Here is a 496,524-nt window from a genome sequence, read left to right as displayed (position 1 = left end):
CTGTCATTTACTCTTAAGGAGAAAGCAGGGAAGAGGCAGAGCGGTGGTGCTTAGCACTGCGACTGGAGGTGTCACATCTCTGAATGCTCTGTTTTATTTTGAGAAAGATGCTTTATAAAGGGCAACCAGAGGGATGTTTTGCATAGACTGATCTGTACAAAATAAAAGGTGCAATTTCCAGCTACTCTTACCCCACTCCTGGAGGGCTGGAAATGTGGCAAGAGAACATATGTATGAGTGTTTATATATGAATTGAGACTGCATGTCTAGTGTGCTGTATGTACATGTGTGGAGAATAGGGGTGTATGAAGTTTGCATTTTTTCAAAATTAAGTACGAAATACCACTTAATTCACTATTTCATGTACTCCTCGAAGTGAGCATGCATTAAAATTCTGCCAGTGTTCACAGGATTAATCCCCCCCCCCCCCCGCCAATATAGCAACTCCCAGGACTTTTTAACTTCAATAGGAAGCTGCTTGAAGAGGTCATTCAGTGATTTGGTTTGAAGGGTCACCAGCATGCAGATGACCTCTAACTCTAGTTTTCATTCTCAGCTTATTAAAGTGACATACCAGAACTGCAAAATCAGTGATGAGCTGGATCAGGGCCAACACACAAACTTAATGTTAGCAAGACAGAGGTGCTGCAGATAAGTGATTCATTTGCTCAGGGAAGTGGAATTTAGTCTATTCTAGATGGCGACATGCTGCTCTTAAAGAATCAGCTTGTGTCTAGATCTGGCTTTGTCACTAAATATCCAAATAAAAGTTGTGGCAGCATGAAGAAATCTTGTTTGTATTGTTGCACGTTCTAGGAGCTTACAAAGGAGTTCATGTTTCCTTTCGGAATGAGGCACAGCAGAGACTGTGGTGTCTTTATGATATATGGTTTATTTACAACCTGAGCCTATGATGGAGGGGTTCACAGCATGAACACCCCAAAAGGGCCTTACTTTCCCCCATAGCAGCAGCCTTGGATTAAAACAGGAATCAAATATCCCTCTGACTATCTGGCTTCCCAGCCTGAAGCTTTGCTTCTAGCCTGTAGCTCACATCTTTCTTATTTTAAAAAATTAAAAATCATTGAAAATTTCAGTGGGGAAGTAAAAGTGCAGAAGGTGAAGAAAACCAAACCAAAACAAAAACAAAAAAGTGCTTTAAACTGTGGTCAATACAATATACTGGTATATAAGTAATATGATTGTTCTGTTATGGCCAAATCCATAACAGCGTGTGCTTCCAGAGCACCTTATATAAACACAGGTATCGTGTGCCAGATATAAACGAAAAGTAGAAGCAATTGTATTTCATTACAATATTCCATTTGAGAACTTCATTCAACATGAAGGTGACAGCAATTCAAAACAAAATTACAAATGTAATAAGGAAGCAGCTCCTGGGAAAGACATTACGGATCACTTTACAGCTTTGTGTAACTGAACACCCTATTATGCCGCACTTCGGAAATAAATCAGGGGCAGCTCCAAGCCTCCACATTCAGTTGTTCAGGCTGCAGAGATAGCATCTACACAGACCTGCAGTCACAGCTTCACCACTTAACAATTCAAGTGAAATGGTACTTCAGTTGCCCGAAAAGCAGTCTATTAAGAACTTTGTGCATTCTTCATTTCAACAATATAGCTTCTCAGCATAGAAGACTGCAATGTCCAGGTTCTGTAAACCAGAAAGAGGGTTAGGCCCACAGTCCACATTCTCAGTGGAGATAAGAAGAAAGCCACAGTTCCATATGTCTTCAACAGGAAATAGCAGGAATAGACCTGCCACAAAAACAGGAGTGCCATGCTGAGGTGGATGGGCCACTGTTTGGCATGACGCAGATAGTAGCCAAAGCCGTATCCTTGGCAACGCAGCAATAGACACCAACATGTATATGCCATCAGTGGTAGGTTAAAGAATGCCACCTGCCAAGACAAAATAGATATAGGTCCATAGAATCATACAGCTGGAAGGGACCCCAAGAGCAGTCTAGTTAAATCCCCTGCAATGCAAGAATCTCAACACATGCCCCCCCATCCCATTTGAAACCGTTCCAGACTCTGCTTAGTTGTCTCTAGACAATACCACCACCATTTTGCCTTGCATTTTGTGCAATTCTGTGATCCCCCAAAGACACACACAGGACAGCTGAGTGGGTGCTTTCCTGCAGAATGCAGCAGTTCCAGCAAGAAGGGATGCAAAGACATTTTGAAAAACATGTTAAGAGATTGTTGCCTTGTATCCTTACAATACTCCCTTTTCCAGGAAAAGGCAGATCAGGCTACAGTTGTACATGCCTAGTTTGCATCCAGGCTGGATGATGATGATGATATCAATAATGGACTGCTGCAATGTGCTTTACATGAGGCTGCCCTTAAAAAAATGTTTGGAAACTTCAGCTGGGATCCAATTCATGGAGCATGTTACTTTGATGTTTGCAAGCTACACTGGCTTCCTATTAGTTTCCAGGAACAACTCTGACTATGATAATAACACATAAAATGCCCTAGTCTATTAGATTTATTGCTTAAAACATATCATATTCATTTTCCCCTCAAAACAAATATTTAGGTTGACCTCCCTCACTACAATTTATTTCAAATGAGATGTTTCAAAAAACATCAAATAAGAGGCTATTTGTTAACCAGTTTACTAAGAATCCTACCTGCAAAATTCCAACAAGGAAGGTTGTACTGCCTTCAAAGAAATGGCCATCAACGATTACTCCAAAAGAAAAGCAGGCGCCCAGATGTCCATCTATAATATCACCAATAAACCAGGGCCCTATAGAGAAGAAAAGTGCATTACACTGAATGTGACAAGAACAACTTGTAATCTAGCCTACCTAGCCCCCAAATCGCTGTCTTAAGGAAAAAATGTTTTTGTCCAATATCCGTTAAAACAAGTCATGACAACAAAAACAGATAGCCAGGTAAGGTATTAGTGTAAATAATGCAATTGATAAGCAGTGACATATTGTTAAAGGTTAGATTTTGTTGGATTTATAATTTAGGCAGAAAACAGAACCCTTAATTTTATTGCATTGCGTGATTTGGGTGAGCTTCCTTGAACTGCACAAGGAAAGGTGGGAGATGAGTATTTTTTCAGACATTTCCTAAGTGCAACTGTGATCAAGTAGCTAGAAAGCTGGACTTGGATCTAGGAAACCGGGGTTGTGCCCCACCTTTGTCATAGCAAGTCACTCAGAGTGGCCAAATCTGCAAACTACTTTACAAAATTAGAAGTGCTAAATCTTAAAACAGTACACTGTAGCAATAAGGGCTGATTGGCACATTTTTAAAAGCACTGCTCAACTTGCACTGCTTTGTTTAATTTCTGAGAACTAGCATTGTTTTGGGCAGCACTAGTAGCACAAGGACTTGCTGGGTGCCTCTCAGCAGCAATAAATCTTGGGATTGTTAATCAATGTCTCTTACAAAAACGTGTAGCTTGCCAAATATGAAAACATTCCTACATGGTATATGATGTCTAACAAATTATCTCCTGAAATTTACAAGTTATTTCTAATCACTATTCAGGCAAGCTTGGGTACCCTACAGATGTTTTCTGCCCCACGTTAAGAGTTGAATTATAAATTTTACAAAATGCAAATGCATGGTTTTTTAAGAAACAAGCCATTATTTAGTTAAACACAACATAATTGAGGTTTTTGAGCTAGAAGCTCTATTGGCACGTCCATGAACTCGCTGTGCCTGTTTGCATCTTACCCAGAAGAGTATAGAAGCTCAACAGGAGAAATGAGTGGTAGAAAAAGTTGATTTTGCTCAAAATGTGAAGAGAAAAGGAAGCCCACATTGCTCTGCCCAGAGGTCCTAAAAAGGAAACAAACTTTTAATTTGAAGTCCCCTACTTTAAAAACAGAAATACAGTAACTTTTTACAAAGTGATACATTTACAGCACCATCAAAGGACAGATTCATTCGCTGAAATCAATGCGATGTGGTGTGAGAAAACTTCCCAGTAGATTGCGCCCAAAATCCATCCAAGATGCATGGACACGTATTCCTGAAGTCTTTGAGACATTTGACATTTTCAAACCAAACCACAATTTAGCTGTTCATTGGTATCTATCTTTTGAAGAATAGAATACTCAGCCTACAGAGGTTATTAGATTCTTTTTAAAGGGGCAGGGGTAGTATCAATCTGAAAATCACACTGGTGCATTTGCTTAATTTAAAGTACCGGTACTCAAAGAAAAAGAAAAAAGGTAAGGAAGGATCAAAATTGTGTTCAAGAAAAAGAATTTCTCTTACTTTTAAGTCTAGGCTTTCCTCGATACCGGAAAATAACCAACAAGGCAATTTGAACTACAACCATTAGTACAAACACTACTCGAACCTGAAAAAGAAAGAATACAATTTTTAAATATATATATTTAGTAAGTCAAACACAGCCCCCACAATATTGATCTCTCATAATGTGGTGGGAGAATAAAATTTATTTACCACCATTTGGGAATCATTGAAGGCAACAGACCAAAAAAATACTAAAGGATCAAGAGGGAAAGGGATCACACCACCCACAGCAAAAGTCAAATCCAGCATGGTGATGTTTTCCATGAGTTTTAATCTTTTCTTCTTTTAAAATAGTGCCACAAGGACTCTGGAAAGGATGCGAAACTTTTCTTATCCAGAACACTTTTGGATGCATTAAGGCTCCTGTGTATTTGACAACCTTTTATTTTCTACATTGTTTTAGCTGATTTTGTTACCTTTATTTTTTATTGTCAGCTGTTGCAAACTGCCAAAAAAAGCAGTTGCTGGCGAAGTGTGTTAAAGAAACTTCTGTCCCCACACAACTCACTCACTCTTTCTCCCTCTGGAATACTCACCAATACATAGAGGTCAGTAAGAAGCACCCAAGATGCCAGAAGGTTAAATGTGAGGGAGAGGTTTTCCTCCATAGCAAACGTATGAATCCGAGTGGCATTCCTATTACTGGCATCCTAAATATGGGAACACAAAGAAATAAACAAGACTTTCAAATGTGCGATAGCAAAATAGCGCAATATCTTTTACTAGTGAAAAGCCCATCATTCTGTGGTGTGTGTGTAAACATGCACATGTGAGTGGGAGGGCAGGTATGCATATTGCAGGGAACCTGGGATCACAACCAGTGATGGTTTGGGCATCCTGTGTCGTGGGCAGTGGATAGATTTCACCTTCACTGCAAAGTATTCCCAAACACAGTTATTTTATTTTCTTGCCAGATAAGGTGATCGTTGTGGTTTACTCTTGTAGAAGAAAGTTGAAAGGAAGCAGGGATGACACCAGCGTTCTTGAGCAAGTACCAACGTCCAAGGACTCAAGAGTGCCCACCATTGCCAACATTGGCACCTATTAATAGTATCTCATTATTTTAGGGCTGGTACTGAGAGGGGCACTGGGCCACATGGCTGAAGCAGCCACCATCTTACCTCAGCCAGAATGCCTCTGGGTCTGGCCACAAAAGCAGTATCACTTGGCAGTGCTGAATTTGGCTCTGAGCGTAGGAGCCAGTTCCTAAGGGCCGAGGTTCTTTTGCCCCCCAATAAAATATTTGAGGGGGCTGCCCCCCCAGTTGATGGGCATTGCCATTTAAATGGTGCACGTTTCTTGTGATTATGTGGGGTGGGGTTTACCCGCCCCGCCCCCGTATTTTATTGTACACTGCCTTGATATTTTATGGTTCTGCATTTATTTTAAAAATAAATAAACAAACCCAATCTCCAGATCATAAGAATTACCTCTTGTATAAAAGGACTCTAAACAGCTCACGACCCTAACCAATAATTAGTAAGATCATTGGGCTGGGCCCAGGGGTCCTTCAAACTTAGCAGTAGCATTATGGGGGAGGTCTAAATCCACTTCCAACCTCTGCGTCATTAGACATAACCCTGCTTCTATTTGCATAGCCTCACCTTCCATTTCTTTGATTACACTACTATAAATACTCGGAAAGCAAGCATAAAATACACAAAAGCCATTATATGTTCTTGCGCTCTGTCATCCAGAATAACTCTGTGGTATTTATACTGCTTTCATTTTAATGAGGATGAGAAATAATAATTTGCCCGGCATCAATCAATAAGTAATCGTGGATGAACAGGGATTGACCTTGCTCTTCCAAGCAAAAACTTGCTCTTAAATGCATTTCCCACCCAGTAGTTTGAATGCTATAAAATGTATGATACATTTATAAGCATCAGCAGAGAACTCACCTGAACTGCCACTTCTATCTGATGAAACCCTTCACTGTAGTTTTGAGGGGCCCATTTCAGTACATAGAGAGGCCCAGACACATGAACAGCATTCCCCAGATGAATGCCATCAATGCTGACCTTGACAAACTTGATAGGAGAAGGAGAGAATGCCAAAATTCTAAGTAAAAGAAATAAACCAGTATATCATGGAACTTGTTAAGATATAGCACCTGTAAGCGTAAAATAAAAATGACCATGTACTGTATAAATCAGGCATCTCCAACCTGCGGCCCTCCAGATGTTTTGGCCTACAATTCCCATGATCCCTTGCTAACAGGACCAGTGGTCAGGGATGATGGGAATTGTAGTCCAAAACCTCTGGAGGGCCGAAGGTTGAAGATGCCTGGTATAAACGATTCCTCAGTCAAGGCATACTATAGTGGGTGTGGCAGAAATTACTGGATTGACTTTGCTGTTCTACTTTGCTGTAGAACGGGATGTTCCTTTTTAAAATTATTGTTAACGTAAGAGATTGTTCACCCATTTAACAGCACACACAATGTGGCCTGTTGAACATCTTTTACAATGCATTCAAAATTGACAGCATTTGCCGTGTTAATGTCTGTATTTGCGCAAGAAAATGTTTTTTAAAAAGTTTAGAAGTAGCAAAGATACATCAGATTACCGGATGTGGGTAGAATGAAGGATTCTCTGCAGTGGTTCATGAGCAGCACTACTATAAAGGAATGATTTGGGATTGGTGATAAGAACCACAGGCCATTCTTCAAACTTCAGGTCAGCAAAGCTGAAGAGATCGTGATCAAAAGCAAGGATCCTGTACCTGATGTTCAGCAATCAAAACAGTACACTTTTGGTTAACAAATAACATCCTAAGGACAGAAGATTTATACTGCCTGGTGATATGTTTTACTGATTTTTCCAATTTCCTCTGCTTCCACTTAATCCATTTTTGATGCACAGCTGATGCCTTGAGTAGATACCTTGCACCAGTCAGAATTTCTTCATCTAGAATTGTCAAACATGCAAAAAAGTGATAACAATATAGAGCAGTGTGACAACTCTAAACACAAAGTACTGCTTTTGTCACAGCTGCTTGGATGCAACTGTGAGATGGGTGAGGAAAAACAAGCTGAGTTTGAATCCTGGCAATATGAAGGTACTGTGGCCTCCCTGAATTGCTTTCCCATACCCCTGCACTAACAATGCCTGGTTCTCCTTCACCCACATTTGAATCGTCATCCATTTTTATCACCATCATCCCAGTGGAGAGATTCATTCTGAACCAGCTAAAATGACATTGGCACTGATTTTACATTGCTATAAGAACAGTACTATAAAAAGGCCAAAGCACACATTTTCTTACTTCCTGTTATCTTTCCAGTCTCCCAGTTCCAGCTCTAGAGTTCCGTGACGATGGCGAGTATATAGAGCTGGCATCAGACCACCCAGCGTATGGAAATGCCCACATAAATATGCTGTGGCAGAGCTAACAGAAGAAACATAAATGATTATTGTTGATTTTGGAGAAGAAATACTAACTTGTAGCCAATTAATAACAACAGCAGCTGAAAAACATTAATACATTTGCACCAGAAAGGAAAAGAAATATTACCGCATTGCCGTTCGTATTCCTGGGGATGTAGAGACAATTGCTGAGGTGGGATAATGGCCAAACCAAATGGAATGGTTACTGCCGCTACTTTCTACAGCCAGTGAAGACAGTTCTTGCATTTTATTCTGAAATGAAAGAGCAACTACAAGAGCTTTAGCAGCATGTTGTTGTTGTTATTATTATTAATTTATTTATACCCCGCCCATCTGGCTGGGTTTTCTCAGACACTCTGTTGGCTACCAGGTCTTAAAAATAATGCAAAGTTTAGGGGATATTAAGGCTGTAGTCCTAGGTACACACACTAGGGTGTTAAGTCTTATTTAACTGAGCGGGATTTGCTTTTGAGTGAATCATTCATCAGGCTGGGCTGCAAGAGGCATTTATCAATGGCTGCTCTAAAAAGCATGGATACTGTGAGCAGATATTTCCAAATTATTTCTCAAAGTTCTTTTTGTCATTAAAATGCCAATATGCACGTTTGAATAAATAAGCTTCAGTATCATGTAAGCCACATTCCACATAACAAGGGGGGGGCGGGGAAGCAGAATAGTATAGGCACTAGGGACCTGATCTTGAGGAGGACCAGACACATGAGGGTACTGGGGATATAAGTCTTTGCTCCCTGCTGTGGTCCCAATCTGGCCCACCACACCTACAATTGGCATTACCAAAATATTGACAATGTAAGAAAGGATCAAAGGGTCAAAGCTCCTCTACTGCCTTGCCTCATGACAGGATCCAATCCAGATCAGGTTCCTATAGCCCATGGGCATAGCCAGGATTCTTATTGGGGGGGCAGGACCTTTGTTAGGGGGGCAGAACCAATGTGACTGGTCAGTTTGTTAAATATTTCTATTGTTTTACTTGATCGCGGGTGGGGATCTGCTTCTCTGCCTATGCCCACGCTAGTGCCTGTTATTTTCATGGGGGGTGGGGAGAACTGCCACTGGAAACTCTCAGAATGCCTCCCCTAGCACCGACTTCCACCACAATATTCTTCATATAAAGCAAAACTATGATTTAAGCGTAACAGTTTGTGCAGGCAAATGGAAATAATTGACAATGAGCATTCCAGTCTGCAGCCGAAATGTAAAAAAACAGAGGAAAAATATATGAAAACTATCATTACCAGGTCCAGTAGATTAATATGGATATGTGTTTTGCTATCAGATTACTGCAAATCACTGTGGATTTCAGTCTTGGCCTGCAAGGGGTCACATTTGGTACACGTCATTTTTCCCAAGTCACTCTGTCCATCAGCTGTATCACCAGTGAGTGGGGTGAACAGGGTTAAATCCTGCATTGGCAGCCAAAGCAGCAGGATTTAATCTCTACTCATCGGTGGGAGTTAAATCCTGCTCTGTTTAAGCAGCCCAGCTTTCCAAACCTGCATTGAATCCCCTGCCAAACAAGAGGAAAATAACGCCTCTTGCTAGCAACACCTTGCAAGATGTCTGAAGCCATGACATCTAAGCACTTTGCACAATGCCATTGCAACACCCATGCCATTGATAGGACTGATGGCCCCATCTACCTGTCACATTTTGCTTGCATGCCTAATCTTGATAAGGATGTTGCTCATGGGGCAAAACAGTTCCCTATTCCTGCCTTAAGGCAACACTTGTCCATGAATGTTAATAGCCTGAGATGCGGGTGTTTCCTTACTGGAGCCCAACAGTTAGAACAGGGGTGGGGAACTAAATCTGGCCAGTGGGTTGGATCTTTAATTCCTACAACCCCAATCAGCACTTACTGCAACCTTGTTTTAAATCGGGGTAGGCAACCTAAGGCCCGGGGGCCGGATGCGGCCTTATTGCCTTCTCAATCCTGCCCGCAGATGGTGCGGGAATCAGCATGTTTTTACATGAGTAGAATGTGTGCTTTTATTTAAAATGCATCTCTGGGTTATTTGTGGGGCCTGCCTGGTGTTTTTACATGAGTAGAATGTGTGCTTTTATTTAAAATGCATCTCTGGGTTATTTGTGGGACATAGAATTTGTTCATTATTTTTTTCTAAAATGTAGTCCGGCCCACCACATGGTCTGAGGGGCGGTGGACCAGCCCATGGCTGAAAAAGGTTGCTGACGCCTGTTTTAAATGTATGCTGATTGACGCAGGCCCTGCACCTTCAAAGGGGCTTGCTGTAACTGCCTATCAAGCCTGTTTGGGAAAGGAAAGATGCTCTGTTTGGAGGAAATTGAATCTTCCTGCAAACTGAGAACAACAAGCCCCCTTGAGAGTTATCAACAAGGAGTTTCCTAGCATGGCTGATCCCAGAGGGGAGCCCCACCTGAAAAGAAACAATCTGGAGCTAATTTTAATTTGTAGCTGTGTTTATACCTGTGCTACCCCTCACATCACATATGATGCCAAGGGCAGGGCAGATGGATGTCATTTGTGTGTAACACAGCCTTATGGGCCAAATTGGGATACGTGCCAGGACTAATTAGGCCTGTGGGTTAGAGTTTCCTCTTCTCTGTGTTGGAAGATTGCTTTGTGAAAGAGAAAAAGGGTGTTTATTTATTTTCTTCAGGTTTCCCATCAGTATATGTTCTCCGAGCCAGTTGCAGAATAAAGTATAAGATACTTATATTATTTAATTTATGAATCAAAATGGCTAAAATAAAAGGTGATATTAAAATGTTGCATATGAACTTTCCTTTTTAGCAAAGGAAAAGCAACAATAAAATAATAAAAACATCTAGCAGTTTATATTATAAAATGAAACACATTTTTAAGGCGGTGTTTTTCTTTTAAACACACAAACACAAGTTGAATAAAAAGATCTTCAGCTGCCACTGCAAAGTTCATAAATAAGATACCAGGTGAGTTTGCCTCCACCTGTGCTCAATCTGCATATTTGTGAATGAATTCAAATACTGTGAAATGCTGAAAGTCACCACTGATCCCTCCTTCCAAAAGAAATGTAATTCAAGTAAGCACTGTACTCCTGGAACTTCTTGCCATATAGGGAAATACTGCACACCTGAATAAATATTATATACATCTCAAGGGGATGAAAAGAGGAGGAAGTCAAAACAGTAAGAGACAGTGTCGTAAGACACAATTACTCCTCTATTGCTCTAAAGCAGTGTTTCTCAAAGTGGGCAGTACCACTCCCGGGGGGGGGGTTACTTAGGGGGGCTTTAAGAGGCAAGGGGGGCACTGGAAGTGCAAATCAGATTTTGAAATGATGGTAACACTGGATCAAGTTCATAAATTTGATTGGATTACTAAACGAAAGAGTTTCAATTGGATTTCGAATAAATGTGCAATAAATTGTTGCTGTTTTGAATTTTATTGTGTTATTATCTTCCTTAGTGGGTCATGCAAACGGCTATTCTGAATAATGCTTTTTATAGGAGTAGGGAAGGGGGCACAGGGGATGGGTTCATGAAATCACACGGGCCCAAGAAAGTTTGAGAGCTACTGCTCTAAAGGCTTCCTGCAGACTTTGGACTTCAGACAGGTGTAACACACAGGCTTAGGATTTTATTAGCCAGAGAAGAAAGACAAGCTAAGGCTGCAGTGCATGGTGTTTTACATTACCGCTTTCAATATCCCAAAGAAATTGTAGGGTCTCTTGGGGCCTGGATTGAGAGTCGCATCCACACAGATGAAAGAATATTTGCCAAAAGGTGTGCTGTGGGTGTAATGGAAGGAGCCGTCCTTTTTCCAAGCAGAATATTTCCTACCAAAATGAGATGGGAATACTGTAGTCAGAAAAATCTGGAAGAAAGAGAAATGTAAAAAGGAATACGGTAAATGCATACATTGCCTAGTGCTCAACTAAGCTTTACTCAGAGCAGACCCACTGAAATGAATGGACCTAGTTTAGTCCTATTCATTACTTTCAATGGGTCTACTCTGAGTAAAGCTTAGTTGACTACTGCCCAGTAAGACTAAGGGAGGGAGAAACAAAACTGCATTTGACTCAGTTCATCACCTATGCCATCTTTTAACACAGAAAGGTACAAAATAGTGGCTACGAAAGAGAGAGTCTAAGGGCAAAAACAGAGGAATAGAGCTGCACAGAAATCCTAACAGCGGCAGCAGGGAAGGAGGAACAACACAGGCAAGCCAGAGACTGGGGCAGATGACTACTTCCTAAATAATTATTTTCTAGGCTACTTTAATGAAGTCATTCTTCCTAACACTTATATACCTTGTTTAAACAGAATCTCTCTGTCCCACACACAATCGACTCTCCTTCTGGATTCCTGAATGCAGTATGTGTCACAGCGCTGCCAGACAAGAAGGTCCAGAGGGAAGAATCAACTCTTCATTGTCAAAAGCACTCTTACAAGTTAGGGAAAGGTATGTCCATCAGGCCTATGTGTCTTAGCTACTTCTGAGAGTGCATCTGATGAGGCAGATACTCCCAACCTTGGCTTACGAATCTCCCTATCCAAGCTGCGCTCAAGCAGCTGCAGACTCCACCTGTGTTTCACCTTCTGCTCCTCCCTCTTCAGTCCTCTTTTGGTCCTGGGAGACAGTGGAGCAGGAGAGGTGAGGGCAGGAGGAGGCGGTGTGGAAGCCCTGGACTCTACACCGGCCTGACCTATCTCTCCCTCCTCCTGCATCCGTTCCTTCACTCTCCAGTCCTGCAGCTTCTCCTGCCTCTGACTCTGGTCTCCCGGCTGTTACAGGTTCACCTATTTCACTGATACCTTCTTCCAAGTCAGTCTCCAATCCCCCTTCTCCCACTCATCAGAATCCAGTCACCACACCTCAGAGTCCAGCCAGTCTCTGACATCATGGTACACTGACATACCTGTAGTAGTTCCGGACATTATCCAGACCTGGAATGTTGAATGTATCTGCAATGAAAGTGGCAAACGTTTCAAAACAAATTTAGAATTGAGCAAGAGACTGTGAAAAAAATAAGTCCAGGTTAAGACAAGCCCAGTGTAGTATGAATCTTGAGATTGCAGCAGGATATCCAGGAGCTATCAAGGCTTTAATTCCAGTTTGACCAGGACAGCAAGATTTGCTCTACAATGCATATGCTGAGACAGCCTTTATTTTGGAATAATAATTATAAATAATGGGGCACTGGATAATGCCTAAATTGCTATAGAACAAAACCAACAACTAATTGATTTCATTTATTTTATAATTATATTTTATCCTGCTTTTCAGTCAAAGAGGCATGCAATTAAAGTACACATAAAGATACAATTATACTAACATGACATGGGAGTTTGTATTGCCATCTCTTTGGGTCTCTGGGAGTTGCTGACACTGTCCAGATTCTATTTTTTCAGAAAGAACGGGCCAAAGAACTGCATAAGAACATGGGGGCTGGCCAGTGCCAAAGATGACAGACTACAAATGGACCCACAGAAATATTCCAGAAAGACTTTTTTCAGTACTGACGACAAACAAGTCTTACTGGCATATATATGATTGGTGAATAATTGATTTCTAAAAAAGAATAATACTTCTATGATAGGTTTTTGATAACTGCTACTCAAGACAATGTTTGACCATATTCAGAAGAATTGTTCAAGGCCACTGCCGATGGAGGAGAACAAAATTGGGGACTAAAATTGGTGGCTACTCTTCCAGTTGAGATGACGATTCTACTGCATTAAGACTTCCTGGAGCAAAAAGAATGAGTAACCCGCATCTTCCTACTGTCTTTCATATGTGGAGAATAAATGGGAAACCCACCTCTAGAGTCTCACATCTTTCTTACCATGATTCCCTTTTATGTCTATCCATTTGGTTTTTTCCATGACTTTAGATCTTTTTAAGATTGTCTGGTAAGTTTGCCATTCCACCTCAAACTGATCAGACCCAATTTTATCTTTTGTTTTGGCATCAGTCAAATCACCTGTTAATGAAAGAAGAGAGACACAGAACATTAAACATATAAAAACATCACAGATGAACAAAAGTACTGTTATTAAATAGGTCATCTAAGGCCATGCTATGTAAGTAAGCTGTGCTCAATTTAAAATTGTTCCCGTTAATTCTGTATGGTGAGCGGCATAATTCTGCCTCTCCAGTCTCCCTGGGACAAAATCTAAGCAGACTGGATCCTACTGGCATCTAAATAAAAAGTTTTATACAGCAAGGTTAGTTCTTCAGGAAGAAATAGAGCTCTGTCTGAGGTTTCAGAGGTTGCATGGCCAAAAGCAAAATGAAGGTCCCCAAAGGCAGGAAAGTATCTACCACAATGGAGGAGGACAGAGACTTTGAGGAATACTGGCTTTGGACTGGGGAACAGCTCTAGCTCCACTTGAGCGGAACCTATATATGTGACCAACTGTCAGGTATTCCTAAAACAGCAAATGATGTGCACAGTCTTGCTCTAACCAACCTGTCTGAGATCCAGCTCTTACAAATGACTGAAGATTTAGCTATAAAGCTGGAGGAACAAACGGACAGGGATAGGAGGTGTGGAAATTGTCCTACTACAAGGCCTACTGGAGAACCAGGAAGTGTGTGTGTGTGGGGGGGGGGACATGGTTCATTTCATTACTGACTGGTTACTCTCCCTGAATTTAAACATACTACTGTCCCCCAATGACATAGTTCTGTATGGCAAAACCAGGAGGCCGAAATATGGAACACAGTCAGGTGTGCCTGTACTAATTTATCCAGCCTTATATTCTGGAGTTGCTAGTGTCTGCAGTAGCAGGCACACCCCCTGCATATCACGGGTCACTTTTGCACCGCTGCCCAGGGAATGAAAGGTTCCATTTTACTTAAGGGACATAAAAATGAATCGGCTCCAATTAAAAACTGAACGTAATGGTTTACGAGGGAAACTGCCCAGAGACAGTGGAGCCAGCAGAACAGAAAGAAATCAGCTGCCACCCCAAATATACCTATGAGTGTACTTTATTTTTAACTTTACTGGCAGCCATGGGGGAAAGAATGGCTGCACCTGGAAGTTGGATCAAAACTGACCATCAGCCCAAGAGCAGACAGTCAAAGTAAAAATTAGGATTTCTGGGAGGAGTCTAAGACATCCTTCACAGACCTCCCACACATGGCAAAGGCAGTACCTTTCTAATTACTGTCTTTTCACTAGTACATAATCTTTATAATTCTGAAGTTAACAAGGATGGTAAGAAAATAACCTTTATCTCTAGAACTCTTCCTGTGAGTCTTATGCTATCCAGTAATTACAGGAAGCTACTAGCCAAGATTTCAAGGGCAGTGCCATTGCTACCTTTAGAAACAATCCGTCCTGACCTTGCATTCTCATTATTCAAATGTTTGTGTTTTTTTCATCATCCTGCTGCCTGGCCAAAGCAATTTTCAGGATAGGGTTATACATATATAATTATATGCAAACAAAACCCAATATTGTTTTTAGTTTGCTCCTCTTAGTATCCAGATTAAGGTTGCAACCCTAACCCCACCTATCTGGGCGTAAGCCGCATTTATTTTAATTGGATTTTCTTCTGAATAAACGTGGTTAGGATTGCACTGGTAAAACTGTTGAGGGACAGAAATGGATACCAATGAAATGGTTCTAACCTAAACACACATGATGGGGTGGAATATAAATAGAATAACAAACAAAGAATGAAACAACGTAATGATTTTAAACAGGAAGTCCTGGGTCATACTTCTAAATATGCAAAGGAAGGGAGCCAGCCTTGCCTTAGTAGGGGTTCTCAAGAAGGTGTCACAACAGAGGAAACACTGGTTTATTATTATTATTATTATTATTATTATTATTATTATTGGAGCCTAAATATATAAAGAAGGCTGATCGCCGAAGAATTGATACTTTTGAATTATGGTGCTGGAGGAGACTCTTGAGAGTCCCATGGACTGCAAGAAGATCAAACCGATCCACTCTGAAGGAAATCAGCCCTGAGTGCTCACTGGAAGGACAGATCGTGAAGCTGAGGCTCCAATACTTTGGCCACAGCATGAGAAGAGAAGACTCCCTGGAAAAAACCCTGATGTTGGGAAAGATGGAGGGCACAAGGAGAAGGGGACGACAGAGGACGAGATGGTTGGACAGTGTTCTTGAAGCTACAAACATGAGTCTGACCAAACTGCGGGAGGCAGTGGAAGACAGGAGTGCCTGGTGTGCTCTGGTCCATGGGGTCACGAAGAGTCGGACATGACTAAACGACAACAACAAATATATGTAATGAAGGTGCCAGGCAAGCCTCCCTGGGGAGAGCATTCCACAAATGGGGAGCCACCACACAAAAGGCCCTCTCTTGTGTTGCCACCTTCCTGACCGCTCATGGAGGCGGCACACAAAGAAGGACCTCAGATGATGATCACAGGGTCTGGGTTGGTTCATATGGGGAGGTATTGGAGTCCTGAGCCGTCTCAGGCTTTATAGGTCAAAACCAGCACTTTGAGTTGGACCTGGAAACTAATTGGCAGTCAGTGCTATCAGGCCAGGATGAGTGTTATATGCTCAAACTGTCTTGTCCCAGTGAGCGGCCTGGCTGCCAAATTCTGCAGCAGCTGAAGTTTCCAAGCCATCACCAGAGGCAGCCGTTTGTATAACACTTTGAAGTAGTCTAAGCTAACAGTTACCAGAAGTTAGGCTATCCCTGTCCAGAGGTGCAGCTGGGCCACCAGCCGAAGCTGACGAAGGGCAATCTACCCTGCTGAGGCCACCTGAGCCTCAAGTGACATCAAAGGATCCAGGAGTACCCCCAAGCTACATACCTGCTCCTTCAGAGGGAGTGTAACCCCATCAAGAGCAGGCAACCTCCCAGCCATCTGGTCTAGGGAACCACCCACTAACAGTGCCTCAGTCTTGTCTGGATTGAGCTTCAGTTTGTTGGCTCTGATCCAGGTCATGCCTGCAGATGTAAAGGAGAAGTAGAGCTGTGTGTCATCAGCATATTCCCGATAATCCCACTCAGTGGTTTCATGTAGATGTTAAATAGCCTAGGGGATAAAACTGAACTCTGAGGAATCCCACACTGAAGGCTGCACTGCTACCTACCTCTAACTCCAGAAGGATACCATGGTCAATGATATTGAAAGCCACTGACAGGTTGAGAAGAATCAACAGGGGCACGTTTCCCCTGTCTTTTTCTCTAAAGCAGCCGTACATACTACTTCCAAAGACTGCTGACTCATAAAAGGGCCTCTGAGGTAAAAAAAGAAGTAGTAGTATAAGTGGGAAGACCTGGTGCTCCCAAACAAACTGAAGCTGAATTCTTACAAGATTAAAGCAATCATATGATGGAACTGGGAAAGTAATGGAGGGTGGAGGAGCACAGGAATTGTTATTCCCATATGAGGAAAAGCTACAACATTCGGGGCTTTTCAGTTTGGAGAAAAGGTGAGTAAGAGAATTGTATAAAATTATGAATGGTGTAAGTTTTTCTCCCTCTCATGGGCATTCAATGTTGGAAAAATCAGGACGGACAAAAGAAAGTACTTCTTCACACAATGCATAGTTATACAGTACTATGCAATCCACTCTCACAAGAGGCAGTGATGGCCACCAACCTGATGGCTTTAAAAGTGTGTTAGAAAGTAGCTTTCTGAGGCAGTATGCTTCTGAATCCCAGGTGCTGGAAACCACATTTGGGAGGAGTGCTGTGGTTTTCCCGCCTGTGGTTTTCTGATAGGCATCTGATTGCTCACTATAAAAACAGGATGCTGGACTAGATAGGCCACTGGTCCAATCCAACAGCCTCTTATTAGGTTACAACTCCCCTGCTCCACTCTTCAGCCCTGTGCTTACACTTCCCTAGTCACACATCTGATGACAATGCTACCACTTTTTACTTCAGATCCAGACCAGCAACCAACATTCATGACCTCAGAAACCCAAACCTCAAGTACTATAATGCATTCTGCAAAGTAATTAGAGTGGGAGGTGAGGGATGAGGAGACGATGTCTCACCTGTTGCTAAAGTAAGGACAGGTTGAATGACAGGAACCGTTTCCGCACAGAACTTTTCAAAATCAGAAGCTCGTTCAGGACTCTGAAACTTACTGATGTGTAGATCTGATACCTACAAGGGGGGGAAAAAAGGAGGCTGGCAAAATGCTTACAGAATAGCATATTTAGGAAATTGTGTATAGAAACAGTTCCAAATATTGCCTACACTGAACAAGAGTTAAAACACTGACAGCTTAATTTCACAACGAGCACTTTAGGATTTTTTTTTATTCATATCAATTAGCTATGTAAATTATCAACAGCATTTTACAGTTTTTATTTCCAGCAAAACTGGCTGTACTAGCACCATGTGAACATATAACAGAGGTTCACCTGACATATCCTCACCAGGGCAAGGTCTACCCATGCAACATACCTATCTAACAGCATACTATTGCAAACATAGGACTTCTCCACACTTCTGTTTGTCCTGCCGCTGTTCCCAGGGGAAACCTGCAGTTTATCACTGAATCAGAACAAATGGCAATCAGGTTTTCTACTTATTGCCATTTGTTCTGATTTAGCACTAAAGAACAGGTTTTCTGGGGGAAAGTGGTGGGGCAAAGGGAAAACTGCTCAGACCTGTGTTTTCTAAGCATGGGACAACATGGATGTAGCCAGGGGGTTCAGGGAGGGCAACTGCCCCCCATCAGGTAAATAAATAGAAATACTTAACTGGCTGTGTTGCAGATATTTCGGTTCTCCCCCCCTCAACATAAAGCCTGCCCCTCCTAAAATAAATCCTGGCTATGTCCATATGGGACAAGCAGAAGTGTGGACAAACCCCCAAGTCAGACCCTTCAATGCATTAATGCCAGTTTCTGATCTCACTTATCAGAACTTGGCAAGGCTTGTGCCTGTTACAAAGCATATCCATGCCAAGGCAAATCTAACCCCTCTGCGCATTAATGTAGTTTCTTGATCTCAGTTATCAGAATAACTATTTGCCATTCATTAGTGGCCTCACAGCAACAGCCTGCATTACCCCCCCCCATCCAATACACCAGTTTATTTGTGCCTTTAACCCCTCCGATTCTGAAAAGAGGAAAACAATAGGTGAAAAACACAGTGCGACCGTTGGATAGTTATCATCTATAACAGTTATGATCATGATTTGCCTTAAGAATTAAACCCCAAGCGCTGCTGCGGTTTCCCCGCAGGGCACCCTTCTCACGGGGCGCTGGGGCCGCGTGTCTGTCTCCCCGGAGTTCACGAAAGGGTCACGAGGCGGCTCCGCCTCGGCTCGACTCGCCTGAATTATCCAGAAGAGGTTGTTGGCCTCCGCTCCGGGCGCCGGCTGTGAGGAGAAGGAGCGAGGCTGGCGCCGCAACTGCTCGGGCCCCGAAGGGCTGTGCCAGCCCACCAGCACCGCAGCGAGGGCGGCCGCCAAGAGCCCGGCAGCTAAGCGCAGCATTTTCCACCAGCTCGCTGTCATGCACGCGAGCGCAAACCTCCGCCGGTCCCTGCTGAGACGAAGCGCGGCGGGAAAAGCCGTCCGCTTCCGCCTCGGCCCGCTTGAAGGGTAGGGTGGCCGCCCACCCGCCCCGCCGTGTTCGGTTAGGCCCTCCCTTCCTCGGCTCCATTAGAGAACCGCTTCCGCCGTCAGAGCTCGCGAGGTGAAGCAACAAGCGCCCGGCCGGGCCGTGCAGAAGCTGCTTAGGCTGCAAGCCGCGGTGGACCGGTCCAAAGGGCGGCATGCGGCATGGATGGATGGGCGCGCCTTCTTTCCCAAGCCAAGTGGCGGGACCTGCTCTCCTGTACGTGACATCAGTGCTCAGCCCTAGCTTGGCGGAACTGCTGCTGCTGCTTTTGCAGGAACATACAGCAGGGGCTTTTGCAGCAACATACAGCGAGGATTTGGAGAGGGGGCAGGACACCCACCTGCCAACATCCTGTGCAAATTCAGAATGAAATGCCTCAGCAACAGTTGCTTAAAATTACTTCCTTTTGAGCCTCAGTGTTCAGACAAATCTGTCAAAATCTTTCTACAATTTCCTTTAGTTAAATATTTGTATTTATTTACTTGATTTAGGGTTTGGCTTAGTCATGCTGGGCACATGATGAGCACCGCAACCCAAGAGTCATTCGAGACAGGATTTAACTGTCAGGGGTCCCTTTACCTTACTTGATTTAGGGTTAGGCAGCTGCTAAGCCCATGAGCAGTAGCATACCCCTGAAAAGCAAGGAGAAAAAACAAACACATTTTCTGTTGTAGAAACGGTTTGCTCGCTTTTTTATTATTTCGCTGTATACTGCTTTGATGGCTTCAGGCTGTGAATCAGTTTAAATTAAAGGAATAGCAGTAAATGTCGCAAGAGGAGAAGGCTTGAGGATATGGTGCCGAAGCAGCTGGAATCTGGAAAGCTTCTTAAAGGATGCCTGGTATTTTAATTTGAATAGCAGAGCTCATCACAAATTAGTTTTGAAATCTCTGTGAGCTTCAAGACCAGGGAGGTGGGCGAAGTTCTCATTGCCCCTAGATTGTAGCTGGTAACTTCGAGTTGCTGGATAGACCAGTCACAAAACTCTTGACAGCACAATCTGGTCTATCAAGATTTATTTGGCAGAAAGTCCCATTAAGCTCAATAAAGCCTACTTCCGTGTAAATGGGTATAGGATTGCAGCTTCCAAGCTGAAGCCTCCAGAAGGGCACCATTGAGGTTCCCAGCCTGTGTGTGTATGGGCGCACAAATGTGAATAATAATAATAATTTATTTATACCCTGCTCATCTGGCTGGGTTTCCCAGCCACTCTGCACTCTGGGCTGCTCCCAACAGAAGATTAAGAACAAGATAAAACATCAGACATTAAAAACTTCCCTAAACTGGGTTGCCTTCAGATCTCTTCTAAAAGTCGAGTAGTTGTTTATTTCTTTGACATCTGATGGGAGGGCATTCCACAGAGTAAGCACCACTACTGAGAAGAACCTCTGCCTGGTTCCCTATAACCTCACTTTTAATAATAATATGCATAATAATAATAATAATAATACCCACCCATCTGGCTGGGTTTCCCCAGCCACTCTGGGCAGCTTCCAACCAAATATTAAAAACACAATACAGCTTTAAACATTAAAAACTTCCCTAAGCAGGGCTGTCTTTTAAAAGTAAGACATGGGGGGGGGCAAACTGGGTCTTTGCCCCAGGTGAAAAAAAGGCTAGTTTCACTCCTGGGTTGGAGTAGGGGGCCCTTGAGGTCACTCCCAACGCTGCGAATTCTATGATTCTAATTTCAGTTGACCTTTTCCCTTCAAACATAGGCAACTCCTAGGGACACTGGCCCCCTACCAGGGCTGGATTCAGGTTTGATGAGGCCCTAAGCTACTGAAGGTAATGGGGCCCTTTTCTATGTCCAGCTGTCCTTCATCAACAACAAATTGTTGCTTTTTTGTGTTGAATATATGCTATATGGTAATTTATGGACCTAATAGGTATCTAGTATATGTGCTGCTGAAGCGAGCACAACCTAATAGGTATCTAAAGCCATTTGCACGCAACAAAATATGTATTTTATCAAAGTAGTTGTTGAACTGAAATACAATTAATAGGTTTATTTTCCTTTAAATTTTTTTGGGGCCCCCAAGAGAGTGGGGCCCTAAGCTATAGCTTGTTTAGCTTACGCGTAAATCCGGCACTGCCCCCTACCCCAATAAAATATTTGAGGGGGTCTCCCCCCCAAAAATTGAACGGTGCGAGTGCGCCGCGTCTTGCGATTGATGGACAAGGGGCTTTATGTGCCCCCCCATATTTTATTCAAGTTGTCTCCTTTGCCTCCAAATATGTGCGTGCCGGAGGGAAGCTTATGCAGGTCGTAGAAAAGCTTCCCCTAATGAAAGACAGAGCTAAAAAGCGCCACTTCCTCGCGCTCTGCATCTCCCGCCCGCTTAACAAGCCGTGGCTGCACCGGCGCCCTCCTCTCCCGGCAGTGGAGGAGCGTTCTCCCGCGCATGCGTGTGCGATCTCCCGCGCATGCTCAGCGTCGCCCAGGACCAAATTCGCCTCGGTTTCCAGCGCTGGGCGTCGGGTCAAGTTTTTTGGGCGAATCCCCCCCCCTCCGCCGCTCCTCCCCCCCTCCGCTGGTTTCCGGTGGGGCCGCGGCGGGGCTCGGCTTGGACATTGGCAGGTCTCCTAAGATGGCGGACGCAGGCGACGGAGCCGGAGGGATGGCTGGAGCGGGAGGCGCTGCCCCCGCGGCGAAACCCTCGGAGTTGGCCAGGGTGAGATGCCGCCGCCGCGTGGGCTTGGCAGCCCTGTGGGCTGGGCGCTCGGAGCCTCCCCGCCGGCTTGTGCCGTAGGAAGGGGGGAGTCTGTTCCTCGCGGGTAATAACGCCCCACGTCGCCCGCAGTCACGGGGCTGCCGGCTGCTTCCTTGAATGTCTGGAAGGGGCTCTTCGCCAGAAGTGCTCGGGGTCTGGCTCCCAATTGCCCGCTGCTCTGCAAACGGTTAATCTCTGCCCCTCTGTCAGGTGTTGGGAGTGGGCACCTGCACGGCGTGCCACACAGCATGCATGCTCCCGTTTAAATGACCGGCAAGAATTAGGACCTTTGCTTCGCGCTCCTTATGGTGTCTAAAACAGGCGACTTGCTATGAGCCGCAGCTGTTGTCTTAAATGTGAGCGTCCCCTCCTCTCTCCCGGTCTTGAGAAGATCTTCTCTTGAGCCGCGAAAAGGCAGGGCACTACCAGTTAAAATGAGGATTTTAATCTAGGGCAGTGGTTGTGATCAGGCAGAAGATTTTGTTATTGTAAAGTTGGGAGAGAGGAAAGGAAGAGGGCTGAGTCCAAAGATCTTACCTTCTTCCTCCTAATTCTGGTTGGGCTTAGTGGATTGTTTTGGTTTTTTTTCTTTTTAGGCCACAATAACACGAAGAAAAGATTAAGCCACATCAAACTCACAGGGTCTGATATGACATAGTTCTTTTAAATGTTTATGATAGTGTGTATTTATTTACAAATGGCTCCTGTGGGGTGACCAGCAATGCCATTCCCCCCCTCCACCAGTTCTCTAGTTAATGTTTTAGTAAAGCACCTAACCCTTTCTAAATATATTAATTTAATCTCATAAACACTTTCAAGGTGTAATAAACAAATGCAATGCTCAGACTGTTCTTTTTTATATATAGTTAATTTTGGTTTTATTCTGTCTACTGTCATTCTAAAAGTGCATCAGTTTAATACATGTTGATACTGATGCTATTGACACGTAAACAGGCAAAATACATAGACAACCCAAGGACTTGCAGCTTAACAGTATGAAACAACAGTTCAAGGAAATAGTGGGTTTTCAGGAAGTGCATATGCTGTTCTGAGTAAAAGGAACAGCGTAGCCAGAATTTATATGTCGTGTTCCTAGGCAAGACATTCTTGGAAATAGTGTGAAACAAATTTGGCAGGATTTTTCATTAAATGATTTCTTCATGGAAAGGAGTTAATGTGTAAAAGCCAGAAATAGAAAAAGAAAGTGGACTGATAATAACCAAATGTGCAGAATGATAGGCAGACCTAAATGTGCAGAAAGAGAAGTGAAATGATAGGACTGGAAGCCAGAAGTGATAAGGAATAGAGAAATGAGCAGACGGTACCTAAAATGGATCATTATTATTTGAGTTAGTGCATATACTACTTGTTTAGCATTGACTTTTCATATTCAAAATTGGTTTCAGTTTCTATTTAAACAAATCAAACTGCATTCCAGTTCCAGCCATTTCTTTCTCTTTTGAGCTGTCTGAACTTACAGAGCAACTAAACTTAGTGAATACTATGTTAAAATGTTTTCATCTTTGTCAACAGGAAAGGTGGCAGTATCATACCCTAATTTATTGGCATAAAGGGAGATGGGTTGCAGGCAGCCAGGGACATGTGTTGTCCAACTTACCATGTCAAATAAGAAGGGCACACACACATATATTCTGTTTATTTCTTTAAAGTGCATGTGAGCGGGAGATGATTGGACATGGATGTATGTGTTTTTGAAGAGCACTGTAACTTTATCAACTATCATATGTATCAGATATGGGAAAGGAAAACATCAGTAGAAAGGCACTCAAAGTGGTCTGGGGTGATATTAATTATTTGAATCTATTCCAGTCTGGGTTGAGGCCTGTGTTTAGAATAGAAATGGCCTTGGTTGCCTTGGCAGATGTCTTATGCTGGAGAATGGATATGGGAAGTGCAAGTTGATTGGTTCTCTTGTTGCGTTGAGCTCAGGCAGCTCTGAGTTAGAGTAGCTCTGCTCCTTCTGGAGGACTCATCCTGGCAGATGATGCTGTAGACTTCTATACCTATGGCTCAGAAGGTACCTCAAAGTTTTCTCTTGTACCCTGTATTATTTACATACATACAAAATTTTGTTTGTATGCCACCTTTCCATAGTTCAAACCATGCTCAAGGCATGAGATTGCGAAAAGAATACTGGTTGGGTTGCAGTGTCATCAAGTACACAGAAGGCATGCATGTCTAATCCACGCTTCCCCCTATCCTGATGAGGCTATGGACTTTTTGAACTGGTATTTGAAGAAAGTTTTAGGGTGCATGAGAAGAACAAGCTGAAGCTTAATTCAGACAAGATGTAGGCTGCTCTGGATAAGGAAATGGATTGATCCAGATGGGGGTATGCAACCAGCTCTGAACTATCCCTGAAGACAAAATTCACAACTAGGGACTTACTTATTATTAAAATAATTCTAAGTAATTATAATTCACAACAGCTGCCCATAAATAAACATTCCCTAGGGGGCTTACAACAAAGTATCAAAAACAGAATATACAATAATAATTAAAACCCAACAGTGTATAATTATTGTTCCATTTAGAGACAGCATAAAGCAGTTTACAGTCCAGATTTAAAACAGTTTTAAAACCTGGGTGAATTAAAAGGTCTTCATCTGGTCTGAAAAAACCACAAAGAAGTTTCCAGATAAGCTTGTCTAGAGAGGGTTTTTCTGGACTTGGTATTGTAGATGGAACCACATGTTGCAGTGATGGTGACAGTGGCTAGGAGTTCAGATTGCCAGTTTAGGCATATGTGCAACTATATCTAGAGAGAATGGACACAGTCCTGGCTTATCATGTGGTAGTGATGGTCAATACTGTAATTCACTTGGGGGGGGGGTGCTGCCTCTAAAATCCAGAAACCTTTGTAGTATTATTGGTATGAATTTGATGCTAAAGTGGTATTAAGTATTTTAGCTGGTTTTGATAGTTTTATGCTTCTCTGGTATTGCTATTTATACTCCTACAGTTAATTTATTGTTGTTGGGTTTTATCTTTTTGCCTATGTGTATTGTGGTTTTGGTTTTTATGGAAGCTACTTTGTGAGAGGACTTAAAAAAACAACAACCGTTTTATTGGTTTTCCATAGTGGAACAGTAAACAGAAATAAAACAAAACTTGGAGTACAGTTTGCCAATATGTCAGTTTCAGCTGGTAAAATTAAGGTACATATGATGATATTTTAAGGTTAAATTAAGCTTCTCCATAACAATACACGTTCCACAGGCAGTTGTAGTAGCAGTACTGCCTTGTTAATGTAATCTGTAAACAATGACCACGTACGGAAGAACTTATCCTTCTTACACTGTCCATTTATCACATTTGTCCATTTATCACTCTGCCACACTGAGGCAAACATTCAGAAAGTGCTGTTTTCTACACATGAGTAAACCAGGAATGTAAAGTAAGACTTCCTCATATTTTCCACCTGACAGCTTTTCCATTCTGACAGCAGCTATCGGATAGGAAACCAAAGCCCAAGAAGTAATCTCAGAGTAGATATTGCCCTCTGATATCAGTTTATGATAAATTATAATAGAAATTTCAGAAAAGACATTTTGCCAAAATTATTGTGCCGGGGCGCAGTCCTACAACATACAGATCTGGAATCCCAAAGCATCACACACCTTTCAACATTTTGGGGATTGATTATTGGTGATTTGAAAAAGTTTGGGTGGGGTCCAATGCCAATTAAGTATAGTTTTCAGGTGAGAGGACCTTTGTCCTAAAAGATGGCCAACCTCCTCTAACTTTAATTAACTAATTAATCCCATGTGAAGAACAATTCTGTAATACGCAGTGGCAAGAGAGATGTTGGAACCACTAATGACCCTTACAGAGCATCTTAACCGTGTCTACTTAATTAAATGGGATTTACTCCCAGGTAAGTAGGTTTAGGATTGCAGCCTTACTAATAATCTTGAAACATGGGTCTGAAGATGACATCAGATTCTGCAATTTATAGCAGCTTTATTTTTGATGTGCACAATATTAGGAATCTAGTGTTGGAAATAATAAGTTAAATATGAAATTAAAATGAAATACCGTATCTTAATAAAATGTTGCCTGTATTGATAGGATATTGAAATAAATTGCTTTAGTTTTTCAAAGAAAGGCTAGTATGGGTGAAGGGGTGAAGCAGTGGTAAGAGATCAGTTCAAACTTTATTGTCTGTAGCATCCTATTTGGTAAGGAGGATTTTCAGTGCATCTGCAAATATGTAGTAGGATGTGTAGTACAATGACAAGGGCACATAGTTTACAATATGGTATAACAGATTAAGAAGGATCGTGTAGACTTGCACAATATTTAAATAAAGTGCTAGCCCATTCATTGATTTTGTTTTGCATTTCCTCATGGGATTTAAAAAGGATCGTGTAAAGGTAAAGGTAAAGGTACCCCTGCCCGTTCGGGCCAGTCTTGACAGACTCTGGGGTTGTGCGGCCATCTCACTCAAGAGGCCAGGGGCCAGCGCTGTCCGGAGACACTTCCGGGTCACGTGGCCAGCGTGACATCGCTGCTCTGGCGAGCCAGAGCCACACACGGAAACGCCGTTTACCTTCCCGCTGGTAAGCGGTCCCTATTTATCTACTTGCACCTGAGAGTGCTTTCGAACTGCTAGGTTGGCAGGCGCTGGGACTGAGCAGCGGGAGCGCACCCCGCCGCAGGGATTCGAACCGCCGACCTTTCAATCGGCAAGTCCTAGGCGCTGAGGCTTTAACCCACAGCGCCACCTGCGTCCCTGTAGGATCGTGTAGACTTGCACAATATTTAAATAAAGTGATAGCCCGTTCATTGACTTTGTTTTTCATTTCCTCATGGGATTTAGCATGTTAATATTGATTCTGCTGAAGGCATATTATAAGAGTATAGTTATTTTTAAAATACAGAAGTTAATAAGCAAGATACTTATTGTATTTACTGATGCAAATCTTGAGTAAAATTGAAGGGATTCAGAGAAACTACATTGAAATTAAACTTTTTCAATGTTTCTACTTTGCATTTCCACATAATTCAATATCAGAAGCTTTTGTAAGAAGCAGAGAACATGTATCTAAATGAAGAGGAGAGGACTTTGCCCTCTCTTTGCTAGTGAGCTTTTCAGTGAGCTTTTAAAATGAAAAATATTACAAGGTGAAACTCGTGTAATTTATTTTCTTGCTGATTTTAGAATTGTGTCCCCTTCCCTTTTTCAAGTACTGATTGTACTGTGCAGTGTGCCAGATAATTCAGTGAAGATGGCAGGGTGTTAATCAGAGATGGCTTTATGAGCTAGGATTGATTATAGGCTATTATTTAGCTATTAGGAAAAGGTGCTGCCTTTTCATTTTGGCCTTTGATGTTCCACACATGACTAATATGCCTGCAGGTGGCCTAGCAACTTTTGTTGACTAATTTTCAAGACTATTTTAAACCCTAAAAAACCAAGGGCAGACTATTTAACAGAATGTGTTTGTCCAACGATGAGCCTTTTTTTTTTGAAATCTGATGTGGAGGGCTTGCTCCCAAGTGTTCAGTATGTTAGCCTGGAATCATTATGAGATGTAAGGTAGAATGGTGCAGTGGACTTAGACTGGGAAGAGCCAGGTTTAAATCTTTGCTCAGCCACAAAGCCAACTGGGTAACTTTGGGATGGTCAGTCTCCCTCTCAACCCAACCTTACAAGGTGGGTAAAATGGGAATAGGACTACCATATGTACAGGATAAAAAATTATCAGCAAGCAGTACTTAAAATTGTAATTTGTTGGCTGTCTTAAATGATGTAATTATTATTGTTTTACTGCTGTAACATAGTACTTCAGATGTTATAGCTTTCCAATTATGTTAACTTCTTTATGAAAGAAAAGTTGTATAAAATATATAAAAACAAATACAAACACACGGGATTTCCACATGTGATCTCTGGGCTTGATGGAAGTTCCGTGGAACAGGAAACATATAGCACCTCTCCCTTGGTAGCAGGTTATGAGAACGTAAGTGTTCTCCTGGATCACATCAGGAGTTTATTTACTCTAGCCTACTCTCAGATATACAGTGGTGCCTCGCAAGACGAAATTAATTCGTTCCGCAAGTCTCTTCGTCTTGCGAGTTTTTCGTCTTGCGATGCACGGTTTTCCATAGGAATGCATTGAAAATCAATTAATGCGTTCCTATGGAAAACGCCTTCCCCCGACCTCTTCTGGCGGGCGGCATTTTAAAATCGCCCGGGACAGCGGAGGACTTCTCCGCTGTCCGGGGCGATTTAAAAGCCCCTGGGAAGGCAGGCAGGGGGGACAAAGGCTTTCTCGCCCCGCCGCTCGGCTTCGGGACATCGTTCCGATGCCGGGCGGCAGGGGGAGGCTTTCTCGCCCGGCCGCCCGGCTTCGGGACATCGTTCCGATGCCGGGCGGTGGGGGGAGGCGTTCCTGCCCCACCGCCCGGCATCGGGACGATGCCCCGAAGCCGGGCGGCTGGGGGAGGCGTTCCTGCCCCACCGCCCGGCATCGGGACGATGCCCCGAAGCCGGGCGGCGGGGGGAGGCGTTCCTGCCCCACCGCCCGGCATCGGGACGATGCCCCGAAGCCGGGCGGCGGGGGGAGGCTTTCCCGCCCGGCCGCCCGGCTTCGGGACATCGTTCCGATGCCGGGCGGCTGGGGGAGGCGTTCCTGCCCCACCGCCCGGCATCGGGACGATGCCCGGAAGCCGGGCGGCGGGGGGAGGCTTTCCCGCCCGGCCGCCCGGCTTCGGGACATCGTTCCGATGCCGGGCAGCTGGGGGAGGCGTGCCGGGCAGCGGGGGGAGGCGTTCCTGCCCCACCGCCCGGCATCGGGAGATGCCCCGAAGCCGGGCGGCTGGGGGAGGCGTTCCTGCCCCACTTCCCGGCATCGGGACGATGCCCCGAAGCCGGGCGGCTGGGGGAGGCGTTCCTGCCCCACCGCCCGGCATCGGGACGATGCCCCGATGCCGGGCGGCAGGGGGGAGGCGTTCCTGCCCCACCGCCCGGCATCGGGACGATGCCCCGAAGCCGGGCGGCTGGGGGAGGCGTTCCTGCCCCACCGCCCGGCATCGGGACGATGCCCCGAAGCCGGGCGGCGGGGGGAGGCTTCAAAAGCCGTCCGGGGGCTTTTAAATCGCCCCGGACAGTCCCGGGGCGATTTAAAAGCCCCCGGTTAGGCAGGCAGGGGGGGCAAAAGTCTTTGCCCCCCCTGCCTGTCTTCAAAAGCCGTCCGGGATAGCGGGAAGCGCTTCCCTGCTATCCCGGACCGCTTTTAAAATGCTGGCGGTGGGGAGCAAAGCCTTTCGCCCCCGCCGGCCTTCCTGGACCTCTTCTGAAGTCCGGAGGGGGGGGGGAAGGCTTTGCTCCCCACCGCCAGCATTTAAAAAAAGGTCCCCGAGATTTCCCTATGGGCTTTCGTCTTGCGATGCAAGCCCATAGGGAAAATCGTCTAGCGAAGCGTCGCAAAAACCGAAAAACCCTTTCGTCTTGCGGGTTTTTCGTCTTGCGAGGCATTCGTCTTGCGGGGCACCACTGTACTTAACAACCAAGCATGAACAAAATATTATATCCGTATTGTTTGCCTTCAGCACTTGGTACTCAGAGTGGCTGAGTGGGGAATTGAACCCTTGACTCCCCTGACCCAGTCTGGCACTCTTTACCATCCTTGCTATGGTGATGTATAAACCATTACTTTATCTGTTATTCTCATCTTTTAACAACTGATATATTGGGATCAGCCGTATTCTTTTGACTGTGTTGTAACCAGCTCTGGCACCTTATGGTGAAGTGTAGGTGAGAAATGCATCATCATCGTTATTTTCATCATCATAATCAGAAACTATTCCTTGGTGCCTTTGGGGGAAATGTTGGTTGAATGGCATATGGGAGTATGTTTGTAAATCATGTATACATGCTGGCATCTAATTTTATGACTTGTTGTAGCCACAAACCTGGCTTAAGTTAACATTTCTGCAATGGTAGAGCATGAGACTCCTAATCTCAGGGTTGTGGGTTTTGTTGGGAAACAGGGGGTTGGACTAGATGACCCTCATGGTCTCTTCCAACTCTGCAATTCTATGATTTACAAGTGGAGCATTTTCCCACTTGTTATATTGCCTGCCAGTTGTAATCCTGTTATGAACAGTTATAGCCCGCTATTAGGAAAGTGTGGTTATGCTGATGAAGTTGATTGTAATGGGAGAAATGCTTCTAGAGTATTGTATCATGTGAGTCATCCCTCTTGTAGCTTCTCCTGATGCTTCATAGCTATAAAGATCTGAGGGTGGGGGAAGAAAAGGAGGAGCTGAGGACAGCTAACTTATGCCTGTAGCTCCTGAAGGCTTTTGGAAATGGCAGCTTCAGAGCTTTTGTCCAGGACTGAAAGATGGAAACATATATCGCCAGTTCTTAAGCATCTTCATTGGTTACCGGCCTCTTTCCGAGTACAATTCAAAGCAGTTATTCTTCTCTTTAAAGTCCTGTACAGTGGTACCTCGGGTTACAGATGCTTCAGGTTACAGACTCCGCTAACCTGGAAGTAGTGCCTCGGGTTAGGAGCTTTGCTTCAGGATGAGAACAGAAATCGCATGGTGGCGGCGCGGCAGCAATGGGAGGCCCCATTAGCTAAAGTGGTACCTCAGGTTAAGAATAGTTTCAGGTTAAGAACAGACCTCCAGAACGAATTAAGTTCTTAACGCGAGGTACCACTGTACAGCTTAGCTTGAGATCATGATACTGTACATGAAAGAATGCCTGTTCATGTGCTTCGCTTATCCAGGCCCCCTCACCATGTCTAAGTATACTTTTGTGTTTCTTGCAGTGGTGGGACGAGAAGCTTGACTTTCACACTGCCTTTCTTCAGCATCTGGCAAAAGTTGTTCCGGACATTTATTTTGATGAAATGGATCCCTTGCCAGAGAAGGAGGAAGAAATAGCTCAGATGACCATATTGTACCCACTGGAGTGGTATCTGTTCGGTGAAGATCCAGATATCTGTCTAGAGAAGCTACGGCAGAGTGGCACTCCTCAGCTCTGTGGAAAGGTGTTCAAAGGTGGAGAGACAACATATTCATGCAGGTGAATAATTACACTCTTGCTCTGCGATATTTCCTTCTGTTATGTGACACAGCAACATGCAGATTGCAAAATAGATTTGGTGCATCACGTATTTCTAATACGTTTGCACTTTCTGAGGATACTAGTATAAGGTAATAGTCATATAAGGGCAAGCGATAACAGGGATAGGGGAAGAGGGGAGTCTTGCAACTTAAAATAAAAGGGAAAACAATGGTAAAAGCAGATAAACTTCCATTTAAAAGACATGGGCACAGCAGCTGGGCCTGGGACATGGGGAGTTGAGAAAACCCCTGTTACTTACATCTAGTCCCCCAGCTCCCAATATTGCTTCTGTGTGAGGTGTAGAGCTGCAGCTGTCTGTTGCTGTTGTAATACATTTGTAGGTGGGGCTGCCCTGGAAGACAACCTGGAAACGTAAGTTAGCACAGAATGTGGCTGCCAGACTTTTAACTAGTGTAACTAGGCTGAATCACATTATATTTATTTTGCAAAAACTACATTGATTACCTACTTGCTTCTAAGCCCTATTCAGGATACTGGTATTTAACTTTAAGACCGAAGGTTCAAATACCTGAAGGAGTGCCTCTCTTTATATCAACCTACTGGAGTCTTAAGATCTTCAGTTAAGGCTTTTCTCTGTGCACACTTGCTAGGGGAAGTACATTTTATAGCAAAAAGGGAGAGAGCCTGCTCTGTGCTGCCCTGAGTTTGAAGTACTCTCCCTATAGAGGCATGGCTAGCACTGACTTCAGGATTTTTAGGCACTAGGTCAAACCTTTATGCATTTTAAGTTGCAGTTTATGTAGTTCATGTTGGTTAGTCTGCTATGTTGTTTTAACTGCTTCTAAATAGTTTTTATACCACCTGGTATCTGTGAGGATGAAGGGTCTAAATATCTTTTTCAATAATAAATATTTTTATAATAACTGTTGACCGCTATTATAACATGGTGACTCAGTTTTGATAGAGAACTGAACTGTAGTTCTGGTGCATGGAGACAAGTCTTGGTGAGTCTTGGGGTTGCACATTTCCTCTTCTTCATGAACAAGAGAGTGAAAGCTTCTGCCTTTACTTCTGAACAAACTTCAGTTCTATGTTATATAGTTGCAACTAATATTGAAGCCAAATATTAATTTTAATATTGAATTTGTAATGTTCATACTTTGAAAATGAATAGAATGTCTAAAACTTTGCTACCAGCATTGCTGGAATATGGGCGATTTGTGGTGTTTTGGAGTGGGTGGTTATACAGTGGTTTCTTACTTTCGTTGCAGAGACTGTGCAATTGATCCAACTTGTGTACTCTGCATGGATTGCTTCCAGAACAGCATTCACAAAAACCACCGTTACAAGGTAATATAATGTATGCTTCACAATAATTTGCTAGAGCTTTTTCTTTTCTTTTTTAAACTTTCTTTTATTATTTTATTAAATATGTAATAAGCAAGACTAAGAGAGTATTTCAAGAATTCAACAAAACGTAAAGAGACAAAAAACCCCCATATTTTTCTCTCTATAAGACGCACCAGACAATAAGACGCACCTAGTTTTTGGAGGAGGAAAACAAGAAAAAAAATATTCTGAATCTCAGAAGCCAGAACAGCAAGAGGGATTGCTGCACAGCGAAAGCAGCGATCCCTCTTCCTGTTCTGGCTTCTGGGATAGCTGCGCAGCCTGCATTCGCTCCATAAGACACACACACATTTCCCCTTACTTTTTAGGAGGGAAAAAGTGAGTCTTATAGAGCAAAAAATACGGTATTTTAAAAAAAAACGTGTACAAAAGAAGCAGTGTGACAGTATTCCAAGATAAGATGTAAACAGCGAATCAAAAACTCATCTAATCAAAAACAGCACCAGATGGAATTTCTCATTTGTGTGACTGTGTTGTTAAACAAGCTAAAAAACCACCAGACAGCTGCGAAGTCCAATGAGTCCACTTCCCCTCTGAGAACCTGGAGTTGGTGGGTCAATTTCTCTGTTGTGGCTATAAGTAAAGCTTTTTATAACCGGTTTGTAATAGAGTACATAGAAGGGTCTTTCCAGCCTTGAGTCGCGACTAAAGGGGCAGCTGTTAGCAAATGAGTTATCAGTATCTTGCTATGTAAATTGGAATTATCTCCTACAAACGTGGAAAATAAGCACAACCTGGATAGACCTATAGATCTTTGGCCTGGTGGTGGTGCTGAGATCAAAAACCACTGAGCCTTTCACATTGCAACTCCACCAACAAAATGGGAAGCACCCTTTTAGCATGTGGCTTACTGGGGTTAAAAACCATTTCTGTATTTAATGAATTTTCCCTACCAGAGCTGAAACTGAAACGAAAGGTTTAGAGGACCACATTCTAGACTACTGTGAGGGATCGATTTCTAAAGCTACATCAGCCTCCACTTGCTAATCAAAGGTTTTCAAAGGGAGAAAATTGAAAGTCTAGAAGCCAGAGCATAAAGCCAGTTCAAACAAGTCCTTTCTGAGAACCTTTGGATACCCTGAGGTTCAAATCTCTTCAAAGTTCTGCCTCCAGTCTGTAATTCCTTGTCTTTAATAAAATGAGAGATATGTTTGATGCTCAACGAATCTATTTTTTGCTCTCGCAACTTGTTGCACAAGGCTAGTTTGTCTACTTCCTTATAATGATGAAGAAAAGGCGAGGGAGTCAGTGGAGATGGAGAGGAAGCCAACTTCCCTCTCCATCTATACTGGATACTCAGCATACAACTAGTTTCCCAGGTTTCGCCATAACAGCCATAATCCTGGTTGGCAAGGTAGAGCAGCCAGCCAGGAAGTTGACTCCGGGCTCTTGATGGCAATCCAGCATTTAAAGTCATCAGTGGTTAACTGTGGGATCATCTGGCATAACTGCAGCACATCAAAATAAGTTTGTAGGCTGGGGAAGCCCCATCCTCCTGCTCTTGACTTGGCAAATGAGAGACATAGCAAGTTTTGCTTTACGGGCCTGCAAGATGAACATGTTGAGAGCTGATTGCCAGCCTTTAATAGTTTTACTTGGAATTAAAATAAGGAGCACTTGGAAAATGAACAGGAGCCTGGGCACAGCAGCCATTTTAACTTTGGCTGCCCTGCCCTGAGTCAAGAGGTTTAAATTCCTCCAGGCTCCAAGGTATTGTTTAATCTGTTTAAGCATTGGTAAAAAATAAATTTAAGAAAATCATCCAAATCCTTGTGCTTTCTAATAAGGGTTATACATAGTGAAATAAGGTTATGCAAAGACGACTCAAATTCATATATTTGCTTTCAGGCTCTGTATATGTTTTTAGTTACTAGTTTATGACTTGGGGAGGACTAGTTTAATTGCTTTCCTAAATTCCAGACTTCTAATAAACTTTGACTAGGTGTCTTAGCAGTTGAATTCTTAACATATAGTCTGAGCTCTAAAGAACACTGCAACTTTTTCCACTATTGAGAAGGGGTTGGGGGCTTGTTTTTCTTGAACAGCAGGTTCCATGTCACATACCCAAACCATTTTTGTAATTAAAGACTTACCAAATCAATTTGTGAGATGGCGTGGGGATTTGTTGAAAGAAAAAAATTAAGTGATATACCCAAGCCCTTGTACACACCTGCAGCCTTGTAGATCACAGCGGTTGGTGTGGAGATTGCTCAAACTGCATTGAAGGTTTGCCTAGCTGGTGACATCTCGGCCTATGTCTACCACTGCCTCTCAATTCACCTAACCTCTGAACAAAAGGAATTTTGAGACTTTGATGCAACTTTCAACTCCTATCTCCCCAGTTAGTGCTGAACGAGTTCATCCTGTTTTCTTTTGGTCAAAGCATTTAGTTAGCATAAAAGTGTGGTGCATCATAAAAGTATACAGTCAAACCCAAGAAGCTTTATTGCAATTAAGGAAGGAAATAGAAGGGATAGGAAAGAATACAAAAGGGAGGGGGGAATCCTTTGTATTCCTTAGATCTGCACCATCCATGATGTTTAGTAGATGGTAGTTTTTTCATAGAGAGCAATCCCCATTTTTAATGCTGTAGGATCAGGGAGTGGGTTGATGGGAGCAGGGGAATTGTTCAGTCAGGTATGGTCATACGGACTTGAATAAAATTCTAATGCAAGGGTATGGAATCTGCAGCCTCCACCTAACTTCACACTGGTGGGGAAAGCTAAAATGGAGGGAATGATGGAAGGAGCCATATGGGGCAAAGTTTCGGTGCTTGGAACATGGCATGTCCAACACATAGTCGGAAGAGCACCTGGGAAGATGACATGCTGAGTTATGATTTTTGCTTCTTTCGAATAAACCATAGTTTAAACTAAGCAGAGTTTCCTCATGTTTCTAAAACAAAAGTGAAAACTTATGATCTCTTTGTGGCCCTGCCAGAGGAGGAGAGAGAGCACCCAATCCTGAGACTCGTTATTGCTCACACACATAATGCTAATACATAGTTGAGCATAGTGTTCTAAAAGGGCTTTGGGTGCAAATTTTTATTTTTATTTATTTATTTAATATTTATTTGTTGAATAAAATTTGTTTGTGTAACAAAACCAACACCCAAAACCTCAAAGAGGTTTACGAAAAGGATAAAACAATACAGTCATTAGTAAAAACAGCTATTTAAAACATTCAGATAATAAATAAAATCAGTGATAAGCGAAAGACTGATGAAAATACATGGAAACATTCTACGTATCTGAGTAGGCTTGCCTGTTTTTAGGAGGTTTGAAATGAGTACAATGAAGAGGCCTGCCTTGCATCAGTAGGCAGGGAATTCCAAATTGTGGGAACGCCACAGAGATTCATTTCTTACAAATGTGGAACGAGTATTATGTGGCACCTGTAAAGGTGCCAGTTCCACAGAATGAAGTGGTTGAGTGGGAATGTATAGGGGAAGGTGACCCCTCAGGTAAACTGATTCCAAATCATGTAGGGCTTTTTGTATTGTAGCCCAGTTGAGTAACACCTTGTATCTGATGGCCTTAATTGTTTCAGATGCACACTTCTACTGGAGGAGGTTTTTGTGATTGTGGAGATACAGAAGCATGGAAGACTGGACCGCTGTGTACAAATCATGAGCCTGGAGCAGCAGGAAGCACGGAAGAGGTAACACACCTGCCTGTAATATATTGGAAAACAGATATTATAAGACCTCACACTTCATGATGTACCGTATTTTTCGCTCTATAAGACGCACCAGACCACAAGACGCACCTAGTTTTTGGAGGAGGAAAACAAGAAAAATAATATTCTGAATCTCAGAAGCCAGAACAGCAAGAGGGATCGCTGCGCAGTGAAAGCAGCAATCCCTCTTGCTGTTCTGGCTTCTGTGATAGCTGCGCAGCCTGCATTCGCTCCATAAGACGAACACACATTTCCCCTTACTTTTTAGGAGGGAAAAAGTGAGTCTTATAGGGCAAAAAATACGGTATTTGTTGCTGTTATGGGAGTGTATGTTAAGATGAGAGGCAGTATAAAAATATTTTTTAATAAATAAATAACCGCTCACTTATTTTCAGAGTGCTGCATTTACTATATATTTTTAAGCTTTTTATTAAATTCCCATTATTCAGATTATTGTAACAACAGTTGGAGGAAGAGTGTTCCTTATGTTCAACAGATTAATATTGCACAACATTTCTTAATTCATATTAGTGTTTCCCCCCCCCCCGTAGAACCTGGAATGCCAGTTGAATGAAGAGCTAATAGCGCAAGCAAGAAAAATGTTCCCTTCAGTGATAAAATATATTGTAGATATGACTGTTTGGGAGGAAGAGAAGGAGCTGCCTCCAGAGCTCATAACTAGGTAAGTGATGTGCTGGAGTTGGTGGCAAGTGTTTTACTTGCCTATAAGTGGTAAAACATTAGAAAATAAAGCAGAGTCATTCAGTTACTTAGTAAGGAAAGCCAAAAGGACTAGTCAGATTAGTGAGAAGCATGACTGCATTTGAAAACAACAACAATGATAAGGGACAGGAAGGTAGGAAAGTGACGGTCCGCTGGCATTATCTCTGATTATCTGCTGAATTATCTCTGATACTACCAAGGACTTTCTTGAACCATAATTCAATAATGTTAACTCTACATAGGGAGGTGAGCTCACATCGTGGATGGAGATTAAACGAAGAACTATTAAACAATATAGAAATAAGAGAGAAAGGTAAAAAAATAATTAAAGAATATTTTGAAGTCAGCCTCAACTAAGGGGTAGATGAGAAAGTGGTCTGGGACGCAAGTAAGACATTCCTTACTTCAGGATCAGTAGCTATTCTAATGTAAATAAGAACATTATTTATGTAAATCAGAGCTTAAGCAATTCCTCCAATTTGATTGCTTGTCTCTTTTTTACTTAATGGCGTACATTTGTTTTGTTGCCCAATATGTATGTTGGAGTTTATTTTAGTATTCTCTTGTTAGAATTACATTTTGGTTTCCTCCCAGTAGAGAGAAGCTGGACAAATACTACTGTGTCCTTTTCAATGATGAACATCATTCTTATGACCATGTTATCTATAGCCTACAAAGAACTCTTGGCTGTGAGCTTGGAGAAGCCCAGATATATACTGCTGCTATAGATAAAGAGGTTGGTAGTATGCACCATTCCTGTTACAACTGTACTATATTGTAGCCGAGTTGAAAGAAAGCCAATTGTACTGTTGTGGTCCATAATTTGCTTCCATTACTTAGCAAGAAAAGCCAAAATGCTTCATAAGTGGTAGGTGAGAAAACAGTAAGAGTTATCAGTTAATACAGTCAAACCTTGGTTTTTGAACGTAATCTCTTCTTGAAGACCATTCGACTTCTGAAACATTTGACAACCGAGGCGCGGCTTCCGATTGGTTGCAAGAGCTTCTTTCATTCAAGCGGAAGCTACGTTGGACATTTGAGTTCCGAAGAACGTTTGAAAACCGGAGCATTTACTTCCGGGTTTTCGGCGTTCGGAAACCGAAACGTTTGAAAACGGAGCCGATCAACAACCAAGGTTTGATTGCACCCTGTGGTTGTGGGTTTGCCACATTCCTGCCACCGTGTTCTGTAACAATTGTGTTTTGGAGATAAGGGATTATTTCCACGGAAGAGAAGAGAGAGGAACAGAACGTCACCATTTCCCAACAGTATTGGCATTGCACTGCCTCTTGGTGGAGCATGACAGCATTTTCCTCTCTCCGAAGCAATATCACTTGGTGTGCGATATTGCTTGTGGCACTCCATATTGTGACCCTACTTTTCCAGGCAGTTATATGAAAAATATATTGAAAGGAGTTTCTTTTATCAAGGGAAATATCAGCAGGAATATGTATATGTATAGCTGTGTCATCTACCATATTTTTCGCCCCATAGGAAGCACCGCCCTATAGGACGCACCTAGGGTTTTTTTTTGGGGGGGGAATAAAGAAAAAAAATTAATTCCCCACCCCCACCCCAGCCCCCAGAACAGCCTGCTATCCGCAAGTCTAGGGAGCCGCGCCAGTCTTCAGCGCGCCCGAGGCTTCGGAATGCAGGCAGCTCTGCGCAACCTTTGGGAGCCTGGCGCGGCTTCCCACCAGGCTCCCGAGGGTTGCGCAGAGCTGCGCGGAGCCCGGGAGTGCAGGAAGCTCTGTGCAACCTTTTGCTTTGCGCCAGTATATCTATCTATATGTAGATTTGGGCAATGAATCATGAGGGAAGAACCCTTCCCTCATGATTCATTGGGATGAATTGGGCCATGCAGTAACACTCTTCAAGGTTAGGGTCTGTCTTGAGAGACACGAAGCTGCCTTACACTAAGCTAAGGCATCCCATTGGTCCAAGTATTGTCTGCAATGTTTGGGGACAGCTCTCCTGGGTTTAAGACAGGCATCTTTTTCAACCCTACCTGGAAATTCCAGGAATTGAATCTGGGACCTTTGGCAAATGCTCTGACACTGAGTCCTTACTCATCCATGGAAATCAAGCTACACACCACAGCATTACAACTGAGTCAGTACAAACAAAATTCTAAATGCGCCCACACCATAGGGTGCATCAGTCTAGTGAAATCTCCAAAGATAAAGAGTTGAAACCATGCAATATCATTAGCTGCTTATGAAACAGTTGAACATCCTTAGTTCAGTCTTACCTTTGTTTACATAATGTTATAAGATCAAGTTCTGCCATTACCTGACCTAAATATGTCACTTCTTCTAATTATTCAGGGCCGGAAGGCTGTCAAGGCAGGATCATATGCTGTTTGCCAGGAAGCAAAAGAAGAGATTAAGGTAACTTCCTGAAATGTGTCAGATATACCCAGTTAATACTGAATAATTGTTCTGTTCCTTTACAGATGCAAAGACTTCAAATCATTCTTGACCTTTTCAGATTTTTCTTATCCTACATTTTTTGTAACATTTAATCAATTAAGCTTCAGACACTGTGCTCCAACTGTTCCAGCTGTCCTCTCTTTTCCTTAGTTCGAAGTACAAATGGCATGAAAGAGAAGATGAAAGGAAAAAAGTAGACAAGATCAAAGAATCAGTTAATATCCTCTAATTCTAATGTCTTTTTTTTTTTAATCTTCTAGAAACATTCGAACAACGTTTCCCAAGGCCCCCTAAATGTTAAGGTTCTTCATGCTGATATTATGGCTCACCAGAAATTTGCTCTGCGTCTTGGTTCCTGGTTAAACAAACTTATGAGCTACTCAAGTAAGCGCCTTAAATTGCTCTGTATCATAATCAAATGCCGAAACATTGACAAGAGAATTCTTTCCTTAATTGCAGGACCAGTCTTTCTTAAATGGTCAAAGCTATTATTGATACTAAAATCATTTTTCATGTGCAAGCATTTTATACTAAGGATTTGCATCTTACAAAATGTCCAGATATAAAACCCACAGTTGTGTTTGGGAAATATTCCCATTCACTTGAATTCAAGCCTCAATTTCCTTGTGTTTTTCTGAGGTAGCGAAAGTAATGCTATTCTGGTCTTCTTGTCCCTGGCTGTCCCAGAAATAAATATTCAATTATATGGTGATGGCTAGCTGGGGTATGTTCTTGTAGGCCATGTTCCTAATTATCAATTCATGTGCTCCTCATGGCTGCTTTTAATTCAGAATAAAAGTGGCTAGCATAAATACCATGAGTTTGCTTAAACTTACTTTAATATATTTTAAAATTGTTGTAAACAGCCCTGGGACCTTACGATGGAGGCAGGGTTGGAAATTGAATAAGTAGTCATATGTTATTGGTATTGTTTGTTCAAAGCTGGTCCAGAATAACATCTCAAATATGCAAGGCAATAGTAGTTCTAGAAACTTTACACTCTTGTTTCAAAAGAAATAATATTGATTGAAAGATAAACATGGCAGTACAGGGTCAGCGATGAGGTGGGGTCCTTGCAAATGTAAGGAATTGATTTCAGAATAGAGATACTATTCTGTTACATCTGAAGATTTATTGGCAAAAGTTTTTTTTTAATCAAAAGAATACAACATTTAAGCAGGCCGCAATCATTCCAATAACCCTTCGAGATTATTTTACTCTATTTTAGGTGACTTTCGTCAGATCTTTTGTCAAATATGTCTAAAAGAAGAAATTGATTCAGAGAAACCTTGTCTTATAAGCACATTGATGCTTTGGGATGCAAAACTTTACAAAGGTAAGTTGAATTGATGTTAATTGAGCTTCTTTACAAGCTGTGATGTATTAAACCTTCAGTGTCTGCCACTCAGTTTAAGATGAGTGAAACTTTGATATTTGGAAATAGTCTGACAGCTACTTTTTAAATTTTGAAAAAAGATTGATGTCCAGGCTTTCAAACAAATATGGTTTCCCAACTGGACTATGCTTGGCAATTGTATATTTGGCAATTGTGTATATTTCGAAATGTAAGCACTTACTGCTATTACTTACTCCGTTATTGAGATAAACATTGCATTTTGTAAAATGGAACAAAATATTCTTATAATTAGATATTCATTCTCTTTTTCTTATGGAAGTAAACATGAACCATTGAATTTTTCAGGAGCCAGGAAGATCTTGCATGAACTAATCTTCAGCAGTTTTTTCATGGAAATGGAGTACAAAAAAAGGTTTGCCATGGAATTTGTTAAGGTAATTTATCTCTCCTGTTACTTTTCACCCTTATAATAGCAAGGTATGTTTTGCAAAGCCTTTTAAAAAAATCATTGACGGCAGCTTGTCCAGTGGGGCAGAGCCACAGCAATATGGCAGCAGCATCACTGCCACTCACTAGGAGGCAGAGGTGAGAGAGGGTGGGGCAAAATGGTAGACAGGCAAAAGCCTCAAACTGACTGTGCTGATACACCATGCAGCCCCAGCTTTGCCACTACGTTGACCTCTGGTTATCTTGGCTGGGGCTGACGGGAGTTGGGCATCCAACTCTGTATGCAGTTCTGTAAACTGCCCTGTGATCTTTGGATGAAGGACAATATATAAATTTAATAAATGATGATAATGTTCTTAAACCACTTGTTTACTAATTATTTAAGCATTTGTAAGTTTTTTTGGCACATGTTCAAAACTGGTAACATCATAATAAACAACAGTAGAGATTAAATTCTTCATTAAATGAGTTCATTAAAGGTCCTCCCCAAAGAGAAAATTCAGTGAGATTCAGCAATCATTAGCACCACTCAAAGTTGAATTTTGGGGTGGGGGTGGGGAGACTTTTACAACAAACTTCATCAAAGTCCTGAGGTAGAAACAGTGTTCATCTAAATGGCTGCCTTTAATTACTCTGCTCAAAGCATCTACAGAGAAGATTTCCCCATTCTTTGGCCGATAAGATCACTCTGTTACCTTGTGCCAAAGATGACTTGCCTGTGCTGTACGTTGAAAGTTTGGGAGTGTCCAGCCGCCTACTGCAGTCATGGAAAACACAAGCAGAACCATGCTGCCCAGTGGTCCAAACAGAGTTCTTCTTTGTCTTAAATTTTAAAAAGGAAAGAACATTGGTCCTTCACAGTTGGGTTGTCTGGTGAAATAGTGTGTGTTCCTGCTGGAAGGCAGGGATTTCACTTACCGTATGCTCTCCTCATGATGCCTCTGGCCTTAAGTTCCTGCCAGGCAATCACCTTTTTTGCATATTCTTCTCTTCACAGCATTACAAAAAACTACAGAGTGAATACATCAGTGATGATCATGAAAGGCAAATTTCTGTGACAGCACTTTCGGTTCAGATGTTCACCGTTCCTACATTGGTACGTACAGCCAATCATCCGAGTATATAAAGAACATTTCGTATTGTGTTAGTCGCAATACTTGTAGGTAACTTGGACACTGCAAGAAATTTTCCAAAGAAAGACTTGGTTGAATTCTGCTTAAAATACAGTGGTACCTCGGTTACATACGCTCCAGGTTACATACTCTTCAGGTGACAGACTCCGCTAACCCAGAAATAGTGCTTCAGGTTAAGAACTTTGCTTCAGGATAAGAACAGAAATCGTGCTCCGGCGGCGCGGCTGCAGCAGGGAGGCCCCATTAGCTAAAGTGGTGCTTCAGGTTAAGAACAGTTTCAGGTTAAGAACGGACCTCCAGAACAAATTAAGTACTTAACCTGAGGTACTACTGTACATTGCTTATTTGTATTCCTATCTGACTTGGTCTGGCATCATACAGTGGAAACAATAAACAATATGTGAGAAGAAATCTTGCAAATAACCTTTATAGTAGTTTATGCATTCATTTTTTAAATAAGCAAACATATTTAATTTTTGTTTCAGTCACTATAACCAAAGGGGCAACCATATCTCTATAGTCTACTATTTTCCTTTTGTCAAGAGCCTACAACCAGCCTTCAGGACAGCATTATTATAGTTTGGATCCCATGAACCACAAGCAGTCTCCTACTTACAAAACAAGGCCTTATTGCCCTCTCTTCTGTGCTGAAACCCACCCCCAAAGCCAAATTTTTGGTGGTGTGCTGACACTGTGTAATTCTTTATTTATATGCTGCTTGATGGTAGAAAACAAAGAAACTCAAAGCAGTTTTATTATTTAAGCCTTGCTGGCAAATTTGATTTGCAAAGACAGATGACAGTGATATAATAAAATATGCTCTGTAACCCATCATCCCTGTCCAAGCTGGCTGGGACTGGTGAGAGGTAGAGTCCAACAAATCCAGAGGGCCAGTGGTTCCCTGCGCCCACACTGTACTTCTGTTGTACAGTGGTACCTCAGGTTACATACGCTTCAGGTTACAGACTCCACTAACCCAGAAATAGTGCTTCAGGTTAAGAACTTTGCTTCAGGATGAGAACAGAAATCATGCTCCGGCAGTGCAGCAGCAGCAGGAAGCCCCATTAGCTAAAGTGGTGCTTCAGGTTAAGAACAGTTTCAGGTTAAGTACGGACCTCCAGAACAAATTAAGTACTTAACCTGAGGTACCACTGTACTGCCTACATAAAGCAGCAATACATCTGAAGGTTTTACCTTTTTTGAATAAAATAGAAAATGAAATACAAACAACAATTGTTACTGCTTCCCTCCCAGGCCCGCCATCTCATTGAAGAGCAAAATGTAATCTCTGTCATAACAGAGACACTGCTTGAAGAGCTCCCCAAATATCTGGATAAAAATGGCAAATTCAACTTCCAGGATTACAGCCAAGAGAAAATGGGTCGAGTATATGCAGTCATATATGACCTCAAGTAAGTGTTCTTGTTTGTGGAGATGAGTACGTGCTTCATTTGGCAATAATATTTGTTTTATCCTACCTAGCTCTTTACATGTTGCAAAAAAGTCTTTGTGTCTGGGATAAGCATTGCAAAACATGTCACATTAGAACTGAATCATATTGTGGATATGCAACTACAACCTTAGGCAAATGAATCAAAATGAAACATTGCCTGGTCAGACGTTGCCTACTATTCAGTGTCTCAACCGAAATTTAGAATCATGGTCAGAAATTAGATTGGCCATTTTGTCATTCTGGAACCAATTACTGGCGCAATTCACTGGCAGTGGAGAATAATAATTTATGTGTCTGTCATTACCACCATCAGGGCATACTTCCTTACTATATGTTGCAAACTGATCAATATCTATTAAAAAAAACAATCTATCTCTTGTGTTGTGTTTTATGTCACCCTTTTCTGGGTAGACCTAGTGCAGACACAGTTGTGCAAGAGGATATCAGTGATCAAGGTCAGCTTGTTCTTCCACATTTCAGCCAGGCTGTCACTATTTCCAAGAGAGAGAAATCATAGACTCATAGGCTTCTAGAGTTGGAAGCGATCCCGAGGGTCATCTAGTCCAACCCCGTACAATGCAGGAATCTCAGCGCACAGTCCCCCATCCAGTTCGAATCCATCCTGGACCCTGCTTAGCTTTGCAAATGTGTTAGCCATTTTATTGCTGCACCAGTGGTTATTTCCTCAAAGGACTTTCAAAATCTTTCCTAGCCACATACAATTCTAGCCCCATACCCCAACTTAAAGCCTGCTTTGTCTGGAAAAGACTTCTGAAATTCAACTTTTTTTGCAACAGGTATATTTTAATCAGTAAGCCTACAGTGTGGACAGACAAACTGCGAGAGCAGTTTTTGGAAGGGTTCCGTTCTTTCCTGAAGATTCTTATTTGCATGCAGGTACAATATATAATATATACATCTCTAATTTGCTATTTGCTATATATATATGGCTACTGTATTATGAACCTGCCCATATGCCCAATACAATATTAATGTGCTGTCCTAATATGATTCATAAGCATTCTTCTCAGATGTTTTAAAGAAAACCAGTTTCTTTCAGGTGAGTATGAATTAACTTTATTCATCAGAGCTCTGGATTTTACAAACACAATTACATATGTATATAATTTGGGATGCTATTAAAACATACACCATAACTGCTTAGAGTTTTCCTGTTGATTAAGCAGTAAATAAACCTTATTAATTAATTATCCATACTGTAGAAATATAAATGGCCTTGTTTTAGTTGGCGCTTACTTCTGTTTGCTTAGAATCATGGTTTGAACATCTGTCTGATACAAGCCTCGGTTTAGTCACATACTGTTTGGGGCGGGGATTTCATTGCAGGGCATGGAGGAAATAAAAAGGCAAGTTGGTCAGCACATTGAGGTGGATCCAGATTGGGAAGCAGCCATTGTCATCCAGATGCAACTGAAGATTATTCTCCTGATGTTTCAGGAGTGGTGTGCCTGCGACGTAAGCCTGTTTCAATAAAATTGCAGCATTATCTGTAGAAACAAATACTTGTTTATGGAGCAGACTCAAATCTTTGGAGGTGCCTGGTGAGCATACCACTCCCCGTGACCTTGGCAAGCCTGGTGCTTCAACTTTAACCCAGGAATCTTTTTTTACCTTGAACTCTTAAAAGTTCACATATCAAAATTTTGCTATGATAATTTCAATTGATACTTACTCGGCAGGATCTGTGGAAGTATTTGTATTTAGCAAAAAATAAAATAAAATGAAAGATTTCCCTCCTAATTGAAGCTGGATGCGATACAGTTGGCCCATCCCATACACAAGGGTTTGGTTCTGGGGGGTCTCCTCCTGCAAGGTGGAGGGTGTTTACCAGGCTGTGGAAAGGTCATAGGAGGTCTGGTAAGCAAGGCGGACCTTCCATACCAGCCTCTGGGACGCTTCCAGAGCCCTCGCATCTCATTTCCAGAGGCTGGCAAGGAGGGTGCCACCTTGCTTGCTGGACATTGGGAAGGTGGCTCTGGGAGCATCCCAGAGGCTGGTAAGCATGGAAAACCCACTGGGTGTGCAGGGGGGGGGATAATAAATGGGGGCAGGAAATGGTGGGTTTCCCCTGTTCATTTATTTATTTACCTATCAACCACCAACCCCACTGGCCCACTGTATATGATAAACAACACGGAATAGTGAGAAGATAGAGATTTCGGATTTGGCTGATGATCTGAATCTTTGCTAAGCTTGTTGTTTCAAAATCTCTTTTGAAAGTATCCTGCTTATTTTCACAATCCTCTATATAGAAAGCTGAAAAGTGGCTTCTGGAGATGCAGATCATTCATAAAGCTATGGAGTTGAAAACATATAGTTAGGCAGCAAAGTATGTGAAAGTCATCTAGAAAAGACAGTTCTGTTTTTATATTTACGTGTGGTTGACCAGAATTGTGACAGAAAAAATGACTAGAAAGCTGTTCCTAAGAGATGCAGCTGAACAATCCATATTTTCACAGGATGATTAGTAACCAATTTTCTTAGGAATTGGGTTTATTTTAAACATATAGCAATGCACAATTCCATTGCCGCTGATCAAAAATAAAACGCATGACCCATATTAAAACATAAAAATGAGACAGTATGATTTTTTTTAGCACAGTTAAATTGAAGTAGAAAAAATAAGGCTGTATATTTAAATATAATTATAAAAATATTGTCCATTCTAGGAAGCACTGTTGGTGACTGCTTACAAGGAATGCCATGCAACAGTATTGAAATGTAGTGCAAGTAATTATTCATGGGACAAGACAGTGATTCATTTATGTGGCCATACTTTGGAAAGCAAGCGCTTCAGGGTGTCTGCAGATCCTGTCAGCATACATCTACCATTGTCCAGGATGCTTGCTGGTGAGTGTCCTGTGCTTGCAGCTTATGAGAATTGCAGTCAGTTCCTGCTCACATTTTGAGAAGCATTCTGAACCTGGAGGTTGTTTTTAACTATCATAGATAACAATAGCTACTATAAGATCTCTCCTGCGTGAATTTTTCAAATCATCTTTACAATCTAAGCTCATAACAGCATTTTGAATTCCTGTTCTTGTAAAGGAAAAAAAATTATTTTGCTGTTCTGAATCTACTTGCCAGTCAGTTTGATTGGGTGACTGGCTTCTAATACAGCAGAGAGCAGAAAGTATCTCTTCACAGCATGTATAAATTTATTAGGGCTTGGTGCATATGGCATAGTAAGCCAAACTATGGCTTACCTGGACTGTGAAAATGTGTAGGCTCCCAGAGAGGATCTTGCAGCTGCTTAGTTCCTCCTGAGTCCATTTTCTCCCACACTTCACTGAGCTAAGCCAAAGTTGGACTTCGTATGCTCTCTGAAACTTGGCTTGTGATTAAGCTCTCTGGCCAATGTTGGTTCTTGGCTACAGATCGTAGTTAGTGAGGGGAGAGCTTAATTATAAGCCTGTATTTAGACAACAAGCATACAAATGCATCTTGTAATTTACAAATTGATACAAACATTACTGTTAATGTATTTCCTAGGTCTGCACATACAGTTGAGCAAAACAAATGTAATCTCCAGACTCCAAGAATTCATAACATCTGTAAGTATCTCCACTGGATACTCAATAGTATTTGAAAGTTCAGCCGGTTATGAGAGAAATTGTGGTGTAGTGGTTAACTTGTTGGGTCTCCCTGATCCAGTTCTAGGCTCAGTTCCCTATCCAGTGATGAAGATCACTAAGTGAGCTTCAGCCAGCCCAGCCATTCCCTCTAAACCCAACTTTCCTCAAAAAGTTATTCTGAGGATAAAATGGGAAGGGGAAGAACCAGGTATGGCATCTTGAGTTCCATAGAAAGAAGGTGGGATATAAATGTAGCAGAGAACTAATAAAGATACAAATAAGCTCTTAATTGCAGGAGATCTTAAACTGCAGTACCCTGCTGTGGGTAGTTATTGGCTGCTAAATATAAATAATTATTCTGCAAAAAAAATTTGATGCTGTTTACCATCAATAATTGACAACACAGAATCATTAGTCATTTTCCTTAGGGAAGGATATAGGTCTGTAGTGGCTGAACACTGAATGAATACTGACTTGACCTGGCTGAAACTACACAGTACAGTGTTAGAGCCTAGCATAATAAAGTGCAATTTAATTCTGCCTCTGCCTTTTGTTGTATTTTTCTTTTAACGATAGCAAAGAAAACCCCGCCCCGCTTTTTTACTAACTTATCTGTAGTAATTGATTTCCTTGTGCAAATGCCGGTTGTTTTAACACAATCAATTTTTTAATAAACCTTTAGGAAGAATTCCAGGTGCAGATGTTGGTGGAATATCCTTTGCGTTGTCTAGTATTGGTTGCTCAGGTTGCTGCCGAAATGTGGAGAAGGAACGGGCTGTCTCTGATAAGCCAGGTACCAAACCAAATTTCACTACAAATATATTCTTGCATGTAGTGCTATATATCCCACAGAGGCTAAGTTGCCAGTATACCGTATTTTTCGCTCTATTGGACGCACTGGACTACAGGACGCACCTAGTTTTTAGAGGGGGAAATCAAGGAAAAAAATATTATTCTCCCCCCCCCCAGCCCCAAAGAGCAACGGACAGGCTGCGCGCTTCCTCTTTAGCCTTGAGCAGCATCTTTAGCCTTGCACAACGGGATGGATCGTGCCCGCTGTCCACCGGTGCTGGACTAGATGACTCCTGGGGTTCCCTTCCAACCCTGCAATTCTGTGACCTTGGGTAGGAAGGTGTAGTATTTTGTTGAATTGAATGCCTATGCCAAAGAGGACGGCTTTGTATATGAAGCTTTATATACGTTTTATTTTCTTTCAGATGTTTTATTATCAGGATGTTAAATGTCGAGAAGAAATGTATGATAAGGATATAATTTTCCTTCAGGTGAGTATGTTTGCAATTTCTCTGGTCTAATAGTAACAGTGTGTTGTTTGTTGCCTAAATTCTCTGTTCTCTAATGCTATTGAATGTGTATATTTCTGATAGATTGGGGCATCACTTATGGATCCAAACAGTTTCCTCTTGCTTGTACTCCAGCGATATGAACTGCTTGATGCCTTTAAGAGAATTGTGCCAACCAAAGACCAGGTACAGAGCTATATGCTGTTAATTTTTACCCTTGAAATCATAAATGTGGAAACCCACTGTTTCTATCTCCTTCAATGAAATTGCAATATTTTGCTAAAAACAGTGATTTCCACTGAAGAGACTTTCTTAAATCACATAGACTTTCTGTACCATAAATTATTGCAGCTTTACAACTTAAAAATGGAATTTATCCCTTCCCTTCTCTTTGATTCTCTTCTTTAGATTATTTCCATCCAGCGTGTAGGCTTAATTTTCTGACATGAGTGCTGGTGGGGGAACTTTTAAATACTGGGTGGAATTCAGTTGCTGCCCTTGTGGTCATGGAAGGACCTTTGACCCAACTGATGCATTCACACTAACAGGAGAGGGATTCTTGGCAGTTTGCCCTTTCTACTGCTTCCCTGCTCTGTAGGTTTCCCTAACACTCTGGAGCTGATTTTTGGGTGGCAGTTGGGGCTGCAGGGGGAAGCAGGAATTGGCAAAAATTGCCTCTCCACTTGTCCTGTTTGCAGAAATATGTGGCGCATCAAAAGCCCTTCTGTGAATTCACGGGCACCAACTAGTTTCCACCCTCTATTTTTCCAGTTATTTTTCTGTTCGTAAAGCTTTGGGTCAGCTTAATATGTTTTCAAGTGCTTCAGAAAACCTCAGGCTTCAGTATTTCACATAATTATATTTTCCAAGAACTTCATTTGTGCTTTCTTGAAATATTACAGGATTTGAATAAGCAGTGTAACACATTAATAGAAGAGATGCTTCAAGTTCTTATCTACGTGGTGGGTAAGGAAAATTGCTTTTTTTAGAAAAGATGGAGGTTGTTTAGAATATGTAATAGGTTCTCCAATAATGGAAACTTTAATATCTGAAACCATCACACTTAACACAAGTGTGTTAGGTGGCATATTAATTACATATCTAATCTGGGTTAATTATGAGCCACCTTTTAATATTGTCCCTTTCCCCCCCTTCTTCCACCATCAGCTGGTTCTTTAGGCCCTTAAAAAGGTTCATTTCCTTTGCAAACATATGTAGATTTACCTTCAGCTATTCAATGTGGTTATGTATCTCCAAGGAATAGCCTAGCTGTGATGTGTGCACAGGCAGTTCATTGAATAGTCTGCACATGCCATTGTGAAAAGTGGCTGATGGAAGACAATGGCAGACAGAGCATTTGTATAGTGAATGAAAAGTATTTTCTTTCAATAAAACCTGAAAATCATGTGTACAGATACGATTGTGTTTAGGTGGGGTGCACTGTACTAAATGCCTCTTTGGGTAATCCATTTTTTATAATGATCCAGTGCTGGGGTTTCAAAACTAGCTTGGACAGAAGGCAGTTATCCATCTGTAATTAGAGCAAAATCAAGAAGGAATGGAAGGAAAATTAACCGTGGGACTATTAAAAGCAACAGGAAATAGAGAGAAGACTGAAAAAATGCAAAACAAACAAACAAAAACCCAAACCAAAATAAAAGCAGCTGGCTCATTATCAATCTAAGGGATAGGCTGTGCTTTGGAAGGGGCTTTTGAAGACTCCATATGTGAAAAAGGTGATTTGACCCATGAGGGTTCATGGAGAAAACGATCTGTCCTACTGACTTAGATCCAGTTCCCCACCCATGGGATAGGACATAGAACAAGGGTGGGGAACCTCCAGCCCATGGACCAAATGCTTCCAGGCATCTTCGTCTTATCCTCAGGCTTCTCTCCATGCCATGATCATTGGCTCTGCTCCCAAGTACTTTTCCTGGCTGAAATGTGTTCTTGCTGTGATGATATATTTTGCTTGCTTGGATGGAGAGAGGGTTGGTGTGTGTGCATATGTGAGTGTATGTATGTATGTATGTATGTATGTATGTATGTGTAGGAGCCCTCAGATATTGTATGACTGTAACACCAAGTTTTATTGCGGCAAAAGCCTTTTGGCTAAGATCAAGTGTAGTGTAGTATGACTGTAACCTCACTTTAGTACTCTCGGCCTTCTTATCTAACCTACAATATTTTCAGCCCTGCCCATGCATCCCCTTGCAGCGCTCCATGCCACTTTCAAGGAATTTTTAGTCTAGGAACCATCATCATTACAGTATGATCTCTTGCATGCATGAAAATGTACAGTGGTGCCTCGCAAGACGAAATTAATTCGTTCCGCAAGTCTTTTCGTCTTGCGAGTTTTTCGTCTTGCGAAGCACGGTTTCCCATAGGAATGCATTAAAAATCAATTAATGCGTTCCTATGGAAACCGAACCGCCTTCAGACCAGGTCCGGGGACAGTCTGTCCCCCGACCTCTTCTGAAGGCTGGTGGGGGCGAAAGTCTTTGCTTCCCCCCCGCCTGCCTTCCCGGGACAGTCCCGGGGGCTTTTAAAATGCTGGCTGGCATTTTAAGATCGCCCAGGGACAGCGAAGGACTTTTCCGGGACTGGGGCTTTTAAAATGCTGGCGGGCGGCAGCGAAGCCTTCGCTGCCGCCCGCCAGCATTTTAAGATCGCCCAGGGACAGCGAAGGACTTTTCCGTCTTTGCTCCCCCCTGCCTGCCTTTCCGGGAGAGCGGGAAGGCAGCGCTGCCTTTTCCGCTCTCCCGGAAAGGCAGGCAGGGGGGAGCAAAGACTTTTGCCCCCCGCCCGCCTTGGGAAGAGGTCCAGGACGGACCTCTTCCCAAGGCGGGCGGGGGGCAAAAGTCTTTGCTCCCCCCGCCTGCCTTCAAAAGCCGTCCAGGATAGCGGGAAGCGCTTCCCTGCTATCCCGGACCGCTTTTAAAATGCTGGCGGTGGGGAGCAAAGCCTTTCGCCCCCGCCGGCCTTCCTGGACCTCTTCTGAAGTCCGGAGGGGGTGGGAAAGGCTTTGCTCCCCACCGCCAGCATTTAAAAAAAGGTCCCCGAGATTTCCCTATGGGCTTTTGTCTTGCGATGCAAGCCCATAGGGAAAATCGTCTAGCGAAGCGTCGCAAAAACCGAAAAACCCTTTCGTCTTGCGGGTTTTTCGTCTTGCGAGGCATTCGTCTTGCAGGGCACCACTGTATTCCACTGTATATATGTGAGATTACTTTCTTCTTCTTTTTGCTTCCAGGGGAAAGATATGTGCCAGGAGTCAGTAATTTGACAAAAGATGACGTTACTATGCGGGAAATTATTCATCTGCTTTGCATTGAACCAATGGCTCACAGTGCTATCGCAAAATCTTTGCCCAAGGATGTGAGTGATTTCTTCCTTTGATTCCTATTAATCTAGGAAGGTTCACAGATTGCTTTACCACAGAACTCTTTAGGGGCGTATATGATAAAATTATCAATGAAACACAGCTCAAGTTCCTCCTGTACTTGATGTTTCCTCTATCTTGTGTTCCTCTTTCAGCAGAAATGTTTAACATCCTTTTCTTAGACAATCCAGACTCCTTGTAGCACAAGAACACCCACACACCCCATTCTATACACAGAACTTCTTTAATATTACTGTGATTGCAAAAAACACATGCACACTAGGAGCTCCATGTGTCCATGTCATTTTGGATAAATCAGCTTAAAAGTACATGATTATATTTTAACTATTTGCTAAGACACAGTGGCCTTCATAATAACATTTCGATTTTGAAAATTTTGATTGTTTTTAATAACAATCTGCTTCACAGCTCCCCATGCCCTTGCTCTCGTTTGAATTGTTGCTGCATTAATAGCATGGTGATAAATGCCTACATTCAGTCTTATCTGGGTATCTGTAGATGTTTATCGGCTACTGATTCTTAGGTAGCTTGATTTGCTTTTAATTTACTGTTTTTCACCACATATATTTTGTTCTTACTACTTTACCATATCAAATGTTTTTAACAGGAAAACAATGAGACTGGTTTGGAGAAGGTCATCCACAAAGTGGCCATATTCAAGTAAGCTCTTGTTTCTTTTAAATCAGTAGTTCTTTTAAAGCATAGTGATAGCAAATAAATAAATAAATAAATAAATAATTAAAATTGTATACCGTCCTTCATCTGAAGATCACAGGACAGTTCACAACAGAAAAATACAAAATGAGAACACAAAATGCATACAGCGGTACCTTGGTTCCCGAAACCAAGCTTAGTTGATGAACAAATCGGCTTCCAAACGTCACAAACCTGGAAGTAAGTGTTCTGGTTTGCGAACGTTTTTCGGAAGCCGAACATGTGTTTTGGCTGTCAGCATTGTTTCTGGGGCCATTCAGCCAATCAGAAGCCGTGCCTTGGTTTGTGAACGTTTTGGAAGTCGAATAGACTTCCAGAATGGATTGAGTTCAAGAACCAAGGTACCACTGTACTAAAACAAAAACAAACCCCATAGTCCTCTTCCCACAAACACATTTGAAAGGCATAGAATGTTAATCAGCCAAATGCCTAGTTGAAGAGGAACATTCACATAAAGAAGCCAGACATTTGAAATATATATGGTTTCAGAGTTTTACAGAAAGAATTAAAAACTGTGTTGAAGCAGTGATCCATTTACTCAGATTTCAAAAGCATTTGCTATGTTTCAGTAGTGGTTTTTCATGTTTGTTTACCTTGAGAGGGAAGGGTTTTACAAATCAGCTTGTCGAAGAACTGTGTGTCTGTGGAAGGAACTTGCATGTTGCAGAGGATTCTGTGGCCTGTTCAAAGGAACACCCTAAATTAAACTGGCTAGATGCCACTGTGCTGTTCTGTGCACACTCAGTTTGTCCTTCAAAATTCCTAACATGTCCTGTGGCTTTGAATTGTGAGGATATTCAGGATAGAGGCAGCATGCCTCTGAGTAATGGTTGCTGTTGCCCTCATTTCTTGCTTACTCATTTCTCTTAGGCATCTAGTTAGTCACTGTGGGAAGCAGGATGGTGGACAAGATGTAATAATAATGATAATAATGATAATATGATGATGATGATGATAATAATAATAATAATAATAATAATAATAATAATAATAATAATAATAAATTTATACCGACTGCTTCCAACAGAATATTAAAATACAATAGTCTATTAAACATTAAAAGCTTCCCTAAACAGGGCTGCCTTCAGATGTCCTCTAAAAGTCTGGTAGTTGTTTTTCTCTTTGACATCTGGTGGGAGGGCGTTCCACAGGTCAGGTGCCACTACCAAGAAGGCCCTCTGCCTGGTTCCCTGTAACTTGGCTTCTCGTAGCGAGAGAATCGGCAGAAGGCCCTCGGCGCTGGACCTCAGTGTCTGGGCAGAACGATGGGGCTGGAACTGCTCCTTTAGGTATACTGGACCGAGGCCGTTTAGGGCTTTAAAGGTCAGCACCAACACTTTGAATAGGCCCTTGGTTGGAGTCAGCAGGATTCTTTGTATGTTGCGTGTATGAAATGACTGTGTGTTCTCCTTAATGCTTTGCTGAAAATAATTGCATTGTTTGTATGCTTTTCAAATAAAGGAAACCAGGTGTATCAGGCCATGGAGTCTATGAACTGAAGGAAGAATGCCGCAGAGAGTACAATATATTCTTTTACCATTACACCAAAACACAGCGCAGCAAGGTAAGGAAATCATGATGTGACACCCGCAACCTTCCCACCAAGTGGGGAAGTTACCATGTTGCTTGCATGCCTCTCGCAAACCTAGCTGTCTATGTCCCTTATGATCAAATCGCCTAGTACTCAGAGGCCCCTGCCCCTTGGAGTATTATCCATAGTGCTGAACCCCTAGAGGACAGGAAGACATACAAACCACTTTCCAAAATACATAGTAGATTACAAGCCACTGTGTATAGCAGCCAATTATTAATGTGATTATATATTTTGAAGAAACAATATTAACCTAGTAACCAGGAGTTTGCATACGGGGTCTCAGACCCAGGTTTCCTGTCCTTTCCCCCTTTTTAAAAATTGTGTTTTTACTTTGGTTGTAGGGCATCTGGGTACATTACAAAGCCCCGTGCTGGTGAGATCCCAGCCACCTACCATGTCAATTTGCATAGAGGCACTTGTTTTAGTTTTAATGTACATATGCGGCATTTCTTGCTAGTAGATTGTGGATGGAGCAGAGGGCTGTGCCTAGAAAATCCTGTTGGCATCCCATATCTTAGAGATCCCTGATACCCAGAATTTGTTTTTTCCCCTCTGAATGCCGGACTAAATTTGCAACTATACATTTTTATGCATGTACCCTGAGTCTTTTAAGATGAGGGTATAAGTTGTGGAGGTAAGAAAAACCCTGCTTGACTCACGGGTCTCTTTTACTCATTTTTGTTTATTTCCCCTCTGTATCATTCTTGTTCAAGGAATAACTAATTGCCTATATATTTCATTGCTTTAGATTAATTCATATTTATTGAGTCTAGATTGACTTTGATGTGCCACACGGATTCTCAGATTTCATGTTTTTCATATGTATTCTTTATCTAGAGTGCAGATGTCCTAATGTGTTCATTCATTACATAGTAGCATAAGGTATTTTTCCAAGTGAAAATTATACATTTACAGAACTTCCAAGTGAAAATTATATATTTACAGAACTTTGAAACAATGCTGCTAAAAACCCTTTTCTTTCTTTCTAGATAAGGGTCAGATTAAATTTAGTAAAGCATCTTTTTGGAATCCTGTTGGCATCCTGTAGCTTAGCATAAAGGCTGACACTCAGAATTTCCTCACCCTTGCACTATTTCACTAATTTTGTTAGTCTAACATGTGAGTGAGCATCTGCCGGCCTGTACTGAAAAGAAAAAGATTTAGTTTATGCCCATAGATGGATACAAAAAGGAAAGGGGAGCAATTTCTTTACTCCCAGTGCCTCTTTAACAAGTGTGTGCTTTCAGGGATATGTGTGTGTGTGTCTTCTCTAGGTTCTCTTTTTTGTGCCTTCAGAGAATTCCTAGTACTTGATCATTAATTGCTTTTGATGGAATCTAATCTAAGCTCTTTGTCTATACATTCAGTCAAAAAAACCTCATTGGTATCTTGAGAGTAAACAAGTTGACTCTTCTTACAGGCTGAGCATATGGAAAAGAAAAGAAGAGTGCAAGAAAACAGAGATGAAGGTAAAAAGTTGGAACAATGAATGAAATAAGTGCAAGGAAGTGATGGTGAAGTGTTTTTGTTTTTTTAAATAAAAACAGCTTTGATCCAGGAATGATTCATCCTCATTCCTCGTAAAGATCAGAGAATGTAAACATATTACTGATTGCCAAGTCATTTATTTATTTGCAAACGTGCAATATATGGTGACTTCCATTGAGAGAACTCATTGCACTTTGTGCCACTTTTGTGTGCTACTATTTTGATGAAGAAACTAATTACATCTGCTTTAGAGGTTGGGATCACCTATCCACTTTCGTCACAGTTAGGACTACATCTTAAGATGGGCCTGGCTGTTGCTATAGATGCTGCAGTATTAGCAGTGCGCCGTAGGCTGTGAGATTGCATATAGATATTCTCCATCAATACTAATGTCCCACTCCAGCATGGGGGAGGTGGAGACCCTTCCTGCACTCTTGTCCACTGCTACAAATGTGGGTCAGAGCCATTTCTGTTTACCTTGTTTCACTTATTCATGCTTCAGCTCTTAAGCTATTGCTTGGTCCTTGTAGTCTTTCTTTACAAATATTGTGATTTGCATAGAGGAGCTGATGTGTAGTGCTACGTTAAACAATAACATACAAGTTTCCAGGAATGCCAGTCAGTATACTCTAAGGTTATACTTAAATGCCCTGCGAATTATAGCAGTACAAAACATTTTAAATCCAAAAAGGGTATTATGCAATTGTTAAACAGTATCAGTGTGCTTAGGAAAATGCTATTACTTTCTAGTTGGCATGTTCAGATGTAAACGTTTCCAACTGAGCAATTGCATTGCTCAGTGCTGGAACACAAGCTTTGCATCCATTAGGTCCCAGATTCAGTCCCCAAGCATTGCCACTTAGAGTTCTCTGAGTAGTTAAGTAGGGAAATTCTGCCTCAAACATTGGAGAGAGAGGCAATACTAAACCCAAAGTATATGTTCATATATCTGCTGCAGTTAGTTGAGAGTTCTACCAGAGCACTTTATAGGAGGACGTATATATGGCAGGACTTTATTTCATACAAGTATGATGCATTAAAGTAGCATCCACTGCTTATAGCCAAATATGAACGTCTATGCTCCTTGCTTTCATAAGACTGCTGGGAAGTTAGTAATGCATGAGTATTTGTTTACTTTTTTTTATAGCACTGCCACCGCCTCCTCCGCCTGAATTCAGCGCTGCTTTCAGAAATGTGGTGAACGTTCTGAATTCTGATGTCATGATGCATATTCTCAGAACTGTGTTGCAAAGGGCACTAGAGCTAGAAAGCCACTTGTGGACAGAAGCCATGATCCAGATGGTATGCTTGTCGACTGTATCTTCTGATATTTCTGCTTTGGGGTGTAGGTTGCTTCTGGAATGCTCTTTCCTAGAACGCTGTGTTTCCCCCATGTATTTAAGGTACCTTTACCCTGTTCATCGGGACGCGGGTGGCGCTGTGGGTAAAAGCCTCAGCGCCTAGGGCTTGCCGATCGAAAGGTTGGTGGTTCGAATCCCCGCGGCGGGGTGCGCTCCCGTTGCTCGGTCCCAGCGCCTGCCAACCTAGCAGTTCGAAAGCACCCTCGGGTGCAAGTAGATAAATAGGGACCGCTTTCTAGCGGGAAGGTAAACAGCGTTTCCGTGTGCAGCTCTGGCTTGCCAGAGCAGCGATGTCACACTGGCCACGTGACCCGGAAGTGTCTTCGGACAGCGCTGGCCCCTGGCCTCTTGAGTGAGATGGGCGCACAACCCTAGAGTCTGGCAAGACTGGCCCGTACGGGCAGGGGTACCTTTACCTTTACCTTTACCCTGTTCATCATGCCATTCCCAGGACATCTATTAGTGTCATAAAATGGTGAATATTGCAGGCTGCAGTTGCTTGGATTGAGCTGTGGGCGAATAGTCTAGCAAGTGAGTGAGCTGTAGAGGGAGAGGTTTTTTGGGTCAAGTGTGTGGGAAAGGTGGTTGGGAAAGGAGAGCAAAGAAGGGCAGCAGCCCCTAGTAAATAAATAAAAATTAGTCTTTGCAGGACAGCTCAACAGCACCTTGATGATCAACAGTTCATTTGTCTGTTGCTGCAGCACACTGCCCTTAGGTTTACTATCATGTGCTAGACATCTAGGTATCTAGATCATGGCCAGGTTACCTTGGGTACCTTGCTAACCCAGGGATGGGGAGCCTCAGGGCCAAATGTTTGCTGTCCTAGTCTCTGTGCGGACCTCAGGACCCCACAGGCAACACCCCTCTCCACCCTTTTTCACACCCTCCTTTTGGGGTTTTGCCTGCTTAGAATGTGTCTTCAAGCTCATCATGCTGCTTGCCTGCCTGGATGGAGAGAGAGATATGTGAATAAATTAACATTTGTTGTTCCACCCAATTTTGCTTCTGGCCCTGCCCACTGCTGGCAAGTGGCCCCTGGAAAGGTTGCCTAGAAGGGAATGTGGCCATTTGGGCTGAAAAATGGTCCCCAGCCCTATGCTAACCAGAGGGTGTTTCATTCTAAGCAGCCTAGATTTAGTACTTGTTAACATTTCTCTAGGTTCTTCACCTTCTTGCTTTGGGCCTACTTGAAGAAAAGCAGCAGTTAGAGAAGGTTCCAGAGGAAGAAGTGGCCTTTGACTTCTACCACAAAGCATCAAGTGAGTGTGCCATCTTGTAAAACAAGAATCTTAATTTTAAAGTTATTTCTGAAGTGCAATGTGAACTCACCGACTGGCATTTGAAGCAGAATTGCTACCTTTGATCTTAGATATGAAAAGCCACCAAGAGTTTGTTTCCAGCAGAAAAGTGCTTACTTAGAGAAATATTTTGAAATAAACACCATTTTAAAACAAGGAAGGAGAAAATTATTCAGTCTTAATTTGTCTACAGATACTACATTAATGCGGAGGAAATATATCTTACCAGGTTTAATCTGTAGCCACCACTTGAGATACCAGCTTGTGCTGAATTTCATTTGATGGTGAATACTTGTTCAAAAGAACTACAATGTAAACTAATTGCTTGCAGTTATTACCTGCATGCTATAATGGAAACTATTATTTATTAAATTTATATACCGCCCTTCATCTGAAGATCCATAGTCAAACATTTGGATTATGTTACATTTGGTGAGAAACAATGAAACATAGAACCAAACACAATGCATTGATGCTGCTTTCTAGCTTGTTACCACCATCATTTTGTAAAGTAGTGAAAAGCGATAATTGACAAAGAAGTCATGCATCACCTGTGATATAAGGAGGTGTTGTAACATAAAATGTCCCATGTCTAGTCTTTTACGTCATTGTAATGATTAGTAAAAGGGAGAAATGATTATGTTTTACGAGAGAACATGTGTGGTTGTTTTTTAAAAAAATTCTTCCATCTGTTTGCAAAGGAATGGGAAGCTCTGCTTTGAATGCAATGAACATACTAATGATTTTGGAAAAACTAAAAGGAATTCAACCTCTGGAATCGCAAAAAGACATGATCAACTGGGTATTACAGGTAAAAAAACACACCCCAAAATGTCCCGTGTTAAATTAAAAAAAAAAAAAAAAGAACTCGACACATTTACTCCACAGTGTTGCTGGTGCACAAAGTAATCTCTTTAAAAGATAGCATATACAGATAATGTTGTTACTATCATTGTTTGGGGCAGAAAACTCATAATGAATTAATGCTTGTTTATTCATGTGATAGAACTGGCTGGTGGGAGGGGGATTTTAACAAAAACTAGCTTAGTGGAATAAGACAGTATCTCTGTTCTGGTTCAAATGAGATATGCAACAGTTGCTACTGAAATGTTGCTCTTTATTGGCTTTTCCAAAGGCTATATGAAACGAACGATCTGTTCCTCGTGTAAAGGATTGTGTGACAAAACATGATCCCCTGTAAATACAGCAGATTTGAGATGACCGGGTTCCTGCTTTGTCACAACCATGGACTACTATGAATGTTTCGTTGCTGATATTTAAAGTCCTTAATGACTTATAATCAAGATACTCAGTAGACCACCTCTCCCAATCTTTAGGATCTTCCAAGAAGACTCTACTGGTTGTTCCACAACCAGCAATTGTCACTTGGTAGGAATGCAGAAATGGGCCTTCTTGGTGATAGCACACAGCCTCCAGAATGTGCTCCCTATGAGGCAGTGTTCGTAATAACTTTTAAGTGTCTCATAAGCTTACATATTTGTAAGCAGGTGGCGCTGTGGTCTAAATCACTGAGCCTCTTGGGCTTGCCGATCAGTGGTTCGAATCCCTGTGACGGGGTGAGCTCCCGTTGCTCTGTCCCAGCTCCTGCCAACCTAGCAGTTTGAAAGCATACCAGTGCAAGTAGATAAATAGGTATCACTGTGGAGGGAAGGTAAATGATGTTTCTGTGCACTCTGGCTTCTGTCACGGTGTCCTGTTGTGCCAGAAGCAGTTCAGTCATGCTGGCCACATAACCTGGAAAGCTGTCTGTGGACTAACGCATGCTCCCTTGGCCTGAAGTGAGATGAACACCGCAACCCCATAGTCGCCTTTGACTGGACTTAACCATCCAGGGGTCCTTTACCATTATCTTTACATACATATTTACCAAAGCTTTCCTGGACTGTGACTCTTATTTTTTAATTTTTTATTGTTTTGTCTACTGCTTAGTTTTATTTGTGACATACTGTTTTGTTTTCAGGAAATTTTAATGCACATTGCATTTTTATTGTTTTTATGTAAATGCTTTAGATTTTTTATTATATAAGCAGTATACATTAATAATAAATACCACAGGCAATAAATACCACAGACATTTTTGAATAGCCTATACAAAAAAGTACATAATTGTTAAAGCCATTTTATAACGATGTATACTTTTTTGTACACTGAGCAGCTCCATTTGTACACACCATTATTACCTGTAGCCTTTGTACAGACTGAATAGAGAAAAGTGAATAAAGGTATTTTTTTCCAAACGTAAAGATGGCAACAAATGGTATTGATTGTGTTTAATATTGGTGCTGCTGCTAATGGGGTATATCTTGTCCAGCATGCTTTCTTTCATGGGGCAAACCATAATCTGGCTTGGAAATATAGAAATATCACAGTCTATTAGTATTGTAACTATTAAATCTCTGTTCCCAGATGTTTGACACAATAAAACGGCTGAGAGAGAAGTCATCTTTTCCCACAGCAGCTATTGCATCTGGGCCAGAATCTGCAAAAGCCAACGAGGTAACTATAAAATAGGAAAGAAATAATGTATTCACAAGAAGATTTGGCTGTTTCTACATTTGGAATTCTAGCCCCTGGGCTCACAGCTCCATGCATTTAAATGCAAGGTTAAATACTCCATTCAGATTAACAAAATTATATATTTTACAAGTGGGAACTGATTTGGAATGGCAGACTTCCTGGCTCCTTGATTTTTTTTCTTCCCCCGATATTCCTTGCTGGCAGAACTCTCTGTAACCAATCTCTCTGGAGGCTATTCTCTCTGGGAAGCTGTTCCTAGCGGTCCCAGCCACAACTCTGTTGTACGTGAAGTTGTAATCTCTCTTGCCCTGAGAACAATCTGTAGACACTGGAACTTTAGGTTTAAGGTGAAGGGCAGCATTATGGTGCCTGTGTCTAAAACCTATTATTAGCCCTGTACAGCATTACACTGATAAGAAATTCTCATTACCTTTTGGGGGACAGAGTCTGTTCACAGGTTAGCTGTGAGAGGCTTGGGATATGGAGGTGGAGTAGTGTCACATTATTTTTTGTTAAGCAGAGTTTCACAAGTGCTAAGCAAACACCATTGTTATGTTATTGAAAAGTGATTCTATTTTAAAGATTTATTCCAGTTCTTTTTTGTTAATAAATAGCTTGCCTGGGTGTTTTTGTTTGTTTGTTTGTTTGTTTGTTTGCTTTGCCGCTAAATAAGATGCAAAGAACTCAAGACAAGGAAAAGGCTGAGAGGAAGAGAAAGGCCGAAGCAGCCAGACTTCATCGCCAGAAGATCATGGCCCAGATGTCTGCTTTGCAGAAGAACTTCATTGAAACTCACAAGCTCTTATATGAAAATACTCAAGAAACACAGGGAAGGGATGTTATGGAAGAGGAGAGGTAGGAAAATAACAATTAGTAATAGATTTTGGAGTAGCTTTTGATAATATAAAATAGTACAAAATTAGGAGTTATTGGACAGTTTTATTGGCTCTCGTGGTGTTGGGATATAATCAACATCTATTCAGCATGTGGCTAAATATTGGTTGCAGTCCTGTTTTTCTGTGAAGGGTGAGGTAAAACTACAGTATTAATGTATAAATTTTAAATCATATGTGATTTTATTTATATGTAAATCACAAATAATTGTTTGCTGACAGGAATATGTTAGTTTGACTTTTGTTGTGTCTTTATAACAGCCCACCAATTATAGATTATACCAGAATTGCCTTGGGACCCAAGCAAGGGCCATCTGTCGCAGAAAAGGAAGTGCTGACATGTATTCTGTGTCAGGAAGAGCAGGAAGTGAGGTTAGAGTGTGCTGCCATGGTTTTATCTGCCTGTGTCCAGAGATCCACTGCCTTAACCCAACATAGAGGGAAAATGCTTGAACTTTCTGGGGGTATGTATCCTGTCTACAAGTCACCTGCTTGCATAAGCAGTAATATTGCTTCAGGTTTTGTTTTGTTAGCTCAAGTTACAGAACTGAAAGTCATGTTACAAAACATTGATGTGAATTGTTTTAGGAGCCATCTCAAATGCAGTTGAGAAATCAACTGTTTTATCCCCTCTAATTGAAAGAAAAATCCCCCAAACCTGAACTATATTGAATGTATGAGCAAAGCTCAAAATCTCATTTGATGGTCCGTTTCTTAGTTGGTGTTAATAAAGAAGATCAATAATTATTTTTTCAGTGAGTACTGTATAAGATGTACAAGATGCTCCTCTGGCAGAATTTTTGCTTGAATAGTCTTTGCAAAATCTTTCATTTGACACTAAATGATGTAATCATTCTTCATATCATTTTTCCTTCAATAGATAAAATAGATCCTCTTTTCATGGATCCTGACTTGTCATGTGGAACTCATACAGGAAGTTGTGGTCATGTGATGCATGCTGCCTGCTGGCAGAAGTAAGTAGATACATTTAGTAAACTTTATTATTATTTTGCTTTAGTTATAGTCAATTTTGAAACTATCTCTTCCAACATATCTCAAGACATATTTAATGTCCAACAGATTCAAGTTTCTCAGCAAAATAAACGAAACCAGGCTAGCATAAGTGTAATCAAAAGACAAATATGGACAAAAATATTGGCTGTTTTGCCTGGGGCTGATGAGAGTTGTGTTCCAAAATATCTGGAGGGCACCAGGCTGGGGATATCACATTAACCTGGAGCTCTTGAAATTCTGCTTCCAGAACTGCCTATTGGGGCTTGATCCTGAGTTCTCTCTCTGCACTCTACTTCTTGTTATCTCCCACAATATCCCATAGCTCATTTACACGGTACAAAGTTTTGTATGATGGGTGCAAAGTTCTGATCATTGTCCCTCTTTTTCTCTTAGGCTCAAAAACAAAGTTATAACAGTAAGCCAAGTGCATAACAACAAAGGGTATCATAACTCTGCTTTTCCTTGTTCACACTCAACACTAAAGACTTTATTTTGGTTGTTTCAATATTGCAGGTACTTTGAAGCCATACAGTTAAACTCTCGGCAGCGACATCATGTCGAACAAGTTTTTGACTTGGAGAATGGAGAGTACCTCTGCCCACTTTGCAAATCTCTGTGCAACACTGTGATACCCATTCTTCCTTTGCAAACACACAAGATAAACAGGTAAGTTTAAACATTTAAATAGCCCATTAATTAATTTTGTATACCGCTCTATACCTGCAGATCTCAGGGCATTTCACAGGATAAAATCCCAATATGAAAACACAAAAAACATAATCAAAATAAAAACAAAAGGAACCTAATCACACACACCCCCAACACATTTTTAAAGGCACTGGATGTCAATTTTAGTCTGATAGCAGTTTTCTCGTTGCATGTATGGGGAAGATACATGACGATGATGAAGGTGATGATGAATTACATTTCTATACCACCCTTCAACTGAGGATCACAAAGAGGTTTACAATATAAAAACACAAAAATGCATAGCATAGTAACAAACAAAAACAGTACCCTCCCTTGCAGTTTAAAAGGCTATAAATTGTTTAAATAGCCAAAGGCCTGTGAGAAGAGGAATATTTTTGCCTGGCATTGTAATGAAGGCACCAGGGGAGCCTCCCTGGAAGAGCATTCCACAAGTGAGGAGACACCACAGAAAAGGCCCATTCTGTTATTTTACTTACCATTTTGAGTGTCTAGAAGAAGTTTTATAAAATGAAGTTATTCACATATGAACCAGACAACTAAATAGCTGTTTAAATTCTCTTGTATAAGACACGAGCATCTCAGACTGGGCTTCCAGGGGTTATATTTTTTGCTATACTTGTGAAAACTACAACTACCTTTTTGTATTGTCAGTGAGGATGCCGAGGTGGTGGTTCAGCTTCTGTCTTTGAAAAAATGGATAGAGATTGTTATGGCCAGGATATCTGGTTACAACAAGAAAAACACTGAAGGTCTGTATATGTTACACTTAACATTTTAAAAATATTTTTAGGAGGTCGCCAAATCTTTATAAAACACTTTATTTTGCTACTGGTTACAGGTACCATTTTGAGGATCATTGCAATCCTATTGTCTGCCCTAAAAATAAGTAATTGAAATATCTTCGAAAGTTGTGCATCTCTAACAGAGTGTGGAAAGTTATGAATGCAAATTGAAGGGCTTATAATTCCATTGTTTTGTGTTGCTGGATAGCGCTGAAGTTTGGTGCAGACTTTTATTGAATTTTTATTTAGGTATATACTAATCATGAAGCCATTTAAAATATAGGCTCCATTTTTCTTATATTAGGTTGGTTCCCCCAGCCCCACCTTAAAATGTTGATTTTGATTAGCTTTTTGACTGTTCTGCAAATGAAGCTCACAGACTTAGATTGAAACAAAAAAAAAATTCCTTCCAGTAGCACCTTAAAGATCAACTAAGACTTAGATTGAAAATTGATATTCAAAGATTAATGCATTGCATATTAATAGAGCCAGCTGCACATAGCACTTACCACCTAATGACATCTAATAGGTTGTTATGTAAGAATTATTATGTCTTAATCCATGGGTAGGCAAACTACGGCCCAGGGGCCAGATCCAGCCCAACTACCTTCTCAATCTGGCCCACGGATTTAGTTTTTACATGAGTAGAATGTGTCCTTTTATTTAAAATGCGTCTTTGGGTTATTTGTGGGGCATAGGAATTTGTTCATCTCCCCCCCAAATATATATATATAGAGAGAGAGAGAGAGAGAGAGAGAGTCTGGCCCCCCACAAGGTCTGAGGGATAGTGGACCAACCCCCTGCTGAAAAAGTTTGCTGACCCCAATATTTCATTCATGATCTAAGAATTTTTACCATAGTAAGGACTGCTGCCCTTGCTTGCTCTGCCTGCCAACCACTTTCCAAACCTCTCCTCCCTTTATACCTGACCAACTCCCCCTCTCTTTATACCTCACACATCTCCTTGCCCATCCCTGTGTAGCTCACCCCATTCCTTCTCCTCACAGCTCATCCCAAGCTCCATTCATTCCAGGCTTGCCCCAGGCCCCTCCCTCTCTCCTCATGGCTTGTCCCAACATCCTGCCCCTTTTAAACGAGGGGGGGCAGAAGCGTCGCCTCCCCTCTGTTAAACAGCTTGCCTCGGCTGCCGGCTGCCCTGTCAGCACACAGGGTAGCTATATGAACTGCACCGTGACAACAGCCTTATGTTTTTAAGTATATAGGAGAAAATAAATAATTTTATTTCATTTAGTTGAACTGCAGTCTGACATGAATTTATTTCTCTTTTTAAAAGAAGGAAAACAGATTGCTCCATCTTTACGTGACATAGAAATGGAAGAGACTTCATCTGATTTCCATTCCATTCTTAGCTTTGGAGTAGATCCTTTGTAAGTATTGAGAATCACATTTCCACTTTAGACTTTTTTTTTTTAATCTGGAATCTATACAGTGGGCATTATTTTCTGCTTAGGGGAAAATAATATTTTCATTAAAGTAACTACATTCTACAACATTTATATGGGCCATTAAGATTATTATTTCTGATCAAGCAAACCTCTGCCAGAGTTTTGGTCACCGTTATCTCAGAATATAACTTTAAAGCTTGTGTTTTTTACCTAAGAGAAGTCTATAATAACGAGTAAAAGCTGAAAGATGATTTCCTGTTACCAGAAACAGCTGATTTAAATGCAACTGTGCAAATATTTTCATATTCAGTTCTTTGAACTTTGTCTAGCCTCACTTGTTCACAATCTGACATTCTCCTGGCTTCCTCCACAGAGTTAAGTATTCTAATAGTATCAAGGAGATGGTGGTTCTATTTGCCACTGCAATTTACAGAATTGGATTAAAAGTTGCACCCAATGAAACTGATCCACGCATTCCTATGATGACTTGGAGCACATGTGCGTTTACTATCCAGTGTTTAGGTAAATCAAAAATAGAATTCCTTTCACAATTGGATTTCAGCTTTTATTATATTAGACATGAAAATAGCCAGGGTTTTAAACTTGAAAATATAAGAAAGCTACTACAAAGCAGTTTCTAAAATACTGTTATAGGGCAAATCCTATATAACATGTACAAATACTGTACAACAATCAGACTTTTACAGTCCCCGTTATCAAGCTATCCCATTTAAAATTGACAGGAAAATGCTGGGGTCCCCAAAATGGCAAAAGGTTGGAATGCTTTGTTTTAATTTAAGGAAGTGTTTTCAAGATCTGTTTCTTGTACTTATTTGACTAATGCTATGGACATTTGACTACTTAACAAGTCACTTCAAAATCTATTTTAGTTGGGAATGCTCAATTCCCACAGACTGCAAAATGGCACAGTAGCAAATATTTTATTTGCTCTAGAATTGATATGAACACTGTGTTCAGACTTGGAAGCAAGCATACAGATGTGTGTGTGTGTTCCCTGAAATTGTAAAAGTTAGACACTTTCATTCAAAGACCTCTTTCCATAGATCAAAAGTTAATTAAAATGAACAGTAAGCTAAAAAGAGTTTGAAAGCCAAAACAAGCAGGTTCCTTAACTTATTGGAAAACTGAAATGCAAAACATTTTGACTGCTTGTAGAGTACATGACTCATTACCAGCTTTGTTTCTTTTTCAGAGAATCTTCTGGAAGACGAGGGCAAGCCTTTATTTGGTTCTCTGCAAAACCGTCAGGTAGGAACAATAAAGGATGTAATTGTCGTGACCGACTCTGGGGTTGCGGCGCTCATCTCGCTTTATTGGCCAAGGGAGCCGGCGTACAGCTTCCGGGTCATGTGGCCAGCATGACTAAGCTGCTTCTGGCGAACCAGAGCAGCGCACAGAAACACCGTTTGCCTTCCCGCTTTGATGTGCTTTAGAATTGCTAGGTTGGCAGGAGCAGGGACCGAGGCAACGGGAGCTCACCCTATCACGGGGATTCGAACCACCAACCTTCTGATTGGCAAGTCCTAGGCTCTGTGGTTTAACTCACAGCACCACCCGCGTCCCACATCAGTTATATATTTAATGGATTTATTTATTGAATTTATTTATTGAATTTATATACTGCCCCATACCCAAAGGTCTCAGTGTGGTTCACAGAAAAGATCACAATATATAAAATCAGAGCAATAACAATAACCCAATAACACCTCCCCCCCAAAAGAGCCACATTTTAAAAGGGTATAGGATGTCCATCAGGTCAACCAAAGGCTGGTTAAAAAGGAACGTTTCTGCGTGGTGCCTAAAGATGTACAATGCAGGTGCCAGGCGAACATCCCTGGGGAGAGCATTCCACAGACACAGAGCCACTGCAGAGAAGGCCCTGTTCTCGTGTTGCCTTGAGGTAAGGTCCTAATGTGCTGCTATAGGTAGACTGTTGAGCACAGCAACTACATTTATTACACTTCTTTCATAAACTAGTTATTCACATAACACTCTTCCAAATGTAGGGATGGTGAGGGGGACTCCCTCACATTTGCTGACTTGACATTGGATATTGCCTGATGTATTGTCTTATTCATGTGCTCAGCAAGGCTTTGAACTTTGATTATCTCAAGTTGGCCTAGCGACCCAATTAAACAAAACAAGTAAGTTTGAAAACTCTGGGCTAAGGATTCTGTTCCAGGGGATTGGCGAGGACGGGGTGTGGGGGGGGGGAGATCAGGTATATGTAACCACTGGAACATTCCTTAAGTAGTTGCTCAGGCTATGTCATATATAATTTTCCAACTGATGTTTGTTTTGGCATTTGTTAATTGCTATGCAGGAGTTTGCAATCCAAATGCCATCTTCTTTACAGTGGTGCCTCGCAAGACGAAATTAATTTGTTCCGCAAGTTTTTTCTTCTTGCGAGTTTTTCGTCTTGCGAAGCACGGCTTCGCTGCCCCCCGCCAGCATTTTAAGATCGCCCCGGGACAGCGGAGAAGTCTCCGCTGTCCCGGGAAGGCAGGCGGGGGGGGAGCAAAGACTTTCGCCCCCCGCCGGCCTTTAGAAGAGGTCCATAGGGAAATTCGTCTTGCGGAACAACTCAAAAACGGAAAACTCTTTCGTCTTGCGAGTTTTTCGTTTTGCGAGGCGTTCGTCTTGCGGGGCACCACTGTACTTGCCTTTTTCCTTCCTTTCTGCCTGTGAGGAGCCCAGGTCCTGGCTGCTATCTCCAGCCACTAGAACACAAATATTTTTTAAAGATTAGGGATGGGGAAGCACAGCCCTCTTCTAACCAAACCTTTCTCCTTTATCTCCTCACCCTCTAGCACAGTGGTCTTAAAGCATTGCTGCAGTTTGCAGTTGCTCAGAGGATTACATTGCCACAAAGCCTGATCCAGCAACATCTTGTACGTCTTCTAGGAGGTAACATGGTGTTTTTTCCCCCCATTATAAGTTTTGGAAATAAGTAAAGTCTTCTTGGAAAGATTCTGTCTCTGAAACAGTAACATAATTCAGATAAGAGACATAAGCTTTTATGGGTTTTTATTTTTTGTCTAGTAAGCTTGAAGAAACAAGAATTGACAGTGCGGGGGGCAGGGAATCTTACATCATTGCAAACCCTTTCTTTGCAATCTGTTTTATTGAAAGCAGAAAGTCAGAATTTCAATTTAATATATATTTTGCTCTTGTAGTTCTTCTGCCCAGTTTAAAAGCGGAAGACACACCATCCCTTCTAGACGTGGATCTGTTTCATGTTTTGGTAAGTGTGTGTAGGATTCTCTTGGCGATGATGCTCTTAAAGTTTGAGATTGTGTGCAGATATTAGTTCCATGGCTTGTACAGTCTGGAGTCATGTCTTTAACAGTTCCTGGGGGGTGGGCAGTCCTTTGTGGGAATTACCTTGAGAGTGCCATTGATTCTTTTTGGATTTGGATTTGACTTGTCTTTGTTTCCTAAGCCTTGAGTCTGTCATGTAAAAAATGCCCCTGCAAATGGGCAGTTTAATTTGTAATGAGTGCCAGGCCTATCAGTGTCTTATTTCCTTTTTAGGTTGGTGCTGTGTTATCATTTCCATCTTTGTATTGGGAGGACACTGTGGATTTACAACCTTCATCGATCAGCTCTGCCTGTAACAATCTCTACCTCTTCCACTTGGTCACTATGGCACACATAACCCAAATTATTCTCACTACAACTACAGGTGATGGTATCTTTTGTGTTTAGGTTTTTCTAGATAACATCATAAAGTACTTTTAGATGTTTCAGCAGGAGGCTTTTATTGCTTCCAGTTCTCAAAAATAGTTCCATATATTTGTATGGTAGAGTGTTCACCTGCTGACATTCTAGGGCCTAAGTGGCAAGGAAAAAGATCTGCTGACAGTAGAGATTTCCTTCATGGGTCTTAAAATTATTATTATTTTTTTTATAATATTTTTATTGGTTTTTACACATATTAAAGACAATACAAAACAAAACACAAACATCAAAGACGTACAACAAAAATTTGACTTCCCCATGCCTTCCCTTCACCACATCCTTATTTTGCCATTTTTTCGAGCAACTCATCAGTCAGTATTTAATCTAGTCCCTTTTACATTTTCTTGAAGTTTAGGGTTTACAGCTGTAATTCTTTGTTTCTTACCGCTTGTCATCTTATCAGTCCGCAATTTTACAATAATTTTTAAAATATATTTTAAATTTCCCCATGGGTCTTAAAATTATCCCTTGCCTCCATTCAGCTGCGAAATCCAAGCATGGTTGCACACACCTAACCCTTTCCTACGTCTAACAACTGTGTGGAGCATATAGGTGCTATCCCTGAACTGATGATTTGTGTCTTTGCAAACAAATCAGGCCCATAAGCCAAAAACAAACCTTGGTTATAGCTCTTCTCTTGTTTGGAGAGACACAAACCATGAGCCTGGATTTTAATATAATGCTAAGCTAAACCTAGCAGCATGGCAGGAGTGATGGAGGCGCAAACCAGCCACAAGTTTTGCTCCATGCTGTAGCATGCTGCCTGTTTATCTTGAAACCACAGTTTACCTTAACCATGTTATAAAGGGATGTGTGAACCAGACCATTGGCCCCTGGTTTACAACATATCTGGTTAGAGCAGTTACTGTGCTTATTGGCTAGGACAGCTGTGTAAGGGTGTCAACAACTTGCTGGAAACTCCCATACTGGTGAAATTCATGCTGAACTACAGCTTTTGATTTCCCACCTGTCATTGCACATGCTTATATTAGTGCTTTTAAAGTTCCTGTCTTTTTATACGGAACTTTTCCTCTTGTTCATTGTCTTGAGTTTAACCATTGTGATTTAGAAGACTGGGTCTTATATCTCCAAAACTCCACTTGCTTGGTTCCATAATTTTTACTGGGTATCTCTGGTAAAGTAGTGATTAAGTAAAGGGCCTGAAAAGAGACATTATGAAAGCTACTCCAGCTACCTACTTTTGTGTGTTAATTGTCTGCAAGTTGAATGTGTAGTTGGTAAGCGTGTTGTTCCAACCAAATCAGCCCATGTCTACACCGCTGTTTCACTCTAGTCAACAGCATCAGGACATCTGCCCCAACAATATTATCAAGGTGGTGACTACAAGTTCCAGCTTGCCTTTTGATTTGCATGGATGTCTTCTGGACTTTAAGGTTAATTTTCCCCCTGGCCTGGCATTGCGGACTTGAATCAAATTATAGTCCGCTTCTATGCTCGTCCTGGATTTAGAAGAGACTTGGGACATACTGTTTCTCCCATGCACATTGATGGCATTGCATAAATAAGTAAATATTAATGTAAAAAGAGTGGATTGTTATAGAAGAGAAAAAGTACACGAAAATTTGTAGATACTATTATGGGAAGAGATCTAATCTTTTTAAAATTGTTTTTTGCACAGAGTGCCTGTCTGCACAAGTACAGCATGACAGTGAGGAAGCACGAGCAGCTGATTCTTTCTGTAAAGAAATTTGCAGGTACACAAGTGGGTAAGTAGCTTCTCTGCAACATTTTGATGGATCAGGAGTGCATTGTGTTGAATCCAGCTCCATTATTAGGACAAACAAAATGTCACAAAATAGTGTGCTAGCTTTAAGGTTCTCTAGAACTCTTCCCTAAGTAGATGGTAAAGAAAGCTGAGAAAGGGAGTTTAAAATATGGTTGGTTGTGAAACAATGGAGTCTGCGTCTGGTCAGTGTTTTAAGATAGAATATGGGAGGGAAGTATCAAGCATTCCAGTGAGGTTGTGAGAGGTGCTGTGCAGGTTTGAACTTAAGGCTTCTGGAAGACAGAATACATTCACCACCAGCCAAGTATCCCACTCCCATCCCCAAACCTTGCTTTGTTTATAATCTAGACCACCTTTTCTCAATTTCAGGTGCCTGGATGTTGACTACAACTCCCATCATTCCTAGCCAGCATAGCCAGTGGTCATGAGTTGTAGTTGTAGTTCTAGCCTGATGAAGTGTCATGGAGAATTCAAAAGCTTGCACACATTTTGTAACGTTTTTCATTGGCTTAATAAAAGTATTGCCCTAATACGATTTGGGTTTTCTTTCTTATGGACTAGCATTGCTACCGTACTGTACTGATGCATCACATTCCCCAGGAAAGAAGGGAGAAAGGTTGATTATCAAATCAGGATCTGACATAGTTGTAATACTATGTGCAAAGTTCCTGTAACAGTTTTTTACTTCTACATTTAAAAAAAAACTGCCTTCAAGCTCTTGGGCAGGGGTAGAAAAAGATTTCTGGCAAGAGGACCTGATCCTTACCTTCCCCACCCCTGATGAGCCAAAGTTGACAGGCAGGCTGGGCCACTCACCTGCCAATTACCTGATTTTCAAACAGCGCATTGTAAACATCGTTGAGCAGGGATATTTACAAATGGCTTTCAGACTACAATCCCATTTCTTCTTCAAACCACAGAGGTTTGAAGAAGAAGTGGGGAGGATTAGAGGTGTGCTGTCACCTGCCCATCAGCTGAGATATTTTTGTAATCACTTCTCTGCAAAGCATCCATGTGTGTGTATATACATTTGTGTGTGAGGGAGATATTGGTATTTTATTAAAAAGCAGCTTAAAAAGTATCTCTCTTTCAGTGAGTGAGCTTTTTAATCTTCACCATTAAACCATTTGTATTTAATCAGTCAGGAATTTATATCATGTTTTAAAACCTGACCCATGGCAGGACCTCCTTGGTGGTGGCTCTCCATTTGTGGAATTTGTAGTTCTCCCTCCCTGGTAAGGTGTGTCTGTCTCCTTCGTTAGTAACATTCAGAGGGGATTTTAAAATATTCCAGGCAATTGATAGCTGAAAGATGCTTGCCTGGCAACCTTGAAAACATTAGTTAGGAAGAATATGTGACTCTTTTTCTATGTTTTTAGATGTACTTAATGTTTTCAACTTAGTTTTTAATTGTATTGTTTTTCTGCTTAGTTGCCACCCTGCACTCCTTTGGGAGGAAGTGCGGGATAGAATTTTAATGAATAAATTAAATATTGTTGACAACCTAAAATACTAAATACACATATTCAAATCTTTATTGCAGTTGTTATAGCCAAACAGTTGCAGGCTGGTATTTGTGGGATTGCATTAAGAAGGGCATCATGCCCTACCTCCGTTGTGCTGCTTTGTTTTTCCACTATTTGCTGGGAGTGCCTCCACCAGAAGAACTTTCATCGGGTAAGTAGCAGAGCATGGTAATCTCAGCATGCCAAGGTAACGCCAGATTAAAAATGTGCTGAACAGTATCAACCACTACAAAATGGTTTTCAAAAAGTTCTTTTGATATATATTGAAAAATCCTTCTCCATAAATAATCTCTAGTTTAACATTGCTCACTGGGGCAAGACTGTTGGAGCATACAACACCAATCCTGACTGCCAGTTAGTTTCCAGGCTCAATTCAAAGTGTTGATGTTGACCTATAAAGCCTTAAATGCTCTGGACTGCAATACCTTTAACCCCAGTGGCACAAGATTGCCCTGGCCACACTCGCACTGCCTCTCTCATACGAAGTGCTTTCTTCCCAGACCTTCAGTCTAAATCTGCTCTTCCATAACGGGCACACCAGCACTAAGAAATTCACACCCGACAAAGAGTAGGGGGTACCCCCAAAATAATTTGCTCCCACATCTTCCCACACAGAGGCAGCTGTAGTCTTCCTTAACATGAGGAGGCTGCAATTTGTGCATTCACAACAACAGTTCACATTGACTTACGGAGAAAAATAACTGACAGCTTTCAATGTGACTACGGACATTCCCTCCACAGCAGCAAGAGTCTTATCCGAAGTAGTTCCTGGCTGTCATTCCAAACTGGCTATTGTCTTCATCTGATACATTTTTACTTTCTAAATCTGCACCGAGTATTCACTTTTAACAGAAAAAAGGTTTTTTTATGTTAGTTGCTGCACTTGAAGGTACATCTAACATCTTTTTCCTTTTTTCAGTTTCAGAAGAAGGCCAATTCAAGGCTCTTTGTGGATACTTGTCTCTACCCACCAATCTGTTCCTGCTTTTCCAAGAATATTGGGATACTATAGAGCCCTTGCTCCAGAGGTATGACTGCTGTTGGGAGAAAAATATGTGTGTTTTTTCAGGTTCTCACATAGAGCATATGATTGTCCCAACATCCAGAAACTGTTGGCTGGGTGAGAAAGAGTGGGCTGGGAACCATAGAGTGCAGTGGAATTGAGACTGTCTAGTCTAGCCTTTGTCAACTTGGTCTCTCTGGATGTTTTGGACTAAAATTCCCACCAGTCTTGGCCCTCACAGTTGGCTAGGGGTGGTGGGAGTTATAGTTCAGGATGTCCAGTGGGGAACCAAGTTGGCAAAGGCTGATCTAATCTAACCCCCTGCCTCAAAGTGGGATCATTTAGCCACCATCATTGCACAACTTAGGCCACTGTGTGTTGTGATCAGGTAAGCCATATGAAGGTGTCTGTTGATCCAAAAGACTTGGAACAAGTTTGCAAAGTTGCACTGGGGTAAAAGGACAGACCCAGAAATGTGATGGGGATGGGCTGTGAGGATACAGTGTGTGTTGATGCGTTTTTCAGGGTAGAACAGGCATAACCTGAATACAGGCAGCCTAACATATTTCAGTTTACTTAACTGTGTTGAATATGATTTATTATATTATATTATATTATCAAAACTTAGTTTTCTAAAAATTAAGTGTCTGGTTCTCATTTGCTTTCTGAGCACCTTTGTATCAAGGGAGATGGTTCTGCCTTTGTTTATGGCCTTAGGAAAAGCAAACACCTTTTGGGGGTTGCTGGCCAGTCATACCGACCCAAAATCTTTGTGGGCATCCAGTGTGCCAAACTGAAAATCAAAGCTGGAATATATAAGAAAATAAAAAAAATGTCCAGTAGCACCTTAGAGACCAACTAAGTTTGTTTTTGGTATAAGCTTTTGTGTGCATGCACACTTCTAATCTGTGACAGGATTTATTCACCACTTCAGGGCAGGAGAGGGAATGGTTCCAGTTATGAGTAAGAGTAGCAAAACACTAATTAAACTGGTAGTTTTGGGGACCAAGCTAGTGATGGACAGTACTACAATATATTACTGTCCTGATGGAGAATTTCACATGCAGGTGGTGTGCGGATCCAGCTGTACTCAGCTTTCTGAAGGGGAAAAGTATTGGAATAAGGTCAGTTTTACTTCTTTTTTCCTGAAACAGCAGTCTTGGTTGTATTTTAATATTTAGCAGTGTGTTTTCATCAGTGCCCCTTGCCCCTTAGTTTTTAGATATATTGCTCCCCCAAACATCTGCTCTTGGGTAAATACAGAAATGTCAGGAGAGTAGATAACCAAACTCCCACAATATTTCTGTTCTGATAAGAACAGTAGTGCACATGGTGCCAGCTGCATTGTGTGGAGAAGGTGGGTGCTCAGGATAGCCTTTCACACCACCTTCCTTGCTCAGCTGCTGCACAACATCCCTGCAGTGCTGCCAGTTGCTTCTTGTTACCTGGTAGTTGCTGCCACCACCCCGTTTTCAGTCATGTACATCCCTAGAAACAAGGGGAAAACAGGGAACACGCAGTGCACTTAAAGCTTGCACTAGTATGCCTCGTGCCTCCAGCCAATTTCTTGCAGTTACGCAGAGCGTAACGCCTGCTTTCTAGCCTTCCGTTTCTCCTTGGGAATATGGCAAATTCTTGGCTTTACCACTCTGGCCCTAGACTTCTAATACCGTGTGACCCCAAGTGATCTAGGCACGTGGCAGTCACACACTGATCCGATCAGCCCAATTGTGAAACTTTATTCGAAATAATGGGGAAAGCAAGGAACAGGTCAAACAGAACACACAATGAATCAGAGTGCTAATCCTGGCCTGTCCTCTGCAATATAATTTCCCTAGACTGCTTACACATAGGCTGAATTCCCTACAGCAAGGTTCTAATGTATAACTATCACTTGCAAGCTCCTACTGCAGAGATCATAGCTGTCTTTGTGTCATCAGCCTTTGCAAATTTTGGATGAAATGTGAACGTTTTAAAGTTCAGCAGAAGAATATTTGGTAGCTGTTTCTTTGATGTGCTTTTGTATCCTGGAGTATTGTAATTCTTCTTACTTGAATTAACTAGGTACCCAAGAAAAAGAAATAAATTGGTAGAGCTTCCAGAAGACTACAGTTGCCTTCTCAATAAAGGCTCTCAGTTTAGGTGAGAATTAGAAGTTTCTTTTGTGACTTTTTACGGATTTGTTCTTCATAAAACTGTGTTCTGTCTAAGCGATCAAGATATGTTGCATAATTGTGCCAAGAGAATAATTTTAAGGTAGACACGGTGCTTTTTTTCTGGGTGGATGCAGGGATACGTATACCCCTAAACATTTTGTGAATCTAAGTTTGGCCTCATTGAGGGGCAGCATTTCAATATGAGTAGGAAAATGACAGTATCCCTAAACATTTTTTTAGAAAACAAGCACTGGGTAGACATATATAGCCTTTTTTAAAAAAAATTGAAAAAGCAGCACAATTTGATTGTGTAAATGGTATTGCAAAAAAAATTAAAAGTGGTAAATGGACTTGGTTCAAATATCTGGTTCCCCACTTGCAGTTTAAGTTTATAAAAACCAATGGTTTGGAAGCACTGATTCCTTTTAGCTGTAGATCATACAATTTTCATTTTAGGATAAGGAGATATTATTACCACTGGAGTAGTAACAGGTCATACTGATTAATAAAATGGTTAAACTTGAGCAATATTGTTATTTTATCATGTTCATAATTTGCAAAGTGCATTGGAAATCTCACTTGCCATCACAACATTTCTGAAGTGAATTATTTATTTTATTTAAAATAATTTATAAGCTCCTTAATATTTTTAAAATCTCTAGGTGGTGTACAGTGTAAAAACAATAAACAATATGATTACAACTTCCATTCCCATTGGGCTCAGACATTAGAACGATATATGGTTTTGCATTCCATCTGAACCTAAACCACGCCTCCTCAGTCTGCATTCAGAACCCTGGAAGTAACTTTGAAGCATAAAATTCTATTTTAATTTGAATGGCATGCTAGTTTCAGAATCATTCTGGCTAGTTTTTCTGTACATCAGCTGGTGTACATCTGGAGGCATCCCATTAGAAAAAAAGGATATTTTATCATCAAGTTTCTAAAGAAGGCCTGATAAAATGAAAGTTAGCAATGCAACAGGTTTTTGTTCACAAGCCGTCTTGGCAAATAATGTCCTTCTCACATTTTTGTTTTCTAATCTCCCTCTTGGTTCCAAATGTCATTCTCCAGTTAACTTTACCTTTCCAGATGCCCTCGATCCTCTGATGATGAAACCAAGCACCCCGTGTTGTGCTTGTTCTGTGGGGCTATGCTATGCTCTGAAAATACCTGCTGTCAGGAGCTGGTGAATGGGGAGGAGCTGGGAGCCTGCACTTCACATGCTGTCCACTGTGGTGCTGGAGTGTGCATTTTTCTCAAGTAGGTAACAGAGTAGAGTGAAAAGCCCATTGGAATTAATCGGAAGGATGGGGTGTTGATGTGCCAAATGCCATGCTGATTTTTCTTTTAGACTATTACAAGAACATTACAGTCGTACCTTGGTTGTCGAACTTAATCTGTTCGGGGAACCGTTCCAAAACCAAGGCGCAGCTTCTGATTGGCTGCAGGAGCTTCCTGCACTCAATCGGAAGTTGTGGAAACTGTGTCATTGGCTTCCAAAGAACGTTCAAAAACACTTATGTCCAGGTTTTTCAGCATTCGGGAGCCAAAACGTACGAGTACCAAGGTGTTCGACAACCAAGGTAGATTGTGCTTAGATAGGAAGAGATGAACATTGGTTTTAGCTTGTTCATTTCCCATACTACAATTTAAAATACTACAGCTTGTGATACTTGGGAATTTCTTTATCTTTAGGATCAGATCATCTTAACCTGCCGTATTTTTCGCACGATTGGACGCACCGGACCATAGGACGCGCCTAGTTTTTTTGGGGGGAAATAAAGGAAAAAATTTTTCCCTTTATTTACCCCCCAAAAGCAGGTCAGGGAAACCGAACCAGGTCGAGGAACAGCGGGATAGTGGCGCTGCGCCTCCCTGCTGTCCCCCGAGCTTGTGGGGCTGGCTGATGTCTGCCTAGCGCGCGGGGCGCTCTGCTTCAGGGCGCCCCACCCGCCGGGCGGCAGGCTGCTATCCGCAGCTTGGGGAGCCTTGCGGGGAACTGCTGCAGGGCTCCCCACGCTGCGGATGTATGCCTGGCGTGAGGGGCGCTCTGCTTTAGGGCGCCCCACCCGCCGGGCGGCAGGCTGCTATCCGCAGCTTGGGGAGCCTTGCGGGGAACTCCTGCAAGGCTCTCCACGCAGCGGATGTGTTCCCAAAGCGCCAGGCGCTCTGCTTTCAGGGCGCCCGACGCTCCGGGAAGCAGGCTGCTATCTGCAGCGTGGGGAGCCCTGTGAGGAACTGCTGCAGGGCTCTGCACGCTGCAGATGTCTGCCCGGCGCGAGGGGCGCTCTGCTTCAGGGCGTCCCTCGCGCCGGGCGGCAGGCTGCTATCCGCAGCGTGGGGAGCCTTGCGGGGAGCTCCTGCAAGGGTCCCCACGCTGCGGGTGTGTTCCCGAAGCGCCGGGAGCTCTGCTTTCAGGGCGCCCGACGCTCCGGGAAGCAGGCTGCTATCCGCAGCCTAGACACGGCTAGCGGAGCGCTAATCCCGAAGCTTGGGGCGTGCGGAGCTCAGCGCGCCCCAAGCTTCTGGGCGCCGGCAAGGTCTCCGCTAGCCGTCGCGGGGCTCTCCCAGGGCTAGCGGAGACCTTGCCGGCACCCAGAAGCATGGGGCGCGCTGAGCTCCGCACGCCCCAAGCTTCTGGATTAGCGCAGTGGTCCGCTAGCCCTGGGAGAGCCGGGCGACGTCGCGGGGCTCTCCCAGGGCTAGCGGAGACCTTGCCGGCACCCAGAAGCTTGGGGCGCGCTGAGCTCCGCACGCCCCAAGCTTCTGGATTAGCGCAGTGGTCCGCTAGCCCTGGGAGAGCCGGGCGACGTCGCGGGGCTCTCCCAGGGCTAGCGGAGACCTTGCCGGCACCCAGAAGCTTGGGGCGCGCTGAGCTCCGCACGCCCCAAGCTTCTGGATTAGCGCAGTGGTCCGCTAGCCCTGGGAGAGCCGGGCGACGTCGCGGGGCTCTCCCAGGGCTAGCGGAGACCTTGCCGGCACCCAGAAGCTTGGGGCGCGCTGAGCTCCGCACGCCCCAAGCTTCTGGATTAGCGCAGTGGTCCGCTAGCCCTGGGAGAGCCGGGCGACGTCGTGGGGCTCTCCCAGGGCTAGCGGAGACCTTGCCGGCACCCAGAAGCTTGGGGCGCGCTGAGCTCCGCACGCCCCAAGCTTCTGGATTAGCGCAGTGGTCCGCTAGCCCTGGGAGAGCCGTGCGACGTCGCGGGGCTCTCCCAGGGCTAGCGGAGACCTTGCCGGCACCCAGAAGCTTGGGGCACGCTGAGCTCCGCACGCCCCAAGCTTCTGGATTAGCGCAGTGGTCCGCTAGCCCTGGGAGAGCCGCACGACGTCGCGGGGCTCTCCCAGGGCTAGCGGAGACCTTGCCGCACCCAGAAACTTGGGGCGCGCTGAGCTCCGCACGCCCCAAGCTTCTGGATTAGCGCAGTGGTCCGCTAGCCCTGGGAGAGCCGGGCGACGTCGCGGGGCTCTCCCAGGGCTAGCGGAGACCTTGCCGGCACCCAGAAGCTTGGGGCGCGCTGAGCTCCGCACGCCCCAAGCTTCGGGATTAATGCAGCGCTCCGCTAGCAGTGGGAGAGCTGGGTCTCCCACTCCTAGCGGATAGCTTCCTGAAGCCTGGAGAGCGAGAGGGGTCGGTGCGCACCGACCCCTCTCGCTCTCCAGGCTTCAGCGAAAGCCTGCATTCGCTCCATAGGACGCACACACATTTTCCCTTGCTTTTTAGGAGGGAAAAAGTGCGTCCTATGGTGCGAAAAATACGGTAAATCATAAAATGGGGCTGATGACAGAAGTCTCGTGTTTCTTTTTTATTCCTTACACTATAGCCCAGAGCTGCTCATTAAGGGCAGAAATGTTTTTTTGGTGTGCTATAATTACCCATACACTACCCTGATCTGGTCATAGTAACTCAGCATTCTATAGTTCACACATATGAATTCAGGGAGTTGAGTAGCTTGTTCATTTTCTCACCTTCCCAGAAAGTCTGCATACAAAAGGATATTGGAAATTGTTGTTGGTGTCTGTCTGTCTCAGGATACAGTACAGGATACAGTGAAGGAGTGCGCCTTTGGGGGTGAAGTCAAGCTTTTGGAAGGTTGCAGTGCCTATTGTGTCTGTAGAGACCGATGCAGGAGAGACATGTTTTGTTGCAGCTGGGGCAGATGAAAGTGTCTGTTCTGCTGCAGATGCACCATGGCATTTCTTCTCTCTGCGCTCATACCAGCTGTCATTCCTCCTCTGGTCACTGCCAAGGATATTGCTATGTTGGAAATACTAGGCTTTAAATAGGCAACACTATTTACTGTGTTTACATATTCTTCAAAGTGAGTGGTGTACTGAGACCACTGCCATCTTGGGGGCTTTCTCGTTAACATAACTGTTTCTGCTTTAGAATCAGGGACTGCAAAGTTATCTTAATAGGAGGGAAAACCAGAGGCTCTTTCTATCCTGCACCATATCTAGATGAATATGGAGAAACAGACCCAAATCTGGCGTAAGTAGATGCTTTGCTCTGTTGCCTAGGAAATTTCACTTTGCTGCTTTTTATGTTATCTTATTATGCTTTTTTTACTACAATTATCTGATGCCAAAAATCTGGCAAATAACCTTCTCTTGGTATTTTAAAGTAACTGTTTGGATGCCTTCTGACTGTTCTTACCCTTTTCAACATAAACATGCATTTACAATGCCAGTAACTTCTTGTTTGACTGCTTAACAACAGAGGCTTTTGTTGCTAGCAAAAGTTCTTTGGTGAGACTGGTGGCTAGCCATAAATGCATTTCTTTGCGAGTTAACTGTGATTATTCACTGTTAGTAGCTAGCATGTTGTACATACACCAAACTAAATATTTCAGAATAAAGCAAAGTTAAAAGTACTTGCCACTTACACTTTTCTCAAACCCTAATGCATATATTCTTCTTGTTTCTCTTCCAAAGGCGAGGCAATCCTCTGCATTTGTGTCATGAAAGGTACAGGAAACTCCACTTGCTCTGGCAGCAACACTGCATCATAGAAGAGATTGCTCGAAGCCAGGAAACTAATCAGATCTTCTTTGGATTCAACTGGCACCTGCTCTGAGTGTCAGACTCTTCTAGTTTACTATGACTGAGTCTCTTTAAAATTTACACATGGAATAACAAGACGCTTATTTTAAGGAGAAATCCCTAGCCCACTAAACTAAACAGTTTTTGGTGGGTCAGCTTTGCTTAGAGAAATATGCATGCACACAACCTCTCAGTGTGATTATTGATTGATCAGAACCAGAAATTGCTGGGTTCTGTAGAAGCGGGTTGGTCAGTGGATGTCTTTGGGGAATTACTTTTCCGCCAGAGTCTGCTTTTCATAGGACTAATTTAGGTGCTTCAATTTTCCGCCTGTCATCTTTCGATGAAAGGATCAGATAATATTTCCCTTCATGTATATCAGCAGCAGTTCAGAACAGAACTGCTATTACTTAAACGGCTCCAGTGCATCTGAATATGAGAACAGTGTACTTAAACCTATTTAATCCTTCCTCCCACAACTCTGCACCTGGCTTTCTCCTCCAGTTTAGCAACACTCAGAGTAGCCACACCCTGTGACTGGCGTGGTCTGTGACTTATTCTTAGGGGAAGTAGTGTTGCCAGGCATCTAGTAATCCATAGGAACAGTGTGAGGATGAAGCACAGAGGGGAATTTTAGAAGTTACTGAAAATGCTTTGAGGCTTGTGAGGACCCATTCACTCATTAAGTCACCACAAAAGCTTCCAGTTAGCTTTAATGCATCAGAAAGCCAATGTTTTGCTTTTGGCATAGCCAGATGAGCATCTTGTAACTGTAGTTGTTGTGCTCTCCAGCATTTGCAGCCCAGGAGTTTGGCTACCTGCTGCCATGGGTAGCCAGATGTTCCCCATAGCAATCTTTCTTACTGTGGACCATCATAGGCCCCAGACTGCAGCAAAAGAAGCCATTTAAATGAGCACCTGCTCTCAAGCAGCTACTAACATCATCTTAGAGGTTAATAGGAACAATAAAATAAAAATGGAAATTAGTTCAGTGTATGTACAAAGGGCTTTTCATTCAGTTTTATGTTTTTGGTTCTGTGGGAGACTTCAGTGACTGCATGTTGTCTGGTTTCATCATGCTGATTCCACAAACAAGTTGTTTTCAGTAGCTCTCGAGGGTGCCCCATTTATAGAAGTTGTTATTGAAATGTTGTAGTCACATCTTCCTTGTATATTGATTATAGCCATAACTATGTCAGAGGGACATAGTGATGAAAGAGGAAAAACTTTCCCAATAAGCCTTTTGTAACTATCCCCTTCAAGGAATCACCCCCTTTTTTGTCTTAAAAGTTAAATTATCCTGATGGTGCATTTTATCTGTGTACTCTAGCCTTCCTACTTTCTTTTTGGAGTCTTTTGTGTATATTTAAGATTTTAAGAGTGAGGATAAGAAAATGTGTGGGTTTGTGTGCGAGAAAATAAATGTTCTGAGTATTTGGGGGAAACCCCGTCTCCATTTGGCAAAGAAAGAAGACATGACAGACAGTGAAATCCAAAGATAGGATTTCACGTTTCATATTGTATAAATCCTAATTAGTGCACTGATGAGTTATCACTGTTCATAGGATAGTGGGTGGTGGAGCCAAGGCAGCCACACTTACCTGATATCCTGGCGTCTCTGCTGCCTCCCCAGGAGTGGGAGGGGCAAGGCAACATGGAGGTCAGCGCTGTGCAAATGCACTGGCAGAGCCACTATGGCATATACACAGCACTGGTTTTCCTGTTGCCTTGCCCTTCCCAATTTCCCTCCTGGTCAGCAGCAGAGACTTCACTGCCGAGTAGTAAAGTAAGCACCACTGCTCCACCCCACTGTCTGCTTCTGAACTACAGTGAGTTATACTTTTTAACTATGTTTTGGTACCTAGATAATTTCTTCAAAATCTTTGTTTGCTTATCCACTTAAGTTTCCTTGTGCATTTCAAATAGCGTTTAGAATATTGCCATGAAGATTTTGTTTTCTTGGATAGTTTTCTGGGTATGAGAAACTCTGCACATAAACATCATTTTGGAAAATTCCAAACAGAGGTTTACGCTGGTTATAGAGGGGGGAAACAGTCGTTGCAAAAACATGTGTGCTGAGATTACTGCAAAATGTTCCAGAAGCACTGCATGGTAAGAAGAGATTAGATAGTGTTCATGGTGTCTTGGTCATGTTCACTCTACTGTGATATGTTTTGATTATATATCCATTTGCTCATACTATTATACTTTGGATTTAAAAGGGGAACTGTGCTTGGATTTGCCTTGCCACTGTAGATTTAGCATGTCCTCAGTGGTAGCTCTGTGTTAGTGCAGGAGGATCTCACCCTAATTTGGACATCCTGCTCTATTTTTCAGGGGTGAGTGGTTCTCACACATGGAAGAATCACTTCTCTTCTCCCAATCAAAAATAGTGATTTAGGAAGATCCCTCATTCAGCATGGTAACTGCAAAGAGAGGCTTGTAAACAGATGCCTAATGAGGAGAATGTGAGAGCAAATTTCACTGCGAAGTTCTCAAACAATGGATTGGTTCTTGAAAACAATGAGCATGATTCAGGCAGCACCTGAGTTCCATTGGTTCAGTTAGAAAGTTAGGTGCATTCTTGATTTTGAAATAGGAAATCACACTTCAAAATGCTTAACATTGGCTGGATTGTACTCAGCAAGATTAATTTTTAATTCAGTTGCATGTGAACACTGCTTTTTGCTGAATTCAACAGTGTACAACCACAGCAGCTAGAGGTTAACATCCCTAGTCCCTTAAAGGAAGCTAAACGTTCACCCATAAGCAGAGGGGAGAGGAACATAGGAGATCCAAAATGTGTGACTCGTTTTCTTGCTGATCAACCAGTAACTAGGATTCTCGCTTTCTTGAATGGGTGGGTCCTGTGCAGTCAAGCTCTGCTGTCTGATCAGATTGAGGAATAATGCAGGCAGTTGATGTTTGTGTGCAGTTTCCTACCCAGCTAAGGATACACATATAGGAATATAGCTGAACAGTGTTTACTCCAGTGATCAGGTTTTTTGTTCAGTTTACTCTGATTTTTTTCAATAACCTGATTTGAGAAAAATTAGAGGCAAAATGAACAAACTAACTTCTGTTCTTATGTGTTTTTACTTTTCTAGCAAATAAGCTCATGCACAGATGAGAGTGAATGGTCATTTTTAGTTTCATTAATTACTATGCAGTTTATCTCACTGTGAGGATTATTTGTATTTAGTGAACACACAGTGCTAATGCCACTGACAGGAATCATAAGGAAGATGAATGGAATTTTATTTACATACATGCATATATTGTTATCCTTTAATTGCAAAAATGTAAATTTGAGCCTTGTATAATGTTCTTGTCCTTTTAAAATATCTTGTATCTGTATATTTAAAAAGGAAATAAAGTAACTTCTCATACCTTGTGGACTTCCATTTCAAAATGTTACGTTTCTAGACAACTGTAATGGATAATATCCGGTAAGGAAAATGAAGAGACAAGAGCTAAGAAATTATCAGCCAATATTTTAATGCCACTTTTGCCACAATACTGAAGTATATCAACCAGGCAGAGAGCTATGGCCAACATTTAAACCAGAAATTACACCTATGTGTCTTCCTTAAAAAACAAACAAACCCTAATCTGTCATATAAACAGCTATGTCAGTAATACCTGTGACTGGTACATACTGGTTGCCTGTTATAACAAGAGTTATAAGCCCTAACTCAGTGTTTCCCAAATAGCTGATATGTGAACTCTCCCCCCCCCAAAAAAAATATATTGATGTAACATTTTCATTGCTTAGTGCCACAAGAAATTATTAAACTCTTTATGTGAAACTGCCATAACGTAACATAACAAAAACTACAGAGAGGCATTAGCTAATCACAGGTCACAATATTTTAAGAGGAGGCAGTGGTTCACATTTCAGCTATATATCATCAAGAGTGGGGGTATACAGTGGTACCTCGGGTTAAGAACTTAATTCGTTCTGGAGGTCCGTTCTTAACCTGAAACTATTCTTAACCTGAGGTACCACTTTAGCTAATGGGGCCTCCCGCTGCCACCACCGTACAATTTCTGTTCTCATCCTGAAGCAAAGTTCTTAACCCGAGGTAATATTTCTGGGTTAGCGGAGTCTGTAACCTGAAGCATCTGTAACCCGAGGTACCACTGTACTAGAGTAAGTATATGTGATGTATATACCTGTCAAGTGAGTGGATATTGCATTGGTTCTTACATAGGTGCCTTAAGACCAGTGTCTTAAACTGTCTGAATGCAGTGGATTTATTTCCATGTATGGCAAGGTGTGTGGTTTTTTTTTAAAAGAAAAACGTTGCTCTCTTATATCTGATTGGCTTACACATTGATGATAAATAGGAGCAGAAGTCTACAACAAATCGTATTTATTTCTGTATCTGAGCAGATGCTGCAGCTTAGAGACTTGCCTTGCTAATGCCATCTGTGTCTCCTCTAATGAGAATTCGAATAAGGACTGTGCTGCTATTTGAGCTAGTTTTCCTTGGTTGGAACACAAATATTTCTAAACTCTGGAAAATGTTGGAAGTATCATTGTACTGGTGCGCTAGGAAAGGTTGGCTTGCTCATTTTACATTTAAAAAAAGAAAACGAGAGATTACTTAACAGTTAAAGCTTAATTAATCCGCGTTAAGTTATCCTGGCTATATACTCTTACTTAAGTGATATACCTTGCTGGGTCAACCTTATTTGTGAGAATTCCAGCAAGCTCTAGGGTAATAGACCAACAGAAAACTGGCTATGGGCTGCGCTCGTGTCTACCCTGGGGCTAGATGCTTACTTACATCCATGGTTTCCAACCTGTCATGATAATCTTGGTGGTACATGAGCACTTAGGAGATACTAAACAAAAGTGTATGAGAAAGAAGAAAGAGAAATCACCCTTATAGGTGTCATCCTACAAGCAATGCTGAGACTATTCTGGGTTAGAATCTTTTCTGCCAAAGATTCTAAGGAATATGCCTGCCATATCTCTCCAAGTTACTAGAGCGCTCAATTTTAAACAAGTGTTGCTGCTTGAGTGTCCACTTTTTCTAAACACAAAACCTTTTTGAAAGCCTTGCCACATCTCTGCCTGTCTAGTTTCATTTCTGGGTAACTATTGCTTACTTCACATTTATAACAAGAACTGGCTGGTTGTCCTTCTTTTAAGAGCTTGAGAACATGTGAGGCTTGCATGACCTTCTATGCATGACTTGACTGGAAATGCAGAGGAATATTGACTAAGGTGGCTGGGGATGATTTGTGTTGTAGTCTAACATTTGGGGACCCAAGATGGAAGAGACCCTTTTCAATCGGTGTTTCGTCCCGGTTTTGGCACAGAAACTGCTTTGGTTGCCCTGTATGATTACCTCTGTTGGGAGAGAGACAGGGGAAATGTATCCCTGTTCATTCTCCTCAACCTCTCAGCAGCTTTTGTTTCCATCGGCTATGGTCTCCTTCTGGAGCAGCTGTCAGAGTTGGGGGTGGGTGGTACCGCTTTGCCTTGGTTCCAGTCATACTTGGATGGACGTTTCCAGAGGGTGTTGCTTGGAGAGTGTTCTTCAGCCCAGTGGAACCGTCAATGAGAGGTTCCTCAGGGTTCGATTTCATCCCCTATGTTGTTTTAACATCTACATGAAACCGCTGAGTGGAGTTATCCAGAGGTTTGGAATATGTGGTCAGCAATATGTTGATGACACCCAGCTCTTCTTGGCCTTTACCTCTGCAGGAGAGGCAGTGGACCGCCTCTCCCTCTGTGAACCAACCCAGACCCTCTGAGGCCCTTCTTCATGTTCCTACTCCGTGAGAGGTCCAGAGGGCAGCGACATGAGAACGGACCTTTTCTGCAGTGGCTCCCTGCTTGTGGAATGCTCACCCCAAGGAGGTTTATCTGGTGTCTTTATTACATATCTTTAGGCGCCTGGTGAAAACGTTTTTCTATAACCAGGGCTTTGTCTGATTAAACTCTGTGTGACCTTTTAAATGTGTTGTGGGAGGGGAGTTGGTGCTTTGTTTTTGCTTTATGTATTTTATGTTCTCATTGTTATGTTGTGAACTGCCCTATGATCTTCAGATGAAGGCAGTATACAAATTAGATGGATGGATGGATGGATGGATGGATGGATGGATGGATGGATGGATGGATGATAAAGAGAATGGTCCTAAAGAAGGATGCTGGCCCACAAAATCTCTGTCTAGGTAACTTAACCAACCCACCCATCCACCAGAGAAAGAATAGGAAGAGGACTTGGCTGTTTCCAAATGAGTGATGCAGTCAAAGCTACAAAAAGGGTCTCTGTAAGTCTGCAACTGGGCTCATGAAAGAAAATCTGACATTCATGCATAGGCGCCGACTCCATGGGGCCTGAGGGGGCCCGAGCCCCCTCAAAAATTCGTTTGTGGGGGCTCTGCCCCCCCAATAATTTAAGATAATTATTAGTTATATTATGCTTTGTAAAATCACAAAATTATGTTGGTATTTTTTATTTTCCTTGTTTGACGATAGTTACCTTTTAAAATACATTCAGTAATGAGTTAAAACAAAGCCACTCCCGATCTAGAGAGGGGGTGGGGTTGCGGGCTCTCGACCCATCAACAATCTCGCGGGGCTGGCGTCAGCCCCGCGAGAAGCGGGGATTCCCCCTAGCTCATTAATATTCACCGCCCACGGCGGCAGCCAATCAGCTGCCGCAAAGGGCGGGCCCTCACAGGTTCACTTAAGGTCGGGGCAGCCCGGGGCTCGCCACTTTTGTTCCCCCAGCAGCAGCAGTTTGTAGGTCTTGGGCCCCCCTAATATTTTTTATAAGTCGGTATGGGCCCCCGCCCCCCCAATATTTTTTATAAGTCGGCGCCCCTGCATTCATGCTGATGAATTTGAAGGGTTGGTGCCAACCTAGCAGTTCAAAAGCATGCCAGTGCAAGTAGATAAATAGGTACCACTGTGGTGCATAGCATGGGGGCTGTGGCCCCAGGCACAATTTTGAAAGGGTGGAAACAGGCACCCCCACAGCAGGCTCCTTCATCAAAGCCTGACTCCATGCCAGAAGGAGCTGCACTTAATCACTTGATTCGTGTAACCATGTATGTAGCATTAAGCACAATTAACTTACCATAATAAAGATTGGTTCACCATCAACTGAAATGGTGATTTCTGAGGTGACTACTAGTAATCCAAAGATGTCCAGAGAAACTGCTCTTGCCCCCAACTCTCCTCCCTAGAGCTTGTGATTTGCAAAAGGGGTTGAGCCGCAGCTGCCATTCTTCAACAAATTACAGGTAGGTCACATGTCTAATAAGGAATAATTTTCTCCTTACTGCACAATCTGCTACTGAGAAAATTGGGAGAAAATCAGACTAAATGATCATAATGGCCCCTTGTGCAGGAGGAAGCAGGGTGGAATTTCTCCTAGTATCCTTATAGAAGAATGAATGGATACACACACACACACACACACACGCTTTCATGTAATTTAAATGGATTGATTTTATTTCGACATTTTCACCCTTTGCAAGTGCAAACCAAACATTATATTTACAAAAACTATACTAATATAGTTTTTGATAATATAGAGAGCATAATCTCTTTCTTTTTCAGTCTGTAAATTCACTTGGTCAACATTGCTAATAAATATCTATAAAGACTTGAAAGTGTTATTATTTGATACCTAGTTCTGAATTACATACTGCAAAGTTGCTATCTGCTAGTTGTTACTCACAACATGCACATATTTTAGTGTATGCTAAATTCTATATTGTAAGGTCCACTGTGGTTTCATTTCTGTTCCTAGAACCTTCTTTCTCTCGCTCTCTAACTTCAATATTCATTTGGGATTTGAGGCCAACCTTTATTCACTTTAGCACCTTTATGAGGGAGCCCTATTTCAGAATGCAAATCTATAACCGCCCTGAATGATTTGCTTTCAAATTACAAGTTAATAATAATAAAAATTATTTATACCCCGCCCTCCCCAGCCAGATAAAAAATTATTTATACCCCGCCCTCAGGGCAGCTAACAGCAGTAAAATTACAATAAACACATAAGGGGGGAGAGCAATTTAAAATACAGGTTAAAATGAAATTTTAAATGCAGCCTCATTTTAAAAGTAGCCCATGGATCAAAACCGTAAGGGGAGGGAAACATAAGGGTCAGACTGAGTCCAAACCAAAGGCCAGGCGGAACAGCTCTGTCTTGCAGGCCCTGTGGAAAGATGTCAAGTCCCGCAGAGCCCTAGTCTCTTGTGACAGAGCGTTCCACCAAGTCGGGGCCAGAACTGAAAGGATCCTGGCCTTAGTTGAGACCAATCTAACCACCTTGCGGCTTGGGACCTCCAAAGTGTTGTCATTTGTGGACCTTAAGGTCCTCCATGGGGCATACCAGGAGAGATGGGCCCGTAGGTATGTGGGTCCTAGGCCGAGTAGGGCTTTGAAGGTCAAAACCAGCACTTTAAACTTGAACCTGTACTCCACCGGGAGCCAGTGCAGTTGGTATGGATGAATGTGATCCCGTGGCAAGGACCCCGTAAGGAGCCTCGCCGCGGCATTCTGCACCCGCTGGAGTTTCTGGGTCAGCTTCAAAAGCAGCCCCGCGTAGAGCGAGTTACAATAATCAAGCCTGGAGGTGACCGTCGCATGGATCACTCTGGCCAGATCAGGGCGAGAAAGGTAAGGGGCCAACTGCTTAATACGGCGGAGATGGAAAAACCTGTTAAAGAAACAGGTTTGAAGGGTTTAAGTTCTAAACTTACAGTGACAAAAAATTGCATTCAGTTAAGGCAGCCTTACAGCAGTTAAGTGAATAAAGATACTTCTGTCACATTAAGATAAAATATATTCAGATGATATAACAAGCTTTTTTGTGACGAGAGTGCAGAAAGTGGACTTGGGAATTTTAGAAAGCTGTGCTTTAGGCAGGTACAGTCACTGCAAAATATAGGAACAACTTGACCTACAAAAAGACTGAGCGATAAATGATTTAAAAACCCACCACTCCTAAAGCTATATGGTGTTCTGTCTGTTCCATACAGCAATGCAGTTATCTTCCTGGTGTTCACATTTCATAAACACTGGGCATAACCTATTTAGAGTAAAAGAAGGGGGAAAACATTGCAAATTCCAAACCAGCATTCTATGTGCATTGTAAAAGAGAGAGAGAAGGGCTGTGTAGAACTAGGTAATACTGTAAATTCAGAAACTGGGTAAGTACATTGAAGTTCTACCCTCTGCCAGAAGTCCTCATGTTTTGTCCTGTTACCAGGATATGATTAACTGATTCCATTCTTTGAATTCTGGTTTTATTCTCACCTGTGGGGAAAAACGCACAGCAAAAATGCACAATAGTGACTGTAATGCCAAACCATATTAGAAGTCTTGAGTGCTGCATCCAGTTAAGCTGTGGGGATTGATTTTGTTGGAACATTCTCTGGACCGTGGTTTGCAGTTTTAACGTCCATGTTAGGGTCATTCCCTGAAACCGTTGATATCTGATTAGCCTTGCCAAGATTCTTAATGATGTTGATGTTGTTTTTGGCAGTTTCTACAAAGCTGTTCTCAAGCAACCAACCATCTGAGTCACACTGCGGATCACCCAGGAGGAGAACATTCCTCATTGCTGTTTGAAGGTAACGAACTCCAGTAAGCACAGACAGCTAGAGAGAGAAAAAGAACCAAATTAACATTACAAACCATTAACCAATAAAAAAAAGAAAGAAACACTTATTAAGAATACTGTTATGACCACTGGGAACTGGAATTGCTTGGTGTTGCAATTCTGTTATTTGTATTTAAATTATTTACTATTAATGTTTTAATGTTAGGCTTAATGGAATATTTTCGCAATGAATTTCTTGGCTTTCTCAAATTTTATTATACACTAAAAGATGAGGATTTCCAAGTGAAGCATGCTACCAGCGCAGCTAGGTGGAGTCATGCTTTATCTTACATAAAGGGTGGGATATGGCTCACTGAGGTACACGGGTGGCGCTGTGGTCTAAACCACAGAGCCTAGGGCTTGCCAATCAGAAGGTCGGCGGTTCAAATCCCTGCGACGGGGTGAGCTCCTGTTGTTTGGTCCCAGCTCCTGCCCACCTGGCAGTTCAAAAGCATGTCAAGTGCAAGTAGATAAATAGGTACCACTCCGGCAGGAAGGTAAATGGCGTTTCCATGCGCTGCTCTGTTTCGCAAGAAGCAGCTTAGTCATGCTGGCCACATGACCCAGAAGCTGTCTGCGGACAAACGCAGAGTGAGATGAGCACTGCAACCTCAGAGTCATCCGCGACTGGACCTAATGGTCAGGGGTACCTTTACCTTTACCTTTACGGCTCATTGACAGAGCATCTACTTTGCATGCAGAAGATACCAGGTTCAATCCCCATCATGTCCAGATAGAGCCAGAAAGGAACACTTTGAAATCCTAGAGATCCACAACCAAGTCAGTGTAGACAATACTGAGCTAGATGAAGCATATGGTATGAAGCAGCTTCTTATATTCCATTTTCTCCCAGGACCTCCACAATGGCCCTCCTATATTCCTCCTCTCCCTCTCCCTCTCCCTCTCCCTCTCCCTCCCCCCTCTCTTTCTCCTCCCTCCCTCTCAAAAGACAAACTAGCCAATTGAGAATTAGCAAAACAAAACACAGCACTGATTTTGAGTATTTTCTGCCTCAATCCCTTTCGTACATTTTCGGCCCTTCATACCTGAAGGAGTGTCTCCACCCTCATTGCTCAGCCCAGACACTGAGGTCCAGCTCCATGAGCCTTCTGGTTCTGTGAGAAGTGAGGTTACAGGGAACCAGGCAGAGGGCCTTCTTAGTAGTGGCGCCTGCCCTGTGGAACACCCTCCCATCAAATGTCAAGGAAATAAACAACTATCTGACTTTTAGAAGACATCAAGCATAAAAAAAACTTCCCTATACAGGGCTGCCTTCAGATGTTTGATGTCTTACTATGTTTTAATTTGTTGGAAGGTGCCCAGAGTGGCTGGGGCAACCCAGTCAGATGGGTGATATATAAATAATAATAATAATAATAATAATAATAATAATAATAATAATAATAATAAATTTATTATATCTCCTTTTGGTTCACCTTTCCGTGCATTATCTGAATGTATGAACCCCAGGTACATACATTTGAGACCCTTAATTGTTTTCAGAATGGTAAGTCTGAGGTAATTTAGACGTCCCAATGCCAACTGAAAATTTTAGGAATTATCTAGTAGCCAGGGTACTGTTATTGTACTTTTAGTCTTCAGCTAGAACCTTTTCTGCCTTGATGTAGCTTTGCAACAAGCATAGTAAGGGATAAAATTGCTGGTATTTTTGGATGCCCCAGACTCAAAAGGTCACTGTTACTTGTAAGCATCATCAGACATAAGAAGCTTTTATTTGTCACAGTCTTGTTATTTGCCCTACATTAAAGGAGACCGTGAAAGGAGAGGTGTGCTGTTGGAACGTCCTGTTCCCTCCTCCCCAAAAAGAACAAGCTGATGAATTTTAAGGAATCTTATTCTTATCTACTTTAAAGCCTGATGAATATTTTATACTGCATGTTATTTCCTCCATAAACAGTGATTTATATATATATATATTTAAAAAACCAACAATTCTAATATATATATACATACATATATATATATATATATAACCAACAATTCAATTTTTATATATATATTTTAAAAAACCAACAATTCAAATCTATTAGTTGATTTAGTGAAGGCAACGTAGATTGAGCAAGGATATTGTTGTGTATTTACCAAAATTCTGGATAATGCAGACATCCTCAACTATTTGTTCTCTGCAGTGCTTTTTTTCTTTAAAAATGTTTAGGGGTACTCTCATTTTGACTCAAGAAAATCACCATTTTATAGTTCATATCAGGGAAAATAAATACAGTAAATGGACAAAAGTACAAAGATTCACAAAATGTTTAGGGGTATATGTACCCCTGCACCCCCCCCCCCCCAGAAAAAAGCACTTGTTCTCTGTATTGGGGATTAAACAATTGTGACTTTTTGGGGGTTGTTCAACTCCCATCAGCTTCTGGAAGCACAGTCAGAGGTCAAAGATGATGAGAGTTGTAGTCCAGATTTGAGTGGGGGCACAGGTTCCTGATTCCTGCACTGTACAGTATAACACTATATAATGTATAACATGGATGGGGCACCTTTCTTCAGCCTGAGGACTACATTCCCTCAAGGGCAGTCTTCTGGGGTTGGATGAAAATGGTGGATGTAGCCAGACAGAGCAAAAAATGTATATGACTCCTATCTTGGAGGCTATATTCAAGATATGTGTGAATACCAGAGGTTTCTACACACACACACACACACACACACACACACACCCCTCTGTCCAGCCAAACAAGAGGCACCACACCTCAAGGGCACATTCCAGTCAGCCCAAAGCATTTATGGTGCTTAAACACATCAGGTCCAGTGAGGGTTATTGCCTATGGAGAGCTTCAAGGGTCAGGCAGAAAGGCCTGGAGGACTGTGCTGTAATATTTTACCTCAAACAACCAGATGAGGAGCACAGTGATACCGATGGATCTCATGATGTCAGTGTAATAATCCAGTAGGGCTTCCCTGCATCCTCTCATCCAAATATTCAGTTCTTCTGTCATAAAATCATAGTTGTAGTGAGCTGTATTGTTTGTTAGCTGATACTGGATGCAGGGCCGGGGTGAGATTGGGTTGCAACAACTGAAGGGGACTCCATCCACCAAGAACTTTCCATCGACGTTACTTTTTAGGCGGCTGCAACAAAGATGTGGAAAACAGACATTGTGAGAGTAGTAAATAGGTCAGCTTGCTAGTGTAGACACACTCCATCCTTAAAACACGTTCAGGGCACATTTCCTCCCCTCAGAGAATTCTGGGCACTGTCGTTTACCCTTACAGTGCCCAGCAATCCTTAACAAACTACAGTGGCCAGAATTCTTTGAGGGGGGACAATGTGTTTAAAATGTGCTTAAAAGTGTGACCTTTGACTGGATTTAACCGTCCAGATGCATTCAGTCTTCTCCTGTGTTACAGGTACAGATTTCATGCATCTGGTGTAGTGGACTGTAGTCCACAAAAACCGATGCCATAATACATTGGTTAGTCTTTAACAAGTACTTGGTTGATGTTGTTGTTATTGCTATAACAAACTAGCTTAGCTATTCCTCTGGAAACTGGAAAGTTCACTTGGTGCAAAACAGAGTGGCAAGATCCATCACTAGACAACTAGTAGAACAGATCATAAACACATCACTTTTGGAAACAGCTGAATTGGCTGCTGGTTTGTTTCCAAGCAGTTTATTTCCTTTCAATTTGCAAGCAGTGCAGACCTGGGTTTCTGAAGGACCCTCTTATTCTGCATGAAACAAACCAGCTGTTAAGCTCTTCCTCATATATCTTTCACTGAATTCCCCCACCTTCTTCTACATCCATTGCAGCAGCCTGGATGTAGAATAGTCCCCCCCAGTGAAGCTATCCTGGCGCTGACCATAATGTCTCTTTGACACAACTGAAGTCCTTTTCATTTGCCCAGGCCTTTGAGTTATCTTTTAGGTCTTTTACTCTTGAGCTGAATGTGGTTTTTCCTTGTTTGTGGTGCTGCTTCTGAATATTTATTGTGTGTGTTTTGATTTATTTTTAGCACTGTTTTAAAACCGAAAGCAGCCATGTAAGTCTTTGGACTAATAGAGTGGGATAATTAAATAGTTTACAATGGTTTTGTTTATTTCTATATGTCAACAGACTAGGCGCTTCTCTTTAAAATTATATTTGTCCTATTTAAATACATTTTCTTTATTAGTTTAACAGCATCACTGTGTGCCATGAGTAATTATGCATCTACTTCACTCCTGCCTGGTTACGGTCTTGGATGCCTCCCCTCAAAAATGATATTATAGAGCTGGAAAAGGACAACCAAAATGATCAAGGGCTGGGGCACCTCCCCTATGAGGAAAGCTTATAACATTTGGGGCTTTTTAGTTGAGAGAAAATGTGACTAAGGAGGGCATGACAGAGTATTTAACAGTATGCATGGCGTAGAGAGGGAGAAGCCATTATTTCTCACATAGTACTAGAACTCAGAGCCATCCAATGTAGCTCAATGGTAGAAGATTCAGGACAGACAAAAAAAAAAGAGCTTCTTCACAGGGCATATATTTAAACTATGGAATTTGCTTCCACACCACAAGATGTATTGATGAACACAAATTTGGATGGTTTTTTTTTTAAAGAAGATTAAGCAAATCAATGACAGATAAGGCTAGCCACTGTCAGGGGAAGCTTGCCTCGGAATATCAGTCACTGAAAACCATAAGTGGGAGGACTGCTGTTCTAGTCAGGTCTTACTTGTGAGATTCCCATAAGCATCTGGTTGGCCAGTTGAAGAACAGGATGCTGAACTAGATGAGCCTTTGGCCTGATTCAGTTGGGTTGCTCTTAAATTCATTGCTTTCTCTAGGCTACCATGGCATTCCCTAGTGTTTCCCGGTTATAGACTCAGATTCATTTTCTCAACCAAAACTGATTTTATGAGACAACATCAAAAAATATTATACATTTAATACTTACTCTTGAACATCCTTTGAAGCCATATCCAGATAGCGAACTGAGACCCACTGAATTTCGAACCAATCCCTGAAACCGTTGTTTCCACAGCATTGGAATCTGATTTGTAATATGTCAATGGTTTTCTTTAAAAAGCACCTTCCAGGAATGTCTGTGTCCTTGTAGAACTTAATAGCGTCCCTCAGCCCCAGATACAGAGATTCCTCCAGTTCATTTCTCATGGTATAACACATGACAGCACCTACCAAAATGCAGAAGGTGAAGCAGAACGTGCAAACAATATAAGGGAGCATAAACAACTTCCATCGGTTGAATTTGTTGGAGTCTGTGCAGTCATAGCAGATTTTACCTCCAAGAAAGTTGATGATGCATGCTACAACCCCTACAGATATTAGCATGTTGGGGACAGAGTTAATATCCCCTTTGCCCATCAACTCACTTCGCTTTCTGAGTTCAATCTTCAGGAAAAGTCCCAGGCTGAACAGAATTACACCAGACACCACAGAAATCCAGTTGAGGATCCACAGGATTTGAGCCAATTTGTCTCTCTTGGTTTTGGTGAATTTTACTCTCAGGACAGCCATGGTCACAGTGTTAGGAAAAGAAGTGTTGCTCAACAAAATCTCCTAATCAGATTATCACGATGCACAGGCAAAGGCCTATAGCAGACGCCTGTGAAACAGAAAGAGAGAGAGAGAGAGATTATTGCCTTTCTCCTGTGTATTAATATAACGTGCATTCTAGCATCCTGTATAGCCTCTTAAGATGTTATCCAAGACTTGCAAGAACTTGCAAGTTCTCACGCCAGTCTCACAGTGGGGCTATGTCTTTTGAGATATATATATGCATTATTTGGAAGTAATTCCCACTTATTTCCATGGAGAATGCTGGTTAGTTCAGGGATGGGGAACCAGTGGCCTTTCAGATGTTGTCACACTCCACTTCTCATCAGCCCTGTTAGCATGGCCAATGGCCGACGTGGTTGCTGTTGTAGACTCCAATAGCATTGGGGGGGGGATTGATTTGCGGCCGACCCAGTAGGGTAGAAACATATTCCTTTGGGCTCATATGGGCTTCCCAAATGAGATAAGGGGGTTAAAACCAGAAACATAAATCCCATTGGTTTTAACTCCTCACATAAATATTAAAATTACTTAGCTTTCAATGTGATTTGGGAAGTTTCTTCTGAATTGTGCTGAGTCCATGGTTCTGAAACTGATTGAAAGGTGGCAATGTTCTTTTATTTTTCTCCTCTATTCAATGTTTTGAAAAAGCACATAATCCAGGGGTAGGCAACCTAAGGCCCGTGGGCCGGATGCGGCCCAATCGCCTTCTCAATCCAGCCCGCGGATGGTCCAGGAATCAGTGTGTTTTTACATGAGTAGAATGTGTGGTTTTATTTAAAATGCATCTCTGGGTTATTTATGGGGCATAGGAATTCATTCTTTCCCCCCCTCCAAAATATAGTCCGGCCCACCACATGGTCTGAAGGACAATGGACCAGCCCATGGCTGGAAAAGGTTGCTGACCCCTGACATAATCTCTACAAAAATCCATGGAGCTCTCAGACAAGGAATGTACAGATCAAGGAATTAACACTTTATTGTCAAAAGTAGACTTACAAGTTAGGGAAAGGTATGTCCAACAGTCCTACGTCCTTCAGCTACTTCTAAGTGTGCACCCAATTAGGCAGTTACAGCCACAGGGAGGCTCCGTCCCTGACCTCAGTTTACAGTATGTATCTTCCCCCACCTGAGCCTGCGCACAAGCAGGCAAAGACTCCGCCTCCAAGTAACCTGCTTCTGTTCCTTCTGCTTCAATCCTCTTCTCGACCTGGGAGACAGTGAGACAGGAGAGAATGGGGCAGGAGGAGGAGGAGGCATGGAAGCCTTGACTCTATACCAGCTTGACCTATCTCTCCCTCCTGCACCTGTTCTTCCCTCTCCAATCCTGCAGTTTCTCCTGCCTCTAACTCTCACCTCCCAGTTGTAACAGGCTCCCCCAGATTACTGATCCCTTCTTCCAAGTCAGTCTTCAACTTCCCTTCTCCTGGTGCCCACTCATCAGTATCCAGCCACCCCTCCTCAGTGTCCAGCCAACCTCTGACACAAAACTAGAATTTCAGAACATGCACCAGATGGAAAAAGGGACGCAGCTGCAGGAGCCCAATTCTCTCATATTGACCTCCCTCAACTATTTCATATTGCTGAAGACTCTTCTTCAGGCATAGGATACTCTGTTTACTTTTCAGCAAGGCTTTGCCTTGACTGCATTTTAAAGGTAAATTAAGTCATATTTTTGGTGGAAGATGTAATAGAAAACATAATTGCCAAGTGTTTAAAACATGTATCAGCAGCCAGTTGTACTTTAAACTGAAAGGCTGTATACCAGTATATAGGCTATGAGGCCCTATAAGAAATATGCTATTTCAAATTGCTTAATTCCATATCTCTAACAACTCGCAATGTATTGCAATATGAGACATGATTTTGTTTCCCATGACATTAATGTACTGCCTTTGAAAACAAGTTAACTTGCTTCAACTTTTTAATGTTATTTTTTGTAAATATCCACTGCAATGTTACGAATATAAGAAGAGGCTGGATCACACCAAAGGCCTATCTAGTCCACATGCTGTTTTCACAGTGACTGCCTAAGGGAAGCCTGAAAGCATGACCTGAGCACAATAGCACTTTCCCCACTGGTTTACCCAGCTGCTAGGACACAGGCAACTCTCAATTTGTGTATGTACCATGCATGCACGACCGTGGGCCATGTTCGGCACTGGAAGAGGGTGGAATGGGTTTATGCATGCTCTGCGTGATGACCCGGAATGTAATCCCTACGTAAATAGGATGTTGCCTGTACTGCCTTTGTTAGTGGAGGCAGAACATAGACACCATGGCTAGTAGCAATTGATAGACCATTAATTTGTCTAATTCTCCTTTAAAACAATCCAAATTGGTGGTCCTCACTATTACATCCAGTGGAAGCAAGTTCCATAGTTTAACTGCGTGAAGAAGTTCTTCCTTTTGTTTGTTTTGAATCTTCCAACACTCAGCCCATAGTGTTATGAGAGAAGAGGAAAACTTATCCCACTTCACTTTCTTTACAGCATACAAAACCTTATATATCTCTATCATATTCCCTGTTAGTTGCTTTTTTACTAAACCACTTGATAATTTGGGTTGCCCTTTTCCCGCCCTCTTCCAGTATCCTTTTTAAAATAAGGCAACTAAAACTATACACAGATTCCAAGTGTTTTCACACCATTGATTTTTTGTAATCGCATTATCTTGGCGGCGTTATCTTCAGTTCCTTTCCTAATGGCCCCTCACATGGAATTCTGATTAAAGCTCTGCTTGATTTAAGCAACGTATTGGTTTCTTACTCAAGACACTGTAAAATAAGAAAAGTAAGTCTGACAATGGCAGTTTTATTTTGAACCCTTTCCCCAATGATCCCAAACATGGAATTTGCTTTCTTCGCAAACCTTATACAGAGAAATGTGCAGGTTTTGTTGCTGTTGTTGACCGCAGAATTAAATATTTTGCAGTTGCTATAAAAAATTATATGAACTCCAAGGTTGTATTTTATCTTTCATATACAGTATTTTTTATTTATATTTCACCATCTTTTTTAAAAATAGCAAACAATTTATTAACTGTGTGTATATATATTTTTATATATGCGTCATTTAAAAATGAGTGCTCTTTATAGGCACACTAGGAATGGCATTTTTTGAGCAATCAAGCTGCAATTGTGTAACAATGCTCTCTAGTTGAAGCAATTGATTCATGTCATTTGGAATAACTATTCACAGCATTGGGTGCTTGTGGAAACTCATGGCCTCCAGCGTTTGTCCTTGAGAGCTCTTCCCTGTCTTCCGTCTGCTTTATGTAATTTAGTTATCATTATTAATCCATTTGCAAAAGCTATTTTCGAAGTATGGACGAACAGGGCACAAAAGCTAACCCCTCCAATTTCCCCTTTAAGCCCAGCTTCAAAATCATTTGTTTTTCTTTGACAAGGAAAAATGTCATCAATTTGCAACATGGGAAAATAGAGGTCTACATGCAATTATGGACTTATTAGATAAAGGTCAGCTTCTCTCAGGGGAGCAACATTTTGCTAAATGTAATAATGCACATATAAAATGGTTCTACCAGATATTTCAGGTGCACCACCTAACTACTAATTCTATCATACAAGCTACTCACATTCTTACACAATTGGATTATCTTATTTAGTCCAATTTAGACTGAACAGGAGCCTTTGTCCCAGGCCAAAAAGTATGGAGTACAATTATTCTAGGCAAGGTAAGTGCAATTGTACACTATGATCCACTGGGAAAGTATGTTATGTCTACCTTTATCAGTAACCAGGAACATTTTACTTTTTATTGCAACATCAGATGTAAACCAAGTAACACCGATACCCAATTGCCAAATTTATGGTAAATTAATTTATGCATTGTAAAATACTTTATCCATGTTTGTATTAATTGTGAATTAATTATATCCACCGGAAAAGATTATTTATAAAATTGTTCTTAAGGAAAATACTACGATTTGTTGAGTTCATTTTGATTTGTTGCCTTGTCAGTTGAAAATCGCTTCAGAATTGCATATATAACATAAGGTACTTTTTTATTTTCCTGTTTTTATTTTCTGTTATTATTTGTGTACTGTTATATGTAATCAAAGAAAAATTAGGTATGGGCTCAAGTATTGATTCTTTGGGTCTTTCAGGAAGACCAATGAGATATAAACATAATAAACAAACTAAATAATATATTATTAAATGGTCTTTGAGAGAAACAGAGGGCGTATGTACAACTTGGTAGATCGTGAGACTCTTCACCTCAGAGTCATGGGTTCCAACCCCACTTTGGGCAAAAGATTCCTGCATGACAGGGGGTTAGACTAGATGATCTAGCCCAACTACCAGACTTTTAGAAGACATCTGAAGGCAGCCCTGTTTAGAGAAGCTTTTAATGTTTGGTGCATTACTGTATTTTAATATTTTGTTGGAAGCCGCCCAGCCAGATGGGCGTGGTATAAATAATAAATTATTATTATTATTATTATTATTATTATTATTATTATTATTATTATTATTATTATTATTATTATTATTATTGATCCTTGTGATTTCTTCCAACTCTGCACGTCTATGTCTCTGACTTGGGAGGCAGACATCTGATCAGTAGCTTGCTTCTGCTCCAAAAGCCAATTCAACAGGCCCATATTAAGGGGAGTAAAATTGGGGTATTGCCCCAGGCGGCAGGTTAGGAGGGCAGCATGGTTTGTTCTCTGCTAGGAGAAGGGAAGGAGGGAAGCAGATAGGTAAGGAATGCATAGGAGGAGGGGTGAAGCTGGCCAGGGGCGGCAGCAGCAGAAAGAACAGCGAGCAAAATAACACGAAGCGGAGGAACTATTCGGAAAATCCTGCACTCTTAACCATGTCTTCTTAGAAGCACTGGCAGAGAAAGGGGGGTGCAGGGGTGTGACTCGCCCCGGGTGTCATCCCTGGGGTGGGAGTGACATCGCCGCCCCACCCCCCTGGGACGCAGCTAGCTTCGCATCTGCTTAGAAGCATGCCTTATTAAATTAAGTGGGGCTTACTCCCAGGTAAATGGAGTTAGGCACACTGCCTCCTCTATTTGTGCTAGGGAAAGGAGTTGTAATACAATGCATTGTCCTGCCCAAGTGCAGTGTGTTTAACTTTGATGCAAAGTATTATACGTCGAAGTATGCTGTTTACCCGCTTGCGTGCACGCACATATTTGACTGTTTCTCAACCAGGCACATGCCTGTAGGAGACATATGTTGTTGCCAGCCTGGTGGCTTGAGAGATTTCCAGGAGTCCTAAATATTTAGAAACAGTCAGGTATATTCCAGTGCTGGTGCTCACTCTATATACAGCTCATCCAAATGGGAATTTGGAGACCCAAATCTACAAGGGAATTATTTACAAAGATTCAAAATGTTATTTCACAGAATTAGAAATTGTGCCCCCCAATCAATCACAGACACTATTGGATATGGTGTGTTGTTGTTTTTCTTTTTTAGAGATAAGTCAGTTGTAAAAGTATTGCATTTAGTATCCCTCAAAACTGAACTTCAAATGTGAAAGGATCAGATTCTTAAGTTTTATCTCTAAAACCAGGGACAAATGAGGCTGGAGATCTTATGTGGACTTTAAAAAGAAGTTAATATCACTTGAAGGAGACCTGGATCAGATCAAGACTGGAGACCTATGGGTGGAGGAGAAGATCCTTTGTCATTTTGCTATTAAAGCCACCCCATTATCTGATAAACCACAGATAATTAATGATAACCAAGCAGGTGAGGAGGGGGGAAGTTAGCCCTTTACTTCTCTGCTGCCACCCTGGAGGTGTGGTTGCACCGGGAATTTATCATTGGTGCCAATTGTGGGATTTCTTCCCAAAGTCAATGCAAGTTTCAGAAGGGGTAAGCACCCTAGCTCAGTGGGAGAACAACTGGTTTGTATCTCCAAGTTCTCCTCCCAGTCTGTATTGGCAATACTGAGCTAAATGACAATGTGTTAATTAATTATTTGCCAAACTTTATCCAGCTTTTCTTCAAAGAAAGCTTGGGTTAGGCTTCCCTGGAAGTCTCCCATCTAAGTATTAGATGCAGATTTGCTTAACTTGATTAAAAGAGTGAGGGGAAATCCACCCTGAGCATTACTGTACTTAAAAACCTGTTACGGTGCAACCAAGCCATAAACATTGTAAAAGGCTTCCTGCAGGAATATTTCAGGACCTGTGGCTTCCTACAGGAGTTCTCAGTTAGGGAGAGGTGGAGAGCAGTGCAGACTTTTGCCCCAGAGGGCAAAATCTGTAGATCCAGCACTGCCATTCAAACTGTTTTGGCCAAACTGTAAACAGGCACTGCTGAAATGCTTCCATTGCTGGGGTTTTTCCACAGACTTGTCATATACATACCATATTTTTTGCTCTATAAGACTCACTTTTTCCCTCCTAAAAAGTAAGGGGAAATGTGTGTGCATCTTATGGAGCGAATGCAGGCTGCGCAGCTATCCCAGAAGCCAGAACAGCAAGAGGGATTGCTGCTTTCACTGTGCAGCAGTGTTCTGGTTTCTGAGATTCAGAATATTTTTTTCCTTGTTTTCCTCCTCCAAAAACTAGGTGCGTCTTGTGGTCTGGTGCGTCTTATAGAGCAAAAAATATGGTAAATTAATATCAGCACAGTAATAGAGGGGCTGTGATGTCATAGGTACCTGTAATGGTTGCATAGTTTCTTTACATTTCCTTTTTAAAAAAAGGATTTTAACAAATATTATCTATCACTCTGGAACGATGATTGTGTTTGTCAAGTAGAGATTGCAGAGGAAAGCGTTGCTGTTCATCGTAAAGGCCTTTGGCTATACATAGGTAAAGTGATTGACGAAGATGAAGATTAAATACTTTTTATTTTGACAACACTTTCCCTGGAGTTATCCAAATAATGGACACTTTCTATTTATTCTACAATTGCCATTGGGTACTGTCCATCGCAATCCTAACCATGTCTACTCAGAAGTAAGTCCTATTGAGTATTCCTCACATCATTGCCCTACCCATGAGAGTGAAGCTCCTCTCACTGTAGAAAATGGACTAAATAATGAGGAGCTGCAGAAGGACACCTTAAGTGTTTGAAAGCAGAAACAAACAACGGGCTGCTAAAGATGTGGCTGTCTTGATGTAAAACAAATAGGTACCCAAGACAGCAGCAATGATTTTGTGTAAGTGGGCAAACATTTCACTTATGCTTTGACTAATGGCAGATACTGTATTATGTAATCATCCGGATGAGAATCATTTAAGGGGACAGTTTTGTAGAGCAAGAAAAACATTTATTGGTGCTAGAGTTATTGATGGTTCATCATTCCAGAGAAAGAGAAATACCTTTGTAAATAGCTGACCATTCATCACCTTGCCAGTTCATAAGGTTTTGCAGCTAGCTTGTACATCTATTTTATCTTCCAGGAAGGGCTGTGGGCTAAATAGAGAACTCTTGGTTGCAGCAACAAGGCTTCACAGGGAGATTTCAATCATGACGCCTTTACCAGTGCTTGTATATATGTAAGCAAAACAAAGACTACAAAGCCACTGTAAGCTCCCAACGTAAGTTCATTCAAAGAAATTAAACGCTGTAGTGCTCTTCCTAGACTTCTTGCCACTCAGGGAAGCGGCAGGTTCATAACAATTTGGTGAAGTGGCATGGTAACATGGTAACTTGGCGGGAGTTATGGACCACCTGCTTGTAATTCTGAACTTTGTTTTGTATTTGCTGGTGCATAGAGGCTGTGTCTGTACATCAAACCAAACCATCATTTAGAGTAGTGTGCATGAACTAAAATGAACCTGAGTGAGCTGCGACCCACAATCCACACATCCTCCTGCACAAGTGGGAGGACGCCTCAGTAGTGTTTACTGTCATTTTCTCCGAATTTTGGCATGCCATGACAAAGGGACAAGGGATTGAAGTACAGTGGTACCTCTGGTTACGTACTTAATTCGTTCTGGAGGTCCATTCTGAACCTGAAACTGTTCTTAACCTGAAGCACCACTTTAGCTAATGGGGCCTCCTGCTGTTGCCACGCCGCCAGAGCAGGATTTCTGTTCTTATCCAGAAGCAAAGTTCTTAACCCAAGGTACTATTTCTGGGTTAGCGGAGTCTGTAACCTGAAGCGTATGTAACCTGAAGCATATGTAACCCGAGGTACCACTGTATATTTAAAAAATCCTGGTTAGTTTCAGCCGGCCTATTGAATTGAAGTTGGGTTCTTTGGAAACTGACTACAGTTAGTTATAACCCATTTTCTCTGGTGTGATCAACACAACAAGCCAAAATTGGGGGGAGATGAAAATAAATGCTGCTGAGGTCCTCCTCCCTGCAGGAAGAGGAGAGGCGAGAGCTTGTGCATGTCATGCCTAAACCACTAATAGGACCATGGGTGTAGCCAGGATTTTTGTTAGGGGGCGGGCCTTTTGTTAGCGGGGCAAAACCCCAGTTAGCTATGTATTTTTATTGATTTGGGAGGGGGTAGCTGCCCCTCCCAGCCCCCTGGCTACATCCATGAATAGGGCCCTAAAGAAGATGAATTATTTTATCCGTAAGGTGTCCTAAGTGTAATGTTCCCATTGGATCTGCAGGTCTTTCAGTCATGTTGACATGTAATATATATTTGAAATATGAAGGGACCACGATAGTTTCTTAAAGATAATGGAGATTATACTTTTGGAAACCACTAAAATTGCCTTATGCCTGAGTTATTGTTTAGAAACAATCGACCTCAATGGAAGTATTGTCATAAATTAATCTTAAAGTTTGGGACTGTGAATCTGATACGTATAATTGGGCTTGTACATCTGATAATAAACAACCTGATCCCATAAATTCAGTATTCAAGGATGGCTGTCTGCAGTGCAGTGGAGTAGCGTGGGGGGTGCAGGGGGGGCCGGCCGCACCGGGTGCAACATCTGGGGGTTAGGGTTAGGGGGCGCAAATCCACGGGTTAGGGGGCGCAAATTACTTGCCTTGCCCCGGGTGCTGACAACCCACGCTACGCCACTGCTGCAGTGCTATGATTTTGATTCCCCAGGAGGAGCAAAGGTACTCTAAATGGTTTGCAAATTTGTGCTGTATGAGAGTATATAGTTAGATAACATTAAGTATTGCAAATCCACTTTTGTGAATAGGTCTTCAAATAAATGTATTTCTATTACTAGCCTTATTATCATTCCAGATAAACTTTATAGATCACAATTAAAGGCTTTCTGAAGACAATCATAGCACAAACATTAGATTGCCTTTGCAGTCTAATGTTTGTGCTTTGCAGTAAAAACTAAACAAAAAAAACACACATTGCAGTGTCCTATATTGTCTGCATATAATGCTATCCTTTAAGTCTGTAATCCTATACACACCTGGGAAGTTCCCTTGAATAAATGTGGCTTACTTCCAAGTAGACATGCAAAGGATTATGCTGCACGTATTAGGTTCTACCTGGAAAATAGAAATACCGGTAATTGAGCTTTTATTTCTATTGAGCCTTTGGAGGCAATGTTTGTCTGTTTAAATTGCTAGGGAGTATTAGCAACCACATATTTTTTATTACCCCTATGTTCAATAATCACAAATCCCTTTCCTTTCTCTCTCTCTCTGGAATAGCTATATTCTGTTAATGAAGAAAAACTGAGAAATACATTTTTTCTTTTTTAAAAAGCAAAGCTGGTGTACAACCAATATGGACTTTCTTTTTTTCCATTGTTTATACTTTTTCTCATCCAGACTGCAATTCTATATGCACTTATCATGCACTTCATTGAAATGCATAGGAACTGTCCTGTTGTTAAACATGCACTTCGAAAACTGTATCAAATGCAACATGTTGCAGCATTACCGTACTTCTCCTGTTCCTATATTAAATCACACTCCAGACAGTTTCTTTTAGACAAGAGCTACATCGGACACAAATTTACCAGCAAAACGGAAAGTAAAAAGGCTGCTTCAAAATACAGTATAGCAATGAGGCACAGATTAGATTTAGTAAGGGTAGAGAGAAAAGGCTTTTTTCACATATATGTGCCTCTTTAAAACGAACAGTTGATGGGAATAAAGCCACTAACCTGTTTTAGTGCTCTGAGCATCTTCTCAGAGTGGGCGCTTGGTGCAGTGTGGCCAGTTTTGGAGGGGAGGCTGAATCCCCCAGCCTCAGGGCGCTTTGGCTCCTGTCACGTCAGTGCTGCACTTGAGAGGACAGAGAAAATGGTTTCTCTGTGCCAGCCCTTGCTAATCCCCGCTGCATCCCTAATCATGCCTAAGAGATTTATTGTAGGAGACTTATGTCTTCATGTTAAACCCTGCAAAACATGCCACTTAACCAAATGTAATTTGAAACCCCTGTCACTGCTCTCAGGGCACCCACTTTCACCCGTTTCCCCACCACCACCACCACCAGTTTTCACAGATTCATTGGCTGCCCTTAGATTTCTGTATTAAAGCCCTCATAAGAAAAAATTGATTTAGGTTAGGTTGTGTTCACTCTCCCGTTTACTGTACATTCACTGTGTTGTCAGTGCTGCGTTTTTAATCCATGTTACATGACATTATCCAAAAAACTGTATGTTTCCTGTGCTTTGTTATAAGATACTGCCTTTGATATGAAGTGAACACCTTTGCACAGGGTAAGGAGAAATGCCTGCCCTGTCCTCTCACTTGATCTTTTTTTTTCCCCTCCAAAGGGAATAATTTTTGGGCAAAACTATCACATGTGTATTAGGGAGCCAGTCCAGTTTTTACGGCTTGTGCTCTTGGTAGCCTTTGCTTGCCTCCAATAAAATAACGAAACCTGGGCATAAATAAGGATAGTGACGTAGAGAGACTGGAGACAAAGCTGGGGCTCAAAACAACACAAAGTGTTTTCTTTCAGAAGCATGAATTTGTAGACTGGCGGGGGGTATCAGCTTGCTTCTCCATTTGGGTTGCCTAATCTAATGGCGGACGTTTTGCAGGAAACCGCTGTAATGGAAGTGGAGACTGCAAGTTACACCAAAAGGAATCTAGACAGATTGCTGTTCAGAATGGGACAATTCCTTCTTTTGGAAAACCATTCAGAAACCATAACTCAAAATAGCACTTAAAATATTTGTCTACCAAAATACCCAGCTCAGGAATCAGGGCTAGGAAGGGCTTCAAATGCCTTAAGGCAAATAATGAATAATGTATGTGCTCCTGTTTTGTTGACTCCTGTCCTTGTTAGCAGTGAAAGACACAAAACAATAGATGGCAGTATTGGCATGAATATCCACTTGTGTGTTTTAATTTATAAATTCTTCTCCAGCCAGTGTCCAAATTCTCTCTGCTGGTAGCCCTGCCATTTGTCTCTACAATGGTACCTTGGGTTAAGAACTTTGCTTCAGGATGAGAACAGAAATCATGCAGTGGCGGCGTGGTGGCAGCAGGAGGCCCCATTAGCTAAAGTGGTGCTTCAGGTTAAGAACAGTTTCAGGTTAAGAACAGACCTCCAGAACGAATTGCCGTATTTTTCGCTCCATAAGACGCACTTTTTTCTTCCTAAAAAGTGAGGGGAAATGTCTGTGCGTCTTATGGAGCGAATGTGTGGTCCCTGGAGCTGAATTGCCCAGGGGCAAAAAGCAGATCATGCTTTTTAAAAAAAGAAGAAGAGGGAAGTGGGTGTGGAAACAAAGCCACTAATTAGCAAGCGATCGGGGAGGGAGATAAGGGATGCTAGCAATAAAGGTGGCTGCCTGGGAGGGGGGAGGTAAAAACAGCAAACTTGCAAAGGGGGGAAACAGGAAGACTAAATCAATGAGGAGAGAAATTAGAAGAAAAGTAGGAGCAAAAAACTGCTCCAGCTAAGGAAAAGACACTAAGGCAAACAAGAGGGAAGGGAGTGTTGAAAGGAAGCAGCTGATCGGTGGCATCGGGAGAGAGATAAGGGACGCTAGCGGAGGCTGCCTGGGAGGGGGGAGGTAAAAGCCCATGGATCCTCAGGATTTTTACATTGGGTCACCCCAAGTTCACCATCAGATCACTTAGCATGTCCATGGCTACAGCCTGCACCCAAAAAATCATACATCCACTGTTTCATTCAGAATATTTTTTCTTGTTTTCCTGCTCTAAAAACTAGGTGTGTCTTATAGAGCGAAAAGTGTGGTAAGTTCTTAACCCGAGGTACCACTGTATGCTCCTCCATTCTCCTTCTTCATCCTCTTTTTGGCTATGTACAAGAATGTCCTTAAACGCAGGAAGGTTGTCCCCCAACACAGCGGCATTTCAAGTAACATTTGCATTTGCTGTACACACCAGAGAGAGGGTAGGGGAGTCTTCACTCAACAAACATTACTGATGGGTCAGGGCAAAGGTCCATATTTAGTCCCACATCCTGTTCTCATAGTGGCAACCAGAGGATCTAACGGGAAGCCTGCAAGCAGGACCCAAATGTAACTGTACTCTGTCCACTTGGGATTCCCAGCACCTGGTATACAGAAGTGTATTGCCTCAAACATAGCCATTATGGCTAGTAGCAACTGAAAGCTTTATTTCTTTAATAAAAGACAGCAATTTTTAATAATATTAATAAAAAATTAATAAAACAGCAAATTAATATATAAATTGTACAAATATGAGCCAAATTCTGACAGGTTCTTAAAAGACTACAGTTGTGTGTGTGTGGAGCTTATGGAGTAAATGGGATAAGGATTTCAGCCTAAACTAGGAAAATAAATAATGTGCAATGCAAGGCTTACAATGCAAATATTATCGTAAAGCAGGGTTTCCCAAACTTGGGTTTCCAGCTGTTTTGGGACCAAAATTTCATCCCTTCCCCCATTCTTTCACGGGGCAAGTTGGAGAGATTCTGCAGTCAGATAAATTGATGCTGGCTATGACAACCAGAACTTGCTGCTTTCTTGTAGGATGAGCAACTGTAATGTGATACTCTTAACTGGGAGAACATTTAGTCCTTGCTGGGATTCCTGCATCGAAGGAGTTGAGCTGGATGATGCTTGGGGTCCCTTAAAACTCTACAATGTTATGATTCTAAGTAACATCTGAATAGGCTCTGGGCACCTGCATGGATTTTTCTTTGTCTATGTGGCTTATCCTTATAAACAACAACACATACCTGCATTTATGCATTTTTATAACTGTTGTACATACATTATATACTGTCCACCACACAATGCTTTTCTTCTAAAAAATGTTTAGGGGTGCTCTCATTTTCCTACTCATCTTGAAATACTGCGTCTCAATGAGGCCAAACTTAGAATCACAAAATGTTTAGGGGTATGCGTACCCCAGTGTCCCCCCAGAAAAAAGCACTGCCATCACATATCCATTTCCTAAGGACTTCCCAGTCCACCTCTCCATTTCATTCTATCAGCTGCATATCCTGATCTTCTACCCATTTTTATCTCAAATCTTCCTTTGTTTGATATTATTTGCTGCTCACGTGTTTACTTCCACTTGCAGGTTGAATTGAATATTATACTCTCTAAGATATTCTCCAAAACACTTCCACTCTTCTCTTAACTTTGTCTCATCTTATCCTGTAAGCCTTTTACTTCCGTTTGCTCCAATTTGGTGGTAAAACACAAGTTTTCCCGGGGACGCGGGTGGCGCTGTGGGTTAAAGCCTCAGCGCCTAGGGCTTGCCGATCGAAAGGTCGGCGGTTCGAATCCCCGTGGCGGGGTGCGCTCCCGCTGCTCGGTTCCAGCGCCTGCCAACCTAGCAGTTCGAAAGCACCCTCGGGTGCAAGTAGATAAATAGGGACCGCTTTCTAGCAGGAAGGTAAACGGCGTTTCCGTGTGCAGCTCTGGCTCGCCAGAGCAGCGATGTCACGCTGGCCACGTGACCCGGAAGTGTCTTCGGACAGCGCTGGCCCCTGGCCTCTTGAGTGAGATGGGCGCACAACCCCAGAGTCTGGCAAGACTGGCCCGTACGGGCAGGGGTACCTTTACCTTTACACAAGTTTTCCCAGGACAAAAAATACCATCACTTGGACACAGAGCTTTAAAGCCCAGACCTGCGCCTAGAAATATGGCACAAAAGGAAGTCTGGGTGAGCACTAGGACACACACATGAGAATAAATATGGTAAAATAAATGTCCTAAATTATTTACAGTATAAACTGAACTGAAAGCTATATTGTCCTTCTCTTCCACTATATTCTATTTCTTACTACATTTTAAAAATGTATTTGTTCATATCTTCCAGGCAATCTTTCAAACGAACAATTTTGTCATTTAATGGAAGAGACTTGAAGGCTTAGCATAATTAATGGGGCCACTTTCTTTGTTCCTCCCTGTGCTGTTCCCATCTGCAGCACTTATTTTCCTTCCTCTTTCAGTCTGGAGACACATGAGTCCTGTAGCACAGCATTAATACTCGACAAGGTCTGTTTTATTGGTTTACATGCCCTCTTTGGCCGCTTGAGACATTTATTAGTCTTTAGCTAATGTATATGGGACTTTCTGTCTTTTGAACATTAATTAAGAAAGCATTCCCAACTGGACATTGATGTTATTATGAAGCAGGCTATGCTATGCTGTGTTTAAGAATATGTTGCACAACTGCATGGTTAGAGTCCCTTAAGACAGACAAAAGCTTTTTAACATTTATAAAGCGATGACACTGTGGCTTTCTGACTTTTTGTAAAGCAAACACTACTCAGAGTAGGTATACTGATATTTTGAATGCTTGTTCCATCTTACAAATAGTCAGCTGATGATCTCATGGCCAAGCCAAGTTAGATTCAATTATGCTAAGAATTTAGCACACTTATAAAGTTGTTATCTATGTTGTCCTAGGGTTCTGTCTTAAATTTGATCCAAGCTGAGAGAATTTGTTTCCTCACTTCAAATTAAAAAAACAAACAAACAATTTATTACTGTATTGCTGCAGATTCTGATATTAGTGACATAAATGTACGCTACAGCCAAACTTTTCCAGATGACACAAGAAAGGAGTTTGTCCTTTTACCTTGCCATGCTGAATAACGCCTGCAATAAGCTATGCTTTGATTTAATGGGTTAGGTGTCTCATATCTGTAGAATTCCACTCTTGTTTCAGTAGGTCTTATTAAAGGCTAAAGCCTATGATTAGTAAGGAGATTTATCCTACACTATATTGTGACATAAGGCAAGACACCTTTTCCCTTTCACTTGCTCTACACTTCTGCAGTTACTGCTCCCCTTCCCACAACCACTTTCTCAACTCCCATAGTCCATCAAGAAAAATCCCTTTGGAATCTCCTTGATACCTCTGTTCACATGTATCTGTACCTTTCCTACAGAGGTGGCACTCATGACCATTTATCTTATTTCTTAATATAGCCTTCTACAACTTGGTGTCCTCCAGATGTTGCTAAACTACAACTCTCCTCATCCCTGCCCATTGGCAACACTGGCTAGGGTTGATGGAATTTGGAGTCCAATGACATGGGGGTGGGCAGGCACCAAGCTGTGGGGTCAGACTGCCTTAATATACAGTTCCCATGCTCACATAGGCCCAACTCTAAGTGAGATGTTAACTTTTTGACACTTAATGTAGTGTAAACCACCCTGAAAGGCAGTATAGAAATTTAATAAATAACAATAATGCCCACCACTCCCTAATCTCAACACAATGAAGGCATGCAGGGGACAGGGCAGAAGGCAGCATACAGTTCAAACAATATTTTGTTTCAGTTTATTTATTTAAACTATTTCTTAATCATCCTTCATCAAAAGATTCCAGGGTATTGTACATAATCCACACAACATATAAAATATAATTTAAAACCAACACACAACCATAACAAAATAAATGAAAAACAAAGCTAAAAACATTAATAATAATAATAATAATAATAATACTTTATTATTTATACCCCTCCCAACTGGCTGGGTTTCCCCATCCACTCTGGGCAGCTTCCAACAAAATATTAAAAATACATTAAAATATCAGTCATTGAAAACTTCCCTAAACAGAGCTGGCACAACTGGTACCTTAAGTGGTTTACCATGCATGATATAAGAATATCTAGTGATCTTGTAAAGTACTTATCAATCAAGGCACTAAATCCAGGGGTCAGTGTATAATGAGAATAGTGCTATCCTGGACTATAAGAGTCTCTCCTACCCCCTCAAAAATTATTAAGGGCAGAGGTCTATACTCTTGATCAGTCTTCACCCACCTAGTGCCCTCCAGATGTTTGGGACTACAGCTCCCATCACCATGGCCCTGCTGGCTCGAAGTTGTGGTCAAACTCTGGAGGGTACCAGGTTGGTAAACATTCATTTAGATCTTCTGACGAGGGGCTATAGGAGTCAGTAGAAACTCTGCTACACCAGCAGAACATAAGCTACACATAAAACCTCAGATAACACCAGCAGAGCATGCTGCTGGCAGAGCTGTTCCGTTATTTATTTTAAGTATTTATATACCACTGTTAATCAGGAAAGACCACAAAGTGTTTTATGTGATATACAGCTGCTCTTGGGGGGGGGTGTATGTGAAATAACCAACACAGCTGGCTAGATTTTAGGACTCTTCTTGGATGTAGTTCAAGATTTACTGCCACACTACTGGATTGCATCTCCTTTTTTCACCTTCCCTGACCTTTCCTCCTTTCCTTAAATATGGTAAAAAAAACCATGGTTCTAATATCTTATGACACTAGAAATTTGTGGCATCCATCACTGCACATGTGGCAGGAGGAATCAAGTACACTATATAGCATTTTTTTTGAATCATGGGATCAAAATTCTTATTGATGTGTTAAATTGTAAGGTTCTGGAATAATTTTGTTGGCTACCAGTTTACATATGGAAATAAATGAGAGTAACAACAAATTATATTTTGAAATTGTGTTCTGTGTAATGGTAATCTATGACTTAAGGCAATCAGTCCTAAGTCTGCTTTCTGACCTCTAGAATTACTAGCAAAGCTATTTGACCTAAATACAATCTTCCAAAGCAGAGTATGCAAGATATTGTTTTACAGGAAGCGGTAAGCAATGACAAAGAATTTCCCCAAGGCTTTATTTTATTCCGAAATGAATTTGGGTATAATGCATTACAATTCTGTCTGGGAAAACGCTTAGCTCCACAGTTACATAGAGTATGCATTTACGTATGGTATCAAATGGTAAAATGATAGGGAGAAATATGATGCCTCTCTGTTATTTTATGTTGCACCCTAGTACTTTTAAACAATGGAGGCCTCCTGCATTATCATCTTAAATGAGGTACCATCCCATTCTGGGCAGATTGCGGAACAGTTTCCTACCACCCTAAAGTTCTGTAATATGAATGGACTAATTATAAAATTATAAATATAGATTCTGCCCCTGCCCCATTTTAAAAATACTTTAAAAAAAGTATGCCAAATTAGCAAAATGTGGTATAGGCTTCAGGTATGGCAGAGATGCTCTTCTGCTGCCAGTGAATAAGGTCACATACAAACCCTGGTCTCCCAGGCAGCCTGGTACACCTGCTTCAGGCCTCCTAGGTATAAGGTGGCTGGGGGACCCCCAGAGACCAGCTCTTTTCCATTTCAGTTTATAACTGAACTCCCTTCCTGGGGTCTCAAAAAATCTCTGCACAAGCCTGCTCCCAGATATGGCACTTTAACCACTACACAACCCAGGGATTTGACTCGTGTTGCTTTTCTACTTTAAAAAGGCCTCTATGCACATTTATGTATAAATGTGTTGTGCATATTAGTATTTTAAAAATCACATTATTTTTGAAACATAGCTGTTCTGTTCAGAAGCCCCCTTTGCTCCCCAATCTTGTATCTCGAAACAGAGGGCTGGTGGACCATGTTGTTGTTGTTGTTTAGTCGTGTCCAACTCTTTGTGATCCCATGGACCAGAGCACGCCAGGCACTCCTGTCTTCCACTGCCTCCCGCAGCTTGGTCAAACTCATGCTGGTAGCTTCGAGAACACTGTCCAGCCATCTCATCCTCTGTCGTCCCCTTCTCCTTGTGCCCTCCATCCCTCCATCTTTCCCAACATCAGGGTCTTTTCCAGGGAGTCTTCTCATGAGGTGGCCAAATTATTGGAGCCTCAGCTTCAGGATCTGTCCTTCCAGTGAGCACTCATGGTGGATGGACCATGTTAGGACACAGAAATATCCTTCCACAAAAATTATGGAAGAATGTGGGGCAGTTATCTTTTGAGCCCCTTTCTGTGTGTGTGTCTACTGCCATTGGACACTGATGCTTGCTTTTTTAATGAGATTGAGCCCAAGGTTTTTTCTCTTTGGGTTTTCCCAGCTTACTTTGGATATACCGCATAAACAATTACATATTGCACTTTTTACTAAAGACCTCACCAAAAACATTTTATTTTTCAGTATATTTCCCAGCTTAGTGGCTTCTGCAGCCTTAATCCTGAGTGGCTCATAGCAATAAACGTTTTCTTCCTTTTTGTTACGGGAAAACAAATGGCTTTTACCAGCGCGTGTTTCGGTACTTTAATATTCCAAAAAAGAGGAAACCCCAGCGTGTAAGAGAACATCGACAGCCATCTGTCAAGCCCCCATGACGCAGCCACCAACCACCAGCTCTCTGCAAGCTACCATTAGGGAAATCCTTAAAAGACCCTTTCCGACAAAGGCCGGGCTCAACTACAATTCCCAGAATTCTCTTCAAACCAGCGCAGTACGAACAAACTCGCTGGATTCGCCTCATAAGCAAACGTGAGCACAGCGGCGTTTCTAAGAGACGGCCGCCCGCCGGGACGACTGATGGGGCCGCTGTCCAATCTGCTCCACGGGCTCCTCGCGAACGACCCAATAGCGTTTCAAGGCGTCGGAAGGGTGGGCGGGCACCCTTGAGGGAATAGCTGGCTCACTGGCCCTTGGATGGAGGGCAAGGGAAAAGGAGGGGGCTTGTTGCGAAGGTAGAGCGAGCGAGGAGCGAGGGGGACGGGCCAGTCGCGTCCTGCGGGGACTGCAGCTGAGGCGGCGGAGAGTTGGCGACGAAGCGGTTAACCCTGCAGCGACAGAGACAACGGCCGTTCGGCGACTGCCGCTGAGCCGCTGACTGGATTGCCTGTCGCCTCCGTTAGCTGCCCCGCCCGCCGGTCCCTGCGCCTCGCGGCTCTCTCCCTGCGCCTAGTCCGGCCCGGCCCCGCAGTCACCATAGAGACAGCGGCGGCGGAGGCGACGACGGCGCCGCTTGCTCGCAAGCCATGGGCAGGAGCCTGCTGCTGGGCTGCGCCGGGCTGAACCGGAGGGCGCCGTGGGACAACCGGTAATATCGCCTCTCCCCCCGCCCCCCCCCCGCCACCACCACCTCAGCCGCGTTTCCTTCTCTCCTCGGAGGCCCTCGAGAGGAAGAGTGAACCCCGCGCCGGCCTCGCTCTGAGGGGGAAGGAGCGCCGGCCGCCGCGTTCCAGGTAGGCGCTTCCCCTCAGGGGCTGGCATGGGGTGGGGGAGCGCGGTCGTCACCCGGCCTTTGGCCTCCCCCAGCCAGCGAAAGGCCGCTTCGGCGGGGTGTGCGCAAGTGCCGCCGGCCCGCCTGGTCGGGGGGGGGGCGGCGGCGGGAGGGATGCTGCTTCGGAGGCGCCGGGGGGGGGGTTGGCGGGGCCTCGCGGGATGCGCCTCTGGTAGAGCTTAATAGCGGAGGGAGCAGCGCCGGGTTTTTGGGATCGGAGGAGGAGGTTAGACGGAGGGTAACCTTCAGAGCATCAGTAAATCACCCGTCATTTCGTCCCGCCGGTTATCTATCCCGGTTTTCCGTGCAGGGGCAGGAGGGGGGCGGGGATGCTGCATTATTAGGGGGGGCGGAATCATCTCCCAGCCTCGGATGGGAGAAGATCTGACAGCGCTTGGCCACTTCTGGTGTGTCTTCTCCTAAGGCCCCCTCTGTTCGCTTTGCAGGGCTGGGGAGCGGAATAGCTGCTCGTTGTGGGTGTTTGGTAACTGGGCAGCAGCGGTGAGGCGCATCGCAGAAGTTTCCTGCCTGGTACCGATGAAATGGCAAGTGATGCTCTCGCGGTTTGAGAGCGGTTCTGCTGCAAATATATAGGCTCTGCGGGGTGGTGGGGAAAGAACTCTTTTGCTTATTTCGGCTAAGGTCTGGCTTTCCCTGCCTTTCTTTCATTTATTGGTGAGGAGAATGCTCCCCGAGGGGAAAACTAGGCGCTTGACTTGTAAATCTGCTAATGTTGATGCTTCTGTGTTTCCTTTAGTCATACAAATATGCTCTGGCATACAGGCAGATGGAGGCTGAGGCTAAACATTGCCGCTGCTATCAGCAGTTGCATGAAGATATGAATACAGATACATAGGCTTTCTTTTAAAAGAGAGAGGTATGGTCCTCTGCCAGAGATCTTTAAAGAGACCAACTGCCAGCAATGGGTGTAGGGAAAATCTGCTAGAGAGGGTTGGCAATGTTGTGTCTTTCTGCCATGAAACAGCAAGAGGGATGGTTTAATGATACTTAACCTTAAGTATAGCACCAAGTATTGGTGGGTTTCAAAATGTTGCTAAAATATAGATGCTTTGAGATTAGCATTTTCTGTTAGTAACAGTAATATATATCACAAATATATCCTACCATACAAGTTATTTAAGACTAATATATGTAGATGACTTCAGATTTTAAAAAATAATCAAGCAGTTTATAAATTTCCTGAAATAAATAAACTTGCTCTGATGTTGGTTAGTCAGGAAATAGCTATTTTAGGCTATAGTAGGTAATGTTTTAAATTTGCTTCTATGATTGCCAGCAATTGTTATTCTTATAAAGATTATATACATTTCACATTTTTTGCTTAGTGTGGTCTTGACCTTTTGTGTTTATTGCTGTTGTTTGTTCAGAAATAAGCCCCACTGAGATAAACTGGATATACTCCCAGGTAACTGTGCATAGGGTTGCAGCCCAAGGTGTGTAAAATGAGATAAAGTAATTTTTTTCTGATGTATTTAAACCAGTCATTGAAAATGCATTTGCAGAGAAGTATCAAATGAACCACAACAAGGAAGGTGAATATTTTAAAGGACCCGTAACCTTTGCAGTATATTTTATATATCGTGTCATCTAGAATACTTTTTTTTGCCTGACCACAATGTTGAAAACTTTCATGGTGAAAGCAGTGAAGTAAAGAATATCACTTACCCAGAGAAAGAGAGTCTGATATTAGTGCAGAATATCCCGCACTATATCAAACGTTCTTGGCACTGATAATCAATATTTAAATTATAAGTGAGACGTGCCAAGGCTTGAGTTTACATAAATTTCTGTGAGTAGCTGTTTCAAAATATTTTCAGTGGGATTCTTTCTTTAAATGTTTGGAACTGATCCCTGGTCTCTGATCAAGTCTTGTGAATAGTAATCTTGCCTTCCTTTGGTTGTGTGCTCATATGGGAAGTAGAAGAAACTTATGCAGATTTGTCCCAAGACAAAAGAGAAAAATTATCATAATAATGAAAGACAGTATTTGGCATCACTTGTTCTCTTGGGGTTCAAAAAAGCAAGGGAGCTTTGAAGTCCTTTAGACTGAAGAAAGCATGTGGAAAACAAGGGATGGGATACTTTACTTGTCTGAGCTTTGAGGTTTTGTGGGGGGCAGGTACTGGAAGGGATTATTGCAGAATCTGAATGGGTGGGATGTACTGTGTGTGTCTTCTAACACGTCCATTCAAGAAAAAATGATGCACAAAATGGGGTTGGTGTGAAGGTTAAATTTAAAGGGACCCCTGACCATTAGGTCCAGTCGCGGACGACTCTGAGGTTGCGGCACCCCTCTTGTTTTATTGACCAAGGGAGCCGGCGTACAACTTCTGGGTCATGTGGCCAGCATGACTAAGTCGCGTCTGGTGAACCAGAGCAGTGCACGGAAACGGCGTTTACCTTCCCGCCAGAATGGTACCTATTTATCTACTTGCACTGGTGTGCTTTCAAACTGCTACGTTGGCAGGAGCTGGGACTGAACAACGGGAGCTCACCCCGTCGCGGGGATTTGAACTGCTGAGCTTCTGATCAGCAAGCCCTAGGCTCTGTGGTTTAACCCACCGCGCCACCTGCTGTGAAGGTTAGGATGCAGCTTATACCTCCTTGACACTGTCTTCTTAGGGAAAACATCTTCATACTTTTAAGAACTGAGTTTGGAGTAAACGAATTGCACATTGCATCCTAATTTAGTAAGAAAAGCGTAAAACACTTCCTAGGCTGGTAAAATACAAGGAATATATTTTTGGAACTTAATAGACTTTTTTATCGGATAAAAGCTTGGTTAAATACAAACAGATTATAACTTGTTCAGAATGACTACTGTATTCCAGTTCACCAGTTTGTCTGTGACTGTATCTCTCAGCTGACAAAAATTTTAATCTGACTGATGTGATCTCTTCTAAGTGTAAGGTTCACATGACCTTACTAAAAACACAGCCCTAGAGTTTTATTTTAGGAGTGGTGGCGGTGGCAACAGAATACAATTATTACAAGTTGCAAAACAGAAAGCTGGTGTGTTATAACGGCTTGACATAAACTATGCAGTACATTGATTTATTCCTTGTTTTTCTGTTGGATAAGCTGTGTCTAGCATCTCTTAAAGAGACAGATCATTGTTTTTTTTAAAATAGCTTTGGAAGAATTCCAGTGTTCATATATTGCTGTTTTTTTTATGATTACTGTATTTAAGTAGTCTTTGATACTTGGGCCATAAAAACATGTTGCCCCCCCCCCCCGCCTGTAACATTTGAAAAATGTTACATTGCTTTAAGTTTATTAGAGACATATATTGTAAAATGATGTGCTAGTGTGTTGGGTTTCTTTTTTGGATAGTACACTGGATGGAATATGTCAATAATTTTCAGTAAATAGATTCCTTCTGCCCCAATTCTGGTTTGAATCCTGAGATCTTATGAACAGAACTTAATTCATAAGACACCTGCTGGTAGAACTGGAGGAGGCCTTTCTTGCTGCGGAGGACAAGTGTGGGACTGTGGGGGAAAGGTTGAGTTGACTTCCTCCTTCTGCAAGTGGAAATCTCAGCTGGAGCAAAGGCCTTTCCATAAGCAGAAGGAGCCCTTTCTTCTATTCATGGAAGGGCAACTGCAGACCCAAGCATATTTTCCTAAATTTAAGATTAATTGTACTTCATATAGCCTTAATGATTCACCTTTGCATCTTGGTATATAGCATTAGTTTCTTGTGCTGTGGAAGGAGTTGCATTGTGGTGAGGATTGTAGTGGCCTGATGTGGCTCTGATTTCATTGACTCATTGAGCAATGAAATGTCATTCAACATGGATGTGCTTGTTGGCAAAAGTGAGTGGGGTCTAGGCATGTCCGCACTTATTCTGTATGAATTGTGATGTAATATGGAAGACACTACAGCTCACTGAGGAGAACCTATTTTGCTTACAAATCTAGAAATCTCTCTTCCTTCTCAAGAGTGGTGTGGGTTTTTAAAATAATATCTTCATGGAAAATTCAGTGTGGAGATAGCAATATTACTGATGCTGCAATACTGGAATTAAAAGAGCTGTTGACTGGTTCCTCATGTCCAAGGAAGCTTTTGGCTTGGATTTTCAAAAGCCATTTGTAATATAGTGTAGGAATCTTGTGTTCAAAGGGAGTGATATCAGAACTTTCATTGGGAATGAGCTAGCTCTTGGATACATCTTTGGATGATGGCTACATTCTTTAGTATTGATTACTTGAAAAATAGTGTCTGCATTAGCTGGCATATAACAAAAACAATAGGCTGGATGAAAGTCAGTAAACTAAAATGGAATTGCTATAATAAAGAGGTGTTGTGGGTAGGTAGTTCTTATATCCAGGAACTGGCTGCACACCCTGCTTTAGAGGGGCTTGCCTTCTCCTTGAGGGGTCAGGTATGTAGACTGGTAGTACTTCAAGATCCAGCTTCATAACTGAGCCCATATGGCCTCAGTTGCACCAAGTGTCCTTTTCCAGCTTCAATTGGTTCATAGCTTATCTCCATACCATCCTGTCCATGCCCATAGATATTCCAAGGAGCTCTTCTCTGTGTACAATGGTTGGGGGATATCTAGTGACTTTTTCTCAGGCACATCCAGAATTTTAGTATATTATTTTTTGGTGATAGGATTGCTTGCTCTATTGTTTTAGCTGCTCAAACTGTTCGCATTGGTTTTATGGTTGCCTTTTATTCTATGTGATTTTATAAATTTATATTTTGTACCCTGTTCTGGGATCTATCAAGTTGAAGGGCAGGCTATAAATATTCTTAAACAAAATAACACAATGCTCAATAGGGGATTTTGCTGTTTTGTAAAGGTGACTGCAGTGTTTCCTTTCCTAATAGGTTAAAAGGGATTGATCCTTTTCTTAATAGCTTCCCAGATTCTTGTTTTTGGGCTTCTTGTTCTTCTATCTCTACATTTGTAAGACTGTTTATTTTTATTCACCACCTGTCATTAAATATTCAGAATGCTAAAACAATGGTCACAACATTTCTGGTAGTTGATTAGATGGTTAGTTTAAATAGTTGTCCATAAATGCAGTAGGTGCTACAGATATGTGAAATCATGGTTATAAATAGTATCTGTAGTTCTTTCACACTCCTCTATATGGAGGTCAAGCAAAGTCAGTTAAATCTGAGAGGAAAAAATTATTGTGATTCTTGCATTGGTAGTCTGCCTGTGGTTTCAATAAATATAAATCATAGATTTCTTTTGTGTCTTGTTTATGGGTGAGCAAGAATCATTAAGAATTGTCTGCTCCAAAGCAGTACGTATGGAAATATTATCTTGAACTTGTATTAGTTATTGTACAACAAATCTCCAAAGTGCAGCAATATGTCATGGGAGAAACAAACCTATGGTGCCTTAATATTGGTGGAATGTTAGCTTAGTGAAGTCAGGATTCTACATGTGCTTAGGAGAAAAGGCAAAATGATATTGCTTTAAAAACTACAGAAAATGTAGTAACACACTGTGTACATATGCACAGAGCATCTGTGGCAACATTGCTGACACATACTAATTGTAGCTTGGTGCATCATCACTGTTTCATCAATCATGCATAGAAGCAACCAATCAGTACATGGTGATGGTAGAATGTCCCCAATCAATGCATAGTGATGGCAGAATGTCTCCAAGGCATTATTCCACTACTTAGGTGGTCACAAATCCACCAAACTGCATTCAGCAGTGTAAATCATCATGACACATCCCAGCATGACCCTGGCAACAGTCACTTTTCAGGCATATTTGCCGACAGGGTTTGAAATCCTCCTATATCTCTTCCATGCAATAAAGCACATTTTTTGGGGACAGGAACACAAACAATAGCTTGAACAAGTCACAGTTCCTCATATTCATATGAAATGGGAACTGACAGTTTGTTGCGAACAGCAAGTAGAAGCTTTTGATCTCCTCCCTTTGTGCATGGAGGAGGAGTCCATAAGCCCGATACAAGTGCCCATTCACATTCATAACAATATATATATTTTATTAACAAAATTTAAATACCATTTGATTTTAGTAAAGCCTCTAAGTTGTTCACAAGAAATAGTAAAACTATCAATAAAAACAGTTAACAGCAAAAAAGAATGCATTTCAACATCAACTCAGTTGGTTAGAGTGTGGTGCTGATAATGCCAAGGTTGCATGTTTGATCCCCATAAGGGACAGCTGCATATTCCTGCATCGCAGGGGGTTGGACTTGATGATTTTCAGGGTCCCTTCCAACTCTACGATTCTGTGCTTCTATATGTCTGCATAGGCCTACCTAAACAAAAACGTTTTAAGCAGGCTCCAAAAAGAGTATAGTGAAGGCATTTGTCTGATGTCAGTAGGCAGGTAGTATAGGTAATGCCATGCTAAAAGATAAATTTCTTAGAGCTGCAGAATGAGTATTGTGCAGCACACATAAAAGTGCCAATTCTTCAGATTTAAGCATGGGAACCACTCACCCACAAGTGCCTACATTTTGCCAGCATTGTGGCACCACTGTGTCCAGGTACCAGTCCAGGAGCTGTGTGGCCTCTCCTGATTCAGATGTTATGGAGATATTATAGTAGTAGTAGTAGTAGTAGTAGTAGTAATAATAATAATAATAATAATAATTCATTTCTTATACCCCACACATCTGACTGGGTTACCGCAGCCACTCTGGGCAGCTTCCAACAAAATATAAAACAACAAAATGTCACACATTAAAAGCTTCCCAAAACAAGGCTGTCTACGAAAAGTCATATAATTGTTTAGTTCTTTGACATCTGACAGGAAGGCGTTCCACAGGGTGGATGCAATAACTGAGAAGGCCCTCTGCCTGTTTCCCTGTAATGTCACTTCTCTCAATGAGGGAACTGCCAGAAGACTCTTGGAGCTAGCGACCTCAGTGTCCAAGCTGAACAATGGGGGTGGAGACGCTCCTTCAGGTATACAGGGCTGAAGCTGTTTAGGACTTTAAAGGTCAACACCAAGACTTTGAATTGTGCTTGGATATGAAAATTATGCAATCTATTGTTATAACTTCTTCTAAACATCCTCCACCCAATGAAACATCCTTCATCTTGGTTGCAGTTTGTGGAGCTGCAGGCAGTTGTCAAAACAGTCAACAGTTGGAGCTCAAGTGTCGAAAAAATTGTGATGAATATGAGAAACCATTATCACCAATAGCTAGGCGCATTTTGCCTCAGTCTTTAAAGTGTACCTTATAGTAGTTCAGCCTGGATACTGCTAGTGCATGGGCAACTGAGACAGGCTCCATGCTCTCCAGATAGTCTCAGTTGGTATATCAGCTTAAGCTGGTAAAAAACACTTCTGGCCATTGTTGCTACTTGAGTTTTCCCAATTTTTCCAGCTGCATATTGCATCCTTCTATGGGAGTGCACTCCTGTGCAAACTTACCCACTCACAATATCTCTGTCAATAGCAATTGGGCTAGTGAGCTACTAAAGCTGTGGAAGATCTCTTTGTTTAAGCACCTGACCCTTCTGGTGAATTGCCTCCAAGATTAAAAGTTGCTGCACATGAGCTGTAGATTTGCTATCAATGGGTATCTGACACCTACAATAATTTTTGCGTCAATAATAGTGTGAGTATTTTTCTCCATTGAATTGTATAGTGGTTTCTCCTGTAGCTGTCAACGATCCATTATTGATAGAAGGTATATTTTGTCCTATTATATAAGTTGTAATACAGCTTTCTTAAAGGAGAAAATAATCTATTTCAATGGACTTCATAGTGAGTGTGGTCTGGCAGGGGATAAGAAACTCTTACCAATCTCTGATGAAATAATTTGGTGTTGAAGGTCAGAGAGGAGTTAGAATAAAGGAAAGCTGATATGGTAAGGGTTTATGTAGAGAACACAACCTTGGCCATGACCTCATTTTTTTAGCCTTATACAAGTCAATGGTTCTCAGCTTAACCCTCCTGCATATAGTATGGGGTGTTAAAAGGATAATGGATTATCCACAGGGGTGTTACAAGAATTAGTTTGATGTGTATGAAAGAATTGAGAAGAATTAATGTTATATTCTAATGTTGCTCATTTGAGGCAGGGATAACACTCTTCAACTGGCATAAAGCTTTACAACTTTTTAAAAGGTATCTGTTGCAGATACTTTTATTTCTAAAGGAATGTACTTACACACCCAGCAGAAAGCTGACTTCACTACGTAAAATATTTTAAAATATTTTTGTTTCGTTTGAAATTTTATTTCAGTTCTGAATTGTAAAATTGAAAAATAACTTTCTTACAATAGAGTTAGGAAGGTATTCATTTTGCCATTTTTTAATTATCAAGTTCTCATGAACTTGATAAGTATTGCTGTTTATCTTTATAGCCTCTGCTTAAATGGAAGCCACCTTTGGGAGCTGGATGGTCTCTGTTGACGTAGGCTTTGCATAGCAGCTGCACCACCCCAGGAGATTGCAATGAGTGGAGGAGGGGAACAGCCAGATATCCTGAGTGTAGGAGTATTGGTCAAAGAAAGATGGAAAGTGGTAAGTATATTAAATCCTTCTTATTTCCTCCCCAGGTAAAAGGAAGACATAGTCACAAACTGCATCCTGTTGGCAATATATGAAAGCATAGTAATATAGAATTGGAAAAATTTCCCCCTCTTGGGCACCTTTTTTGCAAATAAATACACAAGTTAGCAGTCTCCTTGCCTGGACTTTGGTGTGCTGGTCTTTTCTGGCACATTGATAGTGTCAAATAAAGAAACTCTTTCCTGAGAGTTTATTTGTTTGTGACATTGAACATAGTGGCTGTAGGTAAGTGATGTGGTTTTCCTCAGCTTGAAAAGCACTTTTAAAAGTGCTGCTGGCTGTTGTTCATCTTTACCTTAATGTGGCCCTGTGGAACAAAAACCTCACATAAGATGCCGGTTACCTGTATTTATTAAAATGTTTATATACCGCTGTATTGTAAATATATATCATAGTGGTTTGCAACAATATAGAATAGAAATGTTTTCAGCAGGCATTTAACAGTTTGCACAAGTAGGCAGCCACTGAATCTATATTGGCAGGGTGTTCCACAGGACTGGGCAAATGACACTAAAGCAGTGGTTCTCAAACTGGTGTGGCAGTCACACTGGTGTGACAGAAGAGGATGGCAACTGTCAGCTCTGTTAAATATGAAATATCTTTGTCTTGATGAGGAAATGAGAGTTTATTTGTCTCAAATTAGGCCTAAAATAAATGAGATCACTTGGCAAAGGCAAGCTTACACTTCTTATTGAGTTTATATACATACGTAAGGTACATATGATAGAGACTTGTTTATAATTATATTTTGGGAGTGATTTATGTTCTTATGTAGCTGTATTGTTTTATACTTTCTGGATGTCCTATGATCATATTATAAAGGAGTTGTGTTCCATGTTATAAATCAAGCAATGCTAGGAGTTGTTTCTTTTTGTTTTCCAATGTATTTCTTATCAGTTAAAAATTGGTGTTGTGTGAGTAATTTTTTATTCTGAAAGTGTGGGCCAGAGAAAAAAGTTTGAGAACAACTGTGCTAAAGGCTTGATTTCTTGTTACATTAACAGTAGTTAGTAAATTAAGAAATAAAATTTAAAATGAGTCTTACATTAAGTAGGGAAAGAGGTAACCTAATACAGTAACAGATTTAGTGGCTAGATAATATTCATAGTCTAGGCTTGTTAATTCAAAAGTTCTGTATTTTTTAAACAATGCAGAACTAATATTTTTATTCATTACAGTTCAAAAAGATAGGAGGTGGAGGGTTTGGAGAAATTTACGATGCAATGGACTTGCTTACCCGAGACAATGTTGCATTGAAAGTCGAGTCAGCTCAGCAACCAAAGCAGGTTCTGAAAATGGAAGTAGCTGTGTTGAAAAAACTCCAAGGTAAGGAGGATAAAAGATCCTTGTTCTGAATGTATGTCTGATTCTTGGAAATCTGATAGGCTCAGTGTATCAAAGTATACTATATTGGTCAGTATAGATTCCAAATATAATAAGGAAGTATTAAGATTAAGTGTGCAATCCTGTGCATGTCTATCGAGAAAGAAGCAAGTCCCACTGATATCACTGGGGCTCACTACCAGGTAAGTGGGTATAGAATTGCAGCATTGTATTGAGGACAAGAATAGGAAAGTTTTACTGATTTTTAAAATAATAATGATTCAAGTTGATGATGTGCCTTAAATCTGAGGTAGGTGAAAAGATGGCAAGTACTGTTCTGAGAGAATGTGCGAGGCAGATTGAGATGTGAACCTATGACTGCTGTCCTTGAAAAACGTTGTGAAATATTTTGATCACCACAAAATCCCTGAGCAACTTCTGAAATTACAGGATGACCTAGCTTACTCTCCCTGGCAGTATTCCTAAATTTAAATAGTTCTGTAGTAGAAGGAATTCCAACAGGTGTTGTTTGTTCACCTGGTCACCCCAAGAAAGCTTAAGCTGTATGAACATTTTTGATACTCAGCATGTATCACTTTTGATACTCAATATGTATCTGTTCAGGTTTTTGGTTTCACTTTAATAGAGGCATAAATTGTGGCAGAGGCATAAATTGTGGCAGAACCAAAACAAACCAGAATAAAAATAAATGTTTTTCAGACCATTAATTTTGTAAGTGTGTCAATAGTTTTGGTGATAGCTGTCAATTTACCTCATGGGATATTGGGGCCAATGGTGTGAGTTGATCCTCATCACGTGGTCACAGGCCGGAGAGAAGAATTGTGGGAGGCAGGCACGCTCCCCTCTTTTTTTTCCCTCCTGCCTGTCGCAGCAGTACGTTTCTCCTCATTCTCCTGCTTCACCTCAGATAAAAAGCTTGTTTCTAATTTATCAACAAAAAGCATTTTTGTTGCATCTTAGTGGCCATGTTTGCAAATCACAAATTGGGCTTATGCTCAAATACAGGCAGTGGCAAGCCCTGCTTATGTTCATCTTCATGCAACATTGTCATGGGGTGAGGTGTTTAAGAGTAACTAAAAAATGTTAGCACTGAAATATGTTTACTTCCATGAATGCTAACAACTTTTGGATAATGAGGCACTGTTTAATTATGAATTGGCGCAGAGAATTAGAGACAAAGTGGTTTTTATTTTTGACAAGTTTCTTCTACATGTCTGAGTTGTTCCTTAAGTTCTGTTTCCTTTTTTTGCCACCCAGAAATGTAAGTAATGAATTTAGGGATTTAGGGAAGCCCTTGGGGAGAGTGGGGTTAGTGAAAAGTAATCTTTCTACCACCTCCTTCCCCAGCAGCTTCCTGAAAAGTCTCTCTTAAGGACTCGGGACCCTCCTGAGTGGGGTGTGCTGGGGTGGAGGGAATTGCTGAAAATAGGGTGGAGGCATGTCCGGTGAGAGGGAGTCTCTGCCCAGTTTTTGGCTTATCTCCCCTTTCAGCCCCCTGAACCACAGTGCACCCCATTCAGGAAGGTCCCTTGACTTTTAGGACAGGCTTCTCTAGAGGAGGTGTTGCCTTCCTTCAACCTCATTTCTGTAGGTGACTCTCTGCATCCAAACTTGTGAGAAGAAAAATATGGAAACATAAAAATTGTATATTTTATTTCTGCAGGAAAAGATCATGTCTGCAAATTCATTGGCTGTGGAAGGAATGACAGATTCAACTATGTGGTCATGCAGTTGCAGGTAAGTTTGTTACATTTATTTGTTCTCTAAAACAGGGGTAGTCTACCTTTTTATACCTACTGCCCACTAATGCATCTTTCTTGATGGTAAATTTTCCTTCCTGCCCACCAGTGCTCGATGGAAGGAGGATTCAGCTTGTGCCGTGGAACCCCCTGCTGCCCACGTAGAATCTGGAAACGCCCACTAGTGGGCGGTAGGGACCAGGTTGACAACCCCTGCTCTAAAAGGATGTTCACAGATAAAAATTAAATATCCACAACCCCCTAAGAAAGAACGTCCAGCTAATGTAACAATGCTTATTTGATAGGAGAAGGGTAAATGGAAACCACAGGCTGTTCTCCATGTGCCTTATCTGAAGCAATTGCAGAGGGTGGCTAAACAAGAATGGGATTTTTTAGTGGTACCTCCATGTCTTTGGAACTCTATCTCCCAGGAAAATGTACATGGCACCATCCTTGTCATTTTTTCGGCACCAGGCTAGTACAGGTTTATTTACCCAGACTGTTGAAGATTAAGTTGACCGCTACTGTGCTGCTCGTCTTTTACAGGTGTAGAATAGATTTTTTTCTTTTTGTATTGTTAGATGTGCAATTTATAAATTTTGTATTGCACATTGCTTTTAATTTGGGCACATTGGGTTTTACTTGATTTTACTTATCTTGCTGTTACATTGCTTTGAGACTTCTTTGTGTTTAGCAACTACCAAACTCAATAATAACAACTGCTACTGCTGCTACAACTTATCATGCCTTGTGATCTGGGCCACCTCTTGGGAAAAAAATTAATAGCTTAATTGATACCCTATTCTCTTCTTGATCAGTTCAATGTACCACTTGGAAAAAAATTTTAATAGCTTAATTGATACCCTATTCTCTTCTTGATCAGTTCAATGTAAAGAATAAATCTAATATTGATTAATTTTGCCCATTATAAAATGATTATGAAAGCTAAATGAAAAAAATAAATATGATTGAAAATGTCTGTCTTCCTCATTTTGGATGGGAAGAGGGAAATTTGCACTGAATGCACTTTACTTTCTTTTTCAGGGTCGGAACTTGGCCGATCTGCGTCGAAGCCAAACTAGAGGGACCTTCACAATCAGTACTACCTTGCGACTTGGCAAGCAAATTCTAGAGTCTATTGAGAGCATTCATTCTGTTGGTTTTTTACACAGAGATATTAAGCCAGTGAGTTTATCCACAAATTTTGTTAGAGCCAAGAATTTAAGTTGCAACTGTTGTCACTTATTAGGGGGTGATCATGCAGTTAGAACAATCAGAAAATTGGATATAAAACTATTAAGATGACAGTGCATAGTTAAAAAGCTAATCCATGATTGTTTCTTTTATATATTGATTTTCGGTAACATTAGAACTCTTTAACTGTAATGGTCTTATCTAGCAAATAATAATTGCTTTCGGTTTTAAAAGTAAGTTCTTAATTTAGGAAAGCCTAAGATGATTGCATCCACTGAGAATATATTACTCTGTACTTTATTTCAAAGTATTAAGATGTTCTGTTTAACATGATTGAATAGCACAGTCCTATGCATGTCTACCCAAAAGTTTAAATAACTGTATCCAGTGGTAGTCCTACGCAGAGTAGTTTAAGTAATTGATTGCAGCCTTAATGTTGTATTCAGCGTTTGTCTTGTGTGGAGATTGTTGTTGAAGAACATGTATAGTACTATCAATCAATATGTCATCTTTTTCCTCCCCAGTCCAACTTTGCTATGGGACGTTTCCCTAGCACTTGGAGGAAGTGTTACATGCTGGATTTTGGCTTGGCGCGTCAGTTTACAAATTCATGTGGGGATGTCAGACCGGTAAGAAATTCTAATAAAACTTTTTATTAGTAATTTTAAATTTGATATATTGGACTGCTTTTAAAATAACTGTCAGGCTGAACTGTTTTATCCATGCTTGATGCATTACGCCAGAGGTCTGAGACCCAAGTTCTAATCTGGCCAAACCTCCACGGGCTAAGTGAGTGGGACCAAACTATGGTTTAAACAATCTATGGTTTAATGTTAATGAGCAGCATGCTAGTATGTGCTGTTACAAAGTTTTCAGGGTAATCCTCCCTCATTTTGCTGCTGCTATGCTCTGAGCAAAATAGGCAAAGTGTGGCTTGTCATGTCATACAAATATGAGCATGTGGTTTCTTTCACCCAAAACCCCCACGAGTGGTAACCAAGGTTTCTTTTTCACTTATTACTTGTTTGTTTGAGCAAAGGAAACCACAAGGCCAGGTTTGGATAACCTGACAAGCCACACTCTGACTTATTTTGTCTGGCACAGTAGGAGCAGAGGGAGGGGGAGCACCATGTTAACTTTTTGTTTTAAACCATGGTTTACTATCACGTGAAAGTGAGGTAATTGTATCAGTGAGTAGGTTCATTGTCCCCTGGTGTTGTTGCTGTACATTTTTAATAACGTGTAAGGAGTGATTGGTGTTAGTGGTTTGGTGATTTAGTGCGAGATATAGGAAGGATTGGGAGGTTAGTTCGCTTGTGTGAGGTGTGGGAATAGAATGGGATGTGTGATGCAGCATGAGTAGTGAATTTTGTACAATTTGTGTAACTGAAAAACAGAAGTTGGGTGAATGTTACATACTGTGAGTTAGGATGTGACTTGGCAAGTTAGAGGCTGAGGAGGGAAGGGGGCCCTGACTCAATATGTTTCCAAAATTTGCTTCTGGATTTTGTTTGATTTTTTAATTATTTGATTAATTTGTACTGCATCACTGTTTTTCAGTTTCATACACTATAGAAAAATTAGTATTTTGTTTTTGTAAAGCCCTTTGTTTTAGTATTAAGCAGTATTAAGGTAAAGGACTCATGGACAGTTAAGTCCAGTTAAAGGTGACTATGGGGTGGCGGCGCTCATATCACTTCAGGCCGAGGGAGCTAGCGTTTGTCCACAGACAGCTTTCCTGGTCATGTGGCCAGCATGACTTAATTGCTTCTGGCACAATGGGACACAGTGACAGAAACCAGAGCACACAGAAATGCCATTTACCTTCCCGCCTCAGCGGTACCTATTTATCTACTTGCACTGGTGTGCTTTCGAACTGCTAGGTTGGCAGAAGTTGGGACAGAGCAATGGGAGCTCGGATTCAAACTGCTGACCTTCTGATCAGCAATCTGAATAGGCTCAGTGGTTTAGACCACAGCACCACCCACTCCCTATTAAGCAGTATAGAAATATGTAAATAGATTAATAAATAAATAAAAAGGTGCTGGCTACTACTGACTAGTGAAACTTTTGTCTTATTCCCTGATCTCCCAAAATAAGGAATAAAAAGGTGTCTGACTGGAGCTTATTGCACTTTCAATTAGCAACGAGCATTAGTACTTTGCATAAAGCAACTAGGAGTATGTTTGCAAAGAGCTGAAAAAGTGCTTTGTATGAAGGGGACAGGGTTTTTTGTTTGTCTGGGCACTTAGTATCCTAGTCGTGGAGTGAATAGGAACCTAGCAATTAAAGTAAAATGCACTGGAATTTGGGTGCTGAGTAAAAAGGGAAATAACAAGATGGCTTCTTTAAGGTTGAATAAAATGGAACTATTTGAATAAGAACAGAAGAGCCCTGCTGGACCCATCTAGTCTAGTAAACTCTTCTCGCAGTGGCTAACCAGATGCCTATTGTAAAGCCTGCAAGCAGGTCCTGAGTGCAAAAGCATTTTCACCACTTTTGATCCCCAGCAGCTTATAGTTAATAAATCTGGTTAAATAGAAAAATGTTTCTGAACTACTTAAAATGTGTTCAAAATGTGTTTACTTATTTACCATACCCATTTAAATTTTATTTGTTATACAAACATGTTGCCCCAATAACATAGATCAAACAGACCTGTGCATTCTTAGCGGGGGAAGACTCCAGCGTAGAAGGCCTACATTATTCTTTGTAGTGTGGCTTTTATGTACTGTATATCTTTAACTAACACAGTGTAACAGAATTTCTCCCCCTCTGTTGTATTGATAGCCCAGAGCTGTTGCTGGTTTTAGAGGGACTGTGCGGTACGCGTCAGTCAATGCTCACAGGAACAGAGTGAGTATTAGTACTTGCAATAGCCTGAATGTTTAGTTACTGAAACAATTACAAATGGTGTGATTATCTTAACTTTCTGTTTCACCTGTCTTTTTCCTATAGGTGATTTATAATTGTAAGTAATACTACCTGAAATATTTAAATTGTTGGCAAAAGAAAATGCCTGCTTATGCACCTTTAATCATATTGGATGTTCTTAGAATGGAAATACTGTATTTTTCGCACCATAGGGTGCACTGGACCATAGGGCCCACCTAGTTTTTAGACGGAGAAATCAATTTAAAAAATCTCCCCCCCCCCAGCCCCAAAGAGTAGTGTACAGGCTGCGCACAACCTCTCCCTTGCCGGAGAGGTTGTGCGCAGCTATAGCACAAGCCAAGGCAGCGAGCGTGATGGATCCCGCTGGCTGCTTTGGCTTCCTCTTTAGCCCCGCGCAATCTCTCCCTGCTGGGAGAAGCTGCGTGGAGCTAAAGAAGCCATAGCCCTGTGCAGCCTCTCCCTGCCGGAGGGGTTGCGCGCGGCTATGGCACAAGCCTGCATTTGCTCCATAGGACGCACACACATTTCCCCTCAGTTTTTGGAGGGGAAAAACTGCGTCCAATGGAGCGAAAAGTACGGTAATACTGTGACTGAAATTTGCTAAATAAATTGATTACCATTTTAATTACATGGCATATTAAAAGAGTGCTAATTAATTTTTAGTAGGTATGGATGAAAGGGACACACATTCTCCCCTCCCCGGGGACTTTGCTTTGGCTTTGCTGGGGAAATGTTTTTCTGGTGGGATGTGAGAACTGACGGAAAGAATCACAGTCTTTTGGGCACTTTTGACTTTTTTTTATCAAGGTGTTGCACAGCAGATGGTAACTGCTACCTCTAGATGGTGGGTACAAAAGCACCAACAATAAAATTCTCCTTGTGATTACAGAAGACAGGTGGGATCCTGTTTATCTGTCTCCAGTTTTAAAACTTGAAGGTTAGCAGGAAGCCTGTTTCTGCTGTTGAACTAAAAGGTGATTTTCAGTGAAATACTAGATAATTATGTAGTTCAGGAGGAGTCAACTCTTCTTGCATATACTTTGAGATGCAAGCAGCTGTTCATGGGTGTTCAGTGGTCCACTAACTGAGCCAATACCTGGACCTTGTACAATCTGTAAACAGCTTTCTTTGTTGCTCTCCTGGAACTTGGTATATCATCAGCAGGGTGGATTAAGGTTCATAGGGGCAGGCCCAGAAAGACCTACAAATACACAAATCACTGCCTATCCAATAATTCAGCAAAGTACTTGAAACCACATAAAATAATTTAAGGAAGAAAGTATACTTCTGTGAGTATATTTATAGAGTTTCTTCCCCATCTGTATTGAATCTATAGAGAACATTTCAACTCTAAGCATTGTTTTCTTACAAGTGAGTCTTGCCACAAAATGTTGCAGTGTAGAGTGCTTCTTCTAGGGTTCCAACCAGCCATGTCGTTTCCCAGGCTATGCCTCATTCCATGTCTCCTCCCCTCTGGCAGTCTATTTCCATGCCCCAATCAGGCCACTGAATGTGCTGTCTGCTCTTGGGCTGTATTGTTCCCCTCACCCACCAAGGTACATGTGTAAGCCCAAGAGTCTACTAATCTCCTTCCCTGTGCATGGATGGTGCTGATTTATTACGATGGACAATAAAGTGTTCTTATTGGGTTGTTCGTCTTGCACAAGACTCAGGCAGGAGCAAAGAATTATGGGAGGTAGACCGTTTCCCCTCAATTTTTTCCTCCTTGGCTCTCACTGTTTTATTGATTGTTAGTTAGCAGAGTCCTCTTTAACTACTTTCTTTGTTATTCTTAGTTACTTAGTAATTGGCTACTTTTCCTGTCTATTGGTCGTTTTATGCGTCCTCCACTGAGGTGTAAAAAAACAAACAACCTTGTCTCCCTGCTAAACAACTTTCCCTGTTCTGCGTTCAGTTTTTTACTTCTATTTTCCATTAATTTCTTAATTTTTATCTTTATTTCTTGTTGCTGGCCATTGCCGTTTTGGCAGATGGGCTGCCTTTTTCCCCAACTTTTTTTGCGGCGCAGGCTGCCTCGTGCAGTGGCTGTGCGCTGCTTCCCTAACAGCTGCTCTGCGCCTTACCCTCACCGTCCTTTTGGACCCTTTATTCAGCGCACTGGCTTTCCTTCAAGAATTGCTGCTTCTACAAAGAAAGAAAGGGACAAAGAAAATAAGCTTCAACTCCTTGTTCTCCTGTCTGCTTCAGCAGTGCAAAGGGCTGTTTCAACACGTTTCGCCTGCAGTAATATTTGAATCAGCAGTCTGGTTCAGCGGCTCAATTTACTCCCAATAAATTTCAATGGCGTCCTTAGAGTCTCTGCAAGGTTTGGGTGCCTCTCCGCATAAAAAAGTGAAATAAAGGTAGAGTGTGGTCCTCTGCTTCCTGCAGTCGCTCAAATCACTCCTCCCATGCTAGGGGCCATCGGTTTCCAGTGTTGTCAGTAAGGTAAGGTCTACCCATGTAAACAAATCTCCTTCAGAGCAATCCATGGCTCAGCCACAGAGTGCTGCTCAGTTATCTAGTGAGATTTTACTGCCATCTGCTGGCAATACTAATAATGACATAGCCATATCCTCTGATCCTGAGCCTGAATTTCAGGGTTTTGCTGATGACCAATTAGGATCTACTGTAATGAGCAAAGTTCAGTGCCACCAATGGGTCAAGGTTTATCAGAGGTTTTGAATGTGAACTTGTCTGCTTCTTTAACTGATCAGTTGAAGGATGCCCTTCCTGCCTCCTTATCATCAGACATTAAGCACGACTTGTGTCCCAATGCTGCCTTTCCTGTGCGTACTAAATCAAAACTTCTTGTACGCGTATGCCACATTCTGCAGGGAATTCCTCCCCTAACCCTTTTCAAGTTATGTCTGAGGAATTACAGGAGGCTGATTTTACTATGTCATTATCTCATGCATCACTGGATGTGGAAGAAGAGGATGCATGGGAAGAGCCACAATCTTCCAGGCTGTTTCAAGATTGTGGGTTCCATCTCTTCTAAAATTGATAGTAAAGGCAGAGCTAGATGCTCCTATGCATTTGAAAAGGACTAATGGATTGGTAAATAAATTATATTCTTTAGAGCCAGAATTTATGGCTTTAAAGAAGTCACCTTCCGTTGATCCTCCTCTGCTGCATCTTTCCTCACGTCATTTGGCCCCAAAGGATGAGGATGCTCAATTGCATGATATTACAGATAGGAGAATCGAGTTTGCCCTTCGCGAAGTACATGAGGCTGCTTCATTCTCATTGAGAGCTTCTTGTATAGCTTCCTCCTACGCACATGCCTGTGTGGTATGGTTGGAGGATTTGCTCCATAATCCTCCTCAGGATGTGGTGCGTCACCATCAAATCCTTTCAAAACTCATAAAAGCACAAGCCTGCATGGCGGATGCAACTGTGGATGCTATGCAGTTTCCACCAAGAGCCATATCTGCACAGATAACAGTGGCTTAAGAATTGGCAGGCTGACTCTGCCGCTAAGGCTAACTTGTCTGTGATACATTTTGTGGGAGGCCAGCTACCTGTACTTGGAGAGTCAGCTCTGAAAGATATTTTGGCGGAATCAAAGGATAAGCGTAAGGTTTCTTTAAGTCAGAAGGCTGATAGAAAGTATGCTAGGCATTTTGTTCCATACCCCACTCAGTTTCATTCCTTTCACTATTCAGGTTCCAGAATAGGCATCGAGATTCAAGTCTCAACCCTTTAAGCAGCGTTACCAAGGTAGACAGCCATTCCAATGCTTTTCTGCCGCCCCAGCCACCAAGGGTGGTAAGCAGCATACTCAATGACCCTATGTCACAACAGGTGGGGGGGATGCCTAAAATGGCTTCTCCCTACTTGGCAGCAGACCATATGATTTATTATACGTTTGAGTTTTATTATGGAGGGTTTGTTTTCTTGACATGCAGGTTTTTTCATGTTGCTGCACATTACTTTCCTTACTCTTGTTCCTGTTCACGTGTTAGCCAGGAGGAGGTAGGTCTTGTGTTTAATTTAGTTTTAGATTTTTTGTCATGGTCTCCTGATTGGCGAGTCCAAAAAACTGAGGCGAAACGGTCTACCACAATTCTTTGCTCCTGCCTGATTCTCGTGCAAGAGGAACAGCCCAATCGAAATACTTCATCGTCCACCTAATAAATCTACTATTCAGGTAAGACTAATCAACATTTTTAGCTGCATCTTGTCTGTCTGCTTACATGTTGAGATCAATCTTTATTTGCTACATACTTCAGTATTGTGGCATTAGAATTTTAGCATGTGATACATTGTGATTGGTAGCACAAGAAAATGGGGAATTAACTATATAATAACATACTGTCTCTTTTTCTTTAGGAAATGGGACGTCATGATGACCTCTGGTCTTTGTTTTACATGTTGGTCGAATTTGTGGTTGGACAGCTGCCCTGGAGGAAAATTAAGGACAAGGTCTGTTGAGAAATGTACCATTGGAGATAAACTGCGGAGAATGTCTTTGAATATGTTCATGAGATTCCTTTCAATATATTAAAGTTCTTTAAAAACAATGTTTGCTTACTTCAATGCATTTGTTTTTTAATTAACATAGCCGGCATGAGTACAGAATTTCATTAATCTTAGTTAAAAATAATAAAACCCATCTTCTATACAAGGGGTTGGGAACGGGATCTGGTGATCAACCTTCCATGGTTCATTTTTGATAGTCAGTTATCAGTCATACGTTGTCAGATTATTAAATTTCAAAGGAATAATTGGGAACACACTCTAAAAGTACTCCTGATTCTTATTTGCAGAATCTTTGCCGAGTATTCTGGTTGTTTGCCAGAATAATAAACATTGACATTGAGAATCTTTGCAGCCACAGCTTGAATTCAACCTGCAGCTGCAAAGATTCCTGTCAAATGCAAGTCCCACCTTTTGTGGGAATCCAGTCTACTTAGGAGCTCTGAGCTGAACCCAGTGTGTTTGCATTTGGTGCCAAATTAAAAAGACACCTAATTCAAGCCCTGCCTGCAGAGGAACCATTGGGAGCACATTCTAGAGGTCCTGAATGTTTCTTCTCAGCCATAACTTTACTGATCTCACATCTGACATAATACGATGGCTTGTAGGCATGGCTGGAAGAAAATTGATATTGTTGGAGAGATTATGCTCTCTGGTGTGCCTAATGTGGCCTGCAGGCTGGAAGTGCTCAATGTTTGTGCTACACAATCAAGCCAGTGTCTTTTAGACATAATTTAATATATCTCTTCACTATATCTCACCAGCTGTTAGTTCCCCACTTGCTGTTTGGAGAAGAGCAACTTGGATCTTGGCAGAAGTTCAGTTTCATTTCAAATGGCTCTTTATGTGTTTTTAGGCTTAAGTTAACAGGGAGGTATATCCAAGAGCATTTGTTTTATTTTAAAGATGGTTCATGTTAAAGCTTATTACAGACCTTTACCTTTAAAACCAGAGCTATTAATTTTGATCTGAATAAAGATTAGAAACTCAGATTTGATATGGTTACTGAGGACCCTAATGCGTTGAGAAAAACTCATTCATATCCTCAGAACCTATCAAATCTATGCTTCAGGTAAGACCATTTGTCCTATCTGAGGTCCTTATGCAGATAAGAAGTTAAACTAATACAAAATATACTCTAATGGAAGAAGGAAGAAAGGAAGGAAGGTGAGGGAGACAATTTGGCACCTGCTCCAGTTGGGCTGTATTCTCACCTGGCCAGCTGTATTTTCATTTATTTGTTTAGCATTTTAAAATTCTTTACTGCTTTCAGTTCCTTGGCAGAGGGGTGGCATATAAATAAATAATGTCTATAAGGAACTGAAGGAAAGTATGGTAAATATTTCATTTTCCTACTTGTAGGAGCAAGTGGGCTCCATAAAAGAGAGGTATGACCACCGGCTGATGCTGAAACATCTCCCTCAAGAATTTAACACCTTTCTAGATCACATTTCTACTTTAGATTATTTTACTAAACCTGATTACCAGGTATGATTTTTTTAATGTCTTAATTTTATGTCTTATTGGAAACCTATGTCTTGTTAAACACTTCAACATGCATTCACACATCTGTTCCAATGAGTAGCAATAGCTAATTAGGTACACTATCATTATACCTTACTTTTGCCTCTTGTGTTTTGTCATATCGTACCTAAACAAATCCATACTAACTTTATTACAGAACTTCTAAAGTAAAAAAATGAAAGTGAATGGTTTCCTTTTTACTCATTTTAAGCTGCTTGTGCATTTTTTATTGTGTCTTTATTCTGGTGTCTAAGACATATTTCAATACATTGAATATATTGATTTCCAAACACAATTCAGATGGCCCTGCATGTTTTATGCAGTGTGTATATGAAACCATTTTTCTGCAGGAATTGTACCCCTGTATCAGTTAGAGAAATTAGCTGATGAGGCAGAATTCTACAATGTTCATATTTGGGTAGTTTTGCAAAGATTTGCAGAAGAAATTGGAAAGTATTTTGTAAAATAGAATATATCAAAGTGTCTAGTTCCTCATTTCTTCCATTGTATTCTTTGTGTTTGCTCATACAGTGTTCTTTTTATTGCCCACTTCCTGTTAATCCTCATGCCACAATATACACTGTACTTAACCTGTAATAGAAAACAGGTGTAAGAAAATGTTTTGCGATGACAGCTGTGTAAATATAACGGCTTCAACTTATTAATGAAACCTGTCCATCATTTGAATGCTGTGTTGCCTTTTTTAACAGATATCAATATAATGTCTGCCTTTCATAGGATATGAAACATTCCTCTTCTCCAAGGCCTTTGGCAAATTAAACAATCTATGGTCTTTTAAACTGTTGAGTGTCATTGTTTGTTATTATGTTGTGTAGTTTTGTGTTTTTATAATGTAAACTGCCCTGTGATCCTTGGCTGAAGTGTATAGAAATTCAATAAATAAATAATAGATTAAAAAAAATAATAATTCATGAATGGCCTGAAAGAACAACTTTCGTGAGTTTTCTAAATGTAACCTGGGAGCATACCAACTCTTCTCTTTTGTTTATATAGCTTCTCATGTCCGTCTTTGACAACAGCATGAAGACTTCTGGGGTGACTGAGAGTGACCTATTTGACTGGGAAAAGAGTGGAGCTGATGGCTCTTTAACAACAACCACCACTTCAACTACTCCTCAACTGCACACTCGTCAGACCCCAGCTGCCATAGGGTATGTTGGAGCATTCCTTTTGATGTCATCCAGTTAATGAAGTGACATGTGACATTCTGGATAGTAGGCATTCTTTCTCTGTCCTAAGACCTTGATCTAAAGGCATCTAGACTTCTGTTCCTTACGTGATAGCATTGTAATGGTGAGGGAACCAGATGTGCTTCTTCCATAACCAGGTGTTGACAGACAAACTCTGGAGAGCTTGCTTGGAAGAACCTTTCATACTTCTCTAAAAAGTCAGTGCTTCTGTTTTGAATAGTTTTAGGAATCTGTGATGGGATTATATGTGATTCTCATTCTAAATTGTGTTGCAGCATTAAGAAAAACAGATTGCTCAGTTTCCATTTGGGAGAGTACCTGGAGAGTGTACTACTACCCAGATAACTTTGTGAACAGCCTAGAGGTCTTTGTTGAATAGGTGACAAAATTTTAAACTTTGTATTAATTCTGTTGGTTATAGGTGACAAACCCATTAATGTAGTTTACATATCTCCTGACATCCCCCCCCACTTCATAGCATTGTGGCAAAATAACACATTCCTTGGTTCTAGAATGCCTTGGTATGCATATGTTTTGACTCCCGAATGCCGAAAACCTGGAAGTAAGTGTTCCAGCTTTCGAATGTTCTTTGGAAGCTTCCACAACTTCTGATTGAGTGCAGGAAGCTCTTGCAACCAATCGAAAGCCACGCCTTGGTTTTTGAACGGTTCCAGGAGTTGAACGGACTCCTGGAATGGATTAGGTTTGACAACCAAGGTACCACTGTACCAGCATTCTAATCTTGCTCCTGCATGCTGCACTATGACTAGGGAAGATGCAGAAGCATAGAGCTGCCCTTCAGTCTCGGAACTGATGGCAATGTTCTGAGTTCAGATTCCCTAAGGTTTGAGCTGAAAGGAGGTAGAGTATACAGCCAGTAGAGAGTAAAGCTCTGTTTAGAATCTCAGTGTGTGATACCAGGTCTGACCAGTCCAGGTGCTTCTTACTTGCTGCCAGATGCAAAGGCTGAACCCTGAAGAGTTCTGAGGATGGCACACACACTGTTTTACAATAGCTTATTAGATGAGGCCTGAGACCTGAAGGATCATGGTTTAAACACTTAGAGTATAGATGGGAACCTGTGGCCCTCCTGATGTTGCTGGATTGCAGCTCTCATCATCACTGACCACTGGCTATGCTGTCTTATAGTCTTAACAACATCCAGAGGAAGATGGGAGGGTGTAACCTGTGCTGCATTCTTGAGTCAAACTTTCATATTGCAATACTGTTTCTTTGTTGTTATTTTTCTTCTTCTTTATAGAATTGCCAATGCTACACCAATACCAGGAGATATGTTGAGAGAGAATACAGATGATGTGTTTCCAGATGAACATCTTAGTGATGGTGAAAATGGTATCCCTATCGGAATCTCTCCAGAAAAGCTACCAGAGTCTCCTGGACATCATCTTCAGGAAAAAGATGTGTGGGAGGAAATGGATGCAAACAGGAATAAGATAAAAGCAGGTGTCCATAAAGTAAGTACTATAATTGAGTAGACAATAACATTCAAATTTTTTTTGGTTCTATATCTTAAGATTTGTTTCAATGGATCAAATAAAATCACTATATTATCAGCAAGTCAGATGTCCCGGGGAATGAAGAAGCTGGGTATGTTGGGGACAACTATGTCATTTGTCCCAGCATTTGATATATTTCTTTTAACATTAAGGTTTTGTTTTCTGCTATTTGATAAAGAGTTGTTCATTCCTGAAAGCCATACGAGACCGTGAACTATATAAGATAGTGGACATCTCTGTATTCTGTTTCAATGGTTTTCATAAGTTAATTATGCTTTCTTCTGTTTGTCCTGAGCCTACTGACAGCTTTCCATTTGATGACTCAAGAGTTCTAATGTGTTGAGAGAATTGTTTATTTGTTTATAATTTTATAAATCTACATTTGTTCTTCCTTATTGTGGTACTGTAGTTCTTTTCCCCATCACAGAACTCTCCATTTTTAAGCAAGTATTCGTGAGGAAGATACTATTTCTTCCTGATAATTTGTTGTTATTTTCTATATCTACTCCAGCTCTATGCTAACTTTTGAGTATGGCCATAACTGCATTGTATTCTTTATATTGCTGCAGCTTAGGTTATATAGTAGTATTGTGAAAATATATTCTCTTTATAAATTCTTTCCTACTTTTTGTTAAATTGCTAAGGACGCCTAGCTGGCATTACAGTGAGCAATTTTACTGTGGCCCCAAGCACAGCATTTGGGACATATATCAGAGTATATACTTGAAGTAGGCTATTTTTAACCCCATTTTTCATTATGTTTTCACCTTTTGACCACTGATCACAGGAATAAGCTGAAGGTTCAGCTTTGTCTTCTGTGGCTGCTTGTTTCTGTAGCATATTACAATCTGTCTCCCTGATGCTTCTTTGGTCACAGCTAAGGTGGCACAAAGTATTGCTATTTTAGACAAAACCGCCCTTTCTTAGAGCAGTAATGGGACATGTATTTCCTTCTGTGCGGTGGTAGGGATGTTGGGTAGAGTTCAGGTGTTGTTCCACAGATGGAAGATATTTCAGTTTGGTGAGCACCTCTGCTAATGGAAGGAGCGGTACATCTCCCTGCCTCAGCTGCTCTGCTTCACAAATAATCTGCTCTGAAGAGTTTGATTCTCATTGATTCTGTTGGCAGAGGCTTCTGCTAAATGAATTGTATAAGAGCACCTATAGAATCACAGAACTGTAGAGTTGGAAGGTAATCAAGGGTAACCTTGTCCACTTCCCTGCAATGCATGAATCTCAGCTAGAGCATCCATGACAGATGGCCATCCAACCTCTGCTTAAAAACCTCCAAGGGAAGGAGAGTCCACAACCTCCTGAGGGAGACCACTCCTCTGTCAGGAGAAAACAAGGTTGCTCCATCTTCCCTGTGATAGCTCTTTAGATATTTGTGTTTGCTAGTGGGATCAGCTGTGTATGAGTGAAATCAGAAAACATTAAAACTTACCATATTTTTTGCTCTATAAGACTCACTTTTTCACTTCTAAAAAGTAAGGGGAAATGTGTGTGTGTCTTATGAAGCGAATGCAGGCTGCGCAGCTATCCCAGAAGCCAGAACAGCAAGAGGGATTGTTGCTTTCACTGCGCAGCGATCCCTCTTGCTGTTCTGGCTTCTGAGATTCAGAATATTTTTTTTCTTGTTTTCCTCCTCCAAAAACTAGGTGCGTCTTGTGGTCTGGTGCGTCTTATAGAGCAAAAAATACGGGTAATTTTTGAAAGGGTTATCTGCTCAGTGATATATATTGCTTGCAACTTAGGGGCCTCTGTTTCAATCCTGGTCTTTCCACATAGGGCTAGGAAGACTCCTGCTTCTACAGATTGCTGCTATTGAGCTTGGTCTAATTTTAAATAAGGCAGTTTTCTATGTTCATTAGTATCTAAACCCTGGATGTTAGGTAGTATATAGGGCTGCTTTTAGATATGGATACTGATTTGGAGTTTAAGTCCACAAGCAAACAATTTCAAAAGCACATTTACAGAAGACTGCATATTAGCCACATGCAAAATTGAAAGTTCATGTGGAAATTAGTTAGTTCTGGTGGTAAATGAAGTTGAGCAGCGATCTTTCTGCTGCAGTTCTGACTACATTTAGCATTGCAAGCCTAACAAATAGAAGAACTGGAAGTGTTTTGACAGAATGAAAAGCCGGGATGCCAACAACTAAATGTTACATTTTGTGTCTTTTATCTGGTATTTTATAGTTCTCTTATGGTGTTTTTAATCACAGCATGCTACAGAAGAGGAAAACAGCCATGGACCAATTAATGGCATGCTTAATGCACCAAGCCTTGGTTCTCCAATTAGAGTCCGCTCAGAGACCACACAGCTAGATCGGGATGTTCCTCTGGTGCGGAAGCTACGATCAATTCACAGTTTTGAACTGGAGAAACGTCTGACCTTGGAGTCCAAGCCAGATACGGATAAATTTCTGGAAGTCTGGTATGCAATGGCTTTTGTTTTGCTAAGCTTTCTTAGCAGTTGCTTTGCTTATAGTGAGTCATCTTTAATTGATTAGTTATTTGGCACAGATTTCACTGTTACTCATGCCATATGCTTGACCCTACAAATGCAGGGAAAGTAAAGTCAGGTTTTGGGAATGGGGAGCCAGTAATTCATAATATAATTAAAGAAATCCAGTTCTAAAAGATTATTTAGAACAGGGGTAGCCAACATGGTGCCCTCCAGATGTTCGTGCACTATAGCTCTCATAATTCCTGGCCATTTGACATGCTGAGTGTTGATGAGAGTTGTAGTCCAAGAACATCTGGAGGATGCCACAGGAGCTACCCCAGAACATCTACTAGAAATAGAAATGTAATGATATTGATAACAAATGGCCTAATTTGTCTACATTAGATAGTATCCTCTTATTTTTCACTTAACATGGTTTACTCAATCCTAATTTGCTTTATCATGTTTCCTTAATTTCTCTCAACATTCTCAAGCATGGAGAAGAAGAAAAGAGAGTTGAATCCTGGCAAAGAATCTGCTGTTGCAGCTTTTCAAAAACCACCCATGCCTCCAGTTGCTTCCAGTCATGAGCATGTTTGGCACTATGATGAAGAATACCTACCTGAAGCTTCCAAGCCCATTTCTGGCAGCTCTCCAGAACAGGGTGATGGTGTTGTCAGCAATGGATATGTGGCAGTCAATTTGAGTTCCTGCCAGCAGGAGGTTGACTCCAAGGAATGGGTCATAGTGGATAAAGACAGAGACTTGCAGGATTTCAGGACTAATGGAGTTTTAGGGCATAAAACAACTGGAAGCCCCTCCGATGAGGAGCCTGAGGTGCTCCAAGTCCTTGAAGAGCCCCCCCAAGAAGATAAGCTTAGAGCTCATACCAAGAATACAGCTATGGGACCAGCATTGGATCTAGATATTGAGTGTCATGGTACAGCCGCTTCTGAACAGTTTACAGATCAACTAGAACTCCCAGTTGGAACTGCTGGTCATCTTCTTGCAGTCACACCCACAAGCCTAATGGAGGCCCAAGCAGAAGGGGCTCTTACTCCAGTAAGTGAACTGTTAATAGCTGTAGCTCATCTCTGTTGTATTCAGACACTGTGAGAAATCTTTAACTGAAAGCATGAGATCTGAAGCTTAATCAAAATACTGCATAGAGATAATATCCTGCTTGCAGTCAATTTAAGAAGAGTATGATAGTTAATTGCACTTTGCAGAAGCAATTTTTCAGGGTTTAGCATGTATTTCAATAACGTCCAAAACTCTCAATTTTGATTTAATTAAGATACATGCTAAGAGAGCACAAGAGTGATGGTATGTTTGAGAATTATTGAAAATACAGTGGTACCTCTAGTTACGAACTTAATTCGTTCCGGAGGTCCGTTCTTAACCTGAAACTGTTTTTAACTAGAGGCGTGCGTTCGCTAATGGGGCCTCTTGCTGCTGCGCTGCCGGCACACAATTTCCATTCTCATCCTGGGGCAAAGTTCTCAACTCGAGGTAATTCTTCCAGGTTAGCGGAGTTTGTAACCTGAGGCGTTTGTAACCTGAGGCGTTTGTAACTTGAGGTACCACTGTACTAAGGTTTTGCAATGACGTAATATAAATAATGTTGTTCCTTTATTGCAGAAAAAAGTGGCTTGTTCAGTTCCAAAAACCGCTTTTGAAATATAAAAAACATGAGGAATGCACCTAGCTTGAATAATTTACCTGATATAATTTAACTTTTCTTGGATTCTAATACTAACCCACCCACCCAGGTGTAAACTTGTTTTCAGTTCTCTGGTTCTTCACAGCCCGCTGTCTATTCAGTTCTTTGTCACTTTTGCTTACTTTGAAAATCTTAACCTTTCTCAACAGTATAGCCCTGTCTCTGTCTGTTCTAATCAGCATCATGTGGCTACCAGTATTTACTCTTTGTAATATTGGCTACTGGAGGAAACAAAGTTCAAAGCTACAGAGGGCAGACCGAAATAAAGTGATCTTTATATATTTGAAGCATTTTCTTTTTTCCTTGCCATGTTGTTCTCACAGCTCAACTCACTTCACATGCTGCATTTCTCCATCCCAAGAATTTCAAGTCCCATTCTCCGTACCCTGAGCCCTATAACCCACCTCACCACCCACCCGGACCCTGTGAAAGAGGCTGGCTTTCCAAGGAGTCATTCAGGAGACAGCCACTCTTCCTCTTCCTGGTCAGCTGCCCGTAGGCAACTTCCTGTCATTCCCAGTGGAAACAAGTTCCCCCCTGTCATTCGCATCTCAAAAGCACAACTTCAGCAGGTGAATGCATCTTCATCTAAGCAACTACACTGTGTCAGTCATTTGCCATGTTTTATGGGTTCCCAGCTACTTTGCATTGCTCAAATGTAGACTTATGTATAAATACTTACCTTTTGAAAACACTGGTCTTGAGAAATAAAAATAATAACTTAAGAGATGTAAATTTCAGACAAAAGCACTACTTAGAGCCAGTATGGTGTAGTGGTTAAGAGCGGTAGTCTCGTAATCTGGGGAACCGGGTTCGTGTCTCCGCTCCTCCACATGCAGCTGCTGGGTGACCTTGGGCCAGTCACACTTCTTTGAAGTCTCTCAGCCTCACCTCACAGAGTGTTTGTTGTGGGGGTTGAAGGGAAAGGAGAATGTTAGCCGCTTTGAGACTCCTTCGGGTAATGATAAAGCGGGATATCAAATCCAAACTTTTCTTCCAAACTCTTCTTAATATGCAGAGGCTAGAGCAGGAAAATTCCATTAAGCTGATTTACTATGCAGAAAATGAAATTTCTTAATTTTAAGAAACGATGAATGAGAACCTCTGTAGTTTTAACCTTAGGTTAAAGCACTGTCAGTAGATAACAGCCAGGAAGCATAGGTGACTTGTACGTTTTTTTAAATGAATATACTAAAGTGTGTGTGTGTGTGTGAGAGAGAGAGAGAGAGAGAGAGAGAGAGAGAGAGAGAGAGAGAAAGAGAAGGCATAGGGAACTTGTAGCCTGTGGTCAAATTAGGCCCAACAAGGATCCTAATTTGGTTCACAAGGCCGTTTCCTGCAAACCACACCTACCTATCCCATACCTGACAACATATATGACATTGGGGTAAATTAGGTAAAAATGAGGCCAAAAAGAAATAATTGGATGCTTAAAGTGCACTCTTGATTGTCCCTTGGAAAGTGGGGCTCACTAACTCTACTGACAGCGAGCCCTTTTGAAGTTTCCCATATGTCACTGTGGTTTGGGTTCTGCTTGTGTCTGCAAACAAATTATTTTCCTCTGCAGACCAGCTTTGCATAGAGCTTTGCTAGTCTGCAGAGGAAAACTGACCATTTGCAGGCATGGTTCGAATCCAAACCATGTTGCAAATAAGACAATGCAGGACTTGCTGTCAAAGTGCATTGTGGGATGGGTGGGAGGTCAGGATCTAGCCTACTGGCTGGAAAAAAATACTGACTCTTGTGTTTGAGTCTTATTTCCCAATTGATAGAACTAACAAAATTGTTAGGTATTTCCACAACGAATAGGAAGCTAAAGTGTATTGTCCAGGGCACTAAAATGAATGGTAGGAGTATTTAGCATAGGGGAAAGTAATATAGAAAACATTGAGAACCTAATATCCAAGCTATTTTTCTTTCCAGGCAAAAATACTAGTGTTCAAAATAATAATAGCACTTAGAATTGTTAATAGCAGCTGAGGAACTTATACATGAAATGACTATTAAACAGTGTGGTTTTAACCTCTCATTTTAATCCATCCCACCAAAATACTGCCGTGCGTATAGGACATTCCAGCAGAGCTCTTCATTTTGCTTTATATACAAAATAACATTTGTTTCAATTGTCATGCTCTGTCACTGGATTAAATCATCACTGCATTCTGTGCTGCAGCATGTAGATTTACTGGTATATATTGAACTTGGATACTTTTAGTTTGTTGCTTGGTTTCTGAATTTTTTAATACTGAAACTTCAGTAGGGTTTAATATTTGCTACTGGGAAGACTATAATCAAAATCACGATCCTATCATTGTCTTAATACACATGTTGCTGCAGTCTTTCTAAAGCTGAGCAAGTCTTAGTCTGGTTAATTCCTGTATAAGAGATAGCCTTGAATTTAATGGAAGAAAGAATGGATATATATGATCTGCTTTTAGAAAGATAATGTATTTTAGAAGCTCAACTAGAATAGTACTGTGTATCATACCGGTATTTTGTGTCCTGAGGCTAGAATGCAGTTTTACTTTTCTAATACAGTATATGTCTAACAAATGGCAAACATTGTATCAGATAAATTTCTGGCAAGATAAAAATAGGAAAGAACATTTAGTTTTTGACTAAATGAAAAGCTAAGGAATACACTAGACCAGTTGTTCCCAAGGGGGGGATGAATAATGCCACCTTATTGCCCCCAGACTTCATTGGGGAGCCTCCATTGGTTTCCAGTTTCCTCCAAGAACAGCAGTCCTTCTGTTTATGTAGAGGCAATAAATTACAGTTTCCAAAAGACTAAGGCGCTGTATACTACCAGTGATGAGTATTCCCTTTTGGGCAAGGTGCTCAAAAAGGTGGTGGTGGTCCCGCATCAGACGAGTTTGGAGAAAACTGGTTGCTTGGATCCATTCCTGGCTGGCTTCAGGTCTGGTCATGGTACTGAAGCTGCCTTTGGTAGCCCTGGTGGATGACATGTCGTGGGAGAGAGATGGGGGGGGGGAGTGTGACCCTGTTCGTTGTCTTTGATCTCTCAGGGGCTTTCAGTACTGTTGACCGTGGTATTCTGGAATGTCTCAGGGAAGTGTGGGGGGCACTCTGTTTCAGAGGTTTTGCTCATACTCCTAAGGCTGTTTCCCAAATGTAGCTATGAGAGGCTACTCTTCAGCACTATGGTAGTTGTTCTGTGGTGTCTCACATGGTTCCATCTTGTCCCCCTTGGTATTAAACATATATATGAAGCCTCTGGGCGCTGTCACCAGGGGATTCGGAGTGAAGTGCTATCAATACGCAAATGACACCCAGCTCTGTCTTTCTGTACCATCTGAATCAGGAGAGACAGTTGAAGTGTTAAACCAGTGCTGGGAGGTGGTGATGGGCCAAATGTTGACCCAATAAACTGAATCTGAATCTTGAAAAGGCGGAGATGTTATGTATCCTGAGTTACCACATCTGGGTTTTGGGGAGACCACCTGTCCTGGACAGGGTTACACTTCCCTAGAAGGAGCAGGTCTGCAGCTTGAGGTGCTCCTGGGTTAAGCACTGTCAGTGGAGGCTCAAATGGCTTTGGTGACAAGGAATTTTGCCTTTTTCCAGCTCTGGTTGGTTCACGAGCTACAGCCCATATTGGACATAAATGACTTGGTCATGTTGTGGTATCTTCCAGATTAGATTATTGCAATGTGCACTATGTTGGGCTGACCTTAATGATGACTTGGATACTTCAGTTAGTTCAAAATAGGGTAACCAGATTACTGACTAGCTTCTCATAGAGATGCATCTGGCATCTTCATTACACGGCTTTTGGTGAATGCTGAAGACACACCTCTCTACCTAGCTTTTGATATCTGGGGTGTATATTTTAAGGACCCACCTTATTTCAGGCGTTGTAAATTATTTTCAACTGTTTTCAGTATTGTGTTTTTAATAATAATAATAATAATAATAATAATAATAATAATAATAATATACAGCATAAAACAAAACTGACAATGAGTAAACTCCACCTGCAGGCTTACAATATAAACAGACATGTGAAAAATGGAAGGAATTAGGGAAAGAAAGCACCAAGAAAGAAGACAAAATATAAATTAAATATAAAAGATTTTAGCTGTGGAGGTGTAACTTCCATAACCTTGAAAACGATTGTACTGTAAGAATACATTTAACTCTACAACTTTCATACTTCAAATAAAAAGAAGTATGGTATTTTTTTTCTTGATTCTATTTTTTTAAAATCTTTTTGTAAGCCTTTTTGAGGCTTTTTACAATCAAGCAGTGTATAAATTTTATGAAATAAATAAGTTCAGTACTACAATATTGGGCATTAACTTCATAGGCATTTCATTATTGCGGGGGGAGAGGGCGGCGCATATGCTGCCCTTCAAACTTCTTTTGAATTTGATTTGTTCCGCCTCAAAACCCAAGACCCCTTCAGTAGGTGATAATGGAATTAGGGGGATGGAAAAGAAAAGCTTTTGACTCTCTGTTACAGCAAGAAGGACCTTTGTTCTGTTACCTTGCTTAACCTGAGCATGAACAAACGGCTCCTTGAAATTGGTTGCTTAGTGCAAAGTTTTCCAGTTGCTGGAGTAGGGAGGAAGGCCCACTGATTTCTTATACTATAGCAAGGCTAGCCAGCAGTTCTGGCTGCTCTAAGCTGTTTTATTACCATAATGCCCTTTAAAAAGAATCTCTAACGATAATGAGAAGGCCTCTTTTAAGTATTGACTAGGTATCATAGTTTTGACCTAATGTTTATTCTTATGAAAAAAAACCATTGTTTCAAATCATTGCTAGCTTTCCTACTTTAAATAATATCACTTAGTCTTTGCCCACCAGAGGGAGACAGTGAGCTGTTTTTTCAATGAGCGTTTCTTCAGTCATGTGAGCCACCGCATGATTAAAAGTAGAAATGTCAATTTCTAAAAAATCTCTTTTCATAACAAGCCTATAACTTAAATGGGAGATGGTAAAAAGCCAGAAATTAAATTTTTGATTGTTATCATTTTCATAGTGTCAGCTAACACCCATATGATGATGGCTTCCAAATCTGTTCTCTATCACCTCTTTCTGTTCGGTCCTATATCTCTGTGTTGCTGAATTATTTTCCTGAATGCCTTGTCATTCTCAAAGACAGAAGACTTACTATTTCTACCTAACCCCCAGCCCTACCATGTGAGAAGTGTAGCTACATTTTGTTTAGCTTCATTTCCTAACTCATAAGCATGCAACCTTAGTCACCTTCAGCAGTTACAAATGTAAATATTTATTTTTGCTGTGTAGTTTAGGATATAGCCTGATTTTCCGATTAAGAACCTTTGTGCTACCAAAGAAAGAATTAAAAAACATGAGTACTGTTCAAATAAGACTTATTCAGAGTATATCCAGTGAAATTAATGAACATGTCTTAAGTTAGGTTTATTAATTTCAGTGGGTCTACTCTGAATAAAACTTAGTTGAATATCATTCTAATCCTCCCCACCCACCCCGGTCAACAATGTGGATGATAATCTTAATTACTATAGAGTAATGATGAATAGGTCAGTCATTGAGATACTGAAATTTAGATGATGGTGAGACCTTTAGGTAAATATCAGAGAGGCAAGTGGAAATGCAGGATTAGCTGAGGCAAATGTTCTGGAGTAGAAAGGTATCATTGAGTGCCATCATTCTCTTCATGGTAATGAGAGATACAGATTTTGATGAAGTTACTCAGAAAAAAAACGTTCAGAGAGAGAATAGCAAGGAACCAAGAATGGAACCCTGAAGAACTCCACAAAACAGTGGGAAGGCGGAAGAGAACCATATTTCTGTGGAAATGCTGAAAGAGTGATCCAGCCAGGATAAGGACAACCATCTATGAACAGAGTCATAGGGGGCCAGCCGTATCAAACACCACATAAAGATTGAGTTAGATGAGGACAGAGCAGAGACCTGTAGAGCTGGCAGTGAGGAGATTAGTGATTTTGATGAGGACTGTTAATGTTACCACACACAAACATACATTGAATTGCCATGTTAACCCTAATTTACAACCCAGCTTAAATTTTTCCTGTTGTCTTCCAGTTTTTTCCCAGTAGAGATTGCACCAGTTGGCCCAGCACAGAGATACAAAAATATAGGGCTGTGTAGTTGTGCAAGAGCAAGTTATCTATTACTTGTCTTTTTAAACCTGAAAATATGATATGGCAATATGTAATTTCAAAGCCAATAAAAATCTTTTCTGTAATATCATTTCTTTCTTCCTGTTTTCTGTATAGGTTACAATACCCAGACCATCAATGGCATCCACACAGTCTGCTTCGGAGAGTTTTCATTTTGGCCAGCAACTAGAGAAGAAGGACCGGGACCCTCGGCTTTTGGAACATACTATTGAACTTTCCTCTCCTAAGGAGAACTTGGTTGGCTTGGCAGTGGCAAACGATGCACTAACTCTTAGTGCCAGTAGAACAGATGTAGTACACAAGTTAGACCACAACCTAGAGGCAATTGGAAAGGATGAGTGTATTGAAGAATGTGTTGGAATCCAAGATCATAGCCAAACAGACTTACTTGAACAATACACGAAGAGACAAGGAGAAAATCTCTTCGAAAAAGTGGAAGAGAATCAGCTTCCTGTGGCTTATGAAAATGATATTGAACTACAGATTGAAGGACCATGTTCAACTGCTCAAGGAAACACTGAATCTGTATTGGATGGTCCTCTGGCTGTTACAGAACCTGAAGAACTGAGGCCAATTCCTTCCTCCTCCTTGCCAAATCAGGATGCAAAACAGGAGTTACAGAAGCAGTCAGCAGCCGAAACATCAGATGTTTCTTTATCAAGAAGTACTGACCCGTTTGCTCAAAAACAGGAAAACCAAGTAGTACCAGTGCAAGAAAATGGTTTCCATGATGATGGGGATATTGATCATGCTGAAGAATTACAATGCCAACAGGTGAACCTTGCCACCTTTTTGCACCAAGAGGGGAAAGAAGAGCAAAATGTCCAGAGAAATGGAGAATTGTTGCACTCCAGTTCAGAGAATGAGAGTTCTAATCCATCCAAGAAGGAGTTAGTTAGATCTGCATTCGTGGCTAGACAGAGTCGCATTCCAGTTTTAGCACAAGAGGTAGACTCCTCATCAGAATCATCTCCTGTTTCAGCAAAGGAGAAGCTGCTTCTAAAAAAGGCTCATCAGACAGACTTGGTTAGATTACTTGTAGAAAAGAGACAGCTCAAATCTTTCCTTGGTGACCTCTCAAGTGCCTCTGACAAGTCACTGAAAGAAAAAGTAGTTGCCGGTCCATTACCACTTCCTGAAGATGTGTTGTCCTCCTTTTCAAAACTGACACTGGACACTCATTTGCACAGCCAAGTAGAGGAGAGTTTTTTGTCACCAAGCAATCCTCAGTCCAGAAAGAGCAAAATCCCAAGACCCGTATCTTGGACTCCCACAGATCACGTTAGCAGTTCAAATTCAGCTCAGTTTTTTCCTCGTCCACCACCAGGAAGACCACCAACAAGGCCTGGAGTAGAAGCCAGGTAAGTCAAAACAGCTACACCTTTGAAGCAGATTTGAGCAGTTTTGGGAAGGCTTTGTATGATACCATGCAAATTGCACTAAGTACTCCCCCCCCCCAAATATCTGCAATCAAGCTTATGTGCATACACACATACAGAATATTTTTCTCTTTCAAAATTCAGGAAAAAAAAATAACCTGAATAAGAACATTAACAACATTTGTATACAATATTAATTTAAAACACTAGGTTTCTAAAACATTTTGCTTCTAGATTTAAGTGAATCTGGATTGCCTACAGAGACCTAAGAGTGAGCTGGATATGAAAGAGACCAAGTGAGCTGGATATGATAGTAAGAAAATCAAGCTATGACTCTTAATATAAACCACTCCTTATCATTTATCTTTGGGTAATGCCATTAAGAAAACATCTTTTCTGTTACCATTCCTTGTCTGATTTACCCAAAAACCAACCAACCACTCAACCAAGAACTGATCATATGCTTTTTCTTAAAGCTGGACCTTTGACTATTAAGTATTTAAAGGACACAATAGCAGAATGTAAGCAGAAACAAAATATTTTTTATTTGTAGCTTTTTTTTTCAAGTAAAAGCTTTTCCTTTTACAAGGTAATGCAGACTATGGCTGAGAATCATGGCTTTTCAGAGACTTTAAAGACGGTATGAGGCAGCTCTTGCTTTTTGCGCTACACTCTCTCTCTTTTTCCTCTTGTCCTGCTATGGATTCTCGTTAAACAGGGTTTTGTACTGCAGGAAATTGTAACATGCTGCCTTCAAGTCACAAAAAAAATTACCAGCGAGGAACAATAGCCAAGACCTCCTGATGGTCCTGTGCAGCACTTGTACAGATTCTGAATACAGATTGCATTCTTATAGGCTTTGTAGCCACACTTACTGAAGTTTAAAAGTTGCTTTTAGGATGCTAAATTGGGTGTCAAATACCAGATTTTGCATTTTACAGTGAATGCATGCAGTATACTTACTCCTATATATTATTTATTCAATTTATTTACTGCTATGTCATTTTAAAAAATCAAATCAGTTTACAGCAATAAAACTTAAAAACCATGCAATAAAAACCATAAAAAGTTAAAAACTAAAAGCATACATCAGTTAACCATTGTGGAAGGATGTATTCTTAATTGCCCACATAGGCCTTGTGGAGTAGTTTCAGGAGGCATTTAAAAGTTGGCGCAGAAGCTGCCTGCTGAATCTCTATTGGCAGAGTATTCCACAGGACTGGGCTGATGGCACCAAAGGTTCAGTTTCTTGTGCTTGTCAAATGAGTTCTTGCCTGGATGCAAGAAGAGAGGGAGCCTGCTGGATCACATGAGGGAGGCCTTTCCTCTTTGGTGTTATCCCTAAAAAAGCTATATTCCTTATATCCACCCATCCTATCTCAATGATGGAACAGAGAGCGGGACCTCAGGTTGATTTCAGGACTTGGACAGCTTCCTGTGGGATAAGGCAGTTCTTGATTTGCCTTGGTCCTTTTACAGTAGCACATTAGGCCAGGCCTGGAAATAAGTACTAAAGATGCCACATTGTAGTAGTAGTTATTGTAGAGTTAATGCATTCAATTCTTTCTACAAAAGTACCTCAAAGTGACCTATAAGAATAAAAAATCCACACCAATACAACATTTAAAACAGCAACAGTACATTAAAAGTGACCATCTACTAATTATAATTAATCAGATTACTCCATCCCATACACAACATAAGCACGATCACCAAGAAATGCATAGCTAAAATTTCCACAGGAACCACAGTGATATTAATGCTCAAATACGTGGCAAGAGAGGATTTCACCTGGCAGCAGAAGGTTGTTAATGCCAGGGCCAGCTGAGCTTCCCTGCAAAGAACATTCTACAGATGGGGAGCTGCCGCTGAAAAGAACACCACCCTTTGGACTTTTGCTAGAGGGGCACACAGAGAAGTGCCTCTGTTCTTAGATCAAAGAGTATGAGCCTACCCAGACCTTCTCATGGCACTGGAGAAGGAGGTAATGGTACTAATCAACTTCTCTTTCTCTTGAAGGTTGCGCAGGTACAAAGTACTCGGAAGTAGCAGCTCTGATTCAGACCTGATCTCTCGCCTGGCTCAAATTCTTCAGAATGGATCTCAGAAACCACGAAGCTCTTCTCAGTGTAAGAGTCCAGGGTCTCCACATAGCCCCAAAACACCACCCAAAAGCCCAGTCGTCCCCAGACGCAGTCCCAGTGCCTCCCCTAGGAGCTCTTCTTTGCCTCGTACTACCAGCTCCTCACCATCCCGGGGTGGGCGTCCTCACCATGAGCAGAGGAGCTCATCCCCACATCTTGGAAGGAGTAAATCGCCTCCCAGTCTTTCAGGCTCTTCATCTTCCAGGAGATCCTGCCAACAAGAGCACTGCTACAACAAGTCTAACAAGAATGGGTTGAAAGGATCTAGTGGCTCCTGCCACCACTCCTCTAACGTTAAGTCTCCCACAGGGAAGAGCAAATCAGCCAGTAAACTTAGCAGATAGGAACTGAGTCTGTGTCTGGTGTCAAAGCCCCTTAATCCGATGCATGTTGTGTTTGTGTACTGTGTATTTAAACAAAAGTCTTCAAAAATCAGTGTTCATCCTGACTTTCAAAGGAAACAAAAATTAAGATGAAATATTTATAAGGTCCACTTTGCATATGAGTGGCCAGGCATTTCCTAAGAACATGCAGCAAGCAGATCAGGGAGGCTAGAGGGCAGGGATGGAGCATCTGGAAAGTCCAAGATGTGTGAAACAGAACAGTGTCTTGGAGGTGAGTGTTTTTAATAAGATTTTAGTTTACTTTTTATTTAATATAAAAGCATGACCTGTTTTAGGCTCTTTCACAGTTATCAAACCTGAAACCTGAAATTAATTTCACCTTGGCACTATTACATCTGAGGTACTACTCAGCTGTGTGTGTCTGTAGAGTTTTTAAAAGCACATTATTTGAAACAGCAATACTCCTGTAAGTTTCTATCAGTGTTGGGCTTCACACATCTGTTTTCAAGTTGCTCACTGCCCATGTTCCCTGTTGGTTTCTACTTCCCTCCTTTTAAAGCAAAAACAGAAAAACTCAGCATCTTGTACCACTGTATATTTAATGTGGGCTACATTCTTATATGCGGTAAATGTGTACAAATCCACTGAAGCCAATGTAATTTAACATTTATGTAAATTTACCTATATTTTCAGATTGGTAACATTCTATTAACTGCTGTTCAGATCCTGATTCTTGGACAACTTGATCATTTATCTGTGTGTGAATTTCTGGAGTTATGGCAGGTTTACATCATATCATATATGAAGGATCTGGAGATGATGCTCACAGTCTGAGTTAAGAAGGAAAACCAGAAGAGTTTGGACCCTGGAGCATTCCTATAATTAAAACATTTGTTTGTGCAATAGTCTCTCAGGGTACAAAGGAGAGCCACTGTTAAAGCTGATCAGAATTTACCCATTGGGGTGAGATGTTTAGTCCATTTACCTACCTTATTTACAGTGTTCCTCTCAGTGTAACTGTACTGAGGAAGAGCAAAAATGTTTACACACTTAGACTTCTTACTTGAGAATGTAATCTAAATCTGGAAGATAAATGAAGCTTTCACTACCTACTAAAAGGACACTGCAGAGCCTTCATACGTTGTAGGTTAGAAAGAAGCAGCAATTCCTTTGTTTTCTTAAGAATCTGAAAAATAATACTTGATAGTAAAACCTACAACACTATTTCTCACATGTCAACATCCCTAAACCTATATTGTATGTCAAGAGCATGTCTGTCCAATTTGCAGATGTTGCTACCAAAATCTGGACCAGGTAATCATATATGTTTATTGGGGGTTTGGGTGGAAGCCTGCACCTCTGTAGCTTCCTGCAATACAAATATACATAGTTCCTTACTCAGACATATTCTTGTGTTTAGGGACATTATAATTTGGAAAACAACATACTGAAAACTCATGTTTAAGGATTGTCTTCCATTCCCTCTGAATAAGATCAGTGGCTTTTAGTTTTCCCAAACTTTATATGGGTATCATTTTATGACTATTAGAGGAATGACTTGTTTTGCTAGATTTAGAAATCAATGGTGGATCACATAGGGATGTTTTAAAAGGGATACAACTAGCTCTCCAAAAAGGTTCCTGTTGTAGGGGATACTGGATGTGTGGGTAAATTTGGAAATTACTGATCTGCTTGCTATAGTCATATGCCTGTAGCCAGCATAAATTATTTTTAATTTAACTTTGTTTTATTTAACTTTGTTTGCTGCCAAAATAGTATCTTTGGATGGAAAAGGGAATATTTTCTCTCTGAGCTAACACATTTCTAATGCTGCATTGAAGCTGCACTGAATTTCTCTGGTTCTGTCAGAATGTGTTGGATTTTTTTTACTCTTAAATGTGCATATTGTTTCCCATAAGTAATGTAGCACAGTGTGAAACCTTAGCCTCATTCAGGTTTCAAACACTACAGAGGAATGCAGTAGGGAGAGCATACCTGCTGTTTCTTGAGAAACTATATGATTTATAAGACCTATTATGTTGTATTATATTGTATGATAGGTGCTATACCAATAATTGCATGTTCTCATGGTAAATTATATATTATAAATATTTATAAATATAAATATATATATATATATACATATGCTTCTATATCCTTAACTCTCTCATTTGCATTTGTAACATTATGGACCACAGACAATGCAGTACTCCTTCAGTTGCGTGCCTGAATTAAATACCCTTGGCCTTGCTGCTCCCATTTCCTGGCATGCACAAAGCTGAATATTCTTCATGCCTCAGTTCAGGACTGAAGGGTTGGTGGTTGCTCAGCAACTCAGTGTTCAATATCAGCTTTGTCGCTTCACTTTTAAATTTCAGAATGAAATGGAATGAATCAGGGGAGCTATGTATCCGATGGCCAAGTGAGATGTGTATTCATGATTTTGACTTTTCATCTTTCCCCCACATCTTTCCATCAGCAGGCTTTCGTGTTGAAATTGTTCCTTGTGACACTGGGCAGTGAGTGATGATAATAGATCAATATGATACAAGCAAAGAAAATTAATTTTCTCTTTGCCCTTGCCTTGTCAGCTCTTTTCACTTGCCCTCTCCCATGTCTATGAAAAGCTGCTGGGACTCTCAACGCTTCCCTGAGGCTGCAATCCAAGTGTCTGTGTTCTGGTCTTCACATGTTACCAAATTTTATAGAGTTACTTTCAGCTAACAAATTATCCTCATAGAGTGTAGTTGAAACATTCTACATCAGTCCTCCCCAACCTGGTGTCCATCAGATTTCTGGACTATGGCTCCCTTCATCCATGATGGCGAGTTATGCTGCCTGGGACTGTTGGAAATTGTCCCAAACTTCTGGAGGACACCAGTTTGGGAAAACTGGGTTACATGACATGCCCCCTTTTGAGATGGTACATAAGTGCTTCCAGGGAATAATTTATCGTGAAGGTAAATCTTGTTGATACAGAGGTACATCACTTTGTGATAACTGACTTGAAACAACAAAGTTATGAATTCTTCATGCTCATTCTTAGATTTTGTGAGGCATTTAATGTCATATAACCATTTGATTTCTAAAGTTCAGCTTAAAAAGGCATTCCTTTATTTATGACTTGTTTAAACTGCTTGCAATATTCAGTTTTGATATTTTGTGCTAAATCCACGGTCATGATGCTTCTAGAAGAGCCCTGGAGGAAAACCTTTATAAACATGCCCAGAGCATCAGTATTAGAAAAACAGTTCCCCTTCCATGTAGGGAGAGGCATATCCCAAAGATGTATTTTCATGCTTTGCTGTCAGGGACAAAATAATTCCTATCCTATGCATTGACTTAAAAAGAATGTTGTCAAAATGCTGTTATACATTCCTCTTACTTATGGCATATGTATGCTAATGTTCAAACTATTTTGTGTTGAAATGCATTTGTATTTCTTTCCATGTTGTACAAATGCAGTCGAGATATAGGTCAGACTAGAAGGTAATTGTGGAAAGCACAGGAGGTTGCCTATGTGTTTTTTTAGTGCAGTGACTGCAAAAACTATTTTCTGGAGTTGTCACTTTGCCAAACATCTGATCCAATAGTGATTAGAAATCCTTTAGTTTACTAATGAAGCTTTAAATTAGCATGTTGGCTTACTATTAACCAACTCATTTTCTTTGTCTTAATCTGTGGTTTAGTTTCTCCATGTCATGTCTTACACAGAGATCTGCATAACCGTTACCACTTCTGGAAGTGAACCAAATAGATATTGTGAATGAATTTTGATTACAACAACTCTAGCCACACAGTAATGAAGTGATTGCTGTCATGGGGTTAATTTGAATTGCTTAATCTAGTTTGTGTTGGATAATAAATTTCAAATTTGAATATGTAAATCAAGGGCAGCAAAGAATTAATAAGCATGGCTGGGATTGAATCAGAACAAATAAAACTAGTTTCCTCATTGGCTTGAGCCAGAGTAAGGAATAGTTGCACAATTTTCTGAATAGGCTGCATACATTTACCCACAAACGGCATCATTTTGCCAGTGAAACTCCAGTGGTTGTATCCAGCAATGTCAATCAGCTGATGATAAGGAGGGTTTCCCAACTCTCTGGAGCAGGTTTAAGAAGGGCAAAGGGACTGCAGCAGCAGATTGGGGGAATCACCACAAATTGCTTCCTTTCCTGTTTAAGACAAAAGCCTTACTGTCAGCTGAGCCGCACTGCTCAACTTAAGTTGAGAATACTACCCCAAAGCCGTGACAGGTATAATAGATACAGTACCTACTCTACAGATTCTCTAAACTGTTGCCACTTTGTGCTGAATACACTTTATTTCACTGCTTCCGGGAACATCACAGCATCTTTTGCACAGTTTTTAGTATTATCATTTTTAGGCTGCTATATTATGGTATGTAGATCACACTTCTAAATGGTATTGATGGGAAACATCTCAGAATTAGAGGTTTATTGCTGGCAAACTCCATTTTTACCTTGTTCAACAAACTCTTCTATAATAGTTGGAGGGACACTTGTCACATCCCTGACACATCTTGTGGCTACAATATAGCCTTGCTAGATGGGAACGGAATGCAGTTTGAAACTTATGCGTAGCACCTTTGTAGGGTAACAATAAGCATAGAATTCCTGTGATACTCATGTACTGCCTGTGGTAAGGGTCATTTAGAGGTTTTAACACCTGCCTTTGAGATTATCTGTCCCTAATGCTATTCTTTAATAGTAACAAGAAAATAGAGTTGTCCTTTTTGATTCAGGTTTCCTTTTATTTTAATTCTACAGTGCAACACGTGTATTTGTGGGAAATGTTTTGGATATAGTCTCTTGCTCTTGATAACATTCTATCTGCTACACCTTGCTGAACATCATCTCCATCAAGTCTAATTAAAAGAAATTACCTATATTCAAAACCCTGCTCTAATTTTACCTATGGCTGCTTATTTTTATAATTTACAAATTTAATGTTCTCTAATGCCACCAAATGCAATTCCTCCCTGAAGTAAACATAAGTAATACACTGATTTGTCTACAGTAGTAAATCTATGAAATGCTTTGTATCACCTCCCGTTTCCAAAAAACGTAGGACAATAATTCTAATAACATAAGGAAGACAATATATGCCAATAATGTACTTAAATTCCTTGAGTATGAAAGCGTAACTGTGCCTGCATTTTAAAATCTATTCCTTCAATTTATCTAAAATATTATTTGCACATTTTCTTTCATTTCCTCAAAACAAACCAATTAAAAATGGTAAAAATATAATAGGCCAACTGGTTTATTGGCATAGCCGAGAGAAAACATAACCTTGCTGCTTTTATCGGCTCATTGCTACAAGATGCAGGACAGTGTTATTTTCCCAGTTAGTGCTAATAGGAAATTAAGACAGTGCGTATCTTGTTGCATTGAGCCCCCAAGTTATATGCTGTGATTCCCAAATCACTATGCTGCTATACTGTCTCCTGTAGTCTTGGTCTTCCTGCATTTTGAGTTAAGGACAGCCCAATCCGCCAGGATAGCGGACACAGATCTCCTTTGCCCAGCCTTGCACAGAGGAAGGATCCTCTGACGGCTTCCTTTTGTCCTAAGATCAGGTTTGTTTTTGTAGTGACTCCTCATAAGTAACATGTATTTAAGAGGGGAAAGTGGTCAGAGAATCCACTACAATGCTTGCTCCTCTCTGTATTAGTATAAAACATACGTGGTTGCATAGAGGAAATTTCTGCAGAGCACTGATTCCTCCTATGCACCTGAAGATTCTGGGAGCTGTGACAACACATGGCGGCTCACTGAATGAATGAAGACCCCCCATCCCACAGTATGTTGTCCCTGCTGCCTTTGAGGATTGGGCTGTAATGGCTGTAATAGATGACTTACCCAACTGATCCCTATTCTGACATTTTAGGGTAGTGCCTAACCCCTTCCTTTGTCTCAAAACAAAAAGCAGGGAAATAAGAAAGGCAACTTTTTTGCTTTTGTTCTTGTGTAGTCTGCTTTTCCACCAACTAAATCTGTTGTTAGTAAAACAGGTTAGTGGAATGAGTGGGCACAGGCCTTAAACCAGATATGTAGTATGCTTATTGTTGTGCGTGTCTTTTAGTGATAAATTGATTGATACCTGTACTTATGAACAAGAATTTGTATATAACATAGCTTTCTCCAAATTTTGGCCTTCCATTTCAGAGGAACTTTTTTTCTCCTCACAACCCTACAAGAATAGTTTTCTGAAAACAAACAAATTGAGTAAGATGGAATATTAACAATTCTAGTCATAGTATCTTAGGCGAGTGTGTTGCCTATATCATCTACATTTATGTAATTATTATCACAGCAGGCTGTGTGCGTATATGTATATATATATATAGAAGCGTATTGTATGTTGGTCTTGTTTTTTAACTTGGTGATAGCTCCATAATTTTATTACTTTTAAATGGCTTTGGTCTCTAGTAACAGTGTCTATTAACAGTTAATAATGGCCAAAAAACCCTAGTGCTAGAAAATCTTTAAATTGAACTTCTGCAGCTTTAGACTAGCAACTTGCTTTTATGAGCTCAACTCAGCTTGCTTGTAGGTAACTTAAAGGAATACAACTTATTTCCTTCTGCAATAAGTGGTCACAAGGACATAACACAGAGAGGGACTTCTGAGCAGTGGTGCACTCCATTATATCTAAAACTTTCATATAGTTCTATAGACTTAGGAATTTGGGTTAAAGTTCAGAGTTCATCTGTCATTCATACTAGAGAGAGCAGTGCAACATCTAAGTAGGCTTTACCTTGAATGTTCATTCAATGAAAGAGATTTTCTGACATCTGAGTGTATGTAGATTTAGAAATTTAATTCCTTGGGTCTTTCACAAGATCTTTGCTTTGGTAAGCGTTGACTTTTGCTGTTCTGCATTTGAATCTTGCTATCTTAGTTTTCTGCCGGACATACTATGTTGTACTTTTGTCCATTTTTATGCAGGCATAATTCCCCATGGCATTAGCCAAATTATTGCCTTTAAAGGAACTAAAAGAATGAGCCGCAGAGGATAATTGTGTTTGCCATGATTTCCCCCGTTAGATATACAAAATATACATTTTGTGCAAAAGTGTATAGATTGTGGATTGCACCAGGAAATGTTTCAGCTGCTCTGGCTCACATATAGCGGAGTCAAATTAATACAAGGTTCGATCCAATATTAGTCAGACCTGGAGGAGACTCAAAGAAATTGATGGTCATGAGTAACAGGTCTGTAGGTCTGTTAATTTCACTGCGTCTGAGTATGAATAATGTTAGATACAACTCACTGATACATAAAAGGCTGCCTTTTAAAAAGGCTTTTTACACAAGTCTTCAAATCCTTCAGAAGGGCAGTATTATGGATCTAGGTGGTCCTCCAACCTCTCTTGCATACTGTTCCTTGGTGGCCAGAAAGTACGTTTCTGTAACTCTCTCCCTAAACATCTGCTTTCTTACTGAACTATTCATGCCTGATCATGTTTTATATTTGGGTTTTCCCCCCTAACTACTTTACAACAGAATCCAAAAATGAAGGAAATGAAGGCTTTGAAACCAGGAGTGACCTCTGAAGCACTGAATTTCTAACTAATCTGAAATTGCTTAACAATATTTTAAAAATGAATTATTTCAAAATTAGAAAAAAATGCACTTGTTATTTACTAGAAAACATTTAGAATCTCAAGAATAACAGTTATGATGATGAATTTAGGTAGAAAGTTGTTCTGGAGAGGTAACTTAGTATCGTCAAGTATTCCAGTCTTTCCCCACTTCTTGTTTCCAAAATTCAAATTGGATGTCTTTTTATTTATAATTTTTGCTCAGTTGTTTAAGAACATAAGGTACTGACATAGTGTCTTTGTAATGGTCATTTGTACATAAAGGTGTAGTTATTTATTTCCCTTCCCCCATTTGTATCATATCAAGGCTTTGTAAATGTTTTAAGTTCTGTTTTTCAAATTATTTTGTATTTTATTTTTATAAACTGGTTCTAAATAAAAAAAAAAATCATTCAGCATGCAAACAATTATTTTGCCTACATTTGTTCAATTTATTCTATATGGAACTTGACCAAAAATAGTTCTGGAAATGCCTTCCTTTGAAAAGCAATGAAGTTTATTTCCTATGAAATGGAAGTGTGGTGCTGATCTGTGAATTACCAGTTTTGCAATGTTGATGACATATTAAACATCTTTCCCCCCTACAGTAGTGAAATGAAAACGGACGTTTTTCTCGTTGCTTGATTTCTCACCATTGCATTCCATGAATCACTGCCAGGTGCAAATTGCAATTGGGAAATATACACCAAGTTCCTTTCAATGGGAGTAAATATAATAGTGTTTAAACATCAGTGAATGCTGAGCTTTGTCCAGAAAACAATAAATACAAAACAGGCAGGGATGTTATAGGGATAGCTTATTTACATAAAGGAGCGTGCAAAGATTAAGATCTATAGTGAAGTCTCCATCAAACAAAGTGAATTGTAAATCTTAAGTATTCAAAAAGAAGCATAATCACAAACACCTACAATTAGGTATTCATAGAACTGTAGAGTTGGAAGGGACCACAACAGTTGTCTAGTCCAACCCCCTGTAATGCAATAATTTTTTGCCCAGGGTGCCCAATCTTTTGCCACAACCCTGAGATTAAGAGTTTAATAGTCTGCTGACTGAGCTGTGCCAGACACATTGGCTTGTTGAGAATTACAGACTGCTTTAACAACCCATAGATTGTTACATCTCTGGAACAACCTGGAGACTTCCTTTTGGTCAGCTATATTTCAAGAGCCAGTGTGGTGTAGTGGTTAAGAGTGGTAGTCACGTAATCTGGTGAACCGGGTTCGCGTCTCCGCTCCTCCACATGCAGCTGCTGGGTGACCTTGGGCTAGTCACAGTTCTCTGAAGTCTCTCAGCCCCACTCACCTCACAGAGTGTTTGTTGTGGGGGAGGAAGGGAAAGGAGAATGTTAGCCGCTTTGAGACTCCTGAAGGGGAGTGAAAGGCGGGATATCAAATCCAAACTCCTCTTCTTCTTCTTCTTCTTCTTCTTCTTCTTCTTCTTCTTCTTCTTCTTCTTCTTCTTCTTCTTCTTCTTCTAAAGCTGTGAACTGTTGGGAATGACCCAGTACTGTTTCATATACTGACACACAAACTCTTGGTTGGAGAGATCCCACATTAAAAGTAAATTAGGATTTCTTTGATACACTTCTCTCCATCGTGCGAAGAGTGAGTGCGAAAGGCATTTTGGTAGAATCCATGACAAAGTGTTGGTTGAATAAGCTCTATGATGTTTGGGTCTTTTTAAAAAACACAATCCCACATTTTTTAAAAACTATCAAGCAATATATAATTTTTATTAATAAAATAAATACAGTAACATTGGTTGTCTCTTCAGCTTTCTGCTTATTCCCTGTCCCTCACATCGATTGTTCAAGCAGGTAGATGTGTTTTCTAGAACCAGCTTAGACTGTGGAGTAACCCAAGAAAATGTCCACAGCTGCCTTTGTTTGACATTAGGAACCTCTATTAACTGGGGTGAACCGTAAGGGGTGCTGGCAACCCAGCAAAGAGGGACTTCATGAAATCAGAAACTGCTGGGAGAGGAGCTGGGAACTTACGGCTCGGAACCTCAAGCGATGGGAAAGCTGTCCGTGAATCCCCACTCCTCCAAATTTAGGGAAATCTTTTTACTTCAATGACTGGATTAAGAAAAGGTAATTTCTGGATGCTGTTATAGTAAATTTGGTACCAGGTTTCATCCTGGTTCAACCTTTTTGGTGACTTTTGCGCTTCAAGCAACAACTAAGCCCAGTTTCTTTTACAGGACATTAGTGCGACGGGAGGCTTGCTGCTAGTGTTCAGTTTCCACCCCACCTTTATGTGACTTGGCGCAGTTCTCAACAAAACACTTCTTTTGTTGTTGTTTAGTCGTTTAGTCGTGTCCGACTCTTTGTGACCCCATGAACCAGAGAACGCCAGGCACCTCTGTCCTCCACTGCCTCCCGCAGTTTGGTCAAACTCATGCTGGTAACCTCGAAAACACTATCCAACCATCTCGTCGTCTGTCGCCTCCTTCTCCTTGTGCCCTCCATCTTTCCCAACATCAGGGTCTTCTCCAGGGAATCTTCTCTTCTCATGAGGTGGCCAAAGTACTGGAGCCTCAGCTTCACAATCTGTCCTTCCAGTGAGCACTCAGGGCTGATTTCCTTCAGAATGGAGAGGTTTGATCTTCTTGCAGTCCATGGGACTCTCAAGAGTCTCCTCCAGCACCATAATTCAAAAGCATCAATTCTTCGGCGATCAGCCTTCTTTATGGTCCAGCTCTCAATTCCATACATCACTACTGGAAAACACTTCTTACAATAATACAATTCAACAAGACAGTAAAAGTAGTAAATTTATATTGGGATTAGCTGCAACTAATCTGTGTGGATTGGCTGTATAGAATCTGTGTGGGTTGGCTCTATAGAATACAGGGCTGTGAAAAAAGAAGCTCGATTCACGGGTCTGAAAAGGATCCAGTGGTCATCTGGTTTATTATCTTGCTCAAAGACAAACATGGGAAATTTCGGACCCCATAGATGTTGTGCATTAAACTCCTATACAGTGGTACCTCGGGTTAAGTACTTAATTTGTTCCGGAGGTCCGTACTTAACCTGAAACTGTTCTTAACCTGAAGCACTACTTTAGCTAATGGGGCCTCCTGCTGCTGCTGCACCGCTGGAGCATGATTTCTGTTCTCATCCTGAAGCAAAGTTCTTAACCTGAAGCACTATTTCTGGGTTAGTGGAGTCTGTAACCTGAAGCGTATGTAACCCGAGGTACCACTGTATTCAATTCTATCACCCAGACCCCAATAGTAGTACAGTGGTACCTCAGGTTAAGTACTTAATTCGTTCTGGAGGTCCATTCTTAACCTGAAACTGTTCTTAACCTGAAGCACCACTTTAGCTAATGGGGCCTCCTGCTGCGCCGCCGGAGCCCGATTTCTGTTCTTATCCTGAAGCAAAGTTCTTAACCTGAAGCACTATTTCTGGGTTAGCGGAGTGTGTAACCTGAAGCGTATGTAACCCGAGGTACCACTGTACTCTTAGATGGTAGGAGAAGAATGTATCTTAAAGTCATTGCAGGGGGAAAGTGATCCAAACTGCAGGAGGCAGCAAAAGGCAGGAGTGCCTGGTGCCCTCTGGTCCATGGGGTCACGAAGAGTTGGACACGACTAAACGACAACAATAGAAGTTAAGAAGTGAGTGTACTTCCAACTTGAAAGATTTGTACTGTGCCCAAAGTGTGCAAATTCTGCAAAGCATGGAACACCCTCCAGCTATGTTATTTATGTGGTTCAATACCTTTAGGAGGCAGAAGAGAATAAAGAAGAGTGCTGCACTGCTATGGAAGTTGCAGTAGACCCTTTATCCATGACACAACCATGTATTTAGAATACTGTCTTTGTCTATACCAGGGCTGACCCAAGACATTTTGACACCTGCTAGGGAAGAAGTGACTGAGTGCAGCGGGATCTGCTGTCCCTGTGAATCTGGTCACCTCATCTTGCCTTATGGGTTGGCTAGCCCTGGTCTGTACTACCAGTAACTCTAAAGCAAGCTGCTTAAGTTCTGTAACACAGATTTGCTTCCCGTTAGTTTAAATGTACAATTACTCATAAAGTTACAGTGATACCTCAGGTTAAGTACTTAATTCGTTCCGGAGGTCCGTACTTAACCTGAAACTGTTCTTAACCTGAAGCACTATTTCTGGGTTAGCGGAGTGTGTAACCTGAAGCATATGTAACCTGAGGTACCACTGTATCATTCTTTTTCCAGGGGTGTTCCCAGAGTCTTGAAATCTTTCCCCTCTGAATTCACTGCAAATTGTATGCGGAATCCTTTCTTTCCCAGCTCTATCTTTGCCAACTCAGGCAACCCTGTCAGATGGGTGGGGTACAAATAATAAAATTATTATACAGTGGTGCCCCGCAAGACGAACGCCTCGCAAGACGAAAAACCCGCTAGACGAAAGGGTTTTCCGTTTTGGAGGCGCTTCATAAAACGAATTCCCCTATGGGGTTGCTTCGCAAGACGAAAAAAATCTTGCATCCCCCCGTGGTTTTTTTTTGCTTTTTTCACCCTTTTCTTAAGCCGCTAAGCCGCTTATCAGCTGTTCCGCTGATAAGCCGCTTAACAGCTGATCGCTGGAAGCCGCTTGACAGCTGTAGCGCTAATCCGCTAAGCTGTCAATGGGCTTGCTTCGCAAGACGAAAAAACCGCTATACGAAGAGCCTCACGGAACGGATTAATTTCGTCTTGCGAGGCACCACTGTATTAATCTCTCCATACATGGTTTCATTCCTCTCCTCCAGCGTCATAGCTCCAGAATCTGCCATTCCACTGTCTCCAGCTTCACCATTCCACTTTCCTGTTCTGGCAGTCCTCCATAAATATTATTTTCCGAAGGCTCTGTGTCTTCTTTAGCCTCAGCTTTGTCCAGTTCACTTTTATTCACCATTTTATACATATGAGCTTTGAGCTCTTTCGGTTGCTCATCCAGTAGTTGCTGCACAATGCCATCAGTCAGTGGGGTGTGCAACAGTATTTTTGCCATGCTGAGTGCTTTTAATATATTAGTCTTTACTTACCAACAGTATATTCCTTGCAGTCCCTTTTCACAGTGACGTAATGTAGCTTCACTTCACAATTAGCACATTCATCAGTGAGGTGGATAATTTAAAATAAAATTTACCGGTTCCTTGGCATAGAAAGCATGCTTTTCAGAGCATTGGAAGTTAAACCCTGTTATCCCTGTTCCCCCATAGATAATGTGATAACCAAGATTTATGGCCAGGTGACATCTTGTGTGCCATGATCCCTCCCTTGAAACCTGCAGTGTCTAGCATCTTTTAAGAAAATGTAAACCACTGTTGTCTTGAACTGCTGATTGCCACTATTAGGCAAATATAAATTAAACAGCTACAGAAGGTTCTAAGGATGAGTTATGGCAAAATTCAAACACCAAAAACAAGGGCAAGCAGAACCAAATAATGTCTGCACTCAACACTCTGTACTGCTATGTGTGATAGTAAAAGGAATTAACTTTTTCCGCTATTTAATTTCTTAATGCTATAATCATGTCTTTTTAAAGCCCCATTGAACCCTATGAGACTTCTTTTTGAGTACCTACTGGTATTTATGTATAGGGTTGCGTTGTGAGTCTCATGAGTGGCATTACATCATGCAGAAGAGCATTTCCAGACAGATGCCTTCTGTACTTATCCCCCCTATATATCACTTTTAACATCCTGAGGTCACCCATCTTTCTCATCCATCCAATATCGGCAGCAGCAGTGATGACGTGTTCCCTAACTGAACAGAATGCCATATAATTCAAAGAGAATATTGGCTCCTTCATAGCTTACTGAAATTGAATCTTACAGAAATGCTCTTGTCAGAAAGTCCTTCCTTATGTTTAGTTGGAAACTCCTTGCTTGTAATTTGAATAAATTGGCTCAAGCCCTACCCTCTGCAGCAGCAAAAAAACCCTCCAAAACAAGCTTGCTCCATCACTCGTGACAGCCCTTCCCTTATTTAAAGATGACTGTTGTATAACCTCTGTTTTCTCCAGGTCAAACATACCCAACTCCTTCAAGCATTCCTCATAAGGCTTAGTTTCCAGACCCTTTGTCAATATCCTTCTCAAAATGTGGTGTCCAAGTTTGGCCACAGTGCTCCAGTTGGGGCCTGATTAAGGCAGAATAGAGAGGTACTATTACTATCCTTGATCTGGGCACAATACTATGGATGCAGCCTAGAATTGTGTTAGCTATTTTCACTGCTGCATCACACTGTTGACTCATGCTAAGCTTGTGATCTACAAAGACCTGCAAATCCTAAGTGCTTGCAGACCAACTGCTTCATTATGTGTTCTGGGACCCTTATTGGTACTGACATCCAACTGACTGGTCGGTGGTTGCCTGATCCTCCTTTTGAAGATGGGACATTTGGCTGCCTCCAGTCCACAGGGTCATTTCACTATCACATGAAAGAAACTGTCTTGTCCTGAAATTCTTACTCAATCTGTAATTGCAAGAGAGGCTAAATATCCATGCTGATTTCGTTCCATCACCAGCATCTGTCTCAGATTATTTGTGTTTCATAGCAATAAGGCAGGGGACAGGTAAAAGCCACCTGAAGTCTTAAGGCAGTGTTTCTCAACCTGTCGGTCCCCAGATGTTCTTGGACTACAACTCCCATCATTCCTAGCCAGCATGACCAGTGGTCAAGGATGATGGGAGTTGTACTCCAACAGCATATGTGGACCCACAGGTTGAGAACAGCTGGCTTAAGGCTTTGGTTTAAGGAATCGTTGGTGGATCTTGGGGTCTCAAATTTGAGCGGCACCCTGTGCGATGCCAAAATTCAGCACCCCTCTGCCTCTCAAGTTCTGTTGTGCCCAATCTGGTCACGCTCCTCTAAATCTGCCTCTGAAGGAATGTGTAGCCTGCTGCAATGTATAGCCCCCCTGCTGCAAATAATTGTTCCCATAAAACATTGCAAGGATGTGGTTGCACAAACATTGCTTCTCCCACTCAGCTCTAAACTGACTTGTTCTTCTTTGGGGAGGGGTGTTTGCATATTTCCCAATATGTAACTTAATTATGATTTGAGACAAAGGGCGTTACATTTAAAAAAAATGAGATTAGCATATGCTATCAGAAGCCTAATTACACCAAAAACATTTATTAATATTGATACTGAGAAACAAACTGTGGTTGAATCTCTAGAGCCAGCCCAGAAGTAAAAGGAGGAAATGATTGTGTGTAATGTGTTTGAAACACTTTGGGACCACACTATTACCATTGGCAATGCACAGATGTTCTGTTCTAACAATATTTCTTCAACCAAAATTCATAAAGTATCCCTCTTCAAGTGGCTTACCCTCTGCCTCATTTTCTCCATAAATTAAGTTATGCCATATTTATTTTTATTTGTATATTAAATTTGAAATATACATTATTTTCTAAATCTGGTGTTGATAAAGTTGCTCCTGTCTCCTTCAGTCTTACATGGAGCAAAGGCTTCAGAATGCAATACCTTTCCCTTTCCAATCAGCACCCAATTGGTAGGCTGTCCGCTATTCACCTGGGGCAAGTTATGTCTTTGATACCTAGTGACATAGCTATACATCCAAGGAAAACAGTCCCTTATATCTACAGCCCTGTTTATGGAAGTTTTTAATATCTGAAGGACTATTGTATTTTAATATTTTGTTGGAAGCCGCCCAGAGTGGCTGGGGAAACCCAGCCAGATGGGTGGGGTATAAATAATAAATTATTATTATTATTACTACAATGGCAGATAAAATGTATTATTACAAATATTATTATTATTACAATAGCAGATAAAACTACTCTGTGCATTCATGGACCTCTGCTCCTCCCAGCAACCACTATTCCAGTATCTTAAGGGAAATATTTAAAAACAAATGCACATATATTGTGTCAGATGATTGGTCCATCAAGCTTGTTGAGTGGCAGCAGCTCTCTCACCAAGGTTTCAGGTAGGAATCTTTCCCAGCCTACATGGAAATGCCAATGTACAGGCTCTTCCCATAGCTGTCAACTTTCAGATTCGAAAATAAGAGATCGGCAGCCTCACCTGTCCTGGGGACAGTCTACAGGATATCTAACAATCCGGGATAGCAGCAGGAAGCAGCGGGAAACGGCACTGGAATAAGGGAATTTCCCGCAAAATAAAGGGAAGGTTGACAGCTATGGTTCTTCCTCCACTTACAATTTCAAATATATCCAAAGTAAAACAGAATAAGCTGTGGGCCACAGCTCAGCACTACCTCTGGCACAGCCTGGAGGGGAAGTACAGTGGTACCTCAGGTTAAGTACTTAATTCTTTCCGAAGGTCCGTTCTTAACTTGAAACTGTTCTTAACCTGAAGCACCACTTTAGCTAATGGGGCCTCCCGCTGCCACTGCGCCGCCACCACACAATTTCTGTTCTCATCCTGAAGCAAAGTTCTTAACCTGAAGCACTATTTCTGGGTTAGTGGAGTCTGTAACCTGAAGCGTATGTGACCCAAGGTACCACTGTATCTGAACAGGGAGTGCTAATGTTTTCTTTACAGGCTCAAACCATGCTTTATGATCCCACGCATACATTAAACTAACCAGTAATCCCAAATCAGAACTAATAAAATAATCCAGTGGAGGGTGTGAGATGGAGGCTTGCTGCTGATCAATCAGGCACTGCTAAATCATTATTTCAAACTACATCCAAAACGGGTCCAACAATGTGTTTTGCAGCATCTAAATACCAAACATAACCTTACAGGGAGCAGTTTCACTCTACTGATGCACATTCAGCACTCGGATTCTTTCTTTCTTTTTTGGAAAATTTTCTTTAATTATGCAACATAAGGCAGCCTCCCCACGACTGCATGTTGTCAGAAGGGAAGATGCATTTTGAGGAGCTGGACATGAGCAACGAAGAATGACGAGCAAGGAAAATTTAAAGCACTTTGCTTGTGGCTCAGCACCCACATTCATTCCCAATCCCACAACAGATAAACTCCATGTGCTCCTTACAGTAGTAGTAGTATTAGGCAGCTTTTCTTTGTTTTTTTAACAAAGTACAATCAAGTACTAAATTCTCACTAATCTGCAGTTAGGTTGGCTAAAAAATAAAAACAGAATGTATGATCAATTCTGTCCCAGATACTAAATTTGCTGCTCCCTTTTCATACTGCTTTGTTTTTAAAGGTGAAATTAATACCAGGAAGATCTAGATGAGTCAAGATTTCCTCTTCCTCCGCTGGCAAAGAAAGCAGGGGAGATGCAATGTAAGACGTATCAACCAGCTGCAGAACCTACTGGATAACTACTAATGTTGCAATCCTACGCACTGGGCACTAGTCCTGAGTAGGCCTAGATAGGACTGGGCTCTAAGAGCTGTAGTTATTTTTAAAAATTATACCCCACCCTTCCAATGCACTCACATTGCCCAGAGTTGCCGACAACAATTAAAATACAAGCCCATAATAAATCAATGTAAAAACAGTTAGCATTATGCCTCCTACAGTGTAAGGTTTCCCCAACTGGCGGCAGTGGAGCTCTTACAGATTTAGCAGTGTAGACAAGGCAAGGCAAGCCCGCTCTGTGATGACGACGCACTCTTGAGTGGGGTACAAAACAGCCCCTTCTCAAGTAACGTCGTATTCAAGTCTTACACATCTGCAAAACAGAAATAGTAACAGCCATTGGGATGCTCCTTCTTAATGGTTCTGTGGGGGGGCCTGGGGAATTCTGACGGGCCTGGCTCTTGCGACATGGAGCTGGAGCTGCAACTGCTGCTTCTGCTACTGCTTCCAGCCATTGGTGCTCTGACTCTGTCCTCCACCAGTGGGGACCCAGGGCTCAAGTACCCCGAGGTGGTCTGAGTAGCAACCGTAGCAAAGGTGGTTGGGCCAGCATTGTTTTTCACGTAGACGTTTTTAATAGCCACTAAAGTATGTGCTGCCATGCTGAGGCTGTTGTTGAGATCTTGCATGCCTTGCTGCAGCAGCCGGAGATTATGGTTGATTGTATCAAAGCCAGACTGGATGATATGGAGCTGGTTCTGCTGGATCTGCAGGAGATCCTCTTCTGTAATTTCACTGGGGTCTAGCTGGGGCTGAGTTTTTGTTTTGGCTTTTACTTTTCCACAGGGGCCTCCATTTGGCAACCCCAAAAAAGGGAGTGGCTCCTGGCTAGGAGGAACTACAGACATGTCCTCTGAACTTTCTTCTGGCTCCACAACTTTGACTACTATTTCTTCTTTTAGATTCATCTTCTCCACACATGGCTGGTGGGATGGGCCTGGATCATCTGTAAAACCTAAAAAGGTAATAGAGGAGGGGGAGAAAAGAGGTTAGACTTCACTCTCTTTGGGAATTCAGCTTCTGGCTACCAGCCTATCATAACCACATAAAATGTTGCCTAAATTTCTCTCTAGACTACAGAGTTTTTATTGAGTTTTTAGCTTCAGCTGGTGATTAAGATATACATGAAATGTGTCTGCTAATTAGGTGACACCTGCCATTGCGATAGCTCTTGCCCATTGCACCCCAATCTGTGCTGGAGTCCCCTCCCCAATTTTCAACAGCAGTGAGGAAGAAAAGTTGCACAAGACATCCGTTCTGCTCCAGGACTTAAAAACCACTTCTAATAATTTTTTAAGAGAGATTGATATTCAACAGTACCACTAGCTATGTTTTCCCATGTGGCACTTGATCCCATAGCCAACCCCTGAAGAGCAGCTTTGCCAGCTTTGTGTTTGGTATTTGCTTCTCAAGTGCTAACATAGGGCTGGCTAAGCCGTTTGTGGTGCAGTTCCCAAGAACCAGGCTGCTGGGCACTCTGGAAGGATTTTTGCGTAAGGGATTTTTGCAGGTGGGCGGGACAACCCACCTGTCAAAGTTGGCCCACAGGGTCAAAAAGGTTCCTCATCCCTGAGCTAAATTATATATCATGCCTTGGTCTGTGATTAAGATTGCACCCAGTTATTATTAGACAGTTTCCCACCTTTTAAAAAGAAATATATGCACAATTGTGTCAGAGAAGCAAAACTCTCAATGGGATGAAGAAGCTTTTTGAGCAGAATGCCTTGCTAGGATCATGTAGGAAACAAAGAGTAGGACAACAATTGGTGAAATCATTTGAAATCTGACCACCCTATGTGTGCTATCCCGAGCAGTTGGGAGGAGAGGGGGGATACAAATGTGGGTGGCGGGGGCGGACGGACAAAAGATGCTCAGCACCTATCCAATACTCCTTGCTGGTCATCACATTGATTAAGTATAAATGACTGACAATCTATAATGGGGAAGGTGGCAAAAAATGCTGTGTTTTCTATACTGCTGCAGGCATTTCAAATTCTGAACTGAAGCTGCAAACTAGACATATTGCATGTAGACATGCCCATAGATTGAAGTTCTTAGTACCTAATAGCAAATAACATTTGCAAAAAAAGTGAAGAGTATTTGAAGACTGTGCTTGGAATGAAAAGTTGGAAAAACAAATAGGCAAGCACTTTAATAGGCCGAAGGTCTATTTTTCATAAGTAATATGCAAATTGCTTTTATACTTTCCTAGCCTTTGAAACAATGCAATGTTTATTTCAGCTACAGTGGAGACTGAATTAAAATGGACTTGCTTCCACCTTCTCCTCCAGATTAACATTAAAACATAAGAAGGGTGACTGCAGAGCACATGGTATGCGTGCAAAAAGGTTAAAAGGGCAATATATAATATATGCCAAAAAATAGATAAGGTTCAGTCCCCAGCATCTCTGGAGTAGTACTACAAAAGACTCCAGTGTGAAACTTCCGAGACAGCACCCCTGCCTGTAAGTGTAGAGGAGACTGAGTTTGATAACTTGTGTTCACAAGTGACTCACTAACTTTAGCATATAATTCGCTTGTCCCGTGGTGAAAGCATCCTTCACAACAGAAAGGCCGACTTGTCGTGTCGACTCTTGGATTCCAAAACCTATCCTCGGGGCAAGCTTTCTGATACTTTTTATGGCGCAATCCCAGTCAATGGGGAAAGCGGGGATGGGATATGGCGAGCGATCCTGAGCATCTGCAACTGTTCCAAAAGCTGTGAGGACAGAGAAAAGGCACAGCAGGGAAAGCTCTGTAGCGGGGAGAGGACGGGAGCGGTCCCTCGCCCCGCTTTGAGGCTTTGTGGGGTGAGAAGGGCAGCCCATACACGAGGCACCAGCTGTGAGAGAAGGAACCCCCGACCTGCGCAGGCGGGAAAGGCAGGCGCCGGCCAAGGTGGAAGCCCCAGGATCGCAACAGAGAAAGGGGCTCCCTGCTGCCCGCCTCCCTCTTTTCCCTACTCACCGATCTCCGCCACCGAAGCGGCGGCGGCGGCAGCTCCGGGCAAGTCGAGCGTGTCGATGCCGCCGACGATGGGCAGCGCCTCGCTGGCGGCGACGGCGGCGGCCATCCCCGGGGCGTAGGATCGGAGGTGGTCGGGGGGCGAGATGTCCTCGGCGGCCATGAGGAGGCCGAGCGAGGCCGGGTGCGGGACGGGCCCCTGGGTGACGCGGCAGAGCTTGCTCCGGTCGCGGCGCTTGAGGTCCCGCCAGCGCTTCTTCAGGTCCTCCACCTCGCGCGGGCAGGCGGCCACCGGGTTCACCTTGTGCCGGATCAGCTCCCACACTTTGCGCTTCTGCCCCGGGGAGGCCCGGCCGGGCCCCGCCGCGAACAGCACCTGCTCGTGCTTCAGCACCTGCTCGATCAGCACCTCCGTCTCCGCCTCGTTGAAGTTGGCCTTGCGCCGCTTCGGGGAGTCGTCCGCCATCCTGAGCCAGCGGACCGACCGATCGCTCGCCCGCCCGGAGCCGCTGCGGCCGGAGAGCTGCGCCCGATCGCGCTGCGCCCTCTGCCCGCCGCCGGCTCTAGGCCAAACCCCGGGCCCGACTCGGGAAGCAAATACCGCGCATGAGAGGAAAAGACGCGCAAACCCCCGGCGCAGGCGCCCCGCTTGTTGACACGGGAGGGGAGGGGGGGAGAGGAAACGCTGCTGGTGCCGATGCTCCTCGGCAGCGGCTCCTCCTCTTAGCCCGCCCTGCTTACATTTGCGCCAATCCCCGCCCACTAAAGCCTTCGCGCCTCCCAATGGGAAGCCTTGCCGGGCGGCGGCCTCTGCTGCCTGAGAGTTCTGAAGCCACGCCCACTTTCCCAGAGACTGGCGGTTCTGAGGGATCCAGGGCAGGGCCGGCGTGCGCGCGCGCTTCTTGCTGCCCGGGCGCTTGCCCTAATCCCGCCTTCCCTGGGAGGGAGGGACGGCGGTGGCCGCGAGCGTCCGGGGTGGGGCGCGCGCTGGCTCTCCCTGGCGGCCCCCGCGCCTGGCGTTCTATCAGCGCGCCCGCCCGCCCGCCTCCTCTCTCTTTCCCCACCCATCCTCCACGTGCTGCGCTCTAACCCGGAGTTAGAAGGGAATTAGAACACGCCCCCCGTGTGGGGGTTTTTTTTTTTTGCTGCTTCTTTTTTTTTTTAGGGCTTTTTGGCGGCTTTTGGGACGGCGGCGAGGGGTGGCGCCCCCGCTCCTTGCGCGCCCGCCCCGGAGGCTCGCCCGCGCGGTAGTGCTAGAGGAGGAGGAGGAGAGAGGTGGGCATGGCGGCTGTTTTGGAGCTGTTGCTGCAGGACGAGGTGGCAGCCAGCGCTGTCGTGCGGTGGCTGAAGGCGAGCCAGAGCCCCTGCGCCGTGGAGGTAAAACGCGCAGCGCCGCCCTTTCTTCACCCCGCCCTCGGTTCGAGCGGGAAATTTCCGGGAAAACGGAGTTGATGCCGGCCTTCCAAACTCTGCGCTCCAAAAGGGAGGCGGGAGGGGAAAAAATAGGTCGACAACTTGAGGTTTCCTCCTCTGGCGGGATGCTAAGTGGGAAGCTGCAGCCTTCAGGCCTGCGCTTTGTGAGCTCCTGAAGGGCTCTTTGGTAGCTCTTCGGGAGGCCAGGTGTATATATGTGCCCCCCCCCCCCTGAGGGAGCCCTTCCCTGAACCTGCGAGCCCTGCTGTGGAGTTGGTGGGACTGAGTTGCTGTGCGCCCTTACGAGCCCTTCCCATATGCAGCTTTAATGATTCAGAAACAAGACCTACAGAATTCGTTGGAAGTTGCAAATAACCGTGCACAGGAATTCAGCCGTGGTCGAAATCACATTGACGCCTCTCTTCTGCACATGTGTGAACGATTATCATTTTCAAAGCGGTGTGGATGCACAGAATATCGTGGAGGGGGGACTCGTACACAGGAGAGCGGGCTTATACTTCATTGAAAAGTTTCAGTCTTTGGTCTACCTGAAGCACGGTGTTGGATCTGGGAAAGGAGCGATCAGGGTTCAGAGTGCGCACGAAGCTGTCTAAAGCAGAAGATTACACATACAGTACTATATCCTCCCTCCCTATAGTATCTTGTATAGGGCTAGGGATTCCTAGGTGATGATTAGCAGGCCTGTTCTGTGTAGATCTATTCAGAAATAAGTTCCTTTTAGTTCATTGGGGCTTCTATCTAAGCATGCATAGGATTGAAGTCTAAATCACTTAATTTTATGTCTGATGAATGCCACAGTCTGTTAGTGTGAAATGAGTCAGTAGTGTTTGAATATATTTTTGTATTTGTTTTCATATGCTAACTTGTGCATACCTGATTCCAAAGTGGTTCTTTTCTGTTTTCTGTGCTCTGCATTCATAACAATGAATTCCAGATTAAAACTTTTTGTGTTACTTGTGAAAATGTTCTCACTCACAACCTTTGGTGTATGGCTGGAAGATGGGAACTAGCCACTTCTTCTGTCTTGGTTCAATTAAATGAAAAATACACTCCCCCTGACAAAGCGAAGATGCTAACCAGTAGTTGATGGGGAAGATCTAGTTATTGCACCTAATGGTCACATTGCATGATCAAGATAAAAAAAATAAGCCTTGCATGAAAATTGCTAGAATCATGGTTCAGTGGTTGAGTTCAGAGGTAATGCTAAATGTTATGGCATAATGTTAGAAAAATGAGCTACAGAGAGTATTGGGTTCATGTGTTCTCACCCCACCTCCTGTTCCATTGTGAGGAGACTGGAAGCTTATGTTTCCATTGTAGTGCTGTTGTCGTTGTTTATTACATACTAACAAACAAAAACAATACTCCCCAGTATAAAAGGCTGTAGGTTGCTTAATTAGCCAAAGGCCTGGGAGAAGTGAAATGTTTTTGCCTGCTGCCTAGGGATATGCTATGAAGGTGCCAGGCAAGTCTTCTTGGGGAGAGCATTCCACAAGTGGGTAGCCAACACAGAAAAGGCCTGGTCTCATTTTACCACCCTCCAGACCTTTCTTGGAGAAGTCACATGATAATGAGCACAGGGTCTGGGTCAGTTCATATAGGGAGAGTGTTGTTCAAACCCTATACTGTTGCAAATCTTTACTATGGTTTGTTGAAACAAATCAGCTTTATAAATTATGCTTTGAAGTTGGCATTTTTAAAACAAACAGTAGTTTAGATGAACAACTGTTTGTTTAGATTTGCTTGATGTGACAAGATGCAGTTAGTCTAAAACGGAAATAAATGTTTCCAAGCTTATTTTTTCAGTCATGCTGGAATGGCAGATTACAAGGTTACAAGGGTTTTTGTAATGCTAAATCATGATTCAACATTATGTCTAAATGAGGCCAGTATATCTTCTATCACCAGTTCAGCATGGAAGTAATTTTGCTAAGGAACACTAGAGGGCAATGTTCCTCCTGCTTAGTGATATTTCTCACTTTGTGCAATGTACTATAACTGTTACTCTAAAACTATCTGATGCGGACTACCATTTTTCCCCCAGTGTGCCAGGACCCAGTACCATATTTGGTCCCTGAAGTGTAGCACCCAACATGGGCTGTGGTGGAGTCACTGGACTGGCAGCCAATGTTTTGTGGATCAACATCCACTTTGAGTAGTATGGTACTGCATTAAAGTTGCATTCCTAATCCCACAGCCTGGGGAGTAATCCCATTTAATTCATTATTAGGTCTTTTGGGTAAATGTACTTAGGATCGTACTAAAATTTCCAAATTTCAGGGACGAGTGTCTATCTTTATATGGCTAAATGACTATATAAAGTCTCTGGCTACAACAATGGTGAAATTTAGTAAGTACAGTAGTAAATCATGTGTGAGAAAAAATAAGTTCCCTGCTTTAATCAGTTGTGAAGAGCTACCGGCTTAAGGAGACTAACAGAAGAGATCGTAAAGGAAAAAGAGAAATTATATGAACAAGATATGATGTGGAAACACCAAGATAAGACTGGATAGAATTATGAACTTTGTTTGGACTGATTGGGACTGATTTGGACATTAACGCAGTAATAAGAAGATGATCTGAATCCCTCTTTGGATCTTGAAGTATGGGTTCCCCCAACAAAATTTAAAAATTTGGCTTTGTAATTTGGAATTTATGCGATGTGATTTAATTTGATGTGATTGGCCAGTTAATAAAAATTATTTAATAATAATAATAATAATCAGTTGTGAAGAATGTTTGCTTCCTGGTTTTATATCCTTGGAATGGAGTTAGTCTTTTCAGATTGGTTCACTTTCTTTATATGTTCATAACCGCCTTATTCTTATAAAAATGGTAAAATATCAGTTACTTTATATCCGCTGTCCCTCTATTTCTTTTTAAATCAAGTTTATATTAACCATGCTTTGTTTTGTTTGTGTGTGTAGGAGAACCAAGTCCACCCCAAGCTATGCCTCCTGAACTTGCTTCAGAAAGACTTTGTGCCTTTTTTGCTGAATTATTTAAGGGAACAGACTAGTCGGATACTGACCAATGGGCCGCCTACTCCTGCTAAAGCACCAAACTCCAAGCTCCTGGGAAGTTCTTCTAGTTACAGGAATCAAAGGCTGGGGTCCGAAAGGAGGTCTCGTAGCATCGCAGGGTCTGGCAGTAGTCGAGGGCAGCTTTTCTTTGATTCAACTCCCATCACCGGCAATTCTGCCTTGGAATCGCATGGATCTTCTGTCATTACGGGATCAAGCTTATTGGGTTCCTTCAGCGAATGCCTAAATACGGATTCTGGCACCAGCACGAGTTTTGGTTCAAGCCCCATTTTTTCTCGCAACGAGAGGCGCTCTGCTCAGAAAATAAGTTTAGGGAGTTTCCTTGTTGCTACCCCAGCGAGGAGGGGCAGAAGAAAAGGCAGCGGCTCTGCAAGTGCCTCTGGCCGGCCAGTGGCACAAGACGCGGGCAGAGGCTTGAACGAAGAAGTAAAAGGTGACAGTCCATCACTGGGTTCATTGAGGCAGAGCAAACAAGGTGAAGTGAGCCCAGTCTCTACAAGTTCCCCACCTGACCAGCTTAACCTAAATGACTTGGAGGAATTTCCTCTCATGTGTGCCGCTGGAATGGCAAAGTAAGTCTCAATGCAAAGCTTTCTCAATTCCCACTGGTATCTATTGAGAGAGTAGTTTTACAACTTACTATTCTGTCAGAGATGGGACGCAGGTGGCACTGTGAGTTAATCCACAGAGCCTAGGACTTGCCAATCAGAAGGTCGGCGGTTCAAATCCCTGCGATGGGGTGAGCTCCCGTTGCTCAGTCCCTGCTCCTGCCAACCTAGCAGTTCGAAAGCACGTCAAAGTGCAAGTAGATAAATAGGTACCGCTCCAGCAGGAAGGTAAACAGTGTTTCCGTGTGCTGCTCTGGTTCGCCAGAAGTGGCTTAGTGATTCTGGCCACATGACCTGGAAGCTGTATACCGGCTCCCTAGGCCAATAAAGCGAGATGAGCGCCGCAACCCCAGATTCAGCCACAACTGGACCTTACCTTTACTTATTCTGTATCAGTAAATGGGAGGAAGGTGCTACTTCTAAAAATGGCCCCTCCCAGAGCAGGAGCAGTTTGCCAGGTGGGCAGAGGGCAGAGCCACATCAGTAAACCTCCCGGCAGCAACATTGCTGCTGTTTACTCTGGGGGAGGAAGTGGCAATGAGTTCAGGGCTGTGCTGGCACACGAATGGAGCCAATCCTGAGCATCCGCTGGTGCACAGGGATGCACAGCCCTGACCTTGCCATGGCCTCTCTTTTCCCAGTAAGTAGTGTGACACCCCAGCTGGGAGGCTTTTGATGCTGTTCCACCCCACTAGGTGGGCAGCTCCTGTCTCAGTGGTTTGCTCTGGAGGGGAGCACTAGCCCAGTGGCCACTTGATTAGTTGGGCATGCTCCTCCCTCCCAGTGCTGGGGCCTAGAATGCCCCTTTTCACTCCTTGGCTTCTGTTTGCCAGCCACCTTCCAAATGCCATCGTTTTAAGTCCCGTTCTCCTCCCTTGCCTTGAGATGCTGAAGCTAGCTCTGCTCCAAATAAGCATGCTTAAAGTTGATATATCCTTGCTTGATTACTCTTAAGCCTGAACTCTGACCAAGGTATTCTGTGATATTTTAATACTTCAGACAATATCTAGAGATATTGTGGCTGAAAGATAGCAGCTTGTGGTAGCAGCTTCTCTCTTTTTTAACCTGCTGTTGGACAAGGAGCAGAACTATTTCTTAGTAAAACTACATGTTTTATACTTTGATTTCTCACTTCAGACTTCCATTTGTGCTACTCTCTCCAGGCACAGGTCTATGCTTTAAAGCTCTGTGCCTTGAGTGCTGTTTGTTTTTTTGTCTAGGCGGTTCCCCTGCGAAAACCATTTTACCGCTGAATAGGAGCAAACGACAATCTCTGGAAAGTTCCACTGTTGTTTGCTTTGATCCAGCATTAAAATCTGGGTTTTCCTGAGGAAAACACTGGAACAAATAAACAAAAAATACTGCTTGGCCACGGAGCTTTAAAGCCTAGACCTATGCCTGGAAATGCAGCACAAAAGGAAGTCTGGATGAGCCCTTGGTTAGTGAATCCAGGACCATAGTAGTATGTGTCATCAGCTGGCTTCCGCACAGGTGATTGGAGCAGAATAATAATACACTGTTGTGTTTTCATCCTCTTAATCCAGTTTTACTTCCCGTTTCAGCAAAGCCAAACCGTCGAGAAGAATCAACCCTACTCCAGTGAGTGCTGAGCGAACCTTCTCCAAGCCCAAGATGTGCTTCACTTCCACTCCTGTTGGCCAGTCTCAAACGTTTCAGTCTCAGTCCGGAACAAGTCCCGAAGCCCTTGTTATCTCTCAAGAAGTGACCCTGTCTTCCAGTTCGGGTAGCCTTCAGGAGGAGAGAGAGATGCTGAAGAAGGAACGGTACGTTATGAAATCTGTGATGGGGTGCTTAGTGAAGGGAAGCATCTGTGATGTGAGAAAGGTTGATTTACATTGCCTTAGAGAAGTAGAGCTGAATGGCCCATATTGTCTTTTTGTGAACATGCCCCATTTTATTATGTTTTCTGTATTGATTTGCTTTTGCACACTGCATAGCTATGTGGTATAAAGAATGAATGAACGAACAAGTAATATTTCTAGGGGCTGTAATTTGAATACAGTGGTACCTCGGGTTAAGAACTTAATTCGTTCTGGAGGTCCATTCTTAACCTGAAACTGTTCATAACCTGAAGCACCACTTTAGCTAATGGGGCCTCCCGCTGCCACCACATGATTTCTGTTCTCATCCTGAAGCAAAGTTCTTAACCCAAGGTAATATTTCTTGCTTAGCGGAGTCTGTAACCTGAAGCATCTGTAACCCGAAGTACCACTGTATTAAAAATGGTTGCTTTCTCTGTCACATTCTGCAGCAACATGGTTCACTAGCTCAGAAATCCTACGCTAAAGCCAAACAATGTTCCTAGAATCACATGTCAACATGATTTAATTCTTGATATCCTTCAATCTTACAAGTGCTGTGTTAAGATTAGAATCTGATCCATAATGCTGAAGGATCTTTAACTGTTTTAACATGCCACAAATTGCATTTGTGAAGCATTTTATGTTTCAATGAAGAAATTGCTTTCTTAATGAATTGGTGAGCATTTGAAAGAATCCCATTGGATACTACAACAGAGTAGGAGTTTTTCAGTCTTATTTTACCACTCTTATTTCATACCTTTGAATTGCAGGTCCAAGTTGCTGCATCCCACATCTTCACCAACAGGATTATCTCTGGATTCTGGCATACCAACGAAACCTAATGTCGGTCAGAATGCAAGCCTTCCCTCTGAAAACCAGTTGGTAACCTCTGCCGACGTCAACAAGGTTTCCTGCAGGAAACAGCTGGAACAGCTGGCTCAACTTTATTCATTTTGCATAGCAGGTGAAGAAATGGCAGTGGATGCTTTTCAGTCCCTATTGATTTGGGAGGATGCTAAGAATGGCGACCCATAGAAATGTCCTCAAATTAATTTTTTTAGTAGTAATGAAATTTTAAATGAGCATTGACTTCGCAAATATATCATGGCTTGGATTTTCCTATTGTATGACAAATGGCAATTTTTGACCTTTCATAGAATTTCTGACAAAATTTCCAACACTGATAAATAATTTTAATGGTTTGGAAGTTGTACAAAGGAAAGCAATGAATTCTATATCCTTTTTTTAAAAAATCCTATGTATTTAAGTACTTTTTTGCTTACATCCAGATCATGTTTTTTTAGTTGTAGATATTTTTATCTTCCTTTAAAAATGCATCTTATATAGTTCAGGTTTTAAAATTAATGTGATTAATCATATCATTCAGGGTACAAGTACAAATCAAAGGTCCTTTTGCTTGTTTTCCTCTGTTCCTTTACCTTTTTCGCAGAAAACCTTGTGCCAAATATCTTCTTGGAGATCTTTTTTGTGTTCCAGCTGCTAACATCCAAAGGAACTTCCTCTTTAGAAGATGGAGAGAATGACCTGAGTTTCAATGGAGAGTATAAAGGTTGGGATTTAGATTGGATAAATATTCTTGGCTATTAACAGAATACAGATTGTACCACCTGTTAAACAGAGTTAGAGGAGGGTATACATTAAATATACAGTATTCATTCATTTAATGAATTTTAAATGTAATACAAATAAAAAATGAAATAGAAATTCCACAGAGTACCAGCAGCTCAAAATTAAGGATATAATAATTCAGTCCATCACACATGGATCACTGTATTCAGTACTTTATGTATATAAATCAAATAAAATTGTGAGGTTTCTATTTATATCCATTTTTTTTTAATATGGTAAGGACGCATCTTATGCAGGGATTTGATTCCAAGAGTTTCCTGTATACGCAGAAACCCGTATACTCGTTTCTTTGAAACTGGCCCTTTTCGAGCATCTGGAACCAGTGTTTGGAGAGGGCCTTGTCCCACTCCAGCAGAGCAGTGAGCTCTTTTTGCTCTGGGTTTCCCCAGCTCTCTGCCTTGCTCCCCAGCAAGGCCGTCTCCTTGTGCCGCCTCCAGAAGCCCCAGGGTGCTTTTTCCAAGTTCCTGCGAGATCTCACAGGAGCCTTCCAAACCTAATGCACAGAGAGCATAAAAACTGTTTTAGTGCTTGATTTTCCTGGTGCAAAAAGAGCTTCAAATCTCTCTGCCTTGCTCGGGAAACAAGGCCCTCAGTGTACTGGCTTTACATTTCACTTGTGGGATTTCAACTACCATATTTACTCGAATCTAATCCTCACCTTTTTTGGCCAAATTATGTTGCGAAAATTAAGGTGCGTATTAGATTCAGTGGCACATTTACATTTGCCAGCAAATACTTTTCTTTTGGTTTCAAGGTTCTGAAAATTTAGGTGCGCATTAGATTCGAGTATATATGCATGGTTAAAATCATGCAAGCTACATGCACATAAGACATCATACTGTAATGTCTAGGAGTACTTTACCCTTATATTTTGGTATTTCTCCTTATGCTTACAGTACAGAACAAATTTGCCCCATTGTTCTAAAGTATACAATTTTGTAACACTCTTCCCATATCATCTTAAAATACATAGACATTTATATACAATGCTATATGGTACTCTTCCACTCATGTAATGTTCACATTTCCCTCCCCTCCCATCCTTTCAGCTGTTAACATTCACACTGCAACTAACATAAACAATCATGATTGTGCACTTGTGGTACTACCCCCCCCCAGGTTACTCTGTAAAACTGCAGGGTCTGTGGATAATTTACATCCAGAAATGTAGTAAAACTACAGTATTTAATCCTGCTGCCAGGAATTCTTGATGTCAATGTTTCAAAAAAGAAAGAAAGAAGCTGCTCCTCCCTTGAGATATGTGCATAGACAGTGGAAATCTATAAGTGTATTTATGAAAATGTGGATTATGCATGCATACACACACCACCGGCAAAAAACCCCTCCCAAGTTAAGCTTGAACTTTGATTAAAGAATAATGTACTTTTGACACATTTTATTGTTTGGGGCAGTCTTTCATTTTATGATACTGCCTCCCAAAACAGGCTGATAAATTGACACACCTATTTGATGTTTGATGTTCTTCTTGTATTTGAGATGAATGAGAAGTAATAAAGGTAGAGATTTTGTGATCTGTTGGTGACCAGTGGCTGATCTGCCTGTGGGGTTTTTTTGGGTGGGGGGAGTTATTGCAGAGAACCAGTTCTTCCACCACAGGGATTACTTTCAGCTTTCTGTCTGATGATTTAAATTTTTGTTTTGCTTTGTTTACAGATGCAGTAGAGAGGCAACACTTTCGAAGTGTACACAACTGTGTTTATTTTGCTGTGAAAGTCTTGGATTATCAGTTTCAGTAAGTTGAATGGCTTAGGTTGTTCTCATCAGTGTACATATACTTGCACTTTGAAGTGCTTGGTTTATTGCTATCATAAGTTGGAATGTCTTGCATCACATTGCACACTGTTAGCATATCCTTAAGTTTGAAAATTTGGGTTTTGTCATCTATTAATTGACAGATAGTTCCAGTTGAACAGCTGCCCTACTTCTGTAGAAGGGTATTTTCTGTTGTGTTTGGAGATGCTGTTTTTGCTTCTAGTGCCATCAAAACTAAAAGAAATCCGGGAACTTCCTTCTCTAATGACTTTAGTATATATGTTGGCTTTTATCAATGGGTATTAGAGATTAGGAATCCAGTGGAATAGGCTTTAACTGAAAGATCAAATCTAAACAATATAGTGGAGTGTTCCTTTACTTTTTGTTGTTTTTCTTGGCAGAATTATATCACATTTAGAGAAAGGAACACTGAAGCTCTTGGCTGAGAATGACAGGATCACATCTTTTTCCCCTGACTTGCATGAGAGGCTTATGGCAGTCTATGAAAACAGCACAGCAAAGGTAAAAACTAAGCATGTTCTAGAAGAACAGTGTGAAATCAAGGTCCTCCCAACAGTTATTGAAACTGTTTTTACTCAGTGTCCTCCCCACTATTATGGTATCTGCAGTATTCCATCCTCTTCTAGAAACAGATTAGTTCTTTCGGTATACACTATGTAGAAGCTTCCTATGCAGCTGTAATTAAATGAGGAGTGAAAATACTATATCTAGCACTGTGACCAAAACAAAAAACAGAGTGAGATAATGAGACTGACTTGCATCTGGTGGGTTAGAAAATGTTGATCTATTGCAAACCGGCAAGTTAGTACATGTTACACCATTAAGATCATTAAGACTTTTAAGCTGTAGCAACGGACGGAAAGAACAAGTTGTAATTCCAACCTCCTTGTTTGTGTTTATGGTGAAAAGTATGTTAAATTAGGAGGAATGTATTACACTTACACATTATTTTGTATATTGAACAGGTCTCCCTGCTGCTGCCTTCAAGCATACAGTCAGTTTCCTTTCAGCCAGAAACAGACAACCGGTCTAACTTTTCCAGTGATAAGGCATTTCATGTGTTTAAGAAACAAAGGTATCCTCTGTTTTTTATCATGGGATTTTGTCAAAATGTACAATTTGTCAGTTGTCTTAGTTTATTGAACATGCATCAGAGAATAGAGTAGCTGTCAAGACTCTATATCAGTTATCCAAAGCCACAGGCCTGGTTTGGACATTTCCTCCCAAGCTTCATAAATTATGTTTTATGAAACCAGGAACAAGTGTCTGGATGTTAATGTCAGCCTTTTGAATAAGCCCACAAAACACATTCATTGGCAGAATTTCTTACTAGCCTGCTAAGAAGCTAGTGGCGTAGAAAAACAGAGTAATAATAAATAATAAATACACCTTCTACCAAGTGAACAATATCTGGAGTACTCTGTCTAGCCCACCTGGTTTCCATGCTAGCTGTGGAGGAAGTTGGTCAGCTTACCCAACTGTATGGGATTCCTGGGAAATTGTTAAATGCAAGGCTGATTAATGTAGTTCAGAAATGCAGAAATTAGCAAGAGGGGTTCCCTGTAGCTGGAACAAACTCATTTGGCTTTCTCAGGTCAAAAGTAGTAGAAGATATGGCCTCCTCGGCTCTCCCTATGCCCACCTTCTGTTTAAAGTACTTTCCATATAATGTGTTGTTTGAATTTATTTAAATGGAGTTTTCTACTGAGTATTTGTGCCAGTGTGGTGTAGTGGTTAAGAGCGGTAGTCTCGTAATCTGGGGAACCGGGTTCGTGTCTCCGCTCCTCCACATGCAGCTGCTGGGTGACCTTGGGCCAGTCACACTTCTCTGAAGTCTCTCAGCCCCACTCACCTCACAGAGTGTTTGTTGTGGGGGAGGAAGGGAAAGGAGAATGTTAGCCGCTTTGAGACTCCTTCGGGTGGTGATAAAGTGGGATATCAAATCCAAACTCCTCTTCTTCTTTTTCTTTTAAGATAGCAGCTTAAGGCCGCAAGCCTAAGCCCACCTGCCTGGGATTAAGCCTCAGTGAACTCAGTGGGACTTACTTCTGAGTAGACATATCTAGGGTTCAGCTGTAGGTTTGCTTGCTAGGTTCTTTGGTCTTTATTCTCGAACTATTTTTTAACTAGGGGGATATTTGTCAATTGTCGGCTTTGGAATGAAAATGCGTCTTGTATTGTCAAAGGGGCAGATTCAACTAATTTGTTCTGCTAGCAGAAGCCAGTCCTGGTTGCACAAAGGATCCTTTCCTGCCTCTCTCTCAACCCCCCCCCCTTTCGAGTGACCTTCCTAAGTCAGCTTGGGAGGGACCCCTAGAACAGCAGGCAGGAGGAGGAGAGGGAAGATGGTTCTGTTTGACAAGCAAAAACGCTTGTGCTGACAGAACAGTCAACTTAATGCGACACTGAATTCCACCCAAAGCTTTGTCAGAACTGTGGTGCTTGTGCATAAGCAGAATAACATGGCCCCATTTTTGTATGCTGATAGTACATCTGATGACTATGATTTTGGATTTTGAAGCTAACATGTTTGCCTTGCTCAATAGAGATATTTTCTACGAGTTGCTGCGCGAATGGGAAGACAACTGTGAAAATACAGGCTGGGACTTTGAGAAGTGTCTGGGAGACAGGATCAGGTAGGAATCTTTGGTCCGTAAATTTAACAAGACTTGGTAAAGAGTGCTGCTCGCTGCTGATGTCTAGTTTGGTCCTCCACTGAGCAGTTGTTCACCACGTTCCATCGGGAGGATTGTTTTTAAAGCACAGTTTGCAACAGTTAGAAGTTGCCTCTGATGGTATACTTGGTTCAATATTATGGATTAGATCCATAATATTAGATCCAGTGGTATGCTGGGACACGTTGCAAAACAGACTTGCATGTGGTCCTAAGACCATGACACCCCTGTTACCTAATAAACTTGTAACCATTACTTTGGACAAAAGAAAACCTCAGTTTAATTTTTTTTTAGTTCTTACACTAAATAAGAAATTTATTTATTTGTTTTGATATAATGGGGTCTTCAAAGACTGTAATTTAATTACCACCCTTTCTCCCCCCCCCCCCCCGCCAAAAGAGGGGTAAACATTCCAAGATAAGTTGAAGATACAAATGTCTTTGAGTGCCAACACACAGGTTGCATTTAATTCTGAAAGACAAGAGTTACAAGAGAGTATTACTGGTAATGAACATTTAGCAACCCAATTTAGCAACAAAAACTAATTCTACAGAAAGCTACTTAGTTTCACAAAGGGGAGAATTCTCAGTTCACATAAAACTTTTTCAGAATAGTATTTTCATAATTACTTTTAAAACATTTAAGCCCCCCAGACATTTGCTGTCTTCTATATATCCGCATAGAGAATAATCTTTTCCTTATTTTTCTTTGTAGCACCATTAATTTGTTTCTGGTTTCACAGGGTCATGATGGCTCACCTCTCTGCTGCTTGCAACTACAGCCATTTTGCCAGGCTCTTTCAGAAGCAGCTTCTTCAGGTAAAGAAACGCTCGCTTCCCATAATGAAAAAAAAGAGTATATTTTGCAAGTAAAACTTTTCTTCAGTTCATATCTAATAGGTGAAAATACTTGTTCATTGAATGCATAATTAATTTGTAATCTAATTTCCTCAGTTAGTCTGAGGTTCGTCCACCTAACAGTTTATGGTTTGGGCTGTAGAGACTCCTTGTATTCATAATCAGATCACAGAGTCAAAGTGAGCACAGCTCACAAATTTGACCTCTCTTTTCTTCCTGCTCCCTCCTCTATGCCATAGATGTGTAAAGGTCCAGTTGGTGGTGGTACAAGTTGGGGAGACACCCCAGACCAGGATGTCCTTAACATGCTGGGTTCCGATAATCTGAGCCGCTTGAAAAGGCTGCAAGAGAGATTCCTTGTCCCTCAGAGCATCCGAGGGCCTTGCCCACCTCCCTCCTTCCCTGGATGCCAGCAGTTCTTCAGGGACTTCATCCTCAGTGCAGGAAGGTTAGATACTTACTGCTATTTCTGTCTAGGATGTGTCTGGGTGAGTGACCCCGGCTGTATGGTGGTGGCTGGGATTCCTAAATGAAATAATTCAATGGCCTTGTTCAGTGTCACAGTAAACCATGGTTAGTTTATGATAAACATACTAATCTTGACTTTGTGTTCTTGGTTTCTTTGGAGCGAAGCAAACCATGTCTGGACATCATGCTAAGCCCAGGATTGTGTTTCTCCTATGTGTTAGCAAGGAGGGACAAAGCAGTTGAAATCAGCACATTCACAGTAAAGCATACATTGTTTACTAGCTGGATCCATAACCTAAACAGATGAGCATAAGATCATTGCAGAAAGAAAACGGTTTACATGAAAAGGCTTTGGAAAAGAATAAGGTCTTTGCCTGGTGCTAGAATGACATTATGTGGGCTTCACCAAGGAGTGTTTGGCAGTGTTTGCAGCAGTGCCGACTACCAGCACGTGAGGGGTTTGGTAGGAATTAATCTGATTTTAAACTTGCGTTGTAGTAACCATTCTCAAATGCTGCTGTGGTCGCTTAAGAGATTACACTCTTTGCTGAAATTAAGTTGTTCTCCCTAAAGAGTTCATTATCTTTTTTTTGGTTAAGTTATCAATTTAATCAGCACCTTATGGATAGCCTGAGCCTGCAAATACTTGAGCTGGATGGCCTTGCCTTGGTGGAACATGAACCCAGTGATGGAGAAGCAATGGATGAGCAGGTGTGTATTGCATAGAAACAGCCATTCACAGTTGAGCTTCAGAGGTGACCATGTTCGTTATGATCTCTCCTACTGCTTGGAAAGGAGGAATTTGGCTCATGGCTCTCTCTCCCCCCCCCCCCAACCTTTCTGTCTCTATTGGTTTCATGGTTAGTTTGGGGCATTCATTGGGAGTGCTACTCACTTCACACCCTGTGTGTGTCTTCCAGTTCAGGTTTGTTTGTCTTTCTTTGTCTATTTGTCTTTAATAACATGTTGCTGTTCTAGTGTGGGTCTCCTTTACTCCTCTTTTTGTTGCTCCTCCCTTCTGTCCTGCATTGTCCTTTCTGAAAAGAGGGGTCTGTCCTTCACACGGTCTTTCTCTCCTGTGATGTCCCCCCTGCCTCAACTCCTCCATCATTCCTCCTCCAAAACCACCCACCCCCATCCAAGTGGTGGAGCAACAGTAGAAAGCCTGGGTGGTAGCTGCAGTGTAAGCCCCATCCCACTCCTTTTCCAATACAGTGCAAGTATATAGAAGACAGTAGCGTTCTCTGATGAGCCCCAGTTGTCCTAGGTAGACCTGCGACTGCTACCACCATGCTGATTTGTCTCTGATTTGGATAGTCCTGTCCTTGCTGCACACCCCACAAAATATAATAATAAACGAACCACCAAAGTGGGAACATAAGACTTAACTTACAGGTTTGTTGTGAGCATTCAAAACGTTAGGCATTGCTGCTGTTATCTGTGACTATAATATGTCTGGCTTTTCTTTCCACTGCAGGATGAAAAGAAGCGTTTTGCTGCTGTCCTCATGAGCCTCCGACTCCTGGCAAAGTTTTTTGGTTTCCTTGTCTTCCTGCCTTATCACACATCGGAACCAGCAACTGGAGACTTGCTAGAATCTGCAGTGATGTTAAGAAACCAAGTGCGTAACCAGCCACATTTACCTAACAGAAGTATTTAATTTTGTTATTATCAGAGAGATGTGCAGGCATTTCATTAGAGGAGCCTCTGGGCTCCTCCTGAGGTGGTAGATACTTGCTGTTAAAACTCCTTTCCTAGTTAAGCAACCTCCAGTATGGGGTTGGATGGGGTCCTGTGGTCCTGCAGATGTTGTTGGGGAGTCACAGCTCCCATGAGGCTGAGAGGATGCTGAGAGCTGTTCAACAACATCTAGAGAGGGCTGCAGGTTCCCCCTGCTGTGCACTATTATTGTTTCAATGATGCTGCTTGTGTTGCTGCTATAAACTGAGGGAAGATTGAGTTACTCATGCGGTACAGCCATACGAATTAACGACACTCTTGATATGGAAGGAAGGGGAAGTGTTTCATTTATTGGTGAACACAGTTGCATCAGAAGCTTGCATGTTTGCAGAAAGCATCCTTTTTGATGTAGACCTCTGATACAGGGATGCTCCAAACGAGTAACCCATAATGCCAATAACTAATTCAGTACACTGTACAAACTACTCCTCTGGAATAGTCTCCATGGACCATTATTTGCAGTTATATTGGTAACTAGATTCATGCCTCCCCACCCGCTCACGTCGAAGTCCAACACTCTTGTTGCTAAACTGCACTGGGTCTCTTGGCATCAGATTGTGCTGTGCGGTTTGTCAGTGTGCCAGCTGAATGTGGAAAGCGTGAGGGGTGGTTATTATTATTTCAATTTCATAGAATCATAGAATCATAGAGTTGGAAGAGACCACAAGGGCCATTGAGTCCAACCCCCTGCCAAGCAGGAAACACCATCAGAGCACTCCTGACATATGGTTGTCAAGCCTCTGCTTAAAGACCTCCAAAGAAGGTCCACACCTTCTTGGCAGCAAATTCCACTGTCGAACAGCTCTTACTGTCAGGAAGCTCTTCCTAATGTTTAGGTGGAATCTTCTTTCTTGTAGTTTGGATCCATTGCTCTGTGTCCGCTTCTCTGGAGCAGCAGAAAACAACCTTTCTCCCTCCTCTATGTGACATCCTTTTATATATTTGAACATGGCAATCATATCACCCCTTAACCTCCTCTTCTCAAGGCTAAACATGCCCAGCTCCCTTAGCCGGTCCTCATAAGGCATCGTTTCCAGGCCTTTGACCATTTTGGTTGCCCTCCTCTGGACACGTTCCAGTTTGTCGGTGTCCTTCTTGAACTGTGGTGCCCAGAACTGGACACAGTACTCCAGGTGAGGTCTGACCAGAGCAGAATACAGTGGCACTATTACTTCCCTTGATCTAGATGCTATACTCCTATTGATGCAGCCCATAATTGCATTGGCTTTTTTAGCTGCCGCGTCACACTGTTGGCTCATGTCAATTTATTACCTGCCTTTCACTCCAGGGTCATAGGGGAGGGTAGAACCATTTGAAATACAGTTTAGCCAGATGAGTGACTTAAGATTGCTGGATTTGAATAGGCTTCATGTGCCAAAATATATTGGGTCTCTCTAAGATACTACTCTGATACCTTTCCTTGATATGTGAAACTGATTGCACCCTTGTGTCTTTCTGTCTCCCCTGCCCCACTTCCCCACAAAAACTGTTTTTTGAGCTCGGAACTTAACTAGCTGGTCTGAGTGATGTTAGCTAAAAACACCCCCCTTTCTTTGCCAAATTAAAAAGTATACAAAGGAAGATGCAACAAGACCTGAATAATAAGCCCAGGTGCTTGTGTACTTACGGCTCACCTCCATCTCTGCAAGAGGAGAGTGTTCTGTTCACACAAATTAGCCAAGGAAAGAGTTTTCCTCTTAGTGGTGAAGGAAAGAGAACCCAGTAGAGGGAAAGAAATGAAAGAGGAGTTGGATATGTTTATTTCCCTTTCCTACTTTTTGGTGTTTCATCATCAAACACTCTGGTGGTTGCCCATGATAGTAAGTAATGTGTGCTGACAAGGAATTAAAGTTAACATTTTCCTAATGTTTTCCCTTAAGACCCATCCTGTGCTGGATATATTGAAGCTGCTTAGGCAATCAATACAGAAACGATGCACGGTCTTGACTGTACCTTGGGTTGTAGAGTTCCTTTCCCTTATGGATCATATCGCCCCATTTCTGGACTACTATGGGAAGATATTTTCTCTCCTCTTGCAGCTGTACAGGTAAGAGGTTGGAAAGAAATATTTGCATCTTAATTGAGATCTGCATCAAGGACCTAAATTCTTGTGAGGGTAGGACATTGGCTTCTTAGTAAAGCTTTTATTGTACTCATTAACAATTTCTGGGTCTAGAGAAACAACTCAAAGCTTTCTTTTACAGTATATACCAAGAAATTTATAGCACAGAGTTAAATATGTAATTACCACAATATAGGAACGCTCCACTGATGACTTGAAATATATAACATTCTTCCAGCTGCAAATGTTCACATCCTTCCATTACATCTCAATATTTGCAGAAACAAATGAAGAAGTTGAAAGTCAATTTTTTTCCAGTAGTGCATTTCAAATGGTAGTTGTGTTGTACAGTTAACCATAAACCATAGCTTATAGTGAACAAGCAGCACGCTAGTGCATTCTTCTGAATTGCCCCCATTTTGTTCCTTTGTTCATGGAGCCAGGAGCAACAAACCATGAGTCATGACTCTTACCATGGGAGAAACAAACCACACACACTGGTTGACATATCACGGTAAGCCAAGGTTTGTTGTATGTTTCCAGGCTTCATGAATAATGGAGGGAAATAGGAACAATGCTTACACTAGCACATATCTTGTTTATGGGTTTGCTGCTGGGGCCAGAGTTTTAATATGCAAGGGAAATGAGAGAGCACAGCAAAAGAAACTTGAAAAAGGGAGAAATGCAGAGGTGGTATAACTGATAAAACCTTAGAAGTTTATTGTTCTCTATTCTCTAACCTTTTGTTGCAGATACCTGCTGATTTCTGAAAATAAAGAGATGTGTTTCCTGAACAAGCTGCTGATCCTTGCCATTTTGGGATGGCTTTTTCATGTACGGATGAGTGATTGTAACAAACATTGTACCTTTGAAAAAACTAAACAAGCCCTGTAGAAATTGTCAAGTAAAACTTTTCTTACTGTACTTTCCTTAAGCCTTTTAAGTGTTTCACCCATGTAACCATTCATCCACTCCTGTATGTGAAGCTGAATTTTTGCTTCGCTCTGCCCTCCTTGGAGGATTAACTATTTGGGGCTTGTCTTCCAGGTGCCTACTGTCCCAGGGAATCTGTTCTTTGCGGGCGAAGTGAGATCAGAAGAACTGGCAACAGACTCTGCAGCAACAGTTCAAGCTCTGGTAAACTTACGTCGATGAGTGTCGGCGGGTGTGATTGAAAGAGAGCAACTGTAACGTTATTTGTTTAAGACACGCGAAGCCTAAGAGTGACCTGAAGAATAAAGAGCAGTCTCTGGGCTTCTGTGCACTTATCTAGTGCTTCTGAAAGGAATCAATCTGTTGTTTGTTCTTTTCCCCTTAGGATTCTGTGCCTGTGGTGGATCAGCAGTTACTTTATACCTGCTGCCCATATCTTGGTAAGTCATTTATCAAAGTACAGTGGTACCTCAGGTTAAGTACTTAATTCATTCCGGAGGTCCATTCTTAACCTGAAACTGTTCTTAACCTGAAGCACCACTTTAGCTAATGGGGCCTCCTGCTGCTGTTGCACCGCTGGAGCATGATTTCTGTTCTCATCCTGAAGCAAAGTTCTTAACCCGAGGTACTATTTCTGGGTTAGCGGAATCTGTAACCTGAAGCATATGTAACCCGAGGTACCACTGTATGTCCTGTGTCAGAAACAATATGCTGCTTGAGAAATCTGGAATCTCTCCTTTGCCTGGCACTGGAAAGAACGTCTAGGGATAAAACGTTGAGCTTCCTACTCCAAAATTGAGTTACAATTATCTGTTAAAAAGTTTTTGTGTGTGTTTCAGTATGACACTTAAACTGGGCTCACAGATTAGGGGGTTGTGACCTGTGGAAATACTATTTGGTGATTTGTCCTTGCTTTTCCATTCACCGTGAATAGCATCCCGAACTGCTTATGATTCTGAGCTCCTACTCAAGTGTAGTTGGGATCATGGCTGCTTTTTTCTCCAGTGTTCAGTCTCATACACTTCTCTGCAATTTTCTGTCTCCAACTCTTCCTGGATTTAATTATATTTCACTCATTTCATTGTGTCTGACCTGAATAAAAGTTGGATATCACCCCTAAATTTTAAAATTGTCAATCAGATTGATTTTTAAAAACCAGAGTGTTCAGATATCTGTCTTGTAATCCGTGTGTCCTTCTGCTCTAGGTGAGTTGAGGAAACTGCTGTCGTCTTTTGTGTTGGGAAGCGGAGGAAAGAATGGTGGTTATGTCAGGAAAATAACTCCGACTGCTGCTGAGACCTTGGTTCAAAAGCCTCCCATCACACAGCAGAAGCTTCAGGTGAGAGGTGTTTTGGGGCTGCCGCTCCCATCATCTTTGACCATTGGTTCTGTTGGCTTGGGATGATTAGAGATGGAGTCCAGCAAGATCTGTAAGGCAGCAAGTTGGGCAAGGCTGGATTTTTTTCAGGGAGGAATTTCTCAACTTGCACTTTGATTTTTTTTTTTAAGTGGAGCTGTGCAAGAAGTAGCCATATACCCTATGCCACTAATTTTGTGTGAATTGCAAGCATGCAAGAGGTAATTGACCCCTAGCTAAATAAAGAAATGGGAAGGGGAATTAGGGAACAGAGTTAGGAAACACCTGAATTTGCTGCCAAGCTTATGAAATGCTAAAGAAACTGCTTTGGTGGGTTTGTTTGTTTTTCTACAATTAAGCAGTATATAAATTTCATGAAATAAATCCTATGCAAGCATTAAAAAGTCTTTATTTTGAAGGTAGGCCAGTCGATTGAAAATTCAACATGCTTCTTTTTATATTTGTCTCTGGTTCCTCCCCATTTATGGGACATTATTTGGAATGCAGTTTTTTGATGTTTTGTTCCAAGGGTAGTGGCGTTCAACTAACTTTTACTCAGAGTTGACCCACTGAAATTGATTGATTATGTCCACTCATTTCAGTGGGTATGCTCTGAATAAAATTTAGTTGGATACCACCCTTAAATTTAAAAAATGCCAATCAAATAGAATAAACCATCAAAGCATTCAGATATACTTTAGGAATGGCTTGTGTTGGGGGGGGGGGCAATGCTTCATGTAGAATGCTTTGGTTTCCTTAGGATTCTTGTTCTTCCTGTTTTTAACAGGCAGAGCTGGAACAAGCCTTCTTCCACAATCAGCCCCCATCTCTGCGGAGAACTGTAGAATTTGTGGCAGAGAGAATCGGATCCAACTGTGTCAAGCACATCAAGTAAGGGCAGGAAAGGCACCTGTAACCTGCTGGACTTCATAAATGGTCTGGTGGGGAGAATTTACTTCGAAAGATCTTTCCCCCTTGTATTAATCATATAAGCCTGCAGCTTTTAAATGATGCAAGGACATGCCTGTGGGTTTTACTGATACGTCTCTTAGTCTTGTGCATCCCTTATATTGTTGTTGTGAAATTTGTCAGTAGAGCAAATGGTGATGGTGAATTGTGAAATGTAAGAAATATTGAGTGAGATCATCAACTGGTTTTATTATTAAATGTAAGTGCTAAGCCTTCTTTGTGCTCACCTCACTACAGAAGCTCGCTTGGCTCCTTTCTGCAAAGCCACTTCCGAGCTGGAGAGGAGGTGGGGTTGTGGGCTTCATGCGCGGGGGCTGGTTTGCAGCCCCCGCGAGATCGGGGAATCCTCGGACACGTCATCTCCCTTTGCAGCCAATCGGCTGGCCCGGGAGCCTGGCAAAGACCCTTTTATTTTCCTACTCTTTTAAATCTCCAGTACATTGCTTTTAAGCTCCTTTGGGTTTGTTCTCATTTGTTGTCTTTTTTTGTAATGCTTCCCCATCTTAATTCACTTTTAGTGTGAGTTCTGTGGCAAATGTAACACACACACTTTAGGCTCTTTTGATCAGGTTGTGCATGTGTGATTGCTGCCTGCTTATATTGTAGCTTTATCCACATGGTCTCACTTATATTTTATATAGAGTTATGCCATGACCTACAGTAATAAACAACAGGAAAATGTTAAGATTGGCACACACAACATTATGTTTCTAGGGCAACAAACCCTGTTTTTTTGGATTGGCAGTGAGAAGCTCAAGAGCGCCTCCCTCTCATGCACCTAGGTTCACAGCAGACGCAGGTTAAACCATAGTTTCCTGTGGTATCCAAACCATTAATAGAAGGCTTTCCTGCAAACCTGATTCAGGATGTAAATTCTGAACCTGTAATTCCTCAGGATATATTTTGGTTGTTTTTTTTTAATTATTGTGCTATTACTATTGGCTTTTGCAGGGCAACTCTGGTAGCAGAGCTGGTGAAAAGAGCCAGAGTCATGTTACAGGACAAAGTGAAGGCGGAAGTTGGCAATTACGACAAACTGCTGGATGAAGTGTGTTCTCAGCTGTATGAAGAAGGGGCACAGGCTCTTATTCAAGGCAAAGAGTAAGGAACAACAGCTGGGTGACATAATAGATCTTCCCTTGTGGTCATGCTGCTGTCCTGGGCTGTCACACTGAGACTGCGCCCAGTATGTGGTCACTTCAGTTCTCACCTTGGTATCAGCCAGGATAACTACTGACAGGTTGGCTCAGTTTCCCCTCTGGCTTTCAGATGTAGGTACCCAAATTTAGAGGGAGCTGAGTAGGAAACTGTTCTGCTTTCAGTTACTCCCAGCAATTTGAATCCATTTGAATTCATATTTGGGCTGCATCCCTGGGGGGACGAAAAATACAGATTTTCTAATATTATGTCTTACATATAATGTTTCAGGCGGTGCTTTTTATAATGCCTATGTACATCTACAGATTTTGCAGGAAGAAGGCCCCTGAGGCTGTGAAAATCTTGCTGCCAGAAGAGACATCTGCAGCAGTATGTATATTTTAGGATACTTGTCCTTTTTTTTTTGATGCTTTCTTTTTGCTTTTTCTACATTGGAAAATTGTGCTCTTTTTTTTTTTTACACAGTGACTTAAAAATGGCAAGAAGCCAAAAACTTCTGAACCTCGTGATCATCTAAAATAGCCAGGCCTTTTTGCTAAAACGAACAAGCATTTGAAACATTAAAGCTGTTTCTAAAATCTCAACATCCTCATTCAGTCAGTCATGTTAAAAGGAGGTGTGACAGTTTCTAGCTCTTAAGGCCCAAGTAATGCTCCTCTGCATTTTTTCCAGCTACAAAATAAAATGTTCCATTTGCCATATTGGGCCGTTCAAGGAACAGTTGCTTTATATTCCTCTTAATCAACCTTTTAGCGGCAGTTGGAGGAGCCGAAGCCAATTCCCATTTATCGTTTCAGGAGGATGGTGAGAGACAAAAATCAGTCCCTCGATTTTCATTTGAGGCTAATTTTCCATCTGATTTCTTGTGCTCGCTGCAGCTTTGTATTGATTTCTTGTGACTGTTGTTGATAGTGTATTCACAGCCTTGAATGTAATCAATGGAAATAACTATAAATCTCACCTGCTCTTCCATCCAAGGTTTTGAGCTGTGCAGCAAATATTGCGGTGGGACTAGCTACCGAGAAGGCCTGCACTTGGCTCACCACCAACATCACAGGTAGGCTTTTCCACTGTTTCTACGTGCTTTACCCCAGGTGCCATTTGGTGGCTGTGGCAAAAAAGACCTTTCCCCAGTATAAGTGGGTGTGCCAACTGCGTCTGTTTCTGAAAGAGGCAGATCTATGATTCCCAGTTATCTTAAGTACTTTGGACCTCGTTTTTCAAAAGCCAAGCCATGGACCTCCTACTTTTGAAAATGTTTTGTTGTGTGAATGGTGCTACCATACCCTCCAACGTGTCCCAGCACAAAACTGGGATGTGCATCTTCTGGACATTGCTCCTGCATGAGTCATGTGACCCGTGTGAATGCTCCCCCCCCATGGGATGTCCCACATAGCTGATGGGTTCATGCCACAGACTCCCCTGGGTGGCTATCAGCATGCAACCGAAAGTCTACAGACCACCAGTTGGGAAACACTGCTTTAGATACATCGCATATGAGCTACTGCAACACACTCTACATGGGGCTGCCTCTGAAAGGGTCTGGAAACTTGTTCAAAGTGTGGCAGCAAGAATGCTAACTGGAGCTGGGGGTGGGGAGCATGTTACTCCACTACTGAAACCACTTCATTGGCTCCATGGTTGTTTCCAGGCCGAATTCAGAACTCTTGCGAAAGGGATCTGTCTCTTGCTGGCAGCCTGCTGGCAGGGAAGTGAATGAGAGGCGGGTAATAGAAATAACTGAAACAAGTGGCCCTGTTTTGCTGCCTTCCAGCCCCTGACAGATTACCCCTGAGAGTAACCCAGAAAGGCTGCCCTCTCTTGTTCAGATTATGCTGCTTGAACTTTGCAGAGGTGAACTGCCATATGAATGCTGATATAAAAGGAGGAACCACATAAGGCTGGTGCGGAGAAGTGGCTCTATATCATGTAATGGGTGCCCGGTTTTCAGTGTCCTGTGTGTGAAAGCGAGTGTATGTTTTGGTTCCTTTTACAGCCTTGATTAAGAGAGAAGTGAAGGCCACGTTCAGCCGCATGCTGAAAACACAGGCACTTTCTCTGCCTAGTACTAGCGAAGCTGCGCAGAAGAAGAAGGGGTGCTCCCCAGGCTGTCAGCATCAGGCGGCATTCCCCTCGCAGATCATAAACGAAATCAAGGTATGAATCCGCTGCTCTCTCCTCTTAACCTGTGTTTTTATTTTGGCTATTTATTAACAATATTTATATGCTTCCCATGACAAAATTCTCTGGGTGGTTTACAGTAACATTATAATCGTGAAATAAACAATGCAGTACAGCTTAGAAATTAAATAAACAGATTTTAGATAAAAATAAAAAGGTTTTCACTTGGCACCAAAAAAATTGCAGAGGCAGGCAGGCTAGGCGAGCCTCTCAGGTGAGAGCATTCACCAACTGGGGTGTCACCACCCAAAAGGCCCTCTCCTCAGCAGCTGCCTGTGACACCTTTGTGGGTGCTGACAAAGTAGGGCCTCCGAAGATCATCTGGGCCTGGGAGGGGATCTCTTTTAGGTCGTGGTAGGGAACTTCCAGCCATTTTCCTCAGAGGCTGAAACAGGTGTGGGTGTTTCATCTGAAAGTCCTTTGCAAAAAACCTCAAAGGAGCTGCCACCCTGGAGGTGGCTGCCAGGGCAAAGCAGCTTTGAAGCTACAACAGGTTCCCAGCTGGCTGTTGGGCACTTGGAAACCTCACACATTTTGAGAGCTGGGTGGTTGCTGCCTGCCTGTCAATCATGTGATGTCATTGGTGATGTCACGTGACTTAACAGGTAGGTGGCACCACCCAATTTGGCTTGTAAGGCCAGTCCTGATAAGGATCCAGTCTATGGAGGTTCTGCTTTAGGTAACCTGCTCCCATTAGTAATTTGTTTGATGGCAAAAGCTACCACTCTCCCACCCCAAGCTTTTACTATGTGACATATTTCTGAGCATCCTTGTCTACAAGGAGGCTTATTTGATGGGGAAATGGGTGGGATAGCCCAGCCCTGTGCTGCCTTCCTTGCCATTTCTCAGGCTTCACTGTGATATTTTGTCTTTTCTATATGGTTAGCAGAGCTCTCTAGGATTCCAGAACATATACGTGCATTCTGAGTCACAAATGCTGTTATATCTAGGATGTGCTGTGCCTTGCTGTCGGCCCAAGGAATGAGGATGAAGCAATCCAGTTTGTCGATTTGGAAAATTTGTTGGGAAGGTTGAGCCAGACCCTTGGATGCAGAAAGGTAGAAATGAGTGCATTACTTGCAGAATTATTTCTGACGTAGCCTTTTATTGGCAGTGGAGATGGAGAGAGAGGGAGGGAGGGAGGGAGGGAGGGGAGGGTGGAGGAGCAGTGTTAATATATGTACTAGGTTCAGCAGTTGTTTTCATTTTCCTAATTAACTTATGGTTTATGTGTATGCGAGAATTTCTAAATTAAACTGCCCTCCTAAGGTTTACTTGTTAGGGAATTTGCTTGTAAATCATATGAAGGGCACATACATATATTAGTTAACAGCTTTCCCCCTTTTATCCACTGGGAAAGACTCAAAGCGCCTGCTGGCCTGTATATAAAGCCATAGCTGTGCATGTCTTCGTAATTGCTTGCAATACTTGAATACACAAAATGCAAAGTGTTTGATAAGACAGCAGCTTCAGATGCATTCTCTGTACCTGTGAAAGCATTTCTTCGTAGTCAGTTTTCAGCTTTGTGTTTTTCAGTTCATATGTGCAGCGTCAGAGCAGCAACTGGCCAAGTGCACAGTAGAGCTGGCCTCCCTTCTAGGTAAGAGCTGTAATTCTTATCCCTGTTCCTCTTCCCTTCGATCTTAATTAGACCGTCTCATTTTGGAGGAGTGGCTGTCCTGAATGGTCAAACTGTCAAGGCTTGCTTGCTTATGTATTTATTTTCTATACCCCTCTATCCGAGAATCATCTGGTTTACAATATAAAAACACAAAAATACAATCATACCTCAGGTTACAGACGCTTCAGGTAGCACAACTTTGGGTTGCGCACCGGAACGGGTTACTTCTGGGTTTCGGTGCTTGCGCATGCACAGAAGTGCTAAATCGCACTTCGCGCATGCGCAGAAGCGCCAAATTGCAACCCGTGCGTGCACACTGCGGGTTGCAAATGTGCTTCCTGCACGGATCACGTGCGCAACTTGAGCGTCCATTGTACTATAGTAATAAACTATAACAAGTATAGTCAGTCCATAGATTGTTTAATTAGCAACAAAGGCACCAGGTGAGCCTCCCTGGAGAGAGAATTCCACAAATGGGAAGCCACAAGAGAAAAGGCCTGTGTTGCCACCCTCTAGACCTCTCATGGATGAGGCACACGAAGAAGGGCCTCACATGATGATCGCAGGGTCCAGGCATGATCCCACAGTAGTATTTGGGGAAGCTGAGTTCATTTGTTAGCTGTGAAGGCCTCCTAAACCGAGCGGGCTCACCCCATACCCTGGAGGTTCCTGAAGCCCTTCTCCTCTTGCGTGGATGGAAAGAGTTGCCTCCATCATGGTATGATGTCACTTTTTCAGAATTAAAAATAACTCACATGAGTAAGTCCAGCATTTCTATCTCAGTTGCTTCTAGTTTCAGATCGTGTTCCTATCCATGGGCTGACCTTCCCAGCCCCAAAGAAGCAGGAGCAGCAGCAAGCAAAGAACCGCTTCATCTCTAGTCTTCTGAAGTCCCTGTTCTCCATCTGGAAAGAAGACTTTGAGGCACCTGTACCCTTGCAGCTGATCTTCAGTAGGAAAAATGCTGCCTACCTTGCGGAAAACAAACAGGACAAGGTGGGGGGCTTCTGAGTGCTTTCAGAGCCACTTGCTAAACCTCCTTGTGTTCCTTACATTTGGCATAATCGTACCTAAGACTTGGGAGTGCTTGGTTTTCACTGTTTAGTGAAAGAGTAAAGTTGTCACATACTATTTCTGCAAGGATGCCAGTGAGAGATATAGGTAAAAGTATGTGGAAATGCGGGGGGCGTTGTGGTCTAAACCACAGAGCCTAGGGCTTTCCAATCAGAAGGTCGGCAGTTCGAATCCCCGTGACGGGGTGAGCTTCCGTTGTTCAGTCCCAACTCCTGCCAACCTATCTGTTCGAAAGCACATCAAAATGCAAGTGCTCCGGCGGGAAGGTAAACTGCGTTTCCGTGCGCTGCTCTGGTTCGCCAGAAGCGGCTTAGTCATGCTGGCCACATGACCTGGAAGCTGTACGCTGGCTCCCTCGGCTAATAAAGCGAGATGAGCGCCACAACCCCAGAGTCATTTGCGACTGGACTTAGTGGTCGGGGTCCCTTTACATTTACCTTATGTGGAAATAAGTATTTTGTTCAGGGATTGCCAAGTTGGCACCAGTGAAGGCGTTTGGCGACCAGGTTGACAACCCTTGTGAGTTTTTTGACTTTCTTTTTTTGGGGGGGGGGTGGGACGGGACTGGTAGACACTTTGCCTGGGAGGGGCATGACAGACATCCTCATTTCTGATGGGTCTTATAGCAGTAACTCTTTGTGGTGGCGTTCTTATTTACCGGCAGCAAGATGTTACAAGGATGAAGCACTTTTAAAACAAAGCAGGAATGTTATTTGGTTACACTCAAAAGCTTTGTGGTTACTGTTGCAAGGCACAATACTTGGTTTCAAATAGACAACTCTTAATAGACATGTTCAGTAACTGTCTTAACACTGTAATCTTGTTACTCCTTAATGTAAGTTCTTTGTAGGACAGCTGTTGGTTTACGCTATGTCTAAAACCCATCCAGCCCCTCCTGAAGTCCTAGCCTTTTCTTCACTTAGGTAGATTTTAAGTCATATGGCTGTACTGTTATATCCTGCCCTGGGAGTTTACAGTGAAGGGCAGGTAAGAAATCCTGTAATAAATATAAATAAATGGACAAACTGAGAAGGTTGTATAAGGAATGGAGACCAGCTGTGCTGGAGAAATTAAGCTAGGTGATCCTGCCTCCCTATGTATGTATGTTCTGCCTCTTCCATCTTTATGTGCCTAGTCCCAGGGAAGTTTCTGAATCCTCAGGAGTTCATGTGGGGAGCATGATATACCTCTAGGCTTTTAGATGGATGAACATCTTATTGGTGGAACACTTTATTCCTTCCAAAGGTCAACACACATAACCAATTAGTAGCGTTCCCATCTAGGGAAAAAGCATAGGATCTAATTTGGAACTTTTGGCTAGCGGGAGAAACAGCTGCAGGCTTCCGTGCAAGACAGCTTCATGGCATTTGTGCCTTGCCAGCTGGGTTCGTTCTTGTCCTGCCCCTTCGAAACCATCAGTTGGCAAATGTGATTAGGCAGTGTGCCTTTCTGGTGTGAAATCGCCCTCACAATTTTGGGCAGGAGAGATGTGGCTTTTCTTTCTTAGCCTTGTTCCTGGTGTATGATTTCATGCAACTGTTTCCTTCATGTATCAGGCAGTATTTTCATTTAAGCAGGATTTTAATCATAAGGAAGTTCATTGGCATATTACTTAGAGGCCCTGATGCTCCCTGTTTCTTTTGCAGTGGGATTTGTTCTTGTTCATGCTTCGTGGTCTTGTTGAGCATGGATTAATGGCAGATACGGAGATACAGTGCTGTTTGCATGACCTCCAGAAACTGCCTTGGCCTTCAGTAAGTATGCCCATTTCAGGTTTTTGGGGGTTCAGAGCACAGTTAACACACAAGACACTTTACTTCTCGTTTCCCTTATGCCAGCTGTGCAGTGGTGTAGCGTGGGTTGTCAGCACCCGGGGCAAGGCAAGTAATTTGCACCCCCTAACCCGTGGATTTGCACCCCCTAACCCTAACCCCCAGATGTTGCGCCCGGTGCGGCCCCCCCCTGCGCCCCCACGCTACGCCACTGCAGCTGTGATAGCTACAGGTGGAGCTCATGTAACTCCTTGCTGACTAAGTGACTATCAGTTTGTTTCTTGGGCTAAATCCAAGGTGGTGGCTTTGACTGTTTAAAACCCTAAATCAGGGGATGGGAGCCTGCAGGTCCTCCTAAGTGTTGCTGTATTTCTGCTTCAATGAGCCGCAGCCAGTATGGCCAATAGTTAGGGATGAAAGGAGTTGTAGTCCAACATCTGGAGAGCCACAGGTTCTCCACCCATGTCCCCAAACACCTGGTTTCAGGATGGTTTATGGGACCATCACTTTGGATTCTACCACCATGTGTAGTGAGGGCATCCTCCAGAAATAGGTGCCGTCATGGAAAGATCTACCTTCTAACAATCCCTCTCAAGATCTGCCAGGTCCACTATTGCAATCTTCATGTGGATAGCGAAAGACTACTTTAGCAGACTTGGCGTTTAGTTTTTCCTGTATATATAAACCAGTCTACATCTCTCTGCTTGTCAGCTCATTGTAGTATTTTATGTTAATTATTTGTATAAACCACTTTGCAGTTGAAAAGCAGCCCATACATTTTAATTGAAGATACTGTCGCACTTCAGCCTACATAAAAGTTTCTAATTTTTTCCAGTTCCCGTGGAACTAGAAATTAAGATGAACAAACTGATGTAAAGGCACAGGGACCACACCAAAGAGTGCTGTATGATACTGCTGATCTATTTATTTAGAAAGCAATTATGCTGTAGTTCAGTGCAGCAAGTATAAATGACTAAAAGAATACAGCAGCAGCAGCAAAAGCACTTATGGACAGTGTTAATAGGACAGCTTGAAAGCATAGTGATTAGCTCTGCATATTCCCCTACACTAATTCAAATTTTGTTCTGCATTTTTTTCCACAGGACTTCTCCAAGGAACTAGAAGCACTGTTACGAATATTTATTTCTGAGGAGTGCATTGCAAAACCAAAGACCCTGCCTTGTGAATTGGTGGGGCAGTCTAGAGGCCCCGTAGCAGCACAAAGCTAGCACAGAGATGCTTAAAAGCTGCTGAAATCGTTCATCACTTCCTGGCTCCGGTTGCATTTGGGCATTACTGTGGACCTCCTTGGTCTTCTGCAAATAATGCCCAGATGTTTCAAGGGGAACACAGTGTTGCAAGAGGAGCCATTTTAAGCACCTTAATCGGAATTGCAGGAACAAGTCAATGTTTCTGCGTGTGACAGCATATAGGGGTTTAGGCCTAGAGCAGCAGTGGGGACCCCATGGCCCTCCAGATGTTGTTGGACTTCAGCTTCCATTAGGCCCAGCCAGCATGGTCAGTTGTCAGGGATGATGGGAGTCCAGCAGCAGCTGGAGACCAGGGGCTCATTTCTGTTCTGGAGTGTTGGAAGAGCCTGGAATCTGAACAGATGTATAATAGACCCCTAGGTGTCTGAGGATTCTTACTTAGGAAATTCTCAGTTCTAGTAATGTTCATGTGTGGCCTTTGGGGCGGAACTCGTAAGACTTCTATTTATCAAGAACTCAAGTTTGAAAATTTTTAAATCCTTTACTCCTTTTAAAAGGTCAAATCATGTCTTAAAATACAACAATTTCCCAAGCATTGGCTTGTGGGTTTTTTATGAGTGTTTGCTCATAAGGTAGATTTTAGTACATGGTTTTTAAAAAAATAATGAAGGATTTCTTTTATTAGAGAAACAGCTTTAAGTGGCAGCATTTAATGAAATATTTTCCCTTTTTGATAGAATGCTTTGAAGAACTGCAGAGTTGGAAACTCTGGAATTCCAGCATGTTTTAAAAGACAATCCTTTCTTGGGTGTGCTCTATAACTCTGTAGACTTACCTATAAAAACAGACATTTCCTGTGAGCTGTAGCCCCTCTTCTCCCCTTCCTTTATTCTTGCACCACATACTTTTTCTTCAGGAGTCCTGCTTGTCTTTTACTTTATTAAAAAGTAATAAAATGATTGTATATACCCCACTTGTTTGTTCTTTATCCTTTGTATAACTACTTCAGCAAATTTCACGAATCCTCTAGATGAGGTTATCGCTCACTATATAACAAAATCTTCCATTTAGGCTACCGTACTTGAATGTTACTGATTTTGATCCAAGGAAGAGATTTGTGGAAAACATAAATTAAGGGTGCCTGTAGCTAAACCATTAACATGCTGTTGCATTAGTTCCATAACTGCCATTTTATGTAGTGGTGGACAGACAAGACTCACAGCATTTATCTTCTACATTACCTCTTTTTTGCTGCTCCTAATATATTAACAAAGTCTGGAACAAGGCAAAAAGGAAAACTGATGAAAGAGATTTAGGGGGGTGGGGCAAGCTTAGCAACATCTCTTGATGCATAGCCTAGTCAAAATAGGCCAGGAAATAATGGAGCTTTTCTGTCATTTCCATATATAGAAAATTATTTTTATTGTGAGGATATGAAAATAGCAATCTTGGTTAAAAGCAGATATGGGCTAAAGATATGGTACAGTAACTGAGTATATTTCCCCCCACATTCAATAGAAGATTTCACAGAAAATAGTTTTGCCTCACTTTAAGATTAATCTTTTCATTCTAGGCATTCACAGGTACCATAGTGTTATAGTTGCAAAAGAAACCAATTATTATATAAATAGTACTGTTGAAGTATCAAGTATTTCTAAAAAGCATACATTAATCGAATACCTGGAAAAATAATAATTAGCTTCAGCATATAAAACCATATATAAATAACTTAATTTGTAAACATAGAAAAACAACTGTGTGCAATTATAAAAATAAACATCTGATGCACTGTACAATAAGACATTATCCTTCAATAGGCACCATCTGTGTTGAGAGTAGAGTCCATCTTAGATGTTGTTCCTGCTAAAGCTGTTTGGTTCGTTAACAGAGTGCCATGTCCAAAAAAATTAAAAAGAAACAAACTAATGTAGCAAATACTTGGCCAGTGATTGGAAATATCTCCTAAAATATGTGATTGCTGGTACTGTGGGCAATTTACAGAATACCTCCCCCCCCAAAAAAATAATAATTATAGGCAAGACTAAGCTGGTGTTCTTGAGTCTGCAAATCATTTCCAGTTTCAGTTGCCTCACAGGATTTCCAAAATACTGTATTTGGCATATTTCACCAAACTTTTTTTTTACCAAATAGAATTTCTGTGCTTTGATTTCTTGATAACTGTAATAGCATCATCGATGCTGACAGAAGGGTTAACGATCCTATCCCTGTTTATTTTGAAGCAAACCCTATCTGAGTCGACATAATTGTCTTGAAGTAACTGCATTGGACTACAGTTTCAGTTGTGGCGCTAAGAGCTCTTCTACACAACCAGCAGCTAAATGAGACTTGTGAAATTACTGAAATTTCAAGCAGAGTACCACCCCCATTTTTTGAAAACACACGAGTGCTAGGCGCCAGACTCCAGGCAGCACCATCCTAGAGCACAAGGCACGTCTACCAATCGGGGCAGGAAGGGGAGTCTCCCTCTTCCCCACGCTTCTGCCACAGCAGGAAGGAGTTAAAGAAACACTATGGCGCTGGTACACAACTACTTGGGATTACTATATAGCAGTTATCAAGCTTATTAAGCTCACATACCAACAATGTATGCAAACAGCCTTAGTCTTTGCCTCGTTTCCGTTGTGAGAAACAAGAGGTTCACTTCATTAGCTAGAGAAGTACTGCAGCAAAGGGAAGAAAGCTCATGGTCAGGTTATCTCCTGTTACTCACATGGAATGCTGCAAACAAGTTCTGAGCAGTGAAAAGTTCTAAGAAAACTGCTCGAGAAGCAAGTTCCTAATGGACAAGAAGCAGGCTGGCAGAAAATGATGCAGTAGCTATAATACGATGCCATTGTACTACTTGCTTGCTAGAAGTCTTATTTTAAGAAACAACCTGAATCAAGTTGTCTACACCTTCACATGAAGAAAACATGCTCTTGGATGCTATAGAGTAAGTGGGGAGTTGGGAAAGAGAATGCTGATGCTATTCCTACACTACGAACAATTGGAGTGGAAAAAAATCATAACGTGATTTGATATAATTGGGTTTGATGGGTTACTGCAGACGAGACGTTGAGCAGCAGAAAGTGCAGTTATGTAATAAAGAGGAAGGAGTCATGGGGAATACAGATAAGCATGGTGGAGCTGGGAGCAGAGCAAGAAAAACTCTTGCTCAGGCCTGTACAGATGGGGAAGGCAGGTAGGTACACTCGCCTGGTCCTCGGAGGGCTAAGTCAGCCAGGGAGCCCTACCAGGGACTGCTGGTTTTTGTATGAGTTTATCACTTTATGCTTTCCCACCCCCAGGCCTCAGACATGCTCTGCATGGGCTTGCTTCCACTGACCCCTAAAATCAAATTCATCTTGGTAGGGTAAGCATCTTAGTGAATTTACCCTGCTCTGAGCTTATCTTCACAATAATTTAACCTGCTGCTGATACAGAGATCTGATGAGTTCTTAATCTAATGGCTTCACTAGAGAATGTGTAAGAAGCTTCTATTCAAAAGTATAGAGCAGTTGCTGCTCTACAGTAGACTAGTCCCTGTTCTTGTGTTGAGCTGTCGGTTTGGTGTGGCTCAAACTCCTTAGGCTTGTGGCGCAGTGATTCTGTAGTAGAACAGTGTGTCTCTTCCTGAGTTATGGTTCTGACTGAGGGCAAACGGTGACCACAAGACCTATCACACCACCCACTCTTGTTGAACGCCTGGAACTTGGTATATCCTCACTTCCCCTGGACAGGACTGGAGAGTTATCCAGTCAGCAAGCTGACATTGTTCAATGATTAATACAATGCATTCTTCATTCACAAGTACCCTTTTGTTCAGGCACTCTGCAAAGGACATTACAGTAGTTTTGCTTCAGTGGTGAAGTGCTCCTTTAAAATAAACGTATCGCTAAGTTTCAAGTTTTTTTACATGGCTTACAGCATCAGCAGTCTTCCAATAGTCTGAATGAAGAAAGTTTTCAACTGAAAACTAGTGGTTACAAGCAGGCTTTTGCCTACCAATGTTGGTAGTTTGCAAAAGGAACACTTTTCACTTGGCCATTGTTTCTCTTGAAGTTGCATTTCTCTAAAAGGCTGAACAGGAAAACTCAGCCGAACGACAGATGCTTCATTAAGGTTTGGTGTCCAATTGCCATGTCGAAAGCAGGTGCTCCTTAGTGGTTTTGTGTTGTGCAGTGAGCTTTCCTAGGATTTCTTTTGTCCTCCCATTTTTGAGTTGTCTAGAAAACAAGTTCTGGCATTGCTGGTTTCTTACATTTTGAGTTTGTGGACAATGTATACCACGCATACCTAACCAGCCAGAAAGTGGCCAAGCCTAGCAATCACCAAAGGCTGTCGCTTGGCAATGGAGCTCAGAAGCCTTGCAGGGATGGCTGGGGCACCAAGGTCAACCTGGAGCAGCAATAAAAGAAATCTTTGTCAGTAAGCGTTGAGAGTCCATTTCAAGCGCTTCTGTAGAAACATGCCAAATTGTATCCTCTGAAGTGAGATGGGAGAGGCTAGCTGAAGGAGGTTGCATTTGTCAGGCAGGTAGAAACTGGATCAGCAGAAGCCCCCTTCACATGTTCCAACAAATGTGTTAAATGATAAACAGCTGCTGCATGCATGAGCTTCCCGCTTCCAGCACCCAGAACACAATCATCCTTCATTAGGTTCCCAAGCCTGCTAGAAACTTCTAGTTTCTAGATCTGCACAGACACTTACCTGTACCATGTAGATAACTTTAGTGATATCTTTTCCGTTCACCATATCAGGCTCTAATATCCAAGCACTGGGCAAAATCTCCCCTCGTACCATATCTTTACAGGGACGAGGCATCGACTCTTCGTACACAGATTGAATGGCCAGGATGCACACATTCTCCTGGATACAAAGAAATCAGAATAAAGAGCTACGCTGAGAAAAACCCAGTAGGCACAAGTGTGGAGTTTCTCTTTCTGGCTGTTTCCCCTTTCTTCTGTTAATTAGGCTGCTAGGCTTCATATAGTTCAGCTGCTTTTGTTAACAGGAAAGAATGGCTCATCACAATCAGTCTGATTTGAGTCACTGGAAATAATTAATCACCACAATCAGTCTGATTTGAGTCACTGGAAATAATTAATCACTACAATCAGTCTGATTTGAGTCACTGGATTGATGCCCAACCATCCATGTGTAGCATGGGTTCCAAAATTGTAATTATTGATTAAATTTATGGAATCACCTATCAACAGATAAATCAAAACCAAAACCCGTAACATAGCAAAAAATAATAAGTCCCCAAACAAGAGAGTTAATTGCAATAGAGAGCATAAAAAAGCTTGGATGTAACACACAATTAAAATGCTATGGTAAATAAAAAGCTATTCATGAAAATATCACCGCAGTGATATTGTATGAAAGGTGTCCAACTTTCATCACAAAACTAGTTTTGATTATTTTTCTTACACTGTGTGGGATGAGGATTATTGAACATTGATATAGTTACCTCTTTGGCTTCTACAGAGATGCAGCAGAAGTCTCTTGGTTGCTTCTGGTAGCACAAAGAAACGTCACTCACCACGTACACTGGAATTAAATCCATAGAGTAAAAATGAGAACCATTTCCCCATTCATTTAGGCAGACTTCAGGCAGACTTCACATTAAAAAATACAGCACTCGGAGGATTAACCTAGCTGTTCTCCCAGCTGCTTGTTCCCATGATGCAGCAAACATGTCTCAGGAAATCTGGGAGGAGGGGTTTTGGGGGGGAAGCAGCGGGTGGAGGGAAGGGTTATGATTTCTCTCCCACCTGCTACTTTTCATACTCACCCAGCTCAATGTTGCTGGTGATTTTCTTATGCACTTGAGCCGTGGTAATGGTTTTGTCATACAGATGTCTCTTACTAGGATCCTTCAACATGCACAATACGGTGGAAAGGGGTTTGTTGATCATGCCTGCTCCCAGGAACCCATGTTTGGTTGCTGAAGATGAGAAGGCTTTATAATAAACTAATACATCCTTCTCCACACATTGGTATCTGGTTGGAAAGGCAACACGAAAGCGCATTTTCATTAAGAATATAATAAAGAGAGTCTTGAGAATACTTGAAGGAACAATTGCTATAAACTTACTTCCAACCAGCTGTAGCCTGGCCATTGTAAAGATTCCTCAGGTCATTTGAGCATACTGCCATAACCTTTGAAAGCAATTAAAATTCCTTGTTATAGTTATGGTCGTTACAAATCCCTTACATTTAATTCAGCTTTGTTTCAATTCTGTAACTGAGCTCAGCTTGAGAATGGAATTCAGTACCCTCTTGTGAATGCCATATAATTATTCATTAATGAAATTATCCATTAAAATATAGAGTCTGGGAACTATGTTTTGCTATTCTTTGAAGAACTTTCATAGTAAACAAGCAGGCTAACTGGGAAGCATAAACTGCTGCTTTCCTTGGATCGCAATACATACTCCCATTTGTTGTCATTATAAAAACATCCACTATGCTGGATAAAAAATGCAGCAGCTGGTCAAAATCATGAGTTGCTGTTTCAGATATATAAAAGCACTTTCAGTCTTTTTTCTAAACCAGACCTTGGCAAATACGTTCAGACTATGTTAAGGTCCTTTCAGATGTATAAACTGCAATCGTACAAAACATTTTCACTTCAGATTAAAAACAGCCAGTGAGATTATTATGGAACATTGTGGCTCGACGTACTACCACACTTTAGGGTCTTGGTTTTCTTATCCAATGGTGGGAAAGTATACTTGGACAGATAAAAGGATATCTATTGTTCTCTCTGAGAATCTTCTGATTCCCTCTCTCATTAAAGCAATATTTTACATTCAGCAGAGTACATTGGTATTTTCTTGCAGCTTTAAAGCAGTGAATTTTGTACCATTTGTATTCCCTCAGATTACATAGGGCCATCTCATAAAGGACAGCTTGCATTCATGGACCCAACCTCTGTATAAGGAAAACAGGTGTAGACAATTGTGAAAAAAATCATGTCAGTGCTTTTTGTTGTTGCCATTATGTGTGTATAGGACCTGCATTCTCAGCATCTTTCAGATATACACACAACCAAAGAAATTATACTGCTAGTGTCAGGACTCTACACATTCTTCCTTATGTAGATGTTGCCCCCATGTAAGAAAAATATCAGATGTGAGGAGGCCCTTGTAAAGGGAACATTAAACTGCAAATGTACAAAGCTTTTCCACAGCCTCCTCTAGGCCAGATAAAAAAAGAGCCACCATCCCATTCACCCACTCACCTCTGCAGTAGCATTGGCCAAGACGTGTTTGGACAGATCTTCATATCCTTTTGTAGGAGAGGATGGGAAGGCGCTAGGTGAAACAGCTAGGCTATGAGAATACCTATGGCTGGAAGCAAGTGGTGACGGGATACTGCTCCTTCCCATAGATGAAGAGGTCATAGGAGGAGTCTCTGAAAGAGATGAGACAAATAAGGAATCGATGCCACACCAGATGCTGCAGAGAGCTGGATTTGATTTGGATGATTCGTTTGCACATGCATGATGATTTTTAGTGAATCGGTTCAACAGTCTATTTAGCAAACAGGTAGTGATACTACCTAGGTTCAAAAACAAGAGTGGAGATATTCCCAGCTGGGATGCCCAGATGTATTCTGAGGTGAGCTGCCCAACCCTGAAATTCTTCCTCCTAATATAAATCAAGAGTTACAAATTCACGCATGGTCTGCACTCATCATACTAGGCACTCAGTGTGACCATTGCTGCTGGCTTTATGTCAGAAGTTGATTCCTTGAACTCCACCCTCTATTGACCAAATTTGCTAGTCTAAGGTGTAACAAGTCTAACATGGCCACCCCTATGGACCCGTGGTCAACTAGAGGTTTAAAAAATATACACAGAATATCTTCGCTCCAGAGAAATCAGTTGGGTTGGGAATTTCCAAGGTTGAAGTCTGTTGTACTTACACATTTGCAGCCCAATCCTCGTGGAGACTGTCCATTTGGATCTTAACTAAGCAAGAGCTCTACAACAGGTAAGTATTGCACCAAAGCAAAACTCCACTTGCTCCATAAGGTCAAAGTTGTGAATTTGTTTCCTGACTGGTTGCTTGCTTGCTTTTTTCACTTGTTGGGGTGGGTTGGAGTGAAGGAGTTTCATGCCTCAAAGATTTTGTGCTCAATGGATGATCTTTGCTCACAGCTGCCTTCCCTTACTCCCACACTACATTTCTCAAGCAGCATGTGTGAACATATATGCAATTTGGAAAGCAATACATGCACAAATAATTATGAGCCAATAAAGAACTGAAAACGGAGGACTGGATGGGAGAGTCTCCAATGATGCTCATCATCGTCATCTCATTGCTGAGCTGAAAGGAGTTAGCCCAGGGGTCAGCAACCTTTTTCAGCTGTGGGCCAGTCCACTGTCCCTCAGACCATGTGGTGGGCCAGACTATTTTTTTGGGGGGGGGAAAAGAAATGAACGAATTCCTATGCCCCACAAATAACCCAGAGATGCATTTTAAATAAAAGCACACATTCTACTCATGTAAAAACACCCTGATCCCCAGACCATCCATGGGTCGGATTGAGAAGGCGATTGGGCTGCATCCGGCCCCTGGGCCTTAGGTTGCCTACCCCTGATTTAGCCCATTGCTTGAGTCAGGTATTTACCAAGGAAGTGTACAATAACAAAGGTTCCAATGCATTCCTATCAGCAGACATACATCCAATTGATTTAATATTGATATTCTTCTCCCCCATGAATTTTACAATGTCTCACACCAGCTTTTCTATAATATGTAAAGGAGAATTAAGTAGATGACCCTCGTGGTCTTGTTCAACTCTATAATTCTATGAAGGCAATATATGTTTCCCATTGAAGTGTGCCATAAGATGTTGCTAACTTACCATGAAATTTGGGGACCTGCATTTTCTTGGAACGTGTGAAATAGCTACTGCTCAACAACTGTATCTGCTAACTGCTACTTTCTTTATCAAACTGCTGATGCATGAAATACATGTTTACAACGCCATGGCTATTTTACTCCTCTCCTTTTTTAAAAACAAATGACCCATCCCATGGAATTCATGATAAGCAGATTTATTTAACCCTCACCACTTGCAGAACCCTTTTGAAGCTGTTCAAGTACATAAAGCTGACGGTTTCTGATAGATGAGCGGCCTCTTGCATCGTCTCTTGTGTGTTCTGCATCTTTGGGAGAAGTCTGCTAGATAGAAAAAAAAGGCAATGTGCATTCACAGGTGAAAACCAATAGCCACACTCAACTCTATCAGCTCAATATCAGACAGTCCCCTTTCCTAGCCTTCTGTTACCCTTAGTGGCTTCTGCAGCAAACTTCCAAAGCAATCACATGCTTGCTTTACTTTTCTATGCCCTAAATAAGGTGTGTCTAACACTTTTCAGGCCAAAGACCATATTGACCCATGACCAACTTCCCAGGGTCTTGTGATAAAGTGGGTGTGGCAATTTCCCTGCAAAAGGCCACTTGAGGGGGGATTTCAAGGGCATCAGAACTTTTCACATCACAATGTTGAAGAAGAAGAAGAGTTTGGATTTGATATCCCACTTTATCACTACCCTAAGGAGTCTCAAAGCGGCTAACATTCTCCTTTCCCTTCCACCCCTACAACAAACACTCTGTGAGGTGAGTGGGGCTGAGAGATTTCAAAAAAGTGTGACTAGCCCAAGGTCACCCAGCAGCTGCATGTGGAGGAGCAGAGACGCGAACCTGGTTCACCAGATTACATGTCTACCGCTCTTAACCACTACACCACACTGGCTCTCAAGTTGAATTCCACCCACTGTATTTCCTTCACTGAAACACATAGTTTTCCCAGTAATGATGTATGGAAGTGAGAGCTGGACCATAAAGGCGGCTGATTGCCAAAGAATTGATGCTTTTGAATTATGGTGCTGGGGGAGATTCTTGAGAGTCCCATGGACTGCAAGAAGATCAAACCTATCCATTCTTAAGGAAATCAGCCCTGAGTGTTCACTGGAAGGACAGATCCTGAAGCTGAGGCTCCAATACTCTGGCCACCTCATAAGAAGAGAAGACTCCCTGGAAAAGACCCTGATGTTGAAAAGATGGAGGCCACAAGGAGAAGGGGACAACAGAGGACGAGATGGTTGGACAATGTTCTTGAAACTACCAACATGAATTTGATGAAACTGTGGGAGGCAGTGGAAGACAGCATGCTCTGGTCCATGGGGTCACGAAGAGTCAGACACGACTAAACGACTAAACAACAACAACAAGCCAAGCATCAATTTGTACTACCCTTATGCTTCTTTGACACATAAGTTTTTGTTTTACCTGGCATTCTTGTTTGCCAAGGATGCTAGTAGGATAATTGGCTGTGTTACTACTGTTGTATCCAGATGTTGGTCCTGAAGACAGACTGAGGGTGGAATCTGTGCATAAAGTGCTTGTGCTTACAAGGGTCTTCAGTTTGGTTTCTTCCTGTAATTAATAGACCAATGTTATTAATTCTAGAAAAGCAAATAGTTTTGGAGTTTGTTCACACAACCACTTAAGATGCTTATTTTCCATCTAGTTCTTTTTTAATATCTCATTTCGATTTAGTTTTTCGTTTTTTTCCAGCTTGCAATTTACCTAATGATGCTAAAGTGAGTGACTGGTCCTGTCTGCACTTTTGCTTAACATACAAGTAATAGATTTCCTGAAAACATAAGCAACTGACAACTTTATGAGAAATTTAAGCTACCTATGAGAACCAGTGCATTTTCTTTTCCCCGCTTTTTCTACTCTTATGTGCACACCTGACTCTGAATCTAGCACTGATTTCCACCCCTTCCAGACACTTGGCATCTTTATCCAAAGTCCTCTTTAAAAAATAAAAAATTAAATGTAGGGTTTTAAAGCAAACACACACAACAACCTTGAAACATTATTCCAGGCAAGGGGGGGGGTGTCTTCATGATTGCCACAAGGGTTTGCTAATTAACAGACTGTACGGCCAGCTAGGAAGGAGGTAGCATAACTGATAGCTGTTACAAGGACCAATCAATTTGCACTCTGCATAGGTGGTTTCTGCAAAAAATGGGGGAAACTGGTTACTCCTCAGTTCACTTCTCTGAGGAATATTGGGCATCTGGCCAAATAAAGGTGTGAGGATCTACAGGATGTGTGTGCACACAGGCTTACTGGGGCTTTTTCTGAATCTGTAGTTGGGATTTTTTTTCTGTTTGTGGGATGCATATTTTGGGGATATATAATCCTGTTACATTTAGACAAATAGCTTAAATAGTTAAATTCTGAAAAATGGAAATAAGTGATTATCATTATTTTTGTTGGTTAATTTTAGTCAGTTGCTCCTGTACTACTAGAGAAATGTTTAATGTCTGATGTGTATCACTTTTTTATTATTAACATTAATATTCCGTTGGGAGCTACCCAGTGTGGCTGGGGAAACCCAGCCAGATGGGCAGGGTATAAATATTATTATTATTATTATTATTATTATTATTATTATTATTATTATTATTATTATTATTCTGTTTAGCATTTTTAGGACAAAAATGTGGATGCAGCTGAGAACCTTCTGACACTGGGGTGGGGTGCCATTTCCATGAGTGATAAACTGTGTTTTACCTATTTAATGTGTTTATATCCCACTTTCCTTCCATGGAAATCAAGGTGGTATACATGGGGTCCCCATGCCGTCTCTCATCCAAGCCCTGATGATACTGTACTGGCTTTGCTTTAGAAAGGTTATTGCATCACATGCCTCTGAATAGACACAATCTTCAGTGGTTTAAAACTTGCCTTCTGTAGCTGAGAGTGCATCTGCTCTCGAATGCGCCTCTTTTCTTGCTCAGCTCTTTCCCGAAGCTTGTCCCTGGCTCGTGCAATTTCCATTTTGGTCTCCTCTCGCGCCCTCTGGTAATCTCGGAGCAGTAACTCGATCTCTGAAGGATGCTGGATCTTTTTTGGTTCTTGAATTCTTCGGGGGGGGGGGAGAAAAAATCATTACAATCATTGTCTTTTATTAATAGTGGTAAATATTAGATCAAGCACTGCTTTATGACACTAGAATGAGAATGCACTTTACAAAAAATAATAATATTGCTTTCTCGTTTAGCTTTTCCAATTCTACAATATCTTTTTTCAACCAGAAATCACAGGATGTGCTGTGGATTGTGCTTCTTCCCGACTGAAAAATCCTTTAGTGAAGGATTATGGGGAGAATTCAGTTTGACAACAACCCAGGAAATGAAGCAAGAGAGGCATCAACCTAATAAGGGGGGAAAAATACTTCTATCTACTTCTAAGGCCACCCTTCTTGAGAAGTGATTTTGTTTTAATGGCTGAGAAGAGAGTTCAGACGGATCAAATAAGGCCTTCAGCTGGCTGGAACATGAACATGAGCTATCTTCTAGTCTCCTCAAATGTATCATCAGTGCTGTCATACAATATGAGTGTTTTGACACCAGTAAAGGCCCTTGGCCATCTCTACCTTGTATTTTCCACAACGTCCCGTCTCAGTTGTTGTAGGTATTCGCGGCGGCGGCTAGGGCGATCTAAATCCCTCTGGTTCGTTTCCACTGTCTGCAAAAGGCTGAGGTGCTTTTGTGGGCTGAGGCTACGGCTCCTTCTGAAACACTGAAGCTTCTCCTCCCGCTGCTTTCTCAGTATTTCAATTGACTTCCTGTGCCTATAGTGGGAATGGGGAGGGGGGAGAGAAAGGTTGATACTTCATATAAAATTTAGGGCCATCTGAGTTTTCAGTCTCAATGGAAGAATAATTTTTAGGTACTAGTGATATAATCCTACTTTCAGACATACAGGCTGATCCTAAGAATAATTACTCAGACCTAAGTGCCAATGGAATTTATGGGGCTTACTCCCAGGCTAGTGAGTACTGGACTGCAGCTTTATCTGCTAGAGAGTTTTATCACTGTATTTTCATCGCTACACAGGTGTATTGTGTATGGCAGCTTTGTCAGCAGATTGGAATTTTTAACACTACCTACCACTGCTTTAACTGTGTCAGAGAAGAATCTGGTTGTCTGTTAGGAGCAATGATAAGGTGATGAATAGATGTTTATGTTGTTGAAATGATAATCATGCCCTTGAAGTGGATTCAATATAAATTTTATATCTATCTATCTATCTATCTATCTATCTATCTATCTATCTATCATCTATCTATCTATCGAAAACCTCTACCCAATGAAACTCTTGCAATTTTGAGGGAAGAATGAGAGTTGGATTACATGAGATATAAGGCTGTTGCTGAAAACAGTAGCTCTAAGTCAGGCTTCCTCAAACTCAGCGCTCCTGATGTTTTTGGCCTACAACTCCCATGATCCATAGCTAGCATGACCAGTGGTCAGGGATTATGGGAATTGTAGTCTCAAAACATCTGGAGGGCTACGTTTGAGGAAGCCTGCTCTAAGTGAAGTTCCCAACTTTCCTCTCTGTAACAGCTGATATAACTTTTCCAGGATGGTGGTGTCGGAACAGACCTTGGCAGAAGCTCGTGATTAGTGAGGAGAAAACTTAATCACAATCCCAGGTTTGAACGGTGCATTAAGTGCAGCCGGAAAGCAAAAGGGACTGTCGAGGACCAATTCATATGGTCCTGGTTAGTCGAACCATGTCTAAGTTTCTCTTCTCCCAACCTTACCTCAATGACAGCTGCCAGGGGCGGGGAGAGAATATGCTGCATCATGAAGTTAAGACTCTGAGTAACTGAGGCTGTATTATTACAGAATGGGGGAATGTGACACATGGAGGCTGTTGTCAGCAGCTGCTTTGTATCTTCAGAAGACCTGGTTCTGTTGTTGTTTATTAAATTTGTACACTGCCCTATAGCCATAGATCTCAGGGTGGTTCACAACATGGAACTACATTATAAGTGACACAAAATACATAATAAAATACAAAACAAAAATAAGAACAAAAACAAACCAATAACCCCCCCCTCTAAACAAATACACCCAACAGATTCTGTAGTTTATTAAGAAGAAATATTCAAGATTGAAAAGCACTACTTCTAGCCAATTTTCTATTATTTAAATATAAAGTAATTCACCTTTCATAGAGTCGCTGTTTTATGGGTACTGATGTCAAGTCCTCGACTACTCCACTCTGAAGAATCCTCAGCTGGGCATCTGTTTCTCCAATGCCATAATTCAGCTTTGCTTCAGTAAGTTCCACAGTAAGAGGATGCTGGTTCATTTCTAAGTGTATGCTAGACATAATCTGGGCACGCTCTCTTCGGAGCCCCTCAATCTCCCTGGCTCTCCTTTCACTAAGCTGGGATCTCTCGTCTGCTTCAGATGTTCTTGTGTTAACAGTCTTCCTTTCTGCCTGGCTGTGGATATCACCAGCACTTCTAGTCAGGCTAGTTAAAGAAGAACGAGAACCTCCCTGCACACCACACCAGTTGCTGAATTTATTGTGCAGAGGCAGGTCACGAAGACTGTAGCTTCGAAGTCTGTGGGTCTTTACCAAGGAGGTATTCTCACTTAGTAGAATTTCAGTGTTACACTCACTTTCAGTATCAGATCCTGTATCGTCTTCTTCACCATCATCTTGCACACTGCTCCTTTCAGACATTGGAAAAGGGCAGTGCTTTTGGTTTCTCCATGTCTGTTGGTGTTGCGGAGAAAAAGAATCAGGCACACATTCTGGTGTCTCACTTAATGATCTCTGAAATGACTTTTTGGTGGGTGAGCATTCTGAATTTCCAATGGGACTTTCATATTTGATTCCTCCAGAGAAGTTTCTCGCCCTCCTTGTGGTTCGTATCTGACGAAATGAACGCTCCACTGGAACAGCCTCTCTGTGATCATCAACTAAGTATTCCCCATGGCTAGAAAGTTCTAAAGTGCTACTTGAATGATAAAGTCTTTTGGTGTGAACTGCAGTATGCGTGTCAATAGTAAACCTGTGCTTTTGTTTTGAAGCACCTGAAAGTTCTCTAGCTGCATTGTTATCAAAGCCATCTTCAGGCATTTTGTACATTTCCTTGCTCTCTCTAGACGTGGTAGACTCACTGTCCACCTCAGTTTGTGAAGAAGAGTCTACACATGGCTCCCAAGATCCAAAGTCATATTGTGGATCTGAACCATTTCCCCTAAAACTTGTTTCTGAGCTTGCAGTACATTTCCGTTGTCCAACAGATCTTTTGAAAGAACAAGCAGACTTGCCTGGTTTAAGTTGCTGGCTGACTGGAGTGGCACTAAGAGTCAAAATTGGGGAAGAGGCTCGGTCAACTAGCAAGCTATTATCCCTTATTCTTGGAATGTCAGTTTTACCAACAGGCTTCCTGTCCTGAGAGTAGCATGCTGGAGACAGAGAAATGCTAGAGGCAGGGTTACTAACCACAACATCTGAAGACTCAGGTCTAGAACCAAGTGAAGATGCAACAGGGAAAAGTACTGCTGGGGCATGTAATGGTACTATTGGGACCTTTGATGAAGAACTGGAATCTCTACTTAAGGAAGGCTGAGGCATAAAAGAATCTTCTGGAATAGCATCATGGCTTCCCTTGTCAAGCATGCCCTGCAATTTGTGTCCCATGCCTTCTAACATTCTTTCCTTAGTCAGAGCTACAGAATCTGTATGTACTACCTTCACAATAACATTTACCTCCTGAGACTTCATTGTCTCACTTTCCACATTAGTGTTGATTGTCCTTTCCTTGTCTTTGTTCTGAAGGTGTCCTAAAGTAACTGTCTGAATGCCTACGTCTTCTGTTGTTTGGGTACAGCTGTCAGTCACAGTGGTTCTTGAGCTTTCTTCACCAATTACTTTATGGTCACTTGGTTCACTATCTTTAACATTCTGTAAGGACAAATTTCCTAGCAGCTCAGAAGTGTTGTGAAGCAGCTGTGAAAGGTGAAGGGAAAGATTCTGCATGCTTGACCAAGAAGAAGGCTGTTGGAATGTATCCTTGCTTGGCTCAGGATTTCTTGCAGATATATCTGTGTTGCTTCTCCGGTGTCTCTTCTGCCTTCTATGCCTTGTTGGTGCCTCTGTCTGTGTTTCCCGGTCACAAGTGAGTAGTTCTTGTGGTTTATTGGAGGATTTCTCTGACTCAGACGGGTAGAGAAGAACAATTTCGTCAACTTGCATGGAAGCATTTCTAGACTGCTGAGAACCATTTTCACATCTGGAAATGCAGTTTTCCGGTGTAGCCTCAAGTTCATCATGAGAAACGTTGGTACAAGGCTTGCCACTCTCATCTGAATGGGTAGAGTCAAAGCCTTCTCTCGCAACATCCCATCCCTGGAGATCTTCTGTGCTACTTATGGTGCTGGATAACATTCTTGCATTAGCATATGAACTGAGATGAGAACGGAAAGGGGAGATTTGAGAATTCAAACCATTATCCACACTGGAGCACCTCATAACTGCTTGATTATCCAAACTCAATGGAGGTGGGTTACTAGAGACATCACTTGCACTTCCAAAAACATATTGTTTCCAACCAATCTTGCAGCATTCATCTTGCTGCCATGGGTGAATATATGGGTTGATATCGCTTGAACTGAAGTGCATTGCATCTTTATTGTCTGTTGCCTCCATTTGATGTCTTAGATCTTCATGTGTACTCAAACTGTGTTGGTGTGCCAAAGAAACATTATTTGAGTATTTCTCTGTTTCTGTATCCACGGGATTGCCAGTTGTGTGGGCAACAGCTACTGGATAGTGAGCAGCGGAAGGATCTGAAGAGTGACTTTCCTGAGTGCTCTCTCTACGGTTTCTTTTATCACAGTAATTAGACCTCTGGGCTTGGATGGATTTCTTTTGAAATCTTGGTTTATATTTAAGCGGCACAACATTGTCTGTCTTTAATTTGGATAAGCTTTCAGCTCTGTGCAGGTCATCCTCAGTTGGAGAGGGTGGTTCAACACTCATATTTAACTCTTGTAATGACTTAGAGGTAGAATGTACAGAAAGGTCAACTTTAGAAGTTTCTGAAGCACACTCAAAATTAGATATAACAGCAATAGATGGTGCTGATAAGCTATGACTCTGCAAACATGGCCGTTGTCCATCTTCTTTGCTTCTGTTTGAATTCTGTGAAGTAAAAACTGCATTTTCACTTCTAATTATCTCTGGTGCAGGTTCTTCCTGCAAAGTCAAACAGCTGCTTCCTGATAAATACTTTGAGGACATGCTGTCATTTACTATTGAAATATTTAGCTGTTCCGACATTAAAGATTCTCTCTTACTCTTCATCACCTTATGTGCAATTATATGATTATTTGCATTTGTATTAGGGAAGTCGTCTATATCAACCCTGCTATTTAATTGTGGTGTAATCTGATCTTCTTGCATATCAAGACTTGAATGCAATGTGTGATGTAAAGTTTTGCCAATGTTTTCCAAATAGCTCTTTTGCACTGAAGTTGTATCCCTTGGTTCTTCACAAACATCTCTTTCATAACGGAATTTTTCAGTTTTAAATTCGTGTATTTCGCTGCAATCTAAAACTGAGTTTCCTTGAAAGCTAGAGTTAGGATCGGAAAGTGGGAGACAACCACTTTCTTTCATAAGAGAAAAAGAAGTAGTTTCAGAAGCACATGGCTGTGGGTCTACTATCACAGAATTGTCACACTGGCTTTCCTGCATCAGACTGCTGGCAAGTGTAGGACAGTTTGATGCAGCAGCATTCAAAGGACCATGTGTCTCTGCATCACTATGACTAGTATTGAGGCTAGGAGAGGTATCTGAAGAAAAGCAAGCAACATTTGGAAAATCCTGATGACAAAATGCTCGACTTTCTTGTACTCGAAACGAAGTTGACAAAAAAGTATTCTGCAGTGAGTCAGTATATGGTGGACAGAGAGAAGATGTGAAGCCTTCCGGTGATCTTGGGGACTCTAGATTGTCCACATTTTTAAGCACAGTACTAGTGGAGATATCTTCAACTGAACATAAAGCAGGTGGCAATGCTTTGTCACTTAGAACTATTTGTTCTAAACTTTGATAAGGAAGCAAGCTTTCCGCTTGCAATTTTATTTCTGTCCTATCCACATAATCCCCAGGCTGTGAAGACTTAGTATTTTCTTGTTTATGTAGACATTCAGGGAAATAATCTTGACTTTGGTTTCCCTTCTGATACATTTCCGCTACTTGCTGAGTATTTTTAGTACTATAACTAGGATTAGTGATTTTGCTGTCTTGCTGGTGGTGTACAGAGTAAGCACCAACAGTTGAGGCAGGGACATTAAAAATGCCAGAGTCCAAATATTTGCTTCCCCCAAAATACAAAGCATCAGCTTTGTAGTTGCCTGTAGGGCATTCTAGCAAATGCGTGGGAAGCACTGTTGAGCTGTTCAAGTGACTAGCAGAGTATTCGGACAAATAAGAACTCATCCTGCACCCTGCAGCTCTGTCTTCACCAAAATGAGCATTTCCCCATAGGGCTTGGTCAGAACATCCTGAAAGTTTTGCTCCATCCTCAGATACTGCTATAGAGTTGTTTAAGCACCCCATACAAAGATCATTAGAAGTTCTGAACACGCAAATCTTAGTTTCTGGTTGGCACTCCATTTCTCCAATACTATTTCTTCTGTATTCTGTCTTGATGCAATCAGTGCCTACGGATTTATGTGTCTGTTCATATGGGACTAATGAATCTTTCTGACTGACAATACTGTTAAAACACTCGTGAGAAGAAAGCTCTGGTAACAATGGTGTTGCTTCTTCTACATTTTCTCTGAAACCTGAAGAGGGATAAGTAGTTGTTTTATCTGAGGTTAATGAGTCTGATGTGGCAGTTTCTTTTTGCGATGTGTTTAATGGATTTAGACACTTTTCTTCTTCTTTTGTGCTGTATTCTCCTCGAAAGCTGTCCGTATCGTCACTTGTACTTTCAGAAGGAAACAATGTCTTGAGAGGACTAGCTTTGTTTTGTGGGTCATCAGTAGTAGCTGATACTAGTGATGCATGGCACTCTGCAATATATGGTTTTGAAAATGTGTCATCCTTACTAGGATTCTGCTCAGCTGCAGTGTAATTAGACATTTTATTGGATATGAAGTCTTCCTTCCCCTGTCCATTCTGTTCTAGCTGATCAGGAGGAAATGCAATACATTTATTGTTCATGACAATGTCAGAAAGTGAGTCATTCCCCACCACTTTGTTAAAGGTACGTGACATTCTAGCTTCCAAGTCACTATCCATTTGTGTTACATAGTACTGGAGAACTACTTCGTTGTTGATACTATTACTTAATAGCATTTCAGGACTGCTTATTATGGTATGGTCACCCTTCACATTTTCTTCATCTGTACTTATTCCAGGCAGCAAAGAAGTATATGCAGATTGATTACAAAGGTCTTTAGCAGTCGCAGAAGTTAACCCATAGTTGTGATTTCTGTGTTCTAGTGGACCTGTTTGGTTAATGGACATTGAATCATCAAAAATTTCATTCCTTGAAAAAATGAGAGGCAGCCTTTCCTTTTCTTCTGATAAATCACTTAACACGGTGTCATTGTTTGAAAACCAGTAACTACATTTGTTCTCCAACAGAAATTCAGCTTGATTTTGTGAAACATCCACTTCTAGGCTTTCTCTATTTTCTTCCAAATTTTCCCCAACCTTTTGTGTTTTTAAAATACACACATTTTGTATAATAGTACTTTGGTCCAGTTTCATAGCTGTTGCCAATGGCAGGGGGGCTGTTGGATGTATTGTTTCTTTTTCCTTAGGTATGCAATTATTTGGCATACATTTATCATCACATATGCTTCCACCAAAATTTGCATCACAGTGTTCTGAAATATTTCCATGAGAATTTGTAGAAAGACACTTGGATCCATTGGTATTTTCACCACTGCCAGTTTGTTTAAATTCTTCACTAATCCCACTCTGTCCAATTACAGTTTTTTTGTCACCTTCACAACCATTACTATTGTCTTCTGGTGTCTCAATTATACCTGTGTAAGTCCAAAGCCCTGATGATTTTTCATGCTGTTGTGTTTTAATAATATCAAGACACACTTCTGTTATCTGGTGCACATCCTGCTCTTCTTCCAGATTGGAAGAAGTGAAGTATATTTCTGGTATTTCAGAATTTGTTCCATTATTGGTGTTGTCACAATTAATAAAACCATGTACTGGATTTTCTTGCTGCAATACAACATTGTCATCAGTGTGTAGCCGAGTTAACCTGGAATTCACATTTTCTGTTGCATCACAATGTTCTTTGCTCCCCGTTTCAGAACAAATCACGTCCCCATTAACTTCATTTTCTTGAAGAACAGTCTTGGGGTACATTAACAAGCTTTCTATTACAGATGTCTCATTGTCAGTATATTTATTTTTATCATCTTCACTATAGGTTAAAGCATCTTCTTGCCTACACTCAATGGTTACTGCAGTTGCTGAGGGCTCAAAACTCAGGACATTTTCTAAAATTCTGTCAACCTGAACTGGTTTTTCACATTCGTCAAGTAAGTCTGTAATATTTTGAGGAAAACTTTTTGAGCTAGAACACCCAGCCGGCACAGTGCACTTAGAGCTCGCTTCTATGTCTGCAGGACAATCACTCTGTTTTACAGTTTCATGGATTTTATTTTCATTAACACTGCTTGAATGAATAAAGCTATTGGGTTCCATTGCTGGTTTTGCTGGACATGGTTCTCCTTTGTTTTCATCAATCAGCTGGATATTTGTTTCTTCATATGTCACTGTTGCAGCCAGCTTCTTATAATGTTCCTCGCTGGTACTCTGAACCAAGTTAACATTTTCTGAGTTCATCCTACTCTCTACAGTTTCACTTTGAAATTCACCTCTATGGTAATTGTGCAACCTCTGACTATATTTAATTTCCAATATGTCACATTCCAGCTTATTGACACTATTCATTAATTTAATAAGTTCTTCAGAGTTTATCGTCTTACTATTAAGTTCACATTTATTATCTTCAGAAGTAGTTAAAGCTCCAGTATCAACGCCATTTTTTGGATGTTCAGATTCTTTATCCCCATACAGATTCTGTTCTTGGAAAGCTGTGACTGATTCAATTCCATCATTTCCCAGCATTCCCCCACAGTCCTTTTCAGTGTTATTGCTGGCTTGATTAGAATTCACTTCCACTCCTGAGCCATCATTTTTGCTAAAGTCCACATGGAAAACTGCAGCTTCCTTCCCCATGCTTGATGCAGGTATATGCCAAGCTTTGGTTTTGCCAGACTGAACACTGGAGCCAAACAAAAAAGTATCTTCAACTTCCTGTTGCACTGTGGGTTTCTGATCAGTGGTGCCAACAGAGTTAGGATCATTTACATTATTTTCCACGGAACTAGATTTGGTCAGATGAACATCCTTAAGTGCCATGGAACCCTGACATTTCCCTGCATATTTTCCTATTCCAGCTGTGTCTTGATAATGCATATTTGAAGTAGATTGGAAAGTGGATTTATCACCATCAACTGAAAGTTTAGTTTCCCCATTTTTGTCCATAGTTGAACATATTGATTTGTCAGTCACCAAATCCAGAGAAGTAGATGAAGATGTTCCCTGGCCAGAAAAAGAGAGCGTGGTTTTTCCCCCTTCACTGGTCTGTTCCATCATATTTTCAGCATCAGAAGTTAACAAAACATTTTGGCTAACACTACTTCCAGAACAGTCAAGTTCTGAACCTGAATGAGAATCACTTGTTAATAATTTAGTCTGAATTTCACAGTTACTTTCTGAACACAAGTCTTTCTCTTGAGCTTCTTCTTCTACTTCTCTAAATGAAGGGACCTCTAAAGCAGATTCTGTCACCGCATCTCTCTTTTCTTGCATACTGAATCTCTCAGTCTCAGAAATTTGTATTGGTAGAACAAACTGATCCCTGTGGCAAAAATCTGTTTTCTCACTTTGACACAATTTATTCTCTATACCAATTTCTTCTGCAGCCACTTGTTGGCATCTTGTTTTTGGCACCAGATCAAAATTACTTCCACCATGTATTAATATCTTGACACTAGAATATTCTTCTTCCCCAACATTGTTGGTACTCTTGCTTAATGCATCACAGAGATAGAAACTTTCATCACTAAATAAATTCACTCCCTCTTTTGAAAACAAATGTTCATGACCTTGATACTTTTTCTGTGCTTTACCCAATGCAATCAAGTCAGGAGATCCACTAGCTACTGCGCAGGTGGATTTATCTATGGGGTTTAAGTCAACTACCTCCGAGTCTCTTATGTTGCTGTTAGAGTCACAGTCAAAGTCTTCTTTTTCAATTGTTCTAAAGAGGCATTCTTTGAAATTAGTATTTACATAAATGTCTTCTTTCTGTATGGTAGCAGATCCACCCTCAGATAATTCATCAGGCTGCTGGCAATTAGACTCAGGTAGAGAAGCAACTTCAGAATAACCATATTTTGTAATAAATGTAGAACCATGACCAAACTGAACGTTTTTGGTTGACAGAGAAAATGGTGGCATGGCTCCTGGAGCTTCAGTTTCAAGGTGTTTCCTTGTTTCTGGAAAAGGTACTGATGGTGAAAATAATGTTTCTATTGTGTCTGGCTCATGAGAAACCCAATACGGTTTTTTATAACAGGAGACAAATGATAATTCTGCAGCTGACTGCCTTAGGTCATCTTTCTTCATCCAGCAGTTTGACTTGTTAATAGGGTGAAGCTGAGCAACCCGGAACTCTGAGTGATCTTGGGAAGAAGGCATTGTTATGATGGGGCTAGTCTTTCCATTTTTTGAGTCACAAGACAACCAAGCATCTGGGAGAACAGGAAGGTTTTCACCTGCAGCATTTGATCTTTGATCAAATGAACTCTCTGGTCCCGAAACACAAATTTCCATTTCTTTTACTGATTGATCATAAATGCTACTAGAACTAGACTGTGTACTAGCATCCAGATAAAAAGAATCAGTATTCAGATTCAAGTCACTGGGTCTTTTTACACTTTCCTTACAGATCTCATGGTTTTGCTGCTTGTTGCTCTTTCTGGATTCTGACCTTGGGTTTTGCAAATTCCAAAAAGCCTCTGCGGGAACTTCATCAAATGACTCTAATTTGGATTCCTCTGCTATATCTTCTGAAACTTCATCAACATCCCCCAGACTATCAAGCGAAAAGCTTCTTTCATTCATAGTCCAATTATTGTTTTTTGATAAAGATGTGTTTGCTAATAGTGAGGCAGACTGACAGTTATCAACAGGTTCCTGATGGACCTCAAGAAAATTAATTGTATCTTGACTTTCAGTTTTCTTTACTTTTTCTGAAAGAGAATCTTGGGACATCTGGCTGTCATCACTTTCAGAACCTTCCAGCTCAACTGTGTCCTTGATTCCAGATGACTCCGTATGACTCAGTTGACTTGTCAGGATATTTGCACTAGCAGATGAAAGAGAATCTATAGAATAGGCACTATCTGTATCAGAAAACTCAATGTCATCATCTTCTTGCCAGCTTCTCAGTGGCTTGGGGACTGCTTTTGAGATTCCATCGCTCAACACCTCAGCACTGTGCCATCTCTTTTCCTCATGACAGAGCGGTGTGGGGGCATTTATATTGTTAAGGCTTCTTGCTGAAGTTGCTAACCCCAGGAGTTCAAGCTCTTCCTCTGATTGTTTGTCCTTTGAATGTCTTTTCACATTATTTGCTGTTTGGCTTAGATGCTTTTCTGGTGGTTCACCATATATTGCTGATTTTTTAAGTTCCTTAGAGGAATTTCCTGGAAGTGAAGCTTTGTGCTTTTTTCTTGTATCGGTTCTAGTCTTTCTGCTAGCTTCCTGAGCGTCACTCTTTTCTAAGTGCTTCCCTTTATGCTGCTTTGAATCTGCCGGTGCTTTTGGTTTTCCCACCTGTCTTCCTGTTTCAGATTCACTTTTTTTCTTGAAGTGGTCAGGAGAACTGGTCTTAGAAAACTGGGCTTTAGATCTAGTTTGCCTTGGTCTGCTATTTGATTTCTCCATTGTTTCGATTTCTTCGCAGATAAGAGAAATTACTTCTGTATTACTACTGTCATTGTTCACTCTTCCTTTACTTCCCAAATATAATGACTTTTGAATTTTGATCTGCTGTCTGTTGGTTGGGAAGGCAGAATCTCTGTCATCATGAATGTTATCTCTTCTGGAAAGTTCTTTAATTGCTCTTGGAAGATACTCTACAGACAGTGATTTCCTTGGTTGGTTAACTTCACAGCATCCATAGCTGTGTGCTGAGGTAGGTACTTGAGAGGGATGCCTCTTCAAGAAAAAACTGTAAAACAAAACCAACAATATGTTAAGAAATTTGCTTTATGGTGTTTTTTTAAAGGCAGGTGAAACATTGCTTTCATAATCATGCTTACCCCAATGAAAATCCTATCACTGTCATTTGCCTAGGAGTCAAGTGGTTGCTCTGTGGTGGACTAATAGGCAAAGTACCTAAGTTGATGCTAAGAGCCTACAGTAGGAATGGGCATCCTGTGCCCCTCCATCTGATGTTGGAATCCAATTCCCACCAGCCCCAGCCAGCATAGCCAATGCACAGAGCTAATGAGAATCAAACAACATTTGAAGATTATAGGCTCCCCATCCCTGAACCTATAGTATGATTGCTGCTTCTAACCCAAGATCATAGGGACAGTATTCAATTAAATATTTCAACCATGCTGTATTGTTTTTAACACTTGATTGGAAGCTGCCCAGAATGGCTGGGGAAACTCAGCCAGATGGGCGGGGTATATTATATTATTATTATTATTATTATTATTATTATTATTATTATTATTATTATTATTATTACCAGTGTGACAGGATTCCCCTTCTCTCCACACATGCCCTATACTGTCCCCAAATCTGATCTAGAGGGTTGAGGGAACCCCAAGTAGAGAGTTGGGGGTGAGGGGGAGAACATTCAGCTGGACAAGCAGAAATCCTTGCCCTGATAGAACAGTCTCCTTAGCACTATGTTGAATACAGTCCTATGTAGACAAACACACCAAGTCAACAGAGTTATCAAGCACTAGTCCTTACCTGAATGGCCCAGCAATTGAGAGACCAATAGGAGACCTTGACAAGCTATCAAATCTTGTTGGGATGAACCTGCTGACCAGCAAATCTTAATATGACATGGTCTGGATTAGACCATTAGTGTTTGTTGAACTGATATGTTCAATCTTGAAAACTGTGTATTACAATATAGGCAACCTCTGAGCTTCTGCAGGAAGTGTGGCAATTTATACAAGATTTCACCAGTTCTTAAACAGGTGATCTGTTTCCAAGTACAAATTTGGTCTATAAAGTCCTAAATGCTTTGGAACTACTGCATTTAAAGAACAGCCTTCCACTTTCCAAGGCAAGAAAGGGGACTATGCTTTATCTTACGGCAAGCAGCCTCAACAATTCCCTCCTCAGAGAGGTTTGCCAAGTGTTGTCCTTTTCTTTTCCAATGTCACATCAAAACTTTTTCATTTGCCTTAACTCTCACTCCTGTCAGTTATGACGGGGCTCTAATGATTAATCAACTAAAAGTTTAGTTGACACATCTGCTGATGAGACTGAATAAACTTGGAGCCACAACATTTAAAGACTCTCCTCCCTGGAAGAGAGGGGAGTGGTTGTGGGCGGGAGCCCGAGCACTGCCCCTAGCAGGGGGCGTTAGCCCCCTGCCTCCACCTCTCCTGGCTGGCGCCCACGCCCCTCGGCAGGCACCCAACCAGGTGCCTGGGGGGGGCGTGTTCAGCAGCCTTTTGCTGCAGTGCCAGCCTCTCCCCGGCCTCATTCTTCGCCGCCGCCTCGTCGCGAGTCACCCACCCTCCACTCCCTTTGAGTTAGGGCTTAGGTCATTGGCCTTGCTATGGACCTTAGGTTGGTTGCCCTGGTTGTCCTGGGGGCCTGGTAGGAGTTTTTCCATTTGGCATTAGGCCTTTTGGTTTTTTCGCCTACCTCGTAGCAATCGTCACAACTTTTGTGGTATTGGTGGGTAGGTTAGGCATTGGAATAATGTGTTGTGTGTCGAAGGGCTAGGTGTGGCCATCGCCTATGCCTTCAATTTTTGGGTATTCCGTTAAAGGAATCTGGCAGTCGTGTATTCTGTCCGATGCCTGCTTGGCGGGAGGCCATGGCACGACCCTCGGTGACATCAGGGGAGAGCCTATAGTTGGATTAGCATCAACAGGCTCCACCTGCTGGTGAATAAACCCACTTGTTTTAGAGATCCAATGCCTAAGCCAATACCTTTTCACTGCTGTAATCAATAAAGTTGTGGCCTTTCCTTGCCCATTAACCCTATATCACGTGTCCTTGTGTATTCATTTCACATTGCGGGGGTCGGGTCCTCGAACCACAACATGCACTTTGAAGTTAATGAAAAATGTGCTTTCTCATAACAGATTAGTGTTTTGAGAAGTATTGTGCAAATATTCACCTGCAATGTGTTGGCTGATGATTTAAAAAGCTGTTTCTTCTGCACTGCAAGGAGCATGAATCTGATTCTGGCTGTGAACACTTGAAGTCCCCAGAAGATACTGTGGTATCTTGGTCCAGAGACTGGGAATGTTTCACATTATCCTCATTAATCCAGCAATTAGCTGCTAAGTGTTCCAGGTTTTTCTTGGCCTCTAGCAATTTTTGCTTCTTCACAATCCTCTCAAGATGCACTTTAACCTTCTTCCGGCTTAAATGTCTTTCTGCTTTCTTCAAAGAGTATTTTCGTAAAAGTTCTAGCTGTACCAGTTTCTTCTTGTTCTGTTCTGTCAGGGACGGGCCAGTTTCTGACTCCAATACGTTCTGGACTCCAGCTTCTGCATATGATTTGACTTCTGTCTGCACAGCAGATTCCTGCTGCTGTTGCTGGACAGCCAGCCGTTTCTTTTCATCAATGAGCCACTGCTGGTCTAGGAAAACAAACAAACAAATGAACAAAAAGCATGAAAATCAGCAGGTCTTGTCAGTTCTGTTGTAATTTATCAACAGCACCGAGAATTTATGGGGAGAATAATCAACTCTAGTCAATTTTACAATTTGTTTTGAGAAATAATTTAAGCAAGATCAGCCTGACATTGTGGGTCTAGGTGCAGTGAAGTTGTGGCGGAGGGTCCAAGGCATGTTGAAGCTGCAGTAAACACAGGACAACCAACTGGGATTCAAACAGGCCACAACTTTATTGATTACAGATGTCAGCAGGTTTTGGCACAGGCATTGGGTGTGTATCCTGAATCAACCAGTCTAGTCTGTCTGCTGGTTGATTATTTGGTTAACCAAGGTTAAGGACTGTCCTATGTCTTACATCAAATCAGGGTGAACTTCCCACCCGAGATCACCATTTTGAGGGTGTTATAGCCCATCAGTCACCTTCTGGGTGTCTGGACAGAAGCACCTCACCCTGGATCCCTTTAATGGGATATTCTGATTCCTTGGAGGGGCAGGGCTCCCAACCTCCCAGTCCACCTAGAACAAGGATCCAACCTAATGCCTTATCTGCCATCAAGTTGTGACAAGTGCTATGAGGTAGGCAAAAGCCTCAGACAAGCCCAATTTGTCTGCAGGCAAATTCCTCCCTGTCCCCGAATATGGCAACTCAAGATGTCCATAGCAAGGTTTTAGGCAGGATCTACTGGCTCACACTTGAGCAGTCCTACACATAAAGTGTGGGGTGGGTAATTGATGAATCCAGCATTGACTGAGACCAAGGCCTAGGCACAGCTGGCTTTTATAACCAGGGAGTCCACTTCCTAAACCACGACCCCAAGCTCGCCCATGATTGGCTGCATCCACAGGTAAGCCCCAGCAGCCAGGGTGACCGATGGAGAAGAAAGTGATGTCCCCTTTTAGCAGCACCAAAGTTGGAAGATCGCACCACTGGAGATCCCTGGGTGGCTTACAATAATTAAAAATTCTGTATTAGAAACAGTAGCCCTAAAAACCAGTGGTCTTAAAACCACAGATGCAAAGGGGGTTGTGGGGAGAAGGGAAACAAAAACACAACAGGTCTGGGATGATAATCCTTGCTGTTCCAGTACTGTGGTACCTTGGTTCTCGAACGTAATCCATTCTGGGAGTCCGTTCCACTTCCAAAATATTTGAAAACTAAAGTGCAGCTTCTGATTGGCTGCAGGAGCTTCCTACACTCAAGCGGAAGCTGCATTGGATGTTTGGCTTCCAAAAAAAAAGTTCGAAAACCGGAACACTTATTTCTGGGTTTTCGGCATTTGGGAGCTGATTTGTTCACCAACTAAGCCGTTCAAGGACCAAGGTTCCACTGTACTTGAAACACTGGCTATTCTTGGGTGTTTTTTGTTTTTTAAAGAAAGTGTTTTTATACAATAAAAAGTAAAGTTTGGAACTGTGTGGGTAACATATTTGGATCATACTAAGATTGTAATGTTGGGGGGGCACATACGCCCACCAAATTTCTGCTGGAAAAGTATGGGAACAGTATGGGATCAGTATGGAACAGTATGGGATCAGTGATACTATAATGCCCTAGTTGAGGCCCACACATGGGGACAACTAACAGCGCTCATCTGGACATCTTAGTGATCAAGCAGGGATATAAGGGCCCAAGTTGTTCAGGGCTTTATACATCAACACATATCAACTTGCTCCTTCTTCTGAAGTATCCTCAGTGACATCCCCAAGTAGCCAAATCTGATGGGCATTAAGCATATGTCTGCTGATTGGTTGGAATAATCACTGAGATTAACCTAGGAAAGAGGAGGAATAATGACACTGACAGCAGCAGGAGCAAGATTATACAGTGACACCCAAAGGAGGTGAAAAAAGTTGGGCATTCGTATATCTTTTTTTGTGGGAAAGGGGATTTCTACCCCATCCATAAAGCTATTTTTGACCTGAGAAATGAGACTGGGGGATATCTTATACAGCCTTAATTCAAATTTCTGCAGCTATATCCAAATTTTAAAGTCAGAGAGCATTTCAAGCTGGTAGTTTTAAGAAGGACAAGAGTGTATTTTAAAGTATCGTAGGGAAGACTCATCCAGCCATTGAATATAAAATATAAGCTGCTGCTTGAGCACTCACCTCACTTTAAGAATGATAAAATAACGGGTGAAAGAAAGAAACCAGAGTAGAATGAGCAAATTATGCATTAAGAGTGTAAGTAGGAAAAAAATGAGAATGGAAAGTGATAATGGGAAAGAAAACTCACTTTCTTTGATCCACTGATTGATTATGGCTTGATCATGCTCTAGTTCTTGCTCAGCTTTGATCTGCCCATCCAAGATCTGCTGTTGTAATTTTTCAACATACTGTTGCTGCTTTTGAATTTCCTTGCTGTGGAGAACCTCCTGGTTCTTCAGCTTTGGCTGACATTCTTCATGTACAGCATCTCTCCGTTCACTGCTGGAAAATTTAAAAATAAAATTAAACCAGGAAAGCAACATTATTGCAGGTCAAACATATATCTCTTTAAATCGGTTTAAGTTTCTGTCAATCAAAATCAAAGTATCTAATTGTGCAATGAAAAGTTCAGGTCCTAATGAAAGATCCTAATGAAGGAGGATGGGTAAAGGAAAGGATATGATGTCTATGTGTGTTGCATGTGTGTTTGCATGTGTGTGATGTCACAGTAAGGTCAGAATGTTGACGGGTAGCATGAAATTTAAAAGAAGCTTAATAGCGGGCTCCACACAGTAATACCACTAGCCACATAGTAATTATTTCATTTAAAAATATTTATAAACTGTTCGCAATATATCAGAGTGGTGCACAGAAGATCAAAAATAGTTAAACTGTTATTTTAAGGTGGTCAATGAACAATAATTCAAATTTTATTTCAGAAATGTCTTGGGTAAATAAAAAAAGGCATAAGAATGCATCTAAAACTGTAGTTTATTAGAGCATGCCTTATTTCAAATGGCATTGAATTCCACATCAAGGGGGAGGGGGGTGTCTTCTGCTACAGGGCATCCATCAGGTTGACCAAGAGTGAGTCAGTCCCAAACCCAGGTCGGAACTCATATTGGTACAGGTCAAGATAAACTACTTCATTCATACTAGCAGAGCAGTAGCATCCACTCAGAAGTAGCACTCAAATTACCAAGGGAGGGAGTCCCAGTCCCCTCATTCTGGCTGCAGGAGGCCCATGATTTGTCTAAAATCGGGGAAGTGAGGGGACATAGCTTTGGGTTTCATTAAGAACTAGAACTCCCTTACCTTTTGCTTCATAATCTGAGCACTGTCCAGAATGATGAGAAAGTTCCAAGGAATATACATAGCTGCCATTCTAATCTGTCTTTATATCATTAAGGCCATTTTACAGATGGGGATCTGAGGGAAATTTTATCAAGAATATTTGGGAGAAAGATTGTGAGAATCTGGGCAATGCACGTGGAGCAGGCAAAGGAAAGGAAAGGAAAGATGGACCATTCTCAAAGTGGCTCCAGTTGATGCTGATGAGTCCCCAAAGACCTGCTCCCTGCCTTGCAGGCCTTTTCCCACCTCGCCTGGTAGGGAGGGGCCCTGACTGATTCCAGCTACAAAAGCTGAGGTTGCTGAACAAATTCCTGGGCTGGGGTATTGTTATGGTGAGGTGGTTGTTGTTGGGGAGGGCGGTTGTTGCTAGTTCTAATCAGTCAAGAGGGTTGGTTGAGATGGCAAGGCATCAAACACAACGCCACAAGGAGACATTAAACTCTAATAACTGAAAATGATCACATAAACATTCGCTCAGATGGTGTGTTGGGCACCTCAGCAGATTCTGCAATAACAGCATCAAGAGTGTTTTGACTGGCTTCATTCTTAAACTATATTGCAAACAATTTGCAGTGGACTCTATAGCTCCACTCACAGGGATAGATAGCCCTCTGAACACTCTAAAGAGTGATAAAGCCAGATAACTTTCTTGAGGAAGCAGTGGAGGAAGAACTTCATTGCTTCCTACACTACCATGCAGTAGGCATGATCATGCACCTCGAACTAGTGTTCAGTTGGCTTCAGAATGTGTTGTGTGCCATCTGCAGCTAGTCTTCCCAATAGTTTCATCACACAAAGTTTGCAGGGATACCAGGCAGCCATACATGCTCTACAACACTGGAAAGAGCACTCATGAGCGACTGTGTCAAAAGTCTGTTGTAGCTCCTCATTCAAGGCCAGGGCTTTCAAAATCCTCATGAGCATTCAGGAATCTCCCAGGTTCCACCAGAAAGTGCCCTGATACTGACACTGGGGTTATTTGGAACCCCTCTCTCCTATATTGCCCATCTCACCTGGAGCAAAGAAAAAGTGAGGGTGTGGTCCTGCCATGTGTATAGGGCTGATGACAAACTGAGACAGCCCCACCATTGCCAAGGTGGCCATGAAGTCCCAAGCCAACTCCACCCCACAGAGACCGTCATGGACACTGAAATTGCTAAGACCACCATCCTGGGTTCTTTACCTTCCATACCTCAGTCAGAGAGGCTGCTGGCAACAGGGTGGACAGGATGAGAATAATCCCTCATCTGTCTCTATGGTCCAGCACCAGATACAAGCTGTATAAACCCACTCCAATGTGGAGTGGTATTCTTGTGATGGAATCCGTATGTACCATGGGCAAAACCCTTCTGGCCCTCAGGCCCATGCTCGTGCTGAACTGAGTACTCAGCCCATTCCATCTACTCAGGTCCCAGTATCCAAGTCATCACCCTCATCCCTATCAAACCACGGAATAATGAGGTCTTCAGTTGCAGTGTGGCATCTGGCACCATTGCCTATTAAAATTCATTCTAAGCAAAAATCACTAAGTTTTTTCCTTGTAAAGTTTTACAACTTTTTATAGAATGGGGAAAACCCAATTCCCAATTCAAAGTTGTATGACTCATTGTTAGAGACCAATATATTTATTGTGCTTTGTATTCAACTGTTTCAGTCCAGCAAAATAACTAGCTAAGAGGGGCGTGTATCATTAGCTGTATTGAAACCACCAGCAGCAGTTAAGATACTCACTTAAAGCAATAATTTCCTTATTTGCCTTTCCTTCTCCACTGCATGTGTGTTAGTGCATTCCCATACAAGAAGATTTGTTTTGAGTTGAGTTGAAAATGTTTTGTGCTCAATTGGTACAAGAGTCTGTAAACATAGCCAGTGGAGATTCCCATATCGCTCTCATGTTAGGAGGCAGATACTGTATAATAGCTGAAACTTCTGGACAGTTATGGATGTCAGTCCTGATGAAATGAATGGAAAGTGTACCCAGCTATCAATGTAAGGTGCATCCATTCTAGTTCTAGGATTATCTGGAGGCTATGAAACACCTGGTTGCCAAGGAAACAAATAAATGACCCTATACCTGGCAAGTCATAAGCCATATTTACTCCCAAGCTTTCTAAATGCATATGTCTTCCCCTCAGCTAAAGAAGAAGAAAGGCTTATCTAAAGTCTCTTGTGGCTCTAAACCAGGGGTCAGCAACCTTTTTCAGCAGGGGGGCGGTCCACTGTCCCTCAGACCATGTAGTGGGCCGGACTATATTTTGAAGAAAAAAATGAACAAATTCCTATGCCCCACAAATAACCCAGAGACCTATTTTAAATAAAAGGACACATTCTACTCATGTAAAAACACGCTGATTCCCGGACCGTCTGCGGGCTGGATTGAGAAGGTGATTGGGCCGCATCCAGCCCCCAGGCCTTAGGTTGCCTACCCCTGCTCTAAACTGACCATAAGGCTCCCTTTATGGACTATATGTTCTTCAAAATATAGTCCGGCCCACTACATGGAACCAGAAGGCTCCTTTTACCCTTTTTCTAAAACATAAGAACTTGTCGTTTAAGCTAAACACCCCATTTAAATGGGAAGCTGTAGTTCAGTTCAAAAAGTAATTAGACCAATTCAAGGAGAACAGATCTTTTAAAAGCGGTTAAATGAGAGGCTATTAACCTTCACGCAGACCCCCCCCAGCTTTTTTTTTTTCCACGCAGAAGCTGCAGCTGAATGAAGATCAACTGCTGTACACCAGTCCTATTCATGGTCACCAAAGCATTTGCTAATGGACACTACAAAAGACAGGATATTAGGCTTTATGAACCATTCATTGCTCAGGTCTTGAAAAACAGCTGTTATAAAATGCAACAGTGCACACCGTATTATGATACAGTACTGCAGATCTCTACAATTTTTGCTATCTCAGTGATTAATGCCACAGAAGGAGAAAATAACTGAGGGGGTTGCATTACATAAAGTGTAGAAAGCATTGGTTTCTATGCTCCCGTATTTCCCAACAATTCTTAAAAATGTCAGCAGATTCAAGTACTCAATCCAAGAACAAACAGAAAACATCCTATATGTATTCAGAGCACAGAGACAACTGCATTAAGTAGATTGGTAATAAAAATTCATCCAGCCTGATGCTTGCATCACATAGGTAATGCAGAACACATGAGGCGCCTCTATTGAAACACAAAAGAAGTGGAAAATGGCAGGACCTGGGGCTTGGATGTCAGTCCCATCCACATCAATACTGTTTTTATTGTTATATCTTCCAATGTTTAGGCATGGACACTTCACTGCCTTGAAGTATAATTGCTTGTTCTGTGGATAATCATTGACATGGTAATCTTAAGTAGCATGATGGCAGGTGTTCTGCCACAGCTCATCCCCACCCCAAATGTTCCACATGGAGAATAATGTCAAAGTAAATGCATTAAAATTATTTGTTACTATAAAGCAGGCTTCTATACTCCAAAATTTGCACAGGTGGTTGTTTTACTGGTCCACAGAAGCATCGTCACCCAGATACTGATACAACTCTAGCTTCTTTCAGGAACTGCTAAATCCCAGCATTTCATGCACTAAGAAATAAACCTCCTAATCAGGTTTCCCTTCTTTCAAATTAAAACAAAAAAACACTTAATGAATCCTTACTGTGATTTAAAAACCCTCAAAAAAAAATTACTCTAGAAGATATTGTCTTTTGCTTTGCCAGACCCGACTCTCATCATGGAATGACACAGGCAAAACAAACAAACTATGGCATGGGGAAAACAGAAACCCTTTGTGGAATATAACAATGCTCACTAGATTTAACAAACATTAAAAGCATAATTACAATGATGGCATTCTTATCAATAAATAGTAATTAACACATCCAATGTTTATTTTCTAAATGTCACTGACCTTAAACCAATTGTAAGTACCAATTACCGAGAACATTTCCAGGATTATGAAAACAGCTGATTCATTTTTCATCTTCTCATCCTATGCGTTAACTTGGCAGTCAGCATACTAAATCAGCCTTTTGTAGAATCACGTTTTCTCCCGGCTGTTTTGTCATCAGCTTCCCAGGATTCTATTGTGTAACTCCCTCCCCTCTTCCCCAAAAACGCCTCTAAGGCTTATGCAGAATCTGGCGGCTTCTACAGCATAATGCAGTTTTCAGTAGCTATGGCAGCCACAGCCAAGTAATGAAGCAGAATGCTTTGCTGCAACCATATATGGAGGCTTGGATCACAGAACCCAAGCAAAAGGCAAAATACAGTCCCTGAAAACCATTGTCAGATTAAAAACAAAACAAAAAACAACTCAGCCAAATCAGATTCCCCGTGTCCCTAAATATTAGGTATAACTTAGTTTTGAGATTTTAAAAAACAGACTAGGGATGAAAAGAAAACTATTCAGTATCCCTGCAAATCAATTAAGGCTAGCACTCAAAGCACTTAGGAGTCTGAGTTATAACACAACAAGCTCATCCATTGATTTGCATTTTTGTCCGATACCTCTCCTCCCTGGCACATCTATCCAATCAAGAGGCTGTTTTCAATACCACACCATAACCTCGGCATAACACAGCAGCAGCAGCAGCAGCAGCAGCAGCAGAGGACTACAGCAGCTGCGCAGGACCAGACATAAAATTTAACCCATACAGCACAGTTCAGGCTAGATACAGTTGCTTCTTAAAGCTCTTATTTCTATCATGAGACAGTGCAGCTGGGATGCAGACCCAGAATCATTAAAAGGAAAGGATAAGCTGTGTGTGAACTTCAGAATATACATTATGCAAACATTCCCAATGGTCTCCCCTAGTATTAAGAGTAGTGGGAAGGCTTCAGAACTGTGAAAACATGGCCATGCTACTATAAAAAATAAATGCATTTGTAGGCCACTGTATTGCTAAAAAGGAAGCAAAGATTATGGGTGGAATTCAACAATTTTTACAAATGGGATAGCATTTCAGTATGCCAGATGGAATGACCACCTCCTTCCCTCATCCCGTGCTTTTCATGGGGTTCTGAGGAGATTTCACCCCTCCCATATCCAAGAATCTCCTGATGAGTCTGCTGATTCTCCAGAGAGGAGGGGCGGTGTTTTGCTCTCTACTTATTCTGCTCCAGCACCACATCAAAGAGTCAGTCAGTCAGTCAGTGTGTCGGAGAGAGAGAGAGACTAAGTGTTACAGATCTTGTGTAGAGATAAGGTTGCTGCTAAGAGCAGCTGCAGACACTCAGTGTAGTGCAGCATTCATTTATGCTTAGACCTCATTAAGCTCTGTATATAGTTGTATAATAGTTGTAGATAGAATAAAGAAGATATTCTACAGAGCTGCTCTCCGAGTCGTTTATACTCTGCTATACTCTGCTGTGCGACGACTGTCTTCTTGTTGGAGTGAATCCGGTGCTCACAACTCTAAGCTGTGAGTCCACAGAACTTTGACCTGTTCCTGTGCAGAACGTGGCCTCTGGAAGTGCTACCCAGCTTGCCTAGCCCAGTCGGGGCTGAAGTGTATGAGTCCAGCTAGTGGCACTGGCTCAAGGGCGATGCTGACAGGTTCTTCAGACCCATACACCAGTAGCTGATTTCAGGGGTCAGAGGGAGGACAGCCCTACTGTGCAAGTGGAAGTTGACAGAGTTTGTTAGATGAATTCTGCCCAATATCCCTGCAACCTTAAAAAAATTGAAATCAGCAGAATTCAGATGAATGTCATTTTATTTCATTTAAATCCTTTTAAACATACCTTTCTGTTTCAGCTGGATAAAAGCTATGAGGAAGGGAAGGGAAGTCACCATCCAAATCCAGCCATTCAAGAGACCTGCGACTCACTACAGAAGAGGACTCACTGATCTATAAAACAGAAAAGATGGGGAAGGAAGTAAATACCACAAGATGATTAAAGTAATTGCTGGAATCACTGTTGCAAGTTTTTGATGTAAGATACAGCCCCTGCTGTATGGTGACAGCAGTCACGAAATTAAAAGACGCCTGCTCCTTGGGTGAAAGGCAATGGCAAACCTAGACAGCATCTTAAAAAGCAGAGACATCACCTTGCCAACAAAGGTCCGTATAGTTAAAGCTATGGCTTTCCCAGTAGTGATGTATGGAAGTGAGAGCTGGACTATAAAGAAGGCCGAAGAATTGATGCTTTTGAATTATGGTGCTGGAGGAGACTCTTGAGAGTCCCATGGACTGCAAGAAAATCAAACGCATCCATTCTTAAGGAAATTAGCCCTGAGTGCTCACTGGAAGGACAGATCGTGAAGCTGAGGCTCCAATACTTTGGCCACCTCATGAGAAGAGAAGACTCCCTGGAAAAGGCCCTGATGTTGGGAAAGATGGAGGGCACAAGGAGAAGGGGATGGCAGAGGACGAGATGACTGGACAATGTTCTCAAAGCTGCAAACATGAGTCTGACCAAACTGCAGGAGGCATTGGAAGACAGGAGTGCCTGGCGTGCTTTGGTCTATGGGGTCACGAAGAGTCGGACACGACTAAACGACTAAACAACAACAACAACCCCTGCTCCATAGAGCAAAGAGTCTCGATAATGAAACCTAGATTTAAATCCACGTCTTAGGCTGGGCCTTATACCCAAGCCAACAATGAAACAAAGAGCTTGGGTCCTCCTGGCTGACAATGATGGCTATAAACATGTACGCAGGAAGAGGACTTATGTTACATTCAGGGTTTCCCCATTGATTCTGAATGCTAATGTGCACAATCTACTGGACACAGATTCAGCACAAACCCTAAAGAAGTGAATAGGAATCCTCAAAAGATGTGTCATTTTCCCTAAACCTGAATTTAATTTCAATGAGAACAAGAAAAGGTCCTGTAAAATTGTGCCCATTCCAGCTACTGTACAGCAAATCTACCACCTCAAGATTCCTGTGCTGCAGTTCCAACTCTTATGTGTGCACGGGGGCACAATGCATGAAAGTATGCCAGAATCAAACTATTTGCTGCCCGCTGCTGTTTATTGATCGACAGCAGTACATGTGTACAGGATCTAGGGGTTTAAGTTGAGCAGAAGCTTAACATCAGTCAACAGTGTGATTCAGCAGCAAAAAAAAGTATCGCTATTCTATGATTCAGTGGAGGAGGGAATACTTAAGGACTCCAGCAGAAGAGAACCCTGAAGGACTCTGGAGGCCAAAGACCATGTGGCATGCCACATCACCTTCTTCTGAAACTGCCCTTCTAGGAAGGACCAGAACCACTATAAAATATCTGACCCAAAGCACCATCCTGACCAAACAACGCAAAGGACACCACAGTCAATGGTATCAAGTGGGATGCAGCAGCAATTCCCTAACCTTTTCTTTGGGGCATGCTGTTGTTTTAGAAGGTACATAAGTTTTCTGCTGGCAAATAACTAACCGTGGTGTTCTCATATTTACTACAGAGTACTGACATTAGCAGTCAATGAAACAAAGGGGGGGAGCAACAAACAATACTCCAAACTTACGGATCGTCTTTGTCTTAAAAGGGCAGCCTCAGCTGGGTGGTTGAACCTAAATTTGTGAGCTTTGCCCAGAATAACCAGAGCTCCTAAAAACAGGAGTAAGAAAAGGCAAATTGAGAAACCATCAGTTATTTAATCTGTTATGCAAATATTTGACTTTTCCTGTGTATTTATAGTACATTTTACTACAAATAAGGTATTTTTTAAAGCTACAATTAGATATAACATTATCTGTTATTAACAATTTATTTTTGTTAACAGTCTAATTCTGAAAATATTCAAGTAACAAAAAGACATTTTAGATCCCACCTTGGAATTAACTGGGCTTCTCAAATTTTTCAGAATACCTTGAACACTTTTTTATTTTTATTTTATTTTATTAATAATATTTTTATTAAAGTTTTAGCCTTCCTTCACACGGAAAATGCCCAATCCCCTTTGATCATTTTGGTTGCCTTTTTCCTGCTGCTTTTCCTCTCAATGTATTTTTATTTTAACTGTACATGGTATTCCAAATTCAGCTGCACCATAATGGTTTCATGATGCTGGCAGATTTATTTTCATTCTCTTTCAAAGCAGCATTATAAAATTATTAATACAGATACGCCACAGTATGTTCACCACTGCCAGCACTGCATGTAGGATGAGACTTGCACGCCAGTGCTGAAGGCACCTTTATAGTGCTTCTACTTTGAAAGTTACTTGAAATGAAATGAGATGAATCCAGAACTTTAAGACTACCAATATATCTGGTGCATCACATCATTAATATATTCACAATTGAACTCAAGAGACATTCAGCTATTGACTTTCATTAAAAATATCTGAGGCACTGAGCCAAAGCTATCAGGTATAAGCAGCAGAAATAAAGCTAATGTGTTTTACAGAAGGAAGTATTCATCCTGGGGCTTGTCTTTAAAATTCCAATTTAGCTAGGGTAGCCTAGAGTAAAACAAATATGAGTAGAGAGCAATTATTGCAGTCACAAATTTCTATAACAACAAATGATATGCAGTGTAGGCCCATGTTCTCAGACGTTCCACTGAAATCAGGAGTACTCACTTCTGAGAAAACATGGCTAGGATCAAGTCATGCAATGCTTCAATGTACTTTATAATCCTGTTCCATAAATTTGTTCTCAAATCATTTTACATATCTACCAGGTGTGCTTGACAGCAGCAGTACTGTAAAAGAAGAAGTACAGGATTTACCTTGTGACAAACGAACAGAACCTGTGACTTCATGACCGTTCACAACGCAATGTGCTCCCTGAAGAGGCCGCAGAGTCACAATCCCATGCTGGTTGTCTACAACGCAATGGTCCCTTTCAATGCACTGACCCTGCAAAACTGCAAAACACATGGATTTATTATTTATTTAGTTATTATTGTTTTTCGCAGGGTGGTGAAGGAGAAACATCCATTATTTTCTTTGTACAAAACTCCAGTGCAAATATACAGAAACACTAGGAAGGATAATCATGCTATTTGTTATTAATTTGTACTACCCTTAAAATAATTCATGCAATGCGAGGAAAATTTATGACAAGTCTCTGCCGGATGGCTCACAATTTAAGCAGCACAGTTATATTCTTGAAGAATTAGGTTAATCTACTATACAAGATTTAAATTTATTCTTCGCAAATGATCATTCTAACCAGTTTTTGAAAATAAAACCAATTGTTCTGAAGGCATCTGTACTGCTCTGTCCATTTGTTTCCTGGTATAGTACAGCAAACATGTTATTTTGTTTCCAGTTTGTGATGCTATTTTAATAAACTTTTATTTTTTACTTGCTTTCTATGTGAGACACAGTGCAAGAAATTTGTGAAAAGAAATCAAAGTGAACATTCAATAAACAGGTCCTGGCGTTCAGTTCTTCATCAGATCACCCTCCCATTCTCTATTTGATTAATTTCTGTCATGTGTAATTTTGACCTTGCTATGGACTATTTGTTGGTCTCCGTATTTGCAGCCGGGCAGGAATTTGTTTACCAGGCCAATTGGCGCCAGTCCGGTGGTTGTGATTACCTCACTACAATACTCACAACTTTGGTGGTTTAGGCATTAGATCAACCTTAGTCTTGGCAGAGGCGGAGGAAGGGGTGTGTGGAGGGTGTGGGCTGCCCTGGGTGTCACCACTGAGGGGGATGACAAAATGCTGGGTGGCACTTACCGCGGGGCCTGCAGCGTGCCTGAGCCACGTGTCTCTCCGCCTGCTGCCCCCCCCAGTTGTAGAGCAGCTGAGTGGGAGGAGGCAGGCAGACTCCGGAGGCTGTGCCCCCACCCCTATGGGCTGCTCGCCCTGCCCCTGGGTGCACCGCCCCAGGCGCCCAAGCAGCTTCCTCGGCCGCTGAGTCTTGGATGGAGAGGAGGCTATGGTCTCTGCCTACCCCTCGAAATGTAATGGTATCTCACGAAAGGGATCCAGGAGCAGTTACTTCTGACCTTATGCCCAGGTGGGGGTTTGGGCCACAGCACACCTCAAGACAGCGATCCCTGTGGGGGTCCTTCTATCTGATGCAAGTCATAGGACTGTTGGGTGGCCCAGGGTTTCACTTCCGGCAGGTGGGCCAGAAGTCAATGATTGTGGCCCAATGTCTATGCAAAAACTCTTGCATCTGTAACCAATAAAGTTGTGGCCTTATCTGACCCAATGAGTTGTGTCTGGTTCTTTCTAATTAGCAAGAGATGCCATGTCCGGTTCTTTCTAATTAGTAGAGATGCCGTGGGGTTGTGGAACTTTGGCACTCAATACACAGGTCCTCTCAGAGTTGCAACACTTTTAAAACATCGGCCTCCAGTTCAGCAGAATGCCTGTACAGTGGTGCCCCGCTAGACGAATGCCTCGCAAGACGAAAAACCCGCAAGACGAAAGGGTTTTTCGGTTTTTGCGACGCTTCGCTAGACGATTTTCCCTATGGGCTTGCATCGCAAGACGAAAGCCCATAGGGAAATCTCGGGGACCTTTTTTTAAATGCTGGCGGTGGGGAGCAAAGCCTTCCCCCCCCTCCGGACTTCAGAAGAGGTCCAGGAAGGCCGGCGGGGGCGAAAGGCTTTGCTCCCCACCGCCAGCATTTTAAAAGCGGTCCGGGATAGCAGGGAAGCGCTTCCCGCTATTCCGGACGGCTTTTGAAGGCAGGCAGGGGGGGCAAAGACTTTTGCCCCCCCTGCCTGCCTAACCGGGGGCTTTTAAATCGCCCCGGGACTGTCCGGGGCGATTTAAAAGCCCCCGGACGGCTTTTGAAGCCTCCCCCCCGCCCGGCTTCGGGGCATCATCCCGATGCCGGGCGGTGGGGCAGGAACGCCTCCCCCAGCCGCCCGGCATCGGGGCATCGTCCCGATGCCGGGCGGTGGGGCAGGAACGCCTCCCCCAGCCGCCCGGCTTCGGGGCATCGTCCCGATGCCGGGCGGTGGGGCAGGAACGCCTCCCCCAGCCGCCCGGCTTCGGGGCATCGTCCCGATGCCGGGCGGTGGGGCAGGAACGCCTCCCCCAGCCGCCCGGCTTCGGGGCATCGTCCCGATGCCGGGCGGTGGGGCAGGAACGCCTCCCCCAGCCGCCCGGCTTCGGGGCATCGTCCCGATGCCGGGCGGTGGGGCAGGAACGCCTCCCCCAGCCGCCCGGCATCGGAACGATGTCCCGAAGCCGGGCGGCCGGGCGGGAAAGCCTCCCCCCCCCCGCCCGGCTTCGGGGCATCGTCCCGATGCCGGGCGGTGGAGCAGGAACGCCTCCCCCAGCCGCCCGGCTTCGGGGCATCATCCCGATGCCGGGCGGTGGGGCAGGAACGCCTCCGCCAGCCGCCCGGCTTCGGGGCATCGTCCCGATGCCGGGCGGTGGGGCAGGAACGCCTCCCCCAGCCGCCCGGCATCGGAACGATGTCCCGAAGCCGGGCGGCCGGGCGGGAAAGCCTCCCCCCCCGCCCGGCTTCGGGGCATCGTCCCGATGCCGGGCGGTGGGGCAGGAACGCCTCCCCCAGCCGCCCGGCATCGGGGCATCGTCCCGATGCCGGGCGGTGGGGCAGGAACGCCTCCCCCAGCCGCCCGGCTTCGGGGCATCGTCCCGATGCCGGGCGGTGGGGCAGGAACGCCTCCCCCAGCCGCCCGGCTTCGGGGCATCATCCCGATGCCGGGCGGTGGGGCAGGAACGCCTCCCCCAGCCGCCCGGCTTCGGGGCATCGTCCCGATGCCGGGCGGTGGGGCAGGAACGCCTCCCCCAGCCGCCCGGCATCGGAACGATGTCCCGAAGCCGGGCGGCCGGGCGGGAAAGCCTCCCCCCCCCGCCCGGCTTCGGGGCATCGTCCCGATGCCGGGCGGTGGGGCAGGAACGCCTCCCCCAGCCGCCCGGCATCGGGGCATCGTCCCGATGCCGGGCGGTGGGGCAGGAACGCCTCCCCCAGCCGCCCGGCTTCGGGGCATCGTCCCGATGCCGGGCGGTGGGGCAGGAACGCCTCCCCCAGCCGCCCGGCATCGGAACGATGTCCCGAAGCCGGGCGGCCGGGCGGGAAAGCCTCCCCCCCCGCCCGGCATCGGAACGATGTCCCGAAGCCGGGCGGCCGGGCGGGAAAGCCTCCCCCAGCCGCCCGGCATCGGGGCATCGTCCCGATGCCGGGCGGTGGGGCAGGAACGCCTCCCCCAGCCGCCCGGCATCGGGGCATCGTCCCGATGCCGGGCGGTGGGGCAGGAAAGCCTCCCCCAGCCGCCCGGCATCGGAACGATGTCCCGAAGCCGGGCGGCCGGGCGGGAAAGCCTTTGTCCCCCCTGCCTGCCTTCCCAGGGGCTTTTAAATCGCCCCGGACAGCGGAGAAGTCCTCCGCTGTCCCGGGCGATTTTAAAATGCCGCCCGCCAGAAGAGGTCGGGGGAAGGCTTTTTCCATAGGAACGCATTAATTGATTTTCAATGCATTCCTATGGAAAACCGTGCATCGCAAGACGAAAAACTCGCAAGACGAAGAGACTTGCGGAACGAATTAATTTCGTCTTGCGAGGCACCACTGTATAGACCCAATAAAAGAACACCAAAAGTACCAAAAAGAGGCCAAATCATTATGGGGACCTTGGGGTAGCCATCAGCACATCACCCCCAAAACCAAATTAACTTTTCCCACAGCTCTAGCATATGCATGCTAACCTCTCCTACCAGGTCTACTCCCCACTGGAGTGAGGCAACTGGACACAATTCTTGTTAGGTTCGGTGTAGGTTTTGGGGAAATCACAGGATGCTGCATTTCTCATGATTTCTCTGCAAGAGTTTGGGGTCTCCCTCATAATTCTTACCAATATCCTGTTCCTGGTTTGAATCACTTCTTCCAATTTTGGTTGTTCCTTCCTACAAAATTGGAACAATCGCAGTAAGTTATTATTATTATTACTGTTTTAAAGAGACTTGGATAGATTTATATATTCCTTCCACGCATGTGTGCAGATTTTTATACTTTGTTGTGTAACATTTCCACTACATTTATCAACTATCTGCTTGAGGCAAGCGATTTGGTTTTTAAAATTTCAAGTGAGAGAAATGACTCTAGACAATAAGATTCAAAAGCCTATGGACTTCACATGGTTCAGAACATTTAGATTTTCCAGCACAAACTTTCCTGATGCATTTAATTAGAAAGTATTTCTTCACACAGTGCACGGTTAAACTATGGAATTGACTTTCACAAAGGGTGGTGATTAGAGGATTAGACAAATTCATAGAGAATGAAGTTTGCAGTGGCTACAAGCCATGATAGTTATATATTCTACCTTTAGCGAAAGGCCTCAAGTTTATAAAACCATACCATGTGGATCTTGGCTTGCTCTGTGTTGCAATGGTAATTTCTGCTATGCTACATAAAATGTTTCATCCTTCTGAATTTTCTTATAACAAGCTATCTACCATATTTTAGCCTTCTAGGTGGTTTGGAAGCATTTAAAACACAAGATTTCAAACTTACACTCCAACTCTAAAATCTAGCAAATCTATTACTGAGCACTACAATTTTAACACTTATCTCCTGGCATAAAAAGAGCTACTCACTCAGAAGAATAAGGTATCATTTGCTATGTAAAATATTTTAACGGTCAACATGCTTGTTATTCTACACGCATCCTAAATCAGCTTTTTTTAAAGGGTAATAATAGAATGCTGGGATAAAATTGAGTAGCGTACTTAAGTGCCATTGATTTCAATAAGAACCACGAATTATGAACTGGATTACAGCCTTAAATTAATTAAGACAGATCTTATTTCCAAATAAAACAGATGAAGAAATAATCCTTGCCTAGAAAAAATTGCAGATAACAACAAAAAATGAAAAATGAAATCTAGTCCCCACAAGAGCTGAAGTGAAGGGTGGCAAATCAACAGATAACACTGTAGAATAGTAACACAGTTATTAAACATAGCAATGATGAGGGAATGATATTCATGTGTAGTGTTGTATGAGACTCATATGGGAAAAATGATTAGTTGCCCTAACAAACTTCTCATGTAGGAAAGGTTACAAAGATGCAAGAAGTTCAGCCCCTGCTTCTTCAGAATATTTATCAGCAGATCAGAAAAACATCAAACAACTGCTGCCTAAATTAAGTTCTGAGGGTCCAGAAACCTTTTCAGACGTATTTTCTGAACACCACATGTTCAGCAAGTTGACACGAGGAGATGGCATGCAAAAGAAAGGACACAAAATAAAAAGAAAATTGACAGGGAGACAAAAAGGTGAAAAGAAGTAGAAGAAATTGAGGGGGGGGGGGGAGAGAAGGAAGCTTATAAATATTTGAGAACCTAAAGAAAGAGAGATAAAAAGGTATGGGGTGAGGCCCAGAGTAGAGGAAGAATATGCTTTGGAGAAGAAAGGGAAGGGACAAGGGGTCTGTTTGTACCCTGTGTTCCCTCAGAAACATGGAGCTGGCCCCTCTCCTCCTTAGAGCTTGCCAACCTTCATTCTTATTAACCCTCCTCCTGCTCATACCGCCCACCTCACACAGACAATGCTGTTTCAGCCACAGCAGCAGAAGGCAAGGCGGAAGGAAGTGCCGGACTGCAGAAGCACAGCAGGATAGATGCTAGGGAGATGCCCTGGATTGTGTCAATTGTTTCCCTGCATCTTGCCTGGACCACCCAACTGCCTCAGTCTCCCTTCCTCAGCTTCCATTCTCCTCACATTCATAGTGCTGCTGCGATGACCCAGCTCTCAGAAGTATGCCATCACACTATAGTTTGCAGCACCATCTGTCTGCAGGCATGTGAACTACAGTGTGATGACAGCATTGCACAAATAAATATGTAGGATAAACTGCTTTGTGAATGTGTTTTGCTTTTAAAAGTAAGGTATATGTATATGTGGGACGCAGGTGGCGCTGTGGGTTAAACCACAGAGCCTAGGACTTGCCGATCAGAAGGTTCGAATCCCTGCGACGGGGTGAGCTCCCGTTGCTCGGTCCCAGCTCCTGCCCACCTAGCAGTTCTAAAGGTACGTGAAGGTGCAAGTAGATAAATAGGTACCGCTCCGGTGGGAAGGTAAACAGCGTTTCCGTGCGCTGCTCTGGTTTGCCAGAAGCGGCTTAGTCATGCTGGCTACATGACCCGGAAGCTGTATGTCAGCTCCCTCGGCCAATAAAGTGAGATGAGTGCCGCAACCCCAGAGTCGGTCATGACTGGACCAAATGGTCAGGGGTCCCTTTACCATTATATGTATATGTATCTAAATAAATGAAATCTGGACCTAGTTCACACAAAAAGCAAATGTTCCTAGGTATGTGAATGTCAAAAGACACATTATATATAAAGCATGCTATTTTTCAAAAGATAAAACCAAGGATTATGTGAGCCCTGTCCTAAGAGAACATTTTATTTATAATTTCTTTCCTAAATATATTCAGGCTCTTTGTCACAAGTAAATCCTATACTTTTGTTTTTACGCAAAACTGCTGCCACACCTGGTAGACATTGTAAAATACAGGTAAACAAGAAGAGTGCAAGGGTTAAAGCACCTCTCACGTAGCATGATCTAAAGCAGGCTTCTTTTCCTTTGCTATTCATGCGAGATAGCAAGACAGCACTGTTCACTATGAAGAGGAAAAATATTAACGTTTTACCTTCTTGCTCCTCAGATGAAGGTAACAGACACCTGAATCTAAAAAGGCAAAGCATAAAGAAAAGAAAAGGCAGCATCTAGAAGCAAAGAAAGAGGGGACAAAGTTGTTAGTGCAGCGTAAATGAAACAGACAAGAGGGTTTAATGAAAATTCCTGTTAGTGAGTATGCAAATAAGGTTTCTTTCTATATAAAGCTATATTCATTCTCTCTCAGGCATTGTAGAATTGACTCTTGTGCAAAAGCGACTATGAAAGCCATTCTTTCTACTGTGCCAGAACTGTTAACTTGGTTAGACTTCTGGTAGTCTCAGCAACTAACAAAGGGAATAAACATTTTGAAGAAGTCTCGGCTTTCTGTTTCAGTGGGACACCAAGGGAAATATGGGGAAATATTGCATCTTGCACCAGTCCCAAACAATGGCATGTATATTCAGTCATGGGAGGCTATGTGATATAAACTTTAATATGAAAAAGTACCAATAGACATAAAGAATGTGCAAAAGAAAAAGCAAACACCAACACTCTTGGATCTGAAATGCTCTTTGAGAAGTAAAAGGGATAGAATAAATGAAACATCTGCAGGTAAATTATTCAAAATTTAAGATATTTTATGTCAGTTGAAGTGGGATGATACTCACGTTTTAAACAGGGGAAGTTAGTTTAGGAAAAGGGAAAAAATATGAGAATGTCAGGTGTATTGTTAATGCATGTATTGCGCATGCTTCCTAAACTAGGTTCCTTAATGGAGAATTTTAAATTGACACAAAACATTGTAAAGCATAAGCTCTTTCTATAATTTTGCTGCCATAATTTCTAGGAAGTTGAACTCCAGCTTTAAACGCGTGCACCAAAAAAAGTGTCCAAACATGTATCACAGAATCATTTTAAAGTAAGAATGACACTTTTAATAAAGGTACAAAAGTCACTGGCTTCTTTTTCTTATGCAGTTAATCTTCCTCTTTCTGGCTTAAATGGTTCTTCAGTTACTTACTCATAATAAGTCTGCAAAAATTCTATTTATCATGTCATTAAACTAAGCTTCACACTTGAAACAAAAGAAAGAGAGCTAAATGAACGTAGTATTTAGCAAGTTGGGCCTTTCTTTCCCTTTTTAGTATAAATCTTTAAACTCAAACTGCTATACAGTGGTACCTTGCTTTACAACCATAATCCGTTGCAGAGGCTTTCGCCAATGGGGCCTCCAAAAAAAATTGTACGTAATCCCCCCAAAAATGGGTTGTAATCCCAAAAAAGGTTGCAAACCACGACACACACTTCCGGGTTTGACATGTTTCTAATCCAAAACGTATGCAAACCAAGGTACCACTGTACTGTTAAAAATAAATTTCTCTATTTCCAAAAAGTTAGTGCCTTTTATAAGTCATCTTGCCCAGGAATCTGGCCTCAAAAGGTTTTCACTGTACACTGTACTTATAGAGAAAACATAGCATACTTAGCACTTTCAGTTAAAACAGACAAACTAATTATGGGGAAATTGAAATAAAATTATGTTTCCTATTTTCTCTTTCAGAATGATTGCTGAAATGTTTTTTATAACAATGTTTTAAAATAGTATAAGAAAAACTACAATATTAACAACTATAATCTTTGTATCTGATACCCACTGCGCACTACAGCTTTGTATAATAACCAGAAACTATTAAATAATCCATCGCTATTTAAAAATTTGGTTAAATATCCAAATTCACTGCTTGTCCATAATGCTGCGATTTTTGCTTCCATTCCTAAATTATTATATCCACTTTCTTAAAATTTTACTCTAAAAGCATGCGTTTCTTCTGTTTCCCCGTGGCAATGATGTAGTCTACGTGGTATTACTAAGGCCAAATAATATAACCTTCCCTTTTGTTTGCCAGACATATGAATAGAAGTATTAAGAAAGAGGTGCAAGATTTCTATTGATGGAATAGTATAGATTTCAGATTCTCTCAAAACCTTAAAGAAGAATGCAATTATTTTATCTCATCTCACAATGATAAATTCTATACTATTTCAAACTATTTGTGTCCATATTATTACTATTAAGCAAACACAGCAGGTTAAACTTTTTTTCCATATTCAGTATAACTACAGCTATTGCTATCTGAAAGTAAAAATAACCAAACAAACCAAGTGTTGCATCTCACCCTGAGATGATACAGCATAACTCCCGTACTAAGGATATCATAATCCATGGCCATTAAATGAGGTAAACTGGAATCTATCATCACTCCAGCTTTTTCCTTGTTGATATCCACACTGTATTCTTCCATGATAGCTTTCCTGTTAATCCACTTATCTGTCCAGTCTTTGGTCAACTGCTCAATCTTTGGAAACAGTAAATGAGGGGGGAAACGTACTTATTATAAAGTGTTACATAAAACCATTTTTTTCCTGCAAGAAAGTACAAATTACATAAGTTACTCTGATGGCTGCTGGGCAATTGTTCCTAACAGCATGCTTGTGAAGAGGCTTCTAATCTAGAAACTTGATCTGCACACTAAGCAACAAGTTGCCCAGAAGGAAGAGCTGAGTCAGCCACTCTATAGAGACTAACTGGGACTATTTTGGTTCCTTACGTCACATGATCCCTGCTGGGCTGGAATCCTAGCCGTCTCTAGTGGTGATAGCAATATAGTCAAGTTCAGGCCAGCAGCTTCCTCCACTTACAAGTTGTAATGGTAGTAAAAAGAGTAAGGTGACTGGTCCTCATTGCAAGTGTTCCCAGTATGAGACCCTGACACTTTAATGTTGCTTTTCCCATGTACCTGCATTCATAAGGTCACTCTTTATGGGCCTTGGGGAAATATCCATGCATATTTGCTAACCTATGTATACACTCTTATAGAAATGCCACACAGATATTAGGGAAATTATTAATCATGCATACCTTAAGCTCATTCTGAAGAACTAATTCTGTAAGATTTCCTTCTCTGTCATCGCTCCACGAAGGACTAGAATTCCTCTGTTGAAACAAAATATTAGGGATGTAATGTTTCCATATTCAAAACGAAGGTGAATGATCTGAAGTCACAAGGTAAAGTAATATATCAGAATTATCCTATATTTGACCGTCCATAGCTACATATGAAGTATTCCTAACCACAGCGGTGAGCACTGGAAAGAGAAGTGATATAGAAATTTTGATATTAATTCTTGACATAGATTTTGCTTTAGTTGTTTCATGCATTTACTCTGTAATATTATGTATCAATGAGTGATTTGATTCTTGGTTGGGTTCCTGCATTTTGCAAATCTCTCATGCCTCACTCCTACACTGCATTTCATACTTATCTGACCCTGAAGGGTGGGAAGTTTATTTGTATTATTAGAAGGGCACAGATGGTTAGTCAGGGTGTTTTGCTAGGATGTTTTAAGTTCACGCCAGAGTGCTGACCCAGGAAGAAATATATGGGAATGGAATGTCCATAGTTCCTTAGTGAAAGCCTGGCTGTCAAGGCAACTGGAGGTTAAGTCCAAAAGCTGAGACCAAAGTTGATATCAGTGTAGAGCCATGTCTTTTTACATCTCTTGACCTGTAACCTCTTTTGATGTATGCAGTGATGCTTTATGATGTACGGCTATGTGTGTAAAACTCTATAAAAGCTTTGTTCTAACATTCTTCTGATGCAGTATTTTCTTGCTGGCAAGGCTGCCCTATTGCGCCATCGCTTTAATAAACCAGGTTCCTACAGGAGGTTTGCTTGCTAGTCTCTTGGTTTCGTGGTCACTTAAAGGTATATTCCCTCACCTGAGCAAGGACTAGTGCATACCTTAAGTGGTTCGGAAGTAAATTCTTACCACAGTAAGGAGGAAATTCTGGATCTTGCAGCTAAATCTCTGTTCTATCCTTATACGAGTGCATGGACCCAAGTTTGATGTCATCTTCTTTCCAGGACTTGACTGAAAGATTCCACTGGGAGGTCTCTGAAATTCTCTGAGATGACTCAGCAGTGCTTTGTCACATTGACTACAAAGCCATTGGGTGCCGGGTATCAGAAAGTAGATACCTATATCCAGCGCTGCTGCTTCTTTTTTCTTTTTTTACTAAACATTTTTTTAGGGGCACTCTCATTTTGACTCAAGAAAATCACCATTTTATAATTCAAATCGGGGAAAATAAATACAGTAAACAGACGAAAGTACAAAGATTCACAAAATGTTTAGGCTAACCCCTACGTCCCCCCAGAAAAAAGCATTGCCTATCTGGGCTGGTGATATAAACTAAGGCATGATACACTGAAATATCATTAATGCAGTATAGAAATATCATTAATACAGTATCATCATCTTCTGATTATTCCTTTGAATCTTGTGTGTTTGCTGTGACTGATTGAAGACCTTGCCTTTAAAGTCCCAAAGCCACTCTTGGAGTAATCTAATTTTAGGACAGCTAAAAATTGTTTCCACAATATATTTAAGACTCAAACCACGACTACCCCAAAGGGGTATATGTATTTTTTCAAAAATGAACAAACTCACTATTTTGGTCAATATGCTTAATTAAAGTTAACAATCATATCAACCTTATAATTTTGTTATAGCAAGTGACATTTGCACATCAACTAATAACCATTCCAAGTTTGCTTTGTATTTTACTTTAAGCTGGAGATTTCTGGGTGTGTGCTGGGAGCATGTTACAGCATGTTTAGACCAGGCATGAGGAACCTGTGTGTCTTCAGATGTTTTTGGATCCTAGCTCTCATCATCCCTGACCACTGGCCATGCTGGTTGGGGCTGCTAAGAGTTAAAATCCATTAACATCTGCAGGTCAGAGATCGGCTCCATCCCTGACTTAGATATTAATGATATCATCTGAGTTCTAGATTATTCAACTTTAAAGACATAACTATATTTAACTTATTTATTAAGAGCAGCTTCAGTGGTATAGCACATGCTGTGTACTCAGGAAGTCCCAGGTACAATGTCCAGCAGCTCCACCTAAATGCCACTAGTAACATCTGCATGGGAGCCTGGAAGATGCCCCCAGTCGGAGCAAGGTCTACTGGGCTGGAGGAACAAATTGACTGACATAGTATAAAGCAGTTTCCTGTATTCTTAGTAACCCAACTCAGGCAAAAGTGATATTGCTAAAAATATATATTTATATACAGATCTAATGACTGGCCAATTTAGACTCCATTTAATTAAACATTTGTACAAACCAGCTCAAAGCTCATCAGCATAGCCTTCAATCTATCAATTTCTTCTCGCAATTCTCTAATCAGCTTCACATTTGCATCCTGAAATATAGCAAATATTAGAGAACAAACAAGCTTTTCAAAAAATAATAATACAGAAGTCATAGGACAGTATGGAAGCAACTGATTCCATATGGCTTGTTCTAAAAGAAATATGCTGGATGCTTAAGGGCATTGCTATGCCATCTTTCTTTCTTTCTTTCTTTCTTTCTTTCTTTCTTTCTTTCTTTCTTTTAGTGGGGGAGAGAAATCATGGATCTCATGCTGAGTTCATAATTCACCTACTGCACAGCATATCTATACTGAATCTCCCCCTTATCTCTCTGTTAAAATTCAGACCGTGATTATACTTGGTGTGAACATGTGTAGTAGGTACATATATGATGAAATCACACCTTAAGTATTAATTAACAGTACCACATTGAAATAATAACATTTTTATATGCACATAAACAGTAAGGCAAAAATGCTGTGGCCCTTTACAGATTATTTATTGGACTTTCACTTGTACTTTTGTAAGAGATATACTCCTTTGCCCGTTACATGGAGAACATTGATTAATGAACGATAAAATAACAACATGGTAGCTCACCTCATTTACCCGGGGTTTGTTAATAATGTTTTTGGCATTTGAGGCATACCGCAACGTACTCATGGTCTCATTGTAACAAGAGTTTGCAGGTGAGATAGCTACAGATAAAAAAAAGGAAATACTGTGTAAATAAAAAAATTGATTGCAAAAGCACACCACAGTTTTTATCCCTCCATGCAAAACCCACAAGACTATATAAACCCTATTTTCAATTTAGCCTGTCTGCATGAAAATGTCCAAGAGGGCTGAAAACAACAATGCAGTGTTTCCGCCTTTGCAGAAATGCTCCTCCAAAACTAACCCCCTTTACACTACCTACAGTCTTGCCCAAGGCCAATCGTTAAGTCCTTGACTAAGCTGGAATTTGAAGTCTCATCTTAAGACTTATTCTGCATTGTGCTATAAAGTACTAGTGAGCCTCCCACTGATTACTGTTAATTCAAGATAAATCACAGCAGATAAATCAAATGTACATTTTTGACAAAGTATGTATTGTTGAAAACATGGGTTATGATGGCTGGCCTTCCTCTGGAGTAGAGGCTCACTCAGCCAAGCCTCTTAAATTTCAAGCTCCATAGAAACAGACAGGCACACAAGCAAACAGACGACGAGCCTGCAAGCACAGGTGCATAGTTTAAAAGGGCTTAGCAGAAGCTGCCCCTATTCTCAGGAAGGTCAGACACATGGTGACACATGCTTTAATTATGCTCAGATTAGATTACTGCAATGCACTGTACATGGGCTGCCTTTGAGCAGCCTTCAGAACCTTCAGCTGATCCAGAAGGTGGCAACTAAGGGTCTTCGTGGGTGTCTGACTTTGAAAACGCATGCCACTGATTTTACAATAGCTTCACTGGGGAAAAAATTAATGTGCACTGGATTTCTAAATGGCCATCCCCTCCCATACAAGCCTGCCTGCCCATGAAGATTGGAAGAGGAGGTCCTCATTGGTGGCAGGAACATGACCGGCTGGAACGCAGGAGAAAGCCTTCTCTGTGGCAGCACCTAAATTATGAAATTCCTTGTCTCTTCAGTCGTTTCTCTCTTGCCTAGCCAAGGCACCATTATTCTGGCAGGCATTTGGCCTGCTGTGTTGGTGAGCTATTGGTAGAGCGACCACTTGTTTTAGCCTGTTGCTTTTGACTGTACGACTAAGAACAGCCCTGCTCCATCAGACCAAAGGCCTGCCTAGTCTCCCACATCCTGTCTCCCACAGTGGCTCACCAGATGTCTATGGGAATCCACAAGCAAGACATGAGTGCATTAACCATTTCCCACTTCTGTTCCTCAGCAACCGGTATGATAGTGCATAATAACTAGTAGCTATGAATAGATTTATTCTCCATGAATCTGTCTAATTCCATTTTAAAGCTAAGATGTACTAATATTTTATGAATGGATATTATAGTTTTGCTTTTTTTTTTTAAAAAAAAAGGTCTTAGCAACCCTGAGCATTATGGCTACATGCATAAAAATCTGCTGAAATAAGTAAATGGCACACTCAACAAGGCAATCCTTCCAGCTCCCCCCCAGCAGGCATTTTATTTGATGTTTGATTTTATAGCTTTTGCTGATGTTGATGTTTTGTATTGTATCTTTGTAAATCCCTTGGAAACTACTGTAGTTAAGTGGTACATAAACTGTTTAAATAAATAAAATACACCCTGCGAGGAAAATAGGATTGGTTAACTTACTTGCGATCATAATGGTCTTGGAATTGCCACCCAGACTATCCTTCAGAAGCCAAGTGAGGATGGAGTCACGGTATGGAGTGTAAGCTTGACGCCTCTGGCTGCTGATACTGGCTCCAGAGTTATTGTCTGTGTGACTGCTATCCACTTCACTGGCTATGCTGTTTATACTCTGGCAGCTGCTGAACATCTGAGAATTTTGTGCTGAAAACAGGGAAAACAGTCGTAAGCCTCTGACGTGTACAATTTAAATCTCTGGTGGGGATCCTATGGCCCTCCAGATGTGCTTGGACTAGTTGGGAGTTGCTCCAGATGTGCAACTCCCATCAGTGATAGCCAACGGTCAGGGATGATGGGAGCTGGAATCTATCAACATCTGAAGGGTCAACAGGTTTCCCATCCCTGTGATAAATATACAGTCATCACTCAATTGTTGTGGAAGAACCACATATATTTACTTAATGTAGCACTTGTGTCAAAACTAAAATCATAATGGTTTGTTGCTGGGTTAATATTATTCCACAACAGATAGTACCACCATTGCAAATTGATCTGCTGGGTCAAATGTGAGTTGTATATCTAATAAATGATAGTAAATGTCACAATTCCTCCACTCGGGGCTCATCCAGACTTCTGTTTGTGCTGCAATTTGTAGGCACAGGTCCATGCCGGTTCCCGCCCCCCTGGGAATACCTGTTATTTACCACTGAATTGGAACTAATGTAAATCTGCAGAAAACTCAACTGATGTTTGTTCTGATTCAGTGGTAAAAAGGTTTCTCCAGCGAGACAAAAACAAACAAACAAACAAACAAACAAACAAAACCACACACACCACTCGAACCCGTGTCTGGAAAGCACAAAGCTGTGCCTACAAATCATGGCACAAATGGAAGCTTAGATGAGCCCTCACTGTATCTTCCTCCAAGCTTTTTTTATTTAAAGATGCTAGATACATGTTCCCTTGTTGTATAGCTCCCATGCAAACATACTAACCCAGCACTATTTTTTTTAATGACACAAGGCACCTTCCTGTTAGCGGCCATTGCTATTCAAAGTCAGAAGGAAGTTTACTTGCAACTTCATTCAGCATCTTTCAGCACTTACTTCCCTGCGCCAGAGCTTTTTCTTTTTGAAAATGCCGGAAGCAGACTATGTTTCCCCACATAAACAGGAACAAAATCACACAACTGCATTGTTAAAAGAGTTTGTTCTTGGGTATAGCTTGTGGTGAGTGAGAAGAGAGCTTAAACAAGAGCAGATGTGCGGACGACACAGTAAACCTTGGCTTAGCTCAGCACAATATGGGAATGAAAAACTGGGGATGAGAAGAGTAGCAAGTCTGTATGCTGCCGGTAAATAATAGTTCGGCTTACTGTGACATTCAAATGAGGCCAATGTTTAATTTATTGTCCTAGGTTGAAGTAACTTGGGAGTAACTGCAATAGTTTATAAACACTTAATTGATTTACCATGCCAAGTGAGAATATCATGCATCATCATTATTGTTTGCCAGGTAAATTTTAAAGTAAGATTCAATAAGGCGTTTTGTATGGCAGCATTATGTCTAGCTATTGCTCCAATGAAAGATAACATTATTTATACCTAATGTGGAGATGACAATGCCAAGAGTAACCAACGATTTGTTAATATTGGCGCCTTCTGTAATCCGATCTTTGCAGTAACTTGGATCAGCTCTTTCACTAAAACAAAACATGGAAAGAAGGAGATAAGTAACACTGTTCTATGGAATACAACAGCATAGCATCAAATTTTGAACACATTCATTGTACAGTACTATTACGAACGCTTCCACTGTACGAGCATAACAGCTTGCTAGTCGGAAAAACCCTCCCCACATGTTTGGAGGGTTCTCCTGACCTCCTGGAGCTAATTTCAGGGGCACCCAAGGAACACTGGAAGAAGTGGGGGAAGCCTCTTTGTGGGCTTCCACTGACAGTGTTTGCTGGTGTGTATGTCTACTTATTGCTAACAGGAGTGCTCTTGTTCTCTGTCTGGAACAGAGATCTTGTAGTGTTGTTGGGTCTCACTGGCAGGCAATGAGGTTTCAAGGGGGAAAGGCTCAGCCTCAAGACTAGTTGCCATCCCTAAACCTGAGCATTTGATTGCTATACATATGGGGAGGAAGAGACCAGCAAAGGAAACAAGTGTTATTTTCTTTGTTTCCTTCTGAAACCTCCCCATATATAACCCGAAGAGGGTTTTTGTTTGTTTGTTTGTCTGTTTCATGGCATGCATCCACTCTATACTAAACATAATAAAAGCTTTTAGGCCAATTCTAGCCCTATCCCCCATTTCCTCTCTTTTAAAAACAGATTCCTTCAACATTCTATATAGTCATTGTTTTTAGGTCCTTGTCAAGCTATTTTGTGTTTTAAAATCCTTCCTTAACTTTACAATCTTATATTCTTTTGCATACCCGAGGAGCTCCTAGTAGAGAAACAGCTACTTTGTGGTGGTCCCATTTTCTTCACAATGATAGTCATTTGACCATCCAAGTTCACTATTAGAATAAATAATAGTATCTCTGAACGATCCCTCTCTGCCCCTTTTGTTTTCATTAATCCTCAACAGATTACATTGCATTTGCTTCTCCAGTTTGATTCAAAACAATGCAAATATACTTGCTTCCAAAGGACCTAGATATGTTCAATAGGAGGTAAAAACATTCCAAAGCTTTTTAACATGTATTGCTAACCTAAATTGCACTAAACAACTAGAAATGTACACATATATCTTTACTTAACCTTTTCTGGTGCTTGATACTATCAAATCCATATCTTCTTCCTACTTTGCCTCCTCTGTCCCCAGGATTTAACTTAATTTCTATACTTTCACTGTACAATTTAAAATATTATTAGAATTGAGTGCATCAAAAGTAAAATTTGTAATGTGGCATCCATTTATGACTGTGGTTTTCAGCTTTCAAACTGTGTTTGGGTAATTATGGAGTACCCCAAAACTACAAGTTACTGATCAGTAATGGCAGACGCGAGTGGCACTGTGGTCTAAACCACAGAGCCTAGGGCTTGTCGATCAGAAGGTCAGTGGTTCAAATCCCCGCTAAGGGGTAAGCACCCCTTGTTCAGTCCCAGCTCCTGCCCACCTAGCAATTCGAAAGCACGTCAAAGTGCAAGTAGATAAATAGGTACTGCTCTGGCGGAAAGGTAAACGGCGTTTCCGTGCACTGCTCTGGTTCGCCAGAAGCAGCTTAGTCATGCTGGGCACATGACCCAGAAGCTGTCTGCAGACAAAAGTCAGCTCTCTTGGTCTATAGAGCAAGATGAGTGCTGCAACCCCAGAGTCGCCCGCAACTGGACCTAACGGTCAGGGGTACCTTGATTGGCAGACAAGCTTCCTTGAAACACAGTTTTCCCTTCCAATGACAATGTGGGATTATGTTAGGGTGATTACATTGAAGCTAGGTGTGAATGCGCCCCAGAGTCCTCTGCAATACACAGGAGTCCCATGACAAGCAAGTTGATATGAAAATCGTTCCCTAAAAAGCAGAAAGTTTAAAAACAACTGGCTTACAAAATGCTATATTAAAAAGCAAAATATTACCTGCCTGCAAGGTCCACTAAGTTGATCTTGCTTGCAATTTCAGAGGGCAGATTGTTCTCTAATATAGCCTGAAAGGAAACAAATTCAAATTTGTGTGGATTTTGCTACAAAAGATAAGCATATATATCATGACCTTCACAAAACAGAATTGTACATAGGGTTTCAATAGTCTGGATCCTAATGTGTGCTAGTCTAAGGACTAAGATGGTCAAAAGATCTCCATCACATACATAGTTTTAGGCAAAGATTGGACTCCATGTGGTCCAATTGAAATTAACTAACTAAAAAAAAGAAAGAAAATAAATAGACTTATAAGCATTCCAGTCATTTTGATAAAATGGATTGATCGTTCAAATCAAAGCCAATAACTTTTATCTTTATGGGTTTCAAAAATTCTCCAATGGAAAATGGGACTAACCTGAGTATACTGGATGGTGAAGATAGCATGGGATCTGCTGCTGGCATCATGAATGTGTGTGGCTGCTGTAATTCTACATAGAAGAAAAAGCAGAAAAGTTTAAAAGTAATTGTCTCTAAGTCGGTATGGAAAACAGATGATAGCCAATATTAAGAGGCAGAAGAATCAAGTTAACACCATGTTCCAAGATTGGATTGGGAACACTATCCATATCTGTTGTCAGGTATGTTTTTCAAGCAGCGGTAAGGAACCTGTGGCAAACCAGATATTTGTAGACTAAAATCCCATCTGGTAATGCTAGTTGGTGCTGATGGGAGTTTGGGTCATCATCTGGAGGGCCACAGGTACCCCACCTGTGCTCTAAAGTTCTACCCTAGAAACCAGAAGTGAAAGGACTTTTGCTTAGAGTATTAATCTGTTAATTATGATTGGAAGTAAAAAGGAGTAACTGGAATAAAAATCAATATAAATAAGGAGGTAACATATTTTGGAGTTTTAAAAAGCAAAATACCTGTTTGCTATTCCTTCTTCCAGAAGTCCAACTACTTGTTTGTAGTCTGTAACCACATGTTGAGACAGACCTAACAGAGATTTTAAACACAATAGGACCTATCATTAATGAAATGTGCTTTCTATTTTTAGACCTAATATAGTCAGGTGCATTCAGATAACCCCGTGCAAGAGCATTTCTGCATGTGTACTGCTGAGAGGAAAGAGGGTAGTAGCAAATCTTATTCCAGAGTGTCTCTGCAAGAAACAAGACATGTGTTTTTATGTCACAGTCGTTGGGATCCTGAACTGTGGTTGATTGCAATGGGGGGGGGTAGGAATCAAAACAAATGATTTGACAATAATGTAATGTGAACAACCTTTCTAAAACTAGGTTATCACTTCTGTGTTGAGTACAGATAAATAAACCAAAACAAATTAGTACAAGAAAAAAAGTGAAAACAATTTTTAACTATAAAAAAACTATTCTGTAAGCTTGCAAGAAAGGAAACTACAAGACAGAGATGCTGCACTGCAGAATTCAGAATTAGTCTCTGCAGTCCCACTAGAGAGCAGCATACTGCAGCAATGCAACTTCAGTACTAATAATATAGAAGGCCCATCATAGGAACGATGAGCTGCTGCACTGGTAGTGACACACTGCTTTGTATTTACAGCTGCACGCAAGCACGTTGCTACTAAATTATGTTGCAACGAAAATAAAGAATGCAAAAATACAAGCCGTTTGCAGTTCTGTAATACCCCTCCGCTACAGCATCTCAAATAGGATTCAGAGAGCACAACTGCTGGAAGATCTCTCACAGCTACTGCAGCAGTTTGCACATTTTACTCCGGAAAGTCATATAAAATTAAGGTATGTCAATGGTGGTAGAGATGGAATAGCAAGAAAAGCACCATGTGGTTGCTTTAGAAAAGAGTGGCTATTTTTAAATATCACAAAGATCTGGAAGTCTTTCTAGGCTAAAAATTGGTCCTGCGTTGCATCATTTCCTGATGTTAAAAGATGCTGGTTCCTTAACAGCTGAACCATCTGGAAGAGAGAATTTTGAAACCATTCCAATAGGTAGCATTAAAAGCCTTTCAGAGTTTTAAAAGGCTAAGATCTAAAAATTATTTACTGTAAATAATGACAGCATGGAAACTACCAAAAACACCTGGTACCGTTTCTTCCTTTTAAAAAACTGAGATTTGCAACTGGAAAATGTGCTGCTTGTAAACAGTGAGGCAAAATGCAGCTGAAACAAAGATGGGTGCCTTGTTCATACATAAGGTTACTAGGAATGCAAGAAGTATAGGACCAAAACTTGCATATTTTAATTGTACCTAAGGACAGAACTAAACATTACTGAGGATGTGAGACTGCTGCTCAAAGTCTTCTCTCTCCCCACATAGTTTTTTCCCATCCCCAAAACATGTATTAAAACAAAATGTGTGACAGATGCATCTTGCTGCAAGTTTCCTTACAAGTAGCAGCCAATGGAGTGGAGCAGAGCAGAGGAATTAGCAATGAAATGATTCCATATTCCACATTTTATTTTACTAGACTCATGAGAGACACATGATAACAAAAAAATGCTGCTTTCTGTGACAGCCAATAGCCTGCAATTATGACTATTTCTAATTAAACTTAAGTTCATTAACTGAAACCAGCAGGTACACACACTTCACAACTCTCCTGCTAACTGCTGACTTTTCGGGTTGCTTTTGCTACCTATAAACTCTTTACTGCCTGGACTTTTAAAAAGCACAATGCATGCAAGAATAGAAAAATTAAGTATTGCCCTTTGTTGCAGAAATTAAAACCGTGCTAATGTTATCCGTATAACAAAATTCCATGATGGAAAAAACATGGACTGGTGTAATTCAGAAGCCGCTGGCCTGGTGGGGTAGAGCTGCAACATTAGATTCCTGGAAGGTGTGTAGCTGCTGTTTACCAGGAGTGGGAAAGACAATGGGGGTAGGGACACTGGCATGATGCAGGCAAACCAAGAGGAGCAGCAGATTGGCTCCACTGGTGCACTCACATTTCCAAGTACTTTAAAATCCTGTGATCTGTCTTTAAGGTGGGCAGTGGCGTAGTGTGGGTTGTCAGCACCCGGGGCAAGGCAAGTAATTTGCGCCCCCTAACCGGTGGATTTTAGCAGGGAGCAGAGAGCTGCGAGTGCGAGCGCGCGCCCCCCAGATGTTGTGCTCGGTGCGACCGGCCCCCCTGCACCCCCCACGCTACACCACTGAAGGTAGGCAATGCCCGTAATGCAGAATTGGAAGTATTTTATAGTTTCCACTTCTATGGAGGAAGCAGCTCCATCCCTTTATGTTTGCAGAACTATCCCTTCACGGGAATAATTTACAGACAAGGGAGTTTGTTGTTCTGGAACAGGTTCCAACAAGATATCACTAGATCAGGGAGAGTTTGGCTGAACAATTTACAAAGCCAACTTGATTCTAGGGCTACACACATAATCCACCATCCTTGGCAATAAGTCCCATGAAATGCAATGGAATTTATGTCTGAGTAAACAGGCATAAGATCACACAGTAAATTCCTTAAAACCCATGCACCTATTTCAGTTACATACCCTCCAAGACGCTGAGGTGAAAAACTGGGATGCGTGTCTAGGGTCATGCTTCCATGCAAGTCACATGATCTGCACGGGATTGCGGCCCTCAAAAGATGCGTTTTGAGGGGGGCTGTGGTCTCATGCCCCCAAACACACATTTTGGGGTGCCACACAAGATCGTGGCCCCGCTTTTTTCAGGATGAGTTAGCAGCACCCAAAATGGGTGCCATGCTCCCACTTGAATGTCCCGCTTTTATCGAGACAGTTGAAGGGTATGCAGTTACTAGGATATACCGGTAGTGTTTCTTTTTAAAATGTCACCACTTTCTGAAAAGCTTAGCTTGAGAATATATGCAGAAATATATGGACCACAGCTTTCTTTGCCAACTGTTCATCTAAAAGCAGCCTTGCCCAACGTCAGTCACGCCTGGGCCATTGGCCATATTGATTGAGCCTGATTGAAATTACAGTCTAAAACATCTGAAGGTCCACTTAGGTTGGGAAAGGCTCCTCTAAATAAATAATTTGAATGAAAGAGGGGAGAAGTAAAGTGAGACATTATCCTACTTTCTAAAAAGCTTTTAAATATGCATATACATGCACCAAGCTACCATCTGGCTAGTAACTCAAACTGATTCACCAGTTTAAAATCAATTCAGTTTATGTGGTCTCACAACAGCATTTTAAGTCTACCACATGACACTGTTCAACAAAGGCAGTATTTCACATATTTCAGGCATCTAGCCAAATCCTTCTGAACATTTGAACTGCTAATGTTTCATCATTAGCAACAGAAGTGCACCAGAGCTTTGATGGAACTTATGGGCCTATCAGAAGACACAGACGCTAGGCAACAACCACCATATATGGAATGTTCAAGCAGGATTCCCAGAATTTGGATAGATGCCATTTCCACTACAGTGTACTTTTTATGCCGTCGCTCTGGCTGCTATTATCATCTGTATCTTTCTTCCCATATATAATTAATGAAAGCGAAGGAAAAACGAAAATGAACAAATCACGCACATAATATCAATTTGCCATGTTAAAAGTCGCTGACCTTGAACATATGGACCCATCTCAGGATGTTCACGGACACGAAGAGTGTATGGCTTCTTATGGCCTGACTGCCTTAACAAGTCTCGGACTCGCTCGTTATAGATTTCAAGGAAACTGAAAAGTAGAGGGAATGATACAGGAATTCTGGGTCAGCCTGGATGTACTTCACAAGCAGAAGCTATGCATGATGAGGAAAGAAGATCGTGCCTTCCTGCCCTGCCCACCAAACACACCTACTCCACCTCTAGGTTGTCCAGTCATAACATTGTCCAGAGCCTAACATTCAGATCTTTCCTCCACTTGCGTTCAAGCCGTCTCCTAGCTTGTTTTCTCGCCCTAAGCTCTGGAGTATATCAGGGGGGCAAACAGGCTCCATGAAGTGGGAGAGGACACTCAGGGGCGATTGTGTCAACAGCCAGAGGCATTCAGGTGTTCCAGAGGTCGGCCAGGGCTTTGATAGGGGCACCAGTCATATCAGCTGGTAAAACCCCCAGAGCCGTTGGGAATCCCACTGGATCCATCAGCCTCCAAGGGCGGACCTTCCTAAAAGGTCCCCGCCCGCTGCCTCTGCGGAGGGGAAAAGGTGCTGACAGCCTAAATCTCAGCAGGAAGTGATCTGACCATAACAAGGGACTGATGTCAATGTCCCCCCCCCCCACCTTCAAATCACCCTCTTCCTGCCCAGTCGAGAAAACAAGGTCCAGAGTGTGGCCTGCCAGGTACGTTGGGCCGGTGACATATTGGGACAGCTCCATGGTTGTCATGGTGACCATGAAGTCCTGAGCCTCCCCAGAGCCAGCTGTCTCGGTATGGATGTTGAAGGGTCCCAGAACCAGCAGTAAATTTAACTACTCCAGCCACAATCATTGACAGGCTTTAGGGCTACAGCCTTAGAAGACGAATTAGAATGGTAAAGACCTACAGAATCACATGACAGAGGGAAATAGAAACACACATACCTGACTTCTACTCTGCACGATGCTGACTGTTTCGTATAGTCATCTTCTCTTGAAAACAGTCCCTACAGAAATCGGACATTTTCAATTTGGAGCGGTAGAATCAATGAAATTTTAACAATGTAAATATTTGGTTTAATTAAATAAATACCTCACATATACGAGGTGTTAATCCAATGGATGCCTTGAAAAGTGAAGAAAGAGACAAGATTGCGGTTCATTTGTATTTATAAAGAGTCGCTTGGTATTTAAACAATGGTAAAATTTCCTTGGTACCATGTGACTATAGCATGGAAAGCTAAAAGAAAGAGGGAATCATTATGGGAGCAAAATTGTTTTAGATAACTGGTAGAGTCAGATCATAAAATTGAAGAGTTGTTCTGCGACAGAATTGGGGAGTGAAAGAAGAACTGCATTGTGCAGAAGTCCACTTGTGCAGTTTCTGACCCACTCATCCTCACTGCTGCCCCCCCCATGTCTCCACTGAGAGTGCAAAGTGTGTCTGTTTAAAATCAGTGAAGACTGTTTGAACTCACACACTTGTGGCCTCTACACACTACACACAATACACGCTGCCTCTGTCTAGTTTTTCCTGATTGCCACCACCTAATGCATTCCCCACACAAATAACAAATCCCAGGCTTTTCCTGAAGGTCGCTCAATTCTCAAGAGAAACTATAGTGAAAAGCAAAGGAGGCTGCAATGGGGAGGAAAGGGTGAGAAACCCCTGCTGTGACTTGTTTGCGTAATTTTGGCTACAAACCAATAAGTTATAATAATTGAAATTCATATAGTCCAGACCCCTGTGCAACAACAAACTCTTTTTAATCAAACACTCCTGTTAATTTAAATCATACAGATTCAAAGGACGTAGCAGGATTAAGCAAGATTCACAACACTAGAAGTGGCCTTCCGGACTGGACAACTGCAGTCAAAAGGACTTAGGATGGCAAAAGCAACAATGCCTTGAAGGACTGAAATGCTTCAGCTATGCTAATTATCTATACTGGTGCGCATGTAACTTGCTCATTGTCTGTATTAATGTGAACTTCCTCCATTTTTAGCTTCAAAAATTTAACATTTGATAGTGCCTAATGTTGAACATAGGGTGAAAGAGGGAAAGAATCCCAAGAGTCAGTTTCAAAAACAAACCTTGATTACCACTTGTGGTTTGAAGAGAAACAAGCCTATGTTTAGATGTCACAACAAGCTTGACTTGCTCTCTGGTACTGCAGCAGTGTCAGGAGTGGGAGAGAAGCAGAGCAGTAACTATTCATCAGCACGCATTAGCACACTCTGTGTGCATATCACATCATTGTTTGCTTCTGACTAACTAACCATCGCAATCTAATGTCACATTTGTACAATGCACTTAAAACATTCTATTTGCAACTATATAGCTGAGTCCTAAGTCACCAATGCTTAAAATCCAAAAGATTCTGCTGCATATTGAACTTCAGGCATTAGCACATTTAAAACAAAACACATAATGTATTGAAGAATATAACTCACTGGAGTGCCCATCATGGTGTATGTTTTTCCTGAACCTGTCTGCCCATATGCAAAAAGACAAATGTTGTATCCTTTAAAAGCACCGGATAATACTGAAGTACCAAGGTCTTGGAAAACCTGAAATGAAAAAAAGAGAGAAATTATATTTACAGTCGTACCTTGGAAGTCAAACGGAATCCATTCTGGAAGTCCGTTCGACTTCCAAAATGTTTGAAAACCAAATCACAGCTTCTGATTGGCTGCAGGAAGCTCCTGCAGCCAATCAGAAGCCGTGGAAGCCCCGTCGGATGTTCGGGTTCCAAAAAAAGTTTGCAAACTGGAACAATCACTTCTGGCTTTGTGGCGCTTGGGAGCCAAAACGTCTGAGTTCCAGGGTGTTTGACAACCAAGGTATGACTGTATTATGTATACTTATCGTCAGTAATGTTCAGGAAGCATGAGCAGGAAGGAGCCACTCCAGGCCTCAGCATCTTCAAAAGGGGAAGATGCATTCTGCCTATCAGCTAATTTTCCAGACCTGCCAACGCCTTTTAACTATCAGAATCATGCTCATACCCCTTGTATGGGTTTAAGGGACATGAAAGTGAGGATCTATTTGCCACACAATTTTCTGAAAGTCACACTCAATTAACAGAGAACTCCCCCTCCCCCCCCAAAAAAAAACCCTGTAGTGTGCCTAATGCAACAGTAGGTGTTTTATAAACTACTGCTCCAAGAAAGCTGTAACATCTGCAAATTGGAAGTGCTCCCCCAAAAATGCTTTCACAAAAACCTCATGACATTGTTTCTGTATGTTTGTTGTATTTGGCATAAGGAATCTTGTTTCAAAGGATTTAGGCTTTCAGATAATATGCAAGGTTTCAGCACGTACAGAAGGTACACAGAAAGAAGGAAAGGTGCAAAGAACCTGGAAACAGTGGGCTACAGAGGTGGTGCCATGAAACAGAACCCAGATATTTTCTGATAGCTGCTCTAAATTTTGTATAAATTTTCAGATTTTGCACTTTGATGACTGTCCTGCAGATGTTCCAAATCCACACTAGCCTGAAGAACAATGCCTTCCAAAAATGCAGCACAGAAAAAGTTCTGTCACATGACAGGAGGACACCATATGTTTACAAGGCAGTAAAACAAACACAGTATATTAAAAACAAAAATGACTTAGTTTATTGCACAAAGAAAATAAATCACTTGCTATTCAAGCACAGTTAGCTCAGATGACATACAGTATTTTGCTAACATACAAAAAGACAATCTGTGAATTTGAGAGGAAAGCCTGAGAATATCTGAAAATCATTTTGTCTGGTTTGAATATATTCTGGTTAGCCTTTCTATAAGTCTAGTAGTTATAACTTCAGAAGTCCCTATTATATACTTCATACCTTTATATCTAAAAAAGTTGGGTCAGGCTTATGAAAACCTTATAGATCTGACCATGGAGAAAACTGTACACTTCCATGTCCAAGCTGTGGAGCTCAATATGGTCAAAATGTTTTGCTTTTAGGAACATCTCAAATTAACATCTGCTGCTTCTCATTTTAGACTCAAATAGACTCAAACACCACAACTAGAATTTTCAAGAGATTTTGCTCCACTGTAATCACATATATACACTTGTTTTATAAAATAAGATCACAGGCAACCTTTTGCCCTTGAGGCTTTTATTTCCAGCTCTGGAAAAACATAGTGGTGGAAGTCTGGTTTTGGCCTGACATAATCTTGAAGGCTGCTTTATAGCACTATTGTAACATCTGTTTTTACTTAAGTTTGTTTCTATGAAGAATTCAGTGGGTGCTATCCAACTAAGTCATAGACTAGGCCCACTAAAATCTTTGGACATGTTACTTAAATCCATTTACTTCCATAGGTCTTCTCCAAGTATGATGGGTAAACTACTGCTCCCATGATTCTTTGTAAGAAGCTATGTGCTTTAAATATATGGTGTGTATACAGCCACACATAGAACACTATTATTTCCCCAAGAATTATGTTTATATCAGAAGTGAAGTAACTACAATCGTACCTTGGAAGTCGAACATAATTCATTCCAGAAGTCTGTTTGACTTCCAAAATGTTCAGAAACCAAAGTGTGGCTTCTGATAGGCTGCAGGAAGCTCCTGCAGCCAAACGGAAGCTGTGGAAGCCTCGTTGGACGTTCGGGTTCCAAAGAACGTCCGCAAACCGAAACACTCACTTCCAGGTTTGCGGCGTTCAGGAGCCAAAATGTCCAAGTACCAAGGCATTCGAGATCCAAGGTACGACTGTACATGTCTTCACTCCAAACAGACAATTCATAGAGTGGTGAGGGGTTGCTTAACCCCATCCTTTTAAGCTGCCATCTGCTCAACAGCCAACCACTGGCTTTCTCCTTGCAAAATCAGAGATACAGCAGTTTGAAGAGCTATTTTCAGCAGACAGGGCTAAGGAAGAAAGAGTTAAACACACACACTGTCTATCTGGTCTTTGGCATGGCCTGAAACTATCCTCAGCTGCTGATACAAACATAACAGACCAACACATAATGAATTGTTCCACTCTACGTTGACATAAAACCGTTAGCTAGCGTCAGACCTTAACCTCTTATTAAACTAGCCAAATAATCCACTCCCCTCTATCAAAATAATAAAAGCCAATGACAACAAGTCATAGGAATCTTCATAGAAAGGATGCAGAGAATGCAGCCCTTTCTTATTTTTTAAAAAAGTACTGTAATAGACTATAATGCAGGAAGGAAGGACTAATGTAATAGCTTTGTCTCAATGATACAGGGTCTTTTCTGCATGTGAACTCTCACGAGGAATACCAAATTAATCCCAGCTGAAGGCTTTCTGTGTGCAAAGAAAGCAGCCACCAGAACACAGGGAACCCCATTATATTCCTTAATGGAGCAAGAAACTTCTGCTATGACACTGGGTTTATTTAAGCAACATTACACTATTCATGACGAAGAAGAAAGAGCGAGACTGTGGTCATTTTGAAGCATTTCTCTCTCTTGTAAATAGATGACTGGCTACACTACTAGGAAGCCTAGCCAATCTTCAGATCCTCACTTCTTTGCTCAATTAAACAGGAAATGGTGAAACGGAAGAGACGGCTGCTCTCCAACAGATAAATCTATAGGAAAAATCCTATTGGCTGTGTAGCTAGAATGGGGTTCTGAAGATTTAAAACAACATCCTGCCTCTCTTGGTTGGCCAAAGGTACATCAATGCGCATCTCTGAAACTGTGCTACCATGCTGTGGGCAAGGAAGCTATTGGTCTACCTCATCTCTCTTGACAGTTTCTCAGGGTAAAAACCAGACAATTGCTACACAAGACCCAGCTGGATTCCTGACACTTGACTGTTTTGCCCAAGGGAATGCAATTCAATGCTTTTTTCTGGGAGTACACATACCCCTAAACATTTTGTGAATCTTTTGTACTTCCATTTACTGTATTTTTCCCAATTCGAACTATAAAATGGTGATTTTCTTGAGTAAAAATGAGAGTACAGTCATACCTCAGGTTACAGATGCTTCGGGTTGCGCACTGCGCCAAACCCGGAAGTACCGGAACGGGTTACTTCTGAGTTTTGGTGCTTGCGCATGCGCAGAAGCGCTAAGTTGTGCTTTGCGCAGAAGCGCTGAATCGCTACCCGCACACGCGCAGACGCGTGCTGCAGGTTATGAACATGCTTCCCACATGGATCATGTTCGCAACCCGAGTGTCCACTGTACCCCAAAGCATTTTTTTTGGAAAAAAAGCACTGATACAACTTAACTATGTGTTGTATTGAACAAAATTGGGGCAACTTTCCTCTCTCCATGCACCCCCTAAATCTCTTCTGGGAGTTTCCCCAAGCCTCTGGGGCATATGGAGGGCATGATGGATGTGTGGGGAAAGGAGAGGGAGGGGAGGTTCCTTGCACAAGCAGAAATCCTTGTGCAAATGGGACAACTTCATTGGAGACAACAAAGTTGGGCTACACACAGCTTGGAAATCAGCACCCCAGAAATTCCAGCAGCTGCCCAGAGCACAATTCTGTCAAGAGACATAAGAAAGTGTCTCTAGAAATCCCTGGTCTCCCTGAAAATTTGATACTGCAGTATCTCCCTCCTTCTTCTAATACAACAAAACAAGAGACTGAGGCATTGTTATTTTGGATTATCCAAGGAAAGGGGATCAACTCCAAAGGTTAATTAGGGAAAGTCAATTTAGTATGTGTTTCTGGTAGTGGTCAGCACATGGTAACATGCACACACACCTTTCACATAGCCCCCCAGTCTGGCACAGAGATATTGGATGCACGATGTGGTGAGAAATAATGCAGTTATTATTTGCACAACATTAGGGAGACCAACACAGGTTGAAATTTTGGATGGTAAATTCACAGCCAGAAGAACTGTACATTATAAAAGAGCTATAAGGTCACAAGTGGTTTCTTTTCACATTCTGTGCTGGTAAGAACCAACCACTAAGTTTTAGTTTTCTATTATCATGAAACAAAAGGAGGTTATTTTAAAAACAAAACCTTGGTTCTCAGCCTTCAGAATGAGCTGTTAGCCACCATGTATCAATCTCTGAAAAGCTTGCTAAAGACAAATATTCCCTGTTCCTCCCTTCTAAGACCTTGAAAGTGTTTTCCAGATTGTAGGGCATTTCAGTACAGTACCTAGTAGGGGTCTAACTGTATCATCTGATTCTCAAAGACATTAGATCAGCTAAAAGATGTGGAAATAGCACTTGGAAATCTCCCTCTTTCTCACTTCAGATGATAGAAGAGAAACAAGAAAGAGTGCCTATACCAGGCATAGGCAAACTTGGCCCTCCAGATGTTTTGGGACTACAACTCCCATCATCCCTGACCACTGGTCCTGTTAGCTAGGGATGATGGGAGTTGTAGTCCCAAAACATCTGGAGGGGCGAGTTTGCCTATGTTGGCCTATACTGAGTTCTCTTACCTAAAAAATGGGAAGATGGGATTCTAGCAAGAAATACACTGTCATATGTATGCACTGGATTATAACCATTGGTGGTTTTGCCTTCCACTTCTTGCAGAAGCTAGGGCAGATAATTTCCCCTGCTTCTCCCTTCTGCTCTAAATACCACATCTCATACTGTTCCAGAGAGGCTCCCCAAACTCCCAAGAGCAGCTATTTTGGAAACACAGGAGCTGCAGTTCCCGCCTTCCACATGCAGAAGAGTTCTCAGTTAGTTCAAACCATCACTGGATACAATCCATTGGGCTTGCATACTCATTAGTCAAATAAATGAATCCCCCAAAATTATTTTCTCAGGTATTTAATAATCTCACAATACTGGTGCATAGTCTATCAGATAAGCATTAAAAATTGTCTGATATATTTTCTGTGGATGTCTTCCTAGTTGTATTCCTAATTCCTTCAAATGATTGATAAATTTTCTTAGTTCAGCTGTTCATTGTATAGATTGCATAGAATATGCCCATTCAGGATCCTGTGAAAAACACTTCCAACTTGGTTCAGTGAAATATGAATCAGATGTGTTTTGGGGCAACATTCCCCTGATTAACACTATGGTCAGATTGCTATTAAGAGACACAAATATCCAACTTATAAGGGATAGAGAAACCTACTACAATGATTATTTTTTAAAAAAACCATCCTATTACAGATTAAAACTAATGCCCAGGTGGCATTATAAGGGCTCTCTCAGCCATTAGGTGGCGTGCGATAGCATCCATTTGGTGTGAGGTTTCATCCAAAATCAGTACCAGTGGAGGCAGCACTTTTCCTCCAGCAGCACATATGGCAGGGTGTGCGGTGCAAGCAATGGTGGCAGAGTGGGTAGTGAAAGTGGCAGTAGCAAGTATGGTGGCGCTGATGGTGGTAGGAGTGGCAGCAGGGCAGGGTGGCATGTCCTGTTTCACCTCAAGGGGGGGAAATGGGATGTTGCACCCCAGGGCCACTATACACCTCTAACTGCTATGCAAAAACTACTGCTATTCCTTTTTCTCCTTCCACTTCCAAACTAGAACAGCCACCAAGAACTACAGTGCAATTATGTAAGTTGCCATGGATGTTCAACAGCGGGCCACGTGCCATACTCTTCAATAGGCGCTATAGGTGTGTCCCTGTTCTCCTTTCTTTCCAAAATAAATGTAGCAGAACTATTTTTTTTAATGTGAGCACTGATTCCACTAATTCCTTTCCTGTTAGAGATACAGATAAAAATATTTAAAGCTTCAGTTTATTTAAGTCTTTAAGACCAACCTATGTAGTTCCTAAGAAACTGAAAATATTGTTAAGTTTAGGTGCAACAGTGGCACATTCACTTCCTGCGACCGTCAAGATCTCAATACTTGGCAAAAGCAGCTTTTGATACTAGCTTTCCTGTGGGATTGCAAATACTTTTTAAACTTTTATTTTCACAGTCACCCCTCCCTCTCCTATGACATTCAATTGTAGCGAACTATTCATACCAAGTTATTATTCCATCTACTGTAATCAGGGAATAAATGTATGCAAATTATACCCAGTAGGATGTGAAACAATGCACACATTGTACTATGCAAAGCTAAGTGCAGACAGAGCCTGTGAGTCTACAGGCAGAAATGCCAAGGCTATGAAAACGGGAAATACTGTACATGAGAATCTGGGTTGCCGAGGGTCTAAAATGAATGTTGTTTAGTGACTCCAGAATTACCATTTCAAGTAACTCTTTCAAAACAACTGATGGCACCTTATTACATCTATAATCATAACAAAAAAAAATTAAAATCTAAACTCACTTGGGGGAAAACTCAGTTCTTTTTCAACATTTCAAATCTTAAAAGAAATCACTGCATATCTACAAGGTAAACTGAAGAATTGTGCGACAGACGTATCATATGTTCTATCATATTGTTCTTATGTGATTTTTCTTTACCTGAAATATTAAGTAAACAACCGTACTTGAGCAAATGAGAATTCATGTACAATGCACAATTCTCACAAAATAGAAATATACTGGCTAGGAGCCAATGGGGAAACTATGCAAAATAGTTACAGCTAAATCACATTCTTGGCAAGCCCAAAGGACTTACATGAAACAAAGGACAAGATGCAACCCCCAATGTCATGTACAGAAACTGACTGACAGTAAAGCTTACTTCAACACTGGCATTGGAACAGCATTGTCTAGACTCTAGTGTTCTTCTGGGCAGGAGGTTAGTTTAGGGGGTGTATGACAGGTCTGTGGCACACATAGCTCTGCTCTTCAACAGAGAAGAATCACCAGAGGGCTCAGGAGGTACTGGAGTTTGACACTGGTGCCCCCAACAGCTGCCACCTGAGGCAACTGCTTCACTCTGCCTAATGGTATGGTCAACCCTGGTTTTTGGTTATTAAATTACTTTAAGCACACACCATAACAGAGTTGACCAGAAGAAAATCCATGCTGCTCTGAGGGTAGTCAGCTGTATCATGGCTGCTACTTAGGAAATAACTTTATGTTACTCAATTAGCTTTTTAGTAAATAAAAACTGAGAGGCATCAGAAGGCAATCACAGAAGCATTACTTTCAAGGATGAGATGACATCATAGTAAGCAGCATAAATACAACTCAGGAACACACTTAGAAAACATTTCCTAAATGTTACCACTGAAAGGAGCAGCTGCAAGGAAAATATATTTAAAGCTCTGTTTGGACTCAGCCAGGGAAATGCGTGACGGTATTAATGTTTATTCTTATTTTGAAGGCTTTTGGAGGTACAACCGGAAGACCAGGAGACTTTTCTTCCTGCAGCTGGAGAGAGGATGGAGATGGCTAATACAGTACTATTTCTCACTCAAAAATGTCTGTACATGTTAATTTTTTATTGCGATCCTGTCTGAGCTTGTTCATCGCTGCTTGGTACCAGCTTGATATATAGGACATATGGGGGGAAATCACCTGCTGCTCTTTTTTAAAACTACAATTCTATTGCCAGCACGTATAGCTCAGTTAGAGCATGGTGCTGATAATGACAAGGTTGCAGGTTTGATCCCCAAATGGGACAACTGCAAATTCCTGCATTACAAGGGGTTGGACTAGTTGATATTCATGGTCCCTTCCAACTCTACAATTAGGGTTGCCATATGTCCAGAATTTCCTAGACATATCCGGAATACTGCAGCCGCAAACTAAATTCCCATGTTGACAGTGTCGTTTTTGCCAATTTCCCTTAGAAATAGCTCAAAAAGTCCAATTTCTTTGCAATTTCTATTTCTAGGTTTGTATTACGTATTCTGTGTAGGCCTATGAAAGTCTAATTCAAATGATTCCAATGTGTAATATGTTAGTAGAGTTGTGATTCCCAAGAAAAGTAGGGCTTATTTTCAAACATATGGAATTATCAGGAATCTCAGTTAGTATTAAAAGGGCTAAAAGGTAAAGGTACCCCTGCCCATACGGGCCAGCCGTGTCCGACTCTAGGGTTGTGCGCCCATCTCACTTAAGAGGCCGGGGGCCAGCGCTGTACGCAGACACCTCCGGGTCACGTGGCCAGCGTGACGAAGCTGCATCTGGCGAGCCAGCACCAGCGCAGCACACGGAAATGCCATTTACCTTCCCGCTATAAAGCGGTACCTATTTATCTACTTGCACTTAGGGGTGCTTTCGAACTGCTAGGTGGGCATGAGCTGGGACCGAACGACGGGAGCTCACCCCACTGCGGGGATTCGAAGCGCCGACCATACGATCGGCAAGCCCTAGGCGCTGAGGTTTTACCCACAGCGCCACCCGTGTCCCCTATTAAAAGGGCTAGGGAGGTGATATTATCATAATTATACCACATTCCTAAATGTGTCTAATCAGAAAGAACGCCTATTAATTTGAAGTGTCATCAGTGGTGAGAAAGCATCATACGTCCGTCCATTTCTCCTGCAACTATAGCCACTGCTGGTCTGAATAAATGTTTGCTTTCCTTTGAATTAACATCTACTTAGTCACTAGGAGACAGGGGTGTCAACTTGAATAAAATATTGTAGGGCCCCACCCCACATAATCAGTCACATGACACAATGCACACACACTATTTAAATGGGAATGCCCATCAACGTTGCCCCCCCCGGGCCCCTCAAACATTTTATTGGGGGGCCGAAGCCCTCATGGCCCCTGGGAGTTGACTCCTATGCTAGGAGATGCATTAAAACTTTTCAAAGAGGCATTGGGGACAATGAGAAGGCCCTTCCCCAAAGTCATTAGTTTTATTACAGGGCAGAGATTATGCTGGTGAAGGAGACTGAAATGGCTGTGTGATAGGCTATAACCGTAGGAAGACATCCAAGTCTATAATATGGCAGTATGGGGAGTCAGATGGAAAGAAGCTGGATTATGCTGTCCGGGAGAGTTGTAGTAGCATTTTAAGTGGGAAAGTGTAATGTGAAAATGGTTTTGGCAGTTCACCATGCTTGCCTTCTGGTTGGCCACCGTGAGAACAAGATGGTGGGATAGATGGGCCATTGGCTTGATCTTGCAGGCTTTTTTATGATGGTATAGAAAGTACTAACACACACTAAGAATCACAGTGCTAACCTGAAGGGTGAGCCCTCTGCCTACTCTTTAAGACGACAGATGTATAGAACATGCTAACACACCACATACTTTAGGAGCTGGAAGACTATCTGTATGCAGCAGCTGTCATTCCATTATTCAGGATAAGTACAGATGCATCCAACAGCCTTTCCAGTTGTTACAAATTTCACTGTCCATTTATATATAATTTCAGCCCAAACACTACTCACAACTGTTGAAGGTCTTAAGGGACTGTATGATGGTTGAAAATGAAACCAGTGCTTTTTACTTTAAAACCATAACCATTTATTATTACTTATACAAATTGTAAGGGTAAACAGTGGCTGACCACAGAGAATCTCAATTTAACTTATTTCAACAAATCAGAAACCCAAGAGGCCAATCTAATGGTTTGGCTGGTGAGGTCTTAGGTTATTATGAAATGGAAAAAGGAAAGAAACAGTTTTCTAGTGACTATATCCATTTACCTGGAATTATATTCTGTTTAACTTAATTGGACTTGCAACAATTTGATCAAGAGTACTTGCTTTCATCAAGCACTAACAGCACTATTTAACACTATGCATTTCTACCTAGAAGTGAGTTCTATTGGATCTTATTCTCAGGTAAGCATGCATTGGACTGCAGACTAAAGCAGACAAATACTATACATACTATTAATACCATCCTACCTCTGGATTTCCACTGCCTGATCCAAAGTCTCCTCTGTCCCCTCTACAACCCACTATCAGCATCAAACTTCTATATCTACATTCTGTTTGAGGTTTCATTCTCAATGGCCCCTACTTTCCTTAACTTTGCCTTCCCCTATGCTACTACCACTTTAAAGCTATTATTCTCTCAGGTTCCTGTTTCTGAACACACTGTCTTTTTTCAATCACCTCTTCTTTTGACTTTTCTGGGTTGTCTTCTTAATTGTCTTCCCAGCTTTCAAGCTCCCAACTTGACCACAGTGATGAACCTCTTCCTGCCTCTAAGAAATGTGTGAGATTTTACTTGTCTTAACTGACATTTTAGTCTGTTGTGGAGGCTGTACTCTTTGTCAAGGGACACGGGTGGCGCTGTGGTCTAAACCACTGAGCCTCTTGGGCTTGCCGATCAGAAGGTCGGCAGTTTGAATCCCCGCAATGGGGTGAGCTCCTGCCAACGGGGTGAGCTCTGTCCCAGCTCCTGCCAACCTAGCAGTTTGAAAGCATGCCAGTGCAAGTAGATAAATAGGTACCACTGTGGCGGGAAGGTAAATGGTGTTTCCATGTGCTCTGGTTTCCATCACGGTGTTCTGTTGTGCCAGAAGCGGTTTAGTCATGCTGGCCACATGACCCGGAAAGCTGTCTGTGGACAAACGCTGGCTCCCTCGGCCTGAAAGCAACCCCATAGTTGCCCTTGACTGGACTTAACCTTCCAGGGGTCCTTTACCTTTACCTTTTTACTCTTTGTCAATATTCACAACAAAATCAATTACAAAGGAAGACTCTCAAACAAGTCAGTGGCAGCAACAACTTGCTTTAACTTAGCTAGCTTTAATTTTTCAAAAATTACTTAACCACGAATTGTTATCAAAATGAATATGCCGGTAATGTCATCTGCGGATCACAGCCCCCAGAGAGAGACAATTCTATATGATTTTATTCTAATAGCTCTTGTTTGCAATGTATACCAAGATAATATTAAAATGGAATTTGAGGGTCTTTTTGTTCCTCACTGTATGATATCTTTTCTTAACATAGGACTAAATTCAGTATGCTCACTGATTCCAACTTAGGAATTCTGGAAAGGGAATAAAACAGGCTAAAGCCAAAAAAGTGACCTTATTCGTGTAAAATCCAAACCATTCCAATGCCTATTGAATGCAGCAGCTGTGTCGCTGGCAGAAGAAATGTAACATAACTAAAACATTCATGGAGAAGATTTCCCTCCCCCTCATGCAGATCCAATTTTTGCACAAAAAAACCTTTTCTTATATCATGCTCTTTTCATTTCTCTCTCTCTCTCTCAAGATTGGGAAAACAATAACAGTTGACTGCTCAGCACTTTGCAAGCATTTCATGAGAAAAATTCCACTTTATACCCACATGCATGGCATATATCACTTCCTAATCAATGTATTTTAAAGCTAATTATTAAGTTGTTTTTACAATGAATAACTCCAATCTTTCAATTATGGATACAGTTTCTGCCAAAGCCTCTAAGCCAAATGCAACTTGAATTTCACAACTGCTGTCTGGAAAAGGGGGGAAAAACCCAACTCAATCTTTTTAATCATATCTAGTAAAAATAATCATTTTCTTCTATCATAATTATTTCATTGTATCTGTTAACCAATTAATACGCAATCCTTCCTTTAAAAATGTGTTTCCCATTTTAATACTCTCCCTTGTTTTTTCCTCTTTTAAATTCCCCATTCTTTATTCAGCTACGTCTCAAAATATACACATTTTATTAAAATGTATTTTAAGAGCAAAAACTCTTTAACTGCAAGCACTCTTTCATCAATGTTTATAAAATCCCTGTCTTTAAATCTCATGTGCATTGACTCACTATATGCCTGGCTTCAACAATATCCACTTCTGTCCCTAGGGAGCAAAAAATTCTAACAAAACCTCGTAATGGAAAACAATATGATCTGTTAAACAGATGGCTTGGTGTAGGGGTGTTGCCTACCATACAGTTGTACAGGAAGAAAGATAAGATTTATTATTCTATTTGGAAATTCACATTATCAACTATCAAACACTTAACCATTTTTTCTTAATGCTTAATTAATGAATTTCCATTAAGTTGTTCAGCACACATAATATTGTCCCCACCAGTCCTCCATCCCAGAATTTCCAGGCTTTGGCATACAGTATGCAAACTACAGGCAGATAATCAAGATGATACAGTATACAATAAAATTATATTGATGGTATTAGAGCAGGGGTCAGCAAAATTTTTCAGCAGGGAGCCAGTCCACTGTCCCTCAGACCTTGTGGGGGGCCGGACTATATTTTGAAAAAAAAATAATGAACGAATTCCTATGCCCCACAAATAACCCAGAGATGCATTTTAAATAAAAGGACACATTGTAAAAACACGCTGATTCCTGGACTGTCCATGGGCTGGATTTAGAAGGCGATAGGGCTAGATCTGGCACCCGGGCCTTAGTTTACCTACCCATGTATTAGAGCAACCACAATCTACGTAGGAATAAATAATGCAAGAATGCAAATGAAATTGACATCAGCTAAGCCTCATTGTAATTGATGGATATTAATTGCTCTGGCAAGTGAATGAAGCAATAATAAGCACTTCAAGCATTACTATTATTTGTCACAGATTAGCATAAAGTCAAAGAATGAGGAAAATAATTATTTGAATTGATGACAGTGATACTTCAAGCTAGCAGTTTTCACTGTAACACTCCTTGCAGTGGCTGGCTTTTGTTAAACGTGTTTTACATGTTGAGCATGTGCAGTCCAAAGTGACCACCAATGGAACTTACTCCCAGGCACCTGATCCATGATTGATCAGGGATGTGAACCCAGATCATCCCACCCAAATTCCAACATACTGACCACTACATGACCCGGTGCCACTATTCTGTGACATGTGGCTGATCCTAAAAACAGAAGAAGAATGCTGACAGATGAGACCAAAGGCCTATCCAGTCCAGTCCAGTCCAATTTTCTGAAAGTTTGGGTCAATGTTAAGAACATCTGGAGTGGGTTGTAAGGGCGTTATTGGTCTGACACAGTACAACAGCTCACACACACCTAAGACCAATGGATTATAAACTGCTAATTTCAATGTGTTACTGATTTTATAAAGAAACCAGTTTCATTTTATAGATTTCCAAGAAAGAAGAAAAAAATACCACTTATTTCCTTACCACTTCCTGAGAGGCATATGTGGGATCCTCAGGGTCAACTGACCAATAGCAGTAATCAAAGCCAAATGCCACAACTTTCTCCCTTGTGTCCCAAACACCATCATATCTGCTGTCCACCTGAGTTGAAAGAAAATGAAAGAAAGCAGCATGCATTTAGTTGTATTTACAAGATTTATTCTAAACCACTTCTTGATTTTTACATTTCTTTCAGTTAAAAGTATTGAGTCAAACACAGTCTGCACATTCCTCTTCCTATTTTTACATTTCAAATAAAGATAATAAATACCACTTAAACAAGGGTGTCCAGAAATTCTGCAATGGAAATGAGGATGGTGGTGATGATTTCAAACTCTCTTTCTCAGATACCCAAACTATATATTATTATGCATACTGGTAAAATGGCACCGTTAGATAAGGAGTGGTCCATACAAGCATTTTCACTGCTTGATTACTGTTTAATCAGGTGTCAAACTACAGGTGTGAATGAGCCATCACAAACATAACTTGCATTTCACTTCAAATAACCAGAACACAAAGAAATCACTTCATACTTTCTGCTGCAAATTATCCAGCCTTTATGAACTGATCCTCATTTGTGCACTTTATGACTTTTGTTTTTGATAACAAAAACCTGAAAACAAGTCCAGAATTCATGAGGTAAAACTGGGAGAAAAGAATTGAGGGATCTGTTAGTACCACCATCTCTGGTTACTCAAATCTCTTGCTAAAATGCCTGAAGCAGAAACTTTCATGTCTGTCTGTTGTCACGCAAGTGGTAATCCTTTCTTTAAACAAAAACAAAAACACTTAACCATAAGAACCAGAGGATGCAGCAAAAATGATGAATGCCATATTACTTTATCTAAAGTATTGCACAATCTGTGATATGGTCACATACTTGACATGCTGGCTGTTTGTAACATTATTTTTTCTTTTTCACATTTTAAAAAAAATGTTTCTTATGCTTTTACTTCTGAACTAATGGCAGCCACAAAAAGGGAGAGAGGTGAAAAATACACAAGCTCTTGTTTTGACTTCTGGTATGGCGACTCTATTACTAATCTGCCTGCACCAGGAAAGCAGGCAGGGCATGTTGCCAAACAAATATATTTTTACTTTGTGCTCATCAAAAGAGGAAAGCACTGAGTCACCACACAGAGGAGAAATAGCAGTACACTAATGGCAGTAAAAACAAACAGCAATTCAACATTTTACAATGATTTTCAAATTTTATTTTATTGTGTAAATGTTTTCTTTTTAAAAAAATAACCTATGCAGTATGACAAATCACCACTTGCAGTATCTTAGACAGAAAGTAAAAGCACCATGTAAAGAGCTGGTTTTGAAAAATACACCCAAATCAATCAGATAATGCTTTGACACGTAGCAAAATTAACTGTGAAGCGACTGGCATTAATTAAAACCCAATGCTAACCAGAGGTAATAGATACTTGAGGCTCCATTAGTGTCCCAAAGCAGATCAGCTGCTTAGAACAAAGCCTTCTCCATCTATTTAGATTGCCCTTTCAAAATAACTTTGAAAATTTAAAACTAGCATATTTCAATGCTATCTATAAAATGTTTAATATAATGCTGTGATGCCACTAATGATCCTGTCAAACTCTTGGGGGATACATTCTGTTTTTCAGATACAGGTGCTCCTTGGCTTCCAGTAATACAAGGATATGACACTATCATACTTTGCTAGTGAAAAAACGTACAAAGACAACCTGAAGTATCAGCAACACAAATTCTACAGGATGTCCTCTCCTTTAAGTCCCTAAAATATCAGAAGCATGCTCCATAGTAAATCAGAATAGGGCTTTTGGTGTGGTTGCTCTTGTTTTGCAGAACAGCATCCTAATTGAGGTATCTTCTATTTGTAGTTTCTGGAAACATTTGGAGGCATTTTTGTTTCAACAAGCTTTTTTCAGGTGAGTGGATTAAAAAAAGTAGGTCTCTGCCTTGGGTCTCTAACTGTATTGTTTTAAACCCCATTTCTGATTTATTTATTTTTTAATTACGTTATTGCAAGTCACCTTGAGATGTGTGAAAACTAATAAATTAATAAAATTAAATAAGACTTTTGTCATGTTATTTTCACTATTGTATGCATTTCCTCTAATATATATGATGGCAATAATTTTGTGGCTTGAGGGCTGCACTGTAATTTGCACTTGTCTGAAATTTTGCTGCATTTTGGCTCGCATACAGTTTCAGGAAATGCAAATGGTTACCAAATCAAATTTCTCCCCCATCTGTTATGATTCTATGATCCTTTAAGAGAGTGTTATCTGTGTGGAAGTAAAACTAACCTATAAGAATCTATTTGCCATGCTAATTAACGTGATCTGATGTTTGCTTTGCCTACTGGTACAATATAAACTGGTCTTTTCAACAATTGTATCAAAAGGATTACCTTTAATAATGAAGCTTATATTGCACAATCATTCAGAGGCATGCCTCATTTAGCTCACTATGTTCTACAATGGCTATTATGTTTGACTGAGAGCTCTTGACTTGCTACAAAGATAAAATGAACACTCCCCCCTCCCCACCACCCGGCAGTTACTGATCATTCTGTCATACTAAGAAGAAAATAGAAAGCAAATTATTTTGCTGGTCAACTCTCCTGAAATACCAAAAACATTATTTATTAAACTTATTAATCACTTTTCTAAGCAAGAAGTAACTCAAAGTGACTTGCAACAATAAATTACACATGCATTACAACGTAAACAGATTGTTATTTATTACAAATTCTGCTGATTCCTGATTAATTAGATTAATTCATTGAAGATAAGGCTTTGCATACTTGTTGGTGTGGAACAAATGAGTGAGAGTAGCCTAATGTATATGCCCTACAAAACTGTTGGCCTCTGTGGGAGACCAGATGAGGAACTGAGGGCTGGGCCACCCATGAGGCAGACTGAGGCAAATGCCTTGGGTAGTGGAATTCCATGGTGCAGTTCCTCTGCAGGTGCCCCAGTCACCCCTGCCACTGCTGCAGAAGCGAGAAGTGGTGGCTACCAGAGAGATCTTACTAGAGTTCTGTGAGATCTCACCGGAAGCCGCCATGTGACCCCAGTAAATGAGTTTGAGGGAAGGGCTACAGCGGGGGTGGGTGGGTGGACTTCCCATTTTGCCATGAGTTCACCCCTAGCTGGACTTGATAACCCTTTGGGGGAGATTCCATTAAAACAGTTCTTATATTTAGAAGGTAAGTGCTACAAAGTTTCGTTTCCTAATCAAAGAAACCACACTTCAATCCCAATGAATATTTCTGAATGTATGCATTTCTCATATTTGCCTATGGAAAAGGAAAATTCCACATATGCATCCAATGAAAGTTAGAGTTCTTTCCTCGGGTATCCATAAGAAATAGAAGAAACATATGATTCCAAACTAGTTCAGCATGTGAGTTGGCATAAAACGGTTATCTCCCTTAACTCTCAAACTTGCCTGTGATGAGAGGAGGAAACAGACATTGCAACAGTGTTTAAAACTGTAATTGTGTTCATCTACTTTAATTATATATTTGAAAACATGAAGTGGCATCATAATAAGCTGCAGTTCTCCTTTAGTTCTGTTAGATGTAAACATTTCACATAGCTGCTCCATGTCTGCAAGCTTGCCACCAGCAGAATATGTAGACATATATTTTGGTCAACACCTTGCAGTGTCTTACAAATGACAATAAAAATTATCCATTACTTATGCCCTCCATACCCCAACCACAATAAAGAACCAGCCAACTGATCTCATGAATGTCCTAAAAGACACTGAACACCATCTATCTACTGGCAGCCTCCTAGAATAGGTCCAAGAACTATCTCAGCTCCGGAAAGAATATAAAAGAAGGAGGAAAACACTTATCTAGTTATTTGATTTCTGCCAACAGCCTCTTAAGGCATTTAAAATACTAATTATCTTAAGCAAGTCACCTAAAATAATCAGGCGGACACGCATATACAAATAAAGACTAAGCCAGAAATAGAAAGCATCTGTCCTGCCCAATTCCCACAGTAATCATGGTTACTCTATAATTCACTTATCTGCCTTTATTCCGAGTAGTAAGATACATTGCCAACAGAAACTGATTTTGGCCCCATTTTACTATTTGACTAAAAGAGTACAGTAGCATTCAGGAGTCCCAATGTCTGGAAAAAACCAGTTCTGTTTCCCATGCCCTATAAAAGAAGCCTCCAAGAATCTCAAAACGGAAAGGATGTACAGTCCAACTAAGTCAATTCTAAACGTAGCCAGTCACCCATCAGGATGTTAACTGTAGCTCAGTACACAGTTCTGTTACGTTTCCCAGAGATTAGTTGCAATCCTATTAGACTGCCATTAAAAGAGAGGGCAAGGGAGAGAGAAATAAGGAAGAAAGTTATCCAGATGTTTGGAATTTTGTCCTTATCTTACTGTTACTAACAATTTACTGACAGCCTTGACAAAATAAAGGCATTCAACTGAAATGCAGGCAGCTGCAGCAACAGAAGCATGGCTAGAAGAAGGCTATGTTATCATCTGTTTTAAAGATCAACAGATGTTTACTTCAATTCCATAAGGAACTCAGAAGCTGTGCCAATTTAGGTTTCCCTCTACCCCCCCCTTGCATTTCCTTCCCAGTTTATTTTTAAATTTGCTTTTGGGATACGAAAGAATGATTTTCAGCAGATTTTTCTAAAGGACTGGCAACTGCTTAAAAAAAACCCAACGTAGCAAAACAGTAGGTTTACTGTTTCCCAGACATAGAACGAAAGTCCTCTTAATACATAACATAAGAACATAATAAAAGCCTGCTGGATCAGGATAGTAGCCTATTTAGCCTGGCATCCTGTTCTCATAGTGGCCAACCAGATGCCTGTGGGGAACCTGCAAGCAGGGCTTAAGCACAATTTCATTCTCCCCTCCTGTGGCTTTCAGCAACTGATAAAACTCTGCATTGCGCTCAAAACACACTTATATCTCAGTATAATTGTGGCTTCAGATTTTGCTCTTGTGCCAAAATCAAGAGGGCCACGTTTGTATGAGCATCCCCCCCCCCTTGAAAGGTACCACAGGTATCTCAAAATGATGTTTAGACACATATGCTTTCAGAAAGCAGTATGAGAATTTGATGCAAGAGTCCATCCACCCAGGGAAAACAAAATGCAAAAACGTAACAAATGGTAAGTGAAGTCACCGCAAGTTGAGGCTAGGATTCAACCTGCACAAATGTAAGCTAGACATGCAGACCAAAGGAGAGTACTCCCACAAAACATATACAGTGGTATATCGGGTTAAGAACTTAATTTGTTCCGGAGGTTCATTCTTAACCTGAAACTGTTCTTAACCTGAAGCACCACTTTAGCTAATGGGGCCTCCCACTGCTGCCATGCCGCTGCCGCACGATTTCTGGTCTCATCCTGAAGCAAAGTTCTTAACCCGAGGTACTATTTCTGGGTTAGCGGAGACTGTAACCTGAAGCGTATGTAACCTGAGGTACCACTGTACAGGAATGGGAGGCAAAGTACTGATCTATACAATGCCTCTGCATGTTCTGATTGGTGAGATACAGACCAGCCTTGGATTGTCAACTCAAGGTCGTCTTGCAATGGTTCTGTTTGTTTATTTATTACATTTCTATTCCATCTGTTCCCCAATAAACTCAAAGGGCAGCATATATAGGTTGGCCCCATTTTCTCCTTCACAACAACCCTGTGATGCATCTTCGATGAAGAAATTGGTCAAAGCTCACCCAGCAAACTTCATGGCTAAATAGTAATAAATCCTTGCCTCTTCTGTTCCAAGTCTAATGCTATATCCATTACACCACATTGTCTCTACAGGCAACAAGAATTGCACTAGAGATGTCAGGCTTTTCAGATGCCAAAATAAAAATTAAAGCATACCTTTAGGTTTCTGACTTTTGCCACTCTATCTTCAACCTCTACAATTATTCTTCTTCCTTCTGCGAGCTCTCTGAAAATCAGATGAAAACAAATTATATAGCTATGAAGATACAAAGCTTTTCTGTATTAAAAAACAATAATGATATGTATTAAAACATTATGGGCATGTTTCAGAACTTTCAGGTCGCACTGGTTTAAACAGGAGTGAGTTTAAGAGTATTTTTCACTCTCAAAGTAAAGTGTACCTGATAATGTTTAACTTCACTGGGCCCAGTCCCCTTATTTCTGCGTTCTGCTATGTAATAACTTGCTTATAGTCCTAATTTTGTAATGGTCAAAATTGTTTATAGATGCATTCACAAACGACTCTGAAGCAAACAATACAATCAGGAGAATTAAGTTAATGGAAAACCATTAGTTCAGTCACATACACCAACACATATTCTATACATTTAGAACTTTAAAGGTAGAAAAAGTAACAGAACAACCATAACCTTAAACAGAAGAATACTTTTCATGAAGAGAGATAAATGTCTTAAATTCAAATGAATTATTTTATTTTTACTTTTGTGAGATTTTCTAAAAGTATTTAGATATGCTTTAAAAGTCAGATGATGACAGAAGCAGATGATATAAACTAACTACCCAAAGTTTGACACTATTTAGTTTCCACAAATTAAAGGCAAGTTAACACAGATTGCCTTTTGAAGGTAAAAGCTGGGAGCTTAAATCTCTTCAAGAGTACTGGTCAAGGCAGAAAAAAATAATGCTGCTATGAGACTTCTCCATTAAAGAAAACTGCAGAAGTACCACAAGACCTGCTCAGAAACAGAGTGTGACTTAAGGATGGGTAGGTAAACTAAGGCCCAATCGCCTTCTAAATCTGCCCTGCAGATGGTCTGGGAATCAGCATGTTTTACATGAGTAGAATGTGTCCTTTTATTTAAAATGCATCTCTGGGTTATTTGTGGGGCATAGGAATTCATTCATATATATTTTTCAAAATATAGTCCAGCCTCCCACAAGGTCTGAGGGACAGTGGACTGGCCCCCTGCTGAAAAAGTTTGTTGACCCCTGGACTTAAGAGTTTACTCTGTGAAGAAACTTCAGAGCTATTCCCTTGTTTCATTTGCATTAATTTATTTTGGTTTTCTCCTGATTAATGGCAGAGAGTGCAAGCCAAGTAAAACATACTCAGAGTAAGCCCAGTGAAATAAATAGACAAGCAAATTGTTTTGAATGGGTCTGCTCATAGTATGATTTACATGAATATCGTACAGAGGCACCAGAATTTCACTATTACCTGATTCCTGGAAGCTGGTTATGGAAGCTGCATTACTTAGTTCCAGCATAAAAATGCAGGATTTAATGTTAAGATTTGCTTCTAACTTTCTGGATTGAGACATGGTTGCCCAAGTCATCTTAAAACGCTGCTTAATTCAAGTATACTTGAATTTGTTTAAAGGCTGAAGAATCTATACCACCTAGGACATAAATGGCTATTTATTATAAGGGTCAGTGGTCCAAAAACATGACCCAAGTTAATAAAAAAAATGAAAGTAGTAAAACAAGCAAGCGGCATATTGAAATATTCCATCTGTTTCTTTGTTGCTGTTCTCTCTTTTCTCCAGAGGAGGAGTTACGTTACTAGTCATACAAAGTTTTGCAACCACTCCAAAGTTTTCTCTCTCCCACCCTCCCCAAATTTCCACAGTACACATGGCTTTAATCATCCCATTAGACACAGGCACTCACTCACACAATGGTCTTTCCAGCACGTATGAGAACTGAATTTGCAATCTTGTACATCAGCTTTTAGTATGTGTGGAATTGCTAAATGCATAAACTCAGCCTGCAAAGCAGGGAGAATGAAGAGGATTGGTTAGCGGCATTGCTTGAGCCCATAGCAGCCGTGGTGGGTGGACGCAAGCGCAGGGAGCAGGGTGCACTGGGAGCAGGGGTAGAGGGAGAAGGAGCCCACTGCGGAACCCCACAGCACCCCCACACCCGGCACACCTTGTCCACAGCCCCGGCGGGGTCAGGGTTGATGAAGCCTGCTCCTCTGTGCTCTGGGTGCAGAGCAACACGTGGGGACATGGCCAATGGAGCTTGCTCGTCCCTCTGTGTGCCAGGTGTGCGGAGGGAGAAAGGAGCTCCATTTGGGCCCACAAGGCACAGTGGCCAATGAAGCTCGTCCCTCCCTCAGCTGCAGTGCCGCCACCGATGGGCGACTGCAAGGGATCACAGCATTGGAGAGGGGCAGTGCTGCCACCTCTTAAACACTTCTGCCCCTGGGTCAGGCCTGACCTGGGAGTGGAGCGGCTCCTCCCCACACCCCAGCCCCAAAGACCAGCCCAGGCGTAGCTTCCCTTGTTGTGCCCCCTCAAAAATGTGCCCAGGGCAACAGCCCCCCAAGCTAAGCCACTGGTGCAGGTAGAAATATTACAGAAGTTTAGAAATGACCTAGTTCTATCTATGGTAACATCATCAGCATTTCTATATTTAAAATGGAAAGACCTCCCATTACTGGATAGTAGAAACAGAGACCCCAAAATTTTATCCTTAGCACTTTAGCCACTGTCCATTGGCAGTAGTGCAATATTTTCTCCTCATATAATAATAGATGGGGAGCATGACCTATTTGGGTGCTTCAGGAAAAGATAATGCCCTCACCAATTCATGGATGGAGGTTGACTTGACTAGCAATGAAATGTCCTTCACTGCACCTGAGAAAAGCTAGTTTTGAGGGTGAAGAACAGGCCATGTGAAGTCAAGCAGCTCTGTTCTGCAACAGAATGGTACAGACAGGGGGCACCATCACTATCCCCCAGGAACTGTTGCCTAAGGTGGTCATATCACTCAGCCAGGATATGCATTTTACACAGCCAGAGAATGTGCCCTCATCAATAAATTAAGTAACAACTTAGGGTTTTCTGGACTGGCAGGGCTCTGTCAGGAGAGGAGTAGCTTGCCTTTCAAGTTTTTTGATAATTATAAAGTAATGTTAGATGAGCACTCCATCACTGGAACAGCAAACTCCTGCGAGGGCACAGAAACCACGGACATCAAGTGATTAAAAATAACAAGTTTATAAAACAGCATGGGGAAGTTTAGTTTTGCTCATCTTTAGGCGCCGCAGGTACAGTTTCTACGATTGTCTATTATACTTTGTCTTCCATGAAGCAATCACAAAAGCAGTGAACATGGCAACTGGAAAAAAACCAATCACATTATCAGAGTCCTAAGTGTGCAGTTTGAGTGGAAAATGCAATATTTTAGCAACAAAAGTGGAGTCTTGGGAGAAGACAACTGGATCCCATAGCAATTGCACATCTAATACACTAGTATAAACTCACTGCCTGGAAAGGCCTTTAAATAATTCAACTGTAGCCAAGTTGTTATGAACTCAAAACTCGTTTTTAATAATGCAGAGCATTCCTATAACAAATATATCATGTAGACAAAGCATAGCGTACTCAGCATGCTTCCTTCATGGGAATAAACAAGTCTCACTGGAGTTTTGAGTACTATATACCTAAACATAGACTGCCCAGAAATGTGCCACACTTCTTATGGCCCCCTTTGACACAACCCGTCTCCATTTCAGGGGTGCCAACTTGAATAAAATATTGGGGGGGGGGCAGGTCGCTCCCACCCCACACAATCTATCACAAGACACAGTGTGCGCACACCATTTCAATGGTGATGCCCAACTTTTGGGGGGATGCACTGCACCCTCAAATATTTTACTGGGGGGTTGAGGGAATCCCGACCCCTAGGATTTGGCTCCTATGATCCATTTGCACCTTTTGCACTGATGCCCAGCCCTCCCTTCTCTCTGGCCACGCATTCCTATCACTCCTCCCGTTACTGGACAATATAGTTTATAGTCCCACAACATCAGGCTGAGCGAGGCGATACTACGACCTTTCTTGCCCCATCACGTCGCAGCACCAGCTTCCCGCCTCCCCTCAGCCCAGCCCAGCCCTTCAGTTCCTGGGCTGCCCAAGTTTTCTGCAAGCGACGCAACCATTGCAACCAGCACATGTTAACACCTGGCAGCTCCTCCACATAGGAGACGCGAGCGCCGCACATAACGGTCCCACATGCGCGCAAGCCGCGCTACGGTGCAAACAAGTTGGCGGCGCGTGCGTGCAAAAAGCGTCCTCTCCCACCCTTTGTGCACATAGACGTGTGTCTGCGTCTTCGAGGTCGACTCCCTCTCTTGCCACCCTCAGCCGCCCCAGCGCCACCCCCGGCCCACCTTTTGCTGAGAGGCCGGACCCGCACCGCCACTTTGACATTCGCCATGTCCCGTCTTGAGTTGCAGCAAAAGGCGCCCCCTCCTCCCCTCCACCGCGGCCACCGAAGCCACGACTCCGCATCACATCCCCGCCGTCCTCCTCCGAGCGCCTCGGCTCTCCGCAGAGCCCTGGGCAGGGGAAACGCGGCCCGACCCCGCCCAGCACAGCGCAGCTGCTCTTGAGGGAAGGGCCTGGCCGCCTGGGGAGAGGAGAGGAAATGGGGAGGGAGGGGCGGCTGCTGCTGCTGCTGCTGGGCCGGTCTGAGGGAAGCGGGTGTCTCCAATTTCCCTCCGTTTTCCGTGAGCCGCTGGGTCTGCGGCTAAGTGGCCGGCTGCTCCAACTTCTGGGCGGGTGTGGAATACTCCATGTCAGGGTGAAACTTGAGAGAAGTTCATGGAGTATGGAAATACGCTTAACTCGACAACTTTCCACTCTTGGCCTAAAGAGGGCGCTGGGTAACGCCATAATAATAATAATAATAATAATAATAATAATAATAATAATAATAATAGAAAGTCCAGCAATATCTCACCCCAATGCGGGTGAGACATGTGCGTCAAAAAAGAAAATAAACCACATCTGGCTTCTCAAGAACAGCACCTGTGGTGAGGTAGGTTCTGGCTCGCTTAATAACACGTAGAACAAGGATGGCGTGCTTCCTTGAACAGCAATCTTCTCGGTGCATTGTTTTATTTAGAAAGAGGTCAAGTGCGATTGGCACATAATTCTGTAGTAAGCCATCCTAAAGGTACGGAGTAAACCGCCTTTGCTGAATCAGGCCTAAGTTCTTAATCCAGCATTCTTTGCAAAAATGCCAGCAATTACGGTACTGGGCAATAGAGTCGACCAGAAACTGATCACCAATACATGGATACACCTGTAAGCCACAAGGAGCCTTCTGACCCCATGACTGATCTTACCTGACTGGCACTCTCTGCTTGCTGCTGTGACACACACCTTTGTTCACCACCCGAACACCCCATCTTGCAATTTGAGCTTTATCTGTTGTGGGCCCACTGCTCTGAGCCTCATCTAACACTCTTGATGGCATGTTTCCTGGATCCTTGGCTGCTTTGGGTCTACTCTATAGTGTATACATGAGTAGATGCTAAAATGCAGATCCTCGCATATATAAAACTTCCCTAGAAAGATACCCAAACTAATACTGCACATAGGTAGAAGAGTCAGCTTATGTAGTATTACAACAAAATAAATTTTGTATTGCAACAAAATTATTGGTAGCCACCTTTACAAGGTTCAAGATGATTTATACTAACAAAACCATACAAAATTAAATTATGAAACTCAAAGGGCAAACCAAAAATATAAAGTGCAGCTACCCACTAAGGAGAAACTGCACACCTCTGAGGGGAAATCATTCCAAAACCTTGGAGCAACTGATGAAGGAAAGGCCCCGTTATGTTCCTGATAAGTTGGTCTGACTCAGTAACTAAGTGTCATAGTTAATACTAGGGAGGTGGTTACAGAAATATGGGGCCCAGTGTACGGAATGCTTTTAAGAGGGAAGCACTAGCTTTTCATCTAGTAAGTATACTGACAGCCAGTGCAGATGACACAGTATTGGGTGAATACAATAACACCTTCTATCTGTTAGGAAAGGCAGAGTGTGTTCACACTGTACAGTTATCTTCATACTGCTAAAAATACTATTTATGCAGCACTTTTTCACTTTCAGAGAGCTTTAGTGTCTTTAAGGTATTTGCCTTCACAATACCATGAGTTTAGTATTGTTTCCATTTTGCAATATAGCGACAATACTGATATCTATAATCTTGTTCAAAACGACACTGTGAGTTGATAGTTAAAAGTTAAAAATAAAGCGGGGGTGTGATGGAAAGCATGTAAACTTTCAGACTGTTACTGGTAACAAAAGGGAACCATTCACAATTATGCCCCCTAGTGACAAATGCACCAGCACACCAAGACCATTAGAGATGACCATTCAAATTTGTGTGGTTACTAGTTATCTGTTCAATGTTGTCATCACCTGTCAAGAGTCAACCACTGTTGTCTTCCTTTTTCTCAGACAGCATATAACGGTATGAAGTTCCATTTGCCATCATGTCTTTGTGAAAAGATTTTGAGATTGCTCATATGTAACAATCTGTGTAACATGTAGGAATTTACCAGCTAGTTTTATTTAAACATCTAGTGCAATGCATGGATCACGGACCCACAATGTTTTGCAACTCTCAATACAAACCAAGGTTTTTGGGAAATTCTATTTGCTTTTCATTATCTTATCTGAAACCTCAGGTGCTGTGTTCATTTCTTTTAAATTAAATTGTAGCACTCTGGATTTGAGGCTTCAGTCCTAAACACACTGATGAAGTAAATTTCTTCGGATTTAATAAGACTGACTTCTGAGTTAACATGCTTAGGACTCTGCTGATAAATTATGTCCTGTTGTTGCATCATGTAAACTTTGTGAATGTACTCTAATAGAAATATCTGCTTAAATTAGTATAGTTTAAGTTGTCTGTTAATATCAGTAAGGTTAACTGCTTTAAAGAGAATTAAGCAGAAATAAATTCAAGAACTGAAATGAATGTCTTTGAAGCATATTAAACTAAAAACTGCAAGTCTCTATACACATCCCGCTGAATTCAATAAAACACAACTTAGTTCAAAGGAAATGTGTACAGGACTGGCTAACTGCATGGGCAAATTTACACATTTACCTACATGCCACTTAGGAACAAACAAATATAAGGATTACGAAAGTTAGAATTGCCACCTTCAATGTATGAGAGTGAAATAAACACTACCCATCCATTTCTATTGAGAAAGCATGTTTAGGTTATAAACACACAAATGCCTGCTTGCCAGGTTGTATGCATACGGGCGTTTATTGTGGGATGTTCCCTGCTTGTAGTTTTTATTTTAACATGTGAAAAAGAACCCAGGTCCTGTCACTGGGAGAAAACAAGTCTTGATATCCTAAGGATGCTGTTTACATGGCAGGACATCTATCTTGTGCTTTCTCTCAGCGGCTGGAACAGAGATCAGATGGAGATGAGAGACTGATGATGAGCCATAACAAGCTATAATGAATCAAGCATAGCTGATGGAGGATTATGAAACACAGGCATTTGCTAGCACAGTGACAGGCTTATTTGTATATGGTTGCTTATTCCCCCCCCCCAAATACAAACTAAGGAAAAAGTATTTATTTAGTTTGTTTATTACTAACGGAATACTGTTTCCCATACTCTTCCTCTGCATTATTTTCTAGTACAGTATTCAACAGTATGAAGAGTAAATAAAGGTATCAAGCTACAGATTTTCATATATGCACATTAGGACAGGGTGGAATCCAGAGCTTTCCCACCCATACAAAAGAGTCTATAGTCCAGTATTTTGATTGAAGTTTTGTACCAAGATATGAGTGGTCTCACTTTTTAAAATAGATAATGTTTATATAAAACATTTTCTATAAAATATAAAACATATGTACATGAAGCTGGTCTTGTTAAGGCAACATAATAAAATTGCTTCTTTAAAATATTCCTCAAGAGGGCCATTTAACATCCATTGTCAGTTTCTAATATGGCACTACAGTATTTCTACGTACAAATATATATTTCAGACAAACACAAGTGACTTTAAATGTGATAGAAGACATGCATTTTATCTATACACCAAATGGCTAAGTAGCCCAAGAATCGGGAAGGCAAAGGCATGGTGGGGAGTGTGTACAATTACAGAGTTATACTTCTGAACCAGGAATCTGATTCAGCAGTCAGCTGTGAGTTTTCAAAGATCTCCTTTACTTTCTCTCTCCACTCCAGTATTTGTTCTGCCAGTGCTTTTGTGTCTGTTACTAACAAGTCCATCTTTGTTAGTGCACTGTCCTGGAATGAAATAGGAAAACAAGTATTTTAGCATTCTATGAACTCATCACAGGGACTGCTGCTCAAGGGAAGTGAAACTAGCATACCTGCCCTGGTATTTGTCAACGTACTCCAGGAAAGATTCCTTCATATAGCTTTAGGGGTAGCCATATTAGTCTGTTACAGCAGAAACCCAAGAATTGACGTGGGTGGCGCTGTGGGTTAAACCACAGAGCCTAGGACTTGCTGATCAGAAGGTTGGCGGTTCGAATCCCCACAACGGGGTGAGCTCCCGTTGCTCGGTCCCAGCTTCTGCCAACCTAGCAGTTCGAAAGCACGTCAAAGTGCAAGTAGATAAATAGGTACCGCTCCAGTGGGAAGGTAAACAGCGTTTCTGTGCTCTGCTCTGGTTCGCCAGAAGCAGCTTAGTCATGCTGGCCACATGACCCGGAAGCTGTACGCTGGCTCCCTCGGCCAATAAAGCAAGATGAGCGCCGCAACCCCTAAGTCGGCCACGACTGGACCTAATAGTCAGGGGTCCCTTTACTTTTTAAAGACTAAGAAATTTATCCTGGCATAATCTTTTGTGGAGCAGAGTCCACTTTATCAGATGCATTGTGTAATCCTCACCTGGCAGATACAGTGGTGCCTCGCAAGACGAAATTAATCCGTTCCGTGAGGCTCTTCGTATAGCGGCTTTTTCGTCTTGCGAAGCAAGCCCATTGACAGCTTAGCGGATTAGCGCTACAGCTGTCAAGCGGCTTCCAGCGATCAGCTGTTAAGCGGCTTATCAGCGGAACAGCTGATAAGCGCCTTAGCGGCTTAAGAAAAGGGCGAAAAAAGCGAAAAAAACCCGCGGGGGGATGCAAGATTTTTTCGTCTTGCGAAGCAACCCCATAGGGGAATTCGTTTTACGAAGCGCCTCCAAAACGGAAAACCCTTTCGTCTAGCGGGTTTTTCGTCTTGCGAGGCGTTCGTCTTGCGGGGCACCACTGTATGTAATGCACACATGGGTATTAAGAAAGGCTAAGGTTGCTATTACGGTAAGTCAAGATTAACATTAGTTATGCCACACTGCAGGGGCTCATCTTGTGTCCCTAGCCTTAGCAATGACCCTTCTTACTCTTGAGATATGGCAAGCACCTATTTAACAGCTTCTACCAGCTGTTAAACACGTATCTATTCACTCAAGCTTTCCCTTGCTTCTGGTATCAGTTGAATGATACCTGACTGCTGTTAACAGTGATATGCTGGCTTTTTAAAGCAATAATTAGTGATAATACAATCATCTTAGCACTGACGGGAAATTAACATCTGTAGCAGGACAGAAAACCAGTCACTATTCAGACTCAAATAAATGGAGTTGAACTTTCTGATCAATTGATTCAGCAATTGAAGCTCCTTTCTTCAAGGACAGAGATACAGATTCACAGTTTCTCTAATTCCAGGGGAAGCTTAGTGTGAAGTGAAGCAGAAGTCACAGTGCTTCATATACCTTATGTCAGGTACAGGCCTATTAGCCAGCATTCTGAGTGAGAAACCCAGGGAATCCATAGCCTGGTGAGATTCGAACTTGTGACTTCCAGCTAAGACTTCCATGCTCTTAGCCAGTACTTTACTATCAAAGGAAACTAGGAAAAGTTATATGACAGACCACTCACCATGTTTTTCATAACTAGAGGTATTTGAGGAATGCTCCTTACTGTAGTTAGATGGGTTTCTAGTTTTTCAATGAAAGCCACTGCCGACACCAACAATTCTACTACATGCCTGCATGAAAAAGAAAAATGCAACAGAAAATGATAATATCTTTGTGAGGTGATATTTCACACTATGGAGGCTAAATATATGTATCACCTAGGAATATTTCAAGTTGTTAGCACTGTAAAAGAGTGAATATAATCTGGGGGATTTGAAGGGGAGGGGAGATTGCTCAATAATTCACGTTACGATTGTTATTATTTTTTATTTTATTTATTTATTTATTGTTGTTGTTGTTATTATTATGTTTTGGTTTCTAACAGGAAATCCGCCCCCCAGAAGAGATAATAGGAAGAGAAATTTCAGTTGACTCTATACTGATGGTGCTGGAAACAGATACAGACAAATGACACTGAACCAATATATTACTTAGTAATGGCAGCAAATGTTTGAACAGCCCAATATTGGGAAAAACAGCCACCTACTATCGCTGAGTGGTTGATCTTTATTGGTCCTTAATGAAATGCATTAAATGAACATGGATGAGAATTAAGAAGGGAAAATAGAACACAAAAGCTATTTAGAAAATTAATTTTAATGTTATAGCAGAAACAATGCCTTAATATGAATTGGACTGAGCTGATAAATGATTCAGAATAATTTAGCTGTCAGACTAATGTAGATTTAGAAAACAGGCTGCGATTAAAAATAGGAACTTATCAGGAAACAAAGGAAAAAGAAAAACGTAATGAATAAAGTAAGGATTGTGTGTCTTGTAAGAATGTTAGTGACTATGGTTAAAATAAAATGCATTTGTGATACACCGAATATATGTCTGAAGTGTACCTTTGATGAAAATTGAAATAAAGGATGTTATTTGGTAGCAGAAGTGAACTGATTGTGGCTGTTTAGAGTTCTGCAGTAACTTGTTTTTAAAAAAAGTTTTAGCATCATCATTTGCAGTTTTAACTGTAATTGGATTTTGTTCCCAATGTATTTTATTGATCTGGAAAGAAATGAGGAGTACCCAACATGTAAGTAAAATAACAAAGCAGTTTGTTACCTGTGGTACATAGCTTCAATAGGCAGACTTTCTTGACGCACTGGTTTCATTAGCCTCTGTCTAAGAACCCATTTCTCTTTCAGCACTGCTTCTAGGTGTTTGTTCATCGCTTGCAGAGCCTGGCATTTCTGAGCTACAGATTAATTTTTTTAAAAAAATGGAAAACTTTCAGATTTAAACATGAATTGAAGTGAGAGCAGGTTCTTTGTAAAACGTAATGTTATGCTTTGAAACACAGGCTTCCAAAACACAGGTAGCATGCTGTGTGAATCTGTGGTTGTCCAACAAAAGTGTGTGGCTCACACAGCACCTGCAAGGTGAATCACATCAAGAGACCCCCATGGAAGCAAGCAGCAGCTGCTGAGAACTAAAGACCACAGGTTTCTAAGTATATCCTAGGGAATGCTGTGTACCCTTGATAACAGGACAAGTAACAGCAGACAAACTGGTGAAAAGGGTCATTTGTCCACCATTCTCAATCTTTCCCTCCAGTGCAAATATGTGTACTGTACTCTCTATTAATGCAGGGCGATTATGCCCACTGTGTTCAATGGGACCTGTCCCTATGTAAATATGTACAGGATTACAGCCTTAATGTTTCAGACATACACCTGTGAAGAACATCTTACATTTATTTTATTTTTTTATTCTTGGTTCTGCTCATTTCAGTCAACAATGGTAGCCTTTGTGAGCCATTTCCCAAGATCTTGGGACTTTCCGCCTTCACCCAACACATGTAGGATTGTCATAGTTATGGATGCAATGTTTAGTAGCTTGCATGGAATAAAGAGTTTTGGGTTTTGGAGGAATGGCGTCCATGTATGGCAGGTATGGCAAGCCTCCAGCTTGCAGGTCTAATTAGGCCCACCTCAGGTCTCTGTCTGGCCCATTAAGTCTGTTTCCCTGAAACCATACCAACCTGCTTCATACCCAACCTCTGCCCTCCAGACATTTTGAGACTACAATTCCCAGTATCCCTGACCACTGGTCCTGCTAGCTAGGGATCATGGGAGCTGTAGGCCAAAAACATCTGGAGGGCTGAGGTTGAGGATGTCATATGTGACATTGGGTGAGGGACACACAGCTGTCTATGCACAATTGGGAACCCTAAAATGTGCTCCTCGTTGTGTATTGGCAAGGTAGCCTGATTCACACAAACAAGCTGGAATCAGCTGTGCTACACCGCAGATGACCACCACAGAAAGCAGAGCTTGGAGTCGGTCAGCACCAATCAGCTGACTGGCAGTAACTTCAACTTCTCTTGGATTTTCCTTTCCAGAGTGCTTTGAACCAATAACCTGTCAAAATGCTACACTGCCTGCACTCAAGGTGGAAGAACCTAGGATCCACCCCACTGGCCAGATCCAGTTCCCTACCCCCTGGTGTATGGATTTTCCTCATGCAACTTGCCTAACTACTCATCACTGAAGTGGTATCAGGATGGCGTGCCACCTGCTGCCAAGCCAAATTGCTTCCCAACCTAGGGATATGTTTTTGTCTTTCCTCATAGTGTATGGCTTGGATGGTTGGCTTAAGTTGCTCACAGTTGTCTTAAATGAAACGCTCAGGATTCTGAATGAAATGCCCAGTTCAGCATATGCGCAATGCATCTATGGAGTTGATGAATACAAACACCTCTAATTACTTGCTTCCTTTTTCAGGGATCATTCCTGTTCAAACATTTTCAATTTGGCGGCTAGATGCTTCGTCATCTGTTAAGTGTGTTAAGTACGCTACTTCCTCAACAGACTTCTTCTACTCTCCTGTTGCAGCCTCCCAGGCACCCAAAAACCTGTTTAGGAAGGTTGGTGGGCCAGATGTGGGACAGCAGCAGGCTGCAAAGGGGAGGAGAGAAAGGTAGGTCCCATTGTGTCCACTGGCACAATGCTGGATCTTGTTCATAGATGGCAGCTTTGTGACTCAACCAATCTCTCTGGCACCAGTATACTTACAGCAGTATGAAGATGTGAGGCTTTGTCTAAATAACTCTTAAGATTGATCTTCTAGGAGTGCTGTTTTGGGGATTAAACAATAGCATGAAACAAAATACTTACTTAGGTAGAATGGATGAGTAATGTCTGCTGTATCTTTTTCCATCTGCAGGATTTCAGCATCTAGCTTCATCTATACACATTAAATAGATACACTTATACACTTATATCCATGCAGTATGTTTAATGTATTTACAGTTGTATTCATAACTGCTTTAAAACCCCCAACAACCCTGACCATTTTCAAGTATTTTTATAAAAGTAATTCTTCTATGCTTGCAGGAACCACAACATAATTTTATTTCTGATAAGATTTGTGGGAAGCTTATTTTTTAATGCATTTAACTAAAATCTCAATTTCTTTTTAAAAAATAGTTCAATTTATCATCCCTTAATTCCAGCTTTAGCAAGACTTCCAGTCTCCTAGTTGTCTTTTGTTTTCCAGCATCCAAACTCTGTAGTTGTAGAGAACACAGAATCTGTTCTAGGTGCAACTATTACAAGCTAAATTCCTAGTTAATGCAATTTTCATGGCTATGTCACTAAATCACATCTCTGTAGAAGAGGATTAGGTGTGATAATTTGACAAGCTTCTCAACCTCAGTTGAGGCACCAAAGAACAAAGAGGGAGAGGGAGTCCTGGCTAAAAAAATATATAGGACTGATTTCAAAATATACTGTTCACATGATAAGAAGTGTTTCTTACCAAGTGAAAAATATATTTTAGAAAACATTATCTTTTGAAACCAGGCAAAACAGAAAAAGAAAGAAATGCCGAGTTATAGTAAGGGGATACCTGGTTTGGCAGTAGTACATACGATCATGAGCTAAAATGAATTAGTGGTGTAGTGGCCAAAGAAAAAGGGAGGGAAGACGCAAATGCAACTTTAAGATGCATTAATCAAACCACAGTTTCTAAGTTCCACTTTATCTTGTCCATCTAAAAACTGTTCAGTTTTGGGCACCACACTTTAAGAAGGGTATATAGACAAATTAAAAGAGGTGAAGAGGAGGAAAATGAAGATGATTAAGGGTGAGGAGGGCAAATAGTTGTTCTCTCCTGCTCCAAAGGGCAGAACTAAGTTACAGTAAGGTTGGTTTCAGCTGAATATTAGGTGAAATCTCTTAAATGTAAGAACAGTTCAACAATAGGAAAATTACATAAGGAGGCAGTGGCCTCTCCCTCATTGGAGGTCTTCAAGCAGAGCTTAGACAGTCATCTGGTGGAGATACTGTAGCTCTGGATTTCATGCATTGGCCTAGATAGCGTGCAAAGCTCCTACAACTCTATAGTCCTATAGTACTGTTTCACCACTATGAAATCATTTATTACAATTCAGAGGAAATTGTATGTATGGCCTATTCAGTAGAGCTCCTATTCTGATGCTCAAAGATTATTTTACCTCACTGATTTCAGCTTGGAGATCAGCAATTTGTTCTGCCTCCGAGAGGCGAACAAAGCAAGGAGCTGGTTTTCCACATCTATCCAGAGTTTCCTGAAACAGAAACATGAAATTCTCAATAAACATAAGCAATTCAAGCTTCCTTGAAATTAGGGTTCCAGTCTTAAATACATTTAGGATGCAATCATAATGTCTTTGCCTGGAGAAATGAAGGACAAGCCAGTGAAAATGCATGATTGGTTGTCACCCTTACATTTATGAGGGGTATTTATTAGGTTGTATTACCTCAGTAAATCGGGACGCGGGTGGCGCTGTGGGTAAAAGCCTCAGTGTCTAGGACTTGCCGATCGAAAGGTCAGCGGTTCGAATCCCTGCGGCGGGGTGCGCTCCCGTTGCTCGGTCCAAGCGCCTGCCAACCTAGCAGTTCGAAAGCACCTCCAGGTGCAAGTAGATAAATAGGGACTGCTTACTGGCGGGAAGGTAAACGGCGTTTCCATGTGCTGCGGAAGTGTCTCTGGACAGCGCTGGCCCCCGGCCTCTTAAGTGAGATGGGCGCACAACCCTAGAGTCGGACACGACTGGCCCGTACGGGCAGGGGTACCTTTACCTTTTTATTACCTCAGTAATGGACTGGATGAGAGCCAACAAACTGAACAAACAATCCAGCTATGACTGAGGCACTGTTTGTGGGTGGTTTCCCAGACCAGATAGGTAGAAGGTTGCCTGATCTCGATTGGGGCTACACTTCCTCTGAAGGAGGAGGTATGCAGTTTGGAGATACTTCTGAATCCATTGGTGTTGCTTGAGGCTCAGGGTGGCCCCAGTGGCGCAGAGTGCCTTCCATACGCTCCAGCTGGTGGCTCAACTGCACCCCTAACTGGACAGGGATAGCCTAACTACTGTTGTCTATAATCTGGTAACCTCTAGGTTAGATTACTGCAACATGTTATATGGCTGCCTCTAAAGATGGTGCAACTGGTACAGAATTCAGCAGCCAGCTTGTTCACTGGGGCATGGCAGTTTGAGCATATTACATCCATCCAACTTCCAGACCCTAACATGCATCAGCAAGGCCTGTGTAAAGTGTTCCACTCTGCTGTTTTAGTGATGTTTTCAGGTCATTTATGGGTTCAGCACAACACACACATGTGCAATTGCACCTCCATCAGACAGACACATGTAAATCAGTTGTTGCCTGTATCTGCCCATACCTCCAGTCAAGCCTTTTCCCTCCACTTTGGGGAAGGGCTGTGGCTCAGTAGCGGAGCATCTCTTTTGCACGTGGACACAGAAGATGCCATGTTCAATCCCTACCATCTCCAGACAGTGCTGGGAGGGAGCCCAGACTGAAACTATGGAGACGCACTGACAGTTTTGAGCTAGATGCATAAATGATTTGACTCAGTATAAGGTAGCTTTCTATGTTTCGCTCTGTGTAAGTTACTTGTGCTCTGGAACAAAAGCGACTTCTATGGAATTGAAAACGAGGGTTACACATGCACAGACCCCCATTTCCCCCTACTGAACTCAGGCGAATTCTCCATCCACAGTTATGCAGAGTGGAGTGGATCAGCCTTTTAGTATTTAAATAACCATGCAGAGTTTTCCTGAAGCTGCAAGATATAAATGAAAGGAAAATAAGACATTTCGTTTCGATTTAGGAACAGAATCCAATCCAGGTGGTCCAGAGAGCTACAAGAGCTGACAACCATAAAACTACAACTAGGGTGGAAGTTAATATTTTTTACCATCGTAAGCATGTTTCTTTCACAATAAGCCCACCACCTAGATATACTTTTAAGCAAAAGTAAACACACCACAAGCACACCAGCACTGTTGCAGCCGGACTAAAGGAACAAGGACAAAAAGCTACCTTTCCAAAAGGTGTCAGGTAGCAAGGCTACAAAAAGGGCCTCCCTTGACTTCTTGGATTAATGCTGCCAGCCAGAACAGAACATACTGGGCGGCCTATGAAGATATCGATATTATCAGCATCTTTTAAAAGCAGCAGGCAGCTTCAAATACGCCTTTTCCATCCCATTGCAATCGAATCTAATAAACTGAGCAGCAGCACGTTCCCAAAGCCTGGGCAGAAACGAACATACTGGAGACTATGGTTTTGCATAGCGCGTATTTACACATTTCAGATGATGGTTTTGCGTTACGTGTACTTATACAACCTGGGGAGGGAGAAAAAGAGCGGCCCGTCTCACCTGGGACACCACACCCGCGGACAGGCAGCCAGCCAGCAGCAGCCCAGCCGCCGACGGCTGCACAGGAGCCCACGGATTCGAAGAAGCCATGGCGAGGCGAGCGTCCGCCGCCGCGCGGAAACTCTCTCGCGCGCCTCGCCTTCGAATGCGAGGCGCCTTCTCGCGCTTCCTTTCAAACTCGCGCCGCCATCTCGAGTGCGGGCAAGCGGCTCACCGGCACATTAGACGAGGGGTTGCTTTTATATATATATATTTGTGGCAGGGAATGAGGGGACCCCCGACACATGAGGCGCAACCCCGACGCGGCCCTCCCTGGCGCCTACTTATAGCGGTACCGGGCTGCGGCGAGACCAGATACCCTGTGGAGCCCAACGGCACCCGGGCGTCGTGGCCCTTCCCGCCATGTTGATTGTTGGCGGAAGTGAACCCGGCCGTGTGGGTAATGTCCACCCCCGGAGAACCTCCACCTCAAGCTTATTCCGGGCAGAGGCTTCGCCATTATTCACGTTAGGCGACGGGGTTGTGCTGTCATCCGGGGCTTGCGATTTGCCGTGGGGGATTAAAAACAGTGCGGCTGGCGTTTCTGGTGCTGCGTGTGCTTGTTGCTAGGATGCGAAGCGGCGGCGAGCGTAGTTGCAGGTAAGACAAGCTCAGGTGCTTGTCCACCTCTTTAGGTCGTTCTCCCAAGACAGCCCTGGTTCCCGTCCTCCTTCCTCGGAGGGAAATCGGACTAGGGCAGCAGGGATGAGATCCCTCCGTTTATAGCCTGTGCATCTTTACCTAAAAGTAGCTGCACCTGGGAAGTAAAAACTCAGCTAAACTGTGTGGCAGCGCATCTGGGCAGCCCACTACAATGCGTTTCTACTCGGAAGTAAGTCCTGTTTGAATGCGATGGTTCCTGTCCCAAGCCAGTATCCTGAAGCTTGCAGCCTAGTCGCATTGAGTTCAGTGTGGCTGACTTCTCTGAGTAAAGATAAACTTGGGCTCTTTCCCTCTAACGTAGGTCAACTTGGACAACGCCCATCTTAGATAAATATGCTGCTTTGTTTTCCCCTCTCCACCCATAGTCCGCCTGGGTTGTATCCAAGTACTCGGAGTAGACCCATTGAAATTAGTGTTAGTCATGTCTATTAATTTCAGTGGGCTTACTCTGAGCATTGCCTGCGATGGATACAGCCTCTTCGCTGGATAGAGATGGCATATTGTTTGATAGCCATATGTGGAAGTGAAAAGTTAGGCAGAGTGTTGTTGTTTTCAATTCCACCAGCTGAGATGGAGGAAGATGAGGCAGCTGGGTTTCATCTTGTCCTCTTTATTTAGATCAGAACTGTCTTCACCTACCCACAGCCTCTCTTCCCAGCTTCAGCTGAGAGGCGTGAGGAGGCGGCTTTGAGAGCAGGCAAAAGCTGGTTCAGGGGAACTGAGACACATTGTTTAAATACTGTTATTGAGTGAATAAGGATTTTGTTATATGCATATACCAGTACTTGGGTGGTGCAGAAAAGAAACAGTGTTGACATTGGGAAGTTAAAAATCCATAGGCCTTTGTGATTCTTATAGCCGTGGAACCTAAACTTGAATCAATTATGTGAGCTCAAATCTGCAGTCTTTGTTTGCAGTACTGTATTCTGTAGAATAGTTGGGACTGAGGAAAACAAAAAGTGGAACCATTGAGGGGTTAAATATTTTATGGTATCTTTTGCTAACATCTATGCTTTTGATCCTTTAAGAATGTGAATATATTAATCTCTGTTACTCATCACTTGATAATCTGGAATTTTCAGGAATAAATATCAAAACTATGTTTACAAAGAAATCTTTTTCTATGCTGGCTCATTAGTTTAATAGTTTGTGAGCTTAGTTGAGGGATATGTGCTAGAACCTGTTGTGCAAGTACCTTTCCACCATCCTATGTGACTGCTGGTATTTCTTTGTGGCCCCGTTCACACGACAGGGTAAGCTAACTATGACTTACCTGGACTGTGCAAGCACACAGGCTCTGGGAGAGGAGCTTGTAGCTACTTTACTCCAGCCGGTTTTTGCTTAGCCAAACCAAAGTTTGACTTAACATATTGTCCGAAACCGAACTTGTGGTTAAGATTTCTCCTCAATAACCTGAGCCAAGCTGTTTTTTTTTTTTACTGTGTACTAGGTTTTTTTTAACAATTGTCAATACTGTCTTGTTCTTAATGGATTTGTAAGTTGCTTTGAGACATTTTCTTGTGAAGAACAATGAATAAATCTAATACTCAAGAAGTAAGCCCCTATGAATGTGACATATTCCCTGGTTTGCATATGCTGAGCCTAGGGTAGACTATAAATAAGTTCTCATGGCTTCTAACATTATAAAGCTTGTTACTGGATGGGCCTGCCTGCCTGATTACATAACCTACTTAGTAGAGCTTTTTCTACAAGGCCGAATAAATTACAGTAAAAACCTGGGCATGTCTACTCAGAAATACGTCCCATTGAGTTCAGTGGGATTTACTCCCAGACAGGTGCATGTAGGATTGCAGCCTTAATCTTCTTGGACTACGAGCATCAACATGCTAACCTGGAAACAAATTGTTTTCAGTACAGCTTAAAACACATTCAGTATTGCAGTCTTTGTCTAAATCTTTGTCCTACGTACTACATATGCCCATATTTCCATATAGTTCTTTTTCATTAACTGTCCTGCTCACCCTCTATGTCATGATGATCACATCAACTTACGCTTGATTTCTTATGCCCTGAGAAATAGCATAGTGCTTTTCTTTTCTTGTAAAGATGATTGCGCTGCTGGGAAAAAGTGACTGATAATCCTGTATCATAAGTGTTATAAATTTACCTTTTAATAGAACATAAACTTATGTTGCCTAATGTGGCGTGAATGAAAGTGACTCAGCTGGACTTGTGCTACACACATTTGTTAGCATCTGATATAAGAGCAGGAGGATGGGAAACAGTGCCTTAAAAGCGCATTTGGAGACAGCACAGAAAACGGGAGTATTCCAGCTGACAGGAAAAGGCCTTTCTGAGGTAAAAACCTATATCATAAACATGTGCCACAAATGCTTTTATACTGCATAATGCAAGAGACAGAGAGAAATATTTGTGCTTTGAAGAGTTTTTAAATTTTTTTAAATCATTTTTTGATATATTAGTGGGATAAGAAGCATAGAAATGTCATTTGAATGGGTTCTAATTAATGTATCTTATCCTAGCTCTAAAAATAAAAGCTATTGGGTTTAGTGAGGCTTATTCACCAGTAAATGTGTTTTGGATTACAACTTAGATCATTGCTACTCAGGTGAGATAGGATGGGATCATATAAGATTTTGCATTGCTTATGCTACCTGTTGTAGTACTGTGATAAATAATTACAAAATTTTTGTGTAATATGTGGTTTAATTCTCAATTTTGGAGGATATTCCCAAGTTAAATTGTCCCTCCAGTCTTTTCACACCATTTATAGTTTTGTAATTCTGTCTTGCAACCTTATAAACCTAAAAAGCTCCTTGCCTGCACCTTTTATTATCTTACCTACCCACATATACTCAATGCAGTTTGTGTCGTTCTGGAATTTTCACATGATTTCTGAATTGCTTTTTCAGTTTCCTGAAGATCTGCAGAAGCTTGCAAGTAACCTCAGAACAATAGATTTGTCGAACAATAAGATTGAGGTCCTACCACCACTAATGGGGAAATTCTCTGTGTTGAAGAGCCTTGCTTTAAATCACAACAAGCTGAGTAAGACTTCTTAAATAACTCATCAACTTGCTGAAATAAATTCAGTGGGAGTTAGTGACAGGAAAAATATATTTAGGATTGCAGCCTATATTACCACAAGTTTAATTCCATCATTTTCTTTCTCTGAGTATCTCTGTTTAATAGAGATAACTCAATACAATGGTTAAAAGCTTTGCAGCTTAGTAGACAATGCTGTAAAGCTTGCAAATACAGATTTGTCACCATTGCGATTCCAGGTTGCTAAGATACTCAAAATTATCTCATCTTATTGAAATGCTCGTGACTTGTGAACCAAGCACTTAACTTGAAAAATTGCCTTTAACCATGCCCTACCTCTCCTCCTTCATTTTTCCACAAACAGCTAGAGTTCCAAAGAGAACGTAGAGCCTGCACACTAATTCAGGCAATTGTAGCTTATCCATTATATATCTTCATGTATTGTAAGATAAAATGTTGACTATATCCTAACACAATGGGGTGCTGTATGATTCCACAACAGTGACCTTTATACTATAATTGTTCTTTCCTCTGAACAACTTGATTTTATTTGTTTATATATATATTTTTGCTAGCTGCGCTACCTGAAGAGCTGTGCAAGCTGAAAAAATTAGAGGCTTTGCATCTGAACGGCAACCAGCTGACGCAGTTACCGGCTGCCTTTGGACAACTTTCGGCACTGAAGACCCTGAGTCTTTCTGGAAACAAGCTCCGAACTGTGCCTGTCCAGCTCTGCAGCCTTCGTCACCTAGATGTGGTGGATCTCTCCAGAAATCAGATCCAGAGTGTGCCAGATACAGTTGGGGATTTGCAGGCCATTGAACTAAACTTGAATCAAAACCAGGTCTGGAAAGTTTTTGTAGGTGTATATCATTCAGGAGGAAAGAGCTTCTCAAAGCACAAGCGTCACTTAAAATTCTACTGAAATGGGGATCTCACTTAGAGCTGCAAGCAAAATTTAACATATTCCTTTTGTTTTGTTTGCCCCTATGGGAAACCTGCTAGGTTATTCTCTATTTTGTAACACAATTTTCCATTTGTTGAGAAGAACGTTGAGAAGAACGTTTATGCTTTGAACATCATGTCTTTCTTCAACTAGTCTTAATTCCATTCCATTAAAACAATACCCCAGTGAAGTTGCATTCAAACCTTGTACAAGTGGAAGACAGCTCATGCAGCTGAACCTTCTGTTCCCCCTCCTTTCCCCTGTAGCCTCCAAAAAGCCTTTTTAGAGGATTAAAGGGGGACTGATTGGATATTGGATGCTATATTTAATGAAGTGGGAGGGAGGAAATAACCTGAAATCTAGCCTGGGTGATTCCTCCCCTTCACATACACACAGAGCATAGCGCACAATGTTCTGTAGAGAGGCTTTTGGGGATGGTGCAGGAAAGAGAAGGAAGAAGAACACAAAGCTGTTTGTACAACACGGTTCACCCCATTGGAGGCAGTTCTATAGGGAAAATAGATTGCTTGAAGTTATGGAGTTGTTGTTTTTTGGTTGGTGTTATAGGGCTTGGATTTGCATATTGTGCAAGCTGAAACAACAGTGCTATTACCATAATTTTATGCATGCGTGTCTTAAAATGCATTGAAATTTTTGTAACACTTTTTTTTTTTTAACAAGATCACACCAAAGCACTGAATTGCTGCTAGCCAGGATGGACAAACATAGCCATCATGTTCAATCAGATGTTTTCAGATCAAGCCCCATCCCCTCAGCATTGATAATATAAAGATACCTTAGAAATGGGGAATTACAAAATTCATGGCCCTGTGATGTTCATAACTAAGTACTCAAACTCAGTGCTGGAATGTTTCATTGTAACTCTCTGTGCTAGTTCCTGCAGTGAGTCCATCTTAGCTACCCAGTCAATTCCCCAGTAGTTTTGTGTATCTGCATTTTGAGCATTCTTGCCTCTGACTATTGAGGCTGAGCATTGTAATCATGGCTAGTAGCCATTGATAGCTTTGTCCTCCATGAGTTTGTCCAATCCTCTCTTAAAGTCACCCAAGTTAGTGGCCATTACTGCCTACAGTGAGAGCAAGTTCCATAGTTTTAACTATGAGCTGCATGAAGATAGGATTTCTCTTATCTGTCCTGAATGTTCCAACTTAGCAGTGGCAGAGCAATAACTTTTTTCCCCTTTCCCTGTTTGATGCACGATAGATCTCCCAGATCTCCTCACAGATATCTTACTGTCCACGCCTCAAGGTCCTGCGTCTGGAAGAAAACTGTTTAGAACTAAGCATGCTTCCTCAGAGTATTCTCAGCGATTCTCAGATCTCTCTGCTTGCTGTAGAGGGCAATCTCTTTGAAATCAAGAAACTTCGAGAATTGGATGGCTATGACAAGGTCTGTACTGTTCTCTCCCCCAGTGGTGTAGCGTGGGGGGTGCGGGGGGGGTGCGGCCGCACCGGGCGCAACATCTGGGGGTTAGGGTTAGGGGGCGCAAATCCACGGGTTAGGGGCCACAAATTACTTGCCTTGCCCCGGGTGCTGACAACCCACGCTACGCCACTGCTCTCCCCTCTCTCACCCTGCTGTAAACCAATAGGCTTGGGGGAAAATAAGGCTTCCATTGGTGAATGAAATCGGGGGGAAATGTTTGACTAGTGTCTTGTCCCTCATTGAATCCTAATCTCTCCTACTTCCAAGACTTCTGTCAGATAGTAGCATTGTACAGTTACATTCAGTTAGGAATATTACAATTCTGTTCTGAATCTGAAGAGAGTTGTTTCAATCAATTACTTAATACTATTTTACTTTTAAATTTTCTAATTCATTTGTCCAGCGCAGAACAGGAGTTTGTAGCTAACCAGTTATTTTTCTGAGTAGACCCAACTGAAGAGACCAAAGTTAGTCATGTCAATTAATATCAGCTGGCCTGCTCTGATTTTGGATGAACAATGGCTACAACCAATGATCTTGAATTGGTTTAGTATAAGAAACTGCTGGATAGGAAACATTCTTGAGGATCTCTCATTTATCTTTCTTTATCTTGCATTTATTCCACCCAAACTCCTAATTTTATCCTCTTCTTTTTTTTAAGTACATGGAGAGATTCACAGCCACGAAGAAAAAATTTGCCTGATGGATTGCTACCGGTCTTCTTTCATGAAGGAGAGACAAGAGGTGTGATGCACATAGCTTATATGCTGCTAAGTCTTTTCAGGAGAAGGAAATTCAAGGCTTTAACTGCAAGAGAACTTTGAACTGGTTGAATATGTTGTTTTTAAGGCCACAAAGTGAAACCAGGAATTGGTGAAACTTATCTTGTACGTTACGCTTTACACCTTTGCAGCTAACAAGGCACTTCTGCTTATGTGATTCTCCATCTTCAGGGATCATTATGTTGTAAGAAGAAAAATGTTGTAGAACTCACTTGGGCTGCAGAGGTTTTATTACAGATGTTGGCAGTCTTATATAAAGTATGGAGTACATGGAGATAACACTAAGGGGAACATTTGCCAAGGAGTACACTGAGGTTCTGTAACAGGATTAACTCTAGAATGCAAAGTCATCTCTTTGCATTAAATGTTTTATAGTGTAGAGGAGACTGGTATTTTTTAAAAATAAATAAAAATCATGTACATTTGAAAGCACAAGTAATTGGGCTGATAGTAGCTCAATGTGTCTAATCAAAAATAGTTGTCCTAGCTTCATCTCATGCTCACCTCCCCTTGAATGGCTTGTCTTCCATTTGATGGTGTAATGCCCTCTAGTTCACCTGAGCATGCTAAATGAATGAAATACAGGTTCATAATGTCTACACTGTATTTGAGGGAGGAGGGAGCTGACACCTTTGCACTCTGTGTTCATGGCAGGAGCAAACTCAACTGCTTAAAGGGGATGATCACCTTATTACTGCCTTATACAAAGCACCCAGGAGGACCTAAAATATGCAACTTTCTTGAATAACTTGTATATTTTTATTAAAAAGATATTGCATCCACAACTGTCTTAAGCTTTTTGGCACCTTTTGACAAACTTCAGTTAATATATAAATTCACATCATGTAATCTGAATAGTAAAGAATAAATATGCACAGCTAAAATTGTTCCTGTAAAATACATTGCTCCTTATGAACTATTTAAAATAAAATACCTAGGAAAAAAAGCAGTACAGTATAATTCATCTTTCTATATAGTGTGTGGCTGTCAAGATTAATATGCATGCCTGTCGCTACTGGTGGCTGCTTTGGGTGTGATTGAAGGAACAACATATAGTCTTTTTTTTTGTAACTTGGATTTAATTGCTGGGGAAGGAGTTCATAGCTTGAGTTTAAAGGCTGTGTAAAGAATACAGCCTTTAAGTCATACCTATACCCATATACTGGGACGCGGGTGGCACTGTGGGTAAAACCTCAGTGCCTAGGACTTGCCGATCGCATGGCCGGCGGTTCGAATCCCCGCGGCGCGGTGAGCTCCCATCTTTCAGTCCCAGCTCCTGCCCACCTAGCAGTTCAAAAGCACCCCTAAGTGCAAGTAGATAAATAGGTACCGCTTTATAGCGGGAAGGTAAACGGCGTTTCCGTCTGCTGCGCTGGTGCCGGCTCGCCAGAGCAGCTTCGTCACGCTAGCCACGTGACCCAGAAGTGTCTCCGGACAGCGCTGGCCCTCGGCCTCTTAAGGGAGATGGGCGCACAACCCTAGAGTTGGACACGACTGGCCCGTACGGGCAGGGGTACCTTTACCTTTACTATACCCATATACAGTCATACCTCGGGTTACGTGTTTTTGGGTTGCAGACCGCACCAAACCCAGAAGTACCAGAATGGGTTACTTCCAGGTTTCGGTGCTCACGCATGCGCAGAAGTGCAAAATGACAACACGCGTGTGTGCAGACGCAGCGCTGTGGGTTGCGAACGTGCCTCCCGCACGGATCATGTTTGCAACCCGAGGTATGACTGTACTCTTGCCTCCCACCTCCAGTTCTTACATATACAGTTCCATGCAGTACAAAAAACACATCTGTTGAGTCTAAATTTCAGGGAGATGCGTGTGACTTGGAAGTTGCCATTTGAAAACCTAAGTGGTCTTGCAAAAGTACTCTGAGAATGTGCTGTTTCACATGTTAAGCTCACTTAACTGATTGTTTTTGTTTCCTACCTTGGGTCAGTCACTAACTCTCAGCTAACTTAGTTCACATAGTTGTTGTAAAGATCTAGAAAGTGATATAAAATGACTGCAAAATCAGACGATGAGTGCTCGTATCATATGTACCAAAATTTGAGTGCAAAGTTGGGCAGATGTATTTGTTAAAGCTCACCTTTTCAGGTACCTTACCACTCACCCTTATTATGCAATGCTAAGAAAACCTGATTTGAGAACCTTTATGCACATTAAGCGTATATTCTCCCCCTTCCCCAACCATATTTATCTTCTACTAGCTAGTGAGGAGTAGGGATCAAACAAGTATGCAGGAGAAAAGATTTTATTAGAAAAGACCATATGGATCAACTGTTCCATTTTGGGGAGAACAGCAACTTGGGAGAGTTCTGGCAAGATTAAGCCACCCCCACAAAACTAAAGAATTGTACACAGCCAGTGTGACACTAAATTCTTAGAAATTCCTCAGAAACTTGACAAACTTCAGGGGTTATGCTACGACACAAATATATGGAAAGGAGAATATCTGAGGCTTGAGTTTCTCCTAATACTTGAAGGCATCTATACTTCTTCTGCCACATAAAATATAGGTTGATTTAGAAACGGTTGCCGCAGCAGCAGCAAAAAGCATTCAGTGGAAGTCAGTTTTGATGAGTTCTCAGATGAGAAAATCATATGTAGCTTATTCTCTCTAAAGTAGGCAACAAGGTAGTACTAAGTTTGATTTTCAATGCTAGTTAGCATTACATGTGTTTTTGAAAGAGACAGGCAATGCAGGCAACCATAAGTTAATTTATTCAGTCCAGCAAGTAGAAACCTGAGGCATTCGCTTAATTACAGCTTAAAATGGGCAATCTAGAAAGCAGAAAATAAGGTATAGTTTGATGTAGAGCACTATGCAGTTAAAAGCTATTTAAGAATTATAACACAAGAAATTATGCTATCCACATCCAAGTACTTTTTCACACTGCTGTAGAGTTTCCACAAAGGCTAGTGAACACATGTGCATTAGGCAGCCACATTTTTACTTCATCTGTGATGGTAGCCTGGTAAATCAGAAATTAACAGTAACAGTTATTATAGCACTTGAATGTTCACCATTTTATTTCCATAGACTAGTAAGGTTTAGTGTGCGAACTGCCATTTCCAGCTTTGAGGATCGTATGTTTCACTATTACTAATACAAGTAAACAAACCGACAGTGATGTGCGCAGTTTCTACCCTACACAGCTAGAATTACCACCTCACCCTTGTTGACAGGAGGTTACATGGAAGACTGAGCTTTGTCTTATTATAAAAAAATATATGGCTCAGTTGGAATTAATATGCAGAGTGGCAGAAAAATGAGGTATCCTCTTGTCATCTATGGGAAGTGACAATACAATGAACCAATTTGATTTAAGCTCTTGTCTGGCAAGACTTAAAAGACTACTGCAGCAACCACCACAAGGCACAAGGGCAGTCTTTTTAGAAAGAAAAAGCACTCAGAAACCGTCTACATGAACTTTTTTCTTCTTCTATGGAAGGGTTGGGAACTACGCTCCACCCTCAAATTATGATCAGTTTATAATTTTTACATATGATAAATACTCAGCTTAAACATATAGCAGCACAAAGCACTAAGTCCATATCTCTTTAGAAAACAAAATGATTCCAATGCTGTTTGGTGAACTCTTAATTAGAAGAGTGAACTAAAACTTTCTTGAGAATCCTTGGAATTGTAACATTTTTCATTGAACCAGTCCTATAAGTAAGCTAAATCAAGCACCTTCATCCTGAAACAGAAATGAACTAAGTACTCACTACAGAAGGCCTGCACAACTTGCAACCCATCAAATTAAATGTAGTCTAGAAGCCATGAATGGCAGTTCCTTATGGGCTCCAAGCTTTGCTACCCGCTTCAGGATTACACAAAAGGCTTAGTTCACAAGGGCCTAGCAAGGCACAATGCATAGTTGATGGTGTACATTCAAGCTTGAGGGATCACAATTTGTAGAGCAGGCATAACCTACAGCCAAGCCACAGCTTTACAGTTTGTACAATAAACACAAGTTCAGTCTCATGATAAGAAAGATAGAAGCAGCAAAGCTATGTTTCAATACTGACTTCAGTCTTTCACATGCTGTATTTCAGTACAGGTTTGAAGCTTGAATAGGCATATGGTTCCAACTAAAAGACGAGACAACTATTTTGTAATGAGTTGCTGAAGAAAACCAGGTGAGCACACAACTGTAGTCAATTCAAAACAATTTAAAGAACGGAGTTTTATCAAGCCACAGCAGATGCGGACTCACTGTAGCAACCGTATCTTTTGTTCTCATTGGAAACTAGATTGTGCCCTGCTTTGGATGTATCTCTAGAAATCCTGTAAGTGTTTTGCTCCGAATAAATATCTCAAGATGCTGGTCGCCAGATGTCGGCTTTTTGGTACACAACTAGATTCATAGTTTGTGTAGGGAAGAATGAATTTATTTAGGAAACAGCATTACAAAATAGTTTTCACTCAACCTTAAGCTCTGCATAACTTTCCAAACGTTGCTTTTTGATGGAACATTTCGCAGATCAAAATCTCTTTTCAGCAGTACCAGCAACCAAAGAATACGCAGCATTTACCAAGAAAAGGAAAAGATGTTTTCTGGCAACTCATACAATAATCTGCAACAGAGCTCTTCACCTGGAAGTGTTTTGCTTGGAATCCTGAGTTGATCATTAGGTGCTGTGTAAGCCCTTTCACCTCTCCTAGGTCCTCCGCCACCAGAAAGTATGTCTGGGTAGAGCAGTAACTAGTAGGATTGGTGACAAACACCCAGGAATAAAATGGGGGATAAACTCCTAAAAGTTTTGTGAGAGTCCCATGTCCAACTATACAGGGATTTTTGTTGTAGCTGAACTACACATCCCCTTGTTATCCAAATGAGAATTGCTATGGCTCAGAAAATGTACTTCTCTCTCATATATATATATATATATATAGAATGCCAACAATGATGTTTTTAAAAGCCCCATTCTCAAAAGTAGTAGTTGCTGAACCACATATTCCAATTATAAGAATATAAAATGCACCCCCCATCATGTATGGTTTGACCATGAAATCTAGGTGTTTTGTAAACTAAGGTCAGCTTTAAGGCAAAGTTCATGAAAATGACTCATCCACCATTTTAGTGATGACATGAAATATTGAGTGAGGTAATGACATTCACTGAATGCATCCTCTTCTGCCTTTGCTCAGTTGCCTCACACTCACACATCTTACTGCAAAAGGGGGAGAAGGTACCATGGAAATATTTGAAGCCAGAAAACGAAACCCTGAGGATATATTAAAAAGAATAAGAAAGCCAAGTCTCTGTTGTGCTATTTTCCTGGATTCTCAAACCGACTCTGTATACAAGCAACAAAAGAAGCCATATGATGCATGTCCTGCTTTGTTCCCTCTTCTGAATCCTGCCATCTTTCTTCTTTGGAAATTGAGGTTTGTAGGATAAAATGGACGTCTTCAGTTGGATAAAGAATTGGAAGCAGGCTGCTAATTTTCAATGAGTTTTTTGGCTCTTACATTGGCTTGCTCAATACGATCTTTGTTGGTTTCAGCCTGGAATACAAAATATAGCATGAGACTGCTACTAACCTAGAAAGATGAAAGCAAACTATATCATACTGTGATTCAACCATTTCTTCAGGAGCTGGCTCAGAATAAGTTTGATATTATGGCGAGTCAGTAGTTAAGTGGTGCTTGAAGCCATCTGAGCAGAAAAGCCTTTCACTCCTGCAATTCATTCAGAATTTAGAGCAAATACCACCTACCAATGAAGATATGCTTAAAGTACTGGAAGAAATGCTTTGGACCCTGGGTGAACTGGCCACTGGCTGACTATTACACCAGCAGTTTAGGATTTAAGCTGGCTTCTAGAAGTGTTCTAGAAGAGCAAAATTCAATGCACTCATTTTCATCAATGAAGTCCTAAAGGGGTTGGGCCTTACGTATCTGAGCCAACTTCCTTCTCCATGATCTGTTGTATGTTAAGAACAGCAAATCCATGATGGGAGACAATCTTGGGACCACTCTCCATATTTGGCACACCCTGCTTCAAGGAAGTCCAACCCAAACTACGCCAGAGTGTTTTCCAAAAGCAGCTAAACCTTCCTATTCAGTTAACTGTTTAGTGGCAGTAATTGTGATATAATCAAATTATTAGGAAATATGTAGCACACATATATAATAAAGAGCAATCTTTAGCTAAGTAAAGTAGGTCAGTATTCTCACACTCATATTACTGGGAGCATGGGAGAAGCCAAGGCAGGGAAATAGTGCTGTATTCTTTTGTGTAAACCACAGTCACTTAATTGTATTCATACCTCAGGAGATCTGTATCAAGGTTTTCCGGGTCTTATATCATGTTCCTAAATAACTATGGTACCTCTGATTTGTGCATTTATATCTCATTAATGTAAAAACTGGTAAAAAAAACAAACCAAAGCAATTCAAGCACAGAGCTGAACAGAGGTTCCTTTCCATGATTTCTCGAAAATGTACTTTGCTTTCAGTTGTCTTATTTTTGTTGCTGCTAAACATTGGGATAAAAAATCTAAGGCATATAGAATATTATATCTCAGCCTATCAGTATAATGTTTATCATGATTTTCTACACCGCGTGCTACAACAGAATCCAGAACAGTGGGACAAGAATTGTATCTGAGGTAATCACTGTTTCTATATGTAAGAAGAAGAAGAAGAAGAGTTTGGATTCGATATCCCGCCTTTCACTCCCTTTAAGGAGTCTCAAAGCGGCTAACAATCTCCTTTCCCTTCCTCCCCCCACAACAAACACTCTGTGAGGTAAGTGGGGCTGAGAGACTTCAAAGAAGTGTGACTGGCCCAAGGTCACCCAGCAGCTGCATGTGGAGGAGCGGAGACGCGAACCCAGTTCCCCAGATTACGAGACTACCGCTCTTAACCACTACACCACACTGGCTCTCACACTGGTAAGGACCACAACCAGGAGAGTTTGCCATGAGATCAGGTTTAATCCTATCTAGCTGCAGGACCCATCATCTGGGTACAAGGATATTGACTTATGCATGCAAAAGGGCTATAGCCTGTTGCTAAATCGGAATGTGTTTTTGTTTAGACCACTTCTCTACCACAATATATAAAAATATATTTAAGTGGTGTGAATAAAACTAAAACAACAACAAATATAACAAAAATACACAGTGTATCTGGCTACAGCTTAGCACTGTGGCCTTGAAGACTTATTAACTTGTCCACCTGGACACTAGATTTACCAACATTAAGACATCAATAGTTGAATTCTTCGTTTCTTACCTTAATGTTTATCTGATCTATCTGCTGGTTTTGTGTATCAATTGTGTTGCCCATCTCCACGGCCATATTTTTCAGGTTCCCCAATATGTTTCCAACTTGAGTTAGGTTTTCTTCCATTTCATCTTCTCTGTCATCATTTGTTATCCTGTTGAAAGTATCAAGGGAAACCAACATTGAGAAATCCCAAGTTCCTGTCTCCCGAATGTTATCGCATCCCAAGTTTTCAGAAGTATTTTCTGCTATGGAGGTTTCTACGCAAATTTGTTTGAAAAATTGAATCAGAAAGTGATATAATCACCTAGGGACACTATAGATCTACTAGAAGTGTCTCAGAATGATCTCATGAATTACACAGAATAGCCTTGTTTGAATGATCAAATCAGAAGCTCTGTGAACCTATGGAAAGCCCCTTGGTGCAAAGTAGAAAAGATTCCAGAAATGGTAGTTAACCACAGCTTCTAGTTATAAATTGGGTGATTAATGGCTTCCAGTCAAGACAGGATTCATAAGTCAACTTTAAAACATGACTTCATATTCTGAATTGTTTGGAATTCATTAACCATAGTTCCTGCTTCAAAAGTAATGAGATGCTGTGGTTAACTATGGCTTCTTGGCTTGTTTCCCTCACTCACACAAAGGGAAAAGTGAATCGGGAGCACGCCAGCTGTGTGCAACTGCATGGAGCTTATGTATATCCTGGCTAATGGAGCAAAGATCTGATTGTGTGGACCAGGTCAAAAGGTTTGCGCTTAAGCTTTTCAAAATGCAGTCACTACTATTGCGAAGAAAAGCATTTAGTCCTATAAATATTCAGGAGTGGGCAGGAGAAGTATCTTACCGTTTTATGTAGCCTCCAGATGTTGTTCCTCCCGAATTCTGTTGCAGATTGTTTGCAACACGCCCTGGCTGTTTAGACACTACACGATCATTCTCTATACCATCACTCCATGTTGTCTTGTAAGCTCTGCTAGTCTCAAAATTCTTTGTTCTACAAGGAAAGTCAGACCGCACATTATTAGATCAAAGATACAAAGTTTTAACAAACCTAATATGCAATATAACTAGTAATAGAAAGGACTGTTTCATACATGACAGCGTAATAGCCCCAGGTTTGCCACAGAAAATACCATAGCGAGACCCAACCAATCCGGACTTCCTGATGTGTGTTCATGTTTTCAAATGCACATTCTTTACATTTGCACTGAGTTTTGTGTGTGCACCAAAAATGTCATATAGCAAGTGAATTTAAGACATATAATTTCACACTGGGAGCAACCTTATACAAAAATAAACACAACCATTTTATTTTTCTAAAGTTTGTATGTTATATTTAAATCTCGAACTGCTTTGGTATCCGAACTGTTTTCTTACCCCTCAGCCTCATTGCTGCTACTAATGGTTGCTATGTTAAAGAAAATCAACCAAATTGCAGTCTAAGATATAGGGCTACAATGCGTGTTTAAGAAGAAATAATGTATAATCTCCCAGCATTATATTTTTGGAACAGATGAATAGAGTATCAGTAGTTCAGAATTCTAATATTGTATGACCAAATTCAAATCACCACTAGAGTTTTTAACAAGTTGTACGTAAGACAGTGATTCACGGAATAGTATACATGAGGGATTGGGAATCTGTGGTCCTCCAGATGTTCTTGGACTCCCAACTCCCATGAGTCTCAGTCAGCACTCAAGCATGATAGGAACTGGAGTCCAACAATATCTGGAGATCTATAGGTTAACCGTCCCTGGTATAGATATATGGGAAATAATTTCTAAAAACGAATGCAGTTTTGGAACTTTATGTGAGCTAACAGTGACTAGAAAACCCCCACTGTTAGCTTTTAGTGTTATTTCACAATATTCCTCCAACATTTTCCCCATTGTATATAATCCACCTTTTTCCCAAAACAAAATCCAAAATCCAATAGTATCATCCTAGAAGACTATTTCAGGTTTATGAGGCCAGAACAAGTAGTTTAAACACAATCTATAAGCGACATAGCACAGATACAAACACAACTACGGACCATCACAAAATAGCTTGCATGTTAAGACAGCATGCACATGCATATATGCACCCAGTTAGAACATCACCTTCAGGCAGCTGGTTAACAGTACAGGCTGCTTCATAAGATTGACCTTTTTCTAAAGTCCACTTTGACCAGTTAAGCGAATCCAACCTCTGCTGCTAAATCTTCATTTTATTAAGCAAGGAAAAGTGGGGTGGTTAGGAGAGAGAATGAGAAAAGAGTGAGCAGTAAGACCAGCAAACAGATAAATAGTTGTTAGCAAACAAACTATTTCAAAAGTACAGCTGAGATTATGTTTGTGTTTAGGGGAGGGGGAAAGCAGCTTAACCCTAACACAGGGAAAAGGAAAAAACGATTAAGACTGCAACCCTCGTCTACTCAGAAGAAGATCCTACTAAATTCAATGGGGGTCACTTCCATGTAAGTGGGGTTAGTACTGAAACTTAATTCTGTGAGTGCTATATTCACTACTTGTGTTAAGGCCAGACCATCCCAAAATTACTAGAAGAAGGTTATAGTCCCTCTTCCTCTACTTAAGCAAACTGAAATAGATTCCACACAGATCTCTCAAATGTACATACGTCAAAATAAGACTATTTAGAACTATCACAAAAAGCCCTCAAACAAGCTAAGAACTCTCCAGGAAAAAGGAGTTAGAATGTGATAGCAAAAGGAAGAAGAAAATAGGTATTTAGAATGTATATCATACTCCTGCCTGCCATCCTCTCAAAGCATTTCCAAATATCCCTTGCTTCTAGTCAACCTACTCTGTGTTTGTGTGAAATCTGTACCTTAACCATACCAACCAGGTATTATTTTAACAGTAACAAACAATACTGGCACTGAGCAATATATACGCAAAACATTCAATAGTGGTAACTAAGATCATCCAAGCGTTTATTGTTACTTTTTCTTTTGCCCTTACACATAATCAAGTTCAAGGAATTTGTACTACTAAAAAATTTAGAACTTCCACTTAAACTTGGGGAAATAGTCTAAAGCACACCAGTTAAAAAAAACTCCCAACCTTGATCTTCTGAGCATTTCTCAATGGCCTCAATTTTCCCCCTTGAATTTTGGAATTCATCAACCTGCCTTTAACTGACCTATTGCAAGGACAGACACAGAGACCACAACACTTGTTGAGCTCGGTCAAGTTCTTCTCAGCTTCTCTCATGTCTTTGTTTATCTGGTCCATTCCTTCTTCTATACGGGTTAACTGTTCTAAGAAAAGTATAAAGGAAAAGGAATTTTAGAGAACTTGAATGCTGCAAGATGCTTGATCTTCAGATGAGAACTTTAATGGTTTGTGTTCAAAATGCTTCTTTAAAAAAAGGGGGGAACCAAGGAAATGCATTAAAAAGTAACTTTGGAGTTGCAAGAGAAACGTTTTTTGAATACCAATAATATGCAAGTGAATCACACTAGTATCCACACCTGGGTGGACCCAGGCCCCAAATATCTGAAAGACTGCCTTCTTCCCTACAGACACTCTCGGATGCTGAGTTCAGCAGAGGGGGCCCTCTTGGTAGTTCCTTCACCCTCAGAGGTTTGGGGTGGGGGAGCAAGAGAGGGCATTCTCTGTGGAGGTCCCTATTCTGTGGAACTTCCTCCCCAGAGGTGCATCTAGCATCTTCATTATACAGCTTCCGGAGGATGCTGAAGACACACCTATTTACCCTGGCTTTAGACACTTGAGGTGCATAATTTTAGAACGCACCTTATTTTTTATTATTGCAATTTGTTTTAAACTGTTTTTAATGTTGTGTTTTAATGTTGCAACTCATCCCGGGATCTTAAGTTGAAGGAAGAAACAATATTCATGTGCCTCAGGTCTCAAAACTGAAGTAAAAAAATACTGCATGCTGCACGCAATATATTTTAGATAACCCGAGCCATAATACTACCAAACAAACTTATTCTAATCCAGCTCTTGAAGAAATGGTTGAATCACAGCATGATATAAACAGCTTGTTTTAATCTTTCTAGTTTAGTGGCAGTTTTATGCTATGTTTTGTATTCCAGGCTGAAACCAACAAAGATCGTATTGAGCAAGCCAATGTAAGAGCCATCACTCTATCTATCATCTATCTATCATCTATCTATCTATCTATCTATCTATCTATCTATCTATCTATCTATCTATCTATCTATTATTACACATGCACAACTCACCCCCTTGTTCATCTAGCATGGTGAGGGTTTTGATTCCTGTATCTTGGGACTGTAAGGAAGAAAAAAAATGATAGGAGATACAAAACCAGCAAAATCTAATGCTAGAATTGGACACAAGTTTGGACTACAACAGGCCATTCTACAGTGTTTCTAGTGAAGAGTACAATATTTGCATCAGCACCATGAAAACCTCAAGGAAGTCCATTTTTTGTAAAAGTATGTTCAGAATCTTGCACAAGATGAGCAATTCGGATGCAAATATCTGACAGCTAATTTATTTTGAATTTGAACCCTAAATACAGCAGCATTGCAAATCTTTAAAGTTCAAAGCTGTTCCACCCATAGTCATCATCTACACATACCTCATAATGGCACCCACATGCTTTAAAAATAGCAACAGCTGGGAACAAAACTGCAGGAATGAACTGCTCTCAAACAATTTGATTTGTTCTTCCTCATCCCTCACTCCCGCAAAAGCTTTTCCTTACCTCAATGGCCAGGCCAAGAATTCTCCTTGTGCTTTCCAAAGACTAAAACAAAAAAGAGATTTATTTTCAGCCATAAGGACTTATAAAGACATTTAGTAATCACACTATATACAGTTTCATATAAGTGAGCATGATGTTATATTCTTGAATCTAAATAGATCCTACTAGGTTATATTGTTCATTTCAAATAGCAATATTCTGAAAACAGTATTTTTGTTTTCTAAATTAAAAGCTTGACTTATTAAGAGAGGTTTTTTCTTCAGTGGTACAGAAACCATTTTGGACAGCAAATCTCATTTACTATGATAGGGCTTTGTGCATCCTAAATAGCTTTCTTTAATATGAGGTCTACTTTCCACTACACAAGCACAGGAGAAAGAGAATAATCTAATGTAATTACCTCATCTGTAACTTGATGGGCTCTCAGTTGAATTTCATCAGGCGACAGCTCAGCCATGATGAACACTTATTTTCTGATCTCTGACTATACACAAACAATGGTATTTCCTCTGTAACAAAGAATACATTATTTACAAGCAGAATTCTAATAAATGTCAAACGATACAAGTGCTCTAAAGATGTGGTAACACAGTTCCTATTATATTTACATTCAGCTCAATTCTTAGGATAAGGAACACACAATTTAAAATTTCAATATCAATCAATGACTGGAATTTATAGGGAAAAGCCATAATGAAATAGCCCCTATTGGAGATATGTTGATTGCTTAAAAGGTATAATTTAGTAAAAGCAGTGTCCATTCACACAGGCACCTCGGTCAGTAAGAAGTTTAAATGAGGTTTTGCACTTTTAGTTGATTAGTCAAATGAAGGAATGAGAAAAGACCAAGTTTAGCCCAGCCCCATTTTTCGGTGACCTGATCAGAAAGATAACTATAATAGCTGGAATCAGGCAAGACACAGATAACAAGTGTAACCCTTTGTGAGAAGTTTCTTACGTGGACTTACAATGAGACAAGGAGACACCGAGATAAGGTCTATTACTTCCCTTTTATTATACGCGTTTGCAAAGGCGGGCTCCTCGTCCCAGGGTGGTACGAAGAGCCCCGAACAATGGACGGGCAAGAGTTTTTATCCCTATTGCTGCCGCCCCTCATTCGAGGCTTGGCTTACAATCTGGCTCATCATCAAAGACATGGTACTAATACATCATCCATTCTACACTCTCTAAACCTAAACTTATTTAGAGACTCTTTCTACTTCCTTATCTTGTTGACCTGGCTCCCCTGCACCCAATGCTGGAATTTACAATAGCCCACCGCAGGAATTTACAACTGAGTTCGAGGCACACCTTGTTTACTCCTTCTCACAATCCCCCCCTCTTTTTGTATCTTGTCTCGAACTCACATAATAATTCTTGGGCTGCTATTTCTGCTTCCTCATCTGATGTAGGTACTGAGGCATATTGCATCTTCATGAAATATGTGGATACCTTCCGTTCTGCTAGGAGGGACAAAGAATTATTGATAGTTCTAACGAAGATTGGCAAAATGCATGGAATTAAAACGCATCCTGCCGCAATTAACCCAATTAGGGCCACTATGGCCTGCAGACCAGGTAATTTAGGGAACCATGAACCAAACATATCCTTAAAATTTAATCCATCCCAAGTCTGGACCGGTACATGTGCTAACTTTACCATACGGTCTGCTATGTCTTTCACCACTTTCCCACTATCATCTATTTCAATACAACAATTAGTAAGATTAAATTTTCCACAAACCCCGCCTTCTTTTGCTAATAAATAATCCAAAGAAAGCCTGTTTTGCATAATATATGTTCGGCTTTTAGCACTTTCCTTAGCTAATTTGGTTAACGCTGCGGCTGTTTCATTAGTAATTATTTCTACAACTGCCTGTAAACGGATAATGCGATTCAGCAAATAGATGGGATCTCTGCCAAAGGATCCGGCTGTGCCATCATTTGCCCAAGTGGCTGGACCATAATATTGGATAATTCTCTCTGGGGGCCATTCTGTATCTGTCCATTTTCCTATATGGATTCCCCGTTTTCGTCGTGGTCCTATTTCATCATATACTGGGACTCCTAGTTTTGCTTTAGTATGCAAAGGGAGTAGGAAGAAACTAGGTCTTAAGGTTGCCAATACACATGAGCCGACCCAATTTAAAGGTAACCTATTGTAAGCATAGCTCCCACAAGCCCAGTAAAACCCATCGGGGGTTTTCCATTCTAGCATTCTGTTCTCCGGGTCTAGGAGAAAGCTCATATTGGTAATATTTCCGAGGGGAGAGGGCCAAGTTTTATTATTATTCCCTTGACTCCACCACTGTTTGTCCTCCCCTTCCTGGAAGCCCTGGTCGTCGCCGTTCTCGTCGTCCTCCAGGTCTTCGGCCGCCTCCTCGTCTCCGGGCGCCACTGCGTATCCCGACCTTCTTTTTCCTTCCCTCACATGACTAGATCCATCTACGAACCATCTTTCCCCTTCCGTTAGAGGTACCTCGCTTAGATCTTCCCTAACTTTGGCCATTAATTCTATATCCTTAAGGCAATCATGCTCCTCGAGTTCCCATTCTTGCCGCTCCCCTCTTAGGAATTCCGCTGGATTCAAATTTCTATCTGTCCCTATGGTTATATCATTTCCAGTTCTGAGTATCCCTTCATATTGCACTAGGCGCCTGTCCGTCATCCAGGTGGGTGCAGCACCTGTCAGTACTGCGCCTATCTGATGAGGGCTGTGCACTATCAGTGCTCCTCCAAAGGTCAATTTCCTGCTTTCCAATACTAATTCGGCCGCTGCAGCCACCGCTTGAATGCACGCCGGCCATCCTCTAACCACTGGTTCTAAGGTTGCGCTTAGATAAGCTACTGGCTGATATTGCCCCCCTCTTTTCTGAGCCAGGACTCCTACTGCCGTCTGAGCAGCCACTGTCACATACAAGTGGAACGGCTGCTGTAGATTTGGCAGGGCCAGAGCCGGACTAGTTATTAAAGTTTTCTTAATTTCTTCCCACCTGGCCTTATCTTCCTCGTCCCATTGCACCTCCTCTTGTTTTCCTGTCAGTTTCCTATTCAAAAACTGAGTCAACTTTGAATACTGATCTATCCACAATCTGCAATATCCCAATAATCCTAACATTCTTCTTGCATCAGTTTTATCTTTAGGTGGTCGTAGTTCCATGATCCCTTTTACTCTATCTGGGTCTAATTGCCTGGTTCCCCCATCTAAAATATGTCCCAGATACTTAACCCTCCGCTCAGTGAATTGCAATTTTTCTCTGGATACCTTAACTCCTAAATCACCTAGCCAATTCAATAGCCGAATAGAATCACATTTAACTTCCTTCTCTTTTTTCCCAATCAATAGTAGGTCGTCTACATACCGCAGAACCTTGTTGGATCCAGTGGGTTTAAACTCCCTCAATCTTTCCCCCAGTGCCTGTCCAAACAACAGAGGACTCTCTGTATATCCTTGGGGCAAGACCGTCCACCGGTACTGCCTTTTCTGACCGGTCTCCACATCCTCCCACTCGAAGGCAAACAAATCTCGACTGTCTTTGTCCAGAGGGCATGCCCAAAAGGCGTCCTTTAAATCAACTACTGTATACCATCGAGTGGAAGGAGGGATCCGGCTCAATAACGTATAAGGATCTGGCACGGTGGGAAATCGGGGTATCACTATGCTGTTTATATTTCTCAAATCCTGTACCATCCTATATTTGCCATCTTTCTTCTGTACGGCCAATATGGGTGAATTAAAAGGTGACATCGTAGTTTCTATAAGCCCCTGATTTAAAAGGGCGTCGACCACCGGCTGCAAACCTATTCTCCCTGCTCGTTTCATAGGGTATTGTGAGGTCCATAGATGAGTAATGCCAGGCTTCACTGTGATTTTTATTGGGTCCATTTCCATCTTCCCCATAGTTTTTCCATCTACCCACACTTTAGGATTGATTTGTTTCTCTTCTTCCAGCTGGAGTGTATACATTGGAGTTCCTTTTTCCTCATCCATTAATCTATACCCCAATGAAACCATGAGATCCCTACCTAATAAATTTATTCCTGACTCTGGTATGAACAGCAGGGATGCTTTGATTTCCTTTTCCCCCCGAACAATTTTGCTTGGTTCTAATTGGTAGACTTCGGTGGACTTGCCACTTACCCCTATCACTTTGACTGTTTTTAAAGTTTTCCTTACTCCTGGTATATTTACAGAAACAGATGATCGGGCTGCCCCAGAATCCACCAGAAACACAACAGGTTTCCGAGAGGGACCCACAAATAAGTTCACCAGTGGCTCATTCCGGGTCCCAGAGCATGAGCCGGAGCATCCCTAGTCTTCGTAGAGACTATACAATTCGGTCCCCGTGTCCTCATTATCTCGGGGAGGTCCTTGTCTCTGTCTGACAGGCGCATCGGGTATCTGGTTCCGCGGCGTCCTACACTCCCTAGCAAAGTGACCCATCTTCTGGCATCGGTAACATATTATTGTTCCGGTCCTAGGACCAGAGCCCCTGCCCGGTCCATAAGACCCCCTGCCTCTGTAACCTCCACTTCCTCGGAAATTCCCCTTGGTCTGAAATTCTCGGTTCCCATTCTGTTCTCCGATTTTCTTTTTCTCCTCTCCTGCCTTTTGGATAGCCGCTACCATCATCTGGCATTTTTGCTTTTGTTTGACTACCTCACGATTAACAAAAACCTGTTGTGCCGTTCTTACTAACTCTATAGTCGCGGCATCTTGCCAATTCATCTTTTGCAATTTCTTTTGAATATCAGGCCATGCCTTGGTTACAAATTGCATCTTTAACAGGTTATCAAATGCTGGAGAGTCCGGCGTAACTCCGGAATATTTAGTCAAATGTTCTCTAATCCTTTGTATAAAATCGCCTGGTGACTCGTCCCTCATTTGATTAACCTCAAAAGCCTTGGTTAAATTGGTACTTTGAGGCACTGCCCTCTTGATACCCTCCAAAATCATTTCTTTTAAATCTGTAAGCTGGACCCGATGGTCTGGGTTATTTATATTCCAATTTGGGTCCCCTATAGGAAATTTGGTCTCCGGCGGAACTGCCGCCGGGGCCCCCTGGTTACCCGCGGGCGCAGCCACTCGCGCCTGTTCCCTTACTTCCCAATATTGCATTGCTGCCCTCCGTATCATTGCCTTTTCTTCTGGAGTGAATAAATGTCCCAATATATACATCAACTCTGTATATGTATATATGTGTGGTCCCATCCACATTTGTAGGAGGTTTGCTACCTCCTGACTATTCTCATGTAGTTTAGGCAAAGTTTGCTTTAATTCTCTGAGTTCAGAGGGTTTTATAGGGCTGACCACATATACCATTACGGGCTGTCCGGCTGCATTGATTCCGCCAGGGGTTTCCCTCAGGGGATAATTTTGTACTATACATGGATTTCTCTTTCTCAAGTTAGTACTGCTGTCTGAGTCGTCATCCGGCAATGGATAATCTTTGTACGGTAAATTCTCCAAATCTCGTTTACACTGTTCCAATTCTTTTCGTAGCCTTGAATGCCTTAACATCTCATAAAGAGGGGGACTAGACATTACACCATCGTTGGGCCTCAAAACATTTGGGCCGGATGACGGGGCTGTCTCATATGGGGGTGCGGTCGCCCTGACTGCGGGGGTCGGACTCACACGATTATAGTCCGGAGGCAAATCACTGAGTCCTCCACGACAGCCAGGCTGTGGTGGCGGAGGCAGTGGTTGGGGGAGGTCGGCCAATCCAGGCACTGCCAGGGGTGCACCGGTGGGTGGAGGTATCGCTGTCTCTTCATCAGACTCTATTTTCTTTTCTTTAAGTGGAAATTGTCTCAATGGTGGTGGATCTGGCCCGTAAAAAGTTACATGGGACCATAATTCTATGTATGGTCTTTCTTTATCTTTTTTAGATTTGATCAAATAGAATTTCAACTGCTTGATCCAGTATGGGTTTGTTTCCCCATCTGGATCCCAACGATACCCTTCATCGGGTCCTATGGGGTATTCTGGCCACCTTACTCTACACAGATTAATCATTGTCTCTTTGACTAATCCCCTACTATAGGGTCTTATGTCCTTATCATCCCAAGCCAACAAAACCTGTCCCAAAGGACTATTGGGATCTATGGGGTCCTTGGTCCCATTACTGGGGCCCCTTCTACATGTACTCTGACTCTTTCCCATACTCTATTATGTCTCTTTTTCGTTCACTCACACAATCACGCGGAATCGCCTGGCCGTTTCCCTCGCGGGAGAACGGAACCGCAAGCTAATCCTCCCGCCGGGGTCCCAGGCCCCCCGGTCCACACTCACGCGTCCGTTTGGAACCTCTCTTTCATACAGAGACCACCCCTAAGCAAAACACATTCTTATATCATATACCAAGTGCAGCAGCTGGGACCAAACAAAGAAAATGCCAAGCTGTAAAGCCCCCATCTCATCCACATCTTAACACCCCCTAATTCTTTGCTCCTCACTTTTAGCCTCTGTAATTCTGAGCCCTCTAGATTTTTTGCTCTAGTCTAGTCCAAGACAGCACAGTTGAGGAAGGCAAATATTTACTGTTTTAAATGGTTTCATTTCTGTTGAAATGAAAGCACAGGAGGCAAAATTGCTATGTTAACCTACAAGGGTGAATCTAGGAGGGAATGGAGAATATGGAGTATGCAGAGGCAGAATGACATAATTGCCCACATGCAGAAAAGATCTTTCCCAATTTCTACCACAAACAAAAATCAAGTTTGTTCTTCTACCTTGGAGTCAGAAGGTAATAATTATTGTTACTCTGCCTCAGTTGTTTACTATCTTAGGAATTTGAGGTTTGCTGGCAACAGTGATTTCAGCTCTTAAAACACCCTGTGTCCCCCCCTTGATTTTTAGCACTATGTTGTTAAGACTTCAACAAAAAACACCCTCACTCCCTCTTTTTTCTAATAAATCATTATAATTGCTAAACAATTTAAAGCTGAATTTTGTTGCCGTAATCCTAAAAAATGAACTGCTATTCCTTTGTGCAATGCTATCTTTTTCAGTTAGTATCTTCTTCAGAAGATATAATTTTGTTGATTTAGGGTCCTCTAGTTCTTGAGAGAGAAAAATACCAACAGGGAATCAAATCAGAATATAAAAAAATACACTAGCACTTCCCATAGAAAAAGCATTATGGCCTCCCTAAAAAGTTGCCACAATCACAACTTTCAACAATAAGGTAAAAAGTTAAGGTAAAGGATCCCTGGATGGTTAAGTCCAGTCAAAGGCGACTATGGGGTTGTGGAGCTCATCTCTTCTTCAGGCAAGGGAGCTGGCGTTTGTCCACATACAGCTTTCCAGGTCATGTGGCCAGCAGGACTAAACTGCTTCTGGCACAACGGAACACCGTGACAAGTGCCAGAGCACAAGGAAATGCCGTTTACCTCCCCGCCAGAGTGGTACCTATTTATCTACTTGCACTGGTGTGCTTTTAAACTGCTAGGCTGGCTGAAGTTGGGACAGAGCAATGGGAGCTCACCCCATCATGTGGATTCAAACCCCATACCTTCCGATCGGCAAGCCCAAGAAGCTCAGTGGTTTAGACCACAGCGTAACAAGCAAAATGACCACAGTAACAATAATTCAGAAACAATGTCATATATTCCTCAGAAGCAATAGATTCCTCTGAAAATGTCCACCCATACCTAGCGTATTACTTCCAGGGGGGCAGGCAATTTTAATGAGTCAATAACATCAGTTAAAATTTGGCTAATTTTCATGTAGTGCACAGCCCACAGCATTTCCTTTAAAGTTTAAACCATTCCACTCCCATCCCCTGAACCTGACACAAAAGATTCCATTCTCCATTTTTACCTTTACATTCCTCCTCACAATCTATCATTTCTTCCTAGCTTGTCTTAGCTCTCCTGATATGTTGTCTGGGCATTTTTAAAACCTTCCCCCAGACATGCATGTTGACTATTGAATGTTAGACGTTTTTAAAATAAACTTTTTGTTCCATTATGATCTCATGATTCAGATTTTTTTAAATAGGTGGCATCAAGTGATTTAACAGGTGGGCAGACCCAACAATCTGTCAAAATGGCTCACAATGGTTGGAGGAGGTTCCCTACCTCTTGCCGCATGTATTTGACATGGCCTGGGACTTGAACAATACAAATTTAACTAAGAAGAGCATCAGGAATATTTAGCAGAATATCACAAGCAGATATTTTTTGAAGTTGCACACTTAAATTTCATCAGAAGCCTGAAGGATCCAAGAATTTTGCAACACATTAGCTACCAACAGCATTTGTACTAGTACTATTTTGCGGCAGAGAAGTTATTTCCCTATTACTTTACACTGACTAAAAAGTAAATAAATGTGAAAACAAAGACACCACTCAACATCTCTTCCTGTCTTTTTTATCAGCTTCCTAAATATGCTACAAGGACAATAGTGTTATTGCTGCTCTTTCAGATAGTACAGGAACAGCATCTTGATTGCTTTGCTTGTTTAACACTTGAAATAGCCTAAATACTACTTAGGAAGGCCTTCTAGAGTAAAGTAACAGCAGTATCTACTATCTACACTACAAATCAAAACCTCCACAGCTTTCAAACTACCCTTCCCGTAATATTTTTTTGAAAAGCCACAACAGGTAAACCAGTATAAATTTGACTTCATTTTGTAGTTTGCTTCTGCTTTGTTGTTCAAAACTTTTGTAGTTGTCACATTCAAAGATAATTTGAAAAGAAGAATTTGTGGGTATGAACATTGTCTTGGAGGTAGTGTTCATGTATTCTACAGCAAAGGAACTCCAAATACCTGCTCCTACCTTAGAAAAGACCCAAAGACCCAAAGTTACAGAAGCAGTTCTGGAGACTGCATTTATACAAAAGCAAGTATGTTACTTGATTTGATCATTGAATGTAAGAGTAACTTCAATGAGCAAACAGGTCTCCGTAACCCAAGGTACAATCCAAAATACAGTTAGTAGTGGAACAACTAATTCCCCACAAATAGGCTGCTTCTTAGGGAGGAAACTTCTTTTATAAAGCTGTCTCAAGTGACTGCATACTTTCATGTTGATGTAAGGCGCTCTCTCTCAACTTCTTGGTCAACAAAAATGAAACAGCACAATAGTGCTAGAAGACAGACAATGCTGGAATTTCTAAAATCCCCAGCAATGAATTCCCCTTGTGATATTAGCCAGCATTCTGTTGCTAAAAAACTATCTTTTGTATTGATATTCATGGTGCCAGAAGTGAAACAGCTCCTCACCAGAGTATAAGTACTTCCACTTGCTGGGGAATAACTGCCAATTTTAATTTATAAATGCACCCTTTCACATCACTTTTAATCCCCTCCTGAGTTCCCCAAATTTTGTTAAGAAGTTACTCAGTAGTCACAAGCGACTGCTGTGCAGAAAGAAAAAGCACCAACTTTGGTAGCATGCACTGTGCAAAGGGGGATTGGAAACACGTGAACATAGTGATTTGCAACACAGCCTATATCTTTAAACAGAACACTTCCTGAGTAAATATCTTTTATTGCTTTGTGACTTACTCTGAAGAAGTCACAAACACAACACTTCCTGAATAAATAGCTTTTACGACTTTGTGACTTACTCTGAAGTGTATGATAGAAGCAAATGTGCGATATAAATAATGTTATTAAAAAGGTTATTTAGGTTAGTTGGAACATTGATGCAATTCTCATGGCAGACCTCATGGCTCAACTATTTTGTATATATTAAAACTGTAAGTAGGATATGACCATCAGCGCCATGGAACATCAAGTTATTCCTGATGTTCATTTTCCCTCTCTAAACTGCGTCTTAAAGGCTGAATGCTCTGAGGCTATTCAGTTCCCCATTTCCCCTCAGCCCATTACCTTCCCTGAAAGTCTGGAGACTCTCCAGCTTGGCACTCAATGCAATGGAAGGGTTGTGGCTGGAAAGGAAAATTGCTACATCCTCTATGCATGCATACAGTTGCCTTCAACATTCACAAGGGGCTCTTTGGATCCCAGTCCTAATCGTCAAAACGAAACAGAACTGAGTATGTATGCATCTAAGTTAAAAATGTATAGAGTACTATTTGTAGTATTCTTAAGAGTATGACTACATTAAGAAACAAGAGAAGGGAATAAAACTCAGGAATGGCAAGTGTTGTGGGGGTGCTAACATATGAAAGTAAGCTGATAGTGCTAGATGCATAGGCCTGCTGACTACCCTAACTTTTAAGGAGATAAATGTGCATGGTAGCAAGAGAGGCCAGTACTATTGTGAACAAGACCTCAAGTCATACAAGAAGACAAGCTTATGGCAGCCTTGTAATTTCCTGCTCATCCCTGGAAACTGGGGATTCCTGGGATTCCTGCAAGCAACTTTTGAAGGCTTCTGAAAAAGCTGTGCTCTATATTTCACTAACAGCTTGTCTGCTGCATGAGATACCAAAGCTGATGGCAAATATAGTCCTCAGAAGGACTATGAACCAGATGGAGAATAGCCAACACAGCCTGGAATAGTTTATAATGTACTGAATGGGTAGAGGATGAGGGGAGACTGCTCTTTGATCAGACGCTGCTGCATAGGGCTGTGCATTCAAGGGAGGAAGGAGCATGTTTACATATAATAGTTAATAGTTATCTCTACGTACAAAATACATGGGGTGAAGAGTAGAAAAAAGAAGTGGGAGGAGTTAGAAAAGATCAAGTAGAAGGGAAAATGGGGAACCATATGGGAGAATAGAAGAACAGGAAATAGCAAAAGTGTAGAAAGCATGGACAGAACTGAATTATTGGAAATAAGATGAACAGCTCCATATTGCACAATCTACTTCATGTACCTTACCAAAGATTCAAGTTATATCATGGTCTCAACATTATGAAGATGTAAAGGCTTTCAACCTAGTGTTGGGTCCAGATTTGGGCAATACTGTATATCCTTTGCTAGCTTTTCTTCCAGCCACTCTGACACTGCCCAGTCATTTGCCTTCTGCTTCTTGGGCTAATGTGTACCACTGCCCTGAAGTAGAGAATGAGTGGAAGTTGCTCTCCTTGCCCTCGACCATACTCCTGAACTGTGTACGTACCACGGTTCCCAGGATTCTTTGGAAGAAGTCATGTGTTTTAAACGAATAGCTTTTCTGAGAGAGGTCACAAAAAAAGCACTAACAGCAAGGACGAAAAAGACCAATAGACCCTGCTTTGGTCTGGGCCTTTGCAGGTGTCCTACAACACTGACTCCTGAGTGAACTTCCAATTGTGGAGCATACTGTGAAGGATAAAAGTATGCCTTAAACTCTTGTTTTCCATAAACCAGCTACTGCTATTACTCTGAAATGCCTACTCACTTGTTTTATGTACCCTCTTCTGGGAACGCCCCAAAATAAAAGTTACCTTCTCCCTTAAGTGCCTTTCCATTCTAAACCACCCTCAGGAATTAAGGGCTCAGAAAAGGATTCACATCTTATGTAGTAATGATATAGCATTAAATATAGGGCAGCTCTGGGGAGAGGAAGCCAGTTGGCCACATTCCTTCAGGAATCCCTGACTCCCCAGACCAAGCGGGGCCTGGAAGGGAGGCCAGTCCCAGGCAGGCACCCCGGAAGCCGGGAAGGGGCGGCAGGGCAGCTTCGCCCGCCGAGGTCCCTCCGCTGCCGGGGATGCGAGAGCGGCGCTTCTGCCTGCCTCTCCCTCCCTCCTCGCCGCTTCCTGCACTATCCGCCTCTCCCTCTCTCCTCCTTCCTTCCTCCCTTCCGCAGGGCTCCTCATCCGCCCGCATTCCTGGGCCACTCGCCGCAGATCCTGGCCCAGCTTCAGCCTCCAGCCCAGCCGACCATTATATATAGAGATATATACCCTGTATATATGTGTGTATGCAGCCGAGAGACGCCCAGCCGGCTCCTTCCTTTCCCGGGCACCTCGAGCGCCCCACCTCCCTCCGGCACCTCGCCCGACCTCCCCTCCGAGCAGACCCCGCACTCGCACCTTCCCTTGCACGCCGCTGCACTCATTCACACGTACTCCGCGAGCCCGCTTCTCCCCATCCCCGGATTCCCCGCCGCCGCCCCACGCTGCCCGCTCCTTGCTTTCCCTTTCGAGGCTCACTCACGCGGCTTCGGAGTCGACCAGCCCTCGCCCTCCTCTCCAGCCCCGCACCCGGGAGCTCGGGCCTTCCGCCACAGGCCGCTCCGCTTTGCCTCGAGTCTGCGGGGGCCCCTTCGCTCGGCCAAGCCCCACCCGGGCTACTTCCTCACAGCCTCCGCCCTCCAGTTCCTTCTTGACCGACGAGGTGTCGCTTCCTCCCTCCTTGACAACAACACCCGCCTCCTCCGCAACCCCCACTCAGGATTGCATTAGTCGCTTCCGCTTCGAGTTATTGGCGAAAGCGAGTGACTGTCAAACTCCGCGTCCTCCTTTCGCTTTCCAGAACACAAATAATCACTGTTTGGTTTTCTGCATTCGGTTTCCATCTGGCCTCGCTTTCTATAACCTCCCCTCCCAAACTTGTGCACACATACCTATAACTTTGTGGGTAACGCTTCTTGCATCTAACGCAATTGCACAGTGGTCCGCAAACACTTATGCTATAACAAGTTTGTTGATCTCTCAGGTGTCACAAGACTCTCTATTTTGCTGCCAAACACTAAGACGGCTGCTCATCTAGAGAGTTGTTGTTTTTGCTGGCGCTCTCCTTTCCACTCCGTTAGTTGGTTATGGATTCAAAGTGCCAAAGCCGGTGGCAATCGTTGCATCAGGTCAGAAACCTGCGGTGGAGACGTCCTTGCTTTTCGATATATCGGCTAATCTAAGTTTAGGTTTTTGAGACGTGTGTCTACCTCTATGATCGACATAGCTGGATTTTCCAGATTCTTCCCTGAACATAACATGATAATAAGCAGACTTAAGCAAGGAATAAAGAAATCTCCCTAAAGTCCCATGTACTGGCTGGAAGGGCAATAGCAAATCATTACAACTTTTTCCCACTAAAGTGTAATTAATAAAGATTTGTGCGTTGACTGAAGACATTTAGGACAGGTGGAAGAACATGTTTTAGTTTTAAGTATTTTACATGTAGTTTTTCGAAGTCTCGAAGCTACAAACATGAGTCTGACCAAACTTCGGGAGGCAGTGGAAGACAGGAGTGCCTGGCGTGCTCTGGTCCCTGGAGTCACGAAGAGTCGGACACGGCTAAACAACAACAACAAATGTAGTTTTTTATGCAATTCATGTGATCCTTCCTGGGTGCTGTTTTGCAGTGAATGGAATAAAAATGTAGAAAATAAATATCTATTGTGTCTGCTCAAAAAATAAAAAATTGTGCGTTAGCTTTCAGGTTCGTCTGAGCACGCAGGTTTTTTTTTTTATTCAGCTGAGTTTAGGTTTAATAGCTGAATTCTCGGGATGACAAGCTTCGTCTGCAGGACAGGCTTCTTAGTAGGAATCATAATGCCTAATTCCTGTATATGGCTGCATTTCAGGGAGCTTAGAAAGACGTCCCACTGTGAACTGCGTCGGCAGGGCCTCGTCCCAACGAAGGATCCACGCCTTACAACCGGCTCCCGCGCACGACCATCTGGAAGCAACGCCAATCGAATTCAACAGAAAGTGGCCAAGTTCCGCCGCCTCCAGGAGCAAAACTACAACTCCCGAAATGCCCCGCCGCTCAATGGCCGTGACCACAATTTTCTCTCGCAAGAGTCGTTTCCCGTCGGAAAGAGCGCCGCCGAGTCGGGTTCTGTGAGGCGCGAGAACTACTCTTCCCAGAATGCAAAGGCGCGTACGGTTTGGGCTTCCCGATTGGCTGAATCGATGGGGGCGCTTCCTGCGTAGTGGCGCGGGTCTCTTTCGGGTCGGCAAGTGTCCGGAGTAGGAGGAGGGAGAGGCGGCAGCAGCGGGGAAGGCGGCGGAGGAGGGAGGGGGCCGTGGCCAGCCCATCTTGCTGGGCGATGGGCCTGGGCTACGCAGCGGGGTGAGGAGGGTACGACCTGTGAGTACTGAGAGGTGGACGGGCGGTGCCTGGCTCTCCAGTGCGTGGGGAGGAGGAGAGGCTGAGATTAAGCGCAGGCACGGCGGCAATGTAGATGGGGTGGCTGTAGGTCACGAGTATGCGAGACTTACAGCTACGGTTATTTGTGGGATGGGGCAGTTCGGGGGAACCATCTTAAATGAAGTTGTTTGCACGTAAGGCTGGAGGGCAGCCTGCAAGCAGCCTTTGCGCGAGTTTTTGTACTTTTGAAGCACACATTGGAGGACTAACACAAAGCCCCACTTGTGGCAGTAAAAGCCTAACCTAGAAACCTTGTTGGGGGGGGGAAGGGAGGCGTGATATCGAAGACATCAATTTTCTTGCATTATAGCTTTCACAACTTGTACGCACCATGCAGACAGCATTGTAATTAGGAGCATCCTATAAAGTAAGGGGAGGCTAACCATTAATGTATACGTTTTTCATATCATTTAATATGCTGCTACAAATGGGTGCGTTGGCATCTGCTACTGCTTCTTAAACTGTAGTGTGGAAACTTTGGGGCACTTTCGGGAATACTTCAGAGGTGTAGTTTTTTCAATACTTCCGTAATGTTTGACACATTTTCTTGGATCATTCTAAAAAGTGTTTGTGTAGTTTGTAAGCCTTTCAAGATTGTCTGATGTAACAGATATGAATGCAGTCCACAAAGAACAAATGAGAATAGCCCTTAGTACAATTTAATATGTATATATGTAGTTTGTTTTCAAGTCTGAAACTGGTAATTGTCAATTATGACCTAAACTTAAGAGTTACTGTGATATCAAGTCTTAACATCTGAGTTGGTTCATTTGGAGAAAGGCAGACCCTGAGGCATTCGGGTCCTGAGCTGTATAAAGCTTCTTAGGTCAAATCCAGCACTTTGAATTGGGCCTGGAAGCTATCTGGTAGCCAGTGTAGTCATGTCAGAGTTGGTGTTCTGTGTGCAGACCATCTTTCCCTGGTGAGCGACCTAGCCACTGAATTCTGCATCTACAGTGTCTGAACTGTCTTCAAAAGTAGCCCCTTGTATAAAATATTTCAAAAGTTACCAGAGCATAGACAACAGAAGTTAGGTTATCCCTGTCTACATAAGAGTATAGCTGGGTCACCAACTGAAGCTGATGGAAGACACTCTGCACCACTGAGGCCATGAAAGCATTTGATGGGACACCATTTTCCTTGAAAGAGAAGAGTTTTTTTATCTGTGGCACAGCCAAACTTACTTATTTGAGAAGGAAATCTGCTATTTATTTCCAGCATGCAGTTGCAGGTAGGATGTGGACACAGGTGTTTGTGTCATTTGGAGCTGCTGCAGCAAGTCCCTGGAGAAGGTAGCAGTGGTGGATGGGCCTGTCTGGACCATTTTGCTGGGTGATAGCTTCTGGGTTGACACTGTCCAGTTAGGAGGGGCAGGTTGCAATTCTGTATGTAGCACAGGATGTGGTATATGTGGTATATGATTTGGTTGTGGTCTGCTGCAGAAGTGGGCATTAGGGCTGGTTTTCTCCACTAGGTGGTGTACTGGTTGGATAGGCAAACTAAGGCCCGGAGTCCGGATCCGGCCCAATCCCCTTCTCAGTCTGGCCTGCGGACGGTCCAGGAATCAACATGTTTTTACATGAGTGGAATGTGTCCTTTTATTTAAAATGCATCTCTGGGTTATTTGTGGGGCATAGGAATTCATTTATCCCCCCCCCAAAAAAATATAGTCCGGCCCCCCACAAGGTCTGAGGGACAGTGGACCGGCCTCCTGCTGAAAAAGTTTTCTGACCCCTGGAATAGAGTCTGGGACGTCCAACTCCCAATAGTCTACGATCTCACAGTATTAAAAAACTGGCAATGATCTACCCATTGTCAGAAAAAAACTGGCAGTGATCTACTACTGAAAGTTGTTGAGCTTTTTTTAGGAAGCCAAAGGGTTTCCTTGCTTTTTTCATAAGGAGATTGCTGAGGGGACAGAGGGGGGCAACCAGGAACACCCTGTGATCTACCTGGAATAGACAACGAAGAAGACGACAACAGAACATTTGCTTATGTAGTTTGTTTGTTATGTTTATATCCTGCCTTTCTGCTGAGGCACCCAAAGTGGCATACATGGTTCCACCGCTCTATTTCATCCTTGTCACAACCCTGTGAGTTAGGTCAGAATGATTGGTCTGAGGTCACTCAGTGAACTTCATGGAACCGTTGTTTCCACAGTGCCATCCAGCTGGTGCTAAACATATTTCTCTGCTTTCCTTTAGACTACATCAATGAGGCCGAGAGGGGGGTCTTGTCAACTGGGCATGCCAGGACCTCCATACACACTGCCCAAGCTTGTGCCCCGGAGAAGTCACTTCTGTGCTAACACAGCAAAAACAGTGTGGGAGGCATCAGTTATTCATTACCGATCTTTGTAGCTGGCATTGTGGTTCTTCGGCAGTTTGGCTTTGCCCCTGGAGGTGCACTCCATTGTCTCTCTAGACCAGGGATCGGCAAACTAAGGCCCGTGGGCCAGATTAAGCCCAATTGTCTTCAGGATCCAGCCTGCGAACTGTTTGTGGATCAGCGTGGATCTGTTCATTCAGGCTGTGCCATTTTTTTCTGTGCCATTCCATTCCCCCCCCCCGTGGCGTTGCCCCCTCCCTCCCTACTCCTGGCTTCTCCCCGCCTTGCCTAGAGGAGCAAGGGGGCTGGATGAGCGCAATTTTAAGCATCCCCTCTCTGGAGCCAGCCCTTTCACGTCACTCATCTTCCCACCGCTGCCCTGGTGCTCCTGTTGGGCCAGAGAGCGGAGCAGCTGAGCTCGCTCTGCCTACCCATGAGAAGCGGTGGCAGTGGTGGCAGCAGCCCCAGGGAAGGTAAGCGCAGTGCCTGGGGGGTGGGGAGGAATAATTGCCCCCATACCTCTTCTTCCAACTCCCCCCCTCTGGTGCCGCTTCTCTGGCCTGCCACAAGGTCTGAGGGATAGTGGACCGGCCTGCGGCAAAAAAAATTGCCGACCCCTGCTCTAGACAGATGGATGCCAAACTGGACTGGGTCCACCACTCACTACCTCCTAAAAAGCACTGTGGGGTAGGTTTGGAGGTTCTGCCTCCATGGCAACCATAGGTCCAGGAGAATACTCTGGACTTGTTTTTTTTGTTCTGTACAGGAGGAGGGTGATCTGGGTATGGAGGGGCAATATGTGGTTCTTTTCAACTCTCAAAAGCTTCTAACCTCTGAAAGGTGTGGTATATCCACCTTTGGAGCAAGGTGGAGCCAAAAGGTTTCCTGACTGCCCTAGGTGAGTTTCCGACTGCTTCAGCCTGTGATCCTCTCAAAGTCCTGGTCAGTCCCTGGAATAAGCAGTGTAGTGTAATGGCTAGAGTGTTGGATTTGGGCCTGGGGGACCTGGATTCAAATCCCCACTCTGCCATGAAGTTCACTGTCTCTCAGCCTGACTTACTTCAGAAGATGATTGGGAGGATAAAATGTGGGGAGGAAGAACTGTGTAGGCTACCTTGAGTTCCTTGGAGGAAAGGTGGGATATAAATGTTTTATTTTTTATTATATAGGAAGGGCAATGTGTTATGCATGGAACTACCTTTGAAGAGCCTTTGGAAGCTGCAGTTGATCTGGAATGCAGCAGCAAGGATTTTAGTGGTGACATAACCATTGGACCATGTTATATCTGTTCTGTATGTTCCAACTGCCAGTTTGCTCCAAGGCACTGCTCAACATATTGATGATTACCTTTAAAGCCTTAATGCAAGGGTGGGGAACCTCAGGCCTAGGGGTGAAATGTAGCCCTCCAAGCCTCTCTACCTGGTCCTCAGAACTCTTTCCAGACCACACCTCTCACTGGCCTTGTTTGCAACCCCTTGAGTGTTTTTGCCCACCTGAAATGTGTCCTTCCATTCTGATGCTTCCCTCCATGGGTGATTCAAAGGGTGTCTAGGACCTCAGTTACTGTACAAAGGCAAAATTTACATTTGTTGCTCCTTCCACTTTTGCCTCTGGCTTCACCTGCCACTGGTATGTGGCTCCTGGAAGGTTGCCCAGAAGGAATGTGGCTGTTGGTTTGAAAAAGGTTCGGCCAGCCCTAATGGCTTGGACCCAGGATTCCTGAGGGATTGCCTCCCATAGCACTTTATCTGCTCCCAGAACTCTTGCCTTCTGCTCTAGGACAGTGTTTTTCAACCTTTTTTGGGCAAAGGCACACTTGTTTCATGAAAAAAATCACGAGGCACACCACCATTAGAAAATGTTAAAAACTTTAACTCTGTGCTTATATTGACTATATATAAAGTAATTCTCTTGAATAGGAATCAAATAAACACAAAGAAAGTATTTTATAATTACTTTATTATGAAATAGTAAGTAAACAGAAATATGAAAAATTATAAAATACTTTATTTTTAAATCTTTCGAATTTTTCAATTTTCCCCACGGCACACCAGGCAACATCTCGCGGTACTGTACACTAGTGTGCCGCGGAACAGTGGTTGAAAAACACTGCTCTAGGAAACTGGTCCCCTTCTTTCATTGGAGGAAAGCCTGCGCCTTGGGGTTCTGCCACCTCTTTACATAGATTCCTTGTTCCTCTTTTGAACCAGCCCATCCTCACTCCCTGTGCTGCTCCCATTGCCCAAATGGTCCTTAGTTTCCTTGCTTTGCCTGCTGTATCCAAGTGGGTGTGGCGCAAGGAGTGTCACACCTGCCAGGTAAATGGATGCGTGAGGTCACCTGGCTCACAAGTAGAACAAGGAGGGCCCTGCTGTACCCCTCTTTTCTTCACAGGCATTTTATTCCTCCTGTGACCTTCCCTGGGTGACATGAAAGAGCCCTTGAGAACTTGATTCTAGACCAGAACCTGTTGCCTCTTTGAGTGCAGTCTGAGCGGTCCCTTTGCAGAAAGAAGCTTGCCCTTGCCTCCCATAGTGACAGCCAATAGCAGCTGACCTCTGCCAGTATTTTTAGCCTTCTCTCATAAGTGGCTGCAGTTGATTGGGCAGCTGACGGGAATCCTTTTAAACTCCTCTTGTGATCACGTATAATTACTCTGATACTCTAATTCACCAAAGCAGGTGTAATTTTAGATCCGCTTGGTAAAAATCACTTTAACGGACTGTGCTAACTGATTCTAAAAGCCGGGCCTACTCTAGTGACCTTGCTGTGCCTATTAAGTATTTGGCTTCCCTTCTGCCCAACAAATTCCAGAAACACTGAGCCAATTTTAAGCAATATGCTAAACATACAGTGAGCATTAATTCATCAACTACAAAGCAATGCTCACATAGAATATTAGGCACAGAGAGCAGGATATAGCCGGCAAGGAAATCCACAATATTCCGTATAAGGATTAGCACCTCCTGCTTTTAAGAATACTCGCAAGTTCCTTTTCACATTAAAGTAAGCTTCAGAAGTTTAAAGGGATGTTTATAATTTTGCCGCTTGACTGTAGTGATCTTGAACGGCATTCTTTTCATCTTAGAGTCATGAAAGTTATGCCGCAGCTATTGAGGGTTGGGCTCCCCCCCCCGGAATAGATACTTTAAAGTTTTCTGCTTGGAGTGGGAGACATTTTCCAGCGTAAGACAAACACACATAACCTTAAATGTCTGTACCTGACAGAATTTTACCGGGTAGTTTGTTGATGACTCTCTCTACATAAGAGCTCTTCCTCAGTTACTTACAACTGTGCTTTATACTTCAGAAACATTCCTTCCTGTGAGTTAAAACCTTCAGCAGTTCCTGCATGTAACTGGTAGTCAGTGTGTACAAATGGTACAAGAAAGATGAAAGCATGCATTCTAATAATGGCAGATTCTGCAGTCTCTTAACATAGTAGCTGTTATGCAGCAGTTTGCGTCCTGTATTAAGGGTGTTTTAAATATTGACCCTCGACCTATGTTTCTCAAAAAATACTTTTATGCAGTCATGTCCTGTAATCTATTAGCGCATGTTGTCTGGTATTCTCAATATACTATAATATTTCTATAGTAGGATTGTCTGTTTCAGTTAGGAGAAGGCAACACAAGCCCCAGAGCTTGTGTTTAGCCCAGTGTGACTTCCTGTTTAATACTCGTTAAGCAGAATAATATTAAGTATTTATTGTTCTCACATCCCACCTATTATCTCAGTAGTTCTTAAAATAAATTTGTATGTTAGTGCAGTGTTATTCCTGTATTAGCAGTAGCGGCTGGCAATTAACCTAAGATGCCCCAATAAGAGCCCAAAACCAACATAGAAAGTGGGGCTCATAGCTATTGCTCTTACCGTTCACCAGCTGCATCTTAGTTTGCAAAGCCCTATGCATTCACCATGTGACAGTTCACCTTCAGACAGTTTATTCCAAGAAGGAGACCCCCCCCCCCGAAAAATATTGGACTTAAATTACTGCTTCCTGAAATGCCTAATTTCATATTCTATCATCTATCTATCTATCTATCTATCTATCTATCTATCTATCTATCTATCTATCTATCATCTATCTATCATCTATCTATCATCTATCTATCTATCTATCTATCTATCTATCATCTATCTATCTATTTATCATCTATCTATCTATCATCTATCTATCATCTATCTATCATCTATCTATCTATCTATCTATCTATCTATCTATCTATATCTATCATCTATCTGTCATCTATCTATCATCTATCTATCTATCTATCTATCTATCTATCTATCTATCTAATAAAGCTATATACCACTCAATTGTAAAAAAATACCTACCGTTATATACTACTCAAAGCAGTTATACATATTTCTGATATATCTGTTAGTATGAATATCTAGCATGGTTAAATAAACAGTGTAGAAGACATATTTGCATATATCTACTTTAACCTGACTGTTTAGGATGTGAACAAAAACTGATGTGCTGTGTGATGGCATTGCTATACAGCATTTGCTGTTTTATTCATCATATGCTGCTTAATCTTTAAAACTCAATCATTTTTTGTAGTGGTCAAGACATGCTCCTGGTTTTATTTTGAATTTATCAAAACTTTGATTTGATTTTTATCTTGAATTTATCAAAACTTTGATTTGATTTTCATCTGAAATAGCAAGAAAAATGATGAATAAAAATGTAGTTCTTACAAAAGAATTATGCTTTCATGACAATAATGTCATTAAATTGCACCATTTGTGCAAGTAAAATTTGAATTTTATCCAGCGTATCTCAGTTCTTCAATGTATCCTTCCAGTCCAAGATTAAATGGCCACCATTGGTGCTCAGAAACATTACTGTAGTACTTGATCAAAGAGAGATAGCAGTTAGGTTGCTATGAAAAAGAACTATAGCTAAAGTGAAGATGTGAATGACAGAATGAAAATAAAATGGTGTGCTTGGTTGTTTTAATGTCGCACTTGTTTTTTCATAAAAACTAGGAAACTGTTGAAGTGTTACTGAATACGGTTTATTTTTTCCCTTTTTGTAGGGGTCGGATAAGACATTTTCAAAGTGTTCACTATGGTCCGAGAAAGAAAATGTATATTGTGTCACATCATATACAGCTCAAAAAAGGTAAACTGAAATGTCAGCTATCCCAATAAAATGTAGTTTTCTGAAAGAGGCTATGTTGATTTAAGATGCACATCTTAATTTTCCAGAGGTATTTCCACAGTTGTTCAGGGTGGCTTTCATTACATTAAAACCACTGCATATTAATAATGATAATAATAAATACTAAGCTCACAATGTTAAGAAACAACAGCAAGCACCATAGCTTTACTCCAGGAGAAACAAAAAGTTAAAGTGAAAAAGGGCCTAAAAAGCTCTTAAGCTGAGGGCAGAGTAACAACAGAGAAGGGGTTAAGTGGCTCTTCTGTGGCAATGTGTTCTGCATCCTGTGTGGTGCTCAGAGAAAGCCCCTTTTCATGTTTCCACCGGCCATGCTTCAGATGATGGCACTGGGATTTACAAAAGGGCCCCTCTGTGGGGAATTAAATATATGATTCCCTGTGGACCCACGTAAGTGGGTGAACAATAAAAGAATCAGCTGGGTGCCCCCCCAAAAAAAACCCACATTGGAAGTGGTGGCCAGGAAAATTGAATTTCTGAAAGTAATTCAGATTGAATTGTACGTGTATACACCCTTCATACCTGGTGAGGTGCACATGTAATGTTTGCTTGGGTACAAAATGTAAAGTCAGAATTGGACCTTAGAAGAAGTTAATCAGGCAGAGCTCTCAGAGCAAAAATAGAATAAGATGAAATGCATTTGTATAGGTCAGGTCAAGTCCTCAACCACCGAGGAATTTTTGAGGAGGAGAAGGGGTGGGTGGGAGAGGTCTCTTAATAACTATTTTCTCTTCTATTAGAACTGACACGTCCCCATGAGTAGAGAGTCGGATTTCTCAGAGCTCTGCTACAGAGACTAGCCTCACTTTCTGCCCAGAATACACACTAAACTACAGGAGGAATTTCCAGAAACAAATTAGACTAGCACAATAAACATTTTAACATTGTTGAGCTAAAATACTTAAGTGTTGCCCAGTTATCCTTAACACTGTGTGCTTTGTGATCTTCTAATGTGGCTCTCTGGATAGTACACATTTAAGAAATGGAAGCCAAATATAATCACACATATAACCGGGGAGGGAAGGTATATAATTGGGAGGGAAGAAGAGCATGTAAAAGACCTAGATATGATTATACAAAGAAAACTAATGAGAAAAAATGGCTGGAAATGTGCAAGCCTTTTCAGATCCATACACATGACCCAAAAGAGGGTGTGCAATAGTTGCCTAATCAAATAATTGAATCCTAAGAGACACAGAGAGAATATTATATATTTGTAGAACAGAACATGTATAAAAGCAGATATTCCTTCTTCATTTCTATATTATAAAACTTTGTTTCTCCTCTGTTTAGTGCCACCTTTTCCGCAAAGGTGATTTCACATTCTAACGCCAGTAAAAAAACAGTGGGATAAGCCATCAAACAAACTGACAAAATTTAATAGGAGGAAATTGATAGATGGTTGAGGAGTATTTAATTATGCTCTGTTTTCTGGCTATTTACACTTTAACACTTTTTCTGCTTTTAGGAGATGGATGAGCACATGAGAAGTATGCTTCACCACAGGGAACTTGAAAATCTGAAAGGGAGGTATGCGTATAACAGTATCAGCTATGTCCTACTGAAACCTGATGAAGGGCTTGGAAACACAACCCTTCTATCTTGTGTGGAATGCAGTCACTTTAACTATAATGATATTGGTACCACGCCTTGTATCTAAGCACTAGCCTGGTAGCCATAGGCGACGAGGAACTCCATGCATGCAAGTGAATGCTCTGTCCATCCTCAGCGCTCAGCACAGCAGCTGAGCCGGCTGCCAGAGAAGGAAAGCACAGGAGTAGAGTAGCAGGCTACTAAAAATGTTTACAGGCTGGATTTACGCGAACTTCTTTACAAGGATGATTTTAAAGTATTTTCTAGGGTTTTCAGCTTGTTAAGCTCTCAGGGCAATGTCCAGTGAAGTAGTTCTGTTATGGAAAGGATTTGTCTTTGCACAGTGGAACTTCCCTTCTCTCTGCTGTCCCCATGTGTCTCCCCCCGCTCCTCAGATGAAGAAGAAGAAAAAGAGTTTGGATTTGATATCCTGCTTTTATCACTACCCCAAGGAGTCTCAAAGCGGCTAACATTCTCCTTTCCCTTCCTCCCCCACAACAAACACTCTGTGAGGTGAGTGGGGCTGAGAGACTTCAGAGAAGTGTGACTAGCCCAAGGTCACCCAGCAGCTGCATGTGAAGGAGCGGAGACGCGAACCCGGTTCCCCAGATTACGAGTCCACCTCTCTTAACCACTACACCACACAGGCTTGAAAGAACCCCCGGAGCAGATTTAGGGAGCACATGGGGAGTGGAGAAGAAGGGGAAGTTCCACAACCCAAAGTCATTGCACTGACATTACAACTTCGTGGACATCTCCCCTACTCTTTAAAGTTCAAATCAACAGTGATTGATTATGATTTGGTGACTGGGCCAAGGGTTGTCAATGACGTTTATGCTCAGCTTCTTAGGCAGACTTTTGTCATTACTTCAGATTCCGTCCTGAGGGCTAGGGGTGTTTGTTAACAATTACAGTGGTACCTCTGGTTACGAACTTAATTCGTTTTGGAGGTCTGTTCTTAACCTGAAACCGTTCTTAACCTGAAGCACCACTTTAGCTAATGGGGCCTCCCGCTGCTGCCGCACAATTTCTGTTCTCATCCTGAGGTAAAGTTATTAACCCAAGGTACTACTTCCAGGTTAGCAGTGTTTGTAACCCGAGGTACCACTGTAAAAGTATTGGTTAAATTTGTGCATCTAGTTACATGCAGCTTGAGTTCATTGACTTCAGATGAATAGATACTTTTATTTTACAGAAAGATACAGGGTCTCAAAGTAATGTGCAGGTGTTAGAAGATGTCCATTAAAAAAAAAAGGTGAAATTGATCTCAGGGCCTGTGGCGAGTGTTGGCATTCTTAACTTTCAAGTGAATCGTGGGTTAGTGGATAAAAATATTGGCTTTGTTACAGAAGGTCTGGGTTTGGTTACCATCTCTGCAGTGGACTTAGCCAAAGAGCACAGTGGATGGATGCTGGTCCCATAGCACAAATGGCAGTGGATCAAAACCATCCTCTGCTATGCCTCTTTGCTTTTTCATGTTGCTAGGGATAGCTTAGAAATAGATTAGAAAAATGCCTGGCTCTTGGGTCACAACTGAAGCATGTTTAGAGGTGATACGCTTCTGGTCATCAAGCATGGCTGGCCTCCATCATGACCCACTTGTGAACTTCCTAGCTAGCCACTATGGGGAGACCAGCAATTGAACTGAGCCTTTTGGTATTTCAAAGTTCAGTCAATGTATGTGGAGGGAGGGGGGCGTTATGTGCATGTGCACATGCGTGCATAATTTTCAGAGGTGGAGCAAAGCGAGTAAAGTGTTGGAGTGGCTGTCCAAGGAAGAATTTATCTTTACTCAGCTTTTAGAAATGCTTTAGAGTAAGATGCATTTTGTTCATTCTTCAAATCAAGCCTTACAGGGGGCTGACCTTGTTCTTGGCAATGAGACCCCATCTGTTCTATTGCAGAACAGCTGAGAGATGGTTGCTCTGATACCAGAATGTCATCAGCATTAACTTGAGCAGTGTAACTCGAGCTTTGCTTATTCTAGCTAATTTTTAGAACAATAATTTTAAATAACTTCCTAAAATATCCCATTAGGAACCAAACTTTTTTCTTTCTTTTTACAACTGTTAACATTTCTATAAGTTCTGATGCCAAATGTGGTTCACACTGAAGGTTTAAGCAAGGTTCTATTGGTTTTTATATTTATAATTCTCCTGTGTGTGTCTTTGATTGGTTAACATTCACATTAGGGCAGATATGAATGTGTATAATTTATTTCAGTGGTGCAGTGCTCGTGCCTCTCTGTGGTGCGTTGGATTGGGTCAGCTTTTTAACATGCATACGAAAACTTCACCACAGGGACTTGCTTTTCCCTTGTTTAGAGGTATCCTAGTCTAAATCCAGAGGCAACTCATTCCACACAAAGTTATTTTTGCTATCTATGTGACATCCATGAGAGCAGGGAACACTTCTGTTGTATAGACAGTGAGAGGGCAAGTAGTGGTATCCAGGGAGCGAACTGTGCTATACTAAGATACACTGTGTGGGGCGGGGTGTGTTTGTGTTGAGGCAAATATTTTATTTATTGATTTATGTATACTGTGGTACCTCAGGTTACAGACGCTTCAGGTTACAGACTTTGCTAACCCAGAAACAGTACCTCGGGTTAAGAACTTTGCTTCAGGATAATAACAGAAATTGTGTAGCGGTGGCAGCGTGAGGCCCCATTAGCTAAAGTGGTGCTTCAGGTTAAGAACAGTTTCAGGTTAAGAACAGACCTCCGGAACGAATTAAGTTCTTAACCCGAGGTACCACTGTACTTAATTAACACCTCATAAACATGTTCTCTTCACATTATACAAATCAATTCAAAGCACAACCATTATCCACAATAAATCCTAAAACACCATCTGTCTTGGAGACAACGGAGGAGTGCGCCTTTGGGTTTGCTGTCAAACTACAGTGCCGATTACAGGCGCTAAAACCAACAAATGAGCGGACATACCATAGGGACTTAAAACATGATCTTAAAATGCTAGGAAGAGCACAAAAAGGCTTGTCCTGATGCTGAAACAATAACAATGTGGGCATTCCAAAGTGGTGGGCAGACCCACCACTAAAAAGGTCTCTCTCATTCACCTCAGCTTTGGTTTGAGGGGGCACTATAGAAAGACGGCTACCATTGTTGTTGTTGTCCCACCACTAAAAAGGTCTCTCTCATTCACCTCAGCTTTGGTTTGAGGGGGCGCTATAGAAAGACGGCTACCATTGTTATTGTTGTTGTTATAATAATATTAAACCACCATCTCAAGGCAATTTACATGTAAAACAGTTGAAAACAGTTAAAAACACAAAACAGTAAACACATTTAAAACAATACTAAAACCTTATCCAGCTACAAAAACCTGCTGGACTAAAAATCATAGATTGTGGAGTTGGAAGGGTCCCTGAGGATCATCTCGTCCAACCCCCTACAATGCAGTTGTCCTATAACTGTTTCTGGAAAGCGCGGATAGCTGGTGTCTGTCATATTTCAACAGGAATGCTGTTACACAGAACAGAGGCAGCCATACTAAAAGCCCTCCTCTGAGTTACTGCAGAGTTGGCTTCTGAAATCTTTGGCTCTTGCAGGAAATACTTTCCAGTAGACCACAGCAATCTACTGGATGTATAAGGCATAAGGTGACCTGTCCAGCACCTTGAACTTGGCCTGGTAGCAAATGGGCAGCCAGTGTAAAGGCTGCAAGCAAGTTGTTATATGCTTCTGGTAGTCCCACACCCCACCCCACCCCACCCCAAGAAGCAGCTTAGCCACTGCATTCTGTACCAGCTGCAACCTCTGAATCAATCCAAAGGGTAGCCTCACATTGCAGTAATCCAACTGTGAGGTTACCAACACAGGTTCAGTCCAAAGTTCTCATGAGCCTACAATAGCTGTACAATTCTTTAGTTCCTAGCCTTTGCACTTAAATAGGAGTTGGTGGAAAGCACACAGCTCATTTATTTGAAAGCCTTTTAAAGAGGCCTAACACTTTGTTTAACAATCAGCTGCTCTCTCTTAGTATAAACTGTGTAAAAAGGCTGTTAGTCTAATATAATATATTGTGAGTGGGTGAAATAGTCTCCCTCCCCCCTCCGGGTTTTGTTTTTCACATTTTTAAAAAAGCTGCAGAGGTGGAAGAAAGTTCCTAGGCCTCAACTTCCTTTGGGAGGAATTCTTTACAGGATAGTGAAGATGCTTGTGATCTAGGATGTGTGTGTGTGGCGAGGGTGTGTGGGTTCTCTCACTTCATTATGAATATTTTAGCCATGTGACTTCACAGCTAGGCAGAAACTCACATATGTAATATATAACAGCACTAAGCTTTAAAAAAAGGCAAAATGCCTAAACTGTGTTTGCCTTTCCCTTAGGATATAACATACATTTTTGGTTGTTGTTTTTTAAGTGTGCCTGAGTGAGGGCAATGTTTCCCAGAGTGAGATGCAGAAAATTTGAGGGGGTTGTCAGTATTTGGGACAGTGTAGGCTAAGAGAGGATATTTCTGGTCAAATCACACGGGGCTTGAACAAAGTTTCCAGAGTCTTAGAATTTCAAAAGTGGAGGTTCTAAATGCAAATTCTCCCCCCCCCCCATTCTCATGTGGGCTGAAGTAGAGGTCATTGAGTCTTAATAGTCTGCAAAATGTCATCACCCTCTCTATGAAGATCTATTTCCCCCTTCTATCACCTATTATGACCTATTATGTACATGTGAAAGTATAACTTTCAGCCCCTAATGAAGTCTGAAGTCCTTGGATAAGTATTGCAGATCATAGTTACAAAAAACAAAAAATAGTTCATTTGAGAAAATAGTGAAGGTGAATAGCAAAATAAATATTTTGAATGTGGATTGCCCAAAGGACTGCAAATATGTATTTTTTTCCGCCCCTCACCCAAAACACGAAACAAAATTGTGTGTGTGTGTGTGTGTGTGATTCCCACCCCCCTTCTTGGCAGACTTAGATGAAATCAGAGTTCACACACTTGTCTGAAACAGTTGTTGGCTTCCTCCAACTGAAACAATTTTGTATCTTTACAATAATCCTTGCGGAGCAGAGAGTGGATTTAGCTTGCATCTTATGAACCAAATAAATGAACCAAATAAAGTAGAGCAAGCAGGCGACTCCCTCCCTTCATTTGCTGTGCTGTAAAGTCTTTGGATTCCAGGCCACTGTGCCAGCTGTCCCAGTTTAGGTTTCACTGTGTTAGGATTGGCTGTAGAGGTGTAATCTCCCCTCCTCTTTGCTGATGCTCATTGGGGGAGTGCTGAGACAGAGCTTAAATCTAGAATCTTATCGCCGGGCTTCCCCAGTGCAGCTGGCACCATGGAGGTGCTTCAGAGCAGCTTCTGCTAGCTCTGCAAGCCCTCCACTCTGCCACCTCCTCCGCTATGTTTCCTCTGACAAGGTTTTGAGTACAACAATCCAAGAAGAATCCCAGCTGACACTCTGATTATTCTCAAGTCCTTTACCTCTTGATTGTTGGAAAGAAATCTGAAATCCACCCAGACATCATTGAAATCAACTACAACCGCAAAAGGAAGAACTTTTAAACCTGCAGGGTTTTCAGGAAGCTGCAATGCAGATTGCTAGACCTTGTGCACGTTTAATCTGAGACTTGCACATTCAGAGGAAACTGAGTTAAGATCAGCAGCGTTTGCCATGCCTGTGGGAAAAATTGAATGTCCAGCTTCTCCATCTTTCCCCAGGGACAGCAATCATGAGTGCCAGGTGTGCAGGGTGACAGTGGTGGGCTTGTCGGCGTATGCCAAGCACATCTCCAGCCAGCTGCACAAAGACAACATCGAAGCCCACGATGGAGAAGAAGGGAAAGAAGAGACTAACGAAGAATACTTTGACAAGGAACTCATCCAGTTAATTAAACAAAGAAATGAGCAGAACCGGTGAGTGTGTTCACGTTTTCTTAACAGTTGCGATGTGGAGTTCCTCAACACTCTTTGAATATAGGGAAATGATGCCAAGAGTGTACTGTGCCTTTAGTACAGTCTGTGGCCGCGGCTGGGAAAGTTGTAAGAGCTGCATAAGTTACTATTTTTAGTATGCAAGTTTTGTAGCATTGCCCAAAGACCACTTGTAGACCAACGGAGCAGATAACTCTGGGATGGACCGTTAAACTTGGTTTCCCTGGCTTTAAATCAATATACGGGGCCTCTTCTTGCAAACTTATCTGTTGTAAGTTTTTGCTCATGCTGCATACTGCAGAACTGGAAAACCTTTTGCTAACTGAGCCTATATCATTTGTAGCCTACTTTATTAGACCATATAAAATTAAATTGCATCTAGTGTAATGGGAATGCATTATGTTTCATAGTTAAATATGCATGCTCGTATTTATTAGAAATTATTTAATTGTGAAAACTATTATAGGGACCATAGAGCTGTGAAACGAGGCTATTTATAGGTTTGTTCCTTACTGTTCTGTCTGTCAGCTGAACCTGGAACCATTTTTACTTCTCTGTTGTCTAGAAACGCATTTGGGTCTTGAATGAAATCCTTTATCCAATTTATGGATAGAATTCTGTACTCTAGGTTTTTCTGCATAACTTCAAACTGTGTTTTAATCTGCTGTGTCGTGTTCATTGCTTGTGTCATGATACATTTTGCTATGTGTGGTTTAAATAACGTGAATCTACTTTGGCTTTATTGCACATTTCTTGCCTTCCATGGGGTGGATCTGTGGACACTTCTGATCCCATGGGGTGTAATAGTGGTTACCAATTCCTCTACCTCCTGCTGCCTTCCCCAGTATGTGTTGGAGGGTGGTCAAAACTCTGGAGCGTGGTTTACTTTGAGGATGGGGGTTGCTGGTGGTGGAGAAGAAAACGGTGAACTACCATCACCATCCCGTTTCAACCATTTCATTCCAGTCACACAGCAGAATCTTTGCATCCAAGTAAATCTATCTTTAGCATACACTCTTTGTGTTGTAAGTGAGCCACATCAATCAGCTTTCTTCTAATAACATTCAACATAGTGGACATTTCTCTAGCTGGCAGAAGTTAATTTTTCCCCCTATTCCTCTGTTAGGATTCTTTGTAGGGGATGTTTGAAACTTCCTAATGAATTGAACTTGGCAGTGGAGGAAAGTATTAAGCACACGTTCTTGATCTAGCCTGAGCAGAGGTGATGGGGGTGGGGGTGGAGATCTATCAGTCCTTGTGACTTTCTTTTCTCCTTGTAAGTTGCAATGATCTACAGATTCAATAATAATTGAAGTCCATTTATGGAACTACTAGAGCATTTGAGTCTTGTCAGAGTTAAAAAGGGATCTGGAACTTGAAACCTGAAGCATACCCGTGATCAGGGGTTGTGAAGATGGATGCCATAGTGTGAAATTTTCCTATCCTTATGTCTCCAGTGGCCTAGAGGGAGAAAGGAAAAATAGCCCTCTTGATTTTTTTACAGGATAATGTAGTTCTGGAATTCGGTCTAATGTTGCTGGGAATATTGCGCTAGCTATGAGAAAGCAAACATTTTCCCTTGGAATGTGTGATAAGCCTTTTTATGTATTTTGCTGGCAAATTTAAATCCTGCCCTTTGGGCAACCTGCCAGCAGATTGCCAAATCACAAGCATTGTAATACGTGGTCTTAGAAAATCCCGTTATATATAATGCATATAAGCTGATTCTTTTTTCTGAAGCTAGAGAATCTTTCACTGAAGCTAGGCAAGGTAGCTGTCTACATACAGCACAGATGTTGAATTTGCATCTTCGGGAGGACTGGTTACTTTTCTTAACTTATTTTTAGACAATATTTTAAAACATTATATCCTTCCAATATACTTTTCAGTTCACTATCATGTGGTAGATGGACGGTGAAGCTGATATGGTATATGGCATCTCTCTCCCTGATGAATAATGCCAAATGGGAGAAGAAATATTTTCTTCATTCTTCAACAGCACAGAAACATCCTTTCTCCCAGAGATCCTTTCTGCCTTCCATAGCTATCCTCTGAGATTGGGGGAGTGACCAATAGGACTGCCATCGTTGTCATGTTGACAAGGTGCAATTAATCCTTGTTTCATTTAATGACTGACTGTAACATAATTGTGCTGTATTTATGTGATGAAGCAGTGGAGACTGATTTGTATATGACATTTCTGCCGGTTGACTAATTGAAAGGCTATCTCAGGCTTACCTCACTCGGCAGTACAAATCTCCAGCCTCTGCTTGCCTTTGGTCAACAAACCAGGGGCAAAATGCAGGTCTATTATTCAGAGATATTTTAGATCAGGCCTGATTATTTTTTTGAAAACTAACTGTTACTGCAAATGAGTGAAAATATAGGTTATTTAGCCTCCAGATTAAAATACTTCTATCTTTATAGGGCAGGTGAAGTGTGCCGTGTGAACCATGAAACAGAAAACAATGACAGGAGATTACAAAGAAGACAAGATGAAAGAACTTATCAAGACCGAGACACTTACGATTCATCATCAAGATATCATTGTGGACCATCGCAGAGGGAGTGGAACTGGGAAGGTGATGGTTTCTTAAATCCCAGACAAGGCCAATTCACACATCCTGCAAGGAATCCTAAGAATGCAAACAGGCATCTGAGCAAGCAAAGAGGACGACCTGGGTGGCATCAAAATAATACTGGACTGTCTCCAAATCGCTATCATAACTATGGGAATAATGGAGGTGCTTGGCATCAGAATGCCAGAGGAGGAATACCAGGATGGCACCATGGTGGCAGGGGAAGAAGTTCCAAGTGGAATTCCGAAGGAGAAAATGCATTTTCTTACTGGCAAGCCAAAAATTCAGGTGGAAACTGGAAGCCTGGTCGACAAAACGGAAGGGGGTGGAATTTAGGAAGAAGCAGGGCTCCAAACAATAGTTCCCAGTTAGATAGTGTGGATGCTTCCTGGTTAAAAAGCAAAAGTGTGCAGGATAAATACAACAGAGAAAGATATGCATGGCAGTGGCAAGACAGTAGTTCTGGGGTGCCTTATATGGGCCTTGCTAATGAAAATGACAACAGGGATTGTGTTTTGGATTTCACTAGTGATCAGCTTCCTTCAGATGGGTTACTAAACTTTGGTGTTTCTGAGCAACCAGAGAGCAAGACCTCCAAAGTCAATGGAAAGAGCAACAGCCCTTCCCGAGAAAAAACAAATCGCTGGGCTCCATATCCCTCTCTAAAAACGATAGAACAGCAGCCACTGTGTGATGAGAATGTAGCTACAACTCCGGAGAAAGCAGATTCCGGTCGTCTGTCATGCTCTCCATTGTCTCCAAAATGCACAGATCCTAAAACAAATAATCCCAAACTGAAAAAATGGGAAGAGACTTATTCAGCATTCCCCAATTACAAAATGGCATCCAACAAACTTGTACCAAGTAAGAAGGCAGTAGACTTAACCAGTGAGAAAAAATCAGACCAAGCTGAAGGCAAAGGTAACAGGATGCCGTCTTTGAAGTCCCCACTTCTGGCTATTCCCGATATAAAGCCATCTTCTCAAAAAAGAAGCCCAAAGAATCTCTTGAAACATGTCCAGCTTTTGTTATCCTCATCATCCGGAGAAAGCCAGAGCCAACTAAATGCACTAAATTTAGATGCTAACAATTCCTCCTCCTTTGGATCCAAGCTGAGTAATGAATGTAATGGCCATAACAGTTTAAAAGGCACCACACATGTGCGTAGCAGCACTGAAAATCTAGACGAAGCATTAAAAAATGCCAAAGAAGAACTTGAGTATAGCCAGTCTTTCCAAAACTCTTGCTTGATACCTTGTAGAGATACTCAGACTGATGGGAATGACAAATGGAGTACTGAAGATCCAGGAGTGTCTCTGAAGATGCATGAGCCCCAGAAAGATGGACTGGAGGATGAGAACTCTGGAGATGGAACGGGAACCAAAAGTACTCACTCTAATGCTTTCTCAACTTGTGATCTTGCTGAACCTGACCATGCGGCAACTAAAAAAGGTGGCTATCTATTAGAGTTGAAGAATACTGATAACAAATATACCAAATTCCAAATGGGCTCTCTATCGCTATCCAACTTTCAAGATGACCTAGATACAGACTTGAAAGCATCCCTGGAAGAGGATGGTGACGGAAGCACAACTAAATCAAATGATGCTCCAGAAGAGGAAAGCTATGCAGTTCATTCTAATCATGAGCTGCAGAAAGATGCAGGAGGACAGCCTTCTGGCCCTCTTCTTCCTGAACTGAGTAAACTTGGCTTTCCAGCTTCTCTCCAAAGAGACCTAACGTGGCGCACCAACTTGAAGAGCAAAACTGGCTCACATCTACCTGAGCCCAACCTGAACAGTGCAAGGCGCATTCGCAATGTCAGTGGCCACCGGAAGAGCGAAGCTGAGAAAGAATCAGGGCTCAAGCCTACTTTGCGGCAGATTATTAGCGTGTCTCGAAGAAATGTAAACTGGGAGCAGGTAATTCAGCAGGTGACAAAGAAGAAGCAAGAACTTGGCAAAGGTTTACCCAGGTTGGTAGTCTTAATCAGATTTGAAACTGTATTGTAATCAAAGGTCTATGCATTTAGCAAATGCATAGGCCACCCTTCGGTGCAAAACGCCTAGGGTGGCCTATGCATTTACCAAATAAAAAAACCTGTACGTTTCTTGGTTGAGAAGATGCACGAGGGACTTACCGTATTTTTCGCACGATTGGACGCACCGGACCATTGGACGCAGCTAGTTTTTTTGGGGGGGGGAATAAAGGAAAAAAAATTCCCTTTGGTTTTCCCCACCTGCCAGGCAGCAGGCTGCTATCTGCAGCGTGGGGATCCCTGTGGGGAACTCCTGCAAGGCTCCCCACTCTGCGGATGTGTTCCCGAAGCGCGGGGCGCTCTGCTTTCAGGGCGCCCGATGCTCCGGGAAGCAGGCTGCTATCCGCAGCGTGGGGAGCCCTGTGGGGAACTCCTGCAGGCCTCCGCACGCTGCGGATGTGTGCCGGGAGCGAGGGGCGCTCTGCTTCAGGGCGCCCCACCCGCCGGGCGGCAGGCTGCTATCCACAGCGTGGGGAGCCCTGCAGGGAACTCCTGCAAGGCTCCCCACGCTGCGGATGTGTTCCCGAAGCGCCGGGCGCTCTGCTTTCAGGGCGCCTGACGCTCCGGGAAGCAGGCTGCTATCCGCAGTGTGGGGAGCCCTGCAGGGAACTCCTGCAAGGCTCCCCATGCTGCGGATGTGTTCCCGAAGCACCGGGCGCTCTGCTTTCAGGGTGCCCGATGCTCCGGGAAGCAGGCTGATATCCTCAGCCTAGACACGGCTAGCGGAGCGCTAATCCCGAAGCTTGGGGCGTGCGGAGCTCAGCGCGCCCCAAGCTTCTGGGTGCCGGCAAGGTCTAGACGGCTAGCGGAGACCTTGCCGGCACCCAGAAGCTTGGGGTGTGCTGAGCTCCGTGCGCCCCAAGCTTCGGGATTAATGCAGCGCTCCGCTAGCCATGGGAGAGCTGGGTCTCCAGATAGCTTCCTGAAGCCTGGAGAGCGAGAGGGGTCGGTGCGCACCGACCCCTTTCACTCTCCAGGCTTCAGCGAAAGCCTGCATTCGCTCCATAGGACGCACACACATTTTCCCTTGCTTTTTAGGAGGGAGAAAGTGCGTCCTATGGTGCGAAAAATATGGTAACAGTTTGCTTTAAAGGGGTATTATGTGGTTAGGAAAAGGGATGTAAGAATAAGAAACAGTTTCACATTTTTATTTACATGTATATGCAAGATTTCCCACAGTATAGGTTCCTCTCTGCCTAGCTCACCGCTTGCCTTCAGTGAACTGCCACCAAATCTTGGTTCACAGATACAATCTTTGCCTTTAAACCAGCTGATCAAGGCACAGCTGCAGCATTCTCAGCCCAGTGAGTCATATTTGCTACAGTTGTTCTAGATTTCCATCTTTTAAAGAGGAACTGCAGCTGCTGCAGATATGTTAGTTAGTTTGTATTGTAACTATGTAATTTTTTAGATTAAAATTTTTGGTGGAACAATAACCAAATCTCTTCCACTTCCACCCTTCTCAGTGAAAGGTGATCCACTGGTTTAATGTAGGCAGTCAATGTAATTTTGCCATCACAATTACGTTTGCCAGAGGTAAATTGCTTTTGCAGTATCCTCCTAGTTTCCTTCTGTGTTGGGGAAAATATCATTAACCTGTTGTTATGTCGCTGCTTGCTATTTGAAAGTGTTATTTTGGGTTCTGATTTCCTGAAGAGCTGTTCTCATTGGTGGATTTTCAGGAACTAAGTAGCCAAAAAGGTAAGACAACTGTCAGGGTTTCTGGGAGAGAGGAGGAGATGACAGAGGAGACGGAGAGCGAGTGGGAGGAGGGGCAGAAGGATGAGGAAGAAGATGACGGAATTCTGAGGGAATCCACGAGTCTGAGCAGCGAGTCAGAGGATTCTCAAAAGGGGGTTACCTTAATCAAGCAAAAGGGAGGAGAAGGGAGAAGCGGAGAGGAGCCCAGTGGAAGACAGACGCAGCAAGAGGCGTCTCAGCCGGAACGGAGTAAAGGGGGTGGAGTCGTCAGCCTCTCGGAGGGAGCAGGATTAGGAGAGAACAGAGAAAGGGGGTTGGAGCAAGGTGTTCAGCCGGAAAGGGTGGAGAGCAGAACAAGGGGTGGTGTAGCGGTCGAAAGAAAGGTCAGCAGCAACGTACGCGCGCCAAGTTCAAACGTAGAGGCGCGCGGAAGTGGAGAGAGCTCAGGGGAGGAGCCCGGCCCTAAAGCCAGAAGGAGGGGGGAAGAGGCGGCAGAGGATTCAGCCTCAGGCGAGTCACGGAGAGAGGGGACTTCAGCGGTCTAACGTGACAGACGTACGGCCACGATGCTGAACTGTATGAGAAGCAGAAATCTTCAATAAACTTTTCCTGTAAATAAACTGCAACGGAGTGAGGTCTCTTGTGAGCTGGGACCCGTCCTGGGTGGCCGTGACAACAACTGTGAATTTCCAATCTTTGGGTAATAACACAGCATCATTGCTATTGCAGAGCTAGCCATACATGAAACTTAATTGTTAACAGCTCTGTGTTAGCCTTTATTTTTGGTAGAGCTTTCACTATTGAGTGTTTCACAATCACTATTGTTTTTTAAGGTTTGGCATTGAGATGGTTCCTCTCATCCAGAACGAACAAGAGGAACTTGAGTTGGATGAAGAAAGTGACCTGACCAGCCTTGAAGGTTTCCACTGGGAAGGGATATCCCTAGGCTCCCCTGGGACTGTTAGGAAACGTAGTCTCTCCGAAAGCAGTGTGGCTGTAGATAAGACCACCTCCGTTTATAGTTTTTTCAGCAGTCAAGGCCCAAGCAAAGAAAACGAACAAATGAGCTCGGTTGCCAACACTGAGGATGTAACATACGGCTCCCAGATGCTTGCAGTTGCTGTGGCTGGTGTGAAACAAGAGTCTTCTTCTCTCCCTTCCTCGCCGTACATGTCTGACAGGACTGATTCCAGGGGAAGGAGGCTCAGCCTACAGTCTCCCCCTAATGTTAACAGACTCACAGCGTTTAGTGCAGGACAAAGCCCAAGAAGCCCTGACTACAGGGCCCAAGCACTTGAAACTCAAGACATGCTGGAGAGTCCCGGGGAAAGGTTCTGTATGGCTTCGGCCCTTGCAGCATTCAGCACTCTAGATGCCGCTACAGACAGCAGCTACACATCGGGCAACGAGCAGAACGACAGCCAGGGAATTGGCAAAAAAAGAAGAGCGACCGGAGTAAGTGGTCCAGATATTCATGGAATCCATTGTGCATTTAAAACCTTGTGACAGAATCTGAAAACGGCCCTGAGTGTAAGAATACCCGGACACATCCTCTCTTATATCAAATGCCTTATTTCTACTAGCACCAAGGACTTCTGGCTGTGCAACAGAACTTCCCCTCCTTCTCCTCTTCCTTGTATGTCCCCTAAATATTTCCTAGGGTTTTCTGAACCCTCCAGAGCAGATTTGGGGATGGCGTGTGAAGTTTCATTATGCAAATCGTAACCCTTGCGCTAGCAGAACTACTTTGTTCGTTTCCGCCGATTACAATTGGCCATGGCAGCTTCTTTGGTCCATAGCAGAAATGAGAAACTGAGGGGCCATATGCGGCCTTCATCTGGCCCCTAGAACTCTCCCTAGGCCACAGCCCTCATTGGCTTCAACACCTTCCTTGAGCAATTATGCCAGGCTAGAATATGTCCACTTAATGCCTGTTACGTGGGTGTATGATCAAGAGGACTGTGTGCAGGAATTCGGTTACTATTCAAAAACAAAATTGACACCTCAATGGAAATGCATAGAATCATAGAATTTTACGGAGTTGAAAGGGACCCAAGGGTCATCTAGTCCAACCCCTTGCAATGCAGGAATATACTGTATGTTTATTTCGCTTTAGGTTCTGCGGGGCCTAACTTAAATTGTGTCTAACTTGTCCCTTTGACAAGTCCAACATATAGGTTCAATCCAACCAATGATGTCTCCTGTGTGTTCAAACACTTCTGCCTCAAATAGGCTTGGTACACAATTTGTGTCTTGGAGTATCTACAAAATTGGGTTATATGCTAGTTTAGCTAACAAAAATATATATTTAATTTGCAGGAGGGATCCTCTCCTGAAATTCCAAGTCTAGAAAGAAAGAATAAAAGAAGAAAGATTAAAGGCAAAAAAGGTGGGTCACAGTGATAAATTATTTGGCACTGCATTATTTTTTCCAGTCTAAATGTGTAATGATTAATAATAATAATAATAATTTGTTATTTGTACCCTGCCCATCTGGCTGGGTTTCCCCAGCCACTCTGGGTGGCTTCCATAGAAACCAAAAATACACAAAAATATCACACATTAAAAATTTCCCTGAACAAGGCTGCCTTAAGATATCTTCTGAATGTCAGGTAGTTATTTATCGCTTTGACATCTGATGGGAGGGCGTTCCACAGGGCGGGCGCCACTACCGAGAAGGCCCTCTGCCTGGTTCCCTGGGAGGTAACATCCAAATGTCAGAATGGGATTTTTTTTTAAAAAATGATTTGAAATTTACAGCTTGTACATTGATAAAAGAAAATTAAATGAAAATGATGTATAGGTGGTATTTAACACCAGTTAAATTAGCACAAATGTACAAATCAAGAGGGAAAAATGCTGGAAATGTAAAGAAGTAGAATGTACATTTATCATATGTGGTGGCAATGTAAAGTAATAAAAAACTTTTGGGAAATGATGTATAATGAATTGAAAAAACTGTTTAAAATAACTTTTGTTAAAAAGCCTGAAGCCTTTTTATTAGGAATTATAGGAAAGGAGATAATAATAATAATAATAATAATAATAATAATAATAATAATAATAATAATAATAATAATATCTCATTATGCATGTGACAACAGCCACATGAGTATTGATAGCCCAATACTAGAAATAGGAAAGGATCCCCACAAAAAAGACTGGCAAATTAAGTTAATGGAATATGTGGAACTCTGTTGCATAGGTTTCCCATGAGTGGTGCCTTCCTTGGGTTGATAAAGGAAGACTGACCATTACTTGTGGACTATGCCAGGCTCATCAATCAGAAGTACAAATTTAATACTGTGCTTGATACCTCATCTCTTCCAGTCTGCTTTCACTAGGAAGCAATGTGGCAACTTACTCTATTGAACTGCGTCTCAGAAAGCTGACATTTGCCAAATACCTTCAGAATGTCCTAAAAGTAGGACTATATCATATCTTGAAACTTATTTTCTCTTGCAGAGCGTTCGCAGGTAGACCAGTTGTTGTCTATTTCTCTGAGGGAAGAAGAATTGAGTAAGTCCTTGCACTGTGTGGATGGGAGCCTTGTGCCAGCTCGAGCTGCTCTGCAGGCAGCTTATATTGAAGTCCAGCGACTGCTTGTACTGAAACAGCAGGTACTTTGACGTTTCGAAGGCCATCAGCTGTAACTGAAGATTTCAGAAGGATGGATGTCTTCTGATGGACCTGACTGAATCTCTCTTGTCTCCTAGATATCGGTGGAAATGGGCACTTTGAGAAGCCAAAGAATTCAGATCCTGCAGGGCTTGCAAGGTACTTGAAGCAGACCTTGCATTGCTTTGGGAGTCCATATTTATTACAGTTACTCAGGTGCCCAGTAGTAATGCAGAACCATGATGATAATCTGAGACCACCTCTTGGCAGTTCAGGCAGAGAGGCTTGTGAGCAGCTGGGTCCATGGAATATAGCAGCAGAAACTGTCCCAAGTGTCTATAGTAAGAACGTATTTTCTCTTGTAGTTTGGTTCCTTGAATTATTCAAGACAGAGATTCTAAAACTCCGCCATAACGAGTCTCTCCAAATAGTAGTTAAAGTAAAAACAAAGGAAAAGAGGATTTGGTGAATGTTGTAATGCAGGGGTGGCTCTGCAGATGCTGTTGGACTACACATCCCATCAGTCTCAGCCAGTGTCAGGGGTCATGGTCAGGGATGACGAGAGTTATAGTCAAACAATCTCTGGAGATCATCAGGTCCCTGCTGTAGCATTTACTCAAGACACGGGTATGTAAGGTTCCTGAGTGCTTTGAATTCTCTGAGGTACTGACAGTCAAGGAAAATAAATAGTGGAATAAAAGACGGCTCACTGATCATAGAGTATCAGTTAACACGAGAGTCGGTGAAGAGGTTAGGAGAGCAGCCCCTATTTTTTCTGTCAACAGCCCACTGTATGAAGCCATTGTTTATTGTTGGATTACAAACCATGACTTGTTTCAGCTATGGTTTGGCATTATGCCTGAACTCTGCAGTCATGCTTAACCATAGTTCATTGGGCCACCTTATCCTATATGCCCACTGAGTTACAAGGACAAGAGCAGTGGGAAAACAAACCAAGCTTTGCAGAAACGAGCCACAGGTTTGGTTTTTTTGGGGTTTTTTTTATCTATAGGACTACTTGTGGCTTGTTGAGCAGACCATGGTTAAAATGAAACCTGGATTACTGTTATATGTGAACTTGGATTTAGGGCAATTCAGGGCAGAGCTTGTCTCTCATAAGCCTTGTTTGCTTAAGAGATTTTAATGTGAAATGCATCCATGTTGTCTCCTTAGAAACCTATGAACCTTCCGAACAGCTGCAGCAACTTCAACCCAGTGGCTCAAATGAAAAAAGAAACAACAAACTTCAGCCAACACAGGATCTAATTGCTAATCCAGGTGGTCTTGTTCCTCTTTTGGAATCTGCTTCACCTCTCTCTGCCCAGATACCTGCAGTTCCTTTGGCAGCTCCTGTCCTTGCAAGCACCCCACCTACATTCCAAACCACTGGTGGCATTGGAGCCATCACAATCCCGGATTCATCTGTTCAAATCAAGCAAGAACCTGCATCTCCAAAGCCTAGAGAGGAGAGCATGAATATTCCTGAACAGAGGTTTCCATGTTCTTCACAGGGAGAGGCTCTGTTTCAGAATGGTATGTTGTCTTCTGCAGGTGATAATTCTGTCTATTAATATTGTTTGTTTGTTTAATTTCTATACTGCCCTCCATCCAGGGATCACAGGGCAGTTTGCAATGGAAAAACACAAAATACCTAACATAGTAACAAACAAAACCAATACCCCCTCATAGTAGTATTTATTATTATCTATGCTTGTGCCCCAGAATTTCCCAGCCAGCCCAGAGACATGCCAGTGGTGCACAAAACTCTGAGCATGTGGTCTGTCAAGAGGCCTATTGGCTTCTCATCTCCAAAGTATGCTTCTTACTTGCATCCTTGGAACTTTCCTATAGAGTGGTTCAGGGATGGGGAACTGTGGCACTCTCACATGGCCAATGATCAGGGATGATAGTCAACAGCATCTGGGAGGCTGCAGGTTCCTCATCCCTGATGCAGGTGTAGGTTAGAGAGCAAGACCTTGCAAGTTCTCACAGAAAGAGGTTGGAACCCAAAGTCTTTCTGGCTGCAGTCCAGTGTTTGACACTAGATTACATGAGCTGTCAAGGTGTTTATATGGAGGCAACCATGTTGATTAATAGTATGTACATCTGGGATGCTCTGTAAGTTACCACTTAAAGCCACATATGACTAAGGCTGGGATTCACGAATGCCCAATTGGCCATGTCAAAGTGAAAAGGGCTATTTTGTCTTCTTCAGGGAATACGAGCCAACAACCTTTGCTGTACCCAGTTATCTCTGCTACCATGTCTTTGTCTGCACTTATTGATTTCCAAGAGTCTAATCAAGATATGCAGAAACCTGTTCCAGATAAGGGAAGGGCCAGGTCTTCCCCCAGCTATTCGCCATCACTCTTGGCAGAGAAGGCAGAAGGAAACAAAACCCCACCAGACAACACAGTTGTAGAACAGTGCAGCAGCTCCTTTCAGAGCCCAACCTTTCCCCCTGAACTGCCTGCGGATGAAGATCCCAGACAGGCAACGGAGCAGATGGCGGTTTCTGCACTGGTCTCCGTGGAGAGCAAAATGAGCAAGAAAAAGAAGAAGTTGAAGAAGAAGAAAGCACTGCGAGCAGCCCATGTCCCTGAGAACAGCGATACAGAGCAGGATGTAAGTGACATGAAGCCTTTAAGGAAAGTCAAGATGGTAAAGGGGACCAGAGGGGGCAAAGTTACAACATCCACCCCTCCAAAGCAAGAGGATGCAGAGGCTGCTCAGGAAGGAAAGCGGAAGAAAGACGAGAATGAGAGTGACACGTCTCTGGAATTTGTGGAAGTCCCCAAATCTCCTCTGGAAGTGGTGGCCATCAGTTCATCAGAATCGGGGGATGAAAAACCAGACAGTCCTTCTAAGAGGGATGCGCTGAGTTCCTCAGAGCAGTTTCTGAGAGAGGCGTCTCGGTCTGGCTATGATGAAGTGAGCTCTACCAGTGAGATTGGAACAAACTACAAGGATGGCATTGGTAGAAGGTAAGCTGGAAAACATGTGTTATATCCAGGGAAGTCTTCCCATTTGTTCAAGGAAGGACTTACACTTATGCAACAGAACTTCCTCTCCCTCACCCCATGCCCCCGAATTTGTTCTGAGGGCCCTACAACCCTTTAGAGGCGGGGGGGGGGGGGGGAGAAGAAGCAATGGGAAGTTCCATGGTGCAAGCAGAATTCCTTGCACGAACATGGTGACTTTGTTGGACACAACTCTCTGTGTGTACATTGCTTGTGTATCCATGAGCTACTTTGTTTTTTAAAAATCTGTTTATGATGTACTCTTAGTGATGTTATAGTCTCTCTATTTTAAGTTTGTTTATTGCCTCAGGAACCTTTGGACAGAGAAGTGGTTTATAAATACCATAAAAGAGATTGCAGGAAATTTTCCATACTGAAGTACATTTAAATAATTGAAAAATAATTATTGGAGAATGGAAACTTAGTGTCACAGAGTGCTTTGTGACTGCTGCTTCATTGTCCTGGTGATCAGCTATGTTCCTTTTCCCTATACACATTTTCCCTACAAGGCCTTGTAGCCAAGCATTTTAAATTAATGTCCTTTTGTGTTAGCATTCTGTAATAGCCGTGGCATTCTCTATCTTCTGTAGTGTGGCTGAGACTCAAACGTCCATATCTTCAATAAGAGGATCAAAAAACTCATCAGGTATATATATATTTTCTAATGGAAAAATAAGCACATGGGTTTTGTGGGGTGGTGGGAGAGAATTGAGCAGCTCTTTGCAATATGGAGTGCTATAGCATCATCTGTGTTCCCAAACATGACTCCAAACTCAGAAAGCTTGCTTAAAAACACACAACAACAAATACTAATACTCCGCTTCAGTCAGTATGGCCAGTGGTTGTGGAAAATGGGAGCTGTAGTCAAGCAGGCACCTCCACTGTATACTTTTAGGTGCCTGCTAAAAACATGCTTGTTTAATCAGTTTCTCAGAAACAGGAACTGTTCACCCACAGTGCCTCCATCTTGCTAAGAGTCGAGCTCAGCTCATTCCTAATGTGTTCTTAAGCCAAAGACTTGTTTAGATATACTTATGAGGTAGCTCATTTCATATTATGATTTCCTCACCCACCCTAACTTACAACTTGACTCCCTTTCTTATTCCTTCAGTCAAGGAGCTTTTTACAGTTACAATATGTTGGGTTTATTGGGGTTTATTATTATTCTATTGCTGTTTGTTTGGTTTGGTTTGGTTTGCTATAGTGAGATACCGTTCATTGGTTCAGCACCTGATAGTTTTGAGTGGATGTTTTCTTTCTTTCCTTTTTCAGTTTTCTTTTACCAAGGTGTTATGAGCAGTATGTTTAGTTAACGGAAGGCTTTGACAATTGCATTTGACAGAAGTCTCCTCAGAGCCAGGCGAAGAGGAAGAACCTACGGAAGGGGCCTTTGAGGGTCATTCAGCTTCAGTGAATGCGATTCAGATTTTTGGGAATTTGTTGTACACCTGCTCAGCAGACAAAACCATCCATGCATATAACTTGGTGGTAAGTAGACTGTATAAGAGGCTGGCTGTGGAGTGTCTTGCTGCCTTCTGAGTTTGCAGTCGCTTCCCACCCCCATAAGTTCTATTGAAGCAACAGTCAGCCACTGAAACTATTGAGAAATGAGCATGGCTCAGATCGGATAAATACAACTAAAGCAGAGCAAAATGGCATCAATATTTGAGATGGGGGAAGGAGTCTGCGAGAAGTCTGTTTTAGCAATGAATACCTTTTAGCCAGTTTTGTGATACCTAGCTTCCTCCTTGGGAAAGGGAATTTTTGCCAGTGAGTTAAGATCCAAAACTGTTAATGTGGTGCAACAAAATATATGGACTCTTCTTCCTATAAGTAACATAGTGATAGAACATTTAGAAGGGAATGTCCTGTCTGAAATTCTGGAGAGCTGCTGCCAGTCATTGCAGACAATATTGAGCTGGATGGACCAATGATCTGCGCAGCAGATTAGCAGCTTCATGGGGTTGGTCCACTAGGTCAGTAAGTTGAGCCTGACAAAAGGGCCGAACTCTGAATTCCGTTTTCCATGTTAGCTTCCTTAACATGGAGATAGGGAGATGGCTGAAGCAATGACATTCATCTTTCATAAAGCACAAGACTAAAAAGCAGTCTGAGATGTATATCTCTCAGATCAGCCTCTGATAAGATATGCAATTAACAGGCTTGTGCTTGAATGGCTGCATGTTACAGATATCTGCGTTTTTGAGAATACAAGCCGGGGAAGTGCAACTTAGAGGTCTGTGTGCACAGGTGTCGTGCGCCCTTGCCACATGCTTCTTTTCACGAGTCTAAATGCACATAAGCAGGAAATAGGCGATTGGTTTGGAAGCCACAGTGGTTGGGGGTACCCCAGTTTGCTATCTTAGGGCCCCACCCCTTGCCTCGTTCCACCTGGCTTGGAGTCGGGGCTTCACAGGCTTCACACTGCGGTTGCTGCTCAGCAGAGAGGGTTCTTTAAATTGTTTTTAATTTTTATCTGTGCTGTTTTAATTGAGACCATCTTGGCTGTGAGCCCTGGAAGACCTGCACCCTGCCTTGCTGGCCCTTTCCCATCTGGCCTGGGAGAGTGGAGTGCTGACTGACTCCAGCTACAAAAGCTGAGGCCAACAGATTCTTGGGCTGGAGTTTACGGGGAGTTGAGAGAGCTTCTTGCTGTTATTGATATTATTGTTGTATCTTTAGTTTTAGACCTTAAGATTTATGTGGAAATGGTTTCCATTAGGTTGTGTACTTTTTGATGTGCTTTATTTATTGTTTATGACTTCTGTTATGTTTGTAATTATGTAATTCTTGTCATGTTGTCAGCCGCCTTGAGCATAGTTTCAACTGTGGAAAGGCGGCATACAAATAAAATGATGATAATGAGGATGATTTGAGTAATTAAACCTTGTAACTCTCTGCCTCTCACAGAGCAGGAAGTGTGTTGGTGTCTTTGAAGGGCACACCTCAAAAGTGAACTGCATCCTGGTGACTCAGACAACAGGAAAAAATGCAGTGCTCTATTCGGGCTCCAGTGACCACAATATAAATTGTTACAACATCAAGGTAAGTGTTCACTCAAGCCAATTATATCTTAGGATGTGACGACAACTTAAAAGAAGACTGAAATGTGCATGTTTTAGTGAACCAGATTATATAGAATTCCACATAAAAAGGGAATATTTGTGCAATTAAGCCCACATTTTAGGTCTTTACTTCACCCACTGATCCCCAGAGGGCCGTTTGGAGTGAGGGCCCTGTAGCCTTGTGTCATACAAGCCAAAGGCTTGTTTCCTTGCTTCCAAACTGGAAGAGCCTCTCATAACTAAAATGATTTGTAAACAAAGCTAGTTTCTCAGTTTCTTCTTTAGGTTCACTTATTGAAAGATGATGGTGAAAGTATCAGTTGTATACTAACAGTAGTTTTCCTCCTACCAGACTAGGGAACTTGTGGATCAGATTAAACTGGACGATCGAATACTCTGTCTGCACAGTAGATGGAGAATTCTTTATGCCGGACTTGCTAATGGCAGTGTGGCCACTTTCAATATAAAGGTTGGTACGAGAAGGGTATATTCCATTAGAACCTGCGCCGATGTTGAGTTATTGGCACTGCTCGCACTGCTGTCCAGTCACATGAGCAGTGCTAGATTTGGGGACTTGCAGAGATTTCAGGGGTTCCCTAAGCAGAATCTTGCAGTCATAGAAGGAGCTGATAGTATCTTCTGTGATTCTCCACTTCATACTGTAATTGAAATATACTACACAGAAGTGGAAGATATTTCAGAATTTGTGTAATCTGTACCTGCTCTCGGGTGCAATTAGCTTTGGTGGTTTTCTCTCAGCACAAATGCACACGTACGTCAGGACAAACATTTACCATGTTCTTTTGTATATGCAAAACTAGAAATTTTTTTTATGGTAATATTTTGGTAATAGTCATATTTGCAGCATTTGGATACAGTGCTATTATTATTATTATTATTTACATTTATATCCCCCTTGTCTCCAAGGAGCTCATAGTTCTCCCTATTCTCCATTTTATCTTCACGACAACCCTGTGAAGTAGGTTAGCCTGAGAAACTGGCTGTCTCAAGTCATCCAGTGAACTTCATAGCTGAGTACGGATTTGAACCCTTGTCTTCCAGGTCATAGTCCAACACTCTAACCACTACACCACACTAGTTCACAATGCTGGACCATGATCTAGCACAGGTATAGCCATCATGATGCTCTCCGGAGGTTTGTTCTGTGGCTGCAAAAGTAAAGCAGAAACCAAGCATACATGCAAAACAAGCCGTGGAAAGAGTCCATAGATTCTCTGACAGTGCAGTCTTGTACCTAGAATTCAGTCCCATTAAGTTCTGTGGGACATACTCCAAGGTCAGTGGGTAGGACTGACAGCTAATAAAATTCTGTTTCTAAGCTAAATCCGCCCCATAAAAGCATACAGAGAATTCAAAGCAAATAAGGCATCAGAGACTTCAGAGCAAAACCAGTATCCTTAATCTTTTTTTTTTTTTAAGGAAATTTGAGGAGGTGTGGCATTTCCAGGGTGTTCTCTGGATAGTTCTGTCTTAGTATGTAGTTGGATTAGTAAGGAAACATTGACTGTGTTCCTACTCTGTGTGTGTGTGTGGTGTGTGCTTTCTTTTCCAGAATAACAAACCGCTTGATAACTTTGAGTGCCATGCTCCTAGGGCAATCAGTTGTCTTGCCACAGCTCAGGAAGGAGCACGGAGGTTGCTGATTGTGGGATCCTACGATTGTACAATCAGTGTGCGAGATGCCCGGAATGGTTTGTTGCTTCGAACCCTTGAAGGTCATAGCAAAACGGTGCTCTGTATGAAGGCAAGTAACTTGAAAGGAACACTCTGTGTGGGCAGACTTCTCTAGCAAGTTCTCTGCTTCTTGACAGCAGTTCAAAGCTTGTAGAAGAACCTCCCTCCTTTCCAGATGTTTATAATTAGGAATAGCATGTGATTTACCACTGAGATATGAGCCTCTCGTGATTGCCACCACTCATTCAACATTTCCTGAGAGCTCTTGCTTTGCTCAACCTGCTCCATCTCAGTTGGGATCTCTCATGAATCTCTTTTCATGCCTCCACATCTCTCTGTATGTATCTCTCCATTGTCCTTGGGTGATTTCATCAAATTCCATGGTTTTTGGTACCACTGGTAAGGTGCTCAACCCTAGTTCTACCTCTGTACTCCATAATCCACAACAGACTATCCAATATTTCTGCATAGATGCAAGTTTGCCATCCCCCAATACCCCTCACCTTTCCTTCTAAGCCTTCCTCACCTTGTATAAGCTCAGTGTCCATTGACAACATCACCATCCACCCTTTTGCTCAGGCACAAAGCCTTGGGGTAGGCCGTTTGGCCATCATATTCAGTCTGTTGCCATGCTGTGTAGCTGTCCGGTACAACATTGCAAAAATACAGTCCTTCCTCTTTGCCTGCTATGTGAAAACGCCACAGTTTCCTTCAGCCTTGACTTGCACCATTTACCTTGCTGGCCTTCTGTTGTTTGATTGTGCTTTATAAAGTGGTGATGATCATGACCATCTCTGAGTGTCAGAGTGAATATTATGCTCTCCCTTTTTGTGGCAGCCTTTGAAAGTTGTTGATAATTGCTTTTAGTTATAAATAATGCTGCAACAAAGAGTAATATTTAGAATATACTGGACCCCATTACGTTTGTTTAAAAAAGAGCTATCTAAGGTATCTTAACTGTTGGAGTTGCAATAGGGATAATGCTTCTCTAAAACATGTTTTTTCATTGTCCTATAATGAAAGATTAACTGAATTTATCAACTGTTAACTGAAATTATCAACAGAACTGTACAGAACAACCTTACATTTACAGAGCAAAATATCCTTCTGAATTATATACCCAGCACATGGAACCTTACAAAAGGGCAATACAAGTAGGCACTTTGTGCCCTTACCGCAGCAAAAAGACTGATACTGATGAATTGGAAAAATAAAAATGCGGCTCCCTTCTACTATTGGATTGAAAATTTCTACAAACTTGTGACATATGAACAACTTTCAAATAAATGCAGACTTGCCATGGACAAATTCAGTGATATTTGGAATACTGTAATAGGTTAAGATCTGGTGAAGTACAATAACAACTTTGTAAAGTAAAAAGCAAAACATAACAAAAAAACCCACAAGGTTAAATAATAAAGATGATAGATAGATAGATAGATAGATAGATAGATGATAGATAACCCTGATAAGGAGCTGAAATGGAAATGCAGTAATTTGTCAAAAGGCTCCCCACTGAATCCTTGGCTGATTTGGGATTTGAACCCAATTAGCTCACCCCCAACTGGTCCTCTGTCAGCTTTTCTAATGTATTTTTCAATGTGACATATTGACTTGGATTGTCACAGTAGCCCTTAATTGTGAAAGAGAGTGTGGGTGAAAGAAAGCCATTATCTGTTGATGAAATGTTGTGGATAATCTGTCTGTCTGGTTGTCTCTTCAAAGGTTGTTAATGATCTGGTCTTCAGTGGTTCCAGTGATCAGTCTGTCCATGCCCACAATATACATGTAAGTTGCTTATATGGTTAAAATTGAGCAAATGCTACTCCATTTGAATCTTGGAGCAGGAAGCATTTCAGACTTCCTTGCTTTTGATGAAATGATTTACTTTGCAGATACAAAAATGTTGTAATGCTACTTTAATGAAACCAAATACTTAACCACTTCTGCAGATTTCCTAAAGGGATATGTAGCTGTCTTACAATGTAATCCTGACCATGTGCACTTAAAAGTAAAGTCCCGTTGAGACTTATTTCCAGAGGATTGCAGCCTAAGTGTATCTTCTCATGCTAAATTTTGTACTGGAGTACAAGACACATGCAAAGTATGTCAGTTGAAAAGGGTGTACAAATAGCCAAGGTTCCCCCAGAGGGTTTAAGACATTGTTCTAAAGGGAAGCACAGTTTTTTACAACCAGCAGCGTGTGTGCTGTGTATTTTGTACAAAGTTATATGAGAACACACCTTAATAGGATAGTAAAATAAAGGCTTGATAATCATATCTTGTCCTCTGCTAGGGAGATGCTATAACCCCGATATTGTTTAGCAAACCCCTTCTGTATTTTAATGACTTGTAGGGGTTTTTTTTTTTTAGTTTTTGATGAGTTTTAATTGTTGATTTATTTTGTTGTTTGTCTTCTTTTGTGCATCACCCTGGGCTCTGTTGAGGAAGGCGTTTTTTGTAAAAATAAAAAAATAAAGCTGCAATTGTAAGCTTACTCACCTGGGAGCAAGCCTGTAGAATTAATTAGGAGTTACTTCTGAAAAGACATGATTTGTATTGCGATGGAAATAATGCAATTAAGTCTACATTCTGACCACTTGCATATCCACTTATTTAGTGTTGATTATCTTGTTGCAGACTGGAGAGCTGGTGCGGATTTATAAAGGACACAATCATGCAGTGACAGTTGTGAACATCCTGGGTAAAGTGATGTTAACAGCTTGCCTGGACAAATGTGTTCGTGTTTATGAGCTACAGGTAAAAAAAGAAGATATTTATTCTCATTTCTATTGTTTGTGGTGACATATCCCTGCTGGCAGCAGGTGGGGAGTGGTGTCCTTTGCTTTTGCTGAAACCTCTTCCTCTCCTAGTGGAATCCAGCACAACAGGACTTTCCCCTCTCTCCTGCCCCCTCTGCCCTCTCCAAATCTGCTCCAGAGAGTCAGGAGAACTTCGAGAACAGCACATGGGAGGAGGAGAGGGGAGATAATTCTGTTGGGTAGGCAGAAATACTGGCCCTGACGGGACACTCTCCTTAGCGCTGTGTGGAATGCAACCCAGACAGTTTTCGGCTTGGTGAGATGTAATTTGGAACATCCCTTGTAGTTCCAAGCTGGGCTTAACAATTAGGAAGTCCTGCAAAAGTTGTGCAGTTGCTGTGTGGCCTGTTCCTGCCCACTGCATCAGACCCACTTCAAGTGAGATTTCAGCACAATCCTTCGCTAGAGGCATCTTTATTCTTAGGTTTGTGAGGTTTCCCAGGTGCCTTCCATTGTTTAAAGACTTTTCTCGAGGGAATCTAATTCATTCACCCTCATGTTGCCAGAAGACAGCAGCATTTTATAGAAAAAGTGAGGTGCAGTTGTGGGGCATGGGACACCGCAGGAGCTAGAAGCTTATCATAATGTTCATGCAATTCTCCTTATAAGCGGCATTTTTTTTAATGAATGCTGAACTCTCAGCTTATTCAAATACAACATTTTTCTTTCTCTTTTCTTGTCCCAAGTCCCATGATCGTTTGCAAGTCTACGGAGGACACTCGGATATGATTATGTGCATGACCATTCACAAGAGCATGGTAACAAATACCTCAATTTCCATAAAATCAGTGATTCTCTATCCACGGTTGCGGTTATCCAGGAGTGGCTCCTGCTTCTCATTTGCTTTGTGGGTGGTACTTTGTAAACTTAACTACATACTTGGTTCTTTCTGGTGGGAGGAGCACTTCATTGTCCACAGGACTGGTGCTGCTGTGAAACAATAGAGCTTTTTAGCACCACCCCCACCAAAAGCCCTCAAATGTCAGAAGACTTCCCAAGCAGTGCCTCATGAGACACTTCCACCTGAAAGAATGCAAGCGTACATCTGTAGCTGTCTTTGGGAGCATACGAAGCTGCCTTGCTTTATTCCAGGGCAGATTGTTTGACTATGTAGCCTGTGTGGTGTAGTGGTTATGAGTGGTAGATTCGTAATCTGGGGAACCGGGTTTGATTCCCCGCTCCTCCACATACAGCTGCTGGGCGACCTTGGGCTAGTCACACTTCTCTGAAGTCTCTCAGCCCCACTCACCTCATAGTGTGTTTGTTGTGGGGGAGAAAAGGAAAGGAGAATGTTAGCTGCTTTGAGACTCCTTCGGGTAGTGATAAAGTGGGATATCAAATCCAAACTTTTGTTTGACTGGCAGCAGCACTCTCTGGATTTTTGAGCAGAGGAAGACAGACAAAGAGTCACAGGCAAAAGCTGCAGTTCCGTTCTAGCCTTTTTCTTCTGCCTGCATCTCTTTCTCTGTCCGCCTCCCCTCTGACTTTGCCTCAGCCCAGCCCACCCCTTCCCCATTGGTTGTTTCACCTGAGGAAACTGGGTTGCTGCTGCAACACCCCAGAGAAGGAGGAAATCAGTCTTTCTACACAGAAAACTACAAGCACAGAAAACTACAAGCTGGAGCTGAGCACATACAATTGAATTTGCACAAGTTAAATGCACATGTAATGTGACTATACTGTAAAACAGCTGTTACTTTTTCATAACTATTAAAACTGAAAGCGATTTAATATTGGCTCTTTTTTATCATGTGTATGGATTCTTTGAAAGAATGACGAATCCAGAAAAAAGCCCCCCCCCCCCCGGTTTGTAAACTCCTGCAGATCAAATCAGGAATGTTCAGCTCAGGATGACATTATAAATTTATCAGCATTGATTGATACATTTAGCGTGTTGGTTTTCCTTGTATGCTTTAATTTTGTTACCATTTAAATCAATTTCTCTTTTTCAGATCTACACTGGCTGCTACGATGGTACTATCCAAGCTGTGCGGCTCAACTTGATGCAGAATTATCGTTGTTGGGTAAAGGATTTTCTTGTTCCCTTTAGACCATTTAGAATGGCTTACATCATGAGCCATATCCGGGCAAAGGGTTAGATGGGGCAGGGGCACACATGGAAACCCCTCCCTTGGGTTTTCCAGATGCTCTTGAGAGATTAGCACAAAAGTCTGTGCTAACAGAGTTTTTAAGTGTGTTCAATTGAGCCACATAGAAACTTCTGTGCTAGATGGAACTCTGCCTTATTAGGTTAAGAGGGAGAGTTTCCAGGTGCATTCAGTTGAATACACATCTCTCTACAGACATCTTCACTCGGCGTGCGAAGATCTCAAGAGCAGCTGACATGTCCGGGGACATGGGGGGGGGGCTTGCATGGGACCCCCTTTTCCATCTCGTTAGCATTAACCACTTCAGACGTATTTGTTGGTTCCAAAATCCATATGTAGGGCCAGTCAATGTTACAGGATCATGAACAAGCTTTTGAGCTTTCCAGAACTCTTCATCAGGCTAGATCAGGCTTCCTCAACCTTGGCCCTCCAGATGTTTTGAGACTACAATTCCCAGCATCCCTGACCACTGGTCCTGCTAGCTAGGGATCATGGGAGTTGTAGGCCAAAAACATCTGGAAGGCCAAGGTTGAGGAAGCCTGGGCTAGATGGTAAACAAAGCAGGGTTTGAGGTGGGAAGTTGCTGGTAGTGAGGCTAAGAGTCATGTGACAAGATTGCAGACATTCAGAGGACAAATCGCACAAAAGGAAAAGGTAGCGTAACATAGCCTCATATGAATGTCTGCTACTGCCTCCGACATTCCAGACTCTGGCTACATCACCAGCCAGTTTTTGATTCCCACTTCATATACCATCAAGCCCAATGAATAATTATAGAGAGCTTAAAAGTTGGCACACTATTTTGTGACATTTTGGTTGACCTAATAAAGCTCTTTGGAGCTTTTATGCCATTGTCATTCCATCTCTCTAATGTCTGTCTTAAAACCTCTCTCGCCAGTGGCACGGGTGTTCGCTGATATTTGGAGTTGTGGACCACCTGAAACAGCATTTGTTAAATGACCATACAAATCCAAATTTTCAAACGCTGAAATGTCGCTGGAAGAATTGTGATGCCTTCTTCACTTCTCGGAAGTGTTCCAAGCAGGTAACGTAGCAGAAGAAGCTGGATTAAACAATCAGTTTGAGAGGGAAACAATTGAGGTGCAACGGATACCTGCTGTTTTGTTATGATAGAGGAACAAATAGCATATTAATGTTTTAGCAAAAATACTTTGGTTGTGCTGGTTGGGGCTGATGGAAGTTGTAGGGACACCTTGTTGATGGCCCCTGATATATAATAATAATAATAATAATAATAATAATAATAATAATAATAATAATTAATAATAATAATAAAATTATTTATTTATTTATATCCCGCCCTCCCCAGCCGAAGCTGGGCTCAGAGCAGCTAACAAAGACTGGGCCTACACAAAAAGCAAGGTTGGGCCTGATTTAAGTCTAGATGCAAATAGCACAGTTTTAAATATAGATGGAAAATGAAGATGAGGTCCTGATTTACACTAAGGTCCCTCACTTCTACTGTGTAATGCAACATGTACAGTGCTGCCTTAAAACAAAAGTGAACAAAAAAAAGTGCTTAAATCTTAACATGGGTGTAGAAGTATTGTTTGTACAGGTTGGTAGAAATCTGGTGAAATCTATCTCTCTTTCTCTAGGATGCTGTGGGACATATTGAAAAACACGCAGAAGAAGATAGCAAGGTTGACTCATGAAGGTGTTTTGTTTTTTTTTTGCCTCCCACATTGGGAAGTACCTTTTATATACTGGAAGTATTCCATGCCTTGTCCACCTCTTGCCCTCTCCTTTTTCCACCTTCAGTTTATAGTTGGACTGCAAAAAGGACGTGGGCCGTTTTCTTTTCTTTCTTTTTTTGCTACAGAGACAGCATTTTGCTTGCAACTCTGTAGAGAAGGGAATGATGTAACAGACTCAGACCAAACAAATTGTTTTAATTTGTTAGCAGAAACAAACAAAAAAAAATTCCTGTTATCCTATCAAAGAAGTACATTGTGCACATCTAAGCCTTTATTAGTACTCACGTTGGTGCCTAAAAAACACTGTTGAGCCATCTATTTTTATGTTGTACGCAGGATTGCCCAGGCATTTTACACTTCTGGCTTTAAACAATTTAAATAAAGAAACAACAACTCAGACTAGAAATACCAACAAAGCATTCAGCTCTCTATTTCCTTTCGTTATAACATCTTTTGATGAAAGATATTAATGGGTAATATTAGAAGAAATGGATTCCTTTTTTATTTTTGGTTGATCTTCAGTGGGTTATCTTAAATTCCAAATGCCACATCTGAGCAGTGAGTTGCCACACTCCTTGTACCTCTCTGTATCTGTTACAAAGAGGTTTGTGATGAGGTGCAACATACTGCATTGCTTAAACAGCAAAATAGCTGTTTTCTAAACACATTGGGTGATAGTTAATGTTACTCTTACTCTGAATAGACCCGCTGAAATCAAGTAACTTCAGTCCATTGATTTCATTGGGTGTACTCTTATAACTTAGGGGGTATCACCGATTTAATGGAACTTTTTTGTTATTTTTATATTGATAAGCACGTTGATGCAAAAAGACGACTGCAGATAATGATTTCAGCTTTTAAACATTCGTTATCTGTATGTTTATATCCAGTGCTTTCTTACCACGTTAATGGGATTATGCCCCTGATTCTTAAGAGCTTGTTTTGTAAATGGATGACCTTGTGGTGTTTTTAAATTGCTGAATTTTTGGAGTGTCCACTTCTTTCTGTTCAGCATCCTATATTTTCAATGCAGCTTTGAAATGGCCATCTTCTACTATAATCTGGTTTTGTTTCTGATGACTACATGATTGAAAGTTACCATGCAACAGAAAATGCTGTGGGGTGTAAAATGCAAAATTGTGAAGTCCAAGGAGCCCAAGCAGAAGCTGAGAGTATTGTGTGTGTGTGTGTGTGTTTTGCCACCATCTAGTGCATAATGACGGAAGTAGCAACCTGAGAAACTAATGCAATTTTAAAACAGTAGTCACAATGCAAAGAAATGAAAGATGTGCATGTGTGTTGGAAAGAAATGTGCATACGCACAGTGGTGTTCAGGGTTTTTTGAGGCAGCAGTTCCCAGTTTGGTTCATAAAGAGTTTTGTTCCTTAAGTCTCAGCCTGTGTTTTTGTTCTCATCAGCTTTAGTCTTTTTCTGGATCGTTTCAGAGGAAAACTGGAATTCTAGAGCTGTCTGGCTGTGTAGGTCTTGACCTGTTTCAGTTTTCTTCCTTCAGATTATGCATACATATTAAAAGAGCAATGCGTGTTTGAAATCAGCATTTTAAAAGTGAAAGGTAATGCTCCCATAGGGAAAGTGTTCTCAGCAGCTTGGTGTAAGACAGGCATTCCCAACCTTCAGCCCTCCAGATGTCTTGGACTACAATTCCCATCATCCCTGACCAATGGGCCTGTTAGCTAGGCATCATGGGAGTTGTAGGCCGAAACATCTGGAGGGCCGCAGGTTGAAGATGCCTGGTATAACATATAGAACAGGCCTACAGCTAGAGATTGCATTTCACCTCACCAGCTTGCCAAAGAACTTGGAAATATTAAGGACTTTTGGAACAATCTCCAGTATTCTTACTGCATTTTAAGCCTTAGCTTTTTGATGAGTGAAAAAGACCATCAAGGGAATATCATCCCCACCCCAATACCTACAAATCTGGCTTCCATAATCTTAAGAAATTGCGCTAGCAGAGAAGTGAAACAAGTTCTCCCTTTGAAATCACCATGTCTGTCTCAAGATACAGTGTTCTCCTTCTGCCTTTCACACATGTCCAGACTGTCTTCAAACCAGCTTGGTGCTAGGGCTCTGTTGTTGGAGAGGAGAAAACTTTCCAATGAGTGGTGGTAACCACCTGCAGTCTGTTTGCGGGAGGTTTCTAAGGCGTGTTGTCTTCTCTTGTCATTTTTGAGAGCTTTTCTCACAATGAGACCATTAGAAATAAATCATAAAGTGAGCAAATTGTTAGCTCATTCAGTCCATGGCTGGAGCACGTAAGCGTGTGTGTGTTTTAAAAAAGGATTGCTTTTATATCTTCCTTAGTTGAATGTGATTGGAATGAAATTGCAGAGCCAGGGAGAGTGTAAGAAAATTAAGTGGAGTGCAGTGTTTGTCTTGAGGATTAGTGAATGGATTTTAATTTTGCATCGCCCTCAAAGGTTCTTCTCTTTACTGGAAGAGGATGGTAACTTTTTTGGCAAAAATGTATTCTTAAGGGTGTGTGTGTGTGTGTTTTACTAAATTGTTGCAAGTGATGCACAACTTGCACTATTTACTTACATTCTTGGTTGTTTTAGTAGATGAGAGGTATGTGTGTGTTTTTAAGGTGAATGTGAAGACAGATTTTCCTTTAATCTATTTTGGGATGCTTAGATCAGCCTTCTCCAACATGGTGCCCTCCAGATGTGTTGAACCGCAACATCAGCCCTCAGCCAGATGGCCAATGATCAGGGATGATTGTAGTCTAGAACAAGTGGAAAGCACCATGTTAGGGAATACTGCCTTAGATAATTTTCAAATTGGTTTAGCAATAAGGTTGAGTCATGTCTTAACAAAAGTTGGTTTCATATGTTTGTCTTTATTTGAGAAGAACTGTTCTAAACCATGTCACATGTTCATAATTTATTATAAAATGATAGAAGGTTCCATTTCTTCAGTTCACTGCAGTAATTTCTCCCCAGAACTGCAGAGTTTCTTTATTCAGATTGTATTATTTTCTTCTTTTTAGTTCAGGAATATTTTAGTTTTTTGGTTTGAGGTTCTGTTCTCTTGAGGTTTTTCCTTCAGATTCTGCCAGAAAGACAGAAAGGATAGTAGTAATTGTGAGATGGGCACATCAAGATGATGTATTCCGTCACATTTTTGGTTCTGGGTTTCTGGCACCGTTCCACATGTAAGTTGAAATTATCTTGAAAATTTTGAAAGAGAAACATTGTGCATTTTTTTTGTGGGGGGCAGGGAACTAGTCTTGGAAAGGAGTTGTGGAGTGTTCTTGAATTGTGTGGAAAGTGTGTTAATGTATGTGTTACTGTTTGAGTAAGCTGTTGTGTTGTGAATTTGGACTGCATTGCCAGTGCAGTTTCCCATCACAGTAGATTTTTTTTTTAATGCCATTTATCTTGTTGATTGGATGCAAGTGTGTGTTTGGTGTGTGCTGCAGCTATGCTGCAGGGGAATGGTTTGCATATCACCTTTCAGGGAATCAGCACAGCTATTCAGCTGTTTGCATCTTTTGTGCCGTTAAATGCAACTGAATGTCATTGGCTACCCCAGCTTCTGTTTGCCCCTTGAGACAAATACTTGGGCTTGAAGGAATAGACCTCTGTAATGTTAAATCAAAACACAAAAGTGACAGTCCACATCCCACCTGAATTGAGTAGTTAAACTCCCATCTTAATGGCTCTGGATTTTATCCTAAATGTCAAGTAGACTATAAGCCTATGTTCAAGCTTTATGGTTGTCTTTAAAAATGCAAGTTCTAGATTCATAATTGTAGAGCTCTTACACCTTGAGTGGCAGTTAGTCAAAAATCAGTATGAAAGCAATGCAACCGCTAGCTAACTTGCCCTTCCTAGATCTTTATGGTCCTAGCAGGATGGCTTTCACATAGCATTGTATGACAAAAGTACGAACTTCTCATTTTCCTTCATGTGCAGTGCTATGATCTTAACACAACTAGGATATCTCAAATTACATAATATACCTTGTGAAGCGAGAACAGATTGGTGTGACCATGAGTAATACTAGTTGAGAAACTGCATCAGTAATACACACTACAGCAAATGTATTGGCAGCTTTCGCAACTCCTTTTGTTTCAGTTGGATGACCTGTGTGGCTCACATGCACAAAGTGACTTGGTCTTTCCTTTCCTTTTTTTTACTACAAAGCTGTGAAGTAAAAAACAAAACAGACAATAAAAATTACTTTGTACCAAGAGAAATATGGTGTGGCCTTTATTCTTCTGATCCCACTTCTGATACTTGTAAAAGTGTTTTAGCTGGCTTGCTGGTATGATTTGTGTGGGTAGAAAGAGCAGAAAAGTGGTTCTTTGACGTGGGATTTGGCAAGAAGCTTTCAACAGATAAAAGAAAGCACATAGTTAAACTATGGAACTCGCTCCTTACAGGAGGCCGTGATGGCCACCAACTTGGATGGCATTGGACAAGTTCATGAAGGCTAAGACTATCAATAGGTAGTAGGATGGCCCTACTGTTATTCCATGGTTGAAGGCAGCATATTTCTGAATGCCAGCTGATGTAAACTGGGGGAAGGGAGGACTATTGTGTTCACGTTCTATTTCTTGGCTTCCCATGAGCATCTGGATGGCTACTGGTCTGATTTGGATGCTGGACAGCAGGGCTGTTCTTATTCTCAAAAGCTGACACCAAAGATGACAGCAACTCAGAACATAAGCAGAAATGTTTATTGGATGGCACTGCTAAAATATTTCCAGTTGTGGCTGTCTACATACCTTTGTAGCCTTAGTACGCTCTATAGCTTTTGTCAAATGTATTACATCGGGGTCAACAACCTTTTTCAGCCGTGTGCCGGTCCACTGTCCCTCAGACCATGTGGTAGACTATATTTTGGAGGGGGGGAAATGAATGAATTCCTATGCCCCACAAATAACCCAGAGATGCATTTTAAATAAAAGGACACATTCTACTCATGTAAAAACAAGCTATTTAGAAGGCGATTGGGCCGCAATTGGCCCTTGGGCCTTAGGTTGCCTACCCCTGTATTACATAATCTTAATTTCAACCTAGCACATCTAGACAAGTTTTAATTTATGCATTAAGACGTTTCGTTCAGCAATGAAACCAATCTACACAAGGTATTTTTGTAATAGGGAGGCTGTGCCTGCCAAACACATGCAGTACCAGACGCTTTAAACCACTTCTCGCCACGTAAGCTGGTCCTGTGTAGGAAAAAGCTTTGTGTGAAGCAGCCTAAAATTGCTTATATAGGAGATGCAGCTGTCAGCGATAGGTTTTCCTTGCAAGAGAACCAACATCGAATTAAGTCAGTCAATTTCCCCAACGTGTAATATTTAAGCCTGGACCTGAAAAAAGCCATAATGTGGCCAGAGGAGCACATTTTTCTGCAGCCTTAGAAGATTTGCAAGACTACAGGCTCAGCCGGGATCCCTGTAGGAGGAATGGGGAAGCTTTTTCAGCCAGAGAGTCACAGGCTTGTGGTGGGTGGAGCCAGAGGCAAACATGCGCAGAGAAACATGTAAATGTTACCTTTGTATAGTAAGTTAGTTTCTACACATGTTCACGCACCTGTCTTTGTCCTCCAGCCACCAGCATGAGGCATCAGTGTTCAAGGACATATTCAAGGACATATTCATAGGCAGGCAAAAACAGAGTGGGAAGCAGGGCTAGAGAGGGCTGTGACCAGGGGGAAATTCCAAGGGCCATATACAGAGATCTAGAAGGCCATATTTAGCCCCCAGGCTGAGGTTCCACACCTTAGATAACAGCCTGGTTAGTGCTGTAAGCAAATGTACTCAACTGTATGCAGTCAAACACTCCTTTTGGAGTGGGAAGCTTTGGCCACAGAAATAATGTACAAAGGAATAATGTAGCTTAGATATGACTGCAGGATGCAAAGAGAAGTACGCAAACGTTTATCACACAGCTAAATATTAAGAGGCACGTTCTTTTCAAGTACATTGGGTGGGATTCAACTAATGAGTCCTGTCACCAGCAGTCCTGCACAAGGACCTCTGCTTGCCCAACAGAGATTTTCTTTCTACTGCCCTTCCTCTGAGATTGGCTTGAGTGTGGGAAAGAAGAAAAGGAGGGAATTGTCATAGGTAGCAAGCCAAATTGCTTCCCTGATGGAACAATTGCCTTAGTGCAACACTGAATTCCATTAAAAACTAGATCCATCGCTTTTAGGTCACTTTAGAAATAGCTGTTTTAATAATGATTCCTGGCCCCTTAGGATCTCTTACTGCAAAATATTTCAAGCTTAAAACAATAGTTGTTGTTTGCAATGCCAGGAGGGAGGACCACCTTTTTGAAACAAAACAAACCCACCTGGGTCTACATGTCAGTGGTGGGCAGAGTTACAGGGGCAGCTCTTACCTTTGTATACAGCATCTACATTTCAAGAATGCGGGCCAGAGGTTTCAACACACATCCTCAAGACGCATTTCTCCATGCTGTATCCGGGCAAGCAAGCGGCATTATCACATTTCACAGGCATATTCCAGCCAGGCAAAAGCACTTGAGCACAGAGCATGGAGCAGGGCTGCTGAGGCATGTTGTGGAGGCGAGGAACCCCAAGGGTTGGATAAAGAGGCCCAGATTCAGATTTTCAGGCCTGAGGTTCACCATCTCTGTTGTAAATAATTGCCAGCGTGCCCTAGAACAATGCATTTCCCACCACAGTGAGGGCTGCAACTTTCTCATGCAAAATATGCCTTCGTCCTGGTGTCAGTTATCAATAACTGGAAAAGTACATTTTCAATTTACTGTCACTTGGTAAAGGGAAATAGATGCTGATTCTTTATGTTCCTCTCAAGTTGTGTTGCCCTCGCCATCTAAGCTGTTAAAGGATGGAGATTCACAGAAGTCCCTGTCTTGCAAGTGAATATCGACCGGCTTCTTTCGGTTCAAAAGACAAGGTGTGATTTTGAGATGGAAGACAGAAACAGAAGTGATGTTTTTCAGGCATACATGGTTAGCTGCAGCCACTGGAAGGAAGGGAGAAATGTTAAGTGACAACAGCAATGTTTAAAGTGCAGAACAATCGTTAGGCTATCTGTGTAACCTTCCTAAGTTCATCATTCCACTTGCAAGCCCCGTTAAACACAGTGGGATTTACTTCTGAGTAAACATGGATTGGGTCAGATTTAAAATTATATTGGGGGCTGTCGACAGCAACACTCTCAGGTTTCTTGAGGGGCCCAACTGAATGGTCAACTCTGCCCACACTTGGACTTGGTATGGGCCAGCAGTTGGGCTGCTAGATATCATGAAATGCCCAATTGGGTTACAGTACTATAAACAAGAAAGGTGTGAGCTTGCTCCCAATACCTCTGTATGGGTGCACAATACAAACATGCATGCATACATACATTTAGGAGGAAATACAACATGAGAATCAGCCCCCAAACTGATCTTATCTTTAGTCTTCCTATTCTTTTTAGTATGCCCCCTCATTAAGGAGAAAAATTGGAACAGTACAGCTGTAAACTGAAGTACAACACAAATTAAAAGTGGTTACCTCTAAGACATTCAGTTTAATAATACCATCGCCATCTTTATCAAAGGCATGAAATGCACCTAAGGGTACAGGAGAAAACAAAGCATACGGTCAATCAGTGTAAAATATAGAGCATTCCGACTAGCAAACTAGACAGCGGCCCTCAGAATTGTGAGGTTTCAAGAACTTCAGTGTTTCAAATGCTAGAAACAAATACCAGTCATCTCCTGAACAGTAGGAATTCATAAATATCGGCAATGATATTAGTAAGCTTGGAAGATCCTGATAGCTGCCATATTTGAAAGCTAATCTTCAAACAGAATGGCAAAAACAAAGAAATAACCAACATTTGAATAAAAAATGGCATAGCAATTTCTAATAATTATATCTTTGGATTGCCCTTCCCTCTCAAGAGATTACCGTATTTTTTGCTCTATAAGACTCACCTTTTCCCTCCTAAAGAGTAAGGGGAAATGTGTGTGCGTCTTATGGAGCGAATGCAGGCTGTGCGGCTATCCTAGAAGCCAGAACAGCAAGAGGGATTGCTGCTTTCACTGCGCAGAGATCCCTCTTGCTGTTCTGGCTTCTGAGATTCAGAATTTTTTTTTTTCTTGTTTTCCTCCGCCAAAAACTAGGTGCGTCTTATGGTCTGGTGCGTCTTATAGAGCGAAAAATATGGTAATAATGTTAAAAAAAACAACAACCAGTCAATATGGATATACTGCTTGTTTCCAGGGCCTTTACCCCATTCTTTTCCTTGGTATGGTGTTGAGCTGAGGCAGGGCTGGATTAACCATTAAGCAAAATAAGCACGTGCTTAGGACAGGCATAGGCAAACTCCGGCCCTCCAGATGTTAGGGACTACAATTCCCATCATCCCTGACCACTGGTCCTGTTAGCTAGGGATGATAGGAATTGTAGTCCCAAACATCTGGAGGGCCGGAGTTTGCCTATGCCTGTCTTAGGACATCAAGGGAAGGGGGGGCACAACATAAATTTCCCATTGCTAGATTTACCATGGACCATATGGTACAGCTGGGGGAAAAAGGCAACCCCCCCCAATAAAAATGAAAACAACAACAACAAAAATAAACATATTATTTATAAATTAATAATATACATTAATCTTGGGATTAATGCCACTTGGTCCACCAAAGCTCACATGTTTATATTTTGAATATGGGTGCACCAAAACCTTTTAAGTACTTAGGGCCTCTAAAGGTTAGAGGATAAGTAAATGAACCAGCAGCTAGAACACAAGGAAAGTTTGGAATGATTCTGAAGGCAAGCTTTCCAAAACCCAGAAAGGCCTCCTGGATGTAAAGAGTGTTTATGTCTAAACTGTCCGCATTACATGCATGCATTGGAATCAATCGGAACATTTCCATGTGGTATGGAGCTTATTACACTCTGAGTTAACCTCCTTGGGCACTCCTTGGATAAAACCATTTTAAATACATTTTAAAAAATACTCACGGAACATCCCCTCTAGTCGCACAAAACAACAGATGAAGCTGTCAAACTGAATGTTCATATTTCTGTCAGCATATCGCATTGTAATGATGTCATACAACTGGTTATTCAGGTGAAACCCTGAGGAGAGAAACAAAATGGAACGTCCTGGGTGATAGGAATTTGCTTTTGTCTATTCTCTGACCTTTTTTTAGAGGTAATATCACTTGGATAAGTAATGGGAAACTCCAGATTCCATCAGCCCCAGACAAGCTTGGCCAATGGTAAAGGAAGGTAGGAGTTTAGAAAGTTCTGGAAGGTCCCAGGTCCCCTTTCCCTATGTTTCCTGCTAAAACAAAAGCATAATGTTGAATCAAAGTAAGTCTTACTCAGAGTTGAGCCATTGAAATTAATGGACATATCTAACATAGGTCTTTGTTAATGGGTCTAATCTGAGAATGACTTAGTTGGATATAACCCACTTTAATCAAAGACAACGTAGGAATAAAAATGCTCTTTAAGCAATATACAGCATTGATCCCTGTGTGATACCTGCATCTTTAACTGCATTACGCATCTCGTAGCTGTTAATAGTTCCTGATTGATCAGCATCATAATGTCTGAAAATTGTCTGAAAATGAAAAAAGAAAAGAATGAAATGATGTAGAGAGGAGCCCAGTCATCTTTTGTGGTTCAATTTTGTTGTGCTGTGTGTAGACTTTGACATCCACAAGCTAGTTTACCCTCTATCTTTCAAAATATGCAGGAAGCAAAGAATACCTGCCAGCTCTTAATCTTATTCCAAAGGTGTCGAAACTCATCAAGGTTTATCTTCCCAGAACCATCTGTCTGTGATGTGGTTTAGTTAAAAATAAAAATATAGTGAACAAAGTCTGACTTCTTTTGAGGGGGGTGTAGGAGGTGATAAATGATATCCAGCTGAGAAGGATTTAATGTCCAGAGATAGTCTCCTACTTAGCCACCTATTTGACTGACTTTCTTCAATAAGAGAAGAAACAGCTTTCCTTTACCACAACTCATTCACACCCCCTTATCTATAAATAAATCAGTAACAGTGGTATTTTAGACATAGCACAAAACTAGAGAGGACAGATTTTTATAACAAAAGTAATATTAGTATATATTTTTATCAATTATAATTATAAATATATGATAAAGTGAATACAGTCGTACCTTGGTTCTCAAATTTAATCCTTTCCATTCTGTTCGACTCCCGGGACAGTTCGGAAACCAAGGCGCGGCTTCCGATTAGCTGCAGGAGCTTCCTGCAGCCAATAGGAAGTTGCGGAAGCTGTGCCAGATGTTTGGCTTCCAAAAAACGTTCGCAAACTGAAACACTCACTTCGGGGTTTGCGACGTTTGAGAGCCGATTTGTTTGACAACTAAGGCATTTGACTACCAACGTACCACTGTACTATATTTCAGTTGGTTACTGTTTCTTTGAGCCAAGCTTGCAGGTAGTTCTCGCTCTTGTCAGCTCCAGAAGCTCTTTGCAGAATTCTCCTCACTGTTCAATACCTCTATATGGCCTGACTACCCATTGATAAGGCACAGTGAAGTATCCACCTCAGGCACCCCCACCCCAACACTTCCGCTGCTGTCAGAATGCCCCTCTCTTGCTGGCAGGCTGGACAAAGAGATTTCTGCATTACAGGGGGTTGAACTACTAGACGGCTCTCGTGGCCCCTTTGAACTCTACAATTCTATGCTTCTAGGAGCAGTATTGCTATACGAAGTGATTGTGCATGATTTGAAAAGGATACGTCCATTAAAGCAATCATGCTGCGACAGGACTCCAGCGCAAACCCTTTTGTCTTCAGGTCCTGGTCTAAAATAATTGGGTTAAATTAGATAAACATTAATATATAATTGCACATGTTTTATTGGTCAGTTTATCAGGTCAATGACTAAAAGCAGGTCTGCTTGAGAAACAAAACTTGGGATTTATTATGGCACAGACCAAGAAACTCCTTACATAGCCCAAATGTACTTTGATCTATAGCAACTACTTTAAGGCTCTGGATTAAACACCAGCAACTGTTAAGTCTACGATTGTCACCGATGTCACTGGCACCATATAATAAAAACAAACTGACAACCAATGCTTCACAACAATTAGGTGATTTAAGATTCTGGCAACAGAAGAATGTTCTAAACATTTGCAAACTGATGCCTAGCCATCGTATAATTGACTAAGAGGAATTTATTACTCTTCTGGAAGACCTTCATCCATATTTTAAAAAATATCTTCAATCACTTACGATGATGATGATGATTTATTAGTTGCTCATTAACAAGGTATCCAAGTGACTTACATTTAAAAGTGTAAACATAAATACATTACATCATTAAATAATCTATGGTCTCTTAAATTGTGGGAGGTGTTGTTTTTGTTTGCTAATATGTATTTTTGTGTTTTTTTTCATTGTAAACTGCCCTGCGATCCTCAGATAAAGGGCGGTACAGTATAGAAATTTAATTTTTTAAATAAATATGTGAGCAAAGAAGTGATACACATGCAAAACCCCAGGGTTTGGTAATTTTTTTTGGCAGGCAGAATAGAAGGATGGAAAGGGAAACCAAGCTTACGTTTCTTCAGAACATTGTTGAGGACATTCTGGAGTTCATCAGCACTGATCTCCATGTCCTGTGAGGAAAAGAAGGGGGCAAGAAAGTGGTAAAGTTAATCAGGGAGTAAAAAGTTGCAAGAATGGCAGGTCCACTCTCTTTCCACAGCAGGAATGTGTGCGTGCAGATGTGGACAAAGGAAATGTACTTAGGTGCTTAGAAGCAGATTTCTAACATGACAGAGAAGGTGGTCTAATTCAAAATTAGAGCAGGCTGTGTAGGATAACCAGATGGAAAAGAGGACAGAGCTCCAATGTATTCTTGTAGTTGTATAGAAGAGGAGATTTCACTCCAATAACCCTCATGATTGTTTGTCCATTACTTGTGAACTGGATAAGAGTATATAGATATGCTATAAAGGTAAAGGGACCCCTGACCATTAGGTCCAGTCGTGACTGACTCTGGGGTTGCGGCGCTCATCTCGCTCTATAGGCCGAGGAAGCCGGCGTACAGCTTCCGAGTCATGTGGCCAGCATGACTAAGCTGCTTCTGGCGAACCAGAGCAGTGCACGGAAACGCCGTTTACCTTCCTGCCGGAGCAGTACCTATTTATCTACTTTGACGTGCTTTCGAACTGCTAGGTTGGCAGGAGCAGATATGCTATGGCCTACCTCAAACATAAAATTCCATTTAACCAGAGATTTATGACAAGAGACAGTGGGTACATTGGAAACTAAGCTGCCCTGTTAAGGACAAATCTTTTTACAACACAAAAAATATTTTGAGACAATTCAGACTAGCAGACCCAGCAGAATGTTAGGCTACTTCAGCGTTTATAGTTATAGTCTGAATCATTTTAATTTGAAGACTGTATCTAGATTATTCAGCTGGAGTTATGAAAATTAAACATCTTCCTTTGTAAGGGTGGAACAGGAGTAGAGGGAAGCTGCGCCACCCCCAGTTTTGCCACCTGCAAATAGGGTGGATAATTTTGGGGGACCATATTCATTCAGCCCTAAATTTGCACTGACAGGATGGATACAGACTTTCAAATATTCTGCAATTAGCTTTACATAGCTTAAGGCATTGGATAAACTACTTATATATTTATTTACAAGTTGCCAGTATTGGTTTGACACAAAATAGAAGCAGTTGTGTACTCACATCTCCAGCAATTTGCCGGAAAATATTCCTGAACTGTTTCTCTTCCTCACTCTCCTTGGAATCTCTTTCTGCAGGCTGCAAAGACACAAAATGCAAAGGATTGATTGAAATGAAACTACTGATCAATGAGTTTCCAGAAGAGAAAAGATGGTGTTTATTGGGACGCTTCCTTGCAATTCAGCCAAATGACATTTATATAGGATATGATTTCTGTCCAAGGGTCCCTTCATTCTGAGTTTATATCTGGGTGGGTGGGTGACTTCTGCAACGTGCCATTAACTCAATAATAGGGCCTTAGAGGTTGATTTATACTGGATCATCCATACATCATTCTGCTTTATTACTTGTTTTGCAGTGCTTCTCCAGTGTTACCACATTATTGCTGGAGGGGCACTCTGTCACTATAGCGCAATAAAAGTGGGACAGGAAATAAACCAGGCCATTTGTGGCATAAAAAGTAACAGGATTTCAGCAGGAAGTTACAGGACATGCACTGATCGGAAACAAAGCAATGTGTCTACCCCAAACCTTTCCCAGGACATCTGGAGAGGTCCCAAGTCAGCCCCCCCCAAATAGGACTCTTCCCATCCTCCTATTTTAGGTTACTTCTTTTGGAGCTACTCTGTCCACGGACCTGTCAAAGGTGCTTTGTTTGATGCCTCAGCACTTTCTAAGGCTGCTATCCTATGGACACATACTTAGGAATAACTCCCATTGATAATGTTGGGACTTACTGCTGAGTAAACATGCATAACACCAGGCTCCGTGGTTCCCAGAGTAAGGATTGTCTCTGCTTCACTGGCTGTTCTCTTGCTGGCGCTAAACCATGGTTTGATTTACTGTTATGCCTGAACCTGTGCTCATGATTTGTCTCACTCCAACAAACTATGAGTTGTACCAAAGATTTGTTCTTGGTTTGCCACTCATGGTTTGTCTGAAGGGGGTTTGGTCATAATATTAAGTCAAACAAGGACTTAGCCTCAGGTAGCATTGCAGCAGCAGAACCAGGGTGGGGGAGATGAAGCACAGCCGTACCACCACAATCTTTTGCTCTGGAAACCTGCACATTTGGTTAGTCATGCTAAACCATGGTTTGACTTAGCTTTACATGCAAACAGGGTCATGAGCATTATGTATGTTTTCCTCTGTAAGGAATAATTCTCCCAAGGAGATGTTTTCCGAAGGAGGCAAATATTATGTCTGAAGCTGCATGCTTGCTGTGTGACCAGGTTTAGACCTTGTTCAGCCACTTGGACATGCTAGTTAGAGCACACACAGCTTTCCTCATGCTGACCGATACAGAAACCTCATCACTTTTCTTTTTCTTATCTGTGCTTGCTTTCCCCTTGTCCTTTTTAGGCCCATCATCACCTTTCGGATCCTTGTTCTTGTTTGCTCTGTCTGAGACAAATATGATTGGCTAGAGAGAGAGGTGAAGAAGAAGTGGAGAAGCAGCAGCAAATCAGAGCGTGGCAGTTAGAAAGAGGGCAGTGAATTCACAAAGCACAGTCTACATATTGGCTCATCTTCACACACCCTGGTGCCATCAGATTTGTCAGTTAGACACCCACTCAGTGAATAAAATAATATTAATAAGGTGAGAGCAAAGAAGGCTCAGGGGTGGATTTTTCATCACTCTGATATGTGTGTTTTAAAAGCACACGGCAAGTTTGTACATTTCCGGTATTGCAGCCATTCTACAGCACAAACAGCAATACTGCAATTGCAATGAAGTATAGAAACAGGCAATAGAGTCTGACAGAGTGACATCAGTTATAACCTTTCGTGTCATTTCACAAATCAACCAAGGGCTCCAAGAGGGAAAACGTCAAAGGCAATGTACTCACAGAAAGATGTCCTACTTCAATCTTGTTTTCAACTTCCCTGTAAAATTGAAAGGGTTGAGTAAAGGGAGAAACGATGGGAAGAGGGATAAGATATTTCTATGATGTGCATCTTTTTACTTGGCTTGGAAAGCACTGCATGATGACACATTTCAATAGAGAAGCCAGGCTTGGTTTTAAGCAGACTTTCTTTGTACACAGCACAATTCTATTCATGTTTTCTCATAAGCAAGTTCTACTGTGTTCAATGGTAAGTGTGCACCAAATGGCAGCCTTAAATTGCAATCATTCTAATCCAGGTGTATAACAAAAGAGCACAGCATGATGGACAGGGGGACAAAGAGTTTGCTGCCTTTGTGTAATGAGATGGTGCAGCAAAATCCCTGGTTCTAGTATTACTTTACCCATGGAGTGGCCTTAGATCAGGAGTGAGGAACTTTAGGCCCCAGGGGCCAAATGTGGCCCCTCAGGTTGCTCTGTTCGGTCCTCAGGACTCTCCTTAGGCTATACCCGTCCACAGCCCTGGTCTACCACACCCTCTTCAAGTGTTCAGCCTGGCTGGAATGTGTCCTTGAAATGTGATAACATCTCTTGTTTACCTGGATGGAAGATAATGAGATGGGAGTATAGAAACCTTTGGCTTTTGACTCCAAGTGACTTTTCAGCCAACAGGACACATTCCTTTATAGGGAACCTTCCAGATGCCACATGCCATTGTCAGGTGAGGCAACAGAGGTAGTGCAACTTTTTACAATATGCTGCATCACCTTTGTTGCCCCACCCAGCACTGCCATGTGGCCCCTGGAAAGTTCTCTATAAGGCAAGGTGGCCCTCAGGTAAAAAAAAAAAAGGTTACCTACCCCTGCCTGAGGAAAATCATTTTTGCCTCAGCCACCCCCATCTGCAAAATGTGAAGAATAACACTTGATAGGATTGGTATAAGTAGTACGGAAATCACGGGCCATCCAATTAAGTTGAATGTTGGAAGATCCAGGACAGACAAAAGGAAGCACTATTCCACACAGGACATAGTTAAAATGTGGAAGGTTCTTCTGCTAGATGTAGTGATAGCCACCAACTTGGCTGGTTTTAAGACAGAATAAGATGGAGGATATATTGTTCCATCTCCACTGTCTGAGGCAGTATGCCTTTGAATACCAGCTGCTGGAAATGATAAATGGAGAGACGGCTATTGTGCTTGGGTTCTGCTCCTGCAGTTTCCCTTAGGCATCTGATTGGCTTCTGGGAGAAAAGGATGCTGCACTAGATAGGCCTTAGATCTGATCCAGTGGGTTTCTTCTTGTGTTCTTAGCCACGAAACACTCCAAACACTCAAAAAGTATAATAATGCTATTTTTATAAATGTTTTGGAATACAAAACTCGGATCTTCTACTTACTCCGAATGACTTGGTTTTTCTGAGAAAACTCTTAGGATAAAATCTCCCTCCTGGTGAGGTTCATACGTGGATGGGATGATGACATATTCATTTGGAGGCAACCGGAAGCGTTCAGAGACCTCTCTCATGTTTATGTAGCTCTTGCACTTTACTTTGGAGGCATTGTAGAGGAAAAAGTCCTTCTGTAAATGCTTCTTGTCACCCTGCATCTGTAAACCAAAACAATAAATTGCCGAACAAAAAACTGTGTACGCCCCGGAACTTTCAAACGGCATGCTTAAAAACAGAGAGCAGAGCTCCGTTGACCACTTGGCAATGTATTGCACCTAAATACAATGCCCCAATCCAGCTACGGTTAGATAGATGTGACTAAGAGCTGAACTGGATATAGTATAAAAGATATTAGATCAGGATCTTCTCTTTCTAATTCAGTGCATGCACATAGGCTTGCTCATTTGCTTGGGAAAGTGATGTTGCAACAGATGCTGTACTTTTGCCGACCTGCTCTGGGTGGTTGAATATTCCATCCTGCCCATTTCTCACTTCCCCAAACAAATTAATAAGCCCAATGCAGATGCTTTGAAGAAAAACAAGAAACCCCAGATCAGAATTTCCTGCATCCTATCTAGTTGGCCATAACTGCTTCCGCTGGTTTCAATGGGATTTAGTCATGATGGCTACAGACGACCTGCTTAATCCTTCTTTCCATGTGATGAAACTTGAAGGGTGTTTTAGGATTGTAAGCTACTCACATTATCTAGGAATGTTACCTATCAAATGATGGGTGACATTTATTTAAAAGTATGTGACAGGTTGTATCTCTGCTTGAGTGATTTCTCCAGATTCTATGTAGTTACATATAAAACACATTCTCATATTTTCAATGAAACCATAGAGATATTTTTCTACATATAATACTCCACACCTTTCATTTCTGGTAACACATTCCCCTTTTAATATTCTTATGTGTGATCTTGGATATTACCTACTGCATGTGTATCTGAGTGCATGGCTTGGGATGCCGGACACAGGAAAAATACAAATGTCTAAGATATGTGCAAATCCACCTTTCACATTTGTGGCAAGTCACTATTAAGAAACATGACTGGACACTTCCAGACAGCAGTCACAGAGAAGCATAAAAGCAGTAATATTTGAGAACGTTAAACCGAGAAGATATTTGAGAACATTCCACGAGGTCTTTCTTCATTCTGTTCATACCTCTTTTGGCACCTGAGATAAAAACAACATAGAAATTCCATTAGAAATGGATGGAGGAAAGCTTATTGCATATTTATTTACATCTACCACCCACAGCCGAAGTCCACAGCTTTGACAAACATCTGCTCAGTGAAAATCTAAGTAGCAGCTTCTGTATTCCATCTACTTAGGGAGGTATATAAGACAATGCCCCTGCCTATGTGTGATCCTGGGCTTTTTTCAAAATTAATCAATTTGATAGTTAAAAGTTAGTAAGTAAGGGACAAAATCAATAAGAAGCTGGCTCAAACATTGCCTCAAAAGCCAATCTTTGGGACGCAACAAACCGCTAAGTAGATAGGTAAACTGGTAACTATTCTTTTAATTGCACAATTATACAAGGACTTGTGATTTCTTCTATGTTGTGGGCCAATTTTCACCATCCGTTCCAGCCAGTGTATCACAACTGATAGGCGTTTTAGTCCAAAATATCTGGAGGGCATGAAACTAGCAAAGGCTGTTATATAGGCATTATGCAAGGGTCTACTGTCTACATAAATAATATTTCTGAAGTAGCTCATGTCATGTTTTATAAGTGTGATGTTTAAAAGCAGACTACAGCTTGCTTCACATACAGTCAGCTGGCTATCAGAGGAGCATATATCACTGGGGCCAGAACTTGACCAGCTCTGTTGTTCAGTTCTAACTGAGGCGGCGGGTAACACGGCAGTGTGGCAACTATGCTACCTCATAGATGGCAAAGCCAATAGTGAGGAGCTTGGCTCCCAGCTTGCGTTCTTTCCTCCTGTTCTTCTGCATCAGCGCAACTAGGAAACTGCACGCAACTTCGTCGTCTTCTGGGTCATCATCTTCTTCCAGGAGTTTCAAGCGGTACTGAGGATTGGTCCAAAATGTGTCTGCAACCCACCCCAAAACATTCAAATTTGAAGTAATATTTTAACACTCAAAACAGTTATATTGACAGTCCCTGTGATAATCATTCCCCCCTCCAGTTTTGATATATAATTCTTTCAGAAATGTATTAATGTATTTGTAGACTTTTCTCTGGGCAAAGTAAACAGACCTGCTTTATTATGAGCTTCACCATGTTTGCTCTCCACACTTCTCTGGAATAAGATGCTCAATTAAAGCAGGGGTGACTAAACTTTTCTGGTCAGAGGGCCTCATTCTCTCCTGGCCAATCCTCCTGGGATCATGTGCCAGCAGTGGGAGTGGCCAAAAGTGGGTATGACCCCTGTTTCTCATATGCACACGTGGAAGAAACTGGGTGGGGCAGAGCCATTATGTTTTCTTCCCAGAAGATGGGCCTTGTTTCTTACCAGCAGGGAGAGGGACAGATGGCCTGGGAAGTCAATGCAGTGCAAATACACTGGCACTGAATTGGCTGCACTGATGAGTTTGCACAATGCTGACCACCCGCCAGGATGCGAGCAAAGCAGCTCTGCTCCATCCAGAGAACCACTTGTGTGTGACACACAGGCGAAGAAAAATGGCCTCCTTCAAAACTAGCCAAACACAACTGTTTGAAAAGAAAAGGCATCCTGTCCTTGATTTTAGAAAGCACATACATGTATTGCATGAGGCAGCATTTTAGAGGCATCCCCTTCTGTGTTAGATAGAGGAATACCACTTCTAAGACAGACACTATTACGGATCTTTTTATAAATACTTCTTTCTCCTATTTTTAAAAAATATTCTGCCTGATTAATCAGAGGATTATTTAAAACATTTTACAGTGGTACCTCTGGTTACAAGCTTAATTTGTTCCAGAGGTCCGTTCTTAAGCTGAAACCGTTCTTAATCTGAGGTACCACTTTAGCTAATGGGGCCTCCCGCTGCCGCCGCGCCACCAGCAGGCAATTTCTGTTCTCATCCTGAGGTAAAGTTCTTAACCCGAGGTACTACTTCCGGGTTAGCGGAGTCTGTAACCCAAAGTGTTTGTAACCCGAGGTGTTTGTAACCCGAGGTACCACTGTAATACCATTTGAATCAACCAATATTTTATTTACCTGGATAGTTTCGACAGCCCCCTGCTGTGCAGCCTCGCACCCACCGCCCTTCGGTCACTGAAACAGTCCAGGTTTGAAGCTTATCAACCACCAGGGTATCAGGTGTGAGATTACACATCTCCAGCTTTGTGAAGTACCTGAGGAAATCTTGGAATGACATCCTAGAGGTAGAAAAAATATGGAAAATATGGAAGAAACCTTTAATTCCCCAATACATTGATTGTAAGGCATCCAGACTGGCTGGGACAACCAGGGTACAAATAATAAAATTATTCTTCTTCACCTTCACATGATGTTGCGTGCACACATCATTTGAATGCCCACCAACTTGGGGGTAGTGGTCCCCTCAAACATTTTATTGGGGGAGCCCATGGGACCTTAGCCCCAAGAGTTGGCTCCTATGAAGTGGACTAATCTGGAGAAGGGCTTGTGGTTTGCCTCTAGACCAGTGGTTCCCAACTGGGTGTCCACGGACACCAGGAGGTCCATGTAACCCACCTAGGTTGTATGTAGCACCGTTCACATAACAAAAACTACCATAGATATACCCACATATTCAAAAGCATGGTTCCATGGCTTAGCTCTGGGGGGAAAACAGCTCATTGGGAACCACTAATCTAAGGCAGTAGATTCTGAGTCAGACATAGGACTGAAGGAAAAGCATATTGAGAGAGAGAGAGAGAGAGAGAGAGAGAGAAACATGGGATATTTACCAGAACTCCCCATCCTCTGCAACTTTATGTTGTAGGCGGGTCTTCTCTGCTTTGTCAATAACATTCCATTCATCTGAACTGCAATATAATGAAGAAGAAACATTCAGTATACAACTGATTTTTTAAAAGGTAAATGTGCTTCACTTTTCTGTGCTTGATCTAGAAAGTTTACCCTTTGATTGTTCAGCAAATGGTGAACTGCATTTAGTTACAAAAAAAAAATTCCTTCCAGTAGCACCTTAAAGACCAACTAAGTTAGTTCTTGGTATGAAGAAGTGTGCATGCACACGAAAGCTCATACCAAGAACTAACTTAGTTGGTCTTTAAGGTGCTACTGGAAGGAATTTTTTTTGTTTTGACTATGGCAGACCAACACGGCTACCTATCTGTAACTGCATTTAGTTACCTTTCAGCACAGGTGTTTAGGAAAGCAGTGAACATGTTACATAACTTGATTACTCAAAACCTGATGGCTCACACTTGAATCTACAGGCCATTGAGTGGTATGAGGCAATACAAAAGCGCCATCACTGGTACTGTATCAGTCATGGCCATTTCATAACTGAAAGACCACTTTGTACAGTAGTTCAGGCACTGAGTGATGAGCATTGCAGGTAGGAACTCACCCAATGACACTTTACCTGGGCATTATACTCTTTCAAAACAGTTAAGCACACTTTAAAGCATCTTTGGAGAAATAACGTATATATCACTAACTTCTGAATTTCACACCAGAACACAAAAGGACATTTACCTTTCTTGGTAAACACCAAAGTGTATTAAGTGAAATTAAAATATCTTTTAAAATCCAAATGGCTTGACTCACTTGTCACTCCAGGCTCCATTCCATTCTACTTGCCCCCAAGGATTTCTCAGCCGCACGAGTTTTAGCTTGTCCCCTTTAAATGTTATCTTGGAAGGGGGGAAAACATAATTAATTCAACCAGCCTGTGTAGTATGCATCCTTTTACAGACTCCACCTTAAACGAAAACGGATGCTATCATTATTGGAGTCCCTTTAATATCCTCCCATTTTCTCTTCTAAACATGCTTTATTTGCACCTCTGATCTTGGCTGACACCAGTGAATATATTTTCCTTTCTTTTCAAGGTGAGGTTGCTTAACCACTTAATTTGTGTATGTGGGCTACGTGATTTTTTTGTACTCTAGCAAAACGCATTTACTTTTTGCATCTACACTTACCTCTTCCACTGCTGTAACTGAATAGGCATGACCTGTCACCAGTCCATTCGTCATGCGTCTCTCAAACAGCATTGGAACGACAAGCTGAAAAATGCAGAGGAAGCATGTTAAGAATAAGAACGGTGTCATCTGCGGAATTTTTCAAAGGACAACATGTTCTGCCCATTTCCGTTTTGTTTTCTTCTATTCCACATTCTTGAAAAGGAGAAGGCAAATTGATATGCATGTCCCGTGATAAAGATGAGGTTTCCTAATAGGGCAATAAAACAGAAGTTTTGCCATTTATATTCTAGAAGAACATCCTGCTTCAGGGTCTATGTGCAGCTTTGCAAACTGCACAGCAATCCACAGTTTCTGCAGCAAATCCCAATGCCAAACACACAGTTAGGCTTCAATCCTATATCCGCTTACTTGGGAGTAAGCCTCACTGGAACTTTATAGAATATTAATAGGATTTTACTGAGCAAAGTAAATCGATTTGTTTGCACGCAATAACCTAGGTTATTGGCAAGGAATACAAACCCGTTTTGTCATCTCCTCTGCCTGCTGGACTGAGTCATTTGGAAATTCATTCATATTCTTCAACATTTGGGCAATTAATAATCCAAGATTAGTTTCAGGAGCAGAGCCATAAATAAACCCTGAACTGTCCTGGAACAAAGAAAAGTGGAGAGGGAGGGAAAAATAGGAAGGCATTATGAAAAATCAAGCAGAATAGCAAGATTAGTTAATAAAAGTTGGGAAAACAAGTTTTTATACCTCTATTTCCTCTTGCCCACAGGACAGAAGAATGTATGTTTTCACCAGTGGTGCTTACTAGTGATATAAGAGCACTAAAATGGTATCTCAAGTTTAGACTTAAATGTGGGGAATATTTGGTCCTCCATATGTTGGTGAACTACAACTCCCATCAACCCCAGCAAGCATGGCCAATGGTCAGGGATGATGGGAGTGGTAGTTCAGTCTTATGCTTACTAAATATGAGTGGTATGAAATTAACCCCAGAAAAGGCCTGGGATCAATGGATGTACCTCAATAGAGCAGGCCATGAGTGACCCTCTTTCAAAGGCATGTTTCATGATTTTATAGATATCTTTAGGAACATCCTTTATCTCATAGAACTCTGTTACTCCTCCTGTGAAATCTTCCATGGCCTCGGTAGTGTTACCTCCTTTGAGAGCCTCATAAGAGCCATGGAGCCTGAGAAGGAACAAGAAAACAAAATTAACACTCCAAATAAATTCTGATGATTCATTTTCATTGGGGTATAGGTCATTTTTTAATCTGTTCTATTGTAAAATCAAAATGCATCTGAATAATATACATTTGTTATAAGAATAACACATTATTTAATTTACCTCAGTTTAAACAGATGTACAGTTGAATAGGGGTATAATATATGCATATAGTATACAGAAATGGAATGTGTAGAAAGTATATTTACTTTGCATAAGCTTTTTCCAGTAAGGCACTCCAAAATTCATTTTGCTGGGAGGATTTTGTGAAGACCAGTTGACTGCCATACGTTGGTAAACGGTCATCAATGATAACTTCCACCCAATTTCCGTAACGCCAAAACTGGAGAGAAAAAGATGATTGATAGATGATAGATAGATAGATAGATAGATAGATAGATGATAGATAGATAGATAGATATAATTTGCAGTTATGTGTGTGTTAGAAAAAAAATGATGTGTGGATTGTGATTAAGAACGGGTTTGCTCACTATAATTGGGGCTAGACTTTGTTATGTGATAGTATTGTTAGATAGATATATAGATAGATTTGTTAAGTGACAGTAGCAAATAAGTCATTAAAATAGGCCTTTGATATCAGTGCCTATTAATCTATTCCATGCGGCTGGTTACTGTGGCATAGCTGAACTGCAAAAGGCAGCATCTTCTTGTGTCTGATCAACAACTCATACCTGGAAGTGAAAGATTCCAGCATAATCTTTTATGAAGGTCTGCTCCCGTGGTATGACCCGGAACAGTAATTTCTCATGCAAGGTGAGACAAGCAATGGCAGCCAGGAACCAACAGTCACCTGAGAAGAATTATACAGAACAGGGCAAATTAAGTGTCAAAATTACTAGGAGGAACAGAGAATATATGCTGCTGAAGGATGAGTGCTTCTACAATTTTTTATTTTTTTTTTGTCTTTAGAGCAATTTGCATTTAACTGGCATATATTAGTTAGGACAGGGCTGGCCCAAGACATTTTGGCACCTGAGGCAAATCACAAAATGGCACCCCACACCATTTTGGGTGGTGGTGTGACGATTTATATCAGGAACAAGGGGGAAATAAAGATCTACATCGGGAACAAGGGGCTGAGTTAAGAATGTTGAATGTGCAAGTGTATGTCTAGAGACAATGGATAAAACAAACACTATTAGCTGCACTACTAGATAAGTGTTTAATGGTTATTGTATTTGTATAAAAACCAATTAAAATTGTTTTGTTTTGTTTATTGAAAAAGAGGGGGTAAATGAAGATCTACATCAGAATCATGGGGGTAAATCAAATCAAACTTACCCAACATTTGAATTAGGAACCAAAGGCCATTGCAAGGGGGAAAGGGACTTATCAGACACACAAAACAGCTCTGAAGAATGGACTTGTACCTAATTCTCCTTGACAAATGTCACTCCTGTTGGCTCCACCAATGATAAAGCGTGGATTCTCACAAATCTCCTAGGGAACAGAAATAAATTGCTGAAAAAGTTCATGTTACTCTAAACTAAACACTTATGTGCCACCTGAACCAAGCAAACTGTGGTTAATAATAATAATAAGTGAAAAATGCCAAGGCTCATTCACTTTATGCCCAGATCCACACAGTGTGCGCTTTGATAATTATAGACTAAAAGAAATTGTAAGCTGCACTGGCAATGGCTGCAAAACTTCTGCAGTTTTGTTTATGATCAGTTATATAAATTGATGGAATTATATAAATAATGTGATAAATTATTTAATGAAAATGAAATGCAATGTTAAGGAAATAAAAGATTGTTGCTAATAAGAGCATTCCATGTTCGCTTACCTAGGAGTAAGTCTCATTGGAAATGTGGAATTTACTTCTGCGTAAACATGTACCTGTTTAAGAGACCAGGATTCAAATCCCCATTCAGCCATGAAGTTCTGTGGGTGACCTTGGGCCAGTTACTGTCTCTCAGCCTAACCTACCTCACAGGGTTGTTGTGAAGATAAAATGGGAAGATGGAGAACCATGTATACCATCTCGGAGGAAAGGTGGGCTATAAAGGGGTAGTAAATTAATAAATGGGACGCGGGTGGTGCTGTGGGTTAAACCACAGAGCCTAGGACTTGCCGATCAGAAGGTCGGTGGTTCGAATCCCCACGATGGGGTGAGCTCCCGTTCCTTGGTCCCTGCTCCTGCCACCTTAGCAATTCAAAAGCATGTCAAAGTGCAAGTAGATAAATAGGTACCACTCTGGCGAGAAGGTAAACGGCGTTTCCATGCGCTGCTCTGGTTCGCCAGAAGCAGCTTAGTCATGCTGGCCACATGACCCGGAAGCTGTACACCGGCTCCCTCGGCCAATAAAGCGAGATGAGCGCCGCAACCCCAGAGCCGGCCACGAAAGTACCTAATGGTCAGGGGTCCCTTTACCTTTACCTTTAAATTAATAAATAAGACTAAAATATGTCACCCATAGCATTTTACTGCCATTTAGAAACACAGCTATTTTTCTGCAACATGCAAGTATGTTCCCCATTTTTAGTGTATTTATTTACTAGAGTATAACTTGGATTCCATTAAATCATTGTAGATTCCCCCCCCCCCCCAATAGAATGCATAAATTATAAAATCTTGTGCATTTCAGCCTTGAACTTCTGGTTGTTTTCAGCATGCTTCTAACTGAATGCTCTTGATTGAATTTCCAGGGTTTGTCCACAGTAGAGTTTATTGTTTATTTGCAGCTGTTTGCATTTCCATGTAGTTTGTGTAGCCCACACGGTGTTACTCACAATCAACACAAATCATGGTGTTTCCCCCTGAAAATTTGGATATACCTGACAAAAGGGTTTTTTCAATAAATCAGGATAAATCAGTTGGAGAATGTGAATCCTCTTAAAATCTCATCATTTCCCAGATATCATTTTTTCTATCTATGCGATCTTATTTTAAAACTTGGAACGGAAAAATGTCTTTATTACATTTGCAAACATCAAACATCAACAACTTTACGTGAGAGAAGAAGCCTACTTACTAGTGGTCTCTTCCACTCAAATTTGACAGGGAGCTTTTGGCTGAAGAAGAGGGAGGAGTCATTAGCAGGGAAATCTGGATCCTCATAAAGAATCTTCTTCTCAAGGCATTTCTTGTGGAGCTCATGAAAGGTCTTTTCCTTTACTCCAATGATGGGCTGGTTGCGGCTGAGGATAGCAGAGTAGATCCCCGCTGGACCTCCGCCTGGTTCACTTGTTGTGCTCATATGCTGGCGGAGAACCTGCCCAGCCCCAGTCTCTTGAACCACGGTGGCACCACCAACAGCCGACGGCATGGAGATCAGGTTTAGGCAAACTTATCAACTTAACAGAAACAAGCAAGTAAGGAAGATCTGACTGCCTGGAAGGAAGTGACAGGAAAGAGGAAGTTGCTCTGCAAACGGTTTCTCAGGCACAGATCTCTCTTTCCCTCCCTTTTGCCTGCAAAAGAGCTTCAAGCAAATTTACGAAGAACCACCATGACACCAGGTTGTGCACGTTTCATCCTGAGAAAGCTGCTACAGGAAGCAAGAGAAATTGTTGGGCAACTTTCACCTCTGATTTGGTGTGTGCGAGCGTACCACTGGCATGCTTTCCAAAGGTTGCAGCTCAGAAAACTAAAAATAAACACTCAGGGAGAGTGCCGATGTGGAGGCGGGGATGAAGAAAGTTCAGAGTTGCTTCTATCAGAAGGACTGAAAGGCAGTTGAAGTCACTTTTTCACCACATGTAAAAATCAAGCAAAGCCAAAACACAACCTAAATTGACAGGATGCTTGATAAACACACCTTAATGATAAGATAAGCTGACATGTTTAAGAGTCTATCATATAAACCATGTTTCTACATACAGTGGTACCTCGGGTTAAATACGCTTCAGGTTACATATGCTTCAGGTTACAGACTCCGCTAACCCAGAAATAGTGCTTCAGGTTAAGAACTTTGCTTCAGGATGAGAACAGAAATCGTGCTCCGGCGGTGCAGCAGCAGCAGGAGGCCCCATTAGCTAAAGTGGTGCTTCAGGTTAAGAACAGTTTCCGGTTAAGAACGGACCTCCAGAACGAATTAAGTACTGTTTAGGGAAGCTTTTAATGTTTAATAGGTTACTGTATTTTAGTGTTTTGTTGGAAGCCGCCCAGAGTGGCTCGGGAAACCCAGCCAGATGGGCAGGGTATAAATAATAAATTATTATTATTATTATTATTATTATTATTATTATTATTATTATTATTAACCCGAGGTACCACTGTATTTAGAAGCAATTTAGCAATGCTAGAATTCAAAGGACTATCATACAGAGGCACCAGCCAGTCCTGAGAGATGATGTTAATGTATTGAAATTATGTTTTATTCTCTGAAGGAATATTTCCTTCAGCTGCTGGGGAAATCTGCTAAGTTTCCCATCTATTGGTGTCTTGCCTAGCACAACAACATAATTTAATCACCTTTGCTAAGACAGAAAACAGGAATGAAGAGGAAGTAAATCTATCTATTGAGGAACACATGCAACCATTTGATCTCTGTGAACTAATCTGCAGGTAGCACTCAACGGGAAAGCATTCTGAAGAATGATATCCAGATTTTACAATGCCATGCCTGCTAATTTATTAATCTCAGTGCTTTTAACAGTACTAAACTGACCCTCCTCTCCTCATTCCTCTCAAAACAGATTAAGGAGAAGAATCTGAAAGAGCACCAGCTGCTCTCGAAGATCTCCTCACAGCAGCTGCCTAAAGGATGGGCTGTTCCACTCAATGCCCTGTTGCCTTATTCCTGTATTTAATTTTGGTTAGGGGACACACTGGGGTTGTCAAAGGGTAAGCCTCTTTTCACTCCTAAGGAATAAGAAATGAAAAATGACAAGCTACTTGATCTGCAATCACTTTATTTTAAACATTCTATTGTGTTCATATTTTATACCCGGGTTCTGTTTACCTCTGATAGTGTGAGGCACATGCAAACTATCTTTTGGCAGCTGTGGCCAGGGGAAATACTAGAAGCAAATTAAGATTGATGAGCTCACTGCTATGCAAATACTCACATTATTCAGGTTACAGCAGCATTCTAACACCACCAGCACCAATGGCAGAATGCCGCAAACTGTGAAAAACATCTGCCTACTTTTATTCTTTTGGTTTATTTCTCTGCCAGTGCTGCCATTGGGAGAGAAAGAGAGCCTAAAGCTTTGGGCTCTCATAAGCTGGCCTCAGACTGAAAGAATCTTCTGTATCAAGATAGTCGTAAAAACTATTTTTAAACAAACCAGCTGGAGCACTGCTATGAAATCCCAGTCAACATTTTTCTGTGGAACACTTGGCACTGCCTCAATGCAATGTTCTGAACATGAGTAAGAATGATAACCAACTGTGACCACTACAGTTGGGCACAGACAACTGTTGTAGGCAGAAAACCAGTTACTGGGAACCACAGGTGGGGTGGCTGCTAAGCTCCTGATTGACAGCTTTCTATAGGCATTTGGTTGGCCACTGTGAGAACAGGATGTTGGACTAGATAGCCTTTGGCGTAATCGAGCAGTGTTGTGATGTCAGGCTCCAAACCTTATGTGCTTTTTCTTGGGGGTTAAGTCCCAAGTGGAACTTGCTTCCAGTTAAAAATACATAGGCTCAATCTACTACACAAAACACAAGTAAAACTAACTTTAGCTTCAACAGACTAACCTTGGTTGATGTAACAGCATGCAAGCTTTCAAGTTACATAGAATCCTTTGTCACTGGTCAAGAAACATTTTATAAACTGCTTATAGGTTTCTGCTGGTCTCAGCAGCTTCTAGTTGACAAAAGAAAAAAAAGTGCAGAGTTGGGCTGAAGAAGACAACAGTAATAATACTATGTGACAACATTTAAACAGCTTTAAAGTATTTCTAAGTCCAGTGACTGGCAAATTTGTACAATCAGGCTGAAGATGGGCAGTAGAGTTTAAGACAGTTGAAAATAGTTTGAGAAAGACATCACTTCTCATGCTGCATATATAGTTCCCTTCACCCCTGCCAATGTCTTCTCATTTAGTACCTTTAGGTGTCAAGCATTATTTCAAATATAGTGGTACCTCGGGTTAAGTACTTAATTCATTCCGGAAGTCCGTTCTTAACCTGAAACTGTTCTTAACCTGAAGCACCACTTTAGCTAATGGGGCCTCCTGCTGCCACCGCACTGCCGGAGCACAATTTCTATTCTCATCCTGCAGCAAAGTTCTTAACCCGAGGTACTATTTCTGGGTTAGCAGAGTCTGTAACCTGAAGCGTATGTAACCTGAAGTACCACTGTACTGACCAATCAGATGTCTCTGGAAGGACATGACTGCGATGGGCCATCAACACATTAGTTTTGCTTAGCTGCCATGGTTACATGGAATGGCTATCAGCTATTCTCTTTTGGGGGGGCAGACCTATAGCTCTCCAGATGTTGTTGAACGACTGCTGTCATCATCCCTGACTGTAGGCCATGCTGGTGGGAGTCTTACAACATCTGAAGGGCTGCAGGTTCTCCATCCCTGTCGTATGTCAAACAACAAACGAAGCTAAGAGTATTTGCATTTAGTATAGGCCACAGTCCTACAAAAACACTTACCAAGTGGTAAACCCCACTGAATGGCTTACTGTTGAATGTATAGGATTGTAGTGTCTTCAGCATGCATTACCCGTCCATTTCTGAACATATTTTTACAACCATAAGAGCTCAAATACTAGATACAGCAAGGTTATCTCCAAGCCACAAAGAAATGCAGAAATATAAGCACATTTCTATCAAGCCTTTCTTCCACCATGAAGCTCCTGGCAGTGTACATGCTGCCCAGATTCCAACTTGCTTAGCTTCAGAAAGTGCTTGCATAAAGTTCCCTCAAGACTATGCCCTGTGACCAGAATACACACTGTCCTCAGAACAGTACTATGGAATAAGTGAGCAAGAGCCACTACATCCCTTGGAAAGCAGCCTTATGTGGATCAATTTACATTCACAGCATCTTAAAATGCAGTGATAGCAATTTGTTCAGCAAATCTTGGCTCTGCCAGACATTCTCTCTACGGAAAGGGGGAAAGTTCAGCAGCAAGTGGAACTATGTGCTAAGATACAGCAGGGAAATGGCTTTCAAATGTGTTGCTGCACATTGAAGGAGTTAGATTTTTCTATCCACACTTCAGCATCTGCTTGCTTGTGAATGCAACCAACTTATTTCTAGATAGAAAAACCTTGGACAAGACAGTGCCTCCCCTTCTTTGAGAGGCATTGCATGCTCAGGAATAGAAGGCAGTGAATAAAAGGTAGCAGGAGAAGTAAGAGGGATTCTTTATTTCCTTTTATTATGAAAAACCTATTATAACACAGAAATCTTGCCTGTAACCTGCTTATGACACTGAGCAGTTTGTGAGATTAAAAACTGTTATTTTTGTTGTTGTTGAAGCCATAGAATCTGTATCTGGTCACATTCTTAAGCTGGAATGGAGGAGGAAGCAGCAGATATTAAAATGAAGCTACTATGCAAGTTATCAGGTTGAACCAAGGTTTGGTGGTAACAATAACTCAGCGTAACAATGACCGATTCCCCACCTCTGCAAATGTAAAAATTGGCTTCTACCCAGGTCTGGTCTCCACCCTTAAGTGAAACATACAAGTTCCTTGATAAGAATCAAGAGGAACTAGGTAGTCAAGTTAATTTTAGGTGCTGTGCTAGGCAGAAAGTCAATAAAAGTCAAGCTGGATAATTTTACAGTTGTGGGAATGTTCCCTCAAGGAATAATGCTCTGCCTGCAAGTTGTCTAGAATTTGATATCTTGCACACTATTCTGTAATATATTGGTTGGCCCAATTAAGATTTGCCTTAATCTGGATTTCTGGCATTTTTATTACTGCTCATTTTTACTTTATATGGAATCCAGTACAGTGGTACCTTGGGTTAAGAACTTAATTCGTTCCGGAGGTCCGTTCTTAACATGAAACTGTTCTTAACCTGAAGCACCACTTTAGCTAATGGGGCCTCCCACTGCTGCCGTGCCGCTGCCGCACGATTTCTGGTCTCATCCTGAAGCAAAGGTCTTAACCCGAGGTACTATTTCTGGGTTAGTGAAGTCTGTAACCTGAAGCGTCTGTAACCCGAGGTACCACTGTACTGTACTCTGATGTGTTCTGCAATATATATGAATCATTCTAAAATATGGGACAACACTTAAAATATGGGGCAACACAAGAAGGTTGCATTTTGTTTAGTTGTAAATAAAATGAGAGCAACTGCGAAGCTTTGTGTTTTGATTTGACTGAAGTGCTCAGGAAAGGAAAGTTTGAATCAGCCAAATGCTTAAAAGATCCATTGGGGACCTCTCTGTCATATCTCAGTCACTCCAAATTCATCATGATACTTGTTTGGTTTGTTCTTGCAATGGAAGCAGAGTGTCCACAATCATACAGGCTATATGAACTATGTTAACTGATGAATGTTCGCTCAAGACTTCATTTTTCCCCAGGTAAGAAAACTGGACATTGTTCTATGGATAATGAAGTCTTTGTAGGAAGTGAATATGGATTATAAAAAACAGTTGTCATTTTTCCTGTCAAATGCCATCTTGCTGAAAATATTCTATGTTTTACATTGGTGGGTTTGGTAGAGATTCTTCCAGGCTATTACCTTCTTTGAAAGATTCCTTATACCAATAAGAAACTGGTATTTCATAATGCTGAAAAACAGGTCTAGAGCAGAAGTCTTTAAAAAAGCAAGAAAGCATCACTTATTCCAGATATTGTTGCATGGCTCTGAGGCACAAATCCACAATTATCCTGGAAGCCAGCCGTCTTCACCTAACAGTTGTTGCAAATGGTATTGGAAAGTCATAATTCAATTAATTAAATATAACTTTGTTTTGTCCATTTCAAACGAACGAACTGAGTCACCCTCAACCATTATTGTTCGGCTTTCCTTCCAATTCTCTGGTTCTGCTGTTTCACTTGATATGAAGTGCCCAGTCAATGCCAACATTTAGTGAAAGCTTCTGAAGGGTCAACACAGAGATCTTGGCATCATATGTGAAAGCCACTGCTTGGTCTTTCCCATCTGAATGTCAACAGGATTAAAAACACACACGTTATATTCATTTAAAAAATCTACTGAAGAAAGACATATATGAAACTCATAAGCCTGATCAGACCACAACCCTAGGTTACCCCTGCTGCTCTGAAGCAAACTCCTGTGCACCAAACAACCCTTACAATAAGAGCTTGTCCAAACCTCCATTTGCCCTGCTGCTTTCTCCTGGGAAAACACACTCTTTTAACGCTGAATCGGACCAAATCGCAGCTGGGTTTTCTGCAGATTGCCATTTGTTCTGAATCAGCGGTAAAGAGTGGAGAAAGCTGTGAGGCAAACACAAAACTGCTTTCTAGGCATGGGACTAGCAAGTGTGTGGATGAGCCTTTAGATCAGCGGTTCTCAACCTGTGGGTCCCCAGATGTTGTTGGACTATAACTCCCATCATCCCTGAGCTCTGGCTTTGCTAGCTAGGGATGATGGGAGTTGTAGTCCAACAACATCTGGAAACCCACAAGCTGATAACCGCTGCTTTAGATCACATCACTGGGGCTGTGTCAAGATGGGACATTAGCTTGCAAATGGGTCTTTCAGATCCAATTTTCTGTGTGCACCTTAGGCTTGTGAGAGTCCACACATTTTTTGTTATTTCACTCACCATATTCTTTGCTATTCTGCAATTCCTGAATATTTTTGTGTGCCCTCCCCTAGTTAGCTTACAGGATTAAACTGTGGTTTATTTGATCGTAACAATTCTCATATAGCAGCATCACTCAAGTCCTGGAATAATGAAAACAAACTGGGACTGATTAGTGCTACGAATGAAGCGTGTGCTTTCAAATAATTCCTCTTCTCCAACAGATATCCAACTTCTGCTCAAAACACCTCAGGATCTGATTGCGTGGCTGGGATATCAACTCAGTTCTGAACCTCTTCACGTGTTTTTCCCCAAACCTTCCCAAAAATCTCTAGCAGCACAGGAGATGGGAGAGTGAGAGGAAGCAAGGGGACTTCCTTTTGCACAGAGATGCTCGCTGCTTCCTGCTGTCCCTGCTCCACTGATAGGTCTCTGTGCAGCAGGAAAACCAGTGCCTTAACTGCACTGAAGAACTCTAGAGTGGAAGAATCTTAAGAAGCATCTTTAGATGGCGTAAAATATTTCTGTCTCTTACCATGAATGCTAGCCGTCACAGAAGATGGTTGTTTTTTTATTCCCAATATCAATATCTGCTCAACTACACACTTTGTATGAAATTGCCCGTTTTCATCTGCACACCTGTGAGAATCAAAAGACAGAATCAGAATCTAGGGTATATGATAAAATGGCTATGTCTCATGTCTGTACTGTGTATGTTTTCTTTTTGAGCATACTGCCTTGTCAATAATAAAAATAGCAGTTTATTTTTTTAAAAGCGTGTTTTGAAAATCTATGGATACGTGAGGGGTATTTGGAAAATAGCTATATTGTGAAGATTTTGACCCCTAAAAACAGTCTGTATTTTAAACAAATACTTTAATTAAATAAGTATACCTCTTTATATGCCTCCCCTCCCAAAAGGTTCCTTGTTGGAAATGGTGTGGCATAGTAAGAATCATAACAGGATGAATGATTCACTCTACACAGAGGTGGCTTTAGGGGAGAACAACCAGTTCGGAGTCTTGGGGTTGCCTCCGTTGATGCTGCAACTATGATTTAGCATGGAGCGAGAGAGGAGAAGGGACGCTGAATTTTGGCATCGTACTGAGTGCCACTGAAATTTGGGACCCCAAGATCCTTCCACCATCTGAAGCCCACCTGATGTTTTGAACTAAAACTCCCATCAACCACTGCCAGTACTGCTAGGAGATGTAGTTTGCAACATCTGGAAGACACCAGATTGGGGAAGGCTTTTACACCCTTTATGGCTTCTGGACTGAGAAACAGACATCAGCAGAGCAAAATTCTCCTGTGTTTCTTACTATCAAATTCTGTAGGATTTGCTGCTCATTCTTTGCACTAATTTGACTGCCAGTCATTTTATTTTCCCCTAAATACTGTAAATTCCTACTATGTTCACTACACCTGGAGCATGCCAGAGCAACTGTCATTCGCTTTATGTAACATTTCATTACGTTGTGAACAGTGGACAAAATGTATTTTGCCCAGCTCACGGTGTAGTTATTGAAGTATTTCTCATTATTAAACTACCGGCCTAGGATTCTTAACACCGCCTTCTGCCTCTGCTTTTTCAGTGCATATTACCTAGATGAGAAGACATTCTTGTGGAAGGTGAACTTCCTGAGCAGGAACTTCTTCTCGTGGAGATATTGGAACGAATGGCCATCATCCAGATAAAGCTCACCCACTGCAGACTCCTACACAGCAAGAAAAAATGTCAAACAGCTAACAAAGCTGTACAGGGTTACTCCTACTAACTGCCACGTGTTGATTTTTGAAAGGTTCAAAACACTTCTGAAGATCTTAAGGCCAATCTATACATTCAGACTAGAGACAGATAATAAATGAGTCCTGTCAGCAGAAGCCGTGTGCAAGGACTTCCGCTTGGGTAAAGGGACTTCCTCCCCTCCCCTTGCCCTCCCTCAAAATTGGCTCTTGAAAAGAAACAAAAATATGTCAGTAACAGTCAAACCTCGGTTGTCGAAAGCAATCCGTTCCAGAAGCCTGTTCGGCTTCCAAAATGTCCGACAATCGAGGCGCAGCTTCTGATTGGCTGCAAGAGCTTCTTGCACTCAAGCGGAAGCCGTGTTGGAAGTTCGGCTTCCGAAAAACCTTCAAAAACCAGAACGCTTACTTCCAGGTTTTCGGCATTCAGGAGCCGAAACGTATGATAACGGAGGCATTTGGGAACCGAGGTTTGACTGTAGTATCCATACACAAGTAGATTTTACTGAAAACAGTTTGTCGGGTTCATGTTTAAATCTGCACAAATTTAAATTAATTTTGAGATCTAGTTTAATCTTGGTGTGGGTAGAAGAAAAGGCATGGCTGCTTACAGAGGGAAAACAGGAACCAAGGCCATAGTGATGACAAAATGGAGGGTCAGAACAGATACAGGGCTGGAAATTTCCAGTGGGTACATGCACTTTTTAGAAATCTAGCAAAATATACAAAGTAAGTGTGTAAAATATAATTTTACAGTACCTTTGTATCTAAGGCAACACGCAGTTCATATGGAACGTCTACCATCAGTTCTGTAGATTTTCCTACAGAAGTCTTTAATGGTATAACAGTTCCCCCACGCTGCATTACAGGAATCTGCAAACAGAAAAGGATAGAATTTTTTTTAATACAGTAAGCTTCCTTGGAATGAAGGATAGCAGACAACAATACACATCCCATAAGCCTGGTCCTGTGCACCTTTCATTTCTGGAGCTGTTATGCATTGAAATAGTTAACCAATCCCAATTGCATAGGTGTCTTATATTTCAGGGAGTAACTGTTTGCATATGTTGGAACTTAATAGGGCTTACTTCTGAGTGAATATGCATAGGATTTCAGTCTTAGTGACAGCACAACTGACTTGCATTCTACATCCTTAGGAGGTTGCAGATATTATATATTGAATATGACAGATGTTGTACCCTCTGGAAGGAAAATAAAATTTGATATTTACTTATGCATTCAAAATTTGCTAAAATCAAACTATTTGTACATATACACTGTTTTTCCACAGCTTCACGTGAAACTGCAATACAGTACCATTTGCGAATGATTTGAAGTTTATTATTTTATTTCATAGTTTATTCTTTTATTTCATGGATGCCAATGAATACAATCATTTTCTGAGGAATAACAAATAGAATTACAGTGGTACCTTGGTTCTCGAACTTAATCTATTCTGGACTCCCGAAACTGTTTGAAAACCAAGACGCGGCTTCTGATTGGCTGCAGGAGCTTCCTGCACTCAAGTGGAAGCTGTGTCAGATGTTCGGCTTCCGAAAAATGTTAGAAAACCGGAACACTTACTTCTGGGTTTTCAGCGTTTGGGAGCCGATTTGTTTATCAACTAAGACATTTGAGAACCAAGGTACCACTGTATTGGATGTCTGTATGCTTTTATATGTATATATTTCTAGATAAATGTTGTAATTTAAGGTGGAAGTGTATTCAAAGCCTTCAACAGTCAAGCCTTTGAGCTTATTCTTGCATTAAAATCTACATTACATTCTTGCATTAAAATTCTTTCCTCATAGTACCTTCTTAACTTTGTAGATTCAAACATAATTCTTGTCTCTGTTGGGTGCAAACACAACCCTATCCGTAAAACGTGAAGCAAGTCCCCCCCCCCCATTAGTCAAATCAGTGATATAAAAACACAAACATACAGTGTTCAATGTGACTGGAATCTTCACTGTGCCGTGACCTTCCAGGTGGATACATTTTCGAAAGTCATACCAGATCTGCAGCAGGATAAACAGGAAAAAGGAAGAACCCTGAATGAGTTCTATGAATTTAGATCCCACCTCCTTACCTTGACATAAAAGCCTGACAGAATATCAAATCAACCAATTCACCAATATCCACACATGTAAAAGCAATAAGAAAGTGATAATAAAACCAGAGTATTAAGAACAATAATCTTGTAACACCTTAAAGATTAACACATTTATTACAGCACAAGCTTTCATGGACTGAGATATATGTATATATAATATATATACATGGGGACATTTGGTCAGGTCAGGTGGAGGAGGGTTGTACAAATGAGAAATATAATGCAGAGAAGTACAGAAATGGAGAATTGCATACTTAACAGTGGTGGTACACAACACTGTACTTGGTGACACATCAGCAGCCTGGTACCGGTGTCTGCTATGTGAATTACCAGCGTTTACATCAATGCCTATACTTTTTTTTGTATTTCCCCCTAACCTCAATTTTTTACACTCCCTCTCAAAAAACCCCAAACCATTGGGTTGTATCCAATGCTGTTGTTCTTATCATGCAACAGACTTCCACTTGTGCAAAGGAACTCTTCTGTCTCATCTGCAGTCCCCCGTGCATCCTCAAATTTTACTCCAGAGGGTTTGGGGATATTTTGGAGCAGATTTTGGGGGAGGCAAAGGGAGGGCAGAGGAATAAAAAGTTCTGTTGCATGAGTGGAATGCCATTCACACAGCGCTAGGTACAACCCAATGTGTACGTACAATTGCAGTGTGTATATACAATACTGTATACAGTTGCAATTCCAAGGCCTTCATGGGACCTGCATTTCACCCGATGCATGAAGTGTTATGCTGAGTTATGTTACACTTCATGCATCAGATGAAATGTAAGTCCAAGGCTATGAAGGGCTTGGAATTGCAATTTTTAGGAAAGCAAAGCAGCATCTTGAATTGGGACCAGAAGGCAGTGCTGTTGCCACAAGCATGTTTGAGAGCTAGTGGAGGGGGACACAAGGAGCTACCTCACTGATTGCCAAAATCCATCCAAATATCAACCAAAGTATTGAAAACACAGAATGCCTGCTGCAGCACTTTCTAGAACAGTATAGAAGCCATTTGGAAGCATAGGTCACAGCTGTTGCACCATGAGGGATGCAACTGAAGGAATATTAGCCATTGCAATTTGAGGTCCAACTCTTACTGAATGTTTAAAATACATTTTATTTAAAACATTCCTGCCTTGCTCTTTGTTGCAAAAAGCAAGTTCATGTTGAGTAACAATCAAATATATATAAAACAACAGCATAAATATAAATCAGTATAAAAACAAGGCTGATAAACTATTTGTCTGAATGCTGTGCAGAAGCTTTCAGAGGAAGATAGGTAACTGATTTTTTATTAGACTATTGCTTAGATTAAATTTGATTATGGTGAGGGCTGTTTTGTGTAGTCCCAGATGATGTACTTATACCTACTGCAGAAATGCCTAGTAGCCTAACTTTGATTGAAAGCCCCATAGAAACACAAGGGTATATAAAAAAGGGAAATAAAGGAATTGATAATAGTTTTCATTACCTCTTGAGGGCCAGGCAGAAAGACATTGACTGCGGTGACTTTTGGTTCAGTGACTGGATACACCAACAAAGCATTTCCTGAATTACATAGAGAAGAAAAGCGATACTACTATGGGATTATATCATTATTTAGCCATTTGCTGATATTTCTACCATGGATTCAGTACAGCATTTGGAAAAGTAGTATCTTCTTTTCTATTAGAGGTGTGACTATGCCATTTTTTTTAAAAAAAAAACTTCTCTAGAATATGCAAGAGGTCTTGTTTGAATATGCAAATAGCAGGTTCCTAACAGTTAATCCTTTCTCACAAAACTTTCCAGTGTTCAAAGATGCTTTACAAATTCTATCTAATTTGTCCTCACAACAACCCTGTAGTTTCTGAGGTAAAGGCCACCCAGGGGGCTTCCTGACTGGGCTGGAATTTGAAGATGAGCTTTTTGTATCCAAACCCAGCCTGCTATCCACAGCATTATAGAGAATAGCCTTGAGCCGACAGAAGTGATTCACATTAATCTGTGAGAAAAATTATTCAACACATAGTATAAAATAACTTCAATTCTTTCCTAAGATTAAGAGGCAAAGATTAATAGGAAGGTCTAATCAGAATGCACTCCATAAGGAAATGCTAGAATTACTTTTCCCTAATTATCAGAACACTCATTGAGTTCAAATTTCTTCTTCTGTAGTTACTGTATTTTTTGCTCTATAAGACTCACTTTTCCCATCCTAAAAAGTAAGGGGAAATGTGTGTGCGTCTTATGGAGCGAATGCAGGCTGCACAGCTATCCCAGAAGCCAGAACAGCAAGAGGGATTGCTGCTTTCGCTGCTCAGCGATCCCTCTTGCTGTTCTGGCTTCTGAGATTCAGAATATTTTTTTTCTTGTTTTCCTCCTCCAAAAACTAGGTGCGTCTTGTGGTCTGGTGCGTCTTATAGAGCGAAAAATACGGTATTTCCTGAAAGTATGGGGTGTGTCCCTAGGAAGGATTCCCACAAACACCTCTCCATACCCATCATGAGAGGACCAGTGACTGTTTAACTAGCTTTGCCAGCCAAGGAGACCAGAAGCAACGAGTGCAGAATGAAGCAACCTCACATCTGGTCTATGAAAGACTGGGAATTCTGAAACTATGAGCCTGATCTCCTCAGAGTTCTCTGGATGAACCCTAACCACTAACATGAGACATCTCTCTCATCCCTTCCAGTCTGTGTGTTGCCTTTCTGTTACAGCTGTTGCATCTTCTGATTACACCACTGCCATGTTTTATAAAAGGTTCCTTCAACCTTTAAACTTACCAAGCATATACTCATCTTCAATGCCAAACGTTTCCAGTTCCTTGGGGAATTCTACCCAAACAGGCCTATGTAAAGGAGGAAGCAGCAGACTTTTTAGAAAACATGCACTAGTATTCATATCAGAAACCAAGGGTCACTATTTTCTGTTTATAATTTGAATGTTATTTAGATGCTATTTTAATCATTTACGATTCACAAGGATTTATAGTAGTCCCATAACGACTTAAGAAGCAGAAATTAGTCTCTTTAATTCTGAGCTTACCTCATGACCGGCTTTGCAACTGTATGTGCTCGATAAAACAAAGCATAGAGATATGGAAGAAGGGAGTAGCGCTCCTTGATAGCATTTCTGATGATCCGCGTGTTCTCCTCACCAAACAACCAGGGTTCACGGCGCTTGGTGTTCATATTGGCATGGCCTCTAAAGAAAGGCTGTAGGGCTCCAGCCTGATACCATCGAACTAGCAGCTCTGGTTCTGGATTTCCAATAAATCCACCCACATCAGCTGGATTTCAGAAAAAGTATGAATTGGTTTCTGAGAAAGGGTTGGAAAACACAAACTTCCCAGATTCTTTCCCAGTTGGGCTGTATTTTCAGAAAAGCAATTTCCCCCCAACACAGAAACTACTTCACAGAAGAAGGAATAAGAAAACTACCGGGAACCTGTGACCCCAAACTGGATATGCATGTATTCCAAAAATCAGGAGAAAGCATGTTAAGCTCAGTGGTAGAACACATGCTTTGCAGACATGGCTCAGCTGGTAAGGAGGAGCCACAACATTAGCTTCCTGCAAGGTGTGTCACTGCCAGTTAGCAGGAGGGAGAGGAGATGGGGAAATCAGCACAGGTGCACTGGTGGGAGTGCCAGACTGGCTCTGCCAGTGTGCCGGCATCATGCCAACCTCTGCAGCCCTCCCTCTTCTGGTAACTGGCAGGGACTCACCTTCCAGGAAGTTAGCACTGTGACTTGACTCTACTCAAGAATCATAGAATTCTAGAGTTAGAAGGGACCCTGAGGATCACCTAGCACAATGCAGAAATATGCAGCTGTCCCATACGGGGGTCAAACCTGCAATCTTGGCATTATCAGCACCACGCTCTAACCATAGAACCATAGAATTGTAGCGTTGGAAGGGACCCTGAGGATCATTTAGTCCAATCCCCTGCAATGCATGAATATGCAGCTGTCCCATACGGGGATCAAACCTGCAACCAATTGCAGGTGTGCAAACTGTTACTATAAAGTGTCATGACCAGTTTGCAGCTGCAGGTGGTTCTACCCCACCTAGGAAGCTGTTTGTGATTTTTTGTGAACAAAAGCACCTGGTTCCTACCCTGGAATACACAGATCAGGCCGGGAAAGACCTTGGGGAGGCTCTGCCTGTCATCATAGACCATACTTAACTAGATGGAGCAATGATCTGACTTAGTATAAGGCTGTTTCCTATGTTCCCTGTGGATGGACACCCTCTTAAGGTCAGCTACAACTCACCATATGAAAGTTAATTTATTTAGATTTTTAAGAAGAAAAAAAGTTAATCAACCGAAATCTCTAAGCAGTATACATTATGGAGTATAAAATCATTATCAATGATACCCAGACAAAAACAGCAAAAAAGGAAGAAAGAGTAAACTAAGACTAAACTCTGTGTCTGGATACTGTTGTTGAAATAATTATGATTTCAGCCGGCATCTAAAACAATACAGTGAAACTTCTTTTATTCATAGAAATAATTGAGGCTTTTGAAAAGGCACAAGTGAAATGAGCTCAATTGCTTAGTAAGATGGAGACTGCAACCCAATGCATCCCTTACCTCCACAGAAAGAAATTCCTGCCATACTGATTGTCAGCAACATTGGAACTGAGATTTTCAAGTACTCCCATTTTGCTTTATTGTCTCCAGTCCACACGGCACCTAGAAATATCAAGTTCACAGTGTTTGTGGACATTGGGTGTTGAGTTCAAAAGATATCCATAGGTTTTACTTCTAAGCAGATGAGCATGAGGCTCATGCTATATGTGTGCAGATGTTCAAATCCATATGTTACCCTTATCAGCTGTTTGATAATGACTCACATGAACTGCATTGTGTGATAGGTCAGCCATACATCACATTTGATCCCTGTTCTGGTGTCTGCATGGTGGCAAGATCAGTGTCAGTTGTCACACTGTTCTTGATTTAAGAAGAAGGAGGATAGAGGAAATGCACCCTAAAATCAGGCCAGCAGTTTTTCCACTCTATCCTCAACCCCTGAAAAGGAAGTTGGCAAACAGACTGATTTCAGTCTGATCAGCACATGTGTCTTTTTGATGACAGCACTCAATACATGGGTCATTGAGATAATAACACGATCTCACAAAACATCAATGAGTGAGTTACAATCTGGCTTTTCAGCGTCTTAAAAAACTACCTATTGCGAAAACCTGAAAGCTACAGCCCAATATTAAGTTGCTATTTCTTACTTATTTCCAGCCCTATTAGACTCTTGAGTTGACAATGTTCCTTATTTAACTTATAACATTCCTTCTTTAACTTATTTGCAGTACAAGAAGATGCAACAGCTTAATATTATGACAACTCCACAGCATGACAGATGCTCCAAATGTCTGAAGTCTCAAATTCAATCATTGGCATTTCAAGCTAAAGGAGTTTCAGATAGCACGAGCTGGCAAAGACCTCGTTCTGAGGCCCTGGGAACCAACAGAAAAAGATACAGTGATATGTGGACAGGATTTCAAAAATCCTTGGGCAAAGATATAGAATGAATTCTGCCAATGTCCCTCAGGAGGAGGGAAGGAGAACAGTATTGTGAGGAACCCCAAGAGAATCTTGTCCTCAAAAGAATGTTATTTGCTCCCAAGACACACCTAGTAAGTTTCAATCAAGACTTAGAAAAAAAGTTTCATTCATAAGAAATGTTTTTAATTGTTACAAAACATGATTATTTAGACTTGTTAGCTGATTGTTATACATTTCCCCCTGCACTCTCAGACATCTGAGAGTTTTCTGTACGTTTGGGGAACTTGTCTCTCTCACACACGCCTGATTATAAAACAAGTCTATATTTGAGGTTAGCCTGCCTAACCGGGGAAGCAAAGTTTAAAGATTATTCATTCTTTCCTTACATTTTCATCCTGCCCTTTCCCCAATGAGCTCTTGGTGGCACACATGATTGTCACTTCCACCCATTTTAGTTTCACAACAAGCCTGTGAACTGTGAGATAGGGCAGGTTGAGATGGTGACCAGCCCAAAATAAATCTGAGTTTGATGGTTGTGTGGGGATTTAATTGATGTTTGAAGAGGATGCTTGAAAAGGGGAGCTATGTGGTGTTATTCATCATTCTTCCTTATTCTATGCTTACCATACTTTTGTGAGCCAGCAAAGAACGAGCGTGTGAGAACAAAAGGCCTCTCCAGCCCCCCGCTTCGTCTGATCAGTCCTTCTGCAGTTGCCATTTGCTGAAATGCACCAGAGGAAACATGTCTGCTTTAACACAGCTGTTATAACTCTGCTACAGAGAGGAGGCCAGTAACAGTAAAAACACAACAGCATTTCTGGACTGAGAAGAGCCAAATAGAACACCTTAAAACAGCAACAGAGAAGGCTGACATGAATCAATTGCCCAGCGGCATGTACAGGAAAGAACAGGATCTGGCAAGACTAATTTTTTAAACACACAATCTTCATACAGGAAGGGTTATTGACAGTATGAGGTATCATTTCTAAAAGTAAATAGATAAATTTAAACATGGAAGGAATACAGAAAAGAATGATCTGTTTTTGAGGGAAATGGGCTTGTACGTCTTAGACTAGTACAAGGCAAAGTATAAGACAATTGTGAGACATACTTCTCGTTGAAGCCACGATAAATTACTGTAAGTATCATTTAATGGTATGCTTTTGTTATTCTTAATTAAGAAGAGTTAAAATGTATGTTAAAATGTAAAATATACAATAGCAATAATTAATCATCACAAATCAGTGGCATGAGGATTGGAATTGAAACTGTTCACCTGCAAAGGCCATACCTGGTAGAAACCATAGAGATTATGGACTTCTCGATGTTCCCATTTGCCATAATGGACAGCATCCTTCTGCATGGTTAGCTCTACCCCTCTGAAGACTGAGGGCTCATTCATATCATTCCAGGCAAAAAGGATTTCAGAAGAACCCTATCAACATTTTAATTACATCAAAGTTGTTGGTTTAATCCACAATTAACACACACACACAATCTGGGTAGGTATACACATGCTTACAAAGCTCTCAAAAATGTAAAGCAGACTACTCTAAGGAGAGGAAAGCAGTTGTCAGAGAAGCTTCTCTTGGACTCTTATGGGCTTCAAGATTAGGTGGGAGCTATCTACCCATTAGGGATAGATTAGGGGTACCCATAGGGACGCGGGTGGCGCTGTGGGTTAAACCACAGAGCCTAGGACTTGCTGATCAGAAGGTCGACGGTTTGAATCCCCGCGATGGGGTGAGCTCCCGTTGCTTGGTCCCTGCTCCTGCCAACCTAGCAGTTTGAAAGCACATCAAAGTACAAGTAGATAAATGGGTACCGCTCCAGCAGGAAGGTAAACGGTGTTTCCGTGCGCTGCTCTGGTTCACCAGAAGCGGCTTAGTCATGCTGGCCACATGACCCGGAAGCTCCCTCGGCCAATAAAGTGAGATGAGCGCCACAACCCCAGAATCGGCCATGACTGGACCTAATTGTCAGGGGTCCCTTTACCTTTTTATCTACCCATTAGAATTAGTGGTGGGAAAACTAATCCCATCAGCAATATAATTAGCTTGTTAAATTACTAATCCCATGATAAAAGCTCAGATAAAGCTTCTCTGTTGTTTTTAAATCTTCTTAAGTTTCTATGAGAACCGGTCTTGGTACCCATTTATAAACTCTTAATAGATTCAATCTGAAAACTGCATAATTTTGAATTTTGGCAGCGCCACCGTATACAATGAGTATATCTCAGATATTTGCTTTGACATTTGCTTCTGACAGTGGCAACCCTACATTTTTTATCAGCTGCTGGCTTCTTTGGAGGTTTCTAAGCAGAATACTTATAGGGTTCTTTTCTTTTTCCTTGGGCACCCTTGGGCAACTGGGACCAGAATGAATGAAGAACATGCACAACACAAGCAAGTTTCCTTCCAGGTTAGCATCCCAAATGGTAAAATTCCCATATCACGTTCAACACAAAAGGATTTGGAATTGGTTAGACGCTACAGCTCTCCAATGGAACTTGCATGAGCCAAGTTGTCCCTTTGGTGTCATATGCAGAAACGACTGTGTGGAAACCTTTCGCTTATCTTAGTATATTTTGGATCAATCCTCTTCCTCGGTCATCAAATGAAAGTCCCTGTTTCTTACTTTTTAAGAGCTTGGTTTTTCTGCCAAGGATCTTGCCACACAGGATCACGAGAAAAGAACACAAACCTTATATGCACTGAAGGCAAATTGATCTGCATACCATTCTCGGACTTCAGGATTGGTGAAATCCAGGTAAGATGAGAGACCTGCAGGTGTGAGGAAATTATGACATTTGCAGGACTTAATTCAGGATGGCGGCTTATAAATATTTAAATAAATAACATATGGCCTTCATGCTGTGGTTGACAAGTACAATGCTAAAATCTCCTACTAATATTCAAGAAAATACAATAATACAACAAAGAGGGTTTTTACATACACCCGCCCCCAGCAAATACTAGCTTCATATAAGAGATTTTTTCCTCAGAACCAAAGCATAGGAGGAAAGGGTTTAATTTCCTATCCTTGCCTGCTGCAATCCTGATAATTATCAGCCACCAACCCAGCTGATGCTATTTTTTTATTTAACATCACCTGTAGTTTGTCTATTTAACTTGCAATGGTGGAGACTGGAAGAGTTCACTATATTACCCTCTTTGCATCTTTGTGCACACTCTGCAATGTTAGTCTTGTTGTTGGACAAGGGTCATCATGCTTACAGGCCAAATGTCTATATCTCCATATACATATAATAAAAATGTATGGTGTCATCATGCGCGTCCAGGCAAGCTGTTTAATAGTGGTGGTGAGGAGGTCCTTCACATAGCTGCCCTGTGAACTGCCTGCTCCCTCTTTTAAAAGATAGTTGGGCTTGAGACAGAAGGGGAGAGGCCTGGGTGAGCTGTGGGTAGATAAGGGAGGGGGTTGAGGTGTAAAGGAGACTTTGCCAGGTGAGGGGGAAGGGCAAAGGGCTGGTGAGCCAAGTGAGCAGGGTAAGCAGCTCCTAGTCTTAGAATGTTGAAGCCGTTGCCATCATTGCCTTGCCATGATCAGCAAATAGAGACATAGGGTCTCTTGGATCCAGCTGACTGACACCTGGTAGCAATACCTGTTTAAATAAATTTAGAGGTATTGAGGAAATTAAGGATCAAGAGATTTTTTTTAAAAAAAATGTCAGTGAGGAGTAGAAGTCATTTTTTTATTTTCTTCAAACTTCTGACCTTAAAAAACCATTTAACCCTTTTTAAAAAGGAATTATATATCACATTAAGTTTTCAACACAAATTTGAAAAAGGAGAATAGAATGACAATTATCACACACACAATTAATGTACAGAATAAAACTTATTTCTATTTATTAATAAATTTTAACTTCCATAAATGTCAGTCATCAGATTTGTAAAAGTAAAGGAGGGGCTTTATTACCTGGCCAACAGATACCCTCGAAATCTTTGCCTTTACGGTCTTTTACAAAGTAACCTCTTTCTTTTGCTTGTGAGTATATGGTATACAGAGGATCAACTTTAATATGGGGGTCCAGAATGACGACCAGCTGCCAACATGAGAGACGGCACAATATTGTCATGTATGGATTACCATTATTTACATCCTGCCTTTCAGAATACAAATCCTTCCGAGGTGGCTTACAGGAAACGTTAAATTACATATTTTTAAAAATGCAACAGACAGTATCAACGTATTAAAAAGTCACCAGGATCCGTCCTACAGGACAGTTGAAAGTATATCACTCTATCTGGAGAGGGGAGGAGTGGAGAATGCCCAGCTGGAACAAGCCCTGAGATGGTCTTCATCTCTCTCCCTCTCTCTCTGGAAATCCTGCCCAAATGGCAGCTGATGATAGATGGCACTGCCTCCCACTTTCTCCTGGCATTTCGGAACTGTTGATTGTTCAACGTGCTACAGCAAGTTTAGTATTAATTCAAACATGCTGCTGGAAGGCTCGAACGATCTCATGGGGCACCTAGGCTTTGCAAATGGCTAATACCATTGGAAGCACTTGATTTCAGCTTGTAGAATAACCTTAACATGGAGACGGCACAAATATTCTGAGCCATAATGGTGTGGGGTGGAGCCACATACTGTCCCCCCCTTATAGACACCGCTGCTACTTACCTGCATGGGACTGGGGCAAGTAATGTTGTCAGGGGCCCAAAGTTGCACCAATAGCACTGCCCTGCAACCCTGACCTTGAGGGCCTCTGTCCAGGTAAGCAGCAATGGCGGCAGTGTGGTGAGAGTGGGTCTGCCCCACCACACATATAACTACTGAGCCCCCCCCCTCATGTTTTTGTTAACAGAATAGCAACTTTGCATCCAAGCCGCAGGATTTGTTTTTAAATTATGGATGCGAATGGATCAGGGGCGGCCCTCCCTGTTTCACCACCTGAGGTGAAATGGGAGTTGCTGTCTCCTTTCCCACCCACTCTGGCTCTTGCCAAACTTGACAGGACCTCGGGCGCTCCTGGAAGCTTTACCACTTGGCTTCTGTGGGGCAGACAAGCAGCAATGCCACATGCCAGAATGCCACCCTCACAGCAGCAGAAGTGGTCAGGAGGGTGGAGCACTGCCTTTTTCACTTACACCATCTGAAGCGAGCGCTTAATCCCCCACCTCAGGGGCGGACTGGGTCTGCCTGCCGCACATGAAGGCCACAAGAGCTGCAGACCTCCAAACAAATGTTTTCTCCCTACTTTCTCTACGTTACTCACCTTGCGCTTTTTCTTCATGAGTATCTGCTTCTGCATCCTCTCGGGATTGCCAAACTTCTCCTTATTCCATGTGAAGTACCGCTTGCCATCTGTGTGCTCAATGTCAAGCCATATGACGTCATATGGGATGTCATGCATATCGAAACCTGCATCTACCCCTTCCACGTCGTCCTCGTCTTCGTAATTCCAGCGGCACTGGTGGTAGCCAAGGGAGAAAAGTGGGGGCAGGGCTTGAGTGCCTAGGGGGAAAAAAGGGGGGGGGAGGAAAACAATGCTTGCATCCAAATTAAAACCAAAGTCACAATTAAGTGCTAAATATTTATTTCTGCTTGAACTTTCTCAGCTGCATTAAACTTGCTTGAACTTTCTCAGCTGGACTAGAGGCATTAAAAGTGTACAAGAAGAGTCTCGTTGTAATGAAAGCAGCACAGAATCCTTTTCCTTACTTTGAAACTAGAAAGTGCTTCGGGCTGCTAATGTAGTTTTGTGAGCAGTTATTTGCCCACCTGCCAGAGGCTAAATCCTGAGGGCACATGGTATGTCCTCCTTGCTGCAGCTAAGCAGATCTGGGCCTGCACAACACTGTCCTGAGTCCCACAATATGTGAAAGGTGAGACAGAAACAAAATACAGGGGTGGGGAGATGTTCCTTTTTGGTGAGGGGCTTGTCAGTGTTACCAATGAAGCTGAAGCTGTGACACAGATGTGGTAGATGCAGACAGATGGGGGAATGAACTCGGTAGTGAACTACTGCTGCTTCTCTCTCTCTCTCTGCTCCCCCCCCCCCCCGTTACAATGGTTCTATATCTTTAACTGCTTAGAAATAGATCTCTCTCTCTCTTACATACACAAGCTGGGTGTGCCACCTTAATGTTTATTCTTGCCACTTAAAGCAGTTTCAGGATGTACAGGTGAAACTCGAAAAACCATCACAATTATAACAAATAAAGGCTTGACATATCTCGCTTTGCATGTCATGAGTCCATCTCATATATTCCTTTCACCTTTTAAGTTGAATTACTGAAATAAATGAACTTTTCCACAATATTCTAATTTTTCGAGTTTCACCTGCATTTTGTATTGTAAGACAGTACCTGTCAGTTGTGCATACTGCTTAAAAACATCAAAGGGTTGGGGCCCCATTAGGATGAACGTGTCAATTATCCCACTTTCCGACATCCAGCGCACATCGGTTTGAGGAAGCACTCTCTGCTTTGAAGTTTCTGGAGTTCTGGAGGACAAAACCTGTCAAACAAAGCAATCAGAAAAAGGTAATGGTATGGCTTTTGATACACATGGAGGTCCAACATGGTGAGTTTCGAGGTGCCCGTCATCACTCCGCCTTTCGTTCTCCAGCAGAGGTGAGAGGATGCCCACTCAGCATCCATTCTGCATTGCTCGCAGAGTTATCTAGAATGTCACACTAACCCCCATGCACTGCAGAAGCACTTCCATGCAGGAGCTAGATTCCAGCACTGGTCTCACCTCCATTGCGGCTTTGGTAGCAATCTCCACCAGAGTTTCTGAGGAATTCAGCCAGAAGATCCCAGTGGTTCTGCCGGGTTTGTGAGCCAAGAGCAAGGGCACTGCACCATAAATGCCCATTTTGCTGTGAACATTGTATCCGAAAACATCCAGGTTATAAAGCCGGTAGACATCACCATCGCTGGAACAGACAGACAAGATGTTTGCACAGAGCACTTGGCTGATGCTGGATGTAGACACTGCTTCTGTTTTTGTCCAATGCAAGGGACTGATGGCTATAGATTTAATACTTGCTAATGGCACCAGCGGAAGCAGCTGTCCATAGAAATGGTTTATTATGCTATAACTGGAGTGCATTACACTGTACTTGATGGGAAATCGGGCTCCTCCAAGGCACTGGGATGGAGAAGGTGATGCTGCTCTTCCCCATGAGCACAAGCTACATTGCTGGGGAACAACATTCCCAGAGGACACCCCTGAATGTCCATATTTACTTCCCAAGATGACCTAGTAAGGGACCTGAAAAGGGAACAAGAGCACTTTCCCCAAACCCTGATTCTGAACAAGCAAATAAGGGAGAGTAAAGCAAATCACTGCAGCCCCATAAGAGAACAAGACAGCTGAGGTGCTACTAAATCATCAAATCCTATGAAGAGTGGAAGGCAAAAAGAGAGGGTTTTTTTCGGGGGGGGGGGTGCCAGAAAAGAGAGAGATGGGATAGCAGACAGACAGCAAAGCCATGCTGAAAACTCCACCCACTTTTGGCACTAAATCGCAAGGGACTTTTCTTGTGAATCACCTTGCCTTCAATACTAATAATAAAGAAATATACAGGATTGCACCATAGTCTTCAGCTCACTGTTACTTCAGAGGTGAATACTGTATTGTTTAAACTCTGCATGTTCTACAATGACAATTAGAACTGGGATTTGAATAAATACAGACTGTAATCTCTGTTGCTCTTTTTTTATAGTTGGCAGAATGCAATTCTGGCTCCCGGTGAGATCACTGCTGCTCCAGTTAAAGGCTGTCAGCCTCTTTCTAAGCATGTTTGCTCAGAGGTGAGTTCAGCGAAATCCAATTCATAACAAATATGCTTAGGACTGCAACCCACTGATCTCTCCTGGTCTAGGTATCCCTAGACACCTCTGTACCTTTTATTAGCTTATTTGCATACTATAAACCTAGCAGAGCAAAAAAACACCACAGCAACCCTGAAAGGAACAATGTAGCAAGGTGTGAAAACAGGTGCTGGATGAGGCACCAAATAAAACTGTCCCCAGAACTGGTTTTTTTCTTTTCTTTTCCCAAATGAGGTATTTGGCAAAAGATGTATTTGCTTAGGGTGGAGCTCTCAGGGAAGAAAAGAATTAACCAAACAAAGCAAAGGTCAAGTTCAACTTGTCCCGCTTTCACTCTGCATGCTCAGGCATCTTTGCTGAGATATGAATGCCATGTGCAAGGATCTACTGATGAGGCTTTACAGGGGAGGAGGGCTCCTCCGTTGACGTCCCTTTCCATCATTTACCTGCGCATTAGTACTCTTCCACTGCTACTGCCTGAGCTGATGCAGTAACACAGAAGTTTAGGTAAGTTCTAACAACACCACTGGGGCAACCCAGTCAGATGGGCAGCATATAAATAATAAAATTGTTAGTGTTGCTGTTGTTGTTACTGGAAAAGGTCAATAACAAATTGCTAATACAGTTATACCTTGATTCTTGAACAGAATGTGTTCCGGGAATCTGTTTGACGCCAAGAACCATTTGAAAACAAAGGCACGGCTTCTCATTGGCTGCAGGAGCGTTCTGCAGCCAATCGGAAGCCACACCAGATGTTCGGCTTCTGAAAGTCCTTCAAAAACCGGAACACTCACTCCTAGGTTTTAATCATTCAAGAGCCAATTTGTTTGGGAGCCAAGGCATTTGAGACCCAAGGTACGACTGTACACAAAGCTATTTCTTTAGCGGATACAGCTTTTGTGAGTAAAAAGTAGCATTTTTTACATTTATAGACTACCCAAGAGCAACTCTTCTCTATTTTTTGAAAAAACAAGAACCAAAACCAAACAAAAACTCCAGGATGTCTGAGAACAACCTGGTAAAGGGGAAGCTGTGTGAAGAAAAATGGAACCGATGCTGCTGAGGACTAGGAAGCTGCCTGAGATGAGGGCCTGGGAGGCAAGAAAATTAGGGTGCAGAAGAAGCATGGCCTAAGAAAGCAGTGGGCACTGTAGCAGAGATTTGATTGGTGGAGGTGGCAGTGGGGGAAAAGGTGTCCTCAAACATCATTTTGAGGAAAGCTTCATATAGGGCTTAAGGAGAAAAAAAGTGCTCCATGCTGTGAGTTGGAAGGTGTAGAGGCAAAGGCTGCTTCCAGATGGGTGTTTATTGTGAGGTGGGTGCTCCTCATGCAGGCCAATTTTACCTGGCACCTATGCAACATCAAAATGCCATCCTGCATGCCCTGCCCTGCTGCCACTTGCTGCCAATGACCCACTTGCAATATCTGTATGACCCATTCACAGGATCAAGCCCCCAGCTGGAAGCACCCTGGATGGCTAAAGAAAAAGAACAGAGCAGGCAGTGGTAAGAGAATCAGAGGCCTGGAGACTGAAGGAGGCAGCAGAACTCTAAGGGAAAGAGGAGGGAGAAAACTGAGAAAAGGAGGGAGTAAGATACATTTATTTCTTTATTCAATGCATTAAAGTACCACTGAATTACTCACATTTCTAAGCAGCATACATAAAACCAATGCACAGAAAATGGAAGAAGAAAGGCTTAACCGTGTGCCTGAAGTTCAACAAGGAGGGTAATCTCAGTTTGGGAGAGAATTCCAGAGACTTGGGCAAAGCTGCCCTTTTGTCAGCGTTTTACGCGTTCCCAATTAAATTACCTGGTGTTTTTAAGGAGAAGTGTCTCTGCATGCTGAGGTATTCCATAGACATGTTCAAATCCATGTAAAGAAAAATCTAAGCCTATACTGCTGGGACCTGTAAGAAGAATCGTAGAAGTGTAGAGTTGGAAGGGATGCAAAGGGTCATATAGCCCAACCCCCTGCAATTTGGGAATAACAGCTCAATAATCCCTGACAAATGGTATAAAAGAGAGTATGAAATCAAAATATTGCTCTGGAAACACATGCCGTGTAAAAACGTCAGGGATAGTAAGTGATTCACAAGTGCCCTTCGAAGAGGTTCTTTGTCACCTACTATATATTTGCACAGTTAGTGCCTTATATCCTGATGGTGCTAAAACTGGATTTACTCAAAAATCATAGAGGTATACAAGACCATATGTGCTCACCATTTCCAGCCCCTGCAGTTAAATGTACACAGTCTGAACCACAGCGTATAACAAGCAGAGGAGATGTCAGCTATGGAAAAATGGCTACAGAACCAACAGTGCCAGATTATTTTTGCAAGTGATCCAGCCGACATAGGACACACGAATACAGATATTACAAGCAAAATTGAAAGACGCTATACTTACCATTAGCTTTGATGTCTGAAAATTTGCCAAATTGTTCTTCCCAGAGACCCAAGTCATCTTGATTTTCCTGCTTGGATAAAAATTATCCAAATCTAAGCTACAGGGCAATTGTATTCATGTCAGCTCTAAGATAAATGGATTTCAGTGGGGCTTACTCCCACAAGAGAGTGTTTAGGGTTGCAGTTTTACTGACTCTGGTCTACTGCCAACTAAGGCCACAGTCTTCATTCCACCACCCTGGAAGGCGGCCTATTGAATTCATTAGCAATGCTAAACTAACTATTCCCAGTTAGAAGGACTGATTTGTCTTTTGGAGAATCCATAAGGCAAAACTCTACAAATAAAAGCTTAGTTTACCTTAGAGGAATTAGCTGATCCTTCTTTCTCTTCTTGCGATGTAGATTTCCTAATTAATGACCCCCCCCCCAAAAAAGAGTGATCAGTTTTTATATTTATATATAGACTTGGCTACAAATATGTACTAGTAAGAGTTTTAGGACTGTATCCCAAGATAATTTAACTCCAGCTGGATTGTGGAGACAGTGACATATAATACCTGCTTTGCGGGGCTGGCTGGAGGTGCTCAAAATACAGCAGGCCATTTGAGTTTGTACTCCATACAATCTCACCCTTGCAAACAAACTGTATCTGAAAAGGATTTGCAGTGACGTGAAGTTGCTGGTCTTCATTGACACAAGCCAACACAAGTTTGTCTGCATCTTTCTGCAATACTGTTAGACTGGAAAATGGGAAAATGGCAGTCACAGATAAAAGCTTTGAAAGTTTGTTCCCAAATGCAAACAGCAGCAAATTAAGAAACTGATAATTCTAACTGAACAAAAAACATCAACTTCTAATTTCATTCCCAGGGCATAAATGACTTTTTCACACTTAAATGCATTTCTGGTCATATAGATCTACATATTATATGCATGGGTGAGTGGAGCAACAACCCACCCTTGGATTTTGAGGTAACTCAAGTTATGATGTCACTGAAAATATCATAGCACAATCTTATACATGTCTACTCAGAAATAAACCCCATGGATTACAGCCCGAATCACAAACATGTGTCCTCAGATTCCACCTATTTAGCAAATTCTGCTTCATCACTTACCTGAGGCAGACAGGTTCTTTAATGAGAACATCAGGGACTTCATATCTTGGTTTGAATGGCACTTTCTCGTTAATTTTAAGTCTGAAAATATTGCCCTCTATTTCAGAAATTTCTACTAAAAGAGGTTCCTGGGGATAAGCGGAAAAAGAGTAACAATTAGAATATTCATGGGGCTGCCGAATCACATTGATTCATTTATCTACAGTTACCATAATAGGGGGGAAAGCCATGGTGGAAAGAGTTTCTCCTGGCATGTTTTGGGTCACTAGAAATAAAGGCAGTTAATCCCCTCTTGTATGCATCTGTTTGCACAGCAGCAACGATAAAGCATATAAAAATGGAAGTCCAAACCAACCACAGACTTTTGGAGAATATTTTAATGTTTATACTGTTTTTAATTCATTCTATATATGCTTTAGTATCTTATTTGTGGGTTGTTTTGAGTATGTGATGGCAAAGCAGGGTAGAAAATAGTTATTAATAATTCTCACACTTTAGCATTATTGCTTTTGAGTAAGAAATATATGACTGATCTGAGATAACTGATTAATTGTATACTTGTCAAGAAGCTGGGAGATCATGAGCATCACTAATGTTGCTTAATCATAGTTACCGGTAGATGATGCCGGAGTTTGCAAACTAATGTCTAACCATGGTTAGACTGCTTCAAAGCTATCCACAGTTAGCATTTACCCTGTTGCCGAGGTAGTACTGTAATATGGTTAGTTCCAAAAAGGATGGGGAGAGGAGCATTAATGTGCCAGAGAGTGAGAGTGAGTGAGTGAGTGAGTGAGTGAAGGAGCAGTTAGACCCACATGATAGCCCTAACCCCATAACCATGTTTAGGAATGTTGCATCTGTACCAGGTCCTGTTCTTTAAAATAATAATTATAATAATAATAATGTTAAGAGTATTTGGACTTGATCCATTTGAAAAACACAATCTTGATGCCTTACCTCAACTGACATTTTTTTACAGCACCACCACTGTGGGTTAATGTGCTGAAAAGGAAATGTTAAGACAGGGGATGCATCAAAATTGCTGTGGGTGGAATCCAGTTGGTGAGGTTCCGATACAGTGGAAGCATCTGCTATTGGAATAGTAGGGAAAACATTTGCTGTCCCCACTGCAGCTAAGCTCCAGTGAGTTGCGGGACTCTCCAGGTCAGGGTGATGAGTGCCATGGGAGACTGCAGAAGCGAAGGGAATCTTCAAAAATGGCCCCACCTCCTTTTTGGTAAGCAGAATTTAAAGTAGTGATAAAGAGTGCAAGCATTTCTGTTTGCCTGATGGAACCATCTTCCCTCTCCTCCTCCTCCCAGGTGTTATTCTAGGGTTTCTTCTGCCCCGCCAGCTGATCTGGGTGGTGCATGGGAGGAGGGGAAGGGGAGAGGCCCCATTGAGATAATGGGACTTGTGCAGGCCCCCGCTGGCACAACTATTTAGTTGAATCCAGCCCCAGGGTACCAACTGGGTCCCACCCTGTGTCTTTTATTTCAATTATTTGTGGCTTATAGGGGATTTTTAATCAACGTTTTAACATTTTTAACTTTTTTTTTATCAATTTCAGTAACAAACTTTGGAAAGCTAGGAGACAAATTGGTTTAACAAATAAACGAACCCACTTCTTCAGAGGATCTCAGAGTAAAATTAATTAGCTGCGGAAGTAAAGCTTTAACTTCTCACTTGCACAAGAGATCAGTAGTTCCCTGGTCTTGCAAGAATCTCAAAACTGAGTAAATATTACCTGAGATACCACCAGTAAATATCTGAGTAAACATTATCTAAGAAAATGAATATTATCTGGGTAAGTATTATCAGTACAATATTACATAAGCAATAATCTGTAAAGTGTTCAATTTTTTTCTTGATCAGTGACATTGAGACTATATGCCAACCTTGCATTCCTCACTGACTATTTGGAATTTGACGCGGCTGTGGGATAATTCCACCGTATCCAGCAATGCTCGGTATAAGGACTTCCCAGGACATAAACGTTTCTGACGCCTAAAGAATAGAGCACAATCAAATTACTTATTTAATGATCCGGGGTGCAATTCTGCTCACTATTAGGCTACTTAAACTGCATTGATTCCAAAACAGCTTAAACAGTATTGCTGCCCAGATTTACATGTTTTCAGAGCTTCATGAACTAGTAACAGTGGGAATCAACTATCTACTTAGGGTTTTCCATATATATGTTAATATATATCATCCTAACCTGAAAATTGAAAATGCTATTCATTTCTCTGGTACAGCTTTCCGCAGCAAAGCACTATTTACAAAACCAACTCTATTTGTGATTTTTAAAAATACTTAGCGGTGTGACCATTGCATGCAGTATTTTCTCCATTATGATATGCTGGAAATCTTTTAAGAAGTTTTGATGCCAACAAACAGTACTGTTTTACTGGTGCAATGTCCTGGAACTCTGGAAATAATAAAATGTTATGCACTTCTGGTACAGTGGTACCTCGGGTTACAGATTCTTCAGGTTACAGACGCTTCAGGTTACAGACTCCACTAATCCAGAAATAGTACCTTGGGTTAAGAACTCTGCTTCAGGATGAGAACAGAAATTGTGCGGTGGCAGCGGGAGGCCCCATTAGCTAAAGTGGTACCTCAGGTTAAGAACAGTTTCAGGTTAAGAACGGACCTCCAGAACGAATTAAGTTCTTAACCTGAGGTACCACTGTAGTTCTGTTGGCGCAAGCATTTCTGCTTCCCAGATGATGAAATAATCCCATTTCTTCACCCCTGTGCTAGGGGTTTTCCCAACCCTCCAGATTTGGGGGTAGTGCGAGGGAGTATGGGGGCGGGGAGGATGGGAGGAAAGGCGCTGTCAGGCTAGCTGGAGCCCTTCCCTGGCTTTCCTAGAGCACCAGGATAACTGAATCTAGCCCTCCATTTTCCTAGTGCTATGGTTTGCAATGTAGTGTTAGCACACTAGTCATGTGCCTTTAAGTGTGACACTCACATTCCTTACCTGTAGAAGGCAATTTGGTTGCATGTCTTAAAATTGCTTTTGCTCACAGCCTCCTCTTCGACACTAGGGAAAAAAAATAATGCAGTATAATTTAAGGTGATACTGAGAAAATGAATAAGCATCCCTCTCAGGGCGACCATGTTAGCATAAATTCAGGGTGCTTGCAGATGGTTGCTGTTTTCTTGGTAGAATTCAATTCCATACCAGCAACTTCAGGTTGTGCAATTAAAGTGAAGTTGGCACTGCAGTGCAACAACAAGAACAACAAAAAGACTTTTTGTGCTTAGGAAAGTGCTGGGAAAAGGCATTGGAAAGTCTGGGGTAGCAATGGCTTGATCTAACCTTTGCACAAAATATCAGAATGAATGCATACTGAACAGCTGACGATGTATAACCTTCCTGCAAACTTTGTGTGGACAAATCAGGATAAATCATAATAAACAGGTCATCTAGAAGCGACCTCAGATTGTCCATTATAAAGGGTGTGCTGTGCAAAAGTAGCCTCTAGTCATTGTTTTCTAGTTACTATGTTATATAAATGGAGCCTGCTAGCAATATTTTGGTATAAGAAACTGTTGCTTTTCTTTTCTGTAACACTGGAATCACTTGTTATCAGACAGATATTAAATAGGAGCTTCTAGCTGTTTCTTTCACTTATTCGTAATTTTTCATTTACTTGTGTAAATACTCTCTTACAATTATAACCAGTGCTTTTTTTCTAAAAAAAATGTTTAGGGGTACTCTCATTTTCCTACTCATATTGAAATACTGCCTCTCAATGAGGCCCAACTTAGATTCACAAAATGTTTAGGGGTACGTGTACCTTTAGGAAAAAAGCACTGATTACAGTATAACACTTCATATCTATCGCTTCATGTTACCACTCACATGTTACCAGCTGTATCTACGTCTGAAAACAAGGTAACTTAAAGGTGGGTTAAGAGCAAATTTTTCTCTTTAGAAGCATGCACTATGATTTCAACTTAGGTTTGCTAAACAACTACTGCAGAATCATATGGTATTTTACCTTACTTCTTCCTGGCTACTTGATGCCATGATATCCCACTCCCGGAGCTATTTTTGAATAATCGCTACCGTCGCTGCCGGCTAGAAGTGGAGAAAAGCCTCCCCAACCAATGGAGAGTTTTGGTTTCACTCTCCCATAGCATGCTGGGAAATGGAGTTTTTGTTTCTCGTAGTCCGGCCCACCGGATATCTTCGCGGTATGGAAGGAGGATGCAAGAGGTCTGATATTTGCAGTGTCTAGACAGCTAAAATTGGCTCCCTGTCTTCTAATCAATACACTCAGCTCTTCGTGTTGCATGTTAATATCTTTGTCAGTAGATACACAACTCCTTGCTGCATTTGAAGCAAGATTCTTAGAGAGTACAGGTGGAGTTTTTGGATGAGATTCTTTGCATGCTTATTGGACTGACTGTGATACACTTCCAATAAAAATGGATAGGCTCACACTGTTGTGATTTAGTAGGCTTGTTTAGACATATTATTTCAGAATTTAATATAGCTATTGATCATATCCCCATATATTTCATTTCACCTGCTTCTTCAGGAAAGGCAAGACACAAACATGATGTAGAAAGGCAGGTGAGAGAAAGTCACTCATCTAAGCAGACACCCACCCCCCTCATTAATGTGTCGCCTGTACCCGTAAAGAGTTTATAATGAACTCTGACTCAAATGAAACTTTGCAAGGTGTCAGGTGTGAGTGGAATTAATAATAATAATCATATTGTTGCGCAGCACCCCAATCTCCAAGCAGTGTGATACCCCCAGGGTCCGTGCTTCCGTAACGTATAGGCAGCAGAGACTGTGGTGTCTTTCTGATAGATGGTTTAATTACCCCTCCCTCACCCTCCCACTATGTATAAGGGTCTGGTGACTTCTCTTTCAGTGTATCTAAAGAAGTGTGCATGCACACGAAAGCTCATACCAAGAACTAACTTAGTTGGTCTCTAAGGTGCTACTGGAAAGATTTTAAAAATTTTATTTACGTGTGTGTGTGTATATATATATATATGTATATCTCAGCCTGAACCAACGATGGAGGAGTTTGTCACATTAACATCCCAAGAAGACCATGCTTCCCACATAGCCCGCAGCCTAGTCAAACAGAAATCAAACATTGCTCGGACTCTCTGCCTTCTCAGCTTGCTCTTTTTTCAGCTTCTACCTCACCTCACGTCCGAAGCATGACCGCGGCCATGACGTCACGCCGGTGACGTCCCCGTCCCCCGGTGACGACGAGAGGGCCGTGACGTGCGGTGCGCCGCCCGAGCCAATCCGGCGCGGCCCCATCACTCTCCCCTGCCGCTGAGCCTGGCGGGCCTGGGGGCGGAAGGGGCGGGGCGAGAGTGCCGGAGCGGGTTCTGCTCGTGACACTTCGCTGCGGAGGGGATGGCGGCGGGAGTGGCGTCGCTCTGCGGGATGCTGCAGCCTCTGTGGCGGCACCGCCGCCGCTCAGGGCCGCCGCTGCTGCTTCTCCAGCTGCTGCTCGTGTGGCCGCCGGGCCCCGCTGCGGCCGGCCAGCTCTCCAAGTGGCGGCTGCCGGTGCCCATGGTGAGCCAGCAGGGCCCCTCTCGCCGCCTCCGTCCCGTCCGGCGGGCTGCACGGACGGGTCCCCGGGAGAAAGAGGGCTGTCGGGGTGGTGGGGACCGGCCGCCTTGGGCGGTTCTGGCGGCTCAGTTTAGGACCCCGGCGAGCGAGTCTCCTGACCCGCGTCGCCAAGCTGCACGTGTGAACAGCGCAACCCGGAGCTTCCCTCCGTTCCTGCGCGATGCCCTGTCGCTGCTCCAGGTGCATCGATGGCCGGGGGCCTTGTCGGCTTCTCGTTGCTGCTGCAAAGGCACTGCCAGCGCAGCGTGACTGCGGGGAGTGCCGTTTGCCGATTTTACGCACCCGGGCAAGGGTTTGTTCTACTTCCTCGTTTTGAACACCACGTTTAATTCGATCTCAAACCCTGGCCTCCTAACCTGTGGTCCGTGAAGTAATAACCAGGAAGAGTAGCTCCCTGAGCAGGTGCAGAGTGCATTTTCCTTGTAACCTCATTATTTGCTGCCTCCCCCCCCCCCACTGGGAGATAAAGAGATGATTGTTCTTGTGGTGCTGAAACGTTGCCAGGTCGAGATCTCAGCCCCAGATCAGGGTTTTCCAACAAAAATTGCACATTGATCACAAAGAATCGCCTGATGCTAGCTGCTAGTAAGGAATGGTTTAATACGATACATAATTGGATCTGTCCAGAGTGGTGAACATGCATGGGTGCGCTGTTTGTACAAAAAGTGAGAGACGGTACAGGTGTTGTTTTTCAGAGATAATCTGTGCAAATAACTGCTCATGTGAGCAGGCAATGTAGGAGGAGCAATTCATGGAGAATCACAGTAGTTGTGTCTTGTACACAGAAGTAGCTGCTGTAATCTTATGTGTCCCTGCTCCAGGGTTACCGTACATTGCTCACAAAAGAGGATCACTGTTCATTTGTGATGGAGGTAGTAACAGAATCCAGGACCTCATCTTTTGCAACCAGAGTCCATGGCTGGAATATCATGTGGGGTTTTTGTGGGGGTTTTTTTGGTAGTGATAATATACTCTTTGTAGGATTCCCATCAATTTTATACTTACTGAATTTCCTCCACACCCACCAGAGAGCTTTGGTATGTGTGCAACACTCCTGTGAGGTAGGCTAGCTTGACACAATGGGTGATACTAGAATACTGAGTGAGCTTTGTGGTTGGGTTGGGATTTAAACATGGGTCTCCCATTTCACCATATTGGCATCATGTGTAGCCATTTTTTCCTTTATAGGCAGTCTTTAGTATCTGATGTACATTGTATGCATCATAGCCTTGAGCTGCTCTGAAAGCGTCTCTTTTAAATGACGCTGCCAAGTTGTCAAATGCAATGTTTACTAACTGATCCACATTTAAGGCAGCACACATGCAAATATGTGAAAACCCACTGACATGAGAGTGTTGTCACAAGTTAAATGAACTGTGTCACCCTGTTGTCAAAACCAAACCCTTTATCCTGCAAAGTAGAGTGACTTATGCTAAGACCAGATAATTTATCATGATCTGACAAACAACTGAAAAGAATTGTAACACTCCTGTTTCCTGTGATTTTTGCTTCTGGTTTATATGTGTGGCCAAATTATCTTCACTGCTTGGCTGAACGTTAAAAGATGAAGGATTTGAATAGACCCACTGATTTCAAGACTAAGTCTGACTCAAATCTCAATGCTTTTATCTCCTGGTTATGAATACTCTGTGGTAACTTAGCACTGGATAAATTGTTGACTATAGCTCTGAAGAGATCAAAGGTATATGAATCATATGTGAATTAATTGACATGTCTGTGCCACTCTTCATCAGAATTGAGTGCAGGTAGTTTGCAAAAATAATTATAATACAGTGGAATCCTACACATGTTTTCTTACAAGTTAATGCCACTGTTCAGTTGGACATATTCCCAAGTAAGTGGGTACATGGCTATTAGCACTTATGTGGTGTTTTCCCTCAGTCCTAAAAGCACTTTTCATACATCATCTTAATGATGGAGCTGTACAGCTTTCTCCACATGACTAATAGAGACTGAGGAGATAAATTTGGTGTTGGCTGGGGCTGATGGGAATTGCAGTCTTAAATATCTGGAGAGCACCTGGTTGGCGAAGGCTGACTTAAAGTATCAACTGATTTTGTGGATGAGTAAGATTTGAAATTAACACCTGATGCCTGCATGTTTCACCATCACCACCAACAAGAATCGATCAAAATGGATCACCTTCCTTACTTAGGAGTTTTTAGCACATGCATGTTCTTTGCTTGACAGCATCAAGTAATGACATGGTTGTGTGAATGAGCCTTCATAGATAAAATACCAGCATTTCCTGATGGTGACGCATGTAAACATGAAAAATAAAGTAGTGTCACTTTAAATAATGGGGCCAGATTCAACTAACCTGTTGTGCTAGTAGAAGCAAGTGCAAGGACCCCTTCTAATGAAGCCAGGCTTTGCTCCTCCCCTCCCCGCATACCCCTTGCATTTCCTCCAAATCTGCTGTGTAGGGTTGGGAAAATTCCTGAAATAGTGCACCATCTGGGAGGAGATGGGAGATAGTTCCATCTGGCAAGTATTAGCGCACTGTTGAATTCTACCTATAATTGTTTGTGGAATTCGTTTAGATGTGACCCATCAATCATTGAGTAAGCAAGTAGTATACAGCAATGTATGTATCAACTTGTGATGCCTCATCCGTCTATGTTTACTCAGAAACATAGTAATTAATGAAGAAGTAATTTCTCATTTCAGTAGGAATTATTCCCTGACAAATGGGCAGGTGGCTGCAACGTTAGCACTTCCTATACCTACCATTAATACAGCAACGTGTAAGAGTACAAACGTAATGTGTATACAGGAGTACTTGAGATCAGAGGTGGGGAACTCATGGCGCTCCAGTTGTTGGCCTCCATCTCCCATCAGCCTCAACCAGAACGACCAATGGCCAGAGATGATGGGAGCTGTAGTCGGGCACCATTTGGAAAGCTACAGGTTCCCTTGTCCTGCTTTAGAACATGCTTTTACAGATACATAGGAGTTTGACATTTTTGGGGTAATATAATATATTCTTATTTACCTAGTATTATTGCCAAGTAAAATATATACTAACTAAAGTTTTCTCATATATATATGATGGCCTTCCATTCGAGCTTCTTCTGTTTGCTTCCTTTTTTCCTCTGTAGGAGAAGAATTTATTTCACTTTGGAAAGATTCTCTTCAGCAACACTACCATTTTCCTAAAATGTAAGTGCATTCATACTATAGCTTATTGTATAATATGGCAGGTATTTTGTAATAGTTGAACAAGGCCCTGTTGGCCTTGTTTTTAAGACATCTGAAGGCAACCCTATATCGGGAAAATTTTAATGTCTAATGTTTTACCATTTTTAAAGGGCTGTAAGCCGCCCAGAGTGGCTGGGGAAACACAGCCAGATGGGCAGGGTATAATTAAAATTATTATGATTATCTTTATGAAATTTTATCATTATACAAATCTCATAAATATTACAAAATCACATACAAATTAATACAATCACCAGAGTAATTCACCTACACAGTCACACTACACAAGAATAATTTAAACGCACAACCTACATTCAGAGTCACTCTACTCAACCAAATCACTCTGCTCAATTCTCCCTTTAATGAAGCATTCAAACATTCAGCTAAGCAGTAATCATGTACCAAAAAATAAGTTTGCTAAAACCAAAATTGGCATGTAGAGCTTCCAAGCATTGCCCCAAATTTGTTTGCAAGGCTAATCAGTGTAATGTCCATGGACCATATAAAAAGGTAAAGGGACTGCTGACCATTAGGTCCAGTCATGACCAACTCTGGGGTTGCGGCGCTCATCTCGCTTTATTGGCCAAGGGAGCCAGCGTACAGCTTCTGGGTCATGTGGCCAGCATGACTAAGCCGCTTCTGGGGAACCAAAGCAGCGCACGGAAACGCCATTTACTTTCCCGCTGGAGCGGTGCCTATTTATCTACTTGCACTTTGAGGTGTTTTCGAACTGCTAGGTTGGCAGGAGCAGGGACCGAGCAACGGGAGCTCACCCCGTCGCGGGGATTCGAACCCCCGACCTTCTGATTGGCAAGTCCTAGGCTCTGTGGTTTAACCCACAGCGCCACCCATGTCCCTTGGACCATATACATATAACCTAACAATGCCCCCCCCCCCCCCGGTGATTGATTTGTTAAGTTGACTACATTGGTTGTGCATTCTGGAAGTTAAGCTTTGTTCAGCATTTTACTTCCTGTCCCTGTTATATAGATTTTATTTCTATTTCAAAAGGGCAGCGTGCATAAAAATGTCATATGTTTATTATAACTATTATAATTATTTAAATTTATATACCCACAAGTCTCAGGGTGGTTCACAGGATAAAATTACAATATAAAAGCACAGAATACATAATCCAAATAAAAAGAGAAACAACTGAATAACCCTGCCCCCCAAAAAGAAATCCTCATATTTTAAAAGGGCATTGGATGACAATCAACCAAAGGCCTAGTTAAAGATGTATAGTGTGTGATAGATTTTCTGGTCAGGCCACTTTTAAAAACACATAAAACACGTAAAAGGCACAATATAAAATGGCACGGCAGTGAACTGTAAAGCTCATTTGTTAGCCCTTTTCTTCTCTTGATACAAAGGGAGTCATTTGTTAGTGTGAGCTTGTGGCATTTCATGTTTTGTCCTGAAGGTTGCGTTCTTGGCATTAACTACCCTGTTTATCAGAGTTCACCATATGGCTAGATGTTTGGGATACAGCTCTCTCAATCTTCCTGCCTCACTGCAATGTAATAAGCTGAGGTTCCAAATTATGACATGCTGCTGTGTCAGCAAAGCACTCCTTTGTATGGAAAGGATCTTGCCGTGCTGGATTACTTGCGGTTAGTGCAAGTGCTGTGCTAGTCTATCATAGATGGGGGGGGGGATGATATGGTATGTTGAGTCCAATATTTGGATTAAAAAGCATTATTGTTATAATTGTTTCCAGATTGCCTAAACAGATAAGATGTTATTCATAAAAACAAAAAGAAGACTTGGGTTGTTAAGGGAAGCCTTCCTAGTGGGGTTAATGAGATGCTATCAAGAACCTTTTAGTAATACAAAGAGAATATGATGCTTCCTGTGTTTCTTAAGTACTATACTTCTCTTATTTCTTTAGTTGAAGGCGAGGAAAGTGCATGTGATCCGTCTCAAGGCTACAATGTCAGCTGGTACTTGAGGTATTGTGACTGCTACAATGAGGTCTTCAATTTTGGGGTAAGGAATTGGCATTAGGAACGACTGAAGTTATGCAATCTGTTGTTTAAATTATGCAATCTGCAAATTATGCTGTAGCAAATAACCCCAGCTGCTTTGATAGTTGAGCGTAGTTTGTTAGCCACTGTTGCCCGAGTTAGAGCTGTGCTAACCTAATTGATTTATGTTCTACCACATCCTTACAGGTTCAGGATACACTATTTGGCCTCTGTCTCCAACAGGTTCATAAACTAAATGTGAGGTTGGCTGTCTTGAGGGAACAAAAAGGGGCAAACTAAAATATCCAGGCCCACGAGCAGAGTTCTAGGGTACATGGTGAGGTCATTGCAAAGTCATTGGCCCGACACTTTGCATGTCCCTCCCACTTGGCTTTTAATGAACTGGGGAGGCAGCAATTCATTCATGTGGTTCTTGTTCCATGTGAGAAGGCTGAGCTTGCAAGTGTGCACTCCTACTGGGGGCTGGGAGAGTCTGGCACAGACGACAGTGTGACCTTAGTACAGTGGCACCTTGGGTTAAGAACTTAATTCGTTCTGGAGGTCTGTTCTTAACCTGAAACTGTTCTTAACCTGACATACCATTTTAGCTAATGGAGCCTCCTGCTGACACCGCACGATTTCTGTTCTCATCCTGAAGCAAAGTACCTGAGGTACTATTTCTGGGTTAGCGGAGTCTGTAACCTGAAGCATATGTAACCTGATTTACCACTGTAATGGGACCCAAGTTCAACCCTCCAATTCTCCCTCCACCTTGAATTTGGCCAGCCCTGCTGATTGGCCAGCCTCCACTTCACCAGCCCTAGGAACTTCTCTCAGGAGGCGGGACTGACTCAACCAACTCCTCCTCCCTTGCGGGGACATCTGACACCAACCACTAAACGGAACCCTCTCTTGTGTTGCTGCTTGAATTCTCCCCAATAATGCCAAGGTTGCAATTTCGAGCCCCGTATGGGACATTCCTGCATTGCAGAGGGTTCGACGAGACGATTCTCAGGGTCCCTTCCAACATTATGATTCTATGATTCTATTTTCCCTGCCCGGAATTTCATGGGCGGAATTTGCTACTTAAAGGGGGGACCTTCCTGGAAATTGTAGATATAAAATCAATGGCCTTTAATGGTGTCATGAAAGGAACAAACGAAGCTGCCTTGATAGAAGACATTTTGACTGCCTAACCCAGTATTATTTCTGCTGTCTGTAACTCCTTAGGGTCTCAGGCCACAATGTCATTCCTTCAAAGTGTTGTAACAGCCCACAGGCATAATTTCAGTATTTCTATTTTAACATTTTGTCTAACGCTCAACTGGATCTTTAAATTGCATTTTGATATGTATTGACTTTTTCCTTATGATTTTATGACTGTAATATGTGTGGCCCGCTTTGAGATTATGTTTTTTAAAAGTTATTTTAAAAATGAAAAATCAACCTGTCTTTCGCATCACCTGTTACCGGATCCTTTTAATGGGGTGCCTGGCATTGATGTTTTAGGTGAGATGCAGGGTTGGATATCTTTTCAGCTTCTTAGCTGCTTGTTGAGTTAACCCCTCATTTTCACTGACCCTTCAGCTAGATAGAGTCATGCCTTGTTGTCTTGACAGGATGAGCAGGCAGAAGTTTACGTTGGAAGTACTGTAGAAAACCGGCCAGGCTGGCCAGGATACTACGCCATGTCTTCGCACTATTTCCCCAACTGTTCTGAACTCTTCAGACCGCAGGTAGGGTGGAAGGAGGCAGGGTGGGGGGGGGGAATTGTTGGAGCTAATGTTTTCTGGTGGCTTGAAGGTACACATATATCCATATTACTGGCCCTGAAAGAGCTTGTGGCATCATGCTGCCTATGCAAAAGGCCATGTGAATTACTAAGGGATAGAAACTCCCCGAAAGATGGGGTTACAAGGAGACTGGGCTCCTTGTGTGATGTTTCTATTTATAGGTCCTATTTGGCCTGTATGATGTTTTGGGTGCATTTTATTTGCATTTTAATTGTTTTTCTATTCTCTTTTTTATGTAAACTGCACTTGGAGCTTTTATTGAAGGGTGGTATAAAAAAATGGCTATAACTAAGTAGGTAGAATGTTGCTGCATTGTATTATGACACAATATGTAGTTTTTTGGGGTTAAGTATATATATAGAATATAGAATATTTCCCCTTTTTCTTTTTTGAATTATATTATAAAATGTTAATATGTATTACATATTTAATTTAAAACGCTTCTTTTATTACTGTTTTATTAGAGGCCATACATTGGGACAATATATATATTTTAAATCTAAAACTTCTGCGTCCTTGAACTCAGTCCCCACATAGTTCTGTGTCATTGTAACACCAAGTAAAGAGTATTTTTGTTTATCTGAAATTCTATCTATCCATTTTTTATATCTTCTGGAACACACACACACACACACACACACACACACAAAAGTATATAATGCTTTGCCTGTATGGGGGTTGTTTTTTTGGGTGTGTTTGTGTCTTTCTGTATATATATGTGTATATACATGCACATAAAGAGTTTTTAATTTTTTTACTAGATTTTCTACAAAGAATTTGTTCACCCAGAACCCCTCTCAGGTGGAAAACAAGAGGATGGAGCAAACTATACCATTGTATCAGAGAATTCTGTAAGTATGAGAGAGGTGCTATATAATACAGGAGAGGATCACTTTTGTGTTTGACCATTCTTGGTCCCTCTGCCTGGTTACTGGTTGGCTTGTGTGTGCTGCTGATAATGTCTGTGCTTGGCTTTCCCCCATTAAAACCACTAGGATTTGAAAATGCCTAATGCTGATTTCATGATAGATTTGTACAAACTGTATGCTGATTTGTGGTTTAGCTTAGATTGCACTCCTTTTCTTTTTTCTCCCAGGCAATGAATGCTGTGATGAGAACCTGGCAAGATGGGCCTTATATCTTTATTGTGCAGATTGGAATTGTATCCTCAAAGGATGCCAATGTGAAAACCAAAAGAGCGACAAGTGATGAATTGCCAAAAGTTACAGCTTCCTCTGAGCCACAGGGAACACATTTTCACAGTGAGCCATGCACAGTAGTTCATTGATGTTTGAAGTTTGTTCTAAATGCTTAGACACCACTCACTGTTTGATCTCCAGGATTGTATCTGCGGCAGATTTTCAAAGTGAGCCTTGAGCTTGCTGCAGGTGTAGCCGTGGATGCCAAGTGTTGTCGGACTGGATTCCAGAAGGGGAAGGAGGCAAGAGTTCATTGTTATTGTATACCAAGCCTTGGGCATTCAAGTGTAGTAATTGCTGCAGACACTTCAATTCTTGGAGTCTATTTGATACTTTCCCCCCCAGTTGGCGCTCCTTTTTCCTTAAGAGCAAGAGAGAGAAAATGGTAGCCCCATATTTAGCTAGCTAGCTAGATACAATGCTTTTTTTCCTTTAAAATGTTTAGGGGTACTCCTATTTCCCTACTCATAATAAAATACTGCCCCTCAATGAGGCCAAACTTTGATTCACAAAATGTTTAGGGGTATGTTTCCCTCTGCTCCCCCCCCCCAAAAAGCACTGGATAGATGTTTAAAATCCCATGTATTTCTGGAATGTTGCCAATACATGGGGACTTCTTCATAACTTTCAGTAGAGAAAAAGGAGAGGCTGAGACCACTCCTTGTTCTGCCATTAAAGGATGTGTATGCAGGCAGTAATCTGATTGTACTTCTTCCTGTATTTGAATGAACAATCTGTTAAAGAAGCAGTTTGCCAGCTCTTGTACTACTAGCTTATGTGACCATTACAAGAGTAGAGGCTGTTACTTTCTTTCTCAGTGTACCATGAACCCTCCCCCCCCAAAAAATACTTCCATAATTGCACTGGGGAGAGCAAAAGCAAGAAGAATTATGGAATATCCTTACATGAATTCACTGAATAGCATAGCTGTCAGCTTACAGATTTGAAAATAAGGGACCAGCAGCCTTGAAAATAAGGGACCAGCAGCCAAAATAAGGGACCTGCAGCCTCACCTGTTCCAGGCACTCCAGTCTTCCTGTCCTCCTGCAGTCTGGTCAAACTCATGCTGGTAGCTTCGAGAACACTGTCCAACCAACTTTGTAACCAGATGTTCAACTGAATAGAATCACATGCACCACAAGGCCTATGCAGCCTCAACTTAAGATGCCTCCCCAGCCTTGATTTGCACTGCAAAGTTTGCAGCAGCACGTGCAACAAAATGGCGTCCAGCATTCAAAACCCCCCTCCGCTTGCATTAACTAGCCACACACAAGGCATGCAAGCTCCACCCCTCCAGTCGTTCTTAGACTTCTTATTGGGTGAGCAACACAGCCAAGCAACACAGTTGGAGCCTCCCTCCTCCCTGGCCGGCAGGGAGGGAGGGAGAGGAGCTGCTTCCTTTGAAATTTAAGGGACATTTAAGGGACATCCATCAATAAGGGACAGCAGTGGGACATGGCGCTGGAATAAGGGACTGTCCCTTCAAATAAGGGACACTTGGCAGCTATGCTGAATAGAATCTTTGTGGTCACTGGTTGTTACTGCTACTATTAGTAAATTGTTGTGAGTTGCTGCTTTATGTTTTTAGTGGTTGTGTTGTTTTATGGATTTCATATATTGCTTTTATTTTGTTTGATTTTGCTGTAAACTACCCTGTGGTCTCCTAAATACATAAATCTTAAAAAAATATATATTGTAGAGCTGGAAAAGATGCAGAAAAAGTCAAGCACAATAATCTGGCAGCTAAAGCAACCACCCAATGGGAAAGGTTGTGATGCTTAGGGCTTTTTAGTTTGGAAGGTGGGAAACGGTGAATAGGAAGGGACATTGTGCATTATAGGGAAAGCATGGATAGATTTTTTTCCTTCCTCATAATATTAGAACCCAGGACATCCAGTGAACAGTGAGAGATGAAGGGCAGGCAAAAAGAAGTACTCCCCCCCCCTCCAAAATAAATAGTTGAACTTTGGAATTCACTGCCACAGCATGTGATGATAGTTATTAACTTATATTGCTTTGAAATGGCAGTTAGACGAATTCATGGAGGATAAAGCTATCAGTGACTGCTAATAAGTTATGATGGCTATATTCTGCCTCCCAGGATTACATGCAGAAAGCCTCTGGATATCTTCTGGTGGGGAACCAAAGTGGGAGAGGGCCTTCCCCTCCTCCCTGTGGGATTTCCAGAGGGATTTGGTTTGCTGCTGTGCAAAACAGGATGTGGGACTATATTGGCTCTTGGCCTGATCCTGCAGGCTCTTCTCATGGTCTTATGTATTCCTGATTCCCTACTTGTGCTTGTTTTTTGGCAGTGATCGTGGAAGTGAAGGGTCCGTATGAATACCTCTCCCTAGCAGATTATCCTCTCATGATCGTAAGTTGATGCTCGTGGTTTGTTTCAAGCACAAATAAGTTTTCACAAGTTTGGATGACAAGTGACCATTCTCAAGAAACCTGGGATGGGGGGGGTGTAGCTCTGGGGCTTAATTCTAGCATCAGATATCACTGTTACTGAACATTTTTTGAGTGTTGTCGGCACTGGACACTGTGCAGAACACGGAAGCGAAAGGGTCCCTACTTTTAACAGCTTAGCGGCTGTTTCAGATACACAGGAAAGTGGTAAGAGGTCAGAGACTGACAGTGAGTGATGGGGACAGCATAGTGGAGAAACAGGTAAGTGTGGGTTAGGATGGGTCAGTAGTAAAAAAATATACAACTATGGTTGAGAAAACAGACACAGCTTGAGAAATGGAAAGCGAGTGGTATTCAACTAAATTTTACTCAGAGTAGACCCCTTGAAATTAAGGGACATCACTCAGGTTCATTGATTTTTATGGTTCTGCTCTGAGTAAATGTTAGTTGAATACCACCCAGTGTTGTTCATCCGGGCGCCCATGATGGATAGTTCTTTGCAACAGTTCTTGCATGTAGTCTTTAATCGTCAATGTCCAATTCACCTTTCAAGTCAATCCTTCCCAGGACACACTTGGACCTTTTAAAATGACATGGCAGTATGCAATATCTTAAGACCCTTTTTCTGAAAGCAATTATGTAAGCATTTTCTTGCAATGTAGAAGCAGATTGGTATTGTCAGTACAGCAATTAATGCAGAAATTGAATTTCTCAGGTACAAGTTTTTTGCCTCTCACATGGTAAAATCGCTGTTGCTTGTATTGTATTTATTTCTCTTCAGTGTGTTGATGCTTTCTCTATTAATGCCAGGGTGCTTTAATGTTGCCCTCTCTAGACAACTCTGCTACCATGCAAGAGAACCATTGATCCTTCTTTTGTGTAAATAAAGTGGTATTGATCTTCTTTTTTCTGGGGAAAGGTGAAATCCTTTTGCTTCTGTCGGAGATGAGATGATTCCTTGTAAAACCAGGAAAGTGCCTCAAAAGGATCTCATTAGGTCAGGGAAACAAAAGTTTATAGATACAGTCAAACCTTGGTTTTCAAACATCTCAGCTGCTGAATGTTTCGGAAGCTGAACGCCAAAAACCCCCGGAAGTGAATGCTTCTGTTTTCGCACATTTCTTAATTTTCCCCGTTGAACTTGCTGACAGCCCTTTGATTCTCAGTTTTCGACGTTTCGGAAGTCAAACAGACTTCTGGAATGGATTGTGTTTGAAAACCGAGGTTCCACTGTACAAACCTAGGAGACAGAGTCAGGCAAAGCTAAATTCAGTGAAATCTTTATTAGCATTTGTAGCAACACTACTCAAACCTTGTGCTAGCCTTGCCTTTATTCTTTTTGAATCTTAGTCCTAAAATATATTGGGGGGGGGGGGTTTCCCTCATGGACATTTTCACCTCCCACATACTTAAACTGTGAAGATTTGTTAAATGAATAAATGCAGATAAGTAAACAGCTACAGAAATGCTGGTTGTAACTGGTTGAAATTGATACCCTTATTTTTTTTCTCTGTTTCATAGTTTTTCATGGTGATGTGCATTGTGTATGTGTTGTTTGGAGTTCTGTGGCTTGCGTGGTCAGCCTGCTACTGGCGAGATCTCCTGAGGATCCAGTTCTGGATTGGTGCAGTTATCTTACTGGGAATGTTAGAGAAAGCTGTTTTCTACGCGGAATTCCAGAATATCCGCTACAAAGGAGAATCTGGTATGTGGGAATAAAATTGTTAAATATTTCTGAGGACACAAAAGCATGGATTATTTGAAACCGTTGATCCATTAGCAATTTTATTTTTAGTGATAGTGTAGAAACATACAAATCTTCATCTCTTGTCACTATCTGTAGTTGATATCTGTCAGTTTAGCTTTTGTGGAGGGAGCAGTGTTTATTTGATGCAGACAGCTAGATTATCAGTCATGGAAACATAAATCTTATTTCTGAAGTGGTTTTGCATCCCGAGCCATCCTTTATGTGTGGATTAGTTAATGGATATTATTCTAAACATGTTTACTTCAGAGTTTTGTGGGGCAGGGTTCCAAGTAAGTCTGCTCAGGATTTCAGCCATTGTGCAGATATCTCTCTTACCTGCATATTGTGTACTGTGTGTTTTATCCTGTGCATTCTTTGTTCACAGTCCAAGGAGCATTGATACTGGCAGAGCTGCTCTCAGCACTGAAGCGCTCACTCGCTCGAACTCTTGTGATTATAGTGAGCCTGGGATATGGCATCGTCAAGTGAGTACCAGTGTTGGGCAAGCAGCAAAGTCCTCACCCCGAAAATCATTTATTCTCCTCGATCATTAGGATCAAACTCCCGAGTATCCCTCAAGGGTGTGGGTCCTCCATTTCACTTCTAATGCTGGAAATTCCCAATGCCAGCCTGCTACCGCTCTCCCTCTTCTAAAGCCCAGACACCAGATCTTGGGGAAGGGGGAGTCTGTAGGAGGTGAAGGAGGGCTCCAGTGATGTTGGGAGAAGGCTCAGAAGGAAAAGATGCACTCTTTCCCCATTGAGGATGATGGGACTGAACCACAAGTGGAATTGAGGTGAATGGTCCATTCAAGGTGGGCTGTGCCCACCTCATTCTGCTTGCTGTAAGTTGTGTGTTCCTCCTTTGAATGCTCACCCCGTTTGTAGTGAATTCTAGCTTGTCTGAAATTTCATACATTTTGAATCTGTGTTGTCAAAGGAGTTAGATGCATTTCACGTCTACTTGACCAATTATGATGGAAAACAGTTAATGCAGCAATATGAGCAATATGAATAAAACTGGCTAGGACTTGCTCTTGGGTGTGTTTCACATCCAAATCTGATATCAGCAGTACTAGGATAATGGAGGTGATTTGCAGCTGATATTATTGCTCTTTTATAATCCAGAGTTCCCGGTTAGACCAGTTACCTAGATGTGAAAATGACATTGGAGATGACCTAGATGATATGACTGATGTAATCTGTACAGCAGATATATGTCTTTCCATTGTTTTTCATTTCTCCCTTTATTCTCATTTCAGACCTCGCCTTGGAGTTACTCTTCACAAAGTAGTTGTGGCTGGAGCTCTCTATCTATTATTTTCTGGCATGGAAGGTGTCCTTAGAGTCACAGGGGTTAGTAATCACTTGCTGCAATTTCATACCTCTCATATGCAGATCTTCGCTTCCTACTAGGCAAGGCTGTATATATGCAGGTTCCACTTACTGAACACAATGCATTCCGTGGAACCCGTTGGTTAGGCACACGTTCACGTAATGAGTCCACAATTTCCACTATTTACTATGGAAATATTTCTAATGTGGGATTTGTCAGATCTCTCCCCACCCCCACTCCCGTGGTTTCTTCTTGAAATGGCTGCAGTTAATCAGCAAAAGAGAGACAAAGGAAAAAACTGAGTTGTCCAATTTCTCCTGCTCCCTGATTTGTTTGATATCCCTCCCATCCCTCTGTGGTTTCTGGCCCAAAGTGGCTACTGCTGAACAGCAAAGCACAAACAAACTAGGAAGTAAGGAAGTTGATTGTTCGGATGTCTGAATCTGCGGAGCATATTTATTTACATGCCAATAAGTGAATTTTTGGGTAGCAGGTATGCAGTTAGTGGGACCTACGTATAATAGGTAATAAGGGATGTTTGAATTTTATTGAATGAGCCTTTTTACTGTGCATCTGGTCTACACTCTTTCCACTAAAACATGTTTAAAAAGAGGCTGTTTGCCCCTTATCCTACTGTACTGTAATGTACTGTAAAGGCTTGTGCAGATTAATATTGACTTCATTTTTGTCTTTTGTGACTCAACCCTGCTTTGTTCCTATTATATCTGTTGCTTCCTTTGTGTGTGCGCGTGCACACACACACACACACACACACACACACATTCAAAAGATAAATTTCACTGACAGTTCTTCCTCACTTTATTTGGTTTGCATTTCTTCATTGCTATATGTTGTGCAGCTGTGTAATGTTACAGCCCCGTGTGCAGAAAGGTGATTGTGCCTCTAATACGGGAACCTTGAAAAGACCAGCTAACCAGCTTTGAATACATTGTGTAGATAATGCAGATCTGTGTCAGGTGGAATAAAGTAGAGATAGTGTGCATTCTTAGCTGCAGTAAAATTAGAAAAGGAAGTTCCTTCTTTTTTCAGTGGATTTTAGCAGGTGATCATGGTATAAGGTGGTATTCAACTAAGTCATGGAGTGGGCCCATTGAAATCATACTCTGGGCGTGATTTAATCAGATATCCTCCACAGGTTATATTATCTGTTTCTAAAAATGTAGCAATATATTACTGGAAATCAGGAAGTATAACATTTTTGAAATGTTTTCCCTGTGTTGGGTTTTGAATAATAATAACATGAAGAGGAACATGAGTTTTACATAAATCATGCACAAGTCAGTGATAGCATATAGAGCTGTGAAGTCACATGGCTTTGACTATCCTTTGAAGAACATTTGCCCCTGGGTGACCTGTTGTCCTGTGCTTGATAGAGGTCAACTGTGTAGCAGCCATTGTCCTTCAGTTCTGTGCTGGGCCCTGTTTTGCAGGAGTGGTTCATCTTTTAATCATGCATTTATCATGTATTTCAGTAAACTGATTCTCTTTTTGGTACTTTTCCAGTCTTTCCATGGTGTTACAGCTGTGGTAGCTAACTTCGGGCTGTCTATCATTGACTCCTGTATTATTTATTGGATATCCTTTCAGAAGTGCCGTAGTACGGTTTGCATTTATGAACAATGTCAGTATAAATCCTGGATGTTTGGTGATTGAGAAAATATGTTGTACGAAGAGGTACGGGAAGAAGTGAACAGCTAGTTAAATTACCCTTGTATCATTCCTTCCTAAAGCTTTCCTAGTTTGTTTTTAGAGCTCAGCAGTGAGTAAGCCACCTTATGAATGAACGGCAACATTTGCCAGAGCTATGAGCAATAAGCAGATGGTCCAACCACAGAAATTTCAGCATCGGTGGGGTGTAAATCTCAACGGTGTACTGAAATTCCATTGATTTTGATGAGATTAATACTCCGTTTTTTCCCTTTGATTGTGTGTGCTGTAAATGATACGGTTTATGGCTGGGTGTGTATTTTGCGCTATGTGAGTTCTTGTAAAACCAGGGCAATCTCCCCTCACTGCTGCTTGATGGAATGGTTCTTGCTGGGTGTCAGAAATATGCAGCTTTCAATAGATCAATAGCTTTCCTGTCAGGCAGAATGGCTGGACAGTACTCTGGTCCATCAATGGAGCCTTAAACTCCCGGTGCGGTTTTGGATCTAGAAAATAACTTAATGCTGTGAATCTGAGGGATCTGGACTTGTATCTTTCAGCTTTTCTGCAACATTTTTTAAAAAATTGGCTTAATACTAACCTCTTTTTTCTTTGAGCAAAGAAAATACATATTTGGTGTTCTACATTAATATAATAACTGGCAATAATAATAATAATAATAATAATAATAATAATAATAATAATAATATAATATTTACACCCCACCCATCTGGCTGGATTTCCCCTGCCACTCTGGGGAACTGCATGCTTGGGGTTTCAGTCCTTTACACGCTTCCCTGGGAGTAAATCCCACTGAACTCAGTTGGACTTCTGAGTAGACATGCTTAGGACTGCGCTGAAAGTCTTGAATCTTGCTTCCAGTCGGCCTTGGTCTCAATGCCTTTTTCTCTTTGTCTCTCTAGGCACAGAATGATCTTGCCTCCTTGGCTTTTATTCCACTGGCTTTCCTAGATACTGCCCTCTGTTGGTGGATATCCTTCTTCACTGGCTTATTTCAAGGACTGCTATTTCTTTGGAGTTGGGTTTTCATGGTGGGTGGTATCTATTGCAAGTGTTCTGCCCGATTCTGTTGTTGCTTTATTTTCCTTCAAAAACAAAATTTCTTTAAGGTGGTCATCCTAACTACACTTCCAAGGGGAAAACCCCCATTGAATTCAGTGGAATTTTCTACCGAGTCAGAATGCTTAATGCCACACTCACAGTCTGCTGACTCAAGAACATGGTGAAAGATGTACTTTTACAGCTAACATGGCAGATCTGATAGAGTAAGAATTGGCTGCCAGTTTTGGAGATGACCTTGGTGCAGTGATGTCACTGGCTTCTGACTGCTGAGGTGTTTCCTTCACATTTCTGTAGCAGGAAGAGCTATCTCTACTGAAAACATTGCGTGGACAGGCGGAGTCCCCCAAACCCTGGGCGGCCCCGTGTGGAATAACGACTCAAGACAACGTGCTATGGGATTAAAATTGGCCACGATTTTATTGTGTTTCAGATGTGGGTAGATCTTGGCTCAGGCACTGGCCGTTTATCCCTCCCAGTCCCCCACCGCGTATCTGGGGAACATTAGGGTTATCCAGTATGTGGGGGGGATGGGCTGGCTCTGGAGAACATATGTTCAAGCAGAGTGAGCCCGTCCCCGTTACGCCGCCTTCGCAGGGGAGAGCAATGACGACCTCTAGGTGTACGGCCAAAGCCTCCCCTCAAACAACCCCTTTAACGGGGAACCTTGGTATCGCTGCCGCAGAGGGGACAGAGGTGTGGGTCACCACTGCACGCCCTTCCCCATTTAGGGAAGATAGACTAAAGGATTCCGCCCAAGGCCAAAGTTGTGACGTTTTGCTATGGGAAAGGCAAACCTGCCAATGCAGGAGAATTCCTTTCTGGCCCTTCAACAGTGACCCTGACGTAGCAGCACCTGCGTACTTGTGGAGAAAAGGTTAACCTGAAAAAGAAGTCTTAACTGAGGGTGGGTAGGGTGGGAGAAGCTCTGGAGCCAACTGAGATTCCCAGGTAAGATGCTCCCCCTAATGTTTGGGCAGGTGGTCCCTCCTACCTGGCCTGATCACCTTGGCAACGCCTCCCCAGGCGGGATTGGGCAACTGGCTGAGGTAGGTGGAGACCTCCGGGTATCCCACCTGGGGAAGGCAAAGCCAAGCCTGTGCTAATAGGGTCCAGGGGGCTGCATGTGACCACACAAAGGGTGCCCCCCATTTAATGTGGGGAGTGGTCATTATGTGCTGGCTAGCCTTCAGAAGTTGGATAAATAAAGTGGGCAGAGTTGTTCCTTATCTGCAAATTACATAGCTCTTCCTGATGCAGCCTCATGTTCTTCTGCAGCCCTCGTGTGGACACCACTGAGCGTTGTGTTCACATGTGCGTGCTTAACACTGGAGATGTATTGTTTGAAAACAAGTCACTACATTGATGCCCTGGTATCATAGAGGGTGGGCTTATATGCCTTTTTAAAATGAGAAGCCTTTGAGGATCACCATACCAAAGCATTTTTTATAGCCTAATGTGAGGACCATAATATTTGAGTCACTGCTGAGTGTAAGTGGTAATTGAAACACAGTGTTGGAATAATGGGTGTCTGATTTGTATAAGCTCATTCTTTATTTTAATAGGCTATCATTGCTTTGGGGTTTGTAAGCTTCAGGTTCAGTTTGATATGTTAGTATTTCTGTGTATACTGCATCTGAATACCTTTAGTAATTGGGATATGCCTGTTGTCCAGCTTGATTTTTCTTGACTTACCATACATATTCATCAGTTTGACTCAGACAATGAAGTTGTTAAAACTTAGGAGGAATGTTGTGAAGCTCTCACTCTACCGACACTTCACCAACACTCTAATTTTGGCAATAGCAGGTGAGCTTTAGAAATATTTCCTTCCAAAATGTTTTACAGGACCTTTTTGAGCCAGATGTTATTTGAGATATCTACCACTCCATTGTTCATTCTGTCATGTCTGTGTTATAGTTTGCCCTCAGTTCAGTGCCTGTACCCTAAATAGAAAGTGAAGAGAGCTATTCGACAGTGGTGCAGACTCCCTCGGAACGTGGTGGACTCTCAGAGGTTTTAAATCAGGGGTTTAAATTCATGACCATTTGTCACGAATGCTTTAGTTGAGAGTTCTCATTGCAGGGGGTTGGACTAGGTGATCCTCGGGGTCTCTTTCTACAATTCTATGATTCTATTAAATAAAAGGGGATGCCTGAAAACAAATTAAAAAGTTCCAATTTCATGACTTGTTGGCCGTGTTTGGACACAACGCTGAGTCATTAGCTAAGGTTAAATAAATCACATTGTGCACGAGCATTCCTGCTTTGTTCTTCCTCTAGTGGGGAAAAAAATGAAGTGGCTGGCTTAGTGTTATGTCTGAACTAGGACTTGCGGCTTGTTTCTCTCCAGGCAAACTGTGAACTGAAATTAAAGTTTGTTTTTGGCTTCCTGGTCATGGCTTGTTTCTTAGTGTTGCCTGCAAACCAGTGTTTGTTTGTATTTTGTTTCTTCCAAGCAAACACAAGCTTTGGATACAATGCTAGGCCAGCCATTCCTCACCCCAATAGGCCTACTGATCTTACTATCAAGCTGCCAGAGCAGAATTTTCATTCCCCTGTCTTTTATTTTCATTTTCAAGGTTTTGCTCTTACTATACAAAGTCCTTAAGAGCTTGGGATCAGTTAAGTAAGCCCCCTATATGCTTACTTATCATTCCACGTTGGTTAGAAGTTGATCTTTCAGCAAGGCAGCCCCTGTGTTTTGGAACTCCCTGCCTATTAACATCAGGCAGCTGCTCTCACTATATGGCTCTAGACACTAGCTGGAAAGGCTATCTAGATATGTAATTCTAAGTCTGCTTACAGATGCAGACTTTGCCTGGATAAATACGACAATATTTGGAACGAGTTTATACAAAATGTAGTAGGCTGATAATATTTACATACTGTAAGTGATAGGATAATAATATCCAATTTATAAAATAATTTATGGGTTAGAGTATTTTTTGTATATATTCATATAATATTTTTCTCCCCTTGACACATTTTTGTGCCTTTTCTTTTTCTTTGTATCTCTTTATTTCTTTATAATTTAAAATATTTTAATAAAATATTAGTATAAAATAGATATATAATTCTGTATTGCATTTAAATTTTGCTAGCTTTATTTGTGTATTATTGATAATTATTTTATATTGTTTTACATCAAATGCTTAGAGATTAGTCTAGATTCAGCAGTTTATAATTCTTTGTAAATAAATATTTTTAGACAGATTTTAGATACAGAACAAATGCTCAAAGGGGCTTTTACTGCACAAAGAAATGTGCCAACTGATGACCACAAGCCCAATAACACACATTGCTACTTGACACAATCCCCAGGGTTATAGATGATTTAAAAGCAAATAACCTAAAAGGTCTTAATCTTAAAAGAGGAGTTATGCAGTTCATTTGCAGTTTCTAATATTTCACCAAATGTGTGTGTTTATCCCCACTCTTTAGCATCTGTTGTTTTTATCATCTGGACCACTATGAAATTCAGGCTGGTAGACTGTCAGTCGGTAAGTGTGATGTGACTTTTCCCCTACCCAAAAATGCTATGGAGAGTATGCTTTTGTTTGATAAGCTGGTGGCTAAGGATTGTGACTGAATTTAATACAAACTCTGTGCCTTGTTTCTCCTTGAAATGTTGGCATTTCTCTCTCTCTCTCTCTTTTTTTGAAGTGGTCTTTCCTTCCTGGGTGTGTATCTTACCTATCTTTTAATAACAGGATTGGCGGGAGCTGTGGGTGGATGACGCCATCTGGCGACTTTTGTTTTCAATGATCCTTTTTGCCATCATGGTTCTTTGGAGGCCGTCTGCCAACAATCAGAGGTATATCATTATCTTTTTATTATTATTATTGGAAACAATAACACCATAACAGTCATGTCCTATAGATCAGTTGATCCACAGCAGTCCTCACCAACCTGGTTCCAGGCACTGATGGGAGTTGTAGTCCAACAACATCTGGAGGGCACCAGGTTGGTGAAGACTGATTCAAAGCAGCCATCTTGTCCTGTCTGACTACAGTGGAACCTTGAATTGCGGATGTAATCCACCACGGAAGCATTCAGAAATGCCACGCCTGCGCACGTGCGCGGCGTGATTTAGCGCTTCTGCGCTTGTGCGAGCGGCGAAAGCTGGAAGTAACCGTTCCGGTACTTCCAGGTTTCCGCAGGACGCAACTTGAAAAGATGTAACCTGAAGCGGATGTAACATGTATTTCTGGTATCCAGTAACTTTCAGATGTAAAACATGTAACCATTACACATGATAATAATGGGTGGCGCTATAGTCTCTTGGGCTTGCTGTTCAGAAGCTTGTGGTTCGAATCCCCACAACGGGGTGAACTCCTGTTGCTCTGTCCCAGCTCCTGCCAACGTAGCAGTTTGAAAGCACGCCAGTGCAAGTAGATAAATAGGTACCGCTCCAGCGGGAAGGTAAACGGCGTTTCCGTGCACTCTGGCTTCCGCCATGGTGTTCCATTGCACTAGAAGCAGTTTAGTCATGCTGGCCACATGACCTGGAAAGCTGTCTGTGGACAAACGCCGGCTCCCTCGGCCTGAAAGTGAGATGAGCACCTCAACCCCATAGTTGCCTTTGACTAGACTTAACCGTCCAGGGGTCCTTTACCTTTACCTTAATAAAGAAAGAAGTCTGTGAAAAGTGTGTGTGTGTGTGTGTATTTCTGTGTGTGTGTGCTTTATTAATTTTTTTCTTTCCGAAAGGTTTGCTTTTTCACCATTGTCTGAGGAAGAGGAGGAGGATGAACAGAAGGAGCCAATGCTGAAAGAGAGCTTTGGTAAGAAGAAAATCTTCTGCTATATAAATGCAATTTTAGTTCCAGTGGCCACCCTGATAACATTGCCCTGCTTCCCTCTCCTGGGAATTGCTTCCCAACAAGCCTATCTCCGGTGCACTTATCTGAAGCCATTTAACTGGGTTCTATATTCCTTCCCCCTCTGAGCGTGGCAAAGAAATAAGATGTTGGGGACTTCTATTATAGATTCACATTAAAACAATAATAAATTTGAATCATAATCCGGGTGGCACTGTTGAATGAGCTTTATTTCTTTCCGGTATCCTACACAGAGGGAATGAAAATGAGGAATTCAAAACAAGAGTCAAACGGAAACCCTAAAGCCAGCAAAGCAGTAAGTTTGATTCTCTCATAGCTAGTGTTGGAGGTGGAACTTTCAAGAAAATTATTTTAAGATGCTTTACTAGATGATAAGATGCTCCTAGGAATCTGCCCATACTTCATATGGCACAATTGGTGCCCAATGTTGGTAATGTAAAAATAAGTGACAGGATCAGGCTGAGACATTTTGAGGAAAACGAGGTGCAACAACAATCCCTATAAATGTTGATTTGGAACCTTTTTGATCTATACCAAAGAATTTCCTATATGAGATCGTGAAAGTCTTTTATATCTGCTAAATCTTGGAATGTGTCTTTCATATGTATTGTACAGTAGTAGAATGGAAAAAATGAAATAGAGTAAACCTTGCGACTTGCATGCTTTTAACTTGTACACATTCAGATTTATGTGTGTGGCAAAAATTTTAAAAGTGGGTGGAAAAGGGATGGGGTTCTGGGAAAAATGACTTTGGCGATCCCACCTGCCATTGAAGTCAATGGGTTTTGGCTATACGGGATTTTTACTTTAGGTGTGATCCCCAGAACATAACTGTATACAGGCCTACTGTACTGTATATGAATTATCTATTGTAGCCATATTAACTAACTATTTTAGAATTAAAGAAGGAAGGGAATGTGTGTATTTTTAAATTGAAAATGGCTCTTGAGTACTGGAAAAACAAAACATTTTGGGTATTACATGTTTATTTAATTGCCCTTTATAAGGAATTTTTTTGATAGTTTTCAGCTTAGTTTTTTCAAATCTTTTTGTAAACGATAGATTTTCTTTTTATTTAAGATGTCGTAATTATTTATATCCTCCACAAAAAATAAGCAGAAGAGACAAAGGAATGTCAAATATAGTATAATCACCTTTTCCGTAGGGAAAATTTACGCAACATATTTTTGGTGGTTTCATAGCAAAATGTTATGTAATGTTATTTTTAAGTAGAATAACCATTTCTGAAACACATGACCTCTTTTTTAAAAATAAAAAATCTAGCAGGAAGATGATTTGAAATGGGTGGAAGAGAATGTTCCTTCTTCGGTGACGGACGTGTAAGTACATGTAATTTGACTTATATTTATAGTAAATATACTGGAAGCAAAATGAATGAAAACAGTAATAATTTTCTCGAATATTGGTAATGTTGCCAGTTGCATCCTAGAACTGGTGTGGACTTTTTCTGGTTTCTGCTTTTGGGGTACCAGCTAGCAGTCCCTAATACAGGCTCCAAATCCAACTTGTGACCTGCTGCTACTTGCTGCTACAGCCCATGAAAGTCCCTGTTGGTCTGCATTAGGGACAAGGACTATTGCCAATTGCATTTATTGTGCTTTCTTTTATACTGTGCTGTAAGTCTTCATTTGCTAAAATGTACTTTCTGCTCTAAATCTTGGAAAACCAAGTGCATTTCACACTAGCACTATTGCGATAAATTCCCAGTGATAATGTTTCTTGTCAGTACTGTGCCTGTTGTTAAAGCTCTTTCTTTCTTTTCATTCCTCTCAATCCAGTGCTCTCCCGGCGCTTCTGGATTCTGATGAGGTCAGTAAACAAACCTTCAGCAGCAATTTAAGTCTTGTGACACAACAGGGGAGTCATGAGCCCAAGAATTAAGGAAATGATTTTGGCCTCTCAAAACTGAAATACTCTATCCGTTCCAGTCAGTGCATCAAGGAACTAATAAAAGCAAAACGGAAGCACTGTTAAATACAGATCAGAGCTTTTATATGACGCAAGTACTTTGGAACTTCCAACCATCTGATTTTTTATTTTATACGATTTGCTACAGGGAGCCACTGATTTTTTGACAGTGCACTTAAAGCATTTGAGGGCAGGGCTTTGGCGCAGTGCCGGAGCACGTGCTTTGCATGCAAAATTAGATTCAAATTAGGTAGGGCTAGCTACCTTCAGTTGCTACCAGTCAGTGTGGACATTACTGAGTTACATGAACCCAGTGGTCTGACTTTAAGGCAGGTTCCTGTGTTCTGTTTCACACTTTTAATTTGTGGCTTGCCATTTAATAGACACGACACAAAAGAAAAAAGGGACTTTGACGGATGAGGACAATAAACAAAATTCAGGATACCAAACCTGATTGTTTCCATCTCCGCTCATGAGAGTTGTATCAGTTTTGAATTGTTAATTTTTGGCTTCAACTTTGTTGTTAGCTGCTTTGAGTTTTTCAGGGGGGCAGGATAGCTATGTTTTAAATGAATGAATGAATGCAGTTACTCATAGTTAAAGTTTGACTGAGAAGGAGGACTAAAATGGAGTGAAGCTTTGTGGGCTTTTGAAGAGACTTGAAAGACTAGAGAAATGATTTCACTGAGGAATTCTGGTTGTGCTCTTGGCATATGGAGTGGAAAGGTGAAATGGAGAATATCCTTTAAGAGCAAACTACCTTTAGGCAGCTAAGTGTAGTAGGGTTTGTTGACTGAAGGTCATGGGAAGGAGTACATTGGGATATCAGAACAGATTGGGTGGAACTAGTTTAGAGAGTTGTAAGGGCAAGGACAAGGGGTTTGTGTAGGCAGTAAAAGGAACAGGAAGCCATTGCTGGGATTTGAGGAGTGATGAGAGATGAATGGTGCAAATTCAGCAGACAAATTCTGAGCATTACAATATGCATTCCAAGCCCATAGATAAGCATTCAGAGTGTGTTTCAGGAAAAAACATTTTCTGTTCAGTCTCTGACCCGAGACATGTATGACTACCGTTTGCATACACTGTGATTTCATTTTCATTTTCAGTATGGTAAAGTTCCTTGCAGTGTGACTTCTATCCATTATTTTTTGTGCCAAATAGTTCTTCTGGGCATGCTCCTATCGGATATTTTCCAAGCTTTCAGTCAATCTTTAGGGCATGTAACAGTTTTCACTTACAGCTCAAAAGAATGTTCATCACATGAATGACAAAAGTCACATGATGTTCACTTAACGATGCCTAAAAGGAATTAGTTCTAAGTATAACTCCTGTTAGAGAAGAAGCATTTGCTTTGTGTTTTGAACTTTGGATAGTACACTAATGTTAACATCAAAAAAAGAAAAGAAATGTGAAACCTCATTGTGACCCATATATTAATATTGCAGGAAAGAATGATCACACATTTTGAAAGATCTAAAATGGAATGAATGAGGACAGTTTGCTTGACAAGGCTTCCTGCTGTTGAAGAAAGGAAGAAACGTTTTTCTCCCATGGAATGCTGCATTCTTCTGATATGTTCTGTGACGTTCACCTTTGGACATTGTTCTCAGAGGAAAGAACATTTTGCTTGGATCACTGTGGAAGGAATCACACACATGTTGATACACCTAGGAAAATGTTTGAATTTGCATTGCTGCTGCAAGTGTGGGTTTTAAGCCATTTAAACGTCTTGATTGCAGCACGTCTTTAATTTTTAAACATTATAGTCAAGCTAAATCTAAAACTGTTCTAACAACGGCCTGAGGAATGGTTAATTCAATATTACAGCTAAATCCCTCATGTTTTAACCACAGTGGGAAGAGGGGAAGAGTGATTGATGGTTTCCCCAAACCAGCACGGGTGTCCTAGAGACAAAGGCAAGCTCAAGCTTATAGACAGGTACCAGCGATTGCTCAGTAAGATGCTATGTAGATTTAAAATACTCTGTATCCAGCATCTGGGACAGTGTGTGTAGGATTGAATCTCGCCAGCCCAGTAAAGGACTGGTACCCATGAGAGATGCCAGAATCAACCATCTGTAAATGAGCCTTGCCCACAGTAGTGTGCATGCAGCAAACTGCTGTGTGCAGTAATCTATGGATCAGGGTCAGTGCCTTGCATTTTTATTGGATGTAGCAGCTTCTGACTGAAGATTCTGGTACTTGGCTGGTGAAAAGGAGAAAGTTTTAGAATGAGAACTCCTAGTTATGGGAAACAGTTAACGCATCACGAGGGAAGGAGGTATTTGGGGAAATTTAGGATTCCTAATATTTTTGGCAAGATCAAGTGCAATTTTATTCACTCTACTGTGTAGGAAAGATGGTCTATTTTAAGTTTTGCGTACGTAGATGCAGTGATCGCTTACGTGTTTGGTACATATCTCGTTGCTGGCAATGGGGTGTGAGCACGAGCAGTTAACTATTCAAATTAGAGCAGAGTGCAATTTAAATAATTTTTAAAAAACAACCCTCAGCACTTATTCACTGACCTTGACCAGCCCCATGCCTTTAGCCTGTGCTTCTAATATTGTTGCATTGGAGCATATTCCATAGACTCACAAATGCACTTGTGTTGGAGTCAACCTCCCCATACATGTTGACTCTTTGAATCAGGCCTGTTCAGGCTGTGACCCACCGAGTCCATTGCAGCCCATAGCCATGTCTGTGGCTTGTCAAATGCTTGACAACCTTCCTTCCTGTTTTTGCAGCTCTAGACAGACAGCAAAAGCAGTCGGGGTGTGTTAAGCCACAAGTTGTGCAGTCCTATCCTAAAAGTTTGTATATGTCAGACTAACCTATCCTAGATGTTCCCATATTCTACACAGAACTGTGACTTCAGATAGCAGCTTGTTCCTGTTGCTCTTCTCAAATAACTCCCGAATAGACCTGGTGTCTGCACTACATATCCTTGCCAGCTTCCAGGTCCCCCAGTACCTGTCCTGGGATTATTGAGCCACAGTGTGGCATCATTCTGATGCAATGTAGGAAAGTTAAAGTGGTGGCTCATAGCCACCTGCCATTGCTTCCAAGTAAATCCACGTCCAGGGGCCCAGGGCCCACCTGAGAGCACCTCCAAACCTGAATCTGGCCCTAAATACACATTCATATACCATATCCAACACTTTGTCGATTTATAAAGTTCCTAATAGCCCAGTCCCTAGGGCCAGAAGCATCCTATTATACTTCCAGTGACTCCAAACATTCTGCTACAATTATTCCCATCTAGTTGCCTTTCAGTTAGTTGTTCCTTGTCCCACCTTCCTTCCTACTATGATCTTTAATAAAGAGCCACCTCTGACAACATGCTTTTATAATGAAATGTATTTGAAAATTCAAGTACCTCACAGGATTTTGTAAAAAGAGATTCTCAGAAAATTAAGCCTGTCACTGAGATATTAAAAGTCCTGTAAAGGGGGCAAATTGTTTATAACAACAACAAACATTCTCCTGCAATAATTTAAGCAAATATGCTGTTTTGGGATGTTTCTGTTCTGGGTGTCTTGTGGGAGGGAAGGATTTTTGGGGGGTATTTTTCAAATGTTAGTGCCAAAATTTGGGCTTCATTGCTGGTTTTTGACACTTTCAGCCCTCTAGCAGCAGAACCTGGAATTAGGATTTCACATTAAATGTGGCATTGTTTGGATTTTGCTTTCCAGAGGCGTTTTAGCTGTACTTATGTATAAGTGGTTTGGTAATGGGTTTTCCTGTAACTTACAGGCACTCTTTCATTTGATTCAATCTGAGTTGCAGATTTCTGTTCTGTATAATAAAATCCTTTTTTTTCTTAAATTCAGTTTTTAAGCTTTCTGACCTTTAAGCTTGACTTCTTATACTTGTTTGCTAAATGAGGGTCATAAAGTATGATGACTGGGCACTGTATTTTTGCAGAACCACAGTCTCCTTTATGAACATATCAGTTCATAAAGCACATATGGGCCTGCTTTCAGCTTCCTGTCTTTGGAAAGTTCAGCTTGTGGAACTTGTTATATCTTACACATCAAAACAAGTTTTTCCCCCAGGGCAGCCTCTCAGTTTTTGGCATCAGAACTGCAATATGCTCCTTGTATATGCAAATGGCTGACTTATCGTAATTGTTCCATAAGCCAGCCACCGACACAGGGGGTTGCAGGTTCATGCTCTGACATCTCCAGTTGATGAATCCAGGTATTAGGATGGGGAAGACTTGGGAGATATGTTACCAGTCTTCATACGATACCCCAAGTTAATGACCAACAGTCTTGACTCCTATGCGACAGCTCCACTAGTAAGCTGCCTTATTGAAAGTCACCAAGCATTTAAATGTATAATTGATCATTTCCCTGCAATGTAATAACTTATTGATGACTGTATAGGATTTTTAATGTACTTTTCTTCTTGTATGTTGCCCTGAGCAATGCATTTTATAGAAGGCAATTGTTAAATAAGACCTTGATTAAATATGGTTTGGCCCCAGAATTACGTATGAGGGGTTATATTTCTTTGGATGAAGGGCAGCATAGAAATTAAATAAATAATGATGATGAGTGAGTGGTAGAGCAGATGCTTTGTATGCAAAAGTTCACCATTTCTAGCACTAGCTGGAAAAGGGGCTGGAAAAAGATTCCTGTTGGAAACCCTGGAGGACTGCCACTACCTAGCATAGTGGACAATATTGAGCTGCATGGCCCATCAGCCTGACAGTATAAAACAGCTTCTTGTGAAATCATACTTCATCAGATCCAGAGTGCATCTACTCAGTCTTTGCCAGCCTGATGCCCTCCAGATGTTTTGGACTATGACTCCCATGATCCCTAACCAAGCTCTGCATGGCGCTTGTACAAACCACCAGGAAGGCACATGATTGGTAAAGACAGGGCCAGCTGCAGCTGGCCAATAACCACAGGCTACCCATATAAACGACCAGGATGCAAAAAATGTGACCCAAATAGTCTGGCTTACGCCCTTGTCAGATAAGATGACGACAATTGAAATGACCACTATCTTCTTGTATGATTGGCGTGCTGGACTTGAGGGTTACCCCTTTCCAAAGAATGGCCCAATTTGTCCTTTGCTACCCTAGTCCCATAAGTTACAGCTCCATGGTTGTAGACGGTGTATGTCTGAGGTTCTGCCCCCCCTAACAAAAGCCTGCTCCCCCTAACAAACATCCTGGCTACGCCCATGAACAGCCCTACACAAGCATTCCCAATAGTGGTTAATGAGTGTCCCCCGTTTAATACAAGGGGCTCTGAAAGCCCCTCTTAAGTGTTGAAAAGATGGCCCTTTTCTGCACCATAAACAGCAACCGCTGAGGCTGCAACAGGGCCAGATTTTAGGTCTGATGAAAGCCTAAGCTACTGAAGGTAATGGGGCCCTTTATATGTATAGCTGTCCTTTGTAAACAACAAAAAATTGTCAGTTTTTTTGTGTTGAATATATGCTATATGGTAATTTATGGACCTAAGAGGTACCTGAAGCCATTTGCACATAACAAAATAAAAATATGTATTTTATCAAAGTAATTGTTGAACTGAAATACAATTAAGAAGTATATTAATGTTGTTGTTGTTTAGTCGTGTCTGACTCTTCGTGACCCCATGGACCAGAGCACGCCAGGCAATTCTGTCTTCCACTGCCTCCCGCAGTTTGGTCAAACTCATGCTGGTAGCTTCGAGAACACTGTCCAACCTTCTTGTCCTCTGTTGTCCCCTTCTCCTTGCGCCCTCCATCTTTCCCAACATCAGGGTCTTTCCCAGGGAGTCTTCTCTTCTCATGAGGTGGCCAAAGTATTGGGAGCCTCAGCTTCAGGATCTGTCCTTCCAGTGAGCACTCAGGGCTGATTTCCTTCAGTATGGAGAGGTTTGATCTTCTTGCAGTCCATGGGACTCTCAAGAGTCTCCTCCAGCACCATAATTCAAAAGCATCAATTCTTCGGGGATCAGCCTTTATGGTCTACTATATTAATAGTGAAATACAATTAAGAAGAAGTATATGTTGCTGTGTGTAGGTTTTATTTTTATTTTTTTATCTTACATTTTGGCAATGTACATCCCCAGTTTTTTCCCCCTCTAATTTTTTTTGGGGCCCCCAAGAGAGTGGGGCCCTAAGCTGTAGCTTGTTTAGCTTTTACGTACCGTAAACCCGAGTCCCCCCACCCCCTTTTATACAAGGGGGTCCGAAAGCCCTTCTTCATGTTGAAAAGGCGCCCCTTTTCCGCACCACCAACAGCGACTGCTGAGGCCGCAATGCCTGCGAGAGGCTCGGCCAGCGAAACAGAGACAAGGGGAAGAAGCGGCTGACCGGCACTGCTGGCGGGGAGGCCGGGCTCCCGGGGGGTTTCCCGGAGGTGGAGCCTGGCCGCGGAAGTGAAGCGGGAGCCGGAAGCGCCTGGGCCGGGCCTGGAAGGAGGCGTCTGGGCCGGCTGCTCCGGAGCCGGAGTCTCCAAGGGAGTCCTCTCGGCGGGCGTTTGCCGCCGCCGCCGCCGCCATCATGCACGACGCCTTCGAGCCGGTGCCGATTCTGGAGAAGCTGCCTCTGCAGATCGACTGCTTGGCCGCGTGGGGTGAGTGGGGCGCCGAGCTGCGGCGGGGCATCTCGGCAAAGGCGTCCCTCGCCACCCCCGCCTCCCTCTCCCTGCCGCCCGCTTGGCTCTCTTTTTCCACGCCCTGCTGCCAGCTCCCGGTCCGGTTCTCCTTCCTGGCCGCGGAAGGGGGTTTGGCGCCTGTTTTGGCTGTGCGCTTGAAGCGGGAGGGAGCGGCAAAGCCCTGCCCTCTTCCCGATGAGGCAACCGCTTTAATTTTTGGGGGGTGGTATCTCCGCTGGGTACCTGAAGGGTCACTCGACCTTGCGGTTTTTGAAGCCTGTCAGCTGCCGGACACGTGACGGACACTGAAGTGTGGCGTGTTTTGTCAACGTATGAATCAGTGGTTGCCTGCGACTTTGCCCTCAGCCCCTTAACACGCGTCATGGTGCTGTGGACGCCTTTTAAAAAACTGAATCTGGCGCAAGAAGTGGCTCTTGCATACCCTTCCGATGAAATCGAGGTGGAAAGATGGCTAGCTGTGTTTGGTATTCTCTTGGTTTCTGAAAAGAGTGCATTATAAGTGGGATTGAATTTCCCCAGTGCTTTTTTCCTTAAAAAAAATGTTTAGGGGTACTCTCATTTTGACTCAAGAAAATCACCATTTTATAGTTCAAATCGGGGGAAATAAATACAGTAAATGGACAAAAAGTAGAATCACACAATGTTTAGGGGTGTGCGTACTCCCCAGGGGAAAAAAAGCACTGAACTTAACTCATATCTGTTCTGTGGGCTGCATCTTTCCCATTATCGGGTTTTGAGAGTAGTTGCCATGTTAATGCCATTTCACACGTTGCAGAAAATGATTGCAAGCCTGTTATTATTATTTTTTTAAATGCACCCTTTTTAAAACAAATGTTTATAAACAAATATTTATAAACAAATGTTTATCATTTGTGAATAACTTTCAAATATGGCTGACTTGCAGTGGAAATACGGAGATCTGGCTTTTGCAACATGTGAAGCAGTCTGATGTATATGAGATGAAGTATGATTTGTGAATTGTGACCACTTTCAGCTATTCAACCCTAGATGTTTTTAGACTGCAACTCCCACAATCCTTTACCACTGGCAAGCTGGCCGAGGATGATGGACGTTGTAGTCCAACTACGGTGGCAAACTACAGTGCTGCTGCAAGGTTGGAGAAGGCTAGTTTACTAACTGAGTACAGTAGTTTACTGAATGAGTGAAATATATGAACTTAATATATGAACTTAATTCAGTTCTGCAGTCAGGAATATTCTCCTATTCCTAAGTTAGAGTTCAATTGCAGCCTTCAAAGGCCTGTTACTTCCCCAGAGGGATACCATTAAATAGTACCATCTAAACCAGTTTGTGTTCTGTTATTTTTCTTTCAACCTGCAATCCTCTGCATTCCCTTGCAAGGTATATCTGGCGGCAGTTGTGTGTACTTTAAAGCAGGATGTGCCTTCAGCAACCTGTAACTTTGTGCATCCAAATGATATCCGTCTGAATTATTGATCTCCTTACTGAGTCAGGCCTTCTCATCTGAATTGACTGCATTTTCCAGTCAGAAATCTTGCCTGGCCATCAGGAGGCTGAGATAACTACTTGCTTAAATGGTATATTCTTGCATTTCATCGTTGATTTACATTGCTCGTTATATTATGGAGTGGGTAGGGAAGAAAAAAATCACCGGTATTTTCGGTGAGATGCAATTGATTATATTGAGTCTGTATGCTCTGGCCCAAAGTAATGCAAGCCTTTATTTACGTAGAAATATATAACTTATGGGGAGATTGAGCAGAGGAAGGTTTGTGGCATTGGGTTCACAACAAAAGATGAGAAATTGGAACACTATTAAAAGTTAAGAATTTTCTACATGGGAAGGACTCTGGTGTAAGATAAAAGTGTGAAAACTCTGTTTATTGTCATGTGTGGTGATTGCATGCCTTTTTTTTGGCTGTGTTTACGTGCATGTGAAGCTGTGGGAGACAGGGAAGCTGCCTTGTGTGTACATGTGATGTCACAAGTGATAATATATGTGCTGCCTGCACTTTTTCCTACTTGACAGGCATTTTGTGTACAAAATTAATAATGCTGAAAATGTTCTTAGAGCAAGCACCATTTTCTGGAATAATAATAATAATAATAATAATAATAATAATAATAATAATAATAATAATTTGTGTGTGTGTTTGACAAGAGGAAAATAATTTGTGGCAATATTTTATGATACAGATGGCTATAAATGATTTGCATGTCTTTAAATATAAGTGTGTGCTTTTCAGTTGGCAGTACTATTTGCATAGCACCTAATAAGATAATTTTGGACCTCAACTTATACATTACTAACATTAAGCATTAGCAAGACTTGCTTAGTACACATACCGTTAAAGGAAGAAGCTTTTTGGGGCAGATTTGGGTACAACATTTTAGTAAAAAAACATGCATGATAAAGATGAGTCTTGCTTTGTTCATCAACATTTATTATTAGCAGTTCAATTAAAAACAAGTGCATGGTAATAATGATTTATCTTATTAAGTAATCTGTTTTACAAAGATAATCTAAATATCAGTGAATATCTGGGGATGGTGATATCCAGCCAATTTTTTTATCTCTATCTTTTTATAAAGACTGCTCAGGACAAAGACCGTTGCATTTTCAGAATATAATTCCTGCAGCATAGCCCCCTTCAGTTATGACTTTTGAGCTTTTTAATGATAAACAGGAGTTTATTTTCTACACCATATTCTAAGCAAGGAACTTTTAAAATGAAAGCCAGAATTTTAACAAAGGCTGTAGTTCTTACCAAGCACACTCGGTAATGATGTGTGTTTTCTGTAAAATTTCCTAATCCCCCTCCCACCACAACATGCTAAATTGATTGATATCGGCTTTAAACAGAATTCAAAGTTGACACAGTTACTCTTTTGTACTGTATAAAGAAACAGAATTTTGAAATAACACAAATGTTACTTTTTTGTACTGTATAACGTATATAAAAAAAAAATAACAAAAAATGAAATGCTTGATTTAGGGGGAGAAAATCAATAAAGGGCACTTAGGCTGCCATCATGTACATTCTTTTCCTGGAAGAAAGTATAGCTGAAGTTAGAGGGACTTGTATCTGAGTAAAAATGCATGCGATTGCACTGTAAATTTTGTTTAAATGTTACATTTAAACAAGTTTAAAGCTTTACTTGCAAATACTTTTATTGGAATGCTTATATAAACACATCTAGAAATAGTATGGATTTCTCTTGCATTGTTCATACTTTAAGGGGAAAATCGAAGGTTTTAAAAACCGTTGACATGTTAATTTTAGCGTTTCCAAAGAACTGTGGGGAGAAGTTTCCACTCATATGTTTATTCATTAGAACTTGCCAGTATGAGATATAAGGGTTACATAAATTATGCATAGATGGAAGAAATGTGATCTTACTGCAATTTATAAAATGTTTGTTTTTATTGCAGAGGAATGGCTCCTCGTTGGGACAAAACAAGGCCACCTTCTTCTTTACAGAATTCGAAAGGAAACTGGTGGGTGTGAAAAAAAATTAGCCAAGTTTCTGTAAGCTCTTGGAGCATGTGCAATGAAGCATAATGTTTAACTGTATTTTAGGGTGGGTTTACACGGTTTTCTGTGCTGTGTTTGGTGGCGATGAGAGTGTGTGCAGGAGCCTGATACTCACATGAGAACCACACTGTATAAAGTTTAAATACTTGAGACTGCACTGATTGCCCCTAAATGTCATAGGGTCCCTGCAGCATTTCTAGTTTCCCTTTCTGTGGGAACTTCAATAGACCCAGTCCTTAAAAACATGTGTAACTAATGGCATAACTTTGAAAGCTGAAGTAGGTCAGCAGTTGGCTAGAAGATAACATTCACTGTGCATAGGCTTGATTGTAGGCTCGATTTGCACAATCTGATAGCAGTGAGGGCCAAACCTGCTGTGAAGATAATCACACTACAGACAGTTCCATCACTGCTTTTTATTTAGTTAAAAAACAGGCGAGGGAGATGAATGATTTCCACTTCTTCTGCCCATACCTTCTGCCACTGAATAGATCAGGTTGCAAGTTACAGGACAATTTAATAAAGAACTACATTTAGTACATCCTAGGTCAGCTGTGTGCCTCTTGTCTTCTGGGTGGTTTATGGGGCTTTCGCTGGAGGTGGACTCTTCTTCCTGGTCATCTGCCATGTACTGAGTTGAGATTCCTACATTACTGAGGGTTAAATTAGATGACCATCGAGGCCCATTCTAACTCTACAATTCTGTGATTCTGTTTTTCACTGTATTTCAGGACAAGGTGTAGGATTTAAGGGAGCATAAAGCTCAGATAGAGCTGTTGTGTGCAAAACCCAACCTGTATAACCTATGGTATGATTTAGAATGGAAAAGCAAAAACAAAACAAAACCCTACAGCACCTACATTTTGGCTCACTGGTGCATTAGCAGCAGTCCTTTTCTCAATTGTCCCATGTTGTCCTAAGTCCGGATAGACTGAATGTCAATTCTTACAACCTCTTTTGAAGTGGAAGAATTGCTTCAGAGTAACCTTCCTTCCACAGTTTTCAGTGATGATGTGAGACCATCCCCACAATACATTTCCCAGTATTGTACTGGAAAATCACACAGTTGCACGAGCAGTCTAAATTTACAGGGTTGTATCAAAGGCTGCCCCTGTGCTGGCAGAAGTGCTTCTATTAGCACAAGGCAAGGCACCCCATTTCCGCCAACATGCCCAGCTATTTGCAGCCTTCTGTGCCGTACCCCATATAATTCCAGAGGATCCCCGGCCTTCAGGAGTGGCATTTAAGGGACATGGAATGCTGCATTGGGTTGAAGGGACTGGTGAACATCAAGCCATCCTCCAAGCTCAAAGCAAACATTGGATTCAAGCTCCATTCTCTGCATGTTGACAGTGGATAGGAACATAGGAATCTGCCTTGTAGAGACCATTGCTCCATCTAGCTCAGAGTATTATATACTCTGACTGGCAGCAGCTCTCCAGACCTTCAGACAGGGGATGAGAAGATACAAAGAAGGGAAAGGCAAGGGCAGACAACTAAGGAGATGAATGCAAGAAATGAGGATAACAGAGAATGATGGCAAGCAAAGGCAATTATGTGCACTTAGGCTTCATTTTGGTTAAAGGTGTTACTAATGAATGCAAGTAATGGCGGCATGGCCCAATGGACATGAATTGGGAGTTGACATTTTAACCTGTTCCTCAGGAAGGCTATGAAAACAGGGGAAGTGAGCCTGGGGTGCTGCTTTTTCCTGCTCTGGGCAACACCAGTACCATCTTAGAGAGGCCATTTTTCTAGCTTTGCAGAAAAAGACATGATTCTTTTAAGAAAACTGAATTTATTCTCAAACCACCTTAGCCAGTCTGTTCCAGTCAAAGCGTGATAGTTTTCAGTTGCTTTTGTCTCACTTGGTAAATTTCTCCCCCTTTTTGCATCAACGTCAGGAGAGGTTACGACATCAGAAAGTGGCTGTAAGTCTGTATCCATAAACCTTTAAACCCTTGTGGTGAAGTGTTTTTATCCTTTGTCCCTCTTGCTATACTCCCTAGGGATTTTATTTGCTAGCTGCTGATGTAGTGATAAAGGGTGCTGGGGGCTTGCCTTTTCCTAAACTAGATTTTTGAAGTCTTTTGTTAAATCCCTTTCGTCCCTGAGATGACAATGCCCAGTTTACCGGCGGGGTAATTGGGTATGCTATAATGTATAATTGCTCATTTTTATTTTTATTTTGCAAACTTCAGGTGGACCTGTGAGACTTGCATCTCCTCTAAACTGATAGCAGAACTTTGTGGGATATTTTGCCTTAGCTGTTGAAATACGTGTTGATGAAATAGTTAAAACGTGAAAAGCATCTGTAGTCTAAAAGAATTCCTTTGCTGTCTGGTAGGTTGCAACAGATTTGAAGTGACATTAGAGAAGTCAAACAAGAACTTCTCCAAGAAGATTCAGCAGGTACATGGGATATCTCTGGACCCACCTAAAATCATAAGAGGCATTTGACTGAAGTCAACACTTCGTTTTACTGGGCTGGGGTGTGGTGAGATGGAAGTTGTTGTGCCACTGATCTTGTCTTCTCTTACAATATTGGCATTTGCTGCAGCAGTCCTAATGTGTGTAGCTGCAGTCCTAATGTGTGTAGTCTTGTAGAGTTCCACTAGCTTTGATCCCACATAAATGTGTTTGGGGTTACTGTAATAAAATTGGAGACACTACAGTGGTACCTCGGGTTACATACGCTTCAGGTTAGCGACTCCGCTAACCCAGAAATAGTACCTCAGGTTAAGAACTTTGCTTCAGGATGAGAACAGAAATCGTGCTCTGGTGGCGCAGCGGCAGCAGGAGGCCCCATTAGCTAAAGTGGTGCTTCAGGTTAAGAACAGTTTCAGGTTAAGAATGGACCTCCAGAACGAATTAAGTACTTAACCCAAGGTACCGCTGTACTTCAAAGACATTTGGGAAATTGCAGTACTTGCCTCTTGGCATAACAGCACCAATGCAGAATGGAAGTTGCTGCAGCCTTGTGCTTTCAAGTGACTAGCTTTTTCTGAGTAGCTTATATTTATATCCTGCTGTGCAGCCAAGATAGGGTCCCAGAGCAGCTTACAAAATGCACACAAAGCTACAACTAGAATAGGGGATATGGGGAGGTATGCCCATATCTTCTGGTCTCCTGCACTTGATGACATGAGCCTGGTTTGCACATATAAGACTAAGCCGTGGAGTTTTTAGCCAAATATGGGTTGATTGAAGGTTTGAACCCAGCCCAGCAAACTATTTGTTGTTGGTTTGTCAACCATGGCTTATACTAACTATATTTTGGCACTATATTCAAAACTAATGGCCTTGCTTAACTATGGTTTGTTTGGCTACACATTTCAAGTCCCCAAAACAGAGGCATGAGGCTAGGGGAGTAGGGGAGGGGAATCAAGCATTTGAGAAGCAAGCCATGGCTGCTTTCCTCATATGGAAGTCAATTTATGGTTTTTTTAAACAAACAAACAAACAAACAAACAAACAAACAAACAAACAAACACAGCTTAGTTTAAGTGCAGACGTAGCCATTATCAATATTCCTTTCAGGAAAAGGGAGCGGAAGGACTCAGGCTGGTTAATGGTAAAGATGTCAACCCAAATAAGCAGCTCCTTGGTTAAGCTACAAAGTCTGTTAATTAACATTTAATTAAAAACCTTACATAATAAACTAGAATATTTTGAGGGAGCAAAACAGTCTATTTTGAGTGACTGTTCTTATAAAAGCTTACTGTCATTCCTTTTTCTAGCCTGCTGAATAATAAACTGCACTAGTGTGATTTTCTTTTGGGGTTTTCGTTCCTATTTGCATATGCTTTGTTCCTTGTGGAACTCAATCCTTTGTTGCTGGCTGGAAGCTTAAGAATTATGACTGGCTTATAATGCCTTAATAGCGGCATTTGGATATAGCACTAAACCATAGTTCTCCTCTCCAAGTAAAGGCACTGTTATTTAATATCTATACAATGGTATATGTGCTCAGCAAAATTGTTGTGCCTATTAAACTATAAATATATTCTTGGGAGTTCATGTTGAAATAGTATTTATTGCCTGTAACGAAAGCTGTTAATGTCACCAGAAATGTCATGACTATTGCTGCAAGGTTACTCTGCTAGAGGTTGATAGCTTGCATATAAATTTATTTTAATTTGAGCCCCTTTTTGTTAAGTAAGATTCATTTCTAGCAAAGGTTTGCCTGCAACTTATTTACAACATTTTTATTATTATTTTTGTAGATCCATGTTGTGTCCCAGTTCAAAATTTTGGTCAGTTTATTAGGTAAGTGAATTCACAGCATTATGTTTTGAGACAGAATAATTGAAGCTGCAATCTTACGCATCTCTTACTTCAGAGTAAGGCCCATTAAACGCAATAGGACTTACTTATGGGTATGCATAGGATACACATGCATAGGATTGTGTTATTATTCATCTGAGCATGGTTATCCTTCATCACCTTCATTTATGTTGCAAGTCTTTCTCTTAAGACCCTTGTGTCTTTTCTCCCACATACATGGAATGGTTTTCTCTCTGCATTCTGACATAGAGGAGATTGCATTAGCTTACTTTATATCTATTTGCCACCCACCTATTTTTAAAACAAGTTAAGTCTTGTCCCCTGCTGATAAGATTTGTTGAATTTGTAGCGCTTAATTCTGTGAATACTGCAGACATGCATCAATGAAGTCTTTGGCAATGCAATGTACCTTAGAATCGGCAAGACATCTGAGAGATGTTTGCAAAATTGTGTCCAAACACTTATTAACCCATTTCTCCGTTTTCAAATTTGAAATAGTTATGAGGGTAAGTGGAATTACAGTAATGTTCCTGTCTTGTTCCAAACAGAAAACAACATTTACGTTCATGACCTGTTGACGTTTCAACAGATCACAACAGTTTCCAAGGCAAAGGGTGCAACTCTCTTCACCTGTGACCTGAAGGCAAGTATAAGATGTCATGCCTTGTCCAATCTTGAAAAAGGGGAATGACTATGAAACCTTGGTGTGTGAAGTAAAAAATGAACAGAATATTGTCCTCAATAAAGGCTGGTTTCATGAGAGGAAAGTTCTATAGTTTTTAAATACCAAGAGCACATAAATGTACTTGATAAAGTGCCTTCCACACTAATACATAGAGAACTATTTTTTTTCACAGCACTCTGACACAGGTGAAGAGGTCTTGAGGATGTGTGTGGCAGTGAAAAAGAAGCTCCAGCTCTATTACTGGAAGGACAGAGAGTTCTACGAGCTGCAGGTTTGTTTAATACTTGTTTTTAAGATGTTTTTGTTGTTTTATTACTTGTTTGTCAGCCCTGGCTCCTTTAAGAGAAATGTAATACATTTTAGTGCTTGGGCACCTGAATGCAAGCCTTCAGTCTTTCTGGTATTAAAGGCCTCCTCACTTATGGTTAATTCAGATGTACCCCTTTTTTCTTCATGGAAAATATGGCAGCTATGTAGTGTTTTGTTCATGGATCTTCATCTCGAAATTCATATGGATTTTGCTTTCCCTCAAAACATATTAAAGGTGGACGGGAAGGGAGAGAGTATGTTGGCCTTGGCATTGGATGAGAAGGTATAGGAAGGGATTTGAAGTTGTTTGTGTTTTCGTTTAGAGGATAGATTTCAAATGCTACCGTATTTAGTTTCTGTTAAAGCCGCTTGCTTTGCCGAGTAGATAATTGAGATGGCAATACAGACAAGAAAGGGATATTGCTATGCAGATATGTATAAAACAGTTTTAAAACTGTATAAAAACAGTTACCAGAGTAACTAGACCTTTTCTTTTCTTGATCTCCAGGGAGACTTCAGCGTGCCAGATGTACCCAAGTCAATGGCGTGGTGTGAAGATTCAATCTGTGTGGGTTTCAAGAGGGACTATTATCTAATAAGGGTAAGAGAGAGTTTAGACTAAGTCAGAATAATAAAGGTTGATTTTCTTCGGATTCAGTGAAGATGGGAATAGACTGTGACTACAGTATGAACTACTTGTATATAATTAAGGCTGCAATTCTGTGCAGACTTTGGGAGCAAGTCCCATTGAACCTAATAAGAGTTAATTCCAAGTGAACATGCGTAGGATTGCTATGTAAGGCCATATTTACACCATATGTTTAACGTTCTATGATACCACTAAAGCAAGCCATGGCTTCGCCAAAAGAATTATGGAAGCTGTAGTTTGTTAAGGGTACCAAAAGTTGTTAGGAGACCCTTTCCCTCACAGAGCTACAGTTCCCAGAGTTATCAGGGAAGAGGGATTGATGGTAAAACCTCTATGGGAATTGTAGCTTGAGGAAGGAAACAGGGGTTGACTAACACCTCTCAGCACCCTTAACACAGACTACAGCTCCCAGGATGCTTTGGGGGAAGCCATTACTGTTTAAAGTGGTATCACTGTGTGAATGTGGTAGCCTCAATGGAAGTTATTTATGTTTGGGAGTTCTCAAAGGCATATGTTGGTACTGGATCTGCAGGGTTTTAAAGTGAAGTAATCTTGGTTGATGGGCTCCTGAAGGGAGAGACTATTTTCCTTCCTCTAATGATAAAAATCAGTCTAGTGTAGCTATTCTGTATGGATTGACTGGCTTTGATTATTCCTTTCGCAGGTGGATGGTAAAGGTTCCATCAAAGAACTCTTCCCCACAGGAAAGCAGCTTGAGCCACTGGTAGCCCCTTTGGCAGATGGGAAAGTTGCTGTAGGCCAGGACGATCTTACTGTTGTATTAAATGAAGAAGGAACTTGTACACAGAAATGTGCCTTGAACTGGACAGATATCCCAATAGCCATGGGTGAGAACTAGATCTTCGTTGTCTAATGATAATAATAATAATAATAATAATAATAATAATAATAATAATAATAATTTATTTCTACCCCACCCATCTGGCTGGGTTTTCCCAGCCACTCTGGGCAGCTTTCAACATTAAAAACAGAATAAAACTTCAAACATTTAAAATGTCCCTAAACAGGGCTGCCTTTAGATGTCTTCTAAAAGTCTGATAGTTGTTTCTTTCCTTGACATCCGATGGGAGGGCGTTCCACAGGCGCCACTACCGAGAAGGCCCTCTGCCTGGTTCCCTGTAACCTCACTTCTCACAGTGAGGGAACTGCCAGAAGGCCCTTGGTGCTGGACCTCAGTGTCTGGGCTGAAAGTTGGGGGTGGAGACGCTCCTTCAGGTATTTTCACGTAAATCAATATGGAAGGTTGTTAACTTGAGCAGCAAATGGCTTGTAAATGCAAATGATTCGATACTTAGAAGGAAGAGAAATGGAAGGTTGAATTTAAGGTGAAAAGGCAGAGAACAAGGTCACTGGGAGGCTTTTCTCCTGAGGTGGAGAATTGAACCAAAAAGGATTGTTACTATTATTTATTGTTATTAATTTATGAATCTTCTTTTACATATATCTCAAGGTGATTTACAGACTTACAATAAAAACAGCTAAAATGGTTTTAACAATACAACCCCGCCCCCCCCACCAGAAGATAGGTTTTAAAACAATACAAAAGGAATACCTAAGGTTATTATTATTTATTAATTTATGGTTGGATTTTCCTATGCAGGATATCCAATCAGTGCAGGGTAGTTGATGCTAAGACTAATCAATTGCTTACAGATAAAGGGAACATTGTGGGACACGGGTGGTGCTGTGGGTTAAACCACAGAGCCTAGGACTTGCCGATCAGAAGGTCGGCAGTTCAAATCCCCGTGATGGGGTGAGCGCCCATTGTTCGGTCCCTGTTCCTGCCAACCTAGCAGTTCGAAAGCACCTCAAAGTGCAAGTAGATAAATAGGTACTGCTCCAGTGGGAAAGTAAACGGCGTTTCCATGCGCTGCTCTAGTTTGCCAGAAGCGGCTTAATCATGCTGGCCACATGACCCGGAAGCTGTATGTCGGCTCCCTCGGCCAATAAAGTGAGTTGAGTGCGCAACCCCAGAGTCAGTCATGACTGGACCTAATGGTCAGGGGTCCCTTTACTTTTACTTAAAGGGAACATTAAGAACAGTTCCGAATACAAGCACTAGGGGGCAACATAACAAAGGACACTGCCCAGTTGGAGCAGAACAAGGATGCACGGGCAGAATGAAAGTGTGACTTATACTTGAAATAAAGTTTGGTCTCTTGGTTATGCCTTCTTTTTAGTTTCTTTGCCTCTCTTTCCCTGCTGTTAAAGTGGACCAATGGGAAGGGGCTTTTGAAAGCTTGAAAAGCACAAAAGTATAAAGCATGCTAATGCATAAAATGCAGTAGATCTACTGTTTCCGAATGTAAATTTGGGGAATGCTATTGTAGAACCATATGCTGTTGCTGACTGTTCCATTTCCAAAACAGAACATCAACCCCCGTACATTGTGGCAGTACTGCCAAGATATGTAGAGATTCGTACTTTTGAGCCCCGACTCCTCGTGCAGAGTATTGAGCTCCAGAGACCACGCTTCATTACTTCTGGAGGGTATGGAAGTTTCAAGTTTTTCTCCCCCATCTTAACTTTACAGATTCTAATCTTGTGCATATGCTTGTACTGAATTATTATTTTTTACATAATTATGAATTAAAGGGGAGGGGGGAAAGACCTTTCATTTTATTATGATGTTGATAACCCAGCTTCTTTCCTTTCCCCTCTTTTTAGTACAAATATTGTGTATGTGGCCAGCAATCATTTTGTTTGGCGCCTCATTCCGGTTTCCATTGCAACCCAGATCCAGCAGCTTCTTCAAGATAAGCAGTTTGAACTGGCTCTGCAATTGGCAGTAAGTGGCAGGATGGGAGCATTTTAAATCTGTATTGATTGATAACTTCTGTAAGCTACTACCTAGTAAAAGCTGCATCTAATACACAGCCTAAATCCCTGTTATTTGAGTGTCTTGACGTTAAACAACTCCAGAATTTAGCATTCATCTGGGTCTGATCAGTGTCTGGGGATGGGTGGGTGTCTGGGAACCATGTATACATGACTTGCTACATGGTGTAAGAAAAGTAATAATAAATGTGCAAGATATGTGCTTCTAGTATGTGTATTTATTTACAGTCCATGGCTCAAATTCCCTTGCAGTCCTGTTTAGTATAAGCCACTTTTGTGAAAAAGAAACCTGCACTGGGAACATGTGACTTGCCTAAGGCAACTCTGTGACCTTTAGGTTTTTCAGAAATTAGCATAAATATTTGGTAGAACAATCAGTTGATTATCTTTCTTTCAAGATGATGCGATGCATTCCCTTTTTTTCCAGATTTAGTGCTATGAAGGTTTTAACATGCGGTTTGTTTAGTTTAAATATTTGTAACAGTTATACTGAGAATGAAAACTTGTCTCGCGGTGCAACAACTGCAAGATAAAGGAGTGGGGAAAAACTTCAGTTATAACTTTTACTGGGTCAGCTGCTTATGAAGATGGGAAGGTTTGGTGTTTCTGCTGAACTCTCTGAAGAATTTTGTACAGTTCAATACTTTCTTCCTAGAAGCATACTTGACCTGATAACAGGCATTTGTCTGAATTACGATGTTATCTGTCTGTCAGAAACTGACATGACAGATATATCTGTCAACACAAAATGTTATTGATTGCATATACTTGGATTAAATAGCAGTTACTAACTGGAGGTTTTTATCAACAAGCCCATGATTCCTCCCTATAGTTTATGAATAACGGTGACTCTTCGTTGTGAGTGCCAAGTGTTCTCTTTTCAACTGAAATTATATTTTTGGGTTGCAAAAATGTTGTGGGGTCAAAAATACATGATATGAGCAGTTTACATTGATGCCTGGGTGCAAGAACAAATTAAAATTCTCAGAAGCATTTGTCGGTATTTCTCACTTGTGTGCATGAGTGAAACAGGATACATGCGATTCAGACTTGAGCTGCTCTTGTTACTGTATAAACATAGATAGAAACCTTGTTTCTCCTACCGAAGCACATTCCTCTTTTTTACTAGTACTTTTTTACTATTTCTGAACAATTTGCTTAAAACTGTGTGCTCATTTCAAGAGGCTTACAGCCTTTAAACTTAAGTATTTTCTTTTAAATACTGGAACTATCTTACATTCTTTAAAGAGTAACACTTCTTAAATATTTTGCCTGTTTTTGTACTTGTTAGGATATGAAGGATGACTCTGATACTGAAAAGCGACAACAAATTCACCATATTAAGAATCTGTATGCCTTCAACCTTTTCTGCCAAAAGCGCTTTGATGAATCCATGCAAGTCTTTGCCAAGCTTGGGACAGGTAAGTTAGTTGTGTAGCCTGGACTTAATAGACAGATAGGTATGGGAGATTGCTGTGACCTCTAAAGTCTTCAAAGCAGAATGATATTGCACCAGGTGGAATCCTAATGTCCACTGGAGAATGACCTCTCCTAAAACAGTTCATGTTGACCTCAAGATCACAACTAAAATGATATCTACTTAATGGCAAATTCACATGGCATTGAGCTGTGGTCACTGGTCAGACTGGAGGAAAGCAGCCTATGGCTAGATATCAGGAAATGTGTCCTAAAGTACCCATGTGGAAGGCCACTTGAAATTCTTATGCATGGCAAGTGTGAGGCTTCTGTTGTATGAGACATCCCTATAGCTCTGGTCCGACCAGATTGTATACTTTCAATCCATGTAGTAATAAACTCTCAAATCTTATATCTCTACCACTCTCAATGGAGCTACCATGGAAACATTTACATGGAAACATTTACCATCGTCTGTGAAAGCTGGCCATAAGAACAGTTGGCCAAGGGACCAGTTTGTTGATGGAAGCTGTGGAAATGTGAAATTTCCTGCCTTCCAACTTCCAGTTTGAGATCCTTCATATTGTTTATGGTAACTTGTAACTGGAAACTTGGTAGTATTGAGTTTGAAAACAGAATACACTTTGAAGTATAGTTTGAATTTTTTGTGACTTAACTGCAGTCATATATTTTGTTTAGATCCTACCCATGTCATGGGTCTCTATCCCGAGCTGTTGCCAAGTGATTACAAGAAACAGCTCCAGTATCCCAACCCTGTTCCAGTTCTGTCTCCAGCAGAGCTGGAAAAAGCACACTTGGCACTTATAGACTACCTAACACAGGTAAGTGTTTAGCGCCTCCTTGAGCATCCTGTTTTTGGTAGTAGATGGTCATGTGACAGTTTTGACATTGTAGGACCTTCTGAAATTATTTTTCATGTGTTTTGTGCTTAGCAGCTATGGCCTCACCTAACATGTTAAAAGGAGGGTGTGAAGCATAATCTCTTGTACATATCAGAGCAGTCTCATGAAAAGGTTTCATGCTTAAAAAAGGCACATCGCCATGGGGTGGGTGGGATTCATTATCATACGCTGCATCAGCTCTTTCTTTGCTGTTCATATAGCACTGTCAGCATACGCAGTACTGGACAGAGTAAAAAACACATGAAAGACATCTCCCTCTGCCCAGTGAGCATAAGTCTAAATGTTGACCATGTGCAGAGAGAAGGGGGAGGGGCTTCAAGGTTAACAGAATATTAGAAAAAGGAGAAGAATGGGAGAAGCCAGTACAACAAGAACTAACAAGCAAATGCAGGTTGTCTGAACCCATGTGGATAAAAAGGTTGCAGTCGCATGCAGTTTTTCTCGGAGGTAATGTGGATGAGGAGTGGCATGACTTCACTTCTTTTGACTCTTAATTTCTGCAGAAAAGAAGTCAGTTAGTGAAAAAGCTGAATGACTCAGACCATCAGTCCAGCACTTCTCCCCTCATGGAGGGGACTCCCACCATCAAATCAAAGAAGAAGCTGCTGCAGATCATTGATACCACTCTGTTGAAATGCTACCTCCATGTGAGTTCTCTGCATTTTCTGAAATACACATGCCTTCCTCAAACCAGGCATTTAGAGTTTTGGTGTTGGAAACTCAGGACTAATAGTGGCAAGGGTTTAGACTGAGTTTAAGTCCCTCTTTAAGCCTAAAATACTAAAGGTGAAAACAGACACAGCACTTTGGGGCATCTGCACTTATCTTAGACCTTTTCTGGGTGCAATCTAAGCTGTGGTCAGTATCTTCTTTGAAACTCTTCACAGCTTAAATATATCCTGCTTGCCTTTAAATTGCACCATGATTTTTAGAGGACATGAATATTCAGAGGAGGAATTAAATATATGATGGGTTTGTTTTGGTCATGCTGAATCTTAGTAACTGTCATTTGGTCTCTGTTGTTTGCTGTTGTTTGTTCTTAATAAGGCAATCTCTTACTAAACAAGAAAAGGGGCTGGTGGAATTGGTTGTCTGGTTGTTTGAGATACAAATCTGAATATGAAGGAAAGTGCTTGCATGGTTTTTTTTTCAGGAGGAGAGTAAATACCCTGGAATAGTATTGTTTTCCCTTGCTTAATTTTTTAAAAATAAAATGGAATAAAAGACTAACAAACTAGCTCTTTGCTAGTTTAAGCACATAAGTACATAGCCCTACTACATGAGAAGACTTGTTTTAAAATAAATACTTAGATTTGTGATAAGTATCTTCCTTTCTCTAGTTATAAATGCATGCCTCTTTTGGTTCATAGTAAACTGTTTCTGATTCCCTCAAATTGCTCCTCCTTACTGACAGACCAATGTCGCCCTAGTGGCACCACTGTTGCGACTGGAGAACAATCACTGCCACATAGAGGAAAGTGAGCATGTGCTCAAGAAAGCTCACAAATACAGCGAGCTGATCATACTGTATGAGAAGAAAGGTCTGCATGAGAAAGGTAAGTTTTGTGGGATGGGAATCAATTTGTATGTAAGATGGACCTTGTAAATCTATCTGGCTTAGATCTATCCTGGCTGAAAGGTGCCCAAAAGTATTATTTAATGATCTCTGCCATTTGGGTCACTTCAAAAAATGTAGCTGCTTTATTGTTTGGGGCACGTTTTTCTAATGCCCCTTAGATGTGCTTTTATTTAGGTCAGTGTGTAGCAGGTTGGCCCTATGCATCATGTTATGGTCTCTCAGTTGTGGGAGAGACAGCATTTGAAGGGATGGAACTGACAAGTAGGTTGCTAACACCAAGTTTCAGGATTTGAATATATTATTATTATTATTTACATTTGTTTGTTGCCTTTTACCAAAAAAAGTGAGTCTCAGAGTGACTTAAGATAAAATACAACTGATAAAAACAGTGGAAACCAGAAAGGTAAAACAACAGATAATACAAAATATCTAAAATGCCCATCTAAAATAACATAATGTAAGTCCTAGCCACCCCACTAAAAGATGAACTCCGCCATAGAAGCCATAGTTATCAAAGGCCTGGGTGGATAAAAATAGATAATGATGGCATGAGGCTTTCTAGTATAAAGATACAGAGCTGTTATTTGAAGCCGGGGAGGGGTGGGGTGGGCAGCTGCATTGAGGGGACCCTTTAGTTTGCAATCTCAACAGACCTTTTGTATTACACTATTTAAACTTTAATTGCAACTTTACAATATCAAATGGCTTCATAGGGCAAAGACAAAGCTACATCAAAAGGATACTCCTAATGCTGTGAATTTTATCTTTTTGTGCTGTTCATGTTTCTCTTTCAATTAACTCTTACTGGATGGCCATTCTACTGCTGTTGCTACGCTCTTCTGTTAGGGAACTGGTTTCAGGGCATTTTGTTTCCCAATACTTCCATATCCAGGGCAGAACAGCATAGGGAATGGCAGACAAATAAATTCCCAGAGGCAGGGGAGAAAAGAAAGAGGAAGCATGCAAGAAGCTGTCATAGTAGCATATGTTACGTTACAGACATGTGGATGTTAATAATAGAATTCAAAGTACTGTCTTGACCTTTTGCTCAAGAGTGAGCAGACTCCTGGCCTGTTGGATCTAGTTTGTCCAGCAACCAGATTCTGGTGCAAACCACATACAGACAGGATTAAAGAATAGATCCAATTCTGAGCCTGAAAACTTGTTTTCAGTGCTGGAATTGAGGTGAATTTGCTGTCTTTTCACACAAAAGTCCAGTACTACTTAGTTTTCTTCATTTCAGCAGTCTAGTTTAGTTGGGGCAAGTCATTTTGTTGCTGCTGTAAACAATCGGGACTCAGAAATTCTTGCCACATGACTGCAAAGCACCCAGAGATTTACCAGTAGATCCCAATCTACCTTCATGCTCATCCCCACCAAACATTATTGTGTGTGTTTGTGTAGGGGAAGACTACCTCTGGTTTGTCAGGGCACAAAACACACAGTTCTTCATATTAACTGAGGACCCTTGGTCATGGGTAACTAAAGGAAAATCCCAATAGGTCTTTCTTCTGTTTTTCTGCAGCTTTGCAGGTGCTAGTGGATCAGTCAAAGAAAGCTAACTCCCCCTTGAAGGGCCATGAGAGGACCGTGCAGTATTTGCAACACTTGGGTGAGTGCAGATGAATATATCTTCTGTTTTCACATCTTGTCCTACCTTTCCATGGAACAAATACAGTAGATTGTGGTGGCTCACAAAAGACAAATGGGAAAAAAACCACCCCACACTCCAAAATAATTCACAGAATGAATCAGTTATGAATCAGTTTCATAAATTGGTTGACCATACAGTAAAAATATGAAAACCTGTGGACATTTGTCAACTTATCCCAAAATTTTAAGTGAAGTGGGTTCTCTTGATCTCCCAGAGATGGAGCTTAAGCCTGATAGGCTTCTTTAGGAGCAGCATTAGAAATTATGGTGGCATTAACAGTCATGTCCTAATTTTCAGAGAAAGGCATCCCAGCAGGGTAATTTTTCCCTAAAAGGCTCAAGGTGGCTTGTAAAAAGTGCCTTAAAAAATAATAATTAAAAAGTGATGGCTCTAGTTGTCATTTACACCTTACTCTATAGCTTGCAGTCTAGTTCAATTCCATTTTGCTTTGTTTCTTATTCTAGGCACAGACAACTTGAACTTAATATTCTCCTATTCTGTTTGGGTACTTAGAGACTTTCCTGAAGATGGATTGAAAGTAAGCACACTGGGTCACATTTGAAAATAAAGGTGGAGAGAATTAGGGTGTGCCTACTGACTGCACTGATAGTAAAGCAAATAATATTAGGCAGGTCCTTCTAATATTTTGCTTGCTTAGTTCACACTCATAAGGCTATCATAATTGTAAATAAAGGGCTGCTTTAAGTGTTCTGGGTCCACACAAAGACCCTTATAAATTGCTCTAAATAGTAGCTTTTCCTGTGTGGCTATATACAGCCTCTCTCACATAGATTTGTAAACACTGACCATTCTACCTCACGAGTTCCAAAAAGAAAGCTGCTGCATATACCATATTTACTCAAGTCTAATGCACCATCAATTCTAATGTGACCTTAATTTTCAGAACCTTGAAACTAAAAAAAACTATTTGCTGGCAAATGTAAATCTGCCATTGAATCTAATGCACACCTTAATTTTCATAATTTGGCCAAAAAAAGGTGGGCGTTAGATTAGAGTAAATATGGTAATATCTACCATAACATGTTGACAGAAGCCACACTTACAAGTTAGCAATAACTCAGATTATCTGTTTGTATGCAGCAGCTTTGCAGTACTTGAAAAATGCATTTCCTTACTTTATTGAAAGCTTATCTCGCTTATCCTTACTTACCAGTAATGTCTAGAGTTGACTGATGAAAGCAAAAAGAAGCTGTGAAATGATATCTAGGGTACATCAAACCCACAATAGCTTTTTGATCCCAGTCACCGAAAGACAGGATGAAGTTGGTAGCTCTGAGTGAGGTTTCATCAATGCTTGAGTTGCATCAGTTCTCGTTGTTTGGTTTTAGAAGACAAGAATTGCCTGTTGCTGTGCTGAATGTGGCTTGGTTTACACAACCTGGTAAGTCAAACTATGACTTACCAAGGCTGCAAGCAGTTCTAGAGAAGAACTTCCAGTCAAGAACAAACCTTGACTACAGCTTGTGGTTAGGGCGGGGAGAGCTTAACCAAAAGTCCCAGTTCACATGACGTGCTAAGCCAAACCCTGGGTTAGTTCAGTGTGGCACAATAGTAGGACCAGGAAGAAGCAAAGTGGCTGCAAGTTCCTTTCCAGAACCCGGTCAATAAGTGGAGGTCATGATTGCATGTGATATCTCAGTTTAATAGGGACACTGGCTATAGAATGCTACTTGCTGATACAGAGAAATAGGGCAAGAGGTTTACCTGCAGTGTTCTGTGTTTGTATATTGTGCTTTCAGCTGGAGAAGGTTGAAGCTTAATTGCTGCTGCTCCTTCAGAAAGATATTGAGTGTCATTTTGGGGCTTGTGAATTGAAGTGTTTGACTTCCCTTGGAAAAACGAGTGTAAATGTATAAAAATTAACTTTGTGAAATTCAACCTTTTTGACTGGCAGATATTCACAGAAGATCTTCCTGAAGTGGAATCCCTTCCTCGAAACAAAGTCCTCAGTTTCTTGATAGAGAACTTTAAAAACCTGGCTGTTCCGTACTTGGTAAGAACTCATGCTGTTACCTGCAATCCCTGTTCTGATAACAGCAGTTTGTGTCTGACTTCTAGGTCTATCTGACACAATTTTTGAAGGTGAGCAAATTATAAACATGTAGCAGTAGCTAATCCAGGACGTATGTAGCTGTTTTTGTAGGATTCCTCATTTATATGAAGAAAGAAAAAAGTGGCTTCTCTTGAACACACATTGAAATATTGATGGGAAGAGGCAGGGTCTTCTACGGTCAGCTGTCATATATGGGTTGTGGACATGTATTTACAGGAACATATAATCCAAACCTGGGAAGAGGCTGGTTCAGAGTTCCACAACTGCCTGATTCAGCTCTACTGTGAAAAAGTGCAAGGATTAATGAAGGAATATCTCAGCTCTTTTCCTCCAGGTATTTTCACCCCTGGTCTACTTCAGTGTGCCAAAATAAGAAACTATGGGACAAACTATGGAGAAGAGGTAGTTGAATAAAAGAATTGGAGGCAGCGTGCTTCTGAATACCAGTTGCTGGCAATTGCAGGTGGGGAGAGGACTGTTGGATTGGCCACTGTGAGGACAGGAAGGTGGATTAGATGGACCTTTGTTTTTAAACACAAGGGTGATTCTGTAGATTGCAGACTGTAAGCAGCTACTGTTAGGTAATGTATCTCAGTTGTGCACTATTAGGAACATTATTAAATTTTACTTTGCATGAGATCTTCAGAAGCATCTTTGTTTCAGTGGGTCTCCTGTCTAATGGGAGTGGGACTTCAGATAACTTCATTTTATGGCTTCACATTTGCTGATGCTAACCATCTGTTTCAGATAAACCACCGGTGGCAGCTGGAGAAGAGGAGGGGGAACTTGGAGAGTATCGGCAAAAACTTCTTTTCTTCCTTGAGACTTCCAGTTGCTACAATGCTGAGCAGCTCATCAGTGACTTCCCCTTTGATGGTAAGAGATGGTGCAGCCATATTGATCTCCTTCATTGCTGGGGGCAATTAGCTATACAGTGGTGCCTCGCAAGACGAAATTAATCCGTTCCGTGAGGCTCTTCGTATAGCGGTTTTTTCGTCTTGCGAAGCAAGCCCATTGACAGCTTAGCGGATTAGCGCTACAGCTGTCAAGCGGCTTCCAGCGATCAGCTGTTAAGCGGCTTATCAGCGGAACAGCTGATAAGCGGCTTAGCGGCTTAAGAAAAGGGCGAAAAAAGCGAAAAAAACCCGCGGGGGGATGCAATATTTTTTCGTCTTGCGAAGCAACCCCATAGGGGAATTCGTTTTACGAAGCGCCTCCAAAACGGAAAACCCTTTCGTCTAGCGGGTTTTTCGTCTTGCGAGGCGTTCGTCTTGCGGGGCACCACTGTAGTTATTGCAGTGGAATCGTATTTTTCTTTAGTCCTTTTTAAAAAAATTTAAAGACATTTTAAGTGCTGGAAAAGAGAATGTAGCAGTTATCCATGTCTCAGTAATGTAAAGGGATTTCCCCTTATTATTATTAAATTTTATATTGGCATCCGCTCCATCCTCCCAAAGGAGCCTAGGGCAGCATGTCTGTGTTGGCCTATGATGGAAGAGATGCTGCATAATGGCCCATTATAAATAGATCTGATACTGTTGATAGAGGACAATTGACTGTTTTATGTGAAGAACAATGTTTAAAATGCTCACTGTTTGGTTGAAAAGCTATGGGTAACTGAAAAGTGGTGTACAGAGGAATAAAAACAACAACAACCAACAGTGTGATGCTGCTGATTTCTAGAATAACCTGAGCTCTTCCTCTTCCTTCTGTCCAGGTATTGTAACAAAAGATGATCTTCCTCTGCTACTTAGTTTGCTCTTGTCCTCTTGCTCATTTTCATGACAAATTCCCATAGCCAACTTTGCAGAATTGTGTTGCTGTTGAAGGCAATAATAGCTCCTTTTGTTCTACTCCTGCCTGCAGGCCTCCTAGAAGAACGTGCTCTGCTGCTGGGACGGATGGGAAATCATGAGCAAGCTCTCTTCATATATGTTCACATCCTGAAGGATACAAAAATGGCTGAAAAGTAAGTTTTTGCTTAACAGCAACACTTTGTTAGTACGTTCTTACCTGTTTAAGTGGGAGGTGTGTGTAGTCATTTCCCACCTTAATTTGTTCCCCTCTGCATCGGGGGTTGCCAGCCTTTGTGGCACATCTGCAAACTAGAGGAACTGTTGCAGGCACCACACACATCGCAGCCTATTGGATAGGAAATGAGCCTAATCTGAACAAATGAATGGTGGGGAAGAGAGCCTTGTGTGTCTTAATTGTAATTAGCAAAGGGGTCCTAGTAGCCAGTTCATTAATAGTCTTAAGAACATAAGAAATTAGCAGGTGCACTTACCAAGCAACCCTGGTTTGTTTTGTTGCATAGACATATGATTCATTGTGCAAATATGTATGCATAAATATGGCATAGAAAAATGTTTTAATCCTGGAAAGTATTTTTCTTTCTTACATATGCTCAGACCTTTTTAATATTTTAATTTGCAAACTCAGAAATCAGTTTAAATGCCTTTCCAGTTGATAGGCATCCATCTGCCTCGGGAGACAGTGGAAGAGTTTGCCTTTGGGGGTAAAGTCAAACTATTGGGGGAAGGTTGCAGCACAGTACTCACTGATAATTGTAAGGTAATAAGTCAAAATATGTAAATTTTAAAATAAGCTGGACTTCAAGGCCACTCTGAGTTTCCTGTATATGCTGTTGTGTTTCAGTTACTGTCACAAACACTACGACAAAAGCAAAGATGGCAGCAAAGATGTGAGTAGCTTATTTTCTGTTATCTTGGAGTTTACAAAACACGCTTCCTTTAATTATCCTGTTTCTGTTGCGTAGTTTGTAGCATCAGCAAATTTCATGGCAGGTAATTGGAGTGAGTAAAAGATTTTATGCCCAAAACAAATGAGCTTGCAAGACTTGAAATTTTATAAGTATTCAAGTCATTTAAATACTCGGGTGTTTCTCGGTGTGTGTGTGTGCAAATCAAGTAATCTCTTATTTCCAAGCAAATTGCTTTGGAAAATATATATTTGAAGCAACTTTGCACCCTGCAGCGGTGAGTGGGGTTCATTGCCAAGGCCATCATTTCTCCCCTGGTGGAGGAGCTTCATCTGCCTTGGCTTCCTAGCATTATATTGCTACAAAACTTGTTTCAGGCAGTTACTGCACAGGCGTGACTGAGCTTGTGCGGTTTCGGTTGGCCAGCCTCACACAAAAGGCCCCCTTTCTACCCATTAATCACAGTTGTGTGTGAGGTGGGAAAAGGAGTGGTGGCTTGGGCAGCAGGAGGCTATGTAGCTAACAGAGGATTAAATGGAGGGTGGAGCAGGGCTACTTGCCACAATGGCTGTGCTCTGGCTCCACGGTCGGAGGTACTACAGTGGAATCTCGGGTTGCGGACGTAATCCGTGACAGAGGCATGTACGCAACCCGCAGCGTTCGCATCCTGAAGAGCAGGTCTGCGCAGGTGCAGTCGCGATTTGGCGCTTCTGCGCATGCGCAAAGCACGATTTAGCTCTTCTGCGCATGCGTGAGAGGCGAAACCTGGAAGTAACCTATTCCGGTATGTCTGGGTTTCCCGCGGTCCGCAACCTGAAAACACGTAACCTGAAGCGTCTGTAACATGAGGTATGGATGTAATGCTTCCGAGTACCAGCTGAACAGGAGGGGAGAGCACTCTTGTGCTCAATTTCTGCTTGTGGGTCTCCCACGGATCTGGTTTGACACTGAAGAACAGGATGCTGAACCTGATGGGCAGGCTCTTACGTTTTTACAAGGAAATAGGTGTCTTTGCATGCTCACACATTTATGCCTGCTACTTAATTTTACCTTTGTACAGTAGGATTGTTTCTACACGTATGCATTGCACTATACCTTCCATTGCAGGCATAAATACTTAAGGGTGTTGCAATATACTAATTAGTGCATTTCTTTCGCAGATAAAGATCAGCTTTAACTTCTGAAATAAATGGGAAACACTTTTCCCAGGAGCGCTGTGGACTCTTGTTCATACCATTTGAGCAAGAGCTTATATAAAGCTGTAAATACTTCTTGGTCAAGATAAGAGTTTTGTTATAGGATGTCACTGTCTCTGTCGTGTAGTGGCATACTTAGTCCCAGACATTTTGGAGTGGATTTTAAATACAGTGGTTTGCTTTGTGTCAAACAGGTATACTTGTCTCTTCTCCGGATGTACCTCTCACCACCTAGTGTTCACTGCTTGGGACCAATCAAGATGAAACTATTGGAGCCTCAAGCCAATCTCCAGGCTGCATTACAGGTTTTGGAACTTCATCACAGCAAGTTGGACACTACCAAAGTAAGGATTATTATTTTTTTATGAAGCACACCGCATTGTGGAATGGAGTAGATATGATGCAAGAAACCTCTATTGCATATTGCATTAAAATAAACTAGCTTTTGTGTTTGAATATCCCTTCTTCTTCCACAAGCTGCTTGAAGGGCCACTTCCTTTGCAAAGAAAATTAAGCTGTATCCAGAGAATTTGTTTTTTTAAAGAGCTAACGTACACATAACTTGTGAATTTATTTATACCAAATTTTGCAAGATATATTCCTCCCCCCGCCCATACAACCATGAAAAGTTGGAATACTGGAACTGTATTTTGGAAGAATCCTAACATATTAATTTCCCCTTGGTTGTGTCTGTAGGCAATAAACCTCCTCCCAGCAAATACTCAAATTAGCGAGATTCGAATCTTCCTGGAAAAAGTCCTTGAAGAAAATGCCCAGAAGAAAAGATTCAGTCAAGTACTAAAAAACCTTCTCCATGCTGAATTCCTGAGAGTATGTTGTTCATGTTACTTCTCCATATTTATCAAAGGGAATGTTTAAAGCAAATGTTGGGCTGTTGTATGTGAGGTGATTGTTTGGTAGCGAAATTGGTAAATTGTAATACCAAAAAACAGCAACAATAATTAGTTTAACTGTTATGAAGGTAATTTTCATATTTCTTCAGGGTGTGCGGGAATGTTCTATTCTATTTGTTCTTATTTTGCCATAGGTACAGGAGGAACGGATTTTACACCAGCAAGTGAAATGTATAATCACAGAGGAAAAACTTTGCAGTGTGTGTAAAAAGAAGATTGGAAATAGGTATGTGGAAATTGCTACTCAGTCTGATTTTTTGCACAATTTTTGGGGAAGAGCAGCAGTGGGCTAGGATGCCTGCCAAGGCATTCTTAGAGTGTACAGTTAATTCTCTGACAATGCACTCCTAAGCATGTTTATTCAGAAGAAAGCATGTTTATTCAATGAGAATTCTTCCCTGATAAGTGGGTATCAGGAGGGGGGGCATGGTGGTGGAATTCACTTGGATTGCCTCTTAGTGTGAACTTTTCTGAATCAAATAAGTGAACTGACATAGCTATCCTTTGGAATTCATGCTTATTCAACGTTTGTGATACTGTTCTCCAAAAAGGATGCACAAAAATGCATCATGGAAACTACTACATGTCTTTGGTTTTTGGAATTTTTGAAAATATCTTTTAAGTCTTGCCAAACACTAGATAAGCCACCTACTAGCAAGAAGGGAAGGAAACATGCACAGACTGCTACAGGAACACAAAGGAAACAAAACAAAACACTAAGAACTGCAGAGAGAAAGGCTGGTTGAGATGTGACCTTTCAAAAAGTATAGATTTTTGTAAAGAGGAGCCTGTTCTGTGTCCTTCTAAAGATAACTAAACCAAGTGGCGTTTTTAATATTATTTTAAAATTATTAAGATAACCAGGTAACTTGATGCACCGACCTTTTCTCTTCCTATAGTGCCTTCGCCCGCTATCCTAATGCAATAGTCGTGCATTATTTCTGTTCCAAAGAAGTGAGTGCAGCAGACACCTGAAATGATTGTCATGTGGACTGCAGAAGCCATGGCGCTTACCTGGAAGGAGAGCGAAGAGAATTGGAGGCATTGGAGAAGTTGGAGGAATCTTCTGAGGCATGTTGCTTACAAACAACTCGAGCCCCACGCCGCTTTACCAGATGACTCGCCATGTAATCTGCCAATGCTGGCATAGTAGGGGAAACTGACATCTGACTATTATTTTATATACTTGGCATCAGGTTAGCCTCAGAGCACTTCAGCATGAGGAAGAATGAAAGCTAAATAGCAACAAGATGCCATCACACTCCAGTTTTTGTAGCAGTTCTCGTTCCAAGGAAGACCCAAGTCAAATTGTCAAGTCAAGCAAGGCAAAAATGCATTTTGTGTTGGATTCTGTATTCTGATCATAGTTGGGGGAAATTATATGATTGTTTCATCAGCATTACATTGAGATCCACTTTTATCAGTCATTTGGAGGCAGGCACTTCCAGAGAGGCTGTACCTAGATTTCCTTACTGCTAATGTTGTATATAAATCGGCATTGGCCATCGAACCTTATCCTTTGTATTTGGGAGTGGGTATCATCACTGATATAAAAGTTCCAAGGGAACTAGTCTAATAACAATATGATCAGAACTGGAAAATGTGTATTTCTTGTTTTGTTTTTTGAGAAGCATGTAAATATGAATGAGCATAATATTTGCACTGTGTATAGTCACTTCGATTATGAGTAGATTATGAAAAGTGACAATGATTTTTCTGAAGGGAGGGGGAAGTAGCATCTGCACTTGTACCAAAAAGTTAAAGGTGCAACTTCTTTAAAAATCAGATTTCAAAGTGGGTGGGTGTTTTATATTGAGCACCTGGTCTACACTTTGGAGTCACTATTGTGTTGAAGTGGTTAAGTCTTCATGAATACTCCAGCTTTTGAGTAATGCAGACACTTCCATTGCAGTATTTTAAATTCCCTATTATGTTCCCACAGGTGCTCCTCTGTAGCTTTGTTGTATCCTCATTGCTGTGATACTGAAAAATCCTGGGCCCTTGCAGGTTGTAATGTTATTGTCCTAACATTATTTTTAAAAGCCTAATCTTTTATGAAGGTGATAAAGATGAATTTGAGAGGTCAGCAGCAGATGAACAAAGGCTTGTGATAGGAGCAATTGGTTCAGAGGATCTGAATGGGGAAGTTATCTCAACATCCCATAACAGCTATTTATTATTTTTTAGTTTTTTGTGACTGTAATCATTCAGTGGTTTATAGTTTTTGGCAGAAAGTCACCATAGTTGAGGAAATAAAAGTTAAGGAAAAGCCTTTCTATGCTGTTTTGATTTCACTACGTGCTTGGTAAGATCCTAAGATGAATGAAACACTAGGATAAATTTAGTGCGTAATTTGATCTGCTGCAAAACAGCTTGGCCTTTTCTAGGAGCTGCTTCCCTGGCTACCTTAAGTACACTGTCCAGTGAAGTCTATCCTCAATGTCACATCTATTTCTGTGTTATGTGCAGTGAATACCAACTGTGTCTTACTGCTGGGTTTGGGATTTGTTCTTCTGCTAAGATTAAACTGATTTTTGGTACTTTGTTCCCTTAAATCCATAGAGTGTCAATGCATTATGTTTGTTGCTTTTGTTCAGCTTCCTAGACTAGACAGGTACTGCAGATGAAGACTACACAAGATATTAATATGTAAAGGACAGCAAAACGAAGTGTTTACATAGAAATTATTATTTGTGCAGTCCATTCTGACACAGATTAATGATATGTCTGCTGCCAGTAAAGCCGCATGCTCCACTGAGGCACCTCAAGTGTACTTTTCTCCTTTTATGTGCCTCGATTCAGCTTCATTGCATACCTTCTGCAGAGAAGTGGCTTACGCTATAATTGCCTGCTGGTAGCCTTGCACAGTGTCTGGGATTCACTAACTGTACAACAGGTTAATTTGAAGCAATAAATTATTATTAATATTTGGGAAACCTGCATATTCTTTCCCCCCTTAAAATAAAAATTTATATTGTACTTCCTTTTCAGACTTAGCTGTGTGTAGTCTCAAACATTAATTCTTGTCATTAAAGGTTTTTTATACGGGTTGTGTGATTCAGACAAAGGATGTTGCCAATCTAGTTCCCAAAGGTGAGGTGCAGTTGCTGCACTACAGAATTGTTGCTGTTCAAACCTGAACCACAGGATCTACCTGTATTATGACATTCAGGTTTTTTAATCATGCTGTGCTATTATTTCAGAAGCTGTTCACATTTAGCCTACATTTTCAAGTATGGCCTTTAAACAATATTTTGCTGATCTATGGAAACACAAGTTGGAAAAGTTCTTAAAATGATAACAGATTTTCATGTAGATAATGCAGGGTTAGAAGTAGTAAATAAAGCTTTCCAGAGGACAGTTATTTTAATTGATTCTTTCTCAAGCAGTTCCATTGATCTTTTAATAGGTCTACCCAGGAGTAATCAGGCAGTGGTGTGCAAAGTATTTAGGTTTCCATTGTCCTGAGAATTCAAGATGTGTTACTGTAGTGTAAGAGTCATGACCTTTCTCTGGGGTAGTTTGTCCACCTTTGGTCCCCACTTTGCACTCCGCTTTCACCTGTGGCTCCTAGGAGCTGTCAGCATGTGACACACCACATCCCAGGAACAGCTTTGACTGGTCAGCTAAACCAGGTGAGAGTAAGTGATGGGTCTCAGACCCTTGGTGAGTTAAGGATTTCCATCGCATGCAAAGACAGGTTCTGGCAAATTGAGTGGACGAGACCTATAGTGGGTCCCAACAGTCCAAAAGGCAGTTTCTGCATGTGCTGTAGAGGGGCAGACGGGGCTTGTCCACCTAGGAAGGTAGGCCATCTAGAAGGAAAACTCTGATCCTAAGCCTCTGCTACCTAGCACAACATCTCCAGGAGAAGAAAAGGCTAAGGAGTAAACCATACACAAATATGGAGTGGAGTTCCCTAAGATGGTTGGATGGCACCTTGTACGCCTCCTTCCAGTAACTCCTGCAGCCAACTTGTGCCACATCAGCAAGGCCGAGAATGAGGTATTGTCATTTGAGCAGCCCAGGACCTCCATCCACACTGCCCAGGTTTGCACCCCAGGGATGTAAATTCATCCCCAGAGGCGCATCCCATTATCTCTCAATACAGACAGATGCCAACAGTGACATGGAAAGAAATTAGCTCTAATTCTTTTTAGAGATTGAGCATATGCGTAAAGGATGTAGATGTGTAAACAATCCTTACCACCCCATCGGCAAAATAACATGTGGACTGTAGTAAGGCAACTACCTCAGGCTCAGGCTCTCGGTATCCTATAAAGAGGTGAACAAACTGGAACTTGGAGGTGTGTTCTCATGACCACTATTCTAATGTAAAAATATCCAGTTTTTGCAATTATTTCAAAAATCCCTGCATTTTAAATTTCTTTTTAGTTTCCCATTCCACAGGACATTGGAAGAATAACTAAAGATGCTAACTAAAGAAAGTTCATAATCTCTGCCATAAATGGTTTTCCCAGAATGCTGATACATGATTATTGAGATGTACCATTTTAAATCAAATAAGCACAACAGATCAATCTAAACATTTATGTTCACTATCTACAAGTACTGATTTAAGAAATATGGATTGTATTCAATGTGTAATATTAAGCAGATTGTTGTCTTAGCACAAGGTTTTCCTTGCACAACTAAACAGTCTTCCCATATATGCCCTCTAAATTTGGGAGTTCCCCTCAATCATCCAGAATAGATTTGGGGATGGTAGGCATGAAATCCTGTTGTGCTAGCATTAATCCTTGCACTAGCGTTTACTGTTTAGTCTGCCCCATGCAACAACGTGTCAATATGACTCAATATTTGGAAACGTTATTGACTCAATATTTGGAAACGTTATTTCCAATGAAGACACATTTGAATTGTCTCCTCTACAGTGGTTTAAAATGGATCATTAGACAAAAGAAATAGCTCAGGGTCAGGATTGCCATACGTCCGGAATTTCCCAGACATATCCGGAATACTGCAGCCGCAAGCAGTGTCTGGGCAAAAATCGTCGAAATGTCTGGGAAAATCTGGACGTATGGCAGTGGTGTTTTTGCTGATTTTCCTCAGAAATAGCTCAAAAACATCCAATTTCTTTGCGAATTAACTGTAGAAGAGAAATACATACCACAAAAACTGAAAAAGTCTGAAAAGAGCAGGAGCATATGTTACAGATCTATATCCTGCCTGTAGTCTAAAAAGTACAGGAAAAGGTGCTACTGAAGATCTTGCTGCATCAAGTCCACATCCAATAAGGCCAGCTGCTTTGTCTTGTTGGCTGCAGGAGCTACAGCCAGTGGTGACTACAGGAAACTTAATGGTTTACTAGCTAAACTTATAAATGCTTGCCTCACCTTGTGGATGGCAGCTTCTGTTTATTAGACAAGAATAAGCAGTTGAGTTCCTAAACCTCAGAAAACATCTTTTTTCTATGGATTCCAAAGTAGACTTTTAAGTATTGTATGTGTGCACGCGCGCGCGCACATACGCACACAGAGCATATGTACTTGCACCATTTCTAGATTGAGCAGATTCCTGTCGACCAAAAACTTATGTATTCCACACATTCTTTTGTAGGTATTGAGTAAGTTTTGTGTTGTCAGTTTAATATTTTAAAAATTGCAGGAATTAAGGGAATACATTTTCACCCAGGCAATAGCAGAGGAAGTACAATAGAACTACCACAGTACTGGCAGACTCTAGTTATTCTATACATCTTGTTTGGGATATATTTAAATCCATTACTTTTAACCTGTTATCATTAGTTTCTTCAACTAAATTTCCTTTCTGTCCTTAGTGTGTCTTCTAGCTTTCCAACCTAGACCCTGCAACAATCATCCTAGACCCTTCCTTGTGTGCCTCCCCTATGAGAGGTCAGGAGGGTGGCAATATGAGAATAGGCCTTTTCTGTGGTAGTACTGTATAGAAATTTAATAATATCTCAACCACCACAGACTCACATACTTTTGTAATGCATTTGTGTATTTGTCCTGACCATTTTAGCCCTAAGACGCACAGTGGAAGTTTCAAAATATATCTAATGAATAATGCTGCCACTGAACAGCTGCACTGAAATCATTATTGTCTACAGGAGTTGAACTTATTAAACTGTAGGGAGCTTGCATAAGTATTGAAACACGTTTGTAATCTCCCTTTCTCACTTGGGCAATTATTGGATGTCGTTGCAGCATTGCCTTTTGCACTACTTTGTATATCTCAGTAGAACAGTGGCAGAGGGCCAATGGTGCACCAAGGTGAGAAAAAAAAAAAATAACAGGCAGAGTTAAGCTGCAGTATGCACAATTTTTGAAAGCACTGAAATGTTGGCATGATTAATGAATTTGGGGTGAAGCGTATAGATGCCTTCTGTCCTTTTTGTAAGCGAAAAACAAAACCAACCTTAGCTGTAATTTTTAGCTTTCCCATTTGCATTTGTAAATGACAGGTGTGTTCTACGTAACACCAAGGTTGTGAAAATAAATATGAAGACACGTTCAAGAAAATTGAGGTATACATCTTGCAGTCAATGGACTTCTTTTGTGCAGAATATTGATCTCTGTGGTTCTAATTTCAGAAATAATATAAAACGTATTCTAATACAGTGGTACCTCAGGTTAAGTACTTAATTCATTCTGGAGGTCCATTCTTAACCTGAAACTGTTCTTAACCTGAAGCAACACTTTAGCTAATGGGGCCTCCTGCTGCTGCTGCGCCACCAGAGCACAATTTCTGTTCTCATGCTGAAGCAAAGTTCTTAACCCGAGGTACTATTTCTGGGTTAGCGGAGTCTGTAACCTGAAGCGTATGTAACCCAAGGTACCACTGTATTCAAAATTAGGTAATAAATACACATATGCTTTTACTTGACCAAAGAATCCACAAGTCCATTTAAAACCACAAAATAAGAAGTTATAACCTAAAAGCCAAACTACAAATACTAGGTCTGTGAGCAAGCACAAGATTTAACTTGTAGCTGGATCTGCTCTGTGGTGGTCTAATTTGTTCTGTTATTAGGATCTGAATCTGATCTGTTAAATCTGAAGCTCTGTTTCATTCCCATTGACTATAATGAGGAATCTGTAAATGGCTATTGCTTTTTTTCCTCTTCACATAAGTGGATGAAATTTGATGAGAAAGGAACACGGATTAAGCCTTCAAATTTCAGAGAGACTTGTGCAGGGAAACTTTAAGTTTCTAACTTTATTTTCTGTCAGAGTTCAATGCATATTGCAAAAACTGACACCCTTTCTT

At 41.8% G+C, this 496,524-nt stretch overlaps 15 protein-coding genes and 1 long non-coding RNA gene across 33 annotated transcripts; 8 read left to right on the top strand and 8 right to left on the bottom strand.

Annotated features, from left to right (window-relative positions):
- Window positions 1-872: 872 nt before the first annotated feature.
- TMEM62 (transmembrane protein 62) lies at window positions 873-19,462 on the bottom strand. The gene is made up of 14 exons (XM_081890339.1): window positions 18,981-19,462; window positions 17,690-17,801; window positions 13,535-13,672; window positions 12,608-12,653; window positions 11,383-11,524; window positions 7,834-7,958; window positions 7,585-7,707; window positions 6,886-7,041; window positions 6,219-6,378; window positions 4,851-4,964; window positions 4,273-4,357; window positions 3,727-3,831; window positions 2,664-2,782; window positions 873-1,923 (listed from the first exon to the last, which is right to left on the bottom strand). Exons 1-14 carry the CDS (start codon window positions 19,161-19,163, stop codon window positions 1,606-1,608), a joined length of 1,926 nt encoding a protein of 641 aa, XP_081746465.1. The 5' UTR covers window positions 19,164-19,462; the 3' UTR covers window positions 873-1,605.
- A 2,234-nt stretch (window positions 19,463-21,696) lies between these two features.
- On the top strand, window positions 21,697-84,408 carry UBR1 (ubiquitin protein ligase E3 component n-recognin 1). 2 transcript variants are annotated; one of them, XM_081889518.1, is made up of 47 exons: window positions 21,697-21,944; window positions 30,794-31,050; window positions 32,325-32,403; window positions 36,013-36,123; window positions 36,693-36,823; window positions 37,462-37,600; window positions 39,192-39,254; window positions 39,557-39,680; window positions 40,525-40,632; window positions 40,999-41,087; window positions 42,098-42,196; window positions 43,488-43,645; window positions 44,484-44,583; window positions 45,034-45,162; window positions 46,377-46,557; window positions 47,200-47,261; window positions 47,965-48,075; window positions 48,500-48,565; window positions 48,668-48,769; window positions 49,486-49,549; window positions 51,834-51,958; window positions 52,591-52,643; window positions 54,159-54,261; window positions 55,712-55,760; window positions 56,927-57,081; window positions 58,300-58,399; window positions 59,140-59,249; window positions 60,866-60,955; window positions 61,650-61,831; window positions 62,131-62,333; window positions 62,750-62,843; window positions 63,397-63,549; window positions 64,246-64,343; window positions 65,671-65,764; window positions 66,156-66,304; window positions 66,996-67,051; window positions 68,614-68,710; window positions 68,980-69,047; window positions 69,338-69,488; window positions 71,184-71,271; window positions 72,835-72,968; window positions 73,737-73,845; window positions 74,888-74,944; window positions 75,885-75,962; window positions 77,069-77,239; window positions 80,367-80,468; window positions 80,912-84,408. In XM_081889518.1, exons 1-47 carry the CDS (start codon window positions 21,861-21,863, stop codon window positions 81,051-81,053), a joined length of 5,268 nt encoding a protein of 1,755 aa, XP_081745644.1. In that variant the 5' UTR covers window positions 21,697-21,860; the 3' UTR covers window positions 81,054-84,408. The 2 variants fall into 2 exon arrangements, with proteins under 2 accessions (XP_081745644.1, XP_081745643.1); XM_081889517.1 differs by having other exon boundaries at window positions 21,698-21,944; window positions 37,459-37,600.
- A 5,467-nt stretch (window positions 84,409-89,875) lies between these two features.
- On the bottom strand, window positions 89,876-96,329 carry LOC309357896 (photoreceptor outer segment membrane glycoprotein 2). 2 transcript variants are annotated; one of them, XM_081890568.1, is made up of 4 exons: window positions 96,011-96,329; window positions 95,575-95,812; window positions 93,516-93,762; window positions 89,876-90,655 (listed from the first exon to the last, which is right to left on the bottom strand). In XM_081890568.1, exons 1-4 carry the CDS (start codon window positions 96,153-96,155, stop codon window positions 90,395-90,397), a joined length of 891 nt encoding a protein of 296 aa, XP_081746694.1. In that variant the 5' UTR covers window positions 96,156-96,329; the 3' UTR covers window positions 89,876-90,394. The 2 variants fall into 2 exon arrangements, with proteins under 2 accessions (XP_081746694.1, XP_081746693.1); XM_081890567.1 differs by having other exon boundaries at window positions 95,575-96,329.
- An 18,536-nt stretch (window positions 96,330-114,865) lies between these two features.
- Window positions 114,866-162,253, top strand: TTBK2 (tau tubulin kinase 2). Of its 4 annotated transcripts, none has more exons than XM_081891011.1 (17): window positions 114,866-115,516; window positions 123,904-124,063; window positions 125,290-125,437; window positions 127,119-127,192; window positions 128,239-128,379; window positions 128,913-129,017; window positions 131,179-131,244; window positions 135,619-135,711; window positions 137,128-137,253; window positions 138,304-138,461; window positions 139,762-139,975; window positions 142,242-142,453; window positions 142,960-143,527; window positions 144,512-144,760; window positions 150,443-151,707; window positions 153,745-153,854; window positions 154,907-162,253. In XM_081891011.1, exons 2-17 carry the CDS (start codon window positions 123,995-123,997, stop codon window positions 154,912-154,914), a joined length of 3,606 nt encoding a protein of 1,201 aa, XP_081747137.1. In that variant the 5' UTR covers window positions 114,866-115,516; window positions 123,904-123,994; the 3' UTR covers window positions 154,915-162,253. The 4 variants fall into 4 exon arrangements, 3 of the variants coding, with proteins under 3 accessions (XP_081747137.1, XP_081747136.1, XP_081747135.1); XR_014163355.1 differs by having other exon boundaries at window positions 114,867-115,516; window positions 153,745-154,484; XM_081891009.1 differs by lacking the exons at window positions 114,866-115,516; window positions 154,907-162,253 and adding an exon at window positions 116,413-116,431 and having other exon boundaries at window positions 153,745-154,220.
- Window positions 162,254-168,900: 6,647 nt separating this feature from the next.
- Window positions 168,901-171,186, top strand: LOC309358151. The gene is made up of 2 exons (XR_014163354.1): window positions 168,901-169,813; window positions 169,989-171,186. It is a non-coding gene; the product is annotated as an uncharacterized lncRNA (long non-coding RNA).
- Window positions 170,861-174,793, bottom strand: LOC309357890 (uncharacterized protein). Its single transcript, XM_081890559.1, has 2 exons — window positions 174,115-174,793; window positions 170,861-172,102 (listed from the first exon to the last, which is right to left on the bottom strand). The coding sequence occupies exons 1-2, from the start codon at window positions 174,575-174,577 to the stop codon at window positions 171,453-171,455; spliced, it is 1,113 nt and encodes a 370-aa protein (XP_081746685.1). The 5' UTR covers window positions 174,578-174,793; the 3' UTR covers window positions 170,861-171,452.
- Window positions 174,794-175,270: 477 nt separating this feature from the next.
- Window positions 175,271-205,515, top strand: CDAN1 (codanin 1). Its single transcript, XM_081889627.1, has 28 exons — window positions 175,271-175,488; window positions 178,473-179,161; window positions 180,760-180,981; window positions 181,791-181,984; window positions 182,471-182,590; window positions 184,345-184,423; window positions 184,845-184,965; window positions 185,430-185,539; window positions 187,011-187,100; window positions 187,882-187,957; window positions 188,236-188,444; window positions 189,064-189,175; window positions 189,942-190,085; window positions 192,085-192,251; window positions 193,019-193,100; window positions 193,314-193,403; window positions 193,585-193,639; window positions 194,405-194,538; window positions 195,344-195,447; window positions 196,477-196,626; window positions 196,989-197,052; window positions 197,662-197,740; window positions 198,680-198,840; window positions 199,815-199,922; window positions 200,401-200,464; window positions 201,279-201,481; window positions 203,206-203,313; window positions 204,435-205,515. Exons 1-28 carry the CDS (start codon window positions 175,393-175,395, stop codon window positions 204,558-204,560), a joined length of 3,957 nt encoding a protein of 1,318 aa, XP_081745753.1. The 5' UTR covers window positions 175,271-175,392; the 3' UTR covers window positions 204,561-205,515.
- Window positions 182,514-292,360, bottom strand: STARD9 (StAR related lipid transfer domain containing 9). Of its 5 annotated transcripts, XM_081889451.1 has the most exons (35): window positions 291,845-292,360; window positions 287,581-287,650; window positions 281,684-281,800; window positions 268,302-268,418; window positions 266,941-266,973; window positions 266,793-266,854; window positions 265,835-265,947; window positions 262,215-262,284; window positions 261,704-261,776; window positions 261,286-261,353; window positions 259,306-259,403; window positions 257,705-257,905; window positions 256,011-256,108; window positions 255,383-255,460; window positions 253,108-253,182; window positions 252,365-252,544; window positions 247,414-247,465; window positions 243,352-243,489; window positions 242,144-242,226; window positions 240,416-240,522; window positions 233,637-233,830; window positions 230,895-231,363; window positions 218,598-228,743; window positions 217,017-217,214; window positions 216,322-216,503; window positions 214,853-214,995; window positions 213,631-213,742; window positions 211,792-211,964; window positions 210,643-210,707; window positions 210,340-210,548; window positions 210,016-210,095; window positions 209,253-209,411; window positions 208,839-208,940; window positions 192,158-192,243; window positions 182,514-182,565 (listed from the first exon to the last, which is right to left on the bottom strand). In XM_081889451.1, exons 1-33 carry the CDS (start codon window positions 291,889-291,891, stop codon window positions 208,839-208,841), a joined length of 14,112 nt encoding a protein of 4,703 aa, XP_081745577.1. In that variant the 5' UTR covers window positions 291,892-292,360; the 3' UTR covers window positions 182,514-182,565; window positions 192,158-192,243. The 5 variants fall into 5 exon arrangements, with proteins under 5 accessions (XP_081745577.1, XP_081745576.1, XP_081745579.1 ...); XM_081889450.1 differs by lacking the exons at window positions 182,514-182,565; window positions 192,158-192,243 and having other exon boundaries at window positions 205,946-208,940; XM_081889453.1 differs by lacking the exons at window positions 182,514-182,565; window positions 192,158-192,243 and having other exon boundaries at window positions 205,946-208,940; window positions 213,631-213,739.
- On the bottom strand, window positions 287,148-433,201 carry GANC (glucosidase alpha, neutral C). Of its 4 annotated transcripts, XR_014163161.1 has the most exons (25): window positions 433,060-433,201; window positions 432,033-432,095; window positions 430,945-431,053; window positions 429,047-429,174; window positions 428,486-428,668; window positions 428,287-428,335; window positions 427,930-427,999; window positions 427,334-427,430; window positions 424,439-424,619; window positions 424,048-424,198; window positions 422,955-423,193; window positions 421,652-421,778; window positions 420,413-420,492; window positions 419,001-419,144; window positions 418,334-418,430; window positions 416,783-416,884; window positions 415,230-415,473; window positions 414,968-415,032; window positions 413,674-413,750; window positions 412,039-412,113; window positions 410,855-410,968; window positions 409,955-410,067; window positions 408,885-408,988; window positions 406,772-407,739; window positions 287,148-287,165 (listed from the first exon to the last, which is right to left on the bottom strand). XR_014163161.1 is itself a non-coding variant. In XM_081889780.1 (24 exons), exons 1-24 carry the CDS (start codon window positions 433,086-433,088, stop codon window positions 407,630-407,632), a joined length of 2,751 nt encoding a protein of 916 aa, XP_081745906.1. In that variant the 5' UTR covers window positions 433,089-433,201; the 3' UTR covers window positions 405,972-407,629. The 4 variants fall into 4 exon arrangements, 3 of the variants coding, with proteins under 3 accessions (XP_081745906.1, XP_081745907.1, XP_081745908.1); XM_081889780.1 differs by lacking the exon at window positions 287,148-287,165 and having other exon boundaries at window positions 405,972-407,739; XM_081889781.1 differs by lacking the exon at window positions 287,148-287,165 and having other exon boundaries at window positions 405,972-407,739; window positions 427,930-427,996; window positions 433,060-433,199.
- Window positions 295,074-304,306, bottom strand: HAUS2 (HAUS augmin like complex subunit 2). The gene is made up of 6 exons (XM_081890751.1): window positions 304,110-304,306; window positions 301,897-301,989; window positions 300,557-300,626; window positions 298,503-298,635; window positions 297,400-297,508; window positions 295,074-295,759 (listed from the first exon to the last, which is right to left on the bottom strand). Exons 1-6 carry the CDS (start codon window positions 304,197-304,199, stop codon window positions 295,607-295,609), a joined length of 648 nt encoding a protein of 215 aa, XP_081746877.1. The 5' UTR covers window positions 304,200-304,306; the 3' UTR covers window positions 295,074-295,606.
- On the top strand, window positions 304,591-315,355 carry LRRC57 (leucine rich repeat containing 57). Of its 2 annotated transcripts, XM_081890674.1 has the most exons (7): window positions 304,591-304,748; window positions 306,950-307,130; window positions 307,706-307,841; window positions 308,414-308,682; window positions 310,009-310,194; window positions 310,892-310,974; window positions 315,084-315,355. In XM_081890674.1, the coding sequence occupies exons 2-6, from the start codon at window positions 307,047-307,049 to the stop codon at window positions 310,931-310,933; spliced, it is 717 nt and encodes a 238-aa protein (XP_081746800.1). In that variant the 5' UTR covers window positions 304,591-304,748; window positions 306,950-307,046; the 3' UTR covers window positions 310,934-310,974; window positions 315,084-315,355. The 2 variants fall into 2 exon arrangements, with proteins under 2 accessions (XP_081746800.1, XP_081746799.1); XM_081890673.1 differs by lacking the exon at window positions 315,084-315,355 and having other exon boundaries at window positions 310,892-311,797.
- SNAP23 (synaptosome associated protein 23) lies at window positions 313,723-335,224 on the bottom strand. The gene is made up of 8 exons (XM_081890784.1): window positions 335,040-335,224; window positions 323,369-323,477; window positions 322,969-323,010; window positions 322,481-322,529; window positions 321,412-321,529; window positions 319,112-319,261; window positions 318,274-318,418; window positions 313,723-316,539 (listed from the first exon to the last, which is right to left on the bottom strand). Exons 2-8 carry the CDS (start codon window positions 323,423-323,425, stop codon window positions 316,474-316,476), a joined length of 627 nt encoding a protein of 208 aa, XP_081746910.1. The 5' UTR covers window positions 323,426-323,477; window positions 335,040-335,224; the 3' UTR covers window positions 313,723-316,473.
- ZNF106 (zinc finger protein 106) lies at window positions 336,812-376,771 on the top strand. Of its 2 annotated transcripts, XM_081889500.1 has the most exons (22): window positions 336,815-336,917; window positions 344,354-344,439; window positions 345,965-346,026; window positions 351,779-351,973; window positions 354,419-356,545; window positions 359,143-359,764; window positions 360,629-360,698; window positions 361,775-361,929; window positions 362,026-362,086; window positions 363,101-363,460; window positions 364,143-364,911; window positions 365,538-365,593; window positions 366,290-366,435; window positions 367,858-367,992; window positions 368,365-368,481; window positions 369,586-369,777; window positions 371,433-371,495; window positions 372,348-372,467; window positions 373,216-373,287; window positions 374,482-374,553; window positions 375,536-375,682; window positions 376,257-376,771. In XM_081889500.1, exons 2-22 carry the CDS (start codon window positions 344,386-344,388, stop codon window positions 376,311-376,313), a joined length of 5,652 nt encoding a protein of 1,883 aa, XP_081745626.1. In that variant the 5' UTR covers window positions 336,815-336,917; window positions 344,354-344,385; the 3' UTR covers window positions 376,314-376,771. The 2 variants fall into 2 exon arrangements, with proteins under 2 accessions (XP_081745627.1, XP_081745626.1); XM_081889501.1 differs by lacking the exons at window positions 367,858-367,992; window positions 368,365-368,481; window positions 369,586-369,777; ... (4 more) ...; window positions 375,536-375,682; window positions 376,257-376,771 and having other exon boundaries at window positions 336,812-336,917; window positions 366,220-366,336.
- Window positions 382,672-402,381, bottom strand: CAPN3 (calpain 3). 2 transcript variants are annotated; one of them, XM_081890072.1, is made up of 23 exons: window positions 401,683-402,381; window positions 400,075-400,144; window positions 399,376-399,494; window positions 398,893-399,026; window positions 398,480-398,648; window positions 397,971-398,099; window positions 397,449-397,532; window positions 397,072-397,157; window positions 396,246-396,323; window positions 395,533-395,693; window positions 394,250-394,419; window positions 393,524-393,535; window positions 392,303-392,511; window positions 390,908-390,944; window positions 390,367-390,480; window positions 389,061-389,135; window positions 387,918-387,975; window positions 387,092-387,156; window positions 386,088-386,156; window positions 385,860-385,938; window positions 385,332-385,448; window positions 383,877-383,935; window positions 382,672-383,343 (listed from the first exon to the last, which is right to left on the bottom strand). In XM_081890072.1, exons 1-23 carry the CDS (start codon window positions 401,974-401,976, stop codon window positions 383,317-383,319), a joined length of 2,415 nt encoding a protein of 804 aa, XP_081746198.1. In that variant the 5' UTR covers window positions 401,977-402,381; the 3' UTR covers window positions 382,672-383,316. The 2 variants fall into 2 exon arrangements, with proteins under 2 accessions (XP_081746198.1, XP_081746199.1); XM_081890073.1 differs by lacking the exon at window positions 390,367-390,480.
- Window positions 433,202-434,406: 1,205 nt separating the features above from the next.
- On the top strand, window positions 434,407-461,691 carry TMEM87A (transmembrane protein 87A). Of its 2 annotated transcripts, none has more exons than XM_081890364.1 (19): window positions 434,407-434,609; window positions 437,789-437,849; window positions 439,780-439,877; window positions 441,475-441,591; window positions 442,410-442,499; window positions 442,745-442,910; window positions 445,160-445,221; window positions 446,781-446,964; window positions 447,392-447,491; window positions 448,268-448,361; window positions 450,933-451,005; window positions 452,794-452,898; window positions 454,533-454,591; window positions 454,802-454,905; window positions 455,802-455,875; window positions 456,166-456,227; window positions 457,217-457,272; window positions 457,732-457,762; window positions 459,310-461,691. In XM_081890364.1, exons 1-19 carry the CDS (start codon window positions 434,448-434,450, stop codon window positions 459,349-459,351), a joined length of 1,740 nt encoding a protein of 579 aa, XP_081746490.1. In that variant the 5' UTR covers window positions 434,407-434,447; the 3' UTR covers window positions 459,352-461,691. The 2 variants fall into 2 exon arrangements, with proteins under 2 accessions (XP_081746490.1, XP_081746489.1); XM_081890363.1 differs by lacking the exon at window positions 450,933-451,005 and adding an exon at window positions 449,866-449,941.
- A 2,577-nt stretch (window positions 461,692-464,268) lies between these two features.
- Window positions 464,269-492,266, top strand: VPS39 (VPS39 subunit of HOPS complex). Of its 2 annotated transcripts, XM_081927551.1 has the most exons (26): window positions 464,269-464,443; window positions 467,901-467,966; window positions 469,908-469,934; window positions 470,351-470,415; window positions 472,230-472,272; window positions 472,839-472,933; window positions 473,148-473,246; window positions 473,793-473,885; window positions 474,598-474,781; window positions 476,324-476,444; window positions 476,622-476,742; window positions 478,084-478,213; window positions 478,908-479,050; window positions 479,635-479,778; window positions 480,546-480,687; window positions 482,236-482,322; window positions 482,829-482,902; window positions 484,280-484,378; window positions 484,655-484,772; window positions 485,186-485,314; window positions 486,305-486,407; window positions 487,097-487,142; window positions 488,551-488,700; window positions 489,053-489,187; window positions 489,405-489,496; window positions 490,170-492,266. In XM_081927551.1, exons 1-26 carry the CDS (start codon window positions 464,371-464,373, stop codon window positions 490,243-490,245), a joined length of 2,655 nt encoding a protein of 884 aa, XP_081783677.1. In that variant the 5' UTR covers window positions 464,269-464,370; the 3' UTR covers window positions 490,246-492,266. The 2 variants fall into 2 exon arrangements, with proteins under 2 accessions (XP_081783677.1, XP_081783678.1); XM_081927552.1 differs by lacking the exon at window positions 469,908-469,934.
- Window positions 492,267-496,524: the final 4,258 nt, after the last annotated feature.

The sequence above is a fragment of the Podarcis melisellensis genome, assembly GCF_964234715.1.
Source record: "Podarcis melisellensis genome assembly, chromosome: 1".
In the NCBI taxonomy this organism is placed as follows: domain Eukaryota; kingdom Metazoa; phylum Chordata; class Lepidosauria; order Squamata; family Lacertidae; genus Podarcis; species Podarcis melisellensis.
This window is presented reverse-complemented; position numbering and strand designations above follow the sequence as displayed.

Coding starts and splice junctions, on each gene's coding strand:
- CDAN1 (XM_081889627.1), top strand. CDS start 175,393: ATGGCGGCTGTTTTGGAGCTGTTGCTGCAGGACGAGGTGGCAGCCAGC. Junction 193,640..194,404: donor TACCTGCTGCCCATATCTTG/GTAAGTCATTTA, acceptor CTTCTGCTCTAG/GTGAGTTGAGGAAACTGCTG. Junction 198,841..199,814: donor AGATCATAAACGAAATCAAG/GTATGAATCCGC, acceptor TGTTATATCTAG/GATGTGCTGTGCCTTGCTGT.
- TMEM87A (XM_081890363.1), top strand. CDS start 434,448: ATGGCGGCGGGAGTGGCGTCGCTCTGCGGGATGCTGCAGCCTCTGTGG. Junction 442,500..442,744: donor CCATTGTATCAGAGAATTCT/GTAAGTATGAGA, acceptor TTTTTCTCCCAG/GCAATGAATGCTGTGATGAG. Junction 454,592..454,801: donor GGCTGGTAGACTGTCAGTCG/GTAAGTGTGATG, acceptor TTTTAATAACAG/GATTGGCGGGAGCTGTGGGT.
- STARD9 (XM_081889451.1), bottom strand. CDS start 291,891: ATGGCGAATGTCAAAGTGGCGGTGCGGGTCCGGCCTCTCAGCAAAAG. Junction 265,948..266,792: donor TCGTGCAGAGTAGAAGTCAG/GTATGTGTGTTT, acceptor TCTACTTTTCAG/TTTCCTTGAAATCTATAACG. Junction 242,227..243,351: donor TTCTGTTCGTTTGTCACAAG/GTAAATCCTGTA, acceptor TCCTGTTTTTAG/GAGCTCTGGTTATTCTGGGC.
- VPS39 (XM_081927551.1), top strand. CDS start 464,371: ATGCACGACGCCTTCGAGCCGGTGCCGATTCTGGAGAAGCTGCCTCTG. Junction 464,444..467,900: donor CGACTGCTTGGCCGCGTGGG/GTGAGTGGGGCG, acceptor TTTTTATTGCAG/AGGAATGGCTCCTCGTTGGG. Junction 488,701..489,052: donor GCAAGTTGGACACTACCAAA/GTAAGGATTATT, acceptor TTGTGTCTGTAG/GCAATAAACCTCCTCCCAGC.
- LRRC57 (XM_081890674.1), top strand. CDS start 307,047: ATGGGAAACAGTGCCTTAAAAGCGCATTTGGAGACAGCACAGAAAACG. Junction 307,842..308,413: donor TTTAAATCACAACAAGCTGA/GTAAGACTTCTT, acceptor TATTTTTGCTAG/CTGCGCTACCTGAAGAGCTG. Junction 310,195..310,891: donor AATTGGATGGCTATGACAAG/GTCTGTACTGTT, acceptor CTTTTTTTTAAG/TACATGGAGAGATTCACAGC.
- LOC309357896 (XM_081890567.1), bottom strand. CDS start 96,155: ATGGCTGTCCTGAGAGTAAAATTCACCAAAACCAAGAGAGACAAATTG. Junction 93,763..95,574: donor GCTTCAAAGGATGTTCAAGA/GTAAGTATTAAA, acceptor TCTTTGTTGCAG/CCGCCTAAAAAGTAACGTCG. Junction 90,656..93,515: donor TCCTCATCTGGTTGTTTGAG/GTAAAATATTAC, acceptor TTCTCTCTCTAG/CTGTCTGTGCTTACTGGAGT.
- CAPN3 (XM_081890072.1), bottom strand. CDS start 401,976: ATGCCGTCGGCTGTTGGTGGTGCCACCGTGGTTCAAGAGACTGGGGCT. Junction 396,324..397,071: donor AATGGAGCCTGGAGTGACAA/GTGAGTCAAGCC, acceptor ATTATATTGCAG/TTCAGATGAATGGAATGTTA. Junction 385,449..385,859: donor TAATGCAGTTAAAGATGCAG/GTATCACACAGG, acceptor TTCTCTCCTCAG/GGTTTCACCTGAATAACCAG.
- UBR1 (XM_081889517.1), top strand. CDS start 21,861: ATGGCGGACGCAGGCGACGGAGCCGGAGGGATGGCTGGAGCGGGAGGC. Junction 47,262..47,964: donor TCCAAGAATTCATAACATCT/GTAAGTATCTCC, acceptor ATAAACCTTTAG/GAAGAATTCCAGGTGCAGAT. Junction 62,844..63,396: donor CATGCTGCCTGCTGGCAGAA/GTAAGTAGATAC, acceptor TCAATATTGCAG/GTACTTTGAAGCCATACAGT.
- GANC (XM_081889780.1), bottom strand. CDS start 433,088: ATGGCATCAAGTAGCCAGGAAGAAGTAAG. Junction 428,000..428,286: donor GATCAGCTAATTCCTCTAAG/GTAAACTAAGCT, acceptor TTTTTATCCAAG/CAGGAAAATCAAGATGACTT. Junction 408,989..409,954: donor AAGAATGTCTTCTCATCTAG/GTAATATGCACT, acceptor TGATTCTCACAG/GTGTGCAGATGAAAACGGGC.
- HAUS2 (XM_081890751.1), bottom strand. CDS start 304,199: ATGGCTTCTTCGAATCCGTGGGCTCCTGTGCAGCCGTCGGCGGCTGGG. Junction 298,636..300,556: donor TACTCATCCATTCTACCTAA/GTAAGTATTTTG, acceptor ATTAATCTGTAG/CTCAGAAATGCCAGGCTCTG. Junction 295,760..297,399: donor CTCTAGTTATGAAAAACATG/GTGAGTGGTCTG, acceptor ATTTCATTCCAG/GACAGTGCACTAACAAAGAT.
- TMEM62 (XM_081890339.1), bottom strand. CDS start 19,163: ATGACAGCGAGCTGGTGGAAAATGCTGCGCTTAGCTGCCGGGCTCTTG. Junction 17,802..18,980: donor ACCTCTTCTGGATAATTCAG/GCGAGTCGAGCC, acceptor CCCCCCTTGTAG/GTATCAGATCTACACATCAG. Junction 3,832..4,272: donor AGGAAAGCCTAGACTTAAAA/GTAAGAGAAATT, acceptor TTTCCTTTTTAG/GACCTCTGGGCAGAGCAATG.
- LOC309357890 (XM_081890559.1), bottom strand. CDS start 174,577: ATGGCGGACGACTCCCCGAAGCGGCGCAAGGCCAACTTCAACGAGGCG. Junction 172,103..174,114: donor CGCTTCGGTGGCGGAGATCG/GTGAGTAGGGAA, acceptor TTACCTTTTTAG/GTTTTACAGATGATCCAGGC.
- ZNF106 (XM_081889500.1), top strand. CDS start 344,386: ATGGTCCGAGAAAGAAAATGTATATTGTGTCACATCATATACAGCTCA. Junction 367,993..368,364: donor TAAATTGTTACAACATCAAG/GTAAGTGTTCAC, acceptor TCCTCCTACCAG/ACTAGGGAACTTGTGGATCA. Junction 373,288..374,481: donor TGACCATTCACAAGAGCATG/GTAACAAATACC, acceptor TCTCTTTTTCAG/ATCTACACTGGCTGCTACGA.
- TTBK2 (XM_081891009.1), top strand. CDS start 123,995: ATGAGTGGAGGAGGGGAACAGCCAGATATCCTGAGTGTAGGAGTATTG. Junction 129,018..131,178: donor CATGTGGGGATGTCAGACCG/GTAAGAAATTCT, acceptor TTGTATTGATAG/CCCAGAGCTGTTGCTGGTTT. Junction 137,254..138,303: donor TTACTAAACCTGATTACCAG/GTATGATTTTTT, acceptor TTGTTTATATAG/CTTCTCATGTCCGTCTTTGA.
- SNAP23 (XM_081890784.1), bottom strand. CDS start 323,425: ATGGCTGAGCTGTCGCCTGATGAAATTCAACTGAGAGCCCATCAAGTT. Junction 321,530..322,480: donor CATGCTAGATGAACAAGGGG/GTGAGTTGTGCA, acceptor TACTTTTCTTAG/AACAGTTAACCCGTATAGAA. Junction 319,262..321,411: donor TGTGTCTGTCCTTGCAATAG/GTCAGTTAAAGG, acceptor CTTTCCTTGTAG/AACAAAGAATTTTGAGACTA.